General features: G+C 50.8%; 6 protein-coding genes and 4 long non-coding RNA genes across 40 annotated transcripts in view; 4 read left to right on the forward strand and 6 right to left on the reverse strand.

Moving 5' to 3' along the window:
- Positions 1-5,995: 5,995 nt before the first annotated feature.
- LOC109269865 (uncharacterized) lies at positions 5,996-12,477 on the reverse strand. Of its 5 annotated transcripts, none has more exons than XM_019453965.2 (5): positions 12,158-12,371; positions 10,205-10,338; positions 9,835-9,992; positions 6,558-6,741; positions 5,996-6,464 (listed from the first exon to the last, which is right to left on the reverse strand). In XM_019453965.2, the coding sequence occupies exons 1-5, from the start codon at positions 12,277-12,279 to the stop codon at positions 6,448-6,450; spliced, it is 615 nt and encodes a 204-aa protein (XP_019309510.2). In that variant the 5' UTR covers positions 12,280-12,371; the 3' UTR covers positions 5,996-6,447. The 5 variants fall into 5 exon arrangements, with proteins under 5 accessions (XP_019309510.2, XP_019309512.2, XP_053764225.1 ...); XM_019453967.2 differs by having other exon boundaries at positions 5,996-6,207; positions 12,158-12,369; XM_053908250.1 differs by having other exon boundaries at positions 5,996-6,741; positions 9,835-9,902; positions 12,158-12,477.
- DAB2IP (DAB2 interacting protein) lies at positions 10,473-198,184 on the forward strand. 13 transcript variants are annotated; one of them, XM_019453955.2, is made up of 17 exons: positions 76,654-76,921; positions 98,828-98,931; positions 116,888-117,039; positions 170,753-170,906; positions 172,471-172,569; positions 173,390-173,944; positions 176,861-177,005; positions 177,096-177,240; positions 179,473-179,709; positions 181,338-181,539; positions 183,212-183,390; positions 185,301-186,189; positions 186,868-187,020; positions 189,099-189,292; positions 193,851-193,938; positions 195,059-195,129; positions 196,221-198,184. In XM_019453955.2, exons 1-17 carry the CDS (start codon positions 76,798-76,800, stop codon positions 196,228-196,230), a joined length of 3,501 nt encoding a protein of 1,166 aa, XP_019309500.2. In that variant the 5' UTR covers positions 76,654-76,797; the 3' UTR covers positions 196,231-198,184. The 13 variants fall into 13 exon arrangements, with proteins under 13 accessions (XP_019309499.2, XP_019309497.2, XP_019309502.2 ...); XM_019453954.2 differs by lacking the exon at positions 76,654-76,921 and adding an exon at positions 10,473-10,582 and having other exon boundaries at positions 195,059-198,184; XM_019453952.2 differs by lacking the exon at positions 76,654-76,921 and adding an exon at positions 31,434-31,552 and having other exon boundaries at positions 195,059-198,184.
- LOC109269866 (uncharacterized) lies at positions 19,065-32,518 on the reverse strand. The gene is made up of 3 exons (XR_008424333.1): positions 32,056-32,518; positions 31,720-31,795; positions 19,065-25,848 (listed from the first exon to the last, which is right to left on the reverse strand). It is a non-coding gene; the product is annotated as an uncharacterized LOC109269866 (long non-coding RNA).
- A 25,623-nt stretch (positions 198,185-223,807) lies between the features above and the next one.
- On the reverse strand, positions 223,808-462,258 carry TTLL11 (tubulin tyrosine ligase like 11). 10 transcript variants are annotated; one of them, XM_053908252.1, is made up of 10 exons: positions 461,560-462,258; positions 410,247-410,343; positions 402,764-402,897; positions 362,149-362,724; positions 350,416-350,511; positions 349,554-349,669; positions 285,472-285,555; positions 263,699-263,950; positions 255,431-255,537; positions 223,808-224,758 (listed from the first exon to the last, which is right to left on the reverse strand). In XM_053908252.1, the coding sequence occupies exons 1-10, from the start codon at positions 462,256-462,258 to the stop codon at positions 224,466-224,468; spliced, it is 2,454 nt and encodes an 817-aa protein (XP_053764227.1). In that variant the 3' UTR covers positions 223,808-224,465. The 10 variants fall into 10 exon arrangements, 8 of the variants coding, with proteins under 8 accessions (XP_053764227.1, XP_053764228.1, XP_053764234.1 ...); XM_053908255.1 differs by lacking the exon at positions 223,808-224,758 and adding an exon at positions 253,334-254,617; XR_008424334.1 differs by lacking the exon at positions 223,808-224,758 and adding an exon at positions 256,274-258,959 and having other exon boundaries at positions 255,445-255,537.
- On the forward strand, positions 283,983-287,105 carry LOC109269860 (uncharacterized). Its single transcript, XR_002081291.2, has 3 exons — positions 283,983-284,166; positions 286,393-286,495; positions 286,751-287,105. It is a non-coding gene; the product is annotated as an uncharacterized LOC109269860 (long non-coding RNA).
- Positions 312,178-319,197, reverse strand: LOC128778641 (uncharacterized). Its single transcript, XR_008424337.1, has 2 exons — positions 312,698-319,197; positions 312,178-312,474 (listed from the first exon to the last, which is right to left on the reverse strand). It is a non-coding gene; the product is annotated as an uncharacterized LOC128778641 (long non-coding RNA).
- Positions 462,230-467,348, forward strand: LOC109269859 (uncharacterized). Of its 2 annotated transcripts, none has more exons than XR_002081290.2 (3): positions 462,230-462,343; positions 463,386-463,539; positions 466,332-467,348. It is a non-coding gene; the product is annotated as an uncharacterized LOC109269859 (long non-coding RNA). The 2 variants fall into 2 exon arrangements; XR_008424336.1 differs by having other exon boundaries at positions 463,386-463,456.
- Positions 467,349-506,248: 38,900 nt separating this feature from the next.
- NDUFA8 (NADH:ubiquinone oxidoreductase subunit A8) lies at positions 506,249-522,685 on the reverse strand. Its single transcript, XM_019453943.2, has 4 exons — positions 522,524-522,685; positions 516,055-516,218; positions 511,149-511,314; positions 506,249-506,565 (listed from the first exon to the last, which is right to left on the reverse strand). Exons 1-4 carry the CDS (start codon positions 522,674-522,676, stop codon positions 506,428-506,430), a joined length of 621 nt encoding a protein of 206 aa, XP_019309488.1. The 5' UTR covers positions 522,677-522,685; the 3' UTR covers positions 506,249-506,427.
- Positions 522,686-522,744: 59 nt separating this feature from the next.
- Positions 522,745-552,449, forward strand: MORN5 (MORN repeat containing 5). 2 transcript variants are annotated; one of them, XM_019453944.2, is made up of 5 exons: positions 522,752-522,910; positions 526,388-526,535; positions 528,138-528,249; positions 531,898-532,029; positions 552,251-552,449. In XM_019453944.2, the coding sequence occupies exons 1-5, from the start codon at positions 522,864-522,866 to the stop codon at positions 552,328-552,330; spliced, it is 519 nt and encodes a 172-aa protein (XP_019309489.1). In that variant the 5' UTR covers positions 522,752-522,863; the 3' UTR covers positions 552,331-552,449. The 2 variants fall into 2 exon arrangements, with proteins under 2 accessions (XP_019309490.1, XP_019309489.1); XM_019453945.2 differs by lacking the exon at positions 528,138-528,249 and having other exon boundaries at positions 522,745-522,910.
- Positions 552,450-554,566: 2,117 nt separating this feature from the next.
- LHX6 (LIM homeobox 6) overlaps positions 554,567-570,394 on the reverse strand; it is a 25,362-nt gene continuing 9,534 nt past the window's right edge. For 3 of the 4 annotated variants that reach the window (XM_019453939.2, XM_019453940.2, XM_019453941.2), the window contains 6 exons: positions 568,343-568,563; positions 565,630-565,730; positions 565,314-565,409; positions 564,922-565,096; positions 561,702-561,805; positions 556,613-556,763 (listed from right to left, as the gene is read on the reverse strand). In XM_019453939.2, the coding sequence (XP_019309484.1) occupies positions 556,743-556,763; positions 561,702-561,805; positions 564,922-565,096; positions 565,314-565,409; positions 565,630-565,730; positions 568,343-568,563 (718 nt within the window). In that variant the 3' untranslated portion in view covers positions 556,613-556,742. Of the gene's footprint in view, positions 556,764-561,701; positions 561,806-564,921; positions 565,097-565,313; positions 565,410-565,629; positions 565,731-568,342; positions 568,564-570,394 lie in introns of all 4 variants that reach the window. The other variant, XM_019453942.2, reaches the window with a different exon arrangement.

Genomic DNA, 570,394 nt, shown 5'->3' on the forward strand with positions numbered 1-570,394 from the left:
GTCAGTGTCGTGTCCCCGTCTCACTTGGCTGTTCAGCGCCACCTGAAAAAGCTGGTCCTCCTTGCGGAAATCTCTTCTTCCCTTGGCTCCCGAGTCCCCACTCTGTGGGCCCTCGTCCTGCTCCCTGGCTGCCCCTTCTCAGTTCTCCTGACAAACTCTTCCTCACCTCCTTGCCTGCCGCTGTTGGCACGCCCATGACTGGGTGCCCGGCCCCCCTCTGTTCTCCACCTCCTCTCTCCCTCGATGCTGGCATCCAGGCACCGGGCTTTATTTTTATTTTTTATTTTTTTAAATTTTTTTTTTTTTTTTAACATTTATTCATTTTTGAGACAGAGAGAGACAGAGCATGAACAGGGGAGGGGCAGAGAGAGAGGGAGACACAGAATCTGAAACAGGCTCCAGGCTCTGAGTTGTCAGCACAGAGCCCGACGCGGGGCTCGAACTCACGGACCGTGAGATCGGGACCTGAGCCGAAGTCAGCCGCCTAACCGACTGAGCCACCCAGGCGCCCCCAGGCACCGGGCTTTAAATCCCACAGCTCCCGAGCATCCGTCTCCACCCTCTGACCTGCTCCTCGCCTCTGCACTCCTCGCCTCCAGCTTAGCGAGTTCGGTCCAGCTCCCCATTCAGACTCCCTTCCTGCAGCCCACTCCTCTTCTATAGCCCCGTTCCCCCATCTGGGAAGCCCTAAACCTTGCCGTCACACTTCCCTCTTCTTACCACCCCACATCCGGTCCACGAGGAAGGCTCACAGCTGCCTTCCAGACATACCTGAGTCCCCCACTCTCACCACCTCCGCCCCACCATCTGGTCCAGTATCTCTTGTTGGGTCAAGTTCAGTGGCCTCCTGACCCATCTCCCCGCCTCAGCTCCGGCCCCTTATGATCTATTCCCAACCCAGATGCCAACCTGTAAGTCAGGTCACCTCCCCTCCCCTCCCGGAACTCCTACAGGCCCCTTTGTCACTCAGAGTCACAGCCAAACCCTTCCTTGCCAAGAACTTCGGGAGATAACCTGCTCTTCCCCCACCTCAGTGCTGTTCCCTGAACATCCCCGCCTCTGGGCCTTCACACTGGCTGTTCCCTCTGCCTTTGATACTCCCTGCTGCCATATCTGCACAGCTCCTCCTTCACTGCTGTCAGATCTCTGCTCAGTGGGCAGACTGACTCCCAGGAATTCCTAGCCCCTTCCCTCTGCCTTATCACCACCCAGCATATCATAGGTGTTCATTATGTCTCCTCCACTAGAATGTAAATCCGGGGGACAGGGATATGTTTCTCTTGTGTTCCTTGCTATAGTCTCAGTATCTGGCACACAGACACTCTCCTTCTCTAGATGGTGAAGACTAAAAAGGCAGGGATATGGTTGCATTCACCACCACCACTGGAGTACTCAAGCCACCATTAGTGTTCAACAAACACTGAATGAGTGGGTGTGTGGATGGATGGATGGATGGATAGAGGGAGGGAGAGAAGGAGGGAGGGCGGGAAGGAGGGATGCATAGGTGAATGGGGAGGTGAATGGGTGGGTGGATGGAAGGAGGGAGAGAGGGATGGATGGATGGATGAGTAGGTAGATGGGTAGAAGGATGGGTAGATGAGTGGATGGAGGGTGAAGGGATAGATGGACAAGTGGGTGGATGGGTAGGTGGAAGGGTAGGTGGAAGGAGGGATGGATGGATAGATGGATGGATGGATGGATGGATGGATAGACGAGTAGGTGAATGGATAGGTGGTTGAGTGGAGGGAGGGAGGGAGAGAGGGATGGATGGATGAGTAGATAGATGGGTAGAGGGGTGGGTGGGTGGTGGGTGGATGGGTGGGTGGAGGGAGGGAGAGAGGGATGGATGGATGGATGGATGGATAGGTAGATGGGTAGAGGGGCGGGAGGGTGGGTGGATGGGAGGGTGAAGGGATAGATGGACAAGTGGGTGGATGGGTAGGTGGAGGGAGAGAGGGAGGGAGGGAAGGAGGGAGGGATGGACGAGTAGGCGAATGGATAGGTGGATGAGTGGATGGATGGATGGAGGAAGAGAGGGATGGATGGATGAGTAGATAGATGGGTAGAGGGGTGGGTGGGTGGTGGGTGGATGGGAGGGCGAAGGGATAGATGGACAAGTGGGTGGATGGGTGGGTGGAGGGAGGGATGGATGGATGGAGGGAGGGAGAGAGGGATGGATGGATGGATGGATGGATGGATAGGTAGATGAGTAGAGGGATGGGTGGGTGGGTGGGTGGTAGGATGGAAGGATAGAGGGACAGGTAGGTGGGTGGGTGGGTGGATATGTGGATAGGTAGACGGGGGGATGGGTCAAGGTGCTGACAGGCAGGTGTTGTCTCGGGCCCGACTCTGTAAGAGGAGGCAGGTCTGTCCACCTGGAGCCCGGAGTCCTTTAGGAGCGCTTGAGATTCTGAGGTTGCAGATCCTGACTGGCCCCTCACGGACTCCCCAGGCTCCAGAGGATTTGCAATGCTTATTCCCAGCAGCAAGGAGAAAGTGCTCCAGGATGCCATACGGATGCACATTGTGAGTACTCGCGCCTTTTGAGCCAGCGCTTCTGCTGCTGAGAATCTCTGCAACAGGGACGCTAGCACTGGTGCGCAGAGATGGGTATGGGTGCCGAGAGGGTAACGGCGGACCAGCCTGCTCGCCCCTCAGTGGAGCGTGGCCCACCACACCGTGCTCGGTGGCCAGGACAAGAGTCAAAGAGGATGCATCCATGTGCTGAGAAAGGAACATGTGGAGTTGAGTTGCTAAGTGACACGGAACAATCATATAAAACGAGCTGTGTGTGATATGGGTAAACACACGCTCCGTGTGTGTGTGTGTGTGTGTGTGTGTGTGTCCGTGTGTATGAGTGCATAGGAAAGAGGCTGGGCTCACACTCACCCACCTCCTAACCACTGGGCACACAGTGGAATTGGAAGGGAAATTTCCTGGTTAGTCTCTATACTTTATCAACTTTTCTGTTAATGATTGTCTGTTGTGCATTTCAGCACTTGATCCGAACATACGTTTTTCTGGCTTCTGATGGCTCGATGGCAGTCGGGTTGGGCGGGAAGGTGGGTGGGTGGGTTAGTGGCGAGTTCACCCAGGGCGGTGGGTGTGGGATCCATAACCAAGCTCTGACCAAACCAATTCGAAAGCCTCACCCTGGCATTCAAGGCTCACCTCCACCCAACTTTTGAGCACAGTCTCCCAGCATTCCCAAACACGTATAGCACGGGGTCAGCAAAGTACTCGGCCCGTCATTTGTTTTTGTATAGCCTGTGGGCTAAGGATGCTTTTCACATTTTTAAGTGGCTGGGGAATAATCAAAAGAAGAATAATATTTTATGACACAAGAAAATTATGTGACATCCACATTTCATTGTCAACGAAGTTTTGTTGGAACACAGCCACACTTACTCATTTATATGTCACGTATGGCTGCTTCTGAGCTCTGGCAGTGGAGCTGAGAAAATACAACAGAGACTGTCTGGCCTGCAAAACCCCAAATATTTACTCTCTGGCCCTTTGCAGAGAAGGTTTGCTGATGCCTGATATCTTCCGTCCCAAGCAAATCAGTCAGCTGTGTGGCCCCACTACTTGGCTTTTGTTCTTGGATCCATGCGCCCTGTACGTTCTCTCTCTCTGCCACCTCCCCGTGTCTTCCCGCTGGAAAACTAGCCATCCTGAAAGATCGTTTCAAACCCGCCTGTGACGAGGATCTGCTGATCCCCCCTTCTGGCTGATGCCCAGGTAGGTCTCTCTACCCTCCCACCCCTAGGGGATCCTCATGGACAGGGACTGATTCATTCCTGGGTCTCCAGAGCTTGACATAGTCTCTGGTTAAAGTTTGCTGAATTGCACGGACTGCTGTCATTGCTGTGTGGGTAAAATGCTTCCAGGCTTCTTGGGTTTTTTTCCCTGACTCACCACAAAACCTGAAAACTAGCCAGGAAGCATGGGGTTGGGAGTGGGGGGTGAGGGTCAGGTGGAGTGCAGAGAGCTGAGCTCATGGCGGGTGTGTGTGGGGGGTTCTGATGATCCTAGGGGCTTCCCCCAGGGCAGAATCACTGCACGTGACCATGGAGGGCAAAGTAGGACCAGGAGGACACAGCATGATTCCGCTGAGTGGGGACCTCACTTTGGAGTCCGTTGGAGTCAGCCTGGTGGAGAGTGAGTTCCCCATGCTGGGAGGTAAGCAAGCCGAGGTTGGATCAAGAATATTATGGAGGAGACTCCTGTCCTCTCGGGACGCTGTACTGGATGAGCCTCCGACCTGGGGCTCTTGGGGGCCTGGGGTTCTCTCAGGGCAATGACCAGGCGCTTCGGTGCCAGGCACGATCTGGGGGTTTGGGGAGAAGAGAGCACTATCCTTGCCGGCCGCTGAGGAACCCCCTCGCTTCCTGCCCACCCGTGTCTCACCCTGCTGCCCGCCGGCCGTGTGTGCCAGCATCTCCAGGGCTTCCCAGACGGAACCTGAGGCCTGAGGCAGGGCCCTGGGACCCAGCAGCCGGGAGCCCCACAGTTCTCCATGGAGCCCCACAGTTCGTGGGGATGACTTCACGGAGCTTCGGGGACTCTGGCCACCGTCCCCCGTGCTCTCCGCCCTGGAAACCCCCAACTCCGGGCATGTGTTTAGAGCTTGCCTTCTTCCGGGAAAGGTTTGAGGTTCTTTAATGATAATTCAGCCTCACATTTGTGCAGCATGAAAAACCCACAGCGCACTGTGGTCGAGAGTCCGGCCTCAGAGCCTGCTGTGACCACCGGGGGCAAGTTGCTTAACCTTCCCAACAGGGCCACAAAGGACTCAGGTTTCTAATCCGGCTCCAGGTTTGGGGCCTTGCTGCTGCCACTTCTTGGCTGTGTGAGCTTGGTGAACATTTTGGGCTCCCCCCAGGACGTGCTCAGGGTTCTCTAAGAGCACACGGAAACTCACAAGGGCCCTGTGGACACAGGCATCTGCCGTCATCAGGAAGAGACCAGCCCCTCCTGGCCCTGTGGAGCCGATGACAGGGCCAGCCTGTAATGTGCCCTCCTCCCTGCTGGCTGCCTCATGACTTGTGAAAAGATGCCAGCCCTCAGTTTTGGGGCCTTTAAATGAGCCGCAAAAGCAGAACCACCCCTTTCCTTAAGCACAGGAGATGGTCCAGGGCGGTTGCTTGGACGTAACGTGGAGCCACCAACGGCTGGCCCTGCCCCATCTCCGAGCCTCCCTGCCACCCCCACCCAGTCACACCCCAGGAGGCACCACTTGGGTGCTACAGGGGGGCCGTTGGGGCCTTCCTACTGGGCGGACACGCCCTCAAGCCTCAGTTCTGCCACTGCTCTGAGACGTGGCGTCGCCTCTCAGTGTTCCCATCTGTGAAATGGGACTCAGAAAACCTTTCTTGGGAAGTTGATGAGGGAGATGCATAGAGAATGCCAGGCTCACAGTACGTGCCCCTCCCCCCCCCCCCCCCCCCAGTAGAAAACCGTCTGTTTTCCCTCCTGGTGCCCAGCCTTTTAAGGAGAAGGGAGGACCAGTCCAACCAGATAAGCATTAAGATACTGGGAGATACACACATTGGGAGACACAGGCTCTGGTCCTCGGTGAGAGCTCCCTGATCGTTCGCTCCTAAATCAAGTCAGGAGGCAGTGGCGAAAAATAACAATTATAGCTAATGCTTAGTTCTTCCACAAATATTTCATTCCGCGTGTAGTTATTGGGGGTCCACTGCACTGGGCACCGTTCCAGGTGCTGGGGGTACGGCATGGAGGTTGCCCGGAAGCCAGGGCAGAAGACAATACACAAATAAATATATAATATAATGTCACATGGTATGCTAAGGGCCAGGAAGAAAACTCAGGTGTGGGGGAGGGCAGGGGTGCATACAGAGTGATGAGGAGGGGGCGGGGCATGATATCTTAGAGAAGGCGGTCAGGGAGTCGGCATTTGACCAGAGACCTTAATAAAGGAGGGGTGAGGCTCTAGGGGAATCTCGGTCTAGGCAGAGGAAATGGCCTAGGTCTAGGCCTCCTGGTGACACAGCCATAGAGGTCTCTTAGAAAAGGCAGTCCAGTGCGGCTGTAGGGGAAGGAGAGAGGGAGGGAGGGATCTGGGAGGAAGAAGGGGAGAAAGGGGAGGGAGAGAGGAGAGGAGGAGGCAAGAGTGTTGTAAGTTCCATCTGCATTAACTCGGTTCTCCTGCCAGCCCTCTGGGGACCTGGGACCGTCCTTATCCTACAATTACAGATGAGGAAACAAAAGCACTGAGAAGTGGAGTCACTTGCTGGTAAATGGGGAGCTGGGATTTGGACCCGCTCAGCTTAGCTGTCCTCGCCCGAGAAACCCAGCCAGGATGCTCCGGGACGGACCCCTGGCCTCCATCTGTTTGTGTTCTAGAAACGGGCTATTCTGGGTCAGCTCAGAGACCCAGGAGGAGCTGGACGCTGTGGGCTCCCCACGGGCTCCATTTAGGCTTTAACAGCAGGATTCAGCTAGAAAATCAGAACGCAGGACAGAAAAGAACTTGAAAGCCCTCCTGGCCCAGAATGTTGGATATGCCTTGCAGTCGTGTTGCCTGCCCTTACCCCATGCATCTGCTCTGGCGAACTCCTCTTCATCCCTCACCGTCCAGTTGGGCTGGCCCCTCCTCTGCAAAGGCTTTCCCCATTCTGCTGACCAGATGGCTCCCTGTACATACACTCTTTCGGCTTTCAGATCCCTGGGTTTCAATTCTTCTTTTAGGCTTCTGGCTCCCCGGCTCAGTCCAGCCTAGGGTGTGGCCGGGGCAGAGAGAGTGAATGGGGCAGATATAGGATCATCCCCATGCCAGCCTGCTGGCCTCACCCTCCCCAGCAGGGAAGGCAATAAACAAGCTGACCACAAGGTGCCCAGCGTCAGGCTCCCCCTCCTCCGGCCCCTGCTTGGTGACGTCCCTCCTCGGAGCCAGAACTTGGGGCCAGCTGCCATCAGCGACTGCTTAGTTCCCTTTCGCTACACAGAGCGACAGGTCACGTCTGGAGCCAGGGGGTTCCCGCTGCCGCTGGAGCCGGGCCTCGCGAGGGGCTGGTGCACTGGGCTGTGTCCGGAGCCCTAGCTCCCGGGTCTAGACCCACTGGCCCCACTGCCCCGCCCAGCTCCACCCAGGGCCTCCGGGACATCTCCATGTGTCTGTGTCAATTTCCCACCACTCAGTTCCACATCTCCATCCTCAAACCCTCTCCTCCCGGGCCTCTGCCCGGCTTCCTGAACAATCCGCAAGTCTCAGAGTCCTCCTGGACTGTCTCTTGTCCCTTCCTCTGTGTCTGATTGTCCAGCAGCACCCAGGGCCCTACACATATCCTGAGTGCATCTGTCCTTCTTCGTCCCCTCTGTCTCCCTGCATCCACTCTGGCCCTCCTTGGGCCACTTTGCTCGCAGCAGCCTTTCATGTCACTGTCCCGCTTCAGCCTGCTGTGGCTCCCACACTCCCCTGGCCACAAGGCCCTCCATGAAGTGGCCTCTGTAGCCTTTCTCTTGTCTCGGACTCTTCCCCTGACTGTCCACCCAGACCCAGCCACGCTGGCCGTTGCTCTGCCCCTTCAGCTTGCCACGATCACTCCCACCTCAGGGTCTTTTCAGTAGCTTTGCCCCCTGCTAGTTGCTTTCCCCCCACTAACATGCTGGTCAGGTCCCTGCTCAGAGGTCACCCCCTCAGAGGTGTCTCCCCGACCACCTGGCTGCACGCCTTGCAGTGCTCTGTCCTGCTCTGTCACGTGGCCTTGCTTAACTCTCTGATGAGCACTCCTCTCTGACATTGTATGTATCTCCCCCGGGCTGCAAGAGCAGGGACGAGGCCACCCCAGCCCCCGACATAGAGCCGGGCACGCAATCGGCACCCCAGAACTGTGGGCGGACTGAGTCAAAGAACCAGATGGAGTTCGAGTGCCCTCTGTCGCCACTCTAGGAGTGCCCAAATGCTGGCACTTTTTGACCTGGACATTTCACATCTGGGGTTTTACCCTAGGGAGGTCGTGAGACAGATGTGCACAGAGCATGTTCTAGATACTCCTCCCAGTGTTGTGTGTCACATCCTGAATGACCGGCGACAACCTAGGTGTCCATCAGGAGGGCAGTGGCTCAAAGCAGGCAAATGGGGTCCAAACAGGAGGAGAATGATCTGTTTGCATTGCTGTGTCCCCACGGGAAGGACGTGGAGCCCCGTGCTCGTGACACGTTTGTTGTAAAGGAATCCCTGAGCTCAGAGCTCTGGTTACACCAAAACATATCTGATTCATCAAAACGGAGAAATGGATTGGAAAGGTGGGAGCCGCCTGTCTAACCCAACTCTGATCCTGACCCATGAGAAAGCACGTGCCAGGGAGGGAGGTGCCTGCCGCTGCCCGGGGAGGGCCCGGCCTCCCTGTAATTAAGGCAGCGGGAGGTTGGAAGCCTGGATCATCGCTGGCAGCCAAGGTTGGAACGGAGGGGGAAAGGGTGACCCGGAGGCTGGGCCGTGACCACGTCAGCAGCCACTAGCTGGGCGACACAAGGCGGCTGCGGGGGGCCCAGGGGGTTACCTTCCTCCCTGCCACCCCTGGCCCGGCCCCTCCCGCCAGCCTCCCGGCTTGTCTCCCTGTCCTCCGGCTCCTTCCTCTTGATGTCCCCTCTGCCTCAGCACCAGTGCCGTGTCTCCAACAAGCTGGTCACCAAGGCACATCTTCTCACGTTCTCACAGTGCTGTGGGGCAGAAAGCCTTCCCTTCCCCCCTTCCTTCCTTCCTTCCTACCTTTCTTTCGTGTATGAGAACGTTCTCCTGCTCTAAGTGCAGAGCATTATGAAGACTGGGAAAGGGCAGCTGGCGGGACTACCCAGCATTCCTTGGAAAGGAGGCCGCTCTCTAGAATGCCTTCTGAGGCTGCCCGATGCCAGCTGAACGGAGCCGACGCTCCGAGGCTGTCATGACCTGTTCTCACTCCAGCCCCCACCAGCCCATCTCCACAACATTCTCCCAGACTCGTCATTCCCATCGCATGCTGCCTTCCTGCCTCCATCCCCTCTGCCTGGGATGCCCTCACCTTCCCCTGCTCAGCCCCTCTGTCCAGTTCACATGCCTCCTCACCCAGGCAGCCTTCCCTGATTGGGCCAAAATGGCACACTTCTCCCGCAAGCCTATGGCCTTGGTCTGTATTCTGGGTCTAACGCAGATCGAATGAATTACTCCCCCGGCCCCCCAGCACCAAGGCTGTAACCTCTCTGGGGTCCAGGCCTGCCCTGGAGGCCACCCACAGCCTCGGACAAGTCACTTGCCCCATCTAAGCTGCACCGTCCTGTAAAACAGGACAGCCAGAGTTTCTGCCAGAGGGATCACGGAGTGGTGTGTGAGACGATGCAGGTAAATGCCCAGAACAGAGCTCCGCTCTGGTGGCTGCTCCGAGTGGGGTGCCCGGCGTTCCGGCTGGTCCTGCTGTGACAGGGGCCAGGGAGGCCTTTCTATAGGACAGCCTGGGATGTGTCGCTCCCATGGACCATCCTCAGGGGCAGGCCTGAGAGCGTCCTTGTGAGGCCCTGCCTGACCCTCTCCCGACTCTCCCCGTCTGCCCTACCTCTCCTTCCGCCACTGCTGAAGTTCAACCACCCAGAACTCACGCGGGGGCACTAAACACGCCACGAACCCTCTCGGCTCAAGGTTTCTGCACAGGCCGCTCCCTCCACCTGGCCTACGTTTCCCTCGTTCCCGCCTTCACCTGACCGATTCCTATCATCCTCAGACGCCCGTTCCTCCGGGAAGCCTGCCCTGACTACCTCCCACAGGCAGGTGAGGCACCCCCATTCCATGTTTCTGCGGCACTTCCCCCGCCGACCTCTTCGCAATGCCCCGCTTACCCGTGAGCTCCGTGAGGTGAGACCCTGCGCCTTGTTCCCCGCTGGAAACCCGGCTCCAGGCACGGTGTCTGGCGTGGAGTAGATGCTCAGGAAAAAGTTAATGACTAACTGAATGGATGGATGAGTCAATTCTGCACCCCCCACACTGCAGGAAATGTCTGTGGAACAGATTTGAGTGGGAGGTTCCAGCAGGGCCTGGGAGAAGCCCCTGGGGTTTGGGCGCTGGGCGGTGAACACAGGAGACCCACCATCCATCCCCGCCCACGGGTGGGTCAGCCTGCCCCCCCCCCCCCCCGCCCCGCCACAGACCCTGGCCCCCCCCGCCCCCTCCGAGCCAGCTTCCAGATGCTAAGCCCCAGCTCAGCCTTACCTCTTAGCTTTCCCGTCTGCACAGCCGGGCCAGATCCCCGCAGCCAGCGTCGCCGGCAGCCAGGCCAATCTTCCCGGCGTCTTCCTATTTTAGACATCTCGCTGCCTCGGTCCCTTCTAATGTTTCCAGCCCGGCTGCGGGGGGAGGAAAAAGAGGTTACTGCTACTTTAAATGTACTGTATGAAGGCGAGGGCTGGAGAGGGGCCTGCTTGCAGGAATACCCAGTCATCTAGTTGGAAAAACCGCCAGATGGAATACAAAAGGAGAAACCCAGACGCTCATGGAGACAGCCTTGGTTCATAAATCAGGTGGGGCCAGGGGCTGGGGGCCCATTCGCCATGGAGCCCGATTCCCTCCTGGACCAAGACGACTCCTACGGTAAGAAGGCTCTGGCCCCTGCAAAGTGGCAGAGTTGGGGATTCAACAGAGCTGCTCGGCACTTTTCTCTGCTTGCTGCAGGAATCCGAGTTGATGGGGGGAGGCTGTCAGGCGGCTGGGCACTGTCTGCTCTTGGGGCCTGGGGGTGGGCACGGGTGCCCGGGGTTAGGGGGGCACAGGGCTGGAGGGTTCCCCGGGGCAGAGCCACGGGCAGCCCCTCAGATCTGGACATTAGCAGGGTCAGGGGAGGGAGAGGGACTTTGGGCTGCTTCTGTTGTGCTCTTGGCTGAGAAGGAAAGGAAGGAAGTTTGCAGCCCCCCTGCCTGTCTGCCTCACTCCTGTCCCCAAGCCTGCCGGGTGCTGTGGGGAATTTAATTAGTGAGATCCTGCAGATAAATATAGATGGACCAGGCATCAGGAACGCACCCTGTAATTAAAGCCAGGCTGAAAGCGCGCCCCGCTTTACAGGGCCCCAGGGGCTACCACCAGGGAGCTGCCTTTGCCCCTGCTGCAGCCTCCGGGTGCCCGGAAACCCTGGGCAGATTGTTGAGGGGCAGTTGCCAGAGACGGGGACCCTTGCTGAGAGCCTAGGAGGACTTGTAGGAATGGCTTGGCCGGGACAGGTTCTGCAGGCTTGGAGCCCCGGTGGGGGGGGCACAGGCAACTGAATCCCCTATTGCTCAGCCCGGCCAGGCTGCTGTACCCTCGGCTGGCACGCCAGTGTGCTTTGGCTGTCTCTGGGCAACGTGCACATGAGGAAAGCAGGAGGGCAGGGGTGCCTGAGGGACCGTGGCAGGGTGTGGGGAGGGGGGGGCGGCGCAGCAGGTTTTAGGGTTCAGCTGGGAGAGGCCCTGTGGGCCTAGAGGGGGTGCAGTGGAGAAGTGGCCTCACCCCAGCTTGGATCAGCCTTTTGGGGTCCCGGGTCCCCCCTGGACCACAGTTCCTGCTGAGAAAACCGAGTTCTCTCTCTGGACCCCACTCCCACCCCCACCGCCACCCCAGCCAGGCCTGGCCTCCAACACACACTCAAGGCCAAATTTCCTTCTTCCTGCAGGAGCTCAGCTCTTTCCAGGGAGAGGGGCCCTTGGCCATGTTCGGAGCTGCAATCCTCCGGGGAGCTTGGAAAGGCCCAGCCCCCTGGCACATTTGGGCAGTCAGGTGGCCAGTGGACGCATGCTGGGTGACCCCAGTGTGCCAAGCTCTGGGTCAGGCTCAGGGGTTCGGAAATGAAGGGCTCAGGCTTAAGGAATAGTTTGTGCTTAGTGAATGGAGGGAGGAAAGAGGTGGGGGAGGGAGGGAGGGAAGCAGAGAGGCCTCTGTCCTGGATGAGCTCCCAGCCTCGAATGGGAGACAGACGAATGATATGAGGCTGGGTTCAGTGATGAGCGCCCCAGGGAAGGTTGCGGGGCAGGCAGTCTGAGACACGTGACAGGCCTACTGGCCCCCAGAGGTGCTCACCTGAAGCTTGGGTACAGCGATGCCTGGATGTTACTCCACGGAGGGCTTGACCTTTCTCTGGGGGATCAACCCACTGCCAAACAAGGCTCCAAATGCCCCAGGACTCCATCTCCCTACCTGGAACTCTTGGCCCCGACTTGCTGTTTTCCTGGGTTTGCTAGCAGCAGCCTCCGGGCAGGGCAAGACTGGTACCCTGGGAACGGAGACTGCTTGCCCCCTGCTTGAAGGTCCCCGTGCATAGTCAGCACATGGTGTTCACCTGTTGTGGGAGCCTGTGGCCTTCTGAAGCTGGTCAGGCAGTAGGGCACCTAGGAGCCGAGAAGAAGAGGAAAAGGACAGAGGGAGCCTTAGGAAGGGGTCAGGCAGGGACGGAGCAGAGCCCAGGCTCTCCTCGGGGGTGGCCCCAGGCCCAGCCCAGAGGGGTCTGGCTCCAGCATGCCTGGGAGGGCCGGAGCTGAAGGGGTCTCCTGCCAGAGACCTGGTCCCGCCGGACCAGGCCGGTAAAGGAAAAACTGTGGCCTCAGAGTCACTTCCTCTCTGAGCCCTGCTTCTATGTCCATCCATTTAACAGAAGCCACTTTCAGGTCCTGTACTAAGTTTTGGGGTTGGAAAGACAAGTCACACCTTGTCTCTGCCTTCGTGACATTTCCAGGCTAGTCTGGGAGAGAGGAAAGTACTCTGATGGGGGAGGCCAGGGCACTGTGGAACCCCTAACCCTACACAAGGAGTCGAGGGAGGCTTCCTGGAGAAGATAACTCCTCCACCGAAGAAGTTGATGACTCTCTCCTTCGTGAAACCTTTCTTCACCTGGCTCCTGGGATAGACCACTCTCCTGATTTTCTCCCTCCTATTTCTCAGTCTCTTCTTCTGGCTCCTTTTCTTGGACCCTTCCTTATTCCTGCTGCCCACATGGTCCCTTGACCACGGTCTGCTGCTTCTGCCTCCCTGCGAGGTCTGACTCTTTCTCCCTCACCCACTCACTCTCGTACTGATCTGAACTTCCTCGCACTCACCGATTAGTTGTCAGCCCCAGGGCCTTTGCACATGCTGTTTCCTTTGCCTGGAACACTCTTCTTGTCATTCTTCGCTAAGCTAACTCCTCCTCCTGCTCCTGTTCCCAGACTCAACTGAAAAGTCACCTCCCCAGAGATGCTTTCCCTAGACCATGTTCCCCCAACCCATCCAATGACCTCTCACTCTCAGTTTCTCTTTTCCTTTATAGGGCCTGTTTCTATTTGTACTGTACATTATTATGTGTGCATGTGTGTGCGCTTAAACTCTACGTGTCCCCCGGTCCCTAAGTTCTCAGCTGTTATCCCCAGAGCATAGCTCTCTGTCTGGCGTGTAGCAAACATCCAGCCAGTACTTGTTGAATGAGTGAGTGAACAAATTCAGTCGGCCCAGGCCAAGAGGTGAGGAAAGGCATTCCAGGCAGATGGACAGCAGGTGCAAAGGCATGGAAGCTGGAGAAACTTCTGAGGTTTCTGCCACGTTTCCAGTGAGGGTGGTGCTTTGGGTCAGGGTTGACAAGCTGAGCTCCTTGGAGGACTCAGGAACTTCAGTGGGTACAGGGTTGGAAGGGGTGCGGCTGGAAGGGGAGCTCTGGGCCCCCCTCCATGCTTCAAGCCAAGCAAGAGTCTCTTCCACCTGGTGGATTTCCCAAGCTTTGATTCCATTCACCCGGTGCTCAAGGGCTGAAAGGAGTTTGGCCTTATCCCCTACCACTGACATGAATGTTCTGGAGGCTGGGGCCATACTGAGGGTGTCTTAGCAGACAGGGCTGAGCAGTGCCCAATCGGGTGGTCCTGAGGTGAGAGACCCTTCGAGCAAGGCCAGTGGGGGCTGACTCAGAGAAGTGCAGCTCAGAGAAACACTTCCTTCCCATCTTTCCAACGGCCGGGGAAGAAAACAGGAGGGAGGCCCGACCGTGGGCAGAGCAGGAAGCAAGCCTCAGAATGTAGAACATTCTTTCTTCGGATTCTCACAGAGTCCTGCCACTGCCCCGCTTTGCAGATGTGCAGATGTGGCCTCCCTGCCACGCACTGACGCACACCTTGGTCCTTCCCCAACACGGGCATGTTTTTACTGGCTGCTCACTAGCCTGACTCCCATTTAAGACCATGAGACCCTTGAGGGCAAGGGCTGTGTCTTTGCTTCGCTACTGCATCCACTGTATGAATGAATGAGTGAGTGAATGAATGAGTGAACAAGTGAAGAAGTGAATGAGTGAGTGTTGTCAGCTGCATCCTGCCCCTGACAGGCTCTGTGCCCCTCCTCCCCTTCTCTGGGCTGGTTTCCTTAGCTCATTCGCACTCCGCCGCCCCTGGATGTTCCAGCTCTGACCCTCTGAGATTCTAGATCCGACTCAGCCCTTGGCACCCTCTTCCCTCCCTGTGGCCTGAGCCTCATCCTGGCTCCCTTTGTCATCAGGTGGCCTGGACCAGGTCCCTGCTCCTTGCTCAGCCTCAACTTCCTTGTCTGACAAATGGGCAGACTGGCCTGTGCCCTGCTTGCCTCCTTGGCTGTCTCAGGGCTCCAGCGGAGTGACAAGGTCAAACTCATGAGACTGGATGCCTGTTGCGGGGGGGGGGAGGGTCCGTGATTCATAGAGGGATGTGGGCTCAGACAGACGGCTGGGATCAGTGCTCCCAGAAGGGACTGGTTGCTTTGGAAATCCTGGGGCTCAGGATTTCCAGCAAGGCATCTCAGAAGCTTCAGTTTCTTCCTGATGATCACCAGGAAGGACACCTGCCCCAGTTGGGGGGGGGGGCGGCGCCAGAGGGGGGCGAATGGGGGCGATTTTACAAACTTCCCAGTGTTGCAGGCATGAAAACCCGTGCTATTGTGTGCGTGTCTTGTCCAGGTGGCCCTTTATGCACTTTGTCTGCTTGAGTCCTCACGACAAACCCGCTGGGTTGCTGTTAGCTCCATTCTCCAGATGAGGAAACTGAGGCCGGGGGAAGTAAAGTGATGGCCAAGATCATACAGGGAGGTCAGTGCTTTGAACCCAGGCTGCTCCAGAGCCTGGAGCACTCTGAGAGCCGGGTCACTGAGCTGGAGCCGCCACCCAGGAGGCCCATCCGTTTCCCTGGGGGAAAATCCTGCCTCCTGGGGATGGGGTTGTTGAAACGGCTCTGGGGACCAGCCTGATGGGGCAGAAGCCACAGCCGGAGGCGATGTCAGCTCAGCTGGGAACAGGGAGCAGCAGCAGCAGCTGTGATCAAACAGGGTCAGTCTAAAGAGAGGGCTATTTGGGGCTAGAAGCTGTCAGGGGTCTGACGTCACCACTCCCCGGCCCTTCCCGTGAGCGGAGGACCCGAGGTGTCATCCAATGGGTTTGCCTCAGCTGGTGATAAATAGACAATCACCATAAAATAACGGTTCTGTGCCCGGCCGTGTGCCTCACATTCATCACCTCGCTTCCCCTATCCACCACCCTGGGAGGTCGGTGTTACCATTCTCGTGTTAGAGACGAGCAAACAAGTTCAGAGAGGCTGAGTGACTCACCCAGGGCCACACAGCTAGTGAATGGCAGAGCTGAGAGTCAGGTAGCGGGCACTTGCTCTGAACCAGTGCCACCAGGCCCTTCTCTGAGGCCGTGTCTATGCGGGTGGATCGCGGGGGAAAGGGTACCTCTCAGGCCTGGCCTACCTCTCAAGGACAAGAGCCTGGGGCCTCCCCCTGGCTCGGCCGCTCAGCTACCTCGACAGGTCTTGGGCAAAGACCTGGGTCGTCAGCAAGCTGCAGTTTCCCTGTCTGTGAAACTGAAGTAATGATACCAGCCTAGCCTCCCTGGGGGTGGGGAAAGGATGCCAAACCCAGGTTCTTTCCATCTTGTTCTGGGTTTCTGCGCTGGGCTTGCTGGCAACTGAAGGAGCAGGAGAAGCCACACTCCCACCTGAGGCCTTTTCACAGGGGAAGGAGGGAGGCCAGAGAGGCAGAGTGGGGACGCCATTTACTGAGCACCTAGTATGTGCCAGCTGTGTGCTGTTTTCCCCATGGAGCCACTGGCTCCTCACAGAGGAAGGAACAACCCCACTGCTCAGATGAGACAATGGAGGCTTAGCAGGGCCCAAAGTCACCAGCGCCAGTGGAGGCACTCATAATTCAAACCCAGGACTCCAAGACTATTGTACTTTTTAAAAAAGTTTTTGTTTTTATTTTTGAGAGAGAGAGAAAGCACAAGCAGGGGAGGGGCAGGGAGCGAGGTTGGACAGAGCATCCGAAGCGGGCTCTGCGCTGACAGCCGAGAGCCCGATGCGGGGCTCAAACTCACTGACTGTGGGATCCTGACCTGAGCCGAAGTCGGATGGGTGCTCAATGACTGAGCCACCCAGATGCCCCCAAGACTACTATGCTTTTGTCCACCACTCTGGGCTGCTCCCCGAATACTCTGGCCCCCAATCCAAAACCCCTCTGGGTCCCAGGGAAGCCTCATTCTGGCTGGCCAGTCATGCCTGGGCCTCTGACCTTCCCCAGCTGGGCAGGTGGACAAGGGGTGGAGTGCACACACACACACACACATACACACACACACACACACACACACACACACGCCTTCTTGCCCCATGGGACGCTGGGAAGAGGCTAAATCAGGAAGAATGGTCAATAAAGAAGAACAATGAGGATGGACGGGAGGGGCTTAAATCATTTATGTACCCACGCCTGAGCGGCCATACAAGAAGGCCAGGGAGTGGGGCCCAGGGAGGGGGATGCGGAGGGCAGCCCCTGTGTCTGGATCTGGGCCAGGCAGGGCCAGGAGAAAACTCAGGAGAAAGGAGCTGGTGTCCCCCGGGGAGAGAGGCTCCTGGTGGGAGAAGGTGGGGGGGGGGCTCATTCGGGAGCTCTTATTGTTTAGAAAGCAAAGACACTCTCCCCTGTCCTCCCCTCCCACTCGTGGTGGGCCCCCTCCTGAGCTGCGCTGTGCTGAGTGCACAGACCTAGGCTTCCATTCCGGGCCGCTTGGCTCTCTGAGCCTTGACCTCCTCCTCCTCAGCGGGCTGGGGACAGTAGGAGTTTTGTGAGGACCACGCCAATACATCATTCCTTCTTAAGTTGTCCTGGATGGCCACTGCCTCGGGCTGACCCAGCCTGGGACTGCTGTGGTGTTTCCTTCTGCCGGCTGGATGTGCCCTGGGCGGCCGACACCACCCCAGGCCTCCTGAAGCCAGGGCTGTGTCCCTCCCAGCCGGGATTCCTCCCCGGAAGTCACTTCCAGAAGCCCAGGGAGGCTGGAGCAAGCAGAAAATGGCCCCAGCTGTGAGGAGGCCAAGGCAGAGGGTCTTTGGGGGGCCTCCTGCCCATCCTCCATTCCACGATGGGAAGATGGGGGCCGGAGAGAGAAAGAGCCAGAACTCCTTGAGATCCATTCTACCTCCTACGTGGTCCTGAGACCTGCCTTAGCTCCAGCTCCCAGCCCCCACCTGAGGCCAGGCCCCACCTTGGACTCTTAGAAGGGCTGCCTCACCCCCTCCAGGCTCTCTCCAACTCAACAGGTGTCCCAGACTCATCTTCCTCTGTGTAGCCAAGGGGACCACTCCCCCAGGGCACCCGCTACAACAGATAAAGTGTAAACTCATTCACATGGCCTCCAGGCAGTGCCGGCCTGAGCCCAGATCAGCATGAATTAATCCCTGCCCCGAATGTGCTGTCTTTCTCTTCCTCCCTCACTTTCGCACTTGCTGTGCTGCCTGCCTGGACCACCCTTCCATCACACCTCTCCCTACTACTTCTGCCCCAGCCTGGCCACTCCTGCTCATCCTGGGTCTCAGCTCTGTTGTCGCCTCCTCCAGGAAGCCTTCCCCGACTACCCACTACCTCGTTTGAGCCCATGGGCACCCTGGGCCTCCTGCTGTCCCGCCACACACTGATGAGTATAGTCCATTGGCTTCCCTGCCTGTCTCCACCTCTAGGCTGTGAGCTGTTCCACCAGCCAGACCGGAAACTTGGAGGCTGAAGGGGGTGGGGTGAAGAAAGAGGTCAGGATGACTTGGCCTCTGGCCTGTGTGGCAGGAATGTTGGTGTGGGGGCATGTGGGTGGAAAAGCAGATTCTGGGGAGTAGGGGGATTGATGTCCTGGGCTTGCTGTGTCTGTAAAGCGTACGGGCCATCGGTGAGTTTTCTATAGAAGAGTCTATGACGGTCCTTCCAGACCTGACCTCTGGAGAGGCCCCAGCTCCAGGGTGGAGGACAGAAGCATCTAGGGTCTTCCCAGCTGTGTAAGGACCACTCCTTTCCCTAGGTTTTGTGGAACCTTCACTCAACTGCCCAGCCAAGTCCTGCCACCTCCTCCAGGAAGGCAGCCCTGATCAGCCTGGCTATGGCTGCTCTATTTTCTCCTCGACTGTACCCTCTTGGCCATTACCTCATCTAGTCTTAAGGCATCTCATGAGCTATGCCTTGGAAGTCTTCAAGGTGGGGCCACATCCCTCTGTCTCTTGAAGCCTCCACATTGTCCTGTACAGGGATCCCCCCGCCAACACAGACACCCATGGAAAAAAGCCATGCGGCCCGGGAGCCCCGCCCCTCCCTGGATAGAGCTGGTTCCCAGCAGTCTCAGCCAGCGGGATTCTAGGGAAAACCAAACAGAAGCCTTGAGAGGCTTTGGGTCAGGCTGACTCAGGCGAGCAGAGGGGAGAGGCAGGCGAAGGGAGGGGTTCGTTTTTGTCCAATCCAGAAGCATGTGCCGGATGGCTGGATCCTCATAACCCCCGGCCAGAGGCACTCTAGCCAGTGACCTACATCCTGGCGTGCCTGCGTGTGTGTGTGTGTGTGTGTTTGTGTGTGCACATGAATGCATGTTGAGGGCATGAGCCTGTGTGAGTAGGACGGTGTACATGTGAGTGGGTCTCCATCTTGGCTGGCCGTGTCTGCAAAAGCCCATGAGTGAACTTGTGAGCCCGTGGGGGTCCCACATGCCCCCCCCTGTAGAGTTTCCACCCACTCTGCACCAGAACCAGCGGGTCTGGGCTCCAGAAAAGCCGGCTCAAGGCTGCACAGTTCCCTGAAGTGGCAGCTGGGGGTGCCTTTCTGCCAGCCCCCACCCCCACCTCTGCCCTGGACTCTTTCTCCCTTGACCCAAATCTCACATAAACAGCCTCACTTGCTTTTGCTAATGATGGGGTAGAAGGCAGCTGCTAGGAGCAGCGGCAGTGGAGGGAGGGGAACCGCTGTGTGAGGCTGAACCACGAGGTAGACAGAGAGGTCAGGAGGGAGGGTGCGTGGCTGCGCTCTGGCCTCCCAAAGCTGAAGAGGGGGGTTGCATTCAGGGCCTCCCTAAGGGGCCCTCTGGGGGGCTGCTTTCCCTCCAGGTATCTTCCCAGAGTTGGGGATGGGGACGGATAGAGAGGTGAGGCCCATCCTTGACCCAGTGGCCATGCCAACTCCATGGCCCGGAAGCCAGGGTGCACGGGAGGGTGCCTACTCAGAGAGCCTTTAACTTTGCCTTTCGCCAGCTCTGTGGAGGGTGAGTAGGGTAGCTGTGTGCTCTCATCTGGGGTTCTTCCCCCAGACTGAGCCTCGGATAGCTTGGAGGGGATGGACAGGGCCCACCTCCTCAATCTCTCTCACTTGCTCTGTTTCTCTCTGTCTCATTCTGTCTCTCACTGTCTCTTTCCATCTCTCTGTCTCTCACTGTCCCTCTGTCTCTTTCTGTCTCTCTGCCCCTGATAGTGATTCTAAAGGGCAGCTACTGGAATTGGAGGAAGAGGGTGCTGGAGCCTGGGGGGCCCATGTTTGATCTATCTATCCATGTATGTATGTATCTGTGTATCTATGTATCTATCTATCCTTGAAGTTGAAATACAATGTTATATCAGTTTCAGGTACGCATGATAGTGATTCTTGACAATCACATACATTACGAAATGTACTTTTGTGAGCGAACTTACCATCTGTCACCAAACAAAATAATTACAACATTATTGACTCTATTCCCCACGCTATGCTTTTCATCCCTGTGACTTAGGTATTTTATAACCGGAGGTCTGCCCCTCTGAATCCCCTCTACCTATTTGGCCCATCCCCGCCCCCTGCCAACCATCAGTTTTTTCTCTGTGTTTAAGAGTCTGTTTCTGTGCTTTTTCCCCCCAGAATCCCTAAGACCCCCAATCTACACTTCTGTGCAACAGAGTGTCCCCTCCCCTGAGCCAGGTCAGCTAAGTCCAGGTGGCTGCCCACCTGTGGGAGGTCACAGTACCAGCAGGAGACGCTGAGCCTGGGAAGGGACTGAGAAGCTGAGAGGGGAGCCAAGAAGGCCGGTTGGGCTCCTGGCCACTCACCCAGGCCTGCTCAGCTGGTTTCCAGTGCTGAGGCTCCAGAGGTCTCCGTTCCTCAAAGTCCCTGCAAGCTCAGCTTCTAGGGAGAAGTAGGAGGGCAGGAGTAGGTGGCTGTCCATCTGAAATTGGCCAGGAAGGGCAGTGCATCTTGACAAGATAAGCCAGCCAGACAGGGAACAAAGACAGGGACGGGACACCGCGCAGCACATGGAACTCTCTGGAAAACCCATTTTACAAAGGAGGCAGCTGAGGCACAGAGACGTTTGGTGATTAACCTCTGGTCAAATTACTAGGAAGCGGCCAAGTCAGGATTCGAACCTTGGCCCGCTAACTCCAAAGCCCGCATGGGTCCCACCGTGTGCCTACACAGAGTGCCCCGTATCCCCAGCGTTCCAGGGAGAAGCAGGAGGGGCTGTCTCCACCTGCCTGTCCCACCCATTACGTAGATGTGCCGGCTGAGACTTGGGAGGGCCAAAGCCATCAGGTGAAGGGAGGAATCAGGGCACCATGCAGTCAGAGCCAGCTTCTGGGAGAGGGAGCTGGCGCGGGCAGCAGGGGAGAGCCCCCACAGGTAGAGAGGGTGGAGAGAAATGAGATTTAGGTAAGTGGAGGGCAGCAGGGAGCGCACCTCAGCAGGAGAAACAGCAGAAGCAAAGGGACTGAGGTGGGAATGAGCTTCTAGAGGGTTTGGCCGGAAGCCTGGGAGTGACTGCTGGGAAGGCTGGGGGGCGGGCGGGGGAGGGGGATGAGTGAAGACGTGGTGGGGGGAGCTTTACCCTCAGGTAGGACCTTCAGCCTTGGCACTATTGACATTTAGGGCCAGACAACTCTGTCCAGCCGGCTGTCCTGCCCCTCCCCCAGCCCAAGTGGTGCCAATCAAAAATGTCTCCGGCCATTGAAAAATGTTCCCTGCGGGATAAAATCGCCCCTGGTTAAGGATGACGTCCCGCAGTAAGCAGGAGCCCTGGAAGGGATTTGAGCAGGGGAGGGGCAGGGTCCAAAATGTAGCCAGCGATCGCCTGCACTCCTGCCCCTGGTCCCTGCCCCTCAGTGCCCACCTCGTCCTGCAGCCGCCCCAGGCTAAGCGAGTGTGGATGCCCACTGGATGCCAACGCAGATGCCCAGCTGAGTGGTGGGACAAAAGGGCTTGTGTTTGGGGATGGAACCTCCCCCTCCCCCACCGCAGCATGGGGGGTGGGAAGGCAGTGATCCGAGAGCCAAGAGGGGCTGCAAGGCTGGGGCAGGGGCTGTCAGAGCCCAGAGTTGGATAGAAAGGACTAGAAGGGGGTGGGGAAGCTAACCTTCTGCTTGAGTTCCTGTTCACAAACAGAGGGCCTAAAATCAAAGCATCCCAGCCAATCTGCATGGACTTTCCAACTCATTCTGACCCCATGGTCCTGGGGGTGAAGGGGTCAAGGGCTGCATTCCAAGCTGGGGCCAGGCCAAGGTGGGAACAGCCGGCCGCCCAAAGCCCCTATTCTCTTCTGTGCACAGGATATGTCTCAGAGGGAAACAGGGCCACATGGAGGATGTTGAGGGAAGGTAAGGGCAGGGGAGGGGGTGGTGACAAGGGGAAGGAAAGCCCCACTTTCACAGTGTCCCCCCCCCCCCTGCCCCAAACGAGTGTGCAGCCAGATGAGCTTCTGAAATGTGTACTGATCTCCCCATCGCTCCTGGTTCCCCACGACCCTCAGGACCAGCCCACAGCCCTGGGACAGCCTTTCGAGGGTGCTTGTCTCACTCCACCTGCCACACGCCCCCCCTGCCCCCAAGTCCACATTTCAGCCACACCCAGGGACTGACAGCCTCTCCAGGCCTCTCTTCTGAGCCTTGGGCGCCCACATCCTCCCACCTGCAGTGTCCCCGAACTGGGCTAACTCCCACACATGCGTCGGTGCCCTTTGGTGACCCATGCCTCCAGGAGGCGGTCCCAGCTCCTGCGATTGCTAGTGCTGATTGGTCCAGGATGCAGCTGTCTTTGTGTGTGAAGCCTCCGTCCTGGGCCCGCACCCCCTGCAGCCGTAGGCCCGGCAAAGAAAGCTGAGCATTTTAGAAGGAAGGAGAGAGAGGGAGGGATGAAAAACATGTTTTTAGAGAAGGGAGAAGACAAGAGAGAGACAACGCATAGGCAGCAGTGGGAAGGGACTAGCCTCTCCTCACGGTCACTAGTGAGTGTGCCTGGCAGGCTGACCCCACGGGCCTGTGCGGACAGGCGGATATCATTTCTTTGTGCTCACGCTCCCGGACAGCTCATCGCTCCAGAGGCAGGGCCTTGGGCACAACCTGGCCTTGCTGCCATGCCCCTCCTGAGTTTGGCCCTGGGTGCCCCTATCAAGGCAGGACAGGTGTTCAGGGGGACGGGGACACCCAGGGAGGGACTTAGCTGACCACCTGCACTGCGGGTATTGTCAGCCATCAGTGGAGCTCAGATTCCGTAGTCCTAAGAACCTCAAGAGTCAACAGACTCTGGCTAGGCCAGGGGTTTTCCAACTGTTGGAAGAATCCGGGGGGTCCCAATAAGATGCCAAAATAAGAGAGACCCCCCTCTTCCCCGAACACAGCTCCGCTCAGAGCAGCCGGCTTTCATCTGACGTGAATACCGGGCTTGCGTAAAATTTTTCGTTTGAAACGAGGGTTCGGTAGCTCCATCGGTTTGAAAAGAACCCACCTCCTCAAATAGATGGGGAGTCCAAGGCCGAGGGAGGAATGGAATGGCAGAGCCACGTCAGCCTCCTGGCCCTTCCTGCTGGAACCCACACCTCTCTGCTGAAAGCATGAATGTGATTGAAGAATAGGAGTCTGGAAGCAGGTTTGGTCTGATAACACCGAATGGCGGCAAAGGACACTGGTTGCTGGGGTGAGGGGGGTGGATGGGAAAGAGGAACTGCTCCAGAGTGGGAAGGGAAGAGCTGAGCTGGGTGGCTGGTCACCGTGCCCGTGGTTCACTTGCACTCGACCCGGCCCGTTTCCAAAGCTGTTCAAAGACGCTACACAGCCTTCCTGGCTTCAGCCAGAGTAGCAGCAGATAGAGAATCAGAATCTCAGGGGCCAAGCCTCAACTCCTCCATTTACTCGCCTGACCTGGGCCAGCTTAACCTCCTCTTGAGACTCAGTTTCTTCCTCGAGAAAATGGGACTAACGATACTCCCATATCAGAGTTGTTGTGAGGGGTACATGAGAACACAGAGTAGGGGCTGAACAGGTCCTGGTGGGCTCAGGGTCCTTCCTTGTACATGAACTTGAGGGGGCTCACAATCTAAGGATCAAACCCCAGCTACGCCCCTTACTAACTGTGTGACTTGAGGCAAGTGTCGTAACCTCCCTGCCTCGGCTTTCGCATCTGTAAAATAGGGATAACAGTCGCACGCACCTGCCTGATGGGAAGTAATGAGTTAATAAGCATAAAGTACCTAGAACGGGGCCGCCTAAGTGTTTGTTATCAATCTTTGATTTCAAATAACAGCAGAGACTAGGTCTTGCAGAGGAGAGAGCCCAGAATGGGATAAAAGAATGAATGAGGGAATGAATGAATGCAAGAAAAATGAGGGTTCTCCCAGGGAATGTCTTGTGGTCCTCACCCATTAGTGGTGCCTTCCCGCGGCTGCCCTTGGCTGGGACCGCCCTGCCACCCGCTCCCTGTGGCTCGACCCCCTGCATTTTTCTGCAAACACACAGGAGTAGGATTCCATTTCGCCCCGAGATGACTTTGGGTGATAAAGAAGTAACTTCAGCCTCTTTGAATTGAATCTTCTCTCCAGAACGTGTAACAAACCTGGAAATTGGAATTGCCCTGGAGCTGATTATTCTGGGAGGGCACCTCCTGGCATTAAAACTAAATTAGATCAAGGTACCTCTGTTATTAGCAAAATAATTCCCCACGATTACAGAATGCAGCCATGAATCCTGATGGCAGATGAACTTCAGGTGACTTACTTGAGACAAATAACTGTGCAAAAATCACAGGCTCATCTAATCGCTTCTCTGTAGCGTTGCAGTCAGGTAATTATGCTAATGGTTATAAGAAATCACCTTTTGTGGTCTGGGATTGGGAGGGCTTGAGACAGAAATGTGTGTGGCAGATATTACCTGCTTCGAGCAGGAGAGGCCGGGCGCCATGTTTGATTCTAAAATGGGCCATTTCTGGGGAGCTGGTTTGGTCCCTTGTCAACTGGGGGAGAAACCTGTTATGCAGTCAGGAGAGCAGTGGCTTCATTATTCATCTCTTTTCAGATCATCTTAATATAGGAAATTGAATTTGTCTAAGTTCCACTGTTGAGCATGGCAATTCCAAGAAGCAAATTAAACTACAAAAGCTCAGGACCTTTGAGTCGGTTCCATTCAGCGAATCTGTATTTGTGCCCACTGGGTGCCCGGCACTGATCTAGGCACGCGCAGGGGGCACGTGCCCACATTTCAGACGGTGCCTGGTGCTCTCTGAACATGGTCTCTCGTCCCCTTAGCAACCTGACAGAGGTGGTATTGTCCCCATTTTAGAGACACAGGAAGCGGAGGCTCAGAGATGTGAAATGACTTGCCCAAGGGGCGGCTGCTACTGATTGATGGAGAGGATTATGTCTATTCTCCCAGAGAAATCTAGGAGGCCTCCTGGAGGAGTGGACCTGGGGAGGGCATGGTAGGGTAGTGGAGGAAACAGTGGGGCAAAAACTCAGAGGCAGGAGATTAAAGCGGGGGCGGGTTCAAGGATGGGAGATGGGGTTGGAAGAGTGCCCGAGGATCAGACAATAGAGACCTCAAATGACAACCAAGGGTTTGGATAATGGGAGGGATACAGTGGAATCTGAGCGGGACCTGGGCTACAGTCTGGGCGGTCCACTCGTGGGCAGCTGGCAGGAACAGGGTCAGAAGGTGATGAAGGATGATAATGGATGATTTTTTGGTATAAGTATGTCCCCAGCGTTGCATAAGACAGACTTACGCTAAAAAATTATTCGTCGTTTATATGAAATTCACACTTAATTGGGCATCTTGGATTTCATCTGGCAATCCTAGCCCAGCTGGCTTCCGGTTACTAGCTGTTTCCTCTGCCTGATACGACTTTCCCTGATGGGCACACCTCCTGGCCAACTCCTATCCACTCTTTGAAGCCCTGAATTCCTCACTACTGCTGTGGCAACATTTATCACCCACTATGATCATTAATTTCTTATGTAATTCTAATATCTATCTAATAGCTGTCCCTCTTCTGAGCAGCCAACGTCACTTGCAGCCGCATAGGGAAAAAAAAAAAAAAAGGCCATGCCTCACTCCATTTCCGGACCCCATTCCCACCCCAGATTGCCTCCAATTTCTGCTTCTGTCTCAGGATGAGCCAGCCTCGCTGCCCCTCCTGAGATCTTGCCTGCTTCCACGAATATCACTCACCTCTCCCCCTCTCCTGGGTCATTCCCGTCAGCAGGACGCACAGCGCCTCCCGCGCTCCCCGTCACAGGTTGGGTTTTCTGGGAGGCAGGCTCTGAGACATATTCTCTCTCGTGCAGGGGGTTTTTCAGGGACTGTTCCAGGGCTCAGTGCCTGTAGGCGGGAAGGGCAGGAAGCCAGACTAGGCAGAAGAAGTTGACCTGTCAGATAGTCACAGTGTTGGCCTCTGCCCACACCACGTGGGGTCCGGGAAGGGCCCGGAGCAGGGAAGGCCCTTCAGAGTTGTCCTGAACCCTGATCTGGGTTGCACATGACAGCATCCACCCCTCCCCCACCCCAGAACATTCCAAGCTCCTGGGTGTGGCATTGAGGGCCCCTCATGCCCCAGCCCTGCCTCCCTTTCCTACCTCCTCTCTCACAGCTGCTTGCTTGGAACTCCCTGAGCACACTGGGCGGCCTCACACTGCCATACTTTTGCCTGGACTGTTTCCCCTTCCCCTGGCTGATTCTCTCTGCTCCTTTAAGACACACTCAGAGGCCATCTCCTTAAAAGCCTTTCCCGGGGGTGCCTGGGTGGCTCAGTTGGCTCCGGGCGCGATCTCACAGTTTGTGGGTTCAAGCCCCGCGTCGGACTCTGTGCTGACAGCTCAGAGCCTGGAGCCTGCTTCAGATTCTGTGTGTGTGTCTCTCTCTCTGCCCCTCCCCGGCTTTTGCTCTGTCTCCCTCTGTCTCTCAAAAATAAATAAAACGTTAAAAAGCCTTTCCTGGAGCCACCACCACTCAGGGCCAGCAGCCCAGCCTGCGGTGCCAGGGCTCCCGGGGCCACCCACCCACCTCTGTCATGAGCACTCTGGGGGCTCCTCCCATGTGGGCCCCGGGGTCCGTGCACAGGGGAGCTGATCCGTGCACAGTGGTGGCGTTGACTTCTCTTCCCAGCAGTTGACCCTGACTTGGGCACTTGGGGAATTCACGGAGGGCAGGGGTGGAAGGAAATCTTCCAGGCTGACTAAACCGGGCATGGCTGTGCCCCTCGGAACAGGGTCACCCTGGGAACCAGAGCCATCCTCCACTTCAGGGTCACGGATGTGTGGTCCACTCTGTCTAACTCCGGTTGCATTTTCTGGCGGTGGTGAGGTTTACACATCTCTGCTGTTCGTCCTCTGTGACCCTCACTGCCCCGCTCGCACATCCAAGCTTCCCTTTGTTGCCTCCTCTCCCTCCGTTCACGGCACCCTTGACCCGGGTTCCTGCCAGCCTGGGTCCTCATCACATGATGTCTCTGTCGATGTCATTTTGAATCTCACCGCCATCATCAGGTGAGATAAAGTCAGAGAAATGTCCTTCCGTTTCCAACCGGGAGGCCATTGGTGACCTCCCTGAGGAGCACTGAGATGGCAGAACTTACTCTGGGCAGCGTTCCGCCTTGCGTGGCCATTTGCATAGGACAAAGTGCCAACAGTAGCCTGTGTCACCGGGATAATATGACATTGTCCAGTGAGATCTGCATCAAAGAGGATCGGCTCATTAGTTCAGAAAATCTCATCTGAACCCGTGAAGCACACGGTGTTGTTCTTTCCCAGTGACCACACAGCCCTGTGGACTCCGTGTATTTGTTTGCTCGCACAACATGTAACACCGGCCAATTCATCTTCTGGAGTGTGGACCATCAGCAATTTGCCATCCTGTATGTCGCCTTGATGGAAGCTCCCGACGAGTGGACATATGTGGATTTTGCATATATAGTGCCGACAACGCATTTGGTAAAGCGCCTGAGACGCGTCCCCGGGGAGGGTGCCGCAGGCTCTGTCGCCCCTACAGATGGAAGCTGGCGAGGGAGAGACAGGTCCAGATTGAGATCCCTGGGCTACGTGTGAGAACAGATTGGAGGGGGCCAGAGTGGACGTGGGGAGACAGGGAGGAGGGTCTCTGGTTCTGAAATGCTGTGCGGCCCCCTCACCCAGGGGTAACACAAAGGACAGGAGGAAACACAAACACCCAGGAGGTAACACAAAGGACATCCCCCAACATCAGGAGCACTAACTCGGGGCACACTTCTGCCCCTCCCACCACCTGGGCCAACTTCCAGGTGCCTGTGTTTGTGCAGAGCTGGAGAACACTCCTTGGCGGTTTCTTCCCCCGCCTCCTTCTTTCATGGGAAGCCAACTGGGTCCCTTCCACCTTCCCCCGCAAACATCCTCCTCTTGGCCAATATTCACATAATTGCTACCTGTTCCCCAAATGGGGTCACGCGTTTTGCCTCTATTATCTCACCGAATCTTCATGAGAACCCTTTGCAGTAAGCCCTAATCACATCGTAGTTGTGCAGACACAGAAACCAAGGCTCAGAGGAGCCTCGATGCGAACCCAGGTGTCTCTGACCCCAACGGTCACATGACCTCCCAAGAACACTGCAGTGAAGACAGTCAGTCGGCACAGTGGGATCGCTTTCTTTTTGAGGGCTTGGCATGACCCTTTCTCGTTTCTGAGTGTTTGGGTCCACTCGCCCCCTTTGTTCTTTCATGCAACCTTCCCGAGGCGAGATCTTATGCAGGTGACAAGGTTCGTGACCTGGAGGGGCTCCCAGTCTGCCCGGGGAGGAGACAGATCCACAACCAGGTGCAATAATCCACAATGTGATAGACCCGGACGGGGGTGGGTGGATGCTATGAGAAGCCTCTGCCTGGGAGAGTGGATGCGGCTGTCCACGGGCTGAAATGCCAGCGCTGGACGGTAACAGAAGCGGTGGGCGGGGGGTAGGGGCGGGCACTCCAGGAAGAGTAAACAGTTTGTGCAAAGGCATGAAGGCATGCCAGAGGTTGAGGGGCTTGGGAGCTCTAGTTGCACGGAGTGGGGGAGTCTCGGCTGGTGGGGACTAGGGTTGGGAGGATCCCGGGGGAGTCTGAGGAGCAGGCTAGTCACGTTCTCGAGTTTTACAGAGCACTTCGCCATGAGTCATGCTTTTGTGCCGAGCGCTTCGCAGACGTGATGGCCACATTATTTAAATCCGGAAAGTGGAGTTCAGAGCAGGACTGCATTTGATGTGGATTTTATATTTTGTACCACCCTGCTTGCTCCGTCCCTTTAAACAAAGGTTATGAAGAGGGGCGCCTGGATGGCTCAGTGGGTTCAGCGCCCGGCTCTTGATCTCAGCTCAGGTCATGATCTCGCAGTTCGTGAGTTCAAGCCCCGCGTCAGGCTCTGCGCTGGTGGTGCAGAGCCTGCTTGGGATTCTCTCTCTCTCTCTGTCCCTCTCTGCCCCTTCCTCATTCTCTCTCTCTCTCTCACACACACAAAATAAATAAACATTAAAATTTTTTTAATTTTTTTATTTTTATTTATTTTTTTTAAATTTTTTTTTAACGTTTATTTATTTTTGAGACAGAGAGAGACAGAGCATGAACGGGGGAGGGTCAGAGAGAGAGGGAGACACAGAATCCAAAACAGGCTCCAGGCTCTGAGCCATCAGCACAGAGCCCGACGCGGGGCTCGAACTCACGGACTGCGAGATCATGACCTGAGCCGAAGTTGGACGCTTAACCGACTGAGCCACCCAGGCGCCCCTAAAATTTTTTTTAAAAAGAGGTTTTAAAGAAAAGGTCACAAAGGGTAAAACAAACACCTAAGTACCTTGACCCAGGTCAAGAAATGAAACCTTAACCAATATGGATGAAGCCCCTTCCCACCATCCTTCACATCTCCCTCTCCCCGCCCCGAGGCAAACACTTCACTAAATGGTGTATTTATCACTCTTCTGAATTTCTTCATACTTTTACCCAAACTGGGCATTCCTGGAAATATATGGCATCGTTTTGTTTCTCACGTTTTAAAAATCTCCAGGAATGATCTCATCCAATGTGATCTTCTGGAACTTGCTCCCCATCCCCCAACCTAGGATTCGTAAGGAACCTCCATTCATTTTTCACTACCGTATAAAACTTCACTGACTGATCCACCCTTTGTTTATACCTTCTTCCGCTGATGGACACCGAGGCTGCTTCCGATTCTTTATGAGGATTACACACTGTGGCGATGAGCAAGCCCCAGGTTTATCCCAGAAGCCAAGTTCTCCGGGTCACCGGGGTATATTACACATCTTCAACATTTCCGGATGCCGTCAAATTGTTTTCCAGGGTGGTGGCCCCATTTCCCCTTCTCCCAGCCGTGCGTGAGAATTCCCTGTGTGCAATATCTTCATCAACCCTATGCCCTCCTACCTCTTTGCTCTCTGCTGATCTCAGGGGTGTGCAATGCCGCTTCCCCGGGGTCTTATCTTGCATTTCCCTGATTAAGAGGGAGGTTCTCTGCGAATTCATATGTTTCCTGGCCATGCACGGTTTCCCTTCTTCAAATTGCCTGTTCCTATGTCTTGCTCAACTTTCTCTTGTTTCTTTTGAGAATCGATTTGTAGAAGATCTTTGTAGGTTTTGGATACTGTGTCCCAGGAGTTTTATACTTTAACGAAGTGTATCAATCTTTTCCTTGATGGTTTGTGCTTTTGGGGTCTTTAAGAAATCTTTCCCTGTTACACAAGTTCTTTGTGTTTAAGTCTTGAATCCACCTGGGATTGATTTTCTTAATGCATGGCGTGAGGTAGGGACTCCCCCTCATTTTTTCCCTCACATGGACATCCAGTCCCTCTGAAGAGTTCACCCTTTTCCCAGGGACTTGTGACACCACTTTTGCCACATGTCAAGTTTCCATACATGTGTCGGTCTATTTGTGCAGCCTCCGTTCTAGTCCACTGGCCTATTCATCTATAAATGCATTGCTTTATCACTCATTACATGAACATGCCTACCAGGCTTTTCTTTTTTTGCAAAGACTTTCTTTCTCACATGCTGTCTCTTGGGCTGCTAAGACTCCCTTATGCAGAAAGGAAACTGAGGCACAGAGGTGAGAAGACTTGCCAAGGTCACACAACCGGAAGATGTTGGATTAGGGCTTCTGTGGGATTCCGAAGCCACCCTGTCCATCTACCCCATATAGCCCAGGCTCGGAGGGCCTCTACCTGACCCTCTGGCTCATCTCATACAGGATTTTTCACTCTTCCTTCTTTCAACCGGTAGCTCCTGAATCATGTGAGTGTGCCAGCTTCTGAAGATGTTGGGACTCAGATCTCATTTCTGGCGGGGGAGGGGGGCCTCTCCCCAGTGCTGGAGACCAGTAGGAAGGGTGGGACCCTAGGTGGACATTTTATGGGAAGTGGGCTGAAGCCTGGGGGACAGCAGGAGGAAGGCAGGTGGAGTTTCAGAGTCAATTTAGAGAGCCCCATGCGGGGCGCGCACTTGGGGCCCAGGGCTGCCTTCAGAGAGACGCCGGCTTCCCCGGGGGGAATTAGAGGCGTCCCCCCCCCCCCCCCCACCCCATGGCCACCCCTCCCGCCCTCCCGCCTCGAGAGGCAGGAATGTGAAGGATCAGCTTTCAGCAGAGCTGCGGCTGCCTTTCCGGGGAGCTCCCGGTGCAGGCCCTTCCCGAGCGGCCGAATTAACTGGTTCTGTCTGTCCAACTGGGAGAACAGCTCCGGCTAAAAATAGCGCCCTGCCCCGCGCTGCTGGCCCGGAGCCGGGGCCGCGACTGTGGGAGTCCCGGGCCGCGACAGTCCGAGGAACCGGGGGAGCCCCGGACGCCCCACCCCGGGCCTGGCCCAGTCCCGCCCCCGAGGCCGCGGAGGAAGCCGCGGGCACGGTGCCGTCCCCACAGGTGCCGCGGAGGGTGGCAGGCCAGCGGGCCGAGGAGCGGCCGAGGCCGTCCGGGATGGGAGCCGGCGGCGGGGCCTCCCGCGCGCTCGCCTGGGCCTCCCTGCCCCTGCTGGGGCCTCCGGCCGGCGCGCTCTGCGAGGACCCGCTCTGCTGCCGAGGTAAGGCAGGGCCGGCGGCGGGCGTGCCCCCGCTCTTCCCGGACACTTGGCGGGGGCCTCCTTCTCCTTCCCCACCCCGGGTCCGCGGCGGGGGGCGAGCGAGGGAGAGAGGCCAGGCATCCGCGCCAGGCTCCGGGAGTGAAGCCAGGCGCTCTCTGCAAACTCACCTTTAGTTTGAAAAAGTCGCAGTCCGGCCACCACGTCTGAGAAGCGTTCGCTTCCCTTCGGCCTCAGTCTTCCTGTCTGGAAAATGGGAATAACAAAATCGCCAAGCTTTAGTGTTCGCTGTGACCCCGAGAGAAGTTGGGGGAACCCGTTGCCGCGGATCGCAAGGGTTCTGGAGAAGTTGGCCCGAATCCAGATGGGGTTCTGGAGAGTTTATGTTGGTGGGAGAGCTGCAAGGGCCTTCCCCGGGACCTTCCCTCACCTGCCATCCGGTCCCAGAGCTTTGCACCCGCATCGGCCCCGCGGCCCCCGGCGGTCGGGGATCCAGGCAAGCTCACCGCGAAGTGTAAGGGGCCCGAGGACGCGCGCGAATCCTTGTGGGAGAGGAGGGTGTTGAGTAGAAGAGGGGTGGGGAGAGTCGCGGTGCAGTTCTCAGACCTGTACCCCCCCCCCCCCCCCCCAGCCCCCAGCCCGAAGCCGGCATTTTGTCTTTGACGTCCCGGGGGCTGGGGAAGGAGCGCGGCCCGGCCGCACGGAGGGCCTCGGCGGGCTGGCTGAGACGGCCGGCTGGGACCGGGAAGGGGAGGGAGGGGAGCGTGTGGCCCGGCCTGGATCCCGGGTCCGAGAGCGGACAGGGGGCGTGTGCCGAGAGCCGAGGGGACCGGACTTGCTCAGTCTGGAAGGCTGGCCGGGGCGGGGTGGCAGGAGTGGGGTCGATTGGCCAAACAGGTGCGCCCCCGCCCCGCCCCTCCCCGCCTCCGCCGGGTCCCGGCCCGGCGGGCGGAGCTGCGGGTGGCGGGGCCTGCGATTGGCGGGGCTGGGCCGGCCGGGTGGCCGGGGGAGCCCGGGAGCCCTGGAGCCCGAGCAGCGCGGCGCAGGCGGAGGCGCGGAGCCGGCCGGAGCGCGCTCCTGCCGGGCCCGCCGCCGGCTTGGCCCGCTCCGCCTGGCTGGCGCTACGGAAACTTTCCTGCGGCCTCGCGACCCCGCGACCCCGCCGCCTCGTGACCCTGGCCCTGTGCGGCTCGGGCTCCGGAGCCTTTAGGATGGCAGCGCCCAGCGGCCCGGCCGGCGCGTAGAGGTAAGCGCTAGGGCCCCCGCGCCGGGAAGGGGGGGGGTACCCCGGGGCTTGCAAGGGTCCCAGAGGGGGTCCGAGAGGATCCGGGGGCCCTAATGGAAGGTATGGGGGGGGGGGGGACCGGACTGAGGAGGGGGCTGCGACTTTGCTTTACTTAACCCTCTTCTACCCTACAGTCCTCCTGTGTCGCCCAGGGGTCTTTGCCAGGTGCGATGACCCTTTTAACTTCCCCGTGCGCCCGGCCTTGATCACTGGGTCCTGGGGAGAGAACCGCGGAGGGGGGGCGGGGGTGGGTAACAAGGTTGGCACCCCAGCTGGGGGCCTGCAGCCGGCGGCGCGTTGAGAGTGGGGGGTTTCCTCCAGCCTCCCAACCCCAGTGCTTCCAGTGGTCCCCCCAAACTTCAGACCCTCCTCAGCTCACCCTGGGGGTTGGTACTTGAACAGCCACTCCTCTCATCCCGGAGCCAGGCACCCCAGGGCACCCAAGTTTTAGGTGTTGTTTTGTTCCACCGGTAGCCACTCCTCACTGTTCAGGGGGCGGGGTCATTGAAGAGAGGTCTCTTTCTGGCTTCCTGGGCTGCCCTGAACGGTGAGCTAAGCAGGGTAGCAGCAGGGACCAAACCCGTCTAGGTTCCAGATCGCAGCCTAGTGGGAATGGTTGAGCTTTCTGGTTTCCAGATGCTCCATTCTTTTGAGCTGTCTGGCTTGAGTCATATGGGAACTGAGCCCCTCTCCTCCTGCCCCCCTTCTGCTATTTAGGGGTGAAATCAATTTTGATTTGAATTTAATTTTAATTGAGGGTGGAGGAATAGGTAGCATATCACCTATGGGGATCATCTTCTCTAACATCATTTGCCCTCAGTGTCAAAAGCCAAACACCCTTCTGTGTTTTCCTGACCTCAGACAGTACAGCCAAGAGTTAAACACCAAACCAAACACTAGCTCTGAGGCCTAGAGAATTTGGGTGCAAACCCCAGCCATTCACTAGCTGTGTGTCCTTGGGAAGGCTCCTAACCTCTCTGAGCTCAAAGATCTCACCCCAGGGGGATGTGCTGAGGCTTTAGAAAGGTAAGGCCTGGAAAGCACCTGGCTCGTAGGACAACAGCCTTGGGCTCCAATCTGTATCCTGGAGATTGGGCCCCCTTGCTCCCTGAGCCCCCCAGCCCCTATGTGCCTCAGTTTCCCCTCCTCTCAAAAGTTGGTGTGAACCAGCCTCTCTTAACCAGCCCTTTTGGGAAAAGTACACACATGCCCATATCCTCCAAGGCATACAATTTCAGTGTTTGTAGGGCTCAGATTTAAGACAGCCACATCCGTTCCCCTCCTTACCGTAAACTGCTCAGAAGGCATCAGCCTTTCTACCTACCACTGACCTCTCCCCATTGCTTTTGGATTTGTGGAGGTAAGGGCTGTAAATATCAGAGCAGTGCAAATGCACGAATTAACCAGCATTACAGGGAGAGGGACTGACCTGTAGAACCCGGCTGAAAGTCACCTTCAAGAGCTCTAGGCCACCCTCTCTTCTTCCTTCCCTGGTGCTGTATCTCTACTTGGTGAACGTCTAGTCTTTTTAGCGGGGATCCTCTAGTGACAGTCCACTAGGCAGCTGGTTTCATGATTGGGCAACTCCAGTCTGTTAAAAATTTCTTCCTTTGTGGAGCGGAGATTTGTGTCCCTGTTACTTCTACCCACTGGTTCTGGTACAACCCTTCAGGCATCTCTTACTGGCTCATTTATTCACTGTGGTCCCCTGGTGCCTGCTGTTCTGTTCTTCCCTTAGGCATTGAGCACACTGAGCTGAGTTTGGCAATGATTGTAGCACCGTTTAGTGAGTGTTTATGATACGCTAGGTCCTGTGCTGAGGGCTTTACATGTATTATTTCCTTGGGACATATCATTACCCTCAGGACAACACCTTGAGGCTGATTCCTTTTCTTAAATTTTTTAAAAATGTTTTTTATTTTATTTTTGACACCGAGAGAGACAGAGCATGAGCGGGGGAGGGGCAGAGAGAGAGGGAGACACAGCATCCGAAGCAGGCTCCGGGCTTCGAGCTGTCAGCACAGAGCCCGACGCGGGGCTCCAACTCACATGAGATCATGACCTGAGCCAAAATCGGAGGCTCAACCAGACTGAGCCACCCAGGCGCCCCAGGCTGGTTTCTTTTCTTATCCTCATTTCGCATGTGAAGAAACAGGTTCAGAGAGGTCTCGAGATTTACCCAAGGTCAGACAACCCCTAAGGAGCCGAGCTACATCCCAAACCCAGCATCTGCCTTTAGAGCCCTCGCTTCTAATCGTTATTTTTGTCCTGTGCTGGCCCATGTCGTGCGTGCCCATGAGTGTGTATACATGTGTGCATTCACCCAGGTCTCTGGTGTGTGCTTTATCACAACCACCTGGGGCACCTATTAAAATGCAGATTTCTCATCTCCACACCTAGGGAGTAGAGGAATGTGTACTTTTAAAAACTCCCTGGGTATGGGGGTGCCTGGGTGGTTCAGTCAGTTAAGCATCTGACGTTTGATTTTGGCTCAGGTCATGATCTCAGGGTTTGTGAGATTGAGCCCCTCATCAGGCTCAGCTCAGTGTGGAGCCTGCTTGGGATTCTCTCCCTCCCTCTCTCTCTCTCTCTCTCTGTCCCCTTCCCCCACACACATACTTGCACACACGGTCTCTCTTCTCTCTCAAAATAAATAAATAAACATTCCGAAAAATAACAAATAAGAACACTCCAGGGCCCTTCTCATGCACAGTACAGTCTGGGAACCGTAGCTCTAAGGTGCACTCAGGAAGAGAGTGTGGGAGATGGGTTCCAAGCAATCTAAGTCCAAGCCTTGGCTCCACTCTCTTTGGCTGGTTAGTTTCCCTTTCTGGGGCTTTCTCTCCATTGATAAACAGGCAGGATGTTATACCCACTGGTGGGCTGACTGCTTTCTGTGGAAGTCTCCTGGGTGGCTGTCAGGCATTCTGGGGAGGCCCCTGGAGGACAGAGCTGAGCCTCTCCTGCCACGTCTGGATGTGCATGGCAGCAAGCCTGTGGTTCCCAGGAGGCCCTGTGCCCCCCACCTCCCTCCCCTCAAAGCCTGTGACCTCTGCTTTCTAGAAAGATCAGTGTACCTTGGGTGAGGAACTTGTGCTCAGATTTCTCAGCTGGGCCGGTGAGGACCCAGGAGAAGGGAGCAGGACCCCCCTCCCCTCTCCTTCCTCCTCTGTGGCCCCATGATGACCTCTGTCCTCCCAGACAAGGGACTTCCTGGGGAGGGGAGCGGGTGTGCCTGCCTTGTGCGCATCGATGCTGTAAACCCAGTGGACACCCAGCCCTTCCCCTGGAGGGCTGTTTTGCTGGCCCCTGGGCAGCTCTGGGGGAAATGTCTGACTTCAGGCTGGCTGGGCTGGGCTGGCTTCCAGGAGCGGTGAAGGTAAAGGAATCGTTTGCCTGGGCCTCAGCAGGATCCCAGTCCTGACCTCCTAGCTCTGCTCTACACAGAACACTTGGTCTGCCTTTATTCTGTTTGATCCTGCTGAAAGCACAGAGTTATTAAACACCCATTTTTTTTTTTAACGTTTATTTATTATTGAGAGACAGAGAGACACAGAAGGTGAGCAGGGGAGGGGCAGACAGTGTCTCTGTTTTTAATTTTTTTTAATGTTTATTTATTTTTGAGACAGAGAGAGACAGAGCATGAACAGGGGAGGGGTAGGGAGAGAGGGAGATAAATCCGGAGCAGGCTCCAGGCTCTGAGCCGTCAGCACAGAGCCCGACGCGGGGCTCGAACTCACAAACTGTGAGATCACGACCCGAGCCGAAGTCAGTCGCTTAACCAACTGAGCCACCCAGGCGCCCCATTAAACACCCATTTTACGGAAGAGGCCACTGGAGTCCAGGAAGCTGCTGTGACATGTCCGAAGCTCTAATGTCTGTGTGCATGGGAAAGATGGGAAGGTCAGAACTTGAACCCAGGTCCCTTGAACATAAGCACAGGGCTTTTTTTTTTTTTTTTTTTTTTTCTGTACTGTATCCAATACCCTGTGTTCTACCGCCCCACCTGGTCATGGCTTTGGTGCCAGACCCTCCTGGAAGCCTGAAGACCTGGGTTCTGGCTGGACCACCGCTGGGCTGCGTGACCCTGGGCAGGGCCGGTCATCTCTCACGATTGATTTTTGTTTCCTTGTCTGCAAAGGTGGGGGCGTTTAGTTAGATCTCTGACGTTCCTTTCAACCCCCGCATTCACAGGTTACACTCTGTTTTCTGCATTTCTGGAGAGGGGGTTCCGTGACGGGCGCAGGGCACGGATGAGTTGTTGGGTTGGGTTGGAGGGTGATGCGCAGCCCTGGCTTGGTGCAAAACCAGTCAGCAAGGCTTTGTGGGCTCAGCGTCCAGGGGACTCAGGGAGCCGAGGGCTGCGGGTGCAGGCAGCGGGAGGGAGCCCAGGGCAGGGCCAGCTTGCTCACCTCTGGAATTAGTAGTCTGCGCTCTGAACACTGCAGGGGGGGTGATGGGGGGGTTGGCCGGGGTTGTGGGAGGGAGCCGAGGGAGCAGCGGAGGGGCTCTGAGACCAACCCAGCTCCAACCCAGCTGAGCCCCCTCTCTGCCCACGACAACCTTGGCGGAGAGGCCCCGAGTGTCTGTAGTAGTCCCTGTCTCCCTCCCGAGCCACCACATGCCTCTCCCCTGCACATCCCCAGCATTCCTTGAGGCCGGCCCCTCCCAGCTGGGGTCTGTGCCAGCTGGGCTATAGCCTCTCCCTGGAGCAGAGCAGCTGGCTGAGGGGATCCAGTTCCCTGTTCTCCATGCCCGGGGTGAGCCCCTAGCAGCCCTGCTTCCTAAAGCTGGGTCTCGTTAACCGCAGCCTCCACCAGCCTCCTGCCCTCTGCTTCCCTCCATCCAGCCCCTTCTTCCCTCCCCGGGGGCGGCTCCCTGTTACCCACCTTCCGGATCGAACCCGCGATCCACGCCATTCTCCCTCTGCTGTTATCCTGTCTTCCCTCTGCTCTTCAGGACGCCTGTTTCCTGGTCTCTGCCTGTGACTCCTGGATGCCCTTCTCTCTCGGCCACTGCTTCACTGCCCAGATTCTTCCTGCCCCTCTGGGTCTGGCACAAATGTCACCTCCACTTGGTCTCATCCTTCCACGAAGGGTGAACCGTCCCCTGTGCGGTCCTGGCTTGTAGCTCCTATCAACTGTCTCCTTTACACTTTGCCGTCAGCTTGCCCGTCGCCCAGGATGGGCTCTGAGCTTCTTGAGGGCAAGGCCTGGGCCTTGCTTTTCATCTCTGTGCCCACGGAGCGGGCGGAACCCGGACGGGGCCTTCTTTGGGCTAGTAAATGCTCATAAAGCCTTGTAGGGTTGGACTGGTTGTCACTGGGCTTGGTTTTTCTGTTCCTGGCTCAGAGCATTTTGCCGGCACCCTGTTTCCCAGGGCAAACAGCCGGGGGGGCCTGTCATTGTGTGTTCTGTACCAGCCTGCCTGCAGCCGAGGGACGGACAGAAATGCCTTTGGTTTGTGGCAAGACTTCCCTGCCTCCTTTGGATTGGTCTTGATCTGCTTTTTTATTCTGTTTTGTGGCATCAAAGACAGAGAAGCCTGGAAGAGGGTCTGAAAAGGGTGTATCAGTCCACCCCCCACCCCACCCCCCGCCGCAGGCTGAACTTCAGCGCTTCAGGTCTCCAATGCGCACCAACACGCATCACCAAGATGCCTCTGACTCGGTAGAATTCCTAAGAGTTTGCAAAGTACTTAGGAAGAGTCTGTGGGCTCATCGGGATTGTGCTGGGGGCTTTCAGACATAAGCAGAGGCACCCAGGGGGTCACGTGACTCTTCTAGGGATGTACAGCTATTTGCTGGCAGAACCTCCAGTGAAACTGTCTGTCCCTGAGTTCAGCAGTGGGGGAGGTTTGCGAATCCAGGGGGTTTGAAGGCTCCCCATTCAGAACAAGGCTTTTTTTCTTTGCAACTCTTGTGTCAGGGTCATTTTCTCTGCTGGCGTCCTTTGATGAGAGCGAACTTAGGTAGTAGGTAGTGGCCGAGGTGGGATCTGGGAGAACAAACAATGTCCTGATGAACTGAGCCAACACCCACACAGGTGGACCAGTGACGGGTAGGAGCTCTATCCTGAAGTAGGAAGCTCCCGTCTCCCTGTAGGTCACAGTGGCTGATAACCTATTAAAGACCCATCTTGGGGGTGCCTGGGTGGTTCAGGCTGTTCAGCCTCAGACTTTGGCTCGGGTCATGATCTCACAGTTGCTGAGTTTGCGCCCCGATCGGGCTCGCTGCTGACAGCGTGGAGTCCGCTTGGGCTCTTCCCCTCTCTCTCTGCCCCTCCCCTCCTCAAAAAATAAATAAACTTGAAAAAAAAAAAAAAGACCCATCTTGGAGTGAGGTCCGAGGGATGCTAGGGGTGCTGGAGGGAAAGGAGCAAGACTGGTTAACGGTCAGGTTTTCCATTCAGAAGCTGCCCAAGCCCCTCGCTCAGAAGCTGGCAGGGGCCTCAAAGCCCGGTGGCCTCCCGTGATGTCTTTGTTACTAAACATCCTACTCTCTTGCCCTTGATTGGTTTACCCGCCTCCACCCCTGCCTCTGCCCCTAGACTGAGCATCCTAGCACGGGTCCCTCAAGGCTGACCCCTCTGGGTGACCCTGTCTGGCTGTCACCGGCTGGAGAACATGTGACAAGTGAGTCCACCAGGAAATGGCTGTTTGACAGGGACAGCGAGGACCCAGCCAGACATAATGGAAGCCGGCCCTGGCTGGAGCAGGGATCTCGGAGCCTTTCCCGGCAGAGGGAAAGCCATCAAAGCTGGCACTGCTTCCGGGAGGAGACAATTCCCAAAAGACTCTGCCAAACCCCCTGATAGGGATCTGCAGGGTGTGTGAGGGATTTGTTTTTTGGCCAGGATGTGGGGAGTTAAAAATAGACATCCTAATCCCTTGGGATCGTGTCACACTTGAGGCTGTGCAGAGCCCTTTGGCTCCATTATCTCACCCGAGTGGCTCGGCAGCCGTTGACGTAAGCAGAGGTCACACTGCCCGCGTTGCAAATGGGCACGTGGAGGCATGGGCCCAATTACTCGCTGGAGCCCGTACCCAAAATGTGGTGACGGAAGCCAGGTCTGTTCCCTCCATCTGCGTTCTTTATTCGGAAGGAGCCCGATTGAAGTCTAAAAGTCAGCAGGCTGTCCAAGAGGGCAAGTGGGCGGTCAAAACAATAGAGGCAGATTATTAAGGAAAATGGCAAGGGCAGTGAGGAGACAAGGACAGATCACGGCCCCAGCGGGCAAAGGCTCCAGAGGGGGCTAGAGAATCGGAGAGTGTACGTGGCTGGAGGGGGGGGGGGGGGGGGAGGTGGGGCCGTGATGGGAGTGAAAAAGTCCCCTTGGGACCTCACATCGAACACCTTGAATGGCATAGTAAGGAGGGTGAACAGGATGCTGCAGGCAACAGGGAGCCATTGAGGTTTCAAGAGCACAGCAGTCACCCGCTTTATCAACAGTGCAGTGCGATGGTGTGCTCCCTGGCTTTGCTACAGGTGTCATTCTATGGTGTTTGGTAGAGCACATTTCTTAGAAAAGCCTGGGGAGACCCCCTGTCTGTCCCCACCTCTCCTGGAACCCAGCACCGCAGAAGAGAGAGGCTCTCTTTGCCGCTGCCTCTGGGTTCTGCTAGGAGCCAGCTCTGGGGCAAAGTCTGTATCTGGGTTTCTTGGCTTTTCCTAGTTTGTATCCAGGTTCTTCTGACTGTCTGCACCCTGGTGGGGGGAGTGACGAGGGGGAGACGGTGGCCGAAGTTCTGGGAGAAGACTCTTCTCCTCTCCTGGCCTGATTCACTGGAATTTTGTACAGTTTACTCTGGCGCCTGCAGCTCTGTGTTCCTGGCCCCTGACAAGCTCTGACTACCACGATTGGTTTTCCTCTCCTCCCAGCCCCACCCCTCAGTTCGGACCCCCCACCCACACCCCCTAGTCAGGCCCAGCTTCTCCTGGCAGCCTGTGCCATTCGCTCCAGCAGCCCTGGCCTCTCCTTTCATGCATCGTAGTGCCCTCTAACCTGTACCTTCTTTAGCGCTTTGCTCCTTCCCCAGCTGGGCCAGAGGCCCCTGGTGGGCAGGACAGGAGTTAAACCAAATCTGAGCTGAACAGACCATTGGAAACCTGAAATCTGCCCATTTTAGGGTTGGGCAGACAGAGGCCTGCGTTCGCTTTAAAGAAGCTCATGGCAGGGGAGCCTGGGTGGCTCAGTTGGTTAAGCGTCCGGCTTCACCTCAGGTCATGATCTCCCGGGTTCGTGAGTTGGAGCCCCCCGATCGGGCTCTGTGCTCACAGCTCAGAGCCTGGAGCCTGCTTTGGATTCTGTGTCTCCTTCTCTCTCTGCCCCTCCCCTGCCCATGCTCTGTCTCTCTCTCAAAAATAAATAAGCATTAAAAAAAAATTAAAAACAAAAAAGAAGTTCATGGCAGAGCTGTGACTGGAGCCTAGATCTCCTGCCCCTCCTGGTCTTTGGAGGCAACACCCCCCTGCTTTTCGGAGCCACTCTGAGTTTTCACCTCCAAGAGCTGGGATTCCCAGCTCAGCGTGAATCCCAGTTTCGCAGCCTTGGCTCCTCTTGGGGCTGAGAGGCAGTGATGCGAAGCCCGCGGGTTCCCAGAGAGGGCTCTTGGCGTTGGCGTTGGCTTAGTCACAGGGATGAGATCACTACTCACCTCTGGATGGGGGAGGATGCCAAGGTTTGGGAACTTTCACTCTGAGCCACTTGTCGAGTGTGTGTGTGTGTGTGTGTGTGTGTGTGTGTGTGCGTGCGCACGTGTGTGTAAGAAAAACAAACCTGTTGGTTGGGACTTTGTACTTGGCCTGTGAATTGCAGATACGGGAAAGCTGCTGGGCCCTGAGAGCTCCTGGGCTGGGCCGTTTCACATTCCCAAGAGAGTAGCTCTGTGTCAAGAAAGAGCTTGAACCAGGAGCCAGAAGCTCGTGTCAGTGTTTGTTCTGTGCAAGGTGCAGGACCTGTCTGGGCTGTAAAATAGTAATTCCTAGCAGCCCACACTGTCTGAGTGCTCCCCTGGGCCAGGCACTGGGCTCAGCACTTTCCGATATTAGCACATCTGGTGCTCACAACAGACTTATGGGGTCCTATTATTATTTCCATTTTGCAGATGAGGAAACTGAGGCCCAGAGAGGAGGAGTTACTAAGGTCACCTAGCAGGGAAGGGGGAGAACTAGAGTTTGAATGAAAGTCTTTTCTACCCCACACTGTGCTTCCCACCCTCTAGCTGCCACGTAGGTATAAATACAGAGAAATTGGGTGCGATTAAGCTGGTGAGGAGCAGGAAGGGGGTGACTGTGGAGTCCTTTTCTAGTCTGACATCACCCCCCATGTTTCCCCTCTAACAGTGGCCTTGAGCAGCCAGAGAGGGAGCAGAGGAGAGCAGGTATGGCTGTATCCAGGCTCCATGAGGGAAGGGCACATTAAAAGCCATGCTCTCACAGATACCCAGTTGTGGGCCTGCTTCTCTCTGGCCCCTGTAGCTCTTGGCTTTTTTTGATGTCGATGTTAATTCCTTTCCCCTCCTCCCCCCATTTCCCTTTGAGTGGAGTGACCAATTGGGTGTTGATTCAGATTTGGAAGCGGTGTCTGTTGCTGGAGGCTGAATCCTGGACTCAGGGTGGGAGATGGGGGAAGAAGCCAGCGGCCTGTTCCCGCCCCAGAAGGGCCTAGTACTGCAGAGAGGCCAAGGGTGGGGGGTGGTCTGGGGCCCATGAAACTGGAGTCCTGGCTGGTTCACCTAGCAGCCATGGGACACGGACAAAGTTACCTCACTTCTCAGATCCTCAGTATTCTCATCTGTAAATTGGGCATAACAGCAATACCTATCTTCTAGGGCTGTTGTTGGGTTAAAATTAGGCACCGAGCCAAGAGCACAGCTCAGTGTCTACACATCATACACAAATTAAATGCTAGTGTTCTGTTATTACTTTCCATTCTTGGCACTGTTGTTAATGAGGGCCTTCTCAGTCTGCTTCACATTGGTCTTGGAATACTCCGGCCTGTGCTCCTTTCCAGAACTTTCTGCGTCTGGTGAAGGCAGTTCTGGGCATATAGAAATCGGAATTAAAGAGACTATATGAATGGCTCGTTTATTTGTCTTGTAAAGACACACAGCGACTCAAATTGCCCGAACAAAAAGGTTTTCGAATATGGGTTTTTAAGTGCGCTGCATTGATGAATAGAGACAGGGGATAATAGAGGAAAAGATTTCTTTAAGGTGCCTGAAGTTTGTATTTCGCATTCACATTCCACTAGAGCTCGTTTCTGCTGTTGAAATCACTGGGATGAGGCTTTGTTGAAATAGATCTGCCGGGTGAAGGTGAGGAGGACTCAAACCGGTGGTAGTTTCTGCTTCTCCCTCTCTCCCGAGAACCTCTGGGGTCCAGTCTTAGGGAGAAAGCGTGCCTCGTCTTTGGAGAGGCCACAGGTGGGTGTATGGGAAGGGCGAGCAGTCAGGGAGGCTTCCTGGAGGAAGGGAGGCTGGAGGGACCCCCCCGGGAGGACAGCTGCCCAGGCTTCTGAAAAAAGGATTGTAAAACCCCTTCTCCCAAGCCTCCCTGCTTCTCTGTGGCGGCCCGGCAGCCAGGACGGACCAGGCTAGGCAGGACACTTGGGCAGGAGGGAAGTGGCCAATCCTGCCTCGGTTTCCCCGTTTAGACCTGAACATCCCTTTCTTTGGGGCATGCCTTTGGAGAGGGAGCGGAGGCCTGCGGATGAAGACGCGGCTTTGAAATCAGACCCGAGTGTGGCGTGTCCACGGAGTGCTCTGCGACGAGTCATTTCCCTGCCTGCACCTCAGTTTTCTCAACTGTCAAATGAGGATAATAGTGACACCTACGTCACTGCGTTGTTTTGAGGCGTAAGTGAGGTAATGCGTGTAAAGTGCTTATCACAGAGCTGGCACGGGGCGAGGGCCTGTCATTATGAGCCACTGCCGGCCCGCTGTTGTTTTCAGCTCGGGACACACCTCTCCGCCCCCACCTCTCCCCTCCGCCAGAGCTCCTGTTGTTGACATCCTCCTCACCAGCTAGTGCAGGGATTTTAAGTATTTATATCCTTGCTGGAATTTCTCTTTGCATTGTCTAGTTAATTACCTGATTGAATCAAGGGAAACAATTTCACTTCCTTTCCCGCACCAGGGCAGGAAGTGGTCTGGTGCCTTCTTTACTGCGATGGAGATGATTATCGAAATATTTGATGATCATGATGCCTCCCTCCCTTGAGCGGTCTGCTCCCCCCTCAGGACGGCTCCACAGGCCCCATAAATCAAGCAGCAGCCACGTGCTTGGGAAACATAAATCTTGTGGAGGATGTTGATGGGTTCGGCCACACGTTTCTATCGGTGCCAACTTGTGTTTTGGCACCTTCTTGCCCGTTCCCGGAGGGACGGTTGCAAAAACTCCCTTTAAATATCTAGAACTAATGACCTCTGTATATAGTTGGGGTGTTCTGGCCGGTGAAGTATAGATCAAAAACCCGGGCATCGGGACAAAGCTTCAACATGGCAGGGAATAATTGGCTCTTCTCCACACCTCGATGCTGTTGGCGGCATTGGGTTCTGCCCTGTCCCTCACAGTGCAGTGCTTAGGGGCACGAGTTCTGTAATTGATATGCTGGAGGCTTCCAATCCCTGCCCACTACTCAGGAGCTACCGGAATTGGGGGAGCCACTTGACCGGCCCTTGCCTCTGAAAGGAGAGAGAGATACACTAGAACCTGCTTCACAGGAGCGTTGTGAGAATTGCACTACACACGGTAACTACTCAATGAGCAAGCCATTATTTGCTCAAGGACCTCAAAAAACCCTTGCTGTGTTCCTTATCCCAAGACCCTTCCCACCTCGCCTTTCCAGCCTTCCCTCCTTCTCTCCAGATAACAGTTAAGGCAAATCGTTGGACCCAGCAAGCCCAGGGATCTCCCCCCCCCCCCCCCGCCCACCCCACCCCCAGGCTCCTGCTTGGGCAGTCTCCTCAGCGTGGGATGTCCCTTCCTTGTCTCTGCCCCTCCTTTCTCCTTTAGAATTTATCTTAAGCTCTACGCCTCCGTGAATTTTTCCTATAGCCCCCTGACCGGTTCCCTTTAAATGCCTTATTACACCCACCTTAGGTCTGCAGCCACTGTTGGCCCTACTGCGTTCCATGGACTATCATTCTGGGGAGGTACTTAGCAGAAAAAGAGTTTTGGAAAAGGCTGCATGCTTTATGAGCAATCGTACAGTACCAATTCACGTTAGCAATTTTGAAGGCTCTGAGAAGGTCTGCAGCAAAGAAACCAGCCGAACTTTGTTTTTACCCCAGGACTCTCCAAACCTCTAACCATAGGTATTTTTCTTCTTCGAGTACCTGTTGACAAGGCTTTGTCTTGGGGCTGCGGTGCTGTAGACATCCGTGTGATAGTTTGGTGCTGTTTCCCCATTTTGCAATCAAGGAAACCAAGTAACAGGCCTCAGAAACACCTGCATGCCCCTACCTTCCGGATCAATTGATAGGTCCTTTATGTGGGTATCCGGGGCCAGGTGGCAAGGAGAGGCTGTTGGTGTCAGCCAAGGACTTGCTGTCACAAAGCTTCTGCCCTTGTTGAGGGGATGAGACGAACGTGTGGCACACAGAGAGATTATCTGCCGAATCATGTATCCCTGGGCCTGTGTGTAACGGGAGCTCTGGCCTCGCCCGCGTCCCTGCTCAAGGAAGGACATGAGAGTCAAATGTCCGCTGTGAACATTGCACTGTCCCCAGGGCCCAGGACCCTGGAACTCACCCACCCACCTCCCATCCTGAGCCCTGTGGATTTCTGAAACGCTGGTTGGGTCCTCCTGCAGGAGCGCAGCCGAGGAAGTGGAGAGAAGGCAGAAGGGAAGAGAATAGCCTTCTGTTTATCAGTGCACTGTCTCCCCTTCCTTTCTGGGGGAAAATGCTCTCTTTTTTATTCCTCTTTTATTATCTGAAATTCTCTGGGGAGCAATTACCTGACGGTGGGAATTATCTGCTGTTTTTATTCTAACGCCTGTCTGCCTGAGCTCCTTCTTGGAGTAATTGATTTTGGTAATTCAGAGCTGTTGAGTGTTGTTTTGGGGGAGGGTGCTGGTGCAGAGGCAGGGGGATGCCCACAAAGGCATTTTCAGAGGCACTGGTGGCCAGTGGCTGCTGGTGATGGTGAGGGTGAGGGTGGGCATGGGGGGTGGGGCAGTGCCTGCAGATAATGTATTTCTTACCTTTAAATTTCCCCCCTCTTGCATTGAAGATGCCTGGCTTGCACAGAGCTCATCTGACTGTGGCGGCTGGGGCAGGTTTATTGCAGGAAAATGAGGAGCCAAAGGGCAGGTGTCAGGTCTAATGGGTTTGGTCACTGCTCACCACAGGCAGTTCAGCACTGGGCATTGGCCCCGACCTGACCCTGACCTTGGCCCTCACTCTCTGGCCTCCTGGAGGGCGAGGGAGGCTGCAGCGACTCCCAGGAGAGCCTTTAGGGAGGGCAGCTGCTGTGAATCGGCCTGACCTTCCCCCTGGGCGGACAGAGGTGCTGGCTCTGGACCCCGGAGCGCCCGAGGGACGGCAGGAAGGGAGGGCCTCGGCGTGGTGGGGAACGCCGATGACATGGGAGTTTTACTGCTCAGTGGATGGGAGGCAGTATGAGGGACTTCCTGCCAGAAACGGTCCCCCTGCAAATGCCCAGAGAAGACCTGGTTTCAAATGAGTGAATGGTCTGGACGTGGGAGGAAAAGCTCGGACTGGAAGTTTCCTCGGATCCCTCTCATCCGGGGCCTGTATGGAGGAGGCAGCCCGGTGCCCAGGGCTTTGGCGGAAGGGGGGGAGGCGGTCTCTCTTCTCCAGACCAGGGGCGGTGGTCATAACCACCACCCTCCCTGTGGGAGGTCTGGACCATGCACTCCCTTCCCTGATGTTCAGCCTGGCTGCCACGTGGCCTTTCCACCCCCATTCTGCTGACAAGGAAGTCAAGGCCCAGGGTGATCTGTTCAAGTTCCCACAGTGAGTCAGGAGCAGGGCAAGGCCTCACACCATTCTCCTGACTCCCAGACCAGGACCTCTGGGGGCAGTAGTGGAGGGTGGGGGCAACCAGGGAGAGGGGGGCGGTGATCTCTCTGGTTCCGCCACGGCTCTGAGCTGGAGTCAGTTCTGGACCTGGTTTCTTGGGTCCGGCTATCCACCTGCTGCACTGGGGAGCTCCTGAATGACAGGTCTCTCTGTCACCTTGGGGTCACCCCTCAGGGCCCAGCTCCGGGCTTACACAGGGGTCAGGGGTTCCTTTCAGGTCCAGGAAACAAAGCCCCCCCCACCCCAAACTGGCCAAAGTTAGAGGGATTTTATGAACTCACGTATATAAAGAACTCAAGGAAGCCCAATGAATCCTAACTAAATGAATTAGTTAGGATGTCCTATCTGTCTCACTCCTCCCGCTTCCCCCAGTTCTAAGCTCTATTTCTCCACTGAATTAGAGTGGGGAGGGGGGATCCTCAGGGAAAATTGGGGTGCCAGCCCTGGCAGAAGGGGGAGCAGAAACACACAAAAACAGCAAAAGAGCCATAATAACAATGCACATGCCATGCGTGGTTAGTAAATTCAATGGATTTTTGTAGACATTTTTTTTTCCCCCAGAGAAGGAATGTTCATTGGAGACACAATATCCACATGGTATTCATATCACTTCCTATAAGCGAAACAAAGCAAACCCTGGGCATTGAGAGGATCTGAAGCCACATCGTGGCCCGGCAGAAGAGAGTGCTGTAATCAGTTAGCGAGGCGCGCCTAGGCCCTGGTGGTGGGGGTGGCGGGGGCTGGTGTGCTGTGTGGCCTGTTTGCCATCCCTAGTCTGGTCTGAGTTTTCGTGTTGTGCAAATGCTTTCAAGGATTGAAAACAATTGGGTTGAACGTAAACAATTTTGAATGATTCCCCCAAACTTTAAAAGGTCAAATTCATGTGCTTGGAAGCCCTTTCTGGCCAGATACAATATTACCCTATAGAACTGACGGATAAATTACAATGTGATTGGGCGTGATGAAGGAGTGATTGTTGGAAGGTGTGCCTTCTGGTGCTGTGAGGCTCCAGGGAGGCCTTCTTGTCCTTGGACTGTGACAACAGTGAGCTCTGTGGCTCCTGCCTGGAGACACATATTTACTGAGTGCTTACCATGTGCCAGACACTGTTTCAGTGCAGGTTGAGAACTGGCATATGATTTGGGGACCTCCTATCAAACCACCTCTGGTGCCTGAAATTCCACCATTAGTGATTGATTCCTTTGGGTTAAACATTGTACTTTTTAGTTTAGGCGTTCGGTGCTAAGGAGATACCGAATGGGGATCTCATTATCTCTGAGCCCTTCCTGGGTTATTATTTGGAAATGTGGAAAAAGAGGAGTTAAACAGGGGCCAGGATACAACATAGGGCTGGGGGCGGAAGTCAAGGTTTGCACGTTGTACATCATTGTGCCTACCCCACCCTGAGTGCTAAACTTAGCCACAGTCAAAAATTTTAGTCATCAAATCACTTTTAGCGGCCATTGTTTTCCAAGTTTGGATCCTAAAGGCAGAACAAGAACTAAAGGTCCTTCCCGCCTCTGGCCCCCTGCTGCAGCCTTCCAGATCCTTCCGCTCAGATGGGCGGCTCCTATTCCAGCCGTCTGGGCCAGCTGCTGGAGGAAGTTGCTAGAGTCACCCTCTCACTCTTCCCAGCTAGAACAGTTGTCTGCTTCTACCTGGTCACCTTTTGGCCTCTAGGAACCCCTTCCCCCATGAAAATACCCCCCACTGACTGGTCAGCAAATACTGACCTCCCCCCTACCCCATATAGTGGTTCAAAGGATGTGTGGGCTCTGGAGTCCAGCTGGGTTCAAGACTAGGCTCAACCAGCTGGGTGACTGAGCCGCTCTTTGCTGACTTTCCCATCGGTAAAATGGGATGGCAGTGCTGGCTCCAAGGGTTTTTGGAGGCGTCAGCGAGGTCGATGATGCATGTCAGGTCCCAAGTTCAAGGCCTGGCATGTAAAAGGAACTCAGTACATGGGATCTTTGATTGTAATCTCACTATCGCTCAGGGCTTTGGCCAGCCTTCCCAGGGTTGGACGGGGTCTCCAGCCACCTGACTCTTGCCTTCCCGGACACCACACCCTCCGGGCCCCTGACTGATGCCCTCTGATCCCACCTGGGTGTGCTCCTTTTTTTACCTGCTAGCTCTCATCTGGGAGCTCCGTTCACCCCGGGGCGTCAATGACTGCTGAACCTGGACTATTCCCATTCTGGATTGTAAATCTCTTATAATCCTCTTTCCTGAGTTCCAGATGGAGAAGTGATTTTCACCAGATGCTCTAAAGGCACATCAGCCATCCAACAGGGAAGTCTTTTTCTTCCCGCTAAAACCACTTCCTCCTGCCCTAACCACCCCTCCACCTCCCGACTTCCCTCTTTCTCAGGTGAGGCTGCACTGGCCAGCTCCGGGGCCAGGGAATCCCGGCCTGGTGGTTTCCCTCCCTTCCCTCCTTCCTCCTTTGTGCCAGACTACCAGGTCCCCTTGGCGCTGGCTCCTGCCTCCATCACCGCCCCATTGTCTACTGGGAATAACCAGCCTGTCTCGTGGCCTGCTTCCCGACCCCCCTCCACTCCGCCTCCAGGGGAGTTTTCTAAACCCTGGTCTGACCAGTCCCCCCTCTTCTCAGGGATCTTGAGAGCCTCCCTGTTTTCCCCACGATCTAGTCCAGACTTCTGAGGTCAAGTTTTAGAGACCTCCAAACTCTGGTAGGAGCCTCTGTCCACAGCGTCTTTCTTTGCACTCAGCCAGCCGAATACTCCATGGTCACCCACCTGCCCTGTTGCCATGACTTTGTTCTCAAGGTCTCCCTGCCTGGAATGCTGTCCCTCAGCCCTGTGCCTACCTGTCGAGATCCTGTCCTTGTCTAATCAGCTTCACCAAGCCAGAAAGGGGCGCAGGGCCCCATGCGGTCCAGCCCCCTGCCTCCCACCAGGAGAGCATGGCTATTTGTGCTTCTTACGCTCCCCTTGGCCCCTGGGGAACATCCCTTTCATAGAGTCCATAGTATTTGCAGCTTGATTGATTGGGGCACAGCCTGGAAATCTCTGGGGTCTACAAGAGAAGGGTCTGGTCTGGCTAGGAGGACCACCTGTCCAGAGGCGGTGGGTGCCTATGGAAATGCAGGGCTCGAAAGGGCCAGAATGGGGACCCCCCCCGCCCCAAGTATCTGGCACAGAGCCAGCTGTCCTTCCTACGATCCAGGATCTGGAAGTTCACCGGGGTGTGTTAGCTGCCTAGGGCCTAGTGACTGCGAGCCCTACCCTGGCTTGTGCCACGGGCCTCTGCTTCCTCAGCTCTCTGTTGGGAGGGAACATTTCTACTTCCCAGGGCCAGGGCTGCCGGTGGATTGAGCAATGGTGTGGGTGAAAGAAAAACAGAGGTGGGCAAACTAATAATTAACAGATGTCAATTGTTAATAGCTTAAAAATACCACCAGTACTCCACGCCCCCTGGGGGGGAGGGGAGGAAACCACATGGTCACTTGGGCCCTTGGAAGGGATTGATTCACAGCCGGCTAGGGACAGGTTTGGCTGAGAGAACGACAGGTACCATGGGGTGTGCAGGGAAGGGGAGGGGGAGATAAAGGCCATGGCCAAGGCTGCTGGGCCTTGACTTTCTTTGATCACTGAGAGTTTTCTGGGGGTGAGGATAGTGTGTCTGCTGAGTTAAAGGGCCAGACCAGAGGAGCACTTGGGGAGCATATGAATCTGTCCATTTTCCAAGCTCGCGGGTTTCACCGGATCCAGGCTGCTGGCCCGTCTATGCTTGACCACAGGGCGCTGCTAATTGGGCTCACTCCTGTTTGCTGTCCTACATTCTGCTTTTTACACAGTAGCCGAGTGTGTGCTGCTTAAGTTTCCTGGACATCAGTTCGCGTTGCTTCCGATCCCACTGCTTTTAGAACCACAGCTAGCCTGGCCTTGGCCCTGAGGTCCCGTGTGCCTGCCCGGATCCTCTCCCCTCCCCGTCCTCCCTCCTCTGTACCCACACGTGCTCTCCTTGATTCCTTTCATGCCTGTGAGTCCCGTCCTCCTGTGGACCTTGCCTAGGCTGCTCCTTGGCCTGGACCCCTCTCCTCCCTGGAATGTCCCGGCTTCAGCTCTCACCTTGAATGTTCCTCCTTCGGGAACATGCATCTGATAGAGGCAGACCCCTCTCCCAGTTAGTCTCTGCCATGGCACTCGATTTTTCCTTTATAGCCCATATCACAGTTCTTCTTTTTTCTTAAGTTTATTTATTTTGAGAAAGAGCACAAGCAAGGGAGAGGCAGAGAGAGGAGAGAGAGAATCCCTGAGAGAGAGAATCCCAAGCAGGGATTCTCTGCACTGAGCACCAAGCCCGATGCCGGGTTTGAACCCATGAACCATGAGATCATGATCTGAGCCAAAACCAAGAGTCGAATGCTTAACCGACTGAGCCACCGGGCACCCCTGCGTATGTCACAGTTTTATATGTACGTGTGTGTGTGTGTGTTTGTAGTTTTTTAATGCTTGTTTTTGTGTGTTTCCATTGGACCGAAAGCCCATGAGGGCAGAGAGGCTCCCTGTCTGGCTTTTCACCATTAGCACCTGACACAGTTTCTGGTTCGTAGTCGGTCCTTGGTAAGCACTTGTCACGTGAATGCATGAATGAGTGCATGAAGGCCTCAGAAGAGGTCGAACCCTCAGCTACCATGACCAACCATCTTGCTTTGCCCAGGGCTGAGTGGGTTCCCAGGACAGGGGACTTTCAGTAAAACTGAGATAGTTGGGACACTTGGGTGGCTCCGTCCACCCAAGTGGATAGTTGGGCGTCCGACTTCGGCTCAGGTCATGATCTCACGGTTCATGGGTTCCAGCCCCGTGTCGGGCTCTGTGCTGACAGCTCAGAGCCTGGAACCTGCTTCACATTCTGGGTCTCCCTCTCTGTCTCAACAACCCAAACATCTGAACCTTGAAAAACCCAGTCCTCCAGGGATGGACAATTGGGCCAGGGGCAAGGTGCTCGGCTCATCCTGGTTTCCCTGAAACTGTCTTGGTTTTATTTTTAAATTTTTTTTTAAATGTTTATTTTTGAGAGAGAGAGAGTGTGTGTGTGTGTGTGCACGAGTGGGGGAGGGGGAGAGAGAGATGGAGACAGAATCCCAAGCAGGCTCCAGGCTCTGAGCTGTCAGCACAGAGTCCGACGTGGGGCTCAAACCCACGAACAGTGAGATCAGGACCTGAGCCGAAGTCGGACCCTTAACGGACCGAGCCACCCAGGCACCTCAAGGTTCAGATGCTTTTTGATGTTACAAGGAATCTAGGGCTGGTGGACACATTCCTAAGGACTGGGGGTGCCCGGGGGTGTGTACATGGGGGTATAGGGCACGGGGGCTGCCCCTCCCCACCTGGCTGCTGTGTGCTGAATCTGAGCCTTGTGCCGTCCTTGTTAGGTGAGTGGCCAGCTCTTCTCACCCCCAGCTGGCAGGTGACATTGGCTTGCCATGCCCAAGGTTGGCTCCAGATGGCTAAGCCAGGGTCCTTGCTCTGACACAACAGGCTGGTCCCTGCATATATCTTAGTTTGCTAGGGCTGCCATAAACATGACCACAGACTGGGTGGCTTAGACAATGGAAATTTATTTTCTCACAGTTCCGGAAGCTGGAAGTCCAGGATCAAGATGGCCGCCCTCACGCAGCCTCTTCACATGGTTGTCCTCTGTGCACATGGCACCGTGATGTCCTTTTTGTGAGTCCAGTTTCCTCTTCTTGTAAGGAGACCAGTTAGATGAGACTAAGCCCCTCCCCCAATGGCTCTATGGTAGCTTAATCGCCTCTTTAAAGACCTTATTTCCAAATAGGTTTCATTCTGAGGTCCTGGGGGTTAGAAAAGTCACCGTGTGAATTTTAAGGGAACACCTTTCAGCCCTAGGCTTCAGTGACACCGCCTCCCCACCCACCCACCCCCCGCCCAAGGATGACACTGGGACAGCAGAGCTTTGCTGGGGGCAAGAGGCCTCTTCTTGGAGGCTGGGGATCCCCAAGAGTAGGTTTTAAGCTTTCCGGTGTTGAATCATGTTCACCTCCATAATGTTTGGCTCTTTCATTTTCTTCCACGTTTTCATGTTCCTTCAAGAGAGACATTAGCTCTCTGTTCTCTCACCTGCCTTGGGGTCCGGCCCAGTTGGCTTTGTCTGGACTGTAGTTCCCAGCTCCAGCCTCAAAGCCAGAGGATGCCTTGGGTTCCCTTCTGGTGCAACCAGACCACTGCTCCCCTGTGCATCTCTGGTTCTGCTTCTCCTCGCCTCTTGGCCCTGGTTCAGGGGCCTCATGGTCCCCGATCAGCTCTTCCAGGTGGAGTCCATGGTCCCCTGCCTGTGTGCCCCAGGTTGTCCGGAGTAGGAGCTGGTCTTGCTCCTGATAGTTCCCAGACCAGGTCGGCACTGGCCCACTGTGGGAATCACAGCAATTCGTGGAAAGACACCTGAGCTGGGGTGGTGGCTGAGAGAGCAGGGATAGACTGACTACAGCCACATCCAGGCTGTACCACTGACCAGGTGCCTTGAACAAGTCAGGTCACTTCTCTGAGCCTCAGTTTACTCATCTGTACAATGCAACTACCTTCCAGGATTGCTGAGAAAGTGAAATGACAGGAACTTATTCCAAGCATTTAGCATGGTGCCCAAGTAGGTACTAAATGCTCTGTGAATGCTGGTTTCTGTTATTATTGGGTGTGTTCCTTGTGGCAGGACCCGGCCAGGAGCTGGGATGGGGATGTAGCAGTTTTGGAGAAGAGCATGTGTCTATAAGAGGCCTTCCTGGGCATCTCTGAGGCTAATCATCCCCCGCCCCATCAGGGTCATGGTCAGGGGGCCAAAGGAGAGGGGGGCCCTGCTTTGCCACCCAGCCCCTCTGTGATGGGGCTGTGTCCCTCACCTCCTTTAGGCTGGCCATCCCTCTTTGTCATGATAAGGAGAAACCCTTACAGGCTGTGACCCTCTCCCAGGTGCTAGGTCCTCTCCCTCAGGACCGTCCAGCATCCATACAACACCCCTAGGAGACAGGTACTGTTATTATTCTCTGTCCCATTTGCAGAGGAGAGAACAGAGAGGTGAAGTCATTTGCCCCAGGTCACACAGCTGATGGCCGCCTGCAGAATAGCTGGATCTCTGAGTCCCGGGTGGTGGGGGGGGTGCTGAAGTTTGGGTGTGGGCTCTAGGGCTGTTTGGGCTGATGGGATGGCAGGATCAAGGAGAGGTTTTTTTGCCTTTCCCATTCTTTTTAAATTATGGCTGCTCTGAATTTGGAACTATTGCTCCCTGAGGCTGCCATAGGTAGTGGGGCTAGACGGGTTCAGGCCTGCAGCCCTATTTGTTACGACCTGTGTGGCGTTTGCTTTTAAATGTGAATTGGTTGCTTATATTTAAGTCAGAAGATTTGTTTGTGTTTTTTGTTTTTTGTGAGAGAGAGAGAGAGAGAGAGACAGAGCATGAGCCGAGGAGAGGGACAGAGGGAGAGAAAGAGAGAGAGAGAGAGAGAGAGACAGAGCATGAGCCGAGGAGAGGGACAGAGGGAGAGAAAGAGAGAGAGAGAGAGAGAGAGCGAGAGAGAGAGAGAGGATCTTAAGCAGACTCCACACTGAGTGTGGAGCCTGATGTGGGGCTCGATCCCACCGCCCTGGGATCATGACCTGATGAAATCAAAAGTCAGATGCTCAACCAACTGAGCCATCCAGGCTTCCCAAATCAGAAGGTTTTCACATTAAAATCTCGTAGCTGCTCTTGAAACTGGATCATCTGGCCGTCCAGGGCCTGCTTCGCTCATTCTCTTCCCTTCCTGGCCCACGCTGGCATTTGCGTTTCCGATTCCTGAGCTGGGTGGGCCACAGAGCTGGGGCACGCATCGGGGTGGGGGTCCCAGAGCCCCTCTGAAGATCTCGCTGCTGCTAAGGGCAGGCAGAATCATAATTCAAGGCAAAATGAGTGGCCCCAGAGAGACGTTTGGACAGAGCTTGGGGATGTTAGAAATGTTACTGTGTTTAGTAGGGCATCCACAGACTGGGCATATGTTTAACAAGCTCTTGCTCTATGCCAGGCACTGGCCAAACCCTGGCAGGTCCAAAGAGATATTTAGGACACAACTGTCCTCAGAGAGCCTGTGTTTCAGGAGGTGAGGGTACAGGAAGGATGATGTTTGAACAGTGAAGGTACAGAGACATTCTAGCCGGAGGAGATGGTGTGAGCAGAGGTTTAGGGCTGGGACCTCAGCAGGGCTCCCCAGCGTGGCCCCACCTTTCCGCGTGGGCCTCCCCGTGTGAGAAATGGCTGGGACTTAGGACCTGCCCAAGACTGAAGAAGACGCAGGGACATTCCCCCCAGGAGCAGTGCGGACTTTGGGGGGAAAGTTCCGTGTGTTTTTCATTTCCAGAGGCTTTTACTCTGTTCTTCTTCTCTCTCTTTTTTTCCAATGGACTTTATTTTTTAGAGCCGTTTTAGGTTTGCAGCAAAACTGAGTGGGAAGGTGCAGAGATTTCCCGTAAAGTCTCTGCACCCTGCTGTGCCCGGCCTCCACCACCATCAACATCCATAGCACCAGGATCCGTGTTTTAATATATAAAAACAGCACACTCCGTGACTTAACATCAAATCATTGTAGAAGGTTATAACGTGAAAACTAAGCCTCTCCCCTTTCTTGCCCCGCACTCAATACACACACACACACACACACACACACACACACACACACACGCACACACGCTCCCCAGTAGAACCACTGTTTATTTTTTTGAAGAATATGCAAGAACCTGTTTCCATGCATGCTTCCACGAGCTTATCTGTCCAGGGCATCACCCCCCCCGCAACGTCCCGCACCCCCACCCGGCGGGGCGCTGTGTCATTACACAGTTTTCCGCCTCACGTTGCAGAGTGGCCACATGGGATTCCATTTTCAGAAGGGACCGTAATTTATTCAGCCAGGCCCCCCCCCAGTGATGGACATGGACGCTGTTGACAGAGTTGGTTTTTTTCCTGGTGCAAACAGATGCGTAAACATCCTTGTACATCTGTTCTTGAACGCTTGTGAGAGTTTACCTGAGGGACGGGATGTAGAAGGAGAATACATGAATTTAAAATGGACATTATAGGGATCTTCACTTTTGATACGTGTTGCCGAGTTGGCCTCCACCAAGGTTGGGGCGGTTAAGGCTGCTGCCTCCCGTGGCTGAAAGTGGCGATGTTCATGCTCGCCCCCGGGCATCAAGAGCGGGGGGGGGGGGGGGGGGGGGCAGTTTGGGTGTGTGGCTTGGGGCAGGACCCAGCCAGGCCTTTGGAATGTGCTTTTCTCAGGATTCTTTCGTGTTCTCGTATATATCTATGTATCCACAGAAAATCTAGGATTCTGTTTAACAATTAAAAAAAAATCATTTATCATTTTGCAACTTGCTTTTTTGCATTCAGATAGTTTTGCAAGGTGCTCCTAGCCAGGACGTGGACCTCCATCTACCTCCCTGTCTCCGTCCGCTGCATTGAGCTTTCCGCAGGCTACCAGGCTCAGGTGCCAGTGTCCCCCCCTGTCTGGGGGGACATTTACTAGGGAAGTGTGTGTTGCCGGGAACAGCACTGCTGTTATTCCTGCCGTGACCTTGGAGCAGAAGTCACAGTGTGGCCTTGGCTTTGAAAATGGGTCTGGGTTCTTCCAGAGTGACCTGTGGGTCCAGTGCATCTGCTGATTTTGTTTCTCCAGCCCAGGGCTCCTCTCTGCTCAGAGTTGCCACAGAGTCAACTCCTAGCACCCCCCTTGGCCATCCTGGTTGATTGGTCTGGTGACCCCCATTCCGATGATCCCGGGGCGGCTGCCCCCTGTCTGCCTGTGAACAGACCTGCCTCTGGTTGAAAGTTGGCATGAACCGTGGCTCCCTCATTCATCTGCCAGCATGGTTTTCCTCATTTTTCCTCTTGGAAGAGCATCCGTGGGGTGTCTGGGTCTGGCTGAGGGCGTGGTGGTAGGGGTGACAAAGAAAAAGACTCACTTAGCCCCTACCCACCGACCGTGCTAGTGGCCATGATTGGCAGCTTCTGCTAAGTGCTAGGAGGTACTGGAAGACTTCTGACTCCACAGAGGGTGGGTACTCAGGGAAGGCTTCCTGGAGGAGGTGAGACTGGGACTGATGCGGTTTGGAGACAAGTCTCTGGGGGAGCCCCTGGGCCGGGACAGGAAAGGAAGAGAGGGGGCCTTAAAAACCTCCTGTAGAGGGACTCCCCGGCCACCTGTAGTTGCAGGGGGGACCAAGCAGGTCCCGAAAAGCTTTGCTAATGGGGAGATTGGGAACCAGACAGACTGGCCTCAAACTCTGGCTCTGTCAGTGTCTAGCTGTGCCTTCTTGGGCCAGTCACTTAACCTGTCTGAGCCTCAGGTACCATGTCTATAATATAAAATGGGATGATAATAGTGTCTTGCTCACAGGGCTGGCTGGAGGATTGTCTGACCTCTTGCCTGGACCCTTGCTGGCCCAGACCTGCACGGCAAGGGCTGCCTGGCGGGTGACTCAGTCCTCTTGGGTGTGAGGTGATAACTGAGTTGGCAGTGGGGTCTGGATGAGGCCGGAGACACTTCCCCAGTGGAGTCCGCGGGACTCGGGGATGGGTTTGTGCTGGTGAAGGCAGCAGAGGTGACAGGGTGACTCCCTTCCCCTCTAGGGTCCCACCCCCACCTGGGGAGCACTCTTCAGGGGCCGTGTCTGCAAAAAGCAATCCATTCATGGACAGTGGATAGGTCAGGGGTCTTCAGGGGCAAGGCCCAGGTTAAAAGGCAGCCCCGGGGGATCCCAGAAGGAGGAGAGCCCTGCCCGCTAGTGACAGAGGGCGGGGAGGTTGACAGTCAGCCCCCAGGCTTGGCTGTACACTCAGAAAATGTGGCCAGAGATGATTTCTGAGCAGGCTTTGGGCGCGTCCTCGCGGCGCCCTTTCTTCCCCGGTAATTAATGGTGCTTTTATCCTCTCTGAGAGGGTGGTGGTGGGTCCAGGGTGGCTGGGCGGGCGCCGGGCAGACAGTGTGAGCCCCCTCCAGCCTTCCTTGGCGATTTATCGCCTGTCAGCCCTGCTCTTTCGGGACATAAAACAAGTTTCCTGGGAGGCAGCCAGGGGCCTTGAGGCCCTGAGCTGGGCCTTCTGGGGCACAGCATCTCCAAGGGGCCTCCTCGAAGCCTTCCCCACCTAAGCGCTTTGGGATAAGCCCGGACAACCAGGCTGTGGGCACGGGCCTTGGCTCCTGTGGGATCACACCGAGGCAGGTGGGTGAAAATGGAACTCCGAGAAGGTCCGCGACATGCCATGCGGTGCATAGCCGGAACCTGGGCTCCAGGACAAACCCCACTGTTTCCCCTTACACCCCCCCCGCCTCTAAGCCAGGGTTTCTTAACCAGGTTCTTAAGCAGGCGTCTCTGGGTGGAATCCAAGAAGGCAGATAGGAAAAAAAAAATCCCACCTTTGTTTTCTCTGACCTCTGATTATGGTTACAAATTATAATTCTTTCAATTACAAATGTAGGTGATAAACCACAGTGGCATTAGCTATTCTATGATTTTGTAGAAATCATGGAAATCACAGGCGCTCTCAAGTCATAGGATAGCTTTGTGGGAGTCTGTAAATAACGCGTTTGTTCATGCTGCAAAATAACTGTAGTTATTAGAACTAGATCTTATTATATAAAGCATTAATAAAAAGCACATATGTTGTTCAAAAAATTTTGGATCATTTTCTGATAACTGTATTTCAGTGTAATTGGTTTCCTTTGTAATCTTGGTATTTTATTTTATGCATTTAAAAACATTTTTTCCGGGGCACCTGGGTGGCTCAGTAGGCTAAGCATCTGACTTTGGCTCAGGTCATGATCTCACGGTTCGTGAGTTCGAGCCCCATGTTGGGCCGTGGGCTGACAGCAGAGAGCCTGCTTTGGGTCTTCTGTCCCCCTCTCTCTCTGCTCCTCCCCGACTCATTTTCTTTCTCTCTCTCTCTAAATAAACTTAAACAAACAAAACCCCCAAAACATTTTTCTGAGAAGGGAGCCTTAGACCTTGCTAGAGGCCACAGGGGTCCATGGCGCCCTCACAAAGGTAAAGGACTCGCAGGCTGGGCACTCAGGCCGCTCTTGCCTCCCCTTACTCACAAGGTCGAGGGGTCAAGAAGACAACTGTCTGCACTCAACCAGCTGCATGCAGGGATGAGGCGGGAGGAGCTTCTAGTGGAAGAAGACCCAGCCCCCCCCAGGAGCTCCTAGGCTTGTTGGGGGGTGGGGAGCAGGCACTTTTGCCGAAGGGTCCTGATCCTGGGACTGCTTCATGCGGACGGTGGCATTGGATTTGGGCCTTGAGAGTTTTGGAGTAAGAGGCACAGAGAAAGCATGTCAGACAAAGGGAGCCATGTGAGGAAAGGCATGGAGACTGGAAGGCCCAGGGCTCAGGTGGTGAGTGTGGACGAGGTGGAGGGAGAGAGGGCAGAGGGGAGGAGGTGAGCGGGAGCCATGAATGCTAGGGCAAAGAAACCTGCACCCCGTGCCGTTGGCCAGGGGACGGTGGCGAGGGTTTTGCAGCCAAGCGAGGTGACCGGGACGGTCCCTCTGGCTGCCGGGTGGAGGGAGGACGGGAGAGGATGCGGCAGGAAGCTGGGTGGCCATCAAGGAGCCTGGGCAGTCTTCTGGTGGGGGCCTACACTGGGCCTAAACCGAGGGACCGAGAGGGAACTGCCCCAGCTGTGGACTTAGGTGGGGTGGGAGGGCCTTGGGGCCTCAGACACTGGAGTCTGAGCACCAGCGCTGGAATCCTGCTTCTTTCGGCCGTTGGCTGCGTGGCCTAGGCATGTGCATTACCGTCTCAAGGGTCCACTCCCTCCTCTGAGACACGAGGGTAACAGGGTGGCATGGGCGTGACATGGCACGATGTGTTTAAAGCTGAGCACAGTGCCTGGCACAGAGTAGGTGGTGGACGTGCCATATAGCTGTGACATATTTTATCACCGATGATAAAACAGATGGTCCTGGGCACCCGTTGGACGGGAGGGGCTGCAGGGAGAAGACAGGCCGGTCTGAGGTCTCGGATCAGCACTGAGGCCTGGGCCTCTGCACCAGCATCTGACACGGCTCCTGCCGCTCCCCGCCCGCCCCCGTGGGCCCTGGGTGCTGCTGTCTTCCCCTTGTCCCAGGGGTGAGGGCGTGGCTGCCACCTCCCCGAGTTCACATCCTCCACCCAGCTTTGCCTGTGCGAGGCTCCCCCGGCCCCTTGAGTGTGGCCCCCCAGAAAGGGTCAAGCAAAAACTTGGTCTTTTTCCGACACCTCTGGCTATATCTGGCCCAGTTCTCCCCCTCCAGGAGTTCCTAGTGTGGAGAATGAGAGGGGTGCCCAGGGAGACGACGTTAGGGGGCTCCTCTTTGATTCCAAGTCCCAGAAAGTGTCTAGACCAGCGTCCTGCATCCAGCATCCAGGAGCCCTTGCCGAGCGGGGAAGCCCGGGGCAAGGTGGGCGAGGGACGAGGGCCGGGTCTTCAAAGTGCACCTTCCCACACTCCCCGCCGGACCCTCACCGGGCACGCCCCCACCCCACGTGGCCTCCCTGCCTCCCCAGGGCCAGGGGTTCCAGCTTTAACTTTACTGAGTGATTGTGCCGCTCAGGGCAGTGGGAGCCTACTGACGCTGGAGAATAAATTTACCATGTTTTGTAGAGCATGCGGAAGCATATTTGGGGGGTTTAATCTTCTTAATAAATCGTTCTCAGATTGTACGCTATTAAACCCCTGGAAAATTCATGAGCACGCTGGGAATAGAGACCTCATCGGGAAGGTTTGACATGAACAACACAATAAACGCAGCTTCTAAATTGGGTCAGGGAAGCCTCCAAGGCCCAGAGAGAGGACATTCCCTCTCGCTTGGCCTTCCCCAGGCCTATAAATTAATCATGCACACAAAGGGGGCCTTGTCCTCTCTTGTCAGAGCCCGGGGTTGTGTCTGTGCCCACTGACCCACCCCTACTCCCACCTCAGCTGCAAACAGAGCTCCTGGTGAGGCATTTCAGCTCCTGGGCTTTGTTATTCTTGTGTCTCCAAAGCAAGGTGGGTGTTCATTTCAGCAAGAGAGATGTAGGTTAGATAGGGGGAAGAACTTCCTGGCTGACCGTGGGGTGGTGTGAAATCCCAGAATGGGCTGCTCAGGGAACTCTTTTCTTCAGGGCTTTTAAGACCTGGCAGGCTCTGTCTCCCTTTGGCACTTTGGGGCCACTGCCCCGTGACAGCAATGACCAGAACAGACCTTGCCCTAGGGTCTGGTCTCAGGAAGCCAGGCTGGAAATTTCCCCTTTCTGGGCCATCTTGGGGGCATTTATCACCTGCCTGGCCTAAGAGTCCCAGCTGATTGGACACAAGGCCAGCATCCTCCAAGCCCAGACTCTCACCCTGGTCTAACACGTGGCCTTTGGAAAAGGGAAGGCAAGTTAAGTGTCTCTCTGTGCTTTCCAGGCTGCTGCTGAACTTCAGTGGGCCCCCTCCCTTCCCTACTGTCCTCTGCCTGTTGGAATCCTGCTCAAAGGCCTGGCCCAGATGCCACCTCTTCTGTGAAGCCTTCCTTGATCTCCACCTGCCCTGCCGAGTCAGGATCAGTTCCTTCCTTCCTTATGCTTCCTCTGCCTTGGGCCCTTGTTGGTGGGTCCCTCTGGGAGCTCATGCATCCTACCAGACTATTAGCTCCCTGAGGACAGGGACTGTGTCTGAGCCCTCACAGGACTGTGCTAATACTTACATGGGTTTTCAAATGCCCGCTCCTGGGAAGTGTCTCTTATGCACCCCAGTGTGGGGGCTGAATGGCCTGGCTTCCCGATGCCAGCTGTGGGAGTCCTGGGCCCTGAACCAGGACCAGAGTGGGGACAGAAGGGCAGGCACAGGAGGAAGTTTCTGGCAGGCCATGGCTGACCCTCTCTCTCTTCATTCCCTTGGTTGTGACATTTCACAAGTCTTTATTCTTCTTCCTCTGAGTCTGCTTAAAGCCCTCTGATTCTGCAGGTCTTTGGAGGGAAGTGGAATCGGCCCTCAAGGGTGCACAGCAGCCCCAGGCGCCCCCTCGCTCGTGAAAACCAGCCCTATGCTAGCACAAGCCTGGGCAGGTGCAGGCTCCGTGAGCATTTTGGAAGGGGTGACGTGTAGGTCTGAGGCTGGACAGGCAGGCAGTGGGGGTGAAGTTCACTGTCAGCACCAGGGAAGCCCTGGTGTGGGGGAGGGAGAGAAGCCTTTCTCTGGGGAGAGCGCATTTGGGAGGTGTTCCTGGGTAGCCCACTGGACCAGGCGGGAAGAGGGTGGGTCCTGGAGGAACAGGAGAAGGCAGTGGCTGAGCCTCCAGGCCTCAAGTGTGTCAGGGGCTGTGTGTGTGTGTGTGTGTGTGTGTGTGTCTGTGTGTGTGTGTGTCAGGAAAGCTGGTGGCCCCTGACTTGGTGTGGAGCTGGCCATCGCGGGCAGTCAATGCCTCGGGAGGTCAGCAGGTGGAGAAAGAGAGCCTGAGATCTGTGGGGTCAAGGAGGCCTTCAGGCTATTCATTGGATGGCACTAATTCAGTACCTAAAAATAATCCCGGACTCCCCACAGCACTTCAGAATTTTCCAAGCTCTTTCAGACCTGCAAACTCATTTCAGTCTCCACCAGCCTGGGAGGAAGTGAGTGCCATCCTTATTTGACCATGGGGGGAAGATAGAGTTCTGGAGCAAATCTGGGGAGAGCCGGTGGCCAGATGGTGGTAGGAACCCTGGGCTCCACGGCCCCAGGTTCCGCGTGGCCTCCTGTGGCCCTGCTCGGACATGGAGTGAGGGAGGCATCGGCCCAGCCCGCAGGGCAGAAGGCCGTCGGGAAGGAAGGTTGGGTGGCAGAGCAACAGATACAGTGGAGAAGTGAGGAGGTCTGACGGGGTGGTGGCGACATCAGCGGGGACTTCCTGTGGCACTACTTCGAGGCCAGGCCTTGGGAAAGGAAGGATTCCCAAAAGCAGAGAGCGTGGGGCATGGAGGTGGATGCCGTCCAAACGCAGGGCGCTGGTGGGTGAAGACAGACGGCAGCAGGCAGATTTAGGCCCAGCCAGCTTGCGAAGCCTGGACTCCCCAGCCTGAGCGGCTCCTGCAGGGCCCGGCAGGCCCTCTGAGCAGGGAGTCACATTGAAGGAGCTGCTGTGGAGGACCCTGGGGACAGTCCCAGGCCCAGTGGTCTTTACTGGGGGGCAAACGGTGGCTGCACTCCAGAAATCCCTTCTCTGTCCTCATCCTCCCGGCCAGACCTCTTGCCCCAACCCACTTTTATTCTCCTTTTAGTATAAAGAAGAGAGAAACTTGCCTCTTAAGATGGCAAAGTGACTGAGGATAGGAAAACAATCGGAGAAAGAGAGGTGGTTGCCACGGAAACTATAAAGTAGAAGCAGAAACTTTCAGGACAGCAGACCTAGTGGCCGAGGGCCGCGGCTGTGGGGGGGACCCGGCCCAGGCCAGTCTGGAATGTCCTCTGCTCGATGCCCCAGGGCCAGCTGGTCAGTGCTGGGATCTGTGAGCCCTGGAGCAGGAGGGCCACCCGGTGGCTCCCAAGCCTCGGGGGGTGAGGTGCCCGGGACCGGAGTGAGGTAAGCAGCTTGTGATCCGAGGAGGAGCCCGTGTCTTCTGTCCAGATGCCTGCACGGTTCAGAGCCACCAGTCACACTTAGCCTGGAGTAGCACAGAGGTTCCCTACAGGTCTTTGCACGATGTCTCATTTCACTGTTCTAACACGCAGAAATGACTCGGCCCCGGACCGGGCAGTTCACAAGGTAGCTTTCTACATGTTGCCTCATGCAAACCCTGTGATAGTCCTGGGCAGGACAGTATTCATATTGTAGAGTGGGAAGATGAGGACCAGAGAGGTTAAGGGATTTGCCCGAGGTCACCCGGTGGAGTACTCCCAGGGGTGGGATCCCCTAAAGTGCTGAGCTGGCCCTGCATCCCTGACATTTTGGTTTTATTTTGTTTATTTTATTTTATTTTATTTTATTTTATTTTATTTTATTTTATTTTATTTTTATTTGTTTATTTTATTTTATTTTGTTTGTTCTGTCTGCAGCTGTGTGCTCCCTGTGCCTCCAGATCTTTCTCATGCCTTACCCTAGTAGCATTTCCTCTGGGGCATTGCTGTTTCCTTCCTGTACAAACCTAGGAGAGTTGCTTCTCCCTGAGGCTCGATTTTCCCATGTGTAAAATGGGCACAATAGTAACTTTGGCCTCTAATGTTTGTTGCGAGTGAAGACCACCCAAGTCAAGCGCTCGGCACATTGCCTGGCACAGAGGATACCCTCATAAATCTCTACTGGCTGCATCTGAACCTGGCAAGCACCCAGTGGGGTGAGCAGAGCTGGGATGTAATTTCCTGTATGTTATAGAAGTTTCTTTTTTTTTTAATTTTTTTTTATGTTTATTCATTTTTGAAAGAGAGAGACAGAGCACAAGCAGGGGTGGGGAGGAGAGAGAGGGGGACACAGAATCCGAAGCAGGCTCCAGGCTCTGAGCTGTCAGCACAGAGCCCGACACGGGGCTCAACCCCACGAGCCGTGAGATCATGACCTGAGCCGAAGTCGGATGCTTAACCGACTGAGATACCCAGGCACCTCTAGAGAGGCTTCTTTATCTGGGAAATGGGTCTGATGAGGTCCTGCCTTTCTCGGGGAGTTGGAGAGGTAGACGAAGATCATGTCTGTGGAGCCTTCGGAAACTGTCGAGGCCGGTTGGGGAAAGCGCTAGAGTCTGCAGTCCAGCCTTAAAACTGGCTGCTAAGGCCCCCGTGGGCACTGGACACCTCAGCCTACATGGTCTCTGCCAGACTTCCTGCCAGAGGGAGGGGAGGAGGGCAATCGGGACCTGCCCAGTTAATCCTGAGGGCGACGCTCAGACCTGCTTGAGGTTTGGGTCTGAAAGGAGCCTTTGGAATCCCACGTGGCCTCGTGGGCCTGCTCCCGAGTTGGAGCCAAGCCTTCGATTTCTCCGGGGAGAGGCCAGAGAGCCAACTGTATTATGAACTGGCAGAAAGGCAGCACACTGCGTGCGAAAGATAATGGGGGAAATTTATCGGATGGGCTATAAATCACAGAATGAAAGCACCGAAACCTGTGGGGAGGAAAATTAATGAGCCCTGAGCTATGACTCGTTTGGGGTGGGGGCCGAGGGCATTTGGCCCCATTTCGCTTCATGGCGCTGAGGCCCGGAGGTCTGGGGACCCCCGTGGCACGTTTATGTGGACGGCGCTTTCCCGAATTCACGACTGTGATGCCCCCGCCTCTTGATTGGCGGCAGCCATGCAACGGCACCGGGCTGGGCACCGGGGTTATGATGCGAGCCGGGCAAGCAGGACCCGATCCGCCAGGAGGGCAGCGTGCCGGGAGAGGTAAATGTGACATGAATCACCAAAAAAAAGATGTCACTGCACAATGAGGGCTCCCTGGAGGAAAAGGTGCAGGGAGCCCGGAGAAAATGGTGTGGGCAGGCCTTTGGGGGGGAAGCAGGGCTTCCCGGCTGGAGGGATGAACTGGAAAGACTGTCCAAAGGCAAGTAAGGCCAGGGTGGCTGGGACAGAGGGCTGTTGTAAAATGCTCTCTCCGGCTGCTTCGTGGAGAATCGACTCGGGGAACATTTGGGAGGACGAGTCAGGAGCTGTGGGCGTCCCCAAAGCTAGAGACGGTGGTCACCTGGATTTGAGTCACGACAGCAGAGCTGGAGAGAGGTGGACGGACCCAAGCTAGTCTTTGGAACGACCAATAGCCTGCTTCACAGAGGGGCTCAGAGTCTAGGAAGCACGCATGCTCCGAGTGGAAACAGTGGGAGCAAAGACATGAAGGAGAGAAGGGGGGTGCGGGTCGCTGGAGACCAACATGACCAAGGAAAATGGGTGGGTGTAGGCTGGAGAGGTGAGATCAGGAACTGGGGCCACACCCAGGGACCACCATCTTGGCGGGCAGTAGAAGCCAAGTGCCCTGCCTCACTGCTCCACGACGCCCTTTTGCAAACAAAATTACCCAGGGACACGTGAGGGGAGACTACGTGCAGCAGTACTGGGTCACCATTAGGGACTAGGCTACGTGAGATCGAGTCCCGCGTCTGCCACAATCACCTTTCCGTGCCTGTAAAAAAGGAGAGGGTGTTGTTATACGGACTCATTGAGTTAATGCAGCCTGGCAGAGAGCGAGCTCTGTATTGGGGTTAATAACTGTGTCCTGTGTGACCTTGGGCAAGGCTCTCCCCTTTCTGGGCCTTGGTTTCTCCTGGCTGGTTCTGCAAATACTTCAGGTGAAGGTTCTCTCGAATCTCTGTGGGGCCGGCAAGTGTCCAGCTTCTGAGGGTGGCCAGAGGGCAGCAGTAAGCTGTCAGTGTCGCCTCAGATGGGATTGTGGCCCTCCCAGCCCTGTAAAGGGACACCAGGCCTACTGGAGCTGTAAGGGGATATTTTAATCAGCCCAGGACCTGGTGAGGTCGCAGGGCACACAGACCAGGACAAAGGGGGCCAGTCAGGGCTGCTGCCTGGCCTGAGCTGACCTGCTGGGCCCCAGAATCTAGGCAGGCTATGGGGAGCTGGGGAGGGAGGTGGAAGCCGGGGGCTTCTCTGAGGGGCGAGGACTGTGGGTAAACTTTGTTATTCTCCATTCTGAGCCTCAGTTTGCCCGTCTGTACTGTAGAGTTCTGAGAAAGGGACAGGAGACAGATAGGTTGCAGTTTAGAAAAGGCTTGTGACACTGTTGAGGGCTGGAGTCCCAGAACCCACAGAGCCAGGGACCTGAGAGAGAGCCAAAGGGGGCCTGTGTGGCCAGCGTGGGCTCACTCTCTGCTAGGTAAAAAGGCAGACTCCTGGGCTCTTCCCAGACTGGCTAAACCGCTGTCCCCAGTAGGCCTGGGCATCTGCATTTTAACCTGCTCTCCAGGGTACCGAAGCGCCTCGAATCTGAGAACCGAGGTTTTGCGCCATCCCGTTTGCCCCCGAGAGGGTGGGGGAGGACAGTTCATGTCACTCAGCAGGCTGGAACCCTGTGCCACGACACCCTGGGGATCTCAAAGGGCACAGCCCTCCCCACGGGGCACCAGGGCCAAGGACTTTGTCCTAGGGATCTATAGCCCAGTAGGGGGCAGCACTGAAGGCCGCTCCTGAGGGCTCTGGGCTGCTCTGTGGGCCCCCCACCCCGCAGGGGCAACAGGAGGACACGAGAAAGAGGTCAGAGAAAGCAGGTCTAGAAAATTCTGAAGCCACCTTGCAGCTTCCTGGGGCAGAGGCTACAGGGGAAGAGGAGAGGGCTGTGGGTCAGGCAGGCAGGCAGCACAGGGGCTTTCATAACCCATGTTGCCCTATGCTGTCTCAGCCCGCCCCCCCCCCCCCCCCCCAGGCCCAGGGCCCTCTGGGCTTTCTAATAAAGATCAGCCAGAGGTCACCCCCCCCCCCCCCCACAACTTAGGCATTTTAGCCAGGAGGGGTGTGGGGGTGGGGCTGCTCAAACTAGCTCCTCCTTACTGTGCCCGGAATAGCTTCATCTGCTACTGGGAACTGAGAGAGGACCTGGGGACATCTGAGTGACCCTGGGCAAGTCCCAAGCTCTCTGACTCCTGGGTCAAGTGTGGGCTGACCACTAGATCCCTAAAGGCCTTCTGCAATTCCTAGTTGTGGGAAGGCACTGTCACTTTTAGACTTTCTGAGGACAGGGGCCAGTTTGGTAGTGAGCTCCCCATTGTCAAAGGTATGCCAGACGAGACTGGGTGAATTTTGCTTCCTTTTAGGCCTTTGCCTGTGGTCCTGGACCATCCCCCTTTCACACACCATCTGTCTGTCTATGTTAATCATTAGTCACCAGGAGAGCCCCACCTGGTGAGAGGGGCAAGTCCCAGCCAAGGGGACTGCTGATTTCCAGGATGCCCCTGAACTTGTTTTCCTTGGCCCCAAACTTTGAGCTACTTCCTGTTTGAGCAGGCACAGAAATTCTAGGGCCCCAGCCCTTCCTCCTCTCCCTGGTGGAATTTCCAGACAAAATGCTGTTCCCAGAGTGGGGGCAGGGCCGGCATTGTTCTTGCTGTCTAGAGTTGAGGGGTGACAGGTCACAGAAGCTACACTTAATTCTCACCTATGTGGCCTTGAGATGCCAGCTTTGGGCCTGGTGGGATCTCCAGGAAAAGTCCAGTAAATGTGAGAACCATGGCTCTGGCCCAGCCTGCCCCTCCTCTAACACCTGCTGTGGTTCCCATCTATGTTCCAGACTGGGCACAGAGGCTCTGAGTGTCAGTGCCAAGGGTTCACTCAGGCCAACCCCATTTTACAGGAGGGGAAACAGGGGGCAGGGGACTATGAATGGGAGGGGACTTGCTCAGAGGCACACAGCAGAGCAAAGGCACTCATTCATCCGTTCGTTTATTCTGTGCAAGCTCCTGGTTAGAGTCAGGACTTACAGCCTGGCCTCCTGATCAGCTCCAGGTTGCTGCTTAAAAGTAAACTCTGAAGCCTGCTGTCTACATGTCACAATGAAGAAAGCCAGGCCCGGAGAGGTGAAGTGACTGGCCCCTGGCACCATAGCTGCCCTTCTTGAGAAAAGAATGGGGGCTTTGAGCCGGGCTCCTTCCAGTCACCTCATTCACCGGGTATATATTGAATGCTGTTTTGTGCACTGGGGACATGGCTGTGACAGGACTAAACAAGGCCCCTGCCCTCATTACAGTTTGAGGGAAGAAAAGCGATTAGTGAACAACCAAATACACAGATAAGATAGTTTTAGGATGCAGTAAGTTGAAGAAAATAAAACAGGGCAGTGGGACAGGGGGTGGGGATTGGGGCAGAGGCACTTGAGACAAGGCGGCGAGGGTAGGCCTCTGAAGGTGTGTTATTTGAGCTGAGGCCTAAATGACAGGAAGGAGCTGACCATCTGAAATTCCAGGGTCAGTGTGTGAGGGAAAAGGAACAGCACGTGCAAAGGTCCTGAGGCGGGGCCATGTTTGGCATGCTCAGGGATTGGAAAGACATCTAGTCAAGTCTACAACCATCTCAGCCAGCGGCTCTCCAATAAAGCTGTGAGAAAACTCCTTTAAGAATATAGCTTCCTTGGCCTCGCCCACCAAGATTTGGATTCGAGGATGCTGGGAGTGGGGCCCCAGAATCTGTTTCTGAAGGCTCCGATGTAGTTCCTGGGCATCTGGCCTATCCCCTCACCTGCAGGCTTGCCTTTTAAAGCCAGGCCTTCCCTGATCGTTGCAGAATGGGGATCAGAGAGGGCTATGACTTACCAAAGTCAGGCAGTCACACAGCGGCAGATCTAGGCCTAGAGCCCTGATCCTCTGCCTCCACGATCAGGGTTCTTTCCTTACATTTCACTCCTCCCCATATGGAGGTGCCACCTGGGCCTCACTGCCACTTGGGCCTACCTCCCCATCTCTTCTGCCTGACCCCACCCCTCACATGCTCCATACAGCCTCCTCCGGAGTCCCCACATCATCCTCTGCTTCAGCCTCTCCATTCTACACACTGCCCCCAGCATATGCCTTCCCGGTTTCTACCTCAGGGCCTTTGTTCTTGCCGTCTCCCCCTCCAAGAATACAGTCCTCTGCTCTCTACCCAGTCAAATCCTACTCAGCCTTCTGGTTCAATGCCAGTGAGTCTTTTCTCAGGCAGTCTTCCAGGACTTCTCCCTCCTCTGAATTCCTTAGTGCTGACTTTAAATCAGATGGGGTCACCCATTTTCCCCAATTGCTGCCACCTTCTCTCTTAGTGAGTCTTACTGAGAGTTCACTCTGGGCTGGTAACTATGCTGACCAGCTGTGGCTGTCCCGCTCTCGAGGGGCCCAGATTAGTGAGAAAAGAAATAGGCCTGAGGGACAGATGTTGACCAGTTTATACACAAGGTTTTTTGTTTTGTTTTTTTTTTTAACTTAAAAAAAAAATGTTTATCTGTGTTTGGCGGTGGGGAGGAGCACAGAGAGAGGAAGAGAGAGAATCCCAAGCAGGCTCTGCGCTCTCAGCGCAGAGCCCAATGTGGGGCTCGATCCCACAAACCGTGAGATCATGACCTGAGCTGAAATCAAGAGCTGGATGCTCTGGGGCGCCTGGGTGGCTCAGTTGGTTAAGCTTCCAACTTCGGCTCATGTCATGATCTCACGGTTCGAGGGGTTTGAGCCCCACATCAGGCTCTGTGCTGCCAGCTGGGAGCCTGGAGCCTGTTCCAGATTCTGTGTCTCCCTCTCTCTCTCTCTCTGCCCCTCCCCCACTTCTGTGCTCGCTCTCGCTCTCTCTCTCAAAAATAAATACACATTAAAAAATTTTTAAAAAAGAGTCAGATGTTCAACCGACCGAGCCACCAGGCACCCCTATACACAAGGTTTTGATTTGCTATGATATTTGACCTTCTGAGACCTCACAAAGTAGAAGTGTCATTAAGCCCATTCTACAGTTGAGGAACTGAAGGCACTGATCTGGGGTCACGCAGTCAAGGAGTGCTGGTTCCTCACCCCGAATCCCACACTCTTTCGGCACCCCGCCTAGACGGGAGCCTCCTAGGAGCTGGCTCCTGGGCCAGTTCATCTGTCCTCCTCAGTGGGATCTGCGAGGATTGAGTGAGGCCCCTCCCAGCTGGGACCCAGGCCCGTGCCAGCCATCAAGTGGCTCACAGATGACCAGGCAGGACGGCCTGGGAAGGGAGGGGGCTCTCCGACCTCACGCTGGGACCATATGCCACCCCCTCTGGTCACCCATTGGGCGTGGAGCTGTCTGGGCCCATCAGATGGAAGGGGAGGAGGAAGCCCCGAGACCCGGAGCCTCAGCCCCAGGCCTGGGCCCCGAGAAGGAGGGGCCGTGGGCCCACCTGGAGCTTGGCAGCATTTCTGGGTCAGGGCAGGGAGAGGAAGTACAGGGAGAGAGTTGCACCAGGCCTGGCCATCTGGGTTGAAACGCCGGCTGTTAGGGAGGGGGTGAGGAAGGAGGGCCGGGGCTGGGCCCTGGAGACTGGATCCCAGGCTTCCCCAGCCCTGGGATTGGAGCCCTGAGCTTGGGGGGCAGCCGGTCCGGAGTGGAAGCCCAGTGCACCTGCGGGCAGAAGGCAGCAGGCATTCTGGGAGGGGCGGTCTGGGGGACTGAAAGGAGAAAGGGGGTCTTGGCAGTTCTGTTTAAGTCCCAAGCTGGCCTTACCCCCCAACACCCACGTGTGACATCGGGCGAGTCACAACCTCTCTTGGCGTCCCTTTTCCCTCTGTGGGGAGTCACGCTGCCCCACTGTGACTGTTCCGTGCTGGGGTGTGAGGGGCAATCAGACCCGTGATGATTGGGGAACTGATGCCACATCTGAGTTTGTGATGAGTGAGGCGGCATCCTCGGGGCAAGTGGCTGTTCCATGAGGCCTCAGTTTCTCCGGCTCCATCGTCTACTCTGCCGGTGCCTTCTAGCTCTGCCATCCCAGGATTTTTTGGCAGGTTGTTGGCACTGATGAAGGAAATACATATTCTCTGGGCCTCTGGAGGGAACACATAGGTGCTGGTTTGAGACTGGAAGACATTTCTACATCCTGATGGAATCCTGTGGAGGTGGGCTGGGCTGAGATGTCTCATCCCTAACACGAGGGAATCTGAGGCCCAGAGATGTCAAGAGGCTTCCTCTGAGTCACACAGCACCCAAAGAAACACAATGACCTGCCAACTGGCCTCCTCCCCTGCTGGAGGTCTGGTGTCTCCCAAGGGCTCACCCTCAGTCCAGCTGTGGGTGGCTTTAGAAAATACACTCCCCAGGGGTCTGCACCCACATTTGGCCAGTCCCCCAGTGCCACCTGTGCTGAGGGGGCGCAGAGCCATCCGAGCCTGGGGTCAGCACGGCCCTGAGTGGGCCACTGTCTGGGAAGGATGTTAGAAAATTTGTTGGTGGCTTTAGGGAGGGAGTCTGGGGGGCAGCGGAGCTGGTGGACACCCGGCTGGGCCTCGAGTGTGACCTCACAGGGCTTGTTTCCACTTCCACCGCGTGGGGAGAGCCCCTGTTCCACCGCAGCCTGACGGAGGTCCTCCTCCTGGCCCTGCTGTGTTCCTGGACGCAGGCAGAGGCCCGTAACCTCAACCATCAGTGCCCCCACCCCCACATACCCCTGCCCAGGGCTTCAGCCACTCAAAGCTTGAGGCTGGCCTGGGAGGCGGATGCATTCAAGGCTGCCTGGCCGGGACTTCCCCCGGTCACTGCTGTCTACCCTTGTCCCGACAGGAAGCCTGACAGGTCTGAGCCCTCTCGACACCCATTGTGTGGGGCCTGGTGTGGGCTCCAATGTTTCCCCTGTCAGGACTGCTAATCTTCTTCACCTCCTCCTGTTCCTTGTCGAAGCTGGCTTTTATGAAAAGTTCCAGGCTGCTACCCCTCCTCCGTCTCTGGGTTAAGTCCTGCTCAACCTTAAGAACTTTGCTTTTTCCAGCTTGCCTGGGTTCCAATCCGGACTCCTTAGCACAAGCCGTGTGACGTTAGGGGAGTTACTAACCCTCTCTGTGCCCGCAATATTTTCTGTAAAACGAAGGCGGTAACCACCTGCCTCAAGATTTATGTGAAATTTAAGGAGATAATGTGCACTGAATGCTACAGACAGGGTCTGGCACACAATAAATGCCAAATATGGTTTATCAGTATTAAATACGAACTTCATCCTCAGACAGACTTTCCAGGACAAACTTGTAACTCTCCTCTGTGGAAAGTCTTGGACTTTTGTGGTCCCCTTCGGGGGTGAGCACCTCTCCTCCCTGGGTGGAATCTAATGTTAGATGAATGCTTCTTCCTGCTCTTGCACAGAATGGCCCCTCAGTAAGGGCCAGGCCCTTCTGCCTTCTGCTCACCTCTGTCCTAACACTTAGAGGGAAATTGTCCTTTACGGGCAGTTTAAGCCTTTTCAGGGGTAATTCTGACAATACGTATTTTTGTTCCTCCTTCATTGACTTTTTTTTTAAGTTAAAAAAAATATTTTTTAATGTTTATTTTTGTGAGAGAGAGAGAGTGAGTAGGGGAGGGGGAGACAGAGAGGGAGACCCAGAATCCGAAGCAGGCTCCAGGCTCTGAGCTGTCAGCCCGATGCGGGGCCCGAACTCACAAACTGTGAGATCATGACCTGAGCTGAAGTCGGATGCTTCGCTGACTGAGCCCCTCGGCGCCCCCCTCCCTCACTGACTTTAAAGCTAACAGTGGGATGGGGAGACTGCACTAGGCTGGCCCCCACCCCTGCCTCTGGTGCCTCTCCTGACCTGGCCCCTGCCTGGCTTGTGGTTTACCTGGACTTACAGCCCAGCTCTAAGGCTGCCCACCCCCACCGCTTCCCAGCAGGGTATTATTCTTCTCCTGACATCCAGATGCTGAGTTCTCTACCCAGAGGGAATGTCTTGGGGTCCCTCTCTTCCTGATCTTCTCTGGTGTCCTCATTATACAGCCCAAGTGGTGGGGTGTGGCGGGCTCCAGAGGGTCTCTCAGTGGGGCCCAGACTGCTCTAATGTGGTGATATTTGAGCTGGGTCCTGAGGGATAAGGAGGGGTTCACCAGATGCAGAAGGAAGAGCTTCATTGCAGCCATCTGATCAACAATGCAAAGGCAGGTGGAAAGGAGCAGGTGTCTTTGGGGAGCAGATCGCTAAGGGGCTGGAGTGGGCAGGGGTACGAGGGGATGTGGCTGCTCTGTGACAGAGCTTGGTCCTTTTCAGTACTCTGCCAGTTCACCTGTGGAGGCTTTTGAGGGCAGGAGGAGGGGGGTGGAGGGTTAGATCTGATTTAGCCAGCCCCTGTCCCCTGCCTGCCTACACTTACTAAACATGCAGACTCCCAGGCCCCATCTGGAACCACCAAATGAAGTGTCTTGGGGGAGCCCAGAAATATACATGTTTAACGAATGGGGTGATTTGGAGGCTCAGGGGTGTGAAGGCTGCAGCCTTGATCCCAACCCAAAACAGCAGGTTGAGGAGGCGGGAGGTGGGCCTATTCAGGACACCCTCTGCGGTCAAGATAGGGGAGTGGAGAACAAGACCACCGACAGACCGTGGGCTCTGTGGGACCCCGGCTCACGGATCAGCAGGGCCTGGGAAGCCTGTGCTGGCCAGGGCAATCACAGAGGGCTTCCCTTTGGAGGGGAATGTCGCAGGAAATGGTGGTAGGGAGGGTGTTTTGAAGTGCCCCTCCTCTTGTCTAGGTGGCCTCCAGAAAGAGGGCTGCTTACATTTAAAAGGAGGAGGCCACAGGGGCAGCGAAAGGGAGTGGGTGGCTTGCTCCACAGCAGCGGGATTGATTCCAGATGCTCTGCTGGGGTGTGCAGGGAGCTGCCTTTTGTCTGCCTGCCGCCCTGGGGGTCCCGGAACAGGAGGAGGGACAGGGGGCCCAGGCGCCTTGTCTTCCAGCTCTTCCCCTGTCCCCTGCCTCCTCAGTACCCCAGTTGGTTCCTACTCCAGACCCTCCTGAGGTCTGCAGAGATGTTCAAAGGCCAGGAATGCAGAAGCTTCTTCCTCTTCTATAGCTGACCCTCTTCCCACCACAAGGTAGATAGGTGGGGGGGGGGGGGGGGGGGAGTCCATAGCTTCTCCTTGCAGGTGGGGAAACTGAGGCACAGAGGACTTGAGAAGCCCAAGCATAAGCAGAGAGACTATGCCAAACCTTTGGAGCCCAACTGTGTTTACAGATGAGGTCCTGAGCTCCTAGCTACATCCCCCCTCCGTCTACGCACACACAGCAACAACTAAATCTGCCAGCTGGAGAGGCCAGGCCAAGACCACTCGCTTTAGCCACTGAGAGTCTGTTGGCAGGGAACCTCTCGTCCCCTGATTGAGCAGGGCATTCCTGCTTTGGGAAGGAAACCGGGCCTGATGAACTCCAAGCACTGGGAACAGGACTGTTGGCCCCACCTTGAGCTGGACTTCCTGGGAGCCCTCCAGCCCCCAAAACTGGAGGACCTGGCTGTGGAGGTCATTCTTTAGAGTGACAGGTGTCTGTGGGAGTCCCACCTGAGTGGGGAGGCTGAGCCAGAGGATGATGAATGCTAAGATGGCCCAGAGCTTGCCTCTGGACGGAGGGACTGGGTACAGCTTTTCCCTGGGGCCTCTGCTCTTGGAAAAGAGGCTCCTGGGCAGTGTTAGTAGCTAATAAGAATGAGCTAGAGCAATACTTAACGCCACGGACGTTAATGGTATCCTTGCAGGCACTGTGGTTTTCCATCTGCCCCAGGGACTGGCCAGCACTCGGGGGAGAGGGGCCAGAAGGGTTCTTTGGACAACCCAGATTAGGTTTGGAGAAGCAGTACCCTCCTGCCCCTCCCCCCCCCCCCCCCCATCCCAGGATGGCGCCTGGCTTCCAGCTGTGATCCAGGCTCCTCCTGACCTGGGGGCCCTCCCCCTGGCTGAGGGAGCCCGAGAGGGGGCTCCCTTTGCGAGGTGCAAAACCCGGCCTGGATTTCTGCCCAGACTGCCCCGCCGCCCCCCCCCCCCCCCCCCCCCCCCCCCCGCCCAGGGCCACGCCTTTCCAGCTGTTCTGGAGGGCTTCCAGACTGTCTCCAGCGCCCATGTATGACCCCCTAAGACTGCATGTTGGGAGGCAAGACCACTAGCCTCTGCCACTTTCTGTATGACAAAGGCAAGTCAGCCCTCCCTGGCAGGGCCTCAGTTTCCCCTTAAGGGAAGGGAGCTCCCGCAGGTAGTTGTCTGAAAGATTTACAAGGTAAATCCAGCTCCAGGGACAAGTTAGGGGAGAGACAGAGACAGAGGAGGGCCAGGATGGTCAGGGAAGGCTAGAGAATTTGGGTCCTGGAAGTAGGGTCTTTGGGCCAGGCAGACCCTTTTGGGAGTAGGGCAAAGAGGAGTGAGAAGGAGGCAGCTGCAGGGGAGGCTGGAGAGAGTGGTTTGGTTGGGGCCCAATGGTTGGAGCTTCAAATACCAAGGAAGGTTGTTTGGACTTGGGGAGCCGTGGAAAGTTCTTGAGCTGGGGAGTGAGTGACCTGGAGAAGTTTTTCAGCACAAGGCCATAGCAGGAGCTGGCAGCTCTCTTCTCCCAGCCTCAGTTTTGCGTCTCTCCAGGAGCGTCGGGACTCTTCTGCTGCCTTCCCGGAGCAGCTGTGAACGCTCGGCGGGAGGCAGACCTCACGGCCTCCGTGGTGGCGTATTTGGGGGACGGTCTAGATCACAGGGGGCAGAATGTTGAGATTTGGCCAACCCTGCGAGATAGAGATACGCGGGTGTTCATTACGCTCTCTCTACTTCCTGTGCGCTTGAGAGAGAAACACCACAATTGTAATTATATACAAATAATATGTGTATCCAACGGGACCATTTTTAAACTGTGAAGAATAGGCAAGTTTTCTGCGTGAAAGGGATGTCTTTTCAAGCCAGCGAGGGCCAGGAGCTCGCCAGGCGCTGTTTGTGGATCCACACTCCGCCCTGTGAGCTTGGGGCAGAAACGCGCCCTGCAGCGTCAGCCTCATTAGGACCCTAATTGAAGGTGACCGGTTTCGCCGCGCGGTGCCCGCCAGGCCGCCTTGCGTGCGTCCTGTCCGGTGTCCGGGAGCGCGCGCACGCGAGTGTGCACCGTCTACCCCCGCGGGCGAGCTGGTGCGCCCCGTGAGTCCTGAGGTCGGGCGACTGTTCTCAGGCGCGAGGGGCGCGGACGGTGACCCTCCTGGGGACCCGCCTGGGGTCCCGGGGCACTCCGGGCCGCCTCGCCCCGCCGACTCCAGGCCGGGATTTCTCCTGCACTGACTTTCCGGGCCGGTGCCAGCCCGGCCTCCCTCCCGGTCCCCGGCCCCCGCCGCGGGGCCGGCTGCTCGGAGAGGGCGGGGGCGGGAGGAGGAGTTTGAGCGACTTTGTGGGGCAGCCGTGGCCTCGGCGGCGACCGCACCAGCGCGCGGGAGAAGGCAGGGACGCCCGCCGGGCGGGCCGGAGCGCGCGATGGGGCCCGTGTGAGCGCGCCCAGGCCCGGCCCGGTGCCCGGCGGGCGGCAGCATGTCCGCGGGCGGCAGCGCCAGGAAGAGCACCGGGAGGCCCTCCTACTACTACCGGCTGCTGCGGCGGCCCCGGCTGCAGCGACAGAGGAGCCGCTCCCGCAGCCGGACCCGGCCCGCCAGGGGTAGGCGCCACCCCGACCCCTGACCCTTGGGTCCCCTCTACCGCCACTTCACCACCTGATGCCCGGAATGCCAGGGACCCCCGATCCTCCTTCAGTCTAGATAACGGGAACCCCCCGCGCCCTTTCTGGCTGTCCATTACTGTGTCCGCTTGATCCCCCTCCCCCTCCCCCCCCCAGCTTCTCCCTCCTCCGCCACCGTCCTGGGGAATCCGAAGATCCCGTCTCCCCTTGTGCCTGGGGCAGGGGAAGGGAAGACTGCCATCGGGGTTCTCTTTCTTCCCTTTCTCAGATTCCACCTCCTGCACCACTGTGCCTCAGTGTACCCAGCAGCCTGGCAATGAAGTAATTTTGAGAGGGTCTTGGCTTTTCCTTACCTTTCCTTGAGAGCTTCAGCCTCTCAGCTTAGGGCCGGGCGCCCGTCTCAGCGCCCCCCCCCCAACTTCTGTCCCCAGGGCCTTAGGCTTCTCCCCCTCTTGGGTGGAGGGACAGGTGGTTGGACTTCAGAGGGTGCTGTCCCATGAGTCCTTGGCTCCAAAGGAGCTGGAGCTTTTGAATCTGCCTGGGACCCCTCGGAGTGGGTGGGCCCACCTCCTTTGAAAAGTTTCTCTCTTTCAAGTCAGGAGGCAGGACAGGGAGGAGGGGAAATGGGAACAGCATTTTCTTTTTTCCAGTAACAGGATCCTCAGTTGGGAGCGCATGTGATCCAGGAGGCTGCTTTTTGGGTGGGGGGGGGGGCGGGAAAGCACAACTTCCTTCCGAGGTTGGGCACCAGGTTGGGTGCAATGGAGTTTAGGGAGAGGACTCCCGGAAGGAGGAGGGCTTCAAAGGGGACTTGGTCAAGGGCGAGGGAGAGAGAGGGGGAGAAAGAGAGGGAGAGAGAGAGCACGCACGTGAGCGCAGGCAGTTGGTAGCACCCAGCAGGGACCTGGGCCGAGTAGGTTATCTTGGGAAACGGGAAGGCTGAGTTTGATCAGGCCTGGGTTTGAGCAAATCTGTGCTTGGAATCCAGCAGACGTGAGGTCAGACCCCCACCCCGCTGGGTGCTGGTCGTGTGGCTTGAGCCCTGTAGTGTTGCCCCTGAACCTCAGTTTTACCATCAGCTTGAGGGCAAGTCAGGCAGTACGTGTTCATTTGCTTCTCCCGGCATGGAGAAGACTTTTCCCACAGTCGGGGCTGAACAACAACATATGCGGCTTCCTCAGGAAGTAGTGAGTTCCTGAAGTAGTGAGTTCCCCATGCGTGGATGGGTTCAAGCTGAGATTGAGAGTGTGCACAGGTGTGTGCTGGGAATTCGGTCCTCCAGGGCCTCTCAAGGCCTGTGACACACATCCCCTTGCCTTCCTTGAAGTGGCCTCTGGCTGCTCCACCCCCATCCAGGCTTAGCCTGAGAGACCAGAGATCTGGGTTCAAGCACTGAGACTTCGGGCCAGTCACTTCTCTTTTCTGAGCCTCAGTTTCTCAAGCTGTGAAGAGGGCTGGCAGGACTTGTAGGGCTCAGTGAGGAAATGGGTTTATGCCATGAGAAATGGGTGTGTACGAATGCCCCGTAATGCTCAGGCCACCCCAAGGCCTCCGCCCCTCCCCTCTCCTTGCAGATGCCCTGCATGACCTCCTCTGTACCTCAGTGCCCTTCTGTCCCTGACTGCAGAGGCCCAGGGAGAAACAGAAGTCCCCCTCTGCTCAGCTGACTGGGCAGGAGGCCCTGTGTCCCGCGGTCAGCTGAGCCCCAGCTTCCGGGCCCCACCTGTGCAGCAGCCGCTGCTTTGTGTCCCAGCCTTGAAGGAGCTCAAAGCCTGCAGGGAGTGGGGTGGAGACTGTCATTGAACAGAAGTTCGATCTGGGAAAATCAGGGAGAGCTTCACAGAGGAAGTGACATTTGGACAGGGAGTCACAAGGTGGATAGCATTTCCCTCGGTAGAGGGGGTGGTTGAGTCAGAAGTGTGCTCAAACCCCAGTTGGGCACAAAACTTTGGCCGGTTACCCCTCTAAGCCTCAGGGGCCCTGTCTGGTAAACAGGTGTAGTGACAGAAGGGTCATTTAAGAATGAGAGCAAGTGCACTGAAAGCTAGAAGCCTGTGCTGCCTGCAACTTGGGCCTCAGTTGGCGTTCTTACTCTGGCCAGAGAAACAGCCTGTGTACGACGACAGGGAGAAGGAAAATGCCTTGGGTGTCGTGGACAGAATTTGTCCTGGGGTGGGGGAGGGGAAGGACCCGGGAGGGGAGTAGTAGTCTGGGCCAGAGAAAGGGCCTTGTGTGATGGGGAGTCATGGATGGGCATGAGAACTGGCTGGCAGGGTGAGAGGTGGAGGCTGGAGGCCCCTGGCCACCTAAAGCAGCCACGGACCTCCTTCCACTAGATCCCCAGGTCCTTGCCTCTGCCCCCAGGGCTGGCCCTCCTCCTGAGGCCAGCGCCCAAACTTAGGTGGTAAGTCATGTGGGGGGAGCCACCCGGTGGCCTTGAGCCAGTCCCTTCTGACCTCAGAAGGACCATGGGGGCTTGGTCCCATAGTGGTGACATCAGGGCCCGGCGGGGTGGTCTCCAGCGCCCCAGCCCTGAACCCGTCGCTCCACACCCATTCTGGCCTCTGCCACTAGCGAGAAAGGACAATGACTGAGAACTCAGGGGGTGTGTTTGTTCAGAGACAGAGAAGTGCAGGAAAGCGTTGCTGGAGGCCGGGATCTGCAGCTGGCCGGGGCTCTGAAAGGGGTGTGGCCAGGTTGCCACCTCTGGGGGAGCCCCCTGCGCACAGCTCCCACTGCCCCCTGGAGTCGTGGCGGGGGCCTCACTGTGGACTTGAGAGCAGGCCTTTGTCCTTGGCAGGGCTGCAAGCGAGGGACAGTGTCTGCAGCACGCCCTGCCCCCAGCTTGGAGCAAAGGGGGGCACTAAGCAGAGCTCTTCCTTCTCTGGGCCCTGATTGCCCCATCTGAGGAGTAGGCAGAGTGAGACCTACAGTCGACAATGGCCAGAGGCAGGGTGGAAAGAGTGACTTTGGGATAGTAAGGGTCATCTGGCCATTTCACACTGTGCTCTGTGACCCTGAGTCCACTCGAAGGCTAGCTATGGCTCTTGGATATGAGAGGGTCCTGTCCCCGGTAGAGTGTCATCAGCCAGGGTGCCTTCCCACTTACCTTCCCCAAGGTCAAGGAAAGTGTTGTCCGTCTGTTTGACTTATCTGTCCCCCCAGGGCCGCTGGGGTGAAATGCAAGCTTTCCTCTCTCTCTGGATAAAGTATGGCCCATTTACCCAACTAGCAAACATGTCCTGAGCACCTACTACGTGCTGGGCTCCAGCCTGGGCACTGGGCGGCACATGGGGATGAATGGCACGTGCTCCCAGCCCTCACCAAGCCGCCAGATGGTTGAGGAGGCTGGCTTGCTGAGGTGCCCTGGGGCACAGAGCCCTTTTGAGGGTACAGAGCCGTGGTTGGTGGGAGACAGGCTCTGTTCCCAGCTCGGCAACAAGCTGGTTGTGTGACTCTGGGGACCTCCCGCGGCCTCAGTTTCCCCCTCTGTCAAGCAGGGCTAACCCTGCGCCTGCTGCCTGACATGTCGGGAGACCTGACCTCATGAGAAGTTTTGATTCTTCTCTTCATGTTGTTGTCTGAGTTTTTCCAGGGGTCCGGCCACGTGCCCGACCCTGCCTGGGCGCTAGGGACTTGGTGGATGGTTTCTCCTGAGATGGTCAGGCCCTCCTCCACGTCCACGCATAGCCCCTTTGCATGGCCTTATCTCTTGGCTGCTGTGTGGTCCCTCTCCCCTATCCCCGGACCCCTTTCCTTTCGGGGTGTGCTGGAGTCTGTCTGAGGGGCCTCTGGAGGGGCTTTGAGCATACTTGGAGAAATGCGGGCAAGAGGGCCTCGCAGTGGTGCCCAGGAGGGCTGAGGCTGACCTCCTAAGGAGATATGGCAGCTGAGTGATCCAACCCGGGGGGGTCCAGATGAGGACACTGAGGCACAGAAGCACCTTCATAGAACCAGGGTGGGGCAGGGTACTGGTTTGACACAGCCACTCCCCGGTTGGGAGCGATGGCTAGGGAAGCGGCTGTGTGCCACCACAGGGAAGGGCGGGGGCTGGAACCACTCCATAGGGACCCTGGCCTCACTGAGACCTGCCGAGGTGCCCCGCAGGCTGGCAAGCTGGCTCTGAGCGTGGGGTCTGGTTGTGTCTTTTGTCCCCTCACCCCCGCCATCTTGGCCCCCCCCAAGGCTCCGAGTCCCAACTCTCTGCCCCAAATGCAACCTCTGTCATTGTACAAGTATCCTTTCCTGCCTCATCTCTTCATTTGTACCTGCTGAGACACAATCCCTCTTGCGGGGCTTGACCCCAGCTTCTCCAGGCCCTCCTCACCCTTACACACCCCAGGAGCTGGGATGCTCACTCCCTTTCATGGCATGTAATAAAGTTAAAATGGTTTTTGTTTGTTGCGTGCTTTCTCAGTGCCCAGCAGTGAGCCTAACTTTGTGCTTGCCTTATCTCATTTAACGTTCACAACAACCCTGTGAGACGGATCCTGGCATTATCCTCATGTTATGGGGGAGGAGACTGCAACGCCAAGACTGGGGAGCCTTGTCCGGCATCACACGGCTCAGAAATGGTGGAGCCCAGCTCTGCAAGACTCCAGCTCCTGAGCTTACAGATGCAGCACCTTGCTATTCTGTGGGCAGGCAGATCTTTCTGAGGTCAGGCCTTGGCTTGGATAAGGCCTCCTCCTCCTATCCGATTTGCACAGTGACTCTACTAAGTGTTCTCGGCCATCGTCTCCCCAGCTCCTGGCCCTAACTCGGGAGGGAGGCAGGGGAATGATTCTGTTGGCATCTGTTGGGGGTCAGGCTTCCTGGTCGGCTCTTCCGCCCGCCTGCCTGGGACCGCTCAGGTGATGCCCTGGGCCCAGTCTCACCCCCCGCCCCCACCCCTGTATCCTTACTCGTGTTCTGCCAACCGTGCGCTTTCCCTGGGAAGGCTACAGGTTGAACAGCCCCAGCCCTGTTTCCTCACCACATCGCTTTGTGCTAAGCGGTCAGGGTCCCCTTGGGTGAGGTCCTTGAAGACGGGCCGACAGCCTGAGGCCCACTCCGCAGAGCTATTCATGTCCTTGAGGGAGGCCAGAGGTCCCAGGTCCCAGTGAATCTGCTGGAATGTCAGCCTCTTGGCCCATCTTTATCACCTTTAATAAGAAGGAAGATAATGGCTGAACTTGTGCCGGGCCCTGGGCCAAAAGCTGTGTCTGATCATCTTATATTTCTTTTGACTCCCCCATCCTCCTAGGGGGCAGGGGGCCTTATCGTCACTTCCCTTTGCCCGGTGGGGACACTGAGTTGCCATGTGAAGTAAGTGGCTGTAAGAGGCAAGGTGTGAAAGGCGGCTGCTGGACTCCAAAGCCCACTCACACTTAGAACCGTGCCCAGGAACCCAGCGCTTCCCCTTTTCACGCTCTCTCGTGCTCAGTGGGGTCAGCTTCGCGGCTGTGTCTCTTCTTACTGAAACCTGGTGGTATGGGGGGCCGGAGCCTGCTTTGCTCAGCTGCTGATGGAGGTGGGAGGGCTCGTGGCATCTCCAGCACCAGGGGGCTAACTGTTCCCTTTGACAGCTGGGGAAACCGAGGCCCGAAGAGCCAAGGGCGCGTGCTCAAGTTTATGCAAAGAAGTTAACGAGAGATCCGGCTCTGGAATTCTGACCCTTGCGCTCTATTTCTGCGCTGGCTTTGTTTGTGGCTTTTCCTCAGGTTAGCACAGAAAGGGAAACTGAGGCAGCTGGGCTCCTCGTTGGGTCTTCTTGGGGGAGGGGATGGGGGTTGAACTCCCGTGTAACTCGACGCAAACACGCTCACATCCTGGACCACATACATGTTTTGCGTAGAAGTGACATGAAGCCTTTGGACTGTTTTTAAAAGAAAAGCCAACGACTGTGATATTTCCCCTGCACCTTCCTCTTGAGGCCACTTGGTTTAAATGTCAGGAAAGGGAGAGTATTTCCTGGTCAGGAACATTCAGAGCTCACCGGGAGCTGAAGTTTTGTTTTCTGTTGATTGGGAATTTGGGCAGTCTGTGCCCAGCTCCCCACCGTTACTGGGAAGGTTGTATTTGACAGTAGCTGGGAGGAGGGATTTGAGAATGAGCCTGCGAGATGCCACGCGGAGTGGCAGGGTGGTTATTTTTAGCCATCCCGATCCAGCAGAGGCATTTGAGCGTTTGTTCAATATTTAATTATCCATCTGAAATTGGCCCACGTGGCCTTGAGTTTGGAAGCGGCTCTCTGTGCTGTGATTTCCTCTGACTGCATAAATAAGGAAGCGAGGGGAATCTCAATAGCCCTCCAAATAATGATAGTGAAAGAAAAAAAAAAAGAAAAGACCAGTAGCCTTGATACTCAGAAAAGACTGGCTCAGTTCTGCAGTCTAGACAGACCCACCTGTGCGTTAGCAGAAAAGACGAGTCTGCCGAGGACGCCCATCTCGCCCTTGGAAATGTAGCCGCGCTTGGTCTATCCATCCCAGACTCCACAGCTGCCGGGGTTTTATTCGGGATGGGCTTTCCCTCCTTTGCCAGTTTCCTGTGTTGACTTTGACAGCTGCTGGGTGCCCGAGAGGTGGTTTGGGGATTTTGCTTTTAGAAGTCTTGTTAGCTTTTATTTCCCTCCTCTCTTCTCCCTGACAGACAGGAGAGCACTTTCGGCATCTAGGCCATGTTCTTTCTTTTTTCTTGGCCCTTGGAGGTGATGAGTTGACATGGCTGTGAAATGAAAAAGGCAGAGCGCAGGGAGGATGGGGAGGAAGATGTGGGGCTGGGAGAGGCTCCGTCCCCTCCCCTGAGCGCCTGGCAGAAGAGGAGGGAGTGGATGAGGGAGCGGAGGGGAGAGGGAAGGGAGGGGCCAGAGGAGCCCAGCAACCAGAGATGGGAGATGGGGCTCCTTCTGGGTGTCCCTCTTGGAGTGGGAGGTTTGTAGACATTGGAAACCAATAAATTGGTTAGGGATAGTCTGAGGAAAAAATCGTTTCTTACCCGTTTATACTTCTTTTCTGGGGACTGAGTTTGGCTTAGGAGTGTGGCCAGGGTGGGAGTCCTCACTGCATGTCATAAATGCTGTGGGACCTCAGACAAGTCACTAAATGTCTCTGGGCCCAGAAGCACTTGTAGCAAACAAAGAGTATTATTATAGGGTGGGTGAATTGTCATGATCTGTTCATCCAAAGCCTGAGGGGTTAATTGCACCTTTATTAGGGCTGATCTAGAAATAAAATGTGATGCCTGTGGAGATCGGAACCATCCAGATGGTTCCTTGGCATCCCTTCCCCCAGAGGCTGCTACAAGTGTCACTGGTACTTGTTCAGAGCAACAGAGCTTTAGTGAGCCACCTACTGTTTGCAAACCCTCATGGAGGATACAGCCAGTCCCCACCCTCAGGAAGCCGAGCCTGGGAGAAGGTATCCTATAATCAGGTTAGCAGATGATGTGGCTGGAAGGATAGACAGGTCCTTGAATGGTGAGCCAAGAGGCTGCAACTCCCCCTAGCAAGCCACAGGGAATCAAGGGAAAGATTTTGAAAATAATGGTAATTGTAACGCTGACTTGCATGGTGCCAGGGGCTCTGCTAAGTCCTTTTTTGCATCATTTCATTGAATCCTCATTCTCTCAGTTTCTCTGATCTACTCCATTTTGCAGATGAGAAAACTGAGGCTGTGATTGGGTAAGTTACCTGCTCAGTATTACCCAGCTGCTGAGTAGCAGAGTCAGAATGTTTAACCCTCACTATACGTCCCAGAGCTGTGGTTTAGGAGCGTGAGTTTTAGTAACCAGCGCTCGAGATTGGTGTGGGTCAGGGAGAAGGTGGCGGCAGAGTGCCCATCACTGAACGTAGGTGGCCATGTTGGCTGTCCAGAAGCAGGAGACAGTGGGTCTGAGCTGGGAGAGGGACAGAAGGACCAGACCCATTTGGGGGAGTGTGGGAGGAGGTGTCCTTAAAGACTTGGGTGTGAAGCAGGGTTGGGAGGCCGGGCAGGGAGGTCATTCACGCTTCCTTTAGAATCCAGAGGGAGGCCAGTGGGTGTGGGGTTCGGGGAGGCAGAGGGCCGGTGGAGAGAAGCTGACAAGGTTGGAGGAGGTGGTACAGGGAATGCCATCCCCATCTGAGGACCAGTACTGGGCACACGGCCACATTTGCTCCCTGACCGACAGCAAAAGAAGTGTAAGTCCAGTGCGATGAGTTTCCCAAGACATCCATTTCCACGTAATCCATTTGAGTCATGTTCTTTATTCTGAGATGGTGGGTTTTGGACTCTTTTTGGGGTTCGAACATGCCTTTTATGAGAGGCAAGATGGTGACAATGTTTTTAAATGTTTTATTTTTGAAAGAGTGCAAGTGGGGAGGGGCCGAGAGAGGGGGACAGAGGATCCAAAGAGGGCTCCGTGCTGACAGCAGTGAGCCCGATGTGGGGCTTGAACTCACAAACCGAGAGATCGTGACCTGAGCTGAAGTTGGAGGCTCAACCGACTGAGCCACCCGGGCGCCCCAAGATGGTGATAGTTGTTTGACCATTGTATTTGGCAAGACCAGCAGTCAGAGGCCCTATTGTTGCCTGTTCCCACATGATGCTATGGCGTTGTTTTTACTCATGAAAATTGAACTGGGTCATGAAATTCCAAATCGGTAGGAGCCTGGCACTCAGGAGAGCAAGAAAGTAGTGGGATAAGTCCTTCGGAAAGACCTAGGTGAGTTTAGAGCACTTGGGGCGGGGTGGGAGCCGGCAGAGCTGTGGGCTCGACTGGCAAGCCTACTCTGGCTCTTGATGCTTGGGCAGAGTGCCGGGAGTGGTGTGCCAAGCTGGACCATTGGAGAAGTTGGGTGGGAGCTGAGGTCCAAGAGAAACTTGAGTTTCCCGAACTATCTCTGCGGTCACAGATCCACTGGTGTCTACGCACCTGATTGGAGTTGCAGGTTTAACAGCAAGCAGGTTGGGGCACGAGGCCCTCCTGCAGCGGCTCTCCCGGGGTGGCGCCCTGAGCTCCAGAGGACCTAGGCTGTGGCCCCCAGTCCCACCCACACAGACAGCGCTGGGGCTGGGGACCTGGGAAGCCCCTCCCGGGGACGTTATGGAGGCAGCTCCTGGGTTACCGACGGTCCCCAGGGGAGACCACCAGTTAGGGCTAAACCCCTCTATCTCCTCTTTTAAAACAAAAAATTTTTTTAATGTTTTTATTTATTTTTGAGACAGAGAGAGACAGAGCATGAGCAGGGGAGGGGCATACAGAGAGAGGGAGACACGGAATCCGCAGCAGGCTCCAGGCTCTGAGCTGTCAGCACAGAACCCCACACGGGGCTCGAACCCACGAACCGTGAGGTCATGACCTGAGCCCAAGTCAGACCCTTAATTGACTGAGCCACCCAGGCACCCCTGTGGCTGTTTTCGTGTTACTTTGGCAGAGTTGAGTCGTTGAGAGATGCCTAAAATATTTGCTCTCTGATGCTTTATGGGAAAAATTTGCTGACCCGTGGGGTGTGGCTAAAGTGCCCTGTCCTCTCCCCAGGGATAATCAACCTCCCGAAGGCAGTGTGTGTCCGGCCCACCTGCGCTTTTATGCTTTTACTGGGTAGGCAAACCCTTCCAAAGGTGTAATATGGCACGATTTTAAAGAACGGATGTGGAGAACCTGCGCCCAGGCGGAGGCGAGCAAACAGGTGTCTGCACCCTGGGAGCTCCTTACGTTCCCAGCACACAACACATGGCCCCGCTCTGCCTGCCCCGGGACAGGCCCTGAGGCTCCAGACCAACGAGCTGCGGGGGAAACACAGCAATAGAAAGGGAGGAGGTGACCCTGTAGACCAAAGTTCCTAGAGATCCTTAGAAAGCAAAGGAGGAGAGAGATTCGGGGACCAGAGAAGCCTTTAGGCTATGAGTCCTTGGAGTGACCAGGAACTCCGGAGCTTTCTGGAAGGCTGGGAAGTCCTTGAAAGTGAGGCACACGTTAGGATGAGGAATAGGAGGCATACACTGTCAAAGGCAATTGTTAAGAGGCTCGAGTCGAGGGTCCTAAAGAAGAGCTGGTGACAGTGTCTACAGATGCGGAGAAGTTTGCAGGACTTATCCTGGACTGTCCATGAGGCCGGCCAGGGGCCAGGGGGCAGACCCCACACTGTGCTTTTGGAGAGGCCCCTTCGTGAGGTCCCGGGATGTTAACTGAGAGGAACGCTGTTTCCTTGGCTCTTCCCTCCACCTCCTGAGTACCAGCAGCCTTTCCCCTCCACGTCCCCTCTAGGGGAGCTGCTGTGCCCTCCCCCAAATGCTCTGGGCGGGGATGGGTACCCTGGACATGCCCCTCTCCCAGCAGACCCACCCCCAGCAAAGTCGCCTGACTTTGAACCAACGTCCTGAACTTAAAGACAACTTGAACTCTGATCCCAGTTCCACTGGAGAGACAACAGACTGTTAATAGTTCCATGGTCTCAAGACTCCTTTCCTTCCCCACGCCCACCATCATGGAAACAAAATGTGATACGCAGTGAGGCCTCCCTCTTCTCTTTCTGCCTTGTGGCTGGGCTGTGATGGGACCTGGAAACGTAGAGAGAGACCAAGGGCAGGGAGGAAACTCAGCTTCCTGGCTGATTTGGGACCCGTTGTCCTGTCACTCATCTGTGCATGGAGGCTCATTTCCCATCATGGTGCAAAACCCTTAGGTTCAAAGATTATGGGGCTGAATCCCGCCTTCTGCATTCCTAGCCCTGTGGTCAGGGTTCTGAACCTGTTTCTTCCTGTGGCACAGTCGCCGTCCCCACATCTGTTTCTCCCCATTTCCTAGTGGGCCAGTTTTTATCACTACAGGTATCCAGTTCTGGTGCTAGCTATTGAAAAAACTATCCTTCACAACATCAATTTACTTTTGCATTTTTTTTCCAAAAATCAATTGACCATATACGTGTTGTAGAGTTTCCACAGGCTCTTCTGTTCCATTGATCTATGTCCTTATGCTAATACCACGAGGTCTTGATTGCTTTAGCTGTATTTCAAGACTCTAAAGTATGTCTGGAAAAGCAAGTAATGTAAGTCTCCCAACCCGTTTCTTCTTATTCTAGATTGTTTGGCCATGCTAGGTCCTTTGCTTTGCCATCTGAATTTAAAATTGAGCTTGTCAGCGTCTTCAGAAAGGCTGCGAGGATTTTAATTGGGATCTCATTGAATCTATAGATCAGTTTGGGAGAAATGCCGTCTCAACAACACTGAGTGTTCCCAATCCACAAAATGGTGTATCTCTCCATTTATTTGGGTCTTTTTAAAAAAAGCCTCCCAGGACTATATTTTTAGTTATTAGTCTTGTACTTCTTTTATTAAATTTACTCCTAAGTATTTTTGATGGTCTTTGTTAATTACCCTGAAGGATGGAGATGTTAGCCTACTTGCAAACTAGCAGCTTAGCCTGGTAGTTTCACGGGTACTGGCAGAAGATACGAGCCCCGTGGGTCAGAGACAAAGGACTCTGGGCATAGCAGGTAGCGTGAGCTTCATGTTTACATTGGTCCCCTTTTCCCCCAAGTTCCTAGGGCAGTCACAGATGGTCTGTTCCAGAACATAAAATGATCGCTCTGTTGTTTTTCCAAATTATAGCGTCATGTCCCTTACAGGATCTCGGGGGTCAGCTGTTCCTCAGGCTAAAAATTATACAAAGAACTGAAGTTCAGTTTGCTTTAGCATCAAACCATTAAATTAGAAACTTGGAGATAATTTAAAATTTGAATTCCGAGTTGTCATGTACTGAAAGGTAAAGAGAGTTTTAAAGTTATGTGTAAAAAAAATCAGTATATACACACTTAAAGCTTTATGCCCATTTTAATTTGTCAGAAAAAATAAAGGCTGTTATATCTATAGCCATGTTCTAATTTAATAGTATGGTTTTTAAACAAAAGTGTAAAACAGTAAGTCCTGAGGTTGAATTTTGGGGAAAAAATAAATAGCTTATATTTTCTGAATGGAATGAAAGATAGGATAAATTTAATAACACATCTGAATATTTTAGGTTTAAATAATCATGGTTCCCTCTGGAGTGCTATCATTAGAACTTATATGCCCTAGAGGAAGGATGATTGATGTAAATAGTATCTATACTGAGGATAAATACACAGGGTGCTGAAAAGATGAAATGTTCTCCAGGCACAGATGTGAAAACATCTCTAAGTTATACTGCGGAATAGCCAGCAAAGGTACCCTACCCTCTTGTGGTTTCCAGGTATATGTGGTTATCATGTATGTCCTTTGATAACAAGTACATCGTGGAGAAAGACACAAATTTACATCATATAGGGTGATGAAGATTTCTAGAAGGAAACTTGTCTCCTTTTTTTAAAGCAGCTGTCCCTTTGGAGAACGAGAGACGAGACACCTGGAGTGTCCCCTGTCTTAAATCGGCCAGTGATCTGAGTGCTATCCCTCTATCTTTACTTTAGTGTAATTAGAGTAAGTCGTGCTTTTATCAGTGGCTGTATTGGTTTCTTGTTGCTACTGTAACAATGACCATAAATTCAGTCTCTTAACACAACACAGATTTATTATCATACGGTTCTGGAGGTCAGAAGTCTGAAACCAGTGTCCCTGGGCTAGAATCAAGGTGGTGGCCAGGACACTCTTCCCCCTGGAGGCTCTCGGGCAGAGTCAGTCTCCTTGCCTTTTCCAGCTTCTAGAAACTTCCGGCTGGAAGCCTTTAACCCACCCCCCTCCCACCCCCCCGCCTCCCAACCTCTGCTTCCTTTACTACAGCGCCAGCTCTGCCTTCTCTGACCTTCCTATCTTCCTCTTGTTGGGATAACTTTGGGTCCAGGAGGTAATCCAAGGTAAACTGCCCATCTCAGGATCCTTGACTGAATCACATCTGCTGAGTCCCTTTTACCACACGCGTGACATATTCACAGATTCTAGGGATCAAGATGTGGGTTCTTAGGGGCCCATTATTCTGCCTACCGCAGGTGGGTAAGGTTTAGTAACCTCTAAGGAACACCTGTCCTTCTCCCAAAGACAGACGACCAAAGGCTGAACTGGAAAAAGTGTGCAGGAGGAGGCCCTCTTTATTCAGCTGTTAGAAGCAGATAATAATAAAGGACGGATTTCTTCATTAACACACACAAAGATGGACACAGAGGCATCTAGTTGGACTGCTGTGTCTGGGAAGTTCTAACAACATGAAGATTCCATGGCCTGTTGCCATGGTGATTTTACCTTTGGCTCTTCCTGCTGTTTACCTGGCCACTCCCGCAGTGGAGGGCGGGGAGGAGGGTGGGGACCAGTCTTTTGGCACTCCGGGATGGGGAGCTATGTGCCCTTGGCCACCGGTTTGTTCCTAAGTCTGCTTTTTGGACTTTCCTGATCCACTTTGTGTAACTGGTCATTTGGGCTGCCGAGACTGATTTGTTTCGTTTTCTGATTTTGTTTTGCTCTTCCTTTCCTATGTGTTCAGGCGGCACAATTCGTACTGAATCATTCTACCACCTATGTGTATTTTTAATTTCACTGTTAGTTTTTGGAAGTCTAAATTATTCCTCGTTCAGTAAATGGTACAGTCATCTGCTCCTACCATAGCCCATCCCATTCTTCAAAGGCAACCTCTGATGATAATGTTTTGATAAACACACATACAAAGGGAAGGTAAAACATCGTATCAGTTTAATCACATAGACAGCAAATGAACTTCAGCCTACATCGTCTAGGGTAAGCCTCAGCAGTGATTTTTATATATCTGTGCCTCTTACCTCTACACCACTGGCGACTCTCTCTACTTAGGTGACACCGGATACCAATATATTTCTGCAGTTCGTTTCTTGGGTTGGAAAATCTCAATTATTTACACACAGCTATGATCCCATGTATTCCAAACAGGCTATGCATTAGCTTCCCATTTTGAAATTATCACAGCTATATAGGCAGTTGCAAAAAGAGTACAGAGCGGTTTCCATGCCCCCTACACCTGCTTTCCCCTGATAGTTACATCCCACATGACTATCCTACAATATCCTTCAACATCAATGCCCTCCAGCCAGAAACCCACTGAGAGCACACCTCTAGTTAGACAAGTTGGATTTATTTTTTGTTGTGGCAGCGAGGGACAACATATACCACCGGGAACCACAGGGCGTCTCAGTCCGAATATGGTAGAAAAACACCTGCTACAGGATTTGGGCTTTGATTGGGTGCTTTTGGGGAAGTCTGAGGAAGTGGGGTCCGCTCTAGCTTGGCTGCTGCCAGAAAGCGGGGCGCTTCCATGATAGGTTATCTCAAAATTTATCTTTGGGGGGAGGAGGTAAGCATGACGATAATAAAGCTGTCATTGTTAAAGCAGCAGCGGTCTGTCATTATAGCCAACGTGGGAGGGTGTTTGCTGTTTTGCGGGTGGTACAGTGACCCAGCTTTTGTCAGTTGCTTAGACAAAATTATGAAGTGGCCTTGTTTTGTCTCACTTTATCATGGTAACCTCGTCTCAGACTAGTACCCTATAAGATTGTTTATGTCCAGAAGGAGAATAACATGATGTAGCTGTGCATGTCAGGTCGGCTTCTGGATGTCAGGGGCTGTTTTCATCCACTCTTTTCTCTCCCCTTCTGAAACTTGGGACCGTGTATGTATAATTCTGTGCCATTTTTAGCACATGTATCCACATTCATGTAACCACCACCACAATCAAGACACAAGACTATTCTGGCACCACAAAGATCTCTGGTGATGCCCCTTTATAGCTACACCCACCTGCCCACCCCCCACCATTCCCAACCCCGGGCAACTACTATTCAACTGTCCATCTCTAGAACTTTGCCACTTTAAGAATGCCACGTAAATGGAATCAGACACTACGTGGCCTTTTGATATTGGCTTCTGCGGCCCCCCCCCCCCCCCCCCGGAGCATAATGCCCTTGAGATCCACCCAAGTTGTGGAAATCTATTAGTGCATTCTTTTTTCATTGTTGTGTAATATTTCACAGCATGTGTGTTTGTTTCTTATTGTGCGACAACAGATTAAAATTTAGCGCTTAGGGTTGATAGGGGGTGGGAGGGAGGGGAGGGTGGGTGATAGGTATTGAGGAGGGCACCTTTTGGGATGAGCACTGGGTGTTGTATGGAAACCAATCTGACAATAAATTTCATATATTGAAAAAAAAATTTAGCGCTTAGGGGTGCCTGGCTGGCTCAGTCAGGAGAGCACATGACTCTTGATCTCTGGATGGTGAGTTTGAGTCCTATGTTGGGTGTACAGATTACTAACAACAACAACAACAACAACAACAACAAAAACCTTAAAAAAAATTAGCAGCTTAGGGGCGCCTGGGTGGCTCAGTGGGTTGAGCGTCTGACTTCAGCTCAGGTCATGATCTCACACTCTGTGAGTTCGAGCCCCATGTCAGGCTCTGTGCTGACAGCTGAGAGCCTGGAGCCTGCTTCCGATTCTGTGTCTCCCTCTCTCTCTGATCCTCCCCCATTCATGCCCTGTCTCCCTCTGTCTCAAAAATAAAAAATAAATAAATAAAAAAAAATAAACACTAGAAAAAAATTAGCTTAAATACAGATCTGTCATCCTAGAGTTGTGTAGGTCACAAGTCTACTGTGGGTCCCACGGGATTAAAATTGAGATGTTAGCAGGTTGGGTTCCTTTCGAAAAATCCATTTCATTGGCTGAATTCAGCTCCATGTAGTTGTAGGACCGAGGTCCCGTTTTCTTACTGGCTGTCAACAGAGGAGGGTTCCCAGCTTTTCTTGGCTTGTGATCCCCTTCTGCCATCGTTCCTCTCGTGCTCAGAACGTCTCCTGCCTCTTTCATCATTACATCTCTCTGACTCATCTTCCTGCCTTCCTCTTCCACGGTTAAGACTGTTTCCCTCTGGATAATGCAGGATAAACTCCCGTCTCCTTAACCTCAATCATGTCTGCAAAGTCCCCATGTAAGGTAATAACATATTCTCAGGTTCTGGGAATTAGGAAGAAAAGTGGACTTCTTTGGGGGGGGGGCCAATATTCAGCCTCCTACATAGTGGATGGACCACAGTTTAACCATTCACCTACTGAAGGGTGTTTTGTTGTTTCGGTTTTTAGCTATTACAAATGTTAGGAACATTCTTGTAAAAAAAAAAAGGGGGGGGGAGCATGTAAGCGGATTGCATTGCTTCCTTTGGCAACGTACTTTTTTTCACTCAACGTCATATTTCTGGTGTGCTTCCTGTTGATCTCACACAACCGGGTCCTTTGTAGTGCCATTGTGTGCCATGTGAACGGAGCCCACGGAGACATACCCTCTTCCTTGCTGTATAGTATTCCTCCAAATGATTGCCCCAGGGGGTGGTGCTCCATTCCCCTCTCGGTGGACGTTTAGGCTGCTCCCAACATTTTTCTACTACAAAGCAGTGCTGCAGGGGACATCTTCGTGCAGACGTCCATGTGCAAGGATGAAGCATCGTTCTAGACTGGACATGTAGGGGGGAGTCTGGTCCTAGGGCGCATGCGTGTGTCGGTTTCCATTAGCTCTAGCCTAATTGTTCTCCAAACCCTCCCCACTCCACTGGCAGTGACGAAGGAGCCTTCCCCATCCCTGTCAACACTGGGGTCACTGTTCTTTTTTTAATGTTTGTCTATCTGAAAGGTGGGAAATGGCATCTGGTAGTTTTAATTTGCGTTTTCCTAGTCACTGTTTCCAGCACATATGCACAGACCCCTGTCTCTCCTCTCCTTTTTCTGTACTCGTGCTGAATTCTTTTCTCCTGATGTGAGTATTAGAGGTTGCTGCCTCTACCTGTTTTTGGGCATTAAGATCTGGGCAGTACAACCCGACAACTGAAATTTGGTGTCTTGTCTGAAATTACAGGATGTTCCTCAGGCCTCCGTGTTTCCATGGGAACAAGTAACAGTCATCCTTCATGATTAGGTGGTATCCATGGCAACCAAGCCGGCAGCATTTGAATGAAACCGATTTTATTTTATTTTATTATTATTATTATTTTTTTGCAAACACATGAAGGTTAAAATGCATACAGCCTGGCACTTCTGGTAAAATGGAGACTTTTTTTTCTTTTCCTCGTGGAAAGGGCATCTGGGGTCAGCTCGGCTGGTGGCCCAGTTTTGCAGGTTGGGAGCCCTGAGGTCATGTGGAGGTCACAGAGAGAGTGTGAGCTGAGAGGAGACTCCTGGGCCAGTGCTCCAAAGGTCTAGGGATGCCACCTTCACGCTGCACAGTGTTAGGTCACTTAACGTCTCCGGGATTCTGTTTGGCACTAGGTGTCTTGCTTAGACCTCTGAGGACGTGAGGCCAGTGTCTGCGTCCCCAGATTAAAAAAAAAAGTCCTGCTAAATCAAAGGACATAGGCCTCTGTGTGTTTGTTGAGGACTCAGACTGATCCCTTGCAGGCAGAATTAGGATGGGGGAAGGTGATCAACTTTCCATAAAGAAAGATTTGGGTTTTTGTCTTTGCTTTTGTTCTGGTGGTGGAGAATAGAGATAGTCACAGCCCTGACCCCCTCCTGACTCACTGGATTGATGATAAATCATGGACTCAGAGACGGAAAGGGGTTTGCCTGGAGTCACACAGCAGAGGCCAGGTGGAATCCTGTCTCCCGGTACCAGTCTTGCACCCCTCCCCACCCCCCACGCTCCAGCCACCCTCTGCCTTCTCTGAGGTCCTCAGTGTGGGTTGCTGGGGAACAGTTTAAGGGGCTTGAGCACATACTCTTACTTCCTGCCTGGGGGAAATTTAGAGGAAGTCATTTTTGCCTCGCAGAACCTCAGTTTCCTCATCTGGAAGGTGGAGCTCACCATAGCTGTCCAAGGTGTCATGTGGGGATTCTGTTTGAATGGCTCCAGAACTTGGGGGTGATATTACCCCAAGTAGGTGAAAAAAGTTGGTTCTCAGAAGGGAAGGGGCAAAAAAAAAATCTCACTCTTTTTTTTTATTTAAAAAAAGTTTGTTTTTACATTTATTTACTTTTGAGAAACAGAGTGAGACATAGCGTAAGCAGGGGAGGGGCAGAGAGAGAAGGAGACGCAGAATCCAAAGCAGTCTCCAGGCCCCAAGCAAGCAGTCAGCACAGAGCCTGATGCGGGGCTCGAACCCACAAACCATGAGATCATGACCTGAGCCAAAGTCAGACGCTCAACTGACTGAGCCACCCACGAACCCCAAAATTTCACTCTTTTTACTTTCTGTACAGTACATAAAGATAGCTACTGTATATGGTATTAGAGTTTTATGGCGGGGGGGGAATCTAGAAAAAAAATGCCTAAAAAGACCTCTTAGGGGAAATGATAAGGCATAAAAGGTAAAGAAATGCTGGTTCAGAATTCCGTAATCCACAAGCTTCTTGTTAGTGTTTCAAGCCTCTGGCAGGCTTGGGAAAGCCCTTTGGGGTGTCAGATGGGGAGAGAGCCTGGCCCGGCCCAGACCCTGCCCCTGAAGACCCATGACAAGACACAGCTTCCTTCCTGGCCTTGTTTCCCCACCCCTCTGTAAAGGAGTTGCCTCCGCTCCACAAGCGGGGGCCGGGTCTGAAGCAGCTGGGGGAGCCAGACTGGTCTTAAGCAGTCAGGGTCCAGCAGGAAGCAGATGGCACTTAACGCTAGGATGATTTGAGGTGTGGGCGGGTGTGGGGAACCGTGAAGAGGAGTGTGGGACCCCAGAGCCAGTGACAACCGGGGATGATCTACCAAGGCTGAGGGAGGGGAGGTGTGTGGGCGCTCAGGGGACAGGGTCCTCTTGATAGGAGCTGGGACCATCAGTGGAGGGAGGCAGCCAGTGTGGGCGACTCTTCCTCCCCCCACCCCCGTCCGATCTCCTGCCAGGGCCCCCCACCACTGGCCTAACCTCATGGAAACTGGGGAGTCCAGAAGCTCAGCTGGTGGGGTCTACACAGGTCAGCCCCCTGGAGCAGAAGGCAGGGTGGAAAAGAGTGGAGGATGGAACTGGGGCCAGTGGAAGCTGCCTGCAGAGGTAGGAAGGTCCCTTGTCACTTTCCTCTGGAGGGCAGGGCCCTGCCCTGAGCATGCAGGGGAGGCTGAAAAGTGAGAAGATCCGGCTGTTTTGTGCAGGGGGGAGGGGACTCCTATCCCTTCCTGCAGGCTCCTCCTGCGTTTCTACCTTCTCACATGGGTGGGGTGTGGCCAGGGCTTCTGAATTGAAGTCTAAGGCTATTTTGGGAGCACCTGAGAGAGAGTCTGTGCTATAGTCCTATTGAGTTAGAGGCTGGCTAATGGACAAGTTCCTTTCCTCCGCTGTCAGCTTCCTCATCTGTACCATGGGTGGTTGGATCAAGTAACCCCAAAGGCCCCTGGCTAAGACCCAGTAGGCAAGAGGCAGTGTTTTGCACAGGGGATATCAGGTTTTGTCTCAGAGGAGAGGCAGCCTTGCTGGGTTCCTCTTGCCCTACCTGGTGGCTCCATGTATGTCTTGCCTGGAGCCATGATGGCCCACATGCCCAGGAAGGGCGGTGGAGGGATGTGTGTGTGTGTGTGTGTGTGTGTGTGTGTGTGTGTGTGTGTTGGGGAAGGGAGGCGAAGTTCCTGAGGGGCTTCTGGACGCTGAGCACAGTGCCTCATACATAGGTAGGACACAGTGGTTATGGTGGACACCCAGGTGGGGGTGATAGGGGGGTGGGGGGAGAGGTGAAGGTAGACCGAGGAGCCCAAGAAGAGATTTCCTAGGGAAACCTCCAGAACGAGTGGTGTCTCCTAGAGTGTGACTAGCAGGGACTGCGGAGGAGGAGGGAAGAAGGTTCTCAGCAGGAAACACCACAAGGGAGGCAGCGAGGCCCTGGGAGATCGCAGCCACTGGGCTGGGGAGATGCTGAGTAGTGGAAGCTTTTCTGGAAGAGGTGGCCGAGGGCTGGCTAGTGCACAACTGGACCTGGTATCAGCCCCTGCCTGGTAGTCAGCTACGCCTGAACCCCTCCCCGTGGTGGCCCACTTCCCTCAGGCCCAGGGTGGCATTGCCTGCCTGGCCGTTGGCCAGGGCTCAGTACTGGAGCCTATCCTGGGGGGCGTGGTGACGGGCTCCACTCTGTCCTTCCACACTTCTGAAGACCTCTGTCCAATCTGGCTACATGGAGGGAAAGGACCGGAAAATGTAGACATTGCCGTTCTGCCCTCTGGGACAGCTTGCTTCTCGTCATCTGTTCTGTAGATGTGCACACGTCCACCCGTCCTCGAATGCATGTGTCCCTGCGGATGAGTCTGCGTGGGTACCCGTTGGAGTGTCTGCATAGGTGTGGACGTGAGTGTGTGGCTGGGCATGCGTCCCTGTGTGTGCACATGCACCGGGGAAGTGTCTGCCCCTCGTCCTTTTTCTTCCTTGCGAGCCAACAGGACTTTCCTGAGCAGCCCCCATGTGCCAGGCTCCACACAGGATACTGGAGATGAGATGAAGCCAGCTTGGGCACGGGCGGTAGGAGTTCCATAGCCAAGCAGAGAGAGAGAGAGACAGACAGACAGACAGACAGGCAGACATGTACTGTGTGCGAAGTGAGATCATCGGTAGGAGGCTTGGCCTGGCTGTTGCTAGAGGAGCCAGAAGGGGGCTGAGAGCTGGGGGCAGAGGGATTACCAGGGGTCTCCTCATGGGCCTGTGGGATGGGATGGACCGGATTCCTCTGTGGGGGACCACAGCTGGAGCACAGGCAGAGAGATAGCCAGTGCCGAGCATGGCGTGGGGGAGCCAGCCAGGAAAGTGGCCAGGTCGCACTGACCTGAGAGGTTTTGAACAGGCAGGCTCAGGTCACGGCTGTGAGTTGTAAGTAAGCTGTCACCGTTTAAAAATCAAAACACTTCGTATTTTGAAAAGCTCGGGTTTCCAGCTTCTCTTGAACTGTGGGAAGCCGTGGCTACCCTGGGCCCCCCCATGGCTACACTGAAATAACCAGCTGGGTGCTACCCTTGATCCTGAAACCTACCAGCCTTTGCACTCCCATCGAGTTTAAGGCCTCTAGAAAAGAAGGTCTGAATTGGAAGCCAGAGATCACAGATTCTCATGTTTGAAGGGACTACTTGTATACCTCCAGGAACAGGAAGCTTTATTATGTCACAAGATATATGACTCGAAGTGAAGATTTAGAGAGAGCTTTTTTTAAAACACATTGGAATATACACAACTATATATATATATATATATATATATATATATACACATACATATATACATATATATACACACACACACATATATTATATATATATACTTATATAAATTACATATATATATATATATAATGAAGTTTGCCATTTTAATCATTTTTAAGGGTACACTTTAATGGCATTAAATACATTTACAGTGCGGTGTGACCATCACTGCTACCCGTTTCTTGCACTCCAAACAGAAACTCTTATCATTAAGCAATACCTCCCCATTCCGCCTGCCTCCAGCCCCTAGGTTACCTCCAACCTACCTTCCATCTCTATGAGTTTGCCGATTGCAGGTGTTTCATGTAAGTGGACTCGTACAACATTTTGGGTCTGGCTTTGGTAGCTCAGCATGTTTTCAAGGTTCGTCCACACTGCAGCGTGTGTGAGAACTTTTGTTCGTTTTTATGACGGAATAGCATTCCATCGTATGGATGTACCACCCTGTATGTATGAACGGTCGTCCATTCATCTGTGGATGGACACTTGGGCTGTGTCTACCTCTTGGCTATTATGAATGACGCTGCTGCTGTGCACATTTGCATACAAGTCTGTGTATGTCCCTGTTTTCAACTCTTGGGGGTATATACCCAGGAGAAAAATTGCTGCATCGTGGGGTAATTCTGTCTTTCACTTTCTGGGGGAACAGCCAAACTGTTTTCCACAGTGGCTGTACTCTTTTAGGGGGACCAGTTGCCTGTCGTCCTGGGCAGGATGGGGAATGACAAGAGGGCCTGACCGAGTGGCCTCGATCGTCTGTCCTCACCCTCTCTCTCCCTCTGTTGACAGAGTCGCCCCAGGAAAGGCCGGGCTCCCGGCGCAGTCTGCCCGGCAGCCTCTCAGAGAAGAACCCCAGCATGGAGCCCTCGGCCACCACGCCGTTCCGGGTCACGGTAACTATCTCTGCGTCACCATCGCCACCTGGCCTGGGGTGCCACTCTGCGACCCCGCGGGCCCCCTTCCTGGAGCCTCACGGACCGGGAGAGCATCCAGCCTCCCTTGTTCTAGGTATCCGATCACTCAGCTGCTCCCCTCTCTGTGGCTCAGCCTGGGGGCCACACGGGGGTCCCGTCCTGTGAGGGAGGGGGCAGACGGAGGACAGACAGCCCCGCAGCCACGGGGCCCAGAGCAAGCTGGCCGGGGAAGCGAGAGTCTAGCGCGAGCGAGGCCAGATAAACACACCCTCACGTGTGCACATGCACACCACGCTTCTGCGACTCTTAAGATGCACGATTTTAATTTTTGCGTTTTAATATCTCTCACGTTGCAGTCTGTGGCGTGTCATAATTTAATCGCTGTGTTTTTTCTTTCTTGGAGACCCATAAAATAATGCTGCATCTTAAAACTGATGAGGCCTTAGAATTGACAAAGCACAGCATATATACTTCAGCTATTGATTTCAGTGGCCTCATTAGCATACACCTTTTTATGACTAACCCAAACAGCTTTACAGAGACAGAACGCGGTGACCCTTATCATCTGACTCTCTGTGTCCCGCTGTGTCCTCGCCGAGCACGCACACTATTGTATGTTCCCGTGCGCCCCTCTGTCCAGTGCTCTGTCGGCCACTGGAGGCACAGAGAAGTACAGACAGGGAGAAAACAGAACACGCCGTCTCTTCCCCTGGGAGCTCATGGTCTATAGAGGAGACGGGTGGATGTTTGATCGATACTTCATCCATTCCTTCATCCAGCAGTTTTTATGGCAAGCCAGCTGTGTGCCAGGCACCATTATTGGGACTGGGGCTGAGTGGGAGGAGGTGGCCAAGAGAGGACCTGGTAGACATTCTCATGCTCGAGCTACGTGCTGTGAAGAAAAGCAGGCTGCTGTGATAGAGGACAACAGGAGGGCTTCCTTGAGGTGGTGTGGTCGAGAGGTGATATTTGCGCCGAGGCCCAAGGGATGAGGCGCCAGCCCTATGGGGAGCAGGGGAAAGAGGGTTTTGGGTGGATGGAACAGAGAGGGCACGGGCCTGGCTGTCACCATGCGGTGTGATTTTGGGGCTCCAGATGAGCTAGGAGTAACTAGCTGTTCCCTATGCATTAGAAAGGGTATCCCCCTGGAGGCTGACTTTATGAGCTGGGTCTTAAAGGGTAAGCAGGCACAGTGAAAGAGGGAGTTCCAAGTAGGGGGAACAGCAGCTGCAAAGGCATAGAGGCGCACTAGAAACTGATGTGTTTGTGAAACGGTGAAATGCGTGGTGGGACTGGAGTTGAGGGGTATGGAGGACTGGGTAGGCAGCTGAGCAGCTGGGCTGAGTCTGGGGCCGATGGAGCTTCAAAAGCCAGGCTAAGCGGGGTGGGGCTTTCCATGGGGCAACTGATTCTCCCGCCTGTCTGTGTGTCATAAGAATGCTTGCAAAACAGATTCTTAGGTTCCCTCAAGATTTCAGTGCAGTGGGTCAGGGGCAGGACCTGGGTATCTGCATTTAAAAAGCTCCCCCAAGAGGTGGTTGTGAGCCTCAGGCTCTGAATTGGCCTTGGGCAGAAGGAGGAAAGGGAAGCCTGTGCCAGAGTGGATTCAGGGTCACTCCCCTGGGTGTGGTGGGGGCCCCTGGGAGACCATCTCTAGCCTGCAGGGAGGGCAAAGACGCTGACACCTGGGTGACCCTGACTCCAATCAGTCAACTGGAGCTGAGGCCAAGTCCTGCCTTCCCCCGGGCCCTAGGGGCCACAGCCTCTGGGGCTGAGCCTTCAGGGGCCTTAGGGAACAAAGACTAATAATAACGTAGCCACCTGCACTATGCTTCCGGTCCTACGTAGATGATCTTTTTCAATCCTCAAGACAGCCCTGAAGCTGAAACTTTGATCACCCCATTTCACAGATGAGAAAACTGAGGCTCAGAGAGGGGAAGTCACTCAGCTAAGCTCCAAGCGCCACTAAACGGTGGAGCCAAGGTTGAGACCAGCCTCTCTGACGTCAGGGCACAAGTGTGCACTCCCGGCCGTGAGCAGGGGAGCCGTTGTCCCCGTGCCCTCCCGGAACCTCCCAGTGTTTCTCCTTGCCTGTTCCCCTTCCTTTTGCTGCTCTGATAGAGGTATCATCACACCTTGAAGTTGCTGTCACTGTGGCGCTTTAACTGCCGGGTAGGTTTGGCGTCCTTCTTGTAGTGACGTCTTCGCCCCATTAACCGTGTGTGGGTCAGAGCCAGCCCCAGGCTTCTGGATCCCCAGGCACTGGGACTCAGTCCCGCCTGCACGAGCTGGGTCCGCAAGGTGGAAAGCGTGTTCACTTGTCACTTTACCCACTTCTCACAGCAACCTGGAGGGGAGGGACCATTTGTGTCTCCATTTCACAGATGAGGGAGCTGAGGCTGAGAGACATGAAATCATTTGCTCGGTGTCACACAGCTCCAGAATGATGGATGCCAGGACCATTGGACATTCACGTTTTGTGTCCTTCCCTGGACACCTTGGCCCTTTTCTGTGTGGAGCAGTTCAGGGTGTGAGTGTCTATACTGGGCTGTGCTTGGAGCTCACGGGTGCTAGAGAGCTCAGAGATAGGGATCTGGGTTCAAATCCTGGCTCTTCCATGACCTGTGTGACCTCATTAGTCACTCGGCCTCTCTGAGCCTCCGGTCTGTATCAGTAACGTGTGGAATGTCCACCCTTCCTTGAAGGACTGTGGTGGACCTTCGTGAGTCCTGGCACGTCGAGGCCCACGTCTGACCCAGGGTGGACACTCAATACTGAATATCCGCCATTATCCTTGGAATCGTATTTCCCTTTTTGGCTTTGGAACAGTAGAGATCTGGGGAGGGTCAGGGTGGAGAGCCAAGGACAGGGCGTTTGGTGGGAGGGAGCCGGGCTTGGGTGTTGGGGACGGACGCTTGTAGGACCAGAAGCACACCCTCTTCTCCTGCCCAGCTTGCACTTCCTCACATGTGCTGCCATAGGCCGCATCCTCATGTGCTTGGCTGACTGCTGCTGTGTGTACCCTCCCCCCTCCCCAGCCGAGGGAACCCAGGCAACATGGTTTTGCCCCGGGGGAGGCAGGAGACACAGTACAGGATATACCTGAATAACTGGTGTCTTCGCTGCCGTTTGAAACTCGGGGGACAGGATGTCACCCCCTCTCACAGAAATGCCCTTGTGCAACCATGGAGTTTAATGGAGAATCAACATGTTGTGTTCGTTCGGATTCATTCTGTCCGCCTCCCCCATGAAGACTAAAGCCTGGGAGAGGCTGGACTTGTCCAAGGTCACCACTCAGCTGGGAGCACTTCTGGGTCCCGGCTGTTTGTACCCATACGTGGCCCCAACCTTTTGTGATTTGGCCTGGGACTGCAGCCACCCCACAGGGCATCAGGGGCTGGGCACAAGTCCCACCTCTGTTTCTTGGAGATCATGTGACCCTGGGGGACCCTCAGTTTACCCTTCTCTAAAATGAGGAGTATGGACTTTGTAAGGCAACATGTGGTTTGGGCATAAAGTGGGCGCTTAAAGATTTCGATGCAGTAACGAAAAGAATGAGCTAAAAGTCAGCAGACTCAGGGCTGAGCCTCATATCAGCTTTGTGACCTGGGCAAGACACAGAACCTTTGCCCATCTGGTATGACTTCCTTCTATCTACAGGTGGAGTTGGGGGTGGGGAGTGGACCACTAGGACCCATGGTGCCAGCAGGCTGGGGTGTGCCCTGAGAGCTGTGGAGGACCCTGGACTAGGGTAGGATGGAGAAGGGAGCTGGGAGCACGTGACCACATGGGCCTTCTGCCCGTCTCTGGCCCTCAGCTCTCAGGCTCCACCGAGATGTCGAGGCCGAGATTCAAACCCAGATCTGTTTTCTCTGCATCAGTAGGGAATCCTGGAAGGAAGAGAGGGAAGGCAGGCAGCAAGCCGGGGCCCCGTATCTGCACACGCTGTCAGACGGGGTCTGGGGGCTCTGCCTGGGCCCATCTCCCTTCCCAAAGCCCAGGGATCCTTAGCACAGCAGCATGCCGCCCCTTCTCACCTGCCACTCCATGTTAGGAATTCATGGTTTGATTTGGGGGGAAGGTGATGGTGACTGTTACCTGTCTCCCCACGGGTCCCCTCAACCCGCCACCTTCCCCAGACCCAACCTCCCCTTGGTGTAGGCTGGGTCCTTCCTGTCTGCCCCCCACCCCCTCCCATCGACCTTGAGGAGGGCTGGCAGGGCTGGGGTGTGGGAGGCGGCAGAGACTCTGGGAAACTTGACAGCCAATTGATTCCTCTTCGGGAAGTTGAAAGTGGAGAATCGTGTTTGAAGGTTTAGCTGAAATTAGGTCTCAGGGCTATTTTTTGCAAGATGGAGAAGGAGAAGTGTCAGGGAGGGGAAGGCCCAGGGGGGTGGCGGAAGCTGCAGATAAACTCAGTCGCAGATGCTTCTGGAAGGGGGTCTTAGTTCCTTTCAATCACCTACTTCTGCTGGATGCTCATTTGTGCGCACCCCGGGTGGTGGGATGGAGGTGCGGCCGGGGTGCTGTGGGAACGCAGAACACGGGGCAGTTACCATCGGCTGATAACGGTAGGGAAGAAATCCTGGAGGAGGATCTTTGGGGCTGAGCTTTGAGGGATGTGTAGGAGTTTGTCAGGAACAAAGGGAGAAGAGTATTCCAGCTGGGGGAGACGTACGTGAAATGGAACAAGCCAACGGCCCTGTGTGATTAGAGTGTTGGGTGAGTTGGAGACATAAAGGAGGGGGCACGGGAGAGGAAAGTGAGTGGGTGGAGGCTTTGGACTTGCCCCTGTGGGGCACAGGAGCCACAGGCGATGCTGGGTAGGAGTGGAGCCAGCAGATCTCTGGGATGCGGACTTCCAGCTCCACACGCCTCTCCCCACTCCTGCAGCTTTCCCCTGCGCCCTTTTCGTGACTCAGCTGTCTTTTCCCATCACACACATAGTGCCAGGCACGTGGACATAAACACACAGGCCTGTGAGGGGGACCCCTTCGACACCACCGTGGAAGGCCGTTGGAAGCGATCACGAACGCTTCCCCGTACAGAGGAAGGCCTGGAGCTCAGAGAGGGGAGGGTCCTTTCCCAAAGTCACACAGCCTATCTGGAACGGGGCCTGGAATCGAGCCCAGGTGTCCCTGTGTCCGTGCCCCCCTTCGGGGCTGCTCACGCCTTGCCGCTTCCAGCCCTCTCTTCCCTGCAGTTGAGTCCTTCTGCCCACCTCCATCAGGCTTCCTGGGAAGAGAGGCTTAAGGAAATGGGCATTTGTGGGTCTGAAGGTCCCCAGAGGCCTCCGATGGCTCCTGCCCACTCGTCACACACTGCCATCTCCTGGTCTGCCTCTCTTCCTCCATTCATGCCCCTTCTCAGCTGGGGCGACTCGAGTGAGGCATCAGGGTGGTGGACGGAAAAGCTGGTCAGGCTCACAGACCAGATGAGCCACCTCTGTCACTGCACAGGTGGCGAAACTAAGGCCCAGAGAGGGGAGGCTTGCCTGGAATACTTGTCGGGGCTCCCTCCGCCACCCCAGGCTGCTTTGGGCCCATCTGTGTCTGTGGCCCCCAAACCGGTGTGGGGATGTCAGCCGTGCGGCCGTGGTTGGGTGTGACTGAGCAGTAGGGCCGGGCCCTGGATCGGGGTCCCACAGATGGGTGCCCCGGGCCCCTCCTCGCAATACCCTGCTCAGTGGAGGCCTGTGAGCTGGAGTCTCCCGGCCCGGTGGGTGGCAAGTGTTCTGCGGATGAGAGGGTGGTGGAGAGAGGCTAATTGTTATTAAACTGTTCAAACCCAAAAGGGAAATTACTATCATTTTGGTCTGTGTCCACCTTCTGCAGGGAGAAGCTCCTTTCCTGCAGCGGGAATCGAGGAGACGGGAATGTTATCACAGGGCCACCCGGGGGCGAGAGCTGGCCAGGGCAGCCAGGGTGGGCCAGGACGCTCTTTGGGGCAGAGATATGGGGTGAGGGGCTATTTGGAGCCTCCTGAACCTGAGGTCAGGCCGGGGAGTGACGGCGGGCTGTGGTATTTGGTGCTGTTGGAGAGCTGCCTGCCTCATTAATAAATGATGGTATCATCGCGGGTCTCTGAGCCTCTCTTTCCCCATCTGTAGATGGGCACAGGAGCCCCTCACTCACAGAGTGGCTGTGAGGGCCCAGTGTCTGGCCTTCAGCCAACGTTCATCCTCTGTTCCCTCTTCTGGTGGGTGGGGCTCACTCCTTCCAGACACCTTCCCCCAGAGTCCCAGGTAATCAGACAGACCCCGTCCCTTCTGTACCCATTATCTGCGGCCCCAGAGCAACATTGCCTTTGGTGGAGCTTCTAGGGCTCAGCCCCGGCACCAGGAGGTGGAGGTGGGCAAAGTGATACCCAAGGGACCAGAGACAAAGTTCCCAGGTGGTAAGTACAGATGGAGGGAGCTGGAGACGTCTGCGCAGGGCCGTTTCCTGCCAGTTGGGGGCAGCAGAGGGCAGCGAGTGGACGCCTGGGCAGCCGCTCCCAGAGGAGAATGGAAGTCCCTGGGGTTTGTGTGACCCTCCCCCCCCCAGGGCCACAGGGGCCCGGCTGAGCTAAACGAGCTCACCACTGGGTGGAGGAAACAACTCAAATCGAGGAGCACCTCTGGGCAGCTGGGTCTGGCCCTGGTGGCTGAGCTGACTGGGCCCGGGGTGGCCAGAGACCTGGGGGACCCCTGAGAGAGGGCCCAAATTAGAGACACTGGAATGGGGCAAGGCCTGGGGCCAAGGCCGCTTTCCAGCAGGAGAGGCACAGGCTGAGGCCGACCAGCCTGAGGGCCGCCAGGCAGCATCGGGGCACTGCCGCCATTGTCAGGCTGGCTAACAGACACTCTCGTGGTCATCCTTTGATGGCTTGCAGGTGTCTTGGTCCACCCCCACCAGTACTTCGAAAGGGAGCAAGGCAGGTGTTCTGGCAGAGGTGGGGTGGTTGTCAGAACTGGGGCCGAAAGTCCTGCCGACGTGGGTTCAGATCCCAGCTCTGCCAGCCCCTTGCTGTTGGAACGGTGTTGAAGTTCTTGCAGAGCCTGGCCCACAGCACCAGCCCAGCCTCTGCCAACCAGTCGTGTTCTTTCCATTTTATAGATGAGAATGCTGAGGCCCAGAGAGGGAAGGCGAATTGTCCCAGGTCACACAGCCAACTGCAGACAGAGCTGGCGTCTGAACCTGGGCTTCCCCATTTCCCTGCTTCGTCCTGCCTCGTCCCTACCTCCAGCTGGCCTGGTCCCCAAGGGTCAAAAGGTGTCTGTTCAGGGCAGAAAGGAATGGCTCCCCTCGTCTCACCCCACACTGTGGCCTCTGCAGGCCCTCTTCTGGGTGGGGGGGCGGGGCTCAGATGCCTTCACTTCCCCACGTGGGAAAACAAAGCAATTGTCTCTGTCACATCAAGTGGCATTTGGGTTGGATTACAGACATAATTATATCTGAGTCTTCAGGTGGGAATTGTTTCTAAAGCCAGGAGGCCCTCTTTGGAGGTGGCTGCAATGACATCTGTTTCCGATACAAGGCCTTGCATTGGGATGAGTTACTTTTCCTCTGGAATTGCTTAAAGAATGCCTAAAATAAGCCACGATTGTTACTGCCCTGCTCCAGCACCTTAGACGGCTTCCAGGGGGTGGGATCCAGCTCCCCAGCTGCCACCCCCCAGGCCTGTCCCAGCCTCAGTGCCTTCCTTCGTACAGGCTGGTCCTGTCCACAGGCCCTCTCCATTTCCCTGCCTTGAGAGCTCCTTCCCTCCTCCACACTCCCTCACTCCAGCAGGCATCTCCTCCCCTAGGCTTCAGAGCTCAGTCACAGTCAGACTGTGACTTAACCATCTACCAGACGGTGACTTTCTCAAGGGCAGCGACTGTTTCTGATTTATCTGAACCCTGGGCATTGAGATGGGGCCTCACGTGTGGTGGGCCCCTGGATGGGCTTGTGCAGTGAAGGTGTGTGAGAGAGAATGGATTGGGTGAGTGAGTGCAGGGTGGGGAGGGGGATGAGTAGGGAGCAGAAGTCCCTTCTGAGAGCCCCGCTTGATGTCTCTGGGGCCAGGTGGACACCCATCTTGGGAGGAGAGGTCAGGAGGTCAGGACAAGTCACTCGGACCACCACAGAGCCCTGGCAAGGACACCAGCCCTTGTTGTGAAACTGACCTTGACTCCACTCCATGGGTTCCCATGATCCCTCAGGGGCAGAACTCCCAGGTAAGCCAGGCCTGCAGATGGTAAATCACCCAGGAGGAGAAATAGCCTATAAAATCCTCTCCCCAAACGGTGCATTTTGTATCCTGTAGTGAAAAGGGCTTTAAAAAGCATTGCTCACTCAGGTGGATTTATGAGGGTTCCACCTGCCTCTCACCTCTCCCTCCCACTAATGTTTCTCGTCCCTGGGGCTGTGGCACCCTGGGGTCTTGATGCTTTTTGGTGGCTCTTGGTCCAGGGAGAAAAAGGGTAGCACCTCTTCCCTGCCTTGCTGATGCAGGGTTACTCCAGACCACCTAGGTACCTGGGGCGGGGGGGGGCACGGGAGGGGCAGGAGGAGAAACCGACTTCCTGGAAGCCCCCTGTGGCCCAGCACAGAGCTGGAGTCCCCACCATTCACACCCTTCCTTCCTGAAAGCTGTGGTCTCCAGAAGATTCCTCCCATTTGTTGTTACCTGCAAATGGGTCACCAGGGAGGGGAAAGATGGCATGCCTACACTGGAAAGGATTTAGACCTCAGCCAGACCAATCCCCTCATTGTAGAGAAAGGGAAAGTGAGTCACAGAGAGGCTAAGGTACTTGCTTAGAGCCTCGCCGTGCGATAATGGAATTATGGAAGAGCTTGGGCTCTGGCACAGGCTATCTGGACTGACCCCAGCTTGGCCGCTTCCTGGCTGTGTGGCTCTGTGAAAGTTGCTTGATCTCGCTGGGCCTCCATTCTGTCATCTGCACGTTGGGTTGTGAGAACGAAACCAGGAAAGTCACGTGAAGCTCTAATACGGCGCCTGAAGCTTGGGGCTGAATAAGTACATCTGGCTTACTCTTATTAGCACGTTGGAACGGTCCTCATTCTTATTAATAGCCAAGCTGGGTTTTTGGACTCAGCTTTCTTGACTCCAAACATGGTTTTCTTGCCATTCTGCCAGGTGGCCTCTGGTAGGGGTGTTCACTCATGCAGGGTGTACAGAGCACAGGACAGGGAATAAGCTCTGAAGTTAGTGAGTCACCCCGGGAAGACTGGGCTGGTGCTGGGACTTCAAGCAGGGCCTGGAGGGGGGAGGGGGGAGAAAGGAAGGGGGAGATCCTGCTGCAGGGGTGAGGCTCCCCGACGGAGCCAGCTTCCCTGCAGCCACGCAGCCCTCGGTGCTGGACTCCCCAGCCCGGGGTCAGGGCTGGCCAAGGGCTTAAGCAGCTGATGAAGTGTTTGTGGCTGTCCAGACCTCTGGGACGGGCTGCTTATGCTAAGGCAAGTGTCGGCTAGCCAGAGGATTTATGGGGCAGTGAGTCACTCCCTGGCTGCTCTGGGTTATCACCTCCCTCCCTGAGATCTCAGAAACGTGTGTGTCATTTCATCAGTGTTCACTGATGCCACTCAGTCCTGGGCCCTGGCACGTATCAGGAGGGCATCTCTGATGTCCCCGTTACCCCCTCCTACTACCTGCACACACTCATCCTCTTCCCAACTGGGTGCCCCCTTCCTCCTTCCTCCCAGGCTTCCTTAGGGGCCCCCTCGATCCGGGTGTGGTCTGCACTGTTGGGGGAGGGGTCATGCCCCACGTTATCAGCCTGGGCTCAGGTGGCGGGGTGTAACTGGGAGGTCAGAGAGACCTGTGCTCACTCCATGGGCCTCTGAGGCAGCCAGGCTTCGGGCTGTCATACCTCTGCACCATTGCCCGTGCCAGGATTCTGCCCGGAATGCTCATCTGCGGTTTCCCTGCCCCAGATAAACTCAGCAAGACCACCCATTGCCTCGCTTTCAGTGTTTCTACTACGCTCTCAAAAGCTGTCTCCTCCGGCAAACCCACCCAGACTGACCACAAGGGAATCCCTTTAAAAACCTCCCAGAGCACGGGCCGTGCCTGGGAGGCTCAGTCGATTAAGCGTCGACTCTTAATTTTGGCTCCGGTCATGATCTCACGGTTCGTTAGATCGAGCCTTGCATCGGGCTCTGTGCTGACAGCGCTGAGCCCGCCTGGGGTGCGCTCTCTCCCTCTCTCTCTCTCTCTCTCTCTCTCTCTCTCTCTGCCCTCCTCAGTTTGCACACGCCCCTGTGTGTATGTGTGTACGCATGGGCGTTTTCTCTTTCTCTCTCTCTCTCTCAACATAAATAAACATTAAAAAAAAAAAACTTCCCAGAGCATATTCTCAGCCTTTCTCCTTTTTCCTTCATATCGTTAATATTTGTTAATTAGTTCAGGAAGTATTGAGGAATACTTGCCATGTGTCCTGCACTGGGGAGCCAGGCCAGCATGGTCCCCACAGTCCTGTGAGGGAGGCAGGCATGAAATCAATACATGTATAATTACAACGGTGATAAGTCTGCAGGGGGACCTGGCCTACTCGGAGGGCATTTTGTCGGCACCTCAGGACAGACTGTGAGGAGAGACAAAAAGGTGTGCAGGATCCACTGGCCAAGGGGTCTCCATTCTAGGCAGTGGGAACAGCCTATGCCAAGGCCCTGTGGCAGGAGGGGCTGGCGATTCTGAAAGTCCCATTGAAGCCACTGGGGCTGGAGCCCAGGGGATGGATTATGAAGTGCTTTAAGGGCCTTGCCAAGGGGCTAGGCTTTTATCCCCAAAGCTCTGGGAGCTGCGGAAAGGGGTGGAGCTGGTCAGTGCAGGATATGATCTGCTTTTACAAGGACCCCTCTGGATGCCCTTGGAGAATGGACAGGGGAAGGGAGGCAAGACCGGAGATAGCAAAGTAGCGAGGAGGCTCCTGGAGGTGTCTAGGAAGGGCCAGGTTCACCTCTCCAGCTCCACTGTGGAATCCTTGAGGGCAGAAATCCCATCCCTTCCAGGACTCAGCACATGGGGAGGCTCAGAGAATACACCCTGAATGAGCTGTTGACCAGCAGACTTCCCCACCAAAGGAGATTTGGGTTCTACAGTTTGCTTTGATAAACTCCTTCTCTCTCTTTCCTTCCAGCTAATGGCTGGGCTGGCCCTTGGTGGTCAAAGTCCAAGCCATAAAAACGAAGATGATAGTAACTGACATTTCCTGAGTGCCGGGAAAAGGGCTAAATTCTTTACATGTGTGATCTCACTGACTTGTCACAACAACCTGGAGGTGACGACTGTTGTCCTCGTTCTACAGAAACTGAAATGGACTCGGATGGTTAGGTCACTGGCCTAGGGCCCGTAGTCATTAAGTGGTAGAACCCTTTGCTGCCATGCCTCTTGGGGGCGGGGGATAAAAAGTATCTTCCTTTTTCCCAGGGATTCCTAGAGAGTGAGGTAACCCTAGGACCTAGGTGGAGTTTTAGGTGTGATGATGGCAGGAGGAGAAATGTTTGGGGCAGGGATCTCCCAACTCTGGACAGGAGGTGGGGCCCTGAGGCCACATGACTCGGAGAAACCACATGTTCAGGGAGCTGTGAAGGCAAAGTTTCAGGGTGTGAGAGAAGCAAATAGAGATTCTGGTGCAAAGTGAGGTCCTGCCCACAGATCATGGGGATTATGGTAGCAGCAGCATTTTCTCCCCTTTGACCCAAGACCTGGGCTCCTAGCTTTTTGTGGTTGTGAATATGAGTCCATATGAGCTGGTATGTTTGGTCATTCTGTATGTGCCTGGTGACAGCTGAGTATGTATGTATATTTGTGAGTTTGTTCCAGTGTATTTGTATCTCCATTTGCATGATTCATGACCGTATGGGTGTATTTCTCTGTGTGCTGGTCAGTGTGCACGTTTGTTTATGTGTGTGTATCTGTGTGTGGTAGTGATGAGGGGACTTGTATGTTTATGCCTGCATTTCATTGTGGGCACGCACCCCCCTGCCCCACCATGTGTCTTTGAATGCATGCATGTCTTTGAATTTGTGTGCATTTCTGGCTGTGTGTGTTTCTCCATAGAAACATGTTGAAGTGTGGGTTTTTTGGCAATATTTTAATGCAAGAGTGACCCTTCTGTGCCAAAACCCAGCCCCCTGCTGCCTCTCATGGCTCTTGAATAGGTTCTTGTTCTGCGGCCCGAGTAGTCTGGCTGCCTTCTCTGGGTAAGCTGGGGTGTGGAGGTCTTACCCTCAAAGCAGCACTGGCAGGCGACTACAGAGGGTAATGTGGGCATAGGGTGGCCTGTGAGTAGGTGACTACCAGGAAGGCACCAGCTTCATCCCGGCTTAAAATGCCTGTCCTCTTACGGCTGTCACAATGTCGGACATGCCACCATGAGTGAGTCATTCCCCAACTGGGACCCTCTTTGATGGTACATACTTCCCAGGGGAGGAAGCCAGGGAAGCCTGGCAGCTTGCTGAGGGCAGAGCCCCAGGAACAGGGAAGAGGAACGGTGTGTCTGAAGGACTGAGGAAAAGCCAGAGAAGCCTCTGGTCCTGTTAGTGCCAGGCCTGGGGGAGCCCAGCTGTGGAAGGCACAGCTGCTCTGGCTTTAGCTGTTTAGAATCACCAGATATCAGCACTGGAATGGAGCCTGGTGATCACCCAACCCAGCCCTTATAATACAGAAGGGAAGACTGAGGTCTGGAGAGAGGAGATGTGGGGAGCTGGAGAGGTTCTCGAAGGGTGGGGTGCAGGCGTGGCAAAGAGCACTGGGTGAGGAGATAGGACACCTAGGCTCTGCCGTGGTTCTGCTACTGCCTTGCTCAGTGTTTCTGGGAAGTCCTCCTGCCCTCCTGCCTTCTACCATGTGGGCATTGCCCTGGCTGCCTGATCTGGCCCCTCCTCGCGACTCTAGAAGCAGGACGTCTTCCCGGAGCCTAAGGCGTCGAGGCTGCCTGCCAGCCAGTAATGCCCAGCAGATCTCCTCTCCTAGGGTCGAGAGAGGTGGAACTATCTAGATGGGGTCTTCCGCTCCCTTTCCTGTGTCTTTCGGTGTGATTTTGGCATCCGTGCAAAGCTGCAGAAGGATACTGAGAGACACGCCTGTTTAGGCGGCTTCCTTCCCTGAAGGCTCTCTGTGTGGGTGCAGGCCTTGGAGACGGCCACTGGAGGAGGAGCGGGGCCTGGGCCGAGGGAGAGCCCGCCGGGTTCTGCCTCCATCCTGAGCGCTCAGTGGGAGTTAAAGGCAGGTCAGGCCCACCACCGGTCTGTCTGTTAGAAGGGGAAAGGCCCTGAAGACAGGACCGAGGATGCAGGACCAAACAGATGATGGAGCCAGGAGAAGGGACTCACGCTCGACAAGAGTGCCCGCTGTGTGCCAGACACGGTGCCCGGCGCTTCACACTCAGGGTCCAAGATGGCTCAGAGGACCAGTGGTGGCCTGCCACCTCTGGGTGCCCAAGGGGTGGTGCTGGAGTGCAAACCCGGGGTCCCCTAGGTGCTGCCTAGGGGACTCGTGTGTGAGGCATGTGTGAGGCTGGGCCTGGGCAAGGTGTCCCCTCCCTGAGCCACCAGTCCTCACCCGTGACACTGCTGTGCTCAGGGAGAGAGTGCAGTTCCTTTCTCTCCTCTGGTCTGGCCTGTGGCCCCCGGAGCCTGGGGCTGAGCTGTTTGGCGAGGACGTGCGGGCACATATGTCGAGGGCCCCCATATGTATAGACACCCCCAGCCGCCTAATAGCTCTGCTACTCTTAGCGAGGGGCTTAGCTTCTCTGGGCTTCTGTTTCCCCACCTGAAAACCCAAAACATTCTGAGTTCTGAGGCATCCTCCCCGCATTCCTGATAACAGGCCCATCCCCCCAGGCCTCCTTCCTGGGACTTGGGGGGTGTTTGAAGAGTGCCAGGGGCAGGGACGCTGCAGAACAGGAGCTCCATAACTGGTCATCTCTCCTCATCGGCCCCGCTCGGAATTGACTGAAGTGGGTGAATGAACACATCACGTGTCTGGAATTCCTTGGGGCCCTTGAGAGAGTTTCTCAGAACATCCTGAGGAAGGGATGAGGAGGGCTGGGGCCAGATGTCAGGATGGTGGCACAATGGCTGGATGGGGATGGGGGAGCTGCTGAGAAGCATGTGGAAAAACAGCTACAGGCTGTGTTAGTAGAGGCCGAACACCCCATCTGGGGAGGCAGTGGGTTCCGTCCCCACAGGGCTCACTGGCTGCTCGCCGAGCTTTAGACATCGGTCCCTGGTCTGGGGACCGAGCGGCCCTGCCTGCCCCCGGCTCGCACACTTTGCACATTGAGAGGCTCTGTGAGGTTGCTTTAGAAAACGTGCTTATTTTAAAGCCTTCAACCCGGAGGACGTTCTGTGGCTCCGGGACCATTTTGCAAGCCTGTTCATTCATTCACTAGGCATGACACCAGCCTGTCCCTGCTGCGAGATAGCCTTCAGGCTCCTGGGAGAGCCCGGGGCAGACTCCCGCCTGTGGTGGTCATGTACCTTCTCAGGGCAAAACTTGGTGGCTGGAATACAGCCACATCAGCAATGATAATAATAAAGTCGGCAACTCCCATGTTCAGTGGCTTATTATTTACTATATTACTGGTGATATCTTGCCTCTGGATCCTTCCCACAACCCTCTAAAGTAGGTATCATTAGCCTATTTTACAGATAGGGACACTGAGGCTTGGAGTGGAGCAGGCCAGTAATTTGCCCACAACTTGTCTGAATTAAGATACGAACACAAGTGATGCTGGCCCACGGGTGTGATCAGCAGGGTGGCCTCCTGGGGAGGGTTGGGATAGACAGAGTCAGGCCCTGGAAGGTCCACAGCTTTCTCTCTCCTCACTGCACCCCTTCACCCATTTCACACACTGCTGCTGGGCCTTGCCTGCCATCTTCTGGCCAGGGGGGCTGTGGAGTTGGTCCTGAGCCCTGGTTTGCCTGCCCCCTGCTCCCCATTCTCAGCCACTGGGCTGTCAGGAGGCTCCACCACAGTTCTAGAAAGCAGACCTCAAGAACCCTGTTACAAAGAAGGGACGTGATTTGGCCACTGCCTCTCACTAAGGTTGACTTGGGTTTAGAGTAAGATTTTCTGACTTCTTGAGTTTAGAGCTGCAACCACCTCCAGAAATCACGTCCCTGGACCCGCCCATGAAGGGACAGGAGAAAAGGCTCGTCTCCCTTCATCCGGGGCTGGGTGAGAAGCCGCCCGTGGCCCTCCACCCCATAAAGGAGGTCAGTAAGCAAGCTACGAGGCTGGGCAGAGTAGGGAACTGGAGTCTGGGGTCTTTGATTGACCTTGATATGTGATTTTGGGTAAGTCCCTTCCTGTCTCTGGGGCTCGTCTGCCCTTATATACAGACTTCTGGGCCTGAGTCCCCTTCCAGCTGTGGCTTTCTGGGATGATGAGCCTTCTGCTAAGTCTGTTATATGCAGAGTCCTGAGCTGGGTCCTCTGGGGGATACAAGGTCCTCCAGGGTGGGCACATGTGATGTGGTGTGGGTGGTCATGGTCAGTTTGAGTGGGGAACAGTAGGCTTTAGGGGGGAGGCAGCTGGTCAGAGGAGCATTAAGTGTGGCCTTAGAGGGAGGGGTGAGGCAGAGGAGTGACACTGGCCTCACTCAACCTCCTAGAAGGAAGAAAGCCTTTTTTAAAAAAAAAAAAAAAACAAACAGACTCAGAAATAGGATAAAGCTGTCAGTATAGCTACATAATGAACTACATAAATTGTGAAAAATGCCTCGAGGTTCTTTGTACCACAAGCAGTGTAAAAATTGTGAAATTGTCATCAGTGTAGAAAATGAAAACCAAGAAAAAGTACAAGCCCGTTGAGGCATTGGCTGTGAGAGAAGAACCCATCCAAGTTGGCCTTACCCGGCAGGAGGCCAAGGTTGGGGGTGCCCAGAGCTGATCCAGAATTCCTGCCTCTGTGCTGTGTCCCCTGAGAGCCTCCTGTTCCTTGGCCTGCCACCATTTGTGGTCCCTCTCCATTAGGGATTGCCCTCTGGAGGAGGCTCCCTCCTGCGGCCCCTCACACCTATGAAATATTCGCTGAACTACAGCTGATTAGAGCATCTTGGTGACACTGAGCTGCAGAGTGAGAAGGATTTGGACCCACTGCCTGGAAGGACTGGATGAGGTGGTGTTTCAGCTAGGCCCTGGAGGATGTGCAGAGTTCTGACAAGTGACCACGGGGTAGGTCGTCTTCCTACGGAGGTGAGAGACTGAGGGAGAGGAAAGAAGGGTGGAAGGATAGGAGAAGGGAAAGCCTGAAGAGGGTGGGCAGAGAAGGGGGGCGGTCCTAGTGGAACCCGGCATTAGGCAGGCCCGGAAGCTGTGTGTCCTTGGTCAAGCCATCTTACCTCTCTGAGCAAGGTTTCTTCGTTTGCAGAAAGGGGTAATGTTTCTCTGTCATTTTCTTGTTTGTGTGGGTGACATGAGATGATGTGTACAACTGACGGCTCACTTCATCATGAAGTGATGGGGTGCTGGGGTCATAGGGATGGACAGATCCTGCACGGGGCATGGCTTATAGCAAATGTCCACCCCTCCTCCTGGGCCAGAGAGGGCTGCAAGCCTAGCCTTTGTTGTGTGATGGATGAAATGTGTTGATCACACTGGGTACAACATGGACTTCAAAATGAGTTACTATCCCATTTCCTTCTGTCCTTATATCACCTGGAATTGAGGCTGGGGTGGGTGAGACCCCCAGAACCCCTCTCAATTCTTCCGTCAGGGGATTCCCACCTCCCTTGAGTTTTTTTCTCCCTCTAACCTTCTGTGGTTCCACAGCCTGGATAGCTTGAGCCCCCAAATCTTCCCTCACCTATAAAGGGAGGCCTGGTTCAACCTGGATGTATTGAACTCTGTCCTCCTCCCTGTCTCTTCCGTGGGACCAGGAGCTCCTGGAGTTGGGGATGGGATTAAGCTCTGTCCTCCCAACGCTGCGCAGCCTGGTAGACGGACAAATGAAATGGCCTGAATGGGGGCCCTGGCCTGGGCTTGCCATACTCCTCCTAGGAAGGGACCCCTACCCGCCATGGGTCATGAATGGTGCCCTGCAGCAACTCGTCTAGCAACGGCTGCCCAGCCTTCCCTCTGACGTGGCTGCAAACCTTGAAGCATGCCCTGGGGATACTCAGCAAACCCTTCAGCCTCTGCCCCCTGCCTGAGCTAGGTGCTAGGGACCCAGTCCTTGAGGAGGTTGCCCCTGCTGGAGTGCCCCTGCTGCGGCAACCAAGGTTGCAGGCAAGGGGCTTCACCCCGAGGGTCACTGAAAGTCGCCTGCTGTAGGGAAGGCACCCAGGTTAGGGGGCCAGGTGGCCAGGGTACTATCAGGCACTGGCCCCAGAGGACCGATCACATGCCAGCTCTCAGAACCTTAGTTTTCCTCATCTGTAAGACCTGGGGCTGAGAACCCCGACCTCGCGGGTGGAGGACCGCACGGTGTCAAGCCGGGATGGGGTGCGGGGCGTGGACTCCTCTAGGTGGGTGGGGGCGTGACCTCGTTCTGGGAAGAGGTGAGGGGGCCCGCCGCAGCCCCCCGGGGTCCCCGCCCCTTCGCAGCCCCGCCCCTCGCCTCCGGACCCCCCCCCCCCCACGCCCCGCTCCCGAGGTGGGGGTCGGGGGGGGGGGGCTCGGGCGGCCTCGGCCGCGGCCGGCGCGACTCGGCTCGGCGTCGCCATGGCAACAGCGGCTTAGGGGGCGGGGGCGACGTGGCGGGCTGGGCCGGGCGGCGCGGGGTGGGCTGGGCCGCGCTGCGCGGGCCGGGCCGTCGGCGCTCGGTCGGCGGGCGGGCGGCGCGGGCCGCGAGCAGCTGGGGCCGAGCCCGAGCCCGCGCCCGCCCTCGGCCGCGCGGCCGCCCGAGCCAGGGCGCGGGTCCCGCGCGGGTCCCGGGCCCGCCGCCGCCGCCGCCGCGCTAACCCCGCCTCCCCTTCCCCCTCTTGTCGCCCCGCGCGCAGGGCTTCCTCAGCCGCCGCCTCAAGGGCTCCATCAAGCGCACCAAGAGCCAGCCCAAGCTGGACCGCAACCACAGCTTCCGCCACATCCTGCCGGGGTTCCGGAGCGCCGCCGCCGCCACCGCCGCCGCCGCCGCCGCCGCGGACAATGAGAGGTGAGCCCGCCGCCGCCAGCGCCCGGCCCGGCCTCCGCGCGCCGCCGCCCCGGGATGCGCCCCGGAGGGCGCGGGGACAAAGCGAGAGCCGGGGCTGGGGCGCGCTGGAAGCGGGAGGGCACCGCACGCCCGCCCTCCGGCAACTTGTGGGGCCACCTCGGACGGGGGGGTCACGGCGGGAGGACCTTTCTCTCTCCCCGCGGGGTGAGGAGCGGGTGTCCGCGGCCCCGGGCGAGGCCGGGCGGGAAGTGCCCTCTCCGAGAAGTCCTGCCTCGCCTCGCCGAGGTGGGCATTGTTTCCCGGGCGGTGCGGTGCCTGGCGCTGGGGACCGAAGTGGCGCCTCCACCCCCAGGACCCATCCCCCTGCCTCTGGAGCCCCCGGGTGTCCGATACAAAAGGCATTTTCGGCTTGGTTTTGCCGAGACTCAGTGGTGAGGAAAAGGGTGAACATCTGGAGGGGAGGAGCAGGGGGCTGGGCCGCTTAGGGGGCACATCTGCTCTAAGTAGGGCGCGTGCTCCGCTGGGGGCTGGGGTGAGCACAGGGGGCAGTGCCGGGGCTCTGAGCTCAGGGGCATCGCCTGAGGCTAGGGGAGAAGGGCCTCGTCCTCTCCAGCCTGGGCAGCTGCTTCCCTCCCTCACCTCTCCACTCCCAGGGGTGTCTCCTGTTCCCCTGTTTCCTTTTCCTGGGCAAGCCTGGAGCAGGTGTGGAAATTCCAGGGGGAGGTGGCTTGTGGGGCAGAGGAGGAGAGGGAGAAGGTGGTTCAGCCTGTTCCCAGTCACCAGCAACAGAGCAGGCTTCAGCTCGCAAGGGCAAGCCATCCTGTCCGTGTTCGGGGGCACTGGGCAGACACGGTCCCTCGGGGCCCAGGTCCCCCTCCGTGCGGGGTACCAGCCACGGCACCTTTCCACTTGGGCACAGGCACAGTGATGGATTCCGGTGCCAGTTAGAACACGTCCCTGCTCGGCTAGTGGAGGTGAAAGAACAGGCAGGCACCAAGGAGCCTTTTCAGCATTCAGCCCCGACATCTCAGGCCCCTGGCATCTGCCTTCGTAGGGCTGTGCCCCTGTGTATGATTGGCAAGTTGGCACTCCCTGTAGGGGAGGCACAGGTAGAATAAAAATGTCTCTCTCCTTCCCGTTGGCTCCAGCAGGCAGAGGAGTACAAGTTATAGCCCAACTCCTGCCCAAGGTTGAGTGGCTGTTTGACTGACCCCTAGCATCTTCCCGGAGAGTACCCCTCCCACCCCCTGGGAGAATCACTAGACCTTTAATTTCCATCAGCCCAGAGGTGCTCTCCAATGCATCCCCACTGCTGCCTGCAGCTGGTTTCCTGCCCCAGCTGCCAAGCCCAGCCTGAGGCAGGACCCTCAGCCTTTTTCTGATGGCCGTGGTGCCCCAGGGGACCAGGCGTGCCCTGGCAGGAGGAGGCGGCCAGGCCAGAGCTCAGCGCTGGGTGCAGCCACTGCGTCTTTGAAAATCTCGCTTCCCATCTTTGTTATTGTCTGGGCGGCAGGCCACCCGGTTTGCTGCCTTCCTCCCTCCGCCAGCCCCTGCCTCCGGCTTTCTCCCCCGGGAACATGCCCTTCTCTGCGCTTTCCTTGGCGGGGGTCAGGACCCTCTGCACCCGCATGCGGGGGCTTGTGTACGTACCCCGTCTTGTGTGCATGTGTTGGTTGTCTGGGGAGCTGGAGAGCCAGCAGGCGTCCCGGCCTCTGAGTGCGTCTGCCCTCCCGGGAGCAGACAGTGTGCATGCCATGTTTACGTCCCTCCAGCGGGAAGCCTGCACCGAGAAGCCGGCAAGTGCTGGCCGGCAACCTGGCCTCCTGCCTGGAGGTCGGGGCCTGGCCCGGGTGACCTCGAGCAGCTCCTGCCCATCTTGGTCTCAGGTCGGGTCAGCCTTGCCACATGTCTGAGGGGCAAGGAGTGGGGGGTGTCGGGAGTGAAACTATAAGCCCGTTTCTAGAAACGGTGTGAACAGTAGCAGTTGGAGCAGAACGTCACTGGCAGTGGGGTGGAATTGTCTTATTAATTTTCTAAAAACAAAATCTGGCTTGGTGGCTTCTCTGGCACAGGAGAGGAGCCCAGATATCTCACGGACGGGCAGAGAGACTGAGTTTGAAATCCCTCGACCCAGCCTTGGAGCTGAAATAGGCTCTGTCAGGACTGGGATCTCCTGTTCGCTGCTTTGCTTAGAAATAACAGCTGTATCAGCTGCTCCGGGGATGGATGGGCAGATGTTTCTCTGGGGCAGGTACTTCTCTGGGGGCAGTCCCTGGAGTCGTCCTGTTTAGAGTTGACTGAGTAAAACCACCTCTGGTGACCCACCCGCCCCCCCTCCCCCCCAAAAAAAGACCGTTCATGGTCAAACCTGGGTGAATGGAGAGGAGCCTCCCTCTTCTCCGATGTGGTGTGGTTGTGCTCTTGAAGGCTGGGAGGACAGAATGGGCTACCTTTGGCTTGGCTTAACAGTGAAGAGAGGGGGGTGGATCCTGGCTCCATGGGACCCCCATGGGGGTAAGTGCAGGCTGGGTGAGGGGATAGGAACGGGAAGGAGGGTGGGAGCTTCTAAGGTGGCGAGTGGGAGCCCTGGTCCCCATGGCTTCCCCTTTCGATAAACAGCACAGGGCACTCTGGGGCGGCCACTTGGGTTCAGACTTTGGATAACGCTGTCTGCTTCAGGGATGCTAAAGTGGCTTTGTTGCATGCTGTCTGCCTGTGTTCTGCAAACTGCTGTGTTGTGGAGGTTATTTTTTGGGCTGGAATTCTCTCATCTGGAGGCTGGAAACCAGTTGGTTCTGTGCTAGGATCTTTGGCTCCCTGGGAAAGGAGTCTGGCTCAGGGGTGGGGACACTGAGCCAGGCTGGTTGGGGGAGAGGGCTGACGTCTGGTCGTGAGGCTGGAGTCAGGCCAGCCAGGGCTTGGTGGGCACAGCTGGGCTCTGGGGGTCTCAAGAGCCACAGGACAGTTTGAGCCTTTATCCTTATTTTCCTGAGATGGTTTGGGGGAGGTTTCTAGCTGGTCTCCCAAATCTCTGGCCCCCTTAGACACTCATTTCTTCTTCGGAGGTTTTCGAAGTGTGCACCAAGGACAGGTGATCATTTCTCCTGGATAACAGAAATGAATGCTGCTCAGGGATTTTCCAGGTGAAAGGTGTGCTGGCAGAAGCATTTTTGTTTTGCAGGCTGGAAATGTTGCCGCTTCATTTACAAGGCTGTTTTAATGTTGGTAAAAGCCATCTAGGATGTGGTGTTTCTGTCTTCCCAGAAGATAATTTCCAAGTCACTCATTTATTAATGTTCCTGAGTAGCTAGGAGGGTCAGCTGGCAATATTGCAATTTCTCCCTGCCGCTGTTTCTGGGTGACTCTGGCCCCACACAGGCTCTGAGAGTGTGCCCCCTCTGGCTCCCAACCTGTCCCCCTACCCCTGTAGTTACTCTGAAGTGGCTGTCCCCACGCCCCTTCCCATTCTTCCCAGTTGGCCCGGTGCAGAGCTGGTCATGTAAATGTGGGCAAGCCAGGTGCAGGTATGCGAGGCTGCTGTGTGCAGAGTTGGAGATTGATGACCCCTTCTCAGGAATGTTGCCTGGAGTTCCCACACCTGAAAGTTACCAATGGTGGGATTCTAGGCAGGGTAAGGCTAGCGAGCGAGATACGTGGATATGGGGGTGGGGGCTTTCAAGAACCCGCAACTGGCTCTAAGTAGGCAGGAAACAGTTCCGCCCCTTTGGGTAAGGCAGCTCTTGGAGAGGGGAGAGGAAGCTTAATGAGAAATGGGATCTGTTTCCCTGCGTTAGTTGTTGACAGTAGGTGCAGGAGGGGCTGGGCATCAAGGCTTGGCCTTTCTTGCCTCCCTCCCTCCCCTACCATAGACAGGGAGTGCCTGGTCCTCTGCCTTCCCTTGGGTGACGTCGAGATGATTGTGCAGTTTAGACAGTTTCCGGGAATAATGGGAAGTATGTGATCTTTGGCTTTGAGGCCAGGCGTTCTTGGGGCAAATCACATAACCTTCCTGAGCCTCAGTTTGCACATCTGCAGAATGGGCCTCACGATGATAGTGTCGTTGGATACATTAATGTTAATATATCCAGCACGTGTTTAATAGAAAGTGTCCTGTTCAGTGCTGTTTCCTTAGCAACTAACACCAGGTCTTGCACATTTCTTAAATGTTTCTAAAATTTTATTAAATACATAATAACATGCGAAAGAGGCGAGACTAGCATGTTGTAGGTTTTCAGTAAGGAGTAGTTAACATTGGTGGGGGGAAAGTTACCTCATTTTGTTAAGCCTCATTTTCTCATCTACAACGTGGGAATAATAACTAGCAATCATGCTGTGCTCTGAGGTTCAAGAGAGATATTAGATGTTGCTGCCCCTTGAAAGGTAAAAAGGGCTGTACAGAGAATCGTTATTACCTTGAATGCAAGAAATAGCCAGGCAGAGTAACCCTTGTTCCTGTCTATACCAGGGAAAGCAAACTTCTCCTATATGTGTTTTAAAAGTCTGTTTTAAAAGTCCATTGTTCCATTTTATGTTTGCCGTGTACTTGTTTTTAATTATTTAAGTGTTTAGGTAATGTCTAGTATTTCTTTATCCAAAACGATGCTGTTATTTAAATCCTTGAATATTTCTCTTTGTTCACATCTCTGATTGTTCCTATAGGATAAAGTCTTAGAAATGGAATTACTAGGTCAAAGACTATTAACAGTTTGAGGCTTTTGCTAAAAATGTCCCCCCACTGAAAAGCCTATAGTAATTTACACTCCCCCAGTGATTTTTGAGATTCCCCACCTGTTTCCTGACACCCTCAAACACATTGGGTGCCATCATTAAAACAATCTTTGTCACTCAAATGGGCAGAAAAATGGCATTTCTTTGTTACTTGCATTTCTTTGCTTGTTAGGGATTGAATATTGTTTTCCTGAGTTTAATGGCCAGTAGTGCTGCTGCTTCTGAGCCTTGTCGCATCCTGTCCTTTGCCTTCCGAACGTTCTGACAGGCCCCTTGCAGGATTCTTGGTTGCCCTTTTGGCTCCCCTCGGCTCTGAGAGGCCCCATGTAGGTGGATCTTTGTTAAATGGGCTTCTGCTTTCCAAGAAATATGGCAGGCAATTCATTAATTACCTGCAAGGAAGGCTCACCCAGCTCTCCTCTCCCTTCTCCTTCCCTCCCCTCCAGAAGGGAATCAGACTTAATTCTTAATCCGATAATTATCATAAGGTGGCGTGGCATTTACACAGCACTTTGAGAGGTCTTCTGCCCTGCAAGGTAGGTGTGCGGTGAGAGCGCTGTCAGATTCACGGAAACTGAGGCACGCATTCAAAGGCACAGAGGTGGGACCATCACAGAAGCCAGCCTGGTGACAAGGTCCCATCCTGCCTGCAACATTGTACTTGGAGCTTCATGGGCACCTTTGGCTGGGGCGGGGGTGGGGGGGGGGGGTGGCAGGGCTGACCAAGGCCCCGCACATAAGCGCATGATTCTGAGCCTCATCTCCAGAGAGGGAGGGGAAAGCCATAGAACACGACCTGGACGTAGGGAAGAACCAATTTATTTTTTGCTTTCTCATTTTTATCGCCCTCCTTTTAGATCTGTGGCTCCCTCGTGTATCTTCCAGAGATCCGAGCCGGGCAATATTTTTAGGAACAGTGGAAATTAGCTAGTGAGAATGTGATCATCCCAGGCTGGGGTTTCAAAGGCTGGAGAAGCCTTTCTTTGTACAAGCATGTGGGCCTGTGTACATCTGTGCGTGCGTGTTTTTGTACGTCTTGCAGGTGCACACCTGCCCTCGTGAAGGTGTGTGTGGGTTGTATGTGAATGTCCTTGCACACGTCTGCATTTGAAATGACTAGTCACATGTAAAGCATTTGGAACAGTCCCTGGCACTTCGTATTAGGTTGGACCATATGAAGTGGCCGTTTTTGTAGGTCGAATATGGGCATACGACGGTTCACTCTAATAAGTGCTCACTGAGCATTGACTGCTATCGTTGCTGTCCGTTTTCTTACGTGTGCATGTCTACCGCTGTGTGCACGTGAGTTTGTATATACCGTGTCACGCTGTGTGTATAGTGTGTTGTATGTTTGAGCTCTCACGTGTGCAAATCTGTGTGCAGTTTCTGTCTGGGTGTGTGGCCAGTGACCTGGTCACTTTTGTGAACCAACTGCCCAACTGCTTGGAGAGAGCCTCAGGGCTCAGCATATACCTGGCTGCAGGACAGCTGTCCCCTTAATCTCCTTGTGCCTTTAGGTGCCAGCAGAGTCCAGGCCTGGGGTGCCATGGGGGCCTGTGGCATTCTCATTCTCCACAAGTAACCCTGCCCATTTCCAGGCCCCCACGTCTGAGGATATGCAGATTGACTCTTTAATGGAATTCCTTTGCAAAATACTACTTGAACCAGAAAGTTAATTACCAGGCTTTAATTAATGGCTATTTTAGAAGGCCACAGAAGAGAGCTGGAGATCATAGGGAGACTGGAAAGGCAAGAAGGAAAACATTCAGTGCCCCTGGCTGGCTTTGGTGACTCCTTCCCAGGTAGAAGGGCACACTTTGCCTTTTCCCTGCTGTGACCTGCCAGCCCACCCCACTGTGGGGACTGGCTGCGGGTGAGTGAAGGGGTGCCCCTGTATGAAGAGATGGTCTTCTGGCCATCAGGCCGTCCATCTGTGAGGAGTGGCCTGGGCCTCATTCCCGGCCTGGGGGTGGGGTGTTGTGAGTAGCTGTGCAGGGCCAGCCACCCCAAGCCCCAGCCCTCCGAAACCTCTGCACAGCCAGGTAACATTGCCCAGGCCTGAGCCATGGGAGGGACGCTCACTGGCCAGTCTGCCTTGAAGAGTAACCTCTTCCCTACTTCTCCAGGGCCTTTGGGCTGCTCCCTGCAGCCCTCCACCCCCACCCCTTCCAAGAGCCTAAGAGCCTGAGGCAGCTTCCTACAGGGCCTAGTCTCTCCCTGGGCCAGCTGCCTCCTCTCTCTCTGCCCCCCCCCTCCCGCTCACCGGTGCGGGTGGGGGGAGTCCCCTGTGATCCAGCCCACCCACCCACCTCCCAGGACCAGCTGAAAGCTCAGAGGAGATTATTGTGATTATTGTGAAGGAAAGGATGTGGGAGATCCCCCTCCCAGCTGGGAGTGCCGGGAAGGGTGGCCTGTGTTAGCTTCCCCTCCTGAGGCAGAGGGAATCTCTGTCCTCTGTGGGTACGTGTGGGCGTGAGCTTGTGGGTGGACGCACAGTGTCTCGCACATACCACAGGGCACAGCCTTGGCTGCCTGCCGTGTCTTGTCTGTAGGCCACCCCACATGCCACACCTGGGCATGCACACATAAGAACTTCTCCTGGCATTTGGAAAGCCACCAGTTGTGCACCAGAGGTCCCCTCTGAGTAGACCAGAGGAAGGAGAGGGAGGCAGGATGGCATGGGGTTATGTTTTTTGGGAAAAAATCTCCCCGGGTGCTGTGTGTCTGTCCAGTGAATATTGTATAAGCTTCGGTTGTCTAAGAGGGGAGGGGCCAGAGGGAGCCTCAAAGCCCTGCCCTGTAAAGGTTCTCCCAAAGGCAGCCTGAGCACGGCTTTGCCTCCTCCGCCCCCTTGTACCTTGGCTGCCAGGGGCCAGCCTGGAGCGGACGGAGTGCAGGAGTTATGGGAACTTGGCTCCCAGGCCTGGCTCCATTGCTAACTCAGTGTGATCAGCCTCAGAAAAGCCACTGGAGCCCCCTCAGCCTGTCTTTCCATCTCTCATGCGGGGCTCGTAGGACAGGAATTGGCCGAGATAGGTGGGTTTCACATTTCTCTGCATCAGATGCCTTGTGAGGTTAGTTATTCCTTGTCATGATGACTCCCCCTCCTCCCTTTTCTGGTGGGCAGTCCCCGTCAGGGAGCTGAGGGGCTCTTCTCTGGGTCCTGTCCTCGCTGGCTCTGGCCACCTCCCAGTTAACCCTGCACTGTCACCTGCCTGTTGCCCTGACCTTTCCCACACCCTCAAGGCCCTTGTTTGCAGGCCTGGCTTAATTGAAAAGAGCACATTGGGCAAAGATATAGATGCCACCCCAGCAGCACAGGCCCTAATTTGATGCGACGTTGTCGTGGGGAGTTTTCATACCGAGGGCAGTGAATTAGTGCTGCGGCTCCCTGTGCCCACCGACTAAGGGGAAGTTAATTTCATGCCCTGTCTTTTTGACATTTGTAATCAAAGCTTTATATTGCAGCTGCAGACTGTTAGCACGTGGAGGATGTATGAGCCTCAATTATTGTTTCTGGCTAGGGAGGAGATTGATTAACAGATTGTTCACGGCCCCACCCCTCTACTCCTTATTCCCCTGCCTGCCTCCTTCCTTCTTTTGCAGCTTCCCCAGATTTCATCAGGGAACTCAGCCCCAGAATGAGCTCTGATCGAAACCCTGCTTGTGTCTTAGAAGCTGGGGGCTTGGCCCCTGAGCTGGACCCACCCTGGGGAGGACACAAATGAAGAGGAATTGTCTGGGACCCCTGATAAAATGCAGATTCTTGGGCCCTGTCCCAAACCTTTCAGAATTAGACTCTGGCGGAGTGTTTGAGAACCACTGCCCAAAGTTGGTTTCTTTTGCAGAGGGGCAGGAATTGTGCCCCAGCTGTGTGCCAGCGACCTGCCTAGACACTGCCCAGGCTATCTTCTTATTGATTCCTTGTAGTGAGAGGGTTTTTGTTTGCCATTTCATAGATATAGAAATAGAAACTCCAAGAGCGGAACATGACTGGCCCAGAATCACACGTTGGGGGACCTCATGCCCTGGCAAGCTGTTCCCTGATTCATGCCTACCATCCCCCCACTATCATGCCAACCATCCCCCCACTGTCATGCCACGCCCTTTCTTTTTAAGCTTGTGATACTTTCTGAAATAAGCCTTCCCCTCCTAGAGGAGTGCCAGTAGTTCCCTCTTGTGCTTGCACAGGGCTCCCCTCTGTCAAAAGCTCTCTCACACCAGTGCCCCCCCGTCTTCCCAGGGTGCTTGCAGCAGTCAGGACATGTATGACTGATCTGCATTTTACAGGTGGGCGAGGCTCAGAGAGGTGAAGGGGCAGAGCTGGAGTTAGAACGTGTCTTCTAACTCTGGGCCCAGCGCTTGGCCCACCTGTGCCACCAAGGCCTATTCGTCTTGCCAGCTCTTCAGTTACAAGTGGGGAATCTGAGGTTCAGAGAGGTGTAGCCACTTACCAGGATCAAGCGAGTGGCAGTGATGCAGTCCAGGCCCAAGTCCACAGAGTGAAAGCCCATGGAACAGGACGAGGCAACCTTTTGGGGCTGGACCTATCTTTGGTCCCCACCTGGGAGTGGAAGTCTTTGAGCACAGTCTAGAGGCTCAGGGACGCGACGGCTGTCCATGCAGAGTCCAGGCCTGGTGGGGTGGGCTGCACTCCTGACCCAGGAAACCAGGCACCTGCTGGAGGTTGTGGGAGAACGACGGGGGCGGGAGGCCAGGGGGGCCTGTGGGGCACGGAGCCAGAATTTGAACCCAGGACTGCCGTAAAGCCCCATCTCCTGCGCTGCCAGGAGCTGAGGAGGTCAATGGTATGTGTGTCTGAGTCAGTCATCTGGTCCAAGGCCCAGCTCCACCCACTGCTTCTCCCTGAGCCTCACTTTCCCCATCTCAACAAAGCAAAAACAAAAGCTAACGTCTCAGTGCAGCTAGTGTAGGGTAGAGTGTCGTCCTTCCCAGGCTTTGCGGCACTGCCTTAAGGTCCTGAGGCCCCTGCAGGTGTCGTAGACGGAGCCGTGGAAGCCGGGTGCGACGACGTGCCTTTCACTCTTGCTCTCCTCCTGGCAAGCTTCTCTTGGTGCTGTGCTGCCCTGCGTGGTCACTCACAATGGGCCAGCCTCCTTACCTGGTGCCTTTCCCTGCATTTTCTCATCTCATCCTTACAACGGCACTGGGATGGAGAGGAGCTATTACTGTCCCCATTTTACGGAGAGGAAAATTGAGGTGCAGAGAGACTGAGTAGTTTGCCGACGTCATGAAGCTCGTAAGTGGCAGAGCTGGGATTCAAACCCAGGCAGTCTGACTGTATAAGGGCCCGCCATCAACCACTATTCTGCATGCTCTCTGCTTATAACGCTCCGTTTTACAGACTACATACCCAGTCAGTAACATCATCAGTCAACTACCTGCCATTTACGAAGCGTCTTGCCTCATGCCAGGCATTGTGTGTTGTGTGTATGTCATCTCTAATCCTCTTGACTACCCTCGTTTTATCCTCCTCCCGTTTTATGGGTGACAAAACTGGCCTCAGAGGGGTAAAATCACTTATCGGGGATTACCCTCATGATGGATTTAGAATCTAGCTTTCTTTGGACTCAAAGCCTGGGCCCTCTCTAGTTCAGCGGCTGATACAATGGGCACGTCCTGTGGGCCAGGCTCAGCACTTCCCTCACACAGCCCATGTGCCGCACACTATTGTCATCCCACGTTTACAGCCAGGAAACAGCAGTCGCGTGGCTAGAATGGCAGAGCCAGGACCTGAACCCCAGTAGTCTGGCGCCCAAGTCCGTGCTCTGAACTACTGCCCAGTATTGCCCTTCTCCCTATTTTACAGATGAGGAAACTGAGGCTCTGACAGGTAAAAGCCACTTGTCCTGAGTGAGACAGCAAGTGATGGCAGAGATCGGATTTGCACCTAGATCTTTCTGGATTGTTTTATTGTCTCCCACCTGAGAGAACATGACAGCCACCCGTGGGGGCTGCAGGAGTATCTCAGGGCCACCGGGGGCTCTGCAGGAGGCTGGAATGGGTGCTGAAGTCTGAGGTGGTAGTGGCATGGAGGCAGGCCTTCCTCCTGGCGTCAGTTGGCGGGGAGGGTCTCCAGAATGTGAGGGTACGGCCGGCTTGGTGACTGTCCCCTGCATTTGTACTTAATCAGTGATGATACGTGTCTAGTTCCGTGGGCCTCTCAGGGTTCTGGACTCCCATATTTCTCTTCCTCTTGGCAGAGCTGATGAGCTGTGGCTGCATCTACATCTATTGATTTGTAATGCTGGGTGAGGCCGGGCAGGTGGAAGAGGTCACGGGCAGGCTAACTGGCCTTGCACAGCACTTCCTATTCCACCCTGGGTCAGCACATGGAGGTGAATTTCATCATTGCCCAGGAGGGCGAAGGGGAAGCAGAGTGATGGTGGAAGGCGGGCAGGGCCTCCCCAGACCAGCCTTTGTTCCGGACCTCTGGCGGGGGTGGGGGGGGGGGGGGAGTCTGGTGCCCATGGGGCCACGCTCCTGACGGACGAGGCCTGTGCGGACCTGAGAAGGTGCGGGGCACAGCCGCCAGGCCTCAGGGAGACGGCCGGAGGTTGATGCGGGCAGTGACGGTGCCCTGCCAGGAGTTCTGCCAGGAGCCCCAGGCGGCCTGCCTGAGGTGGTCTTATCCAGGTGTCCTAGGACGTGAGGTCTGCGCTTCAGATGGTGGCTGTTGATACGAATGATGAGAACCTACTCTAAGGGGTTTCAGAATCCAGGGGTGATGGCGCTGGTGGGGGTGTTAGTGAGCAGTCTGGCCAGAGGTTCTCAGACTCAGTTCCTGGAGGTGAGACTAGGTATTGTCCTCTCCAGTGGTTGTGGACATCCTGGCTCTGGAGGATGCTTTGATCCAGGACACTGAAGGCCCATAGAGGTCCTATAAAGAAATCCGTTTCACCTCCATTAATCCGGAGCTTCCTTTCCCCACCCCCCACCCCCCACCCCAGGGGCATGTGCGGAGAAGTAGTGTTCTGCCAAACTTTCTTGGGTAAATGCTAATTTGAGATGTTACCTCTCCTCAGAAGCATGCTCTTAAGAGGGACCTTTGGAAGTATTCCAGGCCTTTAGGAACGATAGGAGTAAGCTTTGAACGATGGCATTGCTAGCCCAGCAGGTGGCATGGGGTTTGTTTTTTGGAAAAAAATCATCTCCGGGTTTTCAAAATCATTCCTCAGAGCAGCTACCAACACTCCTATGTGTAGGATGGGCCTGGTTCTGGTCAGAGTTTTCTGTGGGCCTGGGGTATGGGGGATTTATTTCCTCTTTTGCAGGATGGACGGCTCCTTTCTTGTACCCAGCAGCTTGGGCTCTGGGCGTCCCCATCCCCCTCTGGACTCCTGCAGAAGGCAGCAGCCGGGCAGAGGCTGCCCACTGATTTGCATAATTGCACCGTCCCCTGAATAATTAATAAAGCTCTGTCCTTGCTGGGAGCAAAGACTGCACCGTTATGGATGGGTTCGCCATGGATGGGTTTGCCAGAGTTCTTCCAGGGAGCCAATGGTTCCCGGACTCCTTGGCTTTTCCTGGCATGGAGTCCCCCTAGAGAGAGGAGAGGGCACGGGGTTGTGTGTGTGGTGGTTGGGGGGGGTGGGGGGTGGTTCCTCGTGATGCCTGTAGCATCACAATGGGCGGGGCTGGTAATGCATCTGCTCCTTTCTTCCAGGATCCACAAACAGGATCTCAAGCACACAGACGATTTGGAATTCTGTATTCTCTTGCTTTCTGTGGTCCCACAAACTCTTCTCTGAAACATGATCAACTGTTGTAGAGACTTAGCTCTCTTTCCAGGTAGGCTGGAGGAACCACTACTGACCCAGAGGGTAAGGGCCGTGGTGATGAATTTGAAGGCAGGAGCAGGGGACAATGAGGCATTTCTGCGTGAGGTCTTTTTTCGTCATCGGCCCCTCCAAGTTTCTGGGCTTGTTAAAGTCAGGAGGAGTTTGAGAGTGACTTGTATTTGAGGTTAAGTCCGTTTTTATATAGTTTAACAGAAATGAATTTTCCCTCCACAGATGTGGTCTTGCCTCCCTGGCGTGCTAGAAAGGGAGGTTGAAGGCTGGGTCTGCTCCTGAACTGTAGTTGATATTGGGGAAGGTCCTATAGTTTCTCCAAGCCAAGGGTGTCCTTGAAAGGCCTTGGTCTCTTCCCAGCCTCCTCTAATCATTGTCCAAATCTTCTGCAGGAGTGTTTCTCAAACTGGTTTCCACAGAACACCACATTCTCGTAGATGTTGGTGGGTGCTTAACTCATTAAGGGACGAGGGGATCCCATAGTTCAGACAGGCCAGGGAAACATCTGGTAAACCAGAGCCAGCAGGTTTCTTTAGTGCTCTAGCCCTGGGAGCCTTTAACATGCTGAGCGTACAACAGGGCATGTAGGATGTCTGCTCCCCATCAACACAGACTGTTCCGGGGTCTGTTTGCACACGTGCAGTCATGGGGAGATGCCCATGCCACTGCTGGCCGTGCCAACTCTTGGAAACCTACCCCTTTGAGCTTCCTTAGCTAGCATTTATGTGGCACTTTAGCATTAGCATTCGGCCCCCGTACCAGCTAGAGAGGTGGCAGGGATCATCCCATTTTACAGACAAGGAAACTGAGGCTCAGAGGGTGATTATCTTACCCCAAGACACCTAGATGTTGATAAAGTGTGCATTTAAAGCCACATCTGCTAGCTGGACCTTTAGTTTTTTCCTGTGGCCACAAGGAAACCATTTGCTCCATATAAAGGTCACTATGTTGGTTGACATTGGTCCTTGGGACCCTGGGGACCTGTTCCTCTCATACCCCCCCTGCTAGCTTGGTTGGAGTGAGTTTCTGGGAGTGAGAAGTGTTTTATAGCATCCTAGCTGTGGGGCCTGTGTTTGGAGCCAGATGCCGATATGGGCATTAAACTACCAGGTGTCCCACTCCTCAGACCATTCCTGGCTCTTCTCTTCCACCTTCCCTTTTGACGGGGTGGGGATATTAGAAGTGTCCCAGGAGCTGGGTAGGCCCTTGTCCTGGGCTGGTGGTGCTGGTTGACGGGTGGAGGAGGGCAGGTCTTTCTGAGAGCCACAGCCCAGGCCTGGTGGCTGGCTAGGGGCAGCCTGGGGTGAACCTGTTTATAGCCGCTCGGCTTAGAGGCTGACCGAGGCCGAAGTGTGACTCCAGGACCTAGGCCAACTGTTTTATGTCCCGGGAGTCTCCTTGGGTCACACCGTGAAAGGGACCACATTGCCCCTAGTGGCACATCCACCTTGTTCCCATAGAGAGCAAGCCACCACGAGGACACCCCGACGAACTGAATTTTGCTCTGCTGGCACACGGACCCAGGCGTGGATCTGGCTCCCTGTCTCCCTGTGTGATTAGGAAAAGTCACCTGATCTCTGAAACCCGGTCCCCTCATCTTTAAAATGGATGTGATAATGGTGCCTGCCTCCTAGGGTTCTGAGGTCACACGGGATCACGTACGTCACATAATTTTATCATCTCTTGTGCGTACACACACTCACACTTGCGCACGCCATGCTTTTGAGCTTCTGTGTGAGACCCCAGCGCCCTGCCAGCTGCAGCGGCCTAGCCTTCCTGGGGTCCGTCCACCCCATCGTGTAGCAGGAGACAGCGTGAGACAGGCATGGAAAGATGTTTGTGTGGACGTTTCTCCCACTTAGAAAATCAATATTCTCTGGTCTGCCTAATTGTTCTGTTGCTGCTAAATGAGTCATTATGGAGGGAAAATAGCAAATGCATTGTGAGATTAATGGGAGAAAATAGTTGGCAAATGACTTTGGTTTGCTTCCGAAACTCCGAGAAGGTGTTACTATGAGAAATCTGGAGAGCCTTGCGAGGCTGAGTCTCAAGAAGCAGCTATTAGCGTCGTGAGGCTCCCGAGGTGGTAGATGGTCCAAGAGGGTCCTTTTAGGGCAGGGCACTGATTTCAGTATTGTAGGGGTTGGAATCAGGAATTACGGGGGGTCAAGTCTGGAGTTTGTGGTGGGACAGGGAGCTCCGACGGCCTGGCCCCAAGGCGAGGGGATCGTGTTCAGTTACGCTGCATTCTAGGCGGTGCCCAGGGATGCGGTGCTGAGCGCCCCTCCCGTGGTGGAGGAGCCGGGCCGCAAGAAACTGCCCCACAGGTAAAGATGTAATTGCAGCTGGGGCGTGTGTCCTGAGGGCGTTGAGAGCCTGGAACTAGGAGGTTTGATCTGGTGGAGGTGGTTAGGACAGCCTCCCCAAGGAAGAGAGGAGTGAGCTAAGGAAACTAAGCCCCAGCATGATTCCGAGACCTGCTGAAGTATTGAGACCTCTAGCTAGTAGCTGTGTATTCTCCTCTCTCTGGTATGGTCTCGTGCCTCTGAGGGACGGTCGGGGTGCAGTGCCAGGTTATCAGGCTGCAGAGGAACCTTAGGGCTGCACGTACCACTGGGTGCTCCAGCTTGGGGGACCAGGCCTCACCGCACCCCTAGGAACACTAGGGTAGGGCAGAGCAAGGTGGGCAGCTGAGCCCCAGAGGAGGCAGGAACTCGGCCTCTGGTGCTTGGCTACTGCTGTTGGCTGAAAGCCCACTTTCAGTCCAAACTCAGATTGGATGGACTCTTCCCTGCCCCTCTCCAAATATAAACCACAGCCCCCCTGGCAGACGCCGAGTGTTTATTTGGTCTGGGTGAAGAGCCCCAGCTGAGGGCCCTTTGTCCTGCTCAGTTTCCACTTCCAAAAGAATTCTGCTTAGTTCTTCAGATAAACAGCAGGACACCTCTGTGGGGTTCCAGGTAGGTCCAAGGCTGCCCTGAGGGTATGGAGGGGATCCAGCCCTGTGTGGATCCAGCACCCCGGTGTGCTGCTACAGGGAGTTATCAGTGGCATCCCAGAATTGGTGCACTGAGGTCCGACTTCCCTCTCGGGGAGCCAGTCCCTTTCTCAGAAAACCAGGCAGGCCAGACCTACTCATGGTGGTGTTTCAGAGTCCCTGAACAGCTCTGAGTCTGGGTACCAAATCTTGAATCTCCCTATAGGCAGTCCCTGTTCTTCCATGGTGGCAGACTCGGGCTAAACTGAGCCCAGGCAGATGTGAAATTGAAGGAGCCTGATGAAGCCTTGTCCCACACACTTTTTCTTCCACCCGGGCCATGGATGGATTCCAGTCTAACATCCCTCAATTCCTGCCCCCTTGGGCACTCTGGGTTCCTGCTTGTTTTCAGATTTTCTGTTGTTTGCAGGCGGACAATGGACTGTCCCCTGAGCTTGGTTCCATGGCTCCCACCATGGTCTTTGACCATCCTGGGCAACCTGGGCTGCTGAGCAGCAAGCCTGGCAATTGGTCACCACACATTTCCGCTTGGTCGTTCCTGCTTCTCTCCCTCGTAAGTCAAGGTGGCCGCTTAGCTGTTGTCAGGTTCCTGCGGTAAATCTCTGTAGCCTCTAATCATTAGCAGTGGTGGGACTCCACGTCCTTTGGCTCCAGCTACGATCAGGAAGGGAGTTTCATCGAAGGCGAGTTTTATGCAGCACCTTGCCCTGTGCACAGGCCCTCAGAAAGACAGCGCCACCACCTCTGGTAAGCCCGGCAGCCCCCAGCTTTGTCCTTCCGCCCTGGAGAAGCACCTTGCGCCGTAGATCCACTCCCAGGTGAGGCCACAGTGTTCCCATGGCAGGGACATCCTCATTGGCTCGGGGGCCAGCGTTTTCCATTGAGTGGTGGGACTCAGGAGCAAAAGAATTCTGGAGTCCAAGCAGCCACGTGCGAAGGGTTGGCTTGCTGAGCCTTCCTGAGTGTTAGGGCAGATACAGACAGGACGGCGATGCCCTGTGCTCTTTTTATCCAGTCACGCTTGAAGCCGCTCGTTGCACTAGTGGAAACACATTTCTAAGCGAGAGGAAATACGGCATCCTTTGTGGCGCGGTTGTACAGAAAGCTAGTTGATAGGCTTCCTGCAGCCACCCCCGACCACGCCGGGGTCCTGATTACGGGTCTGCAAACCTGCCTTTGGGTAGATTCACCGAAGTTTCACACACATATTTATCTGGCTGTCAGCCATTTACCTTAATGTGTTTCACTAGGGGCGACGTGCTATCCGGTGCCTGGGCATTCGGCATTGAACATCACGTTCCCTTCCCAGGCACGGTTACCCCCCACCTGGAGTTATTCTGGCCGCCGGGTGGCAGCTACATACTGGCCATGGAGGGAGGCCCGAGAGGGACTCCAGTCGGGGTCCTGCCTCCCTCATTCCGTTCTCCTCTCAGCTCTCCCTCCTCCACCCCGTTTCCTTGTCCTGCCTCCCTCCAGACCCGCGGGCTGCCTGCTCCCCAGCAGAGGGGCCAGGCACCGCCACTGGTCATGCTGGGCCTCCTACAACATGAACTTGGGTTGTTGGAACTCCTGGCCCAGGAGCTTCAAGCCCCCAGCCAGGGTCCTTGTTTGGGTTGTGTTGTGACAAGGGACTTGTTTCCGACGTGTGATGTCTGCCCATTCTCTCTGTCTTGATGGCCTTTCATGCTGGTAGCCCCCGACGGGGGGCCCCTGACATGTTATGCTGAGGTTTTAGAAGGGCCGGGCACTCGATGGGGAGCCCCCAGCTGGCCAAGCTGGTGGCCCAGAAGAGACCTACGGGTTCTAAATCACTCTGCCTGTGAAGGCAGAATCTCCGGGCTGCCCTGGCAACAGCTCCGCGCCAGCCTGTCGTGTGGCCGCTGACAGCCCTGGCTGCTGACTGGCTGTACTCGCCCGCGCCCTCCCCTGCTCCTCACGCTCGCTCACTCATTAGCAGCAGCAGAGGCTCTCTTCCCGCATCCTTTAGGCAGATGGTGCAGAGGAAGTGCAGGACTGGGGTCCTTGGACTCTGCCTGTGGGCTTGCACGCTGCCGGGCATGGGTGGGGGTCACCTTCGAGATTTCATCGACATTGTCGGCCTTGGTTGGGTGCCGTTCGAGACCGGGCTGCAAGGAAACAAAGCCACAGTTCCAGGTCTTAACAAGTCTCTTGGGAGTCCCTAGGCTGTCATCCTGGCTGCACCTGCACTCCCCGGAGCCTCCCTGCCCCAGTGGCCCCTGTTTATTCATGTTACTCGTGCAGACAGACTTACTCCACAGGTGGATGCCTGCATTCAAATCCCAGCTCCCCTCTCATCAACTCTGACTTCAGGGAACTTGCTTAACTCTGTAAAATGGGGATAAGGGCGATATCTGTCTCAAAGGGATGTCGAGAGGAACAAATGCGATTTGTAGCTAAGTGCTTAGCAGAGTACCTTGAGATATGCGCGGTAACACTCGAGACGTGTCAGCCGTGACCGTGCTGCTCCCCTATTTGGAGGGCTGCCTTCTCTTCCCCTGCTCTTCCTACTTCCATCCTACCCGTCTGTCTAAGGCCTAGCTTCTTCTGCTTGAGGCCTGCCCTCATTCCCCGCCCCAGGTTCAGGCAGATTTCACTTTGCTCTGCATTTATGGTGCCTGATTTCTGTGCTTTGTTGTTATTGGGTCTACTCTGCAAGTGGGGCCTCCTGAGGGTGCTGGCTTGGGTCTCTTGAACTGTCCTTGTCCTGCCCTTCTGAATAGAACGAGGCAGAGTCTATCTCCTTCACAATCCTCCAGAACCTTGGGTTGAACTTGGAGCTGCCCCCCTCCAATAGAGTACGTGACAAGCTTATTCATAGGGCTTTAGAATGAGAAGTCAGCGGTCCTGTCACAGATGGGGAAGCTGAGGCCGAGAGTGGGGAAAGAGCAACCCCAGGGTCACAAGGAGTTGGCGGCCCCACATAACTTCTCTCCACTCTTCTCCACTTTGGGGCCAGCAGGAGTTGGGCCTGCTTAGAAGGAATCTGGGAAGGCTTCACAGAAGTGACAGGCATTGAGGTTTGAAAGAGGAGCAGCTCGTCAGTTAGCAAAGGGGGGAGAAGGGTGGTTAGGCAGAGGGAGCCCATGAGCACCTGCCCAGGGGTCAGATGTTAGAACCTTCCTGTCCTCTTGGGGTGTGAGGCTGCTCTGGCAGGTGAGAAAGGGCTGGGAGCTTAGGGAGTGGAAGGTGAGGAGATTCAGAGACGGAGAGGTGGGCTGGGCAGGGGCTGGGCCCGGATCTGTGTGTACGGGGTTGAGTTGAGTGGAGGATGGGGAGGATCGGTGCGAGGATGAACGCCTGCTATGTGCGAGGTGCTTTGTCTCTTAAATGCTCACTGCGACCTGCGAGCTGGGGAGACCCAGTGTCCAGAGGTTTGGTGACTGGACCCAGCTTTCACAGGCCAGTAAGGGGCAGAGCCGACATGGGAACCGGGGGCGTCTTGACTCTCCAGGCTCCGGTGCCGGCTGCCTGCCGGGGATGGGGGCAGCACCACCTCTCTAGGGGCGGGGCCCACGAGTCTGTTATTTTAACTACTCCCCACCCAGGTGTGGGAGCCACTGGGAGAGTGTACGTGAAAGGTGTGGCACAGGGGTCTGGTCCGCAGAGATGTCGTGTCACTATTAGTTGCCCAGCACACACGGTGGACAGATGTGCACATGCACAGTGGGCACCTTCGGAGAATTGGGTCGCTAAATGAGCCTGGCAACTCTTCTTTAAACTAGGCCTGTTGGGACGTGAGTCGAGGGCCAGACAGCCTGTAGTGGGGCAGCCCCAACTCTGGCCTTTGCTGCCCACAAGCCAAGAGGTGGGGCTCTTGTAAGACCTGGTCCCTCACCGCCTCGTTGGGGAGCCCAGGACACCCCTGTAGGCCTCCCAGCATGCTGATCCTTCTTTCCTGGCAGTTCTCAGGGTCCGACAGTTGCCTGTGTGCCCCATTGAAGGGCAGACCTCCTGTGCATTCTGGGCCTCTGGCACCTTGCACGCAGCCTGGCCTAGCACAGGGGCCCAAAAAACTCTCACGCTATGAATGACAGATAGATTGAGCACCTACTGCATGCCGGGCTCTGTACCAGGCGCTGGAATAATTACTTCGGCCTGGCACTTCATGATTCACAAAGCTCCTCTGGGTCCTATTAGGAGGTCCATTGTCTCGGGTCAGGTATTCATTTCCCCATTTTCCAAATGAGGAAACTAAAGCTCAGAGAGGAGTCAAGTAGCCTGAGGTCACAGCAGCAGCCAGTGAGGGGCGGAGCCAGGCAGAGCCCACTCCCCCGATTCTGGGGGACGGCAGCCTTTTCTTTGCCGCCAGCCTCAACTGAGCACTGGCACCGTGGGCCAGAGATGGTGCTCCCGACCGGCAGGGGAGGCAGGCCCCCGGGAGACTCCGGATCCCAGGAGCAGGGCCCCTCCCGATCTCACTGCTCCACCCCAGCAGGAACAGGGGCCCCTCTGCCACTACTGAGGACCTGGCTGTCGGGGACAGTGACTGTGTTTGGGGTAAGTCAGAGGCAGGAGAACAAAGAGAACCCTTCCTGCCAATGTGACTCTGACCTTGGAAACCCGGAAAAAGGGAAGAGTTGGCTGCAGGCTTCAAAGGGGGGCAGGCCGCCTGCAGGCGGGCATTGAGGAAGCCTTGGCTTTGTCAGTTCTTGCTGCCGGATTTCTCCTTTTCAGGTTAACAAAAGTCCTGGGGATCAGTGTCCGTGGGCTGGCCTGGAATCCTGCCGCTTTTACGGAAGGCGGGGAGATGCCAGGATCACGGCTCTGTTTTGACTGGGCTCTAGAAGACGCAGCTTACTGGTGGGAGAATCTGGACACAGCCCCCAAGGCTGACCCCCGTGCCCCATTCCATGTGTGCCCAGCTGTGGGAAGGGGGACCCCAGGAGTGCTTGGGGTCTTTCAAGGAAGCGTGCCCAGGAAATCCTGGGCACAGTGAGGCATTGTGTCTTTGTTCATTATTCCACAAACGATAAGCCTGTGTGCCCCCCTCCTGTGTGCCAGGTGCAGAGCGAGTCCCTGGAGAGATGTGCTGTGGGTCCTGACTCTGTCCTGCCAGCCGGGACAGGAACCACTGGCTGAGACCATCCGCAGATGCAGGGGCACTGTGACAACCTGGGGAGTGTGTGCCCTGCTAAGGGGGGACCGCAGCCTCTGCACCATGTCACCGGGTCTTTGGATTTATAAGAGAAGCCAGAAATCTAGAGCGTTTTGGGTGACATTTTAAAATTTCACATCTTTACATGTTGGCAATTGATTCAAAACTTAAAAATGTCAGACGCTATGTGGGCTAACAAAACATGAATGTTGACCAAATACATCCCATACTCTTTAGTTAGAGACCTTTATCTTAGTGTTGGATAGAACCCAGGTGAGCAGAGGGGAGGAGGGAGGGCCTCCTGGAGAAGGGGCCACCTGGGCAGGGGTGTGGCTGTGTGAATCTGCACGACTGTTGGCAGGACGATCTGGGACCAGAGCAGAGGGGTCTGGGGTGGCAGGATGGGTAGCATCACACCTGATGGTGGAAGCCATGCCTGCCTTGGGAGGGACTAATCCTAGTTCATGTGACATGCTCCCTGGAGCAGCAGGTAAGTGGCAGGCCTGACCCTGGCCACCCTGAGCCTGCTGCAGCCGTGTCCCCCGTCCCTAGCCAGGTGCTTCTGCCCGGCACCGGGTCAGGGAGGAGCTTGGGGAGGAAAGGTCATAGGTATTTAAGAGCCCCGGGACACATGGGATCCAGATCTTTAGCAAAGGTGTAACTCCACAGCTTTGGGTGGGCAGTCCATCCGTCTGCATGTCGCTGTGTGCATATGACCTACCCCTGCCCTTTACATTCGCTCTCCTGCTGGCTGTAGCTCCTTCAGGAACAGGAAGTTCTAAGCCCTCAGAAGGGGGCTCACTCTTCCCCCCACCGCTGCAGGGGTCCTGCATTCTTCAAAGGGTTTGAACTGCTCGGGCCAAAGCCTGTCTGGGTGTCTTCCTGTTCAGGCCGGCAGGCATAACTTTTCTGTTTCTCTGCCCTGGCTGCCACTCCCTCCATAATCCATATTTTAATTTCTTTCTGAATGATCACCTGCCTCAAGGGTCCTTCAGGTTGTCCTGGCAATTTGTCCAGCAAACTTTCGTTGAGCCCTGCCTGCTGTGTGCAGGATCTTGGGCCAGAGAAACACAGGTGACTGAAGCCCAGGGGCTTGATGTGGCCGGGATCTGATGGAATAGACCAACAACCCAGGGACAGTGGCAGGGTCCAGCCCCAGCATCTGTGGGAAGCAAAGAGGGGCGGGGCCATCGGGAAAGAGGTGAGGTGACTCTGTGATCCCTAGATGCCTGTGTCCGAGGCCAGGGGCTGCTGGCTGCTTTCCCAGCCCCTTCTCCTGCTCTCGCTCTTTCCTCAGCATGAGGGGCGGCTGGCTGCAGCTGGCCTGGGTGGGGCCCAGGCAGAAGAGACAAAATGCAAGGAGGCACCTTCTGGGAGGAACAGGTGTCCGTGCTTGCCAAATTCCTCACCAAATGCCCTCTCGTTTACTTAATTTTACTTTACTTTTAAGTCTTCTTTTTAGCATAAAGGTAATTAAAAATATAAGCACAGAGTACCAAATTCCAGCCATACGGGGGGGGGTGGGTGTAAAGCAAAAAGTAACATTTCTCTGTCTATACCACTATTACCATAGAACCTCCCCACCCCACAAAAACTACTACTGACTGTTGGCAGGGGTTTCTTCTGCAGAGTTTTTTGTGGCAAATAAATACTGTCTGTGTCTAGGTGCTTGAGAACATGTTGTCTAGTGTAATCCTCCTTGGAAGGAGAGGGGAGGAGGGGAAAGCTGGCTGTTCTGGCCCAGAACCCTTGGGCAGGAGGGGGCGTTCACCCCAGGACCTGTCCCCCCTGTCCCTGCATTCACATCCTCCAGCCCCACACCTCTGGGGGTGGGGTGGCTTTTCAGGCGGTGCCATAGTGGGAGCCCCAAACTCAGACTGTGAGAGAGGGAAAGAGACCGGCTGCATGGCCGTCACAGGGTTTTCATGCAGACAGGACTCCCCAGGGGACCCTCAGGATCAAGTCATTCCTGGTTTTGCTCACCTGTGCCCAGCCCTGGGGACAGGGACAGGAGTCAGCTGCGGTCCCCGCCTGCTCTGGAGGAGCTCCCAGCCTGGGATGGGAGAGATGTATGCAGCCTTACTGAGACCATGTCTAGCTGGGGTCTGTCACTTAGCTGCTTCCTCTGGGCCCAGGTGGGGCTCCAGAGCCTCTACCTGGAGGGTAGCCCCTAAAGGACTTTTGGGGGCTGGGGGATAGCCAGGCCCAGGGAGGAATGTTTGCCTGGGCTCGGGGAAGCTTCTGGAGGAGGTGGAATAACCTAAGATCTGAAAGAGCTTTTCTCAGTCCTGGTCCATCATTTGATGGGGCTCTGAGTACCTCTCTCTCAACAAGTGAGAACCTGGGGAGTCTGTGAGGTGTTGTTTGGTGCGGAGTCTCCTGTTTCCCCCAGCGAGGCCCTGGGTGGGGGAAGGGCAGGTCACATGGAGAAGACCCGTCGGCTTAGGCCAGAAGGCCCATGCTGGGCCAAGTGCTGGCCCTGCCTGTCACTGCTCCGGGGATGTTGAGCAGGGCACTGGGCACCTGGTCATCTGTAAGATGAGGTGTGGAGGTCTTCCTGACAGCCTTTTGGCTTAGGCACCTGTGTCAAGGTGATGGGGGTGTTGCTGGTGACGGGGATAGGGACAAGAAGAGTGAAGTGAGGCCTCACTTTGTGCCAGGACCCTGCAGCCCACACCTAGGCCAGTGTCTACTGCAGGCTTTGCTCCCCTTGAGTGCGGTCCCCCCAGTGTGGCCCAGCCCTTCCGGCTGGACTCCAGGCTCCTTCCTGTTGTCCCTGCGGGGGCAGCTCCTACCCTGCCCCCTGAGCCTTAAGCGCCCCAGCCCAGGATCTCTGCATCTTCAGTCACTCCCTAGATGTCTGTGACCTGCTCCCTCACTTCACCCAGCCATGAGGTCAAGCAGCCTCCTTCTCCCCCTCTAGCCTGGACCCTACCGCGTGTTTCTTCCTAGCTAGAGTTCGCCTGATATTATCACGCAGATATGTATATTTGTGTACTTCTCCCACACTAGACTGTAAGCCCCGGGGGAGCAGGAAGTTGATGTCTTATTCCCGATGTGTCTGCAATCCCTGGAACAGGGCCTCCTGCCACAAGGTTGGTGAATGGACAGATCAACGTATTTCATGTACTCTTACCCCATGAGGTAGGCACATTGCTGTGTGCTTTTACAGACAAGGAAGGTAAGCTCAGAGAGAAGGATTGACTAGCTTGTGGTCACACCGCTGCAACATGACAAAGCCAGGAAAGCCAGGATTTGAGCCAGGTGTCTGTAGCCCAGAGTCCTGTCTTAGCCAGTGGCAGCTCCCATCTCCCCGGAATCTAGGCAGGCCTGCCCTCCAGGAGAGGACAAGAATGTGAGGGACCAGGAACCGTGGGTGAGACTGTACCCCAAGAAGAGATGAGGGGTGGGGCGCAAGAGGGAGTGAGGAAAACTGGTGAGAGGAAGCCTGAGAGGGCCAGAGGGCAGGTCGGGCACCTCACCAAGGGCCAGGACAGGAAGCCTCTGCAAGGTAGTCTCTGAAGAGAGCAGCCCTGGGCACCAGGGCTCCCAGAGGCTCCTTGCGTTGGCACCGGTTCCTGGCACGCTTCGTCTCCCAGAGGAGCTCAGGCCTGGCCCAGCTTCCCAGGGCAGAGAAACACATGGTGAGAGAAGGAGAGAGACTCCAGCCTTGCTGTTTGCGTTGTTGTCACGTCTTCTCAATCAGCCTATTTCTGGGAGCAGTGACTTCATCTCCTGTGATTCTCGACACCATTGTCAGGCATCCATGGAAAGATTGGGCCTGCACTGCCCATACTCCCCTGATGAGCCAGGTTAGGAGAGCCAGCCAGTCGGCAGGCCCTAACCTGATCTGGGTCGGTGGCTTATGGTCAGGTCAGCCTCCAAGAGACCCTCCTTCCACTGGTCACCCTCAGATCCGGCCTCATTGACCCTGGGGAGCCCAGTGCAGTAAATTCCAGCTGGCCAGGCCAGCACACGCACTGTGTTGTGCACAGTCACACCCAGACTCTGCCCTCCAGGATTCCTACTGGTTGGAGGAGGCAGACCCTGCATTAGAGGGGCTGCGTGGGACAGAGAAGGGACTGGGGACCCCACTGGGGCTCACAGAAGGCTCCACAGAGTTGTTTGTGCCACGGGGGGAAGGTGAAGGCTGGTGGAAGATCTCCCTGCAGAGGGGAAGGGAAGGGCTTGCTGGGGGGCCTGGCGTCTGGGTGTCGCGGGCCGCTGTGTGTTGGGCTGGGCAGTAGCAGGGGTTTGAGTGGAAGATGGTGGGAAGGCAGGCAGGGTTTGGACTTGATCCTGTAGCTGGAAGGATTTTCGGAGGGGCTGGGGCCTGGTCAGATTCACAGCTCCCTGGCTGTGTGGGAGGAGGAGGAGGAAGAGGGGGAGGAGCTCGCACTTGTTTCCCCTGTATCCTCCCCTCCCCCACACCGCCTGGAACTCCAGTCCCCACCCCTGGAATACTGGTGGACTGGGAACTGGAAATGGCGGGAAGTCAGGATTTAGGGTGATCCCCGGAAAATCTTTTGGCCGGACCTGAGCAGCTCTGGAAGTCCCCAGGGCTTCAGTCCCAGAAAGCACATCCTTACCCTATGTTTATGCCTGGAGGTAAGGGAATGACCCCTGCAGGCTGTGGTGCCAGAACACTCATGCCACCCCACCAGCTCCCTATCTGGGGGTTCCCTGGGCCCCACCTCGGAGCGGAGCCATTAATCGCTCAGGCCTCTGCTGTAGGTCGGACTGCCTGGCATCGAGTCTCACTGCCCCACTTCACTGCCGTGCGGCCTCGAGCAGGTTGCCTGCCCTGTTTGAGCTATAGTGTTCCGTGTCTGTTAATGCGGAAGATAATTGTACCTACTTCCAGGATATTTGTGAGGATTATTTGTCTTTAAAGGAGGGAGGGGCCCAGTCTGCCTTAGCTGCTGGCAGAGGTGGCCATTGGGGTAGGGGCAAGGGTGAGGGTGATTATCTTCGCTATCCTTATCAAGGCCCCCTTAGGTTTCCTAGGGCCAGATGTGGCACGTGGGGAGGGGTGACAAGAGGGCCTGGTTGAAGGAGCAAAGAAGTCTGGGTCCCGGGCTCTACCACTGCCGGCCTCAGGCAAGTAGCTCCCTCTCTCCCAGACTCAATTTCTGGGGCCAAGGAGGGAGTGAGGAGAAGATTGATGGGGGTCGGAGCCAGCCGGGGCAGGGAGGGGCTGACATACCTGTTAGGACTTCTCTTCATTTCTCCAGGCAGCTCACCGCCTGCCCCTGGAGCAGGCTTCAGCGGACACAAGCTTTGAAGGGGGGCCTTTCCCAGGCTGAGGGTGGCCAAGTTGTCCGGCTTTCTGTGTAACTCTCCCACAGAGGATGGATGCCGTAGCCCTTGTCCCTGAGCCACCGCTCATCTCCTTTGCTTGGCCTCACTGTTCCAGCTGTTAAGCATTGTCTTTTTTGGTAAGAAGACCGTTTAGCACACATTTCCTGAGCATCTTTGGTCTGCTTGGGTCTTGTTGGGCCCAGGGGATACAGGGATGGTTAAGACACTGACCCAGCTATTAATGGGGAGGAAGATTGTTGAATTGTCTTGTGTGTAAAGATCTGAACGCAAAAGCAGGAAGCCTAGGGCAAGCGGCCCGGGGTCCCAGGTTCTGCTTTCTGCCAGTGGGACAGACGAGACCTCTCTGAGCCTCGGTATCTTCAGCTCAAAACTCAGGTCAGTCTCTGATGATCCCTCCCAGTTCAAAGGCTCTGGGATCAATTTCGGATTATTAACTGACTCTGTCCTCTCCAGGTAGGGACCTGTGCTAAGTGCACTTTGAGCGCAAAGCCAGAAGAGCAGACTCCAGAGGTAGTAGGCCAAACCAAGTTGAGACTAGTTCTACAACTTACTATTTATGTGTCTTTGGACAAAGTCCTTCCTCAAATTTCTTTGAGACTTGGCTTTTTTGGTTGTAAAGGGGTATTATGGTATGCCTGATACCACATGCCCCGGCTCCCAGGAACTCACCAGTCATATTAAAGCTGCTGAATACCTCTCCTCCAATGCGGCTCCTGCTCCGCACCAGGAACACCCCTCCAATACCTCCTCTCCTCTCCCAGCTCTGCATGCTCACTGGTGGAGCTCTCTGGCCTGACTTGCTGGGGTGGGGGTGGGGGGGGGCAGGGGAAGCAGGGAAGAGGCTGGGGAGGCAGTAACTGGCAGCCCCCCTGGCCTGCATCTGACTGAGGCGCTCCCCCACCCCCCACTGCAAACAATTGTCCCTCCGGGGAGAGCCCCCAGGTCAGATGGTCAGGGGTTCAAATGGTTTAAAACCTCCTCGATTTGAATATATATATACTGGTTTGGAAATCCGTCTTGCTTTATGAAGAAAATGTTTGCTAATGAAATTAATAGTGTAAACAAGATTTGGGGAGGGCAGGCAGCCAGAGGAGAGGGGTTATTTAAACACACTTCAAAGAACACCCTTTTCCAGCATCTAAGCTGCTCCATTTGCATACGTAATGATTGTGCTAATTATAGGTGGCCTCATCTGTTAACAACAAGTTTGCCTGGTTGTGCTACATTATTGTAATCACTCGGAATTCTCTGGCATGCTTTTCACCGAAGATAACAATAACAATAATAATAATGCCTATCATTTTTTGATCCCTTGCTGTGTGCCAGGCATCTTACCAGTCATTTGACAGTGATCATGTCCTCTCATCGTCACAACAGCCTTGTGTGCCAAAGCGTCTTACCTCCGGTGTACGGAGGAAGAGACCGAGGTACAGAGAGGTTAGGTAACTTCCCTAGGCCCACACAGCCAAGAGCTGGCAGTTGGCGAAATGACCCGAGGTCTTGCTGATTCACTCTTTCCACTCTGCGTGCGGCACTGCTTCTCTGCGGAGACTGGACACACATGCTCACTTTTTCTCTCGCAGCTTTCCCTTTCTTATTTGGTCCTCTCAGAAACTTTCTTTTGGGGCTCCCGGGTGGCTTCGTCAGTGAAGCGTCTGACTTCAGCTCAGGTCATGATCTCGCAGTTTGTGGATTCGAGCCCCACATCGGGCTCTGTGCTGAGAGCTCAGAGCCTGGAGCCTGCTTCGGATTCTGTGTCTTCCTCTCTCTGCCCCTCCGCTGGTCTGTCTCTCTCTGTCTCTCTCTCTCTCTCTCTCAAAAATAAACATAAAAGAGAAAGAAACTCCCTTTTGGCTGAAGAGGAAGCTGAGACCCTAACAGGGAATCGAGGGCAGCAAAGGAGGTGAGACCAGGGCCCCTCATTTCTAGGATGAAACCAGTCCCAGCCCATCCACCTACCTTCCCATAGCAGAGGGGGGAGCAGCCCCTCCTCATCCTTCCCTGGGGTCTCAAGAGTCCCACCTTGAGGGGAGTGCGTGTCTTGCCTCTCCCACTGTAGCAGTGCTGGGCTTGGCCTCACAGCCAAAGAAAATTATAAGGCAACAAACAGGAGGGCACCAAGCACATCATAAATTGCTGTACGCTAGTTGTCATTAAATCGGAGGTGGCACACAGGTGGCCCGTGGCCACACATAGCCCACAGGCAGGTTTCACTGGGTCTGAGAGGGCGCAAAGGTGTTTTGGTGTCTTTTTTTTTTTTTTTTTTTTTTAATATTTATTTATTTTTGAGACAGAGAGAGAGCATGAACAGGGGAGGGTCAGAGAGAGAGGGAGACACAGAATCTGAAACAGGCTCCAGGCTCTGAGCTGTCAGCACAGAGCCCGACGCGGGGCTCGAACTCACGGACCGCAAGATCATGACCTGAGCCGAAGTTGGCCGCTTAACCGACTGAGCCACCCAGGCGCCCCAGTTTTGGTGGCTTTTTAAGAATGGGTTACCAATAAGTCATTCAACACCCATGAAACATTGTCCTGAGAAATCTGGATTTCTGGCTTTTCCCGAATGAACAGGTGTGGTGGCATTGGGCTTGTACTCCTGAAGGGCAGGGAACCGGCCACTGCAAATCACCCCAGACTTGTTTAGTCCCTGCGAGACCTTCAAGTTGGCTTAGCCTGCCTGAGCACTTCCCAGTGACCCTGGGAGGTATGTGTCCGGGGGCATGGGGGTATCATTCCCTTTCTACAGACTGAGCCTGGGGCCCAAGGGGACCGCTGGGCCCCTCCACAAAGCTGGTGTTGGTAAGGCCAAGCCTTGCACTTTGTCCTCGCCGCCCACCTGGCATAGTTTTCACTCTGCCTCACTGCCCACCAGACATGTTTGAGCCCCGCTGGCCACCGTGGAAAGAAAGGAACCTTTCACGGGCCTAATGACTCAAAAATAACCAACAGTGAGCCTGGGGAACTGTTCCTGTCTCCCCTTCTCCCTTTCCACCCTTCCTGAGGCCGGAGGGGACACGGGAAACCTATTCATTTAAACTCAATTATTTTCTCGAAGACCGAACGGAACTGAATTGGGTCAACGGCTGTATTTGCTGTGCTCAGCTATTTCCCCCGCAACGCCATCACCCGCCGGGTGTGTTGCTGGGCTGTGTGCCGCCAGGCTCACCAATTATAACTCCGTGTCGGTGGCCACCCCCCAGCACGCGTGGCTCGGGAAGAGGAACACCCCATTCACCCAACAGGCTGCCGGAGCAGGGGCTGGGGCGCGCGGGCACCACCTCCCGGGCCCAGGCCGCAGGCGCGGGGCGTGTAATGTCCAGCACCCAGCAGCAGTACAGGTGCTCCTGACAGCGGAGTGTCTACGGACAAGGAAACGAAGCCCCGCAGAAATTAGCTGCTTGTGGGAGAGGAGGGCCTTGGAGTCGGGTCTGCTGGGACCTGACTACCGGCGTGGTTTGGAGCGGAGAGCTCGACTGCTGTGCACATCCGTCCCCTCATCCCTAGGTCAGCGCGGGTACCCGACACGCCTCCTGGGGCCGGGCTTTCATACTGGGAACGTGACCTGGTACGTGGACAGTTAACCTGGCCACGCTTATTCCCTTGTGCCGTGTGCCGGGCACAGGGCTTGGTAGGAGACCTGAATCTCAGAAGGTGGATGGGCTGGGACACCCTCTCCGTGAAACCTTTCCTGATTCCCTGCTCCCGAATTGGAGGTGCTGTTCCCGCAGCCATTGTAGACAGGTCCCCTGTCGGGCCAGGCCCTGCATCCGATGCTCTCACAGCTGCCTCTGGGCCTGCAGGCTGAGTGTGCTTTCGTTTGGCGCTGGTGGCGCTGGTGTCTGTCTCTGTCCCTCCTGTGCTGGACTGCCAGCTTCCTGGGGGCAGAGATGGCATGTCTTGTTCACTTGCTCGTATACCGATGTCACACACGTTCTAGCTGTGTGATCTTGGACTGGCGGGCCTGTTTTCTCATCTGTAAAGTGGGACAGTGATGCCTCGCTTTGACACGTGTCCTGGGAGAGAGGCTAGGAGCGTCAGACTCTGGCAGCTCTGTACAAAGATACGTGTAATAGACTCTTGGAAAACATTGGGTGGAAATCAAATCAGATGCTTCTGTGTACCCTCTCGGAGCCGGGAACATCTAAGACCGGCGCTCCGGGAACCCTGGCATGGGCTATGGGTGCCATCTTGTTGCAGAAGTGCTGTCTCCTTACGTGGAGAATTGTGGGCAGGGCGTGGTCGGTCTACAGGCCTCTCCTTGTGTCCATCTTCTCTGTGGCAGAGGGCTGGCTCTTTCCCAAGTTCAGCCTGCTCTGGCCTCACAGGGCAGTACCTCTAGTTGCCCAGTGGCCGGGCTGGGATGAATTAGTACCTAGCCAGCCACCGCTGCCCCCCAGGAAGACACCCAGGTCACAGTGCCTGGTGTTGGAAACTGGGGGTGTTGCTGGTCCCAGGGGTACGCGGTAGGTAAGGGGACAGTTCAGGGAGGGTTGAATTCCTTGACCTTTTAGGGATTTGGTGAAACTGGAGGGCCGGTCTGTGAACGCGGGCATTGGGACTGGTGTAGACGTGATGGGGTGATGGCCACGAGGGCAGGGCCCTGCTGTCGTGGGGTGGGGACAGGACTTGGGGACTGGGCAGTGAGTGACCTAGTGAGAGATGCGGAAGCTAGGCCCTGGTTGATGGAGCACTGTGAATGGAACGTGGGCCTTTGGGGGCAGGGCTTAGGGATGAGGGGACCTGGCCACCGGTCGACCCCAGAGTACTGCATGATAGGGGTCTAGCAGCCAGTCTCATAAACTGTAGCCACCCCTCCCCCTTGCCCCTTGGTAGCATTCAGTCCCTGGAACCCCATGCTGAGTGTTGCCCAGCACTTGGCACTGTGACAACCAAGAAAGAAATGCTGACTGTGTCTTATTGCAAGTTCGAGTAAATTTACTTTCTGTTTTCCCAAGGGGGCTTCACATGGGTGGGAATTAACTCCCCCGCCCCAAATACTTTGATGGGAACATTGCATTTTTTGAGTGAACATGTGTCAACATCACTGGGGAGGAAAAGTTTCCAGGATTCTCTGCCAGCTGAAGTCATCACCACAAGGCACCGGTCGGGGACTTGGCAGATGGGAGTAATGGGGGAGGAGGTGGCGAAGGTGGGGAGCCCGGCTGGCCTAATGGGAGGTGTGTGAGCAGGTGGAGAGGAGGGAGGGAGTGGCTGTGGGCTGACACTATACATTAACCTCCCCTCCCCGCCCCCCCTCCCCATGCAAAACCAGGTGAGTAGGGAGCACCAGAGAGAGGGACCGAGAACCAAGGCTCTGGAATGGTGAGCGCTGGCATCTTAGACCAGAAAGACAGGGGGTGGGGGACCAGATTATTGAGCGGCCTGGAATCCCAGCTCCCACTACTAACAAGCTGTATAACCTTGGACAGCTCTTCCAACCTGTCTGTGTTTCGGCCTCATTTTCGTAAAATGTCGCTGTGGCTGCCCACGGCTTATGGCTCTCTGGAGGATTAATCGAGATAATGTATGTAAAAAGCCTAGCACCGGGCCTGGCACATAGCAGGTGCCAGGACACATTTGTTTGTCGGTGATGGTAAAACCACATAAGCATAGATGTGCTCGCATAAATTAACAGCTGGTGTGCATTGCAGCTGCTATCCAGAGGCGGCCCTTAGTCTATTACCAAGTTTGTGTTTCACCTTCGGCAAAATAGGGCAGTTGTCTCTTCAGCGGCTCTTGACCATGAACAGCCAGTCCCTGGGGCCGACTCTCCTGCAGGGCATCTGTCTCCAGTCCCGTGCCCACCTTTGTCCCACAGACTCATCCTCAGGCAGTGGGTGACATCAGCACCCTCCTCTAGCCGAGCCAGTTCTGGGCGGGTCAGAAAGGGCCTCCATCATCTGTATGGGCTCTGGAGAGAAGAGAGCAGTGGCCACAAGAAAGGTCCTCCCTCCTGGGTTGTGAACACGTCTCTCCCGAAGGGGATGTATAAGCATTGTGTGGAAGTGTTCCTTGACAATCTTGGGGCTGGCTCTTGCACACCGGGAAAGGGGAAGCTCCTTGAGGGAGGAGGGTTCCAGAGTTCTCCAGAGAGCCTAGCCCAGTTGGTGAGACATCTTTAGCTCTAAAAGGTGATGCCACATCTGGGCTCTGAGCTTTCGGGAGAAGACTGGCCTGCAGGGTGTACATGTTCATCACCCATTTATTTGAGTCCCAGGACTTGGAAAACCAGAGCTGAATGGACCCCAAGGAGGGGGGCCTGCCAGGGCACACAGCAGGACCCAGTGGAGCACGGGCAGGAGACAGGTCAGGAATTCCGGAAGAGGGAGGGGGAGATTTTGTACTTCCTGTGCCTGGGGACCCTGGGAAAGGCTTTCCAGAGGTGGGGGCAATTAAGCTAGGTCTGGAAAGTTGAATGAGAATGGGAAGTAGGGGCTGGAGGGGAGGAGAGCCCCAGGAGCCAAGGTGGAGCTTGGAGGAAGGGCAGGGCATGCCTGGGGCCGAGCAGAAAAGGCCAGCCCGAGGCTGGCTGCTAGTATGAAGGGGAGGTGCAGTGCAATGGGTAGGTAGGACCTAAAGATTAGGAAGGCCTGGCTCACTGGAGGTGCTAGAACCGGGAGGGTCTGGATCCAGGCAGCCTCTGAAATCCCCCAAGTCACTGTGTGCTCTGTGCTTTTACATATCATTCAAGTTGACTCTGAAAGGAGCTTCCAAGAGGTTATGCAGTCCTCTGAGCTGAGGCTAGAAGGGTATGGAGGAAGAAGCTTTTATCAAGCGGCTGGTGAGCGTGGGAGCCTGATGGGATTCTGACCGCAAATACAGGCTTGTTTCCTTTTTTTTTTTAATTGAAGTATAGTTGGCATATAATATATTGGTTTCAGGTGTACGATATTGTGATTTGACAATTATATATGTTATGAAAAGGCTATGTTTCTTTCTGGCTTTTGACCCCCTTCCGTGACGGCTGTTGTACTGAGAAGCCCCTGTCGTAGGGGCCTATTTTGTCATAACAAAATATTAGAAGTAGGTGGAGCATCCGGTAGGATGGCTTCCTGCCTGGGGGAAATCTGGGAAGGCCTCCGTGAGGAAGAGGTGTTGGAATTGGAGATGGAGTCAGAGGACAGGATGGGTAACAGGTTGTCTGGGGCGAGGCACATCTACTTTCAGATGAAGCTGGGTCAACTTGTGCAAGTGCCCGAGTTGCTCTGGACTTGACTGCTTCATCGGTAAAGTGGTCACATCATTGGCCTTGCCTGTTTGAGCCAGATTGAGTTCAAGCGGGAGGTCTGTTGAGGGCCTGCACCCTAGAGGAGATGCTTGGGAGATGTTCTCTGTCCCTCCTTCCCATAGCCTTGGCTGCTCTGGGAGCCAGAGGGGCTTCTTCTGCCCGAACATGGCCTCTCTTGTGACTACAGTCTCACCTCTCTCCTATTTTGAAATTTTCACGAAGACTTTGGGTAGACTCAGACGAAAGCTGTGAGCTTAAGGAAGGGCCCCTCGGCCTAGGAGCCCCCTGGGCTCCGTGGGTACCTGCAGGCCTCATTGGCTCATCTGTGGCCAGAATCACCTGCGGGAGCTGAGCCCAAGTGAGGACACAGCAGGGCACAGAGTGAGTTACAGACTTTCCAGTTTGGGGCTTCCCACTGCTGTGACACCACAGTCAGACCTCTTCAGCAGCCTTTGGTGCCCGAGTCCTGGCCCAAGTCCTGCCTGCGTGCACACAGGTGCTGGGCAGTCTGGCCCCTGATAGGAGTTCAGTTGTTTGCGGAGGAACTGGAGCAGGCCGAAACCACCGTGGACTCAACTGGGGCCGGTGGTGCCTCTGGATATAGAAGCTATGGAGTAGGCAGGACCCCAGGCTGGGGCTTTCTTCCCCCACCAGCCTCTCTTTCCATATTTACATGGAGGGATTGGGTACCATTATCTCATTGTATCAGGAAGCCGGGCGGCAGCACCCCCTGCCCCGTGGAGGCTTGGGGGGGGGGGGGTGGGGGGGGCTGGAAGAGGAGGTGTTCCCTGTGTGTGGGAGAGGCTCAATATGTGGGCTTCTCAAGTGGAATGGAAAAGGGGGTGACTCCAGGCAAAAATGTTGGGTTGACTGGGGGTGCCCTTCCCAGGGGGATTTGTGTTTCAGTGAGGGCTATGTGAGGGTGGCTTGAGGATGAATCTCCAGGCCAGCGGGTGGGGTGGCACTTGGGTCCACGGTCTGACCGGGGCCGTCTGCCCCCACAGTCTTCCCAAACCTGGGCAACTGACCTTGCTCACGGAGTGTCTCCTCCCTCCAGGCAGTTAATCCTACACCTGCCCTGCTAGTCCCACTCAGGATATGGGTGCTTTCCTACAGGAGAGGAACCTGGGGGGAGAGGAACTTGAACCAAGGACGGAGTTCAAGCAAGGCCTGCTTCCTCTCGGCCCTTCTGGTGATTTGGGTAGGCAAATCCCTTGCCTTGCCGGCACCTCCGCCTTTGTTCACACTTTAAAAATGTTTCAATGGAAGTGCGTGGTGGGAGGGGTTGGGCCCCCCCCCCCCCCCCGGGCTGCCGCTCGGAGCCGAGGAACCTGGGTGTGGCCTCCGCGGGGGCGGGGGCGGCTGGAGCACAGCGGAAGGTGGCTGCAGCCTGGGGCAGCTGGCCGCTCGGACCGGCCCCTGACGCTGGGCCTGGGAGGGGCGGGGCCTGGGAGGGGCGGGGCGTGCGGCTCCCAGTGGGCGGGCTCCCGGGCCGGCCGCTTCCGGCCTGGGGAGTGGGGCGTGGCGCCGCCCGTTGGAATGCGCCGGGAGCCGCTGGTGGATGGGCGCTTGGCGCGCCCCCCAAGTTACCCCACAAGGCTTGCAAAGCTGTGGCTGGCCTGCTGCAGAAAGATGCTGAAAGATATTCATTTAGCACACACTGATCCGAGGTGTTCCGGGCTTACCAGGGTGAACAGGTCCCTGTTCTCACAGACCTGACATTCTTAACGGTGGAAGAAAAGGGGGGCCAAACATGATGATTTCAGATCAGGAAAAACGAAGCTGGGTGGTAACTTGGGGGTGGAGGTGGAAGTTACTCCTTTAGCTGGAGGGGCCAGGGATGGCCTCTCCTAGGATACTTGATAGGAGACTTGATATGAGACCGGAATGAGGCGAAACCAGCCTTGCCCAGAGCCAGAGGTGCTCGGAGGGAATAGCAAGTGCAAAGGCCCAGAGGCGGGACTGGGGCAGGATAGTACGTTGGGCGGAGTCAGCACTTTATGGGAGGAGCCTGCAAGGGACCTCTCTGGCTGAGGCTCCTCCAGCTTCCTGGACCCAGAGCTTGATGCCAGGTCTGCACTGTGCCCAGGTGCTCCGGAAGACTTGCCTGTGGCTGGAAGCAACTGTTGGTTTTCTGGAGTCTTTCTAGATTTCTTGTACCTGGAGGTTGTGCCATGTGGTTACATGTATGGAAGACTGTAATTTTCCACTTGTTCCCTGGAGAACCCGGAAATCTCTAGATGTTGTCACCGTTGTTTTTTTTTTTTTTTTTTTAAGTAATTTTTGAAATTTCAACTTGGAAGACAGATTCAGCATGTGCTTTGCAGGAAGGGGAAGCACGCCTGAACACACCTCTTAGATGCTGGCCCGAGCTGAGAGGTCCCCTGATCCGGCTGGGAGAGGCACCCGGCTGCACACTGTTTTCGGGAATGGGCCTCTGTGGCCTCGGACTCCTTGGTGACAACCTTGGCAGGATTCTGGGCCGGGCCAGAGCACCTGCTCTGTGGAGACCCGGCCATCCTCGAAAACCAGATCTGGCTCCCAGGCCCCTAGTGTCCAGACCGGGGTCATTTGAGAGGCCTGCGCTTCCACTGCTAAGGTCTGTGGTGGGCTCAGTGGGAGGAAGGGGGCACAGGAAACTTCCTCCCTGGTGGGTGGGTGTGGATCTGGCTGGAGGGTGTGGGGCTGTTGCTCCAAAGAGGCCCAGCTCCGGGACCCCATCTGCCCTCAGGCCAGGCTCTCCTGGGTGCTCTGAGAAGGTCTACTGTAACAGCTAGCCCAGGCCCCTTCTCGTGCTGGTCCTTGGGGACTGAATGGGAGAACCCCTCGGGGCTTGGGAAGAGTGAAGGTGCCGCCGGGGTTGCTAGGCTGGCTGCTCTCTCCTGGGAATCAGGCCCTCTTCTGAGGGAACTTCAAGTCTTTGTGGCAGGGTAGAGAGAGGCCCAGGAACATAGGACCAAGGAGGCCAAAACAGTCTAGGCTGTGGGGTGCCTGGAAGGTGATCTGGGCCTAGGGACCTGGCAGGGTTGGTGAGGTGGGCTTTGACCCCAAGCTGCCCAGTGAGGAGCCAATGAGAACCCTCGGGCTTCTGTTCTCTTAGCCTGGGGCTCCTCGCACGGGTGAGGAAAAGGGCAAAGCACTGCCTCTTAGAGACAGATTTAATAATCCTAGCCTGTCTCTCTGGCAGTTAGTATTGCAGGAGAGAAGCTTTACTCCTAAAACTTTTATTGATCCAGACACTAATAAAAAGTAAAGGGTTTTTTTTGGAGCAGGGTTTTTTTTCTTTTTTTCCTACTAGCGCAAAGAACATCAGAGCCCTAAAACACAAATCTGTTTTCCTTCCTCTCTCTAGATTTGGAAGGGTGGGGGTTTGGCCTTGTTCAGATTTCCTCTTCAAGAAGCCTTCCCTGACTGCGCAGACCTGTAATCATCCCTCTGTTTTCCAGCAGTTAACCAAAGCTGCCATTTGTGCATGCTGTCTGTCCCCCAGAAGGGCTGGTGGAGGGGGCGGGGAAGGTGGGGGGAGTTGTAGAAGCCTGAGACCCCCTCGGGCAGTGAGAGTCATCTGCCCTAGGAGACAGTAAAGGCTTGACTTCTTGGTCTTTCTGGATTTGGTTCTTTTGCTGCCTTATTCTTCATTTCACACATTTCTTCCTGAGCTCTCACACCAGGAGAGGGAGGGGCTCTCCAGAGTCTCCCTTAGGATGCAGAAATTCAAGACCCCGCCCTGGCCGTGCTGGAGAGACAGACGATCATAAATAAGTGGAGAAACAATGTAATTCCAGATGGGGTGAAGTTGCCCTACTGAAATGTAAGTCAGGGATTTTTGTCTGCTTTGTTCAGCACCTGGATTCCCAGTGCCTAAAATAGTGCCTGGCACATAGTTTGCGCTAAATAAATATTTGCTGGCTGAATGAGCAGAATGCTATGAAGGAAACAAGTGTTTCAGTGGGGAGTGATGGGGGTGGGGCAGGACCTGTGATAGACGGGCTCTTCGGGAATAACTGAGTTCCAGGAGCAGCCTTTCCCAGACAGGGGAGGAACAAGACCTCCCACCAAGGGAGCAGCAAGTACAAAGTCCCCAAGGCGGGAAAGCAGAGGCTGAAAGGGAGGGGGCGGGGGTTGGGTTTGATGGATGAGGTCAGAGTAGGCACCTGCCTTCCTCCACCTGGGGAAGAGTGTGGATTTATTCCGAGTGCTGGAGGGAGGGCTGGAAGGGTTTCTAGCCCAGGCGTTAAATAATCCGATTTGTGATTTGCGTTTCTAAATCATCCGTCTGGCTCCCTGGTAGGGAGCAGGGGCCAGGGGGGGTGGGGGTGGGGGGGCGGTGAGGCTCCTGGCTGGGGCAGGCAAGGGAGACTTTAGAGGTGGTAGCAATAGGATTTGCTGATGGATTGGATCCTGAAGGCCAGGGAAAGGGAGGGCTTCTGGCTTTTGAGGCTCCTGAGACTCCACTTGGGACATTTCAGGCTGGAGCTTCTATGAGGCGTCCAAGAGGAGATGTCAGCCCAGCGTGCAGATGTGTGAGTCTGGAGCTCAAAGGACGGGAGGGCTGGGGATAGGATCTTAGAGGGGCCTTTGAGCACACTAGAGTAGGTGAAAGCAAAGGAGCAGATGAAACCACCAAAGCAAAGTGTCCTGCTAAAGGAGAGTGCCCCCTTGGAGAGCCTGAGCAATTCCAACCCCTGGAGGAAAGGGCGTGAGGTGGCAGGGAAGGAGTTGGGAGAACCTCAGTGTGGCAGGGAGGCTCTGGTGACCTGGGTTTCAGGGAGGGTGTGGGCTGTCCTCTGTCAGCAAGGAGAGGATGGAAACTGTGCTTGGCCCCGGCCCCATGAAGGCCCTCGGGGACCATGGGGAGAACCACTGGGATAGGACAGGTGTGTTGGATAGAAGAGGAGGCTGGTGTTAGGGAAGGGCAGGAAGAACCGCCCAGTCCCTGGGAAGCAGGGGAGGATCAGGTGGTGGCTCAGACGTTCCTTCTTTGTTGGGTTTACCAGTGGCTGGTGCTCCCATCGAATCCTATAAGCAGAATCCTTGGAGGCTGATGCAGAGGGCTGGAGGGGCCCCCTGAAATGCTCTTTAGCGGTTCTCTGGGCTTTTCCTTCTCCCTCTCTCTGCAGGGCTCCCTAACTGCCCTGTAGTGGCTCATTTTTTCCTAGCCTGTGGGACCGCCTGTCCCTTTTCTTCCCCCTCTCCCTATTCGGTCTGTCTCTGGGTCCAAGGCCCCTAGAGAAGAACATTGTAGAGCTAGGTTTACTTAGAGGGTCTTTTCACTTTTCCCAGAGCACAGCTAGGGTTCATTTATACTGATAGCTTTGCTCTGGAAGGCTCTTTTGTGGTTTGGCTTCCAGAGAAGTTTGAGATCTTTTTCAGGGCATTTTGGTAGCCAAGACCTTGACCTCCCCCAAGGTTTGGCTGGCTGTGCAGGGAGTTTAGAAAGTGTTTGGCTTGGGGGAGGGACCCTAGGGTTGGGGACAACCTAAGTTCTAATGGTCCTCAGGTGGGTTCTCAGTATATGTTGAATGAATAAATGACACTCAGATATTTGTGTCCTTGGGCTGCTGGGTTGTTTTGTTAAATGCTTCCTCTGCATCTGGTTAATCAGTGTTACATCTGCTACCTGCAGGGGATAGAGTATTTCCTTGTTTTACACCCGGAGAAACTGAGGCCCAGAAAAGTGAAAGGTCTTGTCCAGAGGTTATAGTTGCTAAGTAACACCACCAGAATTGCATCCCAGGCCTGCAACACTCCGCCTCCCCCCCACCCTGACTCCCGGCAGTGAGACCATCCTTACTGACTAACCCTGTGGGTGAGGAGGTGATGGTGGGGTGTAGGGCACCGGGTCTCTCACTGCCCCTTACAAATAGTGGTCATATGCTCTGCCAAGGCTATAGGACATTCCTCCTGACCACCTGTTTCCTCTGGTACTCCATATCCTCCCATCTTTTAGCACAGGCAGGCCTTAAAACTGGTCAAGCCTTGGGGGCTCTTGGAGCCAAGGGAGCCCCCAGCTTCTGGGAGGCTGTTTGTGTAGCAGGTGTGGGGTGGCTTGTGTGGCTGTTGCCAAACTCCCCACAGGAAAGCAAGCTTGGCTGCCTAACATCCCATGGGAGACACCTGAGATGGAGCCTACCCCCTCAGTGGGGAGTGTGGGGAGACCGAGACCTAGAGAAGGCAGGGGTGGGCCTGGGTTCTCCCTGGAAGGATGAGGAGGAGGCCTTATGCTCCCTCCCAACAGGCCAGGTGGCTTTTCTCTGTTGCTTCCCTCCTCCTAGCAGACCCCAGTTAGCCTGGGAGCAGTGCAGCACAGAGGCAGGCTATTTACAGGTTTCTAAGGATTTGGGCCACAGCCCACCCTTTCCCAGTCTCCATGGCTTTCTGGCCTGGATGCTTCTGGGGGAGGGCAGGCATCTGGGAAGTTCTACGGGGTGGTCTTGCATGGTAGTCACTGAGGATTCCAGTTGGACCTCCACCCCACCTTTTTAACAGGAGGAAACTGAGGACTGGAGAAAGAAGTGACTTGCCCAGGGTCACTACCTGGGAAGCCTTTTCCCACTTTGTGCCTCCTAGCAGATCCTGGGGCAGCCTCCTTCAACCTAGCTAATCCGGCTGCTCTTTCTTAAGTGCTCACTTTGAGCCGGGCCTTGTTCTGTAATTCATCAATTTCTCATAGCAACCCTGTTGTGAGGTTAAGTGTCCATATTACAGAGGGGGAAACAGGTGACTTGTCCACAGACACCCACGTTGTAAGTGACACGGCCCAGATTTGAACTGTCTGGCTTCAGAGCCCGTGTTCTTAAACCAGCAGCCTACCCAGCTTCAAACTTGATTGATTACCAGACTTCCCAGAAACAGAAACAAGAAAGGTAATCTTTGAAGGAGCTGGCCCTTTCAGAGTTAGGCCTGAGGACGCTGCCTGGCCTTGGCCTTTCTGATTGATAGAGGATGGCTGAACAGCACCTACAGTGTGCCCAGCCACTCCAGGTGCCAGGAAATGGCCCACCTTTCTTAGAGGGCTGGTTAGGCCAGGTACCAAGGCCCAGGCAGTGAGGTCTCTCCTTTCTTCCCCCCTGCCCACTTCTGTTCTAGCAGCTGGGCAGGCCCTGCCCACCCTTGGATCCTAGGGGCCTTAAGAGAGCCCCAAGTCCTGCAGTCCTACCTCCATTCTCATGGACAGTGGAGGGGCCTTAGCCAGCTTGCCTGAGCCCTGCGCTCAGAAGGACGGCTCTCCTCACTTGTCCCCACCTCTGGCCTTACAGCCTTTCAGGAAAGGAATGAGGGCCTGAGTGTCAGGTGCCCGTTCCTGCAGGTCTGTGGACCTGCCTCTTTCCTCTCCTTGACCTCCTCCTCTCTCCTTTTTCTGTATTTCACCCTTACCCAGCGTTTGTCTATCTCCTGCCGTGTTGTGTCCAGGCATGATTTCCAGTCTTTTCATCTGTAAGAAGGGAAACAATACAACTGGCTTCACAGGGTTCTGAGGCCCAGACAGAAAGCCCAGTGGTTGGGCACCTGCAACAAGTGAGTCCCCATGTAACCCCTGCATTTTACCCACGAAGGAAAGATGCTAGTGGGTATGGAACAGGTGGGACCTAAGGGCCGGGGTGGGGAAAGCGGGCCTCCCTCCGGAGGGGCCAGGTGGGAGCAGGAAGCCTGGCTTTGCCTGGGCTCACCGGCTTTGCTGCAGCTTCCTCGATGGGGTCCAGGGAATGCTTGTCTGTGGAGTGGCTGTGTGGAATCCTGGGACAGTGCTGCGAGGCGTGAAGCGCTGTGTCTGGCACATAGTGAGCGCCTAAGAATTGTGGCTGCGGTGTCCGCTCTTAATTCTGCAGATGCAACCGCGTTTTGGGGTTTTGGGGGTTCTTCAGGTGAAATTTGGGTTTTTAGTATTGTGCATTTTGTCTGGATCTTCCTGAGAAGCCCAAGGCCTCCATTCTGGTCATGACTTCGGGGGAGTTTTTTTGGTTTTTGCGGTCTTGGTTTCCTGTACCGAAAAAGGGATCTGTGCCTTTAAGTCCCCGGCAGCCCCGAGTGGGACACTGGCCCTTTAAAAGCACATTACAGAGAGTTGGAACTTAGCCTTTGTTTAACTAGCAGTGATTAGTCCCAGCGGACAGAGCCGGAGTGGTATGTCTAGGACCAGAGCGCGGTTGGACTGGCTGGGCCCGGTGGGGGACGGCGGGCAGACCGGTGGCTGGCGTGGCCCTCGGTTTCCCCCGGCTTGGCGATCCTGGTGATCCTGGTGATCCTGGTGGCCGTGCTGAGGGATGGTGAGTGGCCTGATTGTCCTGACCGGCCTGAGCGGAGGTTGGAATGCGGGAAGCTGCCAGCCCCAGGGCCCCTGACCAGTGTCCCGGGCCCAGGGAGACCCACGTGAGATGGGTGGGAGCAGGCTGGGCAGAGAGGGGTTGTCACAGGTAGCGATCTTGGGGACTCTGTTGTTCTCCAGTGATGGTGTCTCTGTAGACATGTGCCGCCCGCCCAGAATGTGGAAAACAGATGAGCCCCGCCAAAAAGCGGAAAACTGAGAAGTGTTGCTGCCGGTTTTATTTTTTAAAGAGAGGAAATCCAGTGTCGGGTGCTTCTTCCCACAGTCAAATCTTGGGCCTAACCTCTTTGAGAACCGGGAAATGCTAGGAATGGCCGAAAAGTTTTCTGAGCGGAGGATCTTGGCCTTTGCTCTGAGTCGCCCCACCCTGGGCCGGGCTGGGTGGGGCCGGGCTGGGGTTGGGGGGCCATGTCATCTCCACCCCAGCCCCCCAACCCCGGAGCCGGGCTCCTCCGCCGCCGCCCACCCCCCTCACCCCCCCCTGCCGCCTGTGTCTGCTCCCTGATCCGTGGGCCTGCAGGCTGGGGGCGGTGGAAGACCTGGAAGGCTGTTCTGGGCCCGGGGTGTGTTCAGCTCCGGCTTCCATGTCTGAAACAGCGGTTGGGAGCCAGGGTACTGTGAGGTGGCAGTCTTTCCTGGGGAAGTACCTCTGTCTCCAGAAGAGGCAGGGATTCAGCTTGTTATGAACTGTCTGGTGGAGGGATCGCGAGGGATAAAGGAGCCAGTGCTGTGAAGTGCTAAGCACTGTCCCTGGCTTGTTACAAGTCTCCGCGTCCCTTGGTCCCAGCCACCTTTGCTGTCACGACCGGGAGGCCGGTGGTGGATGGGACTCCTTCCAGCAAGGTGTCCTTCTCACCATTTGCCAGATGGGGGAAACGATCTACCTAGGGTCGCACGGGAGGTGACAAAGGCAGGGCTCAGTGTATAGTTCTGGTGACCCAGGGTTTCTGTGAGTTCCTTGAAAGTTGCTGCATGTGCTCATATGATTTCTGTAGTTTTGGTGAAAGCCTGAGGCTTTGACAAGCAGTGACGATAGTTTGGAGCTAGAGCCCAAATTGCCAGGCCTCCAGCCCTGCCCTGGTGGCTGTGAACTGTGACCTGGGGCAAGCTGCTGGACCCCTCCGAGCCTCCACTTCCCAGTGTGTGAGGGGGTGGGTGGTGTGCATGAGGCAAACCCTGGAGGGAGTTGTCGGTTTTGCGGGGGCATGTGTCGTGGAGGTGGTGGTCTTTGAGCCAGGATTGATGGGTACAGAGAACTTGGCTGCTGGGAGCATTCCAAGCATCAGTGGACAGCCCAGTGCTGCTGGGTTGAGAGGTACCTGGGAAGCTGTATTTAAAAGCGTGCGACAGAGGTGCCTGGGTGGCTCCGTTGGTTAGGTGTCCGACTCTTGATCTCAGCTCAGGTCTTGACCTCAGGGCTGTGAATTCAAGCCGTGCGTTGGGCTCCACGTTGGGTGGAAGCCTACGTGAAAAAATAAAGTATATGGCGTTACTGGTTGGAATCCTGTGCGCCAAGTGGCAAGTGACATATTGGGCTAGTTTATCCTAGAGTCAGCCAGTGCGGGTGGGAAAAGATGGTGGGCTCTCAGCGTCTGGCATGTTGTCTGGCCTTGGAAGCCCTGCAAAGTCTTGAGGTGGCTGCGCTTGCGTGAGCATCAGAAGCCCACATTTAGGAGACCCTTTGGCTGCCTCCTGCCCTTCCCAGGTGTGGGGTGTCGCAGGTGAGGCAGGCATTGTAGCGCCACAGGTGGCTCTGATGCGTGGTCGCTAGGAGCAGGAGGAACTCAGCAGCTACACCCCAGTCTTTGACATCTTGAGTTCCTGCCTTTGTTGGTGGCCTGAGAGCCTGTGGCTGGCAGCCGCCCTCTCCTGCTGTGTTGCTGCTGTTGAATGATCCTGGCTGTTTCCTGCCAGTTACAGTCTGGGAAGCAGAGCTCTGGTGTCCCACCCGCTGGGACACCCAGATAGCGGGCTTTGGGAGGAAGAGGGAGCCGGCGTCCCAAGGTCCCCGGACTCAGTGTTGGCATACTGGAGGCACTCAGTAGCTATATACTGGGGTGCTGGATTAACTCAAACCAGCAGTGGGGGCATAAGCAGGGGCAGGAAGGGGCAGAGTGCCCAGGGAAGGGTAGAACCAGGGCTGGTCATAGGGCTCACTGCATGTCAGAGGTGGTGTCATCCCCATTTTACAGATGAAAAAACGGAGACCTAAGTCACGGAGCTTTGTAAGGAAGGAGACCTCACTACATTAGACTGGTCATCAACCAGCATGGTGCCAGGAGCTGGGGCTGTGGTGACAAATGGCTGGTCCTAGGTTGAGGCAGGAAGCTTGGTGCCCAGGAATGGGGGAAGGACAGTCCCCACATCGCCTTGTCACCCTAATCTGACAACCTGCACAGAACAGAAGGCCACATGGCATGGCGCTTGGGTAGTAGGGGGAGGGGATGAGAGGGGAGAAGATGCTGCCTGTGCCCCGCCCCCAGCCCCCTCCCTCACATTCCTTGGAGGGGCCAGCTGAACCTAGGAGGGCTTCCTGAAGGTAGAGAGCTGAGAGGAATTAGATAAGCCAGAGGGGAAGTGGCTTCCGTGGGATGGAAGTCCTTGGTTTTCAGCTCATTTGTTTTTAATTTCATCATCTTTACCCACTTGGGTCATGAGTCCCCAAGGCCGGAGGCAGCTGTTGGAGGTATTTATGGTTGCTGCTTGGGGCGGGGGACAGGAGGGGGGCGTTGTTGGGGAACCAGTCAGAAACCAGTCCCATACTCAGTTGTGTGATCTGCGGGACCAAGGGGGTAGATGGGTGTGTTCACATGTGTGAGAAGGAGACAGGCACAGACTCAGCTCGCGGGGAAGGAACACGTCTGCCAGGGCCTTGAACCATTCTCAAGAGTCGTCTAAGTGGAGAAGGTGGGAAGGGCATTCGAGCACAGGCCCAACCTGCGTGCCGCGGGGTACAGTCCAGGTCCTCTGGGGCCTGCCATGTCAGCGCCTGAGGCCCGGGTCAGAGCTTTGGGTGCTGTGCTTCTGGGGCTGGGAGTGGGGGCTTTACTGGGGGAGGATGAGGGAGGCCGAGGGTTTGAGGGTGTCATCCTTGATCTTTCTGAGCACCCTGGCTAGGCTCTAGGCTGTTTCTCCTGGGGACCAGGAGCAGGAACAGGAGGGGCGCTTGGGCCTCAACTCACTTTCGATTGGCCCAGATCTCATCCTATTCAATGAGTGTTGCTCAGATTCTCTTCTTTTAAAATTCAGGGCACTTCGCTGTTCTACTGAGGTTTATGAATGTTTAAAAACTGCTTTGCGGTCCCCAAAGTAATTTGACAAGTCTGACAGCTATTGATTAAAAACCCAAAATTATTCAGGCTGCAGGATGACTTGGGGGATTAGATGGAAAGTTTTTTGTTTCTTCACACTCTGCATGCCCCTTGCCCCCCCAGCCCCCCCAAAAGAAAGTAAGATGTGCGGAGGTAAATGTGTTCCCGAATGCTTTTTGAAAACTCCGTTAGGGCTGCAGAACCACACCGGAAATGGCGGGGGTGGGGGGTGGCCAGGACACCGAGGGGACCAGAACCAGTACTCCTCACGTCCCTGGTCTCTTCCCAAGCACCGTGACCCCAAGTCACCTGCAGGCAGCAGTGAGGTATCACTCTGAAGGTACTGTGGCTGTGGTGGCAGTGGGAGGAGTTGTAGTATTTAGTATCCGGTCCCTTATGTTCTTCGAGAGTTGACGTGTCGGGGCTTTTGTGGCGCTCTTGGAAGCAGGTGAGGAACTGTAGCCTAGAGAGGAGGGAGCTTGTTCAGAGCTGTGCAGCAAGTCTGTGGGTTTAAGGGAAAGGGGGGCCCAAGGTCACAGGCAGGTTAAGGGCGGACAGGAGCCCAGGCCCCCCAGGCCAGGTTCCCCGCCCTCCTGTCTCCCTCTCAGTGAGGGCCTGGCCCAGCATCACGTAGGTACCAGGACTGTCCAGCTGAGGGCGATGTGGCCATTAGGATCCCAGCTCTCACTTCTGGACCCTGTGACCCGCCCAAGCCACTCCACATCCCTAGCCTGTTGCCTCTGGTGTCTTAAAGCTTCCTTCATCAAGTCCTTGGATTTACCGGGGTAGGCATGGGAAAGGTCACTCCATGAGCTGGGGCTCCGAGGACCTATTTGAGTGCCGGCTCCCCCGTCTGCTTTTTGTGCGGGGCCATGTTGGGAGAAGGCCATTGTCTTGGCAGGAATACTTGTCACACAGCTGGGCACATAGTAGGTGCTTAAGTGGTTGTTAAGTGCACGTGGCCACAGTGTCGATCATTAAATCGGCATGTCTGGGGCACTTCCTGGGAGCCAGGCCTCGGGCTGCACCGTAGCCATAGCATGTGATGAGCCATCCCATCCTCCTGTCCTGGTAGTCAGGGTGTGGACCCTCCTTTGCCAGCTCAGCCCTGCAGTATGAGGGGAGGCACGGGCTGCAGGGGTAGGGTGAAGGCTGGAGACCAGGCACCCGCCAGCCCAGGGCTCAGTGTAGCCCTCAGATAGGGTCACACCAGATCTAGTGACTGCTAGGACTGCCCCCCCTTGCCTTGGACTGACAGAATGCTGGGCCGAGAGGGGCCATGCCTCCAGGCTCTGTCATCCCAGGAAGGCTTCCCAGGCAGGGCAGGCAGCCTGCCTGCCTGCCTGCCTTTTAAGGACAGGCTCTGTCTCCCCTGGGCCATGGGAGCCACCAGGCAGCTGCATTCTTCTCCCCTCCCCTGGGGCCCCAGCTGGGCCAGAGTGAGCACTGGCCTTCTCAGCAGTGAGTTCCCAGGCCGGAGGGGCAAGGCTGGGCCTGGGGAGAGAGAGCATCTGCTGGATGTTCCCGGTGGGGTGCAGCCCTGTTTGTGTCCCGGGACGCGGTGTCCTCCCCCCTGACTGCGCTCCAGCACCGGGCTCCTTCCGCTGTGGGCAGAGGCTTCCAGCACAGCTCCCTGGACCTCCTGGCATGTTCTGACATGACTCCAGAGTCCACAGGTCCTGCCAGCCCCCAGGTGGGCACCTCCTCCATTGAGACCAACCTTGGCCAGGACTTTTACCCCCTCCAGTCCTGGTTGTGGCCATGGGCAGTGGCAGGGGACCACACAAGCATGAGTGGGACATTGGGTCGGGGAACGCTGTGCTCAGGAGTCACGGGCAAAGGGGCTAAAGTGGCCCCCTCAGCAGGGTATACTGACCACCCTTTCCTTTCTTTCAGGAAATTAAGAGCTTTTTTTTTTTTTTTGAGGCATCCCAGAGCATTTGGGGAGATGTAATTTGTCCCCATTTTGCAGATGGGGAAGACTTGAGGCATGGAGAAAACGAGGGACTTGAGTGGTCAGAGGAAAGGAACAGAGAATGACCTGAGGGGTCCTTATCACCCCAAATGTCAGCAGCGTCACCCACCCCGGAAGCTTTGGCCTTGCTCACAGCTGCCCCCCTGTTCCTACTGAGGCAAGTGTGTAGAGCAGACAGAAGGACTGGAACTGTCATGAGCGGCTGGCATTTATTTACCCCTGCTTTCTGGAGCCTCTCCCCTGCACTATCTTTTTTTTTTTTTAAGGTTTATTTTTGAGAGAGAGAGAGAGACAGACAGACAGACAGAGTGAGTGGGGGATGGGCAGAGAGAGAGGGAGACACAGAATCCCAAGCAGGCTCCAGGCTCTGAGCTGTCAGCACAGGGCCCAGTGTGGGGCTCGAACCCATGAACCGCAAGATCATGACCTGAACTGAAGTTGGACACTTAACCCATTGAGCCCCCCGGGCGCCCCTCCCCTGCACTCCTACTTGATCCTTACAACAGTCCTGTAAGGAATGTATGTCACTCTCCCCACTTACAGATGGGGAAACCGAGGCCTGGAGAGTTGAATGACTTACAAATGATCAAGGCTGAGTGGTTTTTGAGGAATGGCTGGGCACTGGTGACACCAGGCCCTCCTGCCCTCCTCCCTGTTCCCAGCTGTGGGTGGGGAGGGTATATGTGTGTCTGCCCCTGGGGCTTACTCCACTGCCTACCTGTGCACCTGGCCTGTTACCCAGCAGCCGTCTAGCAGCGCAGGCATCCCCTCCGCAGCATGTCTAAAGGGGCTCCCAGCTCCTGCTTGCACACTCCCACAGACAGGGTGCTCACTCCTCCAAAACCAAACCAGCTTGACCCATTTGGGGTCAGCTGTGCCTGAGCTACGATTGGCTTCTCCTGGGCCCGGCTTTGCCCTCTGGTGGGGGCATGCAGGGCAGCTCTCTCTGCCCTTTTGAGATTTGGAAGGAGATTCTGAGCCTCTCATTTTCCAGGCTAGACAACCTCTCAGCTCCCCGCGCACCCCCCTTCTCCCCCCCACCCCATAGTAGCTGAGAACGTCCTCCCTGTGTCAGATAGGGCTTTTTAATTATCGCAAGTTTTTGTTTGTGGGTCTCCTCCCTCCTTGAAATAATGGGGAATTTGCTAAACTTCTGTGTCAGTAACCTTTGAAGAGAAAAAAAGGCTGGAGTTGAAAAACAGCTCGTGGGCTGGCTGGAAGGCTATCAGATAAGGCAGTGGCCCAGGAGCTGGGACAATGTCCTCTTGTTCCTGCTCCCCAGCCCTCACAATGAGCTGCTGTGGGGCCTGGCTGTATCTCTAGCAGGGGCTCCCTCGCCCGTTTCCTGGGCAGGGGCTGCCCCACCCTCGCCAGCCCCCCTGGCTCTTCCTCCCGGACCTGGAATGAGTGGGTCATGGTGAGCAGGTCGGCTGCCCGTGGCCTTTGGCTGCTCGGCAGCCTGGGGGTGACAGAGAAGGGATGGGGGCACCGATGGAGCCAGCCTTAGACTCTGCCGGACGGGGCTCGAGTCTCACTTGGCTCACTCGAGTCTCACCCACCCTGTCCTTCTGGGGTGCGGTACCTCAGTCCTGGTGGTTGTCCTGACAGCTAGGTGAGGAGACAGGTGGGCAAGTGGTGTGGCACGGGGCTCAGCCACGTGGCCTGGGTGTGAGCCCTTGTCTGCCTCGGGAGACCGGAGTGGCACGGTGGTGGTGGCCGAATGCGGGCTGGGCTTTGACAGCCGAGAAACAAGGATTTCGTCAGGCAGAGGGGCGCAGGGAGAGGTGGTAGGGGCTTCTGGAAACTGTACTGGCGAAGGCCCTGAGGGGGAAGGGGTTCAGGGCAGGGCAGGGACCAGCTGGGGAGGAGAGTCTAGGTTACTTGTCTGGGTGTGGTGTGAGGGGCGTCTCAGGGAGGGCTCAACACCAGCTTGGAGCACTGTGGCTTGATTCTTTTTGGGCTCTGAGGGCACGGCAGAGGGGCCTGTCCGGCGGAAGGCTGCCGCTGTGGTCTAGGTGGAGGCGGCCAGTGGGGAGGCCCTCCCGCACTGCCCCCCGGGCCCTGGCCGAGATAGCTCTCTGGAGCAGAGGAGTCCAGGGCAGGTCTCCCTACCCTGTGTCCTTGGCTGTCTCATCGATGGTCTGGGAACCATGGCACCATCCCCTTGCCAGGAAGTATGAGGATTCCATGCGATGGAGGTAAAGGCCCGAGCAACTGGCCTTGGTTGGGGAGGGGATCCAGGGCTTCTAATCCCCTGGGTCTGTTTAGAGTCTAGAGAATCAGTTGTGTCTAGGACTCAGGGATGTCTCGGAGAGATGGGACAGTGGGGAGGGGGGTGCAGCCATGGAGGGTGCAGTGACCCCTGGCCTTGGGAGACATGGAGGGAGCCCCCCATACCTGGACAAAGCCAGAGCAGGGGCATTTCTCAGAGGTACTGGGTGAGCAGGCAGCTGCCCTGATGACCAAAGCTGGGTTCATCTTTGTCACTGGGGAGGATTGTCCTTATCCTAGCTGACTCCTCCTCCTTCCCGGAGCTTAGCTGACCTTGGCTGCTGGGATACTGGGACTTTGGTCTGGGAACTCGAGGGCCCTGAGCCTTGGTGCTGAGCCAGACCCCGCCCTATCTACTAGGAGCCCCCTGCCAGGCAGAAAGAGGGTCACGAGAGACCTTCCCAGCATAGCCTGATGACTTTCAGGCTCTGGGACCACGTACAAGGTTGCTGTCTCTGAGGAGTCCGGAAAGGCTTCGTGGAGGAGGGTGCACTGATGCCGAGAGTTGAAGGTCGGCTAGGATGAGGGGACAGCCTATACTTGGAGGCCTGCCTGTGGGAGTCGAGAAGAGCAGCCCAGGGTGAGGTGGAACAGGCAGGTGGGCTCTGGCCAGCGGGGCTGGCATTGAATCCCATGCAGTCCTGACCAGAAACCGCATCTTCTGGACTCCAAGGCCCGAGAGATGGGTCTCCCTGAAAAATCCTCTTTACAGCACCTTTTAAGTGCATGTTCATTACTATTGATTTCTGTTTGAAATAACACCCTCCTCTTCCGGATAAAGAAGTGGCCCCAGGGGGATGAGGTGTGGAGAGGGGCTGCCCTCTCGAGCAGGCTCGTTTCTCCCCTGTAAAGTAGGGGTGAACTCAGTATCTGTCTCTTGGCCTTGTGAGGGTTCATCAAAGGGATATGTGTGATGTTTCCTGTGGGCACAGCCCAGGGGTGCCAGCTCTGCCCTGGTGAGGAGGGCCGGGTGCATGGAGCCCAGTGTAGACATGTGGCGTGCCCGGCAGGGTTGTTGTGAGAATGAGCTCGCTCCTGGGCTGCAGACGTGGGAAGGCCTTTGGCCCTGCTTGGTGTGGTGGTTCTGGTCTCCAGGGACCACAGGAGGAGGCCATGCAGTGGGAGTGACAGGAAGGGACCTGATGCAGGGGTTGGGGGACACAGAGACCCTGTGTACAATGGCATCAGGCCCCGGACCCCCCACACCACATGAGGCAGCCGTGGGCAGGGCCCCCAGAGCAACCAGGGCCCCGTCCTAGCAGGGGCTTTGGACACATCAGGTAACTGCTGCTTCCTGAACCCCTTACCTTTCTGGGAAATGAGTAGATGAATATTCCTGGTAAAAAGGACACCAAAGTGAGCAGCTGAGCGCCCTGTGCAGAGTGAAAAAGCAAGTGCCTGTGGGTGGAGCCCTTCTCTCCTGGGAGTAGAGTGGGAGCGAGGCAGCGGCCAGCACCTGATCACCTCCTTTTCCTGAGCTTCCTGGGTAGGGAGTCCGTGCCTACTTGCTGCCCCCTTAGGGCCTGGGAAGTCTGCGGTACCCTCCACCCTCCCTCCTTGCCTTATTGAACCTTTTGCCCAGCCTGGGAAGGCAGAGGCTGTAGGTAAGCAAGATGCTGGCCTACCAGTGCTGACATGAGGCAAAGGAATGGTGTGGTAAAGGCCTGCTTTGAGTAATTGATGGGGTGGGCTGGTGTGGGGGTATTTGGGGGTCCTGTGGGCCTGGGTCAAGGCTGGTTTCCTGGAGGAGGTGGTTCTTAGGCCGTTTGGTGATCCTCTTGGGTTGAGGAAGTGACCAAGTGACCACTCTCCCTTCCCGAAACCCGGTCATCTTATAGCCACCACCAGGGGCACACTCACCTCTGCCAGGACATTTTACCCACCAGGGTCACAGAAGAACAACTCCCTCTGGACCTCATGTGCCCCTTTCTCTCTCGCCAGGAGCCTTGTGGGGAAGAGAGGAGGAACGGGCGGGCTCCAGGCCGAGCGGGAAGGATACGTGTCTGCATGGGAATCAGGGAGCACAGGCCCACTGGCCCTGCCCCCATCCCACAGGCCAGCAGTTAGAGCTTGGCCCTCTAGACGGTGCAGAAATAGCCTGCCAGACCTTGGAGTAGCTGCCCCCACTCCCCCTCCCAGTCAACTCGGGTGCAAGGGGTTCGGCCTCTGTTCTGGGTCCCCCAGCCTGGAGAAGCCCACAGGAGGTTGGGAGGGTCACAGCTGCCCAGCTACAGTCAGGATGCCTTTACTGTGAGTTTCCCCACAGCCCTCTGTTCAGCCAGGAACCTTCCCAGGGAGGCCTGGGCCCGCTGGGGTGTGATTATGGAACCGGGTGGTAGGGAAGAAAAAGGAGGGCTGTGCAGCCGTAGGCTCCAGGATCTGGCTGCTTGGGGTCTGGGCTGGGCCTGCTGGGTTCCTGGGCTGTAAACCCAGAGCCTCGTTGGCTCTCCCTGGGCAGAGCCAGTCTACTGAACCATGCCTCCCTTTCCTCTCCCCAGCCACCTTGTTCAGGCGAGAGGGGGCCCTAGCCCCCTAGGACACCAGCTCCTCCCTCTGTACATCCTGGGTCCCTACTCTGCCTTCCCAGCATCCTTACCTGGCAGGGATTTCCAGGCTGGGCCGGAAAACAGCTCGGTCCCAGCCTGCCAGCTGGGTTTTAAGCCCTGGACAGCAAGCCTAGGGTGCTGTGGTTCCCAGCCCTTCCTAGGCAGGGTGGCTATTCCAGCACCTGGGGCAGGGCATCTCTTGCACTGAGGTATGAAGCCCTATCCTGGGAGGGAGGCCTGGAGTTTGCCTCGCGTGGGGGGCGGCCCGAGGTAGAGTCTTGCAGCTGAGGGGACTACAAGCCCGCCCCCCGCCTAGGTCAGTGCTATGATGGGGGTGAATAGGCCACTGGAGCCGGGCCGGGGGAGCTCTGTTAGCACCCAGAACTGAGTGGGGTGGTGGCCACAGTGCAGGTTTGTGAGGGCTGCCTCCAGAGAGAGAGAGCTGGAGGAGCGGAGGCGGTGTCGCTGGCGTGCCGAAAGGCTCGGGCCTCACCGAGTTCCACACGTGATTGAGGGTTTGGCTGGGCTCTAACCTGACCTCAGCCTGCCTCACAGCTTCCCTCTGGTCCGGCCACCCCCCTCAAGCTCTCAGGAGTCCTACCTGAATGCGTCAGTTCAGCTTGAGGGACCTGAGCCTTGCCCTGTGCCAGCTTCGTTCTAGGCACGGGGGGGTGGGCGGGGCTGACTGGGCCTCTTGGGTCAGGCTGTGGGGTCCCTGTGGGCTGGGGTCCCAGTTCTGGCTCTGACTCCTCTGCAGTGCCTAGCACAGAACTCCGTCTTAGAGAGGTCTGTTGCCATGGGCACCTCGAGTCTGGGGTGTGGACGGTGGCCTCTCGCAGCCTGTGGGGGCCTCTGGGCAGGATCCGTCCAGCTCATCTCTGAATTCCTGAGCCCCCACATAGCGGGGCTTACCCCAGTGGCTTACCTCCAGTGGTCACGGAGATACGGGCTACCGGGTTTGTGCTCCGCAGGAAGTGTTTGGTGATTCTGCCGGACCTTCCTGGCCTGAGGTAGGGTCTTTGGTGAGACAGGGAGAGAATGATGGCTTGAGCTTGGAGCCGTTGGAGGCCAGGAGCTGAGAGGCAGAGGGTGCTGGGGGAAGGAGGTCTGGGTGGGCCAAGCCCCCCAGGGGTTTGCGCTGTGGACAGGGGTAGGGGCAAGACCTGCCCGGCTTCCATGCCAGGAAGGGCTTAGAAAGCCTGCTGGCCCTCAGGCCACAGCTGTGGGAGGGGGCTTTGGTGGGACACTGCCGTGTGCCGTTGGCTCTGGAAGGGACGTTCGCCTCTCGGAAGGACTCTACCAAGCCCTGGTGCGGGTGCCATCTGAGGTACCGCCCATGTGATGTACTGAGGAAACAGGCTCAGAGAGGGGAACAGAAGTGAGCAGTGGGCCCAGGTCCAAGGTCGGGTCTGTCAGAGTCCGTCCTAGTCTGGGCTCCTCCTGGGCACCAGATGATGTCAACTATCTCTGCTCTTTGTGCCTGTGTCGAGCCCACTGAGCCTGGCCTGGGCCCCCAAGCTCCAGGACATGGACCCTGTCTGAGTCTCAGTGTCTCAGGTACTGTGCGGAGACTGTGGTATTCTTTCCCGTTTGAGCCCCAGGTCCTCCTCTGTAAGGTGGGAGCAGCGGATGTCCCCGTGGCTCTCCTGCCCTGAGTGGGACTGGTGGGGGGAGTGGGATGATGTGTGAGAAAGAGCTTTGTTGACAGTGACTTTCTAGACAAATGGGTGACTACTTTGGTCTTGGAGGGAGACCAGGGCCGAGGAGAGGAGGTAGAGAAGGTCGCGTGGGTCCCGTGGGTCTCCAAGGCCAGGACCTACCCCAGCACTCGGTGCTGACATTCGGCTCCTGAGTGGTGGCCTGATCCTCTGGCATCTGCTCCCTTAGGCTGAGCCACTCTCCCGGAGTCCCGCCGTGGGCAAGAGGGCCTGGCGGGTGTCTGTGACTCCAGCGCTGTAGTCCCCCCTTCCCGGGAGGAGTGACTGCCTCCAGCTGGGAGGTCTGGGCAGGCCCCCCGGGGAAGGGGGAAGGGAGGGGAGCAGCAGGCTGGGCCTGACACAAGAACCGCCCACCCCCAGGTCCCATCTGATGCCCAGGCTGAAGGAGTCTCGCTCCCACGAGTCCCTGCTCAGCCCCAGCAGCGCGGTAGAGGCGCTGGACCTCAGCATGGAGGAGGAGGTGGTCATCAAGCCGGTGCACAGCAGCATCCTGGGCCAGGACTACTGCTTCGAGGTGGGTCCCACTGCAGGAGCAAGGTGGGGCGCTGGTGTCGCTCTGTGGCCTCGGTGAAGGCCAGGCTCTTTGGGGCCAGGCTGGAATCTGCCCAGCGCTTTTGGCTCCTAAGAGACCGGGTGGAGCTGGGAAATGGGGGGCTCTGTTCCCGCTCCGTGGGCTCTTTGTACACGGCCCGGCACTGTCTCCCATGTGCAACGGCATGAGGCCCCAGTGGGTGAAGGGAGTGAAGGCCTGTATAGAATTGCTTAAGCCCCCAGAGCCTGCTCACTCCTCCTCAGAAACCCCTCAAGTGCAATGTGGGGTAGGAGAGAGTACCCCTTTTTTGGGCCTGTCTCCCCTTCTGCATAATGAGAGCCAGAACCTTTCCTCCCCTAGCTTTCTGTGACCCAAGTTTGAGAGCAGGGGGACAGCCACCCAACCTGTGCAGGGCCCCCTCACCGTAGATGGGGAATCTGAGGCCCAGAGTGGGCAGGACGATGTCAGCAGCCACACAAAAGCCTGAGGCCAAACCAAGACCATGGTAGCTAATGTTGCAGGTGTCCCTGGGGGTTCCTAATTGCTTCTCCAATTATTCATATTCTCTTCCCACCTCTGTTTCTGGGAAGCTTCCCACCCCCAACTGTCTTGCATAATTAGGGGAGCTCTCTGGTAGAGGAATGAATTCGCCTGGTGATGGAAATCAGCTACTCAGGGACAACCTCCGGGGCCCCCCTGGCCCCGGGGAAGAGGCGGAGTGCTGCCTGGCGCACCTGCCCCGAGCTCTGGGCCTCTGGGTGCCGTTTCTGGCTCAAGACGCCTGGACCGGCCGGGCTCTGACTTCTTTGCCTGGGACAGGCTGAAGATGGTGCCTGCCCGCTTGTCCACAGCAGAGGGTGCCTGAACAGCTGGGTGAGGAGTCTGGTTTCCCCCACAAAGCCGGGACAGCAGGGAACAGCAGGAACAGAGTGGGAGCAGTTTGGGTCGGGCCCCCCGACCTGGATGGGACTGAAGGAGGAGCAGGAGTCTGGGGAGGAGGGTAAGGGTTTCAGACAGGAGGACTCCAGGGCCCAGCACATCTAGACAGTGCAATTTTTATTTCTCCAGTGTTGTCCCCCAAATGTTAAGTTTCTGTGACCAAGTTTAGCCACTTGGCTAAAGAGAACTGTCAGAGGTAGCCGCTAAGGACTGAGGTGATCCTTTGTATCTGTCTCCTCGGTGCCTGTGGGGGGAGGTCCGAGTTGAGCATTGCCCTCTGACCCGGGCAGGGGGCCCACACCTTCTCTCCCCATCTCTGGGAGAGTGAGGTTGGAGCCAGAAGGATGCTCTCCTGTGGACGGGGACGCTGAGGCAGGGGTGGGGAGTGGGGACCAGGCACCGACTGGCGCAGGGCTCCGCTGTCCTGCTGTTGACTTGCTCTGGGACCTTGGGTCACCTGCAGACGTGGTCATTGGGTGAGCTGCCCTGTGGCTGTGGCTCAGACCTGGTGGCCATAGTCCACCCGCCCAGGGCCCAGAGGTCTTCCGTCGTACCAGCCTTACTGTGTTCCCCTCCCCTGTGACACGGTCCTGCCTGTCTCTCACAGGTGACCACGTCATCAGGAAGCAAGTGTTTCTCCTGCCGATCGGCAGCCGAGCGGGATAAGTGGATGGAGAACCTTCGGCGAGCGGTACACCCCAACAAGGTAAGCCTGTGTCCCCAGTCCCCAAGTAGGGTGGACTGAGGCTGGACCCAGAGTGGACCTAGACGCTGACAGGAGGGGAGAGGCAGGGATCTCCGATGTGGGCTGTGATGGGGGGTGGAGGCAGCGCCCAGGTGAGCAGTAGGTGCCGGGCTCTGAGGGAGGAGCTCCAGTTGGCCAGACTGACTCGAGCCACATGCTAAAGAGGCTGGGCCAGAGAACTGAGCATTGGGCTGTTGGGGACTTGAGTGCTGGCATTCTGCTGCCTGGATGTCCCCCTTTCCCCAGGCTGATTCCCTACGCATCCAGTTCCAGCTTAGACATCTGTCCCCTTCAGGGGAGCACCACTGACCTAGGCAGGTGTGCCCCCAAGGCGCCCCCGTCAGGTCCCTGGATCCCCTCCTATAATCATCTGCTTCTGCGGCTGCCTTTGGGGCTGGGCTGAGCCCTGGTCACAATGACCTCACTACGGAAGGGGCCTTAGCAGTGGTCACCTCCTAAGTGACGTTACAGACCAGCAAACTCCAGAAGAGCTGGTGAATGGCACAGTCACCTGCTATGTGCCAGGCATTGTGCGAACCTCTTACTCGATCTGTTACTCTGTTTCATTCCTGTTTCACAGGAAAGGGAACCAAGGCTTGGGTTAAATCATGTGCCTAAGGTCAGTGGGCTCGTACGAGACAGAGCAGGGATCCAGCCCCTAGTCCGCCAGGCTCCTAGCGGTCCCTGCCTCACCCCTGTCCTGTGTCGGGCTTGGGCCCCTCCTGCGTCTGAACGCTCTCCCTGCCCCCCCGGTGACCGAGGCCCCTTTGTGCACGTGCAGGACAACAGCCGGCGTGTGGAGCACATCCTAAAGCTGTGGGTGATCGAGGCCAAGGACCTGCCGGCCAAGAAGAAGTATCTGTGTGAGCTGTGCCTGGACGACGTGCTCTACGCCCGCACCACGGGCAAGCTCAAGACGGACAATGTCTTCTGGGGCGAGCACTTTGAGTTCCACAACCTGCCCCCTCTGCGCACCGTCACCGTCCACCTGTACCGGGAGACTGACAAGAAGAAGAAGAAGGAGCGCAACAGTTACCTGGGCCTGGTGAGCCTGCCTGCCGCCTCGGTGGCTGGGCGGCAGTTCGTGGAGAAGTGGTACCCGGTGGTGACGCCCAACCCCAAGGGCGGCAAGGGCCCCGGGCCCATGATCCGCATCAAGGCTCGCTACCAGACCGTCACCATCCTGCCCATGGAGATGTACAAGGAGTTTGCCGAGCACATCACCAACCACTACCTGGGGCTCTGTGCAGCCCTCGAGCCCATCCTCAGCGCCAAGACCAAGGAGGAGATGGCATCAGCCCTGGTGCACATCCTGCAGAGCACGGGCAAGGTGAAGGTGCGTGTGTGGGCGCAGGTGGGTCCCCCACGCTGTGTGGCCCCATGCAGAGGCCTGGGATGCGCACTAGGTTATCTGCTGCCCCCCGTGTCCGAGTCCGTGATTTCAGCTCTAACAGAAGTACCCGTCGCAGCCAGGTGGGCTCCCTAAACCCAAGAGTTGTGTCATAGAGTTGCCGGGCGGGGCGGGGGTTCTTGTTCCTCCTCGTGGTTGGAGCTGATCGCTGACACACATATGGAGCCGATGGGTGGGGTTGTGGCTTACAGTGAGGAAGTGGGTTTTAGGAACCTTCCCGCTGCACCCAAGGGCTGGCGTCTAAGGCTTGAGGGGAGCCAGCCTCTCCCAGACACACGTCCAATGAGACAGAGTTCAGTTGACATCCCCACAAGTGACCACCTGTCGCAGCCCTCACACGTCAGACACACAGACTCACACACAGAGCGCAGTGTATTGCCTCCACGCAGCAACCAGCCGGCTGTGGTGACAGCCATCCCTGGTCCCATGGCCTCCAGAACAGGGATTGTCCCGTAGCCATCTGGGCAAGCCCTCCTGGAGGGCTTCTGCCCACCTCTTTTTATCTTCCAGGCCATGCTTCAGTCCCTCCCACCTAGTTCTGGAGACAGGCTCCTTCAGGAAGGCTCCCCCCCGTCCCCTCCTGGTGGGAGTTGCCTTAAGGGGATGCAGTGGAGAAGGACTGGACATTGCAGAAGGCCTTGCATGCTGGCCTGTGTCCTAGGAGAATAAAAGATGAATCTCTTACCTACATTTAAGACAAGAAAGAAGGAACTGGGCCTCTGCCCTCTGGACATGGTGTGGTTTGAGGACCAACTAGCCTGTGATGGAGACGAGGGACCACCGTGTGTCAGGGTCCTGAGCCCTCTCAGTCTCAGGACAGGGGAGACACAGGCTGGGGACCCAGGCACATGACTCCATTAGGGCCCCTTATCCTCTTATCTGTTCCCGGAAGTCTGTGGCCCTCTTCAGGCCTCCAGAGCCCCCCTGCCTGTTGGACTCATGCTGTCCTTCAAGGAAAGGGACTTCCTGACTGTGCTTTCCATAAGGGGAGGGAGGCCTCATTGTCTTCTACCCACCCCCAGCTGCAGACCTGATAGGTTGGACCGGCTCTGGCTATACTGTCCTTAATTTCCTGGTCAGTGTTGGGGGTTGCTGGGAAACTGAGTGAACTGAGGGAGTCCCTGGCCCCCAGAGAGGGAGCAAGGGAGACCTCTTCTGCTGCTGTGTCTATTCCTTCGGTACTTGTCCCCCAAGGGCTGGGCTAGCCTGGAAAGCCGACTTCCATCTGCAGTGACCTTTGTTCTCGGGGCTCACGGTGCTTTGTGGAGGGAGTTGGAAGCCAGGCTCCAGCCGCCTCAGTGGGCCTTGGGGGATCAATAGGCAGAAGCATAGAAAGTAACTCATGTGCTAGGGCCATGTGCTTATGAGCCCCTTCTATCTGAACACTTGGGAACCAAAGGGACATTCTTGGTGAGAAGCAGAGCGTCTGACAAAGGCCCCGAAGTCCCAAGGTGAGGTTTGTGTGAGCGGGCATCTCCGCACCTTCCTGCCCGCTCCCCGGGCTCTGCTTTCCTGGGCTGTGGCTTTTCAGAGTCCCTGTCCTTGGGTTCCCAGGCCTTCTCCCCGTCATCCCCACTCCTTTCGATGTGACAAGAGGCAGATCCGGCCCTGATAGCTGGGAGGGCTCAGGCAGGTCACTTTCCTGTTCCATGCCTCGTTGGGTTTTAGCTCTAAAGAGCTCCTACTCATCCCAGCCTGGGCCTGGCACCCACCCCAGGTGTTTAGAAGCCCTGTGGAGCCACCAGGCTCCATGCAGTACTTGCCTCTGCTCTGTGTGTTCAGAGAAAGGGGCTCTCTGGGTTGCCTGTAGGACAGGAAGGGGTCCTCAGGCTGTGTGGTTCCCAGAGAGGCAGTGGCCACTCCCTCCCCCAGCCCCCACCCTATCTCCATTGGCCAGTAGGTCTCCTGGGCCTAGAACTCAATTCTGTAGTCTAAGGTCCACTTTCAATTTCAGAGGGCCCAAAGTTGTACATAATGGAGTGAGAAATTTCCAGAGCCCCAGAAACCCTGGCCCACACCGGCCTCCTTGCCGCCTCGTCACCTCCCCCCTACCCCGGGTCTCTGATTCCCTGCCTGTCTTCTTTCCCTCCCCCAGGTCACAGGGTTGGCTGAGGGCATGAGGAGGCAGGGGCTTCTGAGAGAGGCAGGTTCACACTGCCCACATCTCTGCAGTCAGGAGGGCGTGCGTGGGCTCAGGCTCCTCCCAGGGTCTTCCTGTGACACTGTGTACAGGACCCACAGGCTCACCAGTTTCACAGCTGCCTTCCAGAAAGTCTGGGACCCATAGCAGTGAGGGGCCGCCTTCCCACCTAAGCTGAGGGCCGTGTTCTCGCCATCTGGGCCCTGGCGCACTGCCTTAGGGCATCTGGACAACTCCCCACTGTGGGGCTGCATAGAACAGGTCTTCTGGGGTGGGAGACCCCCTCAGAGTAACGGGTGGGTAGATAGTGGCAGCTGCTTGTATGACAGAGGGAGGGTGGCCTGTCTGTCCTCTTCGGCGCTGTTGGTGATGGGAAGGGAGACCTGGCCAGGCCTGGTCAGGGCTGAACAGGGTTTGAGTCCAGCGGACCTGACCATGGTGCAGTTGGCTCATGGCTCTGCGTGCTCTTGCCCAGGCCTGCCTTCCCTATTCCTAGACCCAGCTCTCACCAACTATAGGCATCTCCCCTGCACAGGCTGCCTTGTGCGCGCCCCCAGCAGCCCCTCCAGGGTGGGCACCAGCAGCGTGGCAGTGGAGCAGCCTTGGAAGGAGGCACTTCTGGCTGGGGAGCGGGTCTGGGATCTTAGGGTCCTACTTGCAGGCCTGCTCATGTCCATTCTCCTCACCTCCCGCCTCCCCAGGACTTCCTGACGGACCTGATGATGTCAGAGGTGGACCGCTGTGGGGACAATGAGCACCTTATCTTCCGGGAGAACACGCTGGCCACCAAGGCCATCGAGGAGTACCTCAAGCTGGTGGGCCAGAAGTACCTGCAAGATGCGCTAGGTAGGGGTGGGGCGTGGGGCCGGCAGGTGGGCAGGGCATGGGCTGTGCCTGCCGGGCCCTCACTCCCTCTCCCTGCCCTCCTGGCCCCAGGTGAGTTCATCAAAGCTCTGTACGAGTCGGATGAGAACTGCGAAGTGGACCCGAGCAAGTGCTCGGCTGCCGACCTCCCCGAGCACCAGGGCAACCTCAAGATGTGCTGCGAGCTAGCCTTCTGCAAGATCATCAACTCCTACTGGTCAGTGCCGTCCGGGCCCCCACCCCTGTGTCTCCCTTCCTGCATGCAGGACGCTGGGCGCCGTGCTAGTGTGCGTGTGCATGTGCTCGGCAAGGCCCTTAGGCTCCGTCTTCCCCGACTTCTAAATGACGGAGCAGAGGTTACGCAGGGAGGGCACAATGACACACCCTGCCTGGCCCAGTGGAGTCTTGATGGGCTGCCGGGCCCCGTCCTGGTCCTTTGTGGGCTCGCTCATGTAAGGGAGCGTCCCAGAACATATGCAGGACACGGCAGTGCATTTCCACGCTTCTTAGCGGGCACCCTCCATGTGCCGGGCACTGTCGTTGATGCTGGAGCTGCAGCACTAGGAGCGAGGCCGACGGCCCTGCTCAGGTACCCACGTGGGGCAGGTGGACAGCTTCAGGTGAGACCCCTCAGCTGTCCACAGGGGTGACCCCCTCCTGCACCTACCGTACCTCACTCCTTTCTTTGGCAGGGTCTCCCTCACCCCACACCTCACCTCCACACACTCCCTCCCTTCCTGCTTCAAGGCCTTGTGCCTGCTTCCCTCTGTCACCGCCCGTCATGGTATCAGACACAGTTGTCTCATTCCTCCCGGCACCCGCTGTCACAGCCCTGATCCCATCAGAGTGGGACTGTGCCTGTGTCCAGATCCATTTCCCGCATGTACCTGGAGCACCCTGGGGGCAGACAGATTCCCCCGGCTCAGGGCTGGACCCAGGAAGGCCCAGGAATGGTTTGCTACTCCCAAAAAACAGGCAGAGACAGGCCTGCTAGGTTAGCAGCAGCCTTGGGAAGGGGACAGAGGGAATAGCCAGAGCGGATAGAGTGGATGTCCTTCTACCAGGTCCCTCTGCCCCTGGGCTGCACAAGGTGCTCACCTAAGTCCATCCTGGCCCCTCGGGCTGGGCCAGAAATGACCCCTGGCCTGGGGTAGAGGCACAGCCTTGAACTCTTTGGGAACATACTTCCCATCCTTGGGCTGGGCTGTGCTTTTACCCGGTACCCGCCCAGTTCCCAGGGCAGACTGGGCGTGGGACACAGGGAAACATATCCATAGACAGCCATTTTCCATTTCCTCTTTCTGATATCTGTCCGAGGCCCGGAGGCATCTTTCTGTCCTGGACAAGGCCATCGATAGATGTCATCGCTCAGCACCTGCCCCCTGCCCAGTCCTGTGCCAGGCAATTTGAGGGTCAGGGCTTAAGGTCGTGTCCTCCTCTGCTCCTCTGTCACTGTCTGTAGCATGTTCTTGTTGTTTCACTGCAGAGAGCTTGCTGAGCAGGTGCTGGGCTTGTTGGGCAAAAGCCTTCGGAGTTGATCAAGGCTTCTGATGGACTTGAGATGGTCCTATGAATGTGGCAGGGCCGACCTTGTTCTCAGTGTAAGGATGAGGGGACTGAATGAAGTTCAGGGAGGGCCAGGCACTTGCTCAGAGCACCCTGAGTCCGTGGCAGAGCCAGGCATAGAGTCCAAAGAGTGCTGGGGCCTGGCCTGCCCCAGGGTGGGAGGCATGTCTGTCAGGGTGAAAAGATAGGAAAACCACGTAAAGATTGGCCAGTGGGGCCTGACTGCAGCAGGCTGCGGGTGCCTGGCAGAGAGAGCCCCCAGTGGGGTACTGGGAACCCTTCCCACCTTCACTGGACCCCCTGGGGAGGTCACTTCCTCCATTTCCCTTCCCACCTAGAAAGCGGGAGCTGTGTTCTCATCCTGTGATTAGCCTGTTGCCATCTTGATCATTTGGAGCTCTTCTGAAAATGTCTGATTCCTATAATATTCAAGCAAAGGGAGTGAGTCTCAGCAGCCAGTGATGGCATCCAAGGGGCAGTGGTCTGTTCCAGTCGTGTTTTCCTCACTCTCCCCGAGATCCTCGTTCCTGGTGTCTGGGACAGAGGGTGGAGCCCCGGGGCAGGCCCAGGAGCTGGCCATTGCCGTCGAATCTCATTGGGACTGAGACCTGGCTCCTGTGTGCCTGCACCCATCCCCTCTCGGCCCATTTGTAGAGAGCCCACGGCCTTGCCTGGGGTTCCATGTCCCTGCTCCCTAGGCCAGGCTCTCCCTTTGCCCTCGCTGCCGTGCTGCAGTCCTGTGCTCAGTAGCTCGCTCACAGGCCATCACGGTGGAGGCGTTGGAATCCAGGGCTCCATCAGACCCAGCACCAGGTCCCTGCTCTGCACCCTCCTGCCCTAGCCCCCTGCCCGATGACTGGCCCACCTTCCTCTGTCCCTCCAGTGTCTTCCCACGGGAGCTGAAAGAGGTATTTGCCTCATGGCGACAGGAGTGCAGCAGCCGTGGCCGGCCTGACATCAGCGAGAGACTCATCAGCGCCTCCCTGTTCCTGCGCTTCCTCTGCCCTGCCATCATGTCGCCCTCACTCTTCAACCTGCTGCAGGAGTACCCCGATGACCGCACTGCCCGCACCCTCACCCTCATCGCCAAGGTTACCCAGAACCTGGCCAACTTCGCCAAGTGAGTGCCATGAGCCCGGACGGCCAGGGTCCAGGCGTGGGCATCTGCTGGAGCCCTGGGGACAGGCCGTGGGTGTGTCTGCCCTGGGGTGGGGCAGCACGGCAGGCCCTGCTTCTGTCCCTGTCCTCCTCAGCTCTTCTCCTCCCCTTCTTTCAAAATCAGATCTCCACCTCCCATCCTCCCCCTACAAAAAGTACATGGCATTTGGGTATGTTTCCTTAATTTTCAAAGGTGAGAAAAGGAGATATTTTTTCCTTCTGCTTTTTGAACTAACATTTTTATCATAAGGATTATCCCGTGTACTTAACATTCATAAGCCTCGTTTTGCGATGAATGACTAACATGCCTTCAAGGGAGAATGGCCCATATTTCCTTAACCCGTCCTGCGTGGTTGGGCTCTCAGGTTATTTCAGACTGTCCTTGTTTGATGCTGTGAAGAATGTCTTTGCTTATAAGGCGCTTCAGTGTTCTCGACTGTACCCTAGAGCGAGTGGGTGGAAACGGAAGGGCTCATTCACAGTGTGGACAGAGCCGTGCTGCAAGCCTTCTCTGTGCTGGGCTCTGAGTCACATCTGGTTCCAGCCTCCTGGACCCACATTTGATCAGGGAGAGAGGGCAGGAAGCAGCAGAGCAGTGATAGAGACACAGGCCTCCTAGGAGGGCCCCAGCCCTGTCCTCCTAGGAGATGCACCCCCTGCTGTGTGTCAGGACCGGGAAGGTGGGGAGGCAGTCACCTGCTCACGGAGAGGCAGCAGGAACAGAGGTGGGGCAGGCCCCGGGAGGCCCGTGTGCTGGCTTGATGAGGCACCATGGCATTCCCGAGTCATTACATGGCAGGCCCGGAGAAGGGGGGTGCGAGACCCAAGAGGACAGCGGGATCTTGAAGTTCAGGTGGGAAAGTGGGTCCCCCACAGGGAGGATGGCCCTCGTCCGTTCTGGGTCCTGAACTGGTCAGCCTGACAGCATGGGGAATGGGGGCTGGAGAGAGCACAGCAGGCAGCAGAGAGACAGGGCAGAGGGCACAGCTGTGGTTCCCTCCCACAGAAGAAACCGCCGTGGAAGTATTGGGGGGTGGGGAGCGGCTAAGGTCGGGGGTGATTGGAAGGTAAAGTCAGCAGGCCTAGCCGGGTGGGGAGGAAGAGGGAGAAGCTGGCCACCCCCAGGCTTCTGGCTGAGCTCTCTGGGGGACAGCGGTGTCCCTACTTAGGTAGGAAGCCCAGGAGCGCGGCATGGGTTTGAGGTGACAGCGCTGAGTCGGCCAGACTCGGCCAGGCTGAGGACAGGGGAGGTGCCCGTGGATGTACACGCCTGAAAGCTCAGCAGAGAGACCCGCTAAGTGTGCATTAAAAGTCACCTGCACACCAAGCCATTGAAACTTGGAAGAAAGAGGGAAGGAGACTGACCAGCAGTGAATGGGGAGTGAGGGCCACAGAACATTCTGGTCCTGTGAGGAGAGGTCCGGGAAAGGGTCTCCGGCCTCAGCCGGGAACGAGGGCCCTGAGCCAGAGCAGATGTGTTGGCTTGGTGGAGTGAGTGGTGGGAGAGGCAGCCACAGTGGGGGCTGGGGGACTCAAAGGGGGTCTCCTGGACCGGCCCCGGGACACTTACCCTCTCTGCTTTCTGTCCAGGTTTGGCAGCAAGGAGGAGTACATGTCCTTCATGAACCAGTTCCTGGAGCACGAGTGGACCAACATGCAGCGCTTCCTGCTGGAGATCTCCAACCCCGAGACCGTCTCCAACACGGCCGGCTTCGAGGGCTACATCGACCTGGGCCGCGAGCTCTCCAGCCTGCACTCGCTGCTCTGGGAGGCCGTCAGCCAGCTGGAGCAGGTGCCTGGCCCCACGGGCTCCAGGGGGGACAGAGCCGGGCCAGAGGTAGCTGCAGAGCTCAGGGCTGCCCCTCCTTCTGGACTAACTGTGGGGGTCAAAGTGTTCGCCTGCCTGGGTGCCAGAGCCCAAGGTCCCAGCCCAGGCCCTGTGAGCATTGCCCTCAGGGTCCCTGAGCCCCTTTCCCTTGATGGACAGTGTCCCATTCAGTTACCAGCACCAGCCACGGGAGCCCACTTTGCCCACGGGGGCTTTAGCTGTCCACACTCAGCATTGAGTGTGTGAAGGTGTGCCCCCTACCTGTGAGAAACGTGATCATCTTTAGCTGCTTCTCTGAAAATATCCTCGTTCTAGGTTTTAAGGCCACTGATGTGAAAAAGATAGACACTGAAGATGCTGCACCTCCACACGTCAGGCAGGAAGCTACAGGCCTTTCCAGAATTACCCTTGACCATGAGTTGAAAATCTGATTCCCTAGACATGTCTGATCCTGCTGCGGCCGCCTGGCCTGCGCCCTCGGTGGCCCGGCAGCCCCAGCCCACACCACAAACAGTCCGGTCAGGATCCACTTCCACAATATCTGTTGCTTCCCCGGGCTTAAAGAGACCACTTTACAAACGTGGTTACTGCCTGAACAGGGATGGAAGGCCTCCTTGGTCCCGTCCCATTCCCTAGAGGTGACCACTCAGGGCACTCCAGTGTGTAGCTTTCTAGATATGTCTGCATGTGTGTTAAGTACCCATGCATGCACAGAGTTCTTTTCCGTTTTTGTTTGTGTTGAAGTGAGCACTGCAAAGTGCATTTCTCACCTGGCTCTGTTGTCCTCTTTCCATGTCACTAGGGGCTGCGCCGCCGTTGTGGCCCCTCGGATGGCCGCAGGCTGTCCCGCATAGGAGTACACATTTCACTAGCCCCTGTTGCGGACACACGGGTTAATCCCCGCGTCTTGTTGCTGCGGTCGTGTCTGTTCGCTGATACCCACTCCCCTTTGGCTCAAGAGACACAGGGCAGGAAACGGCAGTGGGGCCAAGGCCCTCTCTTTCTCCACTGCTGCCAACACCAGTCACTCTAACTGCCACCGCTTACGGCGTCCCGTGCCTGCCTCCGACACCCACATCTGCACAAGCAGGCAGGAAGCACAGGAGATGGCAGCCGCCGTCACAGCTGATGGCAGTGCAGCAAGAATTTGAAATCGAGGTGTTTGCCTCTCAAGTCTATGCTGTTGACTGCATGAGTTTTCACACTTTTTTTGCACAAAACCACGGAAGCCAGTGCATAAGCAGAAGGCCAATCCCAGAAGTCTCTCGGATAGGGAGGTGTTGCTGTGGGAAGTTCTGGGGTTCCTCGTGGGCTCCCCTCTCTGGGGCATGGAGATGGGATGTTCTCAGGTGGAAGGCTTGGACTAGGTCACCATTTCTCCCTTTAGGCCTCTCACCCGCCCCCCCCCCCCCACCACCAGAAGTATCTGGGGGGCTTGGGAAAAATGTTCATTTGCAGATTCCTAGGCTTTCCAGCTCCTTCCCAGCCCTGTTGGGTCTGACAGGTGGGGAGGGTAGGGCAGGGCCTGCCTTTCCAAGTGGCTCCTCAGCAGTGTTGAACCGCAGCAGGTGCAGTGCACTTGGCCTCCCCAAGTGGCGCCCACAGGTCACACCTGCCACTTGCTGTGTATTTGCAGAACATTGTATCCAAACTGGGACCCCTGCCTCGAATCCTGAGGGATGTCCACACAGCACTGAGTACCCCAGGCAGTGGGCAGCTCACGGGGACCAACGACTTGGCCTCCACTCCTGGCTCTGGCAGTAGCAGCATCTCGGCCGGGCTGCAGAAGATGGTGATCGAGAATGATCTCTCTGGGTAAGAGAGGCCAGGTGTACCGGCTGTTGTGGGGTGCGCGTGTAGACAAGGTACAACCTGCCTGCAGTTTCCACTGGGGAGGAGGATGTCTACACAAACGTTTATAAAATAAGCTACTTGAGACTTGAAATGTGTTGTGCAGGCTGTAGGCAGTGAGCCTCCATTTGGGAAAAATCAGGGAAGGCTTCTTGGAGGAGGTAAAGTGTTTTGGGCTTTTTAGGAAAAGCAACATTTCCATGGGTGGAAAAGGCATTCTATGTAGAGGAACTAGCACAAACAAAGGCTTGGAGAAAGACAATACATTCTGTTGAAGAACGATCACTAGTCCCAAATGCCTTTAGATTACCCAGGTGTGTGTTAAAAATACCTCTTCTGGTATTTCCTGGGTCTGAATCAGAATCTCCAGGAGTGGCATTCAAGTGTATGTGTTTTCAGCAGGAGTCTGGGTCACTCTGCAAGGCTTTGAGGCTGGGCGCTCCAGAAACTAGGAGAGGTGTTGAGGCCCCGCCCTCAGACTGAGGACAGGGAGGCAGAATGTTCTTGGATGTTAACGTCAAAATGAGGACATTCCTTTGAAAGACTTGGCATGTGGCATGTGTAGTGAACCGTTTGTGCCCCACTCACACACTGCCCTCCCAGGGGGCATCTTGGACCGGCTGGTAAGGCTTATGCAGCAGAGTTGGGACTTGGGTCTTGCTCTGAGGTGGCAACGGCAGCGGGCTCGTAAGCAGGCGAGGGCGCGGACATCCAGAATAGGGTGTGTGGTACACAGGACTGGGGGTGCTTCCCAGCTCCCGCTGAGCCCGGGGGGTCCGTTCACACAACCTGCCAGATGAAGGAGAGCGGGTCAGGTGGAAGGGGACGCACCTTGGTTAAGAGGTAGCCAGGCGCGTGGGTTCTGAGGAGACCTGACCGCGTGTGTAGCACGACAGCCAAAGCCTGAGGCCGGTCTGGGTTTCTCCGGCTCCATTGCCTGCCGGTGTCCAGCCGAGTGGCTGCAGCCTGCCCCGCCCAAGTTCCATCAGTTGGGACTTGTCACTTCCTCTCCATCCCAGGCTCCCCGTTGTTGAAACCCCTGCCCGCTCAGAGCCTGTTTACCTCCCCCAGCCTTCCCTCCACAGCCGACCTGACCCTCCACATTGTGCCTTCTAAGGAGTGGGCTTCCGGGGAGGGGCCAGGGAAGAGGCTGGAAGACTGGGGGTGGGTACGGCTCCGCCTCTGCAGGTGCAGACCCTCCCTGCCTGAGTCACACCTTTGGATCCTCCTCTGAGTCCTTGTTTTTGCCAGGAACACCAGCCCCCGCCTGCCAGTCAGACAAAGGTGGCAGCAGGAGGCGGGGGGGGGGGGGGGCCCTCACTGGGTCCCCACTCTGGTTATCAGTCTGATGAGGAACGAGAGGGAAGAGGCAGCAGGGGCCCTTGCGGCTTTGAAGTCAGAGTTCTTAGTGCAGGACCCTTGGATAGCAGAGAGCCACTGCATTGTGGGTTGGGGTTTAGCTAAGGGGAATTTCCCAGAACACTCCAGGCCCCAGCACTCTGTGTCCCAAGATGCAGCTGAGCCAGGAACAGGCGTACCAGACAGCCTGACCTGGAACTAGCAGCGCTGGCCCCTAGAGTAGAGGTTCTGTGCAGGAACGGCCACCCTGGCCACTCAGTCCCCGTGGGGGCTTCTGCCGGGGTCAGCTGCCAGGGCTGTGGTTTGGTTTGCGGCTGGGCCACCGCTCCCAGCCTCTCCCACTTTTGCAGCCCACGCACCTCCTCTCCCCCACCCCATCTTCCCTCCTCCCCAGCCCTGCCTCAGGCTGCCAGGCCCTGGCAGGTCGGCGGGGCGCTCGGTTTGGACCCGCCTTGGCCACATTCACAGTTCTTCTCTTCCCCCTTCTTTCCTTGTGTGTGCTTGTCTCCCTGCAGTCTGATAGATTTCACCCGGTTACCGTCTCCAACCCCCGAAAACAAGGACTTGTTTTTTGTCACAAGGTCCTCCGGGGTCCAGCCCTCACCTGCCCGCAGCTCGAGTTACTCGGAAGCCAACGAGCCTGATCTTCAGATGGCCAATGGTGGCAAGAGCCTGTCTATGGTGGACCTGCAAGATGCCCGCACGCTGGACGGGGAGGCTGGCTCCCCGGCGGGCCCCGACGCCCTCACTGCCGACGGGCAGGCGCCGGCATCGCAGCTGGTGGCCGGGTGGCCGGCCCGGGCGGCCCCGGCGAGCCTGGCGGGGCTGGCCACGGTGCGGCGGGCGGGCCAGACGCCGACCACACCGGGCACCTCCGAGGGCGCCCCCGGCCGGCCCCAGTTGCTGGCGCCGCTCTCCTTCCAGAACCCCGTGTACCAGATGGCGGCGGGCCTGCCGCTTTCGCCCCGCGGCCTTGGTGACTCGGGCTCCGAGGGCCATAGCTCCTTGAGCTCCCACAGCAACAGTGAGGAGCTGGCAGCTGCCGCCAAGCTGGGAAGTTTCGGCGGTGCCGCCGAGGAGCTGGCGCGGCGGCCCGGGGAGCTGGCGCGGCGGCAGGTGTCACTGACTGAGAAGGGCGGGCAGCCCACGGTGCCACGGCAGAACAGCGCCGGCCCCCAGCGGAGGATCGACCAGCCGCCGCCGCCGCCCCCACCACCACCCCCCGCGCCCCGTGGCCGGACGCCACCCGCCCTGCTGAGCACGCTGCAGTACCCGCGGCCTTCGAGCGGACCGCTGGCGTCCGCCTCGCCTGACTGGGCTGGCCCCGGAGCCCGGCTCCGGCAGCCGTCGTCCTCATCCAAGGGTGACAGCCCGGAGCTGAAGCCTCGCGCGGTGCACAAGCAGGTCAGTGCTGTCGTCCGAGGGCGGGCCATCATCCCCCATGTCGCGCTGCTCCTCCTGGTCATCTCACCTGTGCCCAGCTGCCATCCCACGCTGAGTGATGCCGCACGTGGCCCATCCCGCCGGCCTGCCACGCACACCACCTCCCCTCCCCCGGGGGCCGCTGGCCCCCGCCCGAGTCCTTGAATCAGGGGCAGCAGGGGTCGGGGAGAGAAAGGAGGGAGGGCTCTATCCATCTCCAGCTGGAGGCCTGATAAAGCCCTGCCCAGGGTAGGAGTCAACCAGAACCCCAGCACGTCCCCCCCACCCCCACCCCCCCCACCTTCGTGTCTCAGCTGGCCTCCAGGGCTCAGCTGCTGGGGCGAATGGTGTTCCTGTCACCCTGGGGCCGCACACAGTATGTGGGACAGATGTGTTGTGACTTGCATGACCACCTGCCTGGCCAAGCTCACTTGCTCTCACCTGGGCGGCAGAGAGGGGTGCTTGGGCCACCTGGGCTCTTGACTCCACCTCAGGCCGCCGTCGAGAATGGGAGTTCCTGAGTTGGGGGTGGTATCGGTAGGCGCCTGGCCAGCTGGAAACCCCCTGCCCCTGCCATGCCTCTGAGCCACTTGTCCCCGTGACTCACCTCGTCCCACCCCCCTGTTCCCTCCAGCCCCTCACGGCTGTGTTTCATTGTAGGGCCCTTCACCCGTGAGCCCCAATGCCCTGGACCGCACGGCCGCTTGGCTCTTGACCATGAACGCGCAGTTGTTAGAAGACGAGGGCCTGGGCCCAGACCCCCCCCACAGGGATAGGCTAAGGAGTAAGGAGGAGCTCAGCCAAGCAGAAAAGGTAAAGCCGGACCCTGGCAGTGTGGGGCAGGGCGGGGCTGCCTGCCCGACGACGTTCTCTCCCCTTGAGCCCTGAATGAAGGGTGCTGCTTCTTCCTGTGTATGGCTAGTCCTCTCTCAACCCTTGGTCCCCCATGAGGACGGCAGCCAGTGGAATCTGGAAGTAGAAGCAGCAAGAAGGGCTTAGTTCAGAGCTGAGGATTCCTGTATAGGTTGCACACGAGACTCACTGGAAGTTGTACTGAACCCAGACTCCCAGGACTCGGTCCTCAGACCTCTGGGAGGCCCCTTCCCTGAGTGACCGGGCAGCTGAGTTTCTGAGAGTGCCGGACTTGAGGGCTGGGGGATGCCAAAGAGGCACATGGAGACCGTCATGGGGCGCTTCGTGCATGAGCAGCAGAGAGGTGTGGGTCCCCAAGGCAGCCGGGAGGGCTGCCCCCCAGCCAGGCCCCCCCCACTCTGGGTTTGTGCCTAGCCAGGGCCTGAGAGAAAGAGCCAGGGTGAAGGGGTGGGGCCAGACTGCTACTGCGAGGCTTGCTTCCCCCTAGGGAGAAAAAATGGTTCTAAAATATCCAGATTCCACCCCACCACACACATCCAGCATTTGGCGGGGGCAGTGGGAGGGGCTTCTGTCCTCCCAAATTCTCCCTGCTGTTATGGCACCTGTCCTGGATCCATGGCTGGTTCTCATGTCCCCCTGCAGGCCCAGGTCAACACGGGGCCCCTTGCAAGGCCACCCCAGCATGGCAGCCACATCCCCCGCTTCCCTAGGTGCCCTCGCCTCTCAGCCCCAGGAAAGCCTGTAGCAGCCTCTCAGGCAATTCCACGGAGGTCAGGGTGGCAGCTCTCCCTCCTCCTGGCCTAAGGCGAGGTTCATGTCCATGCTGCATTCCGCCACCTTCCACCATCCCCTTAGTCCACTGCATCCACCTGCTTTCACCATAATTACGTGGAGGGGACAAGGGGATGTGGGGCACAGTGCTCCAAGAGCCAGCGTTTGGCTGGGCAGCAAGGAGAGCCAGCCTTCGCCCGGGCTCCCTGCGTGAGCCGGGCTGGGCTCTGCACGTCTCTGAGACTCCAGTTCCCACTTGTGAATTGCAAGGACCGCCCGGACCATTTGCAGGGGTCCGGCTGCAGCCGGGGTGTCCCCTTTCCTTGCTGCTCCGTGGCTGAACGAGCTCCTGTTTCTCTCACCCTCTCCACTACTAACCCTTACAGGCAAATCCAGGAGGCCTTGTTCCCTCGAGCTCCCTGGAGACCTGGGAGGGTCTTCCCCACCCCTCTCTGGCCAGCTCAGCAAGACTTGGGACGGGCCGAGGTCATTTCTCCCGGAGCCAGGCTCTCTGTGGATCCAGCTTTGCTGTAGGACCTTTGCTTTGAGTTGGGGCTGGTCTCTCACCGGTCTCTGGATTTGCTGCCTCCTAACCTTTGGGCAGTCCTTTGCTGAAGTGAATTAGGCCTCCGTTGCCTGGGACTCAAGGAGAGGCTCTTCCTGCCTCCTCCAGCCCCCATACTGTCATGGCATCCTGGCCCCCAGCCCCTTGATTCTAGCTTCAGCCCCACCTGCCTTTAACCTCTCTGTCTCCCCCTTACTTCCCCACACCATGCCCTTGCTTTAGTTTCACATAGAGGCTGGGAGGCTAGGACCTTACCCCACTGGTCAGTCACTCTCCACGTGACCGGGTCACCTTGCCTTCTGGGCCTCGGTTTCCCCTCCTGTAGAGCCCCTATCTCTCAGGATGCTGTCAGGTCTTAATATATCCAAGAGTGTTTTTAACATTTGTTTATTGTATTAATGACGACAACAACAACCTCAGTGCCCTAGTTAAACTGTTACTTCCGAGATCTGGGTGTGAGTCTTCATTCCCTCACAGCTGTGAGGCCAGGCTGCAGGGGTGGGAGGTTGAAGCGGAGAAAGCCCCGGGTGGGGACAGGCCTTGCGTGTCACCGCCACCCCTCTGGCTGGGCTCCTGAGGAGTCTCCGAGCTGGGCTCCCTGCTACCCGTGCTCCCGCTTGGGCTCACGAGGTGTGCTCTTTGTCCTGGGTGCTGTGCCCCTGGCGCGCCGCCCCCCTGGCAGGACCTGGCCGTGCTGCAGGACAAGTTGCGGATCTCCACCAAGAAGCTGGAGGAGTACGAGACCCTGTTCAAGTGCCAGGAGGAGACGACGCAGAAGCTGGTGCTGGAGTACCAGGCGCGGCTGGAGGAGGGTGAGGAGCGGCTGCGGCGGCAGCAGGAGGACAAGGACATCCAGATGAAGGGCATCATCAGCAGGTGAGAGCAGCCGGTTCTGGTCCCCCGCACACAGAGCAGGCAGGCCGTCCTCCTGATGAGGGGAAGGGCTGATCAGCCGCAGGATGAGCCAAGGGTGGAAGGAGGAGAGCGTCCCAGGCAGTGGGGACAGCATGGCACACGTGTGGCGTTAGGCAGCCTGGACCGCAGGAAGCCCTACCTGGCACAGGGTGCACTGATGGTGGAACGCGAAGTCGGGCGTGGCAGGAGTGAGGTCAGACAAGGCCCTGTAAGGAGTCCTGTTTTCTTGGTAAGCCCTGTCAGGGGAGCTAGGATTGGGGGCGCCTTGAAACACAGTGAGGACCCAATTCTGGGCAGGAAAAGTCGGCATAAATGTCATTACATTCGGCGGGTGAAGGTGGGGGGGGGGGGGGGAGGAAGGCAAAATATCCCCCAAGTTTCTACCAAGAGCGTCTGGGTGTCTTGGTGCCAGTTGCTGAGATGAGGGTCTGGGGAGGGGAGCAGTTGGGGTGTCCCAGCCATTCCAGTTTAAGGTGCCCTTGGGTTACCTGGGAAAGATTTCCAGGGAACCATTGGCTCTGATGCGGACTCTCACCTTTATTGATGGCTTCGATGACATCCTGTGTTGATTTTCTCTCTCTCATTCTCTCTCTGTCTCCACCCATGGGTAGGGCGTCTGTAGGCAGGGAGCACAGTGAAGGTGTAGCGTCCCAGCCATCCCACAGCGTCCCGATCGTGAAGTTCACGTCTTTATGACAGTAATACAAGGTAGCAGAGGAAATAGCGTGGACTTTCTAGCTTGTTTTCACGGCATAAGAGCCTGTCAGCTGGACAGATTTAGCAGGTGTGCCATACCCAGAAGTTTCCCCACCTGGCCTCATGTTTTGTCCACTACAGAAACCCTTTCCGGATTCTTCCTACTTAGACTACCCGTTTCTCTGCTCCTAATTACTGTTTGTTTCACATACCTATGGGTGTGTTCATTATAAAATGGTTAACGTGAGCAGAGATCCTGTAACCAGAGTGACTGTTAATCCACTGTTCACTTGACAGCCAGCTCTGTTCTTTGTGTGTGTGGTTCCGGGAATGGAAATGCTTCTCAAACTAACCACCTCTTCCTCATTGTATCTCTTCTCTGAGGAGCGTGTGGTCTCTGAATTCAGTGGCTTACTTAGCGCATTTATTTCTACTAACTATCACAGTGTATTTCCTCCGTAATGGAAATGTCAAATTAGATCAGTTTGGTTGCTAGCATTGTTTAACTCTAGATTCTTACCAGTTTTTGTGTCTACTTGTTTACCATTCTATCACTATTTGGGGAAAGGATATTGAATGTCTAATCATAATATGGATTTGTGTATTTCTCTTTTCTATTGTTTTCGATTTATGTACACTGAAACTCTGCAACCACATCTAGGATTGTTACGTGCTGGTGATGAACTGATCTCTTTATTATTATAACATCACCATCTTTATCCCTCATAACATTCTTTGTTCTGAAATCTACTTTGTTTGATGTTAATTACAGGTGTCTCAATTTATTTTGATTAATATTAGCCAGGTGTATCCTTTTTTATCCTTATACTTTTAACCTATTGGTGTCTTTCTATATAAATGAATTTCTTTTATAGACACCTTATTGGTTCTTGCATTTTATCTAATCGGACAGTTTCTGCCTTTTAATTGGAGTGTTTAGACCATTTACATTTAATGTAATTATCAATATAATTATGTATGAATCTCTTATCTCGCTACCATTATCTATTTGTACCATCTGTTTTGTTCCCTTTTTCCCCCGAACTCTTTTGGATTGAGCATTTTTTATGATTGCATTTTATCGCTTATTGTCTTACTAGCTATGTCTCTGTTGTCACTTTAGGGCAGGAGTTGGAAACTTCCCATAAGAAGGCAGATAATAAATATTTTAGGCTTTGCAGGCCATATGGCCCCTGTAAGTATTCAACTCTGCTGTTGTAGCAGAACTATGTGTGTGGTGTGGCTATTTACAAAAACAGGCAGTGGGCCCAGTCGGGCCCTCATTCTCAAGCTATAATAGTAGCAATTCTGTCATCATTTTTGTTCCTTTGTACTTAAGCTATCTTTTTCTCTGGCTGTTTTTAAGATTTTTTTTATCGCTGATCACCGATAATTTGATTATGAGGATCCTTGCCGTAGTTTCCTTCACGTTTCTTGGGTTTGAGCTTTTGGCTCTGTGAGTCCACCATCCTGCTTCCCCAGTCTCTTTCCTGGGAATCGCATCACACTTCCGTTAGGCTGCTTTATATTGTCCTACACTGCACTGATGCTTTGTTGTTTCCTTTTTTCCCTTTTCTTTCCTGCCGTGTGTTAGATCATTTCTGTTACTGCGTCTGCAAGGTTACTAATCATTTCTTCTTCAATGTCCGATCTGCTGTTAATCCTATCAGTATTTTTTTCATTTCGTTTCAGATACTGTATTTTTCACCTTCAGACTTTCAGCTTGGTTTAAATTCTATTTCTCTTCTCATCATGCTCCTGCTTTCCTCTATTTTCCCAGCCATGTGGAATGCATTTACAGTAGTTTCAGTGTCTACTAATTCTGTCATCCGTGACATTTCTGAGTCTGTTTTTATTGATTAATTTTCTTTCTGGTTATCCGTTACACTTTCCTGCTTCTCTGTATGTTTGGTGATTTTTGGTTGGATGCCAGACATTGTGACTTTTGCTTAGGTGTGGAATGTTTTGTGTTCTTTTAAATGTTTTTGGGCTTTGTTCTGGGACACAATGAGGTTATTTGGAATTAGTCTGATTCTTTTGAGGCTTACGTTTAAGCTCTGTTGGGGTGGGTCTGGACAGCTTTTAATCTAGCCTAATCTGACTCCATATTGAGGCAGTTTCCTTCTGAGGATTCTGCTTTATGCCCCTGTGTTAGCACGTCTTTCTACCCTGCCAGGTAGGAATATTAACTCTTCCTGGGGCTGTTTTGTTCTCATGTTTCAGTGGTGCATGCAGACCAGTCCTCAGCCAGAGACTCAAGGGGAGCCCTCAGGATATATGTGGAGCTCTCTCTGTGTCTTCCTCTTCTTGGGTATGGCCTCCCTGGGTCTCCTCTACTCCATGAGATTACTTCCCTTCTTTTTTTGTTTGGCCTGGACACTCCAGGCCGTGAGAGGGGCTCAGCTCGTGCATTCCCTTCTCTTAGGAGACACTGCCAGTTGTTCTGTGTCTGGACGCCACTTTTTCATACATTTCATTCGGTTTTCTGGTTTGTTTATTGTGGTCACTGTTTGACGGCAAAAGGGTAAATCCAGTCCCTGTTACCCCACCAGCCAGAAGCACACGTCTCTCCCCTTCTGACTGACACCATCTAATGCCCGTCTTCTCCCTATTCCTCCCTTCCCCCTTCTTACAGGCTTTTCTCAATGTCTGATCTTTCTGTGACAAGGAACCCCCCCTTGGCATGGCCCCACACCCCTTCCTCCTGATCAGTGCTCCCCAACCGCTGATCCCACCGACTTCTCACAACAGCCCTGCGGGTACCTGCCCCAGCACCGTTGACCTCTCTGTGCACCTTCTGTGACAGGCGCTCAGTGCTCACCCAGGGGTTAGGGGACCGCTCTGCTGGCCTGGAGAAGTTGTGCAGGTAGAGAGGGGGATGAAGCCTTGGGAGTAGGTGAGCTTGTCTGGAGAGCAAGAGCGGGGGCTTGGACAGACCCCAGTGGAGACATGCTGGGAGCAGGCAGGACAGGCATCTGCAGAGCAGTAGCCTTGGGGCTAGGAGGCAAACCCAGAGAGCGTGGGGTCCGGAAGCTAAAGGATGAGCATCGGAAGGTGGGTGTCATCCGCAGTGATTGACAGGTGTGTGAGGGCCCGGCAAGGTGAAGCCAGAAAGGGTTTCAGGGAGGGAGCAGCTGGCAACAGACACACACATGCCTTAGTTCTGAGCCTCTGCAGACGGTATTCCTCCCGTCTTCCCTACGCTTACCCATATTCAGACTTGCTTGTCCCTCAGATGTCCAGTATGTGCTCCCACCCTCCAGTGCAGTTGCCTACTTCCTCTTCTCTGTTCCCATAGCCTCTAGGCTATTGTCTGCCTGTGTCCCTGCTGCTCTGTGAACTTTTTGAGCGATGGAGATCTGTACTTTTCATCTCGCTACTTTGAGTGCCTGGTACCTCTTGGCACGGCCTCGGCACGACTCTCCGCCGAGTCGGCGGAGAAAGCCCTAGAGCCCTTCAGGGTTTCGTCTTCCCGCCTGTGCCATGGGTCTTACGGCATTACCCCACCTGCCCTGCTCTGGGAGGCGGTGAGGACCTAACCACCACCCCCAACCACCGTGGCTCCTGGAAGAACATCAGGAAATGGGCAGCTCCAAGGGTTTCTGGGGGATCTGGGAACAGAGTCTGGAGTGGGTAAAGCATAAGGAAGAAGTAGACCCAGCTCATGTCGCCTGTTGGAGGCCAGCTGGAGGGGCTCCCCTGCTGTGTCCCCGCTGTGCAGGTGTGATGGCTTCTTCCCACAAGGCCCCACGCCCCACGCCCCCACACCCACCTCCTCACCTCCCTCAAGTGCCAGCTCGACTGTCCTTGTGTGTGGTCACAGGTTGATGTCTGTGGAGGAGGAGCTGAAGAAAGACCACGCTGAGATGCAAGCAGCTGTAGACTCCAAACAGAAGATCATCGATGCCCAGGTGGGTTCCGGCCCTGTGCTCAGCCATAGGCGTTAAAGGACCTGGGTTGGGCAGCGGGTGACTTTGAGATCTCTACCTCCTCATTAATGCCCCCCACTATAAAAGCTGAGGAGGAACAGGAGGCCAGTGTCTCTGGTCTGGAAAGTCAGATTTGAAGGTCTCCGTGGACCACACGCTCATGGGGACAGGCTGTGAAAGTGGTGGGGCAAGTCCTTCCCTACCGGGACGACTTGGTGGGCACTGCCTTTCCCCAAGGATACCGAGCAAGGACTGGAAGCGGGTGGGAGGGGAACGGGGATGGCTTCAGGTGACAGCAGGCTGGGCAGATGGAGCAGAGGGGCTCTTATCTGTGGTCCCCAGCTGCATTGAGAGATGTGGCACATAAGAGACTGCGGCCACCATTCTCCTTCACTGCACTGTTTCCTCTCACTCACCCGGGAATAGGACCAGGCCTTGGTCAGACTGTAAACAGCACAGGCTGACCAGGAGCTGTGACCTCTGTGTCACACACTCGCACATGCACGTGAGCCAGGGCGCACACCCTTGGGGCTCAGGTGGCTGACAGGTGACACCACTAGGGCTGCTGTTTGGGTGAGCAGCAGTGGTGTGAGAGACGTCGTCAGAAGGCAGGCTCTAGGAGGTCTCTGTCAGTGACGTGGAGGCCTCCTCCTCTTCCTCCTCCTCCTCCTCTTCCCCTCCTCCTCCTCTTCCTCCTCCTCCTCCTCCTCCTCCTCCTCCTCTTCCTCTTCCTCCTCCTCCTACCCCCGGCCCCCTCCCCACCTCCTCCCGGCCTCCTCCCTGCCTCCTCTCAGCCTCCTAGCCTCCTCCCAGCTTCCTCCCTGCCTCTTCCCAGCACCCCCCCTCCCCCTCCCAGTCCCCCACCTCCTTCCCACCTCCTTCCCACCTCCTCCCTGCCTCCTCCCAGCCTCCTCCCCAGCACACCCACTGCCCCGCCTTTCCTGCCCTTCACACTTAGTGTACTCCTGGTGCCCCCACCCCGTCTCCTCCCAGCACCCCTGGTGGGCACACTTAGCCCCAGGGAGACCCCTGCCCCGGTACAGCCCCCCTTTGGCCCAAGGACCCCTCCCGTGGCCCCAACTAATGCCCCGTTTGCCCCCAGGAGAAGCGTATCGCCTCACTGGACGCCGCCAACGCCCGGCTCATGAGCGCCCTGACGCAGCTGAAAGAGAGGTACAGCATGCAAGCCCGTAACGGCGTCTCCCCCACCAACCCCACCAAATTGCAGATTACCGAGAACGGCGAGTTCCGAAACAGCAGCCATTGTTAACCTGCCCGAGGAGGGAGGACCGTGGTGGCCCAGAGCAGGCCTCGGCCTGGGGCCTGGGGAGGAGTGCCCCCACAGTCGCAGCCTCCCGCGCAGGGGCAAGGGGGTGCCCAGGCCTCCTCCCCTTCCCTCCGCCTGCGGTCCAGGAGGTGCCGCACGGGGAGCCTGGACAGACTGACGCGGCGTGGGCCCGCTCCCCTCTCTTCTGGCCCGAGAAGCGAGTTCGGTGCAGGCCGGAGAGGCCTGCACGCTGGGGGTGGGGCGGCCTGGGGGGAGCAGGGGGCCTGCCAAAGTACGTCTCCGTCGGTTACTGAGTTTGGTGTGTGTCACCTTTCTTCCTTGACCTGGCCAAGTGCATGTACCCCTTCCCCCTCCCCAGGGAGAGAGCGCCCGCAGGGCAGAGGGTTAGAGAGCTAGGGGCCCAGGCCCCCGCCCTGAGGGACTTGTCCCTTAGTTCCAGGGGCGGACGGACAGGCTGGTCGGCAGGCAGGGAGAGGGTGGGGAGGACGGAGCTGCCGGAGTACCTGTCCTGCAGGGCTCCCCCGAGCCCCTGCCACTGCATGCGGCCTGTCCAGGGACCTGCCTGGCTGTGAGGAACCGAGGATTCACCCCTGTACCTGTCCCCAGACTCCCTGCCTCTTCCCCACCACCCCCAACTTCCTTCCTTATTTTGCCAAACAGACCCAGTGAGGATCCTGGCCCGCTCTTCTGGGCCCTCGTATCTGCGGGGAGGATCTGGAGCCTCTCTCACTTGCCCAGGCCGAGGGCTCCCTAAAGCCAAAGATCTGGGCAGAGTTGGCCCAGATGGCACTGTGCCCGATCCCTGCCCTTCTCCCGGGGCCAGTGCACCAGGGCACCGTGGCCCTGCAGGGAGTGGCCAGCTGGTGGTGCTTACCCTGAGAGGAAGGCTGATCTTTCCTGAATGATGAATAAAAGAAATTCTAATGCCAGCAGGCCCTGAGAAGGTGGATAACTGTGATTTTTTTTCCTTTCACAGTATGCATTAGAAACAAAAGCCCGCTTGCTCGCTTGCTGGAACGCAGGGGCCTTTTAAATTGAGCGTGCGCACTGCATGGGAAATAGCGGCCCTGGAGGATGTTAGACTTGCTCCCTCTCCAAGACAGCAGCGGCCTGCACCAGGCCCCGTGTGTGCGGCCGGCCTCCTCCTCACCCTTCCCGGGCCCCCGGCCAAGGACCCAGGCGCTGCAGACAGGAGAGGGGCACATCCCACAGCTGGGGCCGGTTTTCCTCAGCTCTAGGCCGTTCTGTGGCTTCTCAGCCCTCCCTGATCCCCACCCCTTGCGGGACATAGGTGGTCAGGAGCTTGGGTCTGTCTCAGTCCCTCCCTGGTCCCACCCCCAGCCCTGGGGAGTCTCCAGCAAGAGCTGGGCATTTGCCCCCCTCCCCGGCAGAGCCCGGGCTAGGCGAGCTGCCCGAGCCGCCCCCTCTGCCTTGGCCTCAGGAAGCTGAGACCCTGGGGAAGAGCCCTGAGCCCTTCCTGCTGCAGCCAGGGCCACGGTCACCACAGAGCCCACCAGGTCGAGTGCGGGAAGGGTGGCCCAGACCACGCTGCGCTCCATCCTGGCCTCTGGGCAGGGGCTTTTAAATGAAACCTGCAGTTCAGTTAGGCCAGAGACTTGCCGCTGAGGAGAGGGCAGGCCCCTAAGGGTCACAGACCTCAGGAAGGAAGGCCGTGGGGGCTGTGGCCCCGCCCCCACCTGTGGCCACACAGGCAGGGCCTGGCCCCAGTGATGTCCTCTGGTTCGGTCTCATTCCCCCCGCTGCCCGGTGAGCCCTCCCCTCCCCCCCACCCCTCCCCCACCGATGCCTCGATGCCTCGTAGAGCAACCTCGGACTGAGCGCCTCTTAGCAATACGGGGGGAGGTTCCCAGGGCCCGGACGGCAGGGCGTAGGAGGCCAGCATGCGTGTGGTGCTGGTGGCCCTTGGCGTGGGTGTGAGCTCTCAGGCCGAGAGCCTTATTTACTTAGTGCAAAAACTGTAAAAGTGTACAGACTCTTCACAGATTTTTATCTGAATTGCAAGTCTGACAATTTTTGTAAATGTTCTCGGTGTTCGACTGTAATGTAACTATTTCACCTAATGGTTGTACATAGTCCTTTAGTCCTGGTGCTGCCGAGGGCTGCCCGGGACCGCTGCTCTCCGATGGTTTGTATTTTATTTTTTAATCTAGAACAGTATTGGGCAGGAGGAGGGGGTTTGGGGTTCGGTGTCGGGGTTTCTCCCCACCTGTGGCATGTACCCGTCGGCTTTGCAGCGTGCTGTCTGGGTGGGGTGCTGGGGACACGCGCCCTGTCCGGGCCACACAGAACCTGCGTCCCGGGGTGGGGCCAGGGTGCCAGAGGGCCAGAGGGAGGGGGAGTGAGGGAAGGCAGGCCCTGCTCCGGGAAGGTGAGGCCCTGGGCCCAGAGCCTGCTGGAGACGACTGTCCTCCCTGGCCGGCACAGAGAGGCCTGACTTTTTGCTTAACTTTTATGTTTAGGGTGAAGGAAACTGCCAAACTTCCTATAAGTGAAGATTTTTTTCCGACTGCCCAGAAAGGGGGGGGTTGGGGAACCAAGGCGAGAGCTCCACACGCCCCCCCCCTCAACCTCCCCCCTATAGAGCGTCTGCCCCCAAGGGGGGGGATATGGGGTACGCCTCTCCCTGCCGCCCCGCCCATCAGCGGAAGGCAGGCTGTCCAGGGAAACAGCCCCTCTTTTCTACACCTTTGGCCCCAAATCCACCCCCGGCCCCACACCGCCCCCCGCTCCCCCTTTTGTAAGTATGTGAAAAAGAAAACCACGCAAACGTTGGAGTCTTGGCTGGAGCCCCTCCCAGCTGCGACTTTGAACTGTGTAATAATGTACAGAGAAAGTTGTTGGTGTTCTAAGACTGTGTGGCTGTGCAATTTCTGTACATTTGCAATTAGAAATATTAAAGATTTATTTAGCTATTTTAAACCTGACTCGCCTCCATTCAGCTGCATCTCAGGAGATTTTCTAGGCGGTGACTCTTGAGTTGTGGGTCTGTATTGACCTTTAGCAAGGGACTGGCCCTGGGGTTCCCTCCCGTGGTACCTGCAGACAGGGGAGCCCTCCCGGAACCGGTAGTGGTGTTGGTCTTGGCTTACCGAGTGACCTGAGACTGTTTCCCGTTGGGCAGTGGAGCGTTGCCTTCCCAGGGCCCTTCCCGGGCTCTGACCAGCTCAGAAGGGAGCTCTTTGCTGGTCCCACACCCCCAGGGGGATGGCGTGGCCCCCGCACTCGCTGCAGGAGATACCGTCTCCTGCCAGGCTCTGCTTCAGATGCCTTCCCACCCACTAAAATCTGACTCCAGGGGAGAGGGGAGAGTTTGGCCCATGTCCCCAGCAGGTCATGGCTGAGCTGGGCTAAACCAAGCTCCTAAGGCCTGGAAGGCCCCAATTCATGAGGCTGTCACAAGCCAGACCCACTTGCAAGGCCAAACCCAGGGCCTCTGAAACAAGCCATCCCCCAAACCCCTTCGTCTGCACCCATGCACGGGGACCTTGCAGCCCTGGGTCCTACTCAGCAGGTCCCAGGCACCACCCAGTAACACCTAGGGGTCAACACCTCTCCTGTTGACACATGGCTAAGAGGGGGCCCATCCGGGCCTCAGCCCAACCCCTCGGAAACGACACAGGCACAGGAGCCCGGATACTCTAGGGGGCGGGGATGTATCCAGTCAGATCACCCGATGGAGACCTTGGTCTGTCACCTACACAGGTGTCTCTAGCTCATGCCAGGGACTTGGGCCCTGGCTGTCCAGCACTCCCAGAGAGAAAGCCCACGGGCGCTCCTGTGCTCATCCTTGAAGGTAATGGGAGGGCTGGTTCAAGAGCAGAACGGCAGGATGGCAGGGGGTAACAGAACCACAATGTCACTGTCTACACACTCCAGCCTGCCCTTGTTCCTGTTAGCCCCGGGTGACTCCAAAGCCATGTGGTTCTGGGGGCGGCGGCCTCCTGCCCCCCGAACCCATGCTCACGCCTCGCCTCAGCCACTAGGAAACGTTATCGCCCCTCCCCCACCCGCCCACACTGCCACCTGCCTGCCCAGCGCTCCCCTGGCTGTGCCCCTCCCTCCACCACGGCCCCCTGGCCTCTGACTCTCAACCTCTGGTCTCTGGTGAGGACCCCTTCCTCTGTCCCACCCTCCCCATTGTCTACATTAACACCCACACCCCCACTCCCTGCATTAGACGGACCCCTTCCCTCCCAGGGGCCTTCTCTGTGTCTTTACCGCCTTCCCCACCAAGCTCAACCCCTGTGGTCTCCCTTTTTAGCCCCCTTTTCGGCAATATTCTTTGATCATATCAGCCCTGGGATTACCCACAGCCCATGCTCTCTGGGCGGCCGAGCAGAAGAAAACACCCCAGTTCGCACCGACCCCTGTGGGTTCTGTGTCCCTTTCCTGTTTTCCACTACAAGTAACCAGACCTTCACCTCTGCCATCTCCCGAGCCTGACTGCTGCCTGCTCACAGGGCCATCCTGCTGCCCCCCCCCCCCCCCCGCAGAAGACTCCCCCATTGACCCAGCAAGGGCCCTCCCCCCACCCTTGCTGCCTTATCACTCCTGAAACTTCAGCTGCACTGCTCTTTCCTGGCGTCTGAAGTGCTGGGTCTCTTTCTACTCACCTGCCCCCAGCTGGGTTTTCTTCCCTCCCCTTCAGCCGAGGCTTGCTGCCCAGGAGACCTCCGTCTCCACCCCCTCACCTCCGTTCTTCAGCCCACTCTCGGCCCGGCTTCCCCTCCCGCACCTCTGCCCCCTTGTTGCCAAGCCCGTGAGTCCCTTCAGAGCTTCCGCGCTGCTGTCCTCCGTCCTCAAGGTCAAGGACCCCCGTCCCTCTGCTGGGGCGGCAACCACGGGAACAACACCGGGTTCAAGGAAGTGGCGATGAAGGAGGCCGACATCGTGTTGACAGAGGGCATCTTTAACAAAGGAACGAAAGCCGTGAGCCTCCGTGTGTGGACTAAGTGGAGTCAAATAGCAAAACCTGAAGATGCAAAGGAAGAAAATCGACGCGAATACAATTACCTTGGAGACTAACACACCACCGGTATTAGTTTATTACAGATCAAGGAGACGATGAGAACCCCGAGGCTTTTAATCATTTATAAGGTTTAATAAAGCAGGGATACCTCGCACTTGCCCTAGAGAGAACGTACCTTCTTTCTGAGTATATGTGGAACATCACCCAAAGGTGACTAGAAACCCTCAGAAAGTCGCCCAAAGACACTGTTGGGGCCACATTCTGTGCCTCGAAGCAATAAAATTAGAAACCGTTAATAAATATTTAATCAGGGGGGAAAAAAAAACCCTTACCATCAGGATGTTTAAAAAAAATAAATATTGAATTAACAGAATTAGATTTTTGGAAGAAACTTGACTTCTCATTAAACAAAGCATATTGACCACACGCATTTGTCTCTTTCACTCCCTGAACACCGCCACCCTGACAGGTAGGGACTGAGGAGATTATCAGAAGTGAATATGAGAGGAGATATCCGGAAACAGAATTTGAAAAGCTTTGGCAGGTGGGAAGGGAGGACGGAGTGTTGACTAGATCAACAGAGCAGGGGGAGAGACAACCGAGGCGTGCTGAACAGCCCAGCCCGAGAGGCTCGGAAGTGGGGGGTCCCAGTGTGGTGGGGGCAGGGCCAGGGCACCAGGTTGGACACAGGGGAACCAGACCCCAGCCTCCTCCCCTGTTCTGCACAGGTAGGAGACTTCTCTTTACCTTCTCATCTCCTTGGAAGGGACTGGACATTTGTTCTCTGGAGCAATCAGGGTAGCAACCTGTGCTCCAGATCCGGGGACACCAGACAGAGCAGAGGGCTCTGTGAGGTACAGATCTGCAGGCAGTGGGAGGGAGTAAAGTGAGTTTCTGCCTTCAGAAGTGCTTGTTCCGCAGGTGCCTGCACTGCTCCCAGAATGTCCAGAGCCCATCCCCCAGGCAGCCGACTGGAACATTCTTTGGAAAACACTTCGGAGAAAAGACCTCCAGATGCTTCCCCAATGCAAAGACTATCTCTGTCCCAGCCTCCCATAATGACAGCTAGCAGTCAACGTGTCCTGTGTGCACACGTGTGGGTAGAGCATGGACAGCTGGTCCTCCCCTTCGACAGCTGAGGAAAGCTTCCAGGGAATAAAAGGAACTAGATAAGAATTTCCCTGGGTCTCTGCTTCATTATGACAATAAAGCCCCCTATTTGCAAATATAACAGCTCAAGAAAAAAGGAGGGAAAGAAGGAAGTAGGGAAGTTGGAAGGAAGGAAGGAAGCAAGGAAGGAGGAAGGAGAAGAAAAGAAAGAAAGAAAGCTTCCAATATGAAAGAGAGACTAAACCAACCAGCCTAAGAAAGGAAACCGGAAATAGAGACAATGCAGGGAAGAAAAGATCATTAAAAAAAAAAAGAAGAAGAAGAGGAAGAACCTCAAACTATATCATCATGGAGCTTAAACAAGAACAGGATGTCATGAAAAAGGAAACAAGATCAAGAAAGAACTCTATTAGATTCTTTACAAAAACAAAATGTCTAGTAGAAGCAATGGAATACAAGATTGAGGTATTCCTCCAGAAAGTACAATGAAATATACAAGTAGAAAATGAGACAGAGAGAGGGGAAAAAAAAAATCCAGAGGGTCAATCCAGGCTGTCCCAAGATCCAACTACTGGGAATTCCTAAAGCAGGGAAAAGAGTAAAGCGAAGGGAGAAAAGGATCAAAAGCATAATAAGGTAAATTTTCCAGAGCAAAGGGAGGGTGCTTGTGTCCAGGTTGAAGGAACACAGCACAGTAGATGGGAGAAGTCCCCTTGCAGGTGTCGTGATGTTCCCAAACATGGCTGGAGCTGTGCTGATCACTGGCCTTTGCCAGGAGCCATGAGGAAGGAAGGGGTGGCCGAGTCCATCCACCTAAATGAGGAGCAGCTGGGGAATGGTGGCCCCAGAGAGCGGAGGGCGACGGTGTTCCTGAGATGTCCTGGTGGGGAGTGTGGGTGAGAGGTGTCAGCAAGAAATGATGACATTTGGGGCACCTGGGTGACTCAGTCGGTTGAGCATCCGACTTCAGCTCAGGTCATGATCTCTCGGTTTATGAGTTCGAGCCCTGCGTCAGGCTCTATGCTGACAGCTCAGAGCCTGGAGTCTGCTTCGGATTCTGTGTCTCGCTCTCTCTCTGCCCCTCCCCTGCTCGTGCTCTGTCACTCTCTCTCTCCCTCTCTCAAAAATAAGTAAACATTTTTAAAAAATTAATAAAATAAATGCTTATAAAAAAAAGGTGACATTACAGGGAGACCGGTTAGCACCATCTGGCCATGGTCAAGACTCGCAAATGCCCTGCGTGGCTATAAAATCACAGACGATGGGGTTGTGTCTTCACCGGCCCCAAATCTACAGGTTAGCGTGAAACTTCCCATGCTGCATGCATACATAAATAGTAAATGGCAAGTCAAATAAAAATGTACGCTCCCTAGAGATGGAACAGTCGTGGGGCAGCCCTCTCCAACCACAATCCAGTGGGGACCCTGGAGTGACAGGTCGGCCTCCTTTTGCCTTAATTCCAAGGTTGGATGATTTTTCTGAATATTCCCTGACAATGCAAAGCACAAAGGCTCGGTGACCTGGCAGGCGATGTGAGTGACGGAAGGAAGCAGGCCCACCTCCAATGACACTCAGAGACAGCAGGGACAGGTGGGGTGAATTCACTGGGGTGAAATGAAGAACACACCCACTTTCTACAGGTGCAGGGACCACAGCCATGGATTTCCACATCAGCCACTCTCTTCTCACGGACCCCCCGCGTGTCAATGCCCAGCTCCCCCTCTCCGAGCCCCCCCATTCACAGGGCCGCGTGCCCACTTAACGTCACCAGTTGGCAACAGGTTTGGTACGTCCGAAACGGAACTCTTGACTTTTCTGACCCCAGAACGGCTCTGCCATCTGCCCAGTGGCTCGAGCCAGGAGCCAAATGTGACTTCTTGATTCATGTGCGTGAAAAAGGATGGATAGGTCCAGAACAATGGTCATGATACTTTGTGTGTGGACAGCAGGAAGTGGCTCCAGAAGCCCCTTATCCTTTAAAGAAAACCAAATTACACCATGCATAGTAAGTGACATAGACTCGCTATGTAGAAATAAAACCACTACTCATGGTGACTTCTGTAACGAGGGGGCTCAGCCAGAGGGAAAGGAGAAGCTGCACTTTCTACTTTATATTCTTTTTTTTTTTAAGTTCATGTATTTATTTTGAGAGTGAGGGGAGGGGCAGAGAGAGTGAATCCGTGCTGTCAGTCTGGAGCCCGGCACGGGGCTCGAACCCACGAAGAGTGAGATCGTGACCTGAGCCGAAGTTGGATGCTTAACGGACGGAGCCACCCAGGCGCCCCCCTACGTCATATTCTTATCATTGTTTAGGTATTTTGCAACCAGTGTTTATTTCTTATTCTGAAATGGAGCCGTTTAAAAATAAGTAGCACGTACCCACATAACGAAACACGGTACAGCCATTACATCTGTAGAATGACAAATGATAATGAGAGTGGTTGATAATCTATCAGGTGGAAAAACTGATAATAGGACCATATGGGAGGATTCGAGGTTAGTTTGTTTGCTTATTTATTTATTTAGAGAGCACAAGCATGGGAGGGGCAGGGAGAGAGAAAGCAACAGAGAGAGAGAAAGAGAGAGAAAGCGAGAGAGAGAGAAAGCGAGAGAGGGAAGGGGAGAGAGAGAGAGAGAGAGAGAGAGAGAGAGAGAGAGAGAGAATCCCAAGCAGGCTCCATGCTCCATGCTGAGCCAGACGTGAGGCACCATCTCGCGACCGTGAGATCGTGACCTGAGCTGAAATCAAAGAGTCAGACGCTTACCCGACTGAGCCACCCGGGCGCCCCTTGAGTTTAGGATTTACAATCTATTTGCAAAAGCGAGTCTGGCTCAGGGGGCTGTAGAGTGTAGGTGAGAGCTTGAGCCTGGGTGTGAGGGAGCCTGGGTTTCAAGGCCTCACGTCTGTGGATGAGCCAGGGGGCTTTAGGGGAGTGGGGAAAGCCCTCCCAGCTTCCACGGCTCCGACCGTAAGGCGGGGCTGACGGTGTCTCTGTAAGGCTCTGGAAAGGCTCTCTGGAAATATTGCTTGTCACCCTGGCCTTCCAACGGGTACTGACACGTAACTAAACAAACGTTACCTGCTGTGGAAGCAATAAGAATCATTCTATGAAAATCTTAATAATGACTATCATTGAGGACAAACACCAAGGTGTTCACAAAACATTGACCAAGGGACGGTAAGATAACGAAGGCCTTGTGTTTCTCCCTCTCTCTCCATGCTTGTCGGTATTTTCTGTTCTTTTCTGAACGTAGTTTTGCTTTTGTAATAAAAACACACGAAAAAAAAAAAAAAAAGAAAGGCTATCTCAAGCCAATAGCCATCACTCTTAAGAGTAAAACATAAGGACCTTCCTGATGGGGCGCCTGTCGGTTAAGCATCCAACTTCGGCTCAGGTTGTGATCTCACGGTCGGCGGGTTCGAGCCCCGCATCGGACTCTGTGCTGACAAGTCAGAGCCTGGAGCCTGCTTCGGATTCTGTGGCTCCCTCTCTCTCTGCCCCTCCCCTCTCGTGCTCCGTCTCTGTCTCTCAAAAATAAATGCTAAAAAAAGAGAGAGAGAGAGAGAGATTCCCGGTGAGGTAAGAAACAAGGCTTGGAAGTAGGACCCCCACATGTCCATGGCAAAATGCAAGAAGTTAGCTGTAACTCCTGGGAAAGAGAAAGCCAAAGACAGGGCCGTCTTAGAATTTCACCGGGAATCACAGAAGATGGTCACGATGTCGGTAAAGCGTCCACATACACAATGAGTCTACAAAATTGAACCTGCCTCTCCAGATACCGGTTGGTGCCTGTTAACGCGGGGTGGGGGCGGGGGTTGCGGGCTGTGGCTTCCCGGAGAGACACGCACAGGGAACCTCACACCGGGACAGCCCAGCGAGGTTGTCCACGCAGTCTGGATGGTGACCAGAGCCCTGGCGAGTGGAAGAGACTGTCCCCAGGGCACACGCCACAGCCCCAGAACCCTGGTCTTATTATCTGGTGACCAGTACAGATGCTGTGCTGTTTATCGAGTTTGTATTAAAACATTCATGTATCCAACATAAATGTTTAAAATTTACTGCTATCTTGGTGACTCTCTTTCGGCGTTTCTTTGTGTTTATATACCCTTGGAACGTCCAGAAAACAAATGAATCTGGGCTGTCTTGCTCTCTGAGAGGCCCCGCCAGTCAGAAACATAAAGAATCCCTTTCCCCGAGGACGATGGTCCGACTTTGGCTACACCCTCCCCGCCCGCCAGTGACTCTGGGACAGCGACAGGGGCAGAGGGGGCCGAGAACCCACTCACCTGAGGCACAGGATCCCTGGGGAAGGCTGGGTGGGGTCCCTGGGAGCCCACACTTGGGGTGTCCATACTTTGCTGGCGCACGAAGCTGGGCTTCTGCCCATCAGGGTCAGCACTGCCGTAGGAAGTGAGGGCTCCCCCCTCAGTTCTGACTTAGCTCCCTGGAGAATCTCTGCTTTTCTTTTAAAATGTTTCTGGATTTTACCTTTAGTTATGAGAGTAACAAGTGCTTGTGTTAAAAGATACGGGGTGGTTTTTTTTTTTTATGACAAAGCTATGACGCTCACCCAAATAATATAAAATGAATGCATGTTGGGCATTTTTTAACTCATTAAATAATGAGGGGACCTGCCAGTGGTCACAACCCATTCAAAGGAGAATTCAAAGAGCCACATTTATATGGGAATCGCCAATGCTGAAAAAATTTTACGAATAGCTGCAAAGGGAGTCTACCCACAGGGCAATAATCAAGTGCATCCCCCTGGACACGAGTTACTTGTATTTCTATGGGTAAGAATCACGTGCCTTTTAATCAGGGTTTTGTAAAGTAGCTCAAAGACAACACAAAGCAGTTTGTGGGGCCCCGGTAATCCTCATTCCCCATTTTGAAGTCTTTCACAAATTTTGTGAAAAACAACAAACAGAGACATACGAAGTTAAAAGGGATTCCCTCATTCACAAACCTCTTCTCCATGGAAATCTTTTGTCACCTGCTGATCAAGGTCTCTGACCGACTTTCCTCCTGTGCATACAAACTAATATTTTTAAGACAAAAATGCAGTCACACTCCACACCAACGGACAGTTTGTTTTTTTCACTTGGCAGTTTATCATGGACACCATTTCATGATGTAATTCTTTTTCTAAGCTATCTCTCCCTCCCTTCCCTCCTTCCTCCCTCCCTTCCTTCTTCCTTCCCTCTTCTTCCTCTTCTTTCTCCTCCTCCCCCTCCCCTTCCTCCTCCCCTTCCTCCTCCTCCTCGTCCTCCTCCTCCTTTTTATTTTTGCTTTCTAATAATTCTACTTGCCCATAGCCTAACATTTCAAGTCCTGGGATCTGAAGTTTTAAAAACAACAACAACAACAACAACCAGCCTTCTGATTTGGAAAGAATTCAAACTTACAGCGAATTCGCTAAAATCAACAGCACAAAGAACAACACCGAGATTCTCCTATGAACACTGTTACCCCATTTGCCTTATCATTTGGTCTCTGTCTCCTCCCCACACCCGTACGATTTTTTTTTCTGAACTCTTTGAAGATAAGTGACATACGTCATGGTCCTTTACCCCTAAGTACTTCAGCGCCCATTTACTAAGATGAGAGATACTCTCTTGCATAATCACAGGATAGCTATCAACCTCAGTCAGTTTCACATGGGTCCGTGTTGTAATCTAACGTCACATCCCGATCTTCTCGGCTGAACCAATAATGATCGTTTAGAGTATTTTCCCCTCCAGCACAGGATCCAGTTTAGGGGCAGAGACTGCATTTAGGTGTCAGGTCGCTTTAGCCTCTACTAATCTAGACTTCTTCTATGGCTTTTTTCTCTGTCTTTTGGCGTTGAATTTTGGAAAACTACCGCCAACTATTGCCCCCCGCCTCTTTCTTCAATAGAAATATAATGTTGCAATTTGCCTGCTGCTTCCTTGTGACTAGGTTGTGGCGATTCATTCTTGGCCCAAACACTGCAGGGGGCATGCTTGTATCCTTTGCAGAGTGACAGGCACATGATCCTCATCTGTCCCTTGTCTGTCCCTCGCTGGTGATGTTAATTTTGATCACCTGATCGAGATGTGGTCCAATTTCTCCATCGTATAATTACTGTTTTTTTTTTTTTCTTGTCTTGGTTGCAACTAACAAGTGGCCTATGGGGAGATGTTTTGAGACCATGCAACTTTCCTGCTATTCATCAAAATACCCCCCTCGATTTAGCAACCATTAGCGACTCTTAATTGATCCAGCCTTTACTAGGATGGTTGCAAAAGACACATTTGCAATTCTAGCACCAGCTGCCTCTTAGAACTTTGCTACCAACAAAGGAGCTCCCTTCTCCACGTGTATCTGTTTATTTACCATAGGTATGGACACATAAAGTCCTATTTTTAAGGGTTTGTAATTCGTTATTTGATGATTGTGGTGTTCAAATGGTCCAGATTTGGCCACAAGGAGCCCCTTCACGCTGGTGCCCACGTCCTGGTGACATGCTCAGCGCTGTTTCTGAATATTTCTTTATTTCTAACATCGTAAGAGGTGCATGCCTACCTCGTACTTACACTACCCCTTCCAGATTCGTCATTTCCCTGAGCAGCTCTGGGGACTGGAATTACAGACCAAGATCTGAGAGCTACTAGAACGCTCTTTCTTTTTCACCTTTTCAGCAGGCAAAGCCAGGAAACAAATAATGTGATTGTGTGTGTGTGTGTGTGTGTATAAATCCGTGTGCACAGGTACGCATATACATACCATACAAATATACGTCCATACATATATACAGGTGCACACAGACATATTCCCCTTTCAGATATCATGATTTTGTATGTATGCCTCCAATTCCATAGAGTCTGAAGTTTTGCAGGTGCCCCGGTGGTTCCTACATTAGGCAGGCAGGAAGAGCCGGTGTAGACTGAGCAGAAGAGAAAGACCACCCACAGGAGGCAGGTGGGGCTGCCGGCCCCCAGGGCGAGAACAGCACAAGCAGGGACTGAGCGGAGGGAGTGGCTGGGCCTGCCAACCTGGACAAAATCTCCGAGAGGTTCCTTTTCCCACAGTCCTCTCTCCCGATGCCCCCCACAGCACACCCAACCTTAGCGTGTCAGGTTTGTGCAAACCTCTCAGTGGTCCTGAAGGAACGGTCAGGTAATTCAAACAATGCTCCATCAACACACGGGGGCGTGTGCTGCTACGGGACAGGTGCAGCCTGAAAACAAAACCTTGGGGGTAGAGAGAACCATCGCCAAGAGCAAAACCCACAACGCATGTGCTTGGGGGTCAAAGTCACGATCCATCTCAGAGTCTCGGCTTGGAGAATTATCCAAGGATATTGCAGAAGACGAATCACGGGAAACTTGAAGAATTAAACAATCCTCCCAGCAGAAAAGCAGGCAAAGAAAGACTACAAATGACAATGAATGAGAATATGCTCATCCATGCTAATGATTCAAGAAGAGGAAATGTGGGTATGACACAAAATTACCTATTTTTTTTTACCAGAAGTGTTTAGGTAATTGAAACGAAAAAGGAATCAACCTAAGCAGAGAAAAAGATATAAGATATGTTAAAGAAAATATAGGTTGTGACATTTCCTCTGCCATGCATGTGTCAGGTCGAATTGTCCATGTGGATTTGTCTTCTCCATTATTAGGCTCTGGAGTCCAAACTTATTCAACTTTGTATAATCAGCACCTAACATAACGCTCGGTACATCATAGGTTCAAAGAAGGAAAAGCCATATTTCTTGACCACAGAGCAGCAAAAGTAGGAATTAATAGCAAAGGTTTATGGGGATGTAAGGTACAACGTGAGGGAATGCAGTCAATAATTTGTAATAACTTTGTATGGTGACAGATGGTGACTAGACTTATCCAGGGGATCATTTCATATTCTATAAAAATATCAAGTCACTATGACGTACACCCGAGACTAATAGGATATTGTATGTCAATTATCCTTCAATAAGAACCAAAGTTTATCTGCTGCTTGGAAATCAAAAATTCACGTAGAGGACGCCTGGGTGGCTCAGTCGGTTAAGCGTCCGACTACCGCTCAGGTCGTGATCTCACAGTTTGTGAGTTCAAGCCCCACGTCGGGCTCTGCTCTGACAGCTCAGAGTCTAGAGCCTGCTTTGGATTCTGCCTCCTTCCCTCTCTGCCCCTCCCCGCTTGTGCTCTCTCTGTCTCTCAAAGATAAATGAAAAAAAAATTCATGTAGAAGTGTATATGTGACTGTGTGTGTGTGTGTGTGTGTGTGTGTGTGTGTGTATCTTACACACGGGGATGGGAGCCGGTATCTGTGGGTGTGTCTGTGTGTGGTTCTGCCCAGCTGTGGCTTGCATACCAGTGTGGGTATGTGCCCCGTTTTACTTTGTGCAGAGCTGTGGTCAGTGTGTGTGGCACATGCTCAAGGCAGAAGCCCAGGCCTGTGGGCCCCCAGGAGGTGTGGCAGAGGGAGAGACACTGTGCTGTGGCCGGGTCATGAGCTCCGGAGGCTGAGCCCCTGGCCAGCCTGGCCCTACGTCCTGCCGTAGTAGTGGGGCAGGGGCCAGGGAAGCCAGGGACGAGGCAGGCGACCAGAGGGCAGGACAGCAGGACAGCTCAGTGCCTTGAGATCATCTCTCTGTGAGTAGCACCCAAGGTCAGCTCCGTTCAGCCCCCAGCACATAGCACCTGCCTCTACGTGCTTCCTTCCATGTCATACCCTCTTGTTTTGTTTTTTTTTTAATTATTTATTTACACTTGAGAGAGAGAGAGAATGCAGAAGTGGGGGATGGGCACACAGAGAGAGAATCCCAAGCAGGGCTCTGTGCTGTCAGCGCAGAGCCCAACTCAGGACTCCAATCCACGAACTGGGAGATCACGACCTCAGCCACAATCAAGAGACGCTTGGGGCGCCTGGATGGCTCAGTCTGTTGAGCGTCTGACTTTGGCTCAGGTCATGATCTCACGGTTCGTGAGTTCAAGCCCCACCTCAGGTTCGCTACTGTCAGCCTGTCGATCCTCTGTCCCCCTCTCTACCCCTCCCCTGCTTGCACTCTCCCCAAAATAAATAGTAAAAAAATAAAAGATGCTTAACCAACCAAGCCACCTGGGTGCCCCATACTCTGAGGAGTGAGTCCACGATTCTCCCACTCCTGCCTCCCTGGTGGAGGTTTGGAAAACCGGTCCTGGCAAGAGGAGGGGGGCAGCGTGTTCCTCATGGGAAATCAGCCCCACAAGTGCGTTCCAATAAACGAGCGCAGATTTCAGAGCGGCGTGGGGGCTCGCGGGCTCCGCGGGCCGTGGAATTCAATATGACATGCTTCAGCCTGCCCGCTAATGGGCTGCGGCCGGACGCCACGTGATCCAACCTTCCCGGGGACGTTAAACGATGCTGAAAAGTGGCCCAGATTTACTTACTGGGACAGTGCGTGTTCCTGCCCGTGGGTGTGTGGAGAAATGACAAGTCCTTGTGAGCAGGTGGGAGGAGCTGGGGTTTCCTCGCTGCCCCAGGGCCGGGGGAGGCAGCCCGTCTCCTCCTCCTTCCCGGCCCTGCCGTGGGGCCTGCCCAGGCCTGGGATGGTCACCGGCCCCTCCAGGTGACACACGACCCCGTGACTTTAAAGGAATTTTTTTTTTAGTGTTTATTATTTTTGAGAGACAGAGAGCAAGCAGGGGAGGGGCAGAGGGAGAGGGAGACAGAGACTCTGAAGCAGCCTCCAGGCTCTGAGCTGTCAGCACAGCCCGATGCGGGGCTCGAGCTCACAGACCGCGAGATTATGACCTGAGCTGAAGTCGGACGCTTAACCCACTGAGCCACCCAGGTGCCCCTAGGACCCCACGACTTAGAGTGTCAGTGTCCCCGTGTGTCAAACCCTTCGTTGCTTCAGCATTTCCTCTCCCACCTGTCGTTCACTCATCCCCCGAACATTCCACCTGCTGTGCTCTCAGTGCTGACGTCCAGTCCCTGCCTGCTCGAAGCGGGGTGAGACCACGATCAAGCCACCGTCATGAGAACAGCCATCGGTTTTGCTTCCTACAAGCTTCTTGAGTCTGTGCCCTGTGTCTCCAGAGCCACTGACGGCCTACAGCCGCCACCCTGCTGCCCCTGCGGGCCCGGCCTTCTCCTGCCTGCCAGCCTCTCCCTGCCCCCGCCCTCCTCACCGCTGCTTCCCCACTGCACCACCACCCTCCCCACCCGCAGCCCTGTGCACTTAGTTCCCTCCTGTCCGACCCTCAGCTGCAGCAGGGCTGGTTTTGCTCACGTGGCGGCTGCCTCACCGGGGCCTGGCACGTGTCAGCACCCAGACAAGTGCTCAGCGGTCACCAAGTAGGGGCAGGAAGGAAAAGGGGCAGAGAGGCCTGGGCCCTGCAGGCTGAGCGGGCCTTAGCCAGGCCAGAGGGGCCCTGCTGGGGCTGCCAGAGGATGGACCCCACAAGATGCAGGGCACGGGGAGGCGAGAGGGGCTACAGGGGCCAGGCAGGGACCATGGCCTTACTCTGCAGGGCAAGGGAAGCCACGGGAGAAAGTGCGGCTGGGAGGGCCCTCATCTGATTATATATATGTATATATATTTTCAATGTTTATTTTTGAGAGAGAGTGTGAGCGGGGGAGGGGCAGAGGGAGAGGGAGTCCAAGGATCCGAAGCAGGCTCTGTGATGACAGCAGAGAGCCGGATACGGGGTCAAACCCACGAACTGCGAGATCACAACCTGAATCGAAGACGGGCGCTCAACCGACTGAGCCACCCCTCCGTCTTCTGTTTTTGAAAATCCCCAGGATGCAGGGGTGCTGGCAGGCTGAGGAGGTGGCAGAACAGCGGGAGGCCCAGCAGGTGCCCGGGGGGTGATGGAGGCAGAGCTGGGGGCACATTCCCCACCCAAGGAGACTGGCAGGAAGGCTGGTATGGACAAGGGTGGGGAGCGGGGGGTGGGGGTTTGGGGAACCTACATCCCACCAGCCCTTACAGACCAGGAAGGGTCCCTGGGGCCCTGCCCCCTCCCCTGAGTGTTCCTACGATGCCCCTTTGGGGGAATTAGGGGAGGGAGGAGAACCTTCTTCCTGAATGGGCCTTAATTTATTATTTGAAAAGAGCACTGGATCCACTAAATGAAAAGGCCTTCACTGCAGACTCGCAGGGCAGACTATATAATTACCTGGGAAGGCCCATTCTGCTGCATGTTTTTAAATTTGCATTTTGTGCTTAATGGATATCTATGCAAAAGAACAGCCTATTGGGTAAATGCACAACTTTACATCAGTCTGAAAGGCTGAGGTTCTGGGTCTTTCTTCCCCTTGCTTCATGCCCACCGAGTTGGGCAGTCAGAAGGCTACCTTCATTCATTCAGTCCTTCATTCATTCCGCACGCATTTCCTCCTCGGTGCTAGGCCCTGGCTGGGCGTGCCATTCAGACAGGAATGAGCACAGCCCTGCCCTAGGGAGAGGTTTGCCTCGACGTGGGTTAAAGGGGTAACAGGAGGACTGTGGGGCCCCAGGGGAAGGTGAGCCCACCTGCGAGAGCAGGGTCAGCTTTGCAGAGGTGGTGACCATCAACATTTGGAGGAGGAATCTCCCCAGGCCACAGGGGAGGAAGGGCACTAGGGGCACAGGGGAGGAAGGGCGTTAGAAGGCAGAACGTGGATGGAGCTGGGGAAGGCACGGAAGTGCACGGGGCGTTTGGGGAATGGCAAAACTCTGGTGAGTCCTGAGGTAAGGTGTATGGGACAGAGGCAGCCGCTCGTGGGAGGCCCCGTGGGTCGCCTCTAGGGGGCGCGCTGGGTTCTCCTCTGTGCGTCCTCGCCCCCACGCTGTGCACAACGTTCATGGTGTACGAGGTTGGCCTTGTGGGTCAGGGCTGGGGAAAGCTGGGCCCCGAACTGAAAACCCCCAAAACCAAGTGAGGTGTGTGAGCTGGACGCGGTGGTGGGAAGCTGTCTTCTATCTTGGTAGGAGGGTGACATGATCAGATTGGCATTTCAGAAAGGCCACTCTGGCAGCCTGTGGAGAATGTGTTGGAGGCAGAGAGACAGTTGGCTGCCGAAAAATGGCCCATAGAGAACACATATTTTGCAAAAATATGACAAAAGGCTGATTCTTTCCATTTGCAATGACATGCTACCAATCAACAAAGAAAAGACCCGTGGAAAAACGGGCAAAGAACATGAGCAACCAGTTCATAGACGAGGAAATACCAATGGCCTTTAAACACGTCAAGAAGAGTCCCAACCTCATTCGTAACGAGAGAAACAGAAGTTAAGTCTATAATCAGACGATGCCATGTTTCTTGCCCATCCATTGGCAAAGGTTAGCGTTTTGATAATGTGCTCTGTTGGGGAGGATGAGGGGATCTGGTCCTCTCACACATTGTTGGTGGGACCGAAAATTGGCCCAGCCTCTTGGGAGGACACTTTGGCAATTTATCGATTGCAATTTGAAATGCATGTCTCCTTTGACCTGGTAGTTTGCTCTCTCGGGTCTAGTCAGACGAGTACATGAAGGTGCACATACAGGTACAGTCCCTTTAGGTGGTAATGGAGAACGGGAAACAGTGTGAATCGACTGGGGACCAGTTAAGCAAACTAAAGTATTATAAGTAATTATAATGCATCATATAAAGGAATGCCACGACGTCATTAAGTAACTGAGGCCAGCCTATCTGTACGTCTCATGCAACAGTGTCCAAGAAATATGTCAAGTGATAAAGGCAGAGTGTAAAAGAGAGGAAAAGGGGTATACACACAGATACAAGAATTCTTGTATATGCAGACTGTCTTTGAAAGAACATACAGGGGCGCCGGGGTGGTCCAGTCGGTGGTGCGTCCCATTCTTGATTTTGGCTCAGGTCGTGATCTCACGATTCATGAGATTGAGCCCCGAGTCGGACTTCATGCTGATAGCATCGAGCCTGCTTGGGATTCTCCCTCTCTGCCCCTCCTCCACTCGTTTGCTTCCTCTCTCTCTCATAATAAATAACCATTACAAAATTGTTTTTAAAAAGAAAGAAAGAAAGAAAGAACATATAAAACCCAGAAATACTAGTTGTCTCTGGAGACAGACCTCCCCAGAGTTGAGGGACAGGGACAGGGGTGGAGGGAAATTACTTATGACTGTACATCTTTGTGCTGTTTTTGTTTGTTTTAAGCATATATATCCATTAATGCCATATGTGCATTGTGTGTGTGTGTGTGTGTGTGTATAATAGCATATTTTTTTAAAAACTGATAACAATAACATGAAGCCCAGGTGGTTGAGTGTCTTTCTCATGCAGTGGGGTTTTCATTTTACCTAGTGTCCTTGGGGAATGAATTTCCATGAAAGTAAAATTTCCAGACATATTACAGGAATCAAATTCTTTAAAAACCTTTTTTTTTTTTTTTAAGGAAGCCTACGTAAAATGTATAATATTCTTCCATATTTTTTCAGGTAAAGAATGTGGAATGTGGGTGGACATTTCCTGGCTGGCCCTGAGGCAAAGGGCTCTCTGCCCCTGCACTAAAGTCCCCTCTCTGCTGAGGCTCTCATCCCTTCTGCTTCCATCAAGTGTCACCTCACATGCAGCACGTGAGAGCGCTGAGACAAGAGTGTCATTTCCAGCCTCTTTCCAGGCTGTGGAGCCGGGAGCCCGGGCTTGGGGGCAGACGTTCTGGATGTTGTGATGTGTTGCTCACACACTGATGGCCCTGGATGGGCGGGGCCCTGGGACATTCCGACCTGCAGGGATGTGGGCACCTGCCTCCCTCTCCCTACTGTCTCACCTCAGAGCCTCTAAGGTGGCCTCGTGGGCCCGGAAAAGGTGTGAAGCTTCTCCGAGCCTCAGTTTCCTTGGCTGTAATAGAGAAGTGATGTCACAGGCCTCCCCCGCATGGCTTCAGTGATGACAGTGCCTGGGGCGGTGCCTGGGGCGGTGCCTGGGACCTGCCTGGGATGCAACCACACATGGTCCCCATTTTTGCCCCCAGCCTCCCGTCCCGCTGCCTGGCATATTCCAGCCAGACTCAGAGGCTTTGGTTATGGGAGTGTGGTCCGTCTAGGTTCCCCTCTGCTGTCACTCGGCTGCTGAGCTGAGCAATTCCCGATCTGGGTTGGGGCAGCCTCCAGGAAGCATGACCCTCGAGGCCTTACCTCAAGGATTTTACTACATGCCAGAGCTTTTTAGAGAAACGTTTGCTGATATGGTGCTATTCAAGGCCTCCCCCAGCGCCTCCCACTCCCACATGCTCTCGGACACCTTCCCTGGCAGGACTCACCGCCGTGGGAAGGGGAGAGCCCAGCGAGGCGGCGGCACAGAGAAGAACCACCTGGAACGCCGGCCCCACGAGGCCGAGATCCCACACTGGCTTCGGCATTTACAAACCGTGCCACCTCGGGCAAGTCATTTCATCTCGGTTTGGAACCTCGGTCTCTCCGACCGTAAAATGGGGTGATGAGAGGAGACTCCATTTCCTGGACTTGCATCTGAGATTAGCAAACTGATACGCACGGCGTGCCCAGCGCCGTCTGGCCCTTGCATGTGCTTGGTGGCTGTTGAGTTGAGCACCTAGTTTATGTTGGCCCGGCCCCACCGCCCTGGGCTAATTGAACCCAACCCCGATGCCATTCGATTCACCGCACGGAGGCTGCCTTGTACGGGCCTGCCCTCCTCAGCGGGCCTGGTCGCAGGGGCGGCTGGAGCTGGCTTGGCCGGACCACCTGCCTGCAGGCCAGAGGGCCCCAGGGGCTGGGGCGGAGTGTGCTCCTCCTGCCTCCACCGCCTGAGGTCTCCACCGCCTGAGGTCCTCAACCGTTCCTGGAGCCAGGCCAAGCCTCGAGAGCCTGAAGAGCCCAGGCTGGAAGCAGCCCGGATCCTGCGTGGAGGAAAGTCCTCCTGGGGAACCATCTGACTGGTCAGCTTTGCGCGTGTAGAAAATTCTCCATTGGGTTACACCACTGTGACTCGGGGGATTTGTTGTCACCTCGGCATTGCCTCGCCTATCCTGACTAAAATAAGGGTACGAGACTTCAGCCAGGTCACGATCTCGCGGTCCGTGAGTTCGAGCCCCGCGTCGGGCTCTGGGCTGATGGCTCCGAGCCTGGAGCCTGCTTCCGATTCTGTGTCTCCCTCTCTCTCTGCCCCTCCCCCGTTCATGCTCTGTCTCTGTCCCAAAAATAAATAAAAAACGTTGAAAAAAAAATTTTTTAAAATAAATAAATAAATAAATAAATAAAATAAAATAAGGGTACGATACGGAGCGGAAGACGGTATTTATGAGACTTGGAAAGCGAAAACATGAGGCTTGTAATAGGTGGCTCACACCTACAGACTTCTGACCTGGCGGAGTCGGGGCTGTATTGTACCCCAGCACCGTCAGCGGTAGAGCCGGTGACCACGGGTGCTGCAGCAGCTGGCCCCAGAAATAGCGCAAAGCAGATTTAAAGTACCGGCAAGGAGCTGCAAGGCGGAGTGTTTCCGAGAGGATCTCCAATGTCTCATCATTAGAACCAAGCAAGAAATGAGGCCAGCTCCAGCCTTCAACCTTCCTCCCCAGCCCCCCCGCCCCCCCAAACCATTCTGTGGTGGGTGGGAGAAGCTGGTCTAATCTGGGCAGGCCCAGCACCTTCTTAGGCCCTGGTGTGAACCAGTCCAGAGACGACACACGTCTTCCAGGGGTCCAAGTGGCTGGGGTGGTGGTAGGGTCACAGCTGGCCAGGTGGCCGGGGGAGGATGCTGCTGTGGTTGTAACTTTGAACAAGGGTTTTCTCCAAGGTCCCCAGCTTTGTCACCGGTTTAAAAAAAAAAAAATTGGAAGTGATGATGATGGCATTTGAAGCTTTTTCCTTACCTGCAGCGTCAATATGGAAAACAGCTCACGGCTGAGATGCACTGTGGGAACTAGGTATTACACTCCTGACCTAAAGGCCCCCTGAGCTGGCGCTGGCTTCTCTTCAGAGTCCCTCCCCGAGGAGGATGGGGTGCTAGCTCACATCCCGAACTTGCTGAGCATTTGGGGCAAGGCCCTTGCCCTCTCTGGGCTTCCCTTGCTTTATTGGTACCACTGATACATGGAATGTAGCAGCCAAGGATACAATATTAGAACCAAGTCCATTGTGTATCGGAGATTTGGGTTAGAGTCAGAGGTGGGGACTGAGCCCTCAGGGGCGCCACCAAATGCCCAAGGGCTCCGGGGGGAGAGGCAGAGGTATGGAAAGGGCCCTGCAGCCTCGATGTCCCCACTCGCTCCTCCAAAGACACGTCTGGCCGCGGCTGCAGAGAGCCAAGGCAGATGTAGCGTTTCGGGCTGCTGGGTGCCTTCCCGACAGCTCTGCCACGTGGCGGAGCCTTGACCTGCAGACCCAGGAGTCCAGGACCAGCGGCCGGCCTACAGTGAGAACGCAAGGAATGCATAACCCCTGAGTGTTTCCTAAAATGGTGCACCCGGGGTCCAAAGAACAAGGGAGCTCCCTGGACCCAGAGCCTGCCTGCCTGGCCCGCTCACTGTGGAGGGGGCTCAGTGACATGAGTGCCTCCCTGGGGCCACCGAGCGGTGGGGTTTTCACGGGGCGGGGATCCCCATGTAACTTCAGGCGATCTGCTTTTCACTTTCCCCGGGCGGTGTGGAGTCTGGGAGATGTTCAGAGCAGACATAGGCTGCTCCCTTCAAGTCCAGAGGAGCCGTGGGTCCAGGAGGCGCCCTGTTCCCAGGGAAGGAGCCACCACGCGAGCCGGCAGCACCAGGAATCACCTTTTTGGTGCAGCTTGAATGGCTCAGTTCTCTGGGGAGGCGCCCTGCCTCCCACTTCCCCGTGAGGGGGGAGCTTGTCACACACACCTGCTCAGCTCGGCCCTGCAGGCAGTGACTTCTGCACACACGGGGCTGGATGGGCCACCCTCCCTCCCGGGGCAGCTGTCCCTGCCACAGAGTCTCTGACAGGTGGCCACACTGGTGGCACATCACTCCTTCCCTAAGGGGGACTCTCCGCAGCAGATCAAAGGTTGGGGGATATTCCAGACTCCTCCCTCCTTCTCCCCTAGGATCTCACAGTTTACTGGAGGCAATGTTGAGCTTCCCAGGCAAACAGGCACCATCAGGGGAGGAAAAAATGTAAAAGGAGCTCTCTTCTTGCCAACTGCCCCAAAATGAGCGAGTTTTGTCCACCCCGGTGGATGTGCCGTGAAGAAGTATCACACAGAAGAAACTGTCAATACTTCGCAGCCGTTTTTACAATGAGCCTGTGTTTAGCAACACTCAGCTTTGTTTTATTATTGCATTTTACGAAGTTACCAAGACAACTGAGGCCAAGTCACAGAACCTTGACTTTATGTGCCATGAAAATTTAATAAAGAATGTTTAAAGGCTTTTAAGAGGCAGGAGTTTCAGCCTCGCAACAGAGCCCTGCTCAGAGGGAGGAGGGCTCCAGTGCGGGGCCTCTCGCCGGGCCTCGAAGGGCCTCTCTGTCGGGGACATCCAGGTGGGCCCAGGTTCCCTGGCATCCGTCTTGTTCTAGACATTTATTAAGGTAGTTCCCAGGCGCCAAGCCCAAGACGGGTTTCTTACATTCATTACGACACAGTTGCCACCGTGGGGGCCAGAAAGAGGGCAGAGGGGCAAAGTCGCAGGTGCACGGTCACACAGCGAGAGAGCAGCAGGTCCAGCAAAAGCAGGCCCTCGTGTCCCTGTTGTGAGGCAGGTGGTTCTGCAGGGAAAATATCCCTCCTGACTTCCTGCATCAGCAGCCCTGGCCTTGCTCCCGCAGCCTGGGAAGGCCCCAGGGGAGCCACAGTCAGGAGCAGGCAGCGTCCCCGTGGCCCGGGACCGCGGTCCTGGTCAGAATCCTAGCAAGCACCTTCACATTGGAGGAAATGTCTCCCAGGAGTCCCTTAGTGAGTGCGTTATGTTACCCCAGGGCCTGCGCACAGCCCTTTTCCCTCTGCTCGCTAAATAAGACTTAGAAGGAAATTGCCAGAAATGAGAAAATCGTCAGTAATTTTGCCATTTTATACAAGCTCCGTGGTGCTGTGTGTGTGTGCGCGTGTGCGCGTGTGTGTACCTGTAAGCGTTGTGCTGCATGGTTTTCCTAGTTAAATAAACACCAAGACTTCTGGTTACTAGAGACGGAGGTAACGGGGTAGGCTGAGTGTTCTGCAGAGCTCCTTTGTGCCCGGGAACAGAAAAAAAAAAAAAAAAACCTGTGGATTTATTTCACGAGGGAGAAACTCACATGCCATGTGGGAAAATCCTTCTCACATTCATCAAAGCAAATAGGAGGCTGGCAAAAGTTATCAACTGAGGCGAGGTGGATTTTAGGTTAATTGACCTCAGCGGGGGGAGAGGAGGACGGCCCCCTCGGCCACCAGGAACACCAGCTCCCGGCGAGAGAGTTCATCAGTTCTGAGCTTCGAGGGAAGGTGCTCAAACGCCGGCCCTCTCAAGCCCCAATTTTCAATTATAGGGCCAAGGAGTTTAGGACATTAATCAAGAAGTGAAAAAAAGAAGGAAGCTTTTTTGGCGTAATACTCTGCCAATCACAAGGCAGATTCTAGGTGTCGGAGGCACGGCACAGGCCATTTTTCAGCCTGCAGAGTGTCTTAAGTGTAAGGATGAAGGGCAGGGGGTGGGGGGCGGGGGGCGAGGAGCTGTTTTGGCTTCATTTGTCTTGATGGATGACAACATTCAAGAAGGAAAGTTTTTCCTTCGTCCCTTCACACTTCGTAGGAAGCCGGAGCGGGCCGAAGAGAGCATGGCATTTGAGCAGCCCGCTGGTTTGCAAAACACTTTCGTGTATGTTTGTGCTTGCTGTGTCTTGTCTTAGTTCCCAGGGACCAAGTGAGGGAGTGCCTGTCACCCCCTCGTGTGGCCGAGGGACCCGGAGCCCGGGAGTGTGGTGGCTCCCAGAGCCCTCCTGGGGGGCTCGACTTGGGAGGAGGAGGTCGGCAGGCCCATGTTGAGGCCCCAGAAGCCTGGGTGTGAGCTGAACAAGCCCCCAGCCTCACACGTCTCTGAAATGGGTCCCAAAGCCTCTGCCCTCTGGGTTTTGGGAGCGCCGAGTCTCTGTGCAGAGCAGGCACGATGCCAAGGAGGGAGCAGGGGGCCTCACGGTGGGTCCCCGCTCTGCCTTTTCTCCAGCCGTGAGCTTGGGCGTCGGTGCCCTGTCTGTGAAGAGGGTGATGAGAACCCCCATCCCTCGCCGGGTTGTTGGAGGGTCAGAGGACAGGATGGAGGTGCCGGCACTTTGTAAACTGTGAAGCACTGAACAGATGTGGTTCAATTCACGTGGGAAAACGAGTTGGTTCTAGAAAGCAGAAACGCCATTCCGAATGTCTGGGCTCCTCCGCAGACCGGTCCTACCACCCCCCCAACCATCGACATTCACATTCACATGGGGATTATCTACTCAGCTCTCCAACCCCACACAGACGCAGGGTCCTGCAGAGCTGAAGAGAAGGTGGGACACCTGACACAGGACCCCTGTGCCCATGACCCAGCCTGGAGGGCCTTTCTAAGGCTGAAGAAGAGGGGGTGCCCACCGGGGGCACTGCCCGCACCTGAGCCCAGGACAAAGATACAAAGGACGACGGAAATACTACCCGGGGTGAGAAGGGCCATTGTCCGCTCAGGGTCATGGGGCAGCCACCATGCTGGGGACACGGAGGTGTTGAGTGAATGGCCCTGGCAAGGTTTAAAATCCCATGATTGTTAAGGGTGTTCACAGGCTCGGGAGGAGGACTGCCATGACCCCACTCCTCCCCTGGGACTTGCTGGATATTTGTATTGTTTCAACCAGCACCTGCTAGACCCCCACCCCATGCTCGGAGGCCTGAGTGAATCCAGCACCTGCCTGACCCGGAAGAACTCCCAACTTGGTAAGGGTGAGAGCCCTGTGATGCCACGGGGCAAGCATGGTAATAACAGAACTTTCCAGATTCTGACAAATAGACGGAGGGAACAGTTCACTCGGTGTGGGAGATTGCAGTGGGGCGTTTGAGCTGGACGTTGAAGGTAAGTAAGTGTCCACTGGACAGAGGGAGGCCGTCCAGCACGGAAGGGTAAGCACAAGGGAGAGCCAGGAGCAGGTCCTGGCCCTGGGGCAGAAACCAGCACATTCTCTTCCCCAGGGGCAACAACACACAGAGAGTGCCATGGGAGCATGGTGACGGGTGGGGGCAGAGGCCTTCCCCGGAAAAGCGTGGACCAGGCACGGCTTTAGGATGGAAAGGAAGGACGGGGCTGGATTATGAGCAGCTTGAACGTTGGGTTAAGGAGCACGGGCTTTATCTGGGCAGAGACGACGGCTGAATTAGGGGACTGTGTGATTGGTTCTGGGGTTCCCCGAATTCCTTCGGGGCCACTAGGGTTGGAGGACGGAGGACGAGTTGAGGGGGATGAGAGGCAGGAGGTGGTGAAGTCTGAGCCAGGGAGAGTGGACGGGGACCCTCAGGAGAACCGAGAGGGCGCCTGTTTGGGGGCGGAGGCCCTGCCTCCACGCCTGTTAGGACAGCACTTGCTAACGACTGCACTGAATCGGATGTGCCTTTATTAGCACCTATGGCAGGCTCCCCTCTGGCCGGGCTGTGGGGACACAGCTCCTGGCTGTGACAGCAGAGAAGCCAAGCACATTTCCTAGGAGGCTGGAAGGAGCGCAGCAGGATGACCAGTGTGGAAGGGAAAGGGAGCCAACCGGTGCACCGAAAGTGACAGGTGTGGCAGGAAAGGGTGGGGTGGGGGCCAGACCCAGTGATGTACCCTGAGCTGAGACAGGCTGAACCTGATCTCCATTCATTGGACCTGCTCTAGAAAGCTGGCCCTTCCGGGACCTCAGCCAGAGGAACAGTAAGGGCTGATGTGGCTGGAGTGCGTGCACGTGTGTGCATACGTGTGTGTGTGTGTGTGTGTGTGTGTGAATCAGTGGGAGGGGGAGGAAGGGGGACTAGGGGAGAAGAGGCCCAGATGGATCCTGAGGGCCCTACCCCAGAAATAACACAGGTAAAACACGGGGCACTCAGCTCCTCATGGGGCGTCTCTGGGCCCCGGATCCCTGTCTCCGGTTCCCCTCTTCCAGGAGAAAGGACGTGTCTGTCTTTGCTATCACTTCAGCTGCACCCTGAAACGTGAGGGGTGTGGGAAACAAAGGGGGTGAGTAAGTGGGGCTTCCCATAGGCACCAAGGAGGTGGGGGACATCTCCTGTCGCTCACTCTGATAAGGGAGCAGCATCGAATTCTTCCTGTTGAACAGCATTGAGAAGAAAGGGCCCAGTCTGTCCCTTACTGGCCTCTTGTAAAATGGCGGCCTGATTTTCCCGACATTCACCCCGTGGGGTGCAGGTCTCAGGCCCTGCCTGCAGAGGAGGGGCTCCTTCTAGACAGTGAAGGGTTGAGCAGAGCCACCTGCCTGCATGTGACCTGCAAGGGTGGGGACAGGACATTCCTCACTGTGAGAACCGACATGCTCAAATCATCCCAAACAATGTGGGTCGGTTTCCCAACACCCCCCCCCCCCCCCCCCCCCGGTCCAATGTGTTTGGTTGATTTTGGAACTGAAAACTGCACTCCATTTTGGCAAGTGAATGCTTTCTGGAAAAAAAAAAAAAAAAAAGAGCTGTGTTGAAAAGACTCTTTGCTGCTCCCAGCTGCTAACACGTGTGAGAGACTCCTTCACTGCGAGGCCCATTTGCTCTGGCAATAACGGGGACCGAAGAGCGGGGACGGGGCCTTCAAAGTCTGCTTCTCACAGCAGACCATTTAGAATCACTGATTGTCCTGGCCCATGTCACAGGGCTGCAGGAGAGCGGGCAGGGCCCCGGGGTGGGGGTGGGGGGGGGGTTGGGGAGGGCAGGCAGACCTGGAGCAGAGGCGATTGGAACTTGAGTCACGCTCACCAGGGGACATAAAGGAAATGGGGCTCAGGGGTCAACCAACAGAACTGGACCAAGCCTCGCTCTCCCACGGGACCCCCCAGGCCGGCCTTTGCTCCTCTGAAAATGGGAACAGTGTTACGAAACTACCCGAGCTGACTGATACCTCTAGAATGTCCCTATGCAGGGGCGCATCAGGTTCCTCCCGCCCCTCCCGTCTTAGGCCACCTGTCCTGCTTTTTTTGCTTGGGAAACAAGGTCATTACAGGTGGCTCTTGTCGCCAAGCAGCCCAGAGCGCGTTCTGCGGGGCTTGGTTTTCCAAAATGCCACCTTTGGCTGCCTCTGAACCTTCCCCTCTGAGAAGGGGTTTGCCTGGGGACACAGATGGAGACAAGGAAAGGGTCTCTTGGAAGGGGGGGTGTGAGCGCCCCTTGTCCTGAGCTTCTGACACCATGCTCCCCCTCACACCGGCCCTTAAGGGGGTTTTCTTGTCCTCCCCTCGGAAGCCCCTCCTCCCACCCAGGGGCCCTCTGGCAAGTGCCTGCCAGGCACCTGCCAGCCAGGCGATGGCACCTCATCCATGTGGGGTGAGGGGGTGCCGTCACAGGACCCTGGGACTCCTGCTTTGGGGTCGAGGTCAAACAAAATCAAACAAAATGACCTCTGAGGCTCCTGTCAGCCCTGAGACTCTAGGAGCCTTTACCTAGTTACTTCTTGGTTAGTTCTTAATGAATAACAAACCGAACATGACAGTGACAGGCAAGCTAATGAAATAAATGAGGCCAGTCTGTTAACTACACCCGGGGAGCACACGATCGGGATGGGAGAGTCGGGCGTGCCCACACACTAGCTCCACTCGGTTTTCACAGCACGGTGGCAGGAAATCAGCGTGATGTCCCCGGGATTTAACCAGTGTTCTTTCGGAGGCCCCGGCAGACCCAAGTCTCAGCTCTCTCGAGTTCTTTCCTCTCCGCAGCTCGGGCTCAGGATCGCTGGCGCCCCGTGCCCCGAACGCAACAGTTTTACCCCGGTGGCTGCTTCCTGTGAGCCCAGAATAGAAGATGCCATCTGTCGCGTTTGGGATGTCATATGTCCACCGATGACTCACACGTAGTTGGACCACCGAGAGGAAGGCGGGCGGGTGCCATCAGCCTGTTTCAAAGCACAGCTCAGCAGAACATGGAGACGGCATGTCAGGCAGGGGGCTGTCCCGCGGGGGTTCTCCGCGGCCTGCCCTCTGTCCACAGGCGGGGAGCACAGAGGGTCCTCTTCGGCCCCGGAGGGCTTACCCTTCATCGGCAGCATCGAGTGGCCATCAGGACAGAGCGTGTCCGGAATGCGCTGCCTTGGGGGCGCTGTTTGTGCAGGACGGGGGGTGGCCCTCCACCGGCGGGGCCGAGGGGGTGGCGTCCGGGGGGCTGCCGCTGTCCAGGGGCCGGCCCCCTGCCGGGCCGCTGCGGCCACACACCAGGCGCTTTTCGTCCAGCAGGGACAGGTGGTATTCACATAGGTCGATCAGCGAGGCCACCTGCTCGTGGAGCGGCAGCGTCTTGAACTTCCTCTGAGCCAGGTAGAAGAAAGCCTCCACGAAGGCCTGTAAGCACATTCCTGCGGACAGAGAGACCAGCGTTAAGGGGGGGCGGGGGTTGTGTGCCAAAGGGGCCCACATGCTGCCCGGGGAAGGCGCCGCTCCAGCCACCGGGCTCCTTGCTCACCACCATTTCCGTCCCAGGAACTTTAGTTTCTGGGTTAAACTCCCAGAGGGCCTGCCTTGTGCCAGGCACCAGCTGGGCGTTCACGACCATCTGCAGAGTCGACCCCTTCATCAGTCATGTGGGGGAGGCTCAGCACTGGTTTACAGATGAGGAAACTGAGTCTCAGAGAAGCGGAGCCCGCTGGGCAAAGTCACACGGGTAGGAGGTGGCAGAGCTCATACGCAGCCTGGCCCAAGGCCTCATCCCTCCGTGCCACCACAAAACATTCGCGTCAAAACCCAGCCCCTGATGTCGATAACAACGGGGAAAGTTTGCTCCTCAGAGACCCCTGACGGCGATGCCCTACATGTCGATAGAGGTGTTGGTTATCTGGGTGTGGGGGCCTGTCACACACTGTGCCTGAAGTTTTGTGCGTTTTGCTGTATGCAAATTTTACTTCTCTCTACCCCTTCTCTCTCCCTGAAATGATATTCTAGAAGGTCATGGCAGCCCCCGCTATGTCCCTGAAACGTTCTTCCCTTACGTTGCCTCATAAATTCCTACTCATCGTTGGGATCAGAGCTCAAAATCCCCCGCTCAGGAAAAGCTTCCCTGATCCCCAGATCAGACGCGGCCGCTGGGACGGGCTTCTAGCCCTTTCCTTTGCAGCCGACGGCGGCCTGTTCGGTGTTCATTTGTGTGGTCCTTCCAACAGCCTCTCTCTTCCCGGCTGAGTTGGGACCTCCAGCTCACCTCTGCTCCCCCAGGGCCAGATGCCCAGTGCTCAATATACAACGTGAGTGAATGAATGGATGAGTGAACAAATGGGTTAGTGCTAGGTACTTCACAGACATCGCCACTAATCCTCACAACACCTTTTTGAGATCAGTGTTATTATGCCCCGCTTTGCAGATGAGGAAACCAACATTCAGAGAGGCTGAGTAACTTCCCTAAGGTCACGCAGCCAGAGAATAGTGGCCTGGAAATTCAAACTCTGGCTCCCAATTCTTTTTTTTTTTTAAGTTTATTTATGTATTTTTAAGATTTTTTAAATGTTTATTTATCTTTGAGAGAGAGAGAGAGAGAGCGAGCAGGGGAGGGGCAGAGAGAGAGAAGGAGAGAATCCGAAGCAGGCTCCAGGCTCTGAGCTGTCAGCACAGAGCTCGATGCAGGGCTGTAATTCATGATTGTGACCTGAGCCAAAGTCGGAAGCTCAACCGACTGAGCCGCCCAGGTGCCCCTGACTCCCAGTTCTTTTAATAAGTGGTACCACATACAAAGTTCTGAGTCTTTCCAATGTCCAAGCAAAACTGAACCCCATGACCCAAAGTCAGGGGATTGCCTGGACTCCTCGGGGAAGGTGACGCTCAGGCTGGACGGAACGCCACAGGCATTTTAGAGGAGGCTGGCTTTGCCTCTGCTAATCATAGCTTCCCAGTGGCCTTGCTCCCCTGCTTCTGTCCTCAGGCAGAAGCCTGGCCTGGAGGCTTAAATACTGGATTATAGATGGACCCTGGGATCTGAGAGCTCTTCTTGTGTTGGGAACTTGAGCTGAGCAAAGTTGTTTCTTTGTCTCCATCCGGATCCATCCAAGCTTTTTTGCTCAGCTTTTCTTGGCTCCAGATGCTCTCTCCAGGGCTCTGTTGGGCCCTGACAGGAGGAGCTGATAAAGGGAACAGGGACCCTGGCGTAAAACCTTCTTAATACAAACAGAGGTCTCGTGCAGAGACACACAGGGAAAAGGGAGCTTCCGTCTGAATCGAGAGACAGGGGTTTCCTAATCACCGACAAGGGGCCCGGGCTCTCCTAGAGTGTGAGCGTGGATGCATGCGTGTGCACCTGTGTGCATTTGTGCATGCGTGCACGTGCGTCTGTCACAGTCAGCGGGAGGGTCAGACCCAAGCAGGGTGCAAGGGGCCAGGATCCAAAGCCAGAGAAACCCAATGCAGCCCCAGCCTCCCATTCCAGAACCGTGTGATCTCGACAGTGCTACTCAAAGTGTGGACGGCAGATGGGTGCCGAGTCCGGGAACTGTGTGTCCCCGGTCTCTGACAAGATAAGGAGCCTGGGCCAGAATATAAATCACCCTCCTCATCAATCACATTGTTTAGTTCAGCTGGCAGTATTTTGTAGCAAGTCTTTCTCTACAAAGGAAGCGGCACTGGTTTACATTTTGGCTCAAAGCCTCTTGTCCAGGACTGTACAGAACAGTTCGTGGATTGCAACTTTGAGCCGCCCTGGTCTACACACCCCATCCCCCCGCTTTAATGCACATGACACTGTGGTGCCTGGATGGCTCAGTCAGTGGAGCATTTGACTTGGGCTCAGGTCACGATCTCACGATTCGTGGGTTCAGGCCCCACACTGGACTTTGCGCTGACAGCACGGAGCCTGCTTCGGATTCTCTCTCTCTCCCTCTCTCTCTGCCCCTCCCCTGCTCGTGCTCTCTCTCTCTCTCTCTCTCTCTCAAAAATAAGTAAACATTAAAAACCAAATTTACCATGCATGATCTTGTCAAAATGCAGATTCCGGGGTGGGGCCTGAGACACCGCATTCCCAACACGCTTCCTGGTGGTGCCCGCGTGGCTGCTCTTTGGAGCACAGTCTCAGTAGCAAGCACTGAACGCGTTTTACTCAACCAATATTAGTTTCTTTCCCTTAATTAAACTAATAAGGCTACGATTGAAGCAGTAATGCACAGACAAAATATAAAGGACCTTTTTTGGGCGAAAAATATGACTAAATCATCTGGAAGGAGACCTTCTAAAAAGAGAAAGACATCCTGTGTTACACTGGGTTTTGTTCTTGTTTGTCTACATGCCCTGATTTTCTCGAGTAAACACATACCTTATTTTATTTATTTATTTTTTTGCGGAACCTAAAAACAAAACAAAATGAATAAACAAACAAAAAGCAGAATGAGACCTATAGATACAGAAAATAAGCTGATGACTGCCGGAGGCGGTGGGGTGGACAAAATGGGTAGGAGGGTCGAGAGGGCAACACAGGCTTCCCATTATGGAATGAATAAGTCACGGACCCAATTTTAAAACGTGCAATGGAAAATTCTAGGAGGTGGAAAGAGGCGAGGCAGGGGTAGCTGCTTCTCACTGTGAACCCTTTGCTACCACTTGAATTTGAGGTTATGTGCATGTATCACTTTGAAGAAAACGATGCCACCTTCCTGAATACACGTTCTGCTTTGATACAGTTTATATGCATGCAAGGAAAATAGAAGCAGAGTGAGGAGTAAGGGACATTACTGACTCTTGCAGGAACCAGGCTTGCTGTGCAGGGTGCTCTGACCCCACTGCGACTCTTATTGTGCCTGTGAGAAAACAGAGGCCCAGAGAGACCAAATAACTTGAGCTCGGGTTACATGCCGATAAGGGCAGCAGGGCTGGGATGGATTTGAACCGGCCTCATGCACTGCAGGTCCTGAATCTCATTCCTGGAATAAGGAATGGGCAAAATGGGTAGGGCTTTGATGGGCAGAGATGAGCCGGAAGGGGTGGGCTGGGCCGAGAATTGGGAGGAAGGAGGAGGAGGTGGGGCGTGTGGCCCCAGTGATGGCTCCGGGCACCTGCCGCAGGACAGGTGGGGAAGGGGCAGCTGGACTAGACCAGAGAGGACTGGAAGGCCAGGGGACATGAGCCGGGAGGCATGGAAGGGGTCCGAGGAGAGCGAGCCGAGGCGGAGTCCCATGCCTCGTACAGCCTGAGCACATTCTCCAGTCAGGGGATTCCTGTTTTGTATAGTGGAGTGTGTTTGTTGGCTTTATTCCTCGAACGCAATCCTGTGAGGTGGGTGGAGGCTCAGAGCCCTGCCCTGACAGACCTCCCTCACCAGAAGGGACTCATCTAAGGGACTCCTGTCTCTTCATACCCAGCCGAGCACCATCCCTCCCCGCGATCCAAAAGCCTGGTCTAGCAACTTCCTTTTACAGAAGAGGGGAGTGGAATCGAGGCCCAGCATGAGCAGGACTAGGACCCCAGGTCTCCAGACCTCAAACTGCACTACCATCACCAGCACCAAAATAAGAAAGAAACCCAGTGAGGGTTGGGAAGAAGGACACCCCACACTGCACACCATGCACATGTGGGTCGCCGGTCCCCACAATGGCCGCCTTGAGGGGCTGAGTGTCTTGCTCCTCATTTCATCAATTGGCCCAGGAAATGGCGGCCGGACTCAGCTCGATATTTGCTGAGCTGCAGAGAATCGAGCCTTTGTGGGGTTCTGAGGGACTAGGGGTGGAGGGAGGAAGAAAACAGGAGGAGGAAATGCACTTCAGATAGTCCAAGTGGCCTTCCCGGGGTAGGGCTGCTGGGGTTCCCACCCGGATGGCCTCCCCTGCCCTTTCCAGATCCTCACTGACAGTCCACATGTTCCCTCTGGGGCTTTCTCCTTCTTTCCTTTATTTTCTTTCATTCATTCATTCTTTTGGAGAGAGAGAAAGAGAGAGCGCGCGCGCTCAAGATTGGGGGAGGGGCAGAGAGAGAGGGAGACACAGAATCCCAAGCAGGCTCCAGGCTCCGAGCTGTCAGCACAGAGCCTGATGAGGGGCTCGAATTCAGGAACCGCGAGATCATTGCCTGAGCCGAATTCAGGAACCGCGAGATCATTGCCTGAGCCGCGAGATCATAAGCCTGAGCTTAACCAACTGAGCCACCCAGGCGCCCCTCTCCCTCTTTCTTACATACAGTGAGAAGGCCAACAGAAAGCAAAGGCAAGCTCATGAATGTCCGCTTTCTAGAACCTAAGCGTCCTTGACAACTGACCTTCAAACCACTCTTTGTCTACAGAAGATGTGTTTTCATTCGTAATAACAGCATGCACAAAACTTTGTAGTTACTGTGCTTAAAATGGTATGGTAAACATTTTTGTATGTTGCTCTATAGCCTTCATAACATTATTTTAATAGTGGCAGAATATTCCATCAAATCTTACTTTGTATATCATTTCGCCATATCCCCCACTGTTGAACACCGAGGCTAGTTACATTTGCTTCACTATTAATGAGAACATAAGCACGATCATAAGCACTTGGCACATCACTGTTTTTATTTCTGATGCATTTATTGTTTTGCAATAAAACCCTAGGAATCAGGGGTGGGGGGCATTAAACGTTAAGTCTGGTTTTGGTAGTTAATTTCATGTTAAAAATACTTAAGCCTTACAGAGTCCTCAAATGGACAAAGCACGTGAATGGGTAGTTCACATACATTAGCAAGGAAGAGAGAAAACCTGCCATTGAAGCCTACTGCTCACCCATTAACAAAAAATGTAAAACAACGCTACCGGTGAGTTGATGGTGAAATTGCTAGGGACTTTTGAAAAGCAACTCGGCAAAAGTTTTTAGAGCCATGCGAGTATTTCAAAATATTTCTTCCAAAGGAAAACAAAAAGCACACAATGGTATTCACCAGCAACTTACAGCACCGTGTGGGGGCGGGGGAGGGACTTATAGGGTATTTTTGTATCTTTCTTTCTATTTTTCTGTATTTTCCAAGTAAGATAATGCATGTTCTTTGTTGATAATAATTAGGAAAAAAAAAATATATATATATAATCTTAAAAATACCCCAACCCAGCCTCTAATGTCTGGAGGTCTAGGACGCTACACTTGGCCCATCCCCAGGTAGAGCTAATGGCCCTTCGTTGGGATCGCCCCTTGTTTCCTCCTATGGATTGGGACAAATCCATGGGTACGTGGCTGTCTCCCCAGTGGGACTGTGTGCTCCTGGAGGCGGGGACATTGCCCCAATCTTCTCTGCATCTTCAGTGCCCAGCACAGCCTGGCACACAGCAGGCACCAATAAAGAGCCATTTAATCCCCTTGAATGGGCTGCGACCTTTTCAGCGATCTTGTGACGCAGGTGTTATTGTTGCCACTTTACACCTGAGGCCAGCAAGGTAAGCCAAGGGGCACAGGGAAAGACGACCCTCTGAGAACCCTTCTCTTAGACGCCGTGCAGACTCATGAGACCAAGATGGTCCAGACCGGAGGCTCTAGAAGTCTAGAGTCCCCTGAAGGGCTCGTGCAAACACAGACTTCGGGTCCCTCCCCCGGAGCTCCGGGTTCAGAAGCTCTGAGGAGTTGCACTCCTACCACGTGCTCAGGTGCCTCTGAGGCTGCTGGTCCAGGGACCCCACTTTGAGAACCCATCCCTTCCTCCCCGTCCTCCTCCTCACTGCTGAGTCCAGTCTGTCCACACTCCACCCTGAACACTCATCTGCAAAACGCGGCCTATTTGCAAAAGGACCTGCCCCCGAGCTTTGAGAAGCTGGATTTGGGGCTAAGAAGGTCTGCCTTTTAAGACGTTCTGAGGGAGTTATTTTTAAAATCTCAAATGATGGAGCCAAAAAGCCATGACACTGTTCCAGCTTTGCATTTAGTCCTCTCTCGGTTTCCTTGGTTTCCGAGAAACCGCACATCCCCCGTCTCTCCCGGCACCATCCCTTGACCGCTAAGTGGGGCAGAGCTCCGTTGCCCTCGCCAAGGCCCTGCCCTTCTCTAGCTGTGCTGAGGAAGATGAGGCTGGAAAGGTTCACAGGCCACGCCACGGAGGGCCCTGTGGACCATGATCAGACTTCGGGTTCTATGCCGAGGAAGACGGGAGGCCACCGGGGAGACGGGAAGTGACGTGATCGGTGCGGCTGCTGTGTTGAGACCAGGGAGACGGGGCACATGTGAAAGGACAGCAAGGAGGTCCCGAGGGGCTACTGCCCCAGTCCAAGCAAAGGCTGTGGGTGGCTTGGACCAGAGCGGTAGTGACAGAGGCAGTGAGGGTGATAAGATTCCAGACAGAGTCTGAGGGCAGTGCAACAGGTCTGAGAGCTGCTGCTGGGTTGGACGTGGATGTTAAGGGCAAGTCAAGAGCCCTCATGAAGGAGGACCTCTAACACCAGGGGAGGACTGGCCTTCCCCTCAAGGACCATGGTTTTTAAACGTTTTATGCATAAAATAACCTGGGGACCTTGCCAGAAATGCAGGCTCCTGTTCCTGTCTCCTGGAGATTCTGTGTGTTGGCCATGAGGCCCCTGGAGTTGTACTTGTACCCGCAGGGCTGGGGACTCTGCACCCACGGGTGATCGGGAAAATTTGGAACCAACGCTCTGTCTTGGCCATCTCCTTAAAGGCTCTCGAGGAGGCAGGGAAGTAAAGAGGTTAAGAAGCCTAGTGCTGGGCTGGCCCTGCTGTGGGCAATCATGAACCATGGGGGATGCCCAGAACAAACGTCCTCCTCCGAAACCCCACTGCCCACCCCTCCTCCTTTGTCCGCTGCGGCTGCCAGAACAAAAAGACCATGGCCTGGGGGGAAGGGTGGGGGCTTAAACAACAGAAATTTACTTTCTCACCATTCTGAAGGTAGAAAGTCCAAGATCAGGCTGCCAGCAGGTTTCGGTTCTGGTGAGAGCTCTCTTCCTGGCCTGCATATGGCTGCCTTCTCGCTGTGTCCTCATGTGGCACAGACACTGAACCAGCTCTCTGGGGTCTCTTATTATAAGGACACCAGTCTCTCCGGATCGGGGCCCCAGCCTTATGACCTCATTTTAACTGTTACTTCCTTAGAGGCCCCATCTCCTAATACAGTCACATTGGGGGTTGGGGTTTTAACAATTCCATAGCACCCCAACTTCTCGGTTCTGTTTATGGCTCATCCAGCAGCCGGACACACTCTCCTACCGCCGCCCAAGTCTTTGAGATCACCTGAGCCGTTGAGGAGAAATAGAAGAAATCCTCCCCCCACCCTTTCCGGCTCCTCCGCCAGCTGCCTGAAAAACCCTCACAGCTCAAACTTGGAGTTGGAGGCATCTCTTTGGTAACATTGCTTTAGCGACCTGTCACCGTAAACGTAATGAAAATAAACCATAATAGTTAATAATTATAGAGCCCTCGTTATGTGCCAGGCCCTGATCTAAAGGCTTCGTGAGCATTAACTTAAATCCCACAGAAGCCCTTCAAAGCAGGTGTCAATATCAGTCCCGTTTTACACAGAGACTTGCCAAAGTCGCACAGCTGGAAGGGGGCAGATCACAAGAACCATTCTCGAAACTTCTTTACTCTGTGGCTGCTTCGAGGGCCTTCAAAGAGATGGCCAAGTCGGAGCGTTACGTCAGGTCGTTTAGAAGGAGGAAATGAAGGAACAATGCCCGCCTGGCCCCGGGGGAGGGACGGGCCCCATCCATCTCTGCTGGCTGTCAGCAAGGAGGTGTGGATCTGCCAGTCTCTGCAAACAGGCATCCTCCACCTGCCTCCCATGCCTGAAGATAAGCCGTGGACCGTTTTCCCCAACTTTGTTTTGGGTTGACGGATGTCACTGGAGAAAGCAGCCTTTGCAACATTCTGGATGTGGCCGTACACACGTCTCCCACCCGAGACTGCCACCTGCTTACTGGGGTGCAGCCCCTGACGGACCATGGCCTCATTCTGTCGGTCAGTGGGCGAGGGTGGGCCCACGGGCTCCTTCTGGCCTCAAAAGTCCCGTCACCCCCAACCCTGGGGAGGGGTCCTCGCACACAGGACATAATGAAAGCGCTGGGGGCTGCCCTCCAATGACCCCATCATCTACTCTGGGGCTCCAGGACGGAAACAGCAAGAATGCCTCGCCAGCTTACGAGGCATATCCGTTTTCTCATCTGGTTCTCAGGGTGATGTTCACAAGGAGACGCTGTCGCTGAGGAGTGCAGACCCAGAGAGGCCAGGTGGCCTGCGAGGGGGACCAGACAGCATTGTACCCATGCCTACCTGACGCCCAAACCTCGTTGTTTCTCCTGCATGACGATCTTCTTAACATCTGACATTTATGTATTATTTTACAGTTTACAGAACACATTTGCATAGATGATATAATTAAATCCAAATCATTGTTGACAGCCAGGCATATTATCCCAGACTGAATAGGAGACATTTTTTTTCCTCTCGAAAATACCTGAACTTCCTTGCCATAATTCTATTACAAGGTGCTGGTGTGCTGGGCTAGGCCAGCTACATGCCAGTTCCTTCCGTCTCCCCATGATTTAAATCTTTCTTATTACCCACCTAGAATAGATGTTTCCGTCTCCTAGTGAAATTCCAAACGTGTAAGTATACACGCTTTCTGGCTGGACATGTTGGTGGGAAATAAAGCTGAACGATCTTGACTGGAATTAGCTGAATGATTCCTATCTGCACAGTGGAATGTTCCCCGCAAGGGTTGTCTGTGAAGCCTTCACCAACTCCAAGGTGGTTAATCACCGGAAGCGTTCCCCACATCCTTAGGGTGCCTTGAAGCCTGGCTCTTGTTTGCTGCGGCACAATCCCTCCAGACATTAGTGCAGTCGCTCCGGGCCAGGGCTGGGGTCTCAAAGGACCGGAGCATCTCCCATGAGGCGGCATTGGGCTCATGGGACAGTGACTGGGGGACAGATGCACTGGTCCGGGTCCAGCTCTGCCGTGGCCTCGCGGCCTCGTCCTCAGCAAGGGGTTTCCCCTCGGCGGGTCTCCGTTTCTGCGTCTGTAAAGTGGGGACGTCACATCTTCCCCAACTGGCTTTTACACGGCACCACCCAGAGGAAGCCCAACACAGTGCTTGATAACCCGAAGCCTCCGGTGACCTCCCCATCCAAGGTTTCTGCGCCATCACCACACTTTCCTAGGGTGCCATCGTGACATTGGCTTCATTTTCTTCTTTTATGGCGGGGAGCTGACTGCTTGTCTCCACGCTAGACTATCATGAGGCCAGGGCATCTTCGCCCCCATCTCCAGCGACCGTGAGCAGGTGCTCAGCAGTTGTTTGTGGAGTAAATGAGCAGACTGGCTGGGATTACAGACAGGAAAAGTCGTGCAGTTGCTCACGAGACCGGGGTTCTCGGAAAGGCGGCTGTCCCGGAGTGCAGCGGGGCTTTGTACCAGTCACCTCCCCTCTCCCAGGCCTCAGTGTCTCCTTCGGTAAAATGAGTGGCAAACTGGGTGATTTCTTGGGACTCCGGGAGCATTGGGAGGGATGGTGGCTTCTGAATGTTTTAAAAAAAACGGTAGCGACAAAAATCACAAGCTGCACGTATTGGGGGCGTTCTGCCCCCTAGGAGTCACACTGTGCGTTTTCCCTGCCCGTTCATGTAACCTGGTGGCAGCCCTGAACGGTCCCACCACCCACCCAAAGTCGCACCGTTGGACAGTGGCTATGCCAGGGTTCCCACCACTGCTCTGCACTGTCTCTCCCCAAACCAGATGGAGACCTCCAGAAGGCCCATCCTTTCAGGAAAGAGAGAGCCTCCCTCCTGCCACTCCCCACCCAGCTCAAGAACAGAATGGGACACACCCAGTCGTTGTATTTATGCGTTACAGCAGCAACAAGCCACTATCACCTTTGTCCTTGTCTGGACGGAAAAATTAGTAAGTGTCAGGAAGGAACCATAGATAGACCTTGCAGAAAAACCATTATCGCCAGGAGCCCGGGACACCCAAATAACGAACACAACCAAAGATGCAAGCAGGACTTCCATCATTTCGTTAGGCACAGGGCACACAGTGCAAAGTGGCCCAAGGTCCCACCGCAGACCCGTCCGGCGTCACCCGACTCCACCGCGGGCAGACACAAGTTCCTGAGTCGCTGGCTGGGAAGATGGGCTATAGGACTGGTCACCGCTTCCTGCAACTCGAGACGTTTCTCCTGGGATTAATGGCTCCCGCAGAACCTTCCGAGGCTCAACACATTCCGCAGCAAGTGGTCAAAACCTCTGGCTTGGAAAGGATTTTAGAGATAACGAAATCCAGGCCCCCACAGGACAATAACACTCAAAAGGGTAAGAACTAATCTGAGTGGTGCTCAATATGTACCAGGCCCCGCGGCCAGCTCTCGAGGGGCACCTCTCATTTCACCCTCAAAATGAAAGTCTGGGGATTAGATGCCTTTATAACCCTTTGGCTGTTTACCAGCAAAACTGTCTTTGTCTTGGGTTTTGTTTGTTATCTGGGCGCTGCAGGCTTCTGGGGTGCACAGAAGCACAGACATTCAGGCAGGGTCCAGTGGCCTGGAGGTGGGGTGGGGATTCAAACCCGGGCTGTGAATCTGTCCCCTTGGCACTCTGCGCCCCGCATCAGGCTTACGTAGAGAGGCAGGGAGGGAGCCACAAGTTACCTTAGCACAACTGCTGTTAGCACCGTCTATCCGACTGAAGCTCCCCTGTGAGATTCTGAGCCACGGTTGCCCTCCTGGCATTGCTAACAACAGGCATCTGACCCCCACTTGGTCATCTCCAGCGGTGGGGTGCTCATCACCTCCCCAGGAGACCCTTTCTCACCGTGTGCTCCAGCTCTCTGCCTCCATCGGAGCTCAACTGAGCAAAGCCCTGCACGGGTGTCCCTTTCCATGGCGCAAATCTAACTCTTCTTCCCCACGATGGCCTGGCTCTAGAAGGTTTGTATGCCAGGAGCCGGGGCGATTCGATTCAAGTCCACAAACACTGGCCAACAGCCACCAAGTGGATACACAGGTGTGCAAGCCCTCCTCTGCCAGAGCGGACAGGAAAGAGTGTGTGTGTGTGTGTGTGTGTGTGTGCACGCGTGCGCTCACGCTCGGGGAGGGGACAGGGTCAGAAGGCGGGGGGAGCAGCAGAGAATTGCGGGAGGAGAGGTAGGTGGTTTGGAGTCTGTGCCTGGTGCTCCCAGCTCAGCAGTGTCTCCGCTTCTGAACCTCGCCCATCGGCCACCAAACATACCAGGCTCTCGCACTGATTAAAGGCTGCCTTGACGTTGTATCTCACCTTTCTAGCTCTGCTCCCGGATCAGCTCCCCCCTCCCCCCGAACTGCTCCTGCCAAGAGACCGGGCACCTTCCGTTCCCCTTCCCAGCTCTCGCTCGCTGCAGCGTTGGTCAGAGGGGAAGCCTCCCTCCTTGAAGTGCGTCCTCCCCACTTCTCTGATGCCCGCTCTCTGGCTTTTCTTTGCATCCTTCCGGCAAGTCCTGGCTCGGTGGTGGGGTGGGGTGGGGGGGCTCTGGTGTTCTGGTGGTTCCTCTCATGTTCGCAGGGCATGGGGTCCTGCAAGGCTCTCCGCCTGGGCCCGGGTCTCCCTTCCCGTCCTTCCTTCCCTAGGCTTTAAATATCTTCCGTGAATCAAGGCTCTCCTCCCTTCGCAAGCTCCCGGCCACACTGCTTTTTTGCTGCTGGGATACCTCATTAGCATCTCAAAGAGCCTGTTAGAAATGGACCTCCTGGTCGTCCCTCTCCATCCAGCTTTGCTTTAAATCCTACTCATTTCAATAAATACTATCTCCACCCACCTCAGTGCTCAAGCCAGAAGTCGGAGAACCATTTTTGAAACTCCTCTCCCACAGCTCCCATCCCTCTCCACCACCGACAGCAACCTCCTCACTGGCCTCCCCGCTTCCAGCACTGCCCCTTCTGACACAGCAGCCAGAATGACCTTTTTAAAACACGAACCAAGCCACATATCCTGCTGTCACCTCGCCACCAGCATTCAGAGCAACACCCACATGCCTTAACCTGCTCGGAGCCACTGCAAGATGGAGTCCCTCCCGCTTCTGCAGCCCCCTGTGAGCCAAAGCCTGCCCTCTGCCTGCGTGCCCCCACCTCCCCCACCTCAGGGCTCCTTGTCATTAGCCATTCCCTCTGCTGGAACATTCTTTCCCTGGGTCCTCACCTTTTAGCACTTAGACATCAACTACGATGCTGCTTGTACTGACAGATCTCCCTGACCCACCTCCTAATGTAAATTAGGTCTTCTCCGCTATCCTCCTTAAAACCTAGTCATTTTCTCTCATTGCACGTAAATACATGTTTATTTCTGTGTTTCTATGTTTCATCTCTGTCTGCCTCCGCTACAAGACTGTCAGGGGCACGAGGCCTGGGTGTCCTACGGGTCACTGCACACACTGTCACGAACACTAGTAGACTAACTGAATTAAATATACACACATAACGCATGGCACATAGTAGGTGTTTGGTCAATGTCGCTTCTCTCCTCCTTTCCCACTGCTTGGGTCATCGACAGCAGGCTGCACTTATGTTCAAACTCAAGGTCTGTCTCTTAGGTGCTGCTAGATGACCTTGGCTCATTCCCTTCCCTTCTGGAAGCCTCAGCTTCTACCTACCCTGCCCAGCTCTTGTGGGGTTTCAATGAGAGAACTTAGATATAAGGGCCAGGCCAGCATCTGGCACGGAAGGACACCCCCAAATCCGAGCCTCTTTGGTGATTACCTCTAGGTGATCAGAAGGGCCAAGCCTGGCGGGTCAACAGTCTGCTGCCCTGGAGGGCAGAGTCTCAGAATCTCCAGCCATTGTAGTTGCTTCCAAAAAATGGGCAATTTGGGGGTAGACAGACCGCCCTAACTCACCCACCGAAGGCAGCCCTCTTCCTCATGCCCCATGTTTGTCCTCCAGTTAACTGGCTGCACCTGCTGGAATTTGCAGAAGCCCAGAGTCTGGAGCCTCGATCGTGGGGGTGCCCACTCCCCAAGAGGACCCAGCTGGCTCCTCAGGAAGAGACCCCTCTGAGGCGCTCTGAGGAGCTGGTCTGTCACGGGGAGAGGTGAGGGGAGGCAGATCAGTGTCAAAAACAAGATCGAGAAGTGGGTTTCAGCTTGACTCACATTAAGAATGTCACTTTGGAGCGCAAATGAGAGAGAAGAGAAATGCTCTTTTATGCGGGAGTTTATTTTTATCACTTTGTCAGAGAGAAATTGCAGCCTCGAGGGCACTGGAGCTGCACAGAATTACCCAAAACATTAACATGCAAATTGCCTTCTTTAGAGAAGGTAATTTTATTAGTGCAGGAAATGTTTCTTCCACTGTACTCATGCTCCGGAGCGGTGCTCTGTGGGGGCCAGTGGGGGCCACCGCAAATGGGGACTCCTGAACCTGGTCGGGGTTCTACTTCCTCCTCTACGTGGGATCGCACCTGGGCCACGCTACAGTGTTATAGCTCGTTACCCTGTAGACAGCACCCAGTGTAGACAGCAAGTGACTTGTTCAAGATCACACAGCATCCATGGCAGAAAGAGGCAGAGCTGAGGTCATGTGTCCTGTGTCTGGGAAACCAGGTGAGCCACAGGGACTCATGAGGATCCTGGAAGTGGCCACTCCGAGCATAAGGAGCAGTGACATTCCATCTATCTATTCCTTCTTTCATTTATTCACTCGCTCACCTTGCCAGGAAGCTTTCCCTGTGCTAAACCCTGGGCCCTAGACGTGAACCAGGGATGGGCTCAGCATCCACGGGGTGGGGGGCAGGTGGAGAGGGAGGCAGACATCTGCAAACACTGAGGATCCAGCAAGGCGAGGCCTATTGGAGGGCGGTGCCGAGAACTGACAGGGAACAGGAGAGAGCAGAACTGGCCGGCGGGGAGGCAGGGAGAGGGGCCTGGAAGCGTCCCAAAGGAGGGTCTCACAGGCAGGCATTGTCCAGGCAGGCGAGGAAGGGAAAGGTGTTCAAGGTGTCCCAGGCAGGGAGCCGAGTGGGAGCAGAGGCAGGAGCCGAAGCATGTCAGTCTGGCTCAGAGTAGCCCGTGAGGCTGCTACTTGGAGTGCGTGGGAGGAGAGTGGAGCGGGGATGGGGGGCTGGGGCTGCAGGGGGGGGTGACAGGGAGGCTGGCCAGGCTAATCTCAAAGGCTGAAGGGCTCAGATTTTATCCTCAGGTGGTAAGCAGCCCCCGCAGGCAGGGCCGGTTCAGAACAGAACCACATTCCCCTGAGACTTCGGGAGGGAGGGGTGTTTCCCAAGCCCTGGAATGCCAGGACGACAGAAGGTTGTGCGAGGCTGCGCTTACATAAGGCTTCCTCCTCCCTTCACAGACGTGATCAGTGGGGAAGTGTGGGCAGAGACACCCACCTGCCACCAAGAAGAAAGCACCTCAGTCATGTAAGGTCTCGCTGAACAGTTCAGGTGCACACACTTTCCCCAGAGGCCGCCATCCCTCACCCCGCGGTGGCTGGCAGGTGCAATCTCCGAGCGTGGTGGGGCACGGGGGACTGTTCCCCCAGCCCGGGAGCTGTGGTAGGGAAGCCGAAGGGAAAGTGTGGCTATTTCAAAATAAGCCCGGAGCAGTCGTGGAGATCCTGAATGGGCGTACTCCAGCTCAGCCTTTCTCAACCTTGATGCTTTCCAGATTTGGGGCCCAAAACTTCTTTGTTGGGGGTGGGGAATCTGTCCTATGCATTACAGAATGTTAAGGGGTGCCTGGGTGGCTCAGCCGATTAAGCATCTGACTCTTGGTTTCGGCTCAGGTAGTGATCTCATGGTTCATGAGTTCGAGCCCGGTGAGTTCAAGCTCTGTGCTGTCAGTGCGGAGCCTGCTTGGGATTCTCTCTCTCCCTCTCCCTCTGCCCCTCCCCTGCTCACTCTCTCTGTCTCTTTCTCAAAATAAATAAATAAACTTAAAAAAATCTTTTCTTAAAGAATGTAAAGCAGCATCCTTGGCCTCTACCCGCAAGATGCCAATAGCAACTTCTCTCCTTGCCCAGTTGTGACAACCAAAAATGTCTCCAGACATGGCCAAGTGTCCTCCAGGGTGTGGAGTGGGGGGAGGTGCAAAATCATACCCTAATTGAGAACCCCTGGTCTGCCCAGACTTATGAAGGTCGACACAGCTGACCACCAGAAGTCTCCCAGATCTCCCAGTTAGATGTAGGACACCTCACGGCCCCGGCATGGGGTCTGCCTCTTCCCCTCCCCCATGTGCCAAAGGATGGGGCAGAGTACTGCAGGTTTCATCACGTGCTCATCTGGGCTATCTCAAAAATAAGTGTGGAATTTAATTCCTAAAAGATCTAGGAAGAAGAGCCAGGTGGCAAGGTAGAAAGCCAATGGGTGGCAGGTGGCTTTCCCATTAAGTTACCAGGGTCTCAGAGTCCCTAGAATTCAGGGTCTCACCTGTAAAGCAAAGGCGTTCGAATTGGTGATCTCTCAGGCATTTCTGGTTTTGAACACTATGACTCTATGGCAGTAAACACAATTTGGAGAGTGTTACCAGGGAATGCTGAAGTTGGCCCCATGTGAGAGGCCTGGATAAGGATCTATCTTGGCTAATTCAAGAAAAAAAATTTTTTTAATGTTTTATTTATTTTTGAGAGACAGAGTGCTAGCAGGAGAGGGACAAAGAGAGAGAGAGAGAGAGAGAGAGAGAGAGAGAATTGGAAGCAGGTTTTAGGCTCTGAACCGTCAACACAGAGACTGACGTGGGGCTCGAAGTCGTGAACCTCGAGATCATGACCAGAGCTGAAGTTGGACACTTAACCGACTGAGCCACCAGGTGCCCCTATCTTGGCTAATTTGGCCATTTTCTTGATGAGAGACAGAGACTGGTCAGGTGGCTCATGAGGTTCTCATTTCATTCTCAGGTTAAATGACCAAGCCCAGGTTTCTCCAAGAATTCCATGAAAATCTCCAGGAAAAGCCTGTATTTGTAAACATATTTGGAATGCTTGGGATTGGTAGTTTCTCAGAGATCGGTAGAAGCAGAAGACAAAGAATTTTGGCTCTTCCTTCCACCCATTAGCTGGGTGACCCTGGGCACATTAGGTAACCTCTCCGAACGTCAGGTCTCTTCTCTGTAACCTGGAGTAGAAGGATTAACTTTCCAGGTTGGTGTGAAAAGTGGAAAACGCACATAGAGGACTTCCAGCTTCAGCACTGATGTGTAAGGAGCTTGGAAGTCATCACTCCCATCTTCACAATAAGAAAAAAAGATAGGCAAACTGAAAATCAATGACAGTCCTTACATCTGTCAGAGATTTGAGGTCACAGGGCAAAGTGTCACCCTGAAAACCAGACAGGCAAGTGACAACAGAGAATCATAGCCCAGGTCAGTGCTTCATTGGTGACGGAGGAATTGCTGGAGGCTGAATGGATGAGATTGAGCGTTAAAAAGTCCGGGAGCCCAGTCTTAGGGGTCCTTCAAGCATCTGTGGGTTGTACCTCCAGAGCCCCACTGGGTTCTCAAGGTGGTGATTGGAGAAAAATCCCACATGCTTCAGGCAGGGAGGTGTGTGAGGAAGTAACCTTTCCAAAATGTGCTCTGAGTGTTCTCCATCACAAAAGACTGCCCTCACGGGAGACTACATTACCAGAGACTCATCTGACCTGAGGGAAGGGTGATTAGACTACTCCAGCCCTTTTGGCCTTCCTGTCTCACATAAGGGCAGAAAAAAAGGGCTGAGGAACACTTCTGAAGTGGCAGTCCAGGGACCCAAACCCACTAAGAAATTGAGATTTAGCGATAAGATTATTAAATGCTGTCTCTCCCCAACACCTCACTACCACCCATCAAAAGGGTTCCAAGGTAACCACAGTGGATAACAATTGACAGCTCCAAGATAAAGACTCTTTATTCAAGGAGTTTTTAGGAAAGTCCAAGGACAACAGGGAGAGAAAATAAAAGCAAGGAAACTGATGCCGCTGGTGCCTACAGCTGCAGTAAACATTAAACACAGCCTAGCTCCTCATTGGGTTAACAGAAAACCTCACACTGAAAGCCTACTACTTGATCTCCCATGTCTGGCTTTCAACCAAAAAATCACAAGACCTGCTAAAAGACAAGAAGAAAACATTTGTCTGACAAGACAAAGGAAGCATCAAAAGGAGACGTGGCTATGACACAATGTTGGAATCACGCAATGGAGAATTAAAAATGATGATGATTAATATGTTAAGGGCTCTAATGGAAAAAGTAGGCAACACTCAGGAACAGATGGGTAATGTAAGGAAAGAGATGGAAAGTCTAAGAAAGAATCAAAAGAAAATGTTAGAAGCAAAAAACACCGTAACAGAAATGATGAATGCCCCCAGTGGACTCAACTGTAGACTAGAGACTAGACACAGACGAGGAAAGAATCAGTGAGCCTGAAAACATGTCAATCAAAATGTCACAAAGTAAAATACGAAAAGAAAGAATGTAAAAAGGGAGAATGTCCAGGAACAGCGTCTTTGGACGACATAGAGGAAATGGATAAATTTCTTGAAACATACAACCTGCCAAGACTGAGTCATGATGCAATAGAATTTCTGAGAAGACCAAGTACTAGTAAGGAGACTGAATCAGTCATCAAAAATCTCCCAACAATCAAAACTCTAGGACCAGATGGCTTCACTGGTGCATTCTACCAAACTTGTAAAGACGAATTAATACCAATAATTGCTTTACATGTGAATGGTTTAAATATGTCGATTAAAATACAGAGATTGTTAGAGTGGATAAAGAACAAACCCAACTCTATGTCGTTTACAAGAAATCCCCTTTACACATAAAGACAGACAGAAAGCAAAGGGGTGGAGAAAGAGATATCATACTAACGCTAACCAAAGAAAGTTGGAGCAGCGAAATTAATTTCAGACAAAGCAGACTGCAGAACAAAGAAAATTATCAGGGATAAAGGTGGGCATTACATAATGATAAAGGGGTCAATTTTCCAAGAAGACATAATGGTCCTCAACACGAGTGTAGCTAAAAACAGAGTGTCAAAATACGTGAGGTAAAACAGATAGATCTACAAGAGAAAACAGACAAATCTACTATTAAGTCAGAGAATTTTAACACCCCTCTCTCAGTAATTGACAGATCCAGCAGGCAGAAAATTGGAAAGGATATAGTTGAATTGAACAGCACCATCAATCAACTGGATCTAATTGACATGTATAAAATACTTCCCTTTACAAGAGTAGAATACACATTCTTTTCAGTTCACATGGAACACTCACCAAGACAGACTGTATTCTGGGCCATAAAACATACCTTAACAAATATGAAAGAATAGAAGTCATGCAAAGCATGCTCTCAGACCACAATGGCATTACACTGAAGATTAGTAACAGAAAGATAGCTGGAAAATCTCAAAATACTTGGAGATTAAATAGCACATGTCTAAACAACATGTCAAAAAGGAAGTATCAAGAGAAATTTTAAAATATTTTGAACTATGTGAAAATGACAGTGGAACTTACTGAATCCTGTAGGATGCAGCAAAAGCAGTGTTTAGAGGGAAATTTATAGCATGGACTGCATATATTAGAGAAGATGAGAGATCTAAAACCAATCATCTAAGTTTCCGCCTTAGGAAACTAGAAAAAGAAGAGCAAATTAAACCCAAAGTAAGCAGAAGAGAAAGAATAATAAAAATTAGAGCACAAATCAATGAAAGCAAGGTAGGAAATCAATAGAGAAAGTCAATTAAATCAAAATTTAGTTCTGTGAAAAGATCAAAGAAATTGATAAACCTCTAGCCAGGCTAACCAAGAAAAAAGGAGAGTAGATTGCTAGACAGCTAACTAGTAATTAACAATCACTAATATCAGACCATGAAGGAGGCTTCACTGGTCTTATGGACATTAAAAGGCTAATGAAGGAATGTTATGAGTAACTCTCTGCCTCCAAATTTGGTAATTTAGATCAAGTGGACCAATAGGCCCTGTGGTTTCACCGGTGAATTCTACCAAACATTTAAGAAAGAAATTATACCGGTTCTCTACAACCTTGTCTAGAATACAGAAAGAGAAGGAACATGTTCTAACTCATTTTGGAAGGCCAGCATTATCCTAGTGACAGATAATGGCATTATTAGAAAAGAAAACTACAGACCAATAGTTCTCATGAGCATGGGTGCAAATAACCCCCCAAAATTTTGACAAATGGAATCTAATAACATATAAAAAGAATTATACACCATTACCAATGGGATTTATTCCAGGTATGCAAGTCTGCTTCGATGTTCACTAGTCAATTAATGTAATCTATCACATCAATAAGCTAAGGAAGAAAAATTATATGATCGATAGATGCAGGAAACACATTTGACAAACTCAAATCTCCATTCACGATTAAAAAAAAAAACCTCTAAAAATTTTTTGTTCCTTTGATAAAGAATATCTATTTAGGAATACCTACAGCTAACATCATAGTGGTGAAAACCTAGATGCTTTCCTCCTAAGATTGGAGACAAGTCAAGGATGTCCCCTCTCATCACTTCTTTTCAACATTGTACTAAGAGCTTTAGTTAATATAGTAAGACAAGAAAAGAAAAGGTATATACGTTCAACACATTCCGAATTAAATCCCAGCAAATTATTTTGTGGATATCAGCCAAGTGAATATTGTGATATTTTGTGGATATCAACCAAGCGAATCTAAAATCTACATGGAAAGACAAAGGGAAGAACAGCCAACACAATACTGAAGGAGAAGAACCAAGTCAGAACCCTGGCACTAGCCAACTTCAAAACTTACTGTAAAGCTACAGTAAACAAAACAACACGGTATTAGCAAAAGAACATACAAATAGATCAGTGCAACAGAATAGAGAGTCCAGAAATAGACTCAGGCAAATGTCACCGACTAATCTTTGACAAAGGAGCCATGGCCATTCAATGGAGAAAAATTAGTCTTTTCAACAAATAGAGCTAGAATAATTGGACATCCACAGACCACCCCCCCCCCCAAAAAAAATCTAGACATAGACTTTATACCTTTCACAAAAATTAACTCAAAATAAATCACAGACCTAAATGTGAAATGCAAAACTATAAAACTTCTCAAAGATAACATAGGAGAAAACCTAGGGGGGCCTTGGATTTGGCTATGCGTTTTTAGATGCAACACCAAAACAAGATCCATGAAAGCAGAAAAATGATGTTAGGCTTTAGTACAATTAAAAACTGCTCTGTGGGGGTGCCTGGGTGGCTCAGTCGGTTAAGTGTCTGACCTCGGCTCAGGTCATGATCTCATGGTTATTGAGTTCGAGCCCCACATCGGGCTCTGTGCTGAATGCTTGCTCAGAGCCCGGAGCCTGCTTCGGATTCTATGTCTCCTTCTCTCTCTGCCCCTCCTCTACTCGCACGCTGTCTCACTCTGTCTCTCAAAAATAAATACATGTAAAACATTAAAAAAATTTAAAGAAATCTGCTCTGTGAAAGACACTGTTATGAAAACGAGAAGCTAAGCCGCACGCGGGGAGAAAACCCTTCCAGAAGACATATTTAATAAAGGACTTGTATCCAAAATATACAAAGAACTCTTCAAATTGAACAATAAGAAAAAAAGCAAACCCAATGGCTCAGTTAAAATACAGGCAAAAGATCTCAACAGACATTTCACCAAAGATGTACAGATGGCAAATAAGCAAATGGAAAGATACTCAACATCATACGCCTCTAGGGAAATGCAAAGTAAAGCAATGAGATACCACTATACTCCTCTTCCAATGGCTAAATCTAAAACCTGACAACACTAAATGCTGACCAGACTCTGATGCAACAGGAAGTCCCAGTCATTGCTGGTGGAAATGTGAACCAGCCACTTGGAAAGGCAGTTCAGCTTCTTACAAAGCTAAACATAGTCTTACCGTATGATCGAGCAATCACATTCCTAGGTATTTGCCCAGTTGCATTAAAACTTACAACCACACAAAGCCTGCACACAAATGTTTGTAGCAGCTTTATTCATAATTGCCAAAATTTGGAAGCAACCAAAATATTCTTCCATAGGTGAACGGATTCACCAGCTGTGACATATCCATTCAGTGGACTATTCCACAGAAATACAAAGAACTGAGCTATCAAGTCACAAAAAGACTTGGAGGACCCTTAAATGCATACTGCTACGTGAAAGAAACCAGTCTAAAAAGGCAGCATGGTACAATTCCAACCCTATGACATTCAGGAAAAGGCAAAGCTATGGAGACAGTAAAAAAGGTTGCCAGGGGCTCACGGGAGGGAGGATGAATGGGCGGGGGTGGGTGGGGAGCACAGGGACTTTTAAGGGCAGTGAGAATATTCTGTGGGGTCCTGCAATGTTGGGGAAATTACATTATGCACTTGTCAAAACACACAGAATATACAACACGGCATGAACTTGAACGTAAACTGTGGACTTTAATAGTGTATCAGTATTTATTCACTAACTGTAACAAATGTATGGTAATGCAAGATATTACAGGGGACAATGTGGGGGGATATAAGTGAATTCTTGGTACTACCTGCTCAATTTTTCTGTAAGTGTTGCGTATGGGCTGGGCACCGCTGGGTGTGGCCCCTAACCCTTCTAATCCTCATTTCCTCAACTCCAGAGAGCAAGGCTCTGGGGAGCTTCCGGTGCCATATTTGTGACAATAAAGTGGGTGGGAACATTTATGCAGCTCCCGGCAGGAGGAGGAGCAGGTGGGGGATGTCTGGGGGCAGAGTCCCCTGCCCCCGCCCCACCCCCCCCATGTGTCTGTCATTGTGAACGCCTCCCTGAACCAAGATCAGGGACCAACCATTGTCTTACCAAACACAGCTCTGCCCAACCTTAGGGATGCCTCAGTCACTGAATCCGGCTCTCAAGCCTGGGGACATTTGGGGATTGACGGGGTCCTTCCATCTTCAAGAGGTGGTGACTGTTGTCACTTCCCCAGGCAGCACGAGGTAAAGGCTCCGGGTGGGGTTCCTGCTCTGTCCCTAGAATCCCTCTTGACCCCAGCCTTGGTTTCCTCCTCTGAGAAGGGGGTCATGGGAATAAGACCGAGCTCACCAGCATGTGAACACTCAGTAAACGAACGGACTGGGAGAGCGCTTTGTGGTCGGGGGCCTGTGCTTCCTCACTAAATCCTTACGACAACCCAAGGCGGATGTCCTCCGCCCCGTTGTAAAGGAGACCGAGGCTCCCAGAGCGGGAGTGCCACCACTAAGGGCTGCCAGAGGGAAGGTGCTGGGGATTGAACTGCAGTCCATGTGGCTCCCGCTTCCCCACATCCTCCATGGTGCTGTGATGATCCACGCAGGTGGACCCACACAGGTACAAGCAAGGGAGGGGGGCTGCATAAACTATCATTCTGCTTTCCCCTTCTTGTGTCTTTTTTTTTGGGGGGGGGGTCAGGCCAGCTCAGTGGACAGAGATCCTGTTCCCTCCACCCGGGAGGTGACAGCGGAGAGGATGATGGAGAACAGGTGCCCCTGACACAGGGCCTCGTGGCCCTGGCAAAGGGGAGAAGTAATTCCAGAAGGCGCAGCCCAGGAGTGGCAGGCCCTGAAGTGTCTGTGCGAGGGAGAGGGCGAGCTGGCATTTCTGTCCGCTCGCTTGCTTTTATTAAAACTAATTCTGATGCCGACTATTTTGTAAGCGTGTAGGGCACCCATCCAGAGAGGCCCATCTGACTTCGAGATAATTTCAAGGCTGCAGAATGTGGCTTGTGCCAGACACGTCGCAAGAGGCGCTGCATGAAACCCGCCTAGTTATCCGCGGGCTCCCATATTTCCGAGGGAGGGGGCCACCCATGTATATGTATAAGCGAGGCTCCGCTCAACATTCCGAGTAAAAATACTTTTAAATATTTCAGTACATCGTTAACCAAATACATTTCAGTGGGGGCTCGTTCCAGCTGATGAAAGTACAGGAGGCAGATGATTTGCATAAGTCGACTGAGGAAATTTGGTGAGAGACCGTCATAAGACTCAGACATCCACAGGCGCTGCTGCTGACTGTCGACTGTCAGGGTCTGATCCTAGTTCATTTGACACTTTTGCAGAGCACCTACTGTGTGCCACGCACAGCTCTAGGCTTCGCGGAGGCGAGTCTAGCTTCAGAGAGATGCCACACACTTCATTCCACGGCGTTTAGTTAGCTGCGATCCGGATGGAGAGCAGGGCTGGACGCTGTTGGAGCTGATGGGGAGGGGGCGCCATCTGGGGGTCTCCTTGGGGAGACGGCCTGGGCGGTGGGGCGCCGGAGAGAGGCGAGGGGCCTCGGTGGGGGACCTCCAAGGTGGCCGCTCTCCTGGCCGGAGCGAGTGAGTAGGGGGCTTTGGGGGAGGCTTGGCTGCAGAGGGGGGCCCCAGTCCGCGAGGCCCTCCTTCACTCAGATGCTCTACCCTGGAACTGGAGTCTTAGACCAGCCGGCCTTGCAGGCAGCTGCCAGCTGGCTCTGCATGGAAAGGTGATGCAGACGGGGGGCTGGAGGCCGGCACAGCCAGCCTGGCAGCGAGCGCCCACCAGGGTGAGAGCGGGCATGTGGAGGGATGGCCACAGCCATTCATCAGACACCGCAGCTGGCGTGGAGCGCAACTGGCGAGCTTTCCAGGCCCCGCAGCTCCGAGCCTTCCAGCGCTGCTTTTCCTGCCGAAGGTCTCCAACCCTCCCCAGGCTCATAGCACCCACCTCGCGCCCCCTCTTCCCAGCCAAACCACCCCACGGTGTGGGCCAGGGCTGAGGGGCAAGGGAGCGGGACCCGCGGGCGGCCTGGCCCCAGGTTGTTTGCGGTCACGGTTCTGGCCAGAGGCAGGTGAGGGCGGTCGTGGAGGGGAAGTGGGGGGGGGGGCAGCACTCCGTTGGGCACCGAGGGAAATGTGATGCCACCGCTCGTGTGCCACGCCTGTCGCATCAAGCACTTCTTCCCGTCTGGTCCCAGCACCTGTCCTGTCCCCAGGCTGGCATGAGCAGGTGCAGGGAGGCATGTCTCAGAGAGGGGCGCAGGGAGAGCCCCCTTACTGAGCAGTTCCCACGGACGGCAGACCCTGCTCTGAGCGCTTGGCGTCACTTCATCCACAGCGATGCTTCTGTGAGGCGGGCACCGCTATCATCCCCACTTTACAGATGGTGAACACGAGGCTCGGAGGGAGTTATGTAACTTGCGGAGGTGACGCAGCTACCAATTAGGGAGCCCGGATTTGGATTCGAAGTCAGGTTTGTCCGATCCCAGAGCCTGTGGCTTTGGATATACTGCCAGTCAAACCAAGGCAGCCCCAGGAAAGGAGGCACGTAGCTCAGGCAACCTTCAGGCGGTGGAAGAAACGGTTCTTATTTTAGTCAAAGAGTGTGCAGGATGTATGAGACATGAGACTACGCCACTCTTAGATTTCCCTCTGCGGGCCAGGTGTGGGTGTGCTTGAATGGGTGGAGGAGGGGGGCGGAAGAGACTCCTGAATCCGAGTTTCCTTGCTTTGCAGTCATGTTCCCGTTGATGACTGGGAGGGACCCTAGAGGTCGGTTGTGTGTTAGATGGACAAGATGTCCAGGTGCTGGGCTCAGAGGTTCCCTCTGCGAGTGAAACGTTTCCCTCTCAGAGATGACGCAGTAAAACTACCTTTTATTGCCTAATCTTGATGCTGTCCTCGTCTCTGGCACAGAGAAGTGAAATTCCACTCTGGGAAGCGTTGAGAGCAAAGTCTCAGAGATAAGGAGGCGCTCGTGAGTGCAATTTACATGAAGTAACCACATCTTCACAGACAAATTTGTGTCTTCATTTCATTCTGGGCACCGACGGGACTGCCAGACCTCAGTTTTTCTGAGAAGACCCTCATTTAGATTTCTGTTCTGCTAGAAATTCTAGAATTACACATTGAAGTCTTTATTCGTTTATTTATTTATTTATTTATTTATTTCTATGTCGATTACATCGGCTGGCTGGGGAGTGTGAGATTGCCTAGTACTAAATTCCATCAAGCTCCTAAATAGCCATTGACTTTCTAACAGAGAGAAAGGCAAGACTATCTGGGGACTGATGAGCCTGGGGTTGCAGATGAGGGTTCTGTGGGTGGGGAGAGCCGGGGGTGGGGGGGCAGGCTGGTGTTGGGGGAGAGCCACGTACTAGATGCGGGTTATTGTGAAGTCTTGGCTTCTGTTTTGGGTGGTGAGTCTGTGGATGCTTATTACATTATTAAAAATTACTAATTCAGAAAGCTAACTTAATAAAAGCAGGTTATGCATGGACTCGGATAGAAGGTCTCACGAACCAAAGATTTTTAGTCCAATTCTATGCACTTGAGCTCAAAAAAAAAAAAGAATAGAAAACAAGGCTACTTAAAAGGATGGTCTGAGATTTAGACCCCAAAACGTGCATTCTTTTTTTAATAGTAGTTTTGATTTTTTTTCTCCTCGTTAATCTTTATAAATACCATTTTTATTCTTCCATTTCAATACTAGGGTCTCCCCATGCAGGTTACATAAAAGTTCATTAAGGTCTCAGACATCAGGAATCTGGCTAGCTCCTTCAGTAGGTGCCAAAGTCTCATGAGGCCAGAAGGAAGGTCTGGGCTGGCTTCCGGAAAGGGGACCTTGCGCGAGTAGTTGGACATAGCTAGTGCTGGGCGTGGGGTGAAGGTCTTATCCAAATGAGCTGGCGTTTTATGCCAGACATTGAGGAGAGGGGAAGGAGACCCTGTCAGTAACCACCTTTACTATAAGCCACGGTTCTTTTTTTTTTTTTTTTTTTTTTTTAATTTTTTTTTCAACGTTTTTTATTTATTTTTGGGACAGAGAGAGACAGAGCATGAACGGGGGAGGGGCAGAGAGAGAGGGAGACACAGAATCGGAAACAGGCTCCAGGCTCCGAGCCATCAGCCCAGAGCCTGACGCGGGGCTCGAACTCACGGACCGCGAGATCGTGACCTGGCTGAAGCCGGACGCTTAACCGACTGCGCCACCCAGGCGCCCCTAAGCCACGGTTCTTACACTCAGAACGCCTTACTTTGCAGGTGCAGGATATTTTTTTATTGCTATTTGTCTGCTCATCATTCCCTGGGCCCTGTGCTAGTCTCAGGGATACAAAACTCGCAGCGGGTGCCTTTTCTGGGATGCTAAGTCTGTGTTCTCTCTCTCTCTTTCTTTCTTTCTTTTAATATTTATTTAGTTTTGAGAGAGAGAGCGTGCGCACACGTGCAAGCGGGGGCGGGGCAGAGAGAGAGGGAGACACAGAATCCGAAGCAGGCTCCAGGCTCTGAGCTGTCAGCACAGAGCCCAACATGGGGCTCGAAGTCACAAACCGTGAGATCATAACCTGAGCCGAAGTCGGATGCTTAACCAACAGAGCCGCCCAGGCGCCCCAGTCTGTGTTCTCTTTCTTAACCCTCACGGCAATACCCCTTTGTTGTTCTCCCCCACACCGCCCCCCCCCCCAACCCCGACTCTGGCCACACCCTATGACAACCGTGTGTCCTTTTTATGTGTATGGCTGGAGACACTGGGTATGATGAAAAGGCAATGGATTCGGAAGGCAGACTGCTTTTGGTTCAAATCCTAGGGTCCCCGCTGACATACTAGATGCAGCTGCTTCAATCCACAGTTCACCTCTTTAAGCCTCAGACTTCTCATCTGTCAAACGGGAATAACAACGCTTCGCTCACGGGGCTGTATGAGAATTAAATGGGATAACTCATAACGAGAATTATTTCCGTCACATAGTAAATGTTCAGTAAATGGTCTCTACTATTTCTTTTTTTCTCGAGAGTGGGATCTGCAAGAAATTTCTCTTTCTATTTCTACCAGGCCGGACACCTGCTAACCTGCTCGTTACCTGTTTGTTGAATGAGTGGATGAATGAGCCCCTGCCCTTTGAGAATGCAAGCCCTTGTTCTATCACTCTTCCGACTTCTTTCTTGTCAGCCCCAAGACGCCTCTGGGACAGGTCATGCTGCCCCCCTCTGACATGGCCAGGACTTAACTGGAACTGAGGGCATGAGAATCCCTTGGCTGTGCACCACGGGTTGCGGGGGGTGGGGGCGGGTTGCGGTGGGGGGAAGGAATGGAACTGAGGGCATGAGAATCCCTTGGCTGTGCACCATGGGGGGGGGTGGCGGGGGGGGGGGAGGAAGGAGAACTCTCTGGTCTTCCTGCTGACACTTGCCCCAGGGAAGAACCACCACTCAACCACAGCTGTCTTCTTTCGCTATGCAGGAGCTTCCTGAATGCTCCTAAGAATGTGGCTGGCTCCAGAAGCTGCTTCTCCTTGAGAATCGGGGGTGTCATACCAGCCTTCTCAGGAAGCAAGGACCGGGCCCTGGCTTCGCCAGCTGTGAGACCTCAGTGGCCGCTGAGACGGGGGCACAAGACGGGCTTCTCATTCCTGGCTTTAATGCCCAGCCCCCACTGCCTATACCCACCCCCACCCCCCTGCATCTGTTATTTCTTTTCAGGAGCCATGGAAACAGGAGTCTAAGCTCTGAGGATGCCGGGAGACAGAGGCTCAGACCGGCAACCACCTCCCACTCAGTTTCATCTTCCCATAGGCCCTGTGCTCCAGGAGTGGACCTTTCACCTCCCTGCCTCACAAGCCCCGCCCCCAGCCCAGTCACACGAAGGCCCCCTGGATTGGGGACAGCGTCCTGGGCCAGGAGGCAGGAGGCCTGACTTCAAATGTGGGCTCTGCTACTCACTGGCTATGGGAGTCTGGACAAGCCGCTCGCTCTTGGAAACCCAGGATCCTCATCTGTAAAATGGGACACAATCACCCGCTTGACGGTCTGGTGTTTGAGTGTGGGAAGGGGCAGCGAGATGCACCTGGGAGGGACTCTCGAGATCCCGGTCCCTGCTAACGATCATTACTGAGGCGTGGCAACAGGCCTGGGAGATCCCAGCCCCGGATTCGCTTGCCAGTATGTGCTAAAAATAAGTACTTTTCTCCTCTCTTTAGCTTGGTCAGCAGAACGGAGAGATCCTGGCAGACCCCGGAAAACCCCACCCGCGCCTGTACCGTGGACAGCCCCTGTGGATTCCGCTTACAGAGAGCAATTTAAGAGGCAAACAAAACATGAAAAGCTATTCAGAATTAACAATGGGCCAGATGGTAATGCTAGTTTGAAGCAATAAAACATGATAAATAGCTTCCTGCTGCTACTCCTGATCAATTTCAATATTTAATAATTCCGCTGCCACCCCACCCCCTCTTCTGGCCCCCTCCACGGGATCCTGCGATGACTCCTGCATTCAACTCACAGAGCAAACACTCCTTCACTTTCTGGAGGCGTCAGCAAAAAGCGCGCTGCTCGACTGTCATGCGAGCGCTCTCGGTCCTCGAGATGATAATTAATCTGCCTGCTTCTCCAGACGACGCTCCATCGCCAGCCTCTCCTGGTTGCCAGGGAAGGCTGTGAGGGCGCTCCACCGGCCGAGACGCCTAGCACCCACCTTGTGGAGTCAGTGAGTGTTGGGATTCCCTGGGTTTTGCTTTGAGAGTTCAGAAAGGAGAGCGGTAGGGAGCCTGGAGGCCATCCGACGCCAGCACCGGCTCGTGGGATCAAGCAGCCCGGAAGGGAAACTGAGGCGGTGTGGTGTTAGAGCCGTGCCCACCAGCTGTGCCTCTGAGCCTCAGCACCCTTCTCTCTGCGGTGGAGCTGAGGGTACCTACCTCCGGAATTCCAGCCAGGGCCGTGCATATGGAGCCCCCAGCAGAGCGTTTCTGCGTAGGACTTGCCCAACAACTGGCAGCCAGTGGCGTCATTATTAAAAGGTAATGGTCCCCGTGGCCAGAAAGCTGTAGCCCAGGGCTGACCGCGACCGGGAGCACCCCACGCTCAGACGGACCCAGCCCGAGTGGAGCCTGCTAATGGGATTACTGCTCTGCCCTGCCAGCAAGGGCTCCAGACACAGTCATATCCACTGACGCAGGAGACCTCAGGGCCCCCCTGGCGAGTGGGTATTGTTGGCACCATTTACGGAAGAGGAAACGGAGATTCGGGAGGTGAAATGGCTTTTCAAGCTTACATGGGTAGAAAATGGCACAGTCAGTTCTAATCTGGGTCTCCCAACCTCTGATTTCTCGTCCTTTCCACCGAACCACTGGAGGAAGAAAGCTGCTTCCTGAGGCGCCCCCTCCGCCCCGTGTTCCTTTCGCAGGGATGCAGCCCAGGGGAGGGAAGCCCGGCTGCCGGGTCACCTGAGCTACAGTTTACCGTCTGTGAAATTCAAACGTGGATACCCAGTGCACTGGTTCACGGGCACATTTAATGAAGGACTATGCATGAGAGCTCGGGGTAATTTTGTGATGAGCTGTTCAAATGTCAGGTACGGTTAGTATGACTCTTTAGAAAAACACCCTCTGTCAGGAAACAAGATCAGAAACACATTCACCCCAAAGCGGATCTTTCTAACGGAGTCCTTCACCGCCCGTCCCCCACCGTAATCTAGAGGATCAAGAGCAAAGTCTTTAGTGTGGCATTCAAGGCCTCAGTGGCTCTTGCAACCCCATTTTCCCGATCTCCCTTCCCTTCCTGCTCCAGTCCCTCTAAGCTTCTTGGGGTTATCTGAGCCTTCCACGAGCGGCCGTGCCTTGGGCAAGCCACACCTGCCAGACAGTCCACACCACCCCATTCAGTGGCTTCTCCCACGCTCCCTTCTCCAAGAAGTCTTCCTTGGGCCTCCCTCGATGGGAGCGCCTCCATTGGGCTCCTGATAGCCCCTCGGTGCCCCCCTGGGCTGGTAGCACACCATGCTAGGGCTGGGCTCTCCTCTGCCCCCCTGCCCTACAGCGAGCTCCTCCGCGGTTGAGAGCTAAGCGCTCTTCTCTCCCGTCTACCCAGGGCCTGGCCCACACACGCTAGCACATGCGTGCCGAGGGGTGAACGGATAATTGAGTGTTTCCAGTACAAATGGAATCAAAGCCTTACACAAAGATAAGGGATTCTGACGGTGGAACTAGAATTGGGGGGGGGGGGGGGCCAGCCTTGGTAGCAGAATTCAGGACAGTGCTCCTGGATTCAAATTCAGCTCCGTCCCCCTGGGGATGTCTACAGCTGAACAGGACAGCCTTCCTCTTTCCCCAACCTTGACCCTTAAACAAGAAGGAGCCAAAAGGGTACCGCCCACCCAGCTGGACTCCCACCGGACAGGGCGGAGGCCAGTCATCAGGTACCTGAGTCCCGCTGGTCCAGGGTCATAGAGTTCCACCTCCTGGTGATGTCAATGTAGAGGATGTCCACGGCCGCCATGGACAAGCTGCTGCTGCTGAGTTTGCAGTTCCTGCCAAAGACGCGAAGGGACATGTTACTGCCAGAAGGAGCGCGGCCTCTTCCGGCCTGCCTCCGTGCCTTTGCCGGGGGTGGGGGGGAGGATGGGGGGGTGCTGTGTCCTCACCCCTGCCTGGAAGGCCCTCTCTCCCCACAGCTGGAGCTGATGAAGGGCAGGTGGGGGGGGGGGCAGGGGAAGAAAAGGCTGAAAATGTAAGCTGAGATTAGATCATGTGGGTTCCTGTAATTTGGTTAATTCTAAAGGGCTGGAAAGAGCAAGGACTTTAGGATGACAAGTCTTTTTTTAGAGAGAGAGAGAGCGCACACAGGCAGGGGAGAGGAGGCAGAGGGAGAGAGAGAGAAAAATCTCAAGCAGGCTCCGCACGGACATCCTGTGGGTCATGACCTGAGCCGAAATTAAGAGTTAGACGCTCAACCGACTGAGCCACCCCGGCGCCCAGACACGGCCGGTCTTGAGTTGAATGGCTCTGCCACTTAGAAGCTAATGGTCCCGGCTAATCCAGCTCCCCTTCCGGAACCTCACGTTCCTCCCCTGTAAAACAGTCCATCTTTTCTGCAGCCGCTGGGGATCGGCCTGTTGCACACAGGCCAGGGGAGGTCTCTGCCTGCTCCGAGAGGGAAAGGGAATTCCTCGTTTCGGACATGCACGTCTGCACCTCTTCACCTTCACGTGCGTTCGTTTCTGGGAACAGAGAGAAAGGCTGGACCTGGGCACCGTGCTCTCTTACCAGTGCCCAGGCAGCTGACAGTGGCACACTCGGATGGCCCAATGAAAACAGCACTGTCACCCAAACAGACTGAAGGTGCCGCTTCTGTCCGGAAGTGATTCCCCACTGGAATGCTTCCCGGATGCATCCCTGGGCCCAAACCTACAGACAGGGGCTGGAGGTTCCTGCACGTCACCCATTGGAATCTGTCACCTGAAGATTTCACGTGGGTCCGGAACGGTGAGCCCGAGACTCCCAGCGCAGGTGAGCGCGGCTGGCCCACACCCCTCCACGCTCAGTCCTGACTTTGGGGAGTCACCTGGAAGCAGCAGGGGTGGGGAGAGGCTGGCGTCAGACTTTCGGAGGCTCCCCCGGTTTATTTCCTCCAGTGCACAGAGGCCAAGGTAACCAGGTTTTCAGCCCCACATCTGCTCCCTGTCCAAGCCACAAAGGCATGTTTGCAATCCTCTGCCTCCCCTCTAGGTTTTGGGGTTTTTTTTTGTTTTTTGGTCTGGAGATGTGGGGAGGCAGTCTGGCACACTGAAAAGAACGTGATTTGGGCATCAGACAGACCAGGATAGAAACCCTGGCTCTGCTGCTTTTTCTAGCTATGTGACCGTGAGCATTTACTTAAACCTTCAGTGCCTTTATTTGCTGCTACGTAAAATGAAGAGAATAGTATCCGCCCCCATGGCGGCGGTGAAGAAGGATGAGGCGGTGCGGGCCAAGGACCCGGCGTGGTGCCTGGTGCCCGGTTGGCCCACCGTTGTTGGTTCTCTTCCCAACCGCTCCCCACTTTTCGTTTCCTCTTCCAGAGCTAGAGCGTGGGATCTTCGGAGGCTGCTTGGGGCTGACCCTTCAGCAAGTGGCCCCGTCCATTCTGGAGAAACGGAGCTCACCAGTCAGAGCGTCTGGATGTCAGGGCCCCGGGCTCTCCATCCAGACCAAAGGTAGCCCCTGGCTTGTCCAGATGCACCACCTTCCTGAACAGGGTCGTGCTGGGAAGCAAGTCCCAACACAAGCTGGATTTGCCCTCGCGATCCTGGAGTCATACCTCTGGGCCAGCTGTCCGTTTGGCCGCATTACGCTCAATGCTGCTTTCAACTCTCCAAATATGGCCTCATCCGTTGCCCCAGCTAATGATAAAGTGGTTCTTTGATTTCCCATTTGTCATCGGCCCTCGTGTGAATAGGTCCCTTAGAAGCCCGACAGGAGAGGGGTTGATTGGCAAGCAGGATTTGGGCACCCCCGAGGCCCCCCTCCAAACCCACACACACCCCGACGATGGAGGCCGTGAGTGTGCCCGGCATGGTGCCCAGACGAGGCTGGTGTTCCTTATATGCCAGCACCCTGGCTCCCTCCCTCCCGCCCTCCCTCTTCCTTCCTTTCTTCCCTGCCAGTATTTCTCAGGCCATCAATTCACATCCTGCTTCCTCCTGGGCTCCTGCTCCGTATTTCAATCACAAGTCACCGGTGGCGGACTTCAAACACATCAGCGCACAGCTATTGAACCCCGGTAACAACATGTCAATGGACGCGGAGCTTTTCATGTCGCCTGTCACCAAGATGGCTATCTCTATTGGGCTCCACCGGAGACGACGCTCCAGTCTCTCCCAAGGTGTTCCAACAACCTGCGCTGCTCATTTTCCAAGCTTCGTTAGGAAGGGCCACCACTTTTCTCTAATTATTGTATCAGTGTCCTCTGGACTACCTGCTCCCCCACGGGACAGGAGCTCTGCCTGGCTTGCTCTGTGGGTTAATGGAGTATAAAAAGGGAAACCAAACTGACCACTGGTATATAGTTATTTTTTTCTGACAGGTAGAAAATAGAAGTGTCAAACCTTTAGCAGGGGCCGTAATTTACCAAAGAGAATTCTCCGTTTATCCCTTTTCCGAGGTAACTCATCCTCCCTAGTGATGCCTGCAAATACAGCTGATTGTAACATCTGGTATGGGGACAGGGGAAGGAGGGACCCATGCTGGCTGCAGGAGACAGGAGATGCTTTAAAAGAATTTTGATTCTTTTATTTCTCGGGCACCCATTTAGTATGCCAGGCCCTTTCCTGTCCATCTTTACAACCACCCTACAAAGGAAGTACTCTTAGTCCCATTCCAGGGACAGGTAAGCTGAGACTCAAGAGAAGGGACATAGCTTACCCAAGATCACACAGCTGGGATTCACATCCAGTCCTCCCTTGGAGGACAGAGTAGTGGACTTAGGAGCTCTGGGGAGAAGTAGGGAGATGGCCCGGCCCAGGGCTGCAGGAAGAACCCGGGATTTGAGACATAGTCCCAGGCAGGGCCCAGTAAGGCCAGAGCCTCTAGAGAGACCCTGTTGGGAAGCTTTGGGATATAAGGCTGGGGGAAGACAACCAGGGTCACTTGGAGACAGATTCTCCTAGGTTTGTCCCCATGGCCACTCAACATTCTCATTGACGCAAACAGGAAAAGCCTCCTTGTTTGGAGGGTCAAGACTTTCGAATGACTTTTTCATCTATCCATCCACTCGGTGCAGAATTGATTTTGTGTCCACGATTTGTCAGTGGGATTCTGAGCCCAGTGAGTGATACAGAGCGCAATCCGTCTTGGATACCACTCTCAGAGGGTGGAAGAGATCTCAGAGTCTGGGGTAAAAACATGAAGCCTTGGTAGCTCTTAATCTTGGTAGCGTTTCCTCTTATGCCCTGGGATGCAGTTCCTCAAATAACTACGGAGTAGAGGAGTAAATTCTTTAGTGGAAGAGAAGTCCAAGAAATATGGTAACATGAGAAACCAGAACAATTCTTGAGAAAGGATAGACTGGAAATGTGTACGGAAAAAAAAAAAAAAAAAAAAGAGCTTTGAGTCAAATGCACAGGACTTTGAATCTTGACTTTGTGACGTGACCTTGAACAAGTCACTGAAGCTCTCTGCATCAGAATTTCCTTATTTGTACAACAAGGAAACCGCTACTCACCATACAAAACCATTTTAAGGACTAGCTCAGTGCCTGGCACACATGGGGAAGTAACAAATGACGACTCCCAGCCCTCCTCCATGATGTAGAACCACTTCGAAGAAATGTTTTGTTTTGTTGTTTTTGTTTTCCTCCCAGAATCACAGGAATTTGGGCACATATGGTGGGAGACAATCACAAATCATTCAAGTTCATTAGGAGCCCAAGTTTAGAAAGATCTGAAATCACCATCCTCATTTCCTCTCAACAACTACTGACATCTCATGGGAAATTTAGAAACCAACTTTTTCCACTCTATAAAATTCTATTTATAGAATTTCCTTCGCATTCATCCTTCTCTGTGAAATAAAAGAAGCTTATTTTTTCCTGGAGAGTTTTCTATAAGGTGAAGGCTAACAAGTAATCAATATTTGTTAATTAAAAAAAAACCCAACACTAAATATCTAGGAGGGAAAATGATGATTCTGGTTTATAACATGTATATTTTTAAAGGCTATTGATATCGCAGGCATAGGATCTCACAATATTGCTGGAAAGAGATCATCACAGAACAGGGGGATCTTTCAAAGTCATGGAAGGAGTTAATGACAGAAGGGGAGACAAGACCCTTTACAGTTCTATTCCAGAACATTCTAACACACCATGTTGCCTCTCAGAGCATAAAACCCCCCACAGCTACCCATTATGAAACATATTAATATCTCCCTATGAGAAAAGGGAATGGAAGGGGGGAAAAAAGGAAAAAGAGAAAAACCATTCTCTAATTTAAAAGGAGACCAGGATCAAAAACCACAAAGGGGCTGAGCAGGGCCCTCCAAGTGGCCTCCATTTCCCAGAAACGAACCTGGTTTTGGCAAAGTGTTTAACGTTCAGGCTGTGGAAATGGAAAACGCCAGCACGTGCAAACTGATGTCAAATTCTGATATAGGATACATTTGGAAAATGTGTTCTTAGTGAGTTACATAGAAAGCCCCCCAGATTAGTAATCCAATGGAAGGAAAACAGCAAAAATGCATTTCCCTCAAAGAAAGCTGTCAAGTTGAAGAATCAGACAATTTCTATTTCTCAGAGAAAGAGAAGTCTCCACGCCCCAGGAATTATTATGACATAAAAAAAAAAGGGGGGGGGAAAGAGGCGCTTAATTCATGGTAATATGTGCTACTATTATGTGCCTCCTGAGGAAACGACATGAAAAGCTGGTTCGATGAGTTAAGTCTAGACAAGGGAACGACAGTTCATTATTTCTCATTTCTTGGTAGAAAAGTAGAATGTGGCCAGACTGGCATTAGCATAATTCACTCCTAAAACTGCTGATCTATGCAGCACATTATGAGAGATGGTCACTGAAAATAAATTCAGTCGGATGTTTGTTTTGTTCCCTCCTGTTCTCTTTAAGGAACTTGGAGAGAAAGAGTGGGTCGTCCAGGTGAAAGCCAAGTTCAGCTTCTGTCGTTTGTGTGGGAGATCTGAGAGGAGTGTATATCTAGCCAGCAAGTACGTCTCCTGCGCAGTGCTCCAGAGAAGGGCACTTGGCTCGATTTAACATATGGCATAAATATTATTAATTCATAATGAAGCAAAATTTAAACCGAAGTGGAAAGGAGAGAGAGAGCGAGCAGTTGTTAGCAAGAGAAAACGCTTGCTGTTAAATTTAGCTGGCAAGACTGAACATACTCAGATAAATCTAAGTGCAGAGTATCATCTTTTACGGTTAAGTTGCTGTTGGGATCTCTCGGTATATTTCAAAAGGAAAGATCTATTAACGATTGTGCAACATTTTCTCCACTTCTTCCTGCAGGACACTGGCTGGGTGGGTGTGGAAGGAGGGGAGAGGGGCTCACTGCCGGAGCCCGGCTCCCCACCTGAAGACATTGTTCCCCCTACTCAGGGCACCAAGGCTCCCGTGGACAGTGCTGCAACAGACAGTGACCTGAGGGCCTCCAACCTCACCAAAATCGGTTTTACTGGCAAATGCCCTTAATTATTCAGAAAAAAAAAAAAAAGGACGGAAAAATCATAAGGCCTATCACACAGAGACAGATCTGTAGCAATAGTTTTGACATTAGTTCCAGTCCGAGAGTGTTTTAGGAGTCTCCTTTGCTAGAACCATTCTCAGTTCTGTTTTCTTCTCGAGATCGTGAATGAGCCTAGCAGCCCTCTTGGTACGTTCCCCACCTCTCATGCCGGAGCTCACACGCCGGTGGGCTCTGTGGTCAGTCACACTTTGATTGAACCCACCCAGTGTTTCAAAATTATTTTCTGAATAGCCAACATGGATATGCACGTATTGAGATTTTATATAAAAATCAGCATTTCTAGGGGCGCCTGGGTGGCTCAGTTGGTTAAGTGTGAACTCTTGATTTCAGCTCAGGTCATGATCTCGAGGTTCGTGAGATCAAGCCCCACGTCTGGCTCTGCGCTGATAGTGGGAAACCTGCTTGGGATTCTCTCTCTGTTCCTCTCTCTGCCCCTCCCTGCTCTAAGTCAATCAATCAATCAAAACTTTAAAAAATCAGCATTTCTAGCTTCTCTTGGAAAATCAAAAGCTCTGGTGACACTAGCCCAGCAGCAGCCTTTCCTTTTATCCAGGGATGTCCCCTCTGCAACCTTCCAGATCCCACCCACTGGCTTATGCTTCCTGCCTGACCCTGGAGGCAACCAAGAGTGTGATTCTTACGGTAAGCTATTTTTTTCAAATCTCTCCCCGCCCCCTTCTTCTATGGCCTTCTGCTTTTCCTCCATTCTTCCTTCTTCCTGCCTGGAACTCGACCATGATGGCTGGATTTTAGGCAACCCTGAAGCTTGAAAAGCACATGCTTAGGATGGATGAACAGAAAGACAAAAAGAAAGTGGGGCATGATCACATTGTGGAGTCATTAACCAGCCTAGAATCCCCACTGTCAAGCTTCCTATTATATGAGAGAAAATTAATCTTATTATTTTAAACCCTTTATAGATGAGTATCTATTACTATGAGTCAAATGCAATTCCTAAATGAGTCAGAAGGTATCAGGTAGTATTTTCAGGGAAGTAACAACATGCGTCTGTTGACTTTCTTGAGAATGTCCATTGTCTAATGGAAATAATAGTCACAAGACTCCCACCTAACAAATAGCTCCAGTAAACTAGGCTCTGGGTCAGGTGCTTGAGGATGTATTACATCCCAACCTCATAATAACCCTGAAAGGCAGGAGAGATTGTTCCCATTTTATAGACGAGGGAACTGAGCCTTGGAGAAGGCGAGGGATTTGCCCAAAGCCACACAGCTATTAAGTAATGTGATTGGTCCTGAAGCCAGACTCAAAGCCTGGACTCTTTCCACTGGGCTTTCCCCTCCCCCTCCCCCTCCCACCCCCCCCCCCCCCCGCCCCGAGCTAACACAAAGCCCTTCTCATAATCACCGTGCAAGTACGAACTCAGGTTTCCTAAAATGGCAATTATTCCTGCTGATTCTTCTGTTCACCATCCCATCAGGAATATCAGAGAGCCAGAGTTAGAATTCAGAAAATTCAGTTGGAGAGAAGCGCATGACAAAATGTTTCCAATTCGAGACTTCTAATTATTTGCTTTAGTGAACAAAATTATGGAGAGCGTGACTTTGAAGTGGAAGGTAGAAATATTAAAATCAATGACGAGAAAACAACAGCAACATCGAATGCCAGCAGATAGTTTCCCTGAGGTGTGTGACACACGATCCTGCTAGCTCCATCCCTGTTTTATGGGATCACTGAGATTCAGAGAGGGTCACTAACTTACTCAAGGGTTACACAGATAGTCAGTATTGCTTCAGACATTTATTCACACCTGTGTTGCACCAAAGTGCCCCAGAGAGGAGAGGCAAGTTAAGGAATAATTGAGTGCCGTGGTTTATTTTGTTGGCTTTGGCGAAAACGCAGCTAATTTATCTCATGGTTCATGTTTAAAATTCATGCAAATTTTGTGTTATACTCGATCATATAGCTGTGTTATTTTTATATCAGGACAAATACATTAAATTATTTATCAGCTGAATTATTTAGCTTTTCTCTCCCGACATGGACACTTTGGGAAGATGGGCCTTTTTTTTTTTTTTTTTTTTTTTTTTTTGCTGTGGCTTCCTAAATGCTCAGCACCCAGCCACTACCACTGGGAGAACATCACCCCGGTTTAAAAAACACAAGGTCTGTCTGAGTCCGAGGGGCAATTATTTTTATGTGGCCTAAGGACCTAGTTTAAGGTAGCACAAAACTGTGTTTTAACCACAAGTGTAAGGTGGCGAAAGCTGTCACATCTGTAACATTCATTAGTTCATTCACCAACTAGAGTGTGCCAGGCCTAGCTCCAGCCACGGGGCCAATCCAGCCCCGGCTGGGGCACTGACCCGGCACTGCAGACCCCCCCCCCCCCCGCACCCGCCACCGCCCCAAGCGGTCAGGGAGATGGGACCAGCCAGATGCGGGGCCGGACTCCACCCTGCCCGAACCCCAAGCCGAGGGGCCGGTCTCACTGACCTTATAAAAGTCCGAAAGCCTGTTGGTCCCAACTTCATCGTCCCCTTGATCCCCAGGAACCGGATAAACAAATTTGCCATCCTGTCCACCAGGCGCAGGTAGTTGAATTGCTTGGCATACTTGGGGAACACCTGCTTAAGGCAGATGGAGGGCAGGTGGGCTTCGGGATCCGTGTTGCCGTCGGAGGCGCTGGCCGGCTCACTGTCGGAAGGATCCTCCTTTGCAGCTAATGGCTTCGTAAGCTGCTGAGACCTGAAGTACACGAGCAATTAATGAACCAACAGGTGCAGCAGGACTCATAGGACACGGCACCTTCTCACACATATTCTCCTCTCTTTACAGTTCAGATACCTCAGGAGGTGTTATCACTGACACTGTTTTCATTGTACAGACCAGCGACCTGACCTCAGAGAAGCGAGCGGCTCAAGCTCACATAGCTAGTGTGTGGCAAGGTCGGGACTCGAACCCAGGACAGAGCCAGGACCGTCCTCTGTTCTCCCATCCTGGTTTCCCAATGTGGACAACTGCCTTTACCGTACTCGTGATTCAAGAGAGTACTCTATGACAGAGCAGCCTAGGTTTGATTTCAAACTCCTACTTGTGGGTAGTAATTGAATAATTAAGAAATATAAAAAATCTCATTGAGGGCTGGCAAGAAGCCAGAAGCACAGTTCAATGAACAATTTGCAAAGATACATCAGTTACCCAATTCTAGGAATAGGCACAATTACGTTTTCTGGCTTAACTATTTTCTTATTTGGAACTCATACAAAAAAAAAAAAAACCATGATTATCATGTTGTGATCCCAGAGTCTGGATATTTTATTCTGAAATTATTCTGAGAGTCAAGAAAAGTCACAGCTAAAACTCCCAGATAGCCACCTCTGGCTTGGAATGTTCTTCTCACCTCCAGACCCACATATTCATCACCTGCTGCACCTTCAGGATGGGCCCCAGTCACCCCAGGCTGAAACACCCTCCCATTTCCCTCACCCCAAATCTACACTCCCCATCTCCTTGACTGTCACCCCCATCTGCCAGCTACCCAAGCAGAAAATGTCAGGATAAATGCCAGGCCTACCTCCTCAGTATTTCCTGACTGGGGAGCTCTGCTCTCCCCAACCTGGGTCTTGTGGGCTCTCCCCTGGACCATACCAACCGCCTCCAGCCTTTCCCATCCATAGACCCATAGACACTGGCACCTGAGGCACCTCTTTTTTTTTAATTAAATTTTTTTTTGAGAGAGAGAGAGAGAGGAGAGAAAGACCGTGAGCAGGGGAAAGGGTCAGAAGGAGAAAATCTTAAGCAGGCTCCACGTGAAGCCCAAAGTGGGGCTCGATACCACGACCCTGGGATCATGACCTGGGCCGAAATCAAGAGTCAGACGCTCAACTGACTCAGCGCCCCCCCCACCCCGTGTCCCCTGAGGCACCTCTTCTAAAGCAAACCTGGCTGGGTTGTCCCTTACTACAACTCTTTAGGGATTCCCGAGTGCCTACAATGAAGCCCATCCTTTTCATTCTGGCGCTCAAGGCCCTTCTCGATTTCTTCTCCGTCCTCCTCATTTCCTATCACTACCCCTAGATAGGCCTGGGGTGCTCCCTGCACCCTCCCCTGTTGCCAGGTGGTCTGGCCCGGACCGGAGACTTGGGGCCCACTGCACCCCAGCTCTCTTCCACAGCTGGTGCCTCTCTCTGCCCTTCCTTGCAGCTCACGTCGCTCTCCTGTCTGCTGTTCTGCCCACAGCTGGTCCAGGGCCAGGTGTGACCTTTTCCACGTGTGCATCCATTCCTGAGACAACCCTGAGCAGGCTGTACTTGGTCAGTACATACTGCCCAACTGGCTAACTGATCCAGGAAAATTACAACCACGTCACATGGTATTGAGCTCAAGGCCACTATCTACTCTTTTCTTTATTAAATGGCCACATCCCCTGTGTTCCCACTTGTGAGCTCACCACCAGTCACCAAGTTGGGTCGTCTTGGTATCTCTGTACCTGCTTTCCTTGGCCTTTGAGGTCTTCCCCTGGCCCTGGCTACCCGGCGCATTTCTTCTGGTCCACTTCCAGAACCAGCTCAGATGTCTCCTTGACCACACCAATGACTCTTTCCATGCTCCACTCCTGTTCCTTGGACTTGCTTCTTTGTTCCTCTGGTCAAGTGGCACTGCATTTGTCTGTAGACCAATCCCTCTTACCACATCTCATTCAACTCTATCTCTATAGGACCTGGAACGCTTTTGGCTTTTGTGAAATGTTTCGTTGAATTTGTTGAAGTGGGCAAGTTTGCTTTTAATGGCAAGCCATGCCTCAAGTAAGATACCGAGGTTATGATGCTTTGTACACCAGTTCTTTTTTTTTTAATGTCTATTTTGAGGTGGGGGGAGGGACAGAGGGTCCAAAGCAGGCTCTGCACTGACAGCAGCAAGCCCTGTGCAGGGCTCGAACTCACTAGTCACGAGATCATGACCCCAGCCAAAGTCAGACGCTCAACCGACTGAGCCACCCAGGCGCCCCCAGGAAAACAAACCCCTTTTGAAGTTCAGCCATGTGGATGGTTCTGGGGAAACAAATGCTCAATCTCACCAGGATTTCTACTGAGAAGCACACGCTCCTGGGTGGGACACTGCACAATCTCCTTTCAGCGAAGCTGGTTTTATCATCATCTCCTTGAATTTCAGGACAGTACATAAAAGTCAGTGGTTACTTTTCAGGTGAAATGACATGTTTCCGCACGAAGGTTACAGGAAGACAGATGAGGAAAGAGTAGTAGTGTTCTGGAAATTAGCTCTTAAATTACTGGAGAAGTGGCAGTTGCTGACTTGCTAAGCACTCATTAGGTTTTTGGTCGAGGGAAGGTTTGGAAACGTACAGTTTGAATATGCTCTGTGACAATGAAGAGAGCTCCGAGAACCCTTCAATCAGCCGTCCTATCTCCAGTACCTCACTGGCTCTTCACGCAGCCCTGTGAGGTGACTGTCACTCTTTGAAAAAAAAAATTTTTTTTTTCTTTTAATGTTTATTCACTCTTCGAGAGACAGAGAGAGACAGAGCGTGAGCCAGGGAGGGGCAGAGAGAGAGAGGGCGACACAGAATCTGCAGCAGGCTCCAGGCTCTGAGCTGTCAGCACAGAGCCCGACGCGGGGCTCGAACTTATGGACTGCGAGATCATGACCCGAACTGAAGTCGATGCTTAACTGACTGAGCCACCCAGTCGCCCCAAGGTGACTGTTACTCTTATGCCTTCTGTTCCGGGTAAGAAACCAAGCTCCAGCCAGGTTTGTCACAGCTGAACCAGGACTGTAAATCAGCCCTTCTAACCAGGGCTCGTTCGTTGCCCCTCTACTGTTAGAAAGCACAGCATGGTTCACAGGGTGGGCCGCAGAATCCAAAGTACTGTTATTTATGTTGTGTTTTAAATAGTTGGGTTGTTTTTTGTTTGTTTTCAGAGTATAACAGTCATCCATGCTCTTTGCAGACATTTTGAGGACGTATAAAAGAATCGAAATCATTTGTCACCCACAGCTCAGGGATAAAGACCACTATGTTTTGGTTTCTTATCTATAGTTATGAAGTTAGGATCACATTGCATATAGTGTAAATCCTTCTTTTCACACTTTAAGTTACATCCAGAGTATCTTTTTTTTTTTTTTAACATTTTATTTATTTTTGAGACAGAGAGAGACAGAGCGTGAACGGGGGAGGGTCAGAGAGAGGGAGACACAGAATCGGAAACAGGCTCCGGGCTCTGAGCTGTCAGCACAGAGCCTGACACGGGGCTCGAACTCACGGACCACGAGATCACGACCTGAGCCGAAGTCGGCCGCTTAACCGACTGAGCCACCCAGGCGCCCCACATCCAGAGTATCTTCCTGTGGCATTAAACACGTTTTCACGAAGGTGATTTCTCACGGATGTGAAATATTCGGTATTAAAGCCAAACCATAATTTAATTAGCCGCCCCCTTCAGTTGGCTATTGACTGTCTACATGGCCTATTTAAAAAAAAATTTTTATTTATTTAAGAGAGGGAGGTTGGGGGGTGGGGGCAGAGGCAGAGAGAATCCAAGCAGGTTCCACGCTCAGCACAAGGCCCGATGCGGGGCTCAAACTTACGAACCATGAGATCATGACCTGAGCTGAAATCAAGAGTCAGGCGCATGTCTGAAGCCATCCGGGTGCCCCAACATGGCCTGTCTGTGACTAAATGGAATGTGGTGATCGGTCCCTAAGTGAATGTGCTCCCTCTCCGAAACAGGACACATCACAGCTAGCCGCAGACTTGGAGGTCCTTCTGTGCAATGACGCCATCTATTTTTTGGCGTGTGGTCTAATGCATGCAACGTAAAAGGTGCCATTTTAATCACTTTAAAGCGCACAATTCAGTGGCATTTAGTACATTCACAGTGTTGTGTACGCATCACCTCTTATCTAGTTCCAGAACACTTCCATGGCAATGCCATTTCAGAGAAGAAACTTCAGTCCCGGGCAGATAAGGCCACTACCATCAGTGGGTCCCTTAATTAGCAGATGGTCCAGGGTGGTGGCCTTTGCCTGGGTTGCTCTGGCGACGGGGACCCCGCCACCTCCAGGGGACCTCTTGGGCTGGGCAGGCTTTCCCGCTGATATGCATGTCAGAGGAGGTCTCTCGCCAGCGTCCTCAGCCTGCCACAGGGTCTGCCCCAGAGCCACGCAGATGGAGTGGGTTTTTTTTTTTTTTTTCTCCTTTACGTGAGCCCTTCACATTCTTTCAAGGGCTGCTGTGTTTACTGGCTGACTACCGCTTCCCTTCCTTCCTGAATCCCAATTAATATGCTCAAGATGACAAGGGCCTTCTAAGCCACAGATACAATTTTCATAGACTCAAAACCACAAATTTAGGGGGAAGTGTTTTACTCAACTGGAAGAAGGCCGTAAAGATGTAGCTGATACAGAAGAAGAGATAAAACAGTGAGAAATGGTATCTTTGCTTGAGCTAATTCCAATGATCACATCGAGATCCAAGTTATCACAAATACTGTAAAATCCTCTTTTTACTTAATAGCATTTTAATGGAAACGGCGGGTTTATGAAATAAAAGTGACTGGTAAAGAAAACATAAATCAAGCTTACTAGTCCTTTGGGGTAATTTCTTTTTTTTTTTTTTTTTTATTGAATTTGGTATATCCTTGATTCATTAAAATTCTGGAATGTTTTATCTATTATCGCTTTTCAAATAAAATGGGATTCTTTTTTATTAAAACTCTTGTGAAAAACCACCTAACTCTTATTTTGTCTGCTATGTATTGGGGACCTACTGTACGTCAAGCATCGGGCCCAGCAACTTGCTTCTAGTACCTCATTTGTTTCTCATAACAACTTTACGAGGTAGGCGGAAACTACGAGGTAGGTACCATTTTATAGATTAAAACCCCAAGACCCAGAGAACCGGAATAATTGCCCAACCTCACAGATCAGTAGTGGAATCAGAATTCATACTTCGGACTATACCACTACACACTCCGTGCTTAGCTCACTGTATTGTTCTTGTGCCAATTGGATTTAAATCCAACCAAAGACTTTTTTCCTTAGGCAGACGCTCCGTAACAGCCCCAGAAAGCAACCAAATCGGAAGGTAGATAAAGCAAGGTCAAATTCCAGTGTCGGAGAAAGTGCGCCAAGTCTCTCAGAGAAATAGTCACCATTTTTAGTTAAGCAGCCCTTCGATAATTTTATTTGTCCGAGGACTTCCCTGTCCCAGGGGCCTCGGTGAGGTGGACACAGTTCCTACCACCCCAGAAGCACGTGACCACGTTGCGGGGGGTGGGGAGACAAGACCCATCCATAAACAATGAGTGAGCTAGGCGGAATTGGCCAGTTGAACATGCAGAGTGGGACCTAGAAAATATGGAAGGAGGTTGGTTTGCTGGGTAGTATGCATGAAGGGGAATGGGTGGGAATACGAGCAGGAAGCTGGTGGGGGTGTCTGGGTCTCATAGGATCTAGGAGGTCAGACAAGGGTGTTTGGGTTTGGTAGTGTGGGAGATCAGCAGTGGTGGATTTAGGGGAGGGGAGTGGCAAAACCAGAAGTGAGGTCAAGGTGAACGAGGCTGCCAGCAGCACGAGTCCTGAATCGAGGCAGGCGACTGGACGATATTAGGAAGCTACTGGAATATTCCAGGTCAATCATTCTGAAAGCGTACGTCCCCGGCCAGCGGGATCAGCATCACCTGAGATCTTGTTAGGAATATGAATCCTTGGCCCTATCCCAGGCCTGTGGACTCAGAAACTTTTGTGAGTGGGCCAGGCAATCTGCGTAGCAAGCCTCGTGGGTGATTCCAAGGCAGGCTAAGATCTCAGGATCGCTGGTTCTAGGTGAAAGAGGGTGGATTTGGCAACGGCTTGACCATGGGGGTCAGAAAGGGAGAGAACACCCTGGATTGTGTTGCTGGGCAATCCGTGGGTTGGCAGGAGAGCCTCGTGGGCAGTGGTGGTGCTGCACCGAGGTAAGCAGGCTCCTTTCCCTGCCATTTGACCAAGACCTGTCCCCACAGTCTCTTGGGGATTTAACTGCGCCTTGTCATTCCTAAAGAGACTGCTAACCGCGTACCAAAGAAGTGCCTTAAATTAGCCCAGCAGCTAATTTAAAGAGCTGGAGGGTGAAGTCACTAAAAATAAACGGAACTACCACGTAGCCCAGCTCTGTCACTTGATGAATCTCTGCCATCGCAGGGCCCCATTTGCTTGATGGTGATGCGATGCTATTTGAACAGAAGGCAGTAGATGATAGAGCGGGCGAGGCAGGTGTTTCCAAATTGATGAGGCAAAGTACTCAGGGAGGGAACTCTGTCCGGTGCTCCAGTCCCTGTAAGGCCCAGGCTGGGCCTACCGGTCCCCCTCCGCGCAATGTTCTTCTGAGGGCTCACCTGGCCGCGGCCACCTCCCTGGATCACTTCTTTCCCCAGCATGGCATGACAGGAACAGCAACAAACACAATGGTGACGATATCGGATATTGGCAGCACTTGCTATGTGCCAGGTACTGCAGTTTAAAACAAACTTAACCTTGATTCAATCCTACAAAGTAGGTGTTATTATTATGCCCATTTTACAGATGAGGAAACTGAGGTATGAAGATACAGTCTAATTCCGGTTAGAAACCTGGGTTAGAAACCCAGGCAGGCAGGTGCTAGCATCCTTGTTTCTAACGGGTGCACGACCCTCTTTCACACACGAGGAGTTGCCAGGCACTGAGTGCCCGAGAGTCAGGTGGGATACGGGTAACATCTCATTTGAGCCTGGCAATGATCCTATGACTTATGTACTATCAGTGGCCCCATTTTACTCAAGAGAAAAATTAGCTTCAGAGAGGTTACCCTACTTTGCAAAGGTCACTCAGCTATTACATGGCTGAGAGTGAGGATTTGAACCTGGGTCTGTTTGGGTTCAAAGCCCAGGCGCTCTCCACCCTGTCACGCTACAACTCATTGTAGTTACGCACCTTCTCTAGACACACGTTCTCCTCCCTGACGGTGGAGGGAAGTCTCTTACTTCTGGGATGTCATGCAGCCTATGAGGGAGCGTGGCTGCGAGGGCACCCCGTCCAAGCCTAGCCCAGGACTACTGCATTGCTTAGGATCAAACACACAGCCTCCCTATGAAGCATCCAGACGGATCTGCTTGGGGGCTCGTAACTGACCTCAATGGGACGACGCGGGAGTAACCAGCACGTATCTGGATGGGGCTGGTCCCCGTTGCCGAACAAATGAATCCCTATTTTACCATTACAGGCTCACATGAGTCACCGATGCACGGCGTTTGTCGCGTATATGAATTGACAAGGGCCCCAGTGGCGACAGCAGCAGACCGGGTCTCAGTCACTGCTGGGGACGAGTTCCCAGAGCCCCCAGGCTGGGGTTGCCACAGGACCATCTTCCTGCCAGGCCCCGAGTTAACAAAAGGACAAACATGAGGACTTACTCCAGTGCCCCCATCCCCACAGACCCAGAGCGCATGCTATTTCAGAGCGGGAAGGGCCGTCAAGGGTCACGGGGCTCGGCCCTCTCATTTTCCGGATGAAGGAACTGACAGACCTCGCAATACGCTTCTTTCCTAACAGGGCTCTCTCTGCTCCGCCCTTCCGCACACAGCCAGCATCTTGCCGTCGTTCTTGCTCTCTTTGTCTTGGGCAGTTAGTCAATGAGGCACACTGTCACGTGGGTCAGGGAGGGGTGATGCCAGGCAGCTCCTCGCCACAGGGCACCAGCCTGCTGCTCCCCTGGAGTCCCGGCTCTGCCCTCTGGAGCCGGGCGACCTCGGGCAAGTCATACAACCTCAAGGAAACCTTCAGCTTCCTCTTACAAAGAATGGGAATAATAATGGCACCTAACCTACCGGGCTGATGTAAATTACAGAGAAAGTGGATGCATCGTGCTTGGCACGGCGCCTCAGTACCTGTTAGCCGCTGTGATGATAATCACCAACTTGATCTCCCGCCATCATCTCCAGAGGCTCACTGTCTGGTCACCAGGCTCAGTGGGAGAGATCAGCACACATCTCTGGGAACTCCGGAGGCTATGGGGTTTCTTTAACCACTTTCTGACGGTTTGCTCTGCTCCCAGCTCACATTACTAGACACTAGACTGCCCTCCTGCTCTCTGAGCGGGAAATCTCACTGCAAGCCGCACCCGGCCTCTCGTCTCGCCCTAAATACATCCCCCGTATGAGTCTCATCTTCTCGGACCTCACTGGAAAACTGCCCCTCACCTGACACCCTGGTTCTCTACTAAGGATGACTAATGTCATAAAATAACGCACAAAGAAACGTCACAAAATCACTGCTGTTCCCCCCATAAAGAAAAAGTTAAACCGTGGAGTTAGCAGGGGCCCTGGCGGTCATTGTGCCTCATTTTTCTCTTGAATGATACAGGGAAGTCGAGGCAGACACTCGCTTGGGGTGAGGTGGCCAGCGAGAGGTGCTGGCAAAGGCAGACCCAGTTCTCCTGGCTTCCTGTCCAAAGCATTTAAAAAAGGAAGAAGGAAAGGGGACAACAACAACAACAACAACAACAACAAAAACCAAACCACCGCTAAACTGAAATGCCGGAGTGGCCAAAATTCTGATTCTGAATGAAAGGCTTCCGACCGTGGAGGCCACCCTGGCAGGCAGGGAGGAGAATTCTTCCTCCACACCCCCCTCCACCCCCCCCACCCCCCGCCTCCACCAAAGGGCTGCATTGTCCCGTCTTTAACCCCACCAGGTGGTTGGCCACCATCTTTCTGTGGATGAGTGGGCTAGTGCTCAACTTTTCACAGGAACCCGGAGAAGGATTTCCTGATTTTCATTGCGCCTGGCCCACACTGGCTGCCCCAGGCGTTCTCGACCGGGCCCTCCCTCCTCGTGAGCAGAGCACTGGCGTGGGGTGGGGGGCTACTCTGCCTACCTCACCTCCCCCTCTCCACGCTCTTCCCCTTCTTTGTAAACGTTCTTTCCGAAATTATCCACGCGAAAAAACTCGTCCTTCACATCTTAGACTTCGCATCGCCTTTTCCAAAAAGCTTTCCTCAGCCTTTGGAGCTGGAAGCAGCCATTCCTTTCCCTAAGACCTTCTGGACTCTCTGTACATCGTCATCATCCTCATGCTCATCCCAAGATGTAAGTATTGAGCGTTTCATCTCTACCCTGCCCAGAGCAGAGCCCACGGTCTGCATTCCTTTTGTCGCCATCATACCCAAATGGCTGTCGGTATGACTGTCTCTGACACCTGTCTCCTTCCCTAGACTGCGAGTCAAGGGAGGGCGGGCCCTGCTGTCACTCACGTATGAATCTCTCTTCTGACACCGTTCCGGACACACAGTAGGTGCTCAAAACATCGGATGGCGAATACAGACGGGCATTGTTTCACTGAGTTCTTACAACAGTCTAATTAGATGCAGTATTAACTCGAGTTTACATCTGAGGATACTGAGGCGTGGGGAGGTTAAGTCAGCTGCCTAAGTGATGGGGCTGGGCCCGGAACCCGGGGTCACGTGTTTAACACCGCCACCGCCACACCCCTCCACATCCGTTGCCAGAATGCATCCTTTCTCTTTGTCCCTCCCAGCTATGGGAAGAGCCTGTCTGTCTACAGGAGGAGCCAAGATTTCCTGGTGGCAACGGCAAGGCACCATCTATGTGACGATTGTAATCAGTGGTTGTATTAGCCTCTGTTTTACCACCTCCAAAATTAGCAGAAAAGGCCAACTCGAGCTTTCATTGTCTAGTTCTGCTAATGAAGGGATCCTTTTAATTACACACTCAGCGCCTGTCTGCAACACAAAGCGTTTTAGTGTTTAAACACAGTTCTGCACCAAAGTATAGGCCTGTGTGAACACAGACGATAAGTGGGGGAAACCATGTGTAGAAGTTATCCTTTGCTTAGACTGTAATTCTTTTTGGCTTTCAATTTTATCCAAATGCAGCTCCTTTTTTGTGGTACTCCTAGTTCTCCTTTGTATACTGTATATGTGCCCGGTGAACACCAGGTACCCAGGGATTCAGTGGGCATATCCCAGGCCGAATATCCTTCCCCCTTAAATTTTGGATGAAATCTGCTTGATTGGTGGATTTCACCTGTCCCTGATTTGCCCTCAAGGGCCCTCCCCACCCAGGACTGCCTTACGGCTGGCTGGTCAACCCGCAGTGAGGGTGTTGAACACAAAACTATCTTCATTCGTGTCCCAGGGGCTCAAGGCGTGTGTATCCCACTTTTTGAGGCAGTCTTTGTGTGTGTCGTGCTGTTTGGGGTTTTCACTAACGTGAGTGAGGCCTTATGGGGCTGATCCCACAACCTTTCTCAGGCAAGGATGCCCAGAGTTTGTATTCCTACGTGGTCAGGGGGTAAGAGGGATAGCTCCTACTGAGCCCCTCCTATGGGCCAGGAACCCTTCTGTACGTTAATTACCCTGGTTAAGCCACACGAGACCTTAAGATAGAGATATTAAGATGGAGATATTCTGGAAGCAGAATGCCTGGGTTGGAATCCTGGCCCTGTTGCTCACTAGCTTGGTGGCTTTGGAAGAGTCTCTTAACATGCTCGTGCCTTGGTGTCTTTTCTGTGTAACGGGGATAATAATTCTACCTACGTCACAGCATCATTGTGAAAATGAAATGAGCTAATACATATACGTAGAGCATTTAGAACCATACCTGGCATGCAGTAAGCACTCAATAAGTGTTAGCTGTTACCAAGCTAAGCTCAGGTTACATGAAGTCCTCAAGGTCACCTGCCTCTAAATGGTCGCATCTGGTAATCTGGCTCTGACTCTCAAGACCTTGTTCTTTCTAGGCCTCCATCGGCGTTCTCCAGTGCCCAGGGGGCTCTCTGCTGACCCTCTGTGAGGACACTGCAGTCTGAGCCCTGGTGCAGCAGGGCGTGGCCTAGAGAAGGTCACTCTGGGTGCTCGATGCGCTCCTGGTCTCGGTACTGAGCGAGCTTCCACTGCCTTTCTGCTCCCACTGCTTCAAATGCACGGCTCTTCCTGGGGTTACCATGACCCTCCTGATCGCCACCGACCTTCTCGGTCTTTCTCCAGTTCAGCTTCTTCATAGCATCTGATGACGCTTTGACCACGCTTTCTGGAACTCTCATTTCCTGGCTTCTGTGCCCATGCCCTGGTGGTTTTCTGTTCTCTGTCTTTTTTCCCTCCTGGTGGTAGAGTGTCCTTTAAGCCTCTGTCCTTGACCTGCTCCCTGCCCCCACCCCCTGACCCCGGGCTCCCTAGGCCCTCCCATTCACACCCACTGCCCCGATGCCTGTGCCCTGCTCCCTGCCACCCCCCCCAACATCCAGGCCCCAATCCCGCACACCTTGCCGAGGTCACTTCAGGTGCCAACCCACCCACAAGCCCCCTCGTCCCTCCCACCAGATACACTCTCCTGTGGATTTCCCACAGCACCTCATTTGCTCCTCTCCTGTGCAATCAATCATCTTCTAAACTTATATTACAGCCGTGGAAGTCTGTGGCCTCTCTCCCCCATAGACTGTGAGTTTGCTGAAAATAGAACCCATTTTTGTTCCCCTAATAGTACTCTACATCTCATAGGCAATGCAAAAGAAAAGGCACGCTCGTAGATGACTGTGTAAGAAAAGCATTCTTTAAAACAAATAACGTGAAGAATTTGGTGTAATTTTGCCGTAGGCAAGAAAACGGGGGGGGGGGGGTGACCTTTGTGTGTCATTTGCAGCTTCAGGTCCTAGAAAGCCATTTTTTTTGTTGTTTTGTTTTGCTTTAAGGGTAATAGTGCAACAATAAGAATTTATGGCAATAAGAATAACAGCCATCCTGGCTCCACTCACTTCCTACCCGTATGGCCTTGGGGAAGTTGTGTTAGGCTCGGTCTCTGTTTCTCTTCTGTAAAATGGTGATGGACTACAGCAACCCCCTCACAGAGGTGTGGAGGCATTCAGTAGGGTGACAGGAAACAAAAGGCTAGCGTCCTGGCTGCAGCACAGTGAGTGCGAACGAAATGTCAAACAAAAATCAGGGACTTCCGGTCAGCTGAAGCCCAGCCAGGAAGAATTAACTGCCTCCTCCAGTCCGTACGTAGCATTCCATCCCTCCAAGAACTTCGGTCCTCACAAAATGAGATTTTTTTTTTTTTTTTACACGACACGGCTAATAAATTAGGCATATGCATATTAGCAACCAGGTCCAGAGAGAAAGCCTAACTTTTTTCTCCACGCCATTTGAATTCCCCTAACATAGAGTTGTTGTCAAAATCCATTAAAGTATTAATTTCTCTTGTCACTGCACAATTCCCCAAGCAGACATCCAGACTGTGTGCAGTGGTGTTTCTCGCAGAAGTACTAAATGTTTAGTTATCATGGCACATTTTTTAGATGATGCCTCCCTGATAGCTCGAGAGAGACTGCATAGGTTCAAGTACAAGGTTAAGGCAGGGCGGCAGGACGGCAACAGTTGTGGGGATTACACATCAAGCGGGCCTGGGGCTGAGCTCTAGCACTGCCACTTACCAGCTGAGTGGCCTCGGGGAAGGTACTTAACCTCTCTGAGTATCGGTTTCTTCATTTGCAAAATGATGACAATAATACTAAACACACAGGGGGTTGGTGAGAAGCAAATGGAATACCAAATGTAAAGAACCCCGTAGAATGCCAGACAGATCGCTGGTCCTCAGTGTAAGACAGCTTAAAAATCCCACAGATGTGGAGACGTGCAGACCGGGGTCTAGAGGCTGCTGCGCCCACTTGCCAGCCACCCCCTGAGGGGCAGCCTTAAGGAGCAGTGTGCTTTTTGTGACACAACATCCCGGACACGGCACACGGACACTTCTTTCACAGTGGTTTCTCCGGGCGCCCGTTCAAATGAGTTAAATATCCTCAATTGACCAGCTCACCTGGCGGAAGTGAAAGGTTTCTGTGCCAAGAGGAATGGGGCGGGCGCCCCGCACCCCAAAAAAGAAAACAAGAGAAAGCCTATCTTTTAGTTTCCCTGCTAACAAGCACCTCCTGGAGCTGAAGTCAGAGCTGGCCTCTTCCTTGGTTGTCATGGCAACGTCACTGACCTACCCCTTCCTGCAAATCCCTATGAGATGGGGAGGGGGACACGTGGGAGGGGGGGGTCCAGGCGAGCGCAGCCAGGGGGACACGTGGGAGGGGGGGTCCAGGGTGCACAGCCAGGGGGACACGTGGGGGGGGGTCCAGGATGCACAGCCAGGGGGACACGTGGGGGGGGGGGTCCAGGGTGCACGGCCAGGGGGACACGTGGGGGGGGGTCCAGGGTGCACGGCCAGGGGGACGTGTGGGAGGGGGGTCCAGGGTGCATGGCCAGGGGGACATGTGGGAGGGGGGGTCCAGGGTGCACGGCCAGGGGGACACGTGGGGGGAGTCCAGGGTACATGGCCAGGGGGACACGTTGGGGGGGGGGGGTCCAGGTGAGCGTACATTGAACAGAAGCACTGCAGGTGGTACCCTCAGCTGGTTTTCTGAAACACGAAAACCCTGGCAGAAGTGTACCCGTTGCCCAGGGAATGGGGAAATTCAAGTTGTTACTGTAGTTCCTTTGGTGATCATGGATAGACGTGGAGCCCGGCAGAAGGCCCGTTCCAACCCGGTGAATGAACAGTTCTTGCTTCTTCAGCCATGACGCAGAGACGGGGAGACCCCCGGGCGCCTCTCCTGCCAGGCTCGGTGTCTGGGAAAAGGTGGCTGATGCCGGTACCTACGGCCACTAGCTGTGGTTCAACCCCTAACGTATGGAGTAATTTCCCATCTGGCATCTATTGCCACCAGAGCAACCGCTTGGGAAGAAACAAGCATATGCCCATTTTACAGGTGAGAAAATTGAGTGCTGTGACCACGAAGCAGTGAGCACCGACACTTTCACTTCGTCTTTGCTCGCTTGCTCTCTGCCCCCCGAGAAGCTTAATCTGTGATAGCGCTTGAATTTGCCAAACAGATTCAGTTCTTTCCCTTACTCTTAAGCTCTGGGGCGCTTTTAAAAGTCACCTTCCAAGTCCAGCACTTGCCAGTGAAATCCACCCAGGTGTCCCGCTTGCATCCAAGCTGAGCACGATTTGTTCCCCGGCCCCCCAACAAACCTGCTTCTTGCCATTTCCACCCGTGCTGTTTTTGGCAGCTCCTTCCGCTAAGTGAGCCAAGCTCAAAACCCCAAAGTCAGCTTTGGCTTCTCCATCTTCCTCACCTGGGTTCCTGGGGACCTGTACACAATCCCTTTTCTATTCAGAGGCTCTGATTCAAAGCTTCTGGGGAGTGGGAGCAGGGAGCACGGTGCTTAACCGCAGAGGCTGCGGGGTCAGGGCGTCTGGGATCTTGCTGACTCCATGCCTGTGGGCTAAGCGCCTTCTCTCATCTGATCCTCACCACAGCCGTGTGAGGCTATTATTATTCTTAATATGATTCCCATTCTCGGCATAAGGCATCTTCCTCTGAGACATGAGTGCAGTGACATAATTTGCCCAAGGTCATAAAGATCGGCTGGACACAAGAGCCTCATTCATAACCAACACGCAAAGCTCCTTCCCATGTAGCGGTAGTTTCTTAAGAGCAGGGCCCGTTGCCCACGTTTTGCATCACAGAGTCTGAGGGGTGAGGACCTGACCGAGGGTCTGAGCTCAGAGCCAGCCAGCCCAGGTTTACCTCCCACTCTGACACTTTCTCATTGTGTGACTTTGGGGAAACAACCAGAAAATACCTAGAGGTCTGTAGCTTGCTGAATAGTGGCCCTAACCCCTAGAATCTGGCAATGTGATTTCATCTGGAAAAGGTCTTTACAGGTGTAATCACATTAAGGCTCTCGAAAGGAGACTATCCCGGATTTCGAGTAGGCCCTCAATCTAGGGACAGGTGTCCTGAGAAGAGAAAGGCGGGACGAGATCTGACACAGACACACGCGGAGAAGAGGCCGTGTGGAGACGAGGCAGAGATTGGAGGACACGGCCACAGGCCAGCAAAGGCGGGGAGCCACCACAAGCTGGCAGGGGTGAGGGCGAGTCGCCCCGGGGGGGCCTCGGGAGGGTGGGAGCGCGGCCCGGCTGACGCTGTCCAGCCTCAGAACACGAGAGAACGCCTGTCTGTTGCTTGAGGCCGACAGGTGAGTTGTTTCGGCAGCCCTGGGATACCAACCCAAGGTCTTTGTTTCTGAACTGGGCAACCCCACCAGTAACCGCGAGATAATGTGACTGAGAGCAGCCGGAACGGTCGCGGGTACACAGCAGGCCTTCGGTAAATGTTAGTGGAACCGAATTAAGATATCCTGAGTCATTACCTTGGAAAACTTCTCCCCAGGACACACCTGGCTGGCTGAATTCTGTCTAGAGTATCAAGCTTGTAAAATGTTTTAACTTCAGAACCCAAGAGCCAGAAGGAAGAACCACGGGGAGGACCTCCTCGGAGCCCAGGTGTGGAGGATGAACGAGAAGCCAGCAGGGATGTCTGTGTCCTTGCAAGGCTGGTAACTAAGTGCTGGCCCTTCTCCAGCTCTGATGAGCCTGTCACGGTGGATTTCACAAAACATCTGTTTCGGGAACAAGCCTGTTGTTTCAGGCAAGCTCTAGAGATAATAGTATGTTTTTCCTATACGCAGCAGTGACATGTTCACTGAAGCTGAATATTTCTAAATGTGACCAATTTCTTAAGTGGCAGGAGCCCATCAAACTCTTCAAGAACTTGGACGGCATGTGGGCAGCCCGGGCCGTTTCCTTGGCGGCCACAGATCGGAAGCAACATTTGCTCTGGCTTGTAGGGGAGCACTTGGGGAGCAGGCAGGGGGAGTGGGTAGGGAGTTCTCAGAAATGCGTCCCTCTAAAGGTTATCTTAATTCTGCAAGGGAGTCAGGTCCCTCGGCCTCATGCATATGGATGCAGCAGTAGTTGAATGATAAGGTGCAATTTTTCTTCCTCACGTTAATTGACTTGGGTTGGCTACCGAGTGTTTGACGAGGAGACGCTATGCCGGCGCACAGACCGATGATCCCCGGGACCCGAACGCAGCTTTGCTGGATTTGACTCACTTCCGGCCCAAGATAAGAACGCACGGGTGCGGCATCCCATGTGAAACGAGCAGACCGTGCCTTGGCACGAGATAGACGGAGCAGCAGAAGGCAGACCAGCAGTCAGGGAGGCGCAGGGACACTTTCCCTGTTGCCCCACAGGCAAAGGGGAAATGAGGATTCACGAGATCTCCAAGTAGCTTGTCCTCTCCTCCTTTGTCCTCGGGGTAGGAATCTGATCCGAGGAGAGGGGCTCCCGCCTCTTGAGTGGGCAGGTGAAGGCCAGAACGCACCTGCCCTCACAGGCCACCTCTTCCTGTCCTGGCTGCTGTGCGCCTTGGGAGTCAGGCCTGAACGATGTGGGGGTACCCAGGCAGCGCCAGCCCACAGCGGGGGTCTGGAGCAAGCCATGCCCCATTCCCATTAGTCTGCTTTAGCCTTGGCCTCCAGAACCTACTCCAGGTCTCTGCATTCCGGGCTCTGCATGGCCCCAGTGTCCTCCCTCTTCTCACCATCTTGAGGCTGGAGTCCCAGCGTGCCATGGGGTCAAGCCCCTCCTGGCTGACCGCTAAGCCCCCAAGGCCAGGTCTGTACAGCACAGAAGGCGGTGACTCTTGTCCAGCTTCCCCTGAACACCCTATGCCCCACAGACTGCTTCCAGAGAGAGAGAGAGAGAGAGAAAGAGAGAGAGAGAGAGACGGGGCAACACAACCAATGCAGTTAGAAAGGAAAGAGCTTCAAGTCACAGGGACGGGGCGTGGTCCTCCTCCCGTATGTAGACTCGGACCGAGCTCTGGCGACAGGGAGTGGTTTGTCCAAGGTTTCCTGGCGCTTGGGCTTTACAGGTCAGGAAGAGTCCAGGTTTCCCATTTCCCAGTGCAGTTTGCTGTGACAATATCCTTGCCACTTCTTTCGGCTAATATCAATCAGCTCTGTGCAGACAGGGCCGCTGTCTGTCTCGTTTCTGACTCTCTGGCAGCAGCAGCAGCTTGGGACCGGGCCAAGCAGGAGCTCCATAACTGTTATTCAGACTTGGCTGAAGAGATCTCCTTTGTAAAACAAATCAGATGCAGACCCGTTCCCGAAGCCAACACAAAGGTGTCATTTCAGGATTCTACAGACACCTCAACTACCAGAAGGGAGGGCTGTATCTGCCTATAAAACGGTGCGGAAGTAGAGAAGAATGCGAAATTTCCTTGTCGCGTCACTGGGTTGATTTGTTCCCTGCGTAACTATGATCTTGTGTCCGTACAGGATCAGCCGCTGTTTATCAGGGACTGTGGCATCCAGGCCCTGCCCTGGGGACCCTGAACACAGGTCCTATTTAGTCTTGCCCTCATCTCTGCCAGGTAGAAATTATTGGGCCCACTTTACAAGTGGCTTGCCCAAAGCCACACAGCCCACAACCGCTAGGGCATGGATTCTAGTTAGGTCTGTGCTGTTTTACCAAAGTCAGGGAGTTCTGACGTAAGAAAGAGCAATGCTATGCAATGATGTGTAATGATAATTTACTTGGTGCCAGGCAAGTGATGGGTGTGAACCCATCTAATTCTCACAGCAACCCCACGAAGGGTCATCTCCACCTTGCAGGTGAGGAAAAATGGGCCCAGAGATGCCAAGTCACTTTGCCAGGGGATCCCAGCCAGTCTGGAACCCAGGGAAGAGTGAGAGGTGGGGAGACCTCAGAATAAGAGGCAGGAATACAAGAGGGCCTCTGGGGCTGGGCTGGACTTGATAGTCATGTGACTTCGAGTAAATTACTTAAAACGAATTGTAAAACATTTTCACAAAGCAGACATAACATAAACTTTACCGTTTTAGTCATTTTTTAAGGGTACCGTTCAGGGCTATTAAGTACATTCATACTGTTGTGCAACACTCACCACCATCCACGTCCAGAACTTTTCCACGTTCCCAGATGGAAACTCTGTGTCTGTTAAACATGAACTCCCCATTCCCCGCATCCCCAGCCCCGGCAACCATCATTCTACTTCCTGTCTCTATGAATTTGACCACTTTAGGAACCTCCTGTGAGTAAGTGGAACCATATAGTATTTGTCCTTTTGTGTCCGGTTTATTTCATGTAGCACAATGTCCTCAAAGTTCATCCATGCTGTGGCAGGTGTCAGAACCTCCTTCCTTTTAAAGGCTGAATAATATTCCTTTGTGTGCATATACATCTTGTCTTCCGTCCCTGCATGGTCACTTGGGCTGCTGCCACCTGCTGGCTGTTGTGAGCAGTGCAGGTATGAACATGGGTGCCCTTGGACAAAACGCTTTTGAGCTCATCAATTTCTGCTCCCAAAACTGAGCCGCCAGCTTTGCTCGCGACTCAGAGAAGATATTTAACACCCACACAGTGCCTGGGTCAGAAACCAGACAGAAGAGAGTAACTCCCAAACCCCACAAGTAGCCCAGTCTTGTTCCTCTGTCACCTCGGTCCACCCACTTCTCTCCATCTCCACTGCTGCTCCCCAGAATCTAAACTGCCATCACCTGTCACTTCAATGGTGGGTCACCTGAATTTCAATAGCCCCATCACGAGTCTGCCTGCTTCCAGCTTCCCCTTCCAACACATCTTCCATATCATAGCCGTGGCCCTGAACCCGTCCCTGGCTCTCCCACTCACTTCTTTCCAGTGCTTGTGGAAACGTCCCCTTCCCCGACAGACCTCCCCTGGCCACTCTGCTTACAGCTGTGACGCCCACTCCTCGCCAGCCTCTGAGTGCCCGCCTTGCTCCGTTCTTCACCACAGCCGTGCTGCCATTCATCAGAGCATAGATTTTACTCGTTTACTTAGCTGATGTCTGTCTCCTGCCCTCTTACCACCCCCAACCCCAATAAAGAATGTGAGTTTCACAAAGGCAGACATTTGTGGTGGTTCTGTTCACCACTGGCTCCTCAGTCCCGGCACACAGTAGGCCCTCACTGAATATTGGCCAAGTGCGTGAATGCATGAATGACTGACTCCCCTCTACCTGCAAGGTCACTGGCCCAGTCAAGTCCTTTCACGTGCCGGCTCTGTCCCCTCCAGCCCCTGTCCTTCCACATCCCCATGTGAACTCCAGCCAGCCCACAAAGCTCTCCAAGTCCTTCCGCTGTATACTCACCCTGGGGCCTTTGCACGTGCTGTGGCCTCTGCCTGGAATGTCATTGCCCCCACCTTGCCCTGCCCTTCTGCGGGTGTGGGTGACCCCTTCACTGTGCTTCACAACGCTACTTTTCTCTCTTTTCTGAAGACTTTTCCACACTGTCCTATGACTGCCCATGTGCTTATCTCTAGCTGTTTCTAAACTGCCAGTTCCACGGGGGCTGGATCATCTTGTTCGCTCTCAGATTCTCGGGGTGCTGAGCATGCTGTCGAGGCACAGAAAATGTCAAGGGAGAAAGGGAGCCAAGCTCTTGAGTCTCCGCTGCCTCCCCTGCGGAGCGATGGCAAAGCTGATCCTGCAGGGCACCAAGGAGTGGACACAGCGTGCGGTCTGTGTGACATCTGCCACCGTGCCCGGCATTGGGCAGGCATTTCACACCCGACGCTGACGTAACGGAGGCTTCGCATGCACTGGCGGAGGACCTGCTGTTTTCACTGTTCTAGAAGCCACCAGCTGATGTCCTGCCATCATTTGTCACCTCTGGGGGCCACACCGATTAAGTGTCAGCCCCAGAGAGAATTCCTGTCCTTCCCTGTCCTAGCCATCCCATTTTGGCAGCTTGCCCGCTGAGTAGAGAAAACCTCCGAGTCCGCTCTCTTCTCAGAACCAACTGTGTTTATTATCAGCATGTCACGGAATTGAGAATGTCCAGGGATTCCAGGGACCAGCGGTGCTGATCTCTCATTTTACACCTAGGACACAGGTTTAGAGAGGTCTTCTGACTTGCTCACGGCTATGCAGCTAGTTCGGGACCTCATTTTCTCTTTCCTTTTGGCAGAAGTTTAATTCTGTTTGGTTGAAACTGTGGGGACCCTGAGGAATTTGGTAGGTTAGTCCAAAACTCTCACTTGGGCTGACCCAGTGAGACCAGTATTTTCACTGTGCCATGAGTGAAGAGAGGGGACACGTTTAACTTCTGTGACCTGCCAACTAACAGCATCGAGTCAGTTCTGGGTGTTGGGAAACTCTTGTCCCAGGGACCTTGTCTACTCTCCAAACAGAAGAAATAGAAGGGACTATTGACCCTCTCACTCTATCCCCCTAGACAACTGGCCGCCACCAGTGAAGGGATGGTGATGTCCCGCCCTGACCGCCACCACTCTCCTTGGACAGCTCCTCCATGGAGAACACCTCTGCCTGCCCGAAACTGTGCTTCCCTTTCTAGGGGCACAGGATCTTTGCTCAGACTGCTTTTGGGGGGGAAGAAGCGGGAGCAGGGTGGGGGGGTCTGGCACTCGGGCATTGGCAGAAGGATCAGGGAGGCAAGGGAGGGGTGGCCTGGTTGGAAGTGAACCCAGAACTCCCTCTCACTTAGAGGGAGTCATCAGCCGCCTCCAACAGGCTAATTCACAACCCCTGGTCCCAGAGGAAATCATTATGCCTAATTATTATTATTAGGCATAATGACTAATTAGTAAAAATAGCTACCATTTACCGAGTGCCAACTTATGCCTGGTACTTAATGCATATTATTTCTCTTTTCCTATTTTACACTTCTTTATTTTCTATTTTCCTAATTATCAAGTCAATATAGGTTCATGGAAAAAAATATTTAAAGATACCAAAAAAGCAGAAAAAGGGGGTAAAATTCACCCTTTGTTTCACCATCCACCTTCAGCCACTGCTAACGTACTGGAGTTTTCTTTCCAGGATTTCATCTGTCTTTCCGTTTCTCTTTTTCGTTGTGTGTGTGCACACAGTATGTGAGATTTACCACAGCTGTGATCACATTTCCCCCCCGCCCCCAAATCACTTCTAACTCCCACAGTGATCCTGTGAGTTGGGCACCATTATCTCCATTTCACAGATCAGGAACCCGAGGCTCAGAGAACATAAGTAATTTGTCCAAAGTCGCACAGCGGACAAAGGGTTGGACGGGAATTCCTATCAAGCCTTTCTGCTGCTGAAACCTGTCTCCCCACCCCCCACCAACTCTGCCGTGTTGCTTCCCACACACTAAGGGAGAATCGGGGTCAGTTCTAACTACATCTCTGCTTCTGCGACCCCGTTCGCCTGCCCGTGCCCGCCGGACCACACTCTAGTAGGAGTTTTCGAGGCACAGAAACCGAGAGGCGTAGCCACAGGTGTAGGAGATGTAGACGAGTTTAGCTACGTCGACTCCACTGGCCAGTACCTGACTACGGGAAGCTGTGATGAAGGCATTCTGTCAGAAACCGGAGGGAATCTGTGTTTTCTGTCCGTATAGATATCTGGAAAGCTGAAATCAGAAAGCATAATGAACTACTGTTTGCAAGCTGGTGGGCACAAGACAAACGCAAGTAACTTCTACAGGGCAGCTGAGAGATGCTCAGGATGCCTCCGGCAGGGCCTGCAAAGGGCCTGGACACCACAAACACCCCGGAGGGGAGGGGGCCGTGAGAACCCGGGTTCCACATTTCCTCAAATGGTTGGAACAAAGCCCGAGGGCACAGGCGTCTCTAAGTTGGCACCGAGCGTGATAAGCGGGCAAGATAAACGTGTGGCCCTTCCTACGTGTCGAGCACGGGGCAGAGGGGATGTGAGACGAGTAAGACAGTGCCCCTGCCTGCACGGGCTGCCAACTGGCGCAGGGAGACACCTAGAGAAAGAGAGTTCCATTACGATGCGGTAAGTGCCGAGACATAGCTACAGAAACCCTTTTTGTTCAAAAAGCCGCCAGGAAGGGGATTCGTGACTGAGAAGACGCTGTGTGACGAAGGGCAGGAACGACCTGATTAAAGCCTGTTCCCAAAATGCTACGTTCAGACCGACATACAACAATAAAGGCAGAGAACGAAAGACTATATCTTATCTTTATCTTATCTGTCTCAAATTTAGGAACGGTAAGTTGCCACACTTGGTCCCTTGATATTTTCCAGGATCTTCCTCCCTCGCAGTGTGAACAAGATGTCTAGAGTATGTTTTGCTTTGCTGCAGACAACGTTCACCTTGAGCCTTATTTCTGCACGCATGGGCGCGCGCGTGTGTGTGTGCACACGTGTGTGTGTGTGTGTGTGTGTGTGTGTGTGTGTGTTCCACCATCTGAAGGTTCGGTCATCTCTAACCTAATAACCAGGAGCTGTTGACTCTACCTTCTGGATCCTGCCAGAGCCACAGGATGCTGTGAATGTTCACGGCTTGGAACGTTCCCACCTTCCGTTAGGGGCTCAGATCCAGAGGTATTTCCTAACATCCACCCCTGCTAGTGCTGGGGGCCTCAGCCCTGCTTCCTGACTCCTGGAGGAGCCGCCACCCCATCGGCCCACCTCCCCCTGGGACCCGCTCTCCTCTTGACAAATGGGGGAGGTCAGTTCTGAAGCCCCAGGCGCTGCCCCCTCAGCTCCCTAGCTCACTCACCCTCCTCTGTTCTGCCTTTCCTTCTCCCCCTTCCTTGCTCACTGCCCAGACCCTCTTGTTCTAATTATTCCCGACAGGAGTGACTCACGCTTCTCAGATGTAGGAACAGAAATGTTGTGGCTGCACTGAAAGGTATGCGGAAGGAAATCAGCAGACGCCTGAACTTCGGCCAGGGGGACGAGCAAGGATGACCGCACAGGCCCCAGTGCAGCAGGAGCGGGGAGCCCCTCCTCTGCCCTTCTGGAAGAGGCCGAGGCATCCAGCTTGGGTTCAAATCCCAACTCTGCCTCCTGGACGCTGGGGGACATTGGGCAAGTCACTTGGCTTGTCTGATCCTTTCTTTTCTCATCCTTTAAATGAGGATAATATCTCTCTTGCAAGTTGTTGTAAAGATTGTGATATTTTATATAAACATAAGTATACATATATATATATATGAGATTATATATACATATTTTTTATAAGTCATTTCAAAGCGTTCACTTTACACACACGCGTGCACACACACACATACATGCACACACACCCCCCCTAGGTTTAAACAGTGGCTGGCACAGGGCACTCCCCCACCTCTCTGGGCTGGCCGTGTCTACACTTCATAAATCTGTCACACAGAACAAATGCACCGGTATAATAGAGAGTATCAGATAAATGTAAAGTATTTAAAGAAAATACTGAGGTGTATTTTTTCTTCTGTGCTTTGAACGGAGTAATATTTATCCTGTCATTTTACAGCTAGGGGCTTGCTGGTTTTCCCAGCACAGCTCAGGGATACCAAATATAACGTGGGTTAAATATACAGGCCGACTTGGCTTCACACACTGTGTATGAAAATGAAACATAAACGGCTCGGATTCCCACATTCCTGACGGAGCCATCTTTGGAAACAGCATTTTCTCTTTGAAGAAAGTACTAGCAACTAAAAATGTTCCCATGTTTAATAATGATCGTCAAAGGGACATGGACAACGTCTTGTCTTTTATACATTATTACGCTTTTAGTATACGGTTCATCTGGAGCGACACCAGCCAGCCCCTCACAGCTGGAGACCCGCAGAGCCCTGACCCTCTGCCAACCGGCTCAGTACTGTCCACACCTGGGGCCAGTCCCAGCCCGGCAGGTGGAAGCTCAATGGTCTTCACCCCGGCATCGTTCTTTCTGCTCTAAGCCTGGAATCCTTGTGCTTAAGAGGAAACTCAGATTCTAGCAGCTACCAACCCCTTATGGAGATGGTCAATTCCATCCAATGGGGTTCCTGCCTCAGTGCCCGTTTGGTATTCTAGGAGTTTCCCACTAGGACAACACCCTGACCATTACCCCCCTGCCCGTGCCAAGTCCTCGCCTGCTGCCTCTTCTTCCGGGACGGCAGTGGCCATTCTTCCGGCCACTTTGTGCCATCTGGGTCCAGCTGTGAATGACCTGAGCTCATGAAACCATGAGGCCACCAGCAACTAGTTGACGTGTTGACTGGCACCTGGCCTCCCATGCTCCTCCTGCCATCGTGGCAGCTATGGACCCAGGCGAGTCCAAGCTGTGGTTGGTCACGCTCTTCCACTCTGAAGAGCTCTGCGACTGTTCTGCGTCATGTTGCCCAAGCCCTCAAACCTCAGAATGTGCTGGCCTGTGCTGTCCATTCCTACCCAGCGGTCCCCTCTAACATTGCTGGTTTTAATGCTGTAATATCACATTTCCTGATACACGCAAATGTATATACACACACAAATATAAAAACATAGGTGAGATCACACAACTCTCAACCATCATCTCACTATCAGAAATGATCACTGTTAATATTCTGGTAAATTCCCTTCTACTCCTATGCACATAATTTTGTCACATAGTTGAAATCATACTATACACAAAATTTTGTGGCCTAATTTTTATTTGGCGTTGTGTTATAAGCACGTATCTGCCATGTCACCAAAATTATTTATGGAAATCTTTTTTTTTTTAATGTTTATCTTGAGAGAGAGAAAGAGACAGAGGATGAGCAAGGGAGGGGCAGAGAGGGAGAGGGAGTCACAGAATCTGAAGCAGGCTCCAGGCTCCGAGCTGTTAACACAGAGCCTGACGCGGAGCTCGAACTCATGAATCGTGAGATCAGGACCTGAGCTGAAGTTGGATGCTCAACCAGCTGAGCCACCCAGGCGCCCCTTATAGAAATCTTTCATGACCGAGTGACTTCCCTCAAGCTAATGGCTATTTCAATTGTTTCTGATTTTTCACTACTTGGATATACATATTTAGACAATACATCTCTCTCATAATTTTGGATTATATCTTTGGTATAAATTCCCAGAAGTGAAATTTCTCAGTCAACAGGTATTAACATTTTTAAGGCCCTTGTTCTATAATCTTGCTTTAGTCCATGACCTTCTAAATTGCTAGGGAATGAAATCATAGTCACCAGTTCAAAGCTTTTCTATCTATAATCTTTTGGTTGCCATGAACTTAACGATTGAAATCACAATAAAATAGGGTGACACATTTTTCTATTAATTTCAACACAAATATGGGTTTAAAAATATTTCACATAGGAGTGTGTGGAACTAGAAGTAATGAGATTAAGCAATATTTTCAAGTGACCCACAGTTTCTTTCCTACTAATAAGAAATAGTCATTGAGATTTGTATCTCTAATTATTTTTTAGATTCTTCTCCTCACAGCTATGAATCTGAATCTGAGTCAGCACCCTAAACAGCCAGAATTGGAAACAGCGAACTCTATTTTTGAGTTTCTTATGTAGAATGTGAACTTGGGATGAGCTGCTCAGAATTCATTTATGTAATAATTTTTTTTTTGAAATATCTGTCTTCTCTGTGAACCCTCCCATGATTTCTCCAGGAAAAATTAACTACCCTTCCTCCCATAGCTCATCGCTAGTGCCTCATTTAACACTTGCTATGGTCTTCATCATATTTGACTTATTTGTTCAACTTGCCCATCGGCTGGGAGCTCCTAGAAGGAACAACCTAGTGTGATTCCCAAGACGTAGCAGAAAGACCAACATACAATAGGCATGCATAAACAGGATGAGGATCCATTTTCAATTTGCCAGGGAGCATGTGGATTCTGCCTTGCTCGGAATCTGGTGCATAGGATGGATCCGAAAGAAGGAACGGAAGGAGGTCCATTGCCAGCTCGGAGGCTGTCCACAGAGCAGTAGTCAGAAAACGAGAAAAAATACCAGAAAAAAAAATGTCTGTGGTTCCAAAATGAGAGAAGACCCCATTATTTCACAGATATTTATGGATTACTTCCCAGGTAGTAGGATGGTGTTAGATGATGGAATCCAGAGAGGGAGAGGAAGCTCCTTCTGCCTTCCCAGAGCTCAAGGGGAAATAACAGTGGAGGTTGGTTGCCGTGGTCCTACTAAAAGGTTATCCACGGATGAGGGAGAGGACATGTGCAAAACCGGGATAGACTAAGAGATAGTTTGGTCCTACATTCATCAAAGACCACCACCTTCAGTCAGTTATCTGCAGATCATTCAAGATTCTTCCAAACAATCACCACGCTGTGTCTAGAACATCCGCTCACTATTTCCATGTGGTAGCAAACTTTAAGGATGGGCAAGCCCTTTGAAATCTGCTAAATCTTACTACAAATTTCTCTAGGAAGTCTTACATAGAAGCTGGTTGGCCATGAAAAATCTATTACTTCTAACCAAATGGATATTTTAAAATATGTTATATATAATTGGGAGAAAAATGTCTAAGGCCTAAGGGTAAAGATTCATTAAGACAAAGCACAGAGGGGTGGGAAGCTTGGGAGTAAGACAGCCAGGAATAAAATTCCTGGGCTGCTGGTTCTTGGTCCTATCACCTTAACAAAATGCTTAACCTTTCTGGGGATCAGCATTTTCATCTGTAAAATAGGGATGATGATACCTATGTCCTACAGAAGGAAGGAAGAAAAGTGGGAGTATGAAGAAGAGGGCTGTCCATGCAGGTGAGGCACGGACATCTAGCACCCAAACAAAAGGCAGGTGCATTGCTTAAGAGAAAGGAGAATTCTGGTGAGACCAGCTGTCAGGTGACTTGGATTCCAGTCCCAGATTCTCCCACAGTAGCCACGAGACCCAGAGAATTCCATTCCCTCTAACAACCTCCATTTTCCCATCTGTAACATGAAAAGGTTGGAGGAGGCGACCTTATGGCTCCTTCAGGTTCTGACAGTTAAGCAGACCCTTTGTTTCTCTCTTCTAGAGTGTGTGAGGTGTTGGGGCACCTGGGTGGCTCAGTCATTTGAGGGCCTGACTCTTGATTTCAGGCTCAGGTTGTGATCCCAGGGTCTTGGGATCGAGCCCCACATGGGGCTCTGAGCTGAGCATGGAGCCTGCTTGGGATTCTCTCTCTCTCTCTCTCTCTCTCTCTCACTTTCTTCCTCCCCAACTCATGCATGCACATGAACTCTCTCTCTCTCAAAAATAGAAAGAAAGAAAGAAAGAAAGAAAGAAAGAAAGAAAGAAAGAAAGAAAGAGAAAGAAAGAAAGAGAAGGAGGAAGGGAGGGAGGGAGGAAGAAAGAGAGTGTGGGGCAGGGGACAATCCCCAGCTAAGAGCATTGCCAACCCAGCCATCAGGACTGACCCACCTGCAGACTGCCTTGTCTCCAGGTTGGAGACTGCCCGTCCAACTCACCACACAGAGTAATTAATTACTACTTGTGAAAGATCCCACCACGTGCTGGTGTTTCATGAGCAATGAAGAGAGACCCATCTCCCATTTTGACAGTGCTGCACTGAACATTCATAAAATATTGAAGTAACTAATGAAGTCGTTTTTCATTTCAATGGTGGTTGTCTCTACTTATCTCTACATTTGTGTGTCCATCCAGTCACAGATTTCTTCCACTAGTCAGAGCGCCTATTATGGGGAACAGACATGCAGACGTGTTGCTTGTCCTCGGCTGGGGCTCCAGGCCCATCCCCTTGGTACGTAGGTGGCCGTGTTCTCCCTGGGTCTCCACACTGTCCCCTCTCTGTGTGGCCCTGTGTCCAAATTTCCTCTCCTTGTGAGGACAGCGGTCCTATAGGATTAGGGCCCACCCTAATGACCTCATTTTAACTTGATTATCTCTATAAAGACCCCATCTCCAAATAATTTGGTCATATTTTGAGTCACCAGGGGTTAAGATTTCAATCCATACATTTTGAGAATGACGTTATTAAGCCAAAAAAGGGAGTCAACTTATTCATTCATTTGTTTGTGCATTCATTCTTCCAACCCTAATCGAGTCCCTACTATGTGCCAGGCATTGCACTGGGTACTGGCGATCCAAAGGCAGTCTTAGCACAGAGGAGTTCAATTTGGCAGAAGCATCACCCACACAGACAGGTCACTGAGTGTGGCATACATGTGAAGCATGAGGTGGGCACAGGGACAGAGCAGCTCTCTGCTCCCCGGAGGGTTCAGGGCCACTTCCAAGGCTTCCGTGAGGTAGCCAAGAGATGAAAGTCTTGGGTAGAGCCTTCATTTGGCAGGGAGAGAGGGAGAGAGAGAGAGAGAGAGAGAGAGAGAGAGAGAGAGAGAATTATTCCTGGATCTCATGCAGAGGACACGGCATGCGTGAACAAACAGGAGCTTGGCAGGAAGGGCATAATTCTGGAACTCAAGAAATGGGGATGGAGCCTAGGGCAGTGTTTGGAGCAAGAGAGGAGAGATTTAGGGTAAAGACTGATGTGGTAATTCTCATGCAAAAACCATGTAGTCGAGAAATCTCTCCCCTGTCCAAACCCAGACACCCAAGCACTTCCTCTCTCTGTTTAAAACACTACTAAGAACTAGGAGGCGAGAGAGAAGCCCTCTCTCTCAGAGAAGCTCAAATGCAGATCCCAAAGTTCATGCCCTGAAGTTTATGTCTGTGAGTGAGGCCAGCCTCTTGCGGCATCACTCTACCCCTATATACTCTTACTCTGCACACAATGCTGACAACTTGGTGAGCTCATCTTCAGACCATCACATAGCACAGTACAGCCAGCAAATAGAAGGGACGCCACAGGATGCCACAGCCATGCAATGTGCAGCGTAGGAAGTGACAGCCTGAAGGCAGAGGAGGAGGTAGAAACCCCTTCAGACCTCTTCCGGGGCACCGATACATCGCAGAACAATTTAAAACCAGTTTGCCGAATCATCATTCAATTAAAAAGCCAAATTCACTGAAATGTATTTGAGAAGCCAAGATACCCAGCAAGACTGAAAGGGTTGGGTGTTTAAAGGGTTAAACACAGACCACTTAGAAAACCAAGGACTCCAACTCCCCAGGGGTGCCCAATAGCCCCAGACCCACAGGACCTGCTTGAGGCAAATGAGTGCTCATGGGCTGGGCTCCCTCCGTGTTTTCTGTTGGAAGGGGCTTCAGGAATCACTTGGGCCAAAGTCTCCCTTTAGGCCCAAGAAAACGAGGCTCAGCGTGGGGCAAGGACTTGCCTGGAACCGCCCAGCAAGAGCAGAGAGCTTGAGCTGCAACTGGCTTCTCTTGACCCTGCCTCCTAGGGCTTTAGGGAAACGCCAGGTGAGGGCATTTGGGGCAGCTCCGCAAAGCAGGACCCAGGAGGACTCTGAATCCCGGAGATGTTCTGGGCTAGTGGAGAGAGGGGGCTGGGGCATGTCGGGTCCTGGGGTCGGGAGGACTGCTACGGCCACTGTGACAATCCTTCCTGCAGCTCAACAGTCCCATTACCTCTCTGGACCCTCCAAGCAAGGCGGTAAGGTAAGCAGGGCAGAAATTATTATCTCAGAGTGCAGATAAGGCAACTGAGGCCCATAAGGGGAGAGCTACTTTGTCCACATGATAGAGTGTGCAGGGTTGGAACAACAAATGTCATTATAATATTATATATAATAATATTATATACAATTATAAATTATTATATGTAATGTATATGTAATGTAATGTATTATATGTAGTATGTAATATGTATGTAATTATTATATGTAATGAATTATATAATATATAAATAATTATATATTTAATGTATAATAATTATATATTATATATTTTATATACATTATATTAATATGATATATATTAATATATTATATATTATATAATATATATAATATGTAATGAATTATATAATATATAAATAATTATATATTTAATGTAGAATATTAATTATATATTAATTATATATTAATTATATATTAATTATATATTATAAATATAATATATAATTATATATGTATATATATAATATATATATTATTTAGTCATTACTTGGGCCAAAGCATGTCACCGAGCAGCAGTGAGCATCCAATGGCTCGATTTCAGATGCTAACCCCCATTATAGTTGCCTCTCTTTCTGCCAGTGCGGTAAACGTCCCCGCTTTTTGTGCAGCCCTTTAGAAACTTTCCAGTTCCTTCACAGTTTCCTTGTCAGCTGAGCGTAACAGTTTGGAAAACAGTGGTGCCTCATTACAGCTTCAAACCAAACACCAATTCCAGCTCTGTAGAGCAGCGGTTTTCTTTAGAACACATTTATCACTAAAACAAAGGGCTGTGGGCTTGGGAGCAAGTGATGTTTTGAGCTGTCAAGACAGCTGGAGATGTTTGGGAAAACAATTTTTTTTTTTTTTGAGATAATGCTTGCTTTGTAGGTAGGTACAATTTCAATTTTTTTCCCCCGTAAATTTACATTTTTTAGATTGCACGGGAAAGAACCGGGATATCTTTGATCGTCTCAAATATAATTACTGTTTTGACTACTAAGTCAACTTTGCGATACTTAAAAAAAAAAAAAAAGGCGAGTCACCAAATATAACCATGCAGTTTGCATTTCCTCATCATTTTAAAAGGCATATGGTGGCTTTTTTGTTAAATGAGAGAGCGAGTAGGAATCCTGCAGGTATTTTTTTTTAACGGGTGGGTCAACGGTGGTGCACGTGCTAATGGGTGCACAGCTGTATATGACCGTGCACCTATATTTAAATAAAGCCTGAGACCTTGCCAAATACATCCACCCCCGTTTTGTCCCTGGTCCTCACAGCGGCGCCGTGAGGGAAACAGGGTGAAGATGGCCAGATGAGGCATCTGAGCATTTATTCGACAAATATTTACAACTTTCTACTCTGTAACAGGCCCTGCACCCGGGACTCAGGGGAGAGAAACACCTAGTGCCCCCTGCTCCCAGGGAGCTCGCGTGGGGCCGTATGTGGGGACTGGGCTCCCGGCTGTGTGGACCTCCTCATCCAGGACATTTGCCACTCTAGGACCTGCTTCCTCTCAAACCTGCAACCCATTCAACTCAAGAGTGGGACTTCCTTTTGGAAGAGCTGCCTTCTGGTCCGGGTGTCCTGAGCACCTTGACGGGGCGACTGGCACCATGTGGTGGCCACTGGGCCGCTGTGGCCAAGCTGAGGAATCATCTGGGACACTTCGAACCCAGGTCTTCAGGGGGTGCGCCCACCTGAAGAGACACTCCATCCTTAGGACTCCCCCCCGCCCCTCCTCCCCACCTAATAGTACCTCCGTGTTTATAATCCTCCCAATACAAAATGTCTCTGCACGCCTCTCTGCCTTTGTATAAGCTGTCCCTGCTGCTCAGAATGCCCTTCTCTGCCCATATACCATGCGAGCCTCTCTATGTCATTAAAACCCAACAGATGTCACTTCCTACAGGGCACACCGCTCCTGCTCTGCATCAGCTCTGAACCATGTTCAGAATTCCACTTCAGACATGTCACCCTATATTGTGATTTTCTTCTTTATATGTCTCAATCCCCTATCTTTGAGCATCTTGGGGGGGGGGGGCTGTGTTCTCTGACTTTCTGCATCGTCAGCACTTGGTCTAGACTCTGACACACGGCAGATGTTCAACAACGGTTTCCTAAATGAATAAATAATACTAAGCATTCAGTAAGCACCTAGAATGTCAGGGGTTCTAAGCACCGAGACTATCTCTAACCCTCATGATGATCCCCGGAAGCAGGCATTATTTTTCTCACTTCACAGATTAGAAACCCGAAGCTTGGAGAAATTATGAGACTCGCCCAAGATCAGAGTCAGAAAAAAAAAGAACCAGATCCAAAGCCAGGTTTGTCTGACTTCAATGCTCTTTCCACGGCGTCACGCTGTCCCCCAGGCGGGGCACGTTCCCCCAGGCGGTCTCTCCTGCACAGTTTGATAAGGGACACAGGGAGCCCCCCCAGCTGTACCGCCTCCTCCACTCACCGGTTCCAACCCCAGCAAACAGGCCAAGCCAAGGAGGGTTCTGTTCAGAGGTCTCCTGGCAATTCATCTGTCAATGCCCCTCCTTTCTGTGTATCCTAAGAGCACTTTCCGCAGCATGGATCCGAACAACAAGACTTGAAGCACCTCGCTCTTAGTGATCTCGACTCAGAGTTTCATTTTTCTACATCACTCTGACTGCTTCTGAAAATGGTCAAAGACCAGATCTTGCCGAGACTAATTATTTCTTTAAGATGTACAGATCCATCCGTTGGCGAAAAGAAGGCCAGGAGGCAGAGTTAAATTACATAGTACATCACTGTCCCCGGCATATTCATCTCTGCCAGTCTGTCAGTGTAAAAATTTACAGCAGATATTATCTCTTTGAAGGGGTTCAAGTCCTAGAAAATACAAGCTAAATTTTAAATAGAATTTTAATTTTAATGAAAGCTTCAGGGAATGCTGTTTGTGTTGCGTATCTTTCATACCTGGTGATTAAGTTAATTTATGCTTAATGGAAAAGGATATTTCTAATCCCCAGACAGGCTCAACATCTGTCTAGGACTGTGTTTTTGGAAGCTGTAAGCTGCTTGTGATGGATGTCATATAGCCAGGACGCTACTGAACTGACACCTGAAGGCTATGTATAAGGAGGACCAGGGACATTATGTCTCTGCCCAGTGCTTGCGTTGAAATCAAATCAAAGTGCCAAGGATCTCATTCCGCCAGCCTTTGGAAACCCTGCCTCCTGCTCGTTCATATTGTTCCCCGGACAGGCCTGGGGAAAGGAGCTGGGTGGTGGGGCTCTGGATCTAGCATCCGTGCTTGGTGAAAACGAGCAGTTCTTGACCCTCGACGCCATCTACCAGCCAGTGCTCGGCTGGACGCTCTGTACACACTACCTCCTTCGACTCTCACAACAATCTTGAAGGTAGCGACTATTATCCCCACTTCATGTTTGGGGAAGCCGAGGCTCAAAAAGGTGAAACAGCTTATGGCGAGGCGGCTTATGTGGTATCCGATTGGGAGAGAGGCTGTTTTGTTTCTTTGTCCTATAGTAGAGGGCAGGAGTTGACAAACTATGGTCCTTGGGTCCAAACCAGCTTGCCATCTGTTTTTGTAAACAAAGCTTTATTGGGACACAGTCGCATCCATTGGATTTCATGTAGCAAATACTGTGAAGATACAGTCCATGGCTTCAAGGAACGTAGGCTCAGGCAGGACTTCCAAATAAACTGGTAAGTCTTTCACTGTCTCAGTAGCCCCCAACCTGCCCAGTAACAGACCCGGAGGCCCGCTCTGCTGTTGCCTTTCCTAGCAGATCGCTCAGGCATTCCTGACCGTTCCCTGGGAGGGTCTCCTGAGCGTCCATGAACAGGGCCGGCCAGGGTCCTCGAGAAGACATCTTCCTCTCCTCACAGACTCCCAAGGGTCCACTCCCACTGGAACGTCCTTCCTTCCAAGCTGGGCTGCCATCTGAGCACCATCCATGGGAACAGGGCTCATTCTTCATACTCCCTAAGCTTCCAGCCCTTGAATGGAGCTAGGTTCCATGGAGACGTGGCAGGGGGGGTGGGTAGACGGGGGGTCAGAGGAGAGCCTGTCTCACCTGTGGCTTCTCATGCCCTGCTTGTGGCAAGTGTCACACAGGCCCTCTCACCCAGATTCATCAGCTTCTGCCTCTCAGCGCCTCTTTCACTGGAGCTTATAACCAGAGCCAAAGGTCAAGGACAGGAACATGCACCACTTCATCTCCATTTCCTCCCCACCGTGTTGCTCTTCACGTGACCACAATGTCACTCCCAGCGACAGCAAAGCCAGATGCTGGTGGTGGCGGTGGGAGGGGCCCTGGTCAACGATTCTCCACCAGCGATTCCTAGACATGAGATTAAGTGAGTGTGCAGCCATCTGATGGGTGAAACGAGAAAAGTAAGCAGAGTTGCACGTGTGAACGTGTGAGCGTGGGTGTCCATTGTTTTATGAAATCAATCTCAGTATGAAGTCAAATATTAGGCAGCTATTAGACTACTTTGACATATGAAAATGTCAATTTCACATGGTTCCAGCGAATCGTTGGTACCTGATTTTTTTTATAACGTCCTCACATGAAAAAATAAAATGTTGGCTACTTTCTTTGTTATGTCCACCTTTTTTTTTCTTTTTACATTTTATTGGTTTATAAAGTCTGAAAGTCCAGAAATTACTTATCTTGTACCAGCAGCAGCTGGCTCCAAAACACCCTCATGAAATTTGGCATTGGCTATCAAACTTTAAAAATTGCCTATCCTTTGTCCCTGTGACTTTATTTCTAGAAATCTACCCCGCAGAAATATTGGTACATGGAGACACACACACACACACACACACACACACACACGCCGGGCAGAACTGCTGAAATGTGGGAACATGAAAATAATTTATGTCTCCATCATCGGGGGATTGGTTATAAAAAGTATGGTACGGCCCCAAACTGGAATAACACTCAGGCCATAGAAATAATGTCTAGATCTGGACCTACAGATACAGAAAGCTGTCCTCACGATACTGATAAGTAAACACAGCAAGTCACAGAGTAACACGTGTGTAGGACATCGTATGATTCCATTTTTATAAAAATTACAATAACAAAATGAATTCACCTCTCCTTGGAGGTTTGTATATCACATAAAAGTGTTTGAAAGGATAAAAGCAAATTGTTCAGAGCAGTTATCACTGGAAAGTAGGGTTGGGATTGAGGGAAAGAGTGGGAAGGTTTGACTTTGCAATGTATATACTTTATGTATTGTTTGAATTATTATTTTTTACTTAAAAAAATTTAATGTTTATTCATTTTTGAGAGACAGAGAGAGAAAGCGCGTGAGCAGGGGAGGGGCAGAGAGAGAGGGAGACACAGAATCGGAAGCAGGCATCAGGCTCTGAGCTGTCGCACAGAGCCCGATGCGGGGCTCGAACTCATGGACTGTGAGATCATGACCTGAGCTGAAGTCAGGTGCTTAACATAAGACTGAGCCACACAGGCAGCCCTATTGTTTGAATTATTTAAAAGTAGGATGTATTAGTACTTTTGTAATTTTTTTAAACAAAGAAATAAAAAACAAGACGTGGCTATACAGCGGTTTTTCCAAACTGTATGAAAGTGAATACAGAAAAGGGGGAGAATTCATTTTGATTCTGGGGTTCAGAGAAGGACCTCAGAGGAAACACTTTCTGAGCTGGGCCTCAGGAGTGGCCAGAAGTAAGAATGGAAGGAACAGCAGCCTGGCTGAAGGAATCAGGAGCTCATGGGGGCCCTGAGCGTGGCCGGTCACGTTAGACTTAGATTTGTAGCTGACGACAGTCCGACGGTTGGAAACACTGTTAGGGAATTTGATCTCCAGTTAAGATTCTTATTACTTTATTTGGACAAACCAAACTTCTCACACGTAAGTGTCTCTGCTTTGGAACCGAGGCAGACTGATTTCGGGTTGGGACCCTGCGGCAGACATGACTGATGGCCCATCTGAGGTCCGTTTCCTCCCTTCCCTTTTCCTTCCAGAACTCTCTGTTTAGGCACCCGTGCCCTTCCTCAAGGCTAGGCGCTGTAGGGAGGCCGGCCCCAGCCCAAGGCCCAGCCGCAGGGGCGAGTTCTGCTTGGTCTAGAACAATCGCGGAGGGCCCGTTGTCCTCGATGATCCTGGTTTGGGATCGGGACCGTGACCCACTTCTGGCTGACGTGATGTGCCGGGAAATCTAAGGGCTTCTTCGAGAGCGGTTTCTTCACTCTTCAAAGATACACGAGGAAGGGTGGACCCCTTTCCTGCCTCGAGATGCTGCTAATTTTGGAAACAACACCTAAAATGGCTCTGGCCAGCCCTGGACCAGGAGGGGCATGAGCCCGGAGGACGAAGCACCGTGCTGAGGATGGGAGAGCAAAAGAAAGCAGCGGACTGGGGCACTCAGCGATGCGTTGAGCCACCGCACTGACCAACTTCAGAGCTACTTTAGTTTTCAAAACCTTTTCATGAAGTGGGGCTTTTTAGGTACCTGTAGCCAAAAGCATTTCAACAAATTCAGAAACAGTCTCTCCAGTGACAGGATTCAATCATATATTTATTCAAACAAATACTTCCTGTCGTGTGCCAGAAGTCAATTTTCTTTTATACTTACCTTTCAAATCTACTAAATTGATGGTTGCACAACATTGTGAATATACTTAATGACACTAAACTGTATACTTTCAAATCATTAAAATGGTAAATTTTATGTTAGGTATGTTTTTCCACTTTATTTCCAATAAAAATTAAAAAAAAAGGAAAGAAAGATAGGTAATCCAGGGCACCTGCTGAAGTGAGCATGAGTCAGGGGCAAGAATGAGTATAATCTCTAAGTCTTACATTTCTCATTGCTCTGTAGGAAATAAACTGCACTTAAAAAAACCCACTAGAATTAAGTTCTGCCCATATAATGGAATAATATAGGGCCATTAAAAAGACAAGCATACAGGGCGCCTGGGTGGTTTAGTCGGTTAAGTGTCCCAAATTCAGGTCAGATCACAATCTCACAGTGAGTTCGAGCCCCACGTCGGGCTCTGTGCTGACAGCTCAGAGCCCAGAGCCTGCTTTTGATTCTGGGTCTCCCTCTCTCTCTCTCTCTCTGCCCCTCCCTGCTCACACTGTCTGTCTCTCTCTCTCAAAAATAAACGTTAAAAAAAAAAAAAAAGACAAGCATATACTGCTACTTTGGGCTGTAATAGAGTGACAGCATGCTTATACTCCTGCCTTAAACAGCTAGAAAACTCGGTGCATTTTTTGAGGAGAGTGATTTTAAGTATTGGTCAACAGGCAGTGCAGGCCTATGAACCTTGAACAGAGGGAAACATGAGGTGAGCCCCAGCTAGCCAGGGCATCTTACTGACCACGGGCCAGGGATGGGAGAACAGCAGACTCCGAGTTACGGAAGCAGAGATCAGCATCCAGGGAGCTGAGGCATCCAGAATGCCTGGGGCAGGTAACTGGAGAGAAGCAAGTCTGTGTGTGGGGTTGGTGGGGGGCACTACTCACATCCTTGGTTGAGGGCTGAACGCTCAGGGCAAGATTCCATGAGGTCTAACAGCGTGGCTACCACGGGGCAGAGCATTGACCAGAGGTCGCAGAGCAATGGGATATACCAGAATGTAGACAGGGAAATTCCATGCCACTAGAACATATGCTCTGTGAGGACAGTGACTGTCCTCTATTGTCATGCCAGATGTGTCCCCAGACTCCGCATAATGCATGCGCGTAGTACAATGTGAATACTTACTTGTTGAATGAATGAATGCAACCTACCCCCAAGCTGGGTCTAGGGCAGATGGCATTAAAAACAACCCAGGGGCCGCCCAAGGAGCTCAGATGGGGGCGGGACCTGGCTCCAGAGGCTCCATGGCCAAGCCACTTGGGAGTGGAGGGTCATCTGTGATAATTTACAAGATGCATTCATTCATTCACCCATTTAATTTAATTCCTTCTATGACCCATCTTGTTCTCCACAAAGGATACATGAAATAATCGCCAAACTCTGGAAATAACCCATCAATTGTAGAACATAGAAACAAACTGGTGTATTCCCAAAATATAATAACTCCATACAACAGTGAAAATCAATGAATTCTTGCTTCATATAACAACACAGATGAATGTCACCGGTGTAATGTTGAGTGAGAGAAGTCAGACACAAGAGAATGTGTATTGCCTGGCTGTATTTATACCTAAAGTTCAAGAGCAGGCAAAAAGAACATATGGTGGTAGGGATCAGCATGGTGGCTGTGTGGGGGGTTAGGAGACAGTGGGCAGTGATAAGGGGTCTGCGGGAGGGCTCAGGTTCTGGTAATGTTCCACGTCTTGCCCTGGATTGGGTTACCCCACTGTGTTTACTTTATGACAATTCGCTGAGCGTGACACTTACAAACTATGCACTCTTCTTCATGAATGGTACACGTCAGTTAAACTGGAGTATTTTATAAAAGTCGCAAGTTAGACTGAGTCATGGAGAAAACGGTAGCTAGCTTAATTACAAACTTAAGGGTGTCCATTCTTGTGCTTTTTAATAAAATCAATATTAGACGACTCTAAAGATGGCGGCATAACTTCAGGAGTTTCAACGCCTGAAAATACTTTAACATGTTGTGGGGTTTTCATTGTTGTGTTAAAATACACATAACACAACGTTTGCCGTCTTAGTCGTTTTTAAGTATACAGTTCAGTGGTACTAAATATTCACTTTGTTGCACAACCTTCCCCACCATCCATCCCCATAACCCTTTCCTCTTGTTAAATCTGAAACTCTGTACCCATTAAACACGAGCTCCCCATTCCCCTGTCCCTTGCAGCCGCTGGCAACTACCATTCTTCTTTGTGTCTTCATGATTTTGACTACTCCGAGTTCCATATGTAAGTGGGATCATACAGTATTTGTCCTTTTGTGACTGGCTTCTTTCACTTAGTATCACGACCTCAAGTTCCATCCATGTGATAGTATACTGCAGGATTTCCTTCCTTTTTAAGGCTGAATAATATTCCACGGCATAAATACACCACATTTTGGTAATCTATTCATCAGTTGCTGGGCACTGGGGTTGCTTGATCCCTTTGAAATACTTTGAAATACTGTTTTTTTTAGAAACACACACATGCTCCTTTCTAAAAAAGTATATGAGGGGCGCCTGGGTGGCTCAGTCGGTTGGGCGGCCGACTTCGGCTCAGGTCATGATCTCGCAGTCCGTGAGTTCGAGCCCCGCGTCGGGCTCTGTGCTGACAGCTCAGAGCCCGGAGCCTGTTTCAGATTCTATGTCTCCCTCTCTCTGACCCTCCCCTGTTCATGCTCTGTCTCTCCCTGTCTCAAAAATAAATTAAAAAAAAACCATTAAAAAAAATAATAAAAAAAATAAATAAATAAAATAAAAAAGTATATGAGGTGGTTTACAGATAGGTAGATTAGACAGATAGATAAATGCTTTAAAATGGATCCACACATAAACAGGGGTAAGGGAAGGGCATGGGTAGAATAAAAAGATAAGGTTAAGAATGAACTAAACACAGGGATTCTTGGGTGGCTCGGTCGGTTAAGTGTCTGACTTCGGTTCAGGCCATGATCTCACGGTTCATGTGTTTGAGTCCCATGACAGGCTCTGTGCTGACAGCTTGGAGCCTGGAGCCTGCTTCGGATTCTGTGTCTTCCTCTCTCTGTGTCCCTCCCCCATTTGTGCTCTGTCTCTCTCTCTCCCTCAGGAATAAACATTAAAAAATAATTTTTTTAAATGACCTAAACATAAAGAAACACATGCTTCAAAGGTCTGCATAATTGCTGGCAGGGGTGAAGTGGTCACAGATTTGGCTCCAAGCTTCCTGGTAGCCAAAGGAAACTGGGAAACAGAAAAGTTCACTTTGATAACAAGATGTTACAATACAGAAGACATACCAGTTGCTCAAGCAGAAGCCCAGCTTTTCCTGGGGCTGGTGCCGGAGAGAAACTTCCCCTGTGGTAGGACAGCTAGTGATGTAGCACGTGATGTCCTCAACAACATCCTAACAATAATGCTAACAGTTATGCCCATGCTAGACATAATAGCTAACACTTTAATACTGTTTAACCATGTGCCAGGCGCTGCTTTAAGCTCTTTACATGTACAATGCATATTTACAATCAATGCTTCTTATAATGTCTCCCCCCGCAGGGGGAGCACCAAAGAAAAGGCAGGAAAGGCAGCTGGAACAATGTAAGTATACAAGAGCAAAGCTCTCTGATGGGTTGGCTTGATCCAACCATCTAGACCAGATAGATCCCATATCCTTCCAGTAAACTGGGATGGGTGTCACCAGGCAGCATATCACCGAGAAGTAGATAGCTCATCTTGCAAATTTAGACCCAAACTATTTTCTTTGGTAGTCAATCAAATCGAAGGTAGGGTTGAAATTCTTTTCTTTTGCATCAGTACCTAACAAGATTTGAACCTGAGCAGATGGCCACCCCATCTCCACAGGAGTGGGCCAAGGAGGATCTGTGTGTCCAAGGCCAAGATTTCTCTCTGGAAATTGTTGTATGTCAGCACTAACACAAAGACCAGTAGAAGGGCACCGGGGTGGCTCATTTGGTTAAGTGTCTGACTCTTGATCTCTGCTCAAGTCATAATCTCATAGTTTGTGAGTTTGAGCCCCTCATAGGGCTCTATGCTGACAGCGTGGAGCCTGCTTGGAATTCTCTCCCTCCCTCTCTGCCGCTACCCCACTCTACTCTCTCTCTTTCTCTCAGAATAAATAAAGTTAAAAAAAAAAAAAAAAGACCAGTAGCAAAGACTATAGCCTCCAAGTTTATGCCACCAAAGTTGGCCATGGTCATTTCAGTCTTGTGAATGATCAGAATGTGAGCAGCCCCATCATAGGAAAGGAACTGTTCTCAAAGAGGGAGGAGGAAAACACTTACCCACTACAGAGGGCCAAGGGCCCCTTTGCCTGGACCCCTCTGCCGGGGGAAGGTAAGGAGAAAAAGGGCATCCAGTTCATATGTGAACAGCCTGGAAGGCATCCTTACACTTTGAATTGCTTTGACTGCTGCCAACAAATTTCCTACAATCTTAAAATATTATCTCTTGGTTGTTAACAGAGGAGTTTACCCAAAGGATAAATTGAGAGGCTAATTTGTCTTCCGTTGTTTACTCATCCAAATATCTGCTGACCAGCGGAAGGGCGAGATCCTAGCGGAAGACCCCTGCTGGTCGTTTGCAAAAAAAGAGTTAAATCGAGAGTACATCTCTCCCTCAGGGAGGTGAATCTAATTCACTGGTTCCTTCTTTCATTGACTCAACAAACATTCGTTTCACACTTTTTTTGTGCCAAGATCTATTTATATCACAAGGGAGGTTGGATCACGTGCTAGGCAGAGACACGACCAATGTCCTAAGGGAGCTTAGATGAAAGAGTAATTAATCGGGAAGGGGGGCAAGCAGAGAAAACTTCAAGGAGGAGGTGACACCAGAGAGGGACCTCAAAGGATCAGTAAGATTTGTTTTACAAAAGAGCTCACCATAGGATTCCTTCATGTAACAGTTACCCGCCCTGGTACCTTTCAATTACCCCCGGACTGATTTACACACCCTTTTAGAATCACAGCTGTTGTGTAAATTAAAGCTCAGCAATCCCTCCCCAGGGCTGAGTCGCCCCCTCAGGAGAAATTCTGGCACCTGCGGATTTATTTCTGTGTACTTTTTCAACACCTTGAGAATTTCAGCTTTAGTAATCACAATTATGAGACGCTCCTATGGGGGGTGGTCAGACAAAGAGGGAACGGGGGTTGGAAAGTAGAGAGTGGAAGCGAAGCAGATGGCCGAGGAGGGTAGAGAGTCCTGCAGTGAAGCCCGGGGCCAGGCAGAGGGAAGTAATCCTAAACTTTAGATGTTCACAGCTGCCTCTACAGTTAGAAGGAAGGAGAGTCAAGAGATGTAAGGCGGGGGGGCGGGGGCGGTGCAGGTCTGCCCACAAGAGCCGTCTCTGAGCCCACGGAGGAACCTGGCAAGCCCGACACAGTCACACGCTAAGTCCTTTTCATCTGTTGCGAGGATTATGAAGTAACATCTTTAAGGAGCTTAGCACGCTACCTGGCAAACAGCACTCTCCACACCTCAGCTGCTGCCACTGCCGGTGCTGTAGAGACTGATGCAGGGGAAATTGTAGAGACTGAAGCCATTAGACAGAACCAGCGGAGTGGGAACAACTACGTGTCTACACTGATCCGTTTACTGCTAACTCTTAGGAAGTAGCCTTTAGACTCGCATTTCTCGTGAGATCCCTGAGCACCCCACAAGGGTTGTACCCTACTCTGTTTTCTTCTTGATACCGCTTTTAAAAAATGTAATATAATGATGTTGCTGTCTCCCAATTTCTGTGCCTTCATGTGCATTTATGCTCAAAATCACCCGGGGCCCTGGAGCCAAGCCATCACAAGTGGCACTGTGGAATTTTTTAATTCAGCATTTCTCACTGGAGTCCCCTGAAGGGGTTCCTGGGGCCCAGGAACCCTCAAGTTTGCACATGTTGCAATAAGCCAGTGACCACCAGGGAGCAAGCTGACCTGGGGCCAGAGGAGACATAAAGCCCACAGTGACTTTCCAGGTCCCCTGGAGTCAGTAGAAAGACCTCATTTGCTCAGAAGAAGAGAGTCTGATTCTGGAAACCCTCTGACGGCCTCTGACCGCCCCTGCTGTCATCTGTGACAGTGAGGGTGGGGGAAAGGTCCACTCTGGGATTGGCTAGGAGGGGACCAGGCCCTGAAATTAGTGCCCCAGACGGGTCCCTATTACCCTCTAACTGCGGGTGTGTGCCTGTGTGTGTGTGTGTGTGTGTGTCTGTGTGTGTGTGTGTGTGTGTGTGTGTGTGAAACCTCAAAATCCCAACGATCAGATGGACAAGAGATACAGGTAGATAAATTCCAAGTTCCATAAAATCAAATATAAATAGCAAACATAAACGGTGATGTGGAAATATGCTCAGGCCCATTAACAAGCGAAGACATACACACTGAAAAACCATCTTAAACTCCCTAAATTGGCAACTAGTTTAAAGGCAGCACCTGAGGCGCCGGGGGGGATCAGTCAGTTTGAGCGTCTGAATTCGGCTCAGGTCATGATCTCGCGGTTTTTGAGTTCGAGCCCTGCATCAGGCTCTGTGCTGACAGCTCAGAGCCTGGAGTCTGCTTCAGATTCTGTGTCTCCCTCTCTGCCCCTCCCCTGTTCGTGCTCTGTCTGTTTCTCAAAAATAAATAAACATTAAAAATAAATAAATAAAAGTAAAGGCAGCACCTAAGGCTTTCCAGGGGAATGGGCACACACAGACATGAATGGCGGCCAGGAGGGCATTTACAACCCCTTGAAAAAGCAAAATGTCCCTTTGCAGCAAGATCTTTAAAGATAGGCATTGCCTTTGACTCAGTAATTCCAGAGCAGGGCTTTATTTAGAGAAGAACAAAATTGAACACCACATAAATGTCCAATGATGGGGTAAATTGCAGTACAGCTGCTCCCTAGGATATTCTCTCAGCACTGAGAACGACGGTGAGGACTGCATAGCAATGTGGGGGAAAGTTTAGGCCACAGTCACTTCAAAACCAGCAGGACTCAAACCTTGTACATTACAAGAAAACATTAAAGGCTGTTGGTAGACAGAGTTTAGACAATCCTTAGCTCTGTTCGTAGACGTTGGGGTTGGAAGTTTTTTGTTTTGGGTGTGCTTTTCGCATTTTTTTTTTCAAAATTTTGTTTTTAGCATTACCTTTTTTTTCAATGCTTTAGTGTTGTTTGTTCGAAAACTACAAAGGGCTTCATTTGGAAACAGGTGAAATCAACACTTTGGGGGACATCCTCTGGGCCAGGCATTGTTCCAAGGAACTTTAAGACAGTACTCACTTTTCAGTATTCCCAACAGCCCTAGACGTCTGACACCTCATTTTTACAGGAGCAGAAAGTGGGATTCAGTGAGAGTAGGTGGCTATCCCTGTTCAGGACGCTAACAAGTTACCCAGGGCTCCACACCTGACCTGCCTGGCTCCAGCCAAGCCTCCTTTCCAGGGTCATGCTCCCTCCCTTTAGCTGTCAGAGGGGGGACACTCTAGTGTCATCCTTGAATGAAAGAATTCCTCCTTCCACGGCATTGGCTCTCATGCTAGACTAGTAATTGGCTTTCCCAGACATTCCCCACTGGAGTTAGCGTCCACCTTTCCCATGCTCCTGAAACTCAACGCAGGGCCTGGCACAGGGTTGGTGCCCAGTGGCTTAGCGCGTAGTGACACTGTTGAGTGGGACCCTGGAATGTTTCCGTCCTTCCCAGCTCACTAACAGTACACGGGCCAGAGAGAGGCAAGGCCCTTGGCCCTGGCTTTCCCCCGTTTCCTGGGTTCTCTATACTGTATCATGTTGTTTGCTGGTTTGTTCCTTTTAATCATAAAGTAAACTCAGAGTTAGAAGATGCTGACAAGCCATTCGGAGGAAAATGAATGAGACTTGTTAAAGCAAGACACAGGGGAAGGGGCAAGTGAGGGTTCTGGGGATGGAAACGAGAAGTTTAAAAATGAAACAGGAGAGGACAGGTGGAGAGAATAGCTTTGGGGAGAGCCCTGATGAAAAGGCAGGGGTCACCGTGAAATTGGGCACTTCCAGAAAGAGGAGAGAAAAAACAGGCCCAAGCAATTTCCTGCAGGAACGCCTGTGGGGATAACAAGTTTTTTTTTTTTTTTTTTTTTTTTTTTTTTTTTTTTTTAAACCTGAGCAAAATCGTCAAGCCCAGCTACTTTTATCAACTAAAATTCGTTCCGGAGATTTCCTCCGGCTTGTGAGAGACATTTTAACTCTCCCTGAGACAGTCATTTGTCACAAGGGGCTGGAAGCTAACCAAAACGTCTGTGAGCAAGTCTGAGGGTTCCATATAATAAAACAAATGGCAAAGTATTGATTTTGCTTCTTTTCAACCTGTTTTAATCCGACTATATGGTCTTATTACAAGAATTTTCTCATCACGGCGAGGAGGACAGGCTCAGCTGAAGGAGAGAAGCAGGACACAGGCAATTCGCTCTTCATTTCTCCTCAGAAAGGCTCTTTTTATAGATCTCTAATATCTCCGGCAGAATTTCAGTTCCAATCTTCCACCGTGACATTTCTGAAGGAAAGACCAAGGTGCCGAAGAACATGACAAACAGAAGATGTGTGGGGTTTTTTGGGTTTTTTTTTCTCTTCCCCAAAGGTGGAAGCTTGGAAAAACAAAATCAAACATCCAGAGAGAGAGGGACTCCGTGTTCCATCAGTGTCTGTGGGCTCCCCAGAGCCCACAGGCCACGTCCCAGGCCCCAGGATCCCTGGATGGGAGGCAAGTCCTCTCCCTACCTGGCTCCGCCCATCTTCGCCAGCCTCTCGACAGCCTCCTGCCAGCCTCCTGCCAGCCCTTGCCTGCCCCCTCCCCCGCTGATGCTCCTCACCGTGTTCTGGATGCACCAGGCCCGCTCCCGACTTTGCTCACAGCCTCTCCTCTGCCGGGGCTGCCGTCTCTCCTCTTCCTCTTGCGACACCTGCTCATTCTTCAGGTTCATGGGCTCCCCCTCAGCCCTCTGACACTCCCAGGCTGGGGGAATCGCTTCCTCCTCGGGCTCCCACAGCCGCACCCAGACTCCCTGCGGGCTCCCACACTGCCTTCTGGCCCAGTGCGCGTGCCTCAGTGGCAGAGACAGGTCTGCTGAGGGTCCCTGTGCACAGAGCTCAGCCCGGGGCCAGGAACGGGGTCGGCTCGGGGCAGGCTTGTGGAGTGAGCGAGTGGATGTGGATGGCAGCCACCCACTCCCCTCCTTCAGCCTCACCCTTGTTGCCAAGCGTCACCCACCAGGAGAATGGAGCCTGGCCCCCAGGGCCTCTAACCTCGGGACGAAAGGCACAGGCCCGCTTTCGAGAAGGTAAAGCCTTCATCTCTCGTTCACACTTTTCTCGTGCCATGGGGGCTCCGAAAATCCCGTCGTATCAGTCTCTTCGAGGTTCTGGGTTGCTCTCAAACAGATACCAGTTTACCCGTGTGAGGGCTCTGAGGTTATTTCGTCCCTTGAGGGGTTTTTTCATCTTTACAGCCATAAGGGGATCCCCACACACACTTTGAAGTCCGCCTTCAGACACGCCCACCAGGAAGTGGCCCCGAGGGTTTCGATGCGAAGAGCCTCTGCTTCAAGGTGCCCAGGTCTGGGCCCCTGCCAGGACTGGCCCCGGGCTGCACCGCCCGTGTCCCCTCCCCAACGCAAGGTGCTGGGGACACAGGCAGCGGCCGGGCCAGCACTCACTGGGCCTCCTGGTCTCTGCGGGGCCCACGCTTTGTTTAGACCCTGAAGACAGCTCCTCTCTCCTCTTGTTCAGAGCCACACGGTCCATAAAGGGTTTATTCCCATTCGTTAATTCCTTTCCTTCTCAGATGAACGCACGATGGGAACAGCACCCAGCACCCACTGTGCGCTGGCCGGGTGCCAAGCACCGGGCCAAGGATGTCACGGGTCGGAGCCCCCCAACACCCCACCCCCGTGGCTTTTCCACTCCCCGTGGCACAGGCCAGGAATCCGAGAACCAGGGAGGAGGAGCAGCATGAGCCACGGCTCGGGGCTGACCAGTGGCAGAGAAGAGGTCTTAGGGCCAATGCTCTGGCAACAAAAACCGTCCCTTCTCCTCCCATGTCACCCAGCTGCCTCATCCCCCTTCGGTGATTATTCCTCCTCAAGGCTGGAGCAGGGGTTTTGGTATCAGATAGGCTTGGCTTTGGGCCCCGCTGATGTGGCTGTATTTAGGCCCACTACTCCCTGTCCCTCAGCCTCAGACTCCTCAACATCAAAAGGTGAAAATCACAGCACCTCTCCCTACAGCGCTGTTGTAAAAATTAATTCAAGTAGTGCTTACACGCCCTTCACACCGTGTCTTGCACAGAGCACGTACTCTGCATGCACACCTATGCAGCTAGCAAGCTATAGCTATTTTATCATCATTATGTTTTCTCCAGGCTTTCCATTTTCCCTCGGAATTTGACCTTCATGGTTATTATTTTTGTTCAACAAATGTCAGCCTTTCCCTGAACCGCGATGCAGCTTTTTGGATCAGTACGTCTCAAAAAAACACTGACGGCATGCCTACTAGGTGCCAGGCACCGCCAGGCAAAGAGATCTAGACGTATGAGCCCCCCAGGAAGTTGATAGTCGGTGGGCGAAAAGAATATGTAGACTGATAATTTTGGGGAAAAAATAGTTAAATACCACAAGAGCACAGAAAAAAATGGGCTTTATTATTATTGTAACCATAATAATAATTATTATTATTTTATGCTAGAAAGCAGGGAGGACTTCTAGGGGATGTTGTCCTGAATAAGACATTGATGGAAGTCTACGAGTTAGCTGGTCAGAGAAAGGGTCAAAAGGGTGTTCTGAATAGAAGGAACACAGCTGTAGTGCTGGGTCCTTAGCTCCAATTTGTTCATTGGATCAGATGGGATCATTGGGAGGCAGGCGGTGAAGGAAGATAATGCTGGTAAGGTGGTAAGACCTGGTCACAGAGGATCTTGTATATTCCATGGCACTGGGTTTGGGTCTCACCATAGAGGTCGAGTAACCCTCAAGTTTTGGTGCGCTTAGGAAATCACCCAAGAAGCTTGCCAAAATGCATGCTTCTTGTCCTGAGCCCAGAGACATTATTAAAAATGTGGCCAAGTGATTTCCATGGGGCGCTCCAGGTGCCATAATCTTAAAGTATCAGAGTAGATGATTGAGAAACATGGAAAGGGGGTGGAGAGGGGTATGAAACACATGGCCACGTCTGTGATTTAGGAAGATCAAGAATTCACGGGGCGCCTGGGAGGCTCAGTTGGTTAAGCGTCCGATTTTAGCCCAGGTAATGATCTCCCAGCTTGTGAGTTCGAGCCCCGCATCGGACTCTGTGCTGACAGCTCAGAGCCTGGAGCCTGCTTAGGATTCTGTGTCTCCTTCTCTGTCTCTGCCCCTCCCCTGCTTGTGCTCTGTCTCTCTTTCTCAAAAATAAATAAACATTAAAAAGAAAAAAAGAAAGATCAAGAATTCTGCCTCAAAACAACCTCTCAATTAGCCCTTACTCGGTAAGGGCTACTGCTTCTAGAAAAATTGATGCTATTTCTTTAGTCATGATAGATTGTCTTAAAACCTTTTATTCAATTTTATGTACACACAAAAAATACATTTACCACACTAGTATAAAATGACTTATTTCTTCTCATTTGGACAAAAAAATAATCTTAAGTCTATCAGAGACAACCCCTGTGATTTTTTTTTATTTTTTTATTTTTTAAAAAAATTTTTTTTTCAACGTTTTTTATTTATTTTTGGGACAGAGAGAGACAGAGCATGAACGGGGGAGGGGCAGAGAGAGAGGGAGACACAGAATCGGAAACAGGCTCCAGGCTCCGAGCCATCAGCCCAGAGCCTGACGCGGGGCTCGAACTCACGGACCGCGAGATCGTGACCTGGCTGAAGTCGGACGCTCAACCGACTGCGCCATCCAGGCGCCCCGAACCCCTGTGATTTTAAGTAGAATATGCAGTTGCAGACAATTTCAGCTAACAAAACATAGCTTGCAAACACGAAGGGAGCCCCAAAGCCCCCAGAACTGCAGAGAGTTTCCATAAAATTCATGCATTTTACTTTAGGAGAGCCAGGGGGCATTTATTTGCAGCTTCTCTTCCAGCCACGCAGTGTGTGTGAAAAATGTACAGGGAAGGGGCGGACAAAATGTTCACGTCCAATCCCAGTGTTACAAAGCAGAGCCACTTATGGGGATACGAGGTCACCCATTCATTCCTTGAATAGTAATTAGCACTCTCTGGGTGCTGGTTCCTGTACAGGGTGCTGGGAATACATGCGATGTCTGTAGGACAACAATTCATTACATCGCAGCAGAAAAGAAAGAGGGTGCACTGGTCCGGAAGTGTGAGCGGGTTTTAAGGACCCACACTCTGTCCCTCTTGAGCTGTGTCACCCCTGACAGGCCACTTTGCTCCTTAGGGCATTTATAGACTAAGGGGGGTGGGGTGGGGTGGATCACAGCCCTTTGGGGCACTAAGGTCCTATGGTTTGACATTAAAAATGATAAACCTGGGGCGCCTGGGTGGCTCAGTCGGTTAAGCGTCCGACTTCGGCTCAGGTCATGATCTCACAGTCTGTGAGTTCGAGCCCCGTGTCAGGCTCTGTGCTGACAGCTCAGAGCCTGGAGCCTGCTTCAAATTCTGTGTCTCCCTCTCTCTCTGACCCTCCCCCGTTCATGCTCTGTCCCTCTCTGTCTCAAAAATAAATAAACATTAAAAAAAAAATGATAAACCTAACTTATCAAGAAAAAGTTTAATATCTACTATATTAAGAAAACAAACATATGTAAGCTTTAGAAAAAAATCTCCAATTTAGGTGACTAAACTGTAAAGCTTCATGGATTAGTGAAGTAAATGCTTACCTTTTGAAAAGATACTCACTTAGAGGGACCACTGTATTCCACAAATGAGAGGCAATGAGGGGTCAGTAAATGGAAAATCACAGAATTTGAGTCCTGGAAGAGTCGCTTAAAGACGACCCAGTCTGATTCCACCATCCGAGAAAACTGAGGTCCAGGGAACGGAACTCAGACCACAGAAAGAGGCCAGAGAGAAATGAGCAGTGTTCTCTAGATGGACCAGGATGGAAGTCCCCGTGTACTGTGTTCCTGTGACTTGCCGATTAAAGAGTAAAACACACAATATCTGGGCTCGAGGCGATGAAGGCGTTCAGTTCTTCAGGGCACTTGGCCTCTAGAAGGTCTTACGCAAATAGTTTGATGGCTAAAGGGAGTAGCCCAAAGTCTGGGGAAGGTACGGATACGAATCGGTTCACCTTCTCAGTTACACAATTACTAAAACCGTGTCCCATATCTCAAGACAAGCCACTCAACGGTAAAGTTTATGGCTGGTGATGAATTAAACTCAATCCCGTATCAATCAGCCACCAGGGAATGCTAGCCCTCGAGGGGACATGACCCACCCAGGGGTCACCTTAGCTGGCAGTGGCAGAGTCGTGGGTCCAAGATCAGAAGGACCGAGTTCCCAATTCTCCAGATCACACGGGTGCACCAAGATGTGCACGCCCCAGCCCCCAGCGCCCCAGGCCCTGCACCCCATTGTGGATAAAACCTAGAAGCGCCAGGGAGTGGAGAGGGCGTCAGTGTTGGCCGCAGCCCGGGACTCCCTGAGTGGCTCCAGCAAGCGGCTGGCCGCTCTCGCCTCAGGTCCCACACGGATGAATCCAAAATGAACACTGCCGCCGGCCTCGAGGGCGGCACGGGGATTAAAGGAGATGCGGGCACGTAAGCCACCACCGCCAGTGTCTGGTGTAGCGTCGGCCGTAAGGAGCAAGTTAGGGCTTGGATTCTGGTGTCGGCAGACCTGGGTCTGAATCCCAGGTCTGCCACGCAATCGGGTGGTCCTAGTGGTCCCTATACTTCTCTACGCTTTGACCTTGGCACCCTTACAATGGCGTCGATACACTATCCACACCTCGCAGGGCAGTTGTGAGGATGCATGTTTAAACGCGGGTTTCTTAGCACAGACTGGCATACAGTAAGTGCCCCCTGAATGTTTCTGGTAGACAGCAGTCACCCGTGTTTTAAGTACTAAGATCCCACGCTGCCCTTCTTCTTAGTAATTGAATTGGTAAGGAAACGGGAGGCACTCAAGCAGGGAAGCACAGCCGGTGGGTTGGAATCCATCTAATTACTCGTTTCACTTTATTCTACCATTAATTGGTAACATGGCAAGGTTCAAAGACCTAATGATTAGCATTAGCCTGCCCCGTTCGGTAAAGCCGGCTATCTTCCTGCTCCACCTGGCTCGGCCATTCAATAGGAAATTGCCTGAGCGGCAGCTGCCCCATTTGTCAAACGCCCGAGCCCCGTTCAGTAATGATCTAATGCGCTCGGGGCAGAGAGCAGTGCTAATGGCACCAGGCCACGCGCATCCTCTGAGCCCCTTGCGGGCACACAAGCTCTCCCAGATAGAAGACAGAGCGAGCTAAGTGGCTGGGAGGTTAAAATTAGCTGTTCTATTACTAGATCTGGTTGAAGGGGAGGAATATGTTCTCAAGTTCCGTCCTCCCCTCCCGTCTCACTCCTGTCTTTCCAGCCGATAATGTTCAAGCCTTAGGCTTCGGACAGAAGGAAAACGCCCCGGAACCGTACACAACTTGGTGGACGTTGGACATAGGCCTTGAAACCCTGCCAAGGACCCTCCTCGGGGATCCTTCTGGTCACACTGGCCACCCCACTCGCCCCTCAGGGTAGCCGCCTGTCTTCCAGAGAGTTCCACTGGTCCCACCACGCGCTCGGCAAAGACATTTTGGTACCAACCCCAGCTCTTCTCTCGCCGCCCCCTTTACAACTTTTCTCAGTGAAGTCAGCACCTTCTGAGGGCGCCCGGTACGTCCTTGCTGACCGCACATGCCCTGCATGTTGAGCTTTGGAGGCTGCATATTCTATTTGTCTCCATAACAAGCCTAGGAGTTCCTGAGACTTGACCTTTATACACTCTCCTCATCTGCTTCCATCAAGTGCCAGGGTGCAGCAGGGGGCCTGGTAAAGGCAGGGGGGAGGTATATAAAAATTATATAGACATATTTATGTGTATATGTATATCACAAACACATATCATCCAGTATTACACCTAATGTTTTCACATTACACCTAATGTTAAATATTTGGTTTTCGAGAGCACTGTGCCCTTCTGCGGATGCAGCCTCGTTTTCTCCTGCATCTGTACCCTCCTCGTTAACAGCCACAGTCTGGGTACATCCCAGGCTCTCGGGATGCCTTTGGATTACGGAGTCGTAGGGCAGGATGAGCTTAAGTGAACACCCACCCCATTCATATCACAAATGGGAAAACCAGATCCAGAGAGGAAAAGAAGCTTGCCTGGGATTATTAGCGGCCAGGAGAAGCTTCGCTCCGAGACCCCCTCGCTGACGGCACAGATAGTCTGTGCTATTACAAAGGCTTTCTTTACAGTTCAAAAAGAAAATCTCGTCAAACCTTTCATAGTAGTATGGCAGGCTGATAGATCTAGATAACCCAGTTTTTTTTGCAAAGAAAAATCGAATAATAAGGCTAATTCCCACTGATCCTGAGGATAGGTGAGGTCTGAGTTTACATTTCAAGGGGTTGGAGCTCAGTAAAAAGATGAGGTCCCATTAAAATGGGAAGTTTGGCAGATACAAAAAATAAGCACACACTTCAGAGATTTCCACGTACAAGAGACAGGAAAAGCAGCTTCATTAATGACAAAATGCAGATGCTTTGCTTCCTGAGCTGAAAAAAAAAAAACACACACACAAAAAAAACCACAGAGTAAATTACACTGGAGTGTGTAAAGAGGTATGTGAGAACCCTCTTAAAAATGTATGAAATCTCAAGGAAAAGACTGATCAAGTGGCTCCCTTAGCATTGAAAATGTCGGTTAGTTTTTCCTGTCTTGTATCAGACAGGTGGTGATTAATATGACACAACAGACAGCAGAGGAGGTGGGAAATGATAAAGGAAGGACATAATAAGAATCTAAATCTGAAGGGAGAGTGGAAGAACAGGTATGAAATATATTAACATGGAGCCTCTGGAAGGGAGGGGATCAGAACGCATGTGATGGACCCAAGGAAAGAGAAGGCTTTCCCTGAGCTGTAATGGCAAGAGAGTAGAGATTGAATGAAAGAATATCGGCGAAGGGGGGACAAATACATCTGAGGCACAAGAAACTGCATGTGCAAAGGCCCTGAGCATGAGCAGAAGGGAGTCAGGCTGGAGGAACTATGGAAGTCGTGGAAAGGAGGGAGGTCAGAGAATACTAGGAATGATGTAAGATGAGGGTAGAGATCTGATCTCTAGATCTAGGCTCCAGATCCGTGGTTCCCAAATTGGGCGGGGAGGGGGAGCCTGGGAGTCCTTTACACACTTATAGCCTATCAAGTCACCATAACAGAAATTAAAACAGACAACTTTTTAACATATTCATTTAAAAATAACAATAACAGGGGCATCTGGTGGCTCGGTCTGACTCTTGATTCAGGCTCAGGACATGATCCTAGGGTCCTGGCATTGAGCCCTGCATTGGGATCTACACTGAGTGTGGAGCCTGCTCGGGATTCTCCCTCTTTTCTCTTTCTCATTCTCTCTCTCTCACATGTTCTCTCTCGCTTTCTCTGCCCCTCCTCTGCTCTCTCTCTCAAAAAATAAAATAAATCTTAAAAAAAAATGGGAGCACCTGGGTGCTCAGTTGGTTCAACGTCTGACTTTGGCTCAGGTCATGATCTCGTGTGGGTTCGAGCCCCGCATCGGGCTCTGTGCTGACAGCTCGGAGCCTGGAGCCTGCTTCCAATTCTGTGTCTCCCTCTCTCTCTGCCCCTCCCTGGCTCGCACTCTGTCTCTCTCTCTCTCTCTCAAGAATAAATAAACATTAAAAATAAAAACAAATAACAGTAACAAATTCATTATATGTTAATGTAAATAATATTCTTGTGAGAAATATTTTTTTTTCCAAAACAGCAACATAAAAAAAGAGTGAAAAGAGTGGCACTGTTTTACATTTTTGCAAAACTCTATAATGTCTGGATTAGTAAAAGATAGTTGGGTTCTCGTATCTGTTTCTACGTTGTCTGCTGTGATATGTTTGGGGTTGAAGTATGTAAGGAAGTCTGGCATACATCAACTCTTGCCAGGTGGCACCGTCTTAAAGGTTAGTCACAATGTGGAAGCTGAAATCTATCGATAAATGTTGCACCCTGTTGGGAAAATCTATTGGTCTCTCTCGCGCTTTGAATGGATCATTTACTCATGCAGAATTTTACATCATGCACTGGATATTCGGAAAATACTGGTTTAGGCAGCGTTTCCAAACGCCGTGTAATTCATTATACGATACCAGAAAATCACATTCGTTAATATCACCATGGATCTCATCAGAAAAATCTGTAGATACTGCAAAGCCATCAAACTCAGAGTGTCAGACACAAGTTTTCTAAAATTCTGTTTTTTAGTTAGACATCCCGATTTTATCATTGGCGGCAAAAGTGGTTGGTTGTCTTCCTTGAAAGGAGAAGCCCGCTTCTTCCAGTTTCAAGAAAATGTCTGCCAGCTGCCTAAATCTGAATAACTGTAGTTTCTCTGCCAATCGCTCCCTCCGTGAAAAAGAACTTTGCAATCGTTCCTTGACCACAGGGACTGGTGCAGCTGGCAACCCACAGCACCACGAGAGAGCCTTTCCTCCGGTCAAACACCCTGGTTTCCGTGGCAGTAGACACTTACTTGCCATCTTGCCACGCGGAATATTAAAAAGAAGCACACTCCAGGGCTGAGGTTTACTTAAGTTAATAATCTCTACTGTTTCATCTAGGATTTTCTTCTGTTTGTTTGTTGTTTCACGTGTTTGTTTTAAACCGTGAGACAGTAGGAAGCAGTAAAGAACAGTTAACAGCGACTCCTAACACAGTTGGGTGCCACTGTCTTAAGCGCTGCGAAGGAGCCAGATTCACTTAGCACTGCTTTTAGACCATCGGTGCAAAAGTCAACACAATGGAAAGGCAAATAATGTCTTAGTATCCCGATGATGACAATAGTTTCGAGGCTTCACTTATCCTGAGAAGATCCTGAGGGACCCTGGGGGTCCGAGGACCCTACTGTGAGAACTGCTGGTCTAGACTAGATCATGCAAAGCCTTGGCAGACATTTTAAATGGTTTTATCTTTATTTAGTCTATGAGGAAATGAAAAGCCATTGAAGTGTTTTAGGTAGTGTTTTAAGTCTTAGATTTGAGTTTTGAAAAGATCACTCTGGCTACTGCAAGGAGAATAAAGTGGATGGAGGGAAGAGGAGGTGAGGAGAAAAATAAATTCTGAGAGTCTTATCGCTCTCTGAACTAGAGACGATGGTGACCTGGAGGGGGGTGGTGTACCTGAGAGGCAGAGAATGACAGGATCAAGGAGGTGAGCTCAAGAAAACTCACTGAGAGTTCACGGGGCTCTCCATGGCTCCTGGCTTAGGAGCCTGGATGAACTGAGAAGAGTGGGGAGAAAGAAAGAACAGAATGCACAGAGCATAGTACCTGCTTCCAGGGAGAGCTTTGGGGAAACTAGCCGCCCTGGCCAGACGGGCACCAAGTCTCCACAGGTCTCTGGGTACACTGACCCCTACTGGCCGCTTCTGAGAAAAGCAGCCTCATTACCATCAGAAAGAGATGAGCTCGGCCTAAGAGCAGCTTGGCCAACCCAGTGAGAGTCTCCCTGCTTGGAGATCCTCCCTCCCAAGCCGCGAGGACAATGACGGAGATAGGAAGACCCAGGTGGTGGGACAGGAGGAGAGAACTTCAAATGCGGACTTAGCGCAAGATGTCCGTGATGCCGGGCGGCCTGGGTAGGTGCTGCTTAGCAAGCTGGGAGCCACCACCACAGGCTGGCAAGAGGATATAAATCAAGGCCATTGATATCAAGTTGGGGTGTGGATAGAGAGGAGACGAGATTCCACTTCTGTGATCCCAGGTCCAGCACGGGTTTAGCAGAGGGCCCACTGGCACTGAGTCCCCTGCAACCTGGGGCTCCAGGCTGCTCTCACACAGGTCTAATGGGCAGGCCCTGGCTCCTTCTTTTCCTTCCCAGAGCAGGCTCATTGCGGAAACTGAGAATATACAGAAAAGCTTAAAGAAACAATTACGATGATCTGTAATGTTACGGGTCAGGGATCATCACTCAACATTTTAGCATGTTTCCTTCCAATAGCTTCCATGCACATAAACCATATATTTTTAGATAGGACTTATTTTATTTTAGATATATATTTTAGATAGGACTAATACATAATAAATAATAATAAATAAAGTAAATACAAAAATAAAATAAAAACTAATAAATAATAATAAAAATAAATATATATTTATTTTCGATATATATTTTAGATAGGACTCGTGCTATAGGCAAATCATTTTGAGACACTTTACTACATCATCCTATAGGCTTTGAAAAACATAATAGCAACACCTAAGCAATGTTATTAAATGATATTTGTAATCCTTTCTCTCCTCCCTCCTTTTCAAATATGCTAGGCTGTTCCTCCAAGCCTTTTATATGATTTTAAATGTCTGTAATGACACCTCTAAATACAGGCAAGAATTTGGGTTTAAACCATCCCAGAGAATGATGTTCCTTTCCATCTGCGTGATGTTTTATGTTTTCAAAGCCCTTTTACACGCATTCATAAAAACCCAACATTTTAGTAATGTTCCACTGAATGTTTCCACATGCTCATATCACGTTTGTCAAATAATAATAATGTGTCTCCTAAAGCAATTGTGAGGATCAAATGGGGAAATGGACACAAATGATAACAACAGCTATTTTTGATTGGTTCTTAACTACTATGTGTCAGATACTGTGCTCAGGATTTTATATCATGGGCATTGGGCTGTACTCCATGAGGTAGATATAATTATTATCCCATGTTACTAGAAGAAGTTAAGTGGAGCTTTAAAAAGTGAACTAACTTGCTAACATGCTAACAATGACACATTTAATAATCAGTGGAGCCAGAATTTTAATCTAGATTCATCTGCCTCCGAATCCTAGACTCCGACCACTCTTCATATCACTTTGCTGGGCAAGGGATTGGCAGACAGTAAGCACTAATTGTGTGACAAGTATTCACCACCCAACAAGTTCTTGGAGTCCGGATACATTATTGTCTAGAGTAGTTGCTCAGTAAATGTTTGGTGACTCAGTGGCCATATATGTCAATGGAAGCAAAGGATAGAGTCAGTTGGAAAAGCATGAAGAGGCGTTTCTCCCTGAAAAGAGGACAAGGCAGACCACAAAAATCCCGAGAGAAGTATGTTGAAAATAATTAAAATGTCAAACAAAACAAACCAAGCCCTAAGGGAAGGAAAATGACGTGGAAAGACAAAATAAATTTAAGAACCAAAGAGAACACCTGGAAACAAATCCAGGAAATATAAAAAAAAAAAAATAATAGATTATTACCAAGCATTATCCTAGGATTGCAAGGATGATATAAAATAACCCGAGAAAAGATGTCAACCCAAACCCAAAAATGACATTATACTCAGTGGTGAAATGTTAGAGGCATTTCCCTTTAAGGGCAAAAACAAGGCAAGCATGTCTGTAATCATTAGAGCAAAGGCATTTGAAAAGAAAAAAAAAAGTATAAGGATTAGAAAGGAAGAAATAAAGCTATAATTCTTAACAAATAATGAGACTGATACATTCTACTATATAAAATTGAAAACTTCTGTTTATTAAAAGGCAAACTAGGGCACCTGCGTGGCTCAGTCAGTTAAGTGTCTGACTTCGGCTCAGGGCATGATCTCGCGGTCAGTGAGTTTAAGCCCCGCATCAGGCTCTGTGCTGACAGCTCAGAGCCTTGAGTCTGCTTCAGATTCTGTGTCTCTCTTTCTCTCTGCCCCTCCCCCGCTCACACTCTGTCTCTCTCTGTCTCTCAAAAATTAATAAACATTAAAAAAAAAAAAAAGGCAAACTAAAAGGTAAAAGACAAACTATAGCCTGAGCAACCATAGGTAGAACCCATATAACCAACAAAGGGTTTTCAATCTAAGATAAGTAAAGCATTTCTACAAATGAGTAAGAAAACGGAAATGGCAAACAACATGAATGGCTAATTGATAGAGGAAGAAATCCAAATGGCCAATAAACCTATGAAAAGATGGTCATCTTCATTAATGATCACAGGAATGCAAATTAAAACAATATGACACCGTTTAATACACATCAGATTGGCAAACATGAGTAAGTTTAATAACCAACTGTTGGCAAGAAAGCTAAAAATGGAAATAGTCAGGGTACCTTGGCTGGCTCGGTTGGTAGAGCGTGAGACTCTTGACCTTAGGGTATGAGTTCGAGCCCCACGTTGGGCATGGAGCCTACTTTAAAAAAAAAAAGAAAAGGAAATATTCCTACAAACTGGGTGGGAATGCAAGTTAGTACTACCACTTTGGAGAGTAGTTTGTCAATGTTCATTCTTTTAACAAATACTTATTGAGTATTTGGCAGGTGCTGTTGGAGGGACAAGGGATGCAGCAGCACACCAAGCAGATAAAGTCCGACATTTAAAAAATAACCAGGAGCACAGAAGGTACACTTCCTTTTGTAGATCCCGACCCCAGGGAAACTCTTGCAACGTGCAAGGATGTTCACTGCTGTACCACCTGTGACAGCAGAGACGAGAAACAAGCTGGCTTTTCCTTAGTAAGAGTACACTAATAAGTAAACTAATAGAGAAATAAACTGGGGTTTATTAAATGAAATATTAGACACCAGTTAAAATAAGTAATATGGATCCAGCATAGATGTCAATACATCAGAGTGGATAAATATCAGAAACATAATATTAAGCCAAAAGACTAGTTGTAAAAGGGCACATGTATAGTGTTGTATCATTCATAGAAAAATTGATATATAAAATAATTGTATGTATTGTTTATAAATATAGTAAAAGTAAAAGAACATAGTGGTTCCTGGGGCAGGGGGAGGGGGGAAGAAGGGATGTCATATCTGGAAAGTGATTTCTTTTTTACAAAGAGAGAGAGAGAGTGACAGATTCAGAGTAGATGGGACAAAACTGTTCACATCTGCAGAATCCTGGTGGGAAGTGCATAAATATCCATTATGTTGTTTTCTGAATGTTTAAATTGTTTCCTAATCAAAAACTTTAAAATTCTGTTTTGTAATAGAAAACCCAAGACAGAGCTTGAGCCCTAAGCACAAGGAAATCGCTGGGGGCTCTTCCGTGCCCCTCCCTTCCCACTCTAGCCCAGCCTGCAGGCTACAGGACAGGCACCCGGCAGACGCAGACGGCAGGCGCAGTGACAGCTCTCGGAGAAGTATTTCATCAGTGGAAGCTTTGGCTCAGCAAGGAGAGGATGACAGGAGCAGCAGGCAGAGGGGAGGGGAGGAGGGTGGTGGGGATGAGAGGTGAGCGAATCTCTTGTGCTACCCGAGAAGGTAATTTGTCCAGAAGGGACAAACACCCTTCCTCTTCCGCCTTCCACCCTGGCTCCACCTCCTTCATTTCTGGAACCTAACAACCCAGCTCGCCCTCAGGTATCCAACAACAGCGCAGGACCTTTATCCAGTCTCTCAAAGCACAGCTTGCCAGCAAAGGGCTTGAAATAGCTATGTTAGATTTTTTGAGTCCAGGTAGAGCGTGCTTTTCAAGAGTTGATATTCTGCCACTTGGCTTTTACGAAAGACCTACGTTAGTACTTGTTTGTGCTAACCGAAGAGAAAAACAAAAATCCAAAGAGGATTTTATGAAAAGAAGCAAAAATTGAGAATAGTGTTCAGTGTTGGTGTTTCAGGGAGCTGTTGTAGAGGTGGCATTCCCCACCCCCCACCCCCTCCCCCAGCAGTGAGGGTGGCCCCAGCCAGCTCCTTCCTGGAACCACACTCAGCATCTCGGCATCAGCCACCAGAGCTCTGGGCAGTGTCTGGAAGCTTCCGTGCTTTATCTCCATGTAGCTTGTGCACTCGTTAGCAAGATCTGTCCTCCGGGATCAGAAAAAACTAAGGTGATTTCTGGGGTCTGAGAACGTTCAGATTTTTTTTCCGTGTAAATTAATGGTAATTGCTTCTTCACTTTACGATGACATGGGAATGCTTTCATAGGACACTCTGCTTTTGGATGGGGAGCAGGGATGAACCTGTATGTGTTTGATTGATGGTCACAAATCCTATTTTTAAATTATGTAAAATTGGGGGCACCTGGGTGGCTCAGTCTGTTAAGCATCCGACTTCGGCTCAGGTCATGATCTCACAGTTTGTGAGTTCAAGCCCTGCATCGGGCTCTGTGCGGTCAGCTCAGAGCCGGGAGCCTGCTTCGGATTCTGTGTCCCTCTGATCTCTCTGCCCCTCCCCTGCTCTCACTCTGTCTCTCTTTCTCTCAAAATAAATAAATAAATAAATAAAAACATTAAATAAAAAAAATAATAAATTGTGTAAAATTGTACAGTCATGGGAAACATGCAGCCTCCTCCCTGACCCTCTCTCCCTATTTCCCCATATCTCTCTTTTTTTGGAGTTCCAACCATCTGTGCCCTGTGTATGACCTCCTCGCTATCTCAATTTATCTCTCTTCTTCACTCTCCCACACCCTGTTAGCCACCACAGGAGAAGTAAAATGCTTCCCCTAACTGTCACCAGGATCTGTGCCTGGTTTCGATCTCCTTGGCTCTCCCTGGACCGTTGCGACATTCCATAACTGGCCTCCCGTCAGATTGGCATCCTTCGAGGCCCACCTCCAAAGTCACCTTCTCTGGAGAGTGCTTTCTGAGCCACCTGGCAGAGGGAGTCACTTCCTCCTCCGAGCCCTGTGGGACCACCACCATTGATCACCTTGGGTTGATATCATTGTGTCCCATCTGCCTCTATCGCTGACCCGAGCAGCCTGAGGGCAGGGACCCTGTCTCACTCTTCTCTGGGTACTCTGCGTGCCCCCCCTGGTGCATGGTATACAGCAGGATCCATAGAACACTTGCTGATCTCTCCTTTTCCTACTTCATATGAACCGGGAATATAATTTTAATTAGATTACTAACTTCTCAAAACATGATTCAACTCTAATTAAACAAAGAGGTCTTTATTCACCACCGAACCAAGAACTGTTGGCTAAAGGTAACGGGAACACTGGAAGCTCCCCAGAACTCCAATTACTGCAGGAGCCGGCTATATTTGAGAGCCAATTAATTTCACAATGTTGAAAATTAATGCATTTAAGATTCTGCCATTCACATCCATTTTTCCCCATTAAAACATTTTAACTGCGCGGAGCCTGTCATTATCGTACTTGCGTGTTCCAAGGAGCTCTCGTGTAAGGGGAGCCTCTGGATTGCTAGACGCAGCCAGAGGCTTACTCCTCACCTTCTAAAATTGCAGTTAATTTTAAGAAACTCTCGAGTGAAGCCACATCCACCATGAAAGGGAGCCCCGAGAACTGGAATGTGTCTCTGGCACCGGCTTCTAAAAGAAACGGAGGTGAAGGCAGCTCTCTTCCTCACTCTTTTTCTCATCTTTGGCAATGGCCTCAACGATCACGGATGAGCTGATGGCTGTGAAATCAATAATGACGGTGACAATGATGATGATAGCCAGCGTTCGCCGAGCACTGACAATGTGCCAGGCACCCTGCTGACTTCCTCTCCGTGTCTCTGTCGTGAAATTCTCTCAGCCTGTAGCGTATGTGCTGCTGATGCCCTCACGTGACCCCAGGGAAACTGAGGCTGTGCGAGGTTAAGTACCGTGCCCCGGCCACTTAGCTGGCTGGTGGCACAGAGATGGAGTCCACACCCGTGCGGTCTGGCTTCACAGCACACGCCAAAATGCCTCTCGTCTCACCTTTTTGACGGCAGAACGGCACCCTCCAGCGTCTTCTCTCGCCAGACCCCAGTGACCCGACTGCTGAGTGGAGTCGGGAGTGTTCCCTCCGGTCGATTCCCTTGTCTCCGGCTCTACTTCAAAGCGCTCATTTCTCGTCTCTCGACTGGCCCATCTCGGGGACTGTCCCTCACGGGATGTCTGTGTGGTACAGATCAGCATCTCCTTCTTCCCAGGTGCCCCCCAGTGGCTCCGGCGCAAATCCTGGGAACAGGCTTGATGCCTCTTTCCCCTCCCTCCTTTGTGGCCGGCCGGAGTCCTGTCGGCCCTGCCTCCAGACGCACTGGGGCCCTTCACCGGCAGGTTCCAGTTCATCTCCTGCCAAGTTCCTACCCCCGCTCCCACCACCAAGTTCCCGATCTCTGTTTGGCCTAAATAAGTGTGTGCTTTCATATATCATGCCTTTGCACGCGTGCTTCCGTCTGCCGGTGCTTCCCCCTTCTCTGCCTGACGAGCTCCTCTCGTCCTGTTAGACCCAGGCTAACGTCCTCCTCATTCAAGAAGGTGCACCCCGTACTCCTTACCGGGGACTACGGAATATAGGGTGGGGCACTAGGCCCTTGGCAGCGTGAGTCCTGAAGGTCCCGGCATGCAACAGTGTGAATGGAGAGCGCAATCCCGATCACACGATCCATCGATCGTCGCCAGGATCAAATGAGATGACATAGGTAGAGCATCTTGCGTGACCTTGAATCACCCCTTCCAAGGGGCAGGTGTGAATTAACAAGTCACTTAATTACTGAATGAGCCCAGCTGACTGCAGAACGTTTGTTTCTGCCTAACAAGTAACAGTCAATTTAAGGATTCACAAAGGTCCCTTGATGTATCCTAAGAGCAGACTGTAATAATTATAATTATTTGTGCATATTTTTCTCCTTTCTCAAAGACAGGGATTGAGTGGCCCTTCTTTCCTTCTTACGTCTACAGACCATAACAGACACGACATTAAAGCAAGGATTGTTGAGTAAATAAATGAAATAAGATCTATGTGGACTGATTCCACGGACACAGGGGAGACTCATCATTCTCCCTAAACAACTTACATACTAGGTGATGCCCAAATTATTTTACTGGAGGCAAAAACCTCTTCCTTCACAACGGAAGATAATTTACATTTCAGCAAAATGACAAATGGCTGCACTTCACCTATCTTTGCATTGCTTAAGCATAGTCAAGGTAGTAAATGTTATACCTACAAATGCCTAGAAGTCAGAGTTTGTATCTATTTGTTGAAGCGTCTGTCTCCCAAAGAGAAAGGACTATGTTGTCACCCCATCGCTTTACCAGCATCGCTCCCTCTGGCACATCCCCCCTTTTCCCTACTTTTCCTTCTCTGTGTGCTTAGTGTCCGTCCCTCCTCCGGGATGTGTGCTCCACGACAGCAGACCCCATGGGTGGGCTCCACAGCTCCGTCCCCTCCCCTAGACAAGCCTCTGGCACACAGGAGGCACCCGGAAAATGTTTTTGTTGAAAAACCAGTGAGCACTCCTATAAGCCCACTCGTCTCTTTTTTCGCGTCTGATCAAAGAATACAAATCTATCCTCATGTGATAAAAAGGGGGACAGCTAACGGTAAGAGAGTAAGGAGCCAAGTCACTGCGATGTGTACAAATCCCCAATCAAAAGTGATTCTGTATAGCCACCATTTTCCTGGGAAGAGGAACAGACTAGGACCAAATTAACGAAATGATAGATATGGCCTAGGAAGGCTGGTTACGCCATGAATAATCACCGAAGAACTAAACGCTTGCCCTTGGGGGAATCTCAGAATTTGGAGCGTCGCTGCTATAGTGGGGGAAATACTGCATTTGTTCCTTTAAGTGAACTCCATGGAATGATAATAGTCCAGGGGAAGTATTAGTGGTGTTTAATCTATGTCTCTACTATATATTCTAAGCTATATTTAAACATTACTTTTATTATTTTCCAGATGCTATTTAACCAAAATACCGCTTCCTATTATCATAACACATGGCCAATTAAACACAGGCAAGGAGATAGCAATGAGCACAGCATAGAGAAGACGTTTGTAGCCAAGAATAGGAACATGGGTCCAGCCCAAGGCTGAGCTTGACCCATACCAGCTACGTGACCTTGGGGAGTGACTCAGTTCTCTCAGACCAGATTTCTTCTTCTGAAAAGCCAGTATTTGCAAAGATCCAGTAAGAATTCAACAAGACAACAATATTTGCAAAGCACCCAGCACTGGCCTCAGGTGCCGTAAATAGTAATTAATAGTAACAGTAACAACAACCATCTCAGAAAAACGTGGTATCAGCAAAGAACTGAATATGCTTGTTTTCAGGGTGAAAGAAAATTACTATCAGGGTGTCTTCATTGAATAAACTAGTAATTTTAGCAGCACAATCTGAAGGCCTGTGGTTTAACAAGCAACTAATTAGAAATTGGTGCCCCCTAAGCTCTGCGTGACACCTGCTTTTTAAAATGCACACAGGGAGGGCAGTCAGGGGGCAAGGACAGTCGATGGCTGTGTCCTCTCCAGAAAATATAGCAGAAAACACACCCCAGATGATCTCTTTTAATCAAATCTCTGAAAAATACTCAGGTTAATAATATGACCAGAGGAGGTCCTCTGGGGTCCCATTAGTTTAATCCTACCCTGCCTGCATCAGACCATTCCCGCCAGTCTGGGCTGTGAACATAGTGAAAGCAATAACTAAAGGGAAATTATGCAAATGCAAAGGGTGGGAACCCAGAGCTGGGGCAGGGATTGCTCTGAAAGATGAATGCCTTGATCCGATCTATTCAATGGGCCAACCAGGAACAATTCTCTTGCCAACTACAGAGCACGCTGGTGCTATTCCTCCCCTAAAGTGCCCACGGGGTCCTCCCCTCTGCCTGCACGAGAAGGCTAAGACTCCTTGGCCTGGCATTCAAGGCCCTTTTAAACCAGACCGCTGCCAACCCTTGTACCTCATCCCCTCTGCTTCCTACATCCATCTGGACCAAACTACTAACAATTTCCCAAACTCACCCAAAGTTTACTATTGCCACTTAGGACAATATTGGAGAGAAAGATTATTTTATCTTATTTTTTTAAATGTTTATTTAGTTTTGAGAGAGAGAGAGAGAGCATACACCAGCAGGGGAGGGACAGAGAGAGAGAGGGAGACAGAGGGTCTAAGCAGGCTCCACGCTGTCAGCACAGAGCCCAACATGGGGCTCGAACCCACGAACCGTGAGATCATGACCTGAGCTTTAGTCGGTTGCTTAACCCACTGAGCCACCCAGGTGCCCCAAGAAAGATTATTTTACAGGTCAATGTCTAAGTGCTTTAAAGAAAGTAGTCCACAATTAACCACCATGAACAAGTCCTGAGCCCTGCCGTAGCAATTGACCTTCCTGTGGAATTTCTGGAAATCACAAAAACACTTCACTTACTGGCTCTCTGAGAAAATTCTGGTTTGACTGGTCTGAGGTAGGACCCAGGCTTGGGTGAAATTCTCTGGCCAAGCTTGAGGACCTCTGTTTCAGGTATTTGTCAGGGTGCCTGTCCAGCCTGTTGCAATCATCTTTTTTTAATGTTTATTCATTCTCGAAAGAGAGAGAGACAGAGAGTGAGTGGGGGAGGGGCAGAGAGAGAGGGAGACACAGAATCCGAAGCAGGCTCCAGGCTCCGCACTGTTAGCACAGAGCCCGACGTGGGGCCCGAACTCACGAACCATGAGATCAAGACCTGGGCCAAGTCAGACACTTAACCGACTGAGACACCCAGGCACCCCTGCCCGTTGCAAACAATATGTCACCCGGTTGGCCCCTACAGTGCTTGACTTTGGGACCCCTGAGCTATCCCACATCACCACCACTCTTGGTGTACGTTGTTATCTTCGTTTATGTAAAGAAACTCAGGTTACATATCCTGTCCCAGGCAGCCCAGCTCTCACATGGGAAAAAAGAAGAATAAAGCCAGGTCTGCCCAGGTCTGACAACCCCAGCCCTCTCCACCCTGCTCCGTTCCTGGCTCCTGTCTCCAATGGGGGCTCAAGCTGCCCGTAAATATTCACAAATCTCTCCTGCTGGTTGTGAAGAACCACAGAGAGCTTGAAATCACTCACAGGAGGAACATCTACACCACGGACAAAGTTTTTTTGTTTGCTTGTCTGCTTTGGTTTCAGGGAGCCAGTTCATCGGCACGCCTCTTAACTCCAAGGCCCCAGGAAGGGAGAAAAGAGGTCCAATTCCTGTTCCTTCGACTTCAGGAAGCAGGTGTGTGTACTGCATTTTAGAAAGATTTCAACCCCCCAAACGGTTAAAAATGAGTTTTTGACTTTGAAGCGATAAACCTCAAGTGCGCGGAAAACAGAGATGTGTCATTTTTATTAAGATGCTGCCTGGGCACCGGTGCATTTTGCGTGCTATTTTGCTGGAGGCGGCTGACTCAGAGTCACTTAGTGGCGGCGGAAAGGGAAGTTCTAGGTGAGGAACAGGTGTCTCCAGGTGCCTGCTCCCTGCCTCCGCCGCCGGGGGCATAACAGAAAACACTCTCTCAAACGCCTGCCAGCCTCGTCTCCGCCTTAGCTGCTAGATGTGTTCAGCTCCAGTACTGGGACGTTGGATCGGAGCCTCCCGGTAAGGAAGAACAGGAGGGACTCACAGAAGCTACTCGCCCCCGTGATCTCCCGGCACCACCGCGGAGCTCAGCTGCAAGCGGTCCCCACTGAACAAAGAACCTGGCATCTTTTCCCTCACAGCGTGGTTCCCCCATCAGCTGGCGCGAGAGCTATAAAAGCCTAGTTATACTGGCACAGTGCTTTCACAGGATTGAAGGAGATTGTGAATTGAAAAGGAATAAAGGAAAGTCCTGTTTACTGAGTGCCTCCTTTTACAACCCGACACTGAACTAGTCCTTTTCATATTTGGTACGAGAACTGGTGTCTATTGAACGACTATCACAGTCAAGCCCAATCCCGGGCCCTGAGGTATAGTATCTCATTTAGTTCTTTTGATGACCCTATGAAGTGGCCACAGTTGCCCCCATTTTACAGACGAGACAGTGGAGTCTTCTCTAGCGGCTGTCCCGTCCTTAGCTCAGCTGGAATACGGCAGTGGCAGAACAGAACCCAGACCCACGATCCTGGGCGGCTCTCTGTACTGAGAAATGGAGATACTTGTGGCCGGAAGGAAATTGTCACTGATTGCAACTTTCGTCTTCATTTATTCAATATTTGCACCACGTCTGTGCACCTCAATAGTACAGAGATGGAGAAAATGGTTTTATGTATGTTCTTGTAATTAGGCAACTTACAGCAATTACATACAGTAACACCCATCCATCCAGTAGTATCTACCATGTCTGAGAACCCTAAAAGTCACTTGGTGATGGCCATTCCGTGCCACTTTCTGAGCCCTTCCATTGCCAATCAATGGACTAGACAGGCATTTGACATCGATCCTCATGATAATGTAAGAGGTCGGTATTGTCTCAGTTTACCAATACAGAAACTGAGCCTTGAAGAGCATCTTGCCCAAAGTCACAGAGTTAGGAAGAGGCCGACGCCCAGTAATGCTCAGGATCACAGAATCCACAGCCCTGAACTCTAGCTGCCAAGCGGCGGGCTGCGGTAATCCTTTGGGGGCAGTTAGACCGTTCCTGGATGGGTAGCATCGCAGGACTCCTCAGGGGTGAGCAAAGCACCGCGTTCGGAGTCTCCACGGCTCCGAACGTTAGCGCACGAAGTTAGTACAGACACAAAGCTACAAGGAGCAGGAACACAACCCGATGCAAAGCTGAGAGCCTGGCTCCCTAGGGAAAGGTGGGCCCAAAGGGGAATATGTCTCCCCCAGTCAGAGACCCAAACATTTCTCACCAAGGGTGTAGCTGCCCTAGAAATGTGGAATCTTAAAGGTGAGAATGACCCACAGGCCAGCTGGGCCAGCCTCCCATCCATGCTGGCTTCGTGTTATAATCCTGAGTCAGATACTCTGTCTTCTGGGGCCATCTTGTGAGATTGTGTTTAGGATTAAAGGAGATGTATGCGAAGTGCTTAGCCCAAGGACTACCATGTTAAGTAGCAGTAATTAACATATTTAATCCCTTCCTCATTCCTTTAAGCAATACATTTTAAGTCAGAGTCTACTATAAGTACTAGGCTCTGTGGATAAGACCCAAATTCAAGCTTCAGGGCCATGCTTTGGGGGAAAATCATTGGTTCATGAACTAACCCAATCCACAAACATTTACTAATGGGACATAATCGAGACATGTTTAGCAGGAATTACGGCGATGACCACTTTGCATGGTGCTCCCAGCTCATAAAGGGCTTTCGCACTTGCCACGGGATCCTCGCAAAGCAAGCAGAGTCAGATGGTCTAGGTGGGATCCCAGAGTCAGATCCCAGCCGGGATCACACAGCAGGTGCGCAGGTTTGGTTCAAGTGCGACTCTCTGGAACCGAAGCCTGGCCTCTCCCTCCTCTACCTCTTGCCTTCCCTCTGCATGTGCCCTTTGGTGACAGAGAGCAGGGTTCCCAGGCAGCCCTGTTCCACTTCAGAAAACCCTGATTATTAGGAACCTTTTGCTCCTATTTATCAAGAAAATCTGCCTGCTGGTACATTCTGTCCGTTAGTCTTAGCTCTTCCTGGTGGAACAGTACTGAATAAACGTGCTCTTCCCGGGAGGACCTTCCTACGTGTGAGAATAGGTACCAGTCATCCCAAACCTTCTCTGCCCCAGGTTACATGGCCCGAGTCTTCAATGCTGCCACCTGACAGAGCTACCAGCCCTGCCCCAGCCTCCTCTCTGTGTTCGCCATCTAGGCAGCCAGTACCACTGCACTCACACAAAGGTACTGGAATCATCTGTTTGAGTGTCATTCCCGGCCTGCTGGGCGCTCCCCAGGGCCATGACCAATAATCACCCTACGGCTACTCTTGCTGTGTGCTCACCGTGTACCAGGTACTGTTGTAGGGACTTTCCATTTACTACTTCAAGCATCCAAGATGGGTGTGACTATTTAATTTCCACCCCTGGGCCTGGAAAAGGAGGGGTTTATAAATTTGTTTGGAATGGAATGAAACTCCAACTCTGCGAACCCTCAAGACCTGGTGCTGAGAATACGGTTTCTCCAGCAGAACAGAGGAAAGAGAGTCTGGCCTAAGGACAGCGTGTGCAGCACGGACCTTCCGGAGAGCCCCGCTCCCCACCGCAGTGCTCAAATCCTCCCCGGTCAAGAAGAAAAGCAAATGTCACTTAAAAAAAGCAAAACAAAGCAAAGCAAAACAAACCAACAAAAAACCCCAAAGCGAAACAAAACAACGCAGCTGTGGCTAGATAGTGGCAATGACAGTTGCCAAGGGAAGGGGGGCTCTGCCGGTTCCCACCAAACGTCGCCAACGTGGAAGCTGCAAGGGCCTCCCGGAGCCTCCTTCCACACTGTGAGACGTCGCTGTCTCTTCTCAAATGAGTGGGCCCGCCTGAATCGGTGGGCAAACGTAACGGTAAAAGGCGGATAGTAAAACCTCATGGGGTTAGAGCAAACACAAGAAAGTAGCTGGCCGCGGTCGCACTCAGTAAATGTGAGGTTGTTGACGGTGACGGGAGGGGCCAAGAGGAGGCCGAGTGAAGCCACAGTTTCCCCGTTTTGTCTGGAGCGCACTTCAAGGTCTGCCTCTGGCCAGTGGAGCTGTCCGAGCCTGACGGCCGCATTCCGGCCTGCGTCAAAGTCCCACTAATCATTTTGCGGCATAAATTAAATGGAGTGAAGACTTCCTAATGGCTGCTACCCAACCACATGACAGCTTCCAGGAGAATCTACAGAAACAGAGGCCTGGTCATTCTGATACAAGAAAGTCTCTTGTTAATTTAATTTCTTCTTTCCTTCTGGCTCCCGGATCTTCTTTGTAAAAGCTGATAGAGAAGAGATGTATCCAGAACAAGCCACCAGGTACCCCCAGCCTATTTAAATAACTAACACCACTGTGTAGCCAGAGGATTCAATACTTTATTAATACCACCACTGCAAATAATACTTCTTTATATTTCTATAAAATTGTATCATTTACAAAGGACATTTCTGCACGCTATCTCTTTTGACTTTCTATTATTTATCGAGCACTTACTATGTGCCTGGCATTCTAACAAATTATCTCGCTCGCCTTTCAGAATGACCGACTCTCTCTGCTGGTTTACAGGAGAGGTTGAGCGAGGTGAAGGAGTTCATCTCTGATCCCACAGCCTGTGGGTGGAGACTAGAGCTTGAACAGGGTCTATCAGCTTTTAACCCCAGCTACTCTGCTTCCTGTGAGGTGAGTATGGTTGGGTTTTGGGGGGGGACGGGAGACACTGTTTCGCTATCTTGGATGTTTCCTTCCACATGACAGGAGGGACTCAGCAGAACATCTCTGGCCTTTCTGTGCCCCACTCTCACTCTATACCCCTGAGAAACTAAAGTCCTTTTCTGATTAGTGAGTTTGGAGAGAGAAGCTGGGGGGATGTCACTCAGCCCTTCCTCCTGCCCTCTCAGGGGCACAGATTCTGCCACCAGGGCCGGCTCTGGTTCCCGCCGTCCTCCCTGTGTGGGTGGGGGGCCGCTGCCCACGGGACCCTCACTCTGGACTCAGCATCAGAGGCTCATTTGCCCCTGGACACAAGACACGTTCTCCAACATCACCTTTTCCATAATGACAGTGATCCCCTTTATTCCTTTGTCTGATTCTCAATCACTTCAGAACTCAGGCAGAAAAGAGGGCTGTGGATTGGGCCTTCTTCAAAGATCCGAACCTTTCACAAATAAAGCTTGGAAAGGAGCAGAGCTCTTTCCTAAGGAAGAGGTAGCTTAAATGTCAGCACATATGTGATAGATTGCCCCAAATATTACTTTGCTATATGAATGCCATCCATTTAATTCAGATTAGGACACAGAGTTTAAGGAGGAGGAAAAAAAAATGGGAGAATGGGGTGATATCACCCACAATAACTCAAATGTAAAACTAAAAGAGAAAACACAACTTCAAATGACTACATCATAAATCAAGGAGATGCCAGGCCCCTACCAACTCTGAGATCTTAATCTGACATAATACATAAAGCAATCTGAATGCCACTAAGAGCCCAGAATAGAAAATTAACCAAAGCATTTCTCGACTACCAAGAAGGAGCCAAGAACCAGTTTATGGAAAGCCAACAACGAATTTTATGTGGGGTAAACCAAGCTCGGAAGCTAAACACCCATTTTGGGACCATCTATCATTTGGAACTCATCCAGACATCTGTTGCCAGAGTTCTACCAAAATGCCCACCTGTATAACAAGTCTGAGACTTACTACCACTATTTTCAGTAACTGAGCCACCAGAATGGTCGAACAGAAAGGGTCCTCCGCAATCAAGCCCAAGCCGCTCAGTGAAGAGGTAAGAAAGTCCAGAGGATGGAGCGGGGCGGGGGGAGCCGCACGGAATTCTCTTCCCATCCGCAGGCCCCAGCACAGGCCTGGCCCTACAGGGTGTGGCAGAGTCCAGACAAGGGCCCAGGGCTCCTATACCAGCATTCTTTCCCTTTCTTATATTGCGCTGCCCACCGCAATGCTCGTCTGTCCACCTCACTGATATCGTGCATTCACACTATTATGCTATCACAGGACCAGAGGAGAGATTTCCCTCTGGTAGGGAGGAGGAGTAGTCATTCTACTGCTAAGACCCAAACCATGGGAGGCACTGTCCACATCTCCAGTAGCTAAGCACAGGGATGAGCACCATTGCAGCGATCATGACCACTGGTTCACCAACTTCAAAGATGCTAGCAATGAACTCGGACCAAGAATAAAATGTAAAGCCTCCTAATGGCCCTCTGATGAAGCAGCCAGATTATAAGAGCACCAAATGATGGCCTTCTGTATCAGAGCTATTTTTAGAAACACCATCCTGTTTCTCCAAACTAATTAACGCTGGTAACCAGGACTAAAGTGTTTCTTCTGAATGCAGTGGAGAAGCAAATCATCCTGTGCGGAAGCAAGAAGCTGGATGGCAAGAGACAGTAAAAGGCACAGAGCAAGCGCATTCGCTCCAGATAATAAACACAACTCCCAATTAAGCCGCTCTCAAATATCTGGCATCTAATACCTGGTGGTTTAAAAGTGACTGGCAAAAATTGCAGAGTCTAAGCGTTTTTAAAGGATAAACTCTTCCTTTTTATGTTTTATATCTCTCTTTTTTAAGGGCAATAAATCGCAAGCACTTAGAAAATCACAGCATTTTTTTCAGGCGATAGCAGATGCTGGAGATGATCAAACCACGGCCCAGAGAAGTGCGGGGAGCCCCAGAGTCAAGCTCAGGGTGAGGCTCTGGATCCTGACGCCCCGCCCACCTCATCTCCCGTGGTCAGAGCTGCCTTTCCATGGAAGACTGTTCTTATTTAAGGTCTCCATATCCATGCGCAGCGAAGAGGTGAAGTTCCTGAAATCCGTGGAACCTATTTTCATTTTAAGGCACAAATTGAACAAATGTTTTGCATCAGGGATTACCTTAATTAAACTATTTATATGAGCACCGTTGATTTACTTTAATCTTGTTAAACTTCATTAAAATGTCCATTTCCTTATGTAAATTCCTGTTGGCTTGCATATCTTACAAAATAAAACACATATAATTTGCACGGGGGAACACACTGGTTTTGATATATGTCCATCTGTATGCATTATAATGACAATAATGGTAATAATAATTACCATTTATTGAACTATGTGCTCGGTGCTGTGACAGGCACTTTGTATAATAACAATAAGGATAATTGTCAAATAACTACCACTTCTTAATACGTGTCCAGTCATTATGCAACAGACTTATGTATTTTAATTCACTTAATGATCATAGTAATTCTGTTAAGCAGTTATTATATTCTTCACACTTTACAAATGAAGAAAACCTGAGACTTTGAGAAGTCAAGTAAATGCCCCACATTTCAGAGTGAACAAGAAAAAAGTCAACATTCAAATCTAGGCCCACTGGATTCCAGGCCCCTTTGTTTTTTCCACTGTACAACATGACATCTCCCTTCAGAAAAAAAAATATTGCTCTACAATTCCCTTTCCAGCAAGGACATTTTCAGATCCAAGGACAAACTAAATGGTGCTAAGATGACCTGATCTCTATGTCTTAGACTCCTCCATGGTTTGGAACAAAACAACTCTGTCACCAAATCCCCTGAAGAAAAACAGAGCTCACAGCCTCGCTCCCAAGCTTCAGATCATGCTGAAAATCAGAAGTGGTTCAGAACTACGGTGAAATCTGGGAGTGAAGTACAACTTGTCTATTGTTGCTTTTTAAAATATTCATGAGGCAAGGAAGCATTCATTCCCATTTTCAATAATGAAATGGCTAAAATCTACAGCCTGATATATGCACTGATCGTGAACGACGCATTCCTAGAAGGACCTAAGTTCGAGTCAGTGGCCCCAGAAGCTGTCATGTTACGGCGCAAAACCAGACAAACGAGACAGAAATGTTGCTGCTGCCTGGAGAAAAAATTTTCCCCACCACTTGTTCTGCTGTAGAGGAAGGCTCAGATTCAGAATGCATCTAGGCCTCTGCCTGCAAACCAGCTGGAAGAGAAGGAAGAGGGGGAAAAAATCCACAACATTTTCCCTCGTTGGAAGAACAGTTTTAAAAGGGTTTGATTGCACCTTAAAAGTTGGATTTTACAATGATTTAATATTGATCTGTCTTAAGAAGCCTGCACAGAAAGGCAGGGAAAGGAAACATGAATGAAAATGTGAATTGAGGAAGTGGCCCTGCTTTGCCTTTTCAGCGCTGTGGGCCTACAGGACACCCGCTAGTGGTGTTATTGGCAAAGCGTCTCCAATGGCCTCCTTCCCCAGGGGCATCGTCTGTCTCTTTTGCTTAAGGATGAGACCTACTGACTACCCAACTGAGAGCACGGGGCCCGAGGGGCTCTGGTCCAGCAGCCTCAGGTGGTCTGGGATGGACACAAGGCCCAGGGCTGGCAGGCAAGTGGTTCTCAAAGTGTTGTGTTGGGCCTTGACCAGCATCACCTGTGACTGTAAGAAACTTAGAGGAACCAGAACTCTGGGGGTGGGACTCGGCCATCTGGGCTTTACCAACCCCCCACCCCAGGTGATTCTGACAGGCTGCTAGCGTGGCACCCACCCATCCACAGCCTGTGCCGCCTCCTGGCTCCTCCGCCCCTGCTCAGTTGCAGAAGCCCTTAGAACTGCATTTGAAGACTCTGCCTCCACCCAGCCCTACAGCCTGTGCTGGCCTCCGCAGGGCGCGCATGAACAGACTGGAAAGCACCGGTGGAAGGGGGTCCGGGGTAGGCTTGCTGACTCAGACTCAGAGTCTAAGGCCCAGCTGTGCCTTTCCGGCGGCCACGCTGGCCATTTTAGTAGGGCTGCATTTCTAGCTCAAACTCCAGGCTGCGTGGCCGAGGCCTGGTCCTGGCCACTCTCTCCCCAACTCCAGCCCCCGCCTCACTCTCAGGGAAGGCACCTGTGCTCTCAGTTCTTCCTCAGGTGAGCTAGATAGTCTGGAATCAGGAGGCTTTTTCTGCCACTGCCCGGGGACTCCTATGCAACATCCTGCTCATAGATTCCCTCCGCTACCTTGGAAAACCTGACCCCGATTATAATCTGGGCTGCTGGCCCTGTCCCACCCCTCCCCAGGTCCTGGGCCTCTCCCCCCAGTTTCCTGGCTTTGCTCCTTCCTCTCTGCAGGCCACAGAGGCCCTGGAAGAGCTCACAGCTGAGCATACCCAAGACAACTAAGCCGTACCCTGGCCCTGGAAGAGCTCACAGCTGAGCATACCCAAGACAACTAAGCCGTTACCACTTAGGAATCTTGAAGAAGATACTGCACTTAGACCTGGCAAGTGCAGTATCCTGGGGCCCCTGCCCCAGGCTCTCCACTTGAGAGGGTCCTGCTTTAGCCCAGCTCTGGCATCCCCCCTTCCTGTGGGGCAAGGAGTCCCCTAGGCCAAGCAGACATACCCACATGGGGTCTGTGCCCCACACTTTCTGGTACCCAGCACCCTGGGGTCCCCTCCTATTATGGCTGAGTCCATCCTTTCAAGGGAAAATGGTGCTTCTGGTGTGCTCCCCCAGATCTGAGGGATGGCCAAGTTGACCGAGCTCGGGGTGGGGGGTTGGTGTGGACAGAACTTAGGTGTGGGAACAGGAGAATCTCCCCACCCCTTGCAGTGGTGGATGGAGGCAGGAGTGGGAAGAAAAGGAAACAGTAGGGGGCTCAGACCTTAATGTGCACTCGCTCTCAGGGCCCACTAATGTCAAGGGCAGGCCCGTGTGCAAACCGGTGACAGCTGAAGCACGTAACAGATGTCACACACTCAGTAGGAACTCAAGAGATGCTTGCGGAACGAGTGTACCCAGAGATCTGCTTTGGTCCCTATTTGATCCTTGCAGACATCCATCGTCCCACTGTGCAGGGGGGGAGACCCAGACTCTGAGATCAGGTGACTTGCCCAAGATCACAAGACCTGGAACTGAACCCGTGTCTGTTTGATCCCAGGGCCGGTTAGTCTTCCCTGCACGTGGCCAGTTAGTCTTGGAACTCACATGGAACTCACTACTCCTTGGAGTCAACTTTTATCATTTCAGGCAAGGTAAGGTTGCGTTTTGTTTTTGTGCATGTGTTTCTTTCCTTGAGCCGAAATAAATCTCTCTGCAAATCTCCATGTTTCCTTGTCCTGCCCATCGGGGCCTGCAGAGAGTCGATCCCTCTCCCACGAAACAAGCTACCGACGGTAATGCCGTCCCCGGGGGGTCTTTCATTCTCCTCCGCCCTTTCCTCTGAGTGGAGGGATGTCCAATGTCTAATCCCACTTCCCAGTCAGGCCTCCGAGGACGCTTTCCAGTCGCTATCCCTCGGAGAGGCCCCGGTGTGCAGAAACGCAAGCTGTCTGGAGCCGGGGCTGGCGGCTGTGTGCACGCAGGAGAACGTTCCAAACACCGGTAATTCCCCCTCTCAAACCACGAGCTCAAGACTCTCAGCTGCCTTGTGTCCACCGTCACCTCACTCCAGTTGGTTTTCCTGCTGCAGCCAAAGTGACCTCCTTAAGACACCAATCTCGTCATGCCACCCTGCTGCTTTTAAAAAATCGCCGTTAGGACAAAAACAAAATGCTTGGCCTGACCCATTAGATCCTGCAGCATCTGGCCCTGTCTCCTGACACCCACCCTGCTTACTTGCTATAATCCTGTCATGCTGGACTTCTTTATTTTACCTGTAAAATTGTGCTATATCACACATACAGGATGGTGTATAAAACAGGGGCGTGCGCTTAAAGAATAATTCCATACTGATGCGGCCACCACCAGGATTGAGAACTAGAGCACGGCCAGGGGCTCCATCCCCCACCTGTGCCCCTCTCGGGCCACACCTCGCTCTCCCCATCGCTGCCCAGAAGCAGCTATCTGAAACTCTCCCATCCCTTGCCCTTGCTTTCCTTCCTATTTGGGCCACTTAGGGTTACAGCTCTATAAAATAAAGTTTAGTTTCGCCTGTTTTGAGTTTTATTTCATCGGAACTATACTGTAGATACTCTTGTAAGTTCCTTCTTTTGCTCAATATCAGTATGGCTGCACAGAGCCGTAGTTCACACATTTCCATTGGCATCTAGTAATCCAGTGAGTGAATGTCCGTGACTGGCCCATGCTTCTGCTGGTGGGCGGTTAGACTGTCCCCAGCCTGGAGCTTGTATGCGCCACACAGCTGGAGTTCTGGACGTCTTTCTGTGTTCAGCGAGCCCCATGCTCTCCTGCCTTGCGGTCCTCATGGATATCTTGTTTTCTCTGCCCAGGCCCCTCTCACCGCCTCCCTCCTGCTCACCTTGCTGCTGGGGCTCAGGCTCAGGGCCACCCCTGACCCAGCCTTTAGCACATGACCACATGTCACCATCCCTCGACACTCATTCATTCATGCACGCACGCATGCACTCGCGCATGCGCTGGCGGCTCCTCTGGGCCGGCCTCTGGTGCTGCAGAGGCGTGGACAATCTGGAGGAAGAAAGCGGTCCTCTCCAGGCAAATGAAGACATCCTCCCAGCGAAGCGCTCACGCAGCCTAACAGCCAGCTCCACGGCTGATCCTCACTCTTGACGCGAGCGCCCCTGGCGGAGGATGAGGGTGGGGGCGGGTCCCAGCGAACCGAGTGGTTCAAGTTCTGAGCTGCTCCTCCCATCCCCCCTCACATTAGCCTCTGTGATGAGGGTTGCAAGGGGATCTTACGCTGTTTAAAGTGGAGGAAGAATGGAAATTGAGTAAAAAGGAAAGAAAGCAGCTGGAGGATATTGCCCACCGTTTGGTGTGATAACCAAGGGCTTTCAAGTGATGACTAAACCTGGCTTTAATTTTGATCTTTCATTTCTTCTAATCTAGCAGATAATTAGAGGGAAATCAAATCCATCCTAACAGCCAGAGATTAACCTGTCACTGCTGGAGCTCCCTTCCCACCTACTTTGCCAGCTCTTCCTTCACACTTTTTTTTTCCCCTTAAAAAAAGAGAGCCCCCAGGTTACATATATTGTTTGGCTTAATTTAAATACATTCAGATTGGACATTTACCACGACAAAGAGTCTCTTAGGAATAAGTAACATTTTTCTCTCCCCCCAAATTAAGAAGTCCTCATTGCTTTGCAGCTTTAGAAACATCCTATTGCAAACTCCCTTTTATGGATGAAGAAACCAAAGTGCGGAAAGGGGAGGAAGTTCTGTGCGGTTTTCAGCTGTCAGGATTCACCCCAAAGCATCTGACTCAGGGGCGCCCACTCTTACCCACTGTGCTCTCTCCTACCTGTGCATTCAAAACATGAGTGGGTCTCCATTCCTGCTTCCTCAGGGGCCCCCTCGATCTTAAGACAACATCTCAAATTGCACACAGCGCTTTAAGCATGAGATTCTGGAAATAAACTGAGCATTCACCAATACGGAGGCAGACTCTGGCCCAGCCATTAATGCAAATGATGTTTATAGAATTGGCTAACAAGAAGGGGAAATTACTGTCACATCAAATGGAGAAAAATAAAAACACACAAAAATTATATAGATCATATGGCCTCAACTATAAAACGATGTAGACAGAGGAAATTCTATGATTTTTATGAACTAAAAAGTTAATAAAGGTTAACTCTGGGTGGCTGAATTTGAGGGAGCTTTTTATCTCATGTATACAGTTTTCAGTATTTTCCAATTTTTCAACAATAAGCACATACTACTTTTATACTGAGGAAAAAAAATTAATAAGAAGGGTGTCGAGAAGAAGCCTCTGTCCTCTCCATCCCAAACAGAGGGCCCTTTTGGAAGCATGACTGGTGGTTCTGGCCAGCCAGGCACCTCCCCAACCCTGCCTCACCTCCCCAGCCCTGCCTCACCCCCCCTACGTCCATCCTTCCTCCCCAAAACGTGTTTCTGTTTTCTCACCAAACCAAACCTAAGCAAACAGAAGACCCTCCTCCTTCAAGAAGGCTGCCTTGACCACTTGAGGCCAGCTGTTAGCTGGATCATTGGAAACTGCCATTCTTGTAGATCCAAAGCAAAAAGGTCTAATGTCCACCATTTCATGTGGTTCGACCTCATGCTTGGCTCGCCCTGCCTTCTTCTGAACTCTCCACAGGTTCGCAGTCTGGGATGCACAAGGACACGCCAGCGATTTTCTGTCTGTCACTGTTCTCTCTCGTGCCATGTGTAGATCCTGCTGTAAGCGGGGGTTCTCCGCACACTGGCTCACGTTTTATTCATTCTGGCTTTGAGCATTATTGAAAATGAAGTAACCACCTAGCTGGCCACAGAGCTTCCTCACGGGAGATAACCGATCACGCCATAAGTGCCTACTCATGTTCAGTCCTTGGAGATAAAAAGATGAACCCCCACCCAAAGTTTACGGTAAAGGCATGAACTCACTCAGGTGATGAGAATACCTTGCGGGCACACATCTCTTTGGTGCACTAAATAGCTTCACATCCATTCTTTCTCAAGGCAAGAGCTAGACAGGCCTGACTCTAGATCTTAGGCTGCTACTTATCAGCGGTGTGGTCTGGGGCACAGCACTCAACCTCTCCAAGTCTCAGTGTCCTCATCTGGAAAGTAGAAATGGGACTAGTACCCAGTGCAGATGGCTGCCGTGAGCACAAAGTGGGATAGATGTAGACAGCACTGTGCATGCGCGGTAAGCACGCCAGAAAACAGGACCTCGTGAAAGAGGCAGAGCAGCTACAATTATTCCCTTGTTTTTCTTCTTCTTCTTGTTTCCGCTGAGGAAGCTGGGTGCCGGAAAGTGGAGTGACTTATCTGAGGGCCCAGTAGAACTGGTACCAAGACCTTGGTCTCCTGAACCCAGGCCACACTGCCTCCTTCCAAAAAGCTAGCAGCTCCTCGTTTTTAAAAGCACGTGAACATTTAAGGCTCCCTGAAGCAAGGCTTAAGGAAATTTCCAAATACATTTGCTACCCCCATCACTACCTGGAGTAACTCTGGAAGGGCCCACGCAGAACTCCGCACTGCCATTTCCCCACAATGGTGACTGGCCATATGCTTGTCTAGTGTCCCATCTGGTCCTAGCGGGGGCGAGAGGGACAGCAGGCCTGCCTGCGGGCGGAGCAGCTCGGCTCCTGTCTAATGGTCTCTGAAATGACACTCTCACTAAGCTCAGGAAATTCTACCTTCCCCATAAGTCTCAGAAATGGTTCCTGCTCAACAAACTTCACGCAAAAGAGGCTTTTACTGGTTACTCCTGACTTAATGCTTAAACACTTTCAAATGGAAGAGAGTTGTTTGGTTTTATTTCTTGCCCATAACATAATGCACTTATCATTAGTCATTTCCTGTCTGTTCTTACTTGAAAATGCACGCATATTTTTCTAGTTTGCTGACTGTCGTCCAAAATGTGAGGCGCTTCGAGGTACAGAGGGCACAATATATCTTGAAGCCCCAACACCCCAACCTTGGATAAATTGCCTCAGCTCCCTATAGCCTCTGATGATAATAGGACTGTTGAGTTCTCAACTATTTCAAAACATGATGAAATGTCTGGCTTCTTTTTGCAGGAAAAAAAACACACATACAGAAAATCTCGTGTAGTTAATGGGCTCACAGATGCCCTTCAAGCCTTCGTGTACTCTGGATTGAAAACAAGCTTTGATTTTCTTCCCTTGCCATTCGAGGCCATCCTTCTGGCCTCTGGGTCTTTATCCACTTCCCCAGCAGCACCTCCTCTCTATTAACCCACGTCATGCACCTGCCTCTCCAGCTGATTTGAACTCCTAAGTTCCCTCCAACAGGGCCCCGTGACTTTGTTTGGACGTCCTTCCGTCCATTTGTATGTTTCAAAGATTACTTCTCCTCGGTTCAAGTGCCATTTTCTCCTTGTCAGTTTTTTTAAAAATATTTATTTATTTATTTTGAGAGAGAGAGAGAGAGAAAACATGGGTGGAGGAGGGACAGAGAGAGAGAGACACAGAATCCAAAGCAGGTCCCTGTCTCTGAGCTGTCTGCACAGAGCCTGACGTAGGGCTTGAGCCCACGAACCATGAGATCTTGCTCTGAGCTGAAGCTGGACACTCAACCAACGGAGCCACCCAGGTGCCCCTTTTTTTTTCAACTATCCATTAATTATCAGTAAATAATCTTTTCTTGTATTTTTCTCCCTTGACAATTTGTCTTTACCTTTAGAGAACACTTTGCACTTTCCACCTTATAGATCTGTATGTGTGGATCTCTCTCACTTCTCCCACTGGCCTGTGAGCTAATTCAATTTCGTAAGTCTTCTCCCTGGCACACAGTAAGTGCTCAACAAATACCCTAATAGTCCATAGCTGTTTTTCTAATCCTTGACATGAAATGAAGGATTTGCAATGAAATGCATATAAATATGCAAATATTCGTCTCTCTGTGACCCGGGCTCCTGATTTATGTAGAAATCGTCAAAGGTGCCTGGGGTCAGTGTGTCCTGATCTGTAGGGTCTTGCCACAAAGGAATCCTTAGGAATCAGTGAGACCCAGAATTTCAACAACATGTCAGCCGTGCAAGCACGGACGGGCCATTTGTCAGGATGGTTAGATGATTCTTCGGAAAGACTGTTTGCAGAAGAATATTCTCTGATAAGAAAGATAACATCCTGCATTTATGAAGGCATGTTTAGTCTACACGTTTTAAGAGCCTCTCTTCCCTACCATTGAGGGGATTTCAGTAGAATACACTGTCTGTTTAAGTGGCAGAGGTCTGGACTTAGAGGACCTCTGATTAATGTGTTTTTGATAATCTTCTCCAGGATGGGACAGAGTTACATTCCTTGGTCTTGGTACAAGCCCCAGCTGTGAAACTGAAGCACTGGGAGATTTCTTAGTCTCTTTTCCACTGGGAGATTTCTTGGTCTGTTTTCTCATAGAATGTTCTGGCTTTATCCTAGATTTTATGTGGAATCAAACGAATCTGGGGATTCTTTTAATTTATTGGCTCTAAACATGGTGCAGGATCCAAGGGAGATGCTTGGAGTCAAGGTCAGAAGTGAAGCCTGAGCTCTCAGTGAAGCCTTCAGAGGATAAAGCTGTTTAGATCAGGTCAAAAGCTGCCCCAACACCCTGATAATACACCTGGTCGTTCCTGTGATAGGAAGTAAACGGAACTGGGAGAGGGCGGTGAGATGTTACTGGGAGAAAAGAGGCCTCCGTGCCTTATGTAAGTCGTGTTCCAAATACACGCTTCTGAATAAGAGATGGGCAGTCTATATTGCAGTTCCCAGGCACTGCATGGCATCACCATATCAAGAAAGTCCCTTTAGACTCCTCCAAGCCTTCCTGTCTCTGACTTCACTTACACTTCTCTGAGGCCCTGAAGGGCTAGGATTCCTGAGAAACGAATTTGGGTCCCAGAAATATCTACATTCAGGAAAAGGGGAAAAATGCTACTAAGATGGCTCCCCAAGGTAAACCAATCTTCCAAAATTAATGAATTGATGGAATCATCACTTTGTTTCTAAAATAATCCAGGAATGCAATTTCTTCACTTCTGTTGCAGATAGAAGGTAAAAAAAAAAAAAAAAAAAAAAAAAAAAAAAGACTGAGGGCACCCACATACCTTGACAAAAGCAAAACTTTCCATTGATTCTCCTGATTTTCTCCCCTATCTTACAAGCTTAGCTTTGAATCCTTGGAGAAGCTGGAGGTCAGTGGAACAACGTGGCAAAATGGAGAGACACTGGTGTTGAAGTTGGGAGACCCTGGATCCAGTTCCCACTCTGCCTCTGACCGGCTTTGTGACTTGTGACAAGTTACTGACCTTCTCCATCTGGGTTTCGTCTTGTATGATGCACGTGTGCAGAACCTTTATGTACGACAGACAGGCTGCTTCAGAAGCTGGTGACCTATTTGTCACCATCAGGAGAACCCTGAAGCCTGATTGGCCACTTGGTGGGCCTAAGGACTAGCGTTTGTCTAATGTTTTCAGATGTCATGAGGCTCTCTCAATAGGTGTCACTTCATACGGTGACCATGACAATCCAGTCAAGGAGATATCTCCATCCCCATTGTTAAAGACCAGATGGGAGAACAAAGTCCCTCGGCCAAGCTCATGGCGCAGCGATCAGAGGTGAGAAACTTCACCCCAGACCTGGCTGATGCCACATACAGTGCCTCACCAGGACACGGGCTGCTCCTCTGTCAGGAGGAGATTCCCGAACCAGGGAGCCGACTGGCACATGGTTTCTAGATCCCTTCTGATTCTAATAGTCCGTGCTTCTCTCAATATAATGAGGGGGCTGGAGTAAACCAACAACATTAAAAAGATTCTGTGCTCTCAAATGAAATCTCCTGTAGAAGGCCAAAATATGAAATAGATAATTGCTTCCACCCAGATGTCCATCAAGTGACAAACAGATAATAAAATATAATATACCCATATAACGGAATATTATTTGGCCGTAAAAAGGAAAAAGTACTGATACATGCCACAACATGGGTGAACTTTGAAGACATGCTAAGTGAAAGAAACCAGACACAAAAGACTGCACACTGCATGATTCTACTTATATGACGTGTCTGGAATAAGTCGATCCGGAGACAGAGAGTAGGTTGGGGGAGGTGGGAATGAGAAGTGGCTGCTTCATGGGTACAGGGTTTCCTTTAGGGGTTGACATTTTGGAAGCAGTTAGATAGGGGTGGTGGTTGCATAACACCGTGACTGTACTAAGTGCCATGGAATTTAAATAGTCAATTTTATGCTATGTGAATTTTACCTCCATATATGTGTGTATACGCACAGATATATGATATTTCCAGAGTCCCACCCCATCAGCCTCCCTCTTCGCATGTCCCTACAATGCCTCCAAAGAACCCTAATGTGTAAATCAGAATCACCTCATATTATAAAATGTTGTCATAGTTCAGACAGCTATTTTATTCCTTCAGGGGCCAAAGGCATTTTTCCTTAATCCAACAAATAAATATGCCTGGGCCAGTAATATCTTGCTACTCAGAAACGGAACCTTCCATTGGCAAACAGCTCCAATGTCCACAGCGGTCCCGTAGCTTCAGTTTTAGGATACGTAACTCAGAATTCTACTCTAAGTATACCCAGAAAGATAACAATAGCTAAGCTTTATTTTTTGGTGTTTTCTTCTCATATTCTAGTAGATTGTTTTATTTTGAGTGGTGAGCTAAGCATGATTAAGTGGCTACTCTGAATAGTTTTTCATGTTGTTTCATTTAAATGCCATTTTATAGAAAAGGACACTCAGGCTCGCACAGCTCTGCAACAATCCTGAGGTCGGAACTTAAAGCTCGTCCCTTCGAGCTCAGGAGAAAGCCTCCAGCTAGGCCAGGAAGGGTACGTGCAGTCACCAGCTCCTGTGCCCAAGGAAGGCACGAGGGCCGCTTTCAGTCCCACCAGGAAAGTGACCCCAGCCTGTCAGCCCCTGAGGTGTGGGAAGATGCCTGACGCATGGACACACGTCCCCTCGGCACCTTCCCAGAGAAGTGGAGAGGCACGAAGAGGTCAGGACCTCTATCTACCATTTCTCCTCAGCGTATATGGGGACGGTGAAGACCCACCTCAGTGGTCGTGCTGACGACATGTGCTCAAGGACGAAGTAACGAGGGACACTGCAGACCCTCGTTTGCTAAAGAGTTGTAGGGAAAGGCTAGGAAACCATCTGTTTTTAAAGGTTTAGGTCATGGACGCCTGGGTGGCTCAGTCAGTTGAGCGTCCGACTTCGGCTCAGATCATGATCTCACGGTTTGTGGGTCCGAGCCCCACATCGGGCTCTGGGCTGACGGCTCAGAGCCTGGAGCCTGCTTTGGATTCTGTGTCTCCTTCTCTTTCTGCCCCTCCCCTCCTCACATCCTGTCTCTCTCTCTCTCTCTCAAAAATAAATAAACGTTAAAAAAAATAACAAAAATAAATTAATTTAAAAAAATAAAGGTTTAGGTCAGATCCTATTTAAACACAAGACACTCTGGTTTCTAAAGCTCCCTCCCATCCTAGAAGTCTCTGTGACATCATTTTCTGCACAGTGACACGGTGTCTGATTTGGACACATATGATTCAGCATTACTACACTGGGCATTTTCTGTGGGCATAAGTATGGTGCTTTTTCAAGTTATTCTGAAACATTTCTACACAGAGGAGTTGAGGATAATTTTAGCTTTTTTTATCTGCATGGTCAAGTTACCAAAATGGTAATAATAATTCCTTACATACAAATGCACTTTACGGATTACAAAGTACTTTCATGGACGATCATTACTGTGTTTTTTTTTTTTAAAGGTGAAATTTAGGAAAATTATCAGTAAATGACATTTGGCTATTCATATACCCCCTTATATTCTAGGTAAGAAAAGGGGGAGAGGAAAGATTTATATTAGAATTGAGGTCAGGTTCTAGAAATTTTACCTATTCCTGGTTATCAATTTTTAAAAGAGCCAGTGCTCCTTCAGTTAAAACAAGGTTCTGCTACTTATGATTGGTAAGCTGCAAATGTCTTGCACGACCTTCCTTTGGTCCCGTGCCCCGTCGCTATTAAATTTTAGTTGTGCAGCTCACAGAGATGATCCAGAATGCCAGGTGTGGGTAAACAAAACAAAACAAAATGGAACACAAAAAACTGAAACAACAAGAAGAAAGCTAATCATGTTTCAATATCACTTAATGTGAAAATACAGTGATACTTTTATATCTTTTCCTGTTTCATGGCCACACAATGGCCTCTGGATTTGTTCCTACACACATACACACACACAAATCAGACTGCTAATGTGTCAAGGTCATCTTCAAAGAGCTGTACTGGCGTGTCATACTGACATGGATAGCCACTGAAGCCTCCCCACAGTGCCACACAATCTCCCAAGACCTAACCTCTATCAGGGAGATCGATAACCCTTAGAGAGTAGATGTTTAAGGAATGAGTTTTACTGCAATTAATCTGACCAAACTGCAATCCACCTGCTGCCTTTCCTTCGGGATGGCGGAAGAAAGCAGTCACGTGCACATACGAATGGACACGTTACCCATGGTGTTGGGGCCACACCCAGGATGCGGCAGAGCTGACAGGCCACCACTTTGAAGCTCTAATTGGCCGAAGCCACATCCGGCGCGACTGGCCCTCCGAACTGCAGGTGAATGTTCTCGGCCAGGTCTTGCCAACAATGGCAATCTGTGCTTCCCGAGGGGAAGAACGCCCCAGAGGAACACTCAACCGAGCAGGCACCATCCAGCCTGACTCAGAATATGACAAATGCTCCTACAGAGTGACATTTCCTGCCAGGCAGTGGCACTCAACCTTGACTGCACGGTAGAATCACCTAGGGAACCTAAAATACTTCTGTGGCCAGCCCTCCAGCCCAGGCTCATTAAAATCGGCGTCTCTAGAAGCGGGGGCCCTCACACTGGTATTTATGAAAGCTCTCCAGATGGTTCTAACATGAAGCCAAGGGAGAAGCACCAGTGCAGAATATTCTAGCACTGTCTGGGCTTGAGCCCAGCTGGTGAGGTGCTGCAGGAGAGGAACTCACAAAACACCACTTGCTTAGGAAAGGGAAGTCCATGCTCCCTGAGGTCTCGAGCCATAGCTGACAAGTGCTTTATTTGTCTGCGGGCATTTAGGTCAAGCTGATTTGTTGGGGGGACAAGGAGGGCTTTGATTTTTTTGCCTAAAACAAGCATAACGATATTTACTTTGCGAGAGCCAGGAATTTGATAAAAACAAAATACCCAGATGAGATGCTGTTCATTTCTGGGGTGATTCCGGGGAGGGAGGGGTGGGGCACATACTCTTACCAATGCCCCAACTGGGGTAACGCACCCTGGGGCCAGTGGGATGGAAAAGAACAATAACCGTAAAGAATACAGAACTCCCAGAACTTCAAGTGGCCCTGCAAACGTCGAAACCAAAAACTTATCCTGCAAGAGTATAAACGTCAGGAAGAAAGTGAAAAGGGAAACGATTCTTATCACGTCCAAGCAACCTATGGCCCTCTCCTTGGTTTTGTTTTACTCTCTCCCTATGTTTGGGCATTTCCAAGAAAAGCTCTAGGTGAACAGTGGTGGGTGAGAGGAGATTCCACCTCAGGGGAAAGTGGGTTCGTAGAAGAGACTTTCCGGAGGCTGATGTCCACAAATGAAAATATGATGGGTGAGATTGTTTAATGTGTAAATCTCACTCCAATGTTACAATGTTCTGAGAGAACTTAGCTGCTTGGGACACTGCCAGCAGAGTTGATAGAAACAAATGATATAAAAAGTATACTCACTGGTTCTCTCTTTTCTTCTTAAGTGGGTCCATCAGGCGTAGTGTGTCTCTGATCACGGCCACCTTCACTTCTTCATCGACAAGGCTGGGGACATTTTCAAAGACCCCCGGAGAAAGCTTGAATGGGTAAGGATTCAGTGTTACAGTGGAGAGTGATTCAGTACCAAGTACCTGTTAGCATTGGCTCCAGTGGTTGAACTGTTAGGCTTTGCTTATGTTCATCTACAGAAGGTAATTTTTTGAAGACTCCCTTTATGTTACTTTTACAGTGTCAGTTTCCTTTAACAAATCAACAAAATATGTAAAGCGGAAATACATACATAAGGAGCACTATGTCTTTCTAGTTATCAAAATCATACATGCTCGCTGTAGAAAATTTGGAAATATAGAAGGGGTTAAGAAAATAAAAGAAATCCACACACTCCCCCCAAAACACAATATTAGTGTTTGGCGCGTTTCCTTCCAGTCTTTTTTTATGCACTAACCACTGTTGAATGTGCTATTTATGTTAGTGATTCAAGTATGTCGACATGGCTAAATCATATTCCTAGAATTTCAATTAGTTCATCTCCTGAGGCTAACTAATTAGTTCACGTCAAAACTGATGGAAAGGTTCAGCTGCCTCTGTGTCTGCAGACCTTAAAAATTGGAAGAATGGCATGCTGAGAAGTTACCAGGGGTCGGAGAGGTCTTATATTTATAGACTCTGTTCAGAGCTCCACAAAACTGAAACTATTTAGACTGGAACAGAAGTTCACTGTGCAAATCTGAGAATGCTGAACCTTGTTTAGCCGAGTGAACAGCATGAGAGGGCACGTGCAGTTGTATGGCAATATATTCAACGAGGCGTTCAAAATACTTACTTCTTGCTCATGTTCGATTCTCATGCTGGGATTTGCATTTACTTCCAGGAGAATAGGCTTCAGATTTTTCATCAGAAGGATGTCAAAGCCTAGAATCTGGGTAGGATACACATAATTCAAGATTACTCCCTCTAGCTACAATTTCTTTTCAGGAATCGAGTATGGTGTTAGGGTCATTAAGGTGACAATAAGTTCACACTTGGCCCCCAACCTGCGCCTTGACCCTGGCTTCTCTTGTCTACGGCCCCTCTGCCCCTGGGTGTTCTTGTCAGGCTAAATGGACAGCAGAAAATTTCACAGGAACCTTGATGATGGGATGAGATCTCCTGGTGCATTTCAGCAATATCGGTGACCTCTTTCTTCCTTAACAGGTTTTTTATTATGTTGAGGATCAGTAGTGCCCATCAATTTCTCCCTCTCCATCTGCTCTCCTCTATTAAGCTGCTTCTTAGCTAGATCTCTGAAAACCCAAGGCTACCTTTCATAACCTCAGATGTCCATCAGTATCACTTAAGGAGCCCTTTCAAAACCACCACATATCCCCCAGCTCACATCTACAAGTCAGAATCTTTCAGAGTAGAACCCAGGCAAACCAGTTTTGAAAAACAATGCCCCCCTGCCCCCCGCCCCAGTGATTTTGAAAGACGCTCCTTAGCTAAGGAAAGGGAATATTTATTAGGCACCAATTACTCCACGAGGCACCAATTATTCATAATCTCGTTTAGTCCTCATGACGGTGTGTTTGAAGGAAGGATCCTGCTCTCCATTTTCCAAAAGCAGAAACTGAGTCTCACAGAGGCCAATGGATTTCCCCAAGCTCGCCTAGCGAGTAAGTGACAGAGTTGGATTTCATACCCACGTAAGGCTGGCTCCAGAATTTGTGGGATCCAGTGCAGGATGAAAACACGGTGGGGAGGGGGAGACTTGTTCAAAAAGTACTGACAATTTCATGATGGTGGCAGCAGAGCATTAAACCAAGCACGGAGCCCTTCTGAGCACGGAGTGCTGTGTCACTGCACAGACCCACACCCAAGGCTAACCCCAACACCATGTGTCCTTGACACCTGCCCTTCCATCCAGCGTGCTGCTTTAGGTGAGGCTTCGTCTTTGGCTTCCTTCAGTTCCTCACAAGCCCTAGGATGGGGTAAGCCACCCTGTGCATCTTTCCCTCTGCCCGAAACAACCCTTCACCTGCATAACATCTCCCGATCCTCAAAATCACTGGTTCTAATTAGATTCAGACTCAAACCACAAGGACGTCAGATTCTCGGGAGGACTCTCCTTATCTCTCTAGGAGGTGATAAGGTAGAAAGCTTCTGACATAATTGACACAGTCCCAAAGTTTCAAAAAATAAAGTGGAGAATAAAGGAGAGAAAAAGAAAAAGATACAGCTGTATCCCCTCCTCTGAGGATCAAGCAGAAAAGATGAAGGGAAACCCATTTACTTGTCTATACAGAATGTGCATTAGTCAGACGGTAATTATCCAACTGTAGCCTCATTCTTATTAATGAAATCAGAGCCCGAATGACCATTTTTGGGGGTAATTCAGGATGAGGTTATTCTTCAGTGAAGGGCAATGAGGATGAGAAGTTGGAAAAAGTCACCCTTGCTCTATTTTTCTTTCCCTGGTCATGAAAAGAAAGGAATGGAAATTCAGTAGAAAATGTTACATGCATTATAGATCCACTTAATAATATATGGCAAGTGGCTATGAGTGATGAGGCCTTTAGGAGACTCTGGTGACATCATCAGTCTAACTGCAGACCGGGGCTGAGGCATGTGGTGTTGATGAGGCTACAGAGAACAGCGGGCTGTGGTGCCTGCATTTATCATCCTTAGTCATCAGCTGCTTTCTGCTACATCTTAGAAGCTTGGACTCGCTCTTTCTCAGCTTGGTGGGCTCTTTCGGTTCAATGAACAGTGGTTTCCTGAAAATAAAGTTATAGGAAAGCTGGAGAAGGCAAAACCTCAACAGCCATACTGATCTGCACCCACCAATGGCATGGTATTTTCTAGAACCTAAACTTGGGTGCATGTCGTTGAATATGTAGGGTCTTGTACAGAAATGCTTTGGAGTCAGAAATACTTGGCTCCAATCCTACCTCTGTCTCTCACACTAGCTAGACAACTCTAGGTGCAGTGCGTAGCCTCTCTGAGCTTCATATACCTCATGAAAAATGAGAGTTGACGATAGCTACCTTGCAGAGTAGCTGATGATGGAAGCAAAAAGCACCTATGACTATGTTCATCATGTAGGAGGTACTCAATATATGCCAGTTTCCTTTGCAGTTTCCTACCGATCCCACCAACAAGAAATGGCATTATGAGGCTTTAGAGTCCAGAAGAGCTCATTTCAAATGCTAGCTCTGCCTTTAATGTGCATAACTATGGGCAAGTTACTTAGCAACTCTAAGCCCCAGTTTCTTCATCTGTAAAATGGGAATAAGAATAGTACTTACCTTAGTTCATTCATTCAAAAAAATATTTATTGAGTGCTTTCCTATATCCCAGGAACTATTCTACCTTCTAGAAATATAGCAGTGGACTAGACGAGGTCCCTGACCCCATGGAGCTTACAATCCAATAAATAGTGGGGAGCCAAGACCAAATAAAAATAATGCAATGTAAAATATTTTGCACAGTGCCTGAAACATAGTAAGTATTTAATAAAGGTCATTATTATATTTTTTTCATGAATTCAAGGAAATATAGATTGTTTTCTTTTCAAAAGTTCAATGAAATATGTAGCACCAGTGGATCTCAATAAACAGAATAACGGAACTGGGAGGAGCTTAGAGTTGATCTTGTCATAAAATTCTGGAATAGAGCCGGAAAAAAATCAGGAATTTGGTCCAGTGTTTTTCAAAATGGGGTTCTTTTCTGGGGAAGCACTGGGGAGGCCAGATCAAAGCAACTTTTACCTATCTCATATACTGGATCCCCAGAGAAGAAAGCTTTATATATATACATATATGTGTGTGTGTGTGTGTGTGTGTGTGTATGTAAAATATAATGTATAATATATATATTATACATATATATATAAAGCTTTCTTCTCTGGAGATCCATATATACATACATACATATATATATATGTATATATATATACATATATATATTTTTTTTAAACTACGAATTTAGTCTAACAGCCACTTTATGCAGATCATAAAAGCAGCTTAGAAAGGAGAAAACCTCCCTCCAGTTTGGTGGCAGAGCAAGAATTGTCAAAAGGAGAGAGAGGACTTTTCAGTCACATGATACTCTGCCCTCATGCAAGCAATTATGTGTTGCACACCTCCTACTCGAGGGGTACCCTGGGGATTCAGAGTTATCCTTCAGCCCTTTTAGAAGCTTCCAAAACAACCTGGGAAGAAAAGGATCCTGCACCATTACTTGTAAACTCATGCCAAGGTCCAAGCTACGTTCCAATGAGGGGGGATTCTCTCTTGAACCCTAGAACTACACATCCATCTGTATCCAGAGTAGTCCCAACTGGGAGGTCCCAGAGTCCTCAAATTCAACATATCCAAACTCAGTATCACTATCCAAACTCACTAGCCTCTAAAATGGTCTCAATGACCCCCACCTTGTGGCAATCATGCCCTTGTGTAATCCCTTCCCTTTGAGTGTGAGCTGCACCTAGTGACTTATTTCTAAAAAACAGCATAGGGCAGAAACGATGGGATGTCACTTTCAATATCAGATCATAAGAAGACCAGGGCTTCCATCTTGGAAGGCCTTCTCTTACTCTCTTGCTCACACACTCTGAGGGAAGCTGGCTGCTACGCTGTGGACTGCCCTCCTGGAGGCACAGGTGACAAGGAACTAATGTCTCCAGCCAACAGCCAGGGGGTGCTGAGGCCTACCCCCAGGCTTCTTCCCCAGTCAGGCCTTGAGGTGACTGTAGTCATTGCAGCCTTGTAGGAGACTGAACCAGAGGAAGTCCCCGAAGCCTAGATTCCTGATCCACACACACTGAATGATAATAAATGTTTGTGAGTTTAAGCCGCTAAACTATTACTTTGGGAGTAATTTATTACACAGCCAATTGATCATTAATACAGCACCTTTCTCTAAAATCGACTTTGCCTCCTGTATTCCTTATCCACCCAATTACACAAGTTAAAACTTTCTCCTTCATCTTTTACATCTAGCTGCTCACCAACTCGTGTACATTCTGCCTCCTGAAGAGCTTTCCAGAGCTGGCCCATCCTCACCGCTCCTGGCCTAGATCAGGTATGCACCAGCTCTCACCTGGACTAATTTAATAGCTTTCCCATTCATTTCCCTGCTTTCGATCTCACACATCTAGTTCACCTGGCACAAGGGGCTGCCAGAGTAATTTTTCTAAAATGCAAACAGAGGATTAGCATTCCTCTGCCTAAAATCCCTGCCTGCAGAATGAAGGCCTAGGTCCACGGCATGTCCTACAAATTCCTCTATGACCTGACATCTGTCTCACATTCCAGCCTTATTTCCTCCCCCTCCCCCCCCTGCACATCTTGGGCTGTAATTGTGCTGAACTATTAGTAGTTCTAGGATGCTTTACTGCTTTCTCCTTTATACTCTTCTACCTGGAAGACAACTTTACTGATGAAATATTTACTGAGCACCTACTAAATACTCCGTACTATTCTAGGCCCTGAGGATAAACCAGTGAACAAGACAAATGAGTGTGATATGGTAGGTGGAGGGGAGGGTTGGTGGTTTAGAAGGATAACTAGGGAAGGTCTTGTCATCCCATCGTCTTCTGGCTTCCACAGTTTCTGATCAGAATAACTTTTTGGTTATTCTTTGTTCCTCTAAACATAAGTTGTTTTTTTTTGTCACTGGTTTTCCACAATTTGATTTTGTTAAGCTTTGATGTGTGTGTGTGTGTGTGTGTGTGTGTGTGTGTGTGTCCTCCTTGGAGTTTCTTGAGCTTCTTGGATTGCAGATTTCTAGTTTTTTCTCAAATTTGGAAATCTGGGGCTATTTCTCCAAAAAAAAGTCTTTCTGCATCTTCTTTGTCTCTTCTGCTCGGGGAGCTCCAATTATACACATGTTGATATTGTACCAGAGATAAGTGAGGGTCTGTTCACTTATTTTTCCTGTCATTTTCTCTGTTCTATTGCTGTGTCTTCAAGTTCACTGATCCATTTCTTCTGCAGTGTCTAATCTGCTAATCTCATTCAGTGAATTTTTCATTTCATATTTTGTATCTTTCTCTTCTGGAAGTTCATGTGGTTCTTTTTAATAGCTTCCATCTCTCTTCTTCATTAAGCTCATATTTCCCTTTAAAATGTCGTGCATAGTTATAGCAGCTGTTGTAACATCCTTCCCCTACTAGTTTCATCGTTGCTGGTAACTCTGGGTCTGTTTGTATTGGTTTCCTCCCTTGGTATGGATTGCCTTACCTGCTCTGTGGAATGCCTGGATGCTGAATGCTGGATGGGAATGGATGCTGGACACTGTGAACATTACAATGCTGAGTGTCTAGGTTTTGTTTTTTAAAAAGTGCTAGGCTTTTTTGGCAGTTAGTTATTTGCAGATTAGTTTGATACCTCCAAGGCCTATTTTTTATGTTTATTTATTTATTTTGAGGGGGAGGTGGAGGGCAGAGAGAGAGGGAGAGAGAAAATCCCAAGCAGGGTCCATGCTGTCAGCACGGAGCCCATTGCAGGATTTGAATCCATGAACCGTGAGATCATGACCTAGGCCAAAATTAAGAGTAGATGTTTAACCAACTGAGCCACTCAGGTGCCCCCAAGGCCTATTGTTTAAACTTCACTAGGGTGGGTCTAGAGTAACTTTCATTCCAGGGAAGAGTCAGTCCATTAAGGCACAACTTCTCCTGAACCTCCACTGAATGCTCCTGATGACCACCAAGGATGAGCCACACTGGCTACTCAGTGTATAAACATCTCTCCCTGCTCTGTGTGGGCACCAGAAGTTGTTTCGCTTATCAGTTCACCAGTCACTCTTTGCCCAGAGTGACAAACACTCTGATTGACCCACACCCCACACATGGTGGCCTAGCACTCAGTAACAACACAGGGGTCTCTGCAGGTTCTGGAGCCCGTTCCCTGCTCAGCTCCCTCCTTTTCAGAATTCTGTCCACAGAATTCCAGATACCTCAGCCTTCCCCAACTTTGATCTCCAACTCTTCAGCTCATTGAGGTCACAGGGCTTGGTTCAGGCTCCTCCCCGCATCCATATCCAGGAGATTGCTCCCAGACAGAAAGTTGTGGCAACCGTAGGACTCACCTCAGTTCCATCCCCCACTTCCTCAGGGATCACAGTGCTGAGATGTCTGTTGTCCAAAATCTGAAACCACTTATTTCATGCACATTGTCCAGCTTTCTAGTCATTTTCAAAAGGCTGTTAAGTCAAGATTTGTTGTTCCATCATGACCAGAAGCAAAAGCCTCGAGAGGGGATGCATGAATAGGGACTGAATGAAGTAAGTGGGTAAGTCATTTGAAGAGCTAAGGAAGAGCATTCCAGGCAGAGGGAGCAGCAAGAGCAAAGGTCACTTTTGAACAACAGCAAGGGGTGAGCAAGAGGGACAGTGGTAGGAGATGAGGTCAGATAGAAAGACAAGGGACAGGTCATGTCACATCTTGTAGGCCATGGTAAGGAGCCAGGACTTTCAAGTGCAACGAGAAAGCCGTTGGAGAGTTTGCACAAGGGAAGTAATTTGATCTGGCATGTTCTGAAAGAATCACTCTGGCTACAGTGAGAAAAATAGGCCATAAGCAGCAAGGGTGGGAAACAGGACATCAATTAGGAGGCTACGGAGGTGGTACAAGTGCAAGGTGACCCCTGCCTGGACTAGGACGGCAGCAGTGGAGCTGGTCAGACGTGGTTAGATTTAGGATCTATCTGCAAGCATTGCTTGTGTATTAGATCTAGGGAGGAGAGGAAAAGAAGAAAGCAGGATGGTTCAGGTTTTCCGTTTGTGGAATTGATCGGACGTCGTGCATTTACCGAAATAGGAAAACAATGGGAGACGAGGTTTGGGAGGGAATTCAAGAGTTTGATTTTGGACATGTTGGATGGGAAAGTCCCACTAGATGTCTGGGTGAAAAAAATGAAAGGGGGCAGCTGGATATACCAGCCTGGAGCTCAGGACAGGTCAAGACTGGAGATAAAAATTCAGGAGTCAACAGCACATAGCTGGTACCTAAAGCCACGGGGCTAAGTGAGGTATTTAGAGAGTGGTTGTACATAAAAGAACTTTCCAGGCACTGAGTCCTGGGAATCCCCAACACTGAAGGTCCAGAGGAGGGGCACAGAAGCAGCGGCCAGTGAGGTGGAAGGGAAAGCAGGTCACTATGGGGACCCTTGCCCCTTTCTGCTTGGCAAATTCTTCTCCATGCTTAAGCTCCAGCTAAAACAGCTCCTCCTCTGGGAAGCCCTCCCTGATTGGGCCAGGCAAAGTTAATTACTCCTTTCTCTGTGACAGGCCCTCTTACAGCATTTACGGCAAAGAAAGGTTAACTTGCAAGCTCACCAGCTAGGGTGGCTGGAAAAAGGAGCCGCTATTAGTTCAAACCCAGGGCGTCTGAGAGCAAACCCCAAGCCCTCGTGTGGCCTTAAGGCTGCTTCTGATCTCCTTCCTATGGGGTGCCTGGGGCTGAAGGCGAGCAGGAGGTCAAGAGGACAGAGAAGAAAGAGAAGCGCGTTAGCATTTAGGAAAGGTGTCTCCTCCAGACATCTAAGGGAAAGGATCATGAGCCGAGGAGAGAATTAGACACAGAGCTAAAGGAAGATACAGACCAAGCAACAGGATTGGGAAAGAATGTTCTTGAAAGCTGAGCGGAAAACCTTTCCTCTGCATGTGTTTTTCTGCCACATGAATCATCTACCCCCAGATGGACCTTACTGCTGAAGCCAGAGTCACACTGCTGCCCCCAAGAAGACTGACATGGGGATGTGTTGTGGCGGCGGAGGGGGGGTGGGTAGCAGTGTGGCTGGGCGATGACGGGAGCCGGGCTGGAATGACAGGGTTGCCACGTTCCCTAGGCAACAGATTACAGGAAACCTGCCCACAGCCTGAGCTGTGCCAGCAGCTGCTCCGGGCCACCACAGTTTCCCAAGTAGTTATTGTGGCTATGATTGGAAAGGGGGCACAATCACATGTTTAAGATAAATGTAATGTGGTTGGCTAGAGTCTATGTCCTGGAATGCTGCAGTGTGGGTCGGGCCCAGGCTACAGGCAAAGGGGGCTTCACGACAAAGAAATAATTTATTATACCTGCACAGCACATTATAGTTTGCAAAGTCCTTTGTACTCTTTATCTCGTGTGGGGCGGACAACAGCACTGTAAGGAGGGTGAGGAAACCGAGGCACAGAGAAGTTAAGTGACTTATGTAAGATCACACAGCAACTCGATAGCAGAACCATACCTTCTCCCTAAATCTCTGAGTTTCAAATCACTTCAGGTATTTGAGACCCAAACTAACAAGTGTTTTACCAAGTGATAAGAATAAAGTAACTAAGAGAGGCCCCCAAGGGAAAAAGAATAGTATTTTCTCAATCACTGTGAATCTGAAATGCAGGGTAAACCAAATTTCAAACACCTAACACTTTATGCCTTGTCGAAGTTTTTCACCTATAATACTTCACGCTACCCCTAAGAAGGCAGGTGGGGAGGTGAGTGTAGGCGATTCAGACAGGGAGACAGCGGCCCAGGGTGGTGAAGAAGCTTGCCCAAGGTCACACAGCTGGAAAGAGGAAGAGCTTCTCCTTTGGAATGTTACTTCCAGCCCAGGGCTCATCCCCTGGCCCCCAGGTCTGGAAGCATTTAGTGTGGTCAAGCAATGGAAAACAGATATGGGGGCTGTGGTTCCGTTTGCTAGACGTGATCTGTCCAAACCAGTGGCTCCCTCCCTGTCTGCCCTCCAATTCCCCACAGCGTGGGCCCCTGGTTCCACCCCAATGACTGCCCCGTGCGGCCTGTCCACAGCAGGATAGGCAGCGAACAACCACTCTGGCCCCTCCCCCCTGCACGCTCACTGTGCCAGGGCTGTGTGGCTTGGCTGTGCATGCTGGGCCCACATGATACTCCTGGAATAGCTGTCACCGTCAAACAGATGTGACCACATGGTCCCCCGGGATGACCCCTGGATGCCTCCACGTTGCAACTATCTCCTGCCCCCAATCTTCTCATGGCTTGGGATAAGACGCGTTTTCTCTATTCCTATCTCTAAATCCTGCCCACTTACCCTTTCTAATGCATTAAGCTGCCTACCGGATGGCTGAGCTGGGCATCCCACCTGGGACCCAAAGCCTGAGGTCCAAGTGCCTAAGGACAGATCTACAGATGACAGCCATCCCCTCCTGGAACTGATCACTGCCTGAATTGCCCTCCAAAGGGTCCCACCAGCCTGCCTGGAAACCCTGCTGACCAGTGCCCAGCCCCAGGGGCTCTCTGTTTGGCCTCTCTGTTTGGCACCTGCACCTGGGGACCAGCCCCCTCTCTTGCTATTGAATTAACAGCCCATCCGTTAGAGACGCTGCCCCACTGCGTCTCCTCTCCTTGCTCCACACCACCCGCTGCTCTCCCGCCTTAGACGGAGGACGAGGAACAGCCCAGACAAATAGTGTGTATTTACACTGGCATCTACAGCAATACACAGGAAACAGCCCCAACACCACACCTCAACATGCAGTGGAAGAGAATGTTGAAAAAGACTGTATACTTTATGGCAGCGTTTTTATAAATCTCAAAACCAAGCAAAATGAAACGATATACTGTTCAGGGATACATTCGTGCATCACAAAAGGATTTTTAAAAACAAGGGGATGGTACGCATAAAATTCCGGATAACGTGAGCCCGGGGGTGGGTAGGAAAATGGGATCGGGACACGCACAGTAGTTGGCAATCTTGAACGGGGCGGGGCGGGGCGGGGGGTGCGTTTGGGATGACCATTCTGTTGTTCCGCTCCGTAGCTTACACACATGTTCTGTGTATTCTATTTATACGTCGATTGCCACAAGTTAATTCTAAAGATGAGATGGACAGGGTCCCAGAGGGTCTTGCTATCTGCTCCCCATTCTGATTTATCTGGTGGTGGGAACCTGTGTGTCTCCTGAGCGCCTGGACTCCAGCTTCCCCGCCACCCACTTCACAGACAAAGGCCCTGAGAAAACCCTCTGCTGTCACTCCCACTCCCCGCCCCCACCTGGGCTCAGTCCACCACACCGTGGCCCCTGCCCCATCACTCCCCTGAAGACCGCGAAGCTCAGCGGGCACTTTCAGTTCTGGTCCCGTGTGACATCTCGGCATTCGCCGCTGCCGTTCCCTGCCCGCTCCTTCTCCAGGCACGCCTTCCTTGGCACTTAGGGTGCTTCCCCTCCTGATATGCCTTCTATGTCTCAAGCCCCTTCTTGTTGACCTCCTTTGCTGGTCCCCCCACCCGAGCCGCCTCTCCCTTGCCTGAATGGTGGTGCCCACAGAGATCTTCTGAGGCCCCACCTCCCTGCAGCCTCACGTGGCCTGAGTCACTGAATGCTGATGACTTCCCAGCCCAGCCCCGGCCTCTCGCTCCTGAACTCCAGGCCCAAATGTCCGACTGTCCACTCAACCTCTCCACTTGGATGTCACACGGGCACTTCAAGGGCATGGTCGAGTCCAACTCCTGACCTTCCCCACACAAGCCCGGTCCCCTTCCTGAGGTTTGTATCCATCCATCCGAGTGCCTGACCTCCTGGGAGTCCGTGTTGGCTCTCCGCTGCTCCCTCACCACCACACTCCCCCCACCCCATCTCCAGCCCAGCCCTTCCACTTCCAGAATGGCTCTCAGACCTATTCTCTCCACCCACACTGAGACCTTCCTCATCCTAGTGAACACCACCTCTTGCTTGTATGAAAGCCATCGGTTCATCAGCCTCTGCTCCCAGCCTTGCCCAATCCACTCTCCCCTCTGCCTTTGGTTTCTTCTTTGTAATGTGAGAACCTGAGCACGCCAGTCCCTGCGACCACCCTCTGGGGGGCCCCTCAGCCTTCCGCGACTCGGCCACTACCGACCTGTCCAGCCTCCTCTTCCCTCGTCTCCCTCCAAGCTCTGCCTCAAACCCCACCCGCCAACCACACTGAACCTCTTTCAGTTCCTTGAATTGCCTGGTTGCCCCCGGAACACCGTCTCCCCCAGCCCAATCCAGAAATCTCCCGCTCCATCCAATTTCGGCTCCTGCGAAGCCTTCCCAGACTACCCTCACTCTCACCTAGAGGACGTTAGATGGCCCCACAATGTCACGGTGCCCAGTACATTTCTTACTCTACTCTAGCACTCGCGACACTTTATACCAGGTGCTTCGTCAACCACGTGTCTCTCATATTAGTAAATTCTATGCCTCGGCCAGTGGAGACCTGACTTACTGTCTCCCCAGTACCTGCGACAGGGCCTGGCCCCTACTAAGCAGGTGGTAAAACATGCTAGAAGGGAGAATGAATAAATAAACGGCAAGCACTGTGCTTTATGTATGTTATTTCATTTAATTCTTACAAGAGTCCTTTAAGGGAGGTAGTCTCTTCTTACAGGTGAGAGAAGGGAAATAACTTGCCTCAAGTCACACAGCTGGCAAACAGAAAGTTGGACCCAGGTTTAACCCCAAAGACCACACCAGCACCCACCCCTGCCGGCCTCTGGCCATGCCGCCCCACCCCTCATCTCGCAGGAAGCTGGGAGCCCTCCATAGGCCCCATCAAGGTTGGGAACTCAGGTGGAGACAGGCGAGGGTTACCTGGAAGCATGTGGGCCCCGGCCTCCCTGCAGGGATGTCCGACTGGTAGAAAACCTTGAGCTCTGGAGTCAGGGCAATGACAGTCTTAATCACCAAGGAGATGATATCAGACCAGACCTTCTTGATGTCAACACCTTTGGAAGACAACCTACAAAGAATGCTAGAAAAAGTCCGTTTGCTGCCCGTGCTAGTACTGTCCGAATGGACAAAGTTACCACTATGGATGTTCAGCGAGTAGTTGGTTAAGTGCATAAAGATGTGGTGCAGATTTTTGGGGTTGGGCTCCTGATATGGCTCTGTGCAGAATCTAGAGAGTCCGTCTTTGGCTATATAAATCTCTAAGGGGTCTAAGGACTTGAGTAAGACATACAGACGAATATCAAACTTGAGTTTGTCGATAAGAAGAGGTTTGCAGATGTACTCCTGGACCACCGCTGGCCTGCTCTGAAGGGTCCCTGCCAGGCGGATGTCACTGGGGTCTTTAACGAGGTAGATTCCATCACCCTGACAACCACCATCAGGTTTCACAATAAAAGTGGGCTTCCAGGATGGGTCACCGTCTTTCACCATTCGAACCTGGCGGGGGGAAAAAAGAATGGTTGCATTATATTCTGGACCCCCAAGTCAGCGCAAGACCTCAGCACATGTTTCGTGAATGAGTGACAAAGTGAGCCCTGCCTCTGTGAGCATTCACTGAGCACCAGGGAGATAATACTGTACTAGGTACCAAGATAGTGACCTAAGGACTGCCCTCGGCCTTGTCCTCCAGAAGGGGGACTGAGAGTCGGGCAGATCTGAAGTCACAGGAGCTAGGTTCAAATCCAGGGTCTTTGTCAGTTATGAAGTCTAACCCCAGACAAGTCATTTAACTCATGGTGCTATGATGATGGTAAGGAGGAAAAGGAAGATGGCGAGGAGGAGGAGGAGGAGGAGGAGGAGGAGGAGGAGGATGGCTAACACCATTTATGAGTGCCTATTATGTGCCAGATAACTCCACTAGGCACTGCACATTAGTTACCGAGTTTACCCCTTACAGAGAATAGGATTCTCTTTTTACAACATAGGAAGCAGAGAGGGCACAGCAGTTGTTAAGAGTGTGGGCACTGGAATCTGACTGCCTGGGCTCGATCCTGGCCCTGCTGCTTACTGCGTGACCTTGGGCGAGTTACTTAAGTTCTCTGTGACTCCCTCAGTCTGTAACATAGCAGTAAGATTGCACTGAAGAGTAAATGAGATAATGAACGCAAAGGTCTAAGCACACCGAACCTGACTCGTGAAAGGCAGCCACGAAGCCTAGCTATTCCTAACTGTTAAGGATGAAGTGATTTGTCAGCTGAGGGGTAGAAGTGGGATTGGAATCTCGATCAAGGACTCTACAGCACCTGCACCTTCCTCTACCCTGCCATGTCTCTGTTTCTTCCTCTTCAAAATGGAGATCTACAAACCTACCCTCACTGGCTCGCGGTAAAGAAATAAACTAAAACGTGCAAAGGGCCGAGCCTAAGACCGAACGGGGAGCTCGTGCAGGGAAATGTTCATGCCATCATTTATATCTATTACTCAGTTCATCTGGTAGACTGGGCCCATCCTCCTCCAGTCTGTGGAGATCTTTTTGAAAGTAGATTCTGCCATCCATAATGTCTGCTGTCTTCCCATCTCCAGGTCAGCAGGACATTCACATAATTATCCAGGGCACTTGACCAGTCCAGACAGTCAGTCTGGATCTGCAGGTCTGCATAATTCATATGCACCCAATTCCCCCGGACACTTGTCAGGTCCTCTGTGCAGCTGTGGACTGAATGGCGCGCTGGGGGAGGGGAGCTGGAGGAAACGCGGAGGTGGATGTGAAAGGGGCAGCCGGTCTCTCTGCAGCTTGTGATGTGCCGGACCCCAGAGCAGGCCTTCCATTCTGAACTCTGTAACTCAGAGCCGAGCCTGGGGGGCCGAGGAGGTGGCGGGCCCCAGCACTGGGCTCACCCCAGCCCTCCACCTTTGCTGTGTAAGCTCAGCCCAGGACATCTGCGCTCTGGGTTGTACTTATCTCTCTGGCCAGCCTATATTTCTAAGTGAAGCTTTTGCCAATTCCTTGGGCACTATCGGTTACTCCGGGCTTGTAAAAGATCTTTAACAATGGAGAAACACTTAAAACCTTAATAATGGTCCACATCAATTGTTTCCCCTTGTCAGCAGGATTCGAGAATGGAAGTTCACGAGAGATCAATGCAAGCCTCCCAGGGCCCTCCACTGAGCCTTTCTTGCAACTGTGACCTTGACGTTTATGTAGTTATTTAATATTCATCCAAAGCATTCATACATTTGGCCCTTCACAGTAAATATAAGCATGCTGGAGAAATGGCAGTTATGGATCAGGAAGTGAAAAATGTCAAGTTTGCAGCGATGGATAATTTTTCCCTCTGGAAAGCTTTTACTATGCCAAAGATACTAACAGTTCAATATATTATCGGGAGCAATATTTTCTCCTTTGAATTCAGTGTATATGCCTTAAATAAATTAAACTACGTGGTCAATAGTCTCTGTCATTCATTGCATTACTGAATATTTCTTCTGCTCTTTGCCAGAATAGGACCATACAAATCATGATTATTAATACTAATGGGATCATTGAAATTTTAGAACTGGAAGGATCCTCAGAGATCAATGCCATCCAGTCCTCCCATAATTCAAACTGGGAAGCTGACCTAACTGGCTGGTGGGATGGTTCCGAGGAGATGGAGGCTGTCTGACCTCACCTCAGGTTCTCTATGCCAATTTACCTCTACAACATAAAATTAAAGGCCTCTTTCTCCCGAATACTATAGGGAAGGTTCTCTTAATGTGGTAGACAGTTGGGATCTGAACTCTGGCTGTACAATAAGGGGGCTGGCCCCCGAGCATGGCTTTCTTGGAGCTGTAACCACAGATGCTGAGTTTGCCAGGACTTCCCCAGTTCCAGAGCTTCTCTCAGGTTCCTAGCTTCTTACGACAGAGGCACAGTCTATGGGAAAGCCTCATAGCTCTTCCAAGTGGGGTTCCCATAGCCACCAGATCCTTCAGTGACTTCTATTTTTAAAAGGGAAAGAGCTTTTCCAGAATTCATATTCACTCTCCTCCGAGGTTTTACTCAAGGGTGGCCCTTTCCCTCCGGTTATTAGAGTCAAGCGCTAATGCACTGGTTCTTAGTGAACTCGAGGACCGGAATAAAAATACGGTCTATAACTAGGCCTCAGCCCGAGAGAGTCTGATTTAATAGATCTGGGATGAGACCTGGGCATGTGGATTTTGGAAAAAGCATGACGAGTGATTCTGATGTTCCCTTAGCTTGAGAATCGCTGAACCAATGTGAATTAAAGCAAAATACAATCTGGGACCAACCTAGAGAATGAAGTTTTCTGCATTGATGTTAGCCTGAACGCGAGGAAGACCGGCACGTAGGCTACAGCTGGTGGTATCTCCAGTTTTACCCAGAGCCGCTGTTGGACGTGAAATCCATTATCTTGTAACTATGCATGGGTGGTTGAAAGAGATGCAAACAGGATGTGGTGGCCTGACCGCTTGCTACTCATCCGGCCTAAGGGAAAATTTATGTCTTTTACTGCCCCCTAGTGGATATCTGAGAAATGTGACTGGGAAAAGACCCCAGTTCAAAATTCTGACTTTTAGCAGTAACCCGCTCTACTAATAATGGTCTTAAGGAAGCACCACCACAAAGAGCTCCCTCAGTAGACTGTTACGGTAAGATCATACTTTGAATGAACTCCTCTCTGAAAGACTAGGGCTGGCCAAGGTCACATTCCATGTTCACGCTCTCGGTTCCTTAAATACATTCCACGTTGTTCTCCCTACCACATAGATGGGACTATCTGTCAAAATTCTCTCTCAGGATGTATAAAACTTTTAAAATTATGGGCAGCGTGAATATAAAATCCTGTAAATATATATCACCAAAAAAAAAAAAAATCCATGACTTCTATACTCTTCATTGTGCCTTTTTGTATTTTCCAAACTTGCCATTAGGAAAAAAGAAAAAAACAGAGGAGTGTGGCAAGGGTGGGCAGCAGCAAGGGTCTCTAAATCTAAATGTACAAGGAATACTTCTCGGTGAACCGATATTTGTATATCCATGTTCGTATCAGCATGACTCATAATAGCCAAACCTGAGTGTCCATCAACAGATGAGGGGATGGACAAATTGTGCTATTCCCGTCCAATAGAAGATCATTCAGCCATAAAAAGGAAGGAAATTCTGACACCTACTACAACATGGATGAACCCTGACATTATGCTCAGGGAGATAAGCCATCACACAAAAGGACAAACACTGAATGGTCACCCTTACATAAAGTACCTAGAGGAGTCAGAATTCATAGATACAGAGTAGAGTGGTTACCAGAGACTGAGGGGAGGGAGAAGTAGAGAGTTAGTGTTCGGTGGGCACAGAGTTTCAGTGTGGGGAGAGGAAAAGAGTTCTGGAGACGATGCTACTCAACTATACACTTAAAAATGGTGAAGGTGGTAAATTTTATGTTATGCATATTTTACTGCAATGTTTTTGTTTTTAATTTTTTTAATGTTTATTTATTTTTGAGACAGAGAGAGACAGAGCATGAACGGGGGAGGGTCAGAGAGAGAGGGAGACACAGAATCCGAAACAGGCTCCAGGCTCCGAGCTGTCAGCACAGAGCCCGATGCGGGGCTCGAACTCATGAACCGTGAGATCAAGACCTGAGCCAAAGTCGGACGCTGAACCGACTGAGCCACCCAGGCACCTCAATTTTTTTTAAGTTTTTAAAAATTTTTAATAAAAACACGCAAATAAATAGCTTTTTGGTGAGTTAGGAAGAAAACTGAAGTAAAAAAAAAAAAAAGCAGAAAATCTGATTTCTAGCCCCAATTTAGTCAGGTCATTTCTGATGGTGTGACCTTGAGACAGTCACCTAACCTCCTGGGCTTTGTTGTATTCACCTATAAGATAAAGAGGTCACACTAAGGTCCCTGGCTTCTGCCATCTAACAGGTTCTGAACATTGATTTATCTTGATATCACCGGAGTTGAAGGCTGTGTTACAAACACGCAAGGGACATTCATCAGCGGAGAGTTTATGCTGTGCCACCGTGAGGAGTGCAGCGGGAAGATCTCCAAGAGCAGGAGATCTGGATTGGAGATTTACGATGCACTTGAGGAAGCCGGCTGGGCATCTGGGGGAAGCAAGCTAAAATATTTTCAGAGAGAAATTCAGCAACTGGAATACTAAGCCACAAAACATCATTAGCAGCGAGGGCAGCTGAGAGGACAGTTGCTGAAGAAACACTGTGTCTGCAACACCAGGGAAGTCGAAGCCGGTTGGAGCGGTCCTCTGTCACTCAGGTGGGTCTGCATTCAGTCTTAGCAACGGAGACCCTTGGTGTCACAGGCATAGGTAAAACAGCTTCTGGAAGACAAGCAGATGTCACAGAGCGCATGCGTGCGGGGACCGGCCCCTTCCAACCTCCGCGGACCGAGCCTCGCTCTCAGGGCAAATCCCTACTCCCAGTGTTCAAGGTGATCACCGAGTCAGCTGAGGACGAGGCAGTCCCCAGCGCCAGACAGGAAGGGGCAGCGTGGGAGGCAGACAGGTGACACCAAGAGGAAGAACCGTGCAGGTATCGTCCTGCTGCGGTGGGTCTTAATGAAAGCGGGGGAAAGACAGACCAGTCTGGGCAACTGCAAACCGTTCCCACGGCTGCAGAACAGAGAGCAGTGAAATGGGCAGAGTGCTGGAAATCGCACCAGTGAGGTGCTCGTGGGTCAGGCGCTGTTCTAAGCACAAGCACGTTACATTATCATCTCACTTAATTCTCCACAACCCTATTTTACGGTTCAGGAAATGGGGCCCCAGAGATGTTAATTAGCTTGCCAAAGGTCACACAGTCAACAGGATACGGAGTCAGGATTTAAACACAGACAGGCGGGTTCCAGAGCCCATATCTATAGTGAATGAGGGAAGGATGTGAGGAAGGGGAGGGAAAAAGACCAGGGCTAGGCATGGGGTGGGGCCTGACAGGGAAGGACCCTGAACTTCATTTTAGGGAGTCTGGACAATGTCTTGAAGTAATGGAGAGTCACTGCAGGGTTCTGAGAAGGAAACAGCCAAACTGGATGCGTCCTTAGAAACACCCCTCTGGCTGCTGCACAGAAAATGGCGTGGAGGGGGCAGAGGTCAGGAGCAGAGAGGAGGAGCCTGAACAGAGGCTGGCAGGGGGATGAAGGGGGAGAAGGCAGGTTTGAGAATATTTTGGAGGTAAAATCGACAGAACTGGGTGAGTAGGTGAGGGACAGAGGAGCACGAGGACAGCTCCCGAATGTCTAGGTTATGGTGGTGGTATTCCCAGGGAAGGGAAGAGGAGAGAGGTCTCAGGAGGCCCGGCGGAGATGGCAATCCAGACAGAGGAGGTTGGAGGGCGCATAGCTGGAGAGGCTCTGTGGCCCCCGGAAATGTCTGTCTGGAGCTCAGGAGATACATCTGGGGCCATCAAGCCCCTGGACGATGGCTGTAGCCTCCATGACGGGCCCAGTTACACAGGGATAGTTCAAGGGGGGAGATGAGCCCACCTGGGAACGAGAGGCTAGAGGAGCAGAGGAGATCACAAAATGTCTTCTATTTATACTTGATCCCATAAGCCACTGGTGGATTTTCTTTTTTTCTTTTTTTTTTTTTAAATGTTTATTTATTTTGAGATTGGAAGAGAGAGAGAAAGCAAGCCGAGGAACAGAGAGAGAGAGAGAGATGGAGGGAGAGAATCCCAAGCAGGACCCGCGCTGTCAGCACAGAGCCTGATATGGGGCTCGAACCCACAAACTGTGAGATCATGACCTGAGCCGAAATCAAGAGTCAGACGCTCAACTGACTGAGCCACCCAGGCGCCCCTCCACTGGTAGATTTTCAACCTGGGGGTGGTGGGCACCCATACCAGTCGTCTGCATGAGGAGGATGGTTTGGAAAAAACAAGACCAGACGCAGGAAGATTCGGGGCTGTCAAAGTCTTGAAGGCCCGGGCTGGGCTGGGCTGGGCTGGGCTGGGAAGTGAGGCAGAGGTGGGTTCGAGGGCACCCAGTGACTGGATGCAGGTGAAGGTGAGAGAGGCGGCTTCAGTGGTGTGGGAGATAGCACAGCCTACAGTTTAGGGAATGCAGGAAGGCAAGCTGGGGTGGGAAGGGGACCTGGGAGCTCCCCTCGCTGACCGGTATTCACGGAGCCAACATGAGACTTCGTAACGTCATTCCTCAAGCCCCTTACTGTTCATAGGAATTGGACGCGTTGTCCGCTGTCTCATACAGATACATACTCGACTCTCGCAGTGGCTTTCACAGCATTAGCAAAAGTAAGAACTGCTGTCTGGCTGGGGTGACGCTCATGACTCAGGTTTTTAAACTCAGACATGGAATATCTTGAACTGGAGGATATTTGGAAGGGTATCCCAGTACGCTTCTCAGCCCAGTGGCTAGTGGAGGGACCACAGGCCCCACGGAAGGACCTGTACCTGCCACTACATGCTCACCCACTTCACCACCCCCTGGCTTTTGAAGCATTCCAGTTCCAGACACTTAAGTGCAAATTAAAAAAAAACAAAAAAACAAAAAACAAAAACTGTTCGTTTTATCACTGATGAGCATCCTGGGTTTCCTTGAATAGTCGAAAAGAAATGCCATTAATTACTCCCACGGAGTGGTATCGGACCACTCGCGTGTAAACCCTTGGCATGGCTTAAAAGGCCCTCCTTCTCTGGCAGGCTAGCCCTCACCTGCTAGAGCCGCTGCCTCATTTCTGTCCCCTCCCTCCCCTCTGTCCCACTGTCTCTCCTCTACACCCTCACAGCGTTTTCCATCCGCCTCCATCAGCCCCTCCCCTTCTTTGCCGGCAGAGCCGCTACTAAGCATCTAGGACCCAGCTCACAGGTTCCCTCTGAGCATCCTTTCCTGGCTTATCACCCTCCAGACAGAATGGCCACTCTGGTCCTCTGTGCTCCCATGGCTGCGGCATCTAAACTTTCTACAGCACATCTCTATCAGGTTGTAATATCACCTGCGTCTTTAAGTTTGGAGCTCTCTTGTATTCCAGTTACATAGTTAAGAAATGTACATTATGAAAGCTAAGAACATAGTTAAGAAATGTACATTATGAAAGCTAAGAACACGGATGCTGTGGCCGACAGCCAGCAGTGGTACAAAGCCCAGTGTTGCCACTACTTACTAGCTGGGTAACCCTCAACAATGTTCGTACCTCTCTGTGTCTCAGTTTGCTCACCTGCAAAATGGGACTAATAGGAGTGCCCCTGCCTTGGGGCTGTTGTGAAGATTACACCAGTTAAAGACTGTGAAGTGCCAGGCAAACATGGTGGGCTATTATTATTATTATTATTATTTATTGTTCTGTCTCTCCCACTTGATTATGAGCCTGTTGAGGATGAAGACCATGCCTTTAGTCTAGTCACTATTCCCATACGTAGCGGGGTGGAAGCTCAATAAATACTTTCCAAAATACTATCAAGAAGCTTGATTACTATGACATGTGTGAACTGCAGGCATATTAGTTAACAGATATGTAGCTGACAGATTGCCAGATAAACCAACTTCTCCTGTAGAAACAAAATTACTTTAACAAGTAAGAAAAGTTTCCTCTAAACTACCATTTGTGGAACACATATCCTGTGCTATGTGCTTTGCAGCTACGATCTACTGAATTCTCACAGCAACGCTGCAGGGAAATAGAGGCTCAGAGATGTAGAGTCCCAGGGCCAAAGTCACACAGCTAAGAAACAGTAAAGTTATTTGAAACCAAGTTGATCAGATTCAAAAAGTCTGTGATCTTTCCGTGACAACTCTATTCTTTGGGAAAACTCAAAGCAGTTAACATGCAGGAACTTTTGTTTAACAGGCAAAGTATAGAAGGAGGTAGTTGTAGGAATACAGTTATAGCCAAGAAAAGCAGGATTCGTCCTGCTTTAGCTGGGGCCAGCTGCTGTCAGAAGAGTGATTCCAGACAGCCACGGAGCGGCCTTGTATCTTCATACCCAGTCTGGCCAGGCCCAGGAAGGAGTCATCACCGTGTGTGCATGAACGCACGGGTGCGCACGCACACACACACACACACTCTGTAAACAAAGAAACTGGAGACTTGCCCAAGGCCACACAGCTAGTGGCAGAGCCAGAACTGAAACACAACACCTCCAGGTTTCTTTTTTTTTTTTTTTTTTTCTGGAGTCTTGGAAGCTTGACTACCCTACGTTCTCCTACAAATGGACCTTGAGAGCTTGTTTGGAGGTTCTAGCAGGGGAGTGCAGCTACTCGTATACCCTTGACTGAAGAACGGTCCTCCTCTATCGGGGAAGGTCGTCCTCTTCGACCGAGCGCACAGCTTCAGGAGGGACGCACATGGAGCGGTGAGGGAGGAAGGGGACACCCGCCTAGCCAGCCAGATCAGCCGAATCAACGATGGCGATCAATGGGGTGACAGATGTCGCAGCCAGATCGCCCTCACATCCGTCCAGGTTTCTAACCCAAAGTGCTTTTTACTATATTTGATTCAGTCATCTGAAGAGGTCTTTTAAATTTTATTTTATTTTTCTTTAAAGTTTATTGATTTATTTTGAGAGACAGACAAAGAGAGCACAAGTGGGGGAGGGGCAGGGAGAGGAAAAATCCCAAGCAGGCTCCGAGCTGTCGGTGCTAAGCCCAACGTGAGGCTTGAACCCATAAACCATGAGATGATGATCTGAGCTGAAATCAAGAGTCACGCTTAACTGAGCCACCCAGGCGCCCCTGAAGAGGTCTTTCTTTCTTTGTTTCTTTCTTTCTTTCTTTCTTTCTTTCTTTCTTTCTTTCTTTCTTTCTCTCCTTATTTTTAATGTTTTTATTTATTTTGAGAGACAGAGCAGGAGCAGGGAAAGAACAGAGACAGGGAGACAGAATCTGAAGCAGGTTCCAGGCCCTGAGCTGTCAGCACAGAGCCTGATGTGGGGCTCAAACCCACAAACTGTGAGATCGTGACCTGAGCCGAAGTCGGACACTCAACCGACTGAGCTACCAGGTGCCCCTGAAGAGGTCTTTTAGAAGAAAACCTGGAAAGAAGTTCTCTCCTCATTCTGAATAATAACATTTGTTTGGTATTCTAATAAATTTGGAAGTGCAATCGCCTTAGCCGATCTTCAAGCCTCCATTCTAGGGAGACTGAGGAAATGGAGGCCAGAGACTACAGAAGCCTGCGGGCACCCAGCGAGAAGGTAGAACTGGAGCAGCAGTCCTGGGCCCAAGCCGCCCTGCCTCTGGAAGATGCTCTCACTGTACGGGGAGGCGGACAGAGCGCCACGCGAGCTCGAGGAAGCGGGCGCTCACAATCACAAAGACTCGGAGGCAAAGAGGAGCCTCTCCACGGGCTTTACCCAGATGCAGCCTGTTGTCAGCGCAACGTAATGGATCCCACTCTTGGTGCACGGCAACTTTATGTGGGCCGTAATCTATCCATCATTAGTGAGCTATCAAAAAGCCACTCTAGAATACACCCGGTACTATAAAACCTGCTTAGTAGGAAGGAACCAGTCATTTCGTGAGACTGTCCGTTTTCCTCTCAGGTCTCCCCTCAACACTGGGAGAGGGGACTCGGGGACAGCGGCTCAGCAGCCAGGCATCAGCCCTGCCTGGTATCCCCAGGCTCCCCCCTTCTCCCTCGAGTTCCCTGACCAGGCTCTGACCAGGCTTGCTGGGCCCGAGGCTGCATCCTAGGGGCTTCAGGGTCCTTGGACACAGGAGGGTCCCGGCGGCAGCTCCCCTTTACCACCACCAGGTCCATGCGTCTGAGTGTCTGTGGGGGCAGCAGCCGAGCAGAGGGCACGGGCTTTGGAGTCAGACGGACCTGGGTTCAAATCTCAGCTTGGCCACTTCCGAGCTGAGCCTTGGCCAAGCTACTTAAGCTGTCTGTATTCAGTATCCCCACCTACAAGACGGAAAGAATACCTTGCATTCGTATTTAACCCACTACTATTTTTTATAGCACTACTTTTGATTTCACGTTCCCTTATTTTTTATTATTCTGTCCTGGTCTCCTGATCATCCTCCAGCTTCCATACTGAGGCTCGTCCCTGACCTACTTGGCTGGTATCTGAACTACAGCACTGTGCCCAGCGGCTGGGCCTGTCTCCTGCCCCTCAGTCCTTCCCTGCTCCCCTCTGACAGCAGCCTCACATTCACCCCGGCAGAGTCCCACCCAAAGCCTGGTGTGATTCGCTGGCCCCCGCAGGCAGACCCTCGCTCTGCTACCAATCTTATATGGTCCAAGTGAACACTATCAGAGTCCCCTCCATCACAGGTGAGGAAAAGCGGGACTTACCAGGTTAGGCATATCCCCCCAGGTCAGACAGTCTGCACACTAGGGAGCCAGGATCTGAGCACACGTGTATGTCCAAATTCCCAGAGTCCCTTCCCCACAGTCTCCTACTGAGACCCCACAAGGCATCATAGCTGATCCCACCCGGAAAGCAACACCTGATTACTAAGCCAGCTCCCCTTCCAGCTAAACTTGTTTCGATACTGAGGGTTTCCTGCTAATGAACTGGCGAAATAATCTTTAGCTCACCTCCAAATGTATATGACCACACTAATCAAAAGCACGTCAGATCGCCAGCCCTAGCTTGTCCTGCTTCCCAACACCACGTCCTTGAATCTCTTGCATTCTTACCGTACTTCACACATTGAGCTTTAACCAACCCCCCCCCCCCACAAGAATATCAACGTCATATTTTGCAACATTCAAACCAGGAGTCCTCCTTCCGATGCTCTTTTGGCTAAAATAGCACCCCCGTTTGCAGTACTGATCAGTGCCAGGCAATCGGCTATGAGCGTTAATACGTACACATGAGATCTAAAGCCTACAGGATGAGTAATAGCTCTTTCACTGTTGTGCTTTGTAACTAGAGCTTTCTCCCATACTGCAAGTCCTACAAAAAAAGGGGCTAAGTTAACTGAAATGCTAACTCCCCCACCCTCATCTGTCCCCACGTAGCAAGGAAGATTGCGTGGAGCGGGACTCAGCAAATGCCATGTCTTCCATTGTTCAGTATTGTTACCTTTTGTCCGAGATCACAGTTAACACTCTTTCCAGGGCTAATCCCCGGGGGATTCCAACCACTCCCAGGACTTCAACTAAAGCACCCTGCACGCAGCTGACTACTCATCCTCTTATCTCTAGCACACACCTCTCTCTTGGGCTCCAGAGCCATATAATTAGACATCTCCATAGGCATCAAAAATTCAGCCGGGCCAAAACCAAACCCGTTGCCTCCTTCCTCAGATCTACTGCTCCTGTGTCCCCTGTATCAGTAAACAGTGCCACCATCCACCCCTGTCCCCAAGTCAGAAATCTGGGCGTCACCCTGGCTTCTACCTTCTTGCCCATCACCTGCCCTATCCAGTCACCAAATTCTGACATTTCTATCTCCTCACATGCCTTGCTGTCCTCTACTGCTCTCAGCATTTCTCACCTCTGTTATTCTGATAGCTTCCTAGGCGGCTGGAAGAGCTCACTTCAGGCTCTGTACTGGGTATTTCCACAGATTCTCTTCAATCCTTAGGAGATTCTCTTCAATCCTTAGGAGCAACCCTATGAGGGAGGCACTGGAGAGTGAGCCATAGGAAATCACCATTTTCATAGGTCACAGCCAGCCATACAGATACAGGCAATTCCATATGGTTCAAGTGAACACTACCAGAGTCCCCTCCATCGCAGGTGAGGAAAAATGGGACTTACCAGGTTAGGTATATCCCCCCAGGTCAGACAGTTTGCACACTAGGGAGCCAGGATCTGAACACACATGTACGTCCAAATTCCCAGAGGCTACATCTTGTCTGCTAAATCGTACCGTCTTTCATATACCAGATTCTAGAAGAAGGCTTACAGCTTAATATTTTAAACATGTAATTAATAATAATATATAATAACCATGCATGAGCATTTAAAACTCACTTACATTACAGATGTTTTACTGAATCCTCAGAGCTATGCTATGAAAAATCTACTGATATTGATTTTTCTTTTTTATTTATTAAAAAAAAAAAAAAAATATATATATATATATATAGGGGCGCCTGGGTGGCGCAAGTTGGTTAAGCGTCTGACTTTGGCTCAGGTCGTGATCTTGCAATTTGTGGGTTCGAGCTCCACATCGGGCTCTCTGCTGTCAGCACAGAGCTCACTTGGGATCCTCTGTCCCCTTCTCTCTCTGCCCCTCCCCTGCTTGAGCTCTCTCTCTCTCAGAATAAATAAACTTAAAAAAAAAATTAAAAACTATATTCTTGGGCAAAACACCTAAATTCTCTGCCTCTGTTTTTTTCATGAATATAATAGAAAGAATGATATATCAACCTCACAAGGGATGTCTTGAAGACTGAATGAATTAATATGCGTGAAGCGCCTTTGAAAAGTGGTGCTGTAATTAATTAATTAATCTTTAAAAAGTAGTGTCAGGCATGTACTAAGTGCTACATAAATGTTTGCTACTATTATTTGGTGAGGAGGGGGCAGATTTTCAGTTTACTGGCTATCCCTTCTTAGTCAAATATATGTTCTATATTTATACGCTTTTTTCAGGAGATGTGACTGACATGTAACATATTAGTTCCAGGTGTACCACATAATCTTTCAATATATGCACATTACAAAATGATTACCACAATAGGTATAGTTAATATCCATCACCACACATAGCCACAAAATTTTTAAGAAAAATGAGATGAAATGAGAACTTTAAGATTTACTCTCTTAGCAACTTTTAAATAAACTATACAGCATTATTATTTTTTTAAAGTTTATTTCTTTGTTTTAGAGAGAGAGAGCAAGATCAAGTGGGGGAGGGGCAGAGAGAGAGGGAGAGAGAATCCCAAGCAGGCTCCACACTGTCAGCAGAGCCTGATGCGGGGCTCAATCTCATGAACCATGAGATCATGACCTGAGCCAAAATCAAGAGTTGGTCAATTAATCGACTGAACCACCCAGGCCCCCCCTACAACACAATATTATTAACTATGGTAACCATGACTTATTTATTTTATAACTGGAAGTTTATACCTTTTGACCCCCTTCACACCCATGTTGCCCAAAATGTTTCTATTTTTGTTGTGTTCTTTAGTATCCTTTGTGCATGTGTGTGATACCATTTTTAATAATGTTACACAGAAAGGATCTGAGGTTCAGAGAAGTCAGATGACCTACAAATCACAGTTAGGACATGGCACGTCAAATGACAGGAGGGCAGGGAGAGTAAGGAGTGGGGCGTGGCCGGGAAGTCTGAGGTGACTCTGGGGACCAGGGCCACAGACCCAGATGCTTGCTGCCCTGAGTGCCAATGGCATGGTCTGTTGCTGGGTGTGCCCAGCCCCAAGTCACTGGGCAGGCAGGACAGCAATGCAGGTGCTGGTGCTGCTGGGCAAGAGCTCTGATGTCTACCGGAAAAGCACTGGGTATAAACCTGACAAACCAAGAAACCAATCTCCTCTGAGAACCTGGCCGGGCAGCCAAGTGCCCTTCTGGGAACTCATCAGTCATTAGCCTGATCATTTACAGCAGGAGAGTGAGAACAGGATCTCCCGCCAGGCTCCAGTTTTCAACTGCTGGTTTAAATTTCAAGGAGCACGAAGGTGTTGACATGTAGGAATTACTTTTACATGCCTTTGATCATGTGAAGCTCTGTGGTGTTCTGAATGAGCGAGCTGGTTGGAAGCCAGGCTGGGCTGAGTTTTACAAAGGAGCTCCTCCCATGCCACTGGAGGCCAGCTTTATGAGCACTTGTCCTCAAATAAACACTGTCTGCTTCCCCCACCCCACTCTGTTTCAATGGTAGCAGGTGGCCACTGGACAAGTCCTCTGCCTACTCTTAGATGGGCTCACAGGCACGTCAGCCCAGCATCCCCTTTGTGACCTCAGTGGTCATGTGTAAGGAAACTTCCCTGTTTCCTAAATGCATCAGAGAGTGGCAGTGGAGGCCACTCTGTGTGGGAACAGGCTCCCCTGACTGTTCCCCCCAATCCACCTTCCCCATGGGGATATCTCTGTAGCCACGGTCTCCACCACAAGGGATTTAGGACAGGAGGGAGTTTGATCTCCGCTAACGCCCTGAACCAAGCATGGGCTCCAACTCTTTCCTTACTTCCCCACAGCCTAGATGGGATCAAGCTCTAAAAGACTGTTATTAATGAATGACTCAAGGAGAGCAGAAGGGAAATAAACACAGAGAAGAGCACGCAATGAGACAGTCCTGTTTACAGAATTGTTTATTCTCATCTCAGTACAACAGGGCTCTGCGGAGTGACCTTGGATGGCAGAAGGTAGTGTTTTCCCATGTCTAGGAGCACACCTAGATTCCCTGGAGGCTCAGCTAAGAGATCCCCTAACACTGACGCTGGAAAGTTCTCCCTCTCTAGGGAAGACCTCACCTATGACCCATAAAGACAGGAGAGTTATGCAACCACCGCAACAGGACAGTGGTCAGGATATCAGGATACAATCCCATAAACTGAGCAGCCACAGAGAGATAATGTACAGGAAATAGTAGGGTATTTGTTAGTCCCACAGCGTCAATATCTTCATCCATCAAAAGGGGATTATAATAAACTTCTCTAGTCCAGCATTCTCCAGACCTTCAAGACCAGACAACACCAAAAAAAAAAAAAAAAAAATTTTTTTTTGAGAGAGAGAAAGAAAGGAGAGAGAGAAAGAGGAGGGAGCAGGCAGAGGAGGGGCAGAGAGAGAGGGAGAGACTCTTAAGCAGGCTCTATGCCCAGCACAGACCCGACGAGGTGCTCTATCTCATGGGGTTCGACCTCACAACCGTGAGATCATGACCTGAGCCAAAATCAAGAGTCAGACACTTAACTGACTGAGCCACCCCTGTTCTCAGGTGCCCCAGAGAACACTTTTTCAATTATAATGTATTTGGGCGTGCCTGGGTGGCTCAGTCGGTTAAGCGTCCGACTTCGGCTCAGGTCATGATATCACGGTCTGTGAGTTCGAGCCTCGCATCAGGCTCTGGGCTGACAGCTCAGAGCCTGCAGCCTGCTTCAGATTCTGTGTCTGCTTCTCTCTCTGCCCCTCCCCTGCTCATGCTCTGTCTGTCTCTGTCTCTCAACAATAAATAAATGTTAAAAAAAATTTTAATTATAATGTATTTAGAGAACACCGACAAGAGCTCACGTATATTCAGATTAATAATGTGGGCTGATTATAATTTCAATATCTAAGACATGGTGATGCGGTGATATCAGTCAATGGTGACGTTAGTCAATATGTGTTTCAACATTAAACACACAACAATTAATCTGAGAGACAAGTTACTATTTTGCCTTTGCCTTGAATCCAAATAGGCATGATCTCCTTATTTGTGTTTTGCTCATCTAATTTTTAAAGTACCCCTGGTTATCTAACAAAGGGTGGAGTCCGAGAGCAGCAGAGATAAATCTGAGTGATTTTACTCTGATAAGCCACTTTAATCTGAGCTGTAAGCCCTTTCTAAATATCTAGAAGCTTCTTTAAACATGTCACACTGGGGGAATGAAAAGAGCAAGAGGAAGAAACAACCATGCATTGAGTGTCTGGGCGCTTTACAGTGTTCTTATTTAACACACTGTGGAGTGAATGTTCATCTGCCTGCGGTTTTACAGAGGATGAAACAAGAATCAGAGCGTGAAGCAAAGAATAACGCAAGGCCACACGTGCAGCTGTAGGCAGTGTCAACTCAAGCTCCAGAAGCCAGCCTCTTTCCTCCACACCTTTCCACTCCTACGGAAAAGGAGGCAGGGGTATTTGACATCAGCCTGTATGCTCAGTGCTTGTGCAGTACTGGCCTTCCTGCTACACTAAAAGCTTCATAAGGACAAGAACTCAGGCATGTTCATCACAATAATCTCAATGTCAAGTACAATGTCAAAGACTGGAGCCAAGAAAGCTCAGGACACATGGACACAACTTTGAGATTTCTGAAGTGTAGTCATAGGGTCTACAGGGGACATATATGTTCCATGGGACCAACAGCACCAAACCATATCCAGAGGGGATGGGGAAGAGAAGATGATACAGGTAGAAAGGTCTCAATTTGGGAATAATTAAAAAATTTAGAACAGTCCTCAGTGGAATGAACTGCCTAGAAAAATATTAAATTGCCCATTTCTGAAAATGACCAACTACAGGCTGGCGCCTGGGCACCTGTCCAGGTGTGGAGGGCACTCACCCAGAAGAGAGTGGCCCGGATGTTCTCTCGGGTCCTTTCTAATTCCTGTGATTAGTTCTCCTTTGGTACTCCTTTAGCTCTATGGCTAATTAATATCTCTGGAGGTCTGTGTCTGCTTAGGGCTTCCAGCGTTCCTCCATACACTCTTTGGAGAACAAGGTCATGGCAAGATGGCTTGCAGGGTGGCACTGTGCTGTGAGAGGCCACGACTCTCCTACCCAGCGTGGACAACCTCCCTGTGAGCAAGCTCTGGCCACCCAAGGCAGCGAGCTGAGGCTGCTTTCCCACCCAGGCAGAGAGACAGAGGAGGTCGCCTCCATTCCAAAAGTAAAGTGGGAGTCAGGGAAACCTGAATGTTAGACATAATTCTGGAATATGATTCTTAAAAATTAAACACCTTCAAGCAATATAACAGCATTTGTGTTTCTTAAGGAAGACAGATGAACACGCTGTGCTCCGTGGAGATGGACGCCAGCACTGCCACCAAAGGAGGGCTTCGGGAAGTTCTAGGAGTGTTTTTGCCTGTCACAGTGAAGGGAGAGCACTACCAGCATTTGGTGGGCAGGGGCCTGAATGCCAGACAGACGGCTGTGCCCTGAGCAGTCTGCTGTACCTTTGTGAAGTCAAAGACCTATGGATATGCAGCATGGAGCTGGCCTAGAACACAACTCTGTCACAAACAAACAAAAAGAATTTTCTACCTGATTTAAGTTGAGCATCACAATTTTCCAGAAATGCAACAATTGTACAAATAGAGGGCAAATTACACTCTGCCCTTTCTTGCCCTGGGATTTTATCAATATTTCAGAAGTGTCACCTCACTGATGGCATGGTGGTTTATGCTATCTATCTATCTGAGAGGCCGAAAGACAGACACTATAATGTTTAATCAAACTGTCTTACTTTGCTTATATCCAAAGTTATTCATTATAGGTGGGTGCAAGCATTTGACCACTTTAGTATGTCTTTCAGGATAACAGTGCCAAAGCATTTACTTACTGAAATGCATACATTTTCCTTTATTTTCTCTTTTAGAGAACATTATGGGTGTTGTTTTGTTTTTAAACAATGTGTATAGCTTGATTATATTTCATTTCAGGATGATAAAGATAATATCACAAAATATTTTTTATAAAAAGGGGAGGGCAGTGGGATGACACCTTGTAGCAATGAGCACACTTCACGCCCACCAGAAGAGACCAGGGATTCTTGGAGACTTGACTGATTCCAAAACTGGGGCAGGGAAAACGTAACAAAAGCCTGGAATATCTTGTGGCAAAAAAGTAAGAGAGTGCTCACAGAGCGACAGGAAGGACACAGGACTCCACTGGTCAAATCTTGGATAATCTGAACATCAAGATAAATAATGACGGTAAAGGATTATAACTCACTGGGTAAAATGAGAATCCACGAGTCGAGTCCACACTAAATATGCAGGCACACCTGCAGAGGTAAATAAATGAGAAGACAAAGCTTCTCCTGGCAGTAGAAACTCAACCAACAAATGTAGATAGAATGAAGGGGTTAAGTAAACACCACTTGGTGACCATCACAATAATAACCGATTCAGGCAAGAATCACTGAAGGAGGTTAAAACAAGAGGGTGAAAATGTGAGGAGTAGCAGGGTATTATATAGTCTTAAAGTATCTTCCCACAAGATACTTATCAATCCAAAAAGGGAAAATAGTACTTTTTCAGTGGAACTCTGGCAGACACAACCTTAACCAAAAGATGAAAGTTAACATCACCAGGAAGAAGACAACACACTGACATCATCTGCCTCCGGAGATGATACCCCTGAGAGAGACATGACACTGTTTCTGTGCTATTCTTGCCAAAGATGCCTTTCCTGAATCTAATAATGGGGAAACTCCAGACAAACCCAAATTGAGGAGCAATCTGCTAAATAGCTAGCCTGTACTCATCGAAAATGCCAATGTCATGAAACACAAAGAAAGACTAGCACATTCCCCCAGATTACAGGAGGCTAAAGAGACAACTGGATCCAGTTCTTTCACTACACGTTGTTGGGATAATTGTCAGAATCTGAGTCAATTCCGAGTATGATCAGATCAGACAATAGCACTGGATCGATGTTAATTTCACGATTTTGACCCTTACACTGTGGTTATGAAAGACAATGCCCTTTTATTTAGGAAATATATACAGAAGTGTTTTGAGGTAAAGGGGCATCAGGCAACTTGCTCCCAAAAAAGGAGAGAGAGGGTGAGGGACGAAGCAAATGTAGTAAAATGTTAATATTTTGGGTTATTTGAGTGAAGGGTGTGTAGAAATCCTCTGTATTAGTTTTACAATTTTTCAATCAGTCTGAAATTATGTCAAATTAAAAAGTTCAAAGAAAATGGAAGGGAGCCATCGGGTCCAAAAGGACAGAGAAGCACTATCACTAGATCTTTTCTGGCCAAACAAATCCTTCTATCCTGCCCTTCTAACTCATCTAGAAAATATGATGGGTGAATTTCAGAAGGCGGTGGGAGAGCGGGTGTGCGTTTCGGGGGCAGGAAAGGAGGAGAGAATCAGTTATTAATGCGCTGGAGGTCTCGATCACCACGTCTTTCTCAACCCGGGCCTCTCGTCTGCCTTGCTTGCCTTAAACTAACCTCCCAAAAAGCAATGACACAGAAAAGGAGCTGAGCGAGAAACAGCAGCAGAGCTCGCTTTGTTTCTTCAGAGACGAGGAAAGAAGGCACAGGCAAAGCAATTTTCATAATTCCCTTTTGAAACAGGCACTGAAGTCGAGATCGGGGGCACTATTTTGTGGGAGAACATGAGACATGTGTCCTCAAGTGACTAAGGCGACATCACTAGGAACTTTTGCAGAATGAAACCAAAGGACAAAAATTGAAGGGTGAACAATGACCTTTTACTTGCTTTGGGAAGCAGGGTTTTCTTGACCTTTAAAGTAGTCTCCCAGAAAAATGTGTGCCACTCTCCCTTTTTCTTTTTAAAAGCTTGCCATTAGAGGGAAGAAGCACGTGAAGGCATTGGCTCCCTAATGATCATGTTCATCTCAACATTCCACATAATATATCAGTACTGAGAAGGGGCAAAACTGGAACAGCTGCGATTTAAAACACTACATGTATTTGGGGCCAAACTGAAGTTTAGGAGATTAAGCAAAAGAGCTTCTACTCTCTGTGTTATTGCACAGGGCTGTCTCTGAGGAGGAAGAAATCTAGGGGGAAAAAAAAAGTTAAGCCAAGCTGGGATCCCATTCAGTCAGAGAGAGGTCTTCACTTTTTTCCTCTCCTAAATGATCTCTCATCAAATAGTGAGATAATTAGTCTCAAGATAAGGTTTTTATGAAAAATTAAAATAAGTCCATTTCCACATTTCCAATAAGCCAGAAATACCCAGAATGCTTTGTCTAGGCATCCTTAGCACCGGCTTAAATTTCCATCGAAGACTGCAAAACCTCTTTCATTATTCATTAATTTCACACAAATGCCTGAGGGGCCCCTTTGTGCTGGGCAGTGGGGAGGTGGAGACGAGTCTGACCAGGTTCCGGCTCCCCAGGGCCTCCGGTCCAGCAGGGACAACAGAAAAGTAAATGTTCGCTCACGGAGGGACATAGGGTGATTCTCATCGCATCCCCATGGTGCTACAGGTGAGGAACCTGAGGCTCAGAGTAATGAAATAATTTCCCCAAGGTGCACACTTAGGAAGTAATTTAATAAAAGGATTTTAAACTTTGGGATCTATACTGACCCCAAACACTTGCCTCACTATCTTTCAACCAGGAACGTTGGAAAAAAAGTACCGTGCTTTGGGGTCCTATAATTGGAGGGGGGTATAGAATTTGGGCCAGAGAAAATTGTCCCAGGGTCTGGGAGCAGGGGGGTGGGAGGTGGAGTGGGAGAAGGGAGGGATCAGAAAAGACCTTCATAGGTTTGGTGACATCAACTCCGACACAGGAGACTCAAGTGAACAAGCACAGGAAGAGAGTCTCTGACAAAAGAAACAGTCAAGAGATGCAAGAACGTGAGCAGATGTGAATCTTTCTGAATGGGCTTCAGACCCCCCCAGGAAGGATGGCTTGGCCCTGGCTACAATATTCGCTAGTGTCGTCCAACTGCCACCCGGACGACTGCGCAGACCTGGCTTCAGTCACCCTCCTGGGAGGGGCCGGGCAGAGGTGAGGAGACCGTGGTTGCCCCAGGGCAGGGGGGGGGGGGGCAGGCCAGCCCTGCAGAGAGCACTTCTAGAAGCCACCTAGTGCAGCCTTCCCTATCTGCGCCTCCCTAAGCCCGGGCTGCACTGACCGGGCATTAGCAAGAAGATGATTGATTACACAAGGCCCTCGGTGCTCCAGTGAAACCTTGGAGGAGAAATCTGTGCAGAATTTTAACTGCAGCGGGGAGTTTTACGGATGTCCAGGAAAGGCAAATTCACAGAATCACAAAAGCTTAGAGGTGGAAGGGTCCTTAGTGATGCTACACGATCTTCTCTCTTTGCAGAGGAAGCACTGACGCCTGGAAGCGGGGGCAGGGAGGGGGGCGGGGGAGAGATGACTTGGTCAGGCTTCCACAGCCGGTTAAGAGGTGGCACCGGGACATGGCACCAGACGCACAGGCAACAAAAGCCAAAACCAACAAGTGAGACTACATTGAACTAAAGATGTAGTTCTGTCCGGGGGAAAAAAACAATCAACAAAATGAAGAGGCGAACTATAGATTGGGAGAAAATATTTGCAAGCCCAACAGCACATAAGGGGTTAATATCCAAGTTGTATAAGGAACTCATACAATTCAACTGAAAAAAACTTCAATTAAAAAATGGGCAAAGGACCCAGACAGACATTTTTCTGAAGAAGACATACAAATGGCCAACGGGAACATGAAAAGATGATCAACATCACTAATAATCAGAGAAATGCAAATCAAAACCACAATGAGGTATCACCTCGCTCCTATTGGTGAGGGTGTAAAGTGGAACAGCCAGTGTGGAAGACAGTTTAGAGGTTCCTCAAAAAATTAAAAATAGAACGACCAGCAATCCCACTTGTAGGCATATATCCAAAAGAAATGAAATGGTTACCTCTGAGAGATATTTGCACCTCCATGTTTGTTGCAGCATTATTCACAATAACCAACACATGGAAACAAACTTGGGGTCCATCACCAGACTAATGGATAAAGAAAATGTGGTGCATATGTAAAGTGGAATGATATTCAGCCATAAGAAAAGAAGGAAAATATTGCCATTTACATGGATGGACCTTGAGGGCATTATGCTAAGTGAAATAAGTCAGAGAAAGACAAACACTGTATGATCTCACTTATATGTGGAATCTATATTAAAAAAAAAAGTGTAAGTTGCAGAAACAAAGAGTAGAATGGTGGTTGCCAGGGGCTGGGAGGTGGGGGAAATGAGTAGTGGCCAAAGTGCACAAACTTCCAGTTATAAGATGTATAAGTTCTGGGGCATCTGATGTACAGATATGGTGATTACAGTTATCAATACCGCATTGTGTACTTAAAAGTTGCTAAGAGAGTAGATTTTAGATGTTCTCACCACACACACACACACACACACACACACACACACACACACACACACAATGTACTTATGTCAGGTGATGGATGTATTAACCAACCTTATACTTATGTGGCAATCATTTCCTAACATACCCCTATGTCAGATCATCACGCTGTACGTTTTAAACTCACCCATGTTACATGTCAATTACATCTCAGTAGAACTGGGGAAAACAGAAAGCCAGAACTTGAATCCAGGCCACCTACTCCAGCCCAGCCCTTCCTTTCACATTAAATGACCGCCGAGGGCAAGGATGTACGTGAGTTGGTTTGTTTCACTAGCACCCGGCACTTAGTAGGTCTCAGGAAATGTCTGCACTGAACCACGCCAGAAATCTGAGTGCACTGGCCATTGCAGAGCCACATAGAACCATGAGCGGGGACCTCCGATTCTGAACCCCCATGTCCTCATCTGTAAACTGGAGGCAACGACACCTCCCCCGATTGAGTGAGGATAGCAGAGGTCGTGTACTTGGTAAACTACAAAGATGCCAGTTGTCACGTGGGCCACTTAAAAGGACTTCCTAATGAATAGGACCCAGGTATGCTTTTCCAGAGAGGAGTAGCCTCTTGGGTTTCAGACGGTATCATTTTTCCAGTAAACAAATTGAACTGTTAAGCAAGGGGCACAAGAAAGGCATGATATATCTAAGCGGGAGGTGAAGTTCTATTTTTGGCAACAAAGAAAACGAAACTTGAAGCAGATGGGGAGGTGAGACCATGGCTCCTACAGAGTCACTGCCAGCAGCTCTGAATCATCTGCCTTCTTCTGACAGATGGAGTCCCCTAGCTTCTGTCTTCAGTCTTTTACTGGTTATGCACCAGAACCCCAGGCCGCGGCCGCAGCCTCGGTGGAAGCCACGCTGAATAAACAGAAGGCATTCCAAGCTTGCTGCAGATGTGTGTCAGAGCTCCGTGTGTGGGTGGGGGTTGGGGCATCATCAGGGAAAGGGCAGCACAACAACCACCGTCTCACTGGATGGTCAAGTTCCTCATGACCCAAGTCCAGCCCACACCCTTATAAAGTGACAGGCTAGCTCATACTGATACCCTTGATCTCAGAGGAGCCAACTTTTGATGGCTAAACGCACAAGAGACAAAATTTTTAAACCTGCGCATCTGCATATTAATTTGCAAATATACTTGAGTTCCTATTGTGTGCCAGGTGCTGTGAAAGGTGCTAGGGACACAGTGATGAGTGAGACCCATCCTATCACTAGCTGCCCTTGTGGGACTTGGAGAAGGAAAGAAAGATTATGAAACATGCAGTTACCAAACAGTGAGCACACATAAGTGCCAGGAAGAGAGAAGAACAAGGTGTTGTCAAGGACATGCCCCTGACTTGGGGGGCAGAGTAGGTTTATAGGAAAAGTAAAAGAAAACAGCGGTCTGAAGAACGAGCCTCATTTGTCAGGTGAAAGAAAACAGCATCGTAGGTGGGAGAGGGACACAGAGGATGAAGACAAGTGCTCTAGGTGACAGGAGAGGCACGTACAAAATGCAGAGTAAGGGAGGCCGCGGTACCTAGAAAGCTGAATATGGAAGGATATGCCATAGAAAGGAGTGGAAAATGGTGCCAGCTGAGGCTGTGGAGAGGGCCAGGGCTCCCCAAGGCAGGTTGAAGGTATAGAAACTTCATCCTTTGGGTAAGCCATTGGGTGACCCAAGCCAGCCAAATCAGCATGTCATCGATATGCAGGAGAATGATGTGAGTAATCAAGCCAGCAGAAGGTGGTTTGCTAAGTGCGGAATCAGGACAAGGAACACACACTTCACATTGAAGGTTTTGTTCCTGCCTCGACTCTGACCCACTTATAACTCCACATTCTCCTAGTTCCTACACCCAGTGGAGAACATTGTTCTCTGGGGTTTTTGCAAATAATGCACTTCATTCAGCCTCGAGGAGCTGAATCAATAAAAGCTAACTGAGGTTGGTAACTGGAGAGGAAAATGGAAGAACCTCATGCTCACTGACTCTGTCCAAGAAACTGCAAAACATTATTGAACAGGTTTTTGGCTTTATTCACTGAAAAATTCTTCTGCTACGAAATACAAACTCCTTCACCATAATAAATACTGTTTTGATAACAAAACTGTACTTTTCTCAAATACCCAGATGGAAGACCATATGCAAAATAAACTCCAAGGAATTTTTTTATTGGCCATCTGCTGAAGAGGGAAAGAGAGTCTGCGTCCTCCTCGCCACAAAAATTTCCACGGAGAATCCTACTTGCTTCCAGCTAGTGCCACCTGCTGATCATATTTGGGTACCAGTTTTGCAAAGGAATATAGGAGCGATGTGCATCTTCCCCGTTCTTTAGCAAAATAAATTTAATGCTAATTAATGTGACAAATCAAATACCTACCAAGTGTCAGGTTTTAGAATGCTGTTCAGCTACTCACACATCCTCCTGCTGTTGTAGGAGTCACAAAGCAAAGCCCCCACACGCACCTCTGACAGCTCACTTCCAAGGCAATGGCAAGACACTGTTTACTCTCATAATTAAGTGCACCATTTCTAATAAAGCCTCATGTTTGGCTTTACCTGTCAAAATGTAAATGCACGTCTCTTTTAATACGGCTATTCCACTTTGAGATATCTGTCTGGAGGTAATGCTGGCACGGGGGTATAAAGATACCTACGTACGAAGGTGCTCCTGATGGCATTACTTGTTGAACCAAAGAAACAGGAGAACTACCTATATGTTCATCAATAGGGGAATGATTGTAAAAGTCATGCATGCCTACAACAGAGTACTTTGCAGCAGTGAAATGGAAAGATGTATAAAACATAGTGGAGGAAATGGCAGACTGAAGAAGAAAACACAGAGGATAATCCCATTTCTTTAAAGAAAAAGAGCTGTGTGTGACGTGGTGTCTATCTGTTCATACATAGGAAAAAGCTGGAAGGATACACACTAGTGTTCAAGTAATCTCTAGTGAGTGGGGATTTTCTTTTTCGCCTTTTACTTTACATGTTCCTGTATTATTCGAATTCTTAATATGAATGCATTGTTTTGTATTAAAACAAAGGAGATATTAAAAATAAGAATGCCACATGTTGTTGTTGGTGGTGGTGGTTTTTTTTAATCAGGCTTACAGCTAATAAAGCATTTCATCATCAAATACTCACTGGATGTGCACAATCACTCTGAGGTTCGGATCATTTACCCACTTAACAGATGGAGAACCCAGGCTGGGGGAAGGGACTTACCAGACGGGCTGGGCTTTCCAGCAAGTGGCCAGAGTAGTGTTTTCAGAGTCTTATTTTGCATGTGCCAGGCTCTGAGTCAGCAGATTCTAGATGAATACCATTTTAGAAACAAAGAAATCCTCCTTTATGTTAGGGAACCTGTTCTAAATACTTTTAGCGTTGATCAAAAGGGCTTTGATGGTTCAGGACTTAGTCCCCGTTGATCACCTGACCCACCTCCCATTTTACCCACAAGTCTCTCTGAACAGCTACAGTCAGAAAGTCAGGTAAATAACAAGCACTAGTTCGGTTTTCCATCTTCTCCACTAAACCTGCTCCTTCTCTTCAGCATCTTAGCAAAGGGCACCCCCACCAGATTCCTGAAAGCGTCAGTTCCGCCTTCTTCCTCAACCCCCCCTCTCTGATCTGTCTCTGAGTCCTGTGGATTCCGCCTTCTAAATATCCTGCATGTCTGGCCCTTCTCTGCATGAGTCCTGTCTCAGTGTTTCAATACAACCCTCAGCATCTCTGTCATCCGGCCAAGCAGAGCATCCTTTCCCATAGGCCTCACTCCTCCGCTCTCCCCAATCCCATCTATACTCCACCAAAGCTTACTCTGCTAATACCATAACCTGGCCACACTCTTCCCCACCCCCTACCTGAACCTCTCATTGCTTCCTCCTGTTAACTTGGCATTCAAGACCCTCCATGACCTGGCCTCTGCTTCTCTCACTTCATCTACTGCCAAACCCTCTTCTTTTAAACTCCAATAACACCAATCTGCTTATCATTCCAATATGCCATACTATTTCACATCTGTGCACCTATGTACAAGCTACTGGTTTTAGCTGGAATGCTCTTCTTTGGTTAGTCTACAAGGCAAGCTCGTTATTTCAAAGTCTAATCAGGTGTCACCTCAACAGGAAGCCTTCTGCCTCCCACTCTCTCATCTGCCCTCTACCCTGATTACCCTAACCTTCTCATCCTGGACAAGTTTTACTCCTTTCTCTGGCATAGTTCCATACTTTATCCACACATCTATTCAAATATTCTCCCATATTACAGCACAGAAAGTAAAAGTATTAACTCTGGGGCTAGTCATCCAAGCTGTGTTACCCTGACAAAATCACCTAACCTCTCTGTGCCTCAGTTTCCTCTCCTATGAATAATAGAAGAACCCAGTTAGGGTTGCTGAAGAATTTTAAATTAGGTAATCTCGGTTAAAAAAAAAAAAAACTATTGCTATTGTTATTGTCACATAATCAATCATTCAGAGGACTTCCACTTCCAGCCAAGATGTACTGATAGAAACTGGGTTTACCTTTCCATCTGAAGCAACCAAATACTAGACAGAATGCATTAAGCGATGGTTCTGAAGGCACTGGACATCAGGTGACAAAGAACAATGATTCCCGAGAGACAAAAATTAAATGATGTGAGTCCTAAGATTGCCCCAGGTTACTGCCTTGAGAGAGATTCCAATAGACTTAGGAGTCCAATAGACTCCCCAAGCTGAGGGAGTGGAATTGTCAGGGGAGAGTAAGGTAGCTAGAGTTCTCAGGAAAGACTACTGGAGAGGAGACTTCTTCACAAAGAGAGAACTCTGGACATCCACGGAGGGTCTTCCATTAGTATTTAGCCAAGTACAAATCAGTGCACGATTATGAGGAAACTACCTGAGGCCAAGGAAAGAAGCACCGAAAAGAATTAGAAGTAGGAATGCCTGATGCACACACAGAGCCTGGAATACTGTCTGTTCTCACCAGCCAGACTAGAAAACACCACGATTCACAGGTGCACTGGGTGAAGTACACCTAAGTAGTAAGGAATAATTTGTTTATACTGAGCACTGCTCCAGTCCTGTCTGACAGACCTTAAAAACAAGACCCAAATCTATTTACAAGTTAACTGAATCTCATAACAAAGTTCAAGAACATTTGTAGGAATGCAAAAATAGACAAATTCATTGAAAGATACAAACTACCAATGCTCATTCAAGAAGAAATAGAAAACATAAATAGCCTGTATCTGTTATAGAAATGGAAATTTTAATTAAAACGTTCCCATAAAGAAACATCAAGCCCACATGACTTCACTGGTGAGTTTTACCAAAAATTTAAGAAAGAAATAATGCCAATTCTACACAAACTCTTTCAGAAAATTTAAGAGGAGAGAATACTTCCGACTCGTTCTATGTGACCAGCATCACCCTAATAACAAACCAGGCAAAGACATTGCAAAAAAAGAAAACTGCCGAACAGTATCCCTCATGAATATAGATGCAAACATTTTAAACAAGATATTATAAAATCAAATCCAACAATATATAAAGAGGATAATATATCATTACCTAGTTGGATTTATCTTAAAAACGCAAGGTTTATTTAATATTTAAAAATCAATCAATATTATTCATCATATCAATAAACTAAAAAAGAAAATCCATATGATCATCTCAATAGACTCGAGAAGATTGTGTAAAAAATCCAACACACATTTCTAATTAAAAACAAAACAAAATCCATGGAAACAAGGAACAGAAGGAAACTTCATCAATCTAATAAAGGTCATCTACAAGAAATCTATAACTAATCCATACTTAATGATGAAAAACTAAAGGTTTATCCCTTAAGATCAAGAGCAAGTCTAGGACGTCTACTCTCACCACTTCTATTTAACATTTCATGGGACTTTTAGCCAGCGCAATAAGGTAAGAAAAAGAAATGGCTGGAAAGTAAGAAATCATGAAGACATGATAGTCTATCCAGGAAATCCAATGGAATCTACAAAATAAACTACTGAAACTACTGTGTTTAGCCAGATTGCAGGATACAAGATAATATATGAAAGTCAACTGTATTTGTACATACTCACAATAAACAACTAGAAATTGAAGTTTAAAAATACAACATTGTCAATGCATCAAAAATTTGAAATATTTAGGAATAAACTTCAAAAAATGTGAAAGACATAGGCACTAAAAACTAAAAGACATTGCCCAAAGAAATTAAAGACCTAAATAAAAGGAGAGATATATCATGTTCATGGGTCAGAAGACTCAATGTTGTTAAGATGTTGATTCTACCTAAAGTAAAATGTAGATTCAATGCAATCCTAATCAAAATCCCAGCAGGCTTTTTTGTAGATTGATAAGCTGATTCTAAAATTCATATGGCAGATACGGGGCACTTGGGTGGCTCAGTCAGCTAAGCGTCTGTCTTTGGCTCAGGTCATGATTTCACAATTTGTGAGTTTGAGCCCCACATTGGGCTCTCTGCTGTCAGTGCTGAGCCCGCTTCAGATCCTCTGTCTCCCTCTTGCTCTCTGTCCCTCCCCAGCGTGTGCTCACTTTCTCTCTCTCTCTCTCAAAAATAATAAACATTTTTTTAAAAATAAGCTTGAATTAAAAAAATAAAATAAAATAAATTCTTATGGCCGATCAAAAGACTATAATAACCTAGACAACTTTGAAAAAAGTGCACAAAGCTGAAGGACCTATGTTACTTGTTTCAAGACTTATTACAAAACTATAGTAACCAAGACAGTGAGATATTAGCATAAAAATAGACAAATATATGAATGGCATAGAATAGAGAATTCAGAAACACATCCACATACACTTGAGCAACTATTTTCAACATAAAGGCAAAGGCAATTTGGGAGAGAAAGGTTAGTATTCTCATCAAATGTTTCTGAAACAACTGGATATGCATGTCCAAAAAAAGTGAACTTCAATCCATACCTCACAGCATATTCAAAAATTAAGTCAAATGAATCATAGACCTAAACTTAAAACTACAAAATTTCTAGACAAAAGCATAGAACATCTTCGAGAGTTTGAGTTAGGTAAAGATTCTTACATAACACCAAAACAGGATCCATGAAAGAACAAACTGATAAATTGGACTTCACCAGAATGAAAATTTGATCTTCAAAATATACTGTTAAGACAATGAAGAGACAACGCACAGAATGGAAGAAAATATTTGCAATTGATATAGCTGATAAATACCTATATTCAAAATACATAAAGAACTCTCAACACTCAATAATAAACAATTCAATTTTTAAAAATGGACCCAAGATATAAGTAAATACTTCATTAAAGAATGTATTTGGATGATAAAGCACATGAAAAGATGTTCAACATCATTAATAACTAGGGAAATGCAAATTAAAGCCAACAAGAAAAGGCTACACATCTATTAGAATTGCTAAAATTGAAAAGACTATTACCAACTAATGGCAAGGATGTGGAAGAACTAAAATGCTCACACATGGTTGATGGGAATATAAAATGGCACAACCACTTTGGAAAACAATTGGTATTTTCTTTGATATCAAATATACATCTGCTATATGATCCAGACACTCCATTCTTAAGCATTTACTCAAGAGAAATGGAATCATATGTCCATACAGAGACTCAGACACGGATATTCATAGCATCTTTATTTGTAATAGGTCAAAACAGGAATCAATCCAAATATCCAGCAGCAGCTGAAGGTATAAACAAACTTTGGTTTATACATTAAATAGAATTACTCCTCAATAATAAAAATAAATGAATTATTATTGATGAATACTACAGTATGGATGAACCTCAAAATAATTCTGTAGAGTGAAAGAAGCCAGAAAAAAAATTTTTTAAGGAAAAAATAAGAGTACTGCTACATTATTCCACTTATATAAAATTCTAGAAAGGGCGAACTAGTCTTGATAGAAAGCAGATCTATGGCTGCCTGGTGATGGGAGGCAGAGGGCAAGGAGAGAAAGAAAGGAAAGATTACAAAAGGACATGAGGAAATGCTCTGGGGTGATGGATATATTCATGATGTTGATCGTGGTGATGGTTTTGTGGGTTTTTTCATATATCAAAGCTTATCAAACTGCAAACTTTAAATATTTGTAGTTTATTGTACTTTAATTATATCTGAATTAAAGCTTTTTTTTAAAAGTATGAGACAAATAGACTAGCTACATAGTCCCAAAATATCTCCCCACAAAATACTTAACCTTACAAAGGGAAAACAGCAACTTTTTAGTGGAGAAACCTAACAGAAACTACCTCAACTAAATGATTAAATTTAACATCACCAGAAATAAGACATCTTGACATTATGTATCTCCTGATATGCTGCACTAAGAAGGTCACAACATCATTTTGTGGTATTCTTATAAAAAATGTGTAATCGTAATCTAATCATGAGAAAAATCAGACAAAACCAAATTGAGGAACATTCTGGTTTTTTTTTTGTTTTGTTTTGTTTTGTTTTGTTTTTTTTACTTTACATCCAAGTTAGTTAGCACATAGTGCAGTAATGATTTCAGGAGTAGATTCCAGCGATTCATCCTCTGTATAACACCCAGTGCTCATCCCAGCAAGTGTCTTCCTCAATGCTCTTGCCCATTAGCCATTTCCTCATTCACAACTCCTCCAGCAAACCTCAATTTGTTCACTATATTTAAAAGTCTCTTATAGTTTGTGCCCCTCCCTGTTTTTACATTATTTTTGCTTCCCTTCCCTTATGTTCATATGTTTTGTATCTTAAATTCCACATATGAATGAAGTTATATATTTGTCTTTCTCTGACAGGCTAATTTCACTTGGCATAATACACTCTAGTTCCATCCACATTGTTGAAAATGGCAAGATTTCATTTTTGATTGCTGAGTAATACTCTACTCTGTGTGTGTGTGTGTGTGTGTGTGTGTGTGTGTGTGTGTATATATATATATATATATATATATATATATATATATATGTATGTATGTATATACACCACATCTTCTTTATCCATTCATCCATCAATGGACATTTGGGCTCTTTCCATACTTTGGCTATTGTCGATAGCACTGCTATAAACATTGGGGTGCATGTGTCCCTTAACAGCACACCTGTATCCTTTGGATAAATACTTAGTAGTGCAATTGCTGGGTAGTAGGGTAGTTCTATGTTTAGTTTCTTGAGGAACCTCCATACTGTTTTCCAGAGTGGCTGCACCAGTTTGCATTCCCACCAGCAGTGCAAAAGAGTTCCTCTTTCTCCGTATCCTCACCAACATCTGTTGTTGCTTGAGTTGTTAATTTTAGCCATTCTGACTGGTATGAGGTGATATCTCATTGTGGTTTTGATTTGTATTTCACTGATGATGAGTGATGTTGAGCATTTTTTCATGTGTCTGTTAGCCATCTGGATGTCTTCTTTGGAAAAGTGTCTATTCATGTCTTTTGCCCATTTCTTCACTGGATTATTTGTTTTTGGGTGTTAAGTTTGATAAGTTCTTTATAGATTTTGGATACTAACCCTTAATCTGATATGTCATTTGCAAACACCTTCTCCCATTCTGTTGGTTGCCTTTTAGTTTTGCTCATTATTTCCTTCGCTGTGCAGAAGCTTTTTATCTTGATGAGGTCCCAATAGTTTCCCTTGCCTCCAGAGACATGTTGAGTAAGAAGTTGCTGTGGCCAAGGTCAAAGAGGTTTTTGATGCCTTCCTGTCTTACATTTAGGTCTTTTATCCATTTTGAGTTGATTTTTGTGTATGGTTTAAGAAAGTGATCCAGGTTCATTCTTCTGTATGTTGATGTCCAGTTTTCCCAACACCGTTTGCTGAGGAGACTGTCTTTATTCCACTGGATATTCTTTCCTGCTTTGTCAAAGATTAGTTGGTCATACATTTGTGGGTCCATTTCTGGGTTCTCTATTCTGTTCAATTGATCTAAGTGTCTGTTTTTGCGCCAGTACCATGCTGTCTTGATGGTTACAGCTTTGTAACAAATTGAGGGACATTCTAAAAAAATAAACTGACCAGTACTTTTCATAAGAGTCAGGTCATGAAAGACAAAGATAGAGTGAAGAACTGTTACAGCTTACAGGAGACTAAGGAGATATGACAACTAAATGCAATGAGTGAACATGGAGTGGATCCTGTCCCAGGAAAAAAATACATTAGCAAGACAATAGAAAAATGCAAATAAGGTGAGTAGATTATTTTTTAATGTTTATTTATTTATTTTGGGAGAGACAGAATGGTAGAGACAGACAGAGGGGTAAAGAATCCCAACCAGGCTCCACACTGTCAGTGCAGAGCCTAATGCAGGCTCCATCTCACAAACCGTGAGATCATGACCTGAGGGGAAATCAGGAGTTGGACACTTAACCGACTGAGCCACCTAGGTGCCCCAAGCCATGTAGATTATTAAGTAATATTACATCAATGTTAATTTCCCAGTTTCAGTAATTGTATAAGATGTTATCAGGGAAAGCTAAATGAAGGGAATATGGGAACTCTTTCTGCATACTATTTTTGCAATTTTCTTATAAGTCTAACATTATTTCAAAACAGCTTCAAAACTAAAGGTAAAATAAAGACATTTTCAAACAAAAGCTGGGAGAACAGCAGATCTGTACCATAAAACATATGTTTTAAAAAATTCTTCAAGTTGAAGGAAAATAATTCCCAGATGGAATCCAAAAACTACTCAAAGGAATGGAGAGTGCTGGAAATGTAAATATATAGGTGAGCATACAAGACAAATAAACTCATTTTTCAGCTTCTTTATATAAGATAATTGACTCTTCAAAGCAAAAATAATAATGATGTATTGTGGGGTTTATAACACAGAAATATAATATATGATAATACCATAAAGGATAAAGATGGAAATAGAGGTATACTGTTGTGAAGCAACATATATTTTACTTGAAGTATGTAATACTTAAAGGTAAATGTGATAAGTTAAAGATGCATTGTAAACCCTAGATTCTAAGGCTAAGACAAAAACTAAAAACATTTTTAAAAAAAGCATGGCTAGTAAACCTAAAGAGGAGATAAAATAAAACACTAAAAATGATCAATTAGGGGCGCCTGGGTGTCTCAATCGGTTAAGAATCTGATTCTTGATTTGGGCTCAAGTCATGATCTCACAATTCATGGGTTTGAGCCACATGTCAGGCTCTGTGCTGACAGCGTGGAGCCTGCGGGTGATTCTCTCTTTCCCTCTCTCTCTCTTTCTCAAAAACAAGTAAACAAACAAACAAAAATGCTCAATTAATCCAAATATATAGGATAAACCATAAAGAAATTGTAAGATAGTATACTTGAGTCCAACAATATTGATTGTAAATGTACATTAAATGTAAGTGGGCCAAGCACACCAATTAAAAGGCAGAGATTATCAAACTGGATAAAAGACCATAACCCAACTATATGATGTCAACAAGAAGCAATCTTTAAAAATGCAAATAGATAAAAGTAAAAGAATAGTAAAATGATATACCATGCAAATACTAAGCCAGGAGGTGCTATATGAATATCAGAAAGAGTAGATTTCAGGACAAGAAAAGTTACCTTCAAATGAAGTCAAATCATCAAGCTAACAACAGCTTCAAACTACATGAAACAAAATGGACACAACTAAAAGGAAAAATAGGCAATCCACAATGAGATTTGGAAATTTCAGCATACCCTCTCAGTAACTGACCAAATAAGTAGGTGGTAAATTAGTAAGGAATATATGAACAGTACCAAGTACCAATTTGACTTAGCACCAACACCTCCAGAATACATATTATTTTCAAGTACATATGAAATATTCATCAAGATAAACAATATATGGGTCATAAGACAACTTTCAACAAGTTTAAAGGCACAAAGATAACACTGAATATATTCTCTGATGTCAACAAAATTAAATTTGAAATCAGTGACAAAGGATACTTGGACAATTCCAAAATTATTTATAAATTAAACAACCCATTTCTAAATAATCCACAGGTTAAAGAAATCTCAAGGGGCATTATACAACATTTTTAACTAAATGGTAATGAAAATGTGATATACAAACATTTCTGAAATATATCTAAAGTGGTGCTTAGAGAGAAATTTATTGATTTAATGTTTAAAAATCAGTGAACTTGGGGCACCTGGGTGACTCAGTCAGTTAAGCATCTGACTCTTGATCTCAGCTCAAGTCTTGATCTCAGGGTTGTGAGTTCAAGCCTCGCACTGGGCTCCACACTCAGCGTGGAGCCTACTTAAATAAATAAATAAATAAATAAATAAATAAATAAAATGCTTTAAAAATCAGTAAACTTAGGGGCACCTGAGTGGCTCAGTGGGGTGAGCATCCAACTTTGGCTCGGGTCATGATCTCACAGCTCACAAGTTTGAGCCGTGCATCAGGCTCTCTGCTGTCAGCATGGAACCTGCTTTGGATCCTCTGTCCCCCTCTCTCTCTCAAAATAAATAAACTTAAAAACAAAAATCAGGGAACCTAAGTTCCTCCTTAAAAGATAGAGGGGGAGCGGGGCGCCTGGGTGGCTCAGTCGGTTGAGTGTCCAACTCTTGGTTTTGGCTCAGGTCATGATCTCACGGCTCGTGAGTTTGAGTCCCACATCAGGCTCACTGCTGTCAGCCTGTCAGTGAAGAGCCTGTTTCGGATCCTCTGTCCCCCTCTCTCTGTCCCTCCCCGACTTGTGCTCTCAAAAACAAAGAAAACATTTATAAAATAAATAAATAAAAATAAATAAAAAGTTAAAGAAAAGTAAATCCAAAAAAAGTAGAAATCAATGATATAGAAAATGGACAAACTATAGAGAAAAAATAATGAAATCACAAGTTGGTTCTTTGAAAAGATCAACAAAATTAATAAAACTTTAGGTAGGCTGATATGAAAAGAAAGAAAGAAAATAAGAAAAGGGGAGGGGAGGGGAGGGGAGGGGAGGGGAGGGAAGGGAAGGGAAGGGAAGGGAAGGGAAGGGAAGGGAAGGGAAGGGAGAAAGAAAAAGAAAACACAAATTACCAATATGGACAATGAACGGGTGAGATCACCACATACCTCACAGACATTAAAAAATAAGGAATACTATTTTTCAAAACTTTGTCAATAAATTTGACAAATTAGATAAAATGGACTAATTCCTTGAAAGAAACAAGTTACCTATATGTATTAAAAAATTAATTCATAATTTAAAATGTTTCCAGAAAGAAAGCTCCATGCCCAAATACTTTCAATAGTGTATTCTACCAAGCATTTAAGAAAGAAATAATACCAATCTTATACAAAATTTTCAAAACAGTAAAGGAAGAAATATTTACCAACTCATTTAATGAGGGTTGCCTGGGGTGCCTGGGTGGCTCAATTGGTTAAGCATCTGACTCTTGATGTCGGCTCAGGTCAGTTTTGTGAGTTTGAGCCCCACGTCAGGCTCTGTGCTGACAGCACAGAGTCTGCTTTGGGTTCTGTCTCCCTCTCTCTCTGCCCCTCCCCCACTCATGCTCTGTCTCTGTCTCAAAAATAAATACAAACATTAAAAAAAATTTTTTTAATGTGAATTGGTGGTTCATCATATTACCAAAATAAAGAGAAAAATCAATCATCTTAATAGATACAGAAAAGCATTTGACAATATTAAGCACCCATTCATGATGAAAAACTTCTGCAAACTATAAAAGACACATTCCTCAACCTGATAAAGGGCGTCTACGAACAACATGTAGCCAATATCACATGTAACAGTGAAAAGCTGTATGTTTTCCCCCTAAGATTGGGAACAAGGCAAAAAAAGTCCACTCTAATTACTTCTAATTCAGTGATGTACTGGAGATCCTAGCCCAGTGCAGTATAATAAGAAAAATAAATAAATAAATAAATAAATAAATAAATAAATAAATAAATGGCATATAAGATTTAGAAGCGAGGAAACAAAAAATATTAATTCACCAGTGAATTAATTGTATACATAGAAAATCCAAACAAATCTACAAAAAAAAGAACTTACAGAACTGGAATTGAGCAAGGTCATATGATACAAGTTCAAAATTAAAAAGTCAACTGGGTATCTATATACTAGCAACAAACAATAGAAAAATGAAATTCAAAAAATACCATTTATAATAGCATAAAAAAAAAACATTCTTAGGGATAAAGTTAGCAAAATATGTGCAAGGCCTGTACTGAAAACTATAAAAACACTGCTGAGATAAATTAAGGAAGACATAAATAAATACAGATAAAAGTCAAGGATTAGATGAGTTGACACTGTTAAGATGTCCACGGCCTCCAAACTGATCTGTAGAGACTGTGCAATCACAATCAAAGCCCGAGGTGGCTTCTTCGTAGAAATGGGCAAACTGGTTACAAAAGTGAGGTGGACATGCAATGGTCCTGTGGTAACCAAAACAATCGTGAAGATACACGAAGTGGGAAGACTTGCGCTACCCAATATACTCTACCGCTATAGTAACCAAGATAAAGTGTGGTATCAGCATAAGAGCAAACATACAGATGAGTGGCACAAAACAGACTCCAGAAACAGACCAAACACAGACGGTCAATTGGTTTTCAACAAGGTTGCCAAGGTAATTCCGTGTGGGAAACAATCATCAGTGCAGCAAAAGGCACTGGAAAAACTGAATATCCCTATGGAAGAAAGGAAACTTTCAACACTGATCTTGTGCCATATATAGAAACTGAGTTGAAATGAATCATAAATCTAAGTGTAAACCCTAAAACTAACACACTTCTGGAAAAAAAACAAAGCATAAAATCTTCCCAACATTTAGTTGGGCAAAGATGCCTTAGAGATCACACAGAAGCAGAAACGATAAAAGAAAAAAATTTTTTAAGTTCAACTTCACCCAGATTAAAAACTTGTGCTCTTCAAAAGACAGAGTTAAAACATGAAAATTTGAGGTTAAGGTTTTGAAAAGTTAAAAGGGAGAAAATATTCACAATAGACATAGAAAAGACTTGTACACAGAATATATAAAGAACCTACAACTTAAAAATAAAATGCCCATAGAAATAAGCAAAATTTTAAATGTACACTTAACAAAAGAAGACACTCAAATGACCACAAAGCATGTGAAAGATGCTCAACGTCTGGTCATCAGGGAGGTGTAAAAAAATTTTTTTAACGTTTATTTATTTTTGAGACAGAGAGAGACAGAGAATGAACAGGGGAGGGGCAGAGAGAGAGGGAGACACAGAATCTGAAACAGGCTCCAGGCTCTGAGCTGTTAGCACAGAGCCCGATGCGGGGCTCGAACTCACAGACCGTGAGATCATGACCTGAGCCGAAGTCGGACGCTTAACCGACCAAGCCACCCAGGCGCCCCAGGGAGGTGTAAATTAAAACCATAAAGAGATACAACTACACGTCTCCAAGAATGTCTAAAATTCAAAAGACTAACAGTACCAAGTCTTGCCAATGATAGAACTCTCACACACTGCTGGTGAGGGTGTACAACCACTTTGCAAAACACTTTGGCAAGTTCTTGTAAGTCACACATACAGATAACATATGATCCAGAAATTCTACTCGTTAGGTACAACCCAAGAGAAATGAAAATATATATCCACAAAATGATTTGTATGTGATCAATCATGGCGGTTTTAATATAAAATCCCAAACTGGAAATAACCCAAATGCCCCCTCAATTGGTGGTTGGATAAGCAAATTGTGGTATATTGATACAATGGAGTACTACTTGCCAATAAAAATACAAACTGCTGATATACACAACAAACATGGGTGAATCTCAAAAACATAATTCTGAAAGAAACAAAAAGACTCAAAGAAGTATATATATATATATATGTGTGTGTGTGTGTGTGTGTGTGTGTGTGTGTGCGCGCGCGTGTGTGTGTGTGTATATATATATATATGATTCTATTTATATGAATTTCTTGAACACGCAAAATTAATCTATAGTGAGAATGCAGATCAGCAGCTGCCTGGGCTGGAAGAGTTGAGGGAATGGATTGCAAAGAGGCACAGAGGAATTTTGGGGGTTGGTGGAAAAGTATCTGATTTTGAAAGCACAGTTGGTAGGTATCTCATTTAAATTCACAGAATAGGGGCGCCTGGGTGGCTTAGTCGGTTAAGTGTTGGACTTCGGCTCAGGTCATGATCTCACGGCTCTTGAATTCAAGCCCTGCTTCAGGCTCTGTGCTGACAGCTCGGAGTCTGGAGCCTGCTTTGGATTCTATGGCTCCCTCTCTCTCTCTCTCTGCCCCTCCCCCGCTTGCACTCTTTCTCTGTCTCTCAAAAATGAATAAACATTTTAAAAAATGTTTTTAACTCAAAGAATAGTTAAACACAGAGTTGTAGAAATGGGACAGACACATATTGCACACAGGGACAAAAACGTGAACACAGCCACAGAAGTGGGAAATTGAGGGGTGAGTATGGGGAATAGCTGAGCATTTATTTTTTGTAATTAACTTTATGGAAGCATAATTTACAAGCAATAAAATGTACTCATTTTTTTTTTAACATTTTTTATTTATTTTTGGGACAGAGAGAGACAGAGCATGAACGGGGAAGGGGCAGAGAGAGAGGGAGACACAGAATCGGAAACAGGCTCCAGGCTCCGAGCCATCAGCCCAGAGCCCGACGCGGGGCTCGAACTCACGGACCGCGAGATCGTGACCTGGCTGAAGTCGGACGCTTAACCGACTGCGCCACCCAGGCGCCCCTAAAATGTACTCATTTTAAGTTAATAACTGGATGAATTTTAAGAAATGTGTAAACCCATGTGACAAACATCCCATAGACAGCTTCCTTTCAAAAATTACCACTTCAAACTTTTTTTGTGCTTACGAAATCATAATTTTATTACAAGCTTTATGATTTAATATTAAAACCAAAACAACATGTAGGCAGTAAAATAGATTATAAAAAACATAGGCCTTGAAATCAGCTCTAGGTTTAAATCCCTGTCTCCAGCAGGTCACTTTGCCTATCAAAGCCTCAGCTTCCTTATCCACAAAATGGGATTAAGGATACAACCAACTTCCCAAGATCACCGTGAGGATTAAAAGAAGTAATGGTAAGCTTCTGGCACAATGCCTGGAGCACACGGTAGGACTGATAAACGGTATCAGCCTTATCACAATGAGATAGGCATCTGTCGCATAGTTACTCTCAGAGGTATGGTATGGACCATGGGACCCACTGGCAAGGGCTTTGAAATGGTCCTAAATGAGAAATGGCGATCTTGACTTCAGCTTCCCTACTGGTACTCTTTCACAATCAGTGGTGAAGGCTGCAAAGTATTTTGTGCCCAAACGTTTTGCTTTGATATGGAATGGGTGATTTGAAAATTGACACTGGGGCAGATTTAAAGCAGAGAACACTTAAAGGGTCCCCTCCTCAAACCCCCCAGTGTGTCAGACCTACTTCCCTAGCCTTGAAACAGAGTCTGACCTCCCACATTTCATACTACAGGATGCTGGGGAGACCACGCTCCAGATTCACCCGGTCCCGATCTGCTTGTGGTCGCAGGCACCTGCTCCAGCTCTGGCTTCTTGGCTTTCCAAACACTGACTCCAAGACCCGGCTCCCAATATCTGCCTCAGGCCAGTCTCCTCAGGTCAAGACCCACTTCTTCAGTTTACCTACCTGTCACCCTGCCCGTTCAACTCTCCAAGCTCCTTGATTGCTGCCGACACCCACTGTGTACTGCTGTGACACCCCCTCGGCTAGTCGCAGCTTCCTGGGGACCCCCCGCCCCAGCTCCCAGCACACAGGACCCAGGACCCAGCTCCCGGGACACAATTGCAAACATGACATAATTCAAGGGTCGTGGGGACAGAGCGCCGTCTACCTGAGCCACAAAGAGCTGGAACTCGTCAGGCAGAATCCATGAGCGAGGGTAGAAGTTGTACTCCTCAGGAAAGAGATTCTGCATGATTCTCACGGCTCTGCTCAGAGTAATTTTACGCACCATCTCCGTCATGCCTGGGGAGAAGAGAAGCTGTGAGGTTTGAACAGCAGTGGGCCACTAGCTATAAAACAGCCATTATTGGGGACTTTTAAAACCACCCACCCGACGTATTCCCTGTCTCAGACAGGATAAAAAAAGGTATGAGCTGTTCCCCACAGTGGTGACTCATGGTTTGGAAAGACCCACCAAATTAATGAAAAACTTGAGGCAGTAGACAGATATTTTTTTTCTCTTATAAAAATGAAGCATCAGTTTCAAGGAATGAGTTTCCACCTAGTCTATCATTCCATTCTTTGCCAGCCCCCTAGATAACGGATAAAGAGAAGCATTTATATCTCGCACTTAAAACTTCAGATCCTCCTTAATTTGGGGCCACCATATACACTCCTGGGACTGCTTCTGTCTTATACCCTCGAGAACATTACCTGGTGGACTCTGCCTGCCTTACGAGAAGCTTAATTAAATTGCTTTGTTTTAATCTTTCATGAGTGTTAAAGGTATGAAGTAAAAGAATATGTAGCTTTCAGCACAAAATCTGTCTCCTTGAAATAAGGACACAAAGTGGAAAGGATATCATAGCATAATTTATAGTTTAGGGGGAAAAAATGGAATCTGTAGGAGTTCTTCAGTTATAAGTACTTCGCTAACAGTTGATCAGACCTCATTAATTTGCCCAGAGGGGATTCAAATGTCTCACTTATAAAACATTTTAAAAGATGGCGGATTTTTTTTTTTTTTTTCTCGTAACATCTTCGGGAACTCTGACAAGAGAAGACACAGAGTCTATTCCTTAGCGAATGTTAAGCAAATAGGCAGAAATTCTTTCAAATTTTAGCAGGCTTATCTCTCGAGGCAAATATCACCACTGAAAATGGAGACTAAAAATGGCCTTCACCCTCAAAGAGGCTACACAGTTCCATCACTGACACTGGAAATTTGTTTAGCAAAAGTTATTTTTAACAGAAAGCACACAGTTCCATGTCAGTTTGGCATGTCCGAATTATCACACATTTCAAGTGGGCACAATCAGAATGAATGAGATTTCTCTAAATTCCCACGTTCAGGAAGTGAAGGGTGAACATCCGAGAATGACGGTTTTAATAACCTGCTTCTTGCTTCCCTCAGCATATTAAAAAGAGCAATAAATCTGAAGATCGCAGATTCAAGATGTCAATGCACAGCTTCTTGGCTCTTGTTCAGAAGGAGATAGAGAAGGATTAAACAAGATATAAAGAGCTTAAAAGGCACTAATAAACTGTGCCCTGATGTGAACTCTTCGATATTAAAGAAAACTCACTGAGGATACTGTTCTGAGCTTCCCGAGAAATAAGCATGAGCCTAGAAAACTACAGCTCTTTCCTTTCAGTCCCCTGTGAAATTAGAATTTTTGAGTTCGAAACACTGGAGCCAAACACAAAGTGCACAAAACAAAAATCTCAACATTTTTTGGAGCTTTTTTCTTTTCTTTGACAATACTGGGTGACCAATCTAGACGAAAACCCTTCGTCACTAACTGTAATATGGCACCTTACACCAAGTAGATGAAGCCTCCTGGCCAAACAGTGTTGTGGTACTTGCCACCCTTTAATGGCCTTGTGGCAGGAGGAGGTTCTCTTTCAGAAACCCCTGAGCAGATCGGATGGACTCACACAACACAGACAGAATTGCTGTGAGCACAGAAGCGTGGTTTGAATGCTATAGAAAAGTTTTATGAAAATCAATGTCCAGCAAACTGAGTACGTATCCTTTTGAAATCTGCAAGGGCTGCTTCTACAATGTGGATCTTAAGTCCCCACGTGAGCTGACAGGTCTGCCACCAAGCTTGCTTTTGCGCCAGCCTCCAGGTAGTTCTCTACTGAAAACAGCCAACTTGGAAGCACCCTACAGGCCGGTGGCTGCTTTTCCCGGACACTTCCGACCCACAGGCTATGGACGGCTCACCCCTCCTCTGCCTAAATGCCTGTCTCCAGAAGGCACCAGCGTAGACCTCCCTCAATCCTTACCGCCAAACCCGTTGTTCCTCCACATATCTAGGCTGTGCTCCCTCCCGGTGCTGCCAGGGAAAGCGTCCCCAACCCCCCACTACACCCCATGCGGAAGCTGCTGGTGTCTGGGCTTCCGGTGGTGGCTCAGAGACAGATGTGGGGAGTGTCATCTTCTCTCAGTGAGATGCTGACCGGAGTAGCTGGGTTTTTAGCTGAGCCAGAGCACACGTTCCCAGAGTAAACATGTGAAAAGAGCAGTCATTGCCAGGCTCTGCTGGCTCTAGACTCCACCTCCCTTCTCCAAGCAGCTGTGGCAAGTGACCCCTCCCTGTGACCCCCTGCCCTAGGCTCTGAGACACATTCTAACCTGAGGTGGAAGTTCTAGGTCTAACCCTCAGCTCCCCTCCTTCCCCCCCACCCCCACCAAATTGGGAACAAGGCAATCTTTGACCTTGACTTTGTACACCAATTAGATAAGGAGGATTTCAACTTTCTCCATTGCTTTGTCCCCAGATTTCGGTAACCTGTCTTTTGCTCCTGGCGCCTTTGCAATGCCTTTGCTTTGTTCCCTCCAGAGTTCCTCCTCTGTTCCTCCCAAAACTACCCAGCAAGGGCGAGTGTCCTCCTGCCTGTGACTTTAGCCCTGTGCCCGCCCTCTGGCTGCCTATTTACAGGTTCTTTTGAGGCTGACTGTCTACCTGGGTCTCTCAACGAGGTCTACCTCCAGATGTCCCTTGTGGGATTTCCCCTCTCACTTGGGTAGAGTTTCCCACGCCAAGAACTTGCCTCCTGCCACTCTTGGGTTCTCCTCTCTGCCACACTGGAGTCTCAGGGCCTGGTAGGTCTTATCCCCTGTGAAGCTGCACAACAGTATAACAGACTGATCCTTAGGCTTGCCCACACAGACCTATTATTTAACCCAATTAAAAACAAAGACAAAAACAAAAACAAAACCTGAGCTGTGTCGGGAGCACTATTCAATCCCAATATCATCGATAATAATTCTTGGCAAAAACACATTACGGTCACCCAACAACAAAGAAATGCTTTCAGATCCATCCTTCTCTCTCTGTTCCCATTGCCACCGATAAGTTCATCACTGGCCTGGACGCTGCAGCGGCCTCTTAGCTCTACCCTGTTTCCTTGCTCAGCCCTTCCACCCGCCTCCCATGCGATGCATCCCTCTGGCTGGCCTTTCTAAAATGCAAGCTGATCCTTGTCACTCTCTGGCTTAACAATTTTTCAGTGGTTCCCCATGACCTTCAGACTGTAAGAATGCTATCCTCTGGTTCCTGCCTGTCACCTGTCCACTGCTGCTATCACATTTGACCTTTTCTGACCATCACGGGCCACCCGCCCTTCACTGAATGAGCAGCCTGGTCTAAACATCCTACGTCTTTGCACCAACTCTGCTCCCTCGTTTTGCAGGGAGGTCAGGCCCATCCACCCCTGGAGGCTCAGTTCACATGGCAATTCCCTTCTCCAGGGTCTGTCCCCCAAGCAGATCTCAATTAGGTCACATGCCCTCATTCCAAACTCCCATGGCATCCCAGGATTCCTCTGTCTAGACTTATTTTGTGTTTGACTTCTCTCCCTACATGCTTTTCTCCTTGTTTTTATATTCCCAGCACAGCCCAGTGCTTGACAGTCAGGTGCCCCCATAGCTTTCTCCCTGGGACCCTCTCCCTCTCTGACAGAAAGTCCCCCCTCACGGCAGACTCTCAGGTGACATCTGCCATGTGAGGCCATGCATCTCAGACCTTGAAACTCAGCAAACAACTGTTGCTTATAAGCTGAGAATTGTCAGTTTGGGACTTTCTTAAAGCCAAGGACGTATCTAAATCAGATTATTTTTTATAGAAGGTCTTAATTCATCATTTAAGACACAATAACACTTCTTAAAGGACCTCGCCCATAGAAAAGTGGCTAAAATCGAATGTGCTGACACAAACAAAATAAATCACTTCCATATGCATCCCCAAAGGTTTCCAGTTTATTCGGCATGTGACACACTGACAGTTGCTGGCCACGTCCAGTAGAACTTACTCTACGTGATACACAATGCATAGAAGATGCATTGTTACAGTAACGGGATACATCAGAGACAGAAGATAAGCCTGGACACAAACTAGAGCCACAGGACAGACCCTTCTGGAATCATGGCATAGCTAAGAATTGCTGTCTGCCATAGTGCAGAGGGTGTGGCTACACTGCCTCTGTGCCTAGAGGTTCGAGAGCCTGTTTCATCATTAGAACTAATTAACTGCTGTTGGTAAAGTGGAAAATTATACGTTCCAATCGCTGGCACATGGAATATGGGATGGAGCTAACTTGCTTGTTTGGAATGAATATTCTTGTATCACCTTTAATGAAACTAGTCCGTTGAGGGTACTTTTCTCTAATTTGTGTTCCAAAAGTAAAGCCAGAGCCATGACTTCTTTCCTACTCTCAGCTGTGAGACGAGGCATGAGCAAATAGGGGGAAATGTAAATGAAGCCTCGTTTGATGATTCATGTCTTAAGAACTCTGTCTTCATTCAAAGGACTGTTCTCTTCCAAATGACGTCCCTTCAATATCCCAGTAAGTCCTCTGAGCGGCATCAAAAAGTCACCCTTTATGAGCAGGAAGACAGAGAAAATAATAGCGATCCCATTAAACCGTGTGGAAGAACCCTGGCTACCAGAATCGTTCTTGTTCTCCAACATAACCCTCCCTCCTCCTCTAACCTTGGGTTAATTTTCTAGCTCTGTTTCCCTGGAAACCAATAAAGGTAGAAAGTTAGCTGCGTTACTAGACAACAGAGCATATGGTTAAAATGATCCCTGGTTGGCAAATTGCATAAATACCTGGTAGGCAGCCATAGCTCCAGGCTTTCCTGACGTAATGATTCTTCTAACTTAACACGACCCTGCTGGGGACCCTGGAAGCCATGCTTTAGAGTAGCTACATGGGATACGGCTCTTAGGGGATCTCTGAGCCGAGACAGACCCGTGTTCACTGATGTAGGTCTTGCCCCTTAAACCTGAGCTTTCACTCGAGGGGTGAGACAAGCCCCTGGCACCCTTGCAGAGACACCACTGGAGAGAAATGCCTGACACTGACTGGCTGGAAAGCTGTGTTTCCTGCCCTATATCCTTCGAGGCGAATCTGGGCGATGTGAGGCCCATGGGAGTCTGCACGCTGAATTGAAACCCCCTAGTAGAAGCGGCATAACTCGCCAGTGTACAATGTATGGCTACTGGGTTTTCTGAGAGGTGTTTTCTTAAAGATATGGCATAGGACGTGCCAAAGAAAATGAATTATCTTCTTTAAAGTAAATTCTCAGTCCACCATGGGGCTCGAATTCCCGAATTCCTGACCTTGAGATCAGGAGTCATATGCTCTATGGACTGAGCCAGGCAGGTGCCCCAGAAGAAGAGTAAATTGATTCTCCCTTTTAAAAATAAGCATAAATGATACCACGCTAAAAGAAAACACCTTGTATTCAGGCAACCACACTCTGGCTGCAACCATACAAAAATGATACAAAAATATGGTTAAGGTTTGGGAGGAAATATAGAAGTACTCACATTGCAGTTTTGTTAAATGAGGGATGGGATTGAGGGTGATGCTATTTTTTTTAAAAAAAATTCTTTATTACTGTATTACAGTATGGTTTGTGCATATTGAGTTAAAATTTCTGAATACAAGACACAGACCCTTTGGCTGCGATCACCCTCAGCTTAACCCAATGTTCCTCCCTCACTGAGCACACCCACTCCCTTAACCACCCTCCTCACTTAGCCATTAAAAATAATGAATAGCAATCAATAGCAGAAGAGGGTGGGAGAGATTAAAAATAAAATGGAAAGGCAACTGGGTGGCTGGGAGTGGAGTGAGGGGGTGCCTTAAAGTGTTGACTCTGACATTTTCCTGGCACAAGTCTCCCTTACAGGAAAGCGCGCTGGGATAATGTCCCCAGGTAAAAGGCAGGCACTGTCTCTGCCTGTCGTTCCCAACACGGACACTGGTGTATTTGGTTTTAAAAATAGTACCTCCAATTATGATACTTGAAGACAATAGAAGCTGCTAACGCCATTTCTGTGACCTATTCCTAGGATTTCAGTACTTCTGTTTCTTGCAAATAATTAAAGTGGTCTATTGCTTTTCATTTAGAGAATATAGTCCCCTCATTACACCCTCATATTATAACCCAGAAGGTGAAGATCGTGTTCTTCCACTAGTGAAATTAGACCAGAAAATCCCATCTTTTTGTTTTTGAGCCTCCAGTCTTTAACTCTTGGTGGGAAACTCCACACCCGAAAAACAAATAACCCAGTGAAGAAATGGGCAGAAAACATGAATATACACTTCTCTAAAGAAGACATCCGGATGGCCAACAGGCACATGAAAAGATGCTCAACGTCGTTCCTCATCAGGGAAATACAAATCAAAACCACACTCAGATATCACCTCACACCAGTCAGAGTGGCCAAAATGAACAAATCAGGAGACTATAGATGCTGGAGAGGATGTGGAGAAACGGGAACCCTCTTGCACTGTTGGTGGGAATGCAAATTGGTACTGCCACTCTGGAAAACAGTGTGGAGGTTCCTCAAAAAATTAAAAATAGACCTACCCTATGACCCAGCAATAGCACTGCTAGGAATTTACCCAAGGGATACAGGAGTACTGATGCATAGGGGCACTTGTACCCCAATGTTTATAGCAGCACTCTCAACAATAGCCAAATTATGGAAAGAGCCTAAATGTCCATCAACTGATGAATGGATAAAAAAAATTGTGGTTTATATACACAATGGAGTACTACGTGGCAATGAGAAAGAATGAAATATGGCCCTTTGTAGCAACATGGATGGAACTGGAGAGTGTGATGCTAAGTGAAATAAGCCATACAGAGAAAGACAGATACCATATGGTTTCACTCTTATGTGGATCCTGAGAAACTTAACAGAAACCCATGGGGGAGGGGAAGGAAAAAAAAGAGAGGTTAGAGTGGAAGAGAGCCAAAGCATAAGAGACTCTTAAAAACTGAGAACAAACTGAGGGTTGATGGGGGGTGGGAGGGAGGGAAGGGTGGGTGATGGGTATTGAGGAGGGCACCTTTTGGGATGAGCACTGGGTGTTGTATGGAAACCAATTTGACAATAAACTTCATATATTGAAAAAATAAATAAATAAACTCTTGGTGGGTTAAATCCTGAGTACCTCTGCCTTAGCCTCCCTCCCAAGGTAAGGGCACTGTGGCAGTGCGGCCACGAGTCCCAATTAGGAGTCCTTGAGTTTGAGCTCAAAATGCTGTCATGTTCTTGTAGAAGAGGGGCACCCTGACGCTCAGCCTAGAAACATTTTTCAACGTCAACAATAACAGCAGATACCTGGAAACTTGTTCACTTGGCCGGAGAATATGTCATTGTCATGAAATGAAACTCCATGCCAGTAGATGTCACAAGGCAAGCGTCGGCCAAATGGGAACTAGAAGACAGAGGGGGGAAAAAAGTGACTATTAACGAGAACTAGAGGAGCAGCTACTATCATGAGTGTCTATTACGTACACATTCCCGGGACCTGGACATATCACATGATTTAATCCTCAACTTAGCACGTGAAGTAAATGATATCCTTTCTCATTTTATAAGTGAAGAAATGGTTTCAGACAGGTTAAGGAACTTGCTGGAGGTCACACCCAGTGAGGGGTGGAGTTCTGATTCTATGTGGCAGATACAGTACTCATGGTTTTACAAGTACCCTTTCATTTTCATCCTCGTAACTACCCTAGAAAGAATGATTCCTATTTTACTGGTGAGAAAATGGAGGATGAGAAAGGTATCGAATATGCCTAATGTAACATAGGGCTGGGAAGGAGAGGAATCAGGATTTGAATCCAGGTCTATCTGAATCCCACGCCATACTTCTCTTTCTCTGAAAATTGCAACTCTCAAGTCAATCCCCGCCCCACCCCCCCAAAATGAGCTTGTACTCTCTTGCTTGTGCTCTCTCACTCATTCTCTCTCCCTGTTCTCCCCCATGTGTCAATCACACACACACACACACACACACACACACACACACACACACACAGTCTGTGAAGACAGGATGTATCCCCCAGTGCCTCAATAAAGACTTCAATAAAGACTTTTTGAATGAATAAGTGAACAAACCCAGGAATGGTCGTCTGATTCAAGGTGAGATAACCAGATTCTCTCTTCCAGGAATTTGGAAATCAGACATGCCAGGCAGCCACCCCTGCTGGCCCTCGAACTGGAAAAGATAAAAAGCCGGAGCCAGGCAGCTGTGCTTAGCTGTGAGCACAAAGAAGCAAAGGCAGCCAGGCTGCTGAGAGAGAAGAAAGGAGCAGGTGCAGAGAGAAAAGTGAAGGTAAGGCCATGTGGTCCTAGTGACAGACTGACTGACCTTAGCTCCCAGGGCTTCTAGATCCTAGGTGCAGACCCTCCTCAACCTGGCTGTCTCCCCTGTCCTTGGATCCTGTAAGACAGCCTTGTATCCTTGAATCTATCCCTTCTTTGCACACGCTATAGGGTTTCCTAATTAGCAGCCAGAAATCCCGCAGTGAGACAGAAAGGCCTGCTCTTTCCACTACATCCTGCTGCCTCTCAAAGTTATCAACAAGTTCTACATTTACAGAATTCATTTTTAAAATCTGTAACTCAGATGACCCTTGTTAAAAGGGAAAAAAGTGAGGACATGTCAATTCATGCTTATTAAAGGTCCAGATGAAGACAGATGCCAACACGTTAAATGCAACACTTGATTTTCCCATCGTAAGACTATAGCTAATCAGGGTTTTTATCTGCTCCAAGTTAAGAGAGTTAGGTTCCAATGGGAGAACATAGCATCACCAATGAAATGGTGGTGGCTTGATGTTTTCCAACTATTCCAAATTAAAATGAAGGCAAACAGACTCAAGCCCTTTAAATCATTCACATAATTTCAAAGCTGTGCCAAAGTAAGGCATATGTTACACACTCTATTAGCATGAACAACTTTCATCTATAATTTATAGCATTTTGCTTGTTTTCATTGCATCCAATGGACTGAAGTTATTAATTCAGTAGTCATAAATACAAAAAGATGCAACATATGTTATTTTCTTCCAGCTGTTAAGTGCTAACAGAGAGAAGGGGAAAATAACTTAACCAGGGGAGTTTCTCGAAAAAGCAAACTATCCAAGCAAAGTTTACTAAGATCCAGGTGGCTGTGCTGCCTGCAATGTGGGACTGACACCTGCTCCATGTCAGCCGACAGCCCATGACTCCTTATCACCTTGACAGTCACCCTTCAATCCTTGCCAACCTCATGAATCCCAAATCAACACTCCTTGCAGCAATGCCTTTAGCTCATTCAGTTTTGAGAAACTGTGTTTTTTTTAATCCATTCATTCAACAATGACTATGTGCCAGACATTGTTCTAGGTGCTGAGAACACAGAGGAACTCAATTTTAAATAGGTCCCAGGACTTTCAAAATCCCACCTCTTTTTAAGATCTTTTTAAAAACTACTTACACAGCTTACATCATACTCAGTGTTGAAAGACTGAAAGCTTTTTCTCTAAGATCAGGAATGAGACAAGGATGCCCACTTTTGCCACGTCTATTCAACATAGTATCACAAGTTCTAGCCAGAGCTAAAGGCAAGAAGAAGAAATGAAGCATCCAAATTGTAAAGGAAGAAGTAAAATGATCTTTTTGCAGATGACATGATCTTCTATGCAGAAAACCCTAAAGATTATACACACACACACACACATACACATACACAGAGAAATAATAGATGAATTCAGCAAAGTTGAAAGATACAAAATCAATACACAAAAATCCATTTTTTCTATATATTAACCATGAGTGATCCAAAAAGAAAATTAAGAAAACAATTACATTTATAATAGCATCAAAAAGAATAAAATACTTAGGAATTAGCTTAACCAAGGAGGCAAAGCCTTGTACGCCAAACACTACAAAATGTTGCTGAAAGAAATTAAAGAAGAAATACATAAGTAGAAAGACATCCCATGTTCATGAATTAGAAGACTTTATATTGTTAAGACTTTATATTGTCAATACTACCCAAAGCAATGTACAAATTCAATGCGATCTCTACCAAAACCCAAATGACTTTTTTTCCCTTGCAGAAATAGCACAATCTATCATAAAATTCATGTGGAATCTCAAGGGACCCCAAATAACCAAAACAATCTTAAGAAGGAAGAACGTGTTGGATGTATCACAATTCCTGACGCCAAAACGTAACAACAAAGCTATAGATATCAAAACAGCACATAAAACAATGAGATACAGTAAGATACCACTGTACAACTATTAGAATGGCCAAAATCCAAAATACTGACAACACCAAATGCTGGCAAGGATGTGGGGCAATGGGAACTCTCACTCATTACTGATGGGAATGCAAAATTGATACAGCTACTTGGAAGAGATTTTACAGTTTCTTAAAAAAGTAAACATACTCTTACATATGATTCAGTAATTATGCTCCTTGGCATTTACCCAAATGAATTGAAAAATTATGTCCAGGAAAAAAAATCTACACATGAATGTTTATAGCAGTTTTATTAATAATTGCCAAACCTTGGAAGCAACCAAGATGTCCTTCAGTAGGTAAATGGGTTAGATAAACTGTGGTGCATCCAGATAATGGAATATTATTCAGTGCTAAAAAAAGAAAATGACCTATTAAGCCAAGAAAAGACATGGCGGGATCTCAAATGCATATTTCTAAGTGAATGATGCCCATTTGAAAAGGCTAACTGCTGTATGATTCCAAGTATATGACATTCTGAAAAAGCCAAAACTACAGAGCCAGTAAAAAGATCAGTGGTTGCATGGATTAGGAGGGAGGAAGGCATGAACAGGTGGAGCACAGAGGATTTTTAGGGTAGTGATACTACTCCACATAATACCATAATAGTGGATACATATCATGATTCATTGTCCAAACCCACAGAATGTACACCACCAAGAGTAATAAGCTTTACTATAAACTATGGACTTTTGGTGATAATGTGCCAATGTATGTCCATCAGTTGCAACAAATGTACCATTCTGGCATGAGATTTTGATAGCTGGGGAGGCTATGCATATGTAGGATCAGTGAACATATGTGAAACCTCTGTTCCTTCTGCTCAATTTTGTAGTGAACCAAAAAACCAAAGTAAAAACCAGTATGGTACTGGCATAAAGACAAACATATAGACTAAGGGGACAGGATACAGAACCCAGAAATCAACCCTGATATATATGGTCAAATTATTTTTGACAAGGATGACAAGACTATTTGGTGGGGAAAGGACATTCTGTTCAACAACTGGTGCTGGGAAAACTGGATATCCACATGCATAAAGAATGAAGTTGGACCCTTACCTTACACCATAAAAAGCAATCACTCAAAATGGGTCAAAGACCTAATCATAAGAGCTAAAAACATAAAACTCTTACAAGAAAATATAGGGAATAAGCTTTATGATATTTAATTTGATAAGGATTTCTTGGATATGACACTAAAGCCTAGGTAACAAAAGAAAAATAAATAAATTGGACTTTGTTGAAATTAAAACGTTTTTGCATCAAAGGACACTTGTCCACAGAATGAAAGGACGGCCCATGGAATAGGGGGAAATATTTGAAAGTCATGTATCCGATAAGGCATGTATCAGATATGTATCTGAATATATTTAAACATATTTTAAATACGTATATAAGAATATGTTTTGAAACTTTTACAACCTAAGAACAACAAAAACAATTAAAAAGTGGGAAAAGGACTTGAATAGTCATTTCTCCAAAGAAGACATACAGATGGCGAATAAGCACATGAAAAGATGCTCAACATCACTAATCATTAGGAAAATGCAAATCAAAACCACAATGAGATACAACTTCACACTCATCAGGATGGCTGCATAAAAAATAATAAAAAGGAAATAAGTGCTGATAAGGATGTAAAGAAATTGGAACCCTTAGGCACTGGGAATGTAAAAACCTGCTGTGGAAAATGAAACTGTCACATGATCCAGCAATTCTACTTCTGAGTATTTACCCAAAAGAACTGAATTCGGGTACTTGAACAGATATTGATATACAAACGTTCAGCATTATTCAAAGTAGCCAAGGTGGAAATGGTCCATGTGTCCATCAACTGTCTATCAACCGATAAACAAAATAGAATACATTCATACACTGTAAAATTACTCAGTCTTAAGAAGGAATGAAATTTTGGCACCTGGTACAACATGGATGAAACCCTGAAGACATTATGCCAAGTGAAATAAACCACTTACATGAGGTAGTTAGAGTAGTCAAATTCAGAGAGACAGAAAGTAAAACAGTGGTTTCTAAGGGCTAGGGAGAGGGGAAAATGGAGTATTATTTGTTTAATGGGTACAGAACTTCAGTTTGGGGAGATGAAAAATGTTCTAGAGTTGATAGTTGCACAACAGTGTAAATGTATTTAATGCTACTGAACTGTACACTTAAAAATGGTTAAGATAAATTTTGTTGGGTACATTTCACCACAATAAAATAACAATAAAAAAAAAAAAAAAACTAGGGGCGCCTGGGTGGTGCAGTCGGTTAAACGTCCGACTTCAGCCAGGTCACAATCTCGCGGTCTGTGAGTTCGAGCCCCACGTCAGGCTCTGGGCTGATGGCTCGGAGCCTGGAGCCTGTTTCCGATTCTGTGTCTCCCTCTCTCTCTGCCCCTCCCCCGTTCATGCTCTGTCTCTCTCTGTCCCAAAAAATAAATAAAAAAAAAAGTTGAAAAAAAAAAAAAAACAAAAAAAACCCTGTCTCCTTATGCCCCCTGAGGGTAAGGGGCCATTTGTGGCTCTACTCTGAGCTCTCTATAGCCTGGAATGCTATGTGGCTTTTAATGGGGCAGTTTGAATTGGCCCTTGTTTCTCAATTCCCCCACTCCCCATTTTTCTCAAGGTCAGCACCATCCTCCCAGTTACCTACGTTCTAAATTTGGGAGTCATCTTTTTCTTTTCTCTTCTTCAAACCCTTTTGGAAAAAGGACTGGATTTGGGGTCAGAAGACCTGAGAGTTTCAGACTTGTTTCTGTCACTTGGTATGAGATCTTAAGCAACCAAAAAATTTGTATCCTCCGTAGACTGAGACAAGAAAACGTGTCAAAGTGCAATAGGAACGAAACAAGATAATGGGTGTGAAAATGCTTTGTACATTCCACACAACAATACAAATCTGAGGTGATCATTGATTTATTCACTTATTAAGTGTTAAGAACTTATTATGCAGCACAATGTGCCTCAAGTGGCAAAGACACATAGGGACATGTCTGCTTTCATGAAGCATACAGTCCATGGGGGAGAAAGAGTTGAGTCAGTCACTCCAATGTATCACTGCAAACCAAATCATGGTAAGAACTGTGAACTGAGGTCCAGAGAGCAATGAGAGCACAGGGAGACCCAAATGCATCTGGGAAGTCAAAGAGGGCCACTCTGAGTAGGGTGACCGTGTGTTCATTCGCCAAGGACAGTTCCAGTTTACATCTGCTGTCCTTGGGTTAATATTAATAGAACTTTCCTTCACTTTCAAATGTATCCTGGTTTGAACAGCAAACTGAGTGGTCGCCCTATTCCTAAGACAAGGCTATTTGAGTGGAGACTGTAAAGAGCAGGTAAGTGAGGAAAGAAGAGCATTCCAGCCCAGAGATCAGACTGACCATGGCCCACTGGAAAGCCTAAAGGCAGATCAAGGTGGCTGGGGCACAGAGGACCTGAGGAAAGCAGTGTGAGATGATCCTGAAGACCTCGGCAGATGCACACGGGGTAGGGCTGCCCCCCAGCCGGATCACAGAAACAGTAGGTCATGCCGAAAGATGAACCCGCCGAGCAGAAGCCACTGAGAGGTCCCAGAGAGACAGAGAGCATGGGCTGAAAAAGGCCAGGGAGGAGAGTGTTTCAAGACAAAGAGAATGGTGACTGGTGTGAACGTGGCTGAGAGGTCAAACTCAGAGGTTGGAAACTAACAACTGCCTGTTGGATATGATGACAAGGGAGAGCTCCAGGACCACTTCAGCCTGGGGATCACCTTCCTGGTCCCCTCAGCACTTACTGTGCCCATCACTGTCTGCACTCTTGCGTACTTCACATGTAACCCCTAATTCCCTCAGAACGCCATGCATTCCTAGGACCGGGAACAATCTGACATACTTCTCAGGTCTCCAAGGATGACCAACCAGGTGTCCAATTGGTCACAGGCCCACAGGAACATTAGAAGCTGTAATCCAGACAATCACCCAGGTCACCCCTCCCTCCCCAATACCCAACTGGTCAGCAAGTCTGGTTTATGTCCTAATTTATTTTTAAATTTTCTCCCCTTTCTTAATCCTCAATGCTACTGCCTAACTTCGGGAACTCATCTCCCACTGGGATGAGGTCCGCTGTCTGCCACAGTCTCCTCCTCTAATCCACCCCACACACAGAGGGGTGTTTCTTTAAAAGCACAACTCTGACCATGTCACTCCTTTGCTTATGACTCTTCAATGCCTTCCCATGAACCACAGGATTAAGTATAAACTCCAAGCCTGGCCCAAAAGACTCTTGCCAAACTCCTCTCTGCTAACCTGCTTGCCTCAAGTTGGGCCACGGACACCCTGGGCACTTGTACGGTCACTGCCCGACTACTTGTGACATATAAGTACATAGCGGTTTACTGTCTTGTGGCCTGGTTTCCAGGTGTTATTCCTTCTGCCTGGGATCTTCCAACTTGGCTTGACCATCCACTCCTTCCTTCCATGAAGTTGTCTCACAAACCCTGGCTTCTACATGGCCCCTGTCACTTACACCCTCACAGGACATTTGCAACATCCCATCTGTAAGTCTGCCCACCTTGCCACTTTGTGAACTCTTTGAAGATGAAAACAGTCTTATCATCATTTGTGGATCCCTGACACCAAGTCTTTGTTTATAACTTTTTGTTTGTTCATAACCTTTTTGGGGTCAAGAATCACTTGGGGATTCTCATCAGAAAAGCACACACATGCATAAAATATGCATATATGCACATATGACTTGAAAAGATCCAAAGACTCCCTGAAGCCTCTGGTTGTTCACAGACAGCACTATTAGCACATCTGTAGTATGTTTCATGAATAAATACATAAATAAAGGAACTTATGAATAGCAGCTACCCAAATACACTGTTACCATCGTCGTCACTGTCACTATTAAGGTTAATATTTATTTAATTCTTACTACTATGTGTATGTGTTTCATACATAGCTTATCTCATTTAATCCCCACAACCACCTTAAGAGAAAGGTGCTACAAATAATCCTATTTATAGATGAAGAAACCGAAGCTTTGAGAGATTAGATGACTCTCCCAAGAGCACTGAGGACAGAGTCAGGATCAAATCCAGGTGTGCCTGCTTCCAAGACCCATGCACTTACCATTACACACAACTGAGGTTGATCTGTTGCTATGGTGGCATTTATTGGTCACACACGAGCTATAGTAACAAGCATACCCTCACCCCGTATGCCACCATCTTTGCCACAAAGGAGGATTCTCCCTCAGCGTATACACCTGTGTGGTCCCCAAATCCTTTTCCCTCTTACCCAGAAGGACTAAAACAAACTTGCAAAACAGCCAGGCTCCAACAAGAACTGAAACCATTAAATGTCCTTTAAGCATGTTTGTGCTTAAGGAATGGAGGTTCCGGTCCCTCTTCTAATAAATAGTCCAAAGAGCAAGTTCAAACCCCCTGGGGAGTTTCACAAAATGAAGTTTCACAGTGAATGCTGATAAAAGCACAATTCACATTTCTGTACTTTGTGAATGATTTTCTTCATAAAGCTTCTTCATGAAAGAAAATCTTTCAAGTGATTGGGCATAAAAGTGGCAAATAAGCTTTGATATGGGCAAGCACATGTGCAATGCTTCTACAGGGGGAAATGACCCAAATTACTGCTTTAAAATGAGAGGCCCAAAGCACTCTGAACAAACACAAGGGAAGGGGTATGAGCCAGAACAGCACGCTTGGACAAGGAAGACCCTGGCTCAAGCCTCGACCCACCACACCCCACCCCAACTGTGACACACTGACCTTGCGCCCCTACAGCTCATCTGCTAGGGAGGAAAACAACAGCAATAAAATCCGTCCACCTCCTAGGGTGGTTCTGTGGACTGAGGTAACGCATGGGAAAGCACTTTGTAAACAGCAGATTGCTGTTATATAGGGTAGGTTATTATTTTTAGTGTCCAAGGAGATCGCCTCAATGAGTAACTTCAATTAAAAAAGATGCCAACCAGAAATCAAGCATCATTAGGACAGCTCTTGAACACGAACACCACAGTGTACCTGCACTTGGGAAACCCTTGACGATGCCCCCAGGCAGAGTTAATAGATTCCTCACCAATGTTCCCTCTGCACTCTGTTGATGCCTATAGTACAGCCACTGCCTTGTAGGGTATTTATGTTTACATGATTGCCTCCCCATCAGACAGAATGCTTCAGGGTAGAGACATTCCTTTCTTTCTACCCTCTTCTCGACCTACCCATCTGTGGTAGGCAGCCTTTATAATAGTCTCCAATTATCCCTGCCTCCTGGAATTCATACCCTTGTGTAGTCTTCTCCCACAACTGTCACAGCCTTGGTCAATGTAACCAATATCTACAGCAGAAGTGATGGGATGTTACTTCCATTATTAGGATATCCTTATAAAGAGACAGTGGCTTCTGTCTTGTGCATGCTGTGTGTGTGTGTGTGTGTGTGTGTGTGTGTGTGTGTGCGCGCGCGCGCACGCGCACGTGTGTGCCCCTGGCTGCCTGGCTCCCATCTCTGTCTCTCATCATCATCATAATCATCATCATCACCACCACTCACTTCGGAAAGGTCTAGGGAGTGGTAAGAAATCAAAGCCTCCTGCCATCAGCCATGTGAATGAACTTGGAAGTGGATACTTCGGCCTCAGTCAAGTCCTCAGAGACTGCAGCTTCATGAGAGACCCTGAGCCAGAACCCCAGCTAAGTCACTCTCAGATTCCTAATCCCCAGAAAGTGTGTGAATAATAAATGTGTGATGTTTAAAGCTGCTAAGCTTTGGGGAAATTTGTTACACAGTAATAGATAATGAATACACCATTCCAGGTTTATAACAGTGTCTTCGAGAATGAAGGAATTTAAGACTAATTTATTAAACACTTAATTGTGTGCCAGGCATCTTATATATATGCCTCCACTTCACACATGAAAAAATGTAATTCTTTTCCTAATAAGTGGCAAACCCAGAATTTGTCCAAAGACTGTGCTCTTTTGATTCCACTAAGCTGAATGGATGGGTAGCTGTGTTAACCTATGGGGGGAAATGAGCACATATATCTATGCAAAAAAAAAAAAAAAAAAAAAAATGAGTGTGGTTAACACTTCAAGGAAGAGCATAGCACAGAAAAGTCCAGAGAAGACCAGTTAAGACATGGAAAGGACTGAGCAATTGCCCTTCAAGAATGAACAAAAAACTTAGTACTCTTTTCTTCAATCAAGAAAGCAAGCATACCAAAACAAAACAAAACAAAATAAAACAAACAAAACAAAACAAAACAAAAAACTGGTGGAAATCACAGTTTTCCCTGAAGGGTGTGACCACATGGAACATGGCTGTATCTGCCAAATCTGAGCATATCAAAAGAAGGAGAGCCCCTTTTAAGCCTGAGAGAAGGAAGCTAGCTAGCTCACTCCTCTCTTGCTCACATCTCAGCTAATGGCATCACTATCCTCCCACAAAGATGAGAAGTGCCAACCACCCAACTGCCTTCAGGGAGATTCCAGGCTCCCTCCTACCTGGGAAAATAAAGCTAATGAGAAAAGGCCTCCCCATGCTGGGGAGGGACTGGCCAGCTTCCTGATCACAGCATCTTTGGATGGGGCTGGGAGGAAAGCCCACACATGGGGCAATTCTAAACCTGTTTCCTCAGCAGGAACAAGAATGACAATGCAGTTGGGTTATTAGATGGTCTAATAATATGTCTGAGCCACCTAGCACTGTGCCTCACACACAATACCAAATACACAGTAGGTCTTCAAAAAAATACTGTTTTGTTTTTTCTCTTCCATGCTTTTCCATCATCCTTCACCTCATACCTATTGGCTGGTGAGATATTACCTAGAGGGGATGGTGGATGGGTGTTATCTTCTAGGACCAGCCTAAGGTTAAAGGTGCACAAGGTATATTCAGGGTATTTGAAGCCATGTAGGTCTTCCTGGGTATGTGTCTAACCTCTGGGGAAAGTCTGTACTTGCACAAAGTCTCCTTAACTAGACTTCCACAACCTAAGTTCAAATCTCAGCCCTGCCAATCTTAAGGCCTTTGGTTTCAACACCTGAGAAAGAGGACTAGCAAAGCTTCCATCACAGAGGGTGTTGTGAAGATTAAAAACAACCACGTACCTGAAAGAATGTTTGTGAATAGCCTGGCACATAGTAGGAGCTAAACTAGTCCAATCATAGAATATGGACAGCAAGTATCCTGGATTGTTCTTCACCCAATGAAGTCCCATGGTGAACGAGGCAGACTGCAAAAGTCCCCAGACATCTTCCCTGGCAGAGAAAGCAGAGGCTGGCCCTCAACAAATCCACCTCTTGAAAAACAGTAGTGAATCAAACATAGCTCCAGGGATGTATAAGCCAGCCTTGGGTAGAGGCAGATGCACTATCTATGTGTGAGAGCCCAGGAGCAGTAATTGTTTCTGCTCCAGAGAAGGAAAGAGGGACCATTTGAGCTGGATGGGAAATAGATGTTTGCCACACCGAGATGAGGAGAAAGAGAAATCAGGCAGAAGGCAGCGTGTGTGCGGGAATTCTGGAGGGCACAAGAAGTTCCACATGCCTGGAGTCCAGGGTAGGTAGGGGAGACAAAGCTGGAGAGGTCTCCATGGCCCAGACAAGTCATGAAGGGCTCACAGGGCAAGCCGATCAGCTTGAATTTGATTCTGCAGGGGGAGGACAGCCGAAGGAAGTGCTCCAGCAGGGTTATGCCAGATCTGGCTAGAATGGAGAATGGAGGGGAGGTAGAGAGAGACTGAGGGCAGCCAGATCCATGAGGAACCCGGCCAAGGCTAGGACAGGGTAGAGTGGCAATGAGGCAAGCAGAGAAAGAATGCATTGGGAGTAGGGGCGGGGAAGGCACAGAGGAGTAAGGGCACATCACCAATTTCATGTGCAAGAACTACTCTAATAGCCAGTGCACTTTAAAGAAGCCCCTTGTCTCATGCCCGTGGGCTGACATTCCCCTTTCACCTCCTCCAGATCCCTGGTCGTTGGAGACTCTGAAGGGAGAGGATCCCACAGGGATAACTAGCACTCTGAGGAGCCTTCCAATTTAATGAAGACGCTGTCTGGCTCCAATGGGTTTCCCAGGAAGACAATAATTACTCATCCTCTAATAGAGCCAATAAATATAGCAAAAGGATAAGTAATTAACAACCTTTTGCTGGAAAGTAGCAATTCTTGTGATCTATGAAGTTTCCTTTTCCTGTTCACTTCTTCATTATTGCAAATATGACACTCTGGGTAAGCACACCATTTATTGTTCACCGAGTTAATCACCAAAGCATGCTGTATTTTTTATTAAATCCATTCATTATAATTGACTCATATGAATTAAAGCTGGAAAAGCCACAGTGAGGCCTGTCGTCCACCTTGCTTCTGCTTCTGACCACAATACTTTTAATGAGATCAGAACTGTTACCAAACAATTGAACTAGAAAAAGGCCCATGTTAGCAGGAGGGGAAGAGAACCTTGCCCCTCTCATAATTTGTGTCCCATAGCAATCTCCTCCAGTTATTTATTCTGGTGTCCAATTTCCTACCCATAAAGAATCTTTATTAGTAGTAATTATACTAACCAAAAGAAAAAGAAAAACTTCACAAACTTTTAAAGTGATTTACCTCTTGGCTTGCAGTTTTAATTAAAATTCCAGCTTATTTAGCAAATCGCTCTGAAAAGACTGGACACCAATTTAACAGTATATTCTTTTTCCACTTTGTAATTCATAAGGGTGATGGAAACAACAAAATGCCCACATCAAATGACTCTTACTCCATTCCATTATAATTCAGCCTGTGGAAAAGGGTTCCAATATCAATTATAAATTACAAATTACCTCCACTATGCCCTGCAAAATTATTGATGGGGTTCGGGGCAGGCTGCCCCAAAATGCGCCATTCTGGCATATTACTTTGAATTAAAGTTACATATGAAACAGCCAACACAAGAAGGATGTTCTGACCATCCTTTGTTTCCCTTAAAGCAGGAAACAAATCTCCCATGTGAAAGGTGTCCTCTCTATATATCAAGAGGAAAGGTGAAATCCTTATCACCAGGGAGAGAGAATTTGGAGCCCAGAAGACCATGTACACAAACCTTGTTACTTGTTACTTGTACTACCTCAGGCTCAAACTTCATCTTGTCAGTACTTCCCAAATTCATCGTTTCCTTGTCAAAAAAGTATGAAAATTTTTTTTCTATTTGGTTACTTCTTTGGGGCTCATTTCTTTGGGGTCCCTGTAGGTACAAAATTAACACAAATTTGTTTGGCCCTGTTAATCTCTCATTTATTGCAGGGGGTGTCTCAGCCAAGAAACTAGAAGGGAAGAGAGAAATGTAGGTTTGCTCCCCTATACTATCCACAGCAATCTCCCTGCTCTCTACTCTCTCACTGGGTGTAAATTACATCAATTCACCATTAGTCCTCAAATCACCTCAAAGACGTCCACACCAAAACTTTAAATGTGTTTATTAACTGAAATGGAAACAAGGCAAATCAGGTTTCCATTTCAGCGCACTTTCCTCCCAGCCAGGATTATCAAACAACTTTTCCCGAAGTCACTCCCGACATCTCATACGGGCAGCTCATCCCCAGTTAACCAGATACCCAGGCCCTTTCAGGACTTTCCACAATGGCAACTCCACTAGAAAGCTGGTGTCTAAAGGTGCCATGGTTTAGCCAGAACATCAATTCATTCATTCAACACACAAGCACGTTGTGTCTTTGAGCCAGGTGGTATGCTCTGGGAATGCTGAGAAGTTCCGCATATGGGACAAAGTGTTAGTGGTGGAGACTAAAGCTGGAGAGGTAAAAACAGGAAGATGAATAAAAGACTGTTACCTTCAAAGAGCTCAAAGCACTGCGGCTGAATCAGACACACAACCAGATCACCGGATGCTGCTGCCACCATCCTACCAAGCATCTACTACATGCCTGCCTCCGAGCTGAGCTCTTCACCCACATGGTGACAGTTAGTCTCCACGTGGCTTATGAATAGCTGTCATACCCCCATTTCACAGAAGAGGCCACCAAGGCTCAGAAAGGTAGATGACATTTGAGCTGACTCTTGAGACAGACAAGTTGCCCAGACAGGAGAAGGAAAGGGGTCCAATGAGAGGAAGCAAAAAACACGTGCAAAGCGTGCAAGAGCCTGGAGACCCAGTCTTCCACTGTCTGTGGCCATTAACTTTCTGAGCTGCTGTGGGCATTACTGGATCTCTTCGGGTCTGTTCTCCACTTGGCACATGCAGGGTTTTTCCTGTTCTGCAAATCTGTGGGGGCCCGCTCTTCTTTTCCAACAACCGATTATGATTTGTGTTGACTCTAAGGCACCCAGTGCTGTGTTAATGATGAAACCAAGGAACAAAGAAGTGGTTTCCCAGAGGACTTCCTAGATAAAGAGGGACGAGCTCTGCCCCCCTGAATTCATGTGCTCCTCCTGACCCTTGAAACCAGCCTATAACCTCCCAAAGACATCCCACTGCCATGACAGCCTCAAGCTATCTCACTGCATATTGTTAAGAATTAATACTATTGTACCAATAACTTCTATAATTAAAAGTTGTGACTATTATTTACTGAGTCTATATTATGTGCTGTGTAGTTTACATGTGCTACCTCAATTCACCCTCACAACAACATTACCAAGTAGGTAGATATATTGCTATGCTGTTTTACAGATAAAGAAACTGAGGCTCAGAGCAATTAAATAACTTAGTCTCTAGTAATATATCCAGTAAGTGGTAGAGCAAGGAACAGAACCCAGCCCCATTAAGTCCTCAGCACCCAAAGAACCAAGCCTAGGAGAAGTAAATGAGGTTACTTTAACAAACATAGAATTCTGGTGACACACACTACATACCAAGGCTGTGTGTGTGGGAAAGGAGCAGAGGAGGGAAGCGGCACCCACCTGGGAGCTCTCCAGAGTGCTGAATCGCCTCTGCCCAAGCACTCTGACTCAGAGCACCTACATCTTCTGCAGGGGTGCCTCTGCCTGTCCTAACCCTCACTTCCTGATTTCAGTGCTCACTGGAGCCACGAGCAGAATGGAGCGAATGGAAATGAAGTACGTCTGGGAGAGAAACAGTTAACTTTTAGAAGTACTGAGCTTGAGGGGACAATAGGACATCTCATTGGAACTATCCCACAAGGGATTAGAAATATAGGAATGGGAATAGAGAAAAGTCAAAGCAAGAGGTGCAACTTTGAAAGTCATAGAGGAGAGAACTGAAGAAAAGGTATGTTTTTGGAGTGGTTACTGAGAAAGAAAAGCAAATGGCCAAGGTCAGAGGGCCCTAGCAGTCCCAGACAGTGGGTTCCAGGAAGAAATAACTAAATTCTCCAACCTCAGTATTTCATTGAAAGGTGTTCAGAAAGCGCAGAATATTGTTGCCTGTAGCTTTGAACCTATGAAAAAATAACCATCACCACCCCTCAACCTCTCCCCCAAAAGAACAAGAAATGACAGTACTCAAGGGAAAAAATAAAAATTAGCTTGCCATAAGATGGCATGATTCAAGTTAATCAAGGTCATACCCACTCTTACTTGAAGTAAAATGGCTTCTTATAAATTTGAGAAAGATCCTGAGTCTCTCTTTGGCCTTTCAGACCATAGAACCTAAAGGCTTCCATGATGGGATATTTATAAACACATCTCTCCCTCTGCTGGTAAAAGAGATATTAGAAAATTACATTTATTCTCTGGCTCCATCCCTCCCTCTACCCTCCTACACACCTTACATGGGAATAGTTACACTCTTTCACCAAGTTAGCCTTTTATTCAAGTAAACATTATGTGCATCAACTCAATGTCAAGCGCTGGGGATTCAGAGAAGAAGGCACAGTCTCTGTCTTTAGAATGTGAACTTATAAATAAATCACAATGCAAAGAGGCAAACACTCTAGCAGATGAGAGTCAAAGGGCTATGGGAGCATGAAACAGGTATGAGTTCATCTTCTTGAAGGAAAGATGTGGTTTGGTAGAAACTTGAAAGAAGAGCTGGAATTTGCCAAGCCCAGCAGGCATGAAGGTAGTCAAGGCTGGAGGAGCGCCTGTGTGCAAAGGCAGGGGAGCATGAGGGAACATGATAAGAAGTCTCTTCAAGGCAGGAAAATCATCTTAGTTATGCTGTATTCCAGGTGCCTCACCCAGTGTCTGGGAGGGAGCGGCAAGTCACGGACGCTGGAGGAATGAGTGCCATGCAGTTCAGTGTGGAGGGAATAAAGCATGACTGTGGGGTCTTGCAACAGAAAGGGAACTGAATGGAACCAGAACCTATAAGCCTCGAAACAAATCTTGGTGTGAAACTGCTCAGGCATACAGCAGACATGTGTAGGCTTTGGTCATTTATTTCTCCAGTCCAGGCTCTGATAACCGCTCTGCAGGTAAAGAAGGCAGCTGTGGGAAAGGAAATGTACACCTTCAATGTGGGCCTGTTCAAGAGCAGTGGTCTAGTTCACAGCTAGAACCCACCTTGCTGTTTGGAATTTTGAAAGGAATTATCAGCAAAAACAATGCAGATGTGATGGGAGCGGAGGTGAGAGTGTACAGGCATCCTTAGCAAATTTGGGGCTCTCATTTTGTTTATAATGTTGAACTATATTGCCAAGTTCCAAATATTATTATTATTCACAGCTCAGCGCAGCCAATAGCTGTAGCAAAGCCCGCTGCTTCACTAGCTCCTTGAGATGAGGGTTGTTATTCCTCTACTAAGTATTTAAGCAATACCTTTTAATTTACATCATGAACTCAGAACAAACTGATTGATGGTCCAGCTCAGTTGGCAATGACAGCTGGTATTTCCCTGATGACCAGATAATTAGGCAATTGTATTAAGAGCGTGTCACCCCGACCAGCTGACAAGGTCTATGAAGACAAAGCCAGCCCACTCACGGCTTTCAGTCAGCTTCCACACAGTGCAGGTTTTTAAGCACTCTGGTATGAGTTTAAACACCTCTGTATTTTCACGGTGTTAATAAACCTGGTGCCTTTCTGGAGCATCCTGAAGAAATTGGGCCAGTGAAATTAGCTTTGGAAAACTCTGTATTCTATTACAAATAACAATTAGTAGAAATACTACAGGATTAAGAATCGGGAGACCAAGATCCTAATCCAAATTAATTAATTCGTCCACTCAACAAACATTCATGAGTGCCTATTATTTGCTAGCTATGGCCTGAGTGCTGAGATATAACAATTTGCCGAATATTTACTATGTGACCAGCACAGTTCTAAGTACTTCACATGTATAAAATCACTTAACACTGTTAACAACCCTAGAGGTAAGTAACATTATCATATCCACTTTACAGATGAAGAATTGGATGCACAGAGAAGTAACTGCTTCAATTTTTGACTTCATAAGTGGCAGAGCGAGGGCACAAACCCAGCCAGTCTGGCTCCAGAGATCAATCAGATAAAGCTACAACCTTAGAGAAGCTCAGCGTTCCTTGGAGGGATGTACAGACAGGTGCACTTAATGGCTCTGTGACCCAAGGAAAACCTTCTAATCTCTCTGTATTAGTTTCCTATTGCTGCACAAAAGAAATAACACAAACCTGGTGGCTTCAGACGATGCCCATTTATTGGCTCGCAGCTCTTTAGGTCAGCAATCCACCATGGCACGGCTGGGTGTTCTGCCCAGATTATCACAAGGCTGAAATGCAAGTATTGCTAGGGTTGCAAGTCTTATCTGGGCTCAGGGTCACCTTCCAGTTCACCGCGTGGAAGAATTCAACTCTCTGAAGTGATAGGACTGAGGTCCTCATTTTCCTCATAGCTATTGGCCAGGGACCATACCCAGCAACTCGAGACTGCCCACAGTTCTTTGCCATAGTGACCCCACATAGTGACCTTCACAAAGGTGGACATTTGCTTTCTTCCAGACTAGCCAAAGCACATCTGTCTGACTTCTTCTGCAACCTAGCCAGAGAAAAATACTTTTAAGGGGTTCACCTGATTAGGTCAGGCCCACTCAGGGAAATCTTCCTTTTGCTATCTAATGTAACATAATCACAGGAGTGACAGTTCATCATATCCACAGGTCCCACCCTCACTCAAAGGATGAGGATTATACATGGAGGAAGGTTATTAGGGGTCATCTTAAAATTCTGCCTACCACACTTTCTGAGTTTTCACGTTCCTGGTCTGAGGCTAGATTAGACGATGATGGTAATACTATAATGTACAGTGATTTACAGTTTAATAAAGACCTCTTCACATATATTATGTCACTGGAGCCTTACAATCCAGAGATACAAGTGCACTGGGAACAACAGTTAGGAAAAAGAATATAAGGGTTAGAGAAGTTAAGAACCATTTGCTTGCCACACTGCCAGAGCATGGGAGAGCAAAGACTAACTCAAGTTGTCTGATTCCACCATCTGAGCTCCTTCCTACAGTCCATGCTGCCATATTGATCAGAGAGGATGCATTCTGGTGCCAGTGCCACAAATGAAGTGAAAAGAACATAGACTCTGGAGTCAGACTTGGTTCAAATCCAAGCTTGCCCCTTATTAGCAATAGTGTCTTAGGTACGTCATTTCCCTTGTCTGGGCATCCTATCTTTAAAATGGGAGGATTTGGACCACTTGGTCGCCAAGGGCTCTGTTAGCCTCAAATCAGGACAAAACTGCTTCAGATGCACTGTGGAAGATTATTAGCTCCATGCGTCCACCCTCTTGGTGGAGGGAGCACTCCATAACCCTCTTCTGGGTATCCCTGTGGTTTGAGGGGAAGATATCCATTTTATTAGATTCCTAAGGCTGCCATAACCAATGATCACAAATTCGGTGACTTAGAACAACAGAAATTTATTTTCTCACAGTTCTGGATGTCAGAAACCTGAAATCACTGCATTGACAGGGCTGGTTCCTACTGAGAGATCTGACAGAGATTCCATTCCATGCCTCTCTCTTGCTTCTGGTGGATGCTAGTAATCCCAGGCATTCCTTGGTTTAATGACGTGAGGAATGAACCAGGCATCACTCCAGGGGCACCTGGGTGGCTCAGCCGGTCACGCATCCGACTTCAGCTCAGGTCACGATCTCACAGTTCATGAGTTTGAGCCCCGTGTCGGGCTCTGTGCTCACAGCTCGGAGCCTGGAGCCTGCTTCTGATTCTATCTCCCTTTGCTCTGTCTCTCTCCCTCTTTCAAAAATAAATAAAAACATTTAAAGATGCATCACTCCAATCTCAATCCCTCCTGCCTCTGTCTTCACATGGCCTTCACTTCTGTGTGTCTCCGTCTTCTCCTTTTTGTTTCTTATAAGGGCACTCATCATTGGATTTAGGCCCCACCCTTAATCCAGGATCACCTTGTCTCAAGATCCCTAACTTAATTACATCTGCAAAGACTCTATTTCCAAATAAGGTCCCACTCACAGATATTGGTTAAGATTTAGACATATCTTTTGGCGGGGGGGACACAATTCAACCCACATCATAAATTGATTTACGCATACCATCATTAATGGAATATAGGTACTTTCCAATTTTTCCTCATTACAACAAACACTGCAATAAACATCCTCATTATATCTCTTTGTACACATGGACAAGAATTTCTCCAGAAGTCGAACCGTTTGGGTCACAGAGTATGCACATTTTCAACGCGGCTGGCTACTGCTAAATATTTTTGCCAACCTAATCAATGTGAACTAGTAGCTCATCATTGTTTTAATTTGCATCCTCATGATAATACCAGTGAGACTGAATTATGTTTTTCAAATGTTTATTGGACATTTGAATTTCCTTTCGATAGCTTTTTAAAAAAATTCTAAATAAGTGATTCTCTATCAAGATCATCCAGGAGCTTTGCAAAAGGACAGAGATGCCGATTTAGTAGAGGTGGGTTGGGACCTAGAAATCTAAACGCTAAAACACTTGCCAGGAGACTGAGGCACAGCCCCAGGAAGGACCACTGTATCAAAGGTAGTAGTAATGTCTTGTTGGCACTTGGTTGTTATGCCCTCAGAGTACAGTGAGGGGTGCTATCTCACACAAAACCTTGAAACTGTATTGATGAAGCAGACGCTAATCACTCAGGGGCTCCTTTATGAAGGCCGTCTGAGAAATTTCTCCCAGGCTTCACTGCTAAGGAAAAACTGCACCATCTTATCTTACCTGCTGGCACCATGACCTAACAGCACCATGACTTAACAACTTGGTATGTTTCAATGTTTCCTTGGTAACCAGAAAGCCCAGAACCAAATCTGTGTCCCATTATAAAAACTGTGCAAGATCTTTAGATCACACATTTCTAGATACTAACTTTTCTCTGATTTCATTTTATTACACCATTTTTATCGTTCCTTTGCCCTGATACTTTTAACTTAAACTTAAAAACAAAAAACTTATAAAAATGTATGTATTTTTGAAAGCCACTTTACATACTTTTGGGGAATAAGATAGGCATAAATACGTATTAAAATAAGTTTAAATTTTACCTTGTGAGATATAAGTGATAATATACAATTCATGTTGAGTTAAGGCCCTTCTTTCAAAACTGACCTATTTTCAAAATTTATCAATGATAATATCAGTTCTAGTGTTGGTGTTTAACTAGAGAAAAAATATTTCAAAGATGAGCTATTCACAACATATCAGTGAAAATGATTACCGCTAGAAAATGGGTCACATAAATTGGCTAGCTGTAGCCATTCAGGTGCAGAAAAGACAGAAAACACAATACCACTCGTTTCCAGGTGACTGTCACTGAGTTTCTAAATGGTGCAAAAGCAATTGCATTTATATGACTCCTTCTATATTTAGTCTGGTGGCTTTAGAAGTGAAACTAATTTTCAAAAACTTTCACAAACAATTTTTTAAAAGCAGTTTTAACTTCTTGTTTCCTGTGTCCCTTAAAACAACAGAAAAGCATGCTAATGCCTGCTTCCCTGTTACTTTAATTCCTACAGCAAGCTATTCCACAAAGAGCCCACTAATTCACCCCAGTTTTCCCAGGACGGTTCTGGTTTTAAAACTGAAAGACTAGTGCCCCAGGCAGTTCCCAGGCAAACCGAGATAGTTGGTCGCCCTTGGCCCTGGCCCTCGCCCTTGCCCTCGTATTAGGACAGCTTCTATTTGCCAACGTGTGAGAGGAAGGGCCCCGTTAATGGCAAGTCCTTCTTCTATACTTTACATATGAATGGCAGTCACATGTTTCCAAGTTAGTCCCAACTGGGAAGGAAAGAAAATAAAATTCTGAATTTGCTTCACCTGCTAATATCAACCTGGATTTCACAAAAGATGAGAAGAAATCATCACAAGACAATGTTCCTACTCTCTTCCAAAGAATTCCATAGGGGTGCCTGGGTGGCTCAGTCGGTTAAGCATCTGACTTTGGCTCAGATCATGATCTCACAGTTCGTGGGTTCAAGCCCCGTGTCAGGCTCTGTGCCGACAGGTCAGAGCCCGGAGCCTGCTTCAGATTCTGTGTGTGTGTGTGTGTGTCTCTGTCCCTCCCCAGCTCACGCTCTGTCTCTCTCTCTCTCTCAAAACTAAATAAACATTGAAAAAAAATTTTTTAAGAATTCCAGGAAAAGACAGTCTGTAAAGCTACCTTTGAACCCCATTCTACCACCCATGACCTTCTTAAAATATTAAGTTCGGTCTACAATTATATCATTTTCATTCTCAGCATCAAACTGAATAAAGAAAATGTAAAAATACACTATCCACAGGAAGTCAGGTACAATTATTAGAGACTTTGAAGTGGGTCACCAGAACAAAGTTAAAAAACCTGTAGAAGACAGTCTTTGGACTTGGGGAAAGAAAAGTAGACTAAATTCTCAATCTTCAAGAATATTAGAAACTTTGTAGAATAGTGTGTCAAGCAAGCAGCCTTAAAGCCTCAGTTATAATCTATTCCATTCAGCACTAATAATCATAAGTGGGTTCTCCAAAAAGTGTTAAAAAAAGAAACAGGCCCCAAATGGATTTTCAGCCTCTCCAGGAATGTAATCTCTAACCAGTCAATCTGGAATTACCTGATCCATACTAATAAAGTAATCTGCCTGACAGACCCCTGCCTTTGCCCAAAGGAAGGTGACCTTGCCTGAAACAATCTACTTTTTGCTAGAAATTTCTTTTTTCAGCCCCCTTCTGCCAAACTTCTCATTTTGTACAGCTCCTTGGGGCTACTTTCTATTTGCTACATGGGATGCTACCCGATTCATGAACTGTTGAATAAAGTCAAAGAGATCTTTGAGTTAACTTAGCTGAAATTTGTTTTCTAACAGAAGGGAAGAACTAACATTTATCAGATGCCTACTGTATGCCAGTTGTTCCAACACTCACTATTTCATTGAACCTCCCAAAACCCCTGTGGATTGATCGTGTTCATCCATTTTTACAGGTGAGAAAAACAAAGCTCCCAGATCATTCACGCTACACTGAGCTAGGTGTTGGGCATGTGGTAAAAAACATGAGAGTCATAATAATAAAATAATAAATTATAAACATTATGGTGTTGCAGGATTTTTTTTTTTAACCTCAATACCCGGGATTCGTTGTTCACTGCTTCTGAGAATAAAGAGATGGACGCAAATAAAATAAGCAGCAGGTAAAAGTTTATTAGAGTAGGAGATTACAAAGTAAGAATAGGGGCACCTGGGTGGCTCAGTCGGTTAAGCGTCCGACTTCGGCTCAGGTCATGATCTGGCTGTTCATGAGTTCGAGACGCATGTTGGACTCTGTGCTGACAGTTCAGAGCCTGGAGCCTGCTTTGGATCCTGTCTCTCTCTCTCTCTCTCTCTCTGCCCCTCCCCTGCTTGTTCTCCCTCTCAAAAATGAATAAACAGTTAAAAAAAATTTTTTTAAGTAAGAAGAGTTTAAATGCTCTCTTTGTTTTGTTTTGTTTTTTTAATTTTTATGTATTTATTTATTTTTGAATGCTCTCTGCATAGAGGGGGCATTCGAAAGTGAATACTCCTGACTACAGGCGAGGGTCTTTGTTTTATAAGGTTCTGGTCGCACCTCCTCCCTGCCCTCTCCCCCCCCCCCCCCACCCTTGTTCCTTCTCAAGTAAAACCAACCCTTACTGGCTGGATAACTCTAGGTGCTGAGTTGTCCATTCCTGATTGGCTTAATCCCATTGTGTGAGGAGTCAGATTATGGTCCTACTGTCCCTTGTATAACATAGGTTTTACGGTTTACTTATTTTAATTAGGTATTTTGATTGTCAAATTCCTGAAGGGAACCTGAGGGGGACTAGGGGGTAGCTGTTACATCCTTAAAGAGGAACCTTAAGCCTCAGAGAGTTTGCTGCGGTCAGATGATCCCAGCATTGTTTTAAAATATGTGTTTTTCCCCACCTGGGGACCTCAGGTCCTAACCTTTCCCTCTCTGCCTATTTTATCCTATCTTTCTCTATCATAATAGTCCTAAATAATAAACCCAAGAGTCATGGCTCCTGCTTCCACGGGGCTTAGAGTCTAGTGGGGAATGAGAGACACTTCAAAACTTCTTACAAAAATAATTATGAGTGACCCGGCTTGGGGTTGGGGGGGGGGGGGGTGGTGGGAGCTCAGGGAATGAGCTCCTGAGAGCCGAAGAAAAAGACAAAGGAGGTCCGGAGAAGGAGAGAAAGAAAAACAATTTCTTGCTTCCAGGCAGAGAAAATGGCGGCAGCAGAATTCTCAAGATGAGAATGTTCAGTTACATGCCCGAAATAACACAACTTATAAGTGGTCACGTTGGGTTTTTTGAATCCTGTGCTTTCTGGCTCCAGAATTCATGTTCTCTCCGCTGCAATGCAATGGGACCAGCTGTGCTTCAAATCTACAGAGGACAGTTCACAAAGGGGATTAGTCCCCTGATTCCCAGTGAGGATACTCAGTGCTTCCCGGGCTAGTCTGATCATAAGAATCGCCTAAGGGGAGCTTGTTAAAAAATAATAATAATAAGGATTCCCCATGTCCCACCCCTACTGGGAAATCAAACTTTAACAAATGTTCCAGGTGATTTTTATGATCAGACAAGTCTGGGACATGCTGAGTTAAGGCTTCAGAAAACCTAAAACCCAGCACACTAGAAGCTTATTTCACTGCCACCTCCTGGACACTTTTAAGAACTGGGTGGAGCTCCTTGAAGTACTTTAGCCTTCCAAGAAGGAAAGGAAGGGGGATTTAAAAAAAAAAAAAGAAAGAAAGAAAGAAAACTCTCTAGAGATCAACCAACCAGCCAGTCAAATAAAAATGCACCCCCCCCCCCCTTCTTCCAGCTTTCCTGTGGATTTTTACCGTCTCTCATTCCGGATTAAGTAATGCCTTCTCAGTATGGATTATGTGACTGCGGTCAAAACAAAACCCATTCCCACACCAAAAGGCTCAGTAACATGCTACTGATTTGGAGTCATCACTAATTAAGGAGTTGAGTAGAGTAACTGAAGCGGCAAGATAATAAGAAACTATAATCCTTGGCTTTCATCTGGGAGAGGTTGTGGATTTAGAATCCAAACACTGAGGTTCAAATCCCAGACCTACCACTTACTAGATGAAACATGAACAAGTTAATGAACCTCTCTGAGCCTCATTTTCCCCAACTACAAGGTTGGTAATAATACCGTCTCCACATAGTTATTTCTGAGGAATATGTGAGATCATGGAGGTGGTAGCCTGACCTGACACTACCAGGCCCTTAACAAATGCTTGTTAATAAATAATAAAACAGGAGTGAATTTATAGCCCAACAAGAGAACTGTGCTAATATGGAAACGAGTTAATTGTGACGTATTAAATTAATAAAAAAGAGATTTGCAGGCACAAAGCACTGATTGTAAGGTTTGTTCTGAAAAAACAGGCCCTTCCTAGGATACAGTGGATTGAATTATAATGTGGTTGTTTGGATATGATGTTTTAAAGTGTGGGGGTGAGAGGGAGCTTTAATGTGCTAATTTTTGTTCATGGGCCACAGATTTCCTGCAAGCTGGGAAGAACTGAACGCGGGTTTCAGAAAAGAGAGCAGACTTCGAGCTGAAGAGATACCAGCCCAGAGGCTGGAGAAATGGGGCAGCAGTGTGTGGGGCAGGGGGAGTCATTAGTCATAATGATGCCCTACCACTTGGAAAGTGCTTTTTTGTTTGTTTACTTATTTATTTTGAGAGAGAGAGTGTGAGCAGGGGAGGGGCAGAGAGAGAGGGAGAGAGAGAGAGAACCCCACCAAGCAGTCTCTGTGCTAACAGCATGTGGGGCCCAAATCCACAAACCGTGAGATCATGACCTGGGCCCAAATCAAGAGTCCAACGCTTAACCGACTGAGCCACCCAGGCGCCCCAGAAAGTGCTTTAAATGACTTCTTTGTTAAGAGACAGAAAACACAGGAGAAGAACTTTGATAAAGGGTATGGGGAGAACACCAGGGAAGGACATGGAGTCAGAGTCCAGGGTCATAGAGAGAGCAATCTTGCCTTAGAGCTGAGGGGCAGAGCAGAGCCGACAGTGTAGACTGGACTAGTCATCTGTGAGTTGCTGGATTAATGACTTACGGACTAAGCATGCCAGACACTGAGCTTGGAACCATAACAGACCCTCTTTCTCTACGAAGCTCAGGAAGGCCACAAAACCATCAAGAGGCACTGCTAATCATCAGATGTTTGTGCAATAGGTAAAACTTATTGAACATTCAGAAAAGTTCTACAGATTCCTCTAAAAAAGAACAAGAGAGGCCCAGAAAATGGTATAGTCATCCAGACTTGAGTTCAAATCTTGCTTCTGTATGACCTTGGGCAAATCACTTAACTTCTGTGAACTCACGCCTTTCTTTCTCTAGAAATCAGGGATAATATTTTTCACCTCAAAGGTTTACAAGGATCAAATGAGATAATCTATGAAAAATACCTAACACAGACAAAGCACTCAACAGTGTTTGCTTCTCTGCCACTCAAAACCAACCAAACAAAAAGGACTTTGTTTCTAATATAGTCAATCCAACTTCTCTGATGAGTAAGGGATTCAGAAAGTCGGTTGACAACTTGTTTATGTGGGAAAATAAACTCTCAAGCTAAAAGCCGATTTGCATTGGTTTATAAATCTGTCAAATATCCCTGCTGGGGAATCTGGAATCCAAGGCATCATGGGAAGAGGAAACAAGGGCCTGTATTCGTAAAGACTTTAAAAATAAAGAAACGACGTACTTTATCTCTTTCTCATGACAAGCCAAGTGACTAGTTCCTACCCCTTTCTCTCCACAATACTTACCAGAGTGAAAACAGCCCACGTTTTAATGAATGCTAGCTTTATTTTGTCCTACACATATTCTCACGCAAGTGCACAAAGACATATGTATGAGGGTACGGTGGTTGCCGCTTTCTAGAGTGGCACCACCCTGTAGGTTTGACTCACATGGTGTCACGGGGCACCAGTTAAATAAGGGAAGGGACACCCATGCTATGGGATGTTGTGCAGCCATAAAGAAAAGGATGCGGTAAATCAATTCGTGCCAACATGAAATACTAGCAAAGTTATATTGTTAAATTAAGTAAAAGGTTCAGGATACAGCACATGTATTATATGAAGGCATTAAGTAAGGAAAAAGGGCTATTTATAAGCGGATGTTTGCCCGCGCAGACCTTTAGAAACGTTCCAAGTAACTGCTCCTGGTGGTTACCTTTGAGGAAGGGAACTAAGGGTGGGACGAGAGACATATTTTTTCAGAGTTTATACATTTATACTATGTTGATTTTTTTTTTTTTACCCCGTGCATGTTATTAATTTTTTAGTCAGTAAAATTGAGATACATGGTAACAATAAAGACACTAATGACTGGAGGGACAACACTCGCAGAAATGGATTACTCACCACTGGGGCTTGCCCTACATTCTCTCTCAACCATCCTCTCAAGCAGGGGTTACTATCCTCATTACACAGCTGAGGAAACTGAGGCTCAAAGTCTGAACAAGTTCAACAAACTCCTCCAAGTCCACACAGCTAGCAAGCAGCAGAGGCTGGATTTGAACCCAGGTTTGACAGACTCCAAATCCTTTTTCTGTACTGCATTGTGGCAGAGACTGCGGGCTGCTCACCGAAATGCATTTCCTCTCCTTTCTGGACACAACACTGGTCTACATTTCCCGGTTTCCCTTGCAGTGACAAAGCCTCTCGGTGACCAAACTTTAGTCAGACTCCTCTAAACACTCTTCCCAACTAGGCCTCCACCTTTGGGCCCTCCGTGTCAGTCTCGGCGTGGCCCGGTCTCAGCAAGAATCCTTCACCCTCAATATCTGATCCCTATCCTCAGCATCTAACCACATTCCTCATTTTCCACCTGTGGTATCTGATCCCCGGGCAGCTTCAGCAAGAACCCTGTCAAACTGGTTTAGCCAGCAGCCCCCTTGCCCCAGATGTTTCTTAGTCATCTGGTTCACCCCTACCCCCATGCTTGGTTACGAATCCCCACTTGTCCTAGTGGTACACAGAATGTGGCCCAGGCTTCTCTGCCTCTATTGCAAAGGTTCCTAAATAAAATCTGTTCTTACCACTACTCTCCAGCTCTGGTTTCCTTTACTGACAGTTAAGTGTGAGTCACTGAGCACCTACTAGGAATCAGGCCTTGTGATACAGTTCCCACCTGTGCAGTAGGGAGACTTCTCAGGTATTTGAGCCCTCTCTCCTCAGTCAGATCAGAGACCCTTCCAAGCGAAGGAAGGATGGCAAGCTTTCGTTTGTGTCCCCCGCTCAAGCCCGCTAGGACGGTCAGGACAGAAAACAGGTCAGGGTGGGGCTGGGGGCGAAGGAAGGGCAGGCGGAGGGGTGGTCACTCTCCCAAGTGAAGGTAGGTGAGAGCCCCCTGCTGGATGGCCCCAGAGAAGACCCAGCAGTGTCACCCCCAGACGAAAGCATCCTTTCCTAGCAAGAGACAGGAGGACAGAAAGAGGAGGGCTAGAGGGCGGGACTCAGTCCCTCACTCATGTGTGTCTCTGTCCCTCTGCCACCGCTGAGGCCGGTGCTGGCACACATTCTCATGTTCTTCCGGGTCACATTCCCTCCCTGGACACCCGCTGTAGGCCAAGCCCTACAGAACCCCTCCCCCACATGTTTGTATGCAAACACATACACACACACACACACACACACACACACACACACCCCACAATCTCTGTCCTCAAAGTGCTCAGAGTTTAGTGTCCATAAACAAATCATTATCCCCTGTGAAAAGCAACACATCCAGAGGAACATACCAAGTGCTAAGAGGACACAGAGGAAGAAGCAGCTGCTTCTGCAGGGTGGTGGGGCTCATGACCGAGCTCACAAATGGCTGGATAATGAAGTGGGGCTCCAAGTTCAGCGGGCAGGGAGTGGGGGGGAACGAAAGTCACTGTAGCCTGAGAGGTCAGTGGGAGCGAAGGTGGCGGCACCTGCCTAACCTGAGCTATTAGGGTAGAACACAGCTGGCGTGGGAGAGTGGGTTAGCCTGGCAGGGGCAAGTCTAATCGGCTAGCAGGGGTAGATCTTAAGGGCCTTAGATGCTTTGCCAGGATGTGAGTAGGGCCTGAATGGAAGAACATCCACCCCACAGCCGGTCACCCCACCAGAGGGACCTCATCCCTTTGGCTCTTGCAGGTGAAGCTGTCTTCCAAAATGTCCTTTTACATGCACCACCCAAGGTGGACTCACAACCAATTCACCATCAGCTTGCTCGGTAGTAACCAGCAAAGATCTCAGGATGGAGTCAAAACCGTCTTCAAGGAGAGCCAGACAGGTGTCTGTGGGGGCAGAGGACAGAAGACAGGACAGACACGAGGGAAAGTAGCGAGAGGTGGGGGGAAAGGCGGCAGCACCTTGCACAGGGCAGGAAGGACTTGCCTGCCTCATCCAGCGGCGGGTGCGCACGGAGCCACAGACAAGCTCCCGCCTTTGGGGGGTGCACAGTCGAAACCAGCACAGGTGGCTGATCTCCACACCGCTCACCCTTTGCACAAAAACAAATCACTGCTTGTCTTGTGCAGAGAAAAGACTGCACAGGGGAGACAGCTCAGGGCAATGAAAGGAACAGGCAGCATGACGTCAGGGTTGAGATTCTGGTTCCGCCTCTAAGTGGCGGTGTCCATACAGCCCGTTTGACCACATGACAGCACCGTCTCTACTTGTCAATCTTCCCAGTGCTAAAGCTCCTCACCGGTGTCTGGCCCAGAGCGGACCCTGGATGACAATTTCTTTTCCCCTCAGGGGGAGGGCCATGCCTCTTTATTCTTTTATTTCCACATAGTCTGAATTTGATTTAACGCTGTGTCTTCCTCCGCAATGAGGTTGAAATATATCACTGGTTACTTAATGGCCCTTCAAGCACTGATGCCTTTATTAAATAGCAGCATGATACTCATGTGATGAGCGTGCCAGGGACCCACAAATCTCTCCCCACTGCTTTGGTGAAGACAGCTTTCAGATGCCCCCTGGGCAGCCATCTCCTTCTGCCTGGAAGTAGACTCAGGGAATGGGGCACCAATGCCTGGAGGACCCCAGGCTGGAAGCCCGAGGCCCCTCCCTCATCAGAAGGAAGACAGTGGTCCCTGGAGAGAAGAGACACCAGGGAGCCAGTTCTCCCCCAGCACTGCACCCACCCCACCATGGGACAGATGGAGAGTGCACTTGACTTGGCATTGACAAAGACCTGGGTTTGAGTCCTTTGGCCACCCAGCCTCAGTTACCTCGTTCTGTAAAGTGGAGCTAAGGTATATAGCCTACTTGCCTCAGAGAGTTGCTAGGCAGCTCCATAAAGTGACAGCAGTAATTCTGCCATCATTCAGCAAGGAGAACTTGTGATCCTACCCTGCTGGTTTCTCAGTCCAAAGTACCACCTCAGGGCTTACTATACCCCAGCCACCTGCCGCATGCCGGAAACTGACCGGGAAGCCACTCTCCCTGCCCTCAAGGAGGCTTTCCCTAATTCCAGTTCACGCCCCAAGCTCTCAATACACCTTACATGCCACAGCCAGAGGGGTCTTTCCAACATACACAGGTGATTTCTGTCACACATACACCACACACACACACACACACACACACACACACAATTTACAAACTCCCAGTGGCTCCCAGAGCTCTCAGTTTCCAGTTCAGACCTTTATTCCCTGGCCTCCGCCCACCTCGCAGGTGGCATCACCCATCACTGTCCCTTTCTCAAATTCTGTGTTCCAGCTACACACCATACAATGTTTGCAGTCCCCCAAGCTCCCTGTGCTCCAGCTTGCCGCCCTGTTGCCATGCTGGCTGAGCCCTGAGTGCTTGTCCAGCCTCCATCCCCAGAACCCTTCTTTTCAGACTCAGCGCAGAGACCCCCGCCATAGGAGGCTTCACTGAGCCCTGAATCTGAGTCAGCTGCCCCCGACCCTAACCACTGCTCTTCTTCCACTGAGTTGTAATAACTAGAGAGTGAGCTCTCTGAGGGGAGGGACCCACAGTGGGGTCATTTCTTTGTTTGCCTAGTGCCCCATGGAGCCCCTGGTGCCAAATGTTTGAGAAATGAGTGAAAAAATTATTTCAGCCACTGTCTATGAAAAGCCTATTCTATAGTGTGCCAGGCATTGTGCACTGGAGCGTGACAATCTGATAATAAATGATAATAAACAAGACACATGCGGCCCTTGCACTAGTTGAACTTAAAATCTGGTGGGGAAAAAAAGAAGATCAAACAAGCCATAACAATTACGCTGATTTGTGCTATAATAGAAGGCACCTGAAGACAGAGGAAGATGTAGGCAGGAGGAAAGCGTCTCAACACGGTCTATCAAAAATAGCATCACCTCACCAATCTGGAATGCAGCTATCTCACTCATCCAAAAAGTAGTAGGAACCCAAAAAGAAAGATGAGAGGCTACTTAACAACCAAAATGTGTCAAAAAGACTCCGAATCTTACTTACCTGAGTGCCTCTGACACCGCAAGCCTTTGCCAAAACCCCAGGTTGACCTCATTTTCCTTCCCTCTGCCTCCACCACCCTTTGTACGTACTTCTAATAGAACTCTTAGCGTCTCCCATTAAACTCATCGGCTATGTCTGCTCCCCACACACTGGGGTCTCCAAGGCCACCATATATGGCCTTTTTTAGGTCATATACAAGGGTGCCATGATGCTGGTCACACACAGGCATCTTTCATATTTTGAACACTTTCCATATGTTTATAATTCATGGGTTTATATTTTTTATTCTATTACAAATGGGTTATTCATAAAATATTATTATATAATATTTACATATTATCATAGTAAAAGTGCTTGCTGATTTAAACTGGGAATTCAAAAATATTCTGGTTCAGGGGCACCTGGGTGGCTCAGTCAGTTAAGGATCTGACTCTTGATTTCGGCTCAGTCATGATCGCATCTTCATGAGATTGAGCCCCACGTCAGGCTCCATGCTGAGCACAGAGATTCTCTCTCTCTCTCTCTCTCTCTCTCTCTCTCTCTCTCTCTCTCTCTCTCAAAAATAAATAAGTAGACATTTTTTAAAAAGTTTCTGGTTCAGTAAACAAACATCATATGATTCTATTTGGGCAATTTTATATTTATGAAAGAATTCTCTGGCATATGGTACTTAAGTGTCTTGTTTTAACAAGAAAATATGTATTGTTCCCCTTTGACAAATTGGATTATTGAAAGACTGTTGATCGAATAATATCTATTAGACCATGTTTCTAAATCAGATCTGTTAATATGTCTGATGTATACTTGGTGAGTACTTTTCATTTTTTTTGGAAAAAACTCGTCTTTGGGATTAATGCACTGGTTAAATCATATTGCAGTTCAATTAGCAAATGTTTGTTTACTGTGTCAAAATATTTCTGAATTTCAAGGTTAAATCAACAAGTATTTCATTATAATGCTGTATAAATATTACTTAATAATATTCATTTATCATTAATAATCCATTTGCTGTAACAAATTCATCATTGAGATGTAAATAATACATTGGCTAATTTAATATTTTTTTCTTTGAGGAGCGGGCATCTTGTTCTAATTCACACAAAAGGATGTATGGACCAGTAGTAGTCCTGGTTCAAGGGCAGGAATGGGTCTGACTGAGTCTTTATTGCCAATGCCTTAAACAGAGCTTGAGGCACAGTAGACATTCAACATATATTTGTTGAATGAATAATGGAGAACTTCAAGGCCTCAGGATTTAAAATTATATATGTATGCTTTATTTCACTGTACTTGCTAGAAATACTTCTGCACATTCTAATGGGATAGTATTGTATAAACTCTTGAACAACCCTCCTTAGTGACCAGCTAAAGCTTGTTAAACTGTGACCCAGCAGGGACCATCCTCCCTCTCCCTTTGTTCCCTAGACACAGGGTACTTTTTCTGGGAAGTCTTAAGAGACAGACAGAAGTTTTCACAGCTATCACATACCATTAAAGGAACATCTTTGCAACCTGCCTAGAAAGTCATAAAGTTTAGTAATTACTGAGAAAATGTCATAAATCCAGTAAGACGGTAAGGCTTTGTGTAAGTAGTTTCAAACAGAGCCCGAGACTCCTTAAGAAAGGAACAAGTGCATAGGCTAAAGAAAGCTATGTTATCATGGAAAGTAAACCCAGCCAAAACCAAAGGCTTGCAGGGGCTTACAAACAGCTGGTTCTCTATTTCTGGTTTGAGCTTTGCAATGCCAGAGACAGGATGAGTTCACTGCCTGGAATCCCTTTATGTCATTTCCCTTTAAAGAAAATAGTAACTTTGAAGGTAGTCCAAAAACACAGCACTAGAACCATTACTGATTATACAGTTCAATTCAATTAGCATTTGCTGAATGCCTCCTCTTGTGCCAGGCACTGAAGAACAAAACAAGCAATAAGACAAGCTCCCTGGTACTGGATATCCTCCAGTCTAGGGGAAGAGACAGACCATTTCAATTAACAACCTTGGCCACTCAGCCCCATCCTGTCCCAGGTAGCACTGTCTCTCCAGAGGTATATGGCAGTGTCCTAACTTGCCTCCATTCTGGAGTCCTGACCCATTCTCCAGAGTGATAAAGGCAAGTTTATCATCTTGGTCTGGCCCCTGACTGCCTACTGGCAAGACAAGCATCAGATTAGAAGCTCCTATAATCAAGCCAGGCCCTCTGTGAGGTCACATCCTCAGTGGGTGAACCAGGAGAAAACCTGCCTTTTCTTGGTGTTGGCTCAGGGAAGGGAAAGAGCCTCCCCCTGGAATGCCTACCATAACACATGCAAGTCTGGAGTCAGAATTCATACTATGCCTATAACCTTCAAAGCCTAAGACCAAAAGTTTGGTTTTCAGTGTTCTAGCTTGGTAGAGCCCTCTGAGCCACTGGCACAAGAAGAAAATCCTCACTTTCAACTCAGGTCTCAGAGAATTATCAGAGATTAAAGTTCCAAGGAACATGAGCTCACTATTAAAGAAAGGTCTAGAGGCACCTGGGTGGCTCAGTCAGTTAAGCATCCAACTCTTGACTTTTGGCTCAGGTCATGATCTCATGGCTCATGGGTTTGAGCCCCACGTTGGGCTCTGTACTGACGGTGCACAGCCTGCTTGGGAATCTCTGTCTCCCTCACTCTCTCCCCTTCCCCTGCTCAGGCTCTATCTCTCTCAAAAAAAAAAAAAAAAAGTGTAGAAACATCTGAATCACAATCCCGGGAAGAGAGAAGTAAAACAATGGGTGAGAGACAATATTGAAAGAGAAAACAGATGAGAATTTTCCGGAATTAATAAAAGATAGCAAACCTCAGAGACAAGAGTCCCAACAAATCTCAAGCAGAAAAAGAAATCCTCATCCAGAAAGTCATAATGACACAGAAGATATCTAAGACAAAGAGACGATTTCAAAAGCAGCCAGAAGGAAAAAGACACTTTACCAACAAAAGAAAAACATCGACTGGGAACTGACCTCTCAATAGCAAAAATAGAAGTGAGTAAAAAGAGGCATTTCCTCAAAGTGCTGAGATCATGTAACTATCAACTCAGCACCATATGTGCAGCGACACTATCTTCAAGAATGAAGGCCAAAAAAAGGTAACTTTGGACAAATAAAAACTGATAGAGGGCACATGGGTGGCTCAGTTGGTTAAGCGTCCAACTTTTGATTTTAGCTCTGGTCATGACCTCACGGTTCATGAGTTTGGCCATGTCAGGCTCTGTGCTAGGCATGAAGGCTGCTTGGAATTCTCTCTCTCCCTCTCTGTGCCCCTACAGAGAGGGGCTTGCTCACACGTTCGCTCTCGCTCTCTCTTTCTCTCTCTCTCTCTCAAAAAAAAAAAAAAAAACAAAACTGATAAAACCTATTACAAATAGCCCCTCACTAAAAGAACAGCTAAAACATTACTTCCAGGAGAAAGAAAATGATCCCAGAAGGAAGGTCTGAGTTGTAAAATGGAATAAGAAACAAAGCAAAAGGTAAACATGTGGGCAAATCTAAAAGACACCAAGGCTTTGTAAAATAATAATGATAATAATAATAATAATAATGTCTAATTTGTAAAGTTCAAAAAAAGGATAAAGCAAGAGAGAACTAAAATATTGGGCAACAAAAGCATAGAAGTCAGGAGGTATCCTAAGATCCTTGTGTTGTTAAGAGGAAATATGAAATATCCTAAGATCCTTGTGTTGTTAAGAGGAAAATAAAGATACTAACATTAAACTTTGTGCTATTATATACATATTAACTTTTTGAGAGTAACTACTAGAAGAATAAAAATAGGATGTATAACTTCCAGACTAGTACAGGGAGAAATGAGAAAGGAAAAATCAATTTAAAAATATATGAAATCCATAATCATAGAGGGAAACATTAACATAACTCTTCAAGTAATAAATGGTCAGACAAAAATATTAAGGCTATAAAATTTGTATAATGCAATTCACAAGCTAATCTAATATGTATACGTAAAATGTTGCATTCAATAACTAGAGAATATGCTTTTTTTTAAGTAGGCTCCATGCCCAGCATTGGGCCCAAGGTGGGGCTTGAACACTTGACTCTGAAATCAAGACCTGAGTGAGATCAAGAGTTGGATGCTTAACCAACTGAGCCACCAAGGTGCTCCCACATTATTTTCAAAAGCAAATAGAACACGACCATATAATAGGCTATAAAACAAAAAAAGTGAAAAACAGAAAAAAGTAAGGAGACAATCACATAATGTGTGGTCTCTGAGACTGGCTTCCTTCATATAAGATGTTTTCAAGACTCATCCATGTTGTAGCATGAAATCAGTACATTTCTTTTTATGGCTGAACAATATTCCACTGTATGGCTATACCACATTTTGTTTATCCATCAGCTAATGGACATTTGGTTGTTTCTACTTCTTGCCTATTGTGAGTAACACTACTATGAACATTAGCATACATGTGTTTTAGTGAATGTATGTGTTCATTTTTCTCGAGCAAGAAGAAGGGAGGAAAGAAAAAATGTCCTTTAACCACAACACTATTAAGATAGAAGTTAATAATAATAAGATAAGCAGAAATAATCTCATATGTTTAGAAATTTTTTAAAAACCACAAAGCTAAATAACTCATGGGCCAAAGAAAAAATCTTCATGAAAATATAAAATACACAGAACTAAAAGGTGATTTCTAAAATGCTACATAGCAAAGCTGTGGGTGCAGCTAAAGCAATAATGAGGAGCAAGTTTGTAGCCTTTTTTGTTTTTTTGTTTTTTTTGTAAACTCTATACCCAATGTGGGGCTCAAACTCACAACCCAGAGATCAAGAGTCACATGCTCTACTGACTAAGCCAGCCAGGTACCCCAACTCTGTACTCTTGAATGTTTTATTAGAAAAGATGATAGGATAAGCATCCAACTTAATGTCAGAAATAGAACATAAGCCTCAAAAAGTATAGGAAAAGGAATCATAGAGAACAGAAGGCCACGAAATAGAAAACAAAGATACAATGGAGATGATCAATAAACCAAACGTTGCTTCTTTGGAAAAACTAATCAAATTGAGATCTGTATAAAATACAAGTGACTAAGAAAGGCTACTTAGCCTAGACTGGGGTGTGTGGGAATTGGGGGGTCAGGGAAGACTTATGGAAAAGAAGAGTCATCAGCTGATCCTTGAAGGGTACATAAGAAAGGAAGAAAGGAAGGGAATATTCTAAGGAAGAGGGAAAACATGAACAAAGGTGACATAGGAATGGCACAGCATGAAGGCTCAAGAGAACCACGTGCAGTGCAGCATCAGTAGTGGATTAAGTTCAGGGCACGGAATATGTGAAGTAAGCCTAGAGAAGCTCGGGGCCCAGATATTAACAAAAAATATTCAACTGAGTCTTTACAATATACCCAGGATCATAGGCTAAATACATGATTGTATCTTTTTATGTTGGCAACAAAAACTCCATGGGGTATGAATGTATTGTGCCCATCTATAAATAAAGAAACTGAGGTTCAGGGCAAATTTTCCCACTGTCACATAGTGAGTTATTTCAAACCCATATCTGTGTGGTTCCAAAGTCCAGGATACACTGCATCTCAAGTCATGGAAGTCTTCACAGGGAGCCTTTATAAGGAGACCGAACTTCATTCCTGAGGCAAATATTCAAATTTACCCCACAAAAAGCCAAAACTCATCCTTACAGTGAAAGTTTGGAATGGCGTTACAGCTGCCATTACTCTATGCCACCAGGACAAAGAGTCCATTTCACACAGGTGTCCAGTAACAGGCAACATTACAACGCAGGGTGAGCAACAGGGGGCACTGGGCTGATTTGAGGTCCTGAAACATATTTATAATTACTACCTGGGAGGCAAGTACTGTTCAATGATGAGAACTGGATAAGCATATGGCATTTTTTTAACATCTTTATTGAAATATAATTCACATATTATACAATTCACCCATTTAAAGTGTACAATTCAACAGCTTTTAGTATAGTCATGGAGTTGCGTGACTATCACCACAACTGATATTAAGACATTTTCATCACCCCAAAGAGAAATCCTGTACTAGCAGTCACTCCCAACTTCCCACCAAAAGGCTCCCCAGTCCCCAGGCAACTACCAACCTACTTTCTCCATGTAGATTTCTCTATACTGAACATTTCATATAAACGGAATCACATAATGTATGGTCTCTGGGACTGGCTTCCTTCATATAAGATGTTTTCAAGACTCATCCGTGTTGTAGCATAAAATCAGTACATTTCTTTTTATGGCCGAATAATATTCCACCGTATGGCTATACCACATTTGTTTATCCATCAGCTAATGGACATTTGGTTGTTTCTACTTCTTGCCTATTGTGAATAACACTACTATGAACATTAGCATACATGTGATTTAGTGAACGTATGTGTTCATTTTTCTCAGGTATATACCTAAGAGTAAACTGCTGTGATGTAGTAATTCCATGTTTAACATTTTGAGGACCTGCCAAACCAGTTTTCAAATGGCTGCACCATTTTACATTCCCAGCAAGAGCGAGGGCTCTAATTTCCCCACATCTTCGCCAACACTTATGATTTGCTGTTTTAGACATCCTAGTGGGTCCAAAATGGTTTCATCGTGGTTTTGATTTTCATTTCCCTAATGGCTAATGACGGCATGTGACATTTTAATACAGCCCTTAATGTGTCCTTTCTTTTTTAATACCAGAGATATTTTGACAAAACCTAAAAAATAAAGAAATAACCTATTGGAGTTTTCAGGAGTTTCATTACCCAACTCTACATGGAATGCTTAATTAAGCCTTACCCCGTGGGAAGAAGATCCAGGAATGGAGTAAAGAGCTAGACGTGGGGAGATGGTCAAGGGTAGACAGAAGGTCAGGCATGTCTACTCAATACGTTATTTGAAAATTTAAAAGTGGCAGGCACCTGGATGGCTTAGTCAGCTGAGTGTCCAACTTCAGCTCAGGTCATGATCTCACAGTTCATGAGTTCGAGCCTCGCATCAGCCTCACCGCTGTCAGCCTCTCAGGGCAGAGTCTGCTTGGGATCCTTTATCTTTCTCTCTCTGCCCCTCCCCAACTTGTGCTCTCCCCAAAATAAATAAATATTTAAAAACAGAAAATTTTAGAGTGGCTTTATTTTTATGTGACTGTTTCAATTTAGATGTAATGACTACACAAAAATAGCCATATCAAAATGCCCTGCTTTCAACTAGGACTGAACTAGAACTAGAAGTAGTGAAGACAGGGGAAAGATTCATCTGGTTCACTCTCTTCCCCAATACTTGTCATTACATCCTTCAAAAGTAAGTACTTGTAAGAACTCTTATATGCTGCTGCGAAAAAACTGCTACAATTCTTGGAAAGCAATTTAGCAATACATTCCAGAAGCCTGAAAATACACATGCCCTTTAACCCAAATGTTTTATTTCTGCAAAGTTTATTTTAAGAAAATAATATAAAATGTGGAGGGAAAGAACTCCAGGAAATTTTTTCACAGAGGAATCAATCGAAACATTGAATAACATGAAAATAAATAAATAAATAAATAGATAAATAAATAAATAGGTTTCCTGAATGAGATTGTTTTTTTGACAATTAAGATGACATTTCTGAAAAGTTTGTATAGCACAGGAAAACATCTAAATTATAACATGGGCATTAATGTTAACAAAATAAAATTATATCAGCTTTGTAAAACACTGACATTAATCATTATGAGCTGAAGTATTTTGCGTGTGTGTGTGGTTTGTTTGTTTGTTTGTTTTTAGAGAGAGAACGAGAGTGCAAGCAGGGGAGAGGGGCAGAGGGAGAGACAGAGAGAATCTTAAGCAGACTCCACACACAGCACAGAGCCCAATGAGGAGCTCGATCCCACAACCCTGGGATCATGACGTGAGCTGGAATCAAGAGTTGGATGCTCAACTGACTGAGCCACCCAGGCGCCCCACATCAGCTAAATTTATGCTGAAGAGATGCTGGAATGAAATGCTTCAAAACAAAAATAGTCATTGCAACTCCATGGTTGATTATAAACTTTTTCTATTTTTTTCCAAAATTTTAATGTTTTTTTTTTCAATATATGAAGTTTATTGTCAAATTGGTTTCCATACAACACCCAGTGCTCATCCCAAAAGGTGCCCTCCTCAATACCCATCACCCACCCTGCCCTCCCTCCCACCCCCCATCAACCCTCAGTTTGTTCTCAGTTTTTAAGAGTCTCTTATGCTTTGGCTCTCTCCCACTCTAACCTCTTTTTTTTTTTTTTTCCTTCCCCTCCCCCATGGGTTTCTGTTAAGTTTCTCAGGATCCACATAAGATTGAAAACATATGGTATCTGTCTTTCTCTGTATGGCTTATTTCACTTAGCATCACACTCTCCAGTTCCATCCACGTTGCTACAAAGGGCCATATTTCGTTCTTTCTCATTGCCATGTAGTACTCCATTGTGTATATAAACCACAATTTCTTTATCCATTCATCAGTTGATGGACATTTAGGCTCTTTCCATAATTTGGCTATTGTTGAAAGTGCTGCTATAAACATTGGGGTACAAGTGCCCCTATGCATCAGTACTCCTGTATCCCTTGGGTAAATTCCTAGCAGTGCTATTGCTGGGTCATAGGGTAGGTCTATTTTTAATTTTTTGAGGAACCTCCACACTGTTTTCCAGAGTGGCTGCACCAATTTGCATTCCCACCAACAGTGCAAGAGGGTTCCCGTTTCTCCACATCCTCTCCAGCATCTATAGTCTCCTGATTTGTTCATTTTGGCCACTCTGACTGGTGTGAGGTGATATCTGAGTGTGGTTTTGATTTGTATTTCCCTGATGAGGAATGACGTTGAGCATCTTTTCATGTGCCTGTTTGCCATCCGGATGTCTTCTTTAGAGAAGTGTCGGGGCGCCTGGGTGGCGCAGTTGGTTAAGCGTCCGACTTCAGCCAGGTCACAATCTCGCGGTCCGTGAGTTCGAGCCCCGCGTCAGGCTCTGGGCTGATGGCTCGGAGCCTGGAGCCTGTTTCTGATTCTGTGTCTCCCTCTCTCTCTGACCCTCCCCCGTTCATGCTCTGTCTCTCTCTGTCCCAAAAATAAATAAAAAACGTTGAAAAATTAAAAAAAAAAAAAAAGAAATACTAGAGAAGTGTCTATTCATGTTTTCTGCCCATTCCTTCACTGAGTTATTTGTTTTTTGGGTGTGGAGTTTGGTGAGCTCTTTATAGATTTTGGATACTAGCCCTTTGTCCGATACGTCATTTGCAAATATCTTTTCCCATTCCGTTGGTTGCCTTTTAGTTTTGTTGGTTGTTTCCTTTGCTGTGCAGAAGCTTTTTATCTTCATGAAGTCCCAGTAGTTCATTTTTGCTTTTAATTCCCTTGCCTTTGGGGATGTGTCAAGTAAGAAATTGCTACGGCTGAGGTCAGAGAGGTCTTTTCCTGCTTTCTCCTCTAGGGTTTTGATGGTTTCCTGTCTCACATTCAGGTCCTTTATCCATTTTGAGTTTATTTTTGTGAATGGTGTGAGAAAGTGGTCTAGTTTCAATCTTCTGCATGTTGCTGTCCAGTTCTCCACCACCATTTGTTAAAGAGACTGTCTTTTTTCCATTGGATGTTCTTTCCTGCTTTGTCAAAGATTAGTTGGCCATACGTTTGTGGGTCTAGTTCTGGGGTTTCTATTCTACTCCATTGGTCTATGTGTCTGTTTTTGTGCCACAAAATTTTAATGTTTTTAAAACTGCGTTTTAAATAAAACTAACAGTCAGGCTCAAAGCCCAGTCCTGTACAGTATGACTGAAGTAATTAAGTAATTTCCAATGGTCTTCTTTATTTCTAGGGGGCCACGAAATCATACTGTATATATTGATTTTATTTAAATGTTTATTTACTATTTTGGGGAGAGAGATAGAGCTCACGCACAAGTCGGGGAGGGGCCAGAGAGAGAGAGAGAGACACAGAATCTGAAGTAGGCTCCAGGCTCTGAGCCATCAGCACAGAGCCTGATGTGGGGCTCTAACTCACAAACCATGAGATCATGACTGGAGCTGAAGTCAGACGCTTAACTGACTGAGCCACACAGGTGCCCCCATATTCTATTTAGATGGGCAATGTGGCCATGGGAACAAGACCCAGCCTGAGAACCAGGAGACCTGGAGTCTAGTTCTAAGCTGTATGTCACTTAACACCTCTGAAGGGTGAGACAGCTGACACGCAACCAATCCTCACTGGGCGATGGCTCCAGCATGCAGGTTATATATGTCATTAAACACACATTATTAAAATGAGACAACTACCCTAAGAGACAAGTCTGATGCCCCATGTGTCAGAACTAATAAGTGGTAGGGATTCAAACCCAAATCTAACGCCATACAATACTGCCATCTATCAAACAGAAGCAATGAAGTCTACCTACCACACTCACTGCATAAAGTAAAAGTCAGCTTAGATAAATGTATGTAAAAGTTCCACAAAAAACATCTAGCTCCATTGAAATGTAAGACCCTAAAGTTCTCCACACAGCCTATTAACTCACTAGAAGGTTTTCTTTTTTTTATTTTTTTTTAACGTTTATTCGTTTTTAAGAGACAGAGAGAGACAGAGCCCAATGCAGGACTTGAACCCACGAATCGTGAGCCCAGGACCTGCGCCAAAGTGGGACGCTTAACTGACTGAGCCACCCAGGCGCCCCTAGAAGTTTAATAGCACCTGAAGATAAAGTTGTCTATGTTTTGCCTTCATAAGCTAACAAGTCAATAATAAATTAAGGACTGTTTTTAGTGAATAGGAAGGAAACATTTTAATTATCATAAGGTAGATTATGCAAGGCAAATGATTATCCATTAGATGTTTAAATAATCAACAGGGGAAAGGCTTACAACACATAGGAGACAAAAAGTGACGATCCATGATATTCATAAACAAATAGGAAAAACATAAACATAAGCAAAATATAAACATAAACAACCCCAAAGATAAATGAACACTTAAGAATACATTTAGGCATTTCACAGACGAGGTAGGACAAATGACTAGGAAACATACAAAAAGTCCAGCCTCATTGACAAGCATAGAAATGTAAGTCAAAAGAACATATGTTTTACCTGTCAATTCGGCAAAGACTTAGAAGATAAATAGAAGGCAGTATTGGAGAGGAGATGAGAAGAGGGATACCCTCAAACACTGCTGGTGGCAATTTGATGGTAACCATCCAAATACAATGTGCATCTACCCTTTGACCCACCAAGTCCTAGGAATTTATCCTATAGAAGTATTTGTACAAATGAACACTTAACGTCTGAACAGTGATGTGTATTGTGCCTTTCTTTGTAATTGCAAGAAAAAATGTGGAAACAATATCCAACAATAAATTTTATGGTGGTACATCCAGTCGACCATTAGATTATTATTAACATGAAATGAACCTATGCTTGCTAACAGAGAAAGATAGCCATGCTAAAAAAAAAAAAAAAAAAAGGCAGTTGCCAAATACTATACATATTGTGTAACTATAGCATTTAAAATAAAACAGAAATTGCCAATATATATGTATGTATATATATATATATATATATATATATATATATGTATGTGTGTGTGTGTGTGTGTGTGTGTGTATATATATATATATATATATATATATATATATATATATATATGATTATCCTCTTCATACCCTCATGGTAGGACCGCACATCCCAAGCCCTGTGAAGTTAGCCATGCCATGTAATGCTTTGTGAATGAAATGTAAGTGCAGTCACTTCTGGGTAGAAGTCTTAAAAGGCAGTGTACAATTTGCACATTCCCTTCCCCTCAGTGACTCAATGAGGGAGGTATTGAGCTAGAAGCATGGGTCTCTGAATAACCAAAATGATGACAGCCCTGTCCCTTCCTTCCCACCAACTCTCCCTCCCTCCCTCCCAACCCACGTTGATCCCTGAGTATGAGCAAGAAATGAACTTTTGTTGTTATTAAGCCACTGATATTTTGTGGTTGCTTGTTACTACAGTACAATTTACTTGTCCTGACACACGAGGGAATAAGAAAAAAATCTGGAAAGATGCAAACCGAACTATAACCATGGCGTTGCCTCTTAAAGAGTTAGAAGGGGGATGGGGTGCGGAGTGGGGGGTTGGAGGTTTTATTTTATACACTTGGGAACTGTATACATTTCTATAAGTACATATTGCTCTAGAAAATTGAGCGAATATATTTGTAAATAATCTAAGATGTCCAGAACATTTACCATTGTTGCTTTTTCAGATTCCAATAAACCACAGTTCCACACAAAGAGAAATAAAACCTCCCTATGAGCATAAGGAACGAAACAGGAAAACTGTCCTTCATAAGAGTTCTAGGCAGATCGACAGAAGGACTTCTCAGAAAAGTAACATTCTACTGAATAGGGATGACAGGCACGGGAGAAATGCTGCCCTATTCTACCAGCTCCATTAAGGATGAGGTTTTATGATGACACAGAAGCAGATGGGGATAGAGAAAGGGTCATCAGAACTGCCTGCTAGGACTTACAAAGGCATTTATAAAAATTACTAGATAATGGTTCAAACGCATCCAGGGAAACAAACATGCACACAAATGGCAGCCAAGGCAGCTGTTACAGCAAGGCACGACTTGACGTGACGTGAAAGGAGAGATGTTAGCCCATCTGGAATAGAGAAACATGGTTATTGTTCTCTCCAGCCAAAAAAGAATCTGTGCAGAGGGATCTCAGGGACATAACTTGGCTGCAGTGGAGCAGCCACAAGGAAGGGAGGAGCTCAAAACTAATTAAAGGACAACAAGGTTATTTGCCTATTCACACCACCAAGTTTCTGTTATAAAATGTAATTAAGATGTCATGGAAATTCATTGGAGAGAAAGGCAAACAGTATTCCTAGTGTAAACACTGGCACTTTAAAGATTTTCTGATTTAATCCTCATAACAACCCTACCAAGTATTTTATGCTCATTCTTAGAGATGAGGAATCTTGGGCTCAGAGAGGTAAAGCAAGTTGTCCAGGGTCACAGAGCCAAGGTTCAAACCCCTGTCTGGCTATAGTCTTTCCAGAGTCCATGGGGAGGACTATAGGAATGACAGTAAAGAATAGGAATGATAGTAAAGGGTAAAGAGATCAGCCCAGAAATTCCACATCACTTCCACACAGCTAATGGGTATATTTACATACACGATCTCAGTTCTCCGTGTGAACTCAAATAGCTAAAATAAGCCTCCTGTGGTGATGTATAATAATTAATACACCAAAGTATGAGGTAGGTGCCAGGTTCAGAATGGAGGCTTTAAATTTTTCAATTAAATTCACAAAACCCTAAAAGTATAACTGATTTAAACAGAACTTTAAGGGGCGCCTGGGTGGCTCAGTCAGTTGAGCGTCCGGCTTCAGCTCAGGTCATGGGCTCACCGTTCGTGAGTTTGAGCCCCGCGTCGGGCTCTGTGCTGACAGCTCGGAGCCTGAAGCCTGCTTCGGATTCTGTGTCCCCCTCTCTCTCCGCCCCACCCCTGCTTGTGCTCTTTCTCTGTTTCAGAAATGAATAAACATAAAAATTTTTTTTTTAACAGAACTTTAAGTCCATGTTATTTTAAAAATTTTAAACCTAAACTACATCACCTTGATGTTCATTTAAAATGTAACTGTTGGGGCACCTGCGTGGCTCAGTCGGTTAAGTGTCCAACTCTTGATTCGGCTCAGGTGATGATCTCATGGTTTGTAAGATCGGGCTCTGCACTGACCACATGGAGCCTGCTTGGGATTCTTCTCTCTCTCTCTCAAAATGAGTAAGTTAAAAAACAAAATATATATATTAAAAAATGTAACTGTCCCTTATCCCCCAAGAGCTTTGTATGTTTTCACTATTTGCTGTATCCCAAGACCCCAAATATAGTCTGTCACAGGGCAGGTCTCAAAATATTTATAACATGATTCAAATAAGCTGGTCATATATGTTCTGGTTAAGCTGTAACCTTATATATGCAGATTAAATTCTGTAATAGTTTTTTTTTTCTTTTTTTTTTTAATAGATCAGGGGCACCTGGGTGGCTCAGTTGGTTAAGCATCCAACTTCGGCTCAGGTCATGATTTCGCTGTCCCTGAGTTCAAGCCCCGCATCAGGCTCTGTGCTGACAGCTCAGAGCCTGGAGCCTGCTTCAGATTCTTTGTCCCCCTCTCTTTCTGCCCCTCCCCCACTCAGACTCTGTCTCTCTCCATCTCTCAAAAATGAATAAACATTAAAAAAAAATTTTTTTAAGTAGATCAAATAACCCACATCTGCAATTGCTCAAAGGATGAAACATATAAAATAACATTTACTCAATATTGACAAGTGTGTCAAACATTGGGTTAAGGCAATTTACATACATTCCCTTATTTAATGTCACAAAAATTCTGCACGGTAAGTATCACTTGCCCGTCGTGACAGTTCAAGAGATTGAGGCTCAGATTCTATATTTAGTACATGGTTGGTCACACAAGTCATTAGTAGCGAGGATTTTCACTTAACTGTCTGAATCCAAAGTCCATGCTAGCTAGCTCCAGGACACAACACTTCCCTTCTAGAGAAAAAGGCACTTAAAGAGCAGGCAGTTACTATTACAATATGTCCTTGTCAAAGAATAGATTTAAAAGAAAAAGAGAATTATTGGATTTTTGCATTCAACTTCCGCTGGCTCAAAACCAGAATCCAGAATGCTACCAAAACTGAGGCTATTTACAATAGAGAGTATGCTTACATAACCCGGGAAACAGTTCTGACAATTACTGACCACAAAAACCTAAATTTTAATTTGTACTAGCTATAGAACTTGAATGTGAGCCCCTGGAATTTGTTGTCTTTTAAAGGACTATTGAAGGTGTTAGTGTGGCTTCATGAAGCTATTACATATACCATGTTGTTCAAACAACAGTGGTAGTGAATTGTGATTTTTATGGAAGGACAAGTTCAACTGGCGAAGGGAAAATTCTGGTGGACTAGGCATTATAATGACATGTCTGTTGAAAGGAGAGCATTTGATGGAAGAGGATATAAACCGTTCTTAAATACCATGCTGTTTTTACAAAATGGAACATAAATTGCAAGGACTATCATTGAAACAGGAAAGGGAGGTAAGATTAAACTATATAATTTTTCATTTTACACTGCACCTTCCAGAAGGAATGAGATACAGCAATTCATACAGCGGGATCACATCCATAGAGGAGCAAAGCAACTCAGCTAGTCAAATGGCACCCAAATAGCTTCTTCTCTGTGGGCAGCAGCAAGACAGGATTTGGAAGGTACAGGCACCAAATGTTCCCCCTGCCAGGTAGGATATATTTCAGTGTGTTTTATTTTAAGTCCTATTTGCAATAGCACTCTCCTGGTTCTGAGCAACTCCGCTGTCATTTGAGAGTTATGAGTCAGACAAATGGGAGCGTTAAGAAGTGGAGAATTATAAAACACATCGGCAAGTGTGCTTTGGAACAAGACAGACTACTATATGAACTCTGGCTCTCCCTCTTACTTACTGTGCCCGCCTCAATTTCTTCACTCAGTATCTGGGACTACCAATAATAGAATAACTACTAGTGGGGTATTTTAGCAAACGATTAGCAAAGAAGACAGTATAGGATTGTACACTGGCTATGAGCACAGGCCCTGGATGGCTTTGCCACTTGTTACCCGTGTGGCCTTGGGCTAGCCCTATATGAAACTCTCCCCGAGCCTCAGTTTCCTCATCTGTAATTTGGGAATGATAATAGGATCTACTTCGGAGGGTTGCTGCGAAGATTAAATAAAATAATCCATAGTAAATGTCTCATTTTTAATGAACATAAAGCGCATAGTATGATGCCTAGCATATAACAGATATTTAATAAACAGTAACTGATATTATACCTTATAAACAGGACAACATAATAAGTATACACATGCTGCAGAAAGGCTGGATAAGTTTCAGAAAATAACACATGATTTGGAGTCTCTGAAACAAAGAACTCACACTGTAATAGATCTTGGGACAGGGGCTTATGCAAGGTGTTATCAACAAAGGTCTTTCCATCAAACCTCTGAGCGCCCTCGCGCACGTCAGCTAGCTGGTGTCCATGGCACCACTGTGCACGTATACACAACCTGCAGCTCCAGGGAGCGCAGCTATTCTCCTTGGTGTCTTTTCCCTAGGGTTTCTTTAATGATGGTGTCAAAACTACAAAAGAATACACAAGAGGATGGGGAGAGAGCCTCACACAATTGAAAGAGGACCATACAATTCCATAAATATTTATTGAGCACTACTGTGAGCCAGGAAAAATCCTTCTCTTTCATGTGGGCAACTTCAATAGCGACTCCATAAACCTGATTTTGCTATTCTAAGATAAACTTTCGCCTTATCTATAAGTTAACAGGACCAACATTTGTGAATTTTCCTTTGAGAGGCAAATTCAACATTGTGGACATGGTTGGATTAGACCCGACCAGAGTAGATACAACTGAAAACAGAATCACCAGAGGGTTGGCGTGGTTCACCTGGGGCTGAGAGAGTGGGCAAGAGGAGCTGAGTTTATATATGGCAAGATTCTGTGATCACATTCAGGCAGGAGCTCAAGCTTCCTGGCCTGGCCTCCGACGTCCTCCATGATCTGGCTTCTTCATCTCTCCCACTTTTCCCACGTGCTCCCTAAGCATCGTGCACACAAAATCCCACCCTGCACACAAAATCTGATCCATCCTCCCTGCCTTGTGCCTATTCTGTATGGAATGGCTGTTACCCATTCAACTCCCAGACTGGACCCGCCATTGTGTGCATGTCTTTCTCTCAAGCCAGAAGCTGCTGGAGGGCAAGGAGGGAATCCCACTCACATCCGTATGTGTAACTCCAACCCAGGGACTGCAGATAGAGATCCAGTAGGAAACAGTGAGAAGAGCCCAGAATGAAGGCTGGTTTCAAACGGAATCTCTGTTTCAAATGCTAGCTTACTAGCCACTAGCAAATGCCACTTACTAGCCATATGACCTTGGATAAGCTAACCTCTGTATACTTCAATTTCCTCTTCTGTAAGATGGAGACAATGAGGCACTTAATTGGGTTGTTGGGAAAATCAAATCACTGTAGACACATAAAGCACTTGGAAGAGTGCTTGGCACAGGGTTAAGAGTTATGTAAGGCTTCATTATAGCTGTTGACGTTCGCTATCCTGGTTGTTAAATGTGTGTATGATAAAAAAAAAAAAAAAAAAAATGAAGGGGGAAGGGAGACTGTGTCCTGTAGCCAAGCAAACGTTGAATTCATATGCTGGCTCAGTGCTGCCCTGCTAAACGGACTGTCCGGTGCCGCCCCTCACTGTGCACTCTCAAAGGAAACACTGAGCTTTCACCCTGGCTGGTGTTCATGACCTCATTTCTTACCTGGGCTCCCCGTCCACCCCAGCCAGTCGGGTACTCTCAAATCCTGCAGCAACAGCACTGCATGAAATACAAAGGACACCAAGCCTTGTGTCCCAGCCCTGGTCCTCAGACACCAATGCTGAGCATTACAGATGATCTTGTCCAACATCACTCCTGAAACATATGGGGAAACTGAGGCCTGGAGAGGTTGTGTCTGTCTACGCTTTGTTAGTGACTGCTTTTCATGCAGTCAACTTTATGGTAGGTACTAACAATACTAAAATCATAATTAAGGCTGGGAGGGACTTAAAGTTTACCTACTCCAGTACTTTTCAAACTCCACATTCTAGAGTGTCAAGACGAAATGTGAGCTCTGTGGCAAGTCTTTCATTCATTCATCCGGTAAATATTTATGGAATACCTATGATGTACCACAAGTCAAACACCACTCCTGTCCTCAGCACCTCACAAACTCATAGGGAAGAGTGACATTAATAATCACACATCTAATAGGAAAGTCCTGTTGTGACTGAGTTTGTTTTAAAATATACCAGAAGGGTACCTCCACTTATATGCCAATATACTTTCTGGGCGAGAGGAAGAAGGCGAGGCTGGGGCGGTGGGGGGAGTTACAGGTAATGCCTGGCAACTGCCCACTCCACTGGGTTTACCAGCACCAGGGTCTCACGTAGACTAACATTACATGATGTCACCAGAGAGCCTGGGAACCACTGAACTAGCCCAACCCACCCCCATTGAAAGACAGGCAAACTAAGGGGCTTAAAGGGTTTAACTCACTGGTCAAATGAGCATAGTCGATAAATGGAAGAACCCTAAAATCTTGTAGTGGCTCACGCAGCCTTCCAAAAAACAAGTCCACATCCCACAGCGTGGCCTGTGGTCTGACCCCCGCTCCTTTCTCCAGCCTCAACTCACCACCATCCTGCCGCCCACTCACCTCCAGCCATACTGAACTACATGCAAAGCCCCAAATGTGCCTCTGCTGTGCCCATACTATGCCCTCTACCAGAGATTCGAACTCAATGGCCCTAAATAACTCCTACTCCCTTTCAGCACTCAGAACTCAGCTCACACCTCTCTCTTCCAGGAAGCCCTTCGTGAGATGACCCTCTTCTTCTCCCACAGCACTTACACCTTTACATAGGGACAGGGAGACACTCATCACACAGCGTATCCATCCATTCAACAAGTATTTATTGAACACCTTCTGTGTGCCAAGCACCTGAGGATATGGCAATAAATAAAACAAAGCCCCTGCCCTCATGGGGCTTACACTCTAATGAGGGAATAGGTAACAGAGTGTCAGGTAGAGTTTTGTGCTATTTGATAAAAGAAAGAAGAGCAACGGTTGGTGGAGGGACGGATCGTGGGGGAAGGCTTCTCTGAGGAGGAAGCATTTGCTCCGAGATGGAAAGTGACAATAAGACATGCAAATACCTGGGAAAAGAGCATTTCAGGAAGCAGCAGCAAAGACCTTCTAATCACTGCAATGATTTCTTTGTGTTTTTTCCCTACTGAACTGTAAGGTCCTTGAGGGCAAGGGTTACATCTTAAGCATCTTTGATTTCCAGAGTCAGCACCCACAGCAAACACCCGTGGACCGAGTACCTGAACCTGGCATGCGTGCCTGCTGGTTTCTGAGTCCATCTGGTTCCATCTCACAAGATCTAGCCAGCTTCATGTCTCTCCCTCCCACAGCGCTAAGCCGAGCACAGCTCTCCTTGCCTGATTCTCAGCCTTGCCTGATTCTGTGGCCTGGTTTCAGTCCCTGGATTCTCTCTTTATTAGGACCATGGCACTGACAAGTTCTCCGATTTTATCTTGTTCTGGCCCAGACCTGGGACCCTGTCCAGAGCTGGGAGCCTCCCTCCAGGTTTCCTAGGCATGGAAGTCCTCCTCTGAATCCCAAGCCCCAAGCCTGGGGACCCTGACACCTGGAGTCAGACTTCCCCAATGGCTAACCCCTCCCTACCTGGACGTCTGCCCTGCCTGATTCTTGTCTTCCCTCCAAACCACACGTCTCCTTCCTGTTGGGACATCAACCCTCTGACCTCATCAATCCTTTCTGCGGCCATCTCTCCATATGTTCCAGCTTCATAAAACCATTCCTGAATGTCTGCCATAGCCAAAGCACAGAGCTAAGCACCTGAGTCTTTCACGTCACCTGCTGCAGATTCCTGTTACACCAGCAGACCATCTGGATCTAAGTCTCTAGACTTGACTGCCCTAATCACAATCCCAATTTTCCCGAAACCCTGTTTAAAAAGCCTTAGAAGCTGAAAATAAAGTCAAATGGCTTTATCCACTCAGCCAACTGCGACAGACACTCCTGGGTGTCTTTGGTGCTTCATTCCAGCCCCCACTAGGTCTAAAATGGGCTCAGGGAGGAATAACCCATTCCTTCATCCACCTTTTCAGCCACCGCTCATTGACACATGCTATAGCCACATGCCAAGCCCTAGAATATAAAATACGGTTCCTGCACGGATGATAATGGTGGTGATGGTGACGGTGATGGAGGAAGAGAGAGGAGACGATGCTAAGATTAGTTACCATTTATTGCACACTTATGCTATGCTACAATAAGCAATGAGTCTTCTAATACTAACAAAACTATGAGACACTTATTAGCTTCGCTTTACAGAGAAGGAAATAGGCTTAAGAGGTGAAGCGACTTGCTCAAAGTCACACAGCTAAGTGGCAGGGTGTGGTGAGAACCTAAGTCTGTCTGCCTCCAAAGTACAAACTGTTCACCGCTATACAGTTAAGTGCTGAGCAGACAGAACTTAAATGAAGAAGTGAAAGAAAGAGTCCCGGGCCCCGAGGACTCAAAGCTGGTGGAGGAGACAGACACACAAACAGGCTAAGATCTACAATGCAGGGGAGTGCTGATAGGTAGAAACTAGAGCTGTAGGGGAGCCAGGGGAAGAAGCTGTGGCTAACTTGACCTGGAGCGGGCTGAAAGCCTTCTGGAGGAAGCGACTTTGGGGCTAGGCTTTGAAGGATGAGCACTTGGAGCCTGGCGCTCGGCAGGAGCTCAGCCCTCAGCCCTGGCCTGGGCCGCGCCGGGTCCTCCGAGGTCGAAATGTCCACCCTCCCGCCGTGCCCACGCGGCCGGGCCAGGCCTCACCTCCTTCCACTTGAGCTGGCGGATGCTGATCTTCAAGGCGTCCAGGGAGGTCCTGGCCTTGGAGCTGTCCACAGTGACGGGCCGCTGGGAGTGGTACTCGTCCGCCGCGCGGCCTGAGCTCCGTCGGCCGCCCCGGCCCTTGCTCCGGGGCTTCCCGTGCGGGCAGAGGCCCCGCGCCCGCGCCGCCTGCGGCTTGGCCAGGGGCAGCGTGGGCGGCGGCCGCGGGACGACGCGGGCGTCCCCCTCCTCGGCCGCGCGGGGCTGCGCCGGGGCCGGGTCCTTGGGCTGCTCCTCTGGCGTCTTGCGTTCCGGCTCCCCGGCCGCGCCCGAGTCCACGCGGACCTGCTCCGCCGCCGCCAGCGCTTTGGTCACGGCCACCGCCTCCGCCTCCCACCGGGCCGCCAGCTCCCTCTCGGAGCTGCCCCGCTGCATGGCGCTCAGGGCCGGTGCCAGCGCCAGTGCCACCGCCGCCGCCGCCGCTCCGCCGCCCCGGCCCGCGACCAAACTACCGCCGCTGCCGCCGCTGCCACGCGCTCCCCGCCCGAGCCCGTTGCCATGATCGCTCAGGCTTGGGTTGACAAGGGCAGTCGCCGCCTCGGGACGGGGCCCGGGAAGGGACAATCGCCGCTCGAGCTCCCGCGACCTCATAGGCGGCGGCGCCCACGTGATCGGGCCTGTCACAGAAACCGCGGCGGCCATCTTGGAAGAGGGCGGAAAGCCGCCGGAGCCCGGCCGGAGGGAGGGCGCTGGCTTTCCGACGGAGCACAACTTGGAGAAGCAGAAGGTGAGAAGGGGTGTGCTAAGGGGTTGGGCACTTGTGGGACTCCTGAGCCTGGGAGCTGCGGAAGACAGACGAGAATCTCAAACTAAGGGCCCACTTGCCCCTCCCCCGACCCGGTACACAGTCGCTGGGATAACTCCCAGTCGGAAGGGGCAGGCAGAACCTCACCTGCTGGAGGGAACTGCACCATCGGGAATCATCTCTATCTGATGATGGACGGGACGAGTCCAGGCCCTGGGGGATTAGCTGTCCGCTTAACGAAACACCTGGGTGGCCCTGGGAGAGCCCCAGACTGAGAAGGGAGACACCTTTCCCTGTTCTCGGAGAGCGCCCTATGGGATGGAGAAGTCCTACTCATTCCCAGTCAACTGGAGGGCAATAACACTGCTTTTCTTATTATGTCACTTTTCTTTTTATTGTGGTAAAATAAACGTAACATAAAATTTACCGTTTTTACCTTTTTAGGTGTGCAGTTCAATGGCATTGAGTGCGTTCACATTGTTGCGTGAGAACTATCACCAACAACCATTGCTGGAACTTTTTCATCTCAGACTGAAACTCTGTACTCATTTAAACCGTAACTCCCCGTTCTCCCTCCCCCCAGCTCCTGGCAACCAGCATTCTGCTTTTTTCTCTATGGATTTGACTGCTCTAGGGACCTCATTACGTATGAGTGGAATCATACAATATTTGTCCCTGTGTGTCTTGCTTATTTCACTCAGCGTAATGCCTTCAGGGTTCACCCGTGTTGTCGCATATCTCAGAATGTCCTTTCTTTTTAGGACGGAATAATGTTTTTGCTGCCTGTATCTTCCACATTGTCTTTACCCATTCATCTGTAAATGGACATTTGGATTGCTTCCACCTGTCGGCTATTGAGAATAATGCTGCTATGAGCGCGGGTGCACAAATCCCTTTTCAAGTCCCTGCTTTCATTTCTTTTGGGTTGCAACATATCTTTAAAGCCAATGCAAGGAGAGGATTCTCCCTTCTCACCTTAGGGAGTCACATTTATTGTTTTTTGTTTGTTTGTTTTGTTTTTTAGGGAATGCAGTTGGGAAGGTGTAACAGCATCCCAGAATCCCAGACTAAAGACCGTATCATAACTACTCACAGGTGGCCGCTCTTCCTTATTCATCTGCCCAGTCTCTTGGTTGGTTGGTTGGTTGGTTGGTTGGTTTGGCCCAGAGATTCCCCACGTAAATAAACTGCCTTGAAATACACCAGCAATAAATTCAAGAGATCAAAACGTCATTTTAGCAGCAGAGGGCGCTCTCATCTCTTTCTCTGGAGGCCATCATAGCTTTATTTCAGTGTTGTAGTTATGTGACTGCTTGTGCCTGAGTTATCTGGGGTGCTTATTTAGAATGCAGGCTCCTAAACCCCAACCCCAGAGACTTTGATGCAGAACATTTGGGTGGGACTGGGAGTATGTATGTTAAGTTAGCTCCTCTGCTGATTCTAAGGCAGCCAGGGGCAAGCACCATTGATCTGGTCTATGTCAAGTCTTCTGGAGATCCTTGGAGCTGTCCGTGGTGCCAAGGAGAATGCCTCACCACTCCCCAATCTCTCTCCACCAACCTACTCCCTCTACCAAATCCTGTCTCTCCTCCTGGCATCCCTGGTCTCATCCAGGGGTACCGCCTTTATTCAGTCATTCATGCATGAAAGTTGGAGAGACTTAACTTATTCCTCTCCCCGGCCTCCTAAAACCATTCCATCTCCAAGTCTTATACGTTTTACACTGAAATGTCTCTCTCATCTTTCCTCTTTTATCTATCCTTATTGTCATTGTCCCAATTCAGGCCTTTAGCCTGGACCATTGCACCAGCCTCCTCATGGGTCACCCTTCATCAGACCCCACTCAGATGTCTCCATCTTGGATAAGCTTTCTTCAGTGCCCACAAGCAAGAAATAGTTACTCTCTCCACTCTTCTACTGACATACATGATAACCCTCTACCCTGGTCTGTCTGTCACACTGTAGAGAAATCTTAGCCTCCTCCGTTAGTCTGGGAAGGAACATGTCTGGTCTGATTCATCTCTGTATGCCATTTTCAGGGGCTAGAACAAAGAGGTCCTCAGAAAGTAGTGTGAATGAATATTTTTTTATTTTATTTACTTTTGAGATGGGGGGGGGGGGGGTGTGGAAGAGAGAGAGAGGGAGAGAGAATCCCAGGCAGGCTCCATGAGATCATAACCTGAGCCGAAATCAAGAGTCAGATGCTTAGCTGAGTGAGCCACCCAGGCGCCCTGGAATGCATAATTTAATAGTTGTTTTCCACTTCATTTGCCAAATCTGGAAAGGCCATTCTGTGCAGAGATATTCATGTGCATTTGGCTTTGAATCTCAAAGATCTTCTGCCTAAGGGACTTTGGACATGCCCTCCCTTCTGCCTAGAACACTCTCTAGAACTCTGCCTGTCTCTCCTTCAAGATTTAGTGTAAATGATACATCTACAGAGATACCTCTGATTTCTCTATCTAAATCAGATCTCTTCAGATGAAAGAACAATACAGGAGAGAAAAACAAGAAGAATCACAAGGCAGTATACAATTGAGTGCCAAATAAGGCAAGGAGTGAAAAAATTGTTTAGGAGTTCAAGGAATGGAGAAGTTACTGTGAATTAGGAGGCTAGATAAGACTTCCTATAAGAGATGGAATATAAACTTTGAGTCTTCAAGATGGTATAAGAATGAGATAGATAGAAAGTAGGTGGGGTGGGGAGCCTGGGTGGCTCAGTCAGTTAAGCATCCAACTCTTGATTTCAGCTCAGGTTGTGATCTCACTGTTGTGGGCTCGAGCCCCACACTTAGTCAGTTAGGCATCCAATTCGATTTTGGCTCACGTTATGATCTCATGGTTCATGAGTTTGAGCCTCATGTCAGGTTCTGCACTGCGTGGAGCCTGCTTGGATTCTGTCTCTCTCCCTCTCTCTCTGCTCCTCCCCCGCTCACGTGAGCATGTACTCTCTCTCTCTTTCAAAATAAATAAACTGTTTTTAACAAATTAAAAAAAAAAAAAAAAGAAAGTAGGTAGGGTGGTCATTCCAGAGGCTGCGGGCAGGACTGCCATGTGCAGTCATGCAGGTGGCCCAGGAGGCCTCAAAGTTGGAGGAATCCAACTTGTACTCTGCCCACCAAGCTCCAGCCATTGAGGCTTTGTCCACTAGAAGGGAACACCTTCTCCAATTGGTTCAAAGGCTCCCAGGGCTAGTGGAGGTCCCGTACTGAGGGGACAGTGAGGAAAAGGCACTGTACAAGTAGACTTAAGAAGGGGATAATCATGTCTCTTGGGGGGGCAGGGAGCAGACCACACTGGTTGAAACACAAGCCTTAGAGGAAGGGAGAACAGACAATGAGGCCCATTTGAGCTCATTGTCAGGCCTTTGACCACGTTGGTAAACTTTGACTCCTCCAGAAACTGTGTTAGCGGAAAGTCCAACCCCAAATGGGACTCCTCAAAGAGAAGCTTCAGTTACAGCTGCTGAGGAGCAAACAGCAGGTTAGAATTAGAGACTAGGATGACTTCTAGAAAATATAAAAATGTGTTAAAAAATAGATCCCCTCCCACCCCCCCCCCCCCATAGTTCTCTCCTTTTCCTTCACAGCACTCACCACGCTTACCGTGGGGATCTTGCTTGTTTGTTTATTTGACGTGGTCTGTCTTGCTGGCCAGAGTCCAAGTGCCTGAAGTGTAAGGTGTTCACTGTTCTTGTTGACCACTATAACCCAATGCCTAGTTCAGTGCCTGGCAGAGCTATTTCTTGAATGAATGAATGAATGAATGAATGAACGAGCGAATAAGTGAGTGAATGAATGAATGAAAAAGTAAACCCAGATATTCGATAATAAGGAAATCGTTAAGCAAACCATGGCAAGTGCTGTCAATGACAGCTTCAGCCGCTTAGGAAAATGTTGATGATGTAACACTAAGCAAACTGGTGCGAGCATTGCAATTAGAATGCTGAAAAACCCTTCTGCGTACACAGGGCCTGGAAGAATACGGAGACAAATGAGGACAGCTGTGGTGCGGGAGGCACGAGAGCTTGGTGGAAATTTGCCTCTCCATTTGGACCAACTACATCAGCCTCGGGGTCTTCATATCCTTAGACCCAGAAGTCCATCCCACTTCCAGAGGTTTCCACTGTGAATCAGAAAGGCAGACTAAGCTTTCCATGGTGATATGTTACCAGGAAAAACCCTCTCTGCCCCCGGCACTGTGCTGCGTATTTTATATATGCCTTGCCATCTACATACAGCAGCCCTGGGATAGGTCCCATCAGAAATCCCATTTTACAGATCAAGAAAGAAATTGTTACGCAGAGAAGGCACTTGCCCACGTCACGCAGCTAGTAAGGGGTTCTAGCTCAGCATGGTCTGACACTGGCACCCGGCTCCCAACACCCACGCTAACTCCCACACCAGGACTTTGTGCACAAAAATACTCAACATATGGAAAGGAAGGAAAAAAAAATAGAGAAACCAAAAACCAAACCCTTAACTATAGAGAACAAGCAGATGGTTACCAGAGGGGTAGTGGGTGGGGGGTGGAGGAAAGAGGTGAAAGGGATTAAAAAGTACAATGATGATGCGCACTGAGTCATGTAGAGAATTATTGAATCACTATATTATACACCTGGAACTAATATAATGCTGTATGTTCATGATACTGGAATTAAAATTTTTTAAAAATTAATAAAAGCTAAAAAAAATACTCAACAAATGTTTACACGTAACTGAACCCATATGTATGTCTATGTATTTGTATATAAATATATATACACGCTAATCCTCAGCCATGTGAAAATTGTATGCAGAGAAAAACACGAAGCAAATATGCCAATATAGTAATAGTGTTTATCCTGGGTGGCGGAATTAGGAGGACTTCGTTTCTTCTTTATTTTTTTCTATATTTTCCAAATTTTCTGCAATGAACATGCATTGTTCTGATAACTAGAAAACATATAATTTTTAAATAAAATAAACATTCTTTGATTGTTCTATCACTTTTGCAGCAAGTCCATTTCTGGGGAGACGGGAAGGAACAGTTCAAGGGAGAGGGATGTAGGCAGCTTGTCCTCCAGCTGTTAGTTTCTGTCCTGTTAGTATCAAAGACCACCGCCAGGGGGCACCTGAGGCCTGGTTTTTGCAGAGGCTGAAGCGGGATGAGGTACAGGAAAGGCCCACAGCAAGGAGCTTCTGAGTAAAACTGAAGAGTTCCTGCCTGACTCTATTTGCAGACACACTTTTGCGCCGCTTGGCTTTTGCAAGTGTTGCTGTCTCTGCCTGGTGCACCCCCTCCATACCCACTGACCCCTTGTATGGTCAGCGAGCTGTTTGTCCTTAAGCCTCAGATACCAAATCTCCTCTCCTTTTAGAAACGCGGTGATAGGGCACCCAGGAGCACCAGGGTTCACTGGAACAGGGAGTGATCAATCTCAGTGAATGAGCAGGGGCACCTGGGTGGCTCAGTTGATTGAGCGTCTGACATCAGCTCAGGTCATGATCTCATGGTTCTGAGTTCAAACCCTGCATTGGGCTCTGTGCTGACAGCTCAGAGCCAGGAGCCTGCTTTGGATTCTGTGTCTCCCTGTCTCTCTCTCTGCCCTTCCCCTGCTTGTGCACACGCTCTCTCTCTCTTGCTCTCTCTCAAAAATAAGTAAACCTTAATTTTAAAAAATGAAGGAGCAGAAGGCTTCATGTGCAGTTTGGGGTTAACTATTTCTCAAATAGGTGGTTTCTTCTTGAATAACAATACTAGCCATTGTTCACTGTGCACACATGTATGAGCAGGGACATCAGTCTTCTGCTCTTGGACTAGGACTTATACCTTCAGCTCTCTTGGGGCTCCAGTTTGCCAACTGTAGCTCTTAGGACTTGTCAGCCTCCATAATCACGTGAGCCAGTTCCTTATAATCTATTGGTTCTTTTTCTCTGTATGTAAACAGTAATATGTATACAGAAAGTTCTATGGATTTTCATGAACTGACCACACGCATGTAGCAACAACCAAATCAAGAATCAGAACATCCCCAGCACCCTGGAATCTCCCTTATGTTTCCTTCAGTCATCCTCCCCCAACCCCAGGGGAGCCACTTTCCTGACCTCTAATGAGATAGATGGATTTGTTTAAAATATAACAAATTTTAACTGACTTCAAGTTTTTAATGAATCCAAGCCATACATGCACTTGGTGCAGAGAGGATCGGAATGGGGAATTGTCTTCAAATACAAGGGACAGTGGGGTCCACAGTGGGCAAAGTCCATAGAGACTGGGGCTCTGCTTCATGGCAGGGCCTCGAAAACTTCACGTGATGTCTATCAGATGAGCATGTCTTCCCCCCCACCCCGCCCCCCCGACCACCTCATGTCCAATGCTGTGAGCAGGAGTGGGGTGGGGGTGGGGGTCCTGGAGGACAAGAGGAGGGAGCCTGGCAGAGAGCATAGCTGGAGGAAAGGCCCCCGAGTGGTGACCTCAGAATGCAGGGGAGGGATGGGGTGCTGATGGGTGTGGTAAACACATGGGGAGGTTGGCAGATCAGTGTTAAAACAAGCTCCTTCCCATAATCATGGGGATCCCTGGGAGGCTTTTAAGCAGAGGAAGGACACAGTCAGATTTGTGTTTCAGAATGAACACTCTGAGCAGTGAGAAGTAGAAGTAACTAGCATAGACTGAGCTAGACACTGCTCTAAGCCCTTGACATGGCTTGTCTATTTCGTGCTCACAGCAACCTAGTAAGCAGGTAGCGTTGGTATCCCCCATTTACATAGCAGCGGTCAGCCCAAGAGGAGCGAGCTAGTGCCTGACCTCATACAGCTGGAAGGGGCAGAGCCAACTGTGGCCCAGAGCCTGACCCTTAACCTCACTTAGAAGTCGGGTGGTCGGCAGGACCGGAAGTAGAGAGACCAGTGAGGTGTCTGTTGCAGTTAAGCAGCCAAGGTGACAAGATGGGGGTGGGGGGTGGTCCGTGGGAAGAGAGCAAGGCGTGAGGGGACTGGGGATCTTCCTGCTGTTCATACCACCACAGGATCCCTTTCCCTGGGCCCCAAACGCTGGGCCTGGGCTCCCTCTCACCAGCTTGATTCTGGGGGTCCTGGAGACCCCTAGCCACCTCCTCCTTAACCATCCCCAAAGACTCATCCTTTTTATGTTTTCAGTCATCCAAGGAAGACGCTGGGGAGAGGGCAGGGAGTCTGGGGTCTCACAACCCGGGTCTCTGCACTGAGGATCCTGACCCTCTGTGGGAGGATCTCCAGAAGCCCTGGGGTTCCTGCCTCCCTCTAGTTATCCTCCCAAGGATGCACGGGGCTGATCCCAGCTGTCTCCAGCCTCTTCCCCTTCTAGGCCTCTTTCTCCAAGCATCCCTCTCCTCTGCCTTCCATCCCAAGGCCAGCGTCCCCTCACTTCAGGTGGGGGAGTGGCCACTAGGAGACCTCTAGAATAGCAGCACCCTCCCTTCCCTGTCCTGGGAAACCTCCTAGAAAAGCCTGAGGTAAGGCAGGTGCCAGGAGGGTAGCCGCCCTGGTGGACAAGGGGAGGGGGAGGAAAATGGCTCCAGGGAGAAAATTAAGCACAGAAGGAGGCCTGATCTTGTCTGCCCCAAGAAAAAGGGAAGGAGGGGCACCTGGATGGCTCAGTCGGTTGGGCATCCGACTTCACCTCAGGTCATGATCTCGCAGTCCGTGAGTTTGAGCCCCGCGTCAGGCTCTGTGCTGACAGCTCAGAGCCTGGAGCCTGCTTCGGATTCTGTGTCTCCCTCTCTCTCTGCTCCTCCCCTGCTCATGTTCTGTCTCTCCCTCTGTCTCAAAAATAAATAAAAACATTAAAAAATTTTTTAAAGAAAAAGGGAAGGAGGGAGGGGACAGAGGGAGGCAGGAAGGAAACTAAAATTTGCTCAGCACTTCCAATATTGGGACAAACCTTCATGTAAAGGTGATAATGTTCTATAGTCTAGAGCAAGGGTCAGCAAACTTCTACTGCAAAGGGCCATATGGTAAATAGTCTAGGCTTTGCAGGCCTCCATCGCTACTCTGCCCTTCTAAGGAGAAGACTGCCCTAGACAATATGTAAATGAGAAGGCTAGCATGACTGTGCTCCAATAAAACTTTATTCACAAAAACAGGCAGAAAAGATGCTCAACAGTATTTGCCATCAGGGAAATGCAAACCAAAGTCACAATTAGATACTATTTAAGACCCACTAGGATGGCTATAATAAAAAAGACAAGTAAATGTTAGTGAGGATGTGGAGAAGCTAGGAGCCTCATGTATACATGGTCTCATATATATGTGGCCTCATATATACGTGGTCCAATATAAACCGGTGTGTCTGCTTTGGAAAACAGTACGGCAGGTCCTCAAATGGTGACAAACACAGAGGTACCATGTGACCCAGCAATTCCACTTCCAGGTACATTCCCGAGAGAATTGAAAGCACATGTCCACATGAAAACATGTACACGACTGTGCACAGCAGCAGAATAGTCCTATGCAGAATAGTCCCCGATGGAAACAACCCAAGCATCCCCCGACCAATAAATGGATAAATAAAATGTGGTATCTTCCATTCAATGGAATGCCATTTGGCAATTAAAAAAAAAAAAAGAGTGGAGAAATAAATAACACAAGAAATTTCTCAGTGTATAATGACATGACTCTCCAGGAATTACTGAGAGCGTGCTTTGCCAAAATGAGGGGGTAAAGCAAAACAGAGGAAGACATGAGATTCACAGAGATTTGTAGCAAACAGAAAAATTTTAAAGGAAGTTCAGATACATGAACCTTGAAAACATTATGCTAAGTGAGAGAGAGAAGCCAGATGCATGCTGTATGTCCTCATTCACACAAAATGTCCAGAACAGACAAAGCTACAAAGAGAAATCATGGCATCTGAGGGCTGGGAAATTTGGGACGCATGGCGACTGGGGGCCAAAAGATACAGGGTTTTTTTTTTTTCTGGTTTGTTTGTTTGTTTGTTTTAGGATGATGGAAATGGACAGTGGTGATGAATACACACATCTGAATGAAATAAAAATCAGTGAATTATACACTTTAAAAAATATGAATTGTGTGGTATATGTCATATTGCAATAAAACTTAAAAAAAAAATAGTGAGCCAGATTCTTCCCACCAGCCATAGTTTGCTGACTTCTGATGTAAAACACAGTGGTCAGACTGGGATGGAATTTTCGCTCTTTTTTGTGACCTCAGGCACATTTTATACCTTGCCTGTCCTCTGCTGTCCTCATCTGGAAAGTGGATCAATAATAGTGCCTATATCAGAATGTTGTTGTAGAAATTAAGCGAGGTGAAATCTGTAAGGTGTCTACACACAAGTGATCTATCAATGCTGGGGATTATTCTGGTTCCCGTTTAGAAGTAGAGACCTAGCCTGAGACAGAAGGAGGCTCTTATCCAATGTCACACGGTGAGTAAGTAAGAGTTCAAGTTTCAGTGTGTCCAGTGCTGAGTCTGTGATCTTTCCATTCGATGGTTCGCTCACGCTGTCTCCTGCTGGTGAGTCTAAGCTCACTGGGGTCCCTGGCCTGGCCCTGTGCCCTCTGGCCTTCCGTTTGCCCTATGCCAAGTAGGGAGGTTGGCCCGGATGCTCCCGAAGAACTTCAAAGAGCTGAACGTATGACCTCTATTTCTGACTCCAGTCCTGCCAGGGTGGCCAAGGCTGAGCCCAGGGAGCCAGGCAGTGCCCAGGAGCCCCGCCCTCACTCTGTGCCCTGCTTCTGCCCTGTCACGTTCTGCCCCGCCATAGCCCACCCTCCCTTCTATGACACTTTACAGACTATTAAAGATAGCATGGAGATGCTGGGTCTCGATGTCCCGGTTCCGCACACCATGCATCTCTGCACAGCCAGCATTAAGCCCAGAGACTGGATTTCCCACTGCCCGTGCTGGACTGTCATGCCAACCCCCAGAAGTGGGGACACGTGATATTCTAGCTGCAGGTGACAGATTCTAACAGCCAGGGGAAATAAGCTGGAAGTAATGCTAAGGGCAAAGCGACACCGCCCTGAATTCCCCGAGGGCCCTGCGGAGGCAGAGAGTAAACACCAAACTTCAAATGAGTTTTCCTAAAAGGTCAAGGGAAATTGAAAGTCACACACTCTTCCACAAGCAGGTTTCTCTCTTGGAGAGCTATCAGGGTTTAAAAATATTTTGAAAGCAGTCATCTGAATGCAATCAAGAGAGATGCCTCACCCAGGTCAAGAAGTGGGGGCTGCTGGAGTTTCTCGGTGGAGTTCTCCTAGGGAAAAAAAACCAACACTACTGAGAGTTCAAGTGTAGCCCAACTTTGGAAAGCAGTGTTAGAGAAAGTTGAGGGGAGGGAGGGATGAAGGGAGGGGGAGAGAGGGAATAAGAGAGAAAAGAAAGAAGGGATGGAGGAAAGGAAAGGAGAGGAGAGGAGAGGAGAGGGGAGGGGAGGGGAGGGGAGGGGAGGGGAGGGAAGGGAAAGGAAAGGAAAGGAAAGGAAAGGAAAGGAAAGGAAAGGAAAGGAAAGGAAAGGAAAGAGGAAGGGAGGGAGGGAGGGAGGAAGGAGGGAGAGAAGGGAGGAAGAAAGAAAGAGAAAGAGAGAAAGAAAGAAAATCTCTAATGCTCCCAGGTGGCCCTATTGGAGAAGAAATCCTTTTCTTGGTTGATTTACAGGTGAATTGAGGGAGGGGATTTCCTTCCAGTTTTGGACCTCTAGCTCCTCCATTTCCCCCAACCCCTCCACAACCAATTAGCCACTGAGCCCCACCTTGACTTCTCTTGGAAACTACCAAATGGATTTTGAGACAGCTTGAAGGTTGTCTTGCCATTTCCCAGAGAAGCTGGTTATGAGGACAAGACAGGTGACTCCAACAGCCCTGTAGCCTCTTCTGTTGAACTCAAATGTGTGCATCCGTCACAATGGGCTATGTTATACTATGGTGACAAACGTCCCCAAAGTCTCAGCAATTTAACACAAAAATCTATTTCTCGCTCACACTATGTATACAGGACAGGGACTCTGCACGTAGTACTCATTCAAGGTCATAAGACTAACAGACAACACACGTGTCTATGACCACCATGGGTGGGAAGAAAGGAAACAAGGTGAGATACATACTAGCCTTTAAAGCTTCACTCAGGGGGCACCGGGGTGGCTCAGTCGGTTGAGCGTCCGACTTCAGCTCAGGTCATGGTCTCACGGTCTGTGGGTTCCAGCCCTGCGTCAGGCTCTGTGCTGGCAGCTCAGAGCCTGGAGCCTGCTTCTGATTCTGTGTCTCCCTCTCTCTCTGCCCCTTCCCTGCTTGCTCTCTGTCTCTGTCTGTCTCTGTCTGTCTGTCTCTCTCTCTCAAATAATAAACATTAAAAAAATTTGTTTTAAAAAGCTGCACTCAGATGCAGTGCTTGCCAGCTGTGTTTAGATAGCATTGACCAGAGCAAGTGTAACTTCAGAGTTTGAGAAGATAGCAGTCCTCCCATGTGATAGAGGGGAACCAGAAATGTTTAGTGAACTCTCTAGACAAGCACGGTGCACCCCAGAGAGGGACAGGTCAATGGGACCCAGGCCCAAGAATCAAACTTCAAAGGGCAGCAGCATGGCACCCAGGGAGCTTAGTGGCTCCCGGACCTTCTAGGGTGAGGGCAGGAGAAGTGCCCAATGTGTGCCCAGGCACTTGGTAGGCATCCAATAAATACAGCATTGCCTGGCCCCAAAAGGATGACAACAGAAGAATCGAACTGGGATGTTAAAGGTCATTTGGCCCAAGTTCCTGAAATGGGAAAAGAGAGGGAAACAAGGAAGGGACAGATGGGGAGTGGGGAGATGGGGAAAATGATCTTTCTCACCTGCCCCATCCAAGCAACAAAGCCCGAGCACTCAGCAGAACCTTGCTGTTCTCCAGCTTGGTAGAAAGCAGAGGGTCACTCTCTGTTCTACCACCTGTAGTGACAGGTGTCCCATAGGAGGGGGCTGTCCTCAAAGACCCAGCTTCCGAGGGGTAAGGTTGATGCTTGACACAGGGACTATGGCTGGGTGACTCCCTGATGGTCCCACCTGTTGACCCAGCCTCAGTTCATGGAATAGACCCCAACTTTGGCTGGGCCTTATGCTCAGTGCAAGGGGATCAGAGGCTACTTCAAACCGCCTTTGACAAACTCAGTTTGCCTTGGCATGACAGGTGGAAAGTATCCTCAGTTGTATTTGGACCCATGTCTAAAGAAGGAAACATAACTATGGCAGACAGTTACACTGATAAACCCAGTGAACCACAGTCCAGCCCCAGTCAGGGCCATGTGACTTGCTTTGGCCAATGGAACGTTAGCAAGTATGACACAAGCAAAGGTCTAAGGTCTTCTGCACTAGGACTTGCTGTCCTGGAATGTTGCCTGATGGAAGCTAGTGCCATGCTTAAAGATGCTCGGGCAGGACTGCAGGAGATAAGAGGCCCATGGGGAGACCCTCCCCCGCCCAGGATGAGGAACTCTCCAGCCCCGCTGAGCTCCCAGCTAAGAGCAGCCACAGGGTGACCTCAGCTATAGTGCATGGAGCAGAACTTCCCTGCAGAGCCCAGTCAACCCTCAGAACCAGGGGAAAAAATGCATTGCCACTATTTTAAGCAACTCCATCTCAGGGTCATTTATTAAGCATCGATAAGTAGATGAAAGAGTGACTTTCTTTGGGTCAAATAAATGGGCAAGATGCACGCTCGATACCGGACATGGCTGCCTTCATGCTTCCGATTTAAGTGACACTGAGAAACCTCCTTCACTCCTTTCTGCACGGAGATGACTATGACCAAGCCGCTGGGCCTGGGGATGCTTCCTACCCACTGAGAGGACAAACACACCCATAAATGGCAGCAGAACTCGAAATGCTATAGGAAGGCACGCAAAGGAGTCAGGTGGGCCCTCTTGGCCAGGATGACCTTTCAACTGGCTCCTGGAGCAGACAGTTCACCGGGCAGATGGGGTGACAGGGGGGCGGACTGCTAGCCAGAGGGACCAGCATGCACAGAGTGTGAACAGCCTGGTGCAGTTGGCCGCCTACAAGCGCTGTGTTATGGCTGGAACATCTCTATATATAGCAGAGTATGGGGAGAGGAGGCTGGGGAGGCGGACGGGCCAAGTTATTCAGGGTCTTGCAAGGAGAGGGAGCGTGAACGCCATCCTGAGCTCACTGAGGGTTTGCAACCAGAGCAGGACGGGTTAGACTGACATTTCCCAACATAGTCACTCCGGCTACTGAGGAGAGAAAGGGCTGGAGGGAGGGAGTCTGGAGACAGCTGGTGAGAGGCTGACCTATTCATTCCTTCATTCAAGAAACTTTCACTCAACACCTACTATGTGGCAGGCACAGTTAGAAGGGGGAGAGACCTAGTGATGTTGGGGAGGGAGCCTGAAGGCAAGTGAGACAGCAAGTCTGGTGACCCCAGGCTGTCCCCAGGCTGCCTGGCTGAGAGATGAAGGGGTCGTTCCCTAAATGGTACTAGAAAGAGAATCAGGTTTGGGGGACAACAGTGAGTCTGGTGTTAGACACATTGGGTTTGAGATATCCATGGGCTGGGGGGACAACTCCAGCCTGAATCCTCCATTTATGCCATGGGGGCAATAAGCCTGGCCCTTGGGCTTCTCCTGGTCCGCATTTCTCCTCCCAGTGGAGCCCTTTGGTGGTGGGCGTAAGAAAGAGGATCTCAGAGGGTCCCAGGGTTGCTGGGGTGCTGGGAAAACCCATGGGAATTTGTCCAGAGGAGACAGGATGGGAGGAGAGGGGAAACTGAGGAATCTGGAGAGACGTGGGGGAACTTTAGTACCATCTGCCAACCTCCAGAAAGATGCCTGCTGAGGGGCAGGGGAACAGATGCCTCAGTTTTCTCTCTGGAAAATGGGACTGAGAAAATAGGTGAGGATTAGACCAGATAATCCAGGTAGAATTCTCATCAAGAGGCCAGCACCGTAACAACCACTCACTAAGTGACTGATACATTTGCTTTCAGTAGCTTGTGAGACCCCGAAAGCAGAGTTCAGGCCCAAAGACTGAGGCTTTCGGAGGCCCCTCCGGCCCCAGGCTGGGAGGGAAGAGAGAGGGAGCCAGGGTCAGGGAGAAGGCCAAGAAGCGAGGAGAAAAGCCCCTTCCCCTCCCCACCCTAATCCCAGACAATGGCTGCCAGGGGCACAGCCCGATCAGTTCTGCACCACCCTACCTAGTTGGCATCCACAGGCGGGGGCTGTGCTGTCACCCCACCCCCACCCCCGAGTGGCCCCCTGCACCTGGCCAAGCCTCCTTTCTTTCCTCTCAGGAGGGACTCCCTGCTGGGCGACTCAGGACCCAGACTCAGGACCCAAATCATCTCACTCACACTGGCTCCCAAATATCACAGTTCAGGTCTCCTGGGCTGCCTCCACGGATGTCTGCCTGTGGGAATCCCACCTGTTTGTCAAGGCTGGGCTCAAAGGCTGCTACCTCCAGAAAGCCTACCCTGACTGCACCTCCCCTTCTCTCCCCACATCCACCTAAGTCAGAATGATGCTCCCTCCTCTGAGCTCTGTCTCTTCTTCTGTCCCTATTCTCAGGCTTCTTCACGGCAGGGCAGCCTGTTCCCGAGAGGCCAAGACCGCGAGCTCCAGACCGCAGACCCGCATCAGAGTCCTGGCAACAGGTGACATGCTGTGAGCACCTCCCACACGCCAGGTGCTGCGCTGAGAGCACGGCGCGTGCTCTCTCTCCCTGAATATTCGCTCAGGCCCTGCTCGGGCGGCTGGTGCCCAGGCCTCCACGGATAAACTGAGCTACGTACTTGACGACGTCTCAGGGCCAGTCACAGGAGCAGCTGAGACCTGAATGCAGGCCTGTGCGACACCACAGCAGGAACCTCACCCGCCTCCCCATCCAAAAATAAGAAGGCCGGCTGTTCCAGCTCAGCCCAGTGCCATCTGCCCGCAGCCCTGGGCGCTGACGCCAGCTCTGTCCCACCTGCTATTCCAAGCTTCGGGCTCCGTTTTCACAAGGGCCCTGGCCAGCTGTGGGCCTCCCTCCCAGGAGCAGGACACGAACCGGGCTGCCTCTGAGCCAGGGCCCTCGATGGCTGGGTTCGGGGGTCTCATCCAGGACCCAGTGGTGGCCAAGGTGGCTGGGCCAGGCTGCACTCCCACCCACGTCCATGCGCAGCTGCCCCTGCCCTGGAGCCGCCACCCGCTTTTAGTCTCCAAGTGGCTTCTGAGCAAGGACCAGGCTTTGAGCCCTCCTCCTCCAACTCAACTGGCCACATCTCTGGTCCCCAGGAGCACCTCGGGGTGGTCCGCGGGCCGTGAGTGATGTGGCCACCCCACTCTCTGGCCATCCTAACTCTCTGTTTCCACCCTTGCTCCAGGCCCCAGCTCCTCCCACATGCTGGGCTCTCTCTCTCTCTCTCTCTCTCTCTCTGTCTCACCTCAAGGCCATGACACACGCAGAGAACACACAGTGTGCCTGTGGGGCTCACAGGCTGGTGGAGGAGACAGAGAGCACTGGCAGACGGCTGGGCTATGACAGGGAGGCACTGGGTGCTCAACCAGTGTGGCCAGGCCTCAATCTAGCCTTTCCCCTGGCCCGGTGGGGACCAGATCCAGCACTCGCCAAGTGCCCTTCTGCCCTTTTCTTGTTTCCTCAGCAGCTGTAACTTGGGGCTCAGTCTGGAGTTTTGGAGTGTGGGGGGACAGATGTCACAGGCCACCAAGTCTGGCTGTTGGGGTTTGTGCCTCCAGCCCGAATCTACTGACCCTTGAGCCCCTCCACACCCTACCCCACCCCCATTCGCAAGCAGCCTGCTCCTCTGAGGAGCCCTGCAGGTGCTCTGCCAGCAGGAATCCCGTGAGAACAGTCCTGGGGGGATTGGGTTCCCTTCAGTAAACATTTACAGTCGTAGTGAGAGCACCAGTACTGAGAGTCGGCAAAGAGCCCACATGGGTCTTAGCCAATGCTCAGAGTGGCCCTGGGAGGGCAGAACTACTACTGTCCCCATTTGACAGACTAGAAACTCAAGGTTCTCTTCGTTCATTCAGCCATTCATTCATTCATCACTCCCTGAGTGCTGGGGTTGCAGTGGTGGCCATGCAGCTGGGACCACTGCCCTGTAGGAACCCATTCCTAGTGGGACCAGGGGAGGAAAGGGAGCCTCCCCGCCCGCCCGGATGGGGGAAGGGGTCAGAGAAGGCTAGCCAAGGAAGGACGGAGAAGCTGAGACCTGGAGGAGGAGGGTGGGAGGCAGCCAGAGAAAGGCAGGTCAGCCTGACCACAAGTCAGAGCCATGACTGGACCCACTGGACTCCGTGTCCAGTGCCCTTCCCACCACACTATGCCGCCACACTGACTGCCTGTGTGGCCAGGCCCTGTCCCAAGCACTAGATAGAGAGGGGCTGTGCCCTGAATACCACAGCGTGGGCACTGCTATGGGATCCCAGAGGGGTGGCGAGGTCTAGGTGGGCTTCACAGAGGGGGTGGCAGATAAGCTGGGCCTTAGAAGATGCATAGGAGTCTGCCAGCTGGGGTAGGGCCGGCCCATGAGGAAGGACGAGGCTGTGCAAAGGCTCAGAGATAAAATATGCTTCGCATTATGGAGGCGTCGCATGGGAGGTGAGTGAAGGGGGTGTTTCAGGGAAAGGGTCTCTCAACGCCTGTGGCTTGATCAGGTCAAGGAAGAAACCTGAAGAAGCCCGAGAAAATAGGGCAGAGGGAGGAAAAGCTGGAATTGAGAAGGGAGCTAGGAGCCAGCCAGAGCTGGGGCTGCCACTTAGGGAGGGGACCAGCTGCCAGCAATCGGGCGAGTTGTTGGCTTCTCCATTCATTCCCAGACTCTCTCGGAAGCTGATTAGCTATTGTTCCTCCAGCTTCTTAAGAGGCCAGGGGATTGCAGGGAGGGAGGGAGGTGTGCCTGGAGAAGCTGCCAGGCTTCCGTGGAAGGATCCAGACGCAATTTGGGAGGAAGAGGAGTCCCCTCTGACACCCACCTCTGCCCTCTCCAGGTTCCCCCCTCCTCTTCCAACCAGACTTGGGAGATGGGGGGGGGGGCGGGGTTGCAGAGAAAATTCCTAAAAATATTGAGACAAACTCAAACACATTCTGAGAGGGAGGCATTTAAAACCATGGAGACGGAGCCTGGGTGGCTCCACCTGGGTGGCTCAGTCGAGTAAATGACACTTGATTTCGGCTCAGGTCACGATCTTGTGGTTCATGGGTTCGAGCCCCAAGTCAGGCTCTGCACCGACAGTGTGGAGCCTGCTTGGGATGTTCCCTTGCTCCCTCCCTGTCCCTCCCCCACTCCCATATACACACATACCCCCTCTCTCAAAACAAACTTAAAAAAAAAAAGCATGGAGTTGGAGGGCGAACAGGGCAACGGAAATAAATCCTTGGAAATAAATCCTTGACTCATCAGACTGACTGGAGCTTGAATTTTATCTCAGGGCATACTTACTGTGTGACCTTGGGCCAGCAGCCTAACCTCTCTGAGCCTCAGGCTCTCAGTAATTTGCTGAGAGGGTTGTAGGAGGCAATGAAGGCACAGTGGTGGCAAACAGTAGATGCCCAGTGGACGTGCAGTGCAGGAGGCTGGGAGAACTGGATGGCTAGCTCCATGTTCGGCTCTCAGCGGGGCTATCCCAGAGCAGAGTCCCAAAGGGGAGGTCGGGTCGAGGGGCTCAGCACCACCCAGGGAGGAGAGGGCAGCCAGCGTGGGTGAGCACCCACGCCGCAGCTGGGTGGGACCCAAGAGCGGCCAGCTCCCCTGGGCCTCTCCGTGGGGGCTCCGCTTCCCTCCTTGTGTCCGCCTCTGTCCCTCCCTGTTGCCTTCTGTCCCTCTACAGTCACTCGGTGCCTTTGTGTGCCTCGTGCCGTCTCCGTGTGCTTTGCAGCGTTTCTTTCTACTCCTACCGCGTGTCTGTGTGTCTGTACCTGTCCTATCACTGCCTCGGACTCTGTTTCTCTCTCCTTCTTTCCTTTTCATTTCCATCACCTCCTGCTCCTCTGAAAACAGAGAGCGCCTGAGTCTAAGAATGGGGAAATCACGCCTTTCTCCATAATGCCTACCCCCCAACACCCCGTTCTGGCCCCGGTGGTGCCTCTGATGACCCTCTGCCCCGGAGATCTGGCTTTGGTGAGAACAGAGAGCATGCCCTTCTGGAAGGGGTCATTTCCTGCGTGCTGCCATGTGCCTGACAGGGAGGCGTCCTCCCTCACAGCGGCACTGGCTTATGAAGTCCTGTGAACACGAGTTCAGTTCCTGCCCTTGCCCTGCGTCGCGCCTCATCCTCCAGCCTGATGTGTGACGTCAACCTTCTCACCGCCCTGCCAGCCTGAGGCTGGTGCCCCCCACCCAGCCACCCTCCCCTCCCCCCGTGGCAGAGTGACCTCCCGACCTGCTTCTCCCTGCTCAAGGACCTCCTGCGGCCCCCACCCCCCTTGAAGACAAGCCCAGAGCTGCTCACGAGAACCAGGTGGCCTCTGCAGGGTCTGCCTCCCCAGCTGCCTCCCCAGCTCTTTGCAGCCATAACATAAGGCTTCCTCCTTGCCCCAGACACGCTTTCCCCTCTCCTGACTCTTGCCGGCATTTTCTGTTTCTTCCAGTTGACATCCCTGCTTTACCGGCGCTTCTAGCCCCTCAAAGCCCCTCACCAATGGCTTCCACTCAGGAAAACGTGGGTGACTCTCACCTCCCCAAACCTGGCCATCCTTCCACAGAACCCTCAGCCCTCTGGCTTATTTCTTGGCCTGTCTCCCTTGAGCAACTCGTTTCTCGGGCTGCCTGGGCAGATGGCCCCCGGACCCTGCAGGGGGCTGACTGCAGCCCCTCCTGCCAGCGAGCCCAGGATGAAAGCTTCAGGCCAGCTCCCGCAGGGGCGAAGACATCTTCTTCCCGGCGCCACGCCGCCAGTGCCCGGGGGTTGCTACTCGGCCAGAGCAATCCCAGCCTCTTCAGAGCCACCCCTGAGGCCCTGCAGAGGCCCCTGGGTCAGTGAGCCTGGAGGAGGAGCACCACTCTTGCTGTGCAAAGCATATCCCTCTAAATGATTCGGTTTGTGGTGCAGGGTGGAGTGAGTGGGTTTACTGAGGGGGGTGGGGTACACGTGAGCCTCCGCTCCTTGGTAGGGTGCCTGGATGCTGGCCATCGCAGAGGAGGGGAAAGGCTGGGGTGGGGACGCCCCAAAGCTGGGATCCACTCCGGGCTCTGCTCCCAGCCTTCGGCTGTGTGACCTTCTTTCAGAACCCTTTTTCCTCCATTGTCCTAGGAGGGCTAGGTACAATGTCCTCTCTGACCCTCACAGCTCTGAGATACAGGACTGCTGAAATAAGGGCCCCCCAAAATCTGTCCTGTGGTTAACATCAACCCTAAATGCCCACCTTCCACTTCCTACAATGCGTAGGAGCAAGGTGTGGGCGAGGAGCTTCTGCTGTGGATATGTAACTTTACTCCACCCCTGGCTTTCCAGAAGCTAGCGCTCAGTGTGGGTAGTAGTGTTCTCACTCGAGGCTCACCTTGAGGACACCCAAAGAGGCAAGAGAGCACAGTAGTGATGGTCACTGCCTTGGAGTCCCCAGCTTGGGCTTAGACCCCGATTCTGTCACTTTACAGCTGAGTTACCTTCGACAAGATTTCTCAGCCTTAACACCACTGGCATCCTGGGTTGGCTAATTCTGCGTTTATAAGGGACTGTCCCACGTGTCACAGGGTATTTATGGGCAACCCTCCGGCACCCCCCAAGATGCTGCAACCACTAATGCATCCAAACATTGACAAATATCTCCTCGGAATAAGATGACCCCTGGTTGAGAACCACTGCCTTAGACAAGTCACTTAGTTTTTTTTGTCCTCAGTTTCCCCATCAGTAAAATGACAATTAATAGTGATAAGGGGGAAAGCTCACGTGTGGTAAATGCTTCGTGAATGGGAGGCAATATTCTAAGCACTTTGCACGTTTCAGGATTTAATCCGTTGAAACCTCACCACAGACCTAAGGATGGGCCCTATTCTCCCCATCTTACAGGGAAGGAAACAGAGACCTCCAGAAGTTGAGTTACTCCGCAAGGCCACGCGACTAGGAAGGGGCAGATTCAAGCAAGGCTGCCTGGCTTGAAACCCCAGGCCCGTAGCCAACAAGGTGATGTCAGGATTGAATGCGGCGATGCGTGTAAAGTGTGTCTGGAATCGTCCGAGTGCTCAATAAATGCTATGATGGCCTCGATGAGCCTCTCCAACCCAAATGCTGGCCTGTCGTCTCTCCCATTGATTCGGAGTCAGCCAACAGTGATTCAGCCGCTACTCCGTGCCAGAGTTACTGAACTTAATCCCGTGAGAAAGTTTTCTCCCCTGGTGGCAGAGGGGAAATGGAGGCTGAGAAAGAGAAAAGGCCTGACCCATAGTCACTCTGCCAGGTGCTTGGCCACCACCGGGCCATGCGGTGACCTGGTGTCGCAGGGCCCTTCACCAGACCCCAAGCTGAGGCCCCTAGAAGGGCAGCCCCAGGGGCCTGACTCCTGGTTGCTGTGTGACTTTGGACTGGTGTCACTCCATCTATCCGGCCCAGTGTCACCATTTACAAAATGGAAGCACAGAATTTTAAAAGCTGAAAGAGAAGCCAGACCCAGGAGGCCACATATGATACGGTTCCATTTGTATAAACCATCCCGACTAGACAAATCTATAGAGACAGTTAGATTGGTGATTGCCAAGGGCTGGGGGATGGGAAGCGACTGCTAACAGGATTTCTTTCAGAGTGATGAAAGTGTTCTGGAACTAGACAGTCGTGATGGTTGCACAACCTTGTGAATATACGAAAAGCCACTGAATCCTGCACTGTGAAACGGTGAATTGTATGGTAAGCGAATTATGTTTCAGTTTTTTAAATTCTGAAATGGAAGGGTCAGCGCCTACCTGGCAGGGTGTTTGATGAGGATCAAATGAGAAATGGGTTACAAAGCACCAGGCCCAACGCGAGTACCGGGAGAAGGTGAATTCCAAGCACCCTGGCCGTAGCTGGCTCAGCCCCCTCCTTAGAATTGGAGGGGCCTCTCGACTGGGTTCCTGCCCTCCTGGCACCCTCTATGGCCAGGATCGGGTGGGAGCCCTTGTACTCTCGGAGGCCAAGGCCACCGCCAGTCTGGCTCTGGTCAAGGACTCTCTGCAGGGCTGGGTTGGGGTGGCTTCCCTGCTGGTCACAGCTGCCCTGGGGTCTGAGAAGGCCCCAGCCCCACAGAGAATTCAGGAATCCCCTAATTGCTTCCATCTGTGCTGTGCCTGGCCTAGGTCCATCGGTTTCCTGCCTGAGAGGCCAGGACCCCGTAACCCTTACCCGGAGCAGGGCCTGGCCTTTCTCATCTCCACTGTCTCTCCTCAGGGGCTAGAGCTGCCAAGAGATGGGGGCTCAGTCCTAGGACTGCATGACCCTGTCCATAAATCTGGAGGCTCCTAGGCTCAGCCTCAGCCCCCGGGGGCTCCTCACGCCCAGCTCCCGTGGGGCCTGGTAGCTGCCAACTGTAGGTCATACCTTGTACCTCCCTCTCCTCCAAAATCTTCTGTGTTGCCACAATTCCCTAGGCCTGAAGATGTTTGGCTACATCAACCAAAATGGCGCCCCAAACACCTTCCACCGCCATAGCTTCTGGTCCAAGAAAAAGGTGAAGTCCCCTCCCCAAGCTCTTCCCAACCTGCTGGGGAGTGGGGCATAGGTCTCATGTGCTCCAAGCCAGGGTCTGCTCTGGACACCTGGGGGGCCCAACAGAAGGTTGTGTGCGCAGAGGAAGGCACATTCCCCGAGGACCTGCCTGTCCCTTGAGTGCCCCCAGGAGCATGTGTCCGGGTGCACCCAGCCTGCATGTACATGTACGTGTATGTAACACACGCTGTTGACACAGGATCTGTGCACATTTGTAAGCCTAGTGCTTCTCCCCGTGCCTGTGTGCCTGACTGTGCACAGACAGGCCTTTACAGACCTACTGGGGGGTGTCTACACAGCTGTGCTCACCTCTCCAGGCATGTACGTGTGTCTACACGTGTGGCCAAGCTTTCCACACCTGCCGGATCCTGAGAGGCTGAGCTTACGTGGCCCTGCCCCCACATCCGTACACACGTGGCTGTACTGTGAGTGCAGAACCCATAGCACGGCAGTGAGGACCGGGGCCCGGCCTTTGATGTTTACCATGAGGTCAGCCTCCAGCACCCACTCCACATGGCAGACCAGGTGAGTGACCCACCATGGATGGCACAGATGCCCGAAGGCACAGCCCAGCATCACCGTCACCAACAAGAGTGGTGACGGCACCCTGAGCTTCAGGGAGCCCAGATCCTGGAGGGCCCAGATAAGCCATCGGTTCCAACTCCCTCAAGGTACTTAAGACGGCCCCTGCTGGCGTGCAAGTACAGGGGTGAGGCTGCACACAGCTGGGCTAGGGATCGGAATAGGGATGAGGAGGTATTTCCTGTCCAAAGAGTCTCTAGCTTACCCTCCCCCCCGCATACACCTGCTGGAGCCTATCCCCCAGCACCTCCCTCTCTCCTCTCCTTGGGACCCCAGGCCATGGCCCTAGACCCTCAGGTCCCGCTCCAGCAGCAGCAGATCCGGGAGGCTGAGGCACAGGTGACAGTGGCTAATGGGCAGGTGAGCTGGGTGAGTGGGAACCAGACCACCCATTCCCATCCCACTGGCCCAGGCCTGATAGATGTCCAGGTGCAGGTGCTTGGGGCCTGGCTGAGCGCTGCCTCGGTGGCCCACAGGGAGGCCCAGGCCCATGCCACCGGCCCCTGTGCGCCCCCCATGCATCTGGCGCTGCAGGTCCTACACAGCCACGCCCGAGGCCCACCCGAGGAAGAGAGGGCCCCAAGAACCAACTCAGCTCACCACCCAGGAGGCCGTGCGCCCAGTGGGAGTTGGGGACTCCTGCTCTGGGCAGAACTCAGAAAGACAAGGAAATGGCAGCTGCAAGACGGGAGGGGACTTGCACAGGGTCACCTGTCCAGGCAGGGGCCAAGCCCATGTGACCGCAGGGCCGCTTGATTACCCTTTTCTGCCTCCTAAGCCAAAATTTAGGGACCAGGATCTAATCAAGTCAGATCCCCAATTCCGCTAGAGCCCCAGTGGGCTTCGAGGCCATCCTCCCAGGGAGTAGGCCCCTACGGACAGGTGGGTGGCCCAGGGTTGCCTGCCCTTCTTCACCCTGATCCTAGGGCTACTCTGGGCCTGCGAGATGCTGTCTGGAATCCTGCATAAGTCCCCCTGCCAAAGCCCAGAGAGGGTTGGCCACTTGCTCAAGGTCACACAGCAGGAGAGTTGGCCCCTGGTCCAACTGGTCCGAGTGCTCTCCCTGAGTGTGCCACTCCCCACAGGCTGCCCTGGTCTGGCTGAGGCTCTGTGGGGAAGCAGACCCTCCAGATAGGCACTGTCTCCCTGGGCAGACATTCCTGCTCATGGCCGGCTCTGGCCAACCTGCCATGCCTCCAGAAGTGGTCAACGAAGGCCACACTCAGTCAGATCTGGCAGTGAGACCCCAGGCCTGACTCCTCACGCCAGCGTCTCTGAAGATCAGACCAGAGCACCAGGGCCAGGAACCAGCTGTCCTGACCCTTGAGATTGCCACTCGGCCTGGGGCAGCTCTCAGAAGTGTCCAAGCCTAGGGCAGGCCTGCCTCAGAGGCATGGTGAGGCTGGAGAGATGCTGAGGAAGGTCTCGTGCCCTCTTCCATTGTTCAGAGGGCCCCGAGGCCTAGAACGGGCAGCATACGGACAAGGTCACACAGGGGGTCAGCGGTGGGCATGACAAGAACTCAAGCCCTGGCCTCCCAGCTGGACTGTGTCTACAGTGCAGACAGAAGGGGCAGAGAGCGGGCATACCCCGAAGAGGAAGCAGAGCATTTCAGACAGGTTTAACTCAGGTTCGTGGGATTATTCAGTCTCCATTCTGCCGACCTCGCGTGTGCCCACGGGCTTCGTTGAGGCCAGCATTCTGTGTTCCCACGCACATTCCGTGTCTGTACCTGACACACTCACACTCGTGGGCCATCAGCTGGGAGGCTGTGTACCCTTGTCCTCTGTCAAGGGCCCGGTCTCAGCAAAGCCGGAGGTCCAGGTGGGTGATGGGTGGGACGATATGAAATGAAGGAAATCTCCTAAGGGTCCCAAGAAATTATGGTGTCCAACTGACCCACTTTGCAGGAAAAGCAACTGAGACCCAGGTTGTTCAAGGACCCACCCAAGGATCTGGAAATAACAGTCCTAAAATACAAAATGCTGGGCCAAGGCATGACCTGTTCTTATGCTGCCCCCTTGTGGTTTGAGGAAGGACTGCCTCCAGCTGCCCAGCAGATCCCCCCCCCCCCCCCCCCCCCCAGCTGATCCGCAGATCTATTGGTCTACTTTTCTCCTTCCCAAGACAGCTCCTCTCCACCCCTGTCCAGGGGTATCATCCCCTTCCTGTTTCTCAGTTTGGAGGAGGCTTAAGGTCCAGCGGCACCCAAGTTTCCCCACCAGCTCCGTGTTGCTGAGCGTGTGGTTTTCACTAAGGCCCACCCGGCAGCCCCATGGACACATTTTCAGTCCTCACCTTCTTACCTTCTCTGGTTTCCTACATAACTGATCACACCCTCTTTCTTGAAATTCTCTACTTCCTTGGCCCCCATGAAGAGACATTCTCCTGGGGTTCCCCTACCTCCCTAACTATTCCTTCTCAGACTTTGTGGGCCTCTTGCTCCCTCCTGTCTCTGAATGTTGACATTTCCTGGGCCTCTGACATCACTGCTCTTGCCTGGATTTGGGGCTGGATCACCCAGCAGGAAGGCAGGTAGACAATTAGACCAGGAGTGCCAAAAAAGGGAGACAGGTAGGAAAATGTTAGTTCCTATCAACCCATCCATTTGGGGATGATGACATTTTTGTAACACACTTAAGTGTCATGTTTTACAACTTAGTGTCCTTTCTTTAGACCAATAGAAGTAGGGCGAGGACCACCATCTTTTCAGTGCTTAGGGCTGATGAGTGACCTCATCTATTCATTCATATTTAACTACCTGCCAAGAACCTTCCAACTCCCACGTGGATGTCACCAGACCTGATTTCAGCTGCCCCCTGGAAACCTCCCACCAATGTCCCCTGACTCTCAGGCTCAACGGATCCAAATCGTTCTTGCCATCTCTCCTCTGGCTCCCACATCCAGCACTGATGTCACCCGGGGTAACTTCATCATCATGCTCACCTCCTCTGGCTCCTTCTGACCACAGCCAGTCCTTCACCAAACCTGCCGAGGCAATTCCTTAATAGCTCTGGAATCCACCTGCTTCTCACCACCCCGCTCCTCCCCTTACCCTGGTCTGGGCCAACGCCTGTGTCATCCGGCTGGCCCTCCTGCCCCCACTCTCTTCTCATTATTTGGCTCTCACATGCCTATCTGACCATGTTGCTTCCCTGAGATCCCTACCTCCAAATACAGTCCATGCTCCTAACACTGGCCTTGAAAGTTCCCAAGATATGTCCTTACCATGCTCGGCAACCTCATTTCCCACCATCCATAATCTCACACTGATGCTCCAAGTACTGAGAGGGTCTCAAAGTTTGATGGCTAGTGAATAAACTGAACAGAAGGGCATCCCGGCTGGGTGGGGGTAGGATAAGGCTGGACGTATGGTCTCAAGCTGGTGATGACTTCCAAATTTGTCCACTCTGCCACTAAAGGCCACCAGCCTGCAGGTGGCTCCTGATCAGCTTGTACATCTCCCATGACAGGGAATTTCTTCCCTCTCGCCATCCCTGGACAGGCCCTACTGTTAGCAAATTTGGCCCCTGGAGTACATGGGGATAAGGGCACGGAACCGGAACTCTAGAGACCTTCATCCTGAGGGACACTTAAATTCCTTTTCCTCCCTGGGAGTCTCAGTTCCCTGGGTCTGGGTGCCCCCCATTACGGCCTAGCTGTGGCTCTAGGAAGCCAACCGGGCCAGACGGAGAGATTGCCAGAACAGCCGCCAGAGGGCAGTGCCGCCCCATACACGGGCCTTGGGACGGGCATGTCTTTGTGTCTCAGACTGTGTGGATCTTTCAGATTGAATCTCTGTGTGTGTTGGTGTGTATAACAACTGTGTGAGTGTATTACTTTGTGTGTTTCTGGATGGAGGATTTGGCCACGCCAGCTGGTGTATGTGGTTGTCCATTTTGGGGCACATCTGGGTCCTCCAATTCCCACCCCAGGAAAGAGTGTCTCTATCACTGGGAGGGTTCCAGGGAAGGACAGGGAAGAGCACAGCCTCACTCTGTGCATGATCCTCACCCTCTAAAAAGTCCTCGCCACCATCACCATCACCACCAGCCTCAGTGGCCATACCTGGGCCTCAGGCACCTGTCAAGTACAGCAATGACCCCAGTGAGAAGGGGCAGCGGGGCTTATATTGCTGGCTGGAGGCCTAGGGCTCAGAGGGACGGGCTGTCCTGGCCTTTGAGGCCCTTATGGGCTGGGAGCCATCCAGGCCCTCCCTCCCAGCCTCATATCCTCTCCTGCCCACCTACACTCTATAACAGGATGGGGTGAATATATCCCCATATCACAGAGGAAGTGTGGTAGTTTGGTCAGCCCTGAACTGGACACCAGGGCAACAGGGTGACTCAGCCCCTCTCCCCAGGCTTCCCAGTTGGGGGCCCTGAAGAAGGATGTGCACATAGCCCTGCTCACGGCTACAACAGAAGGGCATGTCTGGAAATGCGGGTGCTCAGGGGAGGGGAGCTGTCCGGTTGCCTGGCCTGGTGATGAGAATGGAAGGCATCTTAGGACGTACTTGGGAAGGGTCCTGGAGGACGGAGGAGGTGCCAGCCAAAGAACAGCATGTGCAAAGGCACCAGAGTGTGAGGGAGCACAGCTCCGCCAGGCTAGGTGCGTGCGTGCGGGGACTGCAGGATGTGGGCCCGGCGGGAGGCAGGAGGACGTGCCAACACGAAGGAATCTTCCCCCCAAGCAGCCTGGTTAGGGGGACGGCCAAGCCACCCCATCCTCAAAGCCAAGCCCCAAGTGGGATCCACCTCAAATCTCCATGGCCTCCACATAACGACAGATCCCCATTACTGTCCCTATTGTCCCCAAGGACCAAGAAGCCCAAAGGATTTCTACAGCGGGAACAGGGAGAGGGGAAGGGGCTGAAGAGTCCAATGTGCTTCCTGCTCTGGGCCGGGAGCCTCGCACCTGGAGTTAGAGACCCAGAGAGAGAGTCCCAAAGTGTGTGAGACACTCGGAGAAAGAAGAGAGAAGAGGGAGAGAGACACGGGGGAGAGACCAACGGGGTGGGGTTGGGGGGGGGGGGGGAGCCCGAGCGAGGAGGCCGAGGACACGGAGGGAAGCGGCGCAAGGAGGGGGCAGGGCGGACCCCGGGGCCGGCAATCAGGCCGGCAGGAGGCAGGTGGTCCGGGGCAGACAATGGCGCGGAGGAGTGCGGAACCTGGGACTAAATTTGGCGTTGCCTTTGCAGGGCGCGGGGCCGCCGTTCATCTCGATGCAAAGGAGAGACGAAATGAATATGCAGCGCGGGCTGTAATTGGGCCGCCGCGGCCGCCGCCGCCGCCGCCGCACTATAATTTTCCAAACAGGATCTTGCAATCAGGGCCTTATTCATTAGCGCATAAACAATTTTGTTTCTCGGCACTCGAGCCTGTCAATCACGCCGAGAGGGAACATCTTGGCCGGAGGCGCGGGCCCCCGCGCGCGCTCCCACGCGCGCCCCCTCGAGCGCCGCCAAGTGGCTTTGTGCCCCGGAGGCCGGAGGCCGTCGGGTGCTGGGGTGGAGGGGCACCGGAGCACGCTACGCGTCCGCGGTCCGGCCGGGAAGATGGGGAGTGCGCGTGCGGGGAGTGTGCGAGTGGTGCGAGTTTGGGGGATCCGGCCTCCGGTTCAAGCCCTGCCTCTGGCATCTGGCTCCGACCTCGGGCAACCCCCCCTCCTCTTTCCCACCTTCTGTTCGCCCCCTGGGAGATGTACTAAGTGCACTCACTTAGTGAGTAAGTGCTTAGTACTAAGTGCTTAGGGTGCTAAGGCTGGGGGGAACAGGGGGTGCTGGAACATAGGTGGGGCACAGGGGAGGGGCACATCTGGTTCCTTTTATTAAAGGGGGGTCCACGGAAATCTCATTGTCCCAGGTCCCAACCAGAACAGGCTCCTGCGACACTGGGTGCATCTGTGAGGTTCTCCAAAAGAGTTGGGCACAGCCCTGGGCTCACCCATAAAGGGGCACACATGCACGTGTGAGCTTGCATGCTTGCTGGGAGCAGGCTCTGTGTGCCCCAGGGCGCCTAGGATTCTGCATCAGCACCTGACTGTAGAGGGGCTTTGTGCCTGTGTGGTTGTGTCCGTGTGTGTCCTGTGATTCTGTGTGTGCATGTGTGTGTACCAGTCCATCTGTAGACACGCCTGTGTGAGTGGGCTGGGCTGGGGCTGTAGGTGCGGTTTCTTGGCTCCCTCTGAGACCATGGTGCTGAGTGTGGCTGCCCAGTGACGGCTGGGTGACAGATACTGAGTGGTTGAGGGAAGGCTGTGAGAGTAGGCCTATGTGACACTGTGTGTGTGTGTGTCCATCTATCTGTCTGTCTGTCTGTGGATGTGGGGCTTTGAGGGCCATGGGACCTGGCAGGACCATGTATTTGGGTGGTCCAAGCACTGGGGAGCGGTTTCTTTCAGAACAGATGACAGCTTCTGTTCTCTCCGCTTCCTCCCTGGCCACCCCTCCATCAGCTCACTTTCCCTGCAGTCAGCCAGGATGCCAATGCCCAGGCTGGGGAGAGGAGCAGCTTTTGCCCTATTGACGTCCTGTGCATTTGGTGGGGATGGGGGGGGGGGTGTCAGTCACCCACCCAGCCCCCTCCAGTGCTTCCTTCAGACAGTTCTGAGACCCAACCCCTGTTGCCTCCTCCATTAGGAGACCCTCCAAGGCCTCCAGAATTTTGGATCCAAACATTCTAATCAGCTGAGCTTTACATAGACAGGCCCATTGTACTGATGGGGAGCCAGAGGTCTAGAACGCTAAACAGGAAAGAGACCTCCCTGGGGTCCCCCAGCAAGTGGGGAGCAGAGCCAGGATTTGAACTCCTGTCTGTCTGGCCCCAAAGTAAGGGACAGGGTCCTGACTTCTTCAGATACAAACACAAATACACACATACGTGCCTGCACACACATGCACACCCATGCCGCCCAGACCAAGCCTCGGGCTGGCCAAGAGCAGAGGCATCAGGCCATGGAGATGTCCTACTTCCTGCCACTCACCACCCCCACCCCCTCCTCCTCCCCTTCTGCAGGGCCCCACCCCCACCTCCTATACAATCCCTGCTCCGCACAGAGACAAAGAATTTGAGGATGTGCCGGCAGCCAAGTGACAGGCCATCAGTCTCTGCCCAGACACCCTCTTCACAGCTCTAGACCCAGCCCGGATGCCACCCCACCCGCTGGTCACCCCCAGCACCAAGCCAGGAAGGGAGGTGGCCGGGGAAAGGGCCGTAGGGGAAGGCACGGAGTCCGGAAGGCTGGAGGAACAGTCTTCAACCTGTGAATCCGGCCGTGCCTGGCCCTGAAGCCTCCCTGCTCCTGTGTGTCTTGCTGCATGGCTGGCAGGCTAGCCCCAGCCCACAAGGGACCCAGGCTCTCTGTGGGGCAGCCACCCTGGGCGACTCCTGGAGGGCAGCTATGGCACCTGGGTGGGCTGGGCAGAGGCCAGAGGCAATGGCTTTGGAGGAGGAAGCCAAGATTTAAAGCCCAGCTCTGACACCTCCTGGATGACCTCGGGTAACTGGCCAAACCTTCCTGTGCCTCAGTTTCCTCAGCTGTAAAGAAGAGATATTTAACTTACTTGGCACTTGGTGCTTAGTAAAGTATAGGAGGACAGAAAACTCAAAAGAAGAGACCACTTGGACCAGATTTATTCCTGGAGCTCAGACCCCAGACACTGTTGGGAGATTTCACTCATGAGCCAGACTCCCAGCTGCTGGAGGCTACCGGGTCAGGGTTTCTAAGCAGAAGCCACACGAGTATGTCTTTCTTGAAAAATTGTCCCTTTCCAAGCCCTGTGTGACCCTTCTTATGAACAATGTGCTTTCAGGGCCAACGTGGGGCCTCAGCCTGAGCGGTCATTGGCTACTCTGCTCATGTATGGAGGCAGAACCCAAAGCCTTGAGGGTCACAGTCCCTTCCCCAAGGTCACCAGCTGGTAAAAAAGTTGTCAGGACTTGATCCCAAGCATTTGAGCACCAAGAACAGTGCTGTGCTATCCCTGCTCCCACCCTGCTGCTGCCTTGGTAAGAGATGGGCCTTTAGGTTGGGGACATCCAGGCTGGCCCCAGTCCAGCTTCTGGAGCTGGACTGCCCTGGTCAGCCCTGGTCACCAATCACTGTCCCTTTTGCAGGATCACTGGACTCAATGTGATCCAGGAAGAAGATGGCCTAAATGCACGTTCATCAGGAAATACTGGTTCCAAGGCCCTGAGCATCAAAGCTCAGGCAGCTGGGGGAAAGGAGGTTGAGGAAGAGGAGAGGAAGCTTGTCTCCAGGGAGGTGTAGAGTCCAGAGGCATGGATTTCCTTGAGCGAGGCCCTCTGTAGACCCCTCCTATACCCCACTCTTCCCTCCTGCGGGCTTTATTTACATCTGGGTGACCTGTGCAACATGAGGCAGGGGAAAGGGCTCAGAGGATTACCAAGCCAAGTGACCTCCAGAAAGGCACTCAACTTCTCTGAGCATCAGCTTCCTCATCTAGGAGATGGGAGGACTGGAGAATTTTCATGTAATGAGAATTACTACTCCAGGGGCGCCTGGGTGGCTCAGTCGGTTGAGCATCTGACTTCAGCTCAGGTTGCAATCTCATGGTTCGTGAGTTCGAGCCCTGCATCAGGCTTGCTGCTGTCAGCCTGTAAGCACAGAGCCTGCTTTGGATCCTCGCCTCCCCCCCCCCACCCCCCCCACCCCCACCTCTCTGTCCCATCCCAGCTCATGCTCCCTTTCTCAAAAAAAAAAAAAAAAAAAAAAATTACTACTCCATGTTCAATTGCTTTATTCTAGCTCTAGCCCCTACCACAGTGCCTTACACATAGTAAGTGCTCAACAAAAAGTCTGTCACGTGACTTAGTAAGTGACAAGGGCTGAACCCAAAGAAAGCAGCAGAAAAGGCTGAGGCTGATCCCTGTGTTCCCCTCCCCCACTCTAGCACCAGTCCACTGGTGTCCCACTGCGGACTCAGTGCCACCCAGGACCTCATTACCAGTGAGTGGGCTCCAGAGCCTAAACAGCTGTGCTGTCCAATGCAGTGGCCACTGGCCACATGTGGTGACCGAGCACTTGACACCTGGCTAGTCCCCGCTGAGGTGTGGTGTAAGTGTGGAATACACACCCGTTTTCAGACTTTGGACCAGAAAAAAGAATGTCAAATATCTCATGCATCCATTTTTCTATTGAAATGATACACATTGTGGACATACTGGGCTAAGCAAAATGTACTCTCAAACTAACTTCACCTCTTTTTACTTTTGTAATGTGTCACTAGAACGTTGAAAACGATATGCGTGGCTTATATTTGTGGCCTGTTACGTTTTTATGGCAAAGTAGTGGTCTAGAAGATTCTGCAGGCCCCAACCCCAAAGGAGTCAGGGGAAGACCCTAGACATTCAGTTACAGTGACCCAGGCCTAGTGCCCAGGTCGTGGGGTCTACCTCAGTTTCCCCACCTTATGTGGCCCTCTAGTCCTCCATGGTCCTAACATCCTGCATCCCACCTAAAATCACCCCACAGCCTCATCTGTGAGCTAGAACAGCACCTGTATGGGGCCGCACCCACCAACTCAGAGGGGGCCTCAGGCATATTTCCACCAACTGACCAACTCAACCTTAAGCCAGCCAATCACTGTCACCTTTACATGTCTCTAAGTCCCTACACCTCTCTCCATCCCTTCTGCCACTCCTCTTATCCAGGACTCATTCATTCATTCATTCATTCATTCACTCAGCAAGTATTTATTGAGCACCTATATACCAGACCCTCTTTTGGGTACTTGATATACATCAGTGAACAAAGCAAACGAAACCCTCTGCTCTTGTGGGCAGACATCCTAGTGGAGAAGACGGATCATAAGGAATAAATATTATAAATAAGCAGTTATGTGTTGGAAAGGATAAACGCTAATTTAAAAAATAGAGCCGGGTAAGGAAGATTGGCCTCCACATGGGGCCCCCTGCCTTCATTCTCCCCGTTTTGATGAACGCTCCGTGGGCTGCCGGCGGGAGCTCAGGTCCTACCATGCTACGCCCCTGCTTGCAAGCCCTCTCTGGCTCCCCAGTGCCTCCAGGTGAAGATCCAGGCTCCTCAGCCGGCCATGCAGAGCCCCCCGTGATCTGACCCTGCCCAGCCGCACCCTAGCTGTTCTCTAGCACTCCCTGTTGCTCCGTCTGTCAGGAACACCTTCTCGGATTCCTCTGTTCCTTCACGGGTTCCCATCCCTAGAGGATCTGCTCACTGTCAGGAAGGTCTGCACCCAGTCCCAGATGGATCTCTGCATCACGGGCCCGTGTGCAACGCCTGCTGCTGCATCATTCACTCACGTGCATGTGGATTCTGTGTGAGCTGGCTTGCCACAGACCCGTGTGGCCTCCCCCTCAGAGACGCAGAGCCAGCTCAGGGGCTGCCCAGGTATGTCTCGACTTCCCCAAGCCTCAGCGGGAACAGCGCTGCATTCAGGAAGTCGCCATGGCAACCGCCTGGCCCCGGTGCCATCTCCTGCAATCAGCGCTGGGACCTGGCCACCCGCTGGGCTTCCTGGAGATTTGTTCCCTGTGATGGGAGGCTGGGGGGACTCCTAGCCCTCCCCCTCCTCTCTCCATACTCCCCTCCCTGCCCCCAGCATAGCATGGCAAGTCTGCCAGGCTGGGACGGCACAGTATTTGGGAGAGGGTTCCCCTGGACTGGACTCAGGGACTGGAGCTCTGGTCTCAAGTCGCTGGCACCTTATGTGGCCTTGGATACATGCTTCCTTTCTCTGCACCTGTTTCCTTATCTGTGAGATGCCTTCCTCACAGGGTTGCTGTGGGGTCTGGGGCAACGGTATGGCACCAATTAGGTGCTCAACTAATGCTGTTATCAAAATTAAAGGGCTATAGCAACCCCTCGCCTTTACAGGGCTTCAAAGCACTTCCTGTCTGTTGCTTCACAGCAGCCCTTGAGAAGGATATTTAATGTCAATGTGACAGAAGAGGAGCCTGAGGTCCAGGAGGTGGAGAGAAGGCCCAAAGTCAGCAGCCCCAGCTGGACGGGGCAGGTCAGGAATGCTGGGGAGCCCCAGGAGAAAAGCTCTTTGGGAGGGATAGGGCTTGGGACCATCCTTCCTCTGCTGGCACGAAAACAGGTGGCCCTGCCTCCCTTCTACTCCCTGACAAGATTCCGGCTCTCCTCTCCTGGGTTGGAGCTGGGGAGTAAAGCAGGGCTTCTCAGATCCCAGGGCCCTCCTCAGTACAAAGAGCCTCGGACAGGAAGGAAGGAGGCCCGGGTTCCAGTCCCGACTGGTGCTGTGACCTCAGGACAGGGAATCACTTGCCATCTATCTCTTGGCTCCACTGAACTGGTGCTCCAGACCAGCAGGTGACCCCCAAGGGCACGTGCCACTCATACAGCCTGCGGTTCCCATTCTGTGTCCAGACAAGTTCGCGGTACATGGAGCCCTGGGCAACAGTGACCTTGAGTTTGTGAAATGCCAGGCACAGACCTCACCTACCAACTGCTGGGCCTTGCTTCCCACTCTCTTGGAGGGTCAGGAAACAGAACAGCGTCTTTTTCTCCCAGCTCCACCAGAGCCTTGAGTTTCTTACTTCGGGGGCCGCAGTGTCTGTTTCTCTATGTCCAATCCCCGCCAGAAATGTCACCCGAGTGAGGGGAAAGGCGCCATGTGCTTGCCACGTGCCTCTTGATCCTTTTGTGCCCATGACCCTATTTAATTCCCACAACAACTTGCAAGTTAGGTCTTCCTGTGTGCATTTCATGGGTGTGGAAACAAAGGCTCAGAGAGGTGCAGTCACTTGCCCAAGGTCACACAGCCAGTTAGTGGCAGAATGGGTATTTGAACCCAGGCTGACTCCAGAGCCAAGGAGAAAGACCACTCTCAATTTCTGCTTCACCCAGTCACCTTGTCCCACCCTCAATGACAGCCCTGCCCCTTGAACTCCCTTCCTTCCTCTTTCTGAGGCCCCAGGTGCTGCCCATGGTACCCTCCCCCCCGCCCCAACATCCAGGCAGAAAGATGCTTAGATTCAGAATTCCAGAGCATCAGAGGTGAAAGAGACCTTTGAGTTGACCCAGACCAGCTCTACCTGACCAGTTCTGCCTCCATACAGATAAGGAAACTGAGGCCCTGTGAGGCAGAGCCAGTCCTGGAGAATTAAAGGTATAGCTTCCCATCCGGGATGGGGCATGGTGGGAGGGGAGTCCCCATCCCACAGGACTCAAGGGGCTGCAGGCCTCAGAAAAAGGGGCTTCGGTGGAGCTCTGGGGATGCCTCCTAGGGCGGGCAGGTCTGCTGGTCAGGCCTCGCAGGGTTTGGTTTGGACTGACAGAGAGAAGAGGGAGCGGGTCAGACACCAGGGTGGGGGGTGGGGTGGCCTAGCTGAGCAGAGGGGTCAGGCAGCCTTGGCCCGACTCCCATCTGCAGCCGCAGGGCCAGCGCGTGAGGTGGAGCTGAAACATTCAAGCAGCTTCCTCTCCTTGGTTGGGAGTGATGTCGCCCATTTCCTGGATGTCCAAGAACCGGCTTCAAACAATAGCGCTGTCAGGAAGCCAGGAAGGGGCTGCTGCCCTGGGCCTGGGCCTGCCCCATCCCTCCCCACCTCCTGAGACCTGGCCAGGCTGTCCTTTATGCTTATCTCTTTGAGTCTGATGTCTCACTCTGTCCCCAGCCGGCTGTGTTTCTGCAGGCAGGCCACCTGCCTTCTCTGGGACTCAGCTCCCCATCTAAAACCCGGGGAACGTATCCTTAGTGTTAGCTGTTGTCATGACCGTTTCCACGATGGGCCTCCACAGCCCCCCTTTCATCCCTTTGCTCACACTGTTCCCTGTCTGCGCCCCCTCCCCCTCTGTTGCCCACACATCCAGCTTGCGCGGCCTTTGCCTATCTGGCTGCGGCCCCACGGGTAGCCCAGGGTGGGCAAGTCAAAAGTCTCGGCTCAGTTCTCAATTTGCTACTATCTGAGCCCTTCCCATCGGTGGGCCTCAGTTTCCCCATTTGTAAAGAGAATTTATTGGTCCCTAAGGTCTCGCCAGTGCTGGTGCTCCGCGAGGGAGTCCAGTCCCCAGCCAGATGCCCGGCACTGGGCTTGGCAATGAGTGGGAGCCCGGACCTGGCACGAGAGGGCGTCTGCGTCCCCAGTACACCAGCAGGCGGGACTCCTCCCCAGAAGATGAGAGCCACTCAACTGGTTCAAGCTGCCTCCAGGCTTGGGAGCTGGGTGGGTGCTTTTGTAGAGAACATGGCCTTTTCATTAGCACCATTGTCCACCAATTAGCCCAAGGCTGACTCACGGGGAACACGGCGCTGGGGGCCACCATTCAGGCGGGTATCGTGTCCTACTTCTCTGAGAAACCTAGGCTCCGCTGCCTGGCCCGCTTGTCTCACAACCCCGCTGTGGGTGCACCTGTCGCCTTGAGAGGGTGACGTTTATCGCACGTCTACCTACGTGGTGCCACGCGATGCACAGCCATCTTGTCACCGAGTCCACAAAACCACCCCCGAAGGGAAGCACTGTCGTCGTCCTCACTTCTCAGAGGAGGAAGCTGCACCTCAGAGACGTGAGGTGTATGTCTCCGGTCCCGCAGAGGAGCGAACCACTTCGTCACTCACCAGCCGGAGCAGCCACTCGGGTCCCGTTGGCCAAGGAAGCGAAGCGCTAGGTGGTCTTGGGCAAGTCACGTCCCTCCCCCTCTCGCCTGTTGTCTGTCCATCTCCAGTCGCCCAGCTCACCAACTCCTAACCCACAGCTCTGCACAGAGCAATGACTCCAGGTTTTGGAGCCAGTCAGGCCCGCTTTTTGATTTTGCTTCTCCCAGAGATAAAATACACATCGCTCCTGTTTTTAAGAAGCGCAAGCCAAGAAAGGGAGGTAGGCCAGTAGACGGATCATCACTATGTAATTTGGCACGTAATGGAGCCAGATCGCCCAGCAATCTTTCTGTGTCCACACGGAGAGCCACCTCAGGCCTCTTTCCGGCTGCCCAGGATCGCATTGCGTGGCTCTGTTGCAAGTCAAGTAACTACCCTGACACTACTGATGGGCACTTGGGTTGTTTCTCTCTCTCTCTCTCTGTCCATTTTTACAAATAATGCTGCAGTGAATCTCCCTGTACACATCTTAAAACACTTGAATCCGCACTTGCATTGTTCACATTTTTACAGATGAGGAAGGCCACACGCACACACCTCGTACTTCGGTGGATGCAGCAAATTGTCCTCTCAACATAATGCATCAATGCATGAGTGTGTTCCCCTCCCCACGGGCTAGGAGCGCACCCATTTCCCCCAACCTGGGCCAACACTCGATGTTATCCACCTTTCACAGCTTGGCTGAACTAATCAAATGGCATCTCACTGGGGCTTTGATCTGCATTGTTCTGACTACTCGTGAGATAAATCATCTTTTCAGATGTTTGTTGGCCATTCTGATTTTCTCTTCTGCAGACTGCCTGCCCACAGCTTTTGCAGGTGACTCTATTAGGGTGTTTCCTTCCCAGCCACTCTGACTCGGTTCTGTCCTAGTTTATCTTACTCCTGGCCTTTTGGCTTCTGATGTTCCGGTCTCCTCTCATATTCTAGATATTGCCTCCGGCTCCCACTGGTGAACCGCTCCCCCTCCCCCGTTCCCGCCCTCCACGCTGCACCAACCTCTAGTGTCAGCCAGCCTGAACCCATGAGGACAGAGTGCGTCAGACTGGACTTGGCCCAATCAGAAGGCAGTCCAAGCAGGGGATGGTCTCCAAAGGGTTCCTCCTTTAACTCTTAAGATCAAAGCCTTCATGGGGCACCTGGGTGGCTCAGTTGGTTGGGTGACCAACTTTGGTTCAGGTCATGATCTCACAGTTTATGAGTTCAAGCCTCGTGTCGGGCTCTGTGCTGACAGCTCAGAGCCTGGAGCCTATTTCAGATTCTGTGTCTCCCCCTCTCTCTACCCCTCCCCTGCTCATGCTCTGTGTGTGTCTCTCTCTCAGTAATAAATAAATGTTAAAAAAAATTAAAAAAAAAGATCAAAGCCTTCATAATAATCCTCTGAAGAAACTCAGTCTCAAATAACAAGAAAATTATTGGAAATAATTCCTAAATGGATGACAAACTCCCTGAACCTCTTCCATATCATGTCCTTTAAATGCCACTGTGGGTTTTTTATTTAAAACAAAGCCTGGTGGGGTGCCTGGGTGGCTCAGTCGGTTGAGCGTCTGACTTCAGCTCAGGTCGTGATCTCACAGTCTGTGGGTTCAGGCCCCGCATCTGGCTCTGTGCTGACAGCTTGAATCCTGGAGGCTGCTTTGGCTTCTGTCTCCCTCTCTCTGCCCCTTTCCTACTCTCTCTCTCTCTCTCTCTCTCTCTCAAAAATAAATAAACCTTCAAAAAACAGAAAAAAACAAAGCCTGAAATGCCCTTCTCATTTTAGGGAACTTTCCAGAATGAATTGCTCAGGGCTCAGGTGATTAGATCTAATCATGAAAACTCCACCATCTTCCCCAACAGGTTGGCTAGCAGAGAAACAATGTTTCACATAATTCTGGACATGGAAAAGAGCCTCCATACCGTCTTAGTCAAATACTTCACTTTACAGCTAAAGAAACTGGCCAAGAGGGGAAGGTGGCTTGCCAAAGTCACACAAGTCAGAGATGGAGCGGGGAACAGGACCCCAACTGTGAATGCTACCCATCACCCTAAAGGGGAAGAAAAGATGCCAATGGATTTACTGGAAAATTCTTAGGTCTGAGTTCACCACTGGGAACCTCAGATCCTTGGAACCCAGCAACACAGTGGTGCTCTGTGGTCAACAGACAATCAAAATGAATGAATGAATGAATGAATGAATGAATGAATGAATCCTGTACCTCAAACTACTGTCACATCACCTAATACTGTAGTTTCAGATGGCAAGTGGAAGAAACATTATTACCATCCTTTTTAGCTTCAACTCTTCCACCAGAGCAGCAGAATTGATTAAAACAAGGCTTCCAGAAAGGGCATGCCTGCTTAATTTGCATTCAACCCTCAAATTAAAGGAACACCAGCATGCAATTATATTTTTTCTTACCATAGCCTAATCTGACCTTCTATGCATTCTCAGTTCACAGACAGCATTTTTACTGAGACTGTGACAGAGGTTTCTGTGCTCTTTTTGAAAAACACAAAAAACAAAAAAAAAACTGAGGGTTTCCTGTGTTCTCCATTGGTGCTAAATCATTACAGTAGAAACCAGAAACTGTCCTTGAGCAGAAAACACCCCTCATGTCCATTCTACGTGCAAGATGACACATTTATGATTAACTAAGCTACCCCCTTTTGAAGAGGCCAATAGCTGTGTAACATTCACCCAACAAAGAGTTATCAAGCACTGACTATCCACCAGCCACCATGACAGATGTAGATGTAGTGGAAAATGGGACGCGATTCTTGCGTACAAAGAATAAGACAGCTGTGATGGACAAGATGCTCTTGAATACGGAGGAAGTGAAGGTGTGGTTCACTCTGGGAGGAACTGAGGGATTATTTCACAAAGGTGACAAATTCTAGCTGCATCCTGAAGGAGAGTTTAGCAAGAGGTGGGGGAGAACTGAGGGGCAGAGGTCGTGCACAGGGAAAGGTGCAGGGGTCTGGAGTGGTGGAGAGTCCAGCGTGGATGGAGTTGGGGAACAGTGGCGACAGAGGAAGCTGGAAGGGTCTCGGTCAGACTCTGGAGCGAGCGACTAGCACACTGAGGAGTTTGGACTTTACCCAGCAGTCTGTGGAGTCACCTATGACAGAAAATGTCCCTGTCAGGTCAAAGGCAGAGAGAAGCAACTGCGTGGGGCTTGTACCCACAAAGCCACACCCCAGCCAGCCTGTTCCGGAAGCACGCTGAGCCCTGTCCTGCCTCGGGTTTGCTCCTGCTGTTCCCTCACACTGGACACTCTTCCATCAGCTAACTGGCAGGCTCCTTCTCATCCAGGGGGAGGAAGCTCAGATACCACTGAGACCTCCCATGGCCTCCCTTCCTCAACATACCCCCACTCCCTAGCTATTGGCTTTCATATCAACCCTGTTTGGTTCCTTCACAGGACTCAGCACAACGTAAGACCATCCCGTTCATCTTGTTTGTGTATTGACCTGTTGATTGCCTCCACCCCTGGAATAGAAGCCCCATGAGAGCAGGGCCCCATCTGTCTTGATCATCTCCCATGCTTAGAATGATAACTAGCACACAGCAGGCTGTAAAATACTTGCTGAATGAATTAAGGAATGCGTTAATGTATTTCCAGGATGCTAGCTGCAACTATACTCTTTTCTCTCACGGAAGAAAGTATATTTGAGTGGTATTATTTGTCATAAAATCTGTATGCCCAGGCCACACAACAGGGCAACCAGAATATCTTAAGTATGGGATCCAGACAGACCTCGCTATTTCAATGTCTCCTGGTGATCCCAATGTGCATCTGAGGCTGAGATTCAGTGGCTTTGAAGGACAAGAGTGAGGCCGTTGGAATCCGACGACCTCCATTTCCTTCCTAGATCTACCACTCACAGATCTGCTTCTCACACATAAAGCCTGGGGCTTCTTACTTAATCTAATCTCTTGAATCTGTTTTGTCTTTTAAAGTAAATACATTTGTAAATTTCAATATCTTAGTTAAACAAATTCCTGGCGACACGTATTACAAATGAGCAAGACACAAAAAGATGTCCCAACCCCAAGCTGAGACTTCCTATGTGGTAGAAGCAACTGACACATTTTACACCCAAGTATGTCATGATCCAGGGCATAAGATTTCAGGGCATAAGAATGCATCTTTTATTACACCCAAAGCAACTCAGCTAGGATTTGATCCCTACTATGATGGCAATTTAACCTCAAAGATCGACTCCTATCTCTACATAATTAATGTGTTTGTTTGTTGTTTCGTAGCAAGGAGGGGATTTGGAAGTTCTTTGGAAAAATAAACATGGTGTACAGTTAATCATTTCCTGGATGTCTGTCATGTGCAGGGCATGAGAATATAGAAATATAAATAAGAAAGAAGTCCAGATCTTACAGTACTTAGGCCAGAGGAGACACGACACACCCAGTGCCATGACAGGTGTTACGCAAATAGAGTGTTTAACGATCGCTAGCATTTATCAACACTGTATGAAGCATCTGATGCCTATAACTCATGAGGTCCTCAGAATCATCCCAGGAGGTAGGTACTATCATTATCCCCCTCATTTTATAGGTGAAGAAAATAAAGTACAGAAAAGTTAAGTGACTTGCCTAGGGTCACACAGCTATTAAATGGCAGAGCCTGGATTCAGATCCAGACAGCCCAGCTCCAGAGCCCTTGTGCTCAACCCGCATGTTACATTGTGTCATGGGAACAAAGGGGCAGGAAAGACCACTTCTGGCTCTAGGAAGGGGACACTTCCTGGGGAAGACAGCATTAGAGGTTGCCTTGAGAAGTGGGTAGACTTTCAAGAGGCAGGGGTGGGGGAAGGGTCGTCTCCCAGTGAGTGGATGGCAGCATCAGTGAAGATTTGGAAATCAGAGAACACTCTTGAGGAATGGCATTTGGGAGACTGTAGGGCACATGATAAGGAGAAGATAATGGTGGGGAAATGGGCTAGGCTAAGGCCAGATAATGGAGTGTCAGAATGCCAGTAAGGATTCGGGCTCTAGTTAATAGCCCTTCGGGAGCCACTGAAGGTTTCTGAGCAGCACAGGCACACACAGCAAGTCGGATGGACCGGGGGGGGGGGGGGGGGGGGGGGGGACGAGGTGATGGCAGGAGACAGATTTGGAAGTAGTGTTAACAATCCAAGCAAGGGGAACAAAAACAAACCCGGACAGTGACCGTGAGATAAAAGCGGAAGTAACAAATGTGAGAGATTATGGAAGGAACTCAGCAGGGCTGGGTGTTGGATTAGAACACAGAGAGGCGTGAGAAGTCAAAGGTGCGTCTCATGTTTGATTCTGGAAGGATGGAGACACCATTCACTCAGATAGGGAAGACAGGAACAGGCTGGGCAGAGGAAAAGGGGCAGATAAATTTCCTTCGGAAATGTGAGGAATCCGTCTCCTTATTCTCAAGCCAAACCAGCCAGGAGATTTTATTATTGGAAGCTCTCTCTGCTCAGAGATCCTTCGCACTGCTTTCAAATTGTTCCGTGACCTTTTACCTACTGAAATTGAGAGACGCATTTGTTCTGAGAGATTTGGGGAATTCTACCTTTACTTAGACTCTTTGGTCCTAGAAGGCTGTGATGTGGTGTCATTCCATCAAGAATACAGGAAAGCCAAACGTGAGTTTCTTTGTTCAAGGAATTCAAAGCAAGGTGGGGGGGGTGGGGGGGGGGTAGGCGAGAACTTCTGTCCAACTTGGGCAAAAGTTAAAACATCCTACAATTGAATTTGCAGCCATTAACGGTTCAGGACTTGCTGCTCTGATTCTAAAAAGGTGAATTAACATTCAAGGGAGGGCCTGGTGCTAGACACTGCAGCAGGATAGATTAATCGTATACAGATCCTCCACCCAAAGATAGTGTGGTTTATTCCCTTGTTAACCAAAGTGTGGTCCATGGACCGGCAGCATCAGCACCAACAAGAAGCTCACTGGACATCTCAGGACCTACTCCAGACCTATTGAACCAGAATCCTCATTTTAATAAGATCTCATGTGATTTATATACAGAGGTATATACTTATAGACTTTGGAATCAGATGTACCTGGATTTAAATCTTAGTTTAACCACTTGCAACTTATCAGCACTTATCCTGGTCTATCCTGGCCACTTATCAGTGGCCTATATCCTGGTTGAACCTTAAAATAACTTTGACTGCTTTCAAAAACTCCAGCCCCTGAAAAAAAAAAAAAAAAAAAATGGGGCGCCTGGGTGGCTCAGTCGGTTGAGCGTCTGACTTCAGCTCAGGTCATGATCTCACAGTTTGTGAGTTCAAGCCCCACATTGGGCTCTGTGCTGACAGCTCGGAGGCTGGAGCCTGCTTCGGATTCTGTCTCTCCTTCTCTCTCTGCCCCTCCCCCACTTGTGCTGTTTCTTTCAAAAAAAGAAATGTAAAAAAAATTTTCCAAAAAAAACCAAAAAAATCCAGGCCCTGTCCATACTGCAGACCAATTAAATCAGAATCTCTGGGGGTAGGAACCAGACATTGGTGTTTAAAGGTCTCCAGGTGATTCACACGTGCATCCAAGGCTGAGAACCACAGACTTTGGAGAACAAGTGTGGCCATTGAAGCCAGTCTTCATTTGCATTCCACATCTACTATTTCTGAGGCAGACTGGGGCTTCTTAACCTTTCCTTAAGCTATAGTTCCTTGATGGAATGGACACGACAAATAGAATCTCTTTCAAAGGCTGAGCATTGGAAGAGTTGATACGTGCGAAGCACTTGGCATAATGCACAGAACTCAATGAATATTTATTATCATTTATGCAGGTCCCAGTTTCCTTTGCAGAAAAATCTAAGAAGCAACACAGAGCTTGAGGTATCGTAGAAATGCCAATCTGTGACCATGCTCATACTTTCCCCACCAGGGGTGACTTCTGATTACCTGGCCATGAAGAGGCTAATAGATACACTGCCTTAGCTGTTTTTAGAATTTAAGAATCTATTCTTTTTCATTAAATTTGAGAATGAGATAAAGGCAGGTGGCAAGATCTTTTGCGGAACAGGTGAGAGTGAGATTCACCCCAAGCGCTCCCAACTGTGGAGCGGGGGAATAAGGTGGGGAGGGGCAGGGCCAATCACTCAGAGCTTTGTCTTTGGCCTGTTTGGACCCTCTGGGCAGTGACAGGCCCTGCACCTCCTCTAATGCCTCCTAGCACTCTCCCTGCCTGGAGGCTCTACAGTGGGAGTCGGAAAGGCCTTTGGAAAGACTTACACGACTTTGCTTTCTGGAGCTTCACAAATGGAAACCAAGGCCCAGGGAGTTGTAACAACATATGCAGGGCCATCTGCAATTTAAGGCCACAAGCAGAAGGGTGTAAAGTGACCCAGTCAGCTGTAGAGGAAATAGCCTGGTAGTGAAAAAGGAAGTGAATGAAAGGGAAAATAAAGACATAATAGTGCTTTGAACCAAAGCTTTATAAATACTTGCGGCTTTAACCTGCCCAGGAGGTAGATAAGCATGTTGCCTTTAGCTTGTCCTCAAATTCAACCTCTCCCAAGAGGTTAAGGAACACACCCAAGGTTGGAATTGACACTCAGACCTCCCGACTTCCTGGCTTTGGAGCTGGGAGCTCAGCCTCCACCTCCCTGGTCTATCAGGAAAAACATCTGGGTCATAATGCTTGAGGATGGGATATCAAGGGGAAGTGGTGGAAGTTTGGTTCTTTAAGAAACTTTGAGCAAGACTCTGCCTAAACCACAGCCAGAAGGCCCCTCCCAGGGCCTGAGTCACAAGGCTCAAATGTTTCTTCACTTCTATCTTGGACGCTTCCCTTGCATGACCTTTAGGGAAAGCTACTTGTCTGTGCTGCTGGATGGGGAGAGAGGGAAGACTTCAAAATGTGTGAACACAGACTGGCAAGAGAGCCTGTCCTTTACATAGTCATTTCTGCCTGGTCTAACGCGGCTCCCCGCCACGCTGGTGATCGCCGACTTAAAGCGAAGAGAGAGGAACAGGCAGGACCACAAGAACAAGCAAAGGGAAGTCCTCTCTAAAGGCCAAAAGGTTATATAAAACATAATAAAATACAACTGTTTCCTTTAAAATTTTTAATGGCCAGGAAATGGTATAGAATAACTGCCAAGTCACATAAATTAACTTTTTTGTTAAGTTTCTGATCCCGGAAAGAACTCTATCAGTCGATGCAAACTGCACGGGAGTTTCATCAGCAGTCGTCCAGGCGTGTGACTGAGTGTGGGCCACGGACCCATCTTTACATGGTCCAGAAAAAAAGGCGGCTGCCATGCTTGGCAGGCTTCAGGTCTCCTTCTACCTCAGGGTTGGGCTCTGGTCTTGCTCTCGAGTGATAGGGATTCTCCGGTAAAGGTCGATCTGTTTTCACTTTAGTGACCTGTGAGGAGCGAAGAGGACAGAAGCAAGAGGCAAGGCTGAAGGTCAGGTGGAGCAGTCTGTGACCAAGAATGCACCTCCCAGCATTTCCTCTCTGCTCCCGCTGCCCCAACTACCCCTCTTTTCTCAAGCCCCAGCAAACCACATTTAAACTCATTTAAGAAAGCCTTCTTGAACAAACATTTAAGAAAGCCTTTTTTGGGTCATTTCATGTGGCAGAAGTTAGGGATACAGCAGGAAGCGAGATACACACTGTCTTCGAGGGGCTCACAGTCTGAGGGAGCCAGACGAGAAAATCAACCAAGACTCCCGACCGAATTATCATAACTGAGGCATGAACTAAGTGCTGGGGAGCAAGGACTCTGTACACGTAACCCATCCTGAAGGACAGGGGCCTGAACTATTTCATGGGGGGTAACATTTAGCTTAAAAGGATAACCATGAGCCAGCAGATTAGCAAGGGAAAGACATTCTAAGTAAACAGTACATGGGAAGACAGAGAGGCATGTCCTTAGAATGGCCAAAGGTTGCTTGGATAATGGAGGGAGATGAAGCACCTAACCAAGCACTTATTAGAAATGATGCTGGGCCCCCGATTACATTTCATTTTCACACTCCTCTGAGGCCTTTTTCCAGAGGTTCCTGGGGCCACCTGGCTAATAGTGGAAAAACTAGTGCTCAAAGCCAGATCTGCCTACTCCAAAGCCTGTGCTTTCACGTAACATACTACACTGGTAGACAGGGCCGGACGATGAAGGGTACTGAATGATGTGCACAAGTGGTTGAATTTTAACTCAAGGGTGACAGACGTCACTGAAGCAGGGAAGCCACTCAAGCACATCTGCAGGCTGGAAGGTGCAGAAGCTAGACTGGAGAGGGGCAAGACCAGAATTGGGAGAGTTGAGCCAACAGGCCTAGCAAGATGGTGGAGCACTGCACAATGGCAACAGGGAGACAGGTAGAAGGTGGTCACGTCCACATTATCCTCGATGGTCACAAAAACCTCCATCAGAAGCCAGCAGAAATTGTTCTCACTTTTTATTAATTAATTAATTAATTAATTAATTTAGAGAGCACATGAAATGTAGAGAGATTCTTAGGCAGGCTCCATGCCCAGCATGGACCCTGAGATCATGACCTGAGCTGAAATCAAGAGTCTGATGCTTAACCAACTGAGTCAACCCAAGCTCCCCAGTGTCCTCTATTTATTTATTTATTTATTTTTTTTTTTTTTTTATTTTTGAGAGAGGGAAAGACAGAGTATGAGCGGGAGAGGGGCAGAGAGAGAGGGAGACACAGAATCCGAAGCAGGCTCCAGGCTCTGAGCTGTCAGCACAGAGCCTGATGGAGGGCTTGAACTCACGAACCATGAGATCATGACCTGAGCCAAAGTCGGATGCTTAACTGACTGAACCACCCAGGCGCCCCCGTCCTCCCTTTAAAGATGAGGAAACACACAGAGAAATGGAAAGACAAGGCCATAATTATTAATAGTCTTGTTATCTAGTGGTCTGATCTTCGAGCCACTCCATGTTATATGACTGATGAGTCTTCCCATGTGCACAAATCCAAAAACGATTCAATGTGAATGGAGCTTTCAGGAAGACAACAGCATAATTATTACTATAACTGCCCTGTGAGGCATTATTATCTATAGTCCACAGATGAGAACAAGGAGGCCAACTTGCCTATGATAAAGACACACGCTACAGGTCAGAGCCAGAGCTGGGACCCAAGTCTTCTGACTACAGATCCAGAGTCTTTTTCTGTTTGTTTTTAGAACAGTGCTCTCATCTCTCTGCCACAGAGATCACTAATGCTTCCTTACTGCTTGACAGAGTCAAAGGCCTCCAGCTGGCATGTGAAGCTCCCTTCAGGAAGTTACAATATTTATGAAATCAATCTAGAAAAATGTTTCTCAAACTTAAAGTAATGAACAGACCCCTTAAAAGGACAAATTATTGTGGAAAGAACAAAACAACTTCCTCTTCTGTACCATATCAAGAGAAAAGGAGAAGAGGCATGTGGTCAAACTAATTGCTAGGTACACAACTTTGAGCAGCCTACCTGACCTTCATTTTCCCATCTCTAAAATGGGGCTATTAGCTTACAGCGCTATTAGGATAATACACAGTCTGGAGCCTGATGCATAGCAGGTTATGGTTAAGCGCCAAAAGTTATTTTCAATATTAACATTATCAGGATGCCTAGGAAGGCTGGAAACCTCAAAGGACATTGGCATCTAAGCTGAGGGCAGAAGAGTGAGTGGAAACTGGTCAGAGCAAAGGAGAGGAGGGCAACTTGGAGGAAGCAGAAGGCAGAAGTAAATGAAGGTAAAACGTGGGCTTTATCCAACTGGTCATTACCTTTCTAAGAAGAGACTGGATTCTGATTCTAAGTAGGACTAAAACTGATAATCCTCTTAAAGAAACAAACTTTTGAAAAGAGGACACCAATACTTCATAGGTTTTTAAAATGGCTGACACAAAGATTCAGGAATCAGTATGCTTTCTCATCAGCATGATTTGCTGATTCTCCTTTCTTGAGAGACAGAAATGAGAAAAGGTTGTTTTCATTATTAAACCTGTAGGTCCCGCCGCTTTCCAACTCAGAATTATCAACAGTTTAAAGTAATTCGTTCAGGGATGAGCACTGGATGTTGTATAGAAACCAATTTGACAATAAATTATATTTAATATTAAAAAAAATTATTGTTTGCGATGAACATAAAAAGAGCAAAAAAGCTTACAGACTAAATAATAAATAAATAAATAAATAAATAAATAAATAAAGCAATTTGTTCAGGACAGCAAAAGAAGCCATCTGAAGAGATCAGACTGGATACAAAAAACAAAACAAAACTGTTAAGTCATTTGTCTACTTGTGACCCCAAGCTTGAGATCCAACCATCCATAGATGCTATACAGAAAGGCAAGGGAATAAAGATTAATTGTGGGCCCACAAGCCAGGCACTAGGCCAGAGATTCACAAGGGCTCTCAAGCTTAAACCTCACAGAAAACTGGGTATGAATACTGGTCCTATTTTGTAGATGTGGTAGGACGAGAAACAGTTGGCAATTTGTGCAGGATCCCATAGTGATCGGTAGTACTATCTGCCTCCATTCAAACCTGAGTTTTCCCCCACCTTGCCACCTATCTGTCCCAGAGGGAAGGGACAATGATGAGGCTCAAGAAGCAGGGATAGGTCAGATCACAAAGGGCCTTGTAAGCCAGGACACTGCAAGCAAGAGTAAGCCCGTGAAGTTTTAAAAAGAAAAGTGGTGTTTGGACTTCCTGGTTGGCTCGATCGGAAGAACATGCAATTCTTGATCTTGGGGTCTTGAGTTCGAGACCCATGTTGGGTGCAGAGATTACTAAAAATAATTTAAAAATAAACTTAAGGGGCGCCTGAGTGGCTCAGTCGGTTAAGCATCCAACTTTGATTCAGGTCATGATCGCGCAGTTCCTGAGTTTAAGCCCCACGTCAGGCTCTGTTCTGACAGCTTGGAGCCTGGACCCTGCTTTGGATTCTGTGTCTCCCTCTCTCTCTCCCCCTCCCCCACTCATGCTCTGTCTCTGTCTCTCAAAAATGAATAAATGTTAAAAAAATTTTTTTAATAAATAAATAAATAAACTTAAAAATTTTTAAGTGGTCTTTATTTTCCATACAGATCATGCCTATAGTGGAGACATAATTATATCCTCAATTCTTCAATTTCAGGTGATACAGTGTCTTCTAAAATCTGAATCGCACCACCCTCCCCTCCCAGAAGTTCATGTAGCCCAAGTTAAGAACTCCTGTCCAAGATGTGGGGACAGTGAGAGGATTCAAAAACTAATCTAGGAGATGTTCCCCTACGGGAACTGACGACTGTATAAAGGAAGAAAGAGTGGGATGTGAAGAAAAGACACTCAGGTTTCTGAGGTTTCCACAGATGGTGGTGGCATGACTGAGACAAGAAATACAGAAAAAAGAGTAGGAAAACATGCTTTTTATGTTTTTTAGATGTTTGTTTATTTTGAGAGAGAGGGAGAGGGAATCCCAAGCAGGCTCTTTGCTGCCAGTGCAGACCAGGACACGGGGCTCAAACTCACAAACCGTGAGATCATGACCAAAGTCAAAATTGAGAGTTAGACACTTAAACAATGAAGCCAACCAGGTGCCCCAGAAAACGTACATTTTAAACTACAGGGAAATACTTCTAAAAATCCTAGGTCCTGATAAATGTGGCCTGAAGAACCTGGCATAACCTCGATCCTATTTGTTCTCTGAATTTTGTAATAACCTCAATGCTTTCAATTGACGGTGCCCCAACATTGTGTTTATCCTCATCTACTCCCTTCTGTTCTTCAATTAGCTAATTTTAAACAAACAATCTGCACATGCCAGAAGATCTATTTAAAGGAGTATTTGTATTAAATAAATTCCCTTCTGGGTTGTGTTTAATCCCTCTCATCAACCTGTTTGGTAAACACAGATTTCTCCCATCATATCTTTACTCACAGAGACCCCTCTCTGACCACCTCCTGCCCTCCCCCACCCCTCAGTGAGAGGGGGAAACCCTCAGCAGGAGCCCTTTTTACCTTGGACAGCTCTCCGAGGTCAGGTCGCACCCAGCCCAGTTTGTCCAGCACACACTCGTCAAACTTGGCCTGCTGTTTGCGACAGCGACGAAGTAACTGCAGGCTGGAGTAATCAATGCAGGTCCAATATTCGGTAAAAGGCTCCGCACAGTGAAGCTTTATCTGCCTGGAAAAGAGGGCTAGGTCAGGGGTAGCTCTTTGCAAAATAATGAGAAACAGAAAAGTGGGGGGAAATAGGTACAGACCTCAAATGCATAACCTTCCTTTTTGAAAGGTATGATAACAGATGCTCTCACTTCACTTACAAGACAACTTAAGATCCTCAGGATGAGAAGCAACATGTAAAAAAAGATTTCTAAGGAATAAGACCTAATTTCTTTATGTACCAAAAATAAATGAACTGAAATGCCAAAAAAATTTGGTCTAAGCACATAGATTTTACTCCGAGCACTCCTCACTTAGGGCCTACCTATTCTTTTCTTTATATCCAATTCTAAAGATTATCAGTCTACCAAATTTAGAAGAGGAGGCGTAATCCGAGATGGGCATGGGGGACAATGGCAAAGGAAGAGACAGAACTATACAAGGCAAATACACATACTAACAAGCAGAAGATCCCGGGGTCATTCAGTGTCAAGGCAAACTACCCCACACTCCCCAGAGCTCAAAGTCCTCATTCTATTAACGGACTGAAAAAAAACAGATTCATCCTTGTCATTAAGAAAGTTAAATTACATTTGGTGCTCTCTGCTAAGAAGGAGGTAGCACATTCACAAAAATAAACTCAAGATGGATGAAGGGCCTGAATGTGAGACAGGAAACCATCAAAACCCTAGAGGAGAAAGCAGGGAAAAACCTCTCTGACCTCAGCCACAGCAATTTCTTACTTGACACATCCCCAAAGGCAAGGGAATTAAAACAAAAATAAACTATTGGGACCTCATCAAGATAAAAAGCTTCTGCACTGCAAAGGAAACAATCAACAAAACTAAAAGGCAACCGACAGAATGGGAAAAGATATTTGCAAATGACATATGGGATAAAGGGCTAGTATCCAAAATCTATAAAGAACTCACCAAACTCCACACCCGAAAAACAAATAATCCAGTGAAGAAATGGGCAGAAAACATGAATAGACACCTCTCTAAAGAAGACATCCAGATGGCCAACAGGCATATGAAAAGATGCTCAACGTTGTTCATCAGGGAAATACAAATCAAAACCACACTCAGATATCACCTCACGCCAGTCAGAGTGGCTAAAATGAACAAAACAAGAGACAATAGATGCTGGAGAGGATGCGGAGAAACAGGAACCCTCTTGCACTGTTGGTGGGAATGCAAACTGGTGCAGCTGCTCTGGAAAACAGTGTGGAGGTTCCCCCCAAAATTGAAAATAGTATCTGCCCTATGACCCACCAATAGCACTGCTAGGAATTTACCCAAGGATACAGGAATGCTGATACATAGGGGCACTTGTACCCCAATGTTTATAGCAGCACTTTCAACAGTAGCCAAATTATGGAAAGAGCCTAAATGTCCATCAACTGACGAACGGATAAAGAAGTTGTAGTTTATATATACAATGGAATATTACATGCCAATGAGAAAGAATGAAATCTGGCCATTTGTAGCAATGTGGATGGAACTGGAGAGTGTTATGCTAAGTGAAATAAGTCAGGCACAGAAAGATACCATATGTTTTCACTCATATGTGGATCCTGAGAAACTTAACAGAAGACCAGCGGGGACGGGAATCGGGGGAAAAAAAGTAACAGAGAGGGAAGGAGGCAAACCATAAGAGACTCTTAAATGCTGAGAACAAACTGAGTGTTGATGGGGGATGGGGGATGGGGGAGAGGGGAAAGTGGGTGATGGGCATTGAGGAGGGCACCTGTTGGGATGAGCACTGGGAGTTGTATGGAAACCAATTTGACAATTATATATAAAAAAATAAAAAATAAAAATAAACAAACAAACAAACAAACAAATAAATAAATAAATAAATAAAAGGAGGTAGCATATAATTCATTAATTCTGTGACCACCAAAACATGGTTGAAGAAAAAGTAACTTTTGTGTATAAGCCTCAATTATTTTACAAAATTCCCCTTCTCTTACTATTCAGCCTTGCTAGTAATCCAATAAATGCCAATCCAAGGAAAAATAAAATACCATTATTTTATGTAAAAGCCATACATGAGGCAGTGGAAGATACGCATAGCACCTCCTTCCCCCAATGGAATCATAATTTGGAAGTGCTTACTTGTCATACTCTAAGAATCTAGCTACACTCAACACAGGAATCTTATTTAACATGGCTCGGGAAGAACCCCAGACATGGGTTGGAGGCAATGCACAGTAAAAAATCTGCTTTCCATTCCTGCTGGGTTTCCCTGCTAGGAAGCAACCAATGTCACCAATTTCCTTCTTTCTTTTATTTTTAATGCTTCTTTATTTGTTTTGACAGAGAGCAAGAGAGAGACAGTGCACATGTGGGGGTGGGGGCAGAGAGAGAAAAAGAGAGAGAGAAAGAGAGAGAGAATCCTAAGCAGGCTCCATGCTGACAGCACAGACCTGACCTGGGGCTCGATCTCACCTGAGCCAAAATCAAGAGTCAGACGCTTAACTAATTGAGCCACCTAGGTGCCCCACGACCAGTAGGGATTCTGGTGTAACCTGTGGGTGGCAGGGTGTGCAACAGGAAGGAAGGAGGAATATCAAAGCCTTAGGGAGCTTTTCTGAATTGCCTCTAGCCTCACCGACCAGAACAACGTCCACGGTACGTAAGATTGCACCCACCTCACTTGACAATCACTTTGGTAGTGGCCTACTGTTTCCAGTACAAGTGGTTATTCCTCCAGCATGGGGGCAGCGGGAGAGCAACTAGCACTATTACAGTACTTAGTCTCAGTTCTGGACCCCGTTACCCTGGTATCCACACCCAACGAACAATTGCCTACAAACACCTGCAAAGAGCAACATCAGCAGTGAAAAATCCCTCTCACGGAGGCGGCTGGGCACCTCAGGAGCTTGTGAAATCCCAACATGTCACATTTAAATATACTACCTCTGGGCCAAAGCAGAAATGTTCTTCCAAAGTTCTCTTAGCAAAATTTAAATAATAAACACACATTCAACCTTGTTAGCAATCAAACCAATGCAAATTCCAAAGCAAGAATAAAACACCATTTTGTACCTATCAAATATTTAAATAATATGCAATGCTGGTGAGGTACAACAAGATATAGTGCTGAGGGCAGCATAAACTGACCCAATTTTTTTTTAAATGGCAACTATAGTTCAAAAGCCATAAATTACATTCAAAGCCTTTTTACAGAATAATCTCACCTCTGGGAAATTTATGCCAAGGAATTACTTAAAAAGAGAAAAAGATCTACACACAAAGGTAACCACTGAGGATTTATCTAAAACAAGCAAAATCTGGAATTAGGGGCACCTGGTGGCTCAGTCGGTTAAGCTTCCGACTCTTGATTTTGGCCCAGGTCATGATCCCAGGATCACGGGATCGAGCCCTGCGTTGGGCTCTGCGCACGACGCAGAGCCTGCTTGGGATCCTCTCTCTCCCTCTCTCTCTCTCTTTGCCCTCCCCCACTCGTGTGTGCATGCTCTCTCTCAAAATAAACATTTTTTAAAAAATGGGATTAAAAATGACTTTGTAACAGGTAAATTATGGTTGGTTTACCTACTGGTGGAATATTAAATAGCCATTAAAAGTGATCACAAAGACAATCTAGCAACTTGAAAGAATGTTCCCCATGGTTTCAGAAAAATGAATTTTAAACGACACACTGTGACTTTAACCACAAAAATATCTTTGCATGTGGACAAAGACACCAAGCAAAAGAGGAGAGGAGCTATTATGTGAAGGAATTTGATTTTTCCCTCTAACGTCATCGTAGTGGACATCTGTGGGTTTTGCCTAGCCAGCAGTCAGTCCCCATTCTTCTGTAACATCCTTGTAATTTTTCTTTGGGGAACAATCTGTCCCTCTCTCTCAGCAATGCAGTTTAGATGAATTTAAGTCACTTCCCACTTTAGGCCTAACAAATCACAGCATTTTATCTCCTGAAACACACCTGATTCAAAGAGAGGCATACGAAATCGACCAGCCAGGCCAATGAGACTCAGGCCAGGGACCTATGCTCACACCACTGGACAAGGACACTCTTGGGCCAGGTCTAGGCAAGCAGCACAGCAGTGTGGGATGGCTGCCGGCCACTTCTGCCACAGCAAGAAAGAGTCTCTCTGAAAATGAGTTTGACAGACAAAACAGAACTAAGAGATCGGGGAAGGAGAAGAGAGGCAACAAGATACCAAGTAGTTATGAAATTATGTAAGCCCTTTGATTCCAGCCCCGCCTGATGCCAGCCCCATTTCTGGACTTGACAGCTACATAAGCCAATTCCCTTCGAGTGTGGAGTTTCTGTCCCTTTTAATAGAGTCTGTCAAAACATTTTTCTACAATTGCAATATGGATTGTTTTACTTATGGTATTAAGCATTAATGGCCTACTTAATACCTTGACTCTGTACACACTTTTCTTTCCATAATAACTGAGTGTTCCATAGTAGCATCCATCTAGTGAACACCTGTTAGCAAGCACTGTGCTGAGTTATTTTTACATACTTTTACAAATTTTTCATTACAATCCTGTATGATTTAGAAATTAAGATTCATGGATATTAAAGCACATGCCAAATAATAAAAACGAATAACAAAGCTAACTGCATCACTTACTGCATGCTTACCTTGGTCTATCCGACTTCAAGGTCTTACACTTCCTACTAAAATGATCCTTCTACTTAATTAGCTAGATGTTCACTGAGGTACACATACCTAGATGTTTCAGCCCACAGGCACTGATGTCAAGTCAAAGACTCTTACCTGAAGAAGTCCAGAGCACACTTGTTGACGAGCCTGCCTTCCTCTAAACACCGCCTGGGGTCTTTCTCTTCCCAGCGACAGAGCATGAACTCCTTGTTGGGCTTATCACACTGAACTCCATAGTGGTGGGCGGCAGCTTTCAGCACCGAAGAACTGACTTTCACCTGGGGAACGGAACAGGAGGAGACAAACCACAGATCTGTGACCAGGATATCAACTTCCTCAACTTCATCTCCTGCTGCCGAAGGCCGAGGGAACACAAAGGGAGCACTTGTTCCGACTCCAAGAAAATTAAAGATAGGGGGCTACCATAATAAACCTTTATGATCTCTGCTGCTTTAGAGATCACAAAGCTTTTTCACATGCATGATTTTCTACACCTTCATAATAATCTCATTAGGTTGACATTACTCTCCCCATTTTAGACATAAGGAAATGGCAGTCCTAACAGAACCCTTAGCTCTCTATGACAGAGAAAGTAGAGCTCTGAAAGATGATGGAAGCTTCTGTGATGGAAGGAGAGGAATCAACTCTGGGGAGTTTTGATGAGTCTCCTTTCCAGGAATAAAACTGATGGGGCAGGGGGGTGCCTGGGTGGCTCAGCTGGTTAAGCATCCAAGTTCAGCTCAGGTCATGATCTCGAGGTTCCTGAGTTCAAGTGAGTTCAAGCTCCTAGGTGGGCTCTCTGCAGTCAGCAGGGAGCCCTCTCCCTCTGCCCCTCCCCAGCTTGCATGTGCGAGCTCTCTCTCTCAAAAATAAACACTAAAAAAAAAAAAGTGATAGGATACATAAAATTCCCAGAAGACCATAGAGTCACAGAAAATGAGACTGGAAAGGATCAGTAAAAACATCTAGTCCAGTAAGTTATTACTAATGATAAAGTACTAAAATTTTCTATTTTTTCCTATCACACACTATATCCAAGGTAGCCACCAGTCCATAACTCTCTCTCACTTGCCTTCCGGTTGGTTCATTTTCTTAAGAAACAGTATAGTTACAGCTCACTCACAGAGGGCTGCACACAGTCCAGGGCCCGTCTAATTGCTGTGCAGCAAGGGTTCTGCTGGCCTCTTTTCGGTACTACCTTTTCCTGGGCCAATTCCACAACGTTTGCGTTACTGGAACTTAAATAGAACATGTGTTGTCTGGGAGGACCACCCTCTTCATTATTCTTCCTTTTCGAAATCGCTTTGGCTATTCTTTCAGATGAACCCCCTCATCCAATAATTTGCACTGGAACTGCACAAAGTTTAGTTATGTGTTAAATTAGAAGGGAACGAGCATGTTTACAACACTAGGTCTCTGCTGAAATTTTTTATCTCCCCAGAGGATCTTTCTCTAAGCACCACACAAAAGCTCTCATCTGTTGAGCCACTCACTCTGTGCCAGATACTGACGATACAACAGTCACAGTAGAGGCGAGACTACATGAATTATGCCTTCTCACCAAGACATATTACGTCCCTCCTCTTACTCAGGTCATTCTTATGTTCTTTGGTTAAAATGATAGTTTCCCTCATATAGGAACCTTGCATATTTCTTGTTTATTCCTCAGTATTTTAACCTTTTTGATACTACCTAAATAGCTTGTTTGGACACTGCATCTTCTCTCTAGCCATATCTTATTGATACAAAATCAAGAGGATAAAGGGGTGCCTGGGTGGCTCGGTTGGTTGAGCGTCCAACTCTTGGTTTCTGCTTGGGTCATGATCTCACAGTCATGGGATCAAACCCAGTGCTGGGCTCCACGTTAAGCATGGAGCCGGCTTGGGACTCTCTCTCCCTCTCTGTCCCTCCCCTGCTCACACTCTCTCAAAAATAAATAAATAAACTTAAAAAAAAACAACAAGAGGATTAAGAGGAAAAACTTCCACTTACAAGTAAAAACTACCTTCTTTTCTGATAGTTATATCCTTTTTTGTCTCCTTCTCTTTTCCTATCTTACTGCTTGGACTAAAACCTCTAGGACAATACAAATGAACAGCAATGGCAGTAGGCATCCTTGCCTTTTTCTAGACTTTAAAGCACAATTTGGTTCAATATTTGCTATTGGTGTCTGGGATATAGTCGTTTGGATAGTCCTCATTAAGGAAGTTTCTTTCTGATGATTCTGTTTTACTGTTGTTTCCAGAAAGACTGAAAAATTCAGGTTTCTTTTATCCATAAATGTAGAGAATTAACAGATTTTCCAAAAACCTCTCACTATAGCTACAATAAAATCTAGTCTGTGACAGTGCATTATGCTTTAAGATATCACTGGATTTGATTTATAAGCATTCTATTAAGGATTTTTATGTAAGAATAATGTTGTAATTATTATTTTTATAATGATAAAAATTTTATAATTTTATTTTTTATGACTTTCACACAGCTTAGGTTAAATTACTAATAAGATAAAAGGCAAGGGAATATGAAGAGAGTAACTCATCTACACACTATGGGAAGAGAATAGTTAGGACGATGTCTACTAACATTACAACTGCTGTAATTATCAAAGCAAAGATGAACTTATGATACAAGTGAAACCTGCCATGACAATTCTAATAAATTTGTTTAAAAATCGGTAAAATTTTATATGACAGCTGTTTTTTTAAAGTTTACTTACTTATTTTGAGAAAGAGCGCACGTGTGAGCAGGAAAGGGGCAGACAGAGAGGGAGAGAATCTCAAGCAGTCTCCACACAGTGAGCAGAGCCCCTGACAGAGCCCCACGGGGTGCCTGAACTCATGAACTGTGAGATCATGACCTGAGCTGAAACCAAGAGTCAGATGCTTAACCAACTGAGCCACCCAGGTGCCCCATAGCGTTGTGTTTTTTTTTAATTTACTTATTGATTGATTTGCAGGGAGGGAGGGGCAGAGAGCTCCAGAAACAAGAGAATCCCAAGTAGGTTCAACGTTGTCAGTGCAGAGCCTGAAAGTGGGGCTCAATCTCAGGAGCCGTGAGATCACGACCTGAGCCAAAATCAAGAGTCAGTCGCTTCATCTACTGAGCCACCCAGACACCCCTACAGTTTTTTATAAGAGTGTATTAGGTTAATTGAGGGGTATACATTAACTTGCTATATTACCTGTACAAAGCCAAGAGAATAAAAATCAAAATTCAAACTTTTTAAAGCTTAATATATTTAAAAACTTAAGCTGTACTTACCTCCTTGACCAATGCCTTAAAAGATCTTTAAATGGCTGATTCACTCGAATGCCTTCACAGCCATTGTGCCCAAAAAGGTTATGACATTCTTTGCCTTACTTTCCTACAAATGTACAAGTCTTACCAAAATCTAGGGGCACCCATGTTGTTGAGTGTGTAAAATATGCTCTGTCACAGGGAAATAAAGGATAAGAACCACTCACTGAATCTCTTTCCTGGGGACAGAGATGTGCCCAAGATGACACAGCAGGCCAGTGGCAACCGCAGAACTGGAATCCAGAGACTGTGACCTTCAATCAAGCCTCTTTGCATTACACAGCCTTCGCTGAGGTGGCAAAGGACTTCAGATGTCCCCTCACCTGCTTCTTCACAAAGACGGATGAGTTCCACCAGAAACAACATCCCTTCCCAGCTGCTTACTGTGAATACCCTCTCAAATTCATTCAGCTCCCTTTGTCTCAAAGAACACAGAATTCCAGCATCTTCCTCATTTACCCTCATGACAGCCTCCCTGCACAGCGGGTTTATACAGTCTGCAGGTGTGGAAAGGGAGGCAGGAAGAGTCTTACAATCTACAACCAATCTTCCAGTCCTGTTCTCTCTTCCTTAAACCACGTCTGCACCTCTTTCTATAGTAATTTATGCTGTGACTTCTATGTGACTTAATTTATGGAAAATGGGAGATCACTGTACTCCTTTGATAGTACTGTTGAGGATTAAATGAGTTCACACGTGTAAAAATATCAAGAGCAGTGGCTAGCACATAGAAAGCACATCAAAAATATCAGCTATTATTTCTGCTCAACATTGTCAGTTTGTACAAAGAGGTTCCAGCCCTAAGCTTCTGACTACTTCTTTCACAGGGATGTGTCAACAAGGTCCAAAATGTGTTTAACTTGCCTCTCAAAGCTGCTCCTTCTGGCTTCCCCAGTCCCACTGTCAGGTTGCAGATCTGACAGGCTCCCCGACCTTTCCTGCCTGTGATATCTAAGTCACTGCTAAGTCTGATCAATTCCAGATAAATCTGTTCTTTCCCCTCTGTGAGGACAGTCACCAATTATGTTGGGGTCATTAATATCCTCCTCGTTATTTCAACAGCTGCCAAGACTAGTCCCCCTTTTCTTTTCCTCTCTTCAATCCATTCTTCACAGGGCTGCCAGAGCGATCTTCCTAGAAGACAATTCTTATTGTACTCTACTGAAACAAATTAGCGACAAAACCCTGGAAGGATTCAGGCTTAACAGCAGAATAAAGCCCAAACTCTTAACAGAGTATTCAAAGCCTTCTGGATCCAGCCTTCTCACCCAAGACACTTCCAAAAAGGGACCTGCTGCTGTCTCAGAGCACTGAACTCACTGTCCCCACAACCCATCTGTGGCCTCCTGCATTCTCCCATCTCTTCACCTTCGCTCAGATCTAACCCTCGCTTAAGAAAGCCTGTCTGTCCATCTTGGCCTATAAATGCTATTCTTCAAATGCCATTTCGCCAAGTCCCACATTACGCCCGAGAAGTGCTTTCTCTGTTCCCTTTATAGCCTCAGAGAATTATACAGCTGGAATCACTTCATCTTACAAATAAAATAACTGTGTCTGCAGATGCTACAAGTGACTAATCAAGGTAACTGAGCAGTTAGGCCTAGAATTTAGATCCAACTTCAAATCCTACTCTCTGCTCTGAAACCATGTCTGCCCCTCTTCCATAGATTTAATCATACTTTGTCTTGCATTGTAGTTATTTATGTAATTATCTGTATTTCAGTTCAAAGGTATGAACACTAAAGGCAAATTATTCCAGATATAGAATACTTGCAGGAAGTAGAACCTCAGATTAAATTAAACTTTCAATGAAAAATACAGCACTTTCAGGCTAACCGAGCTTCAAGGTGGGACGAAAAAAACAAAAGACTGAATACCGGCAACCTCCCCTCTCGTAAATGTACTTGACCAGAGTCCCTGAACACAGCTAAAAAGTTATGCCTCCGTGGGAAATAATAGTTGCCATTCTCACAGGCATCTGAGAAGATTAACTGAAGTCATGAAGATAAAACCCTTAACAGAGTGCCTGGGATATAATTTCTGGCACATAATTTTTAGTTTTGCCCTCCTTGTCCTGTTATGTAGCCTGGTCTTTCTACTATCCAGTCCTGCCGCGACACTCCTCTGCCTTAAAATCTTCAACCTCTCCCTCCCACGTCACCTTAAAATAAGTCTGGCCTTGTGGAAGCTGCTTCCCAGTCCTTCCAGTCCAAGGTACCTCTCTCTGGGCTCAGCAACAGCTGATTCCCACCAACACTAGAGTCACATCAAACAGCACTGGTCTCCCTAGACTCAAAAGGTTTTATGAAGTCTTCTCACTCTTTTGAGCTTTTACCAATAATACAATAGTTTAAAAGCACGGGTTTGAAACTCAGACCTAGAGTCATAGTCCAGCTCCACCACTCCCTAGCTATATGACTTTGGGAAAATCACTTCTACTCTTGGGACCTGTTTTCTTACCTTTCACATGAAGAGGCCAATAATATCCTACCTCATAGTGTTGCTGGCAGGCTTTGATGAATTAATGTATGTGAAGGAACTAGCACCTTACCTGACTTCTAAAAAAGGCTTGGTCCTACTTGCTGTAATTAGTTTATACTGTCTTCACTTCTCACAGCACAAACTTCACTATACTGTAAGTGCCTCTTTATGTCTGTCTCCCTATCAGATTATAAGCTCTATGAGGGCAGGGACGCTATCTCTTATTCTCCAGTGTGCGTGTATATGGCAATTATTCAAATGGTATCTCCTGAATAAATGAATGCTCTAAATGTCCTATTACCAAACACCCTCCCAGGGTTGTTAGCAACTCCACTCTCCAGTTTCATCTCCTTTTGCTTTGGCTTCCTAGCTCCACTCCAACACTGTACCGATTAGGCTACCTAGAAGCGACGGTCTCTCTCGCTCGGCTGTGAACACCGGGGTTGCATATTCACTTCGCAGGGAGGACTGAGTATTAAGTGACATTAAAGGAAGTAAAGTGGCCCTGGCTGGTGCTTAATAAAAAGTACCACTATTATTCACGTAAAGGGCAAGCAGATGGCAGGAGGTCGGGGTGGGGGAGGCGAGGAGACTTCTACAGAGCCCCTGCATGATGGGGTGGGGGCGAGGCGATTCCCGGAGCTGAGCCGGGGGCGTCCGGGAATCCACCTGTGTCTGAGTCGGGGGGCATTAGGTGGGGGGACCCAGGGCCCACAGTCCAGTGAGACGAAGCGGAGCTGGGCCCAGGCCCGAAAAGCTGCAGCCCTATGCCCTGCTTGCCTGGCTTCCGGACGAGCCTCACCTCCTGCACTTTCAGATCCTCCACAGTGGGCAGCTCCACTATCCCCGGCATGACGGCGGTAGCCCCGACCCCGAGGAGGCGCCCGCAGCCGCGTCGCCCCCGTCTCCTTGAAATCCCCTTTCGACCGCCAAGGGCCACCTCGGGCCTGCGCATGCGCGGGCGGCCACGCAGGCGCACTGCTCTGCCCAACCGCGAGCCATAGAGCGTGCGCAGTGCCTGGAAGGCCTGTGGGGTCTGTGGGCGGGGCTCCGAGCCGGCCCCGCCCATCTTGGTTGTCATAGTGAGGCGGGACGCACTGAGACTCCAGGATCCCAACCGCTGGAAGCTAGAGGCTGGTGTCATGGAGTACACGGGGAGCCAATATATTGGGGAATATGTAGACGGGAGGTAAGGGCCTCATCTGACTCACTATGTCTTAAGTCTGTGACTGGTTAAAGACGGCTGCCTTTGCAAAGCACTTTGTGCCAGGTACTTTCACAAACTTTATTCCTTTTATCCTTCGGGACAACGCTTTCAGATATGATTGTTTATTTCCATTTTACAGTTAAGAAAAATGAGACCCAGTGAAGTAAATGACTTGCTCAAGGACACACATAATAAGCAGCATAGCTGAGATATATTCATTCCATATATACGTGTGTGTTTGCTATCTGCAGTTTTAGATTTGGGGATAAAAAAAATACTGAAAAATGTCAAGATCCTTGCTCTCATAGAGTTTACAGTCCAGTTGGTGTATGGCCAATAAACAAAGAAATGGGAAGATAATTTCAGATAGTGGCTTTGCCTGAATCCTCTCCTCCCCACAGCAACCCTATGAGATAGATACAATCCTCATTTTACAGATGGAAAAAGTGAGGCTTGGAGTAATTATGTAACTTGCTCAAAGTCACCTCATTGGCATTTGGCAGGTCAGAGATCAAAACCCAGGTCTGACTCCAAAGCTCGTGAGCTTTCTATGGAGCCCTGCTGCTGGGCTTCTACAGAGGACACGGCCAGTTGGGGCTGTCCTTGAAGGCTTTCTGGAGGAGGAAATATTGAAGATGGGCCCTGAGGATTGGGTAGGATTTAGATGGGTAGAGATGCAAGGTGAAGAATGTTTCCGGGCAGAGGAAGCAGCATGAGCAATAGTTCAGAGGACTTATAGGGGGAAGAGCAGGCAGTTCAGTTGGGCCGGAATGTAAAGAGAGTGGGGGCCAGAGCTGGAAGGGTGGGTCTGTGCTCTGGCATACAGAGATCTGAGTACTGTGCCCAGTTCTGTGAGTGGGAGGAGCCACTGATGGATAGATCCTTTGAAGGGCTGGGCATTAAGAAATCTAATTTACTTTGCACTGTATCTCTCCTCATAATGCATATGTCACTTAGTAAATGTTGGCTGAAAGAATTCATAAAAGAATGAAAGTAAGAAAAGAAAGAAAAAAAGGAAGGAAAAGGAAAGAAAGGAAGAAGGAAAGAAAGGAGGAAAGAAAGAAAGAAAGAAAGAAACAAACAAACAAACAAACAAACAAACTTGTGATATGGTAATCATGTCCTCACTATGGATTGAAGTCTTTATCTCTTCTTTTTAAAAAAATAAATGTAATGTTTATTTATTTTTGAGAGAGAGAGGGGGAGAGAGATGGAGTGTGAGCAGGGGCAGAGAGGGAGGAAGACACAGAATCTGAAGCAGGCTCCAGGCTCTGAGCTGTCAGCACAGAGCCCGACATGGGGCTCAAACTCATGAACCACAGTGTAATGACCTGAGCCAAAGTCGGTGGGTCGTTTAACTGACTAAGCCACCCAGGCACCCCTGTTTGTTCTTTTTAACTTACTTTGAATTTATAATGAAGGCTTTTTGCCTTGAATGAATAAAAGAAAAATGGTAGGGAAGGAAAGAGAGGAAGAGAAGGGAAAGAACGAGGGAGGGAGGCAGAGTGGAAATAGAGAGATCAAGTCAGAGCCCATAGTTGTCCCAGGAAGAGGTAGCAGGACCCTGAACCAAAGCAGAGGCAGTGGGGCTTCAGGAAAGAGAAAGATGTATAAGTTCGGGAATTTACATTGTCAGGACTTGGCAACTGATTGGCTCCCAGTCTCACTCAGAGACTGCCTCCAGTCCCAACTCAGTGCCTGGCTCTAGGCTTTGAACCTGGAGGATTCTGGTACCATTTGTGGAAATTGAGAACTCTGAGAAGGGGCTGCTCTGGAGGAGGAGAGTATGAGTTTCATTTGGGGAGAGCTGGAGATGCCTACAGAAGGTCTGAACAATGAATGTCCAGTTTGCCATTTAAAAAAAGGGAGGAGGGTTCTAATCTCAGAGAAGGGTTTTGATGGAAACGGAAATGGTAGATGTGATTTCAAGCAAAGAGATAAAGGAGAAAAGGCATTCTCTCTCCTCTCACATCTTGCAGTAGAATAAAAGCAAAATCATTTTTGAGTTCTTACTCTATATTGGGCATTCTGCCGTTGTTTCATAGCTATTATTTCATCCAATTATCTCAACTTTGGGGAGGAGTATTGTCATTATCCCCATTTTACAGAGGAGAAACTCAGGCTCATCAGAGAGTGAAGGGGCTTGCCCAAGGTCACACAGGCTCAGAGGTGGAGCCAGGCCTGGATCGGGCCTGGTGACCCCAGGTCTGCATGGCTCAGGAGCTGTGCTTCAAGCACAGTGGCATCTTCTGTCTTCTGTCATCTGCTCAGTCACTGCACCCTTCTGTTTCCATTCCTTACGCAGTGGATGTTTGCAGAGCATCTGTGTGAGCAGAATCATGATTCCAAGAACTAAGGATACCAAGGTCTTCATTAAGAAGCTTCAGTGAAATAGGGGATACAAGGAATACAAGTACAATGCAAGGCAGAAAGTGCTGAGCATCCAAAGGAAGTACACACAAAAGCCTAAAGAAGTTCAGAGTTAGAAGAGGTGACTTCCAGCTAGCAGGGAGGAATAGAGAAGGAATACAGGAACGAAGAAATGGAGGAAAGTGTCTTTCTTCAGCACTCGCTGGATGGAAGACCCTTCACTAGGAAAATCATTATACATTATCTGAGTTGATCTTGGGCTTTAATCTCAGTCACTTTCACACATGAAATGAGTGGTCAGCTGGTCAAGCTGGGCATCCCTGCCCTGTGCTCCTGTTAAGTGCCTGTCTTTCCCCCACATGACAACTACCACACATTATGTATTTACTTCATTGTGTCCCCCACTAGACTGTGAGCCCCCTCGAGGGGCGGGGGGTTACTTCGTATGCCTTGATCATTGTTGTGACCAGGACGTACCCTGCAGACCAGACTCACCACGTACGGTAGGTGTTGATAGATAGTGGATGCTCTGGAAATATCTGTTGGAAAAAAGGGAAGGAAGGAAGGAAAACAAAAAGGTTTAGGGAAGTCTCCAAGATGATACAGCCAGGAAATGGTGAAATAAGATTCAAGCCTTTGTCTCCTAAGTTTCATCCTTTTCCAAATTCTCTACAAGTGGTATAGAGGGCAGGGGTAGGCTGATCATGGGGGACAGGGAAGACCCAGAACGAGCTGCCAGGAAACCTGGCCCTAGTCTCTGCTTCACAGTGCTGTGTGGCTTTGGGCACATCCCTCCCCTCTCTGGGCCAACCAACGGGTGTGTCGGGGGAAGTGTGAACTCCAGGACAGCCTGTAGGTAAGGTGGAAGACCGAGAAAACCGCACCCATCCCCACCTTCAACAACACAGACCCTCTCATTTTTTAATTTTTGAGGGAACCAAAGAAAAAGTTTGGTTTTGAACAAAATATTACCGGGACGGTAACATCAGAGGACCCTGAGGATGAGGTTCCCACTTACTCGCCTGTGCCTGTCAGCTCTGATCCTCCAGCCGCCATGCACGGTTCAATCATTTCCCTTTGTCCTTGCAGGATGGAGGGCGAAGCTGAATACCTCCTCCCTACCGAAACAAAGTATGTTGGGGAAATGAAGGACGGCATGTTTCATGGCCAAGGAACCCTGTACTTCCCCAACGGGAGCCGCTATGATGCCATTTGGGAAAAGGGACTGGCCGTGAAGGTGATCAGCCTGAGGAGGGGAGGTTGCAGAGAGCAAAGCCTTGGACAGGAAAATCCCCCACTATGGAGCACCCTGACCTCTCCATCCAGTGCCCACCTCCTTCCATTCCCTCTTCTCCCTTCCTACTGATCTCCCAGGGTTCTGGAATCCTCTCCTCTGGATCCAGAAGGTTCCCTGGAGAGGCCATGATGAGTTTGAATCCTATTGTGCCACTAACTGTGTGACCTTGGGCCCACGACTTCCCCTATAAACTGGGGACAATAGTTGTACATCATGTTGCTACTGTAACAAATTACTACAAACCCAGTGCCTTAAAACAACAGAGATGTATTACCTTACAGTTCTGGAAGTCAAAAGTCTAAAATAGGTCAGCAAGGCTGCATTCCTTCCAGAGGCTGAACGGGAGAATCCATTTCCTTACCTTTTCCATCTTCTAGAAGCTTCCTGCCTTCCTGCATCACTCTGACTTCCGCCTCCATCGTCACCTCTCCTTCTCTCTGCGTTTTCCATCATCTCGTCTTCTATCTCTCTGGCCCCCTCGCTTCCCTCTTATAAAGACCTTCACAAGTATACTGGGCCCACCCAGATAATCCAGGAAAATCTCCCCATTTCAAGATCCTTAACTTAATCACACCTGCAAAGTACCATTCGCCACATAGGGTTAACATTTTTACAGGTTCCAGCATTTATGTGTGGATATCCTTGGGGAATCGTTATTAGCCTGCCAGAATAGTACTAGCCACTTCCTAGCGTTGTTGTGAATGCAAATGAGGCGATATCTCTAAGCCCTTTGCTCAGTACCTGGCATAGAGCTGGCACTCAGTGCCAGGTCATAGAACTGCTGCTGTCCCGGTACCGGTATCATGACAAACATCTGGCCCACCTAATCCCACCTAGTATTTGTGGGCCATGAATACAGTTCAGGGAGCCAGTGCAATGTCCTGATTTATACGGGAGAACAGTTTTCTCTGAGGAAAGGTCTATTGCTGTCATTGGTTTTACTAATAGCCACCTTAAGAAGGTTAAGAAACATTCCTCGTTTTACAGCTTGGAGACTCTAAGCCCCAGGAAGGGGATATGACTTATCCAAGGTCACACAGTGAATTAATAGTATCGGAATTTCCACCTATGTTTCCTGACGCCCAGGCCAATGCAACCTTCTACATCCTGGGGATTCCTTCAGCGCTAAGGCAGCAAAAGCAGAACGTACATGTTTGGACAAAGGGCTATGACTGATGGCCATGACCTTTTCAGCTACGACTGAATGTTTACTCTATGCCAGGCACTGTGCTAGATGCTTTGCCAGTGCTATCTCATTGAATCGACCCTATGACATATATATTCTTATCATGCGGTTTTGCAAACGAGGAAACCAAGGGCCCGGTCATCTGCCCAGCATTGCGCAGTGAGTTGCCACATTTTGAGTGCCAGTCACAGAGAGCCCAGCACTGTCGCCATTCCTTCTAATCATCACAGCCATAATGGCTGTGATAGTTATCACTTCTCTTCTGCGGCAATAAGAAAGCCACCTCTCCCCTTGACATCCGTCCTTCTTGGCAGAAGGGCAGCCTCATGCCTGCGCGCATGCTCCTTGTCTTCCAGGGCACGTACACCTTCTCGGACGGGCTGCAGTATGATGCCGAGCACTGGCATTACTGTGATGGCTATGACCGGAGGTTTTACACCGAGATCTGCAATGGCTTGAAGCCTGCAGGTACCTGGGCACCCGCCCTTTTCTTCACACCCAGACCGAGAGGGGAACGAAGGACCGTGGCCTATTGAAGGAACCCAAAAGAGAGGAGGCATTGAGCACAGGCCGCAGGACACAAAAGAGCCAGGTTGTAGAGCCAGAAAGACCAGTCCTCACATCTCCGCCGTACCAGCTAGGGACCACAGGCAGGGCGTTCACAGTTCTGTGCCTCAGTTTCTCTCCTGCGAAATGGGACGATAGCATCATCCACCCCACAAGTGTGTTGAAAGTAAGATAAGGCATGTATAGGGTTTATAGCAACGTCTTGCTCACGGTGGGCGCACGGTCCATCTCAGCCATGTCATTCCTAGAACAGCTGTAGCACAGAAATCGAGCAGCACCGAAGGAGCACGAGCTCCGTGTATCAAGTGCTAGCTGGGGCTCTCCAGAATCTCCAGATGACCCTGCCATGCCTGCCGGTCTGGTCCCATGTTGTATTGGAGGAAGCCGAGGCCCAGGGGTCCAGACATGCTTCCCAGGAGCGGAGCTCCCAGGGGGCCCAAGTCTTCCTCTCTGCATTCCCTGTATCATCAGAAACCGTGCTCCGTCACGGAGGGTTACATTTGGGCCTAGACTCTGGACTCAGAGAGCAGCCACTTAAGGGGCTCCTCTGTGTCTCGGGGGCTTGTGCGAGGTCCGCTGCACCTCAAGAGCATAGTTTCTGACACGGCTGAGACAATGCATCCAGAATGACACGTGGGACAGTGACTTTTCAAATTATAAGAATAAATCCTAACTTAGGAGATGATGGGGTGTAGTTGACTGAGCCTGGAGCTGGAAGGTCTGGGTTTGAGTCCTAAATTCCCTGTCAATAGCTGGATGAGCCTGTGCAAGTCAGCCTCCATGAGGGCAGAAACCTCCAGAAAGCACCCAGGGTGGAATCAAACCTGGCTCAAACCGTGGCTATGTCACCTTGAATCAGTTAGTGGATCAGGTGAGCCTTCTCTCCCTTTGTCTCCTTTGTCAGCTCCTCCCCCCACCCCAGTTATTAATTTGGGGGTTCCCAGGGCTCTCCGTCCTTAAGCCCTATTCTGTTCTCCTTCTGTACCCTATCCCTAAACAAGCTGATTCGCTTCTAAGCCTTCATTTATACCATCAGCTTCCAATGGAAATCAAAATCCCTGAGCCCTGGGTTCCTGCAGCCAACTTCCCCAACACCTGTGTTTGTCATCCCTCACTTTGTCTACACTGAACTCGTTACCTTCCCCACCAGCCCCTTCTCCCCCGGTGATTGCTCCCTCAGAGACTGTCTCTCCGGCCCACCTAGATGGGCTGAGTCCTGCCTTCTTTCCCCATGTACAAGCAGCTACCTGGTCCTGTGGATTCTACCTCTTAAATATATTCATTCATGTGTTCTTCACATAATCCCTTACCCAAGATCTAGGTTTGACTCACTCTGGGCCATTCTACACTCTGCAGTCACTCTACCCTCATCTTTGAGGAACATGACTGGGATTGACACTCCCCCGCCCCCACCCCCACCACATACTCTTCAGTGCCTCCTCACTACCCTCAAGATGAGGTTCCAAATTCTTAAAATGACCTGCATTCTCTCGCTCCTGCTGCTGTCCCCAACCTCATCCCACACTACCTTTCTTTCTTGGATAGTCTCTCCTCCTTCGCCATACTGGCTATACCTCTATTCCTTGAAAAGACCATGATCTTTCCTACTGTTCCCTCTGCTGGGAAGCTCTAACCCCTCACTTCACCCCGAGAACTCCTTCCCATCCTTCAGGTTTCAGCCTAATGCCCCTTAGCCTGGGGTTCCTTCCCTAAATTCCCAGCCGAGGCAGGGTCTCCCTGTGGCATACTGCAGAGCAGCCGTGGCTGTGCCCAGAGCTCTAACATGAGTGCACAGAGTCTCTCTTCCCAAGTCGACTGAGCTCTATGAGGGCGGGGGGTCAGTCTTATTCACTGATGTGTCCCCAGTGCCTGGCACGTTGCTGAGCACACAGTAGGCATCAGAAAAGGGTTACACAGGGAGGATAATACTGACTTCACAGCAGGGAGAGATGGGGGTGTGGGAATTAAGGCAATGACATTGAATTTCCTGAGTACCTACTCTGGGTCAGACACTGGCTGGACCGCCGGGGGCCTGAGAGCAGAGGGCACAGTCTCTTCCTACCAGGAGCTGCCAGGCTAGATGCCACTTAAGAACCTTGTAAACGGCTCCTCCTGGGCTAGTCACGACAGGGCCTGGACTTTGTCATGGGCTCATCACCCTGACTGAAGCCTGTAGGCAGAGAGAGAGCCCCTGGCCACAGACACTCAGCTGCCACATGGAGACACTCAGCTGGTTTTGTCAGAGGTGGGGCTCGTAGGCAGTGCGGTGACCTTCCTGGCATCCTTCCTTCTCCTCCAGCAATTCCCAACACAGCAGCTTTATCCTAAGTACCCACTGCCTTCCCACGTCACTGGGAACTTGGCAGAGCTCTGAGACAGCCGCCTCTTAGCCTCAAGGGCGGGGGGGGGGGGTGGGGGAAGCTTAAGGCTGCCCCTCCTCCTCGCTGAGTATCTGTGAGACGGCACTGGCATGAGGCTCCGGGGAGAGAATGGCTGGAGAGTGTTCGGCACGGAATAAGTGCTCCGTAACCGTTAGCCAATAATACACAGAGGGGTTATCCTTAACCAACATAGGAGCAGCTGTGCACAGGACTGAACCCACCCCCCCCACCCCCACCCCCTGCCACGAGCCGTGAACATGGTGCTATGCTCGGTGGGCATCCAGCCCTCAGTCCAGAGGACAGGGAATTACAGGAAACACACATTAGAAAGATCCCTAGAAGTTATTTATTCCAACCTTGCACCCATTACTCAGGCCTCAGCCTTCCAAGATACACAACACGCAGGGCAGTGTGACCTACAAGGTGCACCAGCTCCTCTTGAGCTCCTGGTGGTTTGGATGCCCCTGGTCCTGTCAGCGGTGCCCGGGACATCAGCGGATTAACCTGTAGGTTTCACGGCCAGGTTTCTAGCTGCTTCCTAGCTGGAGAGTCTTGGGCAAGTTACTTGACCTCTTTGAGACTCGGTTTCTTTATCTGAAATGGGGCCACTGGATGCTGTGAGAATTAAATGACACTGGCAGGAGTTAATGAATTTCCAGGCACAAGATAGTCACTCACTAAATGGCAGCTGTTGTGGTCATTTTGGTAAGAGTCAAAATTCTGCATTCCTGGATCCTTGCCCACCCGACGCATTTCTTCCTACGGTTCTCCTTACATACGCCCTGCTCCACACGGTTTCCTGAGTGAGGCCTGATGACTCATGCCTCCATCCTTCTGCCAGACATGCCTTTCTGTCCACATGGCTGACTGTGATGCACCCTCATGGTCTCTCTGCCTCCACAACCTATGCCCTTTGGCCTGGTGTCCCTAGAAATGGAGGATGGGGTCAAGGAAAGAAGTTGCGGGTCTAGTCCCCAAGACCCTGCTCACAGAGCCGTTTTCAGGAAGCTGCTCTCGGGCACTGCTCCTGCTGCTCTGAATCGGAAGTGTTCAGCCCAAGGGCGGTAGCAGATACTCACATGAGCAACCAGCCAAAAGTGGACGTTAGGGAGACCAGGTTTAGATTTGGCCTTGGTAGTGAGCTGATTATCCACTGTATCTTTTCAAGGGATCTCTCAAGTCACCAATATGGACCCGCCTAGAAAAATCCCTGAAGGCTGTTACGATTGTGGAGATGGCTTCTATGACCCAGTCACAAGGATAATCAAAGACTATAGGAACCGCTTTTTGAGAAATGCAGGTATGTTCATTCTGACACCCTGTGGCACATGTTTTCTCTCCTCTCATTTACCCATAGGTTTGTGCATATGTGTGCACACACCTGTGTGCATTTGGTGAGAAAGAAACTTTTGCTGATAAAAGCCAAAAATTATTATCTGTTTCACAATTGGGAGTTCTTACGGATGACAAGTCTATACGATACAGTCATAGAATGAGGCAAAGGACACTTGTGGTTAACTGTGACTGCAGATAAGCACAGCACGGAAAGGATTAAAGTACATATTTTTGCGTGCTTCCCTTTGACTCGTATTTAATGAACACTTACTAAACGCTAGACACTACAGGCACCAAAGCTGGACACCAACCCCCTTCCTCATGGAGCTTATGTTTTGACAGGTAGCAGACAAGCACCAGAAAGGGTTGATCGCATCATGGAATAAGCCCAGTAAAAGGGGAAAACGTGGCCCCAGATTGGGGCAGGGGAAGAGGTGAAGGCGGGGAGTCCCAGGGAGGTGGGAGGGATGCTGTGGGAGCACAGAGAAGGGATACCTCATCCAGAATTGGAAATTCAGAGGGTTTCAAGAAGGAAGTGACAGCTAAAATGAGACCTAACGAGTAACTGGGAGTTGGCCACAGGGCATGGGGAGAGGCTTTCCAGAGAGGAAATAGCACAGGTAAATGTCGAGAAGGTGAATGATACCATGTGGTACCAGAATGCTGGCTGGTGCCCTCAGCCATGGGAGTACCTTGGAGGATCCAGGACCTCAGCTGGTGAGCGGACACAAGCTGATCAGACTTATGGTGACCAAACTCAGAGGAGGCCAGTGTACAAGTAAGGACACTTTCCTTTAACATGGTGATTCGGAACCTTTCACTTTCCTAGAGACACAGCCCCACTAGGAATAACAAGAACAATGGACCCTCTTCCTAGAAAAATGTGTGTGTACACACATAAACATGCATATGCACACACACACACACACACACACGTGCACATTTTGCATATAGTCTTAAGGAGTACTTCTTAAGACCTGGGTCAAGAAACCCTGCTCTAAAATCAGAACGAAACTTCCAGGGAGACCAGGAGGCCTGGGCTGGCTGATGAGAGCCAGCGGGGAGAGAGCCTCCTCTCCCTACAGGGGCATTTACTCAGGGAGTCAGTGGTCGTCAGAAAGTTGCCTTGTGGTGCTGAAGTAAGAGTAAAGGGAATGGTCAGCTGATCTTCTGGCTGAATCCTGGAGCGGAAATAGCGCTACCCCACCGGGGGCTACTGCGGGGAGCGTGGCAAATGTTCACATTCCACGTCTCCTGGCAGTTTGCTTTAATGACTTCCCATTTGCCATTGACAGGGTAGATTCTGTAGAACACTAATTCTCCTGGATGTTAATAGGCTCTCTATGAAGTTTCTTGATTGAGTAAGCTAAAGAGATACTGAGTGAAACAATGCTCAACAATTTCATTTATTGAAGGGCTTCTCAGGGCCATTAATATGCTAATATACTTTGTACTTTTCCTTCCCAGCACTTATTTCAACTGTAATTAAAGCCTCATTTGTGTGATTAATTGCTTGAACGTCTGTCTGTTCCACTAGACTGTAAGATCCATGTGAGCAGGAACTCTGTCTCTGTATCAGGCAGGGTCCAGACAGGAGGACAGAGTGAACTTCATATCAGGAAATTAGTTAAATAGATATTGGAGTACTGAAAGAGCATCGAGGTGACAGAATAAATAAATAACTGCAGGGAGCGACTACTACCTCAAGAACTGGGGGAGGAGCCGGAGACTGGGCTATTAGAACCTAGAGGGTCAAGAGAGGGCCCCCCAGAAGCAGCAACCCAGACCTCCTGGGAGGGGCCGCTGCCCAGCGGGGCTTCTGGAGAGAGAGCCATAAAGCGGATGGTAGGATCCCGGGGAGAACTGTAAACTGGAAGTGAGTTGGGCCGCATTGCTGACATTGACACTGACGAGCAACCAGCAACACAGAAAAGAGCGTGTTCCCCTCTGCCTCCACGTGCCTGGCAGCATCTAACTGGGGGCCAGCCGGCAGAGCACAGATATGTCCCACAGCTCGGTCCCGACTGCAAAGTGAGAATAGAATGGTAGGTTTGGAGCTGAGAGTTAGCAGCTCGGTCATTGGCACAGTCCCGACACCCTTTGGTTGTTGTTTGGCGTCCATACTTACTCTTCTGTCCTACAGACGTAACACGTTCGTGCCCTTCTGTGTGACTCCTTGGGAGGAGCCTTCATACAAATGCAAAGATGCTCTCGCCTTTCTTCCTAAGGGGGGAGTTCCTCCCCCCTCCCTCTGGGGGAAGTCCTGGGGCGATTGAGCAGGGGTGAGGGGGACTGACCACCTGGCTGGGATATAGGGTGTCAGTCAGGAAAAAGGTATCCTAAGTGATAGGTCTTAAAGAATGAGCAGGGATTTTGTTAGCAAGGATGTTGGGGAAGAGCATTCCATGTAGAGGGAACAGCATATGCAAAGACACAGAGGCATGAAAAAAAAGGCATGGCATGACTAGGGAATCAGAAATTGTGGTTCCCAGAATCCTACCAAGCCATGCTTGGTAATAAAATTGAAAATGCATCATGGCACAAACAGATAGAGCACTGAGGATTTTTAGGGCAATGAAGTTACTCTGTATGACACTACAGTGATGGCTCTATGTTGTTATACGTTTTTCCGGCCCCGTCGAACGTACGCACCAGAGTGAACCCGAATGTAAACTTTGGATGACTATGAGGTGTCGGTGTAGTGTCCCCAGAGGCACCCACTCTAGTGGAGAATGCTGACAATGGGAAGGCCACGTATATGTGGGGGCAGGGCGTATACACAAAATTTCTGTGCCTTCCTCTCAATTTTGTTGTGCATCTAAAACTGCTCTGAAAAAAACAATAGCCTTTAAAAATGCATCATGAGAAGGGAAGGCCATTCTTAGGAGTTTTGGAGAAGGATGGACACCGATGACTGGTCCACAAACACTTAGTGGTTAGTTGCCGTGGATCTGACTCTGGGTTAGGCAGCATCATAGAGTCTTCTCTCAGGGAGCAGGAGAAACCGACAGTAAATCAGGGTTGCCACAAGAGAACCTAGTAGGTCCCTGGAGGTCAGGGTCAGTGGGCCAGCAAGGTTTCCCGGAAAGAGCAAGATCTAACGGGAAGCCTAAACAAGAGCAGACACGTGCAGCAGGGTTGGGAAGAGTGTTCGAGGCAGAGGGAACAGCACGTGCTAAGGATAAGATGTGGGAGATCGCTGCCTACTTAGGGGCTACAAGTGGTTTGGGAGCATGAGACAACAGTATGTCCAGGGAAGAAATGTAAGAGAGGAAGCCCGAGGGGTGGGAAGGGGAAGAGCAGTAGGGGGAACAAGGGAAGGGTAGTGTAGTAACTGATTCATCATTTGGAGAGATTTCTCTGGTTGCATATAGGGAAGGGGCCAAAGGGGGTAAAACTAGATTGGAAAGATGGCGAGATGGCGAGAGAGGAGCACCTGAAGGGTTTCGGGCCCCCGTGCTCTGTGCCAGAGGCCCAGGTTCCAAGTCCGGGCCCAGCTCTCGGCCTGCCTGCTGGCTGACCCTGGGCCAGTGCCTTCCCTCTCTGGGCCCCTTGCTCTTCATCTGTAAAATGAGGGGGTCAGGCTGGATAATTCCTAGGGTCCTTCCAACCTTAAGAGTCTGTGATGGAGGAGAAAGGTAGCCAGGGAGTATTTTGGTCCTGATATTATAGGACAGATCGAGCTTGGAGCGTCCTGAAAACCACTAAAAGGAGTCTCTGCGTATGGCCACCTAGTCATTACCTTTGACTCACCTCACCCTGCCAGGGACTGATCCGGACTTCTGTCCATCTCCTGTTTTCTCCGGGGCCCTTTCTCCCCTGCATTCTGGTCTGCCCCCATAAACAGTGCTTCCTGTTGGCCTCCTGAAGGTACAGGGCTGCCTGCCGTGCGGACCTAAGGTGGTGCCTGAGGCCATCCCAGAATAAACAGAGTGGCCTGAGCCACTGCTATTACGAAGTACATGCCACCTTGGCTGGGTCAGGGCCGGGGACGCTCTTTTTATAAGAGGTCACAGGCTAGGGCACCAGCAGGAGGGTCGCCTTTGGTTCACCCTCGGGCCTCTCTGGAAGGCCCTGGCTCCTTCCCTGCCTCGCACTGGCTTCACCCCCCAGACCTGATGGGAAAGTCCTAGCCCGCTGAACTACGAACCATGCCTGACAACCCCGGGTTTGCTAGACTTGGGTTTTGAGAATGCCTTTCTTACCTGGGGAGGATGTACCTGCTCGCTGGAATCGGATGAGAATTTAAATCTATCCTTCCACTCACCAAAAAGCCTTTGAGTGTCCACCGTGTGCCAGGCTTTGGGGATCTGAGCAGGCAAGCGTTCTCTCAGACTGTGGCTCTCAAACCTTTGGACCCAGGCCCACAGTAAGCAGCAACGTACATCACAACCCAGTACACACAAACACACACACATTTGTATGTATTCTTTGTATACATGATGTACTAGGATATTTTCTATTTTAATTTTTTAAGTTTATTTATTTATTTTGAGAGAGACAGAGGGCAGGAGAGGGGCAGAGAGGGAGACAGAGACTCCCAAGGAAGCTCTGCACAGTCAGCGCAGAGCCTGATGCGGGGCTCGAAGTCACGAACCGTGAGATCATGACCTGAGCAGAAATCGAGAGTCGGACGCTTAACTGACTGAGCCACCTAGGTGTCCCTATTTAATTTTTAAAAATCCTGGTTGCTAGGCACTGAGTGGATTTCACAACCCTCGTGAAGTTTGGGACCAACCATTGATAGATCGTTGTCCTAAGCAGCCTTCCCTGACCAACCTCCTCCCGTCCCCTCTGTCTCCTGCTCCTTTGGGTTAGGTGTCTCTCCTCCATGCCCCACCAGCCTCCCTAACAGCACTTAGCCCATAACTGCGGAAGCATCTTTATTTGGCTAGCTCCCCCGCTAGACCAGCAGCTTCTTGAGGACAGGGACCAGGTGACTATGTCTGATTTATCACCGGGTCCCCCAGCACCTCACATAGGTCCCCAGACTTGGAGCTGATTAAATGTTTATGGAAGAAAAGCAGGTGGGCAGGCAGGGGACCTGCCTACAAGCCCCTCATATTCTTCAACAAATTATACAATATTCAGTCCCCGGCACGTAACAGACAACTTATTATCGTGAATAGTAAAAACAATCCATTGTATTTCTCCACACCTCCCAAGTTTTCAAAGCTGCTTAAGCTTTGAAAAGCTTAAAAGCTGACGCATCAAAGGTCTCAAAGCAGCAACCCTCTGGCCCAATCTGGTCTGCATGGTCTGTGCTTGGCTGGCCTGTGTACCTACTTGGGGCATGTACCGCCCAGGTCCCCACCACTCCCTGCTGTCCGAGCCCCAGTGGCGTCAGTCATTTCTGGTGCCCACCTTAAAGCTTTTGGGCTCAGGAGCACTGCATCTCAGGTGGACTTCCCACACATCCAGTGAGCTGGGAACGCATGTGGCCTGGCGTTAGGGAACTAGGTCTCCAGTAGTGAATGGCAGACGACAGACTGCTGGAGGTGAGGCTGGATGCAAACCCGCTCCCATCTCACTGCAGGTCCGGTCGTCTTCCTATGCACTTTGCTGCTGCCTTTGTTGGGACCATAGAACCATAAGAGGTAGCAACTCAATGCAGGCAGTATTTCCAATCAATACAGCAGACACGAAGCAAAATAGAGACGGAGCTAGGACTTGCCTCCCATGGGAAACTGGGAGAGGTCAGAGAGAGAGCCTGGTGTGGTGGTTAAAAGCCCAGGATCTGGAATCCACACGTCTGGCCGCCCTCTGGTCCTGGATCCATCACTGGCTAGCTTATTCCTTGTCTCCTTTTGGAGGCTCAGTTTCCTCATCTGTAAAATGGGCCTTCTAGTAGTACTTAATCTGGAGGTTAGGGAAAATGAGATTGACTGTGTAAGACACCTGGCCCAGTGTTCGTGTCCTGTGGTTGGCGGTTGTGACTGGTATCATGGTGATTACTGACTCAGGCTGGAGGAGAGGGAGGCCCTGGGATTTGCTGAGGTTTCTCTGGGTGCTGGAGAGACAAGGAGGCTTCCAGGAGAAACGAGCCTGGATGTGCCACATCTGTCTGCCTCCTTGGGGGTTTTGCTTGGGAAACGAAATACTGCCGAAACACTGGGCCCTGCAGGCCCTTGATTGTGGCCTTTAGAGCCTCCCGGCTCATCTTTCACCGTCCTGTCTCTTCCACCCCATGTTCCAGCTCAGCCAGACGAGCTGCTTCCACCGATAAACACACCTGTGTTCTTCTTACCTCATGTCCTCCCCCAGCCCAGGATGCCCTTCCCCCTCCTCTCCACCTGCCACGGTCCTCCACACCTCTCTGTGGTTGGCACGTGACAGGAGGCCATGGAAGAATGGCATGGGACGCTCCCGGAACATCCACAGCTCAGGGAATGTAGGGGACCCTTGCCAGCCCCTTGCTAAGCACCATACCTGCTTATCTCCTCTGCTCTTTCCTGTCATCCCAAGTGGGTCATTCTTAGAAGCCTCGGTTTGCAATGAGGACTCCTGGTCTTAGATAGGTTGATACGTTGCCCCCGGTCAGACAGCCAGCCGGTGACAGAGTCGGAGACGAACCCAACTCTTGCCCACATTCTGTTCTTCTTGGCTTTGTGTCCTGGTTTATTCTTTACTCGGTCATCTCCCTTCCTTGACAGAGCCGTGGCTCATTCATAGTTGTTCCTGCAGGAAGCCCAGGCCCTGCCCCCCGCTGGAGCTCTGCAATGTTCCTAAATGAACGAAAAGGTCCATTGTAGAGTCTTAAGACAAAAACACCACCGTCCCCAAAGTGAGATGCTACGTTATTTGATAAAGGGTCCTTTACACACTGTGGGCCAATAAGGAAGCATTCGAAGATACTGGGGATAATTACCCTTAATATGGTGGTAAATTGGGAGATTAACCCTTACCCTCCTCCCCGTCCCTGTCATTCTGCTCAGGAAGGATAAGCCAGGGCCACGTTAGCGGTTTGTACGTGTGTCTCTTCGTGTGGCTGTGGCTTGCCTCCACGTTACTGGTAGGAATCATTTGCAAAATAACTGCACCACTAATCCTTATTCCCTCCCCGCAATTAATGACACCCCATGCGAGTGTCTCAGATGAAAGGCACATTATTAATATTCAAAGGAAAAAACCCTCGTAACCATTTTAACATATACAACTAACAATGAACTAAATTTGCTTTGTGGAAGACAGAGAGTGAGCATCCCAAATTAGTTTATGTAAAAGCTGAAATTCTTCCCCGAAAGGTCTCAGTACCATCCTCAAAGAATATCCTGATCATCAGAAATGCCGTCAAGATTCCCGCCAACATTATCCCCTTTGTTGTCTGAAATGTCGAATCAAGCACATCTGGCAAATGTCCTAGAGCTCACAAATCTTTCAAACAGCGTATAATTCCCAATGGTTAAAGAGATAACGCCACCGCTTAATCGTTCTGCTCTTCAAAATAGCACCAACTTTCCCTCAATCAGAAACAATGGCCTTGGCTTCTTAAAAATATCACATACCAGTGATTATTTGCAGAGAGGGCCCCTTTGCGTTTGAACCTGTGGGTTCCAGACAGAATTCAAAATCAGGATCACAAGCCTCATTTGAATGTGTGCTCAGTTAAATGGACAACAGGGGGAGGAGTATGAATTGGGGTCCAAAAAAGAGACCTGGTCTGTGTGATCTGGAGTCTTGGGGAGGTGACGGCTGGCTTCCCCCTCACGCTATGGTGATGCGGTGAGCTGTGACATTGACTGAGCATTTACCGTGCCCCAGACACCCAGCTAAGAGAGCGGGGAGTGTTGCCGTGATCCCCGCTTGACAAGTGCGGAAACGGAGGCTCGGAACTGAGGCTAGAGAATTTCCCCCAGGAAATGGCAGGAACCAGGATTCACATTCGGGCTCATCTGCCTCCAGAGGTTTTCCTCTTCTCCCCACTTTACCAGGCCAGCTCCCAGGTCATCTGTCCAAAGAGGCATCGGTGAAAAGCTCCCAAACATTGTTTATCTACTTCCCACCCACCTTTAGAAGGGTTGCAGAGTGAACACTTGGTCTTCCAACATTCCTCTGGCATTATTTTTTTTAACTTTTACTTATTTTTGAGAGACGGAGAGAGACGGAGCATGAATGAGGGAGGAGCAGAGAGAGGGGGAGGCAAGAATCCAAAGCAGGCTCTGAGCTGTCAGCACAGAGCCCGACGTGGGGCTTAAACCTACAAACTGTGAGATCATGGCCTGAGCCGAAGTCAGACGCTTAACCAACTGAGCCACCCAGGTGCTCCTCCTCTGGCGTTATTAAACAGTTAAAAATTGGAAGCATCCCAGATGTCTAAGAGGAGGGAACTAAGTAAATAACACAAGGTGTATTCTTATAATATACACAGCGCAGTCACTAAAATGGCAGTCAAGTAATGGATCCACTGAGATACGAAGGTACCTTATTTTATTTCTGGAGGAAAAGCAGGACAATAAAAACAACCAGCATTTCCTGAGTGCTTCCTATGTTCCAGGCACCGGTTTGAGCATGTCGCGCCATTTATTTTATTTTGTTTCATCTAATCCACACGGTAACCCTGTGAAATGGTCGTCTCCATTACTCCCACTTTGCGGATGGAGAAGGCGAGGTGAAATGCTTTGCCTGAAGTTACACAGGCCTGGAACTTGACCCCAGGTCTAGCTGACTCAAAGCTAAAGATGGCAACTGAGCGTGTTCTGGAGTTTCCTAGAGGAAGGAAGGAAGGAAGGAAGGAAGGAAGGAAGGAAGGAAGGAAGGAAGGAAGGAAGGAAGAAAGTAAAGAAAGAAAGAAAGAAAGAAAGAAAGAAAGAAAAAGAAAGAGAGGGAGAGAGAGAGAAAGAAAGAGAAAGAAAGAAAGAAAGAAAGAAAGAAAGAAAGAGGAAGGAAGGAAGAAAGAGGAAGGAAGAAAGAGAAAGAAAGAAAGAGAGGGAGAGAAAGAAAGAAAGAAAGAAGAGGAAGGAAGGAAGGAAGAGGAAGAAAGAAAGAAAGAGAAAGAAAGAAAGAAAGAAAGAAAGAAAGAAAGAAAGAAAGAAAGAAAGAAAGAAAGAAAGAACCGGGAACCTTCCTTGTGACATGGCAGTGGTGGTCTTTTCCCCCTAAGATCGTTCTCCGCCCACTTCTTTGCTCCAAAACTGGCCAAAGAGCAAGACTTTCAGGGCCACGGACAAACCAAGACTAATTTTGAGGCCACTGTCTTCACCTGACAGGTGAGAAACCTGGGACCTGCGGAGGGTAAGTCACCTGCAGGGCCTGCTCAGCCCACGAGTGGTAGTGTCCTGCCAAGGCCCTGCTCCCACTGGCAGCCAGACCTCCTTCCACAGCAGACCGCGGCTGCCTGTCCACGATGCTTCTCCTGTGGTCTCGGCAAAATGGCCCAGTGAGTCTCCAGCACAGGCCCTCCCGCCGTCATCTCTCTGCGACACAAAAGGCAATTTGCCCAAATGTTATAATCACCTGGAGGCTGGCACGCAGGGGCATCCCTGCCTTATCTGTGGTATTGTTAGCAGCGCCATAATGACAGCTTTGTGGGGGGATAATATCACACTTGTAACTGCCAAATAAAATGCCTACACAGATCACACATCCCTGCCAGCAGACTCGGGCATCTGCTTTAAGCAGAAAGGGGAGGAAGGGAAGTGATGAGCATTGAAAGCCTCTCCTGGGCCAGGGATTTGCCACATCCTGATCCTTTGAGGAATATATCATCACCTCTATTTGGCAGCTGGGGAAACTGAGGCTCACTGACGGATGCAGCTAGTAAAGGAAAGACTCAGAATTTGAACCCAGGCCTCTCTGACACCAGAGGCCCTACTCTGGACTAGGATAGGCTGTGGCCTTTTCTGAATCTTGAACCCGTCTGAGAGCCAGTCAAAGCTATAGAACTCCCCAGAGACATACACGTGAACCCACCCACAGAATTTTGCCTACAGAGGGCGGAGTCAGCTCCGGGGAGGTCTAGGCTCCAGGACTAACAGCCTGCCCGGATTACTGCCTCTCCCTGAGCTGCGAGAATTGCCCATTGCCCCCTCTGTCCCCACCCCAATTCCAAGGGCCCTGGAAATTCCCCTTCCAGCCCTCGTGCCCATCAGATTCTGGTAACAATAAGTCCCCCACCCCCACAGCAACCTCCTGGAGGCATCCAAAGGACACAGCTTCCCCTTCCGTGGCTGGAGTCATCCCCAGGGTTGGCCAGCGTAATGGTTTGTTTTGTCTCCTTTAATAGAAGTGAGAGCAAGGCCAGAGCCCAGGGGGCAGGACCTTCGTGTACCTTCCTCAGCCCAAGCTCTGGAACTTGAGGCAGTTGGCTGAAAATTCTGCTTGACCTCCTGGAAAAGGATGCAGGTTTCCAAGCAGGGCTTTAGAATTGGACCGTCAGACCCCTGCTCTGCCATCTATGTGATCTAGAGCTCGTCTCTTCTCTGAACACTGGTTTCCTCCTCTGAAAAGTCTGGGGAGAATAGGACCCTCCTTACAGGGTTGTGGTGAGCATTACTGAAATGACACAGGGGACACAGCAAAAGCTGTGCCTGGCCCATGAGGAGCTTAAATTACTGCAGGGTGATTACTCACACCCTGGGGTGGGGGGGGAATGTTGACGGTGGGGGGGTCCTAACTCCATGCCCAAAGGGAGGAGCTGGCATCTCAGAGGCTAACTGTCCTCTGGCCTCCTCCCACCTGCTTTCGATGTAGATTTCAAGACTGGGCTGGAGGCCTGCAGGTCCCAGGATCTCTCTATCCAGCCCTTGGCATCATTCCTCATCCTCATCATTTCTTATCCACCTGGAGCCCAACACTTCTACGATTCCCCCCAGGCACGGGTCTTCACCGACCCTCTGCTGATACCAGGGTCTCGCTGGGGAGCCAGACTCTGCGTCTGCCCCTCCGAACCAGCATGGGGTGGGGGAGGAAGCCGAGGCATGCACAGTCACAAGATCTGGATGGGTGCTGTCTGGACAGAAGCCCAGGGCCTTTAAGGAGCCTAAGTGTACAAAAGACTGTAGCGGACCTCCTACCCCTCAAAATATAGTTCAGAAATCAGAATCACATAAACCATAAAATAAGTGTCTGGAAAGAAGTCCAGCAAAATCTGTATTCCTATGGGGTTTATGTTCATGTTTAATTCGAAATGTCACATACGAGGTTCTTTCTCCCAAACACTGGGAGCGCCCCTGTTTCACTGCTTCCAGGAGCCAGAAGCAGTGTGCCTGACGAGCTGAGCACCAGCGTGCCCCAAGTGTAGTTGAGATGCTGTCCTGAAAAAGGTGGTGTTTGGCTAGGTCTTAAAGGATGGGAGATGGATTTTGCTGATGGAAGGGAAGGAACAAAGCACAGAGATGCAGGGACACCGGGTGCTCCAGACGGAGCACCTGAGACTGGCTCTTGCGTTGGGCGACAGAGGAGGAGTCAAGGGAGGACTCCCTCAAGTGGTGATGGACAGACTGGGCTTTGACAGGTATGTAGGAATACATCCTTGCTGGGCATTCAAGGCGCGGGGACCCAGTGCAGGGTGGAGAGAGCCTTGAATGCCATCCTTCAGACAGTGAGGGCTAAAGGCATGGCAGTTACACAGACGTTTGTCAGGGAAGTGCGTAGTGGCTGAGGGCTGCAGGTCTGGTGATAAGACTTGGGTATGCCCCTGTGCCCACCCAGTGGCTGAGGGAGCTTGGGCAGACGACATCACCTCTCTGAGCCTCAGATCCTCACCCGCCAAACAGGGATAACAGTGACTTTGCAAGATTCCTGTGAGGATTGAGCTCTAGTCTGCTACTGAGTCCTGCAGATAACCTTGACACCCTGCTGGCTGCCCCCACTGGCAAAGCCTTAATTCAGCCCTTAGCATCTGCCAGCTGGAGGACAGAAGTCCCAACCGCCAGGCCTGTCCCCTGCACACAGCTGGAGAGCAGGAGTCAGAGCAAAGACTACAGGCCCCAGGCTAACTGAGTGACCTTGGCCTTGGCACATTGTTTCCCTGAGCGGCCTGTGTACGGTGGCTGGGCGTCATGAACACAAATCACAAATTCGATTACGGGTGCTTGAAAAGTGGGGCAGCAAGAGGAATGGAAATACAAGCTGTGGTGGTGGCTCGGCACCCTCCCTCCACTCGCTCACTGGGGATGTGGGGAGACGTGAATCTGCGGGTCTCTGGCCCCGTGTGCCTCCTGCCGCCGTGTGATCACCTTGCCACACACAGGATGATTCTAGTATTCAGGGATACGTATTTTTTAACCAGTTGTCTGTGCTTTTGGGCCTCGACAGCAGAAAGGACTCTCTCTTCCAACAGTGTCAGAATGCTAACTTCTCGGTGCTTACTGCGATGTCCTTCCCCAGCACGGGGCCTATCTAAGGGATTCCCAAGGGTCATTATAGCTCAGGGCACTTTTCCCTTCAGCAACCGAATGGAACACCTAAAACTCCTACCTGAGACAGCACCAGCTGTGCCTACGACAGATGTTTACGAGGACTGCGTGCGATCAGGCACGTGAGGTGCAGGACTCAGCATGTAGCTAGCACGTGGAAATGCTCCCTAACTCCAGGTGGCCGTACCCCTGGGACTCCCCTCTCCCAGGCACAGCCCTAATCCAGCCCTAAGCCTGACTTTGGAGGCCTCACCCCCCTCATTTGAACATATTAAGACAAAATGTATCCACACCCCCACATTGAGTAGGTATTTTTTGCTGTTAAAACTTTGAAAGGACTTTTAAAACTTTGCTTGGCAAATTATGGGACTATTAGCCTGGCTGTGACTTCTAGAGAGCCGTGTGCATACTGGAGAATTCTTGCAAAATGAGGACAGCAAGCCTACAAACTGATTTCAAGTGTAATAAAATTGTTTTGATTTCTAAATTTAATAATTAAGCCTGAATGCATTAATCATAACGTTAATTTCAGTTTTGCATCTTCTCTTTATTTTAGAGTCAGTTGTTCTCTCCAAACCTCTCACATTTGAATAGGCCTTGAAAAGCGTGGGTGCTGGGCCCTGTGTCTCTAGTTCCCCAGGGGGTGAAGCAGGCTGGTTTAATCCACCCCCCACCCTTGACCCCTCCACCCACCCAGCCCAGAATATGCTCTTTTCCAGAGAAAACCAAGAGCGGCCCCAAGGTCTCCCCTCCTGCCCCTTGGCGGGCTCTGCCTGGGCAATGACCCCTTAGTCAATATTGGCCATACCATGGCCTTGGCCTCTGGCCACCAGCCCTGCCAAGCAAAGTTCAAAGCCTCTTTCTTGTCAGGAGTTGTGCCGAGGAGGAGGTGCGGGCGTTGCCGCCCTCACTGCGGGCCCTGGCTTTGCTCAGGGCCTTGGCCCTGCCCCACAGGCTCTCACAGCCCTGCATTTGCACAGAGGGTGGGGCCGAGCTTTGAGGGCGGCACTGCCCACTGGCTGGGGCGCCAGGGTTACCAGGCACCTCCCACCCCCGCCTGGAACCACAGTTCACCCAGGGGCCAAGTGAGAGTGGGTGATGACCCCAGGAAAAGAGGGTAACCCTCATGACAGAGCCCGACACTGGACGAGCACTGGGCTGTCACCAAGGGATGGATGTGCCCCCTCCCTTTGCACCTGATCAAGCACACGCTGACTTCAGGTAGTCACACGCTGTCACTCACCCAGCCAGACACCGAGCACTTCAGGCACAGCCACGTGCACACTCACAGCGCACACCTATTCACGCTTGCACATGCCCATTTGTGGCCGTGCACACACAGCCCGAGTGTGGCTTTTGCACCAGCACAGTGAACCCTTCCCCTCTGCCCTGGCAGATGAAGTGGGGCGATTTATTTCCCCTTCGAGTCTCAGTTTCTTGTCTTCAATGGGGACGCCCTGTGTCACTCACTTCCCACAGAACCAGGCACCTCCTAGGTGCTCTGCCAGTGTGAGCCTCCTCCCCTCTCCTGAGGCTAAGGTGCCTGGTTTCATCTTGGTGCCCTCCCTTTCCCAGCGGGAGGGAGCTGCATAGCCACTGACCGCAGGTGTGCTAAACCCAAAGGCACGCCAAGAGGTAGCAGAATCCGGCTTGTGGGCGCCCGATAGCCCGCATCCGCCCATTTGCCCTCCCTGGGCTCACCTGCCTCAGCCTGCCCGCCTCACTTTGAACAAAAATCATTAGCTGAGCTGTGCTTCTTGATCCTTATGATGCTGATCCTTGTGTAAAGACCTCCTCCGCCTCTCCCCCCAGGTCCTCCCTTCATCCCCGCTGGGAACCAGAAATCCCAGGGTGTTCTGAGAGAGTCACTTAAGAACACTCTCTTGAAGGCATGCAGTTAGGGAATGAAGGCCCATCAAATGGTGACCATGGCTCCTACTTCCTGGGTGCCAACCTGCTGCCTTTCATCCTGGCTCTGCAGGAGGTCTGATTAAACCCCCTGTACAGACAAGGAGCCCAGCTCAGAGAGGGAGAGTGGCTCGTCCAGGTCACCCAGCAAGTTGGCGACGGGGCTCAGCAGTGGACCCAGAACTCCTTCCGGCCTATGCCGTGCTGTCGCGCGAACCCTGAAGTCTCACCTCGCAAAGACAAGTCGTGGCTTTCTTTCGGTTTTTGGCATTTTCTGAGTACCAGGCACCGTGCTAAGCACTTTTCAGGAATGAGCCCAAGTAAACCTCACAGGAAGTCTTCCAGCAGGCACTTTGTAGAGAAGGAAATGAGACCCAGAGAGGTGTGAGGCCACCTGCCCGAGGTCACAGGGCTAGTGGCAGCCAAGTTCCAGTGCCCGGGCCCTTAACCGCCATGCTGCCTCCTCCCCGCCAGCCATCTGGGGGCTCCTATTGCCCTCATCTGTTGGGACATCTTCAGGATCTCTTCTCTCCCTGCACCACGCTGACCAACGGATTGCACTGATGACACCCTCAGTGACCTGGGCCCTGCCTGTGGCCTGTGCGGGCCTGTGCCTCCCCGCACTGGGAAGCAGGCCCCAGGCCAGCCAGGGCTTTGAGCTTCCTCAGTGTGGTTGGTGCCCCGATATGAGCCCAGGCAACCCATCCTTCCTGTGCAGTGGAGCTGCTCCATCTGTGGCCTCAAGACAACCAAGACAAGAAAGGAATCAGCAGCCTTGGCCTTGCACTTTGGCATATCTGCTTTGCCCACTCAGGAGCTCCATTTGCTGAGGGTGGAGAAGAAATTCTTCCCCCTTTGTCCAAATCCCGCAGGGTAAGCCTACCGCTTTTATGTCCCCAACTTTACACTTCTTTATTCATTCGTTCACCATATATTTATTAAGTACTTTTAAAGTGCCCGGCCCACCCCCGGCTCTGAGGACCAGGAGTGCCTGGGTCACAACTGCCCCAGGCTGGCGTGGGCGACCATGAACCTCAGCCAGGGTCAGGGAAGGTGACATCCAGGCAGGGCCCGGAGGGGTGGACGACGGCCAGGAGGGCGCTGGGCCCAGCCACACACATTCACGAGCGGCCTTAAGTCTGGAGTGTGGTGGCACTGAAAGACACCTGTGTTCACCAGGCAACTCCAACTTCACAGCCCCGTCCTGCACACATGGCCTTTAGTGTGCTGAGGCACTTCTTTGAAAGAAATCCTGGAGTCGACATTTATATTGTGTTTGTGTCACAAGCATTAATTTGTTCAATATACATACTTAAACCACGCTGCAATTTTTATTCTCGCATCTAGGCCTTTCTTTTATATACACTAAGGTCCCAAAATGGAGGGAGTGCTTTGAGAGGCCCTGCCCCTGCACCAGGTCCTGTGAGGAAGGGTGTCCCCAGCCCCGAGCAGCAGGTACACCGGCACAGAGGCCCTGCTGTGCACGCACACATGGCCGACTGCAGCACAACAGGGTGGCTGCATTTTGCAGGGTGAGGCAGGCCTGGGAGGGAGGCTGTCTGGAGAGCAGGAAGACCTGGATGGGGGGCCTTGAAGTCCAGGTGAAGGAGTGCGGAGCCTTTCCAGGAAAGGCTTCTCAGCAAGGGCGTTCAGGGTCAGATTTGGGATCTCTCTTGCCAAATGTTCCTTTTCTTCTCTATAAGAAGCCCAGTTCTCCTAAGGATTGGTGAGATTCCTCAGGGGGTGGCGGTAGGTGGGAGGGGGTCACAGGTGGCAGTGAGGTCACTTCTAGAGCTTCAGACCAGAATAAAGAAATTTTGCTGCCCCAAAGGCAGACAGACCTGAACCTGAAGAGTGTCTGAGTCAAGGCTTTGGGCAACACCCCCTGCTGGGTCTCAGTCCCCTGTCCCCCTAGCACTGGGCACATGGCGGCCACAGGATTGGCTCATCCATCCATCCATCCATCCATCCATCCATCCATCCATCCATCGAACAGATATGGACTAAGCACCTCCAATACTGCACACTTGTAATCTAAGCACTGGCAATACCACCAAACAAGGAGAGGAGGCTCCTGGTTTCATGGGAGCCCGCAGTTTGGATGGGGGACACCGACAACATACGAATAAACAAGAAAGAGGGGCGTTGCTATAAAGAAAAGAAAGTGAAGAGGGGACACAGGCAGTTACACTGAGATCACGGAGGAAGTGACATTCGAGCTGAGACCTGGGTGCCAAGAAATAGATGCTCAGGGAAAGTTTGCAAGTCAAAGCTACTCTTTTGTTGTTGTTTTTTTGCTCTCTTCCCGTGCTGTCCTGTAGGGAGGAGGTCACTGCAGCCCACACCTGAGGAGTGGGGAATTACGCCCCACCTCCTTGAGGGCAGAGTTTTCACGTAAATTATTTGGAACTCTGCTCAGGAAATGTATCTACTCTTCAATTTTTATGCATTTTTATCAGTATTTTAACGCTTACGCTTGCACTTTGGAGAAATTCAAGAGCCCCACTGGCATTTCTAGGAACCTAGAAATACTTTATTTCAGTTACCAAAATGTAGGAAATTAGCAAGGCATTAAATTGGAGGGTAGGAAAAGAGACTGTCTGTTTTTATCTTTTCTATTGTCAATACACATTAAGAAGATTTGAGAAATACCCTTAACAGAAGAGCCTCTCCCATCCCCCTGTTCAGAGATGCCTGTTAGTCACATTCAGTGTATTATTTTTAATTTGTCTCTTGTGCACAGTTTTTACAGATTATACTGTCTATGTAATTTTGTTTCCTGCTTCTTCCCACCTTTTTTCTTTTGCTTTCTATCATATCAAAAACATTTCTATGTTGCTATACAGACTTCATAACTCTCCTTTTTCAATAGCTGCTAAATCACCGTGCCCTCTCCTCCCCCACCCTGCTACCAAACTTAGCATGATACCTGGCCCATAGTCTGCGTTTAGAAATGAGTTGTTAAATAAAGAATATACAACAAAATAATCATTCTTTTGTTTTAGAAACGTAGGTTTTTTCAGTTTTCTTGATTCCAAATAATACTGAGACAAACAGATTATTCCCTTAGGATAGCATCCCGCAGTGGAATTAATGGGCCAACAAGGCCAAAACTTTTCAAGATAAATGCACCAAACCAGAAATCTCCCTCCCCTTCCCCACTGAACCACCGGCAATTGTGCCCAGGGTAATAATTTACAATTGATTAAAGAGTTTGCGGGGTGTGTTTTTTTCCCCCATCCTCCCCCACCCACCCCGCTCCGCCGCCCTCTCCCCCTCCCCTCCTGCCAAAAAGGGGGGAAATTATCTGAGAAGGTGAAGATGTTCTCAGACAATCATATTAACATATTCCAACAATTGCAATTTGCAAAATAGTAATCACAACTCCCGGGATCTGGGAGGCATTAATCAAAGCTGCAGGTTTAATTCCATTTTAAATATTGATGAAATGTGCTTCGGCAGCCTCACCCTGGCGTGGCGGGGCCAGGGGAGCCTCGCGCAGCGCGAAGGAGGTGGAGGGAGGGTTGGTGAGCAGCTGCCTGGAGGGGAGGCATCTGTGATTCAAATTGGTGGCTGTGCCGCCAGGTAGAGAGCGAGAGGGGTAGTGAAGAGGCTGTTAAGTCCATTGCTGTCAATTTGTAACGATCAGGGAGGGGCCTGAGGGCTGGTTTAGCACAATAAACCCAGTTTGTCTGGTTTCAGGGGTTAGCACTGAAGAGCTTGCAGCTGCACTGATTCGAATAGCCCAGAGACTTCAGAACTGTAATTATCAACCAGGCTGCTCGCGGTGTGGCAAAAGTGGGCTTCACCAGCGCTTAACTCCTTGTGTGCCGCCGCTGTCCCCGCCCCCCCCGGGGTGGGGGTGGGGGGTGTTGACAGCCACACGTGGAGTCCCAGGCAGCCTCCCCAGGGGAAACTGAGGCCCACTGGCTGCTTAGGGAGGGCCTCAAAGGCCAGAGCGTGCCAGACAGCAAGGCTCTTTCCTTAGGTCACATACAGAGAAATAGTGGGGAGGGGGCAGAGGAGGCTAGCTCTGCGGCAGCCTCGCCTACTCTTATCACATCAGCCCTGGGGTGGGCAGGCTGGCTCTGGAGTCTGATGAGCCTTGGTTTGAATTCCACTGGCTGTGGACGTGGGGCAAGGCTCGTCACCTCTGTAAAATGGGGTAACCTCCCCTACCCTGCCGGGCTATCACAAAGACTCAATGAGATGGGTGTTTGTAAAGCATGGAGCACAGAGTAGGCTGTCAGTAAGCCCCCATTTCCCGGATCCTGGGCCTGGTGCTTTCGCAGAAGAGGAAGGGGGCAGGGGAGGGCAAGGTTTGGGCCGGCCCTCCAGGGTTGAGCTCTCAGGGAGTGCCCTTGTTCCCTGGCTACTGCCATTTGAAACTGAGGAGGATGGGTAGTCCCAGGCTCCCATCCCTTAGGTGGGAGGCAGGTAAGGAGAGGAGACAAGGCTGTTCCAGTGTTATAGCCCTGAGGAGAACTGCTTGAGGGCAGGGTTTTGGGCCAATTCTCTTTGTCCCCAGGACAAGACACCGAGGGGTGAGGGTGGGACAGCAGGCGGGCTGTGCGGTGCTGTGAAAAGAACCCAGGCTTAGCAGGGAGTCTTGGTGAATGAAGTGTGTGCACGGATCCACGACCCACCACCCAGGTCCTAGACGTTCTCCCACAATCTGCGAAGGGGCGTGCCCAAGGGCGTTTGTCCCAGAGGCATTTCTGGTAACGGGAGGTGGGGGGGGAACCCTTGGATGTCCACCACCGGAAGGGTGGATAATAAAACGTCACAGAAGCCACCACAGAGTATTAGGCAGCAATAGGAAGCAAAGAGCTAGATGTACATTTAGCAACAAGAATAGATCTTGAAAACGTAGCGTTGAGTGAAAAAAACTAAGACACAATGAAACTCACAGCACAATGCCATTTATGGTGGTAAATTAAAGCCACATTGGTACACAAAACAACAACACACACTTTACAGAGCGGCATGCGTTTTTAGGGACGTATATCCCAACATTAAAGTGGGTCTCTGTCGTGGTTGGGGGAGGGGTTGGGCGTGGGCTTGAGGGATAATGGGGGGAGATCAGTCCCCAAAGGGCCTTCCCCGGCCCAGAGAGAGGGCTGTGGTGTGCTGGGGAATAAAGACTGGACTTCACTCTAAGGTTTAAAAAACAGCACAGCCTTTGCAGTCCGACAAACCGAGGCTCCCATTCTGGGTTCTCCCACACACCAACCTGTGGCTGCAGACAAGTGACCTGACCTCTCCGAGCCTGCTTATTCACCTGTAGAATGGCAGGGTTACTGCTGTCAGGGGATCACGAGGGTTAAATTAAGGGACACCAATGAGTGTAGGGCCCACAGGAACATCGGTTCCTCCTCTCTATTGCCCACCGAAAGGACGTTGAGTCACCAGAGGTGTCAGGTTTTCCTGGGGAACCACGGGTTCTTAGAAGGGAACCCAGGGTTCCCTTCTCTGGGTTCTGGAAAAGCCAGAAAGGAAACAAAGCTCTGAAGGCTCGGGCAGCTGGCACTACCGGCAAGGCCTGGACTGGATGTTCTGGGGGTGCCCTCTGTGGGTATCAGACTGGTCACATTCCCAAGCAAGCTGCTGTCTGGGTGCCTGTCAGGGTTGCCCAGCTCAGAGTGGCCAGAAGACCTCATGCCTGCCTCTATCAGCACCATCCACCATCTGCAAACCCCTTTGTGTTCAATTTCCCCAAGACCAGGCATTTGTAGGTAACCGGAGGACTGTTTTAATGAAAGATCTGTTCCTTCCTAGCACAGAGCTAAAGAGACTGACCACCAAGGCCACGCACCCCATGCTGGAATGCACCGCAGTCCCGAGACCCTGTCTGCGGGTCTCCCAGGGCAGAGAAGGCCCAGCAGACACCAGGCATGACCAGCTCTTCCTCTTTCCTTGCAGATGATGATGAGCACGAGTGGATCATCAAGACGTGTCGCAAGGGTTGGGACGAAATCGTGGGTCACCGACCCAAGCTGTGAGCTCTGCAGCTGCCCCCATGAGAGGTCTCCTCTACACCGCTGGCAGTGGCTGGCCCTGCGGGCAGCCTGCGGTTGTAGACCCTGACTTTCGACCCGGGAATAAAGCCTTTCTGCACTCAGTGGCCCCAAGCGTACTTTCTTGAGACCGTTTCTTAGAGAGGGGATCCTCATTTTACCAGCACCAAAATCACCTGGGCGGAAGTGCAAATTAGCTATTTCCGGGCCCCACCGTAGACATGCTGGTCAGAGTCTCTGGGAATAGGGTCTAGCGATGTGCACTCCCAGCTGCATTCCCTGATGCACTCTTATTTCCCAGGTATTCCTCAACATCACCCCGAAGATCACATGTCAGCTGAAAACCAGAAGAGGAAGGGGTGGCACATTCCAGGGCCACACTTGGGCCACAGCATCCTGGATCTTTGTATAACTGTCCCTCCTTAGAGGCTGCTGCATTCAGCAGCCCACCCCACCCCCACTTTGTCCCTGGCTCACCAAGAGCTGCTAGAAGAAGGCAAGCCTGTGAAGTCTCTGACAAGGTCTGCAGGGGCAGGAAACTGACCCTCAAACCAGGGACTCTGAGTTGGCATGCTAGGCAGAGTTAGAAGTCAGAGGGCGGCCTGGGCACACTCAGCTGCACCATGGAGGGGTCCTGGGGGATTACCTCTCCCCTCTGGGGCAACAGTCACCTCTGTAGAATAATAGGGTTGAGCTCCACAGAGGTCTCCGAACTGTGTTTTGAAAACAGAAGGGACATTCATGGAAAGAAGTGCGCGCACACACACACACACACACACACACACAAAACTTTTTTCAAAGAAACACATATCTAAATCAACATTTGATAAATGGATTGGAAGAAGGGTGGAGAGGGGCGCCTGGGTGGCTCAGTCGGTCGAGCGTCCGACTTCAGCTCAGGTCATGAACTCGCGGTTTGTGGGTTCAAGCCCCACATCAGGCTCTGTGCTGACAGCTCAGAGCCTGGAGCCTCCTTCGGATTCTGTGTCTCCCTCTCTCCCTGCCTCTCCCCTGCTCATGGTCTGTCTCTGTCTCTCAAAAATAAATAAATGTTAAAAAAAAAAACAAACCTGTATCATATTAAAAAAAAAAAGGGGTGGAGAGGGGCAGAGATGGGGTCTGGGATACTGAATGAAACAATAAAGATGGGTCCGGGGGTGCCTGGGTGGCTCAGTCGGTTAAGCATCCGACTTCGGCTGAGGTCACGCTCTCACGGTCCATGAGTTCGAGCCCCGTGTCGGGCTCTGTGCTGACAGCTCAGAGCCTGGAGCCTGCTTGGGATTCTGTGTCTCCCTCTCTTTCTGCCCCTCCCCTGCTCCTGCTCTGTCTCTCTCAGTCTCAAAAATAAATAAACATTAAAAAAAAATAAAGACAGGTCCAGCAGGGGTGATGACCATGTACATCTTGAGCTGAGGTTTATGAACAACTCTCTGCAGGGCCGGGGGCGGGGGGGCTTGGGAAGCCTCTGCACTGGACAGGGCCACTCCACCCCCTTCCTTGAGAGCTTTGGTTTGAACCAACAGTTTGTTGCTAAAAGACAAGCTGGCAACGAGCAGAAAGATGCTCTGTCTCACTCCCCAGATTATGTGGTGGCTCTAGAACCCAATAGGCCAGTGTGAGACCCAGACTTGTATCGAAGCTAGAGCCTTGTCTCCCCGTCTCCCATCCCCTATTGCCTTCAATTCACCAGACCAAATTCTCCTGCACCTTCCAAATAGGCGCTTCTGTGCTTCTTTCCCCGGCCCCCAACATCGCCTCTTTTGCACCCATTCCGTGAATCTCTCAGCGGATATATCTGGCCCAAACGTCCCCCAACCTGGCCCCCACGGCATGTTGGAGGGATCCGTCTGCTATAGCATTGACCGGACTGACAGCTTCTCTGTGGCTCGTGGACCAGGCCCTTCCCTGAGCCTGCAGACAGCGGATGTTCAGGAGTGACACCGAGGACAGCAGCCAGCCTGGCGGCCTACAAAGCTTAGACTGGAGACGAAGCTCGCTGTCATGCCTTTGCAATGCACAGGTGGCTGACTGGTTAATAGCACCGATTGTCCGGGAAGGGGGACTGCATTGTCTGACAGCCCAGACACTTGGGCGGGCCCCTGGCCGTGGCTCGGACATGGGCTTCCGGCGGCTGCGGGGCAGTTGTGGGGAGCCCTTAGCCGGACAGCAGGAAAGAAATGGAATCCCATCAGGTTCTGGATTTAAGTGCCAGCACTTCTACTTGCATTAACTTTATTTATTACACAAATAGGACATTTACAAAGCACAACATGAAAGGTATGTAACAAAACAGACATTGGTTTTACAAAAAAAGTGCTTACAATTTTTTTTTTTCCGTGTGTGTGTTTTCTCCCTCTGTTTTGTATTTAAATAAATAGTCTTGGTGGCCTGTGTGTTCCCAGGCTTCCCAGGCTGCTCTAACAGGCTAGTGGAGACCTGTCTGAATGGCAACATGCTACAACCACATGATCCACGCAAGGAACAGACCCTGGGGTGGGGGGAGGCTCAAGGCAGAGTGGGTACTAGGTGACCCACTTGGGCAGGGCTTGGCTGGCCACTTACCACAAGGTTGTGCTCAGGGCTTCGACATCAGGAGCAAAAATCAAAGGAAACCGAGCTCCCCAATCACCAGGGATCAGGCCCCAGCTCCTTTTGTTAACATCAGCACCCTGTGCATGGCCAGGTACGAGCTATTCAGTGGATGAGCTCTGAACTGAGCTGCACTGACCGCATTCTGGTGCTACCTTCCCTTGGCCCCAAGTCACCTGGAACGGTCTTCAGAAGGGAAAGGAAGCGGGTTCCCAACTTGGGCTATACCTGGGCCTGGCCCTCCTCCAGGTCCCAGGGCGAGAAAGGCAAATAGGTTTTTGTTTTAAGTGCCAGCTTCAAGCATTTGGATATCGAAACCTTATCCAGACTCAGAGAGACAGAGAGATGCAATCAATTAGCGACGCCTACCACCTCTGACAACAGGGACAGCCGGTACATACGTGCCATGAACTTGCTTTCCCTGTCCTGGGGTCTCCTTCCAAGAGCAACAGGTCAGGCTAACCAAAGCAGGAGGGAGGATTCGGGCTAGCGCATGCCTACCAGCAGCCTCTAGTGGGAAATGCATCAGGACACCAAGTAATTCTGAAATTACAGGAGAAGTCTGGGACAAATGGGCGTCCCCTGAAAACATAAATCATGGTCTTGTGCAGCCGAAGCCCTTTTGTTTGGGGTGGAAGAGTTGCGGCACAGCAGGGTGGATGTGAGCACAGCTGTGTCTGGCCTGCATTCTCGGGAGTGGGTGGGGCTGGCTCTGGGCAGGGGTGGTGGGGAGTGCCCGCTGGGATCCTAGGCTTGGCACACTCACCTCCGCAGCAGGTCCCTTCTCTCTACTCAGAGCCGGGTTCAGAATCCGCATTCTGCCATTTCCCAGGGCTCTGTTTCTCCAGCTCCGCCCCGCCTCCACTGAACGGCCCCTCCAAGGAAGACATGACCCAAATGCCCCTATCAGGAGTCAACAAGTAGCCAGTGAGGGCTCCCGATTCTAACCCCGAAACGTTCAGAAATGCCGTCGTGCGTATCATACACCAGCTCCGCCAGTCTCCTGTGTATATGGCTGGCTAACTAGGTAGGAACAGTCTTCCCCCTATACACCCCGAGTTTTCTCTTCCCTCTCCTTAAAAGAGCTCGTGCCTCCCCCAGCCCACTATGCCACATGCATCTCCAATGGGAGCCTCTGCCGCCCCCTCCCCCCAGTCCCTGCCGATCCCCTGCCTCTTGGTCTGGGCAGGGCTCCATCTCTGCCCTGCTGGGCCTCTCAGGGTTGGTCAGTGTCTCTTCTCTCTCTGAATTAACTTGACATAACCAGACAGATGGAAATGATAAAATTAGAACATAGCTTTCCTTTGGGGACATCCCACAAACACTGTAGAGTTTTCCAGACAAAAGCAACAGAGTGGATAACATTGGGGGGGTTGTCGGCTATTCAGAATTCAGAGATGGTTGCAAGGAAGTAGTAAATAAAGGCCAATATGGGAGGAAAGAAAACCTGTAAATTAGAAGGCTGTTGGCGTTGCACGGTTCAATTTGGCCTTTTGCTATTGTAATCAGCTTAAGTTGAAGATGACTCCTGTCTAAGTGGAAACACAGGCCGTTGTTTTCGCCCTGATTCCAAATTTCAGGGAGCTCTGCCTTGGGAGAGGAGGACTCCGCAGTGCTCTTGGCAGGTTCTGGTTCTCAGCAGGAGAAGGGAAGGCCAGGCCCGGGGGCCCAGCTGGCGGCGGGCGGGACGGTGGGCGAGGGGCGGGCGCGGAGCGGGTGGGCCCCTGGCAGTGGCTCGGGCACGGGCTTCCGGCGGCTGCGGGGCAGTTGTGGGGCGCCCGCGGACGGATGCGGAAGTGCCAACGGCGCTAGTACTGGAAAAGAATGACCTGCGAGAGGAGGGAGGGGGAGGGGGCTGAGCTGGGGGCCTGACACCCCCGCCCTGGCCCCCTGCAGCCCCGCTCTCCCCCGCCCCCAGAGGTCCTCTGAAGGCATGGAGAATGAGGGTGGCTCGGGACCCAGATCTGGGTTCCAATCCTAGCTCTGTCACTCGCGGTGAGACCCTGGGCAACTCACTGCCCCTCTCCGAGCCCGTTTCCTCATCTGTATAACGGGGATGACAAAACCTCTCTCTCAGAATGGGGAGGGTTCAGTGAGACACAAGGGCAGCAGCACATGTCTACTGGGCACTGCACCCTGCTCCTGGTGCCGTGTAACGTGCCTTCCTGACGTTATGGAACAGAAGACTCAACCCCCGTGGGCGCATCCCGCCATTGTCTCCATTTGACGGGGAGGGCACTGAGGGGGGCAAGAGAGGGGCAAGTCAGGAAGCTCACGATCACACAGCTAGGCAGAGGTGGCCCTGGGTCCCGCAACACAGTCCTGGCCCCAGACCAAGCTCTCTTTGTTGTAACGCGTCGCTTCTGCGAGGCCATGGGGACAGTAGTCATCGACGCTCACTACACATCAGGCAGCGGGCCAAGCCCTTCACGCACTTCATCATCACCAAGCCAAAAGGCGGCCAGGTGCCTGACACACAGCGGGCGATCAAGAACTGTCTGCCCCTTTCCCTCTCCCTCTTCCACCTAAAGCACCTGGCTGACTTCTCATTGCCACCAACAAGGCCAGTTCCCTGAAGTTCAGGTCAAGGATTGCTGGCTGGCTAGTCAATGGGAGGTGCCTTTTCATAGTAACGTGTCAGGAGGCGCTTTCAAGGGGTCCAGGGACATCCAGTAGGCATGGCCATATGGCCGTTCCATTTTCTGATCAAGAACATGTCAGTCACTATGAGGAGGAGCTGGAGGAAAGCAATGGTGATGATCTCCAAAAACATAATGGAAATAACCAACATCTATGGGGCACTTTCCGTGTACCACGCACTGTGCCAAAGTCTTCACCTACATTATTGCATCTACTCTCAGCAACAACCTTAGGTGGCGGCAACGATAATTCTCCCCATTTTGCGGGTGTGGGAATGGAGGCTGAGAGAAGCTAATTGTGTTCCCAGGTCTCACAGTGAGAGGGCGGCAGAGCTGGGATTCAGAGGCTGGCCGACTCCAGAGCTCACACCGCACTGGCTCACCCCAGTGAGCTCTTCTCTGACCTCTGGGATGCCTGGCTTTGGGCTCTTATTAAGAGAAGCTGTCTCAAGAGGGATAACTCTGGTAAGACCCTACCTTCTGTGGGCCCCAGTCTCTCCGTCTGATCAATGACAGCATGGCTCTGATTTCTAAGAGCTTTCCAAGCTCCAAAATTGTGGAATTGGGGGACATGACCAAGAAGAAGTACGGTTCTGGAAACTTTCAGGAGTGTGTGGCCAAATGACGATGTGGCGGAGGCAGGGGATGCGCCAGGCAAATGCTCAGAACACGGTCCTCCTCGCTGGGCCAGCGCTGGTCCTGAGTGGGTTCAGGGGCCTGCCCCAGGGCTTACTGAGTCTCCTCACAGCTGGGCCAGTCAGGCCTGGAGGCATTCGGGAGAAAGTCCGTGCAGTCTTGCCCTGATCACACATGACCAGGTCTTGTGGGTTTGGCAAGAGATGGACAGAAAAGGTCCCCGGGAGCTGGCAGGAAGGACTGATAGGGAGAGGGTGGGAGGTCACGAAGGAGGGAGAAACATTTTTTTTCCAGAGCTGCTGGATGTGAAGTTGGGGACGAGGCCCAGCAGGAGAAAACTCTGGCTCAGCAGCCAAACCCAGGGGCCAGAAACCTTGTACAGCAAGAGCTGCCAGACCCGAGACTGGCTCATCCTTCAGACTGAACCAGACATAACCACAAGCTTAGCTGAGTAACCAGGAGACAAGGGCTTGGCTCCAAGTGCTGAGCCCAACCCTAAACATTTCCAAGGCTCCCCTCTCCGCTCCCTTCTGGGCCTGGTCCAGGCCCTTCATTATGTGACCTCTGTCACCTCCTTGGCCTTCCGCCACACTAAACATCCCTCGGTCCCTCAGACCCAGGCTCTTCCATGCCTCTGTACCTTTGCACATGCTTTTTTCTTGACATGGAACACCCTTCTTCCCATTCCCTGCTTCTCCTTACAGCTCAGCACTTCTTCTGGGTCCTCAAGGGCCATGTTCATCCATCACCTCAACTGCCCTGTCACCCTGCTCGCCTCCTGCTCTAAGCCACATGCTTCTTGAGGACAGGGACTGTGCCAGCTTGCCTCTGCAGTCCCTGTGCCAGGGCTGACGGGACAAGTGCCCTCTCGCAGGAGAGTGGCAGCTTTGAGGCCGGTAGTCCTAGGATCGAGGCCAGCTCTACCCACACTCACTGTGTGATGCTGGTGAGCTCCTGCCCCGAGCCCAGGTTTCTGCAGGCGTGAAACGGAATCAGAATCATCCCCCCAGCGAGGCTGTGATGGGTGAGGTCAGAGAGAGCACTGTGTAAAGTGCTGCACAAGAGGAAGTGATGACTGACCTGTACGGACTTCAGAGTCCAACAGATTCGAGGCATCCCTGCACGCCACCCTTCTGAGCCTCAGTTTCCTTATTTTCACCACAAGGATGGCCATCCCCACACCCACAAAGTGCTTGGAAGGCATCAATCAGACAAGGTCCGTGACGCACCTGCCGTGAATGGAGTCGCTGAAGCAACAGCAGCTCTTGCTGTGAGCAGGACAATCTTGGCGGGTGTTCACGGGGCGCGCTCACCCACCACCAGTTCTGTGGGATTTTGTATTACACGCTACCATTTATTTATAAATCCATCTGTCCAGCTAGGCTGTCTGCACTACAGACCTGCCCCATGGTGCCCAGCACAGAGCCTGGCACGCAGCAGGTGCTCATTCAGGAGGCAGAGTAAGTGGAGGTGTCCTGGAGGAGCGCCCCCCCACCCTCCGCCTCCCCAGCAGACTCTCTAGGGGTGTGGCTGGGGAACCTGCTTCTTTATAAGCTTCCCAGGTGATTCTGAGGCACGCCAAGATGGTGCTCTGCTGGCCTGGAAGGTGTCTGGAGATCCTTCCAGATGGAAGGCACTGGCTCAGTGTTCCTGGCCCACCACAACTGCTGACTCCTGGGGCTCCCTGCCTCCCTGAGGACTGCTACTACGATGTTTCTAAAAGAGGCCTCCATTCAATAAAACCAGAAAAATAAAATAAAATACAATAGGGGCACCTGGCTGGCTCAGTCAGTGGAGCATGCAACTCTTGACCTTGGGGTTGTGAGTTCGAGCCCCATGTTGGGTACAGATATTACTTAAAAAAATAAAATCTTGGGGCACCTGGGTGGCTCAGTCAGTTAAGCAATGGACTTCGGCTCAGGTCATGATCTCACGGTTCGTGGGTTCGAGCCCCACACCTGTGCTGTCAGCAAAGAGCCTGGAGCCTGCTTCGGATTCTGTGTCTCCCTCTCTCTCTGCCCCTCCCCCCTCAAAAATAAATAAACATTTTTTTTAATTAGAAAAATAAAATCTTTAGGGGCGCCTGAGTGGCTCAGTCAGTTGAGCATCCAACTTGGGCTCAGGTCATGATCTTACGGTTCGTGGGTTCGAGCCCCACATCAGGCTCTGCACCGACAGCACAGAGTCTGCTTTACATTCTCTGTCTCCCTCTCTCTCTGCCCCTTCCCCACTCATGTGCACGCTCTCTCTCTCAAAAATAACTAAAATAAAATAAACTTAATAAAAATAAAAATAAAATCTTTAAAACTAAATCAATAAAACAAGAGGCCTCCAGGGCCTCCCCCCCTGCCCCAGGACAGAGTCCAGACTCCCCCACTGACAGCCCTGAGCTCCCCACCTCTCACTGTCCCTCCCAAGCCTGGGTGCCAGAAATGTTGAACTGCTCAGGGTTTCCCGAGAGCCATGGTGGCTCACGCTTTCTCTGATGAACTCTGATTCAGTCTTTGGGCCTGGGGGCAGATAGTGCCTCCCTCCGGAAAGTCCTCCTTGTGTTTCTCCCGAGCTGTGCCCCCGCTCTCCAGCTCCCTGGCCTCCCCCATCAGTTTGATTACACTGTGTGTGCTTCCCTTCCAGGCTGTGACCCCCTCGGAGCAAGAACCATGCTTTTTCCTCATCTCTATGCTCCTGGCAAGAGACTCGGGGCTACTGGGCAAAGTCAGTGCACAGCAAATGTCAGCTGAATAAATGAGGAAGTGTATAGGTTCCATCTGAGCAAGCTGGGCCTCAATTTCTCCAGTCCTAAAACGAGGGGTTGTCCTAGGACAGAGGCTTGCAAGGCTCACTGACAGGTGTCTTGCCACTGAGAGGGAGATGGGGTTTCTACCCACTCTGTGGTTTCACCCAGAGCAGCTCTATCCACTTTTATCTGTGTTATAGGTTATGGAAAAAAAATTTTTTTTAAATGTGAGGTGCTTAAAAACAAAGCTTTCAAACCACTGGCTGGGGGATACCTAAGCACCCTTCTGGATATTCAGTCCTGATGCTTGAGATAACCAGAGATCCCAATTACACCAAGAAGGCCCTGCCAGTTGACCAAGGTCACCCCCGGCCTGCTATTCCAGGCCTCCCCCAAGATAAGGGTATCCACTCCTAACAGACAGGGACAAAAAGGAGGAAGGAGGAATGGGTATCAGGGTGGGATGCAGGGTGGTGTGTGACACAAGCCTTTCCTGAAACCACAAGATTTGAGCCAAGTAACTAAATCCACAAATCTGAAAAAAAGAAGGCCACTTATTGGTGGGGGGCTACGAGGAGGCCTCTGGAGGGGCTGTGCACATAGAATGTGCCGCTCAAGTGACCACCTCGGGGGCCTGGTGGGGGCTGGAGTATGCTAGGCAGAGAGGATCTACCACAGAGCAGCATGGGGCCTACCTGAGACCCATCCCTGGCAGGAAGGCTCTCACCCACCACACCCAACCTGGCTCCATTTACCTTCTCACCCCGGTTGGAGAGCGGCCCATCCATATCGGCTTTGAGGTGGACGGGGGGTGCGGTGTAAGGCAGCCGGCAGTGCACCTGCCCGCACTGTACCTGACCTGTGGACGAAAGGATGCCTTGGAACCCATCCTGCAGCCTCTGTGCAGGATACCCGTGTGCCCCGTGCTCAGCAGGATGGAGTCCTGGGGCCAGTTTCACTTTGGCCACTTACCAGCTGTGTTGGCCCTGGGCAAAACTTCAACAGAGGGTTATGAAAATCCCTATAATCTATAAAGTGCTATGTGATAACTGCCCAGCTCACTGATAAACAAACACTCCTATGTATTTAACATCTATATGCAAGGCTGTACCCCATTATTAAGATCCTCCTTGGTGCCTTATACCTTCTTACCTGCCAGGTGTCACTCAGGCTTTACCTGTGTCCCTCCCAGAGGACCCTGCACTTGTACATCACCTTCTTAATGATGCTGTCCCTGATCACCCTGTTTATAACTGTACTCACCTCTACCCTCTCTGTCCTCCTTCCCAGCTTTGTTTCTCTTCCTTAGCACTTACCATCACCTGACTTACTGTAGATATCTATTGTTTACTTGGCATTATCTGTCTTTGCCAACTAGAATGCAAGGCCTAATAAGGGCAGGAATTTTTGTCTGACTCGAGAATTTTCCAGACTCTAGATCCTGATAGATTTCCAGTACCTAGAATGAGGCATGACACCTAGTAGGTCCTACACCTAGTAGGTACTCTTTGAATATTTCTGGCATGAATCTCTGTACCTTATTCCAACACCTAAAACTGTGGGGGGAAAGTCCATCCTCAGATCTGACCCGAATCTCTCATGTTTCCGTGTTTTACCACTACAGTGGAGAAGTCCATGGCCTCTCTCTTCCCTACACTTCTTCCTCTTTGGTCATAGGGGGGAAAAGCCCTGTACAGAGACTTAACAATCAATATGTAACTTAGGACAAGTCACCGTGCCTTTCTGAGTCACAGTTCCCTCATCTGTAGAGTAAGGCAGCTGCATGAGATTGGGGATTCTTAACCTGGGGTATTCTAGGAGTCCTGCGATCACATGGAAAACGACATGTGTACGTGCATCTTTCTGGGGTCCGATTCCAAAGCTTTTTATCAGATTCCAAGCTCTAAGACCCCAGGAGACTCAGAATTGTGTAACTTTAGTTAACAGCAGAGCAAACTGCTGAGGTTGTCCTTCAGCCATGCAAGAGGGGGCAGGTCCAAACACTCTCAACACTTCCTGCCCCAAGCTGGGTTCCACCTCAAGGGGAAGAGGAAAGGGGACCTCAGCCTTTTCTCTGAGCGTCAAAGACACATCTAGGCTTGATTGGCAAAGTATGTGGGGAGTTCTAGCAGGACTCTGAAGGCCATGGCCCCACTCCCAAGAGGGTCACCTAGGTCCATTACCAACCCCATGGCAAGGGCTAGCTGGTAGCCCAGACTCCTGGTATCTAGAGAGTCCTGGGTCCTTGGCACCTTTAAGAGATGAACTAGATGTTCAATGGGCTCTGTGCAGCTTGAACATATGTCATTGTTTAGAAAAGAAAGGAAGAAAAGTCCCTCCTACAGAGCAGGTGGCTCAGAAATGGAACAGCGCAAACGGACATGGTTTCCAGCAGGCTGTCTGGTGCGATAGGCAGGAATCTGCACTTCCAACTGTGCCAGCCAGAGCCACCACCACCATTACAAGAGCGGTTAATAGTTACCCAGCATCTACTGAATGCTGGAGACTTGAAGTCAGTGATCTCATCTGATGCTCACACACTGCTCTGAGATAAGGATTCTTATTGTCCTCGTGTTTGCAGATGAGGACATTGATATTCAGGGAAGCTACCAAGCTTGCCTGATGTCACACAGCTAGTAAGTGGCAAGGATGGCATTAGAAGCCTGACAGTCTCACCCCAAAGCCCACAATCAACCATTAAGGAACACTGCTCCTGTTCACTTACGTGGACCCTTGGTTTTCTCGTCTGCACAATGAGACAGTGATGTCTGATGTTTACAAACACGCTTAGTATAGTGTCTGGCACATGGCCGGGGCTCAGTAAACAGCAGGGCTCTCTCTGACCCCTCCTTCCCTTTCCATTTTACTTGGAGCCAGAGAAGGGAGGATTCATGTTTGTGGGTATGTTGTGGCCACTTCTATTTTTCTGGTCACACCCAGCTTTGAGGAAACAAACAAGCTCAACGGGAATGGAAATCTGTAATAAGCACCTGCTCCCTAGCAGATTCACTGAATGTTCATCCCCCAGAAATCCACAAGGCTACTCCCTCTCTCCTCCAGGTCCCTGCTCAAAGGTCACTCCACCTTGGCCCACTCCATCATTCCCATGGCATCCAGTCCCACTGACATGCCAGCCCTCCCTCCTTTATTAGTTGATTGTCTCTTTACCCATGTCCCACTCCAGAACGTGAGCCCCTGGAGCACAGAGTTGGTCTGTTATGTTCTCCGCTGTATCCCAGTGTTTAGCATGGAAAAGTATTTACTGAACACATCAATGGATTCTCACAACCCTGTGAGGTAGGCATTGTTAATGTCCCAGCTTACAGATGAGGATTCTGAGGTTCAAGGAGGGTAGGTAGGTGGGGATACTCCCACCACACGGGCCTTCTTCTGCAACCCCAAACACACCCATGCCACAATGCTTTCCCGACTAAGGCCTGCTTGCATTCATCTCCTCTGCTGCCCTGCACTCCTGCCTCCCCTCTCCTGGTGCCTCACTAATTCCTATCCATCCTTCCACTCTCAGCTTGCTGAGAGGTGTCATCTCCACACATTCCTATATTCCTATATTCCAGCACTTTTCCTATAGCAATCATCACAATTAAAACCATGCCCTCATCTGTCTGGTTATCGTGCCATGTTATCTCTTCCACGACAGCGCAGGTCCCACCAGAGCAAGCACTTTACCCGTCTTGTTCTCTCCCTAGCCCCTGGGGCCTCGCACACAGTGGGTACTTGGATGGTGTTTTTTGAATGGCGGAATGAGTTTTCTCTATGAAGGGTCCCGTCTCACTAAGGCGGAGACTGGGAACTTAGCCCCTCTCCCCAAACCCTAGGTCTGAGGGACCACAGAGCCCACGTCTTCACCCACCAGGCTCCGAAAGGCCTTCACCCACCACGCCTCCACCTCCCGCGCGCGCTCCTCCGTGACCCCTCGCCCGCAGGCTAGGCGGTCTAGCTGTGGCGGTCACTTACTCTCAATGTAGCCGTGCAGGGTGACCATGCGCGCCCGCTCGGGGCTGCTGAACGGGGAGTAGTGGATGTCTTCGGACAGGGCGGAAGGGAGGCGGGACGGCGGCGCCCCGGAGGGCGGCACGGGATGCTGCGGTGTGTGCTTTTTATGACGCGCCCGGCAGTTTTGAAACCACACCTGGAACGACAGCCTCAGCAGCCTCAGCCTCGCGGAAAAGGGTCGGACACACCGCCGGAGACCCCAGGCGGGACTGCCTCGTTGCCTCCTGGGTAAGGGCGGCCACGTGCGCCCGGGCCTGCGGCTCAGCTGGAGACCAGCTACGCGCTGGAGAGCCCGCCCCCGGCCCCCTAGGCCCCGCCCCAGACCCGAAGGCCCCGCCCTCCCTCGGCCCCACCTGGATGACCCTCCTGCTGAGGCCCGTCATGTCCGCAAGCTTCTGCAGCGTCTGTGCGTCGGGGTTGTTGTCCTGCGCGAACTGCGCCTGCATAACCTGACGGGAGCAAAAGGGGCAGTGAGACAGGGACGCGCGGAGGTCTCCCAGACTGCGGCCCAATCAGAGGCTCCGGCCAGGAGGCCACGCCCCAGACAGCTACGGCCCCTCCCCGTCACCCGCGGGTCCGGGCAGAGGGGGCGGAGCCAGAGGTCCTCTAGGCCCCGCCCACGTCTACGCCCCACCCACAGCCCCGGCCACTCGCGGCGGGCCCGGGTACCTGCAACTGCTCAGCGGTGAAGGATGTCCGCGCGCGCTTGGCCGGCTTGGGCTGACTGTCCTGTTCCGAGGGCACTGCCCCCTCCAGCGTGAGGCCGTTCCCTGGGGGTGACAGAAGTGGCTGACCACGCGTCCCCATCTCTTCTAGTGGCATCCTGGAAAGGACGGGGGTGGGGGCAGCTGGTCCCTGGAAGGGTCAGGAGCGGAGTTGGCTGGGAGCGGGGATCCCAGAGTCCTAGTCCCTGAGCTCTGTCTTTAGGTAAGGGGCTTTCATTTCTGAGCGTCTACTCAGTACCAGACACTGCTCCTCCTTGTGCCTTTTGGGTCTGTCTCACAGCCCCATTTTACAGCAGAGGAAAGAAACTAAAGCTCAAAGAGAAGAAAACCCCTGACCAAGACCTTTCGCCTAGTGGTTGACTCTAGCGCCCCAAGGGGACTCCCTCTTAGCTAAACTGGGGAAACCAAAGGCCAGTGGAGGTTAAGATGCAAGCAGGTTACAGAACTGCGGTTCTAATTTTGTAAAAATGTATGGAAGCAAAAAAGTTGAAAGGATATACGCCAAGGTGCTAGCAGTGGTTACTTCTGAAGAGTGCAATTATGGCTCTAGTTTCAATATTTCTGTAAGTTTTGAGGTTTTAACAGCAATCACATGTCACTTTATTTCTCCAAGGTTTAATTTCATTAACTGGAGCATATGTTAGCCATTCTCTTTCCACTTCTATTACTTTTACAATCACACTAAACATAGTCCCCCATTTTATTTTTAATACCTCATTTTTTCTAGGTAATACATGCTCCTTCTCAAAAACTCAGAAAATTCAGGTAAGCACAAAGAAGAAAATAAAAATCACCAGTAATTCCAGCACTATTCACACAACTAGTTGTAATTTTTTTTTTAATTAGGAAGAAGACTATGTTGGGGGGAAAAAACAAACAAACATGCCACCATAAATACATGGGGGGAAATCTGGGAAGATATATACTAAAGATATGAGAGGTGGTGACATTTGGAGTGATCTTTATTTTCTTCTTTTTGCTTAACCATCTTTTCTAAATTTTCTATGATGGACGGGTGTGTTTAAAAGAAAACCAGTAACCAAAACTGAGGGTTGCTCAGTAAAGGAGATCTGAGGCCCCAAGCCTTCATGGTAGGAGTCTGGGGTCAGCCTAGATGTGAGAGTTAGCGTTGTAACTGGCCAGGCTGTGGGTAAGGGTGGCCCTGATAGGTCCAGATGTGGAAGAAGCCTGGGGTCACTGATGGGCCATGGTATAGGGGGAGCCCTGATTCCTGAGATTCCATCCCAGCGCCACTGCTGACTTGCCCACCACTGCGGGTAATTTCATAGAACCCCAGCCTCATTTGCTTCCCACCTAGGCCCACTTAGTCCTGATCCTGGCAGGAGAAAGTGATAGCCTTGGTGTGGCCATGGTTTGGAACATTCTGGGGATTCCTGACTAGTCCCCAGGCTAGAAATTGAGGCAGGGTGGTCCACATACCTCCCAAGAGGCCCTGAGGCTGGGACAGACACTTTGTGGTATTAATGTCCCTTAGGAGAACAGGCAGGACAAGGATTGCTGTGCCATTTTTTAGATGGGAAAGTGAAACTTACAGGGGCAGCCACCTCCCAGCAGTCTCCCTTGCTTAATGAAGCCTGATTAAGCAGTCCCTGGAGCTCAGGAATGGGGTAGTATGGAATGGTGGTTAAAAGCCTGGGCTTTGGAGTTAAAGCAGACCTTCTAGGATGCAACCTTTGGCAAATCACATACTGAAGATAACCTCTGCCTGTTTCCTCATCTGTAAAATGGGGACACATCAGCTACTTCCTAGGGTTTTTTTTTGTAAGGATCACACAAAATAGTCCACGTTACAGAGAAGCTAGCAGCTTGCAAAGACCCAGACAGGAAAATCATGGAAAGGGTCCCTGACTCCACCTTCAGCCCAGCCTCCATTCCCCCCCACCCCTTTCTAACCATTTGTGACTCGGTCCTCACAATCTCTGGAAGATGTGAACCCTGTCTGCAGGCCTATGTGTCTTGAGGAGACACAGTATTGGGGCCAGAAGAGATTTAGGGGATCTTTCTAGTTGACCCATCTCTCTTGCACAGATGGGGAGACTGAGGCCCAGATAAGAAAGGAAACTTCACATATCAGTACAGCATGCCAGCAGCAAAACTGGTGCTCAGGTCTCCAGACTCAGAGGCCTTTTCCCTCACAGCGTAGGCTGAACCCCGCCCCCCAAACCTCTGGCTTGGAGCTGCTGGCATGGGCGTTGGGAGAACAGAGTTGCATCATCTCTCTAGGACTGGCCCATGCCCAGTTCCAGGCAGCCTGAAGGGATCAGCCCTCAGGCCAACCAGAACTGTCTAAAGGTGGAGTAGGCTGCCCCATTGTGAGAATGAGCTCTAGGGTTCATTGGGTGCTTCCTGCCTTTACAACACATGGGCTCATCTATCTTTGAGAAGGTGTCTTATCATTGGCTCCATTTTACAGATGAGGAAACAGTTGCAGAGACAGACTACCATTGCAGGCTCTCAAGCAATGGTGGGCCAAGAGCGCATGCGCCGTGCACGGCCCCGCGCCCACTCAGTCTCCAGGCAATAAAGGAAGCGCCTGCTCCCAGAGGAGTGTGGTCAGTTCCTGGGGAGCTGGGCTGAGGTGGGAGAGGGCGGGGCACAGAGGTGTGGCAGGGTGCTGGGTGGGGCGGGTTGGGTACCGTTCTCGGCGGCCCTCTTGAGGTTCTCGATCATGGTGTCGTAGTGGATGCGGCACAGCACCTTCTCTTCGACCAGACCAAACTCCTCGCCCGTGGACAGCTGGCGCTTGCACGAAAAGCAAGCGAAGCAGGCCAGATGGTAGGCGTTGCCGCGTGCCCGCCGCACCCAGTCGCTGGCATAGATCTGTCGGCCGCACCGTGCACACTTGGTCCCAAATCGGCTGCGGGACACCGGGGCAGGAAAGGGGGTGGCGAAGCTCAGACAGGCTACCCCTTCCACCTCCCAGTGGCCCGCTGGCACCCTGTCTCCTGACCTCCCTCGCTCACAAATTTCCCTTTGCCTGGATCTGCCCCCTACCCCACCCCCCTGCAGACACCAGCTTACTCTGAAGGTGAGCTGGTGGGTGGTTTTATTTTCTTCTTAGTGCTTTTCTGAGTTTTCCAAACTTTCTACAATGACTCCTTATATTTATATATAACTAATCTGTTCACTCAAATGTATCATGAGTGTTAGGGAAAGTGTAATAATATAATAACAGGCAAAATTTTGAGCACTTACCACGTGCCCAGCAAGATTCTAAGTGTTTTGTATTGCGTATCCCAACTAATCTTCATTTTGCTGATGAAGAAAATGGGGACCAGAGAGGTAAACTAAGTTGCATAAGGTCACACAGCCTGCAAGGCTAGAAACCCACGATGAATAAACCGTACCCCAGCTGTAGAGATGCTCAGGGTTTCTTGGAAGCATAGACAGATATGCACTTACTGGCTTTGTGCCCTTGGGAAAATTATTTAACCCCTCTGAGTGCTCACTTTCCTTGCCCTGAGCTGAACTAGGTGACAACAGCAATGACTACCACTTAGTACTTAGTACTTTGAGTCTAAGTACTATTTGAGTCTAAGTCTATTAAGTACCCAGCCAGTCCCAGGCTCTGGAGCCCCATGGCATTCTAACAGTAAATGTTAAAAAGACAAAAAAAAAGTGTGTGGGGGGGGGAGGGGCAGATCGAATGCTTCCTCCCCCTTAAGCCTTCCTTGTTGGGCCTTTTCCCCATCTTCTCCCACCTCGAGGTGCAGCTATTTGGGTATGACTCCCTTCACCACCAGACTGCGAGCCCCTCCAAGAAGAAGCAGGAGTCTGGTTTATCCTGTCCCAGAAGTCAGCCCAAGGCCTGACCCCTGAGCACCTGGGAAGGTTTGTTCCTTAAGTGGATGACTCATCCTTTGACCCTGTCCCAGCCCTTTAGGCCTCAGTTTCCTCTGCTGCACACTCTTTCAGGGGATGATGTTACCACTCATCCAGCCCCCCAAGCTTAGAAACCTAAATCATTCACTCCTCCCTTTCCTTAACACTACATCTAACGGATCATCAGGCATTGTTGGTTCTTTTTCCTAAGTATCTTTGGGATCCATTTCGTCTCCAGTCCCACAGCTGCCCTCCTAGGCCAGTATCTGTCTGCCCTGATCTCCCTGCTTCCAGCACCACCCCTGGCAACCATTCCTCCACACAGTGGCCACAGAGAAGTTTCCAGCATGCACGGTGCATCCTACCCTGCCCTGCTTAAAATCCTTTGCTGATTCCACTCTACCTCAGGATCTGGTCCAAGAGCCTTGGAATTTACAAAGCCCAGAAGACCATAACCTCTTAGACTCATCTCCTCCCTAACTTTCCCCACCCCATACCCAAACAGGAGTCCCAGGCAGCCACAATGGAAGGTCAGTGCCAGGTCTCTATGGCCCCCTCTGAAGCACTTTCCCGGCCCAGGTCTTTGCACAGACTTTGTGCTCTTCACACACCCCCTCCCTGCAGAGCCCTCCAGTCCCAGCACCAGGCTCTCAACATTGGTCAGACAGGTTTGTAAATGTCAGATTCTTCGGTTCTCCCTCCCACCCCCTGCAATCCTAGGAGAGAACCAAGAAGATTTGCCCTGTGTCCCCAGGGCCCGCACACTTGCACCCGGAGGAGCATTGGGAAATGCTTGTGACTGTGTGGAGAAAACAGCCCGGCAAATGCACTCTGGTTACAGCCTCGCCTGTCTTGCCGAATGCAAG

This window comes from Panthera pardus, unplaced genomic scaffold, assembly GCF_024362965.1.
Source record: "Panthera pardus isolate Hobbes unplaced genomic scaffold, ASM2436296v1 HiC_scaffold_20, whole genome shotgun sequence".
Classification (NCBI taxonomy): Eukaryota; Metazoa; Chordata; class Mammalia; order Carnivora; family Felidae; genus Panthera; species Panthera pardus.

Bases quoted from the DNA above. Each gene is read 5' to 3' on its own strand.
- LOC109269865 (XM_053908249.1), bottom strand. From the start codon at position 12,279: ATGCACGGGGACCTTCAAGCAGGGGGCAAGCAGTCTCCGTTCCCAGGG. The intron at 10,339-12,157 runs GTAGGGAGATGG...CTCCCCCCGCAG, and splicing joins GTCGGGGCCAAGAGTTCCAG to CCGGGCTGGAAACATTAGAA. The intron at 9,993-10,204 runs GTAAGGCTGAGC...TCTGTTCCACAG, and splicing joins GCAGACGGGAAAGCTAAGAG to ACATTTCCTGCAGTGTGGGG.
- DAB2IP (XM_019453951.2), top strand. From the start codon at position 76,798: ATGTCCGCGGGCGGCAGCGCCAGGAAGAGCACCGGGAGGCCCTCCTAC. The intron at 177,006-177,095 runs GTAGGGGTGGGG...TCCTGGCCCCAG, and splicing joins GTACCTGCAAGATGCGCTAG to GTGAGTTCATCAAAGCTCTG. The intron at 187,021-189,098 runs GTAAAGCCGGAC...CCCCCCTGGCAG, and splicing joins AGCTCAGCCAAGCAGAAAAG to GACCTGGCCGTGCTGCAGGA.
- TTLL11 (XM_053908252.1), bottom strand. From the start codon at position 462,258: ATGGCCGCCGCGGTTTCTGTGACAGGCCCGATCACGTGGGCGCCGCCG. The intron at 285,556-349,553 runs GTGAGTATACTT...TTCTGATTTCAG, and splicing joins AAGAAGAAAAGAGAGAACCA to CTTTCCAGATATCTATACGG. The intron at 255,538-263,698 runs GTCAGTGAGACC...CGTCTTTGGCAG, and splicing joins GGCTTTCGGACTTTTATAAG to GAACTGCAAACTCAGCAGCA.
- NDUFA8 (XM_019453943.2), bottom strand. From the start codon at position 522,676: ATGCGCAGGCCCGAGGTGGCCCTTGGCGGTCGAAAGGGGATTTCAAGG. The intron at 511,315-516,054 runs GTAAGAGTCTTT...CCTCTTTTCCAG, and splicing joins TGTGCTCTGGACTTCTTCAG to GCAGATAAAGCTTCACTGTG. The intron at 506,566-511,148 runs GTAAAAAGGGCT...CGCTCCTCACAG, and splicing joins ACCTCGGAGAGCTGTCCAAG to GTCACTAAAGTGAAAACAGA.
- MORN5 (XM_019453944.2), top strand. From the start codon at position 522,864: ATGGAGTACACGGGGAGCCAATATATTGGGGAATATGTAGACGGGAG. The intron at 528,250-531,897 runs GTACCTGGGCAC...TATCTTTTCAAG, and splicing joins CAATGGCTTGAAGCCTGCAG to GGATCTCTCAAGTCACCAAT. The intron at 532,030-552,250 runs GTATGTTCATTC...CTTTCCTTGCAG, and splicing joins CCGCTTTTTGAGAAATGCAG to ATGATGATGAGCACGAGTGG.